At 39.5% G+C, this 453,421-nt stretch overlaps 9 protein-coding genes across 14 annotated transcripts; 2 read left to right on the forward strand and 7 right to left on the reverse strand.

Moving 5' to 3' along the window:
* Window positions 1-1,676: 1,676 nt before the first annotated feature.
* Window positions 1,677-43,420, reverse strand: vars1 (valyl-tRNA synthetase 1). Its single transcript, XM_057835111.1, has 29 exons — window positions 43,297-43,420; window positions 39,655-40,007; window positions 39,450-39,593; window positions 33,924-34,137; window positions 30,018-30,133; window positions 29,872-29,947; window positions 28,665-28,765; window positions 26,662-26,789; window positions 26,426-26,590; window positions 26,267-26,348; window positions 25,093-25,212; window positions 24,919-25,027; window positions 24,680-24,859; window positions 24,404-24,528; window positions 24,199-24,302; window positions 20,814-20,972; window positions 20,598-20,688; window positions 20,421-20,526; window positions 20,250-20,320; window positions 14,255-14,380; window positions 14,059-14,163; window positions 13,678-13,825; window positions 10,076-10,203; window positions 9,853-10,008; window positions 9,580-9,792; window positions 9,390-9,501; window positions 2,988-3,163; window positions 2,778-2,927; window positions 1,677-2,698 (listed from the first exon to the last, which is right to left on the reverse strand). The coding sequence occupies exons 2-29, from the start codon at window positions 40,003-40,005 to the stop codon at window positions 2,630-2,632; spliced, it is 3,825 nt and encodes a 1,274-aa protein (XP_057691094.1). The 5' UTR covers window positions 40,006-40,007; window positions 43,297-43,420; the 3' UTR covers window positions 1,677-2,629.
* A 5,681-nt stretch (window positions 43,421-49,101) lies between these two features.
* LOC130915158 (uncharacterized) lies at window positions 49,102-56,992 on the reverse strand. Its single transcript, XM_057834967.1, has 3 exons — window positions 56,513-56,992; window positions 53,981-54,892; window positions 49,102-50,138 (listed from the first exon to the last, which is right to left on the reverse strand). Exons 1-3 carry the CDS (start codon window positions 56,807-56,809, stop codon window positions 49,587-49,589), a joined length of 1,761 nt encoding a protein of 586 aa, XP_057690950.1. The 5' UTR covers window positions 56,810-56,992; the 3' UTR covers window positions 49,102-49,586.
* Window positions 56,993-64,692: 7,700 nt separating this feature from the next.
* Window positions 64,693-75,882, reverse strand: ino80e (INO80 complex subunit E). Of its 2 annotated transcripts, XM_057834968.1 has the most exons (8): window positions 74,640-74,720; window positions 74,267-74,349; window positions 71,622-71,692; window positions 71,446-71,498; window positions 71,269-71,350; window positions 68,455-68,572; window positions 68,155-68,253; window positions 64,693-67,993 (listed from the first exon to the last, which is right to left on the reverse strand). In XM_057834968.1, the coding sequence occupies exons 1-8, from the start codon at window positions 74,665-74,667 to the stop codon at window positions 67,787-67,789; spliced, it is 741 nt and encodes a 246-aa protein (XP_057690951.1). In that variant the 5' UTR covers window positions 74,668-74,720; the 3' UTR covers window positions 64,693-67,786. The 2 variants fall into 2 exon arrangements, with proteins under 2 accessions (XP_057690951.1, XP_057690952.1); XM_057834969.1 differs by lacking the exon at window positions 68,155-68,253 and having other exon boundaries at window positions 74,640-75,882.
* Window positions 75,883-80,823: 4,941 nt separating this feature from the next.
* On the forward strand, window positions 80,824-91,645 carry si:ch73-54f23.4 (zinc-binding protein A33). Its single transcript, XM_057835283.1, has 6 exons — window positions 80,824-80,880; window positions 85,742-85,837; window positions 85,912-86,145; window positions 86,348-86,370; window positions 86,466-86,581; window positions 90,898-91,645. Exons 1-6 carry the CDS (start codon window positions 80,824-80,826, stop codon window positions 91,452-91,454), a joined length of 1,083 nt encoding a protein of 360 aa, XP_057691266.1. The 3' UTR covers window positions 91,455-91,645.
* On the reverse strand, window positions 88,375-173,676 carry si:dkeyp-77h1.4 (uncharacterized). Of its 2 annotated transcripts, XM_057833772.1 has the most exons (13): window positions 173,561-173,676; window positions 170,965-171,191; window positions 125,203-125,267; window positions 124,093-124,113; window positions 123,745-124,017; window positions 114,718-114,838; window positions 112,919-113,094; window positions 108,601-108,743; window positions 108,302-108,449; window positions 108,062-108,243; window positions 104,839-104,931; window positions 104,237-104,768; window positions 88,376-100,873 (listed from the first exon to the last, which is right to left on the reverse strand). In XM_057833772.1, the coding sequence occupies exons 3-13, from the start codon at window positions 125,246-125,248 to the stop codon at window positions 100,818-100,820; spliced, it is 1,791 nt and encodes a 596-aa protein (XP_057689755.1). In that variant the 5' UTR covers window positions 125,249-125,267; window positions 170,965-171,191; window positions 173,561-173,676; the 3' UTR covers window positions 88,376-100,817. The 2 variants fall into 2 exon arrangements, with proteins under 2 accessions (XP_057689756.1, XP_057689755.1); XM_057833773.1 differs by lacking the exon at window positions 173,561-173,676 and having other exon boundaries at window positions 88,375-100,873; window positions 170,965-171,273.
* A 9,600-nt stretch (window positions 173,677-183,276) lies between these two features.
* On the reverse strand, window positions 183,277-202,052 carry mdc1 (mediator of DNA damage checkpoint 1). Of its 2 annotated transcripts, XM_057835441.1 has the most exons (12): window positions 201,962-202,052; window positions 201,434-201,590; window positions 200,588-201,160; window positions 200,123-200,201; window positions 195,360-196,318; window positions 193,724-193,783; window positions 190,146-193,408; window positions 186,945-187,001; window positions 186,630-186,812; window positions 186,430-186,555; window positions 184,756-184,866; window positions 183,277-184,682 (listed from the first exon to the last, which is right to left on the reverse strand). In XM_057835441.1, exons 2-12 carry the CDS (start codon window positions 201,564-201,566, stop codon window positions 184,521-184,523), a joined length of 5,706 nt encoding a protein of 1,901 aa, XP_057691424.1. In that variant the 5' UTR covers window positions 201,567-201,590; window positions 201,962-202,052; the 3' UTR covers window positions 183,277-184,520. The 2 variants fall into 2 exon arrangements, with proteins under 2 accessions (XP_057691424.1, XP_057691425.1); XM_057835442.1 differs by lacking the exon at window positions 201,962-202,052 and having other exon boundaries at window positions 201,434-201,857.
* Window positions 202,053-202,867: 815 nt separating this feature from the next.
* Window positions 202,868-213,347, reverse strand: tubb5 (tubulin, beta 5). The gene is made up of 5 exons (XM_057834544.1): window positions 213,116-213,347; window positions 210,188-210,296; window positions 206,851-206,961; window positions 203,912-204,156; window positions 202,868-203,832 (listed from the first exon to the last, which is right to left on the reverse strand). Exons 1-5 carry the CDS (start codon window positions 213,170-213,172, stop codon window positions 203,020-203,022), a joined length of 1,335 nt encoding a protein of 444 aa, XP_057690527.1. The 5' UTR covers window positions 213,173-213,347; the 3' UTR covers window positions 202,868-203,019.
* A 5,641-nt stretch (window positions 213,348-218,988) lies between these two features.
* flot1b (flotillin 1b) lies at window positions 218,989-238,720 on the forward strand. 2 transcript variants are annotated; one of them, XM_057833560.1, is made up of 13 exons: window positions 218,989-219,103; window positions 219,551-219,626; window positions 222,116-222,191; window positions 224,942-225,032; window positions 229,326-229,469; window positions 229,535-229,654; window positions 230,938-231,033; window positions 233,733-233,885; window positions 233,943-234,124; window positions 236,673-236,718; window positions 236,798-236,935; window positions 237,013-237,177; window positions 237,244-238,720. In XM_057833560.1, exons 2-13 carry the CDS (start codon window positions 219,584-219,586, stop codon window positions 237,271-237,273), a joined length of 1,284 nt encoding a protein of 427 aa, XP_057689543.1. In that variant the 5' UTR covers window positions 218,989-219,103; window positions 219,551-219,583; the 3' UTR covers window positions 237,274-238,720. The 2 variants fall into 2 exon arrangements, with proteins under 2 accessions (XP_057689543.1, XP_057689542.1); XM_057833559.1 differs by having other exon boundaries at window positions 218,996-219,103; window positions 219,569-219,626.
* ddr1 (discoidin domain receptor tyrosine kinase 1) lies at window positions 237,793-402,276 on the reverse strand. 2 transcript variants are annotated; one of them, XM_057833558.1, is made up of 20 exons: window positions 402,033-402,276; window positions 344,323-344,495; window positions 335,460-335,565; window positions 324,265-324,340; window positions 319,203-319,355; window positions 316,882-317,029; window positions 305,322-305,424; window positions 299,256-299,442; window positions 287,571-287,820; window positions 280,359-280,487; window positions 280,143-280,205; window positions 264,878-265,044; window positions 264,590-264,791; window positions 260,246-260,311; window positions 255,680-255,981; window positions 247,975-248,102; window positions 247,689-247,886; window positions 247,352-247,619; window positions 243,099-243,248; window positions 237,793-243,032 (listed from the first exon to the last, which is right to left on the reverse strand). In XM_057833558.1, exons 2-20 carry the CDS (start codon window positions 344,435-344,437, stop codon window positions 242,892-242,894), a joined length of 2,952 nt encoding a protein of 983 aa, XP_057689541.1. In that variant the 5' UTR covers window positions 344,438-344,495; window positions 402,033-402,276; the 3' UTR covers window positions 237,793-242,891. The 2 variants fall into 2 exon arrangements, with proteins under 2 accessions (XP_057689541.1, XP_057689540.1); XM_057833557.1 differs by having other exon boundaries at window positions 260,246-260,353.
* Between the last annotated feature and the right edge of the window lie 51,145 nt (window positions 402,277-453,421).

Below are 453,421 nucleotides of genomic sequence, written 5' to 3' on the forward strand. Positions count from 1 at the left end.
AAATCGATTATTGATCCCCCCCCCACTATTAGCTGCTTTTAATGTTTTGTACATTAGTTACAAAAACTGTAAAAAAAAAAATAAATAAATAAAAAAAAGCCTTACAGGCTTAAATAAACGACTATTTCAGTATCAAGTTAACAGTTAAAAACAATAAATAATATACTCAAATCCCCATTCTGTATCAGCAGTTTTAAACTGCATTCAATTAATTTAATGTTGTGAATCAACCGTTAAAGTTGTTAAAATTGCTCCCGTTATTCCATAATTTCCCTTTTATCTACTTTTGACGTGAAAGTTTTAAAACCATTTTAAAGATAGATTCAAGTCAATATTTTACCGATTTAGGAGTATTTTAGATAAAAAGTTAATCAGGTTCGCATGGAAGGTTCGCTACAACAGCGTTGCAGAGAAGTCTACTGCTTTAAGATGGCGGCCGTTTACTAACGCCCGCATCTAGCTTTCTGTAAATGTGCTGCTAACGCCACCGAGTCTGTCTTGCATCTAGTCCTATGTAAATATGATATCTACCATACCATTATGTGGACTAGTGACGGGATCTGTCGTTCACTTGAGTAAACGAATCCATTCCGGTGTTCTGCCAAAATATGCTAACCCCTAATGTGAAACAATTATCTGAAACCCTAGTTTGAAAGTAGGTGCTCCTTATTCTGGGTTTTGCACACAGGGACCCTAATTTTCATACAGAGCAGGTTTCGGACTAGGTTGCCCCCAATTTATTCCCTATTTTTTAACCGCAGATGGAGGACAAACTAGTTTGCTCAGTGGAAGGTTGACTCGCACTTGGTATGAGGAAGTACAATAGACTTACTGGCAGCGAGGACTGCGCTGGAATAAAAAACATTTGCGTCACACTTTACATAATAAAAATGGTGTGTGATGCAATGATGTAACAATGTAACAATTTTCAGACTCTTAAGCCGCCACCCACCGAATTTGACACAAAAATGGCATTTTTTCATAAACCCCACTGGATTATAAACCGCAGCTGTCCTCACTGTAATACCAAAAGATATTAACCGGTAAAGCTTTATTTGACAATGGCCTCATAAGACTAAGACCAAGTGAACCACCATGAAGCTTTGAACCAATTGGCTACAAAGTTTCATTGCTTCTAGAAGCTTCATTTGGCCATCACTGTTCCTTGGGGGAGACTGTAAACCACCTGCTGTCATCCAGCATGCCTCCTAGCATGCACTGCAGCACTACAGTTGTAAATAATAATCAAAATTCATGTTCTAATTATTTCTTCAGTTACTGTTCCAGTTGTTTCATTACTTGATAGCTACTGTATGGTAGTTGGTAACACTTTGACAGTGGCGCCATAAGACTGTCATAATACCTGCTTATGACAGATGTCATTTTGCGTTATCTGGCAAATTCTCTTTTGAATTGATATAAAAGATCCGAGCTAGAAATAAATGCTGTTGGTGACATAATTTGCCGGATGATATTTAATGACATCATATGCATGCATTAATGCCCATGATAGTGTCATAACTGTGACTGTCTTATGGAAGTGTTACCTATTAAACCAAAATAAATGACTCACTTGACTACAGGCCCCAGAATTCAAAATAAGGGGGAAAAATAGCGGCGAATAGTCCAGAAATTACGGTAGACATGAAAACAAATGTGTGAAATGGAATTACTGTAGTTTCAATTTATTTTGCGACATGAAAAACACAAAACACCAATCTTTTTGGTAAATATTAACCCTAACCCTTTTCTGCAAAGGGACCAGGACGACAGATCTGTGTAATGGAAAGAATGAATGAGGCCATGTATCGAGAGATTGAGTGAAAATCTATCAGCAAGGGCATTGAAGATGAGACGTGGCTGGGTCTTTCAGCATGACAATGATCCCAAACACACAGCCAGGGCAACAAAGGAGTGGCTTTGTAAGAAGCATTTCACGGTCCTGGAGTGGCCCAGCCAGTCTCCAGATCTCAACCCCATAGAAAATCTGTGGAGGGAGTTGAAAGTCCGTGTTGCCCAACGACAGCCCAAAAACATCACTGCTCTAGATGAGATCTGCATGGAGGAATGGGGCAAAATAGCAACAGTGTGTGAAAAGCTTGTGAAGAGTTACAGAAAACCTTGGGCTTCCGTTGGTTGAGGTTTACCCATGTTGACAATTACAGGCCTCTCTAATATTTTCAAGTGGGAGAACTTGCACAATTAGTGGTTGACTAAATACTTATTTGCCCCACTGTATGTGACATGGGCCAGTGTTGGGTACATGATAAAATGGTCGTAGGCATCTCTACCTGTGAAGAAAAACGTTTAAAATCATGTTGTCAAAATGAGAATTTAAACGGGAATTCACTTATGTAGATATTAGCTTGCTTGATACCTTAACTATATTGGTTTTGAATTTGATTACCCAATTCCAAAGGAGTTACGTGAATGCACATGAGCAACTCATGGGGCTCTTAACGAAGGTTAAGAAATTCTAAAGCATTCCCACAAAGTTGGAACTTCTTGTTGAACATATGAAAAAAAAATTTTTTTTTTTTTTAAATCACACCACTGGGCACATGATTTCATTTATTTCATCCAATGATTTGACTTGGAACGTGACTAAAAAAATCCAGACAACAATGCGTTAAATCATCTTGCTAAAGTTGTCCATGGCTTCTTTGACTTTCTCCAGCTCCGTCTGACTCTGTCGCAGCTGAAACAAAACCAAGGGGAAAAAAAAGTGAAAACCTTGTTAGCAGCTTCACACAGGCAGCTTGTTATTTGATCGTCACCTTGTCGGCATCCTGCTGCTGCACCTTAAGCGGCACCTTTTCCTTGTAGTCGATCTTGGCCATTTTTTCCTGTAACTTTTCCATCATCTTGTCGAGATCGCCTTTCTTGGCCTGCAGCTTGGACAACTCTTTGTCCACGTCGATCAGGCCCTGATGCACGCAAACCTTTCAGTTCGGGGCTCATATTTCACACGGCGCAGAGCGGATCACCTTAATCATGAGGTTGACGGTGCAGCGGTCCGACGCGATGGCCACGGCGCAGCCCGACGGCGCCGGCTGCTCGGCGCTCAGCGGGACGACCGCCTGGCAGTACGACAGCGTCTGGATTTGAACGCCGCACGTCTCCACCAGCGACACGGTGGCCGAGTCGGCGCACTGAAGGTAACCTTAAAGTTCAGAGAAACAGAATTGCAATTTAGGTCCATTTGTATGCCGTATATAGCGAGTCACGCTAAAAGCTCTCAAGTGCTTTTATAGAAGGGACCCCACTTGGTTTTTGAGTGCGAGCTTCAAACTCATTTTAGTCACAGGCCACATTATAGTTAACCCTTTACGAGGCACTCCTTCCTTTACATGAACAAATTCTGATGCAAGCGAATAGTATCTTTTTTTCGTATTTATTGTTTGTTTGTATTACTCTAACACACCTAATATAAAATAAAAATCATTTATATCAAGCAAACAAGCAGAATATTTGATATTATGAACTAAAGATGTCCTGATCGATCGGCATCCCGATCGATCGGGTCCGATCACGTCATTTTCAAAGTATCGGAATTGGCAAAAAAATATCGGACATGCCTTTTTTAATATAAATATATATATATATATATATATATATATATATATTTTTTTTTTTTTTTTTAATTAAATCGTTTTCTAATTGTATTTAACGTTACAGACAAAATGTCTTACACTCATCCAGAGTCGTTAGTTTTGGCTTAAAGTAGGGCTTTCAAATTTATCGCGTCAACGGCGGTAATAACTAGAGCTGGGAATCTTTGGGCACCTAACGATTCGATTACGATTATGATTCAGAGGCTCCGATTCGATTATAAAACGATTATTGATGCACCCCCTCCTTTTTTTTTTTTTTTTTTTTTTTTTTTTTTTTTAATGTTTTGTACATTAGTTCCAAAATTGTTCAAAAATACTCTCAGGCTAAACAACACTACTATTTTAGTATCAAGTTAACATATAGCAGTAAACAAATATACAAAAATAACATTAAATAAAAAACTCCAGTCCCCATTCTTTATCAGCAGCTTTAAACTACACCGTTAAATTTGTTAAAATTGCTCCCGTTATTCCATAATTTCCCTTTTGTCTACTTTCGACATGTGAAAGTTTTAAAACTATTTTAAAGATAGATTCAAGTCAATATTTTACCGATTTAGGAGTATTTTAGATAAAAAGTTAATTAGGTTTGCTTGGAAGGTTCGCTACAACAGCCTTGCAGGGAAGTGTACTGCTTTAAGATGGCGGCCGTTTATAATGCCCGCATCTAGCTTTATGTAGATGTGCTGCTAACACTACCAAATCTATATTGCATCTAGTCCTATATAAATTATATCCACCGTAACATTATATGGATGTACTTTGTAGCAGCTTTTCGGCAGCAGTCAGGTATGTTGTTGTGTTTTTTTATCTCGTTGCATGAATTGAGCTAGAGCCGTGAGTTGAGCATTGGCATTACCCGAGGGGCCGGGTAATGGGAAGCATGATGTTTAGCTACTCTCGCTCCGTTCCATCCCGAAGACCGCACGGCGCGCTGAGTGTTGTGTACTTCCGCTTTACTTCGCATATTTCGATAATCGGAATTTGGATGTTTGTGAATCGTTCTCGAATCTTCCACGGCCGAATCGTGAATAATCTAAGAATCGGAAATTTTGCACACCTCTAGTAATGACATTAAAATATTTAACGCAATTAACGCATGCGCTGCACTACCCACTCACGCATTGTCGCGTTCAATCTATAATGGCACCGTATTACATATACATAGAGCTAAAAGGCAACGTAAAATGAGTAGAGAGAATTTTGGCAGCCTTTGAAACCTTTTTTTAATTGGCTAAAGCCTTACAATCCCTCTCTCAACAATTAGAAATATCGTGGGAAGCAATGTGGGGAAGAAAGGTAGTAGTTGATCTTTTTCTTAACACCCTATTTTATTTCCCAACGCTGAGAAGCTATATCAATTGGTACCATTACGCACAGTCATGGTTGCACTTCCCATCATGCATTTGGGCAGAAAATGGCTGCAGTATCATTTACTGAGAGCTCATAAAAATCCACTGGATGGCAACATTTAGTCACAATATACAAAGTCACATTTAACCTTTAAGAATTACAAGTCTTGCTATCTGTGGATCCCTCTCACAGAAAGAATGTTAATAATGTAAATGCCATTTTGAGGATTTATTGTCATAATAAACAAATACAGTACTTATGTACTGTATGTTGAATGTATATATTCGTCCGAGTTTTATTCATTTTTTTCTTAATGCATTGCCAAAATGTATATGATCGGGAAAAATTATCGGGAATGATTGGAATTGAATCGGGAGCAAAAAAAAAAGCAATCGAATCGGGAAATGTCGGGATCGGCAGATACTCAAACTAAAACGATCGGGATCGGATCGGGAGCAAAAAAAAACATGATCGGAACAACCCTATTATGAACAGTTGGACTTGAAATGATTAGAATTTGCAGCGCCAAGACAACGGGCAGATAAGGGCAGAAGATTGACGATAACAAGCAGGTGATAGGCAAGACATCAATAATCGCGACTACATTATACCAATCAGACGCAAGCTTGCCGTTCTATCTTCACCCCACCCTGTTCAATCCTGTGGTGTCTTTAGAGCAGCATAAAAAATGAAGTATTAGATTTAGAGCGCTGGCCTCAACATGACGCGAAAGCGCAGATTTTATCCTCTCAGCTTTTATTTGGCACCGATTGACCACGGAAAACCAGAGATATGATACTTTCAATTTCAAAATAGAAATTATGAAGGAACGCTTCGCTATTCAAAATACGAACTATTTTCTCCACCAAAGGTGTTTCTTCAACATGCAAAATTGCATTTTTATTTTAAAAAATAAATTAAAATACCTGATCTTAGCCTACAACGGTATTTAAAAAAATAAATGAGGATCTGAGTACAAAAGAATTTGGCTAACTTGAAGCGCGAAGACCCGAGTGATTGCTATTGAAAGCCAATGCCGTGTCTCAACTTTAACATTCTATAATTTGGGTATTTTAGACAGCAAATGAAAAAAATATGCTATTTTGCATGAAACATGGCTTTAGCGCACCACACAAAATGATGAGGTGGGCCAAATTCGGCCCCCGGACCTTGAGTTTAACATAGAGATGTCCCGATCCGATATTTGGATCGGATCGGACACCGATATGGGCAAAAAAATGCGCATCGGATCGGAACACGGGAAAAATTCCAATCCAGACTTCCGATCCAGTTTTTTTTTTTTGGAAACTCCAGTCCGCATTTTACGGCACACCTTCAACACACTACGTTTACATTACCGTCTCACAATTTACCGAGAGACTTTATCGGTAAAAATGTCAGCTGTGTGGGATCATTTCACCTTAAAGGACGACAAAGACGAAGAGGCAGAGAGCAACATATGCCACAATAAAGTCAAGCGTAGTGGTAAAGCTGTAAGATGTTTTAATACAACCAACCTAATCAAGCATTTAGCGAAATACCATCACAAACAATATCAGGAGTATGTTAAGAAAACCGAAGACAAAAAGAAAGTTCCTACGCAACTAACACTGGCAGAAACTTTTGCTATGCGTGACAAACTGGCACTCGACAGTCCCAAAGCCCAGGGAATAACAAGAGTCATTGCCGAAGAATTCATTCTGGATGACGAGTCATTATCTCACGTGAGTAAAGACGCACCATCCAACACGCGATTCGGCCGTGGAAGATTCGAGAACGATTCACAAACATCCAAATTCCGATTACTGAAATATGTCAAGTAAAGCGGAACTAATACACAGCGCAGTCTTCGGGACGCAATGAGAAACGGACCGCATTGCGTCCCGAGAGTAAACATCATGCTTGTCACCCGGGTAATGCCAACGCTCGACTCACGGCTTTAGCTCAACTCATGCCGCTGGATAAAAAAACACAAGAATACCTGACTGCTGCTGACAGCTGTTACAAACTACGTCTACATCGTTTTACTGTAGATAATAGATATCATATGTATACAGAACTAGATACAAGATGACAGACTCGACGGCGTATGCAACATTGAAGGATTGAAAACTACTTGCGTTAGTAAACAGCCGCCATCTTAAAGCAGGAGATTTCCCTAAAAGGCTGTTGTGAACCTTCCAAGCGAACCTAATTCACTTTTTATGTAAAATACTCCTAAATCGGCAAAATCATGACTTGAATCCATCTTCAAAACAGTTTTAAACATGTCGAAAGTAGACAGAAGGGAAATTATGGAATAACGGGAGCAATTTTGACAACTTTAACAGTTGATTCGCAAAATTAAATGAATTGAATGTAGTTTAAAGTGCCTGTGACACGAAAAAGCATGTTTTTTTTCATAATACACGCGGTATTTTATGCCCCTGAATGATATAGGCCGCTTGGATGTGTGTGGAAGCGATCGCTATTTTTATTCAGTTTTTTGAATCCCGCGCCATAAAAATGAGTGACTTCCGGCTTCGGTCTTGCATTGAGGAAGAGGGCGCTGTGACGTGTACAGTAGAAGACGTCCTCTTCACGCTACAGTGTACTGTTGTGTATGAGGACGAAGGATTCAGCTGATTTTGCGGATTAATACGTTTATTTTTCACATCACGCCAGCCAAACGGCTGCAGAAAAATCATTCTGTATGAGGGAGAGGCGTATGCGCCTTTTTGGAGTTTCAAAAGGTTCCCATTCACCGTGGATATTTACTGTGGGACAATTGGACTTACGAGGAAGTGAGTAAACATCTTGTTTTGTATTATGTCAAATACGAATACAGCGATTACAAAGTAAACACTACAAACTTCCTTTAAATGAAGGACTACTTAAGTTTGATCATTGATAGGCATGTAAAAAGCTCTCCTAATGCTCATTAGCAGCAGCACGTTAGCTGCACAACAACTCCAGCCACCCTCCTCCGGGGAACGAAGTGTAAATTGCTCTCCGCCGGGCGGTTTGCCGATCCACGAAGACAATCGACAACCGGGTCGTCATGTCAAATAATCCAGGATAGTTTTGTGTGATTTTCCGCTTCGAAGACTTTGAAACATCACTCGGTTTGGGTTAGCATGTCAGCTAGCTGTCACGCCTTCTGGTTTGTTTACATTCTCCGAAGCCGGGGAAGAGAAATTACATATGTCCGATTTAGGTGTCATAAAATAACGTTCGGGAGGTGCGACAGTAAAGGTGAAGTCGACAGTTTTGACCATTATGGAGTAAATTTGCCATGTCGTCCTGAATAAATACATTTTTATTATTTCATATTCCATTCAGCACAAGACTGTTATTTGTCATGACCATGCCATTTATTTAGCAATTGGGGAAAATACTTGGATAAAAAGAATATCCTGTAAAAATATTGAAGTAAAGAGACAGAAACAATGACATTTTGCTGCTCTCTTCGTCGCGTTTTCCTCGTTGTGAATAGTTCCCCCTCGACGGGCTGACTGGTCCTTCTCAAGCCATTTATATAGCTATTGGGGAAAAATACTTGGATAAAAAGAATATCCTGTAAAAATATTGGAGTAGAGAGACTGAAACAATGACATTTTGCGGCTCTCTTCGTCGCGTTTTCCTCGTTCTGAATAATTCCCCCTCAATGGGCTGAATAGTAAAACCGATGAGCCCAGTCTACCGCTGACATCATCCACCTGTTGGGGACGCTAAAGACCTATAATGGTAGGTGTGGCTAACCGGCAGATTAAAAGACTAATTTCTCGTCATCTGTGCTTTGCTAAATTGTTGTATATAGTCGAATCGTCTCAAAATATGATTCTAATTCACATAATAATGCCATTTAAGACTTTTTTTCTCATGTCATATGCTCTTTAAAGCTGCTGATACAGAATGGGGACTTGAGTATTTTATTTACTGTTTTAAAATGTTAACTTGATACTGAAATAGTCGTTTATTTAAACCTGAGAGGCTTTTATACAATTTTTGTAACTAATGCACGAAACATTTAAAGCATCTAATAGTTTGGGGGATTTCCCACTGAGGTTGTTGGTGTGTTTTGCTTTTTTAAGACAGTTTACAATATTATTTGCACGTTCTACTGACTGACTATGCCATTTCTGTTTGTTATTTATAATGTTTTGTGTTTGTCACTGAATAAACAGGTCAGTTTCTTGTTACCAACCGTTGTGTGTTATTCAAACTCACCTAATTCAGCTGGCTAGTTGTTATCAAGAGTACTAAAACCTTTTTCAACATGAGTCTGACAACTAAGTAAGGAGGCTAAATAACTTTAAACTTTAACACATGCTCAGATAGGTCGGTATCGGTATCGGCCAGTATCGGTATCGGATCGGAAGTGCAAAAACCTGGATCGGGACATCCCTAGTTTAACATGCATAGTTTAGGGCGTCCACTTACAGTCAGCTCTGGTTTTGGTGAGGTTATAGTCGGCCCTGAGCGAGCGGATGGTCCTGACCACGCTCATGACAAAGTCCATGTTGCGGTCGACCTCGTCGCTATTCCAGCAGAACTGCAGACGCAAAGCATCCGTGTTAAATTTGTACTTCAATCTACAATCAGTTTCAAGCGAGGAAGCTGTCTGACCGACCTCTTCGGCATCGGGGTACGACGTGACGCAGACGCTGGGAGCGTCCAGCTGAGGCTGTCGCCGCGGTAACCTCTGGTAGAGCTCCTCGGTGACGAAGGGCATGATGGGTGCGAGAAGCCGCAAGCCGACGTCCAGGCACGTGTACAAGGTCTGCCTGCACACCTCGGCTTGTTTCTCGTCCCCGGCGTTACTGAAAACGGGTTTCACGCTTTCCTGCGACAAAAAAATAAGTCGGCCTCTTTGCGAAGGGAATGAAAGGGTCGTCATCAGTACCAGGTAGACGTCGCAGAGTTCGTAGAGCCAGAAGTTATAGATGGCGGTGGTGATGGCGGGGAAGTCGTACGCCTTGAAACCGGCGTCGCACGATGAGACGGCAGCACTCAAACGGGATAAAATCCATCGGTCGGTGACGCCCTCGTCGCCTCGCAGCTGTGATCAAAACATTATTTATGAGATGGACAAGTGCGTGAAGACTAAATGTGTTGTGGTCTCTCACCTGGGCGGTCTGAGAGGGCACAAAAGCGTCTCCCAGTGTCTTGATGGCAAACTTGACAGCGTTCCACAGCTTGTTGCAGAAGTGACGGTAGCCAAGGATGCGGTTGACGTCCAGATTGATGTCCCTACCTGGCAGTGAACAGTGTTGTTAATCTTACTTTAAAAAAAGTAATTACAGTTACAAATTACTTCACCCAAAAAGTAATTGCTTTAGTAACTAAGTTACCTGAATGTAAGAGTAATTAGTTACTTGGCAAAGTAACTAGTGATAATTTTCATGTTTTTTTTTTTTACTCACAAAAAAAAAAAAAAAAAACTGGTCAAAACAATGAAGTTTAAAGGGTTTTTGGGACAATTGGCCCAAGCCCAATTGTTTACTCTAAACTTAACTAGACACAGGGGTATTTGCGGATATTGTGATAACTAGATAGTAACCTTTGCTATATTTGGAAGTCATTTAATGATGTGAATCAACCGTTAAAATTGCTCCTGTTATTGCATTATTTCCCTTCTGTCTACTTTCGATATGTGCAAGTTTTAAAACTGTTTCATCAAAGATAGATTTAAGTCAAGATTTTGCTGATTTAGGAGCATTTTAGATAAAAAGTTACTTAGGTTCCCTAGGAAGGTTCTTTATAACAGCCATCCAGAGAAGTCTACTGCTTTAAGATGGCGGCTGTTTACTGTTTACATCTAGTTCTTTATACATGTTGCTAATGCTGCCATGTCTGTCATTTGCATCTAGTTCTATATACCATATTGGCCCGAATATAAGACGGCCTTGATTATAAGACGACCCCCTCTTTTTCAAGGCAAGTTTGAAAAATGACTTTTTGAACACCAAATTAATTTTTATACAGAAAATAATTACAGTACATCTGAAACAAATGATTATAACAATATATTTGAGAGAAAAAGCATGTTATTTTGCCTTATTCAAATCTTAATATCTGAACATTTAAATATGTAAACTAAAGTGCAATCATGTTTGTAAATGAATGGCTTCTGGTTTTTGAAATGTAAATAAACCAGTTTATTGTGATAAAACAACAAAATTGCAGTAACTGCATTAACCATCAAAGTGAAGTCTAACTGTAGTCTTGAAACAAATCTGAATAAGGAAAAACATTGCAATAAAATAATGCAAACTGGTTAAACTAGTAGCTGAGATCTGTCATGAAAGAACATCGCTTCAATGATATCTGGCGCCATCTAGCATCGTGAATGGGGACAGTAGCTGAGATCTGGCATAAAAGAACATCGCTTCAATGATATCTGGCGTCATCTAGCGTCATGAATGGGTATAATGTCTAGACCGCGAATATAAGACGACCCCCTCTTTTTCAATCTTATTTCAATGCAAAAAACACTGTCTTTTATTCAGGCCATTACGGTATATGTGATATCTACTGTGGCATCATGTGGGCGTAGTTTGTCGACTATCGGCTACAGTCAGGTATTATTGGAGCCACCTAGCATCGCGTTTGCAACGGCATCACAACTCCCTTGCCTCATCACCACTCCTGCTCTGCTGCTCTTTCGTCTTCATGAGTCCGTCTGAGACTTTTCTCACATCATTCAACCAACATAGTAACGGATAGTAAAGCACGCCTTTCCTGCCTCAGTAACAGCGTTGCCAAGATGAGAAAAGTAATTAGATTTCTCACTACTGAAAAAAATAACGGCGTTACTAACGCTGATTCATCAACTAATTGACAACTAATCAATGGTCAAATTCATCGGGAAACCATTAGTACATTTAAAGACATTGTTAATTAAAAATGGTCCAATTACCTTTTTTTATTTTTTTTTTAAAGCTTACAGGGCACTCATTCAACTTATTGACGGTGCAAGACGTCCAATATATTTGGACTGGGATGGGTGAATCAATGCTAGAACAAGTGTTTGCATTCATGTTGAATGGTGTTCATACTATATATATATATATATATATATATATATATATATATATATATATATTTGTTCATACTGTATATTCAAAGTCACGCCTTTTTTTTTCTTCTTTTTTATACATTGGCACTGTAAAACGGGAGATTTGTGATTTATGTGATTGAGTGCACTATTGCACTTGGTTCACTTTTGTATGCCTCTCAGTCAAACTATTTTGTACTTTTAATATTTTGCACAGTGATGAGCTCCTCAACTTCAATGACAATTAAGTCCTTCATTCATTTAAAATGGATTGGATGTCAAGCACGGATGCCAGGACGTCAATGGCAGCCAATGAGTTAACAAGGAAGTGACCCAAAAATGCCTCAATACTAATAGGAAGTGGCCCAGTCATCAGGTAACCACTGAATAGGAAGCAGCAAAGAAATGCCCTAAAATCAACAGGAAATGATCCAAAATGCAGAGGAACTGACCCAGGTTTCGCCCAAAATTGACAAAAAGTGACCCACAATTAAATTTTTGGCTGCCATTGACAGCGACAGACACCCAATTCACTTAAACTGCGAGGACTAGCTGTGAATGCTCATATTTAAGTGCCACTGATGGCACTAGACGCCAAACCATTTTGACTGGAAGGCGCGAATGAACAAATAGCGCCGTCGATGGCGTCAGTAAATGACTTACCGTAATTTTCGGACTATAAGATGCACCTGACTATAAGCCGCCACCCACCAAATTTGACAAGAAAACAGCATTTGTTCATAGATAAACCGCACTGCCCTATAAGAAGCAGCTGTCTTCACTGTATTATGCGATTTTTACACCAAAAGATATTAACCAGTAACACGTTATTTGACAGCGGCATCGTTAAGTCTGTCATTAGACCAAATGAACCAAAATAAAGCTTTGAAGCAATTGGCTGCAAGAAGCTTCATTTGGCCTCTGCTCAACCTCTGCTGTCAAAACTGTGGTCGTCCAACATGCCTCCGAGCATGCATTGCAGCGCTACGGATGTAAATAACAATGAAAATTAATGTTCTGTGCGAATTATTTCTTCCCTTTCTGTTTCAGATGTTTCATTAATTGCTATAGTATATGATACCACCTTTTTAAACAGTGGTGCCATAAGACTGGCATAAGACCACCATAATTATGACATGACAGACACTGACATGAGCTTTAATAAATGCTTATGACAGATGTCATTTTGTGTCATCCGGCAAATGATCTCCCTTTTAAATGGATGTATAAGAACAGAGCTGGACATAAATAGAGTTAGTGACATAATTTGCTGGCTGAAACTTGATGACAACTGTCATAAGCATTCATTAATGCCCATGATAGTGTCATGTCATAATTATGATGGTCTTATGAAGCCGCTGTCAAATGAAGTGTTAACTATTAATCAAAAAAAAAAAAAATCAACAAATAAGCCACACTGGACTATAAACTGCAGGATTAAAAATGAGGGGGAAAAAGTAGCGGTCTTTAGTCCGAAAATTACGATAAGTAACTTTTTGGGCCAAAAATAAATTGGCTCACATGAGCTCTGCCATGAATGTGACCCACGAACCAAAATGAGTTCGACATCCCTGGTCAGGATCCTTCTCTGCATCTATTTTCCCCTAAATGGTGCTTTTAACCTTTCTAGTTGAACACTTCATATGCCTGCAGTGCGAGTTACTCCTTCACCTTGACTCGTGTACGCGCACAGGGCAAATCGCAGGGCGTCAGTCCCGCACTCCGGAATGCCGTTGGGGTAGTCAGACTTCTGTCCCTGCTTGGCTCGCTCCACTTCCACCGGATCCAAGTTGCTGTAAGTGAGTTGTGCATGCAAACCCTGGGAGACGTAAATAGTAGTGTAAGAAGTGCTTCTGCGCCCTCTGGTGGCTTGTTCTATTAACAACAAGACTCCCGGCTAGTAAATTCATGACGGATGGCTTCAATAAAAGCTTTTTGGCTGCTTAATAAAGCTTACAGAAGAGGATGGATCTCAGGGGAGCAATGCAAAGAAAAAAAGATAGTGTGTGTCTGTGTGTGTGTAGCTAGAATCAAGAAGCAATTAGGGTTCACCTCCAGGGAGATTCCGGTAATGACATCAAGCGGGTCGATGACGTTGCCCAGAGATTTGCTCATCTTCCTTCCGTGGGCGTCCCTCACGACGGCGTGCAGATAAACCTTCCACACATGACTCCTTTGTTATGTTGTCCTAATTACGACAACAAGGATCGCCCTCGACATCGCCCCCCAGCGCGGTGACAGATCTCACCTCTTTAAAGGGCAGCTTGCCGGTTAGTTTGAGGCCCATCATCACCATGCGAGCCACCCAGAAGAAGAGGATGTCGTGACCCGTTTCAAGCAAGGTGCCGGGGTAGAACACGTTCAGGTCTTCCGTCTAAGGGTGAACTTCATTCAACCTTCTTTCAAATTTTTTTTTTTTTTTTTTAAACAATGCATTTCAAATCGGAAGGATGGCAGCGAATAGGCTCATTTACTGCCATCCCTCCTACTTCAAATTGATTGAGCGTGTGCTAGTGAAAAACAAATTTCATTTCACAGCAAAAAGATGACTGGAGGTCTCGCGTCATCCATGGCAGCAAATGAGTTAACCCTTTACTACTTTGCAACAAAAGATGGTAGACATAAGCCATCTTTTGGTGCAAAGCAGTAATCACAAGAGGCAGCTCTGGGTTGTTATAAGTCAGCAATGTTCTTATCACAATATTGAGACTTAGGCGCTTAAAGGGTTAAAGCAAAGGTGTCAAACTCACAGCCTGGGGGCCAGATCTGGCACTCAGTAAAAGACAGTGGACTACAGAAATCTGAATATTTACGGCTGGATTTCAAAATGAGTAAATATTTGTCAGTGAATTCAAAACTAGAGTTTTTCCCTTTTTTATTTATTGGAACAAAAAAAATATATAAAAGATTAGTGCTGCAACAATCGATTAACTTGATTAATTCGATTAGAAAAATGATTTGAATTCAATTTTGCTGCTTCAGTATTCATTTATTTAAAAAGTGTCGTTGTAATGGTGTGTTTTGAAAGTGTTTGCATTTAGTTTTATTGATTCGGGAGGATACACTGCCCTCCAGTGGCAGCAGTGAATATGGCATAACTCATTTCACATGCCTGAATCCAGTTGCACCCTGTTAAGACCAACATAAGCTAAGTTTTTGTTAGAGCTTATTTTTTAATGCATTTGTAATGGGTATATTTAGCCGATTTTTGTTGGAATATGTGTTTGAACCATTTGTTAAGAGCATTGTAAAAAAAAAAAAAAAAAAAAAAATTTAAATTAGCATTTTATAGCATTTAAGCTAGCGGACTTTTGCTATGCAAGTTAGCTAATTGTTCTTTTGTTGTACTTAGATCCTCATTTATTTTTTATTTTTCATATCGTTTGAGGCTCAGCTCATATATTTTTTTAATGTTCCTTATCCAAGTACTCGATTATTCAAACTAACTAGTTCATTGATTAATCGACTACTAAAATAATAACTAACTAACCCTAACCCTATAAAGGATTATTATTTTTCACTCTTCTTTAAAGCGATCCAGGAATGGAAAGACTTGTAGTTATTAAAAGATAAATGTTATTATGAGTTAAAATAATTTGATATTAAAATAGAGTGACCATATTTTGATTTATGCCTATATAACTTTAATATATTTAAAGTGTGCCTCCTCACTGTTTGAAAAAAATTATAATAGTATATATAGAATGCAGACCCATGGAAATGTAGTCCAGTCAATACACATACACACAGTAGTCTATGTGCCAACTAAACATTTTTATAAATTACTATCACGACAATTGTCCTCGTTGAATTGTTATTCCGATTCAATTGATATTCTCATTCAATGTTCTAGATTGCACACAAACAATAACCGAAATAAACTGACAAACTATTCAACCAGCATGTTTCCAAACGTAGCAGTTCAAAACTACGTTCCCCATAATGCCTGGCCTGGTTTAGCTTACTGATAGCTAGCCGAGGCAAAAAATCAAACTTTGCTATTAAAGTTTACAATCATCGGCGGCGCAACAATGCGACAACAAACGGGATTTTACAGTCAAAGCTCCGACAGAAGTCAACAGTTGCCATTATATACGCATTTATCGTAAAAAACTTAACATCGGGGCAGGCGTTGTGGCAAAATTGTCAACCTAGTAGATGGTGGCAATGCCTGATGATGGGGTAAACTGCCAACAAAAACAAGAAGAACTACTCCTTCCCCCCTACTGCTAGGAGCCATGTCATCGCAGGCAGCCGCTGCCACCCAGCGGCCGGAGAGATTCTCTTCAAATTGGTCCCGTGAAAAATCATAAAAACCGGACATTTTTATGAATTTAGAAAACCCGCCCGGACGACAAGGATACTACGTGAAAGTAGGACTTGTCCGGGCAAAAGAGGACGTTTGGTCAACCTATATTAAAACCCCTCGAGGTTTTCGTTTTTATACAATTTGTAAAATTAGTTTAACTAGATGGTCGCCATTGTTGTTGACATCGCAGGGTGGTGACGTCACTGGAGGAACATTAAGGAGTATGAAAGCAGTGTCGATATTTTACAAAACGAGCAGCAAAAGCAAAATGAACAGGAAAGACTGGATGACACGAGGTGAGAGTATGACAAAACCGGTGCTGCCAAAATGTGCTGAACTGGCAAAACGTCTACAGGAGGCGAATTTGACATCCAAAGTACTACCATGCGCTTTCAGCTTGTATTGTAGACTTCATAATGTATTGATGGGACATGGGGAGCGGGGCCAATAAATGGAGGGCCTGCATTGTTGGCGAGGCCGTCAAAGCTGACCGAGTGAAGTCACAGACAAAGAGCTGTTTCGCTGAAAATTCTGGTGAATAAATGCTTAAATCCCCAAATTCTTACAGATACGGACGTAAAAACAGTTTCAATTTTTGGTTAAAAGCAAAAAAAAAACGTACAGTTGGCGTTTATTTTTCGTTAATATGTCGAAGTACAATGCTAGTCTGTTAGAGAGTGTAGCTAGCAGTCGTCTGATGTAAACAGTTTTTCCGGTGAAAATTCTTGTGAATAAATGTTCAAATCCCCAAATTTTCTATAGATATGGACGTAAAACAGTTGATTCTTGATTAAAAGAAAAAAAAACGTGCAGTTAGAACTTATTTTACGTAAATATTGCGAACTATGATGCTACGATGCCAATGCCGTAGCGGCTAATTTCTCCCCTTGGTTTTTTTCACGTTTCAAAATGCCTGCATGGTACGAAAAATATAATTACCGTATTGGCCCGAATATAAGACGGCCCTGATTATAAGACGACCCCCTCTTTTTCAAGACTTAAGTTTGGAAAAAAAAACTCTTTGAACACCAAATTATTTTTTTTACAGAAAATAATTACAGTACATCCGAAACAAATGATTATAACAATGTATTTGAGAGAAAAAGCATGTTATTTTGCCTCATTCAAATCTTAATATCTGAACATTTAAATATGTAAACTAAAGTGCAATCACATTCCTAAATGAATGGCTTCTGGTTTTTGTAATGTAAATAAACCAATCTATTGTGATAAAACAACAAAAATGCAATAAATGCATTAACCATTAAAGTGAAGTCTAACTGTAACTGTAGTCTTGAAACAAATCTGAATAAGGAAAAACATTGCAATAAAAAATTGCAAACTGGTTAAACTTCAGAGTAGCTGAGATCTTGCCTGGTACACCAGACTCACCGCTGTTCCAGCTATTGAGTCTGGCCACCATTCACTCGGATACAATTTCCAGGGCGGAGCAAGCCACAGCAAACAGACAGCGGAGTGGACCAATCAGCGACGGGCAGACGTGACGTTAGTAAAATGGCGACGGCAGGACGAGGGACCTGCGCGCGGAAGTAAACATACGAAGAGAGCGGAGTTTATTCAACATGGCTAGCGCGAGACAGACTGTTGTCAATGACTCGTGTCGATGTGTTTTTGGTCATTTAAAACTGATTTTACCGTGGACTGGAACATATTCTCGGCTCTGCCGTTCACCATCTGTGTTGTTGAAGAGACGACTTTCGACGCGCAAGAGTGACGTTGCTCGTGAAGAACACGTCACGCAAATAAACGAATCTGATTTGTCGATTGATTTTGTATCTGCTCGAAAAGGCCGTAAATGGGATGGTTCCCAGACTATTTCTCTCAGTGGAGAATAGTCTGGCAGAGCCAGGCAAGCTGAGATCTGTCATCACAGAACATTGCTTCGATGATATCTGGCGCCATCTAGCGTCGTGAATGGGTATAATGTCTAGACCGCGAATATAAGACGACCCCCTCTTTTTCAGTCTTATTTCAATGGAAAAAATACAGTCTTATATTCGGGCCAATACGGTATTACCTTGAATCCTTGAACAAATCACTCCTGAGACAATCATTCCTGTTTGTATGCGGTACAGCTTTCGTACTTTTTTAATAGTAATCCGGTGTTAGATCCAGTGTTGTTAATCTTACTTTTAAAAAATTAATTAATTACAGTTACAAATTACTTTTCCCAAAAAATAATTGTGTTAGTAACTCAGTTACCTGAATATAAGAGTAATTAGTTACTTGGCAAAGTAACTGGTGATAGTTTTCATGTTTTTTTTTTGTTTTTTTCCCCCTTAAAAAAAAACAACAACAAAAAACCTTGGTCACACTATGTGAAGTTTAAAGGTTTTTGGGACAATTGGCCATAGCCCAATTTTTTACCCTAATTTACCCTTTACCCTGAATTCACCGTTAAAAGTTGTTAAAATTGCTCCCATTATTGCATTAGTTCCCTTCTGTCTACTTTTGACATGTGGAAGTTTTAAAACTGTTTCATCATTTAAAGATAGATTCACGTCAAGAATTTGCCGATTCGGCAGTATTTTAGATAAAAAGTTACTTAGGTTCGCTAAGAAGGTTCTCTACAAGGTTCTCTTCAGAGATTTCCTAAGAAGTCTACTGCTTTAAGATGGCGGCTTTTTACTAACACATCTAGTTCCTATACTGTCCATGTTGCTAACGCTGCCATGTCTGTCATTTCGCATCTAGTTATAGATATATATGTAATATTTACCATGTCTACCATATCTACCATATAATGTGGGCGTAGTTTGTAGGCTATCGGCTACAGTCAGGTATTATTAGAGCCACCTAGCATCGCGTTTGCTTGGCATCACAACTTTTTTGCCTCCTCCCCACTACTGCTCTGCCGTCTCGGTGAGTCCGTCTCCCTCAGACTTTTCTCGTGTCATTCAACCAATATAGTAACGCATAGTAACGCACGCCTTTCCATCCTCAGTAACGGTTACGGCGTTGCCAAGATGAGAAAAGTAATTAATTAGATTACTCACTACTGAAAAAAACACCGTTAGTAACGCCGTTATATTCTAACGCCGTTATTAACAACACTGGTTAGATTGCTGCGTGCGTGTTTGTAAAAAGCTCCTCTTGATTTGGGCAGCCCCCTACTTGAATGCAAGGCACAGTGCATTACTGATTTGAGCCTTCAATACACTATGAAGTCTATGAATGTAGTAATATCAAGTAAGGGTGGTTTAAATACGCTATGTGACTAATGTGGTCAACAGATCAACAATCTGCTTTAAAGCTTCCACAAGAAAATACAATGCTTAAAAGTATGAGAGGGAAACACATGCAAAAGGTATTTTGAGGCAATGAAAAGGTAATAAAAGACTCAATAAAAACACCAATAGTAAGTATTTGCCACTTTTAACTGATGTGTGCATCTGTTGGACGTCTCGCCGCATAGAAGGAATTGCAGAACACCGGTAGTGTCCATCTAGTGACAGTGATAAGCTACGTCATCACCCGAAGCGTCCATTGCGCGCATAAAACATAGCCCCCACCATAGGTCAAAACATCTACTAAATATTATAGATTTTTGAATCAATGACAATGTTTTTCTAATAAAATATTTTAGTAAAAGAGAACAATTGTGGCTTATTAGAGCCTAATCGTCTAAATCCGATGTTCCCTTTAAGAATGTCAATGAATTTTAAAAATAACTTTTTTTAATGTTTGAACATTTTCTCCATTGTAATCAGTCTAAGATTTTTGTGACTTAAAAACTTTCAAATGAAGGTCATTTATTCCAGGTGTTGTCTTTCCTTTTAATAAGGTAAGTACGTTATTTGGGTGTCAGGGGAAGAAGCATTTTAAATAGAAATTAAGATGACATTGCCACTTAGTTTTGCGGCCCAAATGGCTCTTTTGGTTGTTTCCTGTGGTGCCGTGTTTTTGTTTGTACCTCATTAGGCCAGCCGAAAATGGAGAAGGGGAAAATGCCGGATGAGAACCAAGTGTCCAAAACATCTTCATCTGAAACAACAATGACCGCAAAGTCAGAACGTCTTATTTAAAATAGGAAACTAATAACAATTCTTCTATTAAATTTGAATCCAGTCTTTGAAAAAGTGACCTTGTCTGAGTGTAACTTTATCAGGAGTCACATTGAAGCGCTTCGCCGCCTTCTCTCTGGCCTCCTCGACTGTTCTCCCGCTCACCCAGTAATGACCGTCAACATCCTGGAAGGACAGACACAAATGTAGAATGATAATAATTAAGTTTCAAGGTAAATGGTTAAAGTTCATCGTACTTCTCCTGGTTTCACGGAGGGATCATTGACAGTGATGAAGTAAGCGGGGATGCGGTGACCCCACCACAGCTGCCGGGATATGCACCAATCCCTGACGGGAGGGAGGGGTGATATTAGAGAAAGTTGACTTTTTCACTCAGTGGCAGCCATTGACAGTGATATACACCTAATCTGTTTAAACTGGGAGGGCTGACAGTAATCATTCATTTACACCACCTTATGTTGTCCATCCAGTTGAACCAAGTCTTGAGGTGATGGTCGGGGATAATTTTGAGGCGTCCATCTCTGACAGCGTCTGCAGCCTGTTTGCCCATGTCTGTGCAGTTGACATACCACTGCGGCTTCAATAAGGGTTCCACGATGTCCTTGGAACGACTACACGCAAACAAAAACTAATTCATACAAGAACAAATACTAAAAAACATTCAAAAACACGTGCAAATATAAAAAAAGAGCACAAACACAAAAAATAGATATACCCAAAAAATATATATATAAAAACACCACCCCCAGAAACACAAATACAGTTATCCCTCGCTACTTCGCGCTTCAAATTTCGCGCCCTCGGTCCATTGGGGATTTTTTTTTTTTTTTTCAATCAATCGGGGAAAAAAAAAAAAAACGATCTGTCCCGAGCCGATCACGTAGTCTCACTCTCCCTCCCTCTCCCTGCGCTTTGTTGGTCAGGCAGTGAGAGCACTGGAGTTGCTTATTTAGTTAAACGATGATTGAAAGACGTTTAATGTTTGAAGTTCGCTCCTCTGGCAACAGTTGATGTGGCAACTTATTGTGTTTAAGTGAGCGGATTTGAGTGGTCTCAGTCAATGAAGTATTTAATAAAGCCAAGCATTTTTCTGCTTTACTCTTGTTAAAAAATAATTCAGAGGGACAGTAAAATGTGTCAAACTATCATAATTATTAGATTTGAAGAGCTTAAAAACCATTTTCAAATTTTTTATTATATATATTTCCAATGCCAAATCTGAATACATTGAACACACAATAAAAAAAAATTAAAATTGGGGATATGGGGCTACTTTGCGGTTTTTCCACTGATCACGGCAGTTTCTGGTCCCCATTAAGCACGAAAAACGAGGGTTCACAGTAAACGCGAAAATACAAATAGGCTACATTGAACAACTAAAAAAAAAAAAAGAGAAAAAAAAACACCCTTAAAAAAAGACACAAAAACACAAAAAATTCCAAATATAAAAAACCCCAAATAAGACCAACAAAAGACCATGAACCCACAAAATTCACACAACAGACCCCCCTCCTAAAAAACAAAAAAAATACAAGAAAACATTCAGAAAATGAAAAAATAGAATAAAACCCAAATAAAAACCCACAAACAAGCAACCCCCCCCCCCCCAAAAAAAACCACCAAAAACATCAATAAATACATCCTTCGATCTTCAACACTATCCTTGCCAGGATTGCAGAGTGTTGGAGCCTATCGCAGCTGACTAAGTGTGAAAAGCAATAAATACAAATATACAAAACATTACACACATAAATGGCAACAAAAACATACAAACATGCTTCCTAGTTTGAGTACTGTAAATTGTCATATACACGAGGGGCGGGAACCTCACAATAATGATTATCTCATGATTTGCCGATACAACAATTATTATTATTACGTGGGTCAGGAAATCATTCTGTGATATTCCACAAAACTAACAAACAGTAAAACGAGCTATTTTCATCCTTCTGCAATGAGTTTTATCACAAGTAGACATTTCCATTTGAAGTGGGATGGTGCCATCCCACCTACGTCAAACGGACTGGAAGTCTATGGTGGTCAAAGGCAGCCAGTGAGTTGCTTTTTGGGGCATTTGCTGGAGATTTTCAGTCACCTCCTGTTGATTTGGGGGCATTTCTGGGTCACTTCCTATTGATTTTGCAGTGTAGATTTTTGCAGTGACTCAAACTCAACAGGAAGTGACATGTAAATGCCCTAAAATGAACAGAAAACCTGGACATGCCCTGAAAATCGGAATGACTGTCTGCGAATGCCAGTCTAAATGGATCGGCCGGCTAGTGCCGACAATGGCAGCGATTGAGTTAATAGAGACTTGGCTAACGTAGACACTATTCTAGCGGAAGATCTTGGTAGCAACTTGTTGGTCCCTTTTTCTTTTATTTTTAAACAGTGACACCTTTTTAAAACGATACATTGATTCTTGGTAGGAGCATACCAAATAACCTTTTAAGATACAAACATTTTGAAATTTTACCATACCCTTAATATACACACCATTATATGACTTGCTTCCCAGTCTGTGTACCTTGTGACCAGTGTTTTTACATAAGCCTTATTGTACTTTTGTTTTGTGAGGTGCATATTATGGCGAAGCTTTAAACCTTGTTGTACTCTGTATAACAAGGGTCCCCAAACTTTTTCCTGTGAGGGCCACATAACCTTTCCTTCTCTGATTAGGGGCCCGGGTCAGTTTGTAACAGAAAAGGTGTGACGATTGCAGAAGTGCCTAAATGTAAAAATGTATTGTTTTTCAGAAAGCCACAATCAAATAACCCTTTATGGATTCTTCACGGAACAAAAGTAAATAAAATAAAAATAATAATATAATATCATATAATTTAATGTAATATAAATATAATTAGGGCTGTCAAAATTATCACGTTAACGGGCGGTAATTAATTTTTTTAAATTAATCATGTTAAAATATTTGACGCAATTAACGCATATGCCCCGCTCAAACACATTAAAATGACAGCAGAGTGTAATGTCCGCTTGTTACTTGTTTTTTGGTGTTTGGCGCCCTCTGCTGGTGCTTGGGTCCAACTGACTTTATGGCTTTCAGCATAATGAGTGAGCATGGTGTAATTATTGACATCAACAATGGCGAGCTACAAGTTTATTTTTTGATTGAAAATTTTTACAAATTTTAATAAAATGAAAACATTAAGAGGGGTTTTAATATAAAAATTCTATAACTTGTACTAACATTTATCTTTTAAGAACTACAAGTATTTCTATCCATGGATCGCTTTAAGAGAATGTTAATAATGTTAATGCCATCTTGTTGATTTATTGTTATAATAAAATAATACAGTACTTATGTACCGTATGTTGAATGTATATATCCGTCTTGTGTCTTATTTTTCCATTCCAACAATAATTTACAGAAAAATAAGGCATATTTTATATATGGTTTGAATTGCGATTAATTTTTAAGCTGTAATTAACTCGATTAAAAATTTTAATCGTTTGACAGCCCTGAATATAATATAATATAATATAACATAATATAATATAACATAATATAACATAATATAATATAATATAATATAATATAATATAATATAATATAATATAATATAACCAAATAACCCTCTGGATTCTTCACAGAAAAAAAGCCAGGAAATAAATAACTTTAAAAAAAAAAAAAAAAAAAAAAAACCTTTGTTTTTGTTTTTTTTTGTTCAGGGCTGCTGTATAATGACCATAAAGGCTTAACATTCTATTCCCGTCTAAAAAATAAATAAATAAATATACACATGTTCAAAACAAAATCTACGCATACAAAAATACAGAGACACGCAGGTTTGATTCATGAATGGAATGAGAGTTCACCTGCATACTGGCACCACCATGGGGTTGTCTTTGACCTCTTTAAAGTGCCCCTTGTCCTTGAGTGCCTCCAACACTGCTTTCCTGGCCTCGAAACGCTTCATGCCCTAGAGAATAAAAATGAAAAAGTTAGCCATGAAAAGTGCCTTAGTAAGCACAGCTGCCAGCCTCGCAGCGGGGATGTTGTAATGAGGGCGCGCTACTGTACCAAGAAAGGAGGGGGCACGTTAATGAGCAGGCCGTTCTCATCCAGGATGTTGATGAAGGGCAGGTTGTGGCGCACGCCCACGTCGTAGTCGTTGTGATCGTGAGCGGGTGTGATTTTTACAGCACCTGAAAGGAAAATAGCACTTTAGCTCATTGACGCTGACAGATGTCCTAAACATTTGATCGGAGAGAAGATAGCCCGTCCCAGTTTCACGAGATTGGACGTCTATTACAAACAATGGCAGATAGAATGTGTGGCTAGAGAGTTCACTCTTACCTGTTCCAAAGCTCATGTCCACAAAGTCATCAAAAACGACAGGCATCTTGCGGTCACAAAAGGGGTGAGACACCATCTTGCCCTTCAGATGTTGGTATCTGGAGTCATCGGGGTGCACTGCCACAGCTGTGTCACCCAGCATTGTCTCGATACGAGTGGTCGCCACAATCACCTCCTCGTCTGATGACAGTGAGTAAAGGTTACCGTGTGAACTTCAGTTTTGAAGGAATTTTGAGTACCTGAGCCGTCCACTTTATAAGCAAATGACACCAAGACGCCAAACTCCACTTTGTCTTTGTAACCTGGTACAGGTAGGAGCGTTCTGCCCGTCAGCTCCTTCTTGTCCACCTTGAAAGCATGCAGCAACGTGAATGGAAACCGTTCCCGTTTCCCAGCATTCTTTTCTAACTTGCCTCAATGTCAGAGATGGCGGAGTTGAGCGAGCAGGACCAGTTGACCAGCCTTTTGCTCCTGTAGATCACCCCCTCTTCGTGCATGCGGATAAACGCTTCCTGCACTGCGTAAGAAAGTTTCTGGAAAAAAGGAAAGTGTAAAAGTAGGACGACAACTAATTATTATTTTGATAGTCAAATTATTTTTGCGATTGGTGGAGATTATGTATTTGGTTGTCTGTTCAAGATAATGCAAGAATAAAGGGACTATCATCAAACTTGCAGGATATGTTCATAATATGAAATGGAAGCATTGATTAATTTGAGGTCATAAGGTGAAAGGTCACAGAGGTCAGAAAATAAATGTTGCGATAACTTGATAACAGATTAGCCTATTTAACTCAAATTTTCAATGTAGGTCTATGATAAGAGAGAGGGTCAAAGGTCAGAAATTTGGCGATGTTTTGAATTTGGTTGAGAAATCTGCTCTGTTAGAGGGTTCTCTTAGTGCTGTCACCTTCTCAAATCACAAGCAGATGTCTGCAAATATCTTTTTCATTTGTTTTAATCACCTGCTTTTATCAGACTGAAGAAATCACATTATTTACAATATTTTTGTCTTACTTTGTATTTCTTTAATTTAAAAAATTCTGAAAAAATAAGGAAAAAAAGATATGTCTTCATTTTTCCTATTTATTTTTTTAGATTTTTTTTTTTTAGCTAAAATTAAAACAAATTAAAAATAATATTTGATAGTTTTTTTTACTAACTAATTATTTTATTAAGTTTTTACATAAAAAATATTTGGACTTTTTTTAACGTTTCTTCCCCCTTTTTTTTTTAATTTAATGTCTTTCCTTTATCGTTCGCATTCTTTTACAAAATTTTTTTTTTAATTGATTTATTTTTATTTGCTGCTTTCCCCTTGTTTTTTCAATAAATATGAAAAAATGAAGAGATTTATTATTTTTTATGGGGTTTTTGGTACTTTTCCTTAAGTTTTTTTGAGGGGGGCATGAAAATATAAACAAAATAATAATAACTAAAATATTTACCATTAAGAGCCTAAAAAAATAAATAAGCACAGTATTTGGACAATGTTCAGGTCAGGAATGCGTCTAAACAAGTAATCAAAATAGTCATTCAGCCCATTCAAGAGAACGTTTTGCAAGCTTTGGCGTTGTGCGACACTCACAGGGTCCATTGTGAAGCACGCTCGGTCCCAGTCCAAAGAGGAGCCCAGCTTCTTCAGCTGGTGGTAGATGCGGTCACCCTTTCTGTGGAGAGACACGTTATAACCTAGAAATGAAATTTCTCCAAGAAAAAACATTCCATTTAGCGCATGTCCGCTCACTCGTTCTTCCATTTCCACACTTCCTCGATGAACTTGTCCCTGCCCAGGTCGTGTCGGCTCATGCCCTTGTCCCTCATCAGTTTCTTCTCCACCACCACCTGAGTGGCAATGCCGGCGTGGTCGCAGCCCGGGTTCCACAGGGTTGTCTCGCCGCGCATTCGGTGCCTGGGCGCAGACAGAAAACGGGTCAGCATTCGACTTTTCAGAGCATCGTCGTGTTAGTTCAGCATTGTTACCATCTAGTCAGGCAATCCTGGATGGCGTTGGTGAGGGCGTGACCCAAGTGAAGGGATCCGGTCACATTGGGTGGAGGTATGCACATCATGAAGATGCCTTTGGGGTTTGGATGGCTGATACTTTGCCTCTGTTGAAAAGGTAAATATGTGATATTCGGTAAGGAGAATAGGCAGAAAGTACGAAAGTATGAGGGAGGTCTTTAACTTATTGACTGCCATTAACAGCATCAGGCGTCCAATCCAACTTAACTGGGAGGGCTAGCAGCGAATGATAGTCAAAACTGATTGGACATCTATCATCGTCAATGACAGCCAATGAGTTAATGTAAGAGTTCAGACTTATAGAGCACTTTTTTTTCCCCCCAAATCAACAGAATTTTTGGCCTGACTAAATAAAGCTCCTACTCTCAATAGATTATACTACAATGCCAATATTTTGGGCAAAACGCAAAAACAGCAAATAGGTGAGGTTTTTCAGAACATATTACAGAACTGTTCCTAACCCCCAGATTTATTGATTTTGAAAAAATCAGCCAATACGCTTATTCAAGAATACTGAACTGTGACAGTAGCCACGTTTACATGCTGACTTTTATTCATACCGATTCAAATCATTCCGAATGGAAATTTCACATCAGCTGTTTACATGTCACTTCATCTATTCCGATCCAGCGTTTACATGTGTCTGCCTTTATTCCGAAAGGACGTTTGACAACTGCCGTCTGACATGCGCAGATTAATCAAAACAAAGCGTCACGTTGCAAAACATGGAGATCGATCGTCAGATCAGCTGCTGTTTTAACTTTTCGAGTGGAAACAAAACTTCAGAATGATACGCCGTTCATTTAAAAAGTTGTGTGGGTGCGCTGTGCGTGTGCTTGGAAGCCATGTTGCAAGTGACGTTACTTACGTCACCAAGTGACGTCACCACGTCAGTACGGAGCATGTGCAGAAAGAACGCAACCAGACACCATTCCGCTTCCCTGTTTACATGATATAATTTTACTTCTAATCGGTTTGGGAAAAGGAATATTCCACCCCTGTGAATCGGAATGAAATTCCATTCGGTTTGGGCCTGTTCATTCCGAATGATGTGTTTATATGGAACACATTTATTCGGTTTGAACAAATATTCCGATTGTAATTGGAATATTTGGCTTCATGTAAACGTGGCAACTGTTAGGGTTTACAGTATTCTATTTGGAGAAATTTCTTTTCCTTCTTCATGTTAAAAATATTTGTACACAGGCATCTTAATTCATATTCCACATTTTAAGTTGAACTTATGTACGTATTGGCATCGATTTCATTTTACAAATCAGCTTATTTAAAGCTACTGCTACTAACGATTATTTCCATAATCGATTAATCAGACGACTAATTAATCGGATACATTTTTCAATTAGCTTCACAATTTACCTGGATGTTGTTTTTAGGCATTATGTAAGGAACAATGAAGACAAAATGGATGACTATTTCCTTCAAAAATATTATATTACAGCTTCCCAGCTTACAGGCTTAACTGAAGTTTAAGACTGTATTGATTATCAAATTTGTTGGCAATTAATTAATTGATTTAAACGATTAGTTGTTGCACCTTATTAAGAAGCTCATTTAGACAGTAAGATGTCCAAAAATGAGCAAAAATGTGAATTGTTTTCCAAAGTAAAAGATCTTTGTTCATGTCTTACTTTGACTTAACAAAAATATAATGAAGAAATCTGATATCTTCATTTTTGAACGATCTCATGTCAGAATCTACTGGAAAACCTCTCTGGACTTGACAGGCAAGGCATTTATAACATTAGCATGTAAGACAGTAAATCAACATGCATTGATCTTGCTGTTGTGATTCAATTGGGTTCCGCAGTTTCCAACTGAATGTCTAAGAAACAACAGAATTACAGTTACTCCAAATTAACTTCAGTAGTGGTGACAAAAGAGGCATCAATTCGTAAAGAGACACACCAAGATGCGACATCAACAGCACGCAATGTCCTTACCCCATATTCCGGCTTAAAAAATCCCTGCTTCTCCCACCAGGGGTACCAGGCAGCTTCCACATACTGAGGACTGTACGAGTCAGGGAGTGGACTGACGACATCTGACAGGACAGAAAACATTTTGAAATATTCACTCTAGGCCAGGGGTCCCCATCTGCCAGGCCGCGGACCGGTACGCATTTGCTACTGGGCTACTGGGCCGCACAGAAAAGATCATTTAAAAACGACCGCATTCTGGCCGAATGAACTCTGTGCCCCTGCTTAACACACCAATATCTCTGTCTACTCTAGATATAATACTACGGGATAGATTACAATGGTGTCACAGAAGTCCATTGATTGGACTGCTAGTACTACATCTTGTTTGTGTATATAATATATCTATGTGCGCTTGTCCTCGATAATAACGTATTACTAGGCCGCGGGCGCAGCACATTTGTTCCCGGAAATAATTAGCCCCCACACGAGCGAAGAACTGGAAAACAGACGTCTTTGGAGATATTTTTACGGCGAAAAGGGCACCTGACGAGCCTACAACCTCGAAGACCCACGAACTGCGAAGGAGTGGATTCGTGACCAGTTTGTGAATAAACAGAGAGATCGCAAATGACGGCGACCTTATTAAACGTACATTCGATACAACAAATCTACCGAGGTTCTGGATTAAAGTCATTCTGGAATATCCTGACATCGCGACAAGAGCATTGAAAACCCTGCTACAATTTCCAACATCGTATCTTTGTGAAGCGGGCTTCTTAATGTTTAACGACAAGGCGAAGTCGTTAATGGTGAGCGCGGTGTGCAGCTGTTGTGTGCAGTTTACATGGCAGGATGAATCTGAGGAGAACTTTTCTACAACTCCTTCCATGATCAAACGTAAGGTAATATTCCTTTCTCTCAAGAAAGTTTGTAGTGTTTACTTTGGAATCACTGCATTTGCGCATTTTGCGGCTATGTTTAACGTTGCGCGCATGCGCAGAACCGCATCGTTGCAATTTTTGATGGGTTGCAAAATTTGTCAGAACACCGGTCCGTAAAAAAAAGACCCAAATAACACCGGTCCGTGGTGCAAAAAAGGTTGGGGACCCCTGCTCTAGACCAACAACGTCACTTGTATTCACTATGTGAAATTGGCTCTACACCGGTGGGGTACGGTATATTACTGTCAGCTCAAATGAATGAAAAGCCGTATAACTTTTGAAATCACCTTTTTTCTCTCCAGAGGGAGTAGGAATGTTGTATGAAATGACTCCCAACTCCTTCTTCTCAGGTTTGGCTTTTTTCTAATACAAATAAAAATGAATTAATAAAATGCTAAATTGGGAATGAATAAATGTGTGACTTAAGTTGTACCTCAGTTGCTGGCTGTGTCTTCTTCTTTGCCTCCATCTCCTTCTTCTGTTGGAACTTCTCGAGCTTTTCCCTCTTCTTTGCCTCCTTCTTCAACTGGGCTTCTGTCTTTGGCGGCCCTGAAAGAGTCCAAATGTCTCCATTTTGTTCTAAATTAACAATAATTACTGTACATACTAGGGGTGTAACAGTTCACATGGCTGTATTTCTCATATAATTCATTATTAGTGGGGGCTAAGTGCTGCATGCGGAGCCGAAGTCCTGTAGGAGTTTCCGTGTGGACGTCTGAAGCGTCGGTCACTTTAACAGATAAAAGAGGCTGCTCTTAACACTATGATCACGCCGGTGTGATCAATCACGTGGAATTGTAAGATATAAACGATTTCACAAAGAGTGATGCCATTAAAACGAAGGAAAGTGTTTATTTCAAACTTTCTCCCAGTTTTTATTTGGCACCGATAGGCCATGGAAAACTGGAGAAAGGCTTGCTGAGATCGCACTTTCAAAAGAGCATTAAACGCAAATATAAAAAAATGTTTTTTCAAATAGAATTGCACTTTCATTTCACAAGAGCAATAAATGCATTTTAAAATACCTGATCTTAGCCTCAAACGGTATAAAAAAATTAAATGATCAAAGTACAACCAAAGAACAATTGGCTAATTTGTATAGCAAACTCCACTAGCTTAAATGCTATGAAATGCTAACTTTTTTTAAAACAATGTTCCAAACAAATCATTCACATATTCCCAAAAAAACTGCTAAATATACCTCTAAACTAAATTACGGATGCACAAACAATGATATTGGCTCAAACAAAAGCTTATGTTGGTCTTAACAGGGAGCAGTCAGATTAGTTATGTCATATTCACTGTTGCCACGAGAGGGCTGTGTATCCACCCAAATCAATAAAACTATTACCCCTAGCAAAAAGTATGGAATCACCAGTCTCGGACGAGCACTCACTCAGACATTTTATCATGTCGAACAAACTCAGATAAAAAGCTTGAAAAAATAATGAATTAGTTCAAAAGTGCAACTCTTTAGCATTCAGAAACACTAAAAGAAATGAATTAAAAAAACATTGCGTGGTCAGTAAATGTTACTTTTATCAGCAAGTGTAGGGAAATATAAATGGAATCAAGAGTCAAGAATCCGCATTGGACAGGGTGATGATGCTGGAACTTTGGTTTGGTGCTGTTCCAGTGATATTTACAAAGATGACTGCCCGAAGAAAACATCAAAATTCCCCCAGTCCTTGATGACATGGGGCTGCATGTCAGGCAAAGGCACTACGGAGATGGCTGTGGTTAAATCTTCAATAAATGCACAAGTTTACATTGAAATTTTAGGAAGCTTTCTTATCCCTTCAATTGAAAATATGTCATTTTCCAAGATGATAATGCATCATGCCACAGAGCTAAAACTGTTAAAGCATTCCTTGGAGAAAGACTCATCCAGTCAATGTCATGGCCTGCAAATATCCCAGATATCAACCCTATTGAAAACCTGTGTTGGAAATTTAAAAAATGGTCCATAGCAAGTCTCTGACCTGCAAGGATGATCTGGCAACTGCAATTAAAAAGAGTTGGCACCAAATTGATGAATACTCATCAAGTCCATGCCTCAGAGACTGCAAGCAGTAATAAAAGCCACAGGTGGTGCTACTAAATACTAGAGATGTGTTTTGATTGTTATTTCTTTGCTTCTCATGATTCGATTTTTTTTTTTCTTCAGAAGCGAGTGATTCCATTTATATTTTCCTGCACTTGCGCTGTAAAAGTAACATTTACTGACCAACACAATTTTTTTGACTAATTTCTTTTAGTGTTTCTGAATACTAAAGAGTTGCACTTTTGAACTAATTTATTATTTTTTCAGGCTTTTTAACTGAGTTTGTTCTACATGATAAAATGTCTGAGTGAGTGCTCGTCCGAGACTGGTGATTCCATACTTTTAGCTAGGGGTTGTAAATTCAAACACTTTCAAAACGAACCATTACAACACCACTAAACGAATCTCCGAAGCATAAAAATTTGATTCGAAACTTTTTTTAATCGAATCAAGTTAAACGATCAATCATTACAGCACTAATGTGCGTGCTATGGACACTATAAGGCACATATGTTCCTGGGAAGGGACCACTGATGCTTCACTTCTGTATATTTTTAGTCGTAATTTGATGTTTTTGATGGACTTTTTTTTTTTTGTGCCTAATATGGTTATGTAACAGGTTATAGTGTAGTAATAACAGTTTGTATAGACGTGTGTACTGTTACACCCCTGTGTGTGTCTGTATACGTATATACAGTGGGGAAAATAAGTATTTAGTCAACCACTAATTGTGCAAGTTCTCCCACTTGAAAATATTAGAGAGGCCTGTAATTGTCAACATGAGTAAACCTCAACCATGAGAGACAGAATGTGGAAAAAAACAGAAAATCACATTGTTTGATGTTTAAAGAATTTATTTGCAAATCATGGTGGAAATAAGTATTTGGTCAATACCAAAAGGTCATCTCAATACTTTGTTATGTACCCTTTGTTGGCAATAACGGAGGCCAAACGTTTTCTGTAATCCTTCACAAGCTTTTCACACACTGTTGCTGGTATTTTGGCCCATTGCTCCATGTAGATCTCCTCTAGAGCAGTGATGTTTTGGGGCTGTCGTTGGGCAACACTGACTCTCAACTCCCTCCACAGATTTTCTATGGGGTTGAGATCTGGAGACTGGCTAGGCCACTCCAGGACCTTGAAATGCTTCTTACGAAGCCACTCCTTTGTTGCCCTGGCTGTGTGTTTGGGATCATCGTCATGCTGAAAGACCCAGCCACGTCTCATCTTCAATGCCCTTGCTGATGGAAGGAGATTTTCACTCAAAATCTCTCGCTACACGGCCCCATTCATTCTTTCCTTTACACAGATCAGTCGTCCTGGTCCCTTTGCAGAAAAACAGCCCCAAAGCATGATGTTTCCACACCCCAAGCTTCACAGTGGGTATGGTGTTCTTCGGCTGCAATTCAGTATTCTTTCTCCTCCAAACACGAGAACCTGTGTTTCTATCAAAAAGTTCTATTTTTCTTTCATCTGACCATAACAAATTCTCCCAGTCCTCTTCTGGATCATCCAAATGCTCTCTAGCGAACCGCAGATGGGCCTGGATGTGTACTTTCTTCAGCAGGGGGACATGTCTGGCAGTGCAGGATTTGAGTCCCTGGCGGCGCATTGTTACTGTGGTCCCAGCTCTCTGTAGGTCATTCACTAGGTCGCCCCGTATGGTTCTGGGATTTTTGCTCACCGTTCTTGTTATCATACTGACGCCACGAGGTGAGATCTTGCATGGAGCCGCAGATTGAGGGGGATTATCGGTGGTCTTGTACGTCTTCCATTTCCTAATAATTGCTCCCAAAGTGGATTTCTTTACACCAAGCGTTTTACCTATTGCAGATTCAGTCTTCCCAGCCTGGTGCAGGTCTACAATTTTGTCTCTGGTGTCCTTTGACAGCTCTTTGGTCTTGGCCATAGTGGAGTTTGGAGTGTAACTGACTGAGGTTATGGACAGGTGTCTTTTATACCGATAATGAGTTAAAACAGGTGCCATCAATACAGATAACGATTGGAGCCTCGTTAGACCTCGTTAGAAGTAAGACCTCTTTGACAGCCAGAAATCTTGCTTGTTTGTAGGTGACCAAATACTTATTTTCCACTCTAATTTGGAAATAAATTCTTTAAAAATCAAATCATGTGATTTTCTGTTTTTTTTCCCCCCACATTCTGTATCTCATGGTTGAGGTTTACCCATGTTGACAATTACAGGTCTTTCTAATCTTTTCAAGTAGGAGAACTTGCACAATTGGATGTTGACTAAATACTTATTTGCCCTACTGTATGTTATATGACTTAACAGACCATTAAGCGTGGGTGCTGTCGTGTCTCTGGCACTGTCACTAGCAGCAGCAGGAGCACTGTGAATCGTTCTCGCCTCAATGTTTGTTTTCACCGGCGCCATCTTCTCACACAGTGTGATTTTCCCCAGCACTTTGATGAAGTGGGGTTGGTTGATGCAAGTGGTGAACCATCTGGTAACATTGGTCAACGCCATCCTGTCGTTAGGCTCCAAAGCCTGTTGAAGATGAACATTGATTATTTAGAAAAATAGGGAGAGGTGGTGTTGGTATTGACCATTCTTGGTCTTGAGGCCAAATTATGAGGGTCTTGGTCTTGTCTCAGTCCCAGACTGGGCGGCCGGGCAAACGTGGGATTTTCTGTCAAGACCAGCACTTCAACTTTATTAATGTGATTTCAAGGAAAAAAACAACAACAAATACATTAGTTTTTATGTTACTAACATACCCTTGTCAATAACTGCAAACTTTACCACACAACAACAAAACCAAAACCAATTTATGAAGCTGGTTGGGTAAAAACTTAATTAGCGAAGTTAATTATTTTAATAACGCATTAACATCAGCGCCACCATGGAAATGCTGAGCCTTTTGTCTGCTTCAACTGAGTCTGTATTCTGAACAGATTCAACATGAAAGCTCACTCATGGTGTGCTACTTGTGTATACTACCTAGTAGGGGTTTAACGGTACACACAAGTCACAGTTCTGTTCATACAGCGGTACAGGGGCCGCGGTTCGACAGCGGTTGTATACAAAAAATACACCAAAAAATACCGACTGGAAAAAAAAATACAGAAGTGAAACGTCAGTTGTCCCTTCTCAAGAGCATGAGTGCCCTCTAGTACCACACATGCACAGATAAACATACGTTTTACCATTAAATTTACCCCTTCAGACCTGCATTTTTTTCTGCTGGGCAAAAAAAAAACAAAAAATCTGCACTGATTTTTACTCAAACACCAGAACAAAGTGCAATTTTTTGGTTTGGATATTTCATGTTTTTATTGGTTGTTTTTAATGATAATGTGTTTTGGATGAGAAATAAGCACTTTACGTTATCCTTTTTGAAGTTGCATTTGGTCAGCCATTTTCAAAAAGATGAAAATGGCAATGAGGGCATACCAAACCTCATGATTTGATTTCGATGGGTAAAATTTTATCCAATCATCTCCCAGAAGTGGCAACAGCAACTAAATTCAGTGTGTTTATCGGTTTAGGGACGCGAACGCGTCATGTCTTTCAGCAGCATGCTTAGGTCTGAAGGGGTTAAAACGATCACATCTCAGGTCTTTAGTGTTCTATCAGTGCCCAAAAAACACTGGGAGGGATTGAAGTCCTTTTCAAGTATTGTTGACGGCACTGCTCTATGTAAAATAGTTTTTTTCACGGTCCTTTAAAGATGCCACTTGATTGATCACACTGGCGGGATCATAGCACTCAGGCTACGTCTACACGAGGACTGATAATGGCCTTAGACGTGCAATTATTTAGACTACGCAGCATGTCGGCTACACTAATGTACAGTGGGGCAAATAAGTATTTAGTCAACCACCAATTGTGCAAGTTCTCCTACTTGAAAAATTAGAGAGGCCTGTAATTGTCAACATGGGTAAACCTCAACCATGAGAGACATAATGTGGGGGGAAAAAACTGAAAATCACAGTGTTTGATTTTTAAAGAATTTATTTCCAAACTAGAGTGGAAAATAAGTATTTGGTCACCTGCAAACAAGGAAGATTTCTGGCTGTCAAAGAGGTCTAACTTCTTCTAATGAGGTCTAACGAGGCTCCACTCGTTACCTTTAATGGCACCTGTTTTAACTCATTATCGGTATAAAAGACACCTGTCCACAATATCAGTCAGTCGCACTCCAAACATTACAATGGCCAAGGCCAAAGAGCTGTCGAAGGACACCAGAGACAAAATTATAGACCTGTACCAGGCTGGGAAGACTGAATCTGAAATAGGTAAAACGCTTGGTGTAAAGAAATCAACTGTGGGACCAATTATTAGAAAATGGAAGACATACAAGACCACTGATAATCTCCCTCAATTAGGGCTCCATGCAAGATCTCACCTCGTGGCGTCAAAATGATAAGAATGGAGAGCAAAAATCCCAGAACCACACGGGGGGACCTAATGAATGACCTACAGAGAGCTGGGACCACAGTAACAAAGGCTACTATCAGTAACACAATGCCCCGCCAGGGACTCAAATCCTGCACTGCAAGATGTGACCCCCTGCTGAAGAAAGTACACATCCAGGCCCGTCTGCGGTTCGCTAGAGAGCATTTGGATGATCCAGAAGAAGACTGGGAGAATGTGTTATGGTCAGATGAAACCAAAACAGAACTTTTTGGTAGAAACACAGGTTCTCGTGTTTGGAGGAGAAAGAATACTGAATTGCATCCGAAGAACATCATACTCAGTGTGAAGCATGGGGTGGAAACATCATGCTTTGGGGCTATTTTTCTGCCAAAGGACCAGGACGACTGATCTGTGTAAAGGAAAGAATAAATGGGGCCATGTATCGAGAGATTTTGAGTGAAAATCTCCTTCCATCAGCAAGGGCTTTGAAGATGAGACGTGGCTGGGTCTTTCGCCATGACAATGGTCCCAAACACACAGCCAGGGCAACAAAGGAGTGGCTCCGTAAGAAGCCTTACAAGGTCCTGGAGTGGCCTAGCCAGTCTCCAGATCTCAACCCCATAGAAAATCTGTGGAGGGAGTTGAAAGTCCGTGTTGCCCAACGACAGCCCCAAAACATCACTGCTCTAGAGGAGATCTACATAAAGTAATGGGCCAAAATACCAGCAACAGTGTGTGAAAAGCTTGTGAAGAGTTACAGAAAATGTTTGGCCTCCGTTATTGCCAACAAAGGTTACATAACAAAGTATTGAGATGAACTTTTGGTATTGACCAAATACTTACTGTACCACTGTATTTTCCACCATGATTTGCAAATAAATTCAAACAATGTGATTTTCTGGGGGGTTTTTCCCCACATTCTGTCTCTCGTGGTCGAGGTTTACCCATGTTGACAATTACAGGCCTCTCTAATATTTTCAAGTGGGAGAACTTGCACAATTAGTGGTCGACTAAACACTTATTTGCCCACTGTACCTCTTGTCCAGAGATTTTATTACACAGGGAATGTGGCTGTGTAATTTCATAAACTTCGGACCCGCCGCCTAGTATAGCCGGGGTATCCGCATTGTAATCGGATTAAAATGAAGTGGCATCACGGAACGCGCCATCGCCATTTTTTTGTGTGGTATTACGACATTGTAAACAATGGAGGCGAATGGTACAGACACGGCTTTTCTGCTCTTTTTAAAACTGTAAGAGCTCTTAATTCCTACACCTCAATACGTCTGAAAAAGACATCGAACATGCCAAAAAATGATAAGATAGAAGATAAGATTCTGGTTCAGTGGTGACCGGCACAGACGATGACGTCGCACACGAGGCTGCTCCATTTTGCCCATGGATAGTCTGTGCAAAGGTAGGTGTCCCGTGCAGGAGCGGGGCATTTATATACGCATGTTTAACATGGTGCAGACAAGGGGTGCAACGGTTCAGTTAGCCCATGGTTCGGTTTTGGGATCATGGTTTCGGTTCGGTTTCGGTTTGCGTTTTGCTTTTTTTTTTTTTTTTTAAACTGCCTTTATTTTTCTTTCAAAAAAATGAAATAAACACTTAAAATGTAAACATTTTCGACTGTTAAAATGCGTCTTAGCTCTTTGGGTAGTGTAGTGACTGACTGCTGAAATACACACACAGTAGTAAAAAAGTTACTTGGCAAAGTAACTGGTGATAACTTTCATGTTTTTTTTTTCCATTAAAAAAAACAAACAAACAAACCCAAAAACATAGTAACCTTTGCTATGTTTGGAGGTCATTTAATGTTGTTAATCAACCGTTAAAGTTGATAAAATTGCTCCCGTTTTTGCATTAGTTCCCTTCTGTTTACTTTCGACATGTGAAAATTTTTAAACTGTTTCATCCTTTAAAGATATACTCAAGTCAAGATTTTGCCGATTTAGGAGTATTTTAGATAAAAAGTTGCTTAGGTTCGCTCGTAAGGTTTACTACAACAGAGCCTTTCTGAGAAGTTTACTGCTCTAAAATGGCGGCTGTTTACTAACGCTACCGAGTCTGTTTGTATGGTGTCAGCTAAGTCAGGAAATCTTGGAGCCACCTAGCCAAGCATCGCGTTTGCTACAGTGTCTCAACAAACACTCTTCCCTCTCTTGGTCTCTAACTTTCCTCGTGTCATTCAACCAAACGCAATGCACGAAAGACGTGCAGATTTTAAACGTAACGTACGGCGTACACATTTAAAAATGAGTGCTCACTTGTACAAATTACGACGAGACCGTACAACTTGACAGGTATGAATTATAGTGGACCGTCACAGTTAGGTAGTAGCACTCTGTAGCACGGGACGTCCAACTTCCAACTATCAGTGGTCAGGGCGAAACTATGTGCTTTAGCGAAATCATCTTCGATGACTTTGCATGCCATTTCATAAATGTCGGGGATTACGTTGTCCGCGAGGGAACAATGTAACGCGGGTCAAGCGTTGCAAATAAATAACAAGGCCCGCCGTGTGTTTTCACTGGTGTCATCTTCAGGGTTGTCCTACCCTGAGAAAGTGATATCTGTGGGTGATGCCGGGTGAGGTGCCGGAGTCATGTTATAAAAGTGTTGCCATTAGCATGGGGAACAAGCGCTGAGCAATGCTTGCAAATTTGTTTTTTTTTTTCAATATTTTCTCTCCCTCCGCATAGTAGTCTACGGGGAAACCAAAAAGTTTGCCACACAGCAGATTTGAAAGAAGCCGTTGCTTCCTCAAAATTCGGTCTCTCCACTCCTCCGCTCGCCATAGCTATTTGTTTTCGTTCTTGTTTCACTTTCACTTCGCTCGTAAGTGAGAGAGGGCGTTACTCGGCTTCTATTACACAGGTGCTTGACAGCGATCAGACATTTACTTGCGGGGCGGGAATTTCTCCACAGCGGTGCTTCACATCACACACAGGCACACAGCGCTCGATCAATTCATTCCACAAGCGTTTGGAATACATTAATTGCAAAACCGAAAAGGCGCGGTTCATATAGGCGTATTGAACCGTACAGTGCGAACCGTACGGTTCGGCTTTGAACCGCAAACTGTTGCACCACTAGTGCAGACAGGTCTAAAATACTGTCCGAATATGCAAGGCAAAAAAATTATCCGTTCTAGTGTAGACATAGCCTCAGAGGAAACAGAATAGACTTGGTTAATGTCTATTACTACTGTATTGACTACTTTTGATTTTATCATTAATCTGTGTATATGTTAATGTGATTAATCGTAGTTAAATGCAAAAATCTCATGCAGTTAAGTCTCTGACTCAGTCTCAACTCCCAAAAGTCTTGGTCTTGTTTTGGTCTCTGTGAATTTAGAACTCTGGCAAGTCTTGGTCTCAGATAGTTTGGTCTTAAGCACAACACTAAAGAGGAGCAAACGATCTGAAAATACATACATATTTGAAGGGTAGAAGTAGAGCGGAGGTTACAGCCATGTCAGCAAGGGTGATGCTCTCTCCTACGAGGTATGTTTTTGGCTCCAGCATCTTATCCAGAACCTTCAGGATGCGCAACAGCTCAACCCGCGAAGTCTGCTGGAGCTGATACAAAACAACACATGTTAAAAAGTAACAGTAGCAATTATCCGAGTGACTTTCCTACCTTTTTATCCAGCGTCGCACCCATGAGAGGGAAAACGACAGCACAAGACGATGGGATTAGCTCGTTGTCGGCGAAGCTGAGCCACTGCCACACCTCGCTCTGCTGTTTGACATCCACGCCGGCTTTCTTCCCAAGCGAGGCCAGGTACCAGCCCACGGCGTTGGCGCCGCTCAGCACGGTACCGCCATCTCCCGCAGCCAGCACCAAAGCCGGTGTCGAGCGGGAGCAGAGAGCGGTGGGGGGAGTATCAGTGACGATCTTGACATTAGAGGACGGCGATGCCTCTGCAGCAAGGAGAGCCAGGATGCTTCGGAAGTCATCCGGGTGGGGGGACACATAAAGAGTGGCCATCGCTGATGAAAATAAGGTGTTACATATTTATGACACTAATAATATATGACAGCCAACCAATACTTTTGAACTGGGAGAGACTGGCAGCGATCCAAGTTCAAATAATTTCTCTATTTAAATCATGCTTAAAAAGTTTGGGATGTATTGTTTTGAATGCAAATGTCACGTGCATGACTATACGATATATATATATATATATACGATATTGATGGACAACAATACATAGTTTCCGACATTAAAAAGTCTGCCACTGTTCAATTCATGGGCCTTCGATCGATTAGGTAAAACATTGTGTACACTTTTGAAGGGAACCTCGGACTTACTTGTAGGTCCTAATAAGCCACAATTGTTCTCTTTTACTAAAATATGTTATTAGAATCACGTGAATATTGCCATTGACATAAAAATCGATAATAATTAGTACATGTTTTGACCTGTGGAGGGTGCCATGTTTTATGTGCACAATGGACGCTCGGGGTGATGACGTAATTTGAACCTCACTAGACGAAGACTACCGGCGTTCTGCAATTCATTCTACACGGCGAAACGTCCAACATATGCACACATCGGTTAAAAGCGGCGAATACCTACTATTTGTGTTTTTATTGAGTTCCTTATTACTTTTTCATTGCCTCAAAATATGTTTTGCATGTGTTTCCCCCTCATTCTTTTAAGCATTGTGTTTTCTTGTGGTAGCTTTAAAGCAGATTGTTGATCTGTTGACCACATTAGTCACGTAGTGTACTTAAAGCCTCCTTATTTGATACTATGTTTAAGTATTTTCTTAAAGTGATCCTCTAACTTAAATACATGTAGGCTCTAATAAACCACAATTGTTCTCTTGTACTAAAATATGTTGTTAGAAACACATAAAATGTTAAATCAATGGCAATATTTTATAATATTTAGTCTATATTTTGACCGTTAGTTGGCGCCATGGTTTGCGGGCTCGCAGTGATGACGTCATTGGTATCTTTCGTGTTCAACAATTGCTTATTGCTGTCTAAACTCCCGAAGTAAAATGCCACGATGCGCTGCTTTTGGATGCAATTTCCAGTCAAATGGAAACAAGGGGAGTGAAGTGAGTGGTCAAGGTGGAATTATTATTTTTACTGAATAAATGTGCACAAGTGGAAGCTTCTCCCCCTTTTTGGTCCCTGTATGCACGCATCCTACCCACCACGCGTTACAACTAGCGCCCGAACATTTTTCCTGGATCCTCAGTCAAGTAAGGGATCCGTCTATTTTCTGGATCCGACGGTCCCACCGCGACTGCAATATTGGTTTCGGATCTGTCCATTTTTTTTGATTCGTCGGTCCCACAGCGGCTTTTCGGATCAGTTTATTTTGTGGAATCGACGGCCTAATCGCGGCTGCGACATAGCCATGGTATCGGTCTAATTCCTGGATCTTCGAGTGAGTAAAAAAACGCAGTTTTGGATTACTATTGCTATCTTTTTTGTTGACTATTCTTCGTGGGAGTTTTCCCCAAATCATACTAAATAATTAAAGCACTATGGCACGCTACAGTGACGACAGTGACTCTGACGTGGACCTTACAACAATGTTGGGAGTTCGTCAGGGAACGCGTGTTTGCGTACTGCTGAGCTCCCAAGTGAAGAGTGGTCAAGGTGGAAATATTTTTTGTGAATAAATGTGCATAAGTGGAAGCTTCTCCCCTTTTTGGTACTTTTATACACGTTTCCTAGCTACAACGCGTTACAATGTACAAGACATGGATTACACAAGGTGTGCTCTTTGGCCTGTAGTGCAAGCACACGACAGCTCTGGATGCTAACAATCTTCATAATTATATTAGGATAAGTTTGAAAACGCAATATGCTTACCTTGAATATCTGCTAATAAAACCGGACAGCATACACTCTCGCTCCCAACCGGACTTCCCAACAGGACTCTCTCGCATCACCAGTTTTGCCCAACTTTTGTCTTATCAGGTATTTGCTGCACGCATTTTTCCCTGAAGCTCGTCTTGTGAACGACCAACAGTGCTGTCCTGCTCTTCACTTTTCAGATCAGGTTCAAATAGGAAGGGGAGAACTGACGATATGTTGGGAAAGCTAACGAGTGACACGCTGGAATTTCCGCAACGGGACCAGTGACGTCACGTACTGCGACGTAACAAGAATGACGACCTATCACTTAAAATAATTTTACAAACTTTATTAAAACAAAAACATTAAGAGGGGTTTTAATATCAAATTATTATAACTCATACTAACATGTATCTTTTAAGAATTACTTGTCTTAAAAACAGAAGATCCCTTTAAGGCATCTTTAGTATGTTTTGTCTGTACGCATCTAAACAAACAAGCTGTAAGCACATGGTTTTACTTTGGGTGTCAAATTCGCCTCTTGTAGAACGTTTCGCCGGTGTAGCACATTTTGGCAGAACACGGGTTTTGTCATACTTTCGTCTATTCTCATCCCGTCTTTCCTGTTTATTTTGCTTTTGCTGCTCGTTTTGTGAAATATCGACAGTGCTGTCATGCTCATTAATGTTCCTCTCGGGTTTAAATTGAAAGGGCTAAAAAGATGACATGTTTATGTAGATAGAGTCATACTCTGGAAGCCAGGCAGCATGGCCAAGTGACGTCAACAATGGCGACCTGCGAGTTTAATTTTACAAATTGTGTAAAAACAAAAACATCAAGAGGGGTTTTAATATCAAATTATTTCAACACATAATAACGGTTATCTATGAAGAACTCAGTCTTTCTATCCTGGATTCCTTTAACACAATCCATTTAATTTCAAGGAAAGCAATAAAAAGTAAAATAGCAATTTTTGCTTTTGGCTATGTTGCTGAAATATTTTAGACATACTTAAAAGGGTGTATTAATTGATATTTTACTTTTTATTGATTTCGTTTTGATTGTACTTAAATCGATGTATCGATCCAAATCGATTAAATGTAACACCCTTATTTAAATCCTCTGCCTAACGTACAGTGGTCTTTGATGGTCATCAAATTTAGTTCTTCATTGTAAAAGTAGAACTTAAGAACCAATCTCGGGGCACATACATGCTTCCGAATGTTGGTATGTTCAGTTTATTAAGCAAAATACTAACGTCTTACGTGTGTCCATTATCTATGTGTTTTTTAAGTAGTTTATGTCAAATGCCTCCACCTGTCAAAACCTGATTAAAGTTAATGCTATGTTAGCTTCAGCGAAAAACAAAGTCAAACTTGAGTTTTGCGATTTATTAGCAAGGTAAGACGTTGGTTAAAGATGTTTGCATGCTTACTTTACACGTGCGTGTTGCTCTTACCTGTAAAGTAAAGAAACTATGAAAGACGACAGCCGGTCAAAACGCTGCACGCCGCTTGAAGTTACTCACGCCACTCTAGCAATCTGACGCAATGAGGCAGCAATTCCGGGTTTGAAACGCCACTTCCGGTCTAGAACGGATGTCTTAAAATAAAATGTATCCATTCTGTTAAAAGTCGTACAAGAATACTCGTTGATTAAAAAAAAAAAAAAAAAAAAAAAAAAAAAAACATCATTGTTAGTATGGTTTTACCATAAAATGGTAATAATGAAATTCGGTTCCTTTTCTCGTTTCACAAACGCTTTAATTGTTTTATTTATTAAAACATTGGTTTAGTACAAGAGACCAGGGTACTCTGTTTCATTGTGTATGGCAATGTGGAGAAGTTAAGAAATTTTGGGATGAGGTAAGATTGAAGGACGTTGGAGCGAGTGATTTTAAAAGACATTTCATTTGGACCAAAGTTTTTTCTGTTGGGATTGTTTCCAGAAGAACATTATTACAACAAACATGAACAGACACTTATGAATCTTGGTTTAACAATGGCAAAGAAATGCATTGCATTAGTATGGAAATCGAATCATGGACCTTCTATCGAACAGTGGATGAATCAGATGTTGTCAGTAGTACCTCTAGAACAGGGGTGTCCAAACTTTTTCAAAGGGGACCAGATTTGGTGTGGTAAAATTGTGGGGGGCCGACCTTGGCTGACGTCATTTACGTAGACCAATATATTTAAGCAAATTTTAGCAAGCCATTCCGTGGGTCACATTTGCTTTATTATTTTTTTAAATTAATAATTTCAACAATCTCGCAACTAGCCTTTGTAGCGTACTCTTTCGACTCTCGGACTCTTGTAAAATACTGCAGCTGTAAAATTAAACTAGCTTCAAGTTGCTTCAATTTCTCGCTACGTATCTTCCCTGTAATCTTCTCGTACATGTCAGCGTGTCTTGTTTGGTAGTATCGCCTCACATTGAACTGTTTAAAAACAGCGACTGTCTTTTTGCAAATGAGACAGACACAGTTGTTGCGTATTTTAGTGAAGAAATAGTCTCCTATTTCCACCTATCCTTGAAGCGTCGGCCGTCGCAGTCAACTTTCTTTTTTTTTTGTTGATTGTCACCATTTTAGAAAATTGGGAGCATAGGGTCACATAGGGTAATGTTGCTTAGAGTGCTGCTGCCTTTTAGTGGGTAAATGAGGAGCACCATTTAGTGTGTAAGCTACTTCATATGCTGGTAGTAGTACTGCTGACCAATTTATTAAGTCTGTGTGCGGACAAGACGTTATTGATTTTATGACAAGAGGCTGGGGGCCAGATGAAATTAGACCAAGGGCCGCATTTAGCCCCTGGGCAGGACTTTGGACATATCTGCTCTAGAACGCATGACATACATTTTGAAGGGCAAACACCAGACTTTTGAAGACTTGTGGACACCTTTTATGAATTATGTCAAGAAAATGAAACTAATATGAGGTTCACCGGATCCAGGGCCGGCCCAGCCTATACGCAGACTATGCAGCTGCTTAGGGTCCCTGACCACTAGGGGGCCCCCGATCTGGCAATTGTTTAATTTATATTCTATTTTGTTTACTACAGTTTGCTTTATTTGACTTTTGTGAGTTTTGAATTTCATTGAATTTCAAACTTTAAAAAAATAAACGTTCTTCCTTAACTTCTTTCTTTCCCCCTCTTTTAGAAAAAGGTTTGGCGCTATCTACTGTAAGTACTGACAATCATTTGGGGTGAGAAGTTTGAAGTGTGCAGTGCAACAAAATCTGATTAATATACAAAATATGGACGTATGGGTTGGATTGCATGTATGGGTTTCACAGTACACTGTGACGAAATGGTATGCTAAAAATATGGGCCCCTTGGCATTATTTTGCTTAGGGCCCCCAAATGCCCTGGGCCGGCCCTGACCGGATCATATTGGGGTCTGTGATTCTCTGTTTATGGAGGATAAGGGCGATGAAGGAGGGGGAGAGAGAGAGGGGTAAAAAAATTTTTTTTTTTTTTTTTTTTAAAAAAAGCAAGACACTTTCTGCACAGTTGAGGAAATGTATAATCAGTACAACTTAATATTCTCAAGCCTGTAAACAATAATTTAAAAAAACAATAAAGATTTACAGCGGAAACTATGTATTTTCTTCATTCCATCTGAATCTTTTCCAGTCCAAGATATCATTGGCTAGCTTATAATGTTAGAGGAACAACTGTTTTTTTGTTGTTGTTTTTTTCTCTTCTTTTTGTGTGTATTCCTGGTGTGGTCTTTTTATGTTATTGTTTCATGGTGTTAATTATTAGTTTGAAAATCAATAAAAATATTGTGGGGGAAAAAAACATTGGTTTAGTAAAGTTCAGTAGTAAAGTTCAAAGTTCAGATTCAATGATTTTTATTTCTATTTGGCTTAATGTGTTTATGTAAAAGGTTATAGTACAGTATAATAACAGTTCATATAGGCCTGGATCTAGGTTTACCCACCAGAGTGGGCACTAAGAAATCTTGAGGGGGCACCCCCCAATGCAGGCTTTTTTTACACTCGGCCGGACCGGTGCAAGTAGGACACTGGCTTGTGTCCCGTTGAGGCTGCATTAATTTTTGGGGGGCTTGTTTTTTTTTTTTGTTTTTGTTTTTTTTGTTTTTCATTCATCTATCTACTTATTCTCGCAGTCGGCGTGATGTCAAGATGACGTCATCTCGCATAGCAACGTGTCGCCATTTTGAGATGGGGGGCACGCACAGGTAAACATCCGTAAACAAACGTTGTCTGAAATTCATTTATTTCAGCTGTTTTGCGTTTTTTTTTTTTTTTCATAAAAACGTCTTAAACATGACTTATTATTATCAAGAGTTATATCACTGCCGACAGACGCGAGGAGGCGATACAACTTAAAATTAGCGTGTATTGGCCTGCAAATCTGCCCATACAAAGTCGCAGCTGATAGCTGGATAAACAATCCAAAGGAATTGCCTGCAGTGGAGTTCGGAAATATCTACAACTACCTCATAAAGTCACCCAGTAAGTTGACCTTTATCAATTACGTGGAATATGTACTGTTTGGAACTAAGAAAACTGGTAGTATATACAGAGTTATTATTTCTGCCGTAACCGGTAATTCGCCTCCAAGCGTTATTTAGCCATTAACACGTCATGGCAAAATAACTAATTCCCACTAGGCCAATAATATACCGATTGACCGATCAGAGCAGTTCACGGCAAAAGAAAAATAACGGTTTTCGAGTTGTCGGTTACGGTAATAATAACCACTGCCTAGTCCAGGGGTGGGCAAACCGGTCCTCGAGGGCCGCAGTGGGTCCTGGTCTTTGTTCCAACTGATTCAGCACAGACAGTTTAACCAATGAGGTTTCAGTATAAACAAGATGCACCTGACTGCAATCCACTGATTGCACTTGTAAGAAACCAGATTGGTGAAAGACTGTCCTCATGATGGGTATGAACAAAAACCCGCACCCACTGCGGCCCTTTGTGGAATAGTTTGCCCACCCCTGGCCTAGTCTATTGAATCCTAGCAGCTAATTTGGGCAAAAATAAATCGATTTAAGTTTACTCACCAGTAATAAAATTTTGGCCGCAAACGTAAATGTGCCTGGATTTAGGCTCCCACTGGCGAGAATGGTCCACGGAACAGTCTTCTTTTACTGTTCCTCGATTGATTACTTTCAGCCTTTTGCTTGTCCTTTTCTTCTCACGAGGAAGAATGAAGAACTTAAAATGCGGCTCCGAACTCTTCCTTGTGTTACAACCCGCAGCACAGCAACTTTTAGTCATTCCGACGGAAAAAAGACCGCAAATAAGACAAACGTTCAACGCGTTTGTACTACAATGCACGACAGAGCAACTGCTTGTGACTCGTGTTTTGCCCCCATTTCAATATGGCGACGCTTTGTTGTGGCTGGTGACGTCATTAATGCCCAGATGTCCGACTGCGAGAATGTGTCTGGAGGAGAGCGAGGAAGCGCGCGGATAACAAACGAGGTTGGAAAAACAGCTTGTTTTGGTTATTGCTTGTTTGGCGTGGTTGCGGCCAGCAGTAACCGTTAATCCTGCAATTAAAAAGTAGGTGAGACCAACTCTCCGTGGGTTCTCTATATCCAGCGCGACGCTACAGTAGATATTCCTGACATTTTGATTGGGTGGGCACTAGAGATGATCCCGATCAATCGGGTCCGATCACCTCATTTTCAAAGTATTGGAATCGGCAAAAAAATATCGGCCATGCCTTTTTTTAATATATATATATTTTTTAATTAAATCGTTTTCTAATTGTATTTAACGTTACAGACATAATATGTTACACTTATCCAGAGTCTTTAGGTTAGGCTTAAGGTAGGGTTATCAAATTTATCCCAATAACAGCGGTAATTAATTTTTGAAAAAATGTATCATGCTAAAATATTTAACGCAATTAATGCATGCACTGCACGACTCACTCACGCATTGTCGCGCTCCATCTGTAAAGGCGCCGTTTCACCTATATAGAGAGATAAAAGGCAGCGTTAAATGATTAGAGTGAATTTTGGCAGCCTTTGGAACCTTATTTTAATTGGCTAAAGCCTTACAATTCCCCTCCCTACGATTAGTAATATCATGGGAAGCAATGTGGGGAAGCAAGGTAGCAATTGATCTTTTTCTCAACTCTTATGTTATATCCCATCGCAGAGAAGATATATGAATTGGTAGGACTACACACAGTCATGGTTCCACTTGTCATGGTTCTACTTCCCATCATGCATTTGGCATGGCCTTCAGTATCATTTACTGAAAGCTCAACAAATACACTAGATGGCAATATTTAGTCACAATATACAAAGTCACAAGTCTTTCGATCCGTGGATCCCTCTCACAGAAAGAATGTTAATAATGTTAATGCCATCTTTTTATTGTCATAAAAAACAAATACAGTACTTATGTACTGTATGTTGAATGTATATATTCGTCCGAGTTTTATTCATTTTTTTCTTAATGCATTGCCAAAATGTATATGATCGGGAAAAATTATCGGGAATGATTGGAATTGAATCGGGAGCACAAAAAAGCAAATGGATCGGGAAATATCGGGATCGGCAGATACTCAAACTAAAATGATCGGGATCGGATCGGGAACAAAAAAACATGATCGGAACAACTCTAGTGGGCACGACTCACGTCTTGGTGGACCGTGCCCACCCCGGCCCCCCATACATCCGGCCCCTAGTTCATATAGATAACTTTGTGCTAAGGGGAAAAAAAATCCATTGTTTAAAAAAAAAAAATACAATAACAAATCCAACATCGTAAGCCGTTACGAACAGTGTTACTCATTACCTAAGTATTTTTTCACCAAATACTTTTTTACTTGTACTTGAGTGCATTTTTTTATGACTACTTTCACTTGAGTAATATCATTTTGACGTAACACAAGCAGAGGTGGGCGGAGGCCCACCTCTGCTTGTGATTTTATCAGAGTACCATCATTCTGGTCAAACGAGCTTTTACTAAGATATCTATATTTGATTGCATTACTATATGTTTTTTGAACAAAACTAATAGTTCCACGTCTCGGATGTCTTATATTAGTGTTTTGTGCATGCTTTTAAATTGTCTTGGTCGGCATAGTAAATGAGTCAGCCGTCAATGGCTTTACCAAGTAAAGTTTAAAGTTGATCCAAGGAATTTAGGATATCCCACGATTCAAAATCAGAGGAGACTGTAGTAGTACCAAATTAAAGAAAAGTGCATTAGAAAATGGATGGGTGGCCTAGTTGAATGAGTTGAAACAATAGGACAAAAGCTGTAAATATCTTTTATTCAAGCATAACAAAACACATCCAATTCTTATGACTACAAATATTAGAAAAAAAGGCACATTCAGTGTCATCAAGCCGTTCTTCCCTAATCACATTTCAAGAGGTAATCTGTTAAAAACCTGAATGGTTAATAGTGAAATAAAAGGGGACATAATTTGCTTAGCACCCATGAGGACAGAAAAAAAGAATTTCACATGTCACGTAAGTGGATTTTTATGTATGTATATTTCACTAAACAACATACATCGAATAGTTTTGGTTGGTTGGTTTTCATTTGTTTACTTTCATAAATAATGGGTGAGCAGGCACTCTGCAAACAGAATTATTAGTATACAAGCCATTAAAATGTTTATTTAGCCCAAATATGTCCCCTTAAAAATTGAAATAACAATTTTTGTTCACTGTTAATCCAATAAAAAGTTGTAAATTTAATTTCCAGTGCAAAAAAAAAGACACACCCACTCCAAAATGTTCCTACTCCGCCTCCAACAGATTAGTGTGGAGTGGTGTTGTATCCATCTCCTGTCCAAACCCTTCTGTGAAAGCCCCAAACACTACATCCAACACTCCGAAGACAATACTCCCCCCCGTGAAGAACACATTGAACACCCCGACTACGCTTCTCCACGCCAGCCGACCCGTCCCTCCGCCCAAGGCCAGCGCCTGATCCCCCATCTCCATGGCTACGGTCCCAGCATAGTCCCCACTCTGCCTAAGAAGACGCCCTCCGAAGAATTTGCTTACCCACCACGTGTTGCCCACGACATCCCCACATATCCCGACCGTGTCGCCGGTTAGTGTCCCTACGCCGGTCACCCCCGTGTAGCAGCTGTTCAGCAGCTCTGCCAGCATGGAGGAAGAGCAGTAGTAGAGTCCATAGATGCAGTCCATTAGCATGTCCAGCAGCGTCTCAAAAGCCCAGCGTATCCAAGACAGAAGATCTGATACCAAGAGGTAGAAGAAGGAGAAGGTGTCTCCTGGGAGAGCGGTAAGGACACCCAGGTCTTCCTGGAGAACGTACAAAACCTGCAAAAAGGGACAACATAAATTTCAGGTTTGTACATCCTAAATTACAAGTCTTAAACCATAGACTCCACCATCAGTTGACAAGACAACTCCCACAGACTTTGCGCCACGCCTTCCCGTAGGGGGCCGATCCATAGAGCATTGAGGTGGCTTTCACTATTCACTGTGATAAACTCAAACACACGCTGCGTTCTAACGCCGGATTTAGGTAGAGATAGGACGAAGGTTTTACTGCATACAAGCAGGCAGGAATGTCTCAAGAGTGATTTGGTCAAGGATTCAAGGTAATTATAATATTTTACGCACCATGCATGCACTTTGAAACTTTGTGAATAAAATGAAATGGAGAAAATTAGCCTAACTTTACCATAAAATATTTACTTAAAATGAATGATACCTGCCCGTTTTTTGCTTTTAACCAAGAGTCTAGACTGTTTTACATTCATAGCTAAAGAAATTGTGCGTTTTCAGAATTTATTTCCAAGAATTTTTAACTTATAAAGCTCTTTGTTCCGCGATGGCCGCCATGTTGGATTAAACAATACAGTAACTTTGGCATTAAATATTTTCGTAAAATGAAGATGACTGCCCGTTTTTTGCTTTTAACCAAGAATCTCGACTGTTTTGCGTTCATATCCATAGAAATTCCACGATTTAAGTATTTATTTGCAAGAATTTTCAACTTAAAAAGGTCTTTGTTTCATTACGGCCGCCATGTTGGATTAAACAATGCCGTAACTTTGGCTTGAAATATTTACGTAAAATGAACGATAACTGCCCGTTTTTTGCTTTTAACCAAGAATACAGACTGTTTCACGTTCATATCTGTAGAAATTCTGCGATTTGAGCATTTACTTGCAAGAAGTTTCTACATAAAAAGTTCATTGTTTTGTGACGGCCGCCATGTTGGATTTTGCATCTCTAAAGAATAGCGGAATTCAACTTAAATTAGCTGTTGAAAACTTGCACAAACTTTTAAAAAAAAAGTTGCTATTTTGAGCAAAAACTTATATATGTTAAATATTGCTATTGATCCTGAAAATATAGGTGATTATCTCTGCATTAGGTGATTTTTGTGCTTCTAGTGTAAAATTTGGGAATTTTATAGCAATTTTAAGTTTCGTCATACTTGTATAAAACAATAATTATTCACGATATTATTAGGGAACGACTTTGAATTTTATGATGTCACTGCTCATGGAGACTCATACATGCCTAAGGGAGGTGTTTGTTTTGTTGGTTTTAGGTCGCTAGTGGCTTTAATTCTGAAAATATTGAACATTTTTTGAAAATAGGCCCCCTACGGATCAGCCCCTAGCCCCGTCAACTGATAGTGAAGACTAAGTTTAAACTCAAGATCTGGCCCGCTACGTCATTTTGTGTGACCCGTGAAACTAAATTATGTGCTCTGACTTCCCTTTTTCGTTAAAATGAAATTTAAATAAAAATTTCTGCATTGAACAGAATATTTATTTTGCCTTTATTTGTTCATCATGCTTTTTTGTGTATTTTCCGTTTTTATTTAAAAAATTAAAATAAAAATGAATAAGAAAACACACAAATCAAAAATATGTAAGAGAAAATTTGCTATTAAAAAGCCCATTTTGACAATTTTTTGGTCAACAATGCCCATAAAAATGAATTGACTAACTATCAGCTAACGATTAGTCATGGAACCCAACAAAATGGTTGTCCGAAGGAAGCCATAAGAACAATATGGCTTGCGACAAAAATGACTTTGACACCTCTTTGATAAGTGGATGATGCGCATGTCAACTGATCAGGCTGAGATGTCTTTGAAAGTGACAGGCAATTATTTGAGAGCGTAAGACCTGAGGCTGGAATGTACTCAGACAAACCTCATTCCTGTTTATGGGAGGAGCTGCAGGAATGAAAGACTGCCACCGAAAAAGGAAAAGCCGAAAGAAATAGTACATTAACAGTAACTCTTGTAAAAAAAAATAATAATAATAATAATAATAATACATTTTAAAAACCTTAAAATGCGAACGCAAAATAAAATTCCCGAGTGTTTTTCAAACTGCAGAATTGTATTTTTATTTAAAAATACATTAAAATACCTGACCTTAACCTTCCAGCGGTATTTAAAAAAATAAATGAGGATCTAAGTACAACAAAAGAATTGGCTAACTTGCATAGCAAAAGTCCACAAGCTTAAAAACTATAAAATGCAATTTTTTTACACTCTCTCTATATTTACTCTCTTAATAGTTCAAGCACATGTTCCCACAAAAAAAAGGTAAATATACCTATAAATTAAATTATGAATAGATAAACAGGGAGCAGCTGGATTCAGCCATGTTAAATGAGTTTTGTCATATTCACTCTTGCCACTAGAGGACAGTGTATCCAGCCAAATCAATAAAACTAAATGCAAACAATTCCAAAAAAAACTATTATAATGCTACTCTAATTAAACAAATACTCAAAGCAGCAAAATTTGATTCGAAGCTTTTTTGTAATTGAATTACTCAAGTTAATCGAATAATCATTGCAATCAAAACACACTAATTCCATGATGATACAATATTGATTCTATGGACAATGACACAAAATCTGTCACAATTCAATTTGATACAAGTGCCTTTGATCCATTTATCAATCCGGAGCAATGCATCATTACACCCTTTGAGTTCGACGAGAGCATCAATTATTCACGGAAATCTCACTTTTTATGGATGGGTCGGTTTATCAAAAAGCAGGGGTCTATTGTAATAAATAGGCCAGAAATGTGCAAAAAAAAATAAAACTACAGGCAGTTCCCGGATTATGAACAACTTTCGTTCCTATGCTGGCGAACAAGTTTCGTTCCTATGCTGGCGACGTAATCCAAATTTCTACATAAATTGGAATAAACCCTTTAAAGCCACCCTAGGTAACTTTTCAACCTTTATAAAATATTTTCATAACATTTGTGATGTCAGCTAACAACTAGTTGAATGACACCTCTTTTATATCTTGAGGGGGTCCGTATCGCTTTCAGCTGCAATAATTAACTTTGAGGAGGGTGGCAGGAATCCTGCCACTCACAAAAAAAAACTACAAATGTGCTGACTGCTTTACGGCACTCGTCACCTTCCCCTTTTCCTGTTCATCATAAAGACAGAAGTTGATGCGAACGCTTTAGCGCGAATTCTGTAAAGATGGCAGAGCAACAAAATAGACAAAAAGTTTTGTCTGAGGAGGGAAACAAAAAAAAAGGCAGGCTACCAGGATATACAGGATAAACACCAGCTCGGCTTTCACTCGCCAACATGACACCCCCGAACTCATCAGGTTGGGGGGTGGCCAAACTAAGCCACACGGTTGTTAACTGTCATAGGCTATTGTTTAGCCACAACTGGATTCATTATCGTATTAGTATTCATCCTTCACACAGCCGCTGGAAACAGACATGTTGTTTAATCCATCTGCAGGCGACCAGAAGATTGATTTTTGATAGATTTTTACGACATTGTATGGATGTGAGCTGGTCCTCATGGGAAACACAATGCTGGTCTTCATGGGAAAACAGTCTTCACACTACCGCTTTTGTCCACCGGCGTCGCTAACATCGACCAAAACTGAAAAGTTAACAAGTGTTGCTTTAAGTACTCCTAAATGCCCCGTAAATCTTAAAATAACTATCAAAAAACATGTTTTACATCATATTTATAAAAAACAAAGACAAAAAAGATCGCAACTGGCGACAAAATGGCGGACAAGATACTGTTACGCGACTTAAAAAAACAACAACAAAAAACAACTGGAGACTAAATGGCAGATGAGACTCCGGCGTCGTAAAATTTAAGAAAAATAAAAGTATTGCCATAAACTTTCACCTGTCCAGGGAACTGCGTGATCCTGGAGAAGATAGGCCTGAGTGGAGCTTTGAGAATGGACAAAGTGGTGGATAAGATGAAGACTACGATGCTGCTGGAATTGCTTTCTGCTTCGTCCACCTGTTCAGTGACACTTTCAACATAGCGCTTCTCTTCAGCTGCCTCGATGCTACTGCTCTCGGTCTCAACAGTATAATCCTCTGTCACATCAGCTTCTTTTGTATCAGAGTTTCTTGTATCCGAGGGGCTTGTGTCTGAGTGGCTTGTGTCAGAGTCGCTTATATCGGAGTGGCTTATATCAGCATTTCTTGAATCCAAGTGGCTTGTATCAGACTGGCTTGTGTCAGAGTCTCTTACATCTGAGTGGCTTATATCAGCCTTACCTGAATCCAAGTGGCTTGTATCAGAGTTGCTTGCATCTGAGCCACTTTCATCGGCGTCCGATACTATGCGGAAACTCTCAGCGAGATTTGCGGCCAGCTTTTCTATGTCGGCCCCAGTGTAAAGATCTTGAGTGACCCCAACCATGTCTTCCCCTACGCAGCCTCCGGAGAAAAGCCCCTCCACTCCCAGCTTCTCCTGCAATTCCTTGACACTCACCGGCAGCACGGTGCCGCCATCATCATCTTTGCTTATAAAGCCCACGCTAAAGCCGCCTTCAGCGTCCGGAACAGAGCAGCACACCGCTGACCACTGTGGCTTCACCTGACACCCCTCGGCCCAGCGAGCTCCCACCCCGGTTAGGATGTAGAGTTCACCGTTTCGGTCGTTGCACTCGTGGGCGACATGACTACGGATTATAGTGGAGACGGACCAGTCCCAGTGTAGAAAGTGGGAGTCTGTCGGTGGGGAGTTGTAGTAGTTTCTTCGGAGAAAAGCTGGAACAAACACTTTGACACCATCTTCCTTTTCCTGTGTGAAACAAGCAGAAAACCTTCATGAACTTTTATTCTTTGAGGTCGATGCTATTCCATGAAATGTTACCTATTCGACTAGTATGTACTTTCCCCAATCTGGCTTTAATAACAGTTAGGTCTCCCTAGCCCGGAACCTCTCATCGGGCCAAGTTAGCCAGCTAGCCAGATGCTAAGAGTTGCCCTCCTCCTTTTACTGTATGCAGTGCGGTGGAAATGTTTAGTAACAGTTGAAACTGCTAAGTGTACGCTTTGGGTTTTTATTAAAACAACTAGCAAAAGTAAAATTAAAATGCAAAATTAAATAGGGAATTCTAGGATTTTTTAGGAGTACAGGATCATGTGAAGATGAATGGCAATTTAATTTATATTTTTCAGACTATAAGGTGCACCTGACACCCACCAAATTTGACACGGAAATGGCATTTGTTCATAGATAAGCCGCACCAGACTATAAACGACAGCTGTTCTCGATGTATTACGTGGCATTTACACCAAAAGATATTAACCTGTAACACTTTATTTGACAGCGGCATCATAAAACCAAATGAACCACCATGAAGCTTTGCAGCCAATTGGTTCAAAGCTTCATGGCCATCACTGCTCCCTTGGGGGAGACAGTCAACCTCTGCTGCCACCTGCTGCCAACACTGTTGTCATCCAACATGCCTCCTAGCATGCATTGCAGCACTACAGTTGTAAATAACAATGAAAATTCATGTTCTGCGCTAATTATTTGTTCAGTTACTGTTCGAATTGTTTCATTAATTGCTAGTTGTGGTATTTGGCAACACTTTATTTGACAGTAGCGCCATAAGACTGTCATAAGACAGTCATTTTTGACATGACACTGTCAAGTGCACCAGTGAATGTTTTATGAAAGATGTCATTTAGTGTCATCCGGCAAATGATCTCACATTTCAATGCTGGATATAAGTGGAGTTAAGAGACCAAATTTGCTGGATGACACCTAATGACATGTCATAAGCATTCATTATTGCCCATGTCAGTGTCATGTCATAATTATGACGGTCTTATGACAGTCTGATTACCCCGCTGTCAAATGTTTAACCCACATAAGTCAACAAATAAGCCGTACTGGACTATAAACTGCAAGAGTCAAAATGAGGGGGTAAAGTAGCGGCTTATAGTCAGAAAATTACGGTAATAAGTCATCAGGTAGCTCTCATACACATGATGTGCCTTTTTTTATGACTGCTTGATTGGCACGCATGTCTCTAAACCACTGACACAATTTTTGCCAGGAGGGTTGCTTATCTCTTGCAAAATCATTCATTTTTTGAGGCCAGTGATTTCTTTATAGATCAAAAACAAATTATAAAGTCGTTCTTTCAATGGTTTGCTTCAATGAATGTGACGATAGGTATGCCTGGCTGTCACGCACAATTATCTGTGTTTGATATATATAATAATTTCAGCAATTTTGAGGCCATGCCTTGAAGATTCACTTAAAAATATAAACTTGGTCTTCCTCTGCCGAAAGTTCGACAATCATGCGATTGTCTCCCAACATAGACAGATTCTGGTAAATTATAGTAAGATGAATCATATTAACAGACTTATCAAATTTAGAAGACTGTAACATTGATGTACTTACCAAAATCTCCTCTTCTTGGAACTCTTGTCCCAACAACCATCCGGGACCGAGACGGATGGCCAAGGCAACAGCGGTGTGACAGTCAGGCCTGTGCAGGGTGGCAAACTTGGGGCCACTGTGCTTACCATGACACCAAACTTTCAATGCTGAACCCTCGCCTTGAGGAAACGTCTGCGTGAAGAAGCTGCTGCCGCATCCGAGTTGTGACGCGTCGTCGTCAGCTGCCGGTGACAGGCCCCACCAGCCTTGCACCGGTGGGCCCAGCAGGGCCATCAGCCACACAGCAGCAGTCAGCATGTTGGTGGCAGCAGCAGTGGGTGGGTGGTGAGCTCAGCAAAACTCGTTTACAAAGCCATGCAGTGTGCGAGAGGGTTACAAATAATCTAAGTGTCTTCCTCACTGGCTGCTAGAAAACTTGTTGAAACACAGCAAATGAACAACTAGTGCAGGCTCCGTCTTGCTTCCAATCACCCCCCACACACACACTAACCAGCCTTCACTGCACTGTCATCTCCACCCTAAGCCCCTCCCCAATTTATAGTCTCCATGGAGACACCTTTTACTCTACCGCACAAGCCCAGCACACACCCTCCGCAACCTGCCTGTTACCTGTAAGTCAGCATTCCCTAACACAAACACACTGGCTGTCATCATGCAACACCATATGTGCATATTTCCATTATTTGTAGCAGTTAAACCAGTTTTTTGGGCATACATTCCCATGAAGAATAACTAGTCTTTAAATATTGTTTATGAAATGTTCATCAAATGTTACCCACAGTTACAAGAGATTAGACATGTGCCAATTACCGGTTTCGAGGTATACCGTGGTATGAAAACATCAAGGTTTCAAAACCGCAAAAAAATTCTGTCATACCGTCCCTAAAGTATTTGCTATTTTTTATGTCCCAAAAATGCATGGAGAAATCCCTCGCTTGTAGCTGCAAGGCTCAACCCACCGCCACCTGTTGTTGCTCAGAGTCAGTGAGTCAGATGTGTTACACGATGGCTGGAGGAGGTTAAACTCCTGAACTTTTTCCCCCCATCGAAGAAAACGAAATAACTGGTATGGGATTACTCTGGCTACAGAAAAGTTAGACATGTAAAACTTCCAATGTGATTTCGCATTCATACAAAATTAAAGGTTAGTATACACTGTCATGAACCTTTCTCACTAGCTACGAGAGTTAACTACAATGTTTTTATTGTGTCTAGCGGTAGTAAAACGTGGTGTTTTTTTCTCTCCGGCAATTGTCTGTGTTGAGAAAGAGTGTGTGTGTATAAAATGTAAACATGATACAAGATATACACACGTGCTTTTAATGGAAAATAATTCAATTATTTTTGTTCTGATGGTAATAATGTTGAGCTGTGGATGTAGGCTCACCTAAAGAACTATATTTATTCTAATTTTATAATATTTTGTTTGTTTTTTATCTAACTTAACATTACATTATGTTCCAATTCACTAATATGTTTTCAAAAATAAAAATCCTGTTCAATGGAAACTTTTTTAAAAACATTTAAGAGTAGTACTCGGTCACTCTGGTCTGCTGCTTCGCTACTGTGCAGACGTCTCTCTGCTTTGCTCCTGCTTCTCAAGCTTCAATCATCTTTTTAATCATTTTTAATCACCTCTAAATTACTCAGTAAGTCTTGGAATTTTCTTTTAATCTTGTTTATATTCAAAGAAAGGCTTTTTGAGCATTTTTGAGCCTTTTAAAGTGCTTTTTTGTCGTTACTGGAACACAAGTCTACCTTATCGGAGCTGAGGAATTCGGCTAACGAAAGCTAAGTAGCAGCAACATGCCTCCCCTGTCAATGGATGATTACCACAAACTGCTCCAGAAGATAGCAGTACTGGAAACAAAAATCTACCGGCTTGAAGTGAATATGGAGGTAAATGGACAGCTCGGGAATGAAACCACTCTGCCGATCTCCCAAAACAGCGAGTGAGAGCGGACCCACAGAATGCAAACAAACACCATCGAGACTCAACGGGACCCTGGCAGAACCCAGCACTGGCAGATTTACGATGAAAAGGAATGGCCACCTCTGCAGAAGACAGCGTCATCTACTCCGGCACCAGAAAGAAAATTATCACAGAAAAAGGCAACAACAAAGGCTCAATGCAAAGTGCCTCAAGCTGCTGGAATTCTACTGGAAAATAGATTTACGCCACTCTCCGAGACTCCTGACCCAGGGAAAGTTGGAACACCCAGCTCGAAAGAGAGGTACGATGCTAATGCATGTGCTAGCAGGCTACAGAGAAAGCGACCCAATAGGCCCCGCACTCTGATAGTGGGCGACTTTGCTGTGAATGGGATGAAACACTTTTGTAGCAACAATACCAGAGTATGTTGTTTTAACAAAGCTACGGTGTCTGTTATCTCTGAAAATATCCTGAGCATTGCTGCTCAGCATCCAACAGCCACTACTCTGATAATACACACAGGAGCCCTCGATATTGCGAAGCAAAAATAAGAGCTTTTAAAGCAAGACTTCACTGAACTGATAAACAAAGTCGGAACTTTAAATACTGAGGTGTTTTTCAGTGGACCCATACCCGCGCCCAGGCTGGGGGATGAAAGTTTCAGCAGAGTGATGATGCTCAACAAATGGCTCAAAGCAACATGCGCTGGACAATCGATGTACTTCACTGACAATTTCAACATATTTTCAGGGCACAGGCATCTCTTTAAGAACGATGGCCTTCACCTAAATAAGTCAGGAGTGCGGTTACTAAGCAGCAGCATGTTTTATCTCTTGAGGCACAGACAGTCTGCTTATCTCGAGGAAAGGAGGCAAGCTGTCCCAAAACATCGGATAAACATGGTGGCTGGGATGAGTGCTGAATCAGACAGTGTGCATGCAGGATCAATGTCTCCTCCAAAAATGGAGCCGATAGTCGCTGAAGGGGAAGTGACTAAGCCAGCCCTGCCAGGCTGTGACCAACCCTCCTCTGCTGAGGCTCCACTGCCTCAACGGGAGGAGACCCTGGTAGCAGGTGATCGACCCCCTTTAGACGAGACTCAAGAAGTGGCTCCATCAGCTCAACAGGAGGAGAACGACCCGACCGTGCAATCCTCTGCTGTCGAGGCCCCATCCAGCCCCAAATCCTCGCACTCCAAGACGCCACCACGCCGCCGACTCCAGGCTAAGGCCCCATCCAGCCCCAAATCCTCGCACTCCAAGACGCCACCACGCCGCCGACTCCAGGATAAGGCCCCATCCAGCCCCAAATCCTCGCACTCCAAGACGTCACCACGCCGCCGACTCCAGGATAAGGCCCCATCCAGCACCAAATCCTCACACTCCAAGACACCGCCACTCCGCCGACTCAGTCAGGCTAAGGCCTCATCAAGGCCTAAATCCCCACAGCCCCGGAAGCCACCCCGCCGACGACTTAGTTTGGATGGAATAATGAGTCAACCTGATTGGGACTCCATGGATCTAGATAGCAAGGTTAACCAGTCTCTTGATCTCCTCAAGTTCATGTCTTCGCTTCCACCCTGTACCTGTCACACCCGACAGGTGCCAGGGGAAGATGGCAACAAACCAACCAGCCTCCCCTGGAATTCTCTCGGGGCAAAGCCAAAGCACTACAACTCTGGAACTACACGGTATTATCCTTCTATGGAGGAGGCCATGTTTGCGACACCAATATGATGTGCACCGGGTCCAGGCTGTGACAACATTACAAAGACTGTTCTGTCCCAGCAAAAGCCGGGGCCTTATGGAGTACAGTATGTATTCTCAACAATCCCAGTGGTGATAAACAACAAAAAAAGGGCTAGGCTGGTGAGAAATAAAAAACGTTCAATCAACTCTGCCAACATGTTAAGCATAGTATGTCATTCCCAAAACTCACCAGTGAATCCAGTCTGGCATCTCCAATTGGCTCTGCTAACTGGCAAATCTTTCTTAATTAATGATTTTATCAGCAAACATAACCTTGACATGTTGTTCCTAACAGAAACTTGGTTAGATCAAGATAAGAGTTCGACAGTTCTGATTGAGGCAACCCCCACAAACTTCAATTTCTTTAGTGCGCCAAGAACCCATAAGAAAGGAGGTGGGGTTGCCAGTCTGATCAGGGACAGTTTTCAATGCAAGAATATTTCATGTGGTCAGTTTGATTCCTTTGAATATATTGTCATTCAGCTAAAAAGCCCTTGCAGAGCTGCCTTGGTAACAATTTACAGACCACCGAAGTATAACACAATGTTTTTTGATGAGCTTACCAAAATACTGTCTTCCGTCTGCATGGACTTTGATTGTGTTGTTTTAGTGGGTGACTTTAACATTCATGTTAATAATCCTGAAGAGGGATGTGCTAGAGAGCTTTTGAATATTTTGGATACATTTGGTTTATCTCAGCATGTCACAGTTCCAACACATAACAGAGGGCACATACTGGACTTAATAATATTCAAAGGTCTTAACATCTCTGAGGTCACAGTGAATGATGTTGCTCTGTCTGATCACTACTGCATTATGTTTAAAATGACCACCCCTGTCCATCCTCTGAAAAGGGAAACAGAGGTGATTAGGAAGCGTTACATAAGTGATAACACATGTGCGTTATTCACACAGGCCTATGCCTCATCATTAACCCCTACAATAGCTCCAGTGGAAGAACTTGTAAATAGTTTCAGTTCCAGTGTGATGACTGTAATGGACACTATTGCCCCGATTAAGACAAAAACTTTGTCAAGAAAGAAGAGGTCACCCTGGAGAAATGCCATACTAGCTATAGAACAAAAGCAAGTTTGTAGACGAGCAGAACGCAGATGGCGAAAAAACAAACTCCTAGTTTTTTATGATATCTACAAAGAGAGTCTTCGCAAATACAACCAGAAACTAAAAAATGCTAGACAATCATATTTTTCAGAGATCATTATTAGAAACACCAACAATAAATGGTAAATGGTGTTATACTTATATAGCGCTTTTCCACCTTTCTCACACACTTTTTTCTGTTGTTGACAAACTGACAAACCCACAAGCATCAATACCTCAGGAATTGGCATAATAATTTCGCAGCATTCTTTACACACAAAGTACTAAAGATTAGACAGACTGTGTGCAACTCCGGATTAACAAATGTTACACTAAACGCCTCCCAAAATGTCCTCCACGTCAATCTTAGACAGTTTAGCCTCCTGGACTATGCCACTTTAACAGAAATTGTGTCGAAATTAAAGCCCACAACATGCTGCCTTGACATCCTTCCTTCAAACTTTTTCAAAAACTGTTTTTCATTGCATAGCCCCAGACATACTTCAGATTATAAATACTTCCCTCCAAACAGGAGAGTTTCCTCAGACTTTAAAAACTGCAGTAATAAAACCTCTCCTAAAAAAACCTAATCTGGATGCCTCAACCATTAGTAATTACAGGCCAATATCAAATCTGACATTCCTGGGGAAAATTATCGAAAGGGTTGTGTTTGAACAGATCCAGACTTTTATGATGCAAAACAATCTTTTTAACTCATTCAGTCTGAATTTCGGCCACAACACAGCACCGAGACCATGCTTATCAAAGTCCTAAATGATATTCGTCGGAATACCGATGCAGGCAAATCATCTGTTCTGCTACTATTGGATCTCAGCGCCGCATTTGACACGGTTGATCACAACATACTACTCAGCAGATTGGAACAGTGGGTAGGGCTTACTGACACTATTCTTCAGCGGTTCACATCCTATTTACATGATAGAGATTTCTGTGTGTCAGTTGGAAACTATCAGTCAGAACGAACCAAATTCACGTGTGGAGTCCCTCAAGGGTCAATTCTTGGACCACTCTTATTTAACATCTATATGCTTCCGTTAGCTCAGATAATGGAACAGTATGACATCTCCTATCACGCCTATGCAGATGACACACAACTGTACATTTCTGTGTCCCCACATGATTAGTCTCCCTGAGTAAATGCATTCGTCAAATCAATGAATGGATGTGCCAGAATTTTCTCCAGTTAAATGTGGAGAAGACAGATGTGATCATTTTTGGGCCAAAAAAGGAAAGGTCAAAGATAAGCAGCCAACTTAGCACAATGTCACTTACAGCTACAAATCAAGTCAGAAACCTTGGCGTAATTATTGACTCAGACCTAAAATTTGATAGCCATCTAAAGTCCGTCACTAAATCCGCTTATTACCACCTAAAAAATATAACCAGAATTAAGGGGCTTCTGACTCAACAAGACATGGAAAAACTTATGCATGCATTCATTTTCAGCAGATTGGACTACTGCAACGGTATATTTACAGGTCTTGATAAAAAATCAGTCAGGAAGCTGCAGCTAGTACAGAATGCTGCAGCCAGAGTCCTCACAAATACAAGGAAGCTGGACCACATTACACCGGTTTTGAAATCGCTACACTGGCTTCCAGTGAGTCAAAGGATAGACTATAAAATACTACTGCTCATCTACAAAACACTTAATGGCCTTGGACCAAAATACATGCTTGACTTGTTAGATTCCTATGAGACATCTAGACCCCTAAGGTCGTCTGGAACGGGTCTTCTGCATGTTCCAAGAACAAGAACCAAGCAGGGTGAGGCAGCATTTAGTTATTATGCTCCTCACCTCTGGAACAAGTTACCCGAACGTCTGAAGTATGCTCGAACTGTTAGCTCCTTTAAATCAGGACTAAAAACGCTTTTGTTTGGCACTGCATATCCATAACTGTCTATATATTTCAACCTACCTGCCTTCTATTCCTCTTGTGCTTATCTCCATTGCTGATTTAAATGATTATTAGTAGTAGTAGTTTTTGCTTTATTTTTCTTTTTGTTTTATTTTTATTTATTTATTTTTATTCTGTGATTAAATGCGATCATTTGTCTTGGTTTTTACGTTGTGTTGATTTAAATGTGATTTTTATGGTCTTCATGTGATGTAAAGCACTTTGAATTGCCTTGTGTTGAATTGTGCTATATAAATAAATTTGCCTTGCCTAGTAATTGCAATACCGTAAAAACCGTGATATTTTGACTTAAGGTTATCATAACGTCAGAATATTATACCGGCACATGCCTACAAGAGACACCAATGAAACAAAATACGGAATTGATATGTGATTTTAACCGTTTTATTTGAGACTCAAATTGGTCATTAGGGGAGTAGGACAAGAAATAAACTGCATTTAACGGGGGTATGCCAAACTTTCTCTCAGTTATATTTATTTATTTTAGATTTGGTCTCAGGACAAGTAAATTTACCCTGAAACCTTTTGAAAATGTCCTCAAATTCTCGAATGACCCTTTTATTGAGCACAATGTAAATTCATGACGTGCTGGGCTATGGCCCATCTTTTGTAAACAAGTCTGAGAACGAAGTGCACTACACCTGAGATCAAATCACTCACACTGGGGAAAAAATACCAAACTTTAGGCATTAAGTTGGCATAACATAATCACTATTTTTGGGCCATTTAAGCCCTGCCCCACTCAAAATAGTTTTGGGTGTCCCGTAGAGACATGTCACTCAGTCACCTTCACAGAACTCAAAATGCTAAGCAGAAATCTCAATCTAAATGGCACTCTATCAATGTCAAAATGTCCAAAAGTCCAGCTACACAATAACGCATGGATGACCACAACTTCCCAAACTCTCACTTGTCACTCTTTGAGTCACACTCCTGAAAGTCAAGTAAAACAGGTGCATCCATGTCTATGAAAACTATAGTCCCTCCTTAAAGCATTTAGTCCCGTCTCAGCAAAACTGCAGCTTCTTTTGAAATCTAACTCCCAAAACCAATCTTTATGAATTTTACAAAAATGCACGATGAAACTGTGTTGTCACTGTTTTTTGCACATGCAGCATAACCTGGCGTTCGTGAGCTAAACAGCCTGCTCACTGTTTTCTTCCAGGTGGAATCTAGCCAGACTGCCTTCATGTTGCTTAAGAGTTTTACAGCAAACACGAGCCAACCACAGCCCTTGGGCTCCAGCATCGATTCTTTTTATATGCCACAGTAAAACACAAAATTGGCATTTAAATCACAGCTCGTGTATGCACTGTGTGTGTAAAGAATGAGTCTAGGTGTGGCTAAAAATCAATGATAAACTTTGAATCAAAAGTGACACTCCTGCTTGCAGAGCTGAAAAAAATAGAAGCTACCACACAATGATTTTAATAGAAGCCAAAAGGCCATTTATTAAACCATGATTGAACTGTTGTAACCAATACCATCAATGTCGCTTTGTTGCAGTCTTAACAGTGTTTGGTGCACATACCAAAAAAAAAAAAAAAAAAAAATCTAATAAAAGTTTACAAGCCTCGTTTCTTTCCATGCCAGGTTAGAAACTCCACAAGAGGGAGCCCTTGGATTTGAACTGTAGAAAAGACTTCAATTCAGTTGATTTGACTAAAAAAAATATGGGTACATTTGATATATTGACATGAAAATCTCAATTCACTCATGAAATGTTACAAGGTTTTGATGTTCCAATAAAACACAGAGAGTGCTAGGAGAAATGAGTATTCATTCATCTTCTGAACCGCTTATCCTCAAAAGGATTGTGGGGGTGCCGGAGCCTATCCCAGGTTAACAATGGAACAGGACTGGTTGCTAGCCAGTCGCACATCGTGAGAAACAACCATTCACAACAATTCGAACAATTTGGAGTGTTTACTGAGCCTACGATTCATGCTTTTGGGATGTGAGAGGAAGCCGAGATATGAGTATAAAAATAAAAAACAGTACTGTATTTTCTGGACTATAAGTCACACGTTTTCTCATAATTTGGCTAGCACTGCAACTCATACTCAATTGTGACTTTAATGATTTTTCATTTTTGTTACACTGACAGTCACGAGAAGGGCTCCGTAAGTGTGCCCTCTACTTCCAGAGTTGTTGTTGTTGTTTAAAACTGACACTAAGGACGAAGAATTGATTTGGTAGTAATTTGGACTGAGATCGAAAGTTTGCAACAAGTGTTGCTTACATAGCCCAAAAAAATGGCTTAAAAATGCTTGCAAAAATTGTATCGTTAAAATAAGGGGAAAAATGTATAACTTTCCGTTTGTAAAAATTATGTATGTCATACTGGTCTGATGGTGACAGTGATGCCACAACGGTCCTTTCTCACTCTCTCCAAATGGAGGAACCCAGTCGAGCGTTCTAAAGACAGAGCCAACTGCCCAGTCTAGTTTCAGCCGCCATCAGGCTCCTTTGAGTTCTTACGTAGGGAGTACGCATAGCACCTACGCCAGCTTTATATTTTATATCGGTGCGACTTATACTCAGGTCTGACTTATAGTCAGAAAAATACTGTACTCATAACTCATGTCATAGACTTCATATCAATTGACGGGAAAGCCCCTACAGAAATTGCCCAACGGTAGTCCGTGGGGGGCCGGGCAAAGTTGAGTGTCGTGGCAGCTTTCACTGTAATAAACTCAAACACTAGCTGCATTCTAACGCCGGATTTAGGTGGAAACAGGACAAAACTTTTAGTGCATATAAGCAGGCAGGAGTGTCTCAAGAGTGATTTGGTTGAGGATTCAAGGTAATTATTTTCTAAAATGGCACCATGCATGCATTTTGAAACGTTGTGAAAAAAATGAATGGAAAAAAATTTGCGTAACTTTGGCTTGAAATATTTACATAAAATGAATAATAACTGCCTATTTTTTTTTTTGCTTTTAACCAAGAATCTAGACTGTTTTACGTTCATATCTATAGAAATTCAGGGATACTTGCATTTATTTACAAGATTTTCAACTTAAAAAGCTCTTTGCTTTGTGATCGCCGGCATGTTGGATTTTGTATTCATACACAATAGCGAAACTTTACATTCAAATAACGAGGTAATTTTCTGCCTACTGCCCGTTTTTTGGCAAAAAAAAAAAAACAGTAATTTAGACATTTATGCATCGATACAAAAACAATTCAGCTTTTACGTGTTTTATTTTATGTAACATTTCAATCTAAAAACGACGAGGGCCAGATAGCCGGTAAGACGTGCTGAGGCAAAAGTGACATCGGAATTCAACCTAAATAAGTTCTAATTGTATGTAGGAAAATGAAAATTTTGCTTTTGCCGAGTAAAATTTAGCTGATTCCACATGCTTTTCTCAAGTATTAAGATTGTGATGTGAAAATTAGCTGTTGAATACCTATTTCAAAATTGCAATAAATGAAAAAAAATAGCTTGCTATTTCGGGCAAAAACCTATATGTTATGTTAAATATTGCTATTGATCCTGAAAATATAGGCGATTATTTTATGTTTTGTTATACTTATCAAAAATAATTATTATAATATAATAATAATTTTAGTAGGGAACAACTTTCAATTTTTTTTATGCCGCTGCTCATGGAGACTCATATATGCCTAAGGGAGGTGCCCGTTTTGATTTTAGGTCAATAGCGGCTTTAGTTTTTAAAAAAATTTATTTTCAAGTTTTTGAAAATAGGCCCCCTACGGAGCGGCCCGCGCCCCCTATCCTGTCAACTGATAGTGAAGTCTATGCTCATATTATCTCAATTTCATCCGTTTCAGATCCCTTAACTCACTGGCTGCCATTAACGGTGATAGACGAACCACAGTTGCTCTTAAAATTAACTTTTTTTTTTACATTTGACCTCACAGTAACTTTGTCGATTTATGACACTGAAACTCCAGAACACGACGGTACAGCACATCAATGGATGCTTTTGTGTGCTTTGCATGATTTGTGCTCACTGATGTCACTTCACAGCAAAATAAATGATGACACAAGATAGGAGTTGGTGGACCTAGAATGGCACAAGTCGTTCATCTGAGGCTTTGCCAGCAGACTAAATGCTGAAATGCAACACTTTGGAAATGCACAAAAAATGCATTTCTCTTAGTGTTCTGAAATCTGCATTAATGAGCGCATTTTTGTTGCTAAATTGATCCACACTCTTCACTGGTGTTGCATATTAAGATGCTAATTAAACAACATGATCATCACCCAGGGCTCCTTAACGCCACCCACAGGCTACTCTAAAAATATACTTGTTTTATACTGACCACGCTTAAATTTTGCATATTACCTCTTACAATACTGAAACTAAGGAAACTTTATAAATTAACTCATTAGATGCCATTGACGACAATAAACTTCCACTGTATTGGATGTCTATCGCCATCAACGGCACAGAAACATCATTCGATACCAGCCATTCCAGTTAAAAATGGATTTGGCTCTATCGCTGTCAATAGCAGTATTTGAGCTTAATGTCCATTTACTCACATACTGAATATTACGGCAAACACCCAGATAAGCTCACTCATTAGGGATGTCAATGACAAGCTCGGCTTCATCCCCCTCGCCCCGGTCTTCGTCTCCTCTGTCGCTGTCGACGTCGCTCTCGCCGTCCTCCTCGGCGGCGTCCCCGCTGAGCATTTGACGGGGGACCCAGCTGAAGGGGCCGCCAGTGGCCGAAGCAGCCGTCTGGCCTGATGGGTAATTGGCGGTCATGGGTGCAACCACCTAAAGTCAGATTGGAGGAAAAAATGTGAGGATTGGAAAGATGGTGCTTGCAGGAAATGGGAATAAATGCAATATGGAATGACTGTTTCTTTCCATCAGATAAAAAATGTTGTCTAGTTTAAGAACATGGGTTGATCGCCTTTTTTCCCCTCCTCTCTCACCTTGCCGGTTGCACTTTTCTTGTTTTTGGGCACCTTTGGTTTCCTCTCTTTCTTCACTCGCTCAGCAGTGGGAGCCAAATACTCAGGTGGGAAGGGCATCTGCCCGCGGTATGATCACACAGACACATACACAAATGGAAACGGCCAACATGACAGAAAACATAAAAAAACAAACGGACCAAAATATGAATAATGCAACAGAGGACTTTAAATAAAATGATGACTCAACTTGTGGTAATAACACTTAATGATGATGAGGTGGCAGTGAGGAGTTCGGAGAAATAGATGTTGTGTACTCACAGCATTGAGGTAAGTTCCAGTGGCGGAAGACTGAAGTGGGTGTGTGCCTGGACGGGATAATAGGGACAGGTGAGGTGAGGTTGATGGCGGCAGACACGTGCTGGGGCTATTTCTTCGCCTGGAAACACACAAAGCAAAACAAACTCAATCTAACAAGTATTTTGAGTCATACTGTAGACTTCGCTATCAGTTGATGGGAAACGGGATGCGGGGCCGCTCCAGAGAGGGCCCATTTTCAAATAAAATTCAAACATTTTCAAAACCAAAGCCTCTAGCGAGCTAAAACCGAAACAGGTCGCTCCGTTAGGCATATACTGGACTGTCTCAGGAAATTAGAATACACAATATTCTAATTTTTTGAGACAGTCCTGTGTATATATACAGGACTGTCTCAGGAAATTAGAATACACAATATTCTAATTTCCTGAGACAGTCAGGAAATTAGAATATTGTGTATTCTAATTTTTCTGAGACAGTCCAGTATAAGTCTTCATGATCAGCAGCAAAAAAAAATTGAAAGAATTCAAAGTCGTTCGCCAATAATGTCCCGATGAATTATTTTTTTATGTAAGTATAACAAAACTTAAAATGGCCATAAAATTCTCAGATTTTACACTAGATGCAAAAAAAAAAAAAAAAAAAAATCTCCAAATGCAGAAATCTCCGAATGCAGAGATAATTACCAAGATTTCCAGTATCAAAAACTATATTTAACATATAAGTTTTTGTCCGAAATAGCGACTTACCGTGATTTTGGGACTATAAGCCGCTACTTTTCTCCTTCATTTTGAATTCTGCGGCTTATAGTCCAGTGCGACTTATTTGAAGATTTATTCTGGTTAATAGGTAACAATTTATTACAAAGCGCCATCATAACATAGTCATAAGACTGTCATTCATACTTATGACATGACAGTATCATGGGCATTACTGAATGCTTATGTTGTGAAGTGACATCCGACAAATTATGTCAATAACTCCATTTATGTCCAGCTTGAATCTTTTACATCCATTCAAAAGTGAGATAATTTGCCGGATACCACTAAATGACATCTGTTATAAGCATTCATAAATGCTCATGACAGTGTCATGTCATAGTTATGACAGTCTTATGGCACCACTGTCTAATAAAGTGTTACCAAATACCATAACTAGCAATTAATGAAACAACTGGAACAGTAACTGAAGAAATTATTAGCACAGGACATGAATTTTTGATTGTTATTTACATCTGTAGCGCTGCAATGCATGCTCGGAGGCATGTTGGACAACAACAGTGTTGACAGCAGGTGGCAGCAGAGGATGACTGTTTGACAGTGATGGCCAAATTAAGCTTCTTGAAGCAATGAAGCTTTGCAGCCAATTGGTTCAAAGTAATTGGTATGACGCCGATGTCAAATAAAGTTTTACTGGTTAATATCCTTTTCGTGTAAATATCCCATAATACACACCTAATGACATACATACATACATACATACATACATACTACAGGACAGATGCGGCTTATAGTCCAGTGCGGCTTATCTATTAACAAATGCCGTTTTCGTGCCAAATTTGGTGGGGGGCGGCTTATAGTCAGGTGCGCCTTATAGTGCGAAAATTATGTTTTTTTTTTTTTTTTTTTAAATTTAGTGCAATTTTGACACAAGTTTTCAACAGCCAATAAATCACTCAATTTTCACATCAGAAACTTAATACTTGAGGAAAGCATGCCTAATAATCTTAATTTTACTCTACAATGCAAATTTTGCATTTCTGTATATATAATCACAAGTTATTTAGGTTGAATTCTGACGTCACAAAAACGGGTAGTTGGCGGAAAATTACTTGATTATTTGAATGTAAAGTTACGCAATAGTGTATGGATACAAGAGCCAACATGGCGGCCGTCACAAAACAAAAAGCTTTTTAAGTTGAAAATTCTAGTAAATAAATGCGCAAACCCAGGAATTTCTATAGAACGTAAAAGTCTAGATTCTTGGTCAAAAGCAAAAAACAGGCAGTTATTCATTTTACTTAAATTTTTCAAGCTAAAATTTCATTTCATTTCATTTCAGGGCATGCATTGTGCCATTTTAGAAAATAATTACCTTGAATCCTTAACCAAATCACTCTTGAGACACTCCCGCCTGCTTGTATGCACTTAAACTTTCGTACAGTTTCCACCTAAATCCGGCGTTAGAATGCAGCGTGTTTTGTGTTTGTCGCCGTGAAAGCTGCCCCGATGCTCTGCCTTGCCTGGCCTTCTGCCGCGACGCTCTGCCTGTCCCGGTCTTCTTTTAAATTTTGCACCCTTATATTTTGCTCCCAAAGCTTTTATGGCGGTATAAGCCCTCTTTTACATTCAGTTGGACTCTCAATGTTATCCAAAGGTGCTAAATAAACAAATTACATCATAAACCTACATGTGCTACTGCAACATGGAGTAAATTAATGCTTACATACCCGGCGAAAACGTTAACAGAGAGAGAGCGGCATGCAGTTGTTGTTTGCAGCTAACATGGCAGGATGTTTCTCAGTAGAACATTTTTACATGTCTGTCCATGATCAAACGTAACTGAATATTTCTTTCTTTAAAGAAAGTTTGTAGTGTTTACTTTAGTGTTAACTGCTGCATTCACGGCCATTTTTAACATTATGCGCATGTGCAGAATTGCAAAGTTGCAATTTCTGATGGGGTGCAAAATTTGACAGAACACCGGCCCCCTACGGGAAGCCGCGGCGCAACGTCTGTAGGAGCTGTCTCGTCAACTGATAGTGAAGTCTATGTTTGAGTTAAAAGAACAAATTAAACTCGTCAGTCAAGGCTTTACTTCTTCGCTCCTTCCCGTTCTCGTTCCCTCTCCCGCAGTACTTCGCTCTCACTGTTGTCTGAAGAAACTGTCGCATCGGAATCTAAAACCAAAAACGTAAAATTTGTAAGCATGAACTTTCATTTTAATGCTAAAAATTGTCTGTTAACTGTTAACATGTGGTTTTAGGTGAACTACCTGATGAGTCTTCATCTACTCTCTCATACGGAAGCAGTCGGTCCAGAAGGAAGCTGAAACATATCGAGTCATTTAACATAATTGACTAATCGTGTATCATGTAAAGAGTATGACATATCTGATACATTTTTAAAAAATACTTTAAGGAACTTTGTGGAAAACCTGTTAACACTCACCTTTTATCCCGCGACACTTTCAGGAGTTTTCTCTGTGCTCTTCTCAGTTCCTCTTGGAAGCATTCATGTTCCTAGAATTAGGAGGGAAGTGTATTGTGGTGTCAAAAACAACTTTAAAATCTGCTTTTTGTACTGTGTTGATAAGATTAAAGTGTCTGAATTACTTCTATTTATTTTCACTCCATACATTTGAAAGGAATATCTGTTTTTTGCTACTCGTTGTGTGGTTCTGATCGAGGGTATTATATAAATGAACGAAATAACAAAAACTAGAATTGAAAAATAATTTTCGTTCTCTGAAGTAAATAAAAATTGCAATTAAAAAGAAAAAAGTGGTAACAAACTGAATGTACACTACTGTTCAAAAGTTTGGGGCCACAACCCCAAACTTTTGAACGGTAGTGTAGGAAAGTCATTATAAGTCAATACAGATTTACACATTTGTAGTTTATGTCCACAAAATTAATTAATTAATTAATTTAATTGAAATTAAAGACATCCCTTTGTTCTTGTATTTTGTAAAATATTAACATGTCAGTGACAAAATTACTGTTTGAATTTCTTAAAAAATTATTTTTGATTTTTTTTCTTTTTTTTTAAATCCTGCACCTGAAACCAACTACAGTGATACCTCATTCCTCATTTTCTGTGTAAATCCGCGAAGTAGATTTTATATTATATTATTTACATTTTTTTTAATGGTTCAATGTATTTATTAATATTTAACTACATTGGAAAGAGATGTATACAAGACATTTTATTTGCCTTTTTCTCCCTGTAAAAGTATAATTAATTAAAAGAAAAAAAAAAACATGTATAATTTTATAAATGTTTTTTTAAGCACTGCAAATGTAATAATTACGATATATATATATACAGTGGTACCTCTACATACGATCACTTCGACACACGATCTTTTCGACATCCGACGTAAAATTTGAGCCGCCATTTGTTTCTACATCCGACGAGTTGCTCGAAATACGACGACATGACAGCACTGCAAACGAACCCACGGTGGATTTTCTTATGTGAGAAATCAACAGTTTTCAAAAAAAGTTGATACAGTTGGAGAAACAAGGAAAAAAGTGATGCTTACCTTTGAAATGAAGATGCAAGTTATAGAAAAATATGAGCTTGGGGTGCGCGTCCCTGAACTGGCTCAACAATACAGCTCCATGGTCCTCTTATGACCACCGTTTGCCACTATTTATAAGTTAAGGTGACAATTATTATTGTGGTAACATTGCCAAGGAAATCGCCAGCTTTGTCACGTTTTTATCATTTATTTAAGAACTTATCCAACACAAAACGCTCATTGTCTTAAGCAGTTGACTGCTCTCAGGAAAACGAAAGTATTATCTCTACCGCACCGACCTATCTCACTGGAGACGTCACCTTCGCGGTGCGTTCAGGGACAGTAAAAAGTGTCCGCCATATTAGAATCCGATTCGTTACATTATTTTCAGGAAGAATTATTAATTCTTCTTCTTCTTCTTATATTATTCTGAATTATTTATTTATAACTTATTTGTTTTTCTATGTTTAATTGTCATTTGTAACAGTGCCAGCAGTATTTATTAAGAATTTAGTGTATGTTTTTAGGCTTTGGAACGAATTAATGGAATTATAATGTATTCCTATGGGAAAATCCTGCTCGACATACGACCATTTCGACTTACAAACAAGGTCCTGGAACGAATTAAATTCGTATGTAGAGGTACCACTGTATATATATATATATATATATATATATATATATATATATATATATATATATATATAAAAGAAAACAATGATTTGTACATGTATATATGCATTATCCTAACATTAAATTACATTAAATCAAAAACTGTATTTATATTTAACAGAAAACAATCCGTGACAGACTCAAGGCGCCAGGTTTGAAGCGCGAAGTAGCGAGGGATCAGTGCAATATTAAAACTAATAACAACTTAACTAAAACTGATCATTTCAAGTACACTGAAAATGAATAATATAGCAAATTCACTCCAAATACGCATTCATTTATCTTGCATTGCGCTTATCCTCACTAGGGTCGCGGGGGTGCTGGAACTTATCCCAGCTTAAAGTGAGCAGTAAGCGGGGCACGCCGTAAATTGGTTGCCAGCCAATCGCAGACTTCGAAAACTCATTAAAATTGAATTGGAGGGTGAAAAAAAATTAAAACTAAAGTTTTTTTTAATTATTTAAAGTATAATTGAGGATTAAATAACTAGTTTTTCCTGTAGAAAGAATTCAACTTTAAGGGCTGCAGTATCACTCGAGTTTTATATTTAAATTTAGATTGCAATCAATGACGACTGCTTACAGTTATGGTTTTTCTTAAATCTTATTTCACTCCAAACATCCTTCAACTCTGCAAAACAACAACCTCTACAGTCATATTTTATATTACAGTTGCTAGGTGGGTTTATGACTCAGTTAGAATCTGTTATCTGTTAAATATCTCTTTGAAGCTTTTTTCCCCGTTTATTATTGTTTATTATAAGCGCCCCCCCCCAACACACACACATTTGCCTTTAGGAGGTAATTCAGTACTATCACTCTTACCAGCCTTTTCCCACACAATTTCTACTTTAGTACAGCATGCGAGTACTTTTACTACCTTTAATTTGAATACTTACATACACCAGAAATTTTAATTTTCGTTTGAGATTCTTGTATTTTCGCTTGTAGTCGACTTCGACGTCCGCTTGACCGTTCATTTCTGAAATGTATCACACACATTATGTCACTTAGCCACTGTGTGTTTTATTCGTAAACTATATTGACTAGAAAGTAAAACATATATATCGAATTGATACGTATTACATTAACAAACTAAGAAATACAGTACAATATAAGCTAGGCGCCAGCTAAACACGTTAGCAGAAGGAGATCAACTTTCTCAAAAACCTGCAGATATTTTTTTTTAAGTAGGAGACGTGTAAATATTTGGTTTTTCAGCGTTCATTCATCAAACACGGTGCTTTTGAGTAAAAATAAGGCCATACTTACCTCTTCCTTGTGTCTGTCTGAGCGACATGTTTTGTTTACGCTGGTAACGTCGTGACGTCACCGCACGTTATTTTTACGTACAAAAGGGCGGATCTTTTCCCGCCCACATGATCTGGACACAACATTAGGTACACATAAATGTTCTATAAAATGTGTTACAAATTGTAGAGAGAGCCATGAAATGTTCATTATGTCACTGAAATAATAACAACTCGTTGACGGCCATCGACAGCGATAGACGTCCAATCCATTTTGACTGTTAAAATGAATTCTGTCGCTGTCAATAGCAGTGAAATATGATCAATTACTACCCTCCCAGTTAAAATCTTTGTGATATATCTAATTGGGTTCATTATCATCACAAAATTAATGTATTGCGGATAAATTCAGTAAACTAAAGTGATTAGTACAGAAAGAGTACCACTTGTGAGTCAAGTCAAAGATATTCTTTGAATCAAATGCTTTGTTTAACACTTCACCTTCAAAAGTGTTAAACTCAGAGCCGTTAAACTAAATGCTTTGTTTCACACTTCACTTTCAAAAGTGTTAAACTTTTTTTCCCTGTCAGTCCACAGAAAAGTTTTTCAAAACCATAGGCGGAGTTTGACTTTGTTGATGACCCCGAAATGCAGTCTCAGAAATAAAACTAAGTTACAATAACAGTGGTATATACAAAGTTAATTCGTTCCAGGACCTTGTTTGTAAGTCGAAATGCTCGTACTGTATGTCGAGCAGGATTTCCCCATAAGAATACATTATAATTCCATTAATTCGTTCTACAGCCCGAAAATTTTCACTAAATCCTTAATAAATACCACTGGTACTATTGCAAATAGCAATTACACAGAGCAAAACAAATAAATTATGAATAGAAATAGGAATAATAATGATAATACCTGTAATAATGTAATGAATCGGGTTCTAATGTGGCAGATGTATTTTTCCGTGGTGTACCTGAATGCACCGCGTGCCTGACTTTACAGAGTGAGAGGACTTTTTACTTTCACTTTTCATGTTCAGCTGCAGCGGACAGTAGGCATGTTGTGTTGCACAAGTTCTGAAATAAATGATTAAAAACCTGACGAAGCTGGCGATTTTTGGGCGATTTTCCAATCATAATAATCGTCACTTTAACTTATAAAGACTGGCGAATGGAGGTGGGAGAAGGACCGTCGAGATCATAGACATTCTACTGCTGTTTTGCCTAGTCAGTTCACGGACACACACACAATGCTCATATTTTTCTATCATTTCCATTTTCATTTCGATGGTAAGCCTCACCGTTTTCCTTTTTTTTTTCCACCTGCACTAACATACTTGGAACCCAGGTTGATTTCTCTCACAAGGAAATCCGCCGTGCATTCATCTTGCGGGAAAACAAAGAAACTGCGAGGCTGTCATGAATCGTCGTATTTTGAGCATGTCGTCAATGTAGAAACAAATGGCGAGTCAAATTTTACGTCGGATGTTGAAAAGATCGCGTGTTGAAGCTATTGTATGTCGTGGTACCACTGTATATTTATATATATGGCGGAAAACACTCAGGTGACTTGAAATTCTGCTCTGAGACCCCCAATTTGGCCAAATTTCAAAATTGTCCGATATGCATGTGTGATACATCATTGGTAAGTTTAAAATCTCACTTTTCTGGGGGAAGAAAAATTTTTGAAAACGAGGGCATTTAAATTTTTTTTTTTTTTTTTAAACAGCATGCGAGAGCAGAATTACAGACGCCATGACTTTAACGAGATATTATCGCGTACTTACCTTGTTTTGATCCAAAAACTCCATGTAGCATGTATCACCGAGTGTCAAGACACAGCTGTGAATGGTCACAGCTGGATTTTGGGGGGATTTTATGGGTGAAACATGGTAATATAACATGGGTCGTGATGCAGAAATCGCAGACATCAAGTAGTGGTTGAGATTTTCTTTTTCATATAAACCCTTTTAAACATTTTTTTTTCCTTCAATTTTTCTTTGTTTGGATCGATTATTTGTCATCTAACATATCGGAGAAAATGTGACAGTAACAAAAAAATACAATTGAGCGATAGTTATGAGGTAGATATCCGGGACGTTTTTACAGACACCATTTATTTTCATTGTGACGTCATTTGTTTAAAAGTAAAAAATTATTCACTCGCATATTTTAAAAAGGTTTTTTTTTTTTTTTTCCAAACGAAATATTAGACATCAATTAATGATTCTAAGCTAAAAATGACAGACATTTTGAATATTAAATATAATTAATTACTTTCGTTTCATGGCTGGGTTGAAACAAAAGCGGTTGCGCAACGTCTGTAAACGGGGGTTTCCGGGGTAAAACGGACAAATTAGAAATAGTTCGGGGGCTTAATGCGCCATGAATCTGCTATGGCAGCATATAGACATATTGTTCTATCAAACACAACAGTTGTTTTGGCTTAAGATACAGCAGTTTCTTTTAAAGAGGAGTGCAAGAGCAGACACTGCTTTTCAGCCTTGTCTGTGTTTTCCGCCATACACATATATACAGGTATACATACTGTACATCGGACATCGTGATCATGGATAAGCAGCAGAGGACAGCCGTTGCGATCGATGTAGCCATCCCCAACGATGGTAATATCAGGAAAAAGAAACACGAGAAACTAGAGAAATACCAAGGGCTCCAGGAATAGCTGGAGAGAGCCTGGAAGGTGAAAGCAACAGTGGTGCCAGTGGCCATAGGAGCACTGGTGGCTCCAGCAGATACCTGGAGAAACATCAGACATCTCTGTCCAGAAGAGCGCAGTCCTAGGAACAGCAAAGACACTGAGCAGGACCCTCAAGCTCCAGGACAGCCACCCACCCTACCAGGGGAGATGGGGAATATACATACACATCTTGACACTGTACGTGTTCGATCCTCGGTTCAAGCTCCGTTGTTGTCGAAGCTTTCGGAAGCTTAGGTTTAAAGAAATTCAAAATATGTAGTTTTGGCTTAGCAAAGCAAAGGACAGTCTCTAGAGTGTTAGTCAGATGATCTGTTCGAAAAATAATTTTGACCCATTATGAAATACTTTGACGGATTCTTGTTCATTTCATTCATTTTTGTTGTTTGTTTTATTGCTTTACAACTTTAATACACAACATTTTAACGGCCAGGTCTTTATTTTACAAGGGAAGTTTAGAATTTTTGACATTAGGCTTAATCTTCGAGTTAGCGGGGGTTTAATTACCAGGAGTCAGTGGAGTTGATTTCAACTAATTTTGTGAATTTGACAGTTATTTGTTGGTTTCAGGGCTCCTGCGTGGCTAAACTAGGCGAGTCAATGGTGCTTGCTTAGCATGCCAATGAAAAACTTTACAGATCTACGAACAGATCCAATATAATCAGACAAATTCAAAATGCAGATCATTGCTCAAAATGCCCATGCGGCCATAACAATGTCACACCAAACTGCCGTAATTCATGTCATTCCGCAGGACCATTTTTTTTTAGATGCGTAAGGCTACAACATTAGAGAAGAGTGCTTTGGCCACTTGTGCTCAGCCCCTTTGGTTCCCCCCAAAAATGAAAAAAACGATGTGATATCACTCCGCCCTACTTGCCTCGACAGCCTGTTTCCTGCAGTGCTGCTGAATTACAAATGTTGCTGTTCATAATGCAGTTATTGAGATGCAATGGTAAGTTTTAATAGATTTATCCTGAAAACAAAGCCAACACTATTGATTGCATGGGTAATTGGTGATTCTCGTACTAGCATTTTTTTTCCATTGGTATGCTAAGCAGGCACCATTGATTCACGCTAGCTTAGCCACTCTGGAGCCCCGAAACCAAGGGCGTCGTTTTGGTCTCAACATTGGTAGGGACGATATAAGAGCATAACCTGCATGTACACTTTTTGCTGTGGACGGGACATTTATAAGACCAAACAGACTCGGTGAACGAGGATCAGGGCTACATTTATCACCAATATGACCTTATTAATTGATAGGCTAAATGATCAATGCAAAATTATCTGTATTGACTTATACTAAATTTCATGTGTATTGGTTCAGGTTATACACCGTTCGATTCAAACCGTTGTTTTCAAAAACTACTAAAGAAACATTTTGAAAACTTCCAGAATAAATGTCTGGATTTTATTAGCAAATTTAAATTGTAATATTTGAACACTAATTATATTAACATACACAAGAAATACAAACTTGTTAATCAGCAATTAACTATCTATAAGAGGGTAATCCTTCGTTCACTACATTTCTTACAGTTTAATTAATGTTAACAGTATAAAAATTACAGGATATTTCTCTCAACGCAGCTCCCTCCTCGAGTTTGAGGAATTCACACAGATTAATGTTATGCTAACTCTGATGCAGGTCGGACTTTCAGTAGCAAAATTAGTGGTGTGTTCCCCACCTCCACAACATTGACGTCTTTTTACATTATTTACAGTGGCTGTTGCTGCTGGTGGAAAAAAACTAAACTAATATCCCTCGTCTTCGAAGGGGGTGGAGGAAGCAGCATGTTGTCGACATGTATTTCTGTCGGGGCTGTGTGAGTGAGAGTGTCGGGGGTGGATGGAGTCATCAGCCAATCAAACGTGCGTTTGAGGGGAAAAAAATGGACTGGCACATTCAGCAATTACAAGGGGTCGATGTAAGTAATGAAAGTACTGTAATTCACTTAATAATGGTCGGGTCGATTCTATCCTTACAACATATGGGAACACAATCTAAATGATCTATATAACCTAAGCCATTATGTAATGCAAATAAGGTTGCTTAAAAGTTGGTGCGAACAATTTCAGCATCCTGAAAACTTGCTAGTGTTATGTCCCTACCATCCCTATGCAAACCTACGCCCTTGTCCGAAACTAATAGGTAACTAACAAACTGCACGGAATTTGTTGAAATCAACTGCACCGACTAATTAAACCGCCGCTAATTTGAAGATTAAGCCTTATGTCAAAAATTCTGAACTTCCCCTTTAAATTCATTTATAGGAAAGTCAATTACATGGAATAACATATTTCAGCCTGGGGGGCGGGATCTCATCCTATGTTCAAAAGTCATCAAGAAGTTTTTGGGCAAATGTCAGCCATGGCCTTTATGGATAGCTTTAATTAACAGACTCAAGGTCCAGATTTCAACAATACAATACAAGGAAAATATTTAAAAATAATAATAATAAGAAAAAGAAAAAGTAAGCTCCAGTACAGTGACACAGCGCTGGGTCTCGTAGTGACCCACTTTTGAAAGGCACCTATACCAGTGCTTCCAGAACCATGACATGCAGCATGTAGAATTGTACAAAATGTTAGTCAGGCCCAAGACAATCACATTTTTAGAACCATTCACACTACTAATAAAATAAATTATTTATTATGCTTTCAATGTTATTCCAATGTGTCTCTTGTATACAGCTGCCTGCCTCATGGTGGATTTGCTGCACTAAACCGTACAGGTCACATGGCAGCACCCAGCAGCATGAATTATAGATGGGGTAGAATTTTGCAGAGGGTGCGTAATGCTGCCTCGCAATACGTAGACCCCTTGTGTGTGTGTGTATTGGTGAGGGCACAACGTCGATGAAAGGTGAACACTCAATGTTTCAAAATGGAAGACACGCGGAATGAGGCAGGACACTGGCAAGTCTCCAGCTACAGTGCAAAGCTTGTCGGCATGGCAACCCATCTTACGGACAATGTCACGTCTCCTAAAACCACAAACGTGACCTTTTCTCTTCCCACATTGTCTGCCCTCACTGTCATATCTGGTGGGATTCCAGCAGATAGGATTCTCTCTAAAATGCCGCAGTGTCATTTCGGGGCAATAAAAAGCGTCGCAATGGCTCCGGGCTGCACTGCATTACCTCACCCGCCTCCCCCTTTGATGAGAAATCGATGAGATACCTTGACAAATTTAAACCTGTCCAGAAAATTTGTGGCACTCTGTCATATCTTGTTCCCGTTTGTTACCTAAAGCCAAAAATAGCCTGTTCTTTGTCTGCTGCCATAAATCACATGATGCCTGCTTCACTCAGAGCCCTACATCCACCATTTTTTATGCAGCTCTCCATGAGCTGTGTTATGTATTGTTTCCTGTTATTTTTAGCTTGTCATCTAATGTGCCCAACAACACACAGTTGCGCACTCCAGTCTCTGTTTTACATGAAGAGTCTTCTCACTTTTGCTTTCTGTCCACATTGACTGGAATGTATGGAAATTACACAAATAACATCTGCAACAGAGGCCTGCTCTCTGAATACAAGGTAAGCCATCTACTAGGCAACCTTGCTGTATAGTGCTATACTAGCTACCCATAGGCGGAGTGTCAGCAATAAACTTAACTTACAAGAATACTTATAATAGTAAGTTGACAATGAGCGTTTTTTGTTTGCCATCATTCTTGAGGGTAATTCTAAATATGGAAGTTAGGCAATACTTTTCGCAAAGATCGTCATCCATTGAATTTGGTACGCCCGCCTGTGTCGTGCCAATGTAGTTACCAGAGTCAAAAATTGTATCCCCTGGGTGGAGCCAGATAGAGGTAGATTTGTGTCTTTATTATTCATTCCAAAATATTTTTTATTCAATAAGTTACAGTATATGTTATTCAAAAAAAAAAGTTGCTTCAAATAAAATACATATTTTCAACCGAAAAAGTCACTTCAATACAAAAAATGTGTTTGAATGCAAAAATATATATATTTATTTTTTTTGATTGAAGTCAAGTTTTTTTTTTTTTTTTTTTGATTGAATCAACTTTTTGATTGAAATAATGTTGATTTGTGTTTGGGTCACATTTTGGCTCGGACATTTTTCTGTATTATTCAATCAAAAAATAAGTTGCTTAAAAAAAAAAAAGATTTTCCAAAAGACAAATCATTTCAATTAAAAAAAGAAAATTTTCAATGATAGAAAAAAAATTTTGAATGCGATTTGAGATTGAAAAATTTGCGTTTGAACCCTTAATTTCTCATTGAAAAAGTTTTCTTTGATTGAAGCAATCCTTTTTGTGTTTAGGCCATTTATGATTAGGACATTTGTGTCTAAATCATTCAATCCCCCCAAAAGTTGCTTCAATCACAAAAAATATTTTCAATAAAAGAAATATATATATATATACATACTTATATACAGTGGGGTGAACAAGTATTTGATACACCGCCGATTTTGCTGGTTTTCCCACTTGCAAGCCATGTAGAGGTCTGTAATTTGTATCATAAGTTCTCTTCAACTGTGAGGGACGGAATCTAATACAAAAATCCAGAAAATCACATTGTATAATTTTTAAATAATACATTTGTATTTAACTGCATGAAATAAGTATTTGATACATTACCATCTAGTAAATATTTCGGCTCTTAGTTCTTTTTTAAGAACCCCTCCTGTTCTCCACTCATTACCGGAAATAACTGCACCTGTTTGAACTTGTTACCTGTATAAAGACACCTGTTCACATGCTCAAACAAACAAACTCCAACCTCTCCACAATGGCCAAGACCAAAGATTTGTGTAAGGACATCAGGGATAAAATAATAGACCTGCACAAGGCTGGGATGTGGCGACAGGAAAATAAGCAAGCAGCTTGGTGAGAAGGTAACAACTGTTGGAGCGATTATTAGAAAATGGAAGAAGTTCAAGTTGACGGTCAATCTGCCTTGTTCTGGGGCTCCATGCAAGATCTCACCTCGTGGGGCATCACTGATCATGAGGAAGGTGAGGGATCAGCCCAGAACTACACGGCAGGACCTGGTCGATGACCTGAAGAGAGCCGGAACCACAGTCTCGAAGAAAACCATCGGAAACCCATTACGCCGTCATGGATTAAAATCCTACAGCGCACGCAAGGTCCCGCTGCTGAAGCCAGTGCATGTCCAGACACGTCTGAAGCTTGCCACTGACCATCTGGATGATCCAGAGGAGCAATGGGAGAAGGTCATGTGGTCGGATGAGACCAAAATTGAACTTTTTGGTCTAAACTCGGCTCGTCGTGTTTGGAGGAAAAAGAAGGATGAGTACAACCCCAAGAACACCATCCCAACCGTGAAACATGGAGGAGGAAACATCATTTTTTTGGGGCTGCTTCTCTGCCAAGGGTACATGACGACTGCACCGTATTGAGGGGAGGATGGATGGGGCTATGTATCGCCAGATCTTGGCTGACAATCTCCTTCCTTCAGTGAGAGCCCTGAAGATGGGTTGTGGCTGGGTCTTCCAGCATGACAACGACCCAAAGCACACAGCCAAAGCAACTAAAGAGTGGCTCCGTAAGAAGCATCTTAGGGTCCTGGAGTGGCCTAGCCAGTCACCAGATCTGAACCCGATGGAAAATCTATGGAGGGAGCTGAAAGTCCGTGTTGCCCTTCAGCAGCCCCGAAACCTGAAGGCTCTGGAGAAGATCTGCATGGAGGAGTGGGCCAAAATCCCTGCTGCAGTGTGTGCAAACCTTGTCAAGGACTACAGGAAACGTTTGGTATCTGTAATAGCAAACAAAGGTTTCTGTACCAAATATTTAGTTCGATTTTTGTGATGTATCAAATACTTATTTCATGCAATTAAATGCAAATTTATCATTTAAAAATCATACAACGTGATTTTCTGTTTTTTTGTATTAGATTCCGTCCCTCACAGTTGAAGAGAACTTATGATACAAATTACAGACCTCTACATGCTTTGCAAGTGGGAAAACCAGCAAAATCGGCAGTGTATCAAATACTTGTTCTCCCCACTGTATATACATATATAGATTAAATTATATGCAAAGCAAATGACTGTCTAAGGTGCTTGAAAAATAATTTCGACCCATCATAAAAATGTTTTTTTTTGTTCATTTCATTCATTTTTGGTGCAGTTTTATTGCTTTACACCTTTCATATACATATATACAGTGGGGAGAACAAGTATTTGATACACTGCCAATGGGTTTTCCCATTGACAGTGTATCAAATACTTGTTCTCCCCACTGTATATATATATATATATACTTTATATAGGAAAGACAATTACATGCAATGAAACTTTTCGGCCACCGAGGGGGGGCCTAGCCGCCCTGGCCCCCCCTTAAAATCCGCTTATGTATCAACCTACAGTTCATCAAATTTTAATCACAATATCCCCAGCCATGATTAAATTAAACCTGATTGTCGGTGATTTTTATATTTAAAATTCATGTGTAATCAATCAGGCACTTTTACCAATACAGTCACATTATTATCAGACTCCAGGCATTGTCTGAAAGGGGTTGATGGGTCACTGCAGAATTTTTTAAAATAGTCTTATTCTGATCAAATGGTAACATGGGATGTATGAGTTAGAGTAAGACATTTAATCAAGGCTAACTATTTTATGAAAATGAAAAGTAGAAACGAGGACATAAATTTGCCCGACTCATTCTTCTGGAAAACTGTCTGATGATATCAAATCTAACATAGCATGTGATTCACTGCTTTCTTTTTTCTTCTACCATAGTAAAAAGGTTATGTTAACAGCGTTGCGTGCATGTTGGTGAACTCATGTTACATGATTGGAAATATTATATTTATTAAAACCAATGTTCCCAAAGTAACAAGAGACAACAAGGAAGAAATGATATGCAAACAAATTGAAATTTCATTTTAACCATTTTATTTAAGATTAAATTTGGTCACGGGGGCGGGACATGTGAAAAATAGCATTGTTCGTTTGCTAAAAGTGATTTAAATAACTTCAAGCAATACAGTGATCCCTCGCTACTTCACGCTTCAAACGTCGCGCCCTCAGTACATCGCAGATTTTTTTTTTTTTTCCCCCAATTAAAAAAAAAAAAAATACAAATGAGATGTCCCGATCCGATCGCGTAGTCTCACTCTCCCTCCCTTTCTCCCTCTCCCTGCTCTTTGATCGTCAGGCAGTTCACTGGAGTTGTTTATTAAAGTTAACGATGATTGACAGATGTTTGGGTTTGAGCTCTCCAGAGACACAATGTCAAAGTGCCGCATGCGTCAATCATCGTTTAACTTGTTAAAAACTTGCTGTGGTAACGCATTGTGTGTTAGTGAGCAGCTTAAGCGGATTTGAGTGGACTCACTCAATGAAGCATCTAATAAAGCCAAGCATTTTTCTACTACTTTATTCTTGTTTAAAAGTAATTCTGTGGGACAGTAACATGTTTAAAACTTGTACTAATAATTATTACATTTGAAGTGCTTAAAAAAAATTATCAAAATATCTATATACATTTTTTTAATTATACTTTGAGGAAAAAGTGAAAAAACATGTCTTGTATGTATCTCTTTCCAATGCTAAATCTAAATAAATACATTGAAAAAAAAAAATCTTTTTGGGGGTGGGGGGGTGCACTACTTCGTAGTTTTTCAATTATCGCGGCAGGTTGTGTTCCCCATTAACTGCGGAAAACCCTCGATCACTGTATTTTCTTTGTCTTTTTAGATGCAGTCTGAGGATAAGTAAATTTACACAGAAACTGCATGTTAAAGTATGTTGTATGTGGATTTTTTTGTTTTTGGTTTTTTTTTGTAATTTGAAAGCCGGAATATGAAATGTCCTCCAAAGAATGACCCTTAATCTACGAAACCACTTTGAAATCCAGTTACATGAGAAATAAAAGTGTCCCTCAGGGATCCCTACTGGCACCACTGACGTTAGCACATTATTTGTTCGTCCTATCAACCTTTTTCCCTCTCACTTACTACTTGAGAAGACAATAAGAAGAAAACGTGACAGAAGAGAACACAAATTTTTAAAAATTGTGAAAAGTTGAACAAAATATCTGACTTAATCTTTTTCTCTCTCGTATTAGTGCTGTGATCCCCCAAAAACAAAGTAAAAACTACACAATGAAACAAACTCATTTTCATTGAATAATCCATTGAACAACTGGTTGCTGGATCTCCTTTTTGGCAAAACAAAACTTTTTTTTTTTTTTAATCATTCACAATCCCAAAAAAAAAAACTCAAAGAAAATCATAAAATCCATTTTTCATTCAGGCAAGGCCTATTGACAGGTTCAATATCGCTCTTCTATCTATCAACTAATCTATCGTTGCTACCCAACATAATGCATCACCTTACAGTATACCTGTCACTATTGATGTGTATGGTTGCCCAGTCAGTCTTTGTGTATGACAGGACAAGCTGATCCAGGCTATTAAAAGAATCCAGCATGAAGCGGACGACTGCAGGGAGGCAGAGAACGAGACATACGTTGAGTCGGTGAAACTTGAGGTACAGTCTTTTTCTTGCTAAATATTTAATACTAACATTTCTTTTCGACTTATATTGTCTGTTTGGTTTCAAAGAGCCAGTTTGACAGCCTGGAACGAGAGATCCGAGCTGAGTTCGGGAATCTTCATCGATACCTGGACGAGGAAGAACGCAAATACCTGGAGCGACTGAAGACTGAGCAAGGGAAAGCGCTGAAAAGACTGAAAGAGAGAGAGAATGCCATCTACCAGCAACGCAAGGACCTGGAGGGAGCAATAGCTGTGCTCAATGCCAAACTGAGCGAAGAGGAGAGCGCCAATATGCTCAAAGTGAGGAAAATATTGCAGAAAAACACATTGGCATTCAGACTGAAATGCTGAATGGACAAGTATTTGATGATAAATATTGATTGGCTTGACATTTGCCTGCGTTGGGAGTCCAAATCAATGTTGTCACTTAAAAGTGACATGCTGTGCATTTATTGGTGAGCAAAGGTTCAAGTAATATTCTTAAAACTTTCTTTCAATGCAGGACATACAAGATCTTATCAAAAGGTGAGCACCTTGTACCGTATACTCATCAATGATGTGTTACATATGCGTCACTTAACACTCATCAATCATTAACATGCTTCATGTGGTCCAAGCAGATCTCAGGTAAGATTCATTCCCCCTGCAGAGCTTGACCGCGAGTTGCACTCAAGCTACTTTGTGGGTCCCATCCAGTACAGAATATGGAAGCACATGAAAAGCAGCCTGTACCCAAGTATGTACTTGTTATATAAGAAAGTTACTGTGTGGTCAGTGTAAAAACAGTTCGTCTTTAGAGCAACTGTGGTTTGTCTTCACCCGTCAATAACAGACAAAAGTTAAAAAAAGGAAGAAAAAAAATCCACCTGTAATTTGGGCCCTTTTTTCCCTCCAAACCCCCCCAAATTATTGAATAAACCCTGATAAACAAGTTTCCATGTTGTTGGTTTCCCTCTAAACAAGCTGAAATCATAATAAATATATAAATATATAACATTTTTATATAAAATATAAAAAAATGTAAAGAAATATTGTGGGAAAATACCCAGGAATAGGTGAGGTGGTCCAAGTGTCCACTGTCGCGTGAAGTCAATTGACTGGTTCTGGTCCATTACAAACCATCGATCTATTATTACCTGTAAAAAGTACTATTGGTGTTTTAAAGGGATCCACAGATAGAAAGGCTTGTAGTTCTTAAAAGATAAACATTATTATGAGTTAAAATAATTTGGATATTAAAACCCCTCTTGCTGCCGGGTTTCCAGAGTATGACTCTAGTGACATCAACATGTCATCTGTTCAACCCTTTCAGTTTGAACCCGAGAGGAACATTAATGAGCATGACAGCGCTGTCGATATTTCACAAAATGAGCAGCAAACGCAAAATGAACAGGAAGGATAGGCTGAGATGAGACAAGAGTAGGACAAAACCGGTGTTCTGCCAAAATGTGCTACACCGGCAAAACGTCCTACAAAATAAGCTTTCAGCTTGTTTTGTTTAGATGCATACAGACAGAACATAATAAAGATGCCTTTAGAAAATACTTAAATGTAGTAATATCAAATAAAGGTGGTTTACATACCCTACGTGCCGAATGTGGCCAACACATCAACGATCTGCTTTAACGCTACCACAAGAAAACTCAATGTCTAAAGTATGAGTGGGAAACAAATGCAAAAAGCATTTCTGAGGCTATGAAAAGGTAACAAAGACTCAGTAAAAACACAAATAGTAAGTATTCGCCGCTTTTAATCGATGTGCGCATGTGTTGGACGTCTCGCCACATAGAAGGGATTGCAGAAGACCGGTAGTGTTCGTCTTGTGAGTGACAAACTACGTCATCACCCCGAGCATCCATTGCGTGCAGAAAACATGGCGTCCTCCGTAGGTCAAAGCATGTACTAAATATTATAGATTTTCAAATTAATGGCAATATTTTATGTGTTTTTTAATAACATATTTTAGTAAAAGAGAACAATTGTGGCTTATTTGAGCCTACGAGTGAAGTCCGAGGTTCCCTTTCAAGAAAAAATAAAGTCTGGATTGGTTTGAATGCTTACCGTGTCTCCCGGAATTGCGCCTATCAAAAACATGTATGCTAGATTAATGGAAGACTCTAAATTCTCAATCGTTATGAATGTTCATATCTATAGCTGCTTTCTCATTGCAGGAACTATCCGCAGTTCCTAGAACTAGGCACCAGGAACTTGAGTTCCGAGAACCATTTTAGTTCTTACTCTGAGGTAGGGACTTCCATGTGGGGCCGTAAGAACTCGATTACATACAGTGGGGCAAATAGGTATTTAGTCAACCACCAATTGTGCAAGTTCTCCTACTTGAAAAGATTAGAGAGGCCTGTAATTGCCAACATGGGTAAACCTCAACCATGAGAGACAGAATGCGGGGGAAAAAACAGAAAATCACATTGTTTGATTTTTAAAGAATTTATTTCCAAATTAGAGTGGAAAATAAGAATTTGGTCACCTACAAACAAGCAAGATTTCCGGCTGTCAAAGAGGTCTAACTTCTCCTAACGAGGTCTAACAAGGCTCCACTCGTTACCTGTATTAATGGCACCTGTTTTAACAAATTATCGGTACTCCACAACCTCAGTCAGTCACACTCCAAACTCCACTATGGCCAAGACCAAAGAGCTGTCGAAGGACACCAGAGACAAAATTGTAGACCTGCACCAGGCTGGGAAGACTGAATCTACAATAGGTAAAACACTTGGTGTAAAGAAATCAACTGTGGGTGCAATTATTAGAACATGGAAGACATACAAGACCACTGATAATCTCCCTCGATCTGGGGCTCCATGCAAGACCTCACCCCGTGGCGTCAAAATGATAACAAGAACGGTGAGCAAAAATCCCAGAACCACACGGGGGGACCTCGTGAATGACCTACAGAGAGCTGGGACCACAGTAACAAAGGCTACTATCAGTAACACAATGCACCGCAAGAGACTCAAATCCTGCATTGCCAGACGTGTCCCCCTGCTGAAGAGAGTACACGTCCAGGCCCGTCTGCGGTTCGCTAGAGAACATTTGGATGATCCAGAAGAGGATGGGGAGAATGTGTTATGGTCAGATGAAACAAAAATAGAACTTTTTGTTAGAATCACAGGTTGTCGTGTTTGGAGGAGAAAAAATACTGAATTGCATCCGAAGAACACCATACCCACTGTGAAGCATGGGGGTGGAAACATCATGCTTTGGGGCTGTTTTTCTGCAAAGGGACCAGGACGACTGATCTGTTTAAAGGAAAGAATAAATGGGGCCATTTATCGAGAGATTTTGAGTGAAAATCTCCTTCCATCAGCAAGGGCATTGAAGATGAGACATGGCTGGGTCTTTCAGCATGACAATGATCCCAAACACACAGCCAGGGCAACAAAGGAGTGGCTTCACAAGAAGCATTTCAAGGTCCTGGAGTGGCATAGCCAGTCTCCAGATCTCAACCCCATAGAAAATCTGTGGAGGGAGTTGAAAGTCCATGACAGCCTCAAAACATCACTGCTCTATAGGAGATCTGCATGGAGGAATGGGCCAAAATACCAGCAACAGTGTGTGAAAAGCTTGTGAAGAGTTAGACAAAATGTTTGGCCTCTCTTATTGCCAACAAAGGGTACATAACAAAGTATTGAGATTAACTTTATTGTATTGACCAAATACTTATTTTCCACCATGATTTGCAAATAAATTCTTTAAAAATCAAACAATGTGATTTTCTGTTTTTTTTTCTTCCACATTCTGTCTCTCCTGGTTGAGGTTTACCCATGTTGACAATTACATGCCTCTCTAATATTTTCAAGTCAGAGAACTTGCACAATTAGTGGTTGACTAAATACTTATGTGCCCCACTGTAGTTGTTTGGTGATTTGCTGAAATCAGCAGCTACGCCCCTTAGATATTCGCACGTCTCAAGGAGCCGCCATCTTTTTTAAAAATACTCTTTACTAAATATGTGTGCACTTCCAGCTGGATTTGCTTGCCGATGAATCTATTCCCTTCAAATATGCAAGAATTGCTACTGTGTCCTCAATAGTCTCCATTACGTTGTTTCCTGTTCAGCTTAGTTTTCGTGGTTTTATTTTGCCATAGGTGGGTATGGCGAGTAAATAACGCGTCACTGGCACAGAGCACAGCAGTTCGTATTAGGCGCAGTGTGAACACGAATGCCTGGCAAAGGATATTTCAGATTAACTACTGGAGTGTCCTATAGTTATAGGAACTGTCCAAAATGTCTCTATGGCTAGGTTCATACCGCAGGTCTTAATGCACGAATGACGAACCGATTTTTTCGTGTTTTTCCAACTCGAGTGAGGCATTAACTTAGAAGATAGAAATGGACCATTTCAAATACGATCTAGGTCACTTTCGTATGTGGTTTAAATCCGATCTGGGCCACATTTTGCCAGAATGTGGTGGTGGTCTGAACTGTCAAGTCACCCAAATCGGAATTAATGCAACTATTACGTCAGCAAAGAGTTAGCGAGACAGGGCGCTACGGTAGCGGTGCAGCTGTGCATTAGCATTGGCGCCTAACTTGAACGCGGCTTTTGGGGAAAGGCTTGACAACAGTCATAAAAAAAATATAAAATGGTTTGAGGATAAGCCTGAGGATGCTCGGTTTTCTCTCTGGTCCAAATGAGCAATATTTCTAGATTGCTTACACAGCCAGCAGTCGGGGCAAACTGTCCGTATGTGTGTGTGTGCGTCATGTGTAGTCATTTGGTTTAATGCTCCTGCGCATGCGGGTCAGTTTGCTCAGCGCATCACATGCTCAATGGACAAAGTCAGTCTGAACGGGCATGCCAAAAAACAGATATGACCAAAAAAAAATCAGAATTGTGCATTAAGACCTGTAGTATGAACCTGGCCTATGAGACGCAATATAGGATTTTAATGTTCTGAGTGAAGAACTCTCGTAACTGAATCTTGCTTGTACTGCAACTCAAATTTTGGCTGCCAACACAAAGCTAAATATTAAAAACGTGTCAATTGGTTATGCGAAAAGCATAAAACGTTGTCTGTGTTTCCTTCCAGATATAACACAGGTCGTGTTCGACAAAGACACAGCCCACCATCTCCTGTCCATGTCCTCGTCCTGCACCTCAGTGTGGTTTGACGACACTAAAGAGGCGCCAGAATGCTGCCGAGATAACCCCAAACGCTTCCACTACTACTACTGCGTGCTGGGCCGTGAGGGCTTCAGTGTGGGGCGACACTACTGGGAGGTGGAAGTGGGCAACAAGACCGCGTGGAGGCTGGGTGTGGCGCGGGCTGACATGCCCAGAGGGGAGATGGCAGCCACGGGCACATCAAGTGGTCTTTGGACTTTGGCCCTTAAGAACGGAGACATCTTGGCATGCACTGATCCCACACCTGCCAAGGTCAATGTGCCGCTAAGCCTGAGTCGTGTTGGCGTGTTTTTGGACTGTGAAAGAGAAGAGGTGTCTTTCTATAATGCTGAGAATATGTCACCTGTCTACACCTTTGCCACAGGAACACTTTTAGTCCCTGTACATCCCTTCTTTAACCCCTGTGATACAGATGATGGCAGAAACACAGCTCCCATTCGCATCTTTAGCCCCTCGCTATGACCGAGGGCTTTGTTCATTCCTGTAAAACGCATTAGAGCTAAAGTACTTTCAAAAAAACATTTGGGGTGACATTTTCCTGAAGAATTTACGAATAAACGGAAGTCACAATGTTTCATTTCAAGGATTGCGTCCTAAAAAATAGCATAATAACGACAACTACAATTCTCATTTTAATTTTTTTTTCTAACCAAATGTCAGGTTTCTAAATTTTGGGGATTAAAGGGGGGGGGGGGGGGGGGCAAAACAAAACACTTTGATCTTACCTTAGCAATGCAGCTTCATACATACTGTATAATGTATAACTTAAAAAAACAAACCAAAAAACAACAACAATGCCTTTTGTTGCCTGAGAAAACCTGTTTTTTTCCCCCCAAATGTTTTTATACTTTCATAGCACACCAAGAATAAATTGGCTACCGTCCTGCAGTCGTTATTTTTGATCCCTTCTCATGAAGGTCACCATACTGCCAACACCATGTCACTCAACATCACCCCGTCTGTTGTATAATAGACACGCCACTAATCCCAATGCCGAGCTCTGTGCTTCCATAACCTTGACGACATGCCATTTGTTTGTTGAGATGCCAAACACTTGACACTGAAGCTTTCAAAAGCTTCCAAAACTTCACCCTCAGCCTTTTGTTCCAACAACTAAGACCTTAAGTCAGCCTTGAAGAAGTTCACTTCTCTTCCTAGAGTGCTGTTCTAACTAGTTTAATTAACTAACACGAGAATAAAATAAGACAGAAGGAGCAGAATTGGCATTTAATTTGGAGCGCAGATACTCATTTAGAAAAAGACTTATCACACAATAAATTGACGATAATCTGTCTGTCAGGCTTCAATCGGCGACTGGCTAGTCGTCAATTTGGTGGGTTAGGGTTATCTTCTGTTTTATAACAACTGGTCTCAGGTAAATTTACTATTTTTCATGTGGATTATTTAACCTAGTGAACATCTATTAAAAAGTTATTATTAGTTTAAATCATTCACTGCCATGCCAGGTCACAAAGTATGTGTTGTGGTAGTTAGTAGAGGGGAATGGATGTTTTCAACATCCATTGATGGCAATAGACATCCAATTCATTTTAACTGGGAGGGGTTTCTTCCAGCCCCTCCCAGTTAAAATGGATTGGACGTCTATTGTTGTCAACAGCAGTCAAAGAGATAGATTATGTGAAATATTAAAAATAAATAAAGAAATAAAGAAATTAATTAAATGGATACAATTCCCAGAATAAAATACGAACAAACCATTTTTTTTAATTGATATCTTTTCCTATCCTCTTTTTATATTTATTACAAAAAATGTTAAAAATACTTTTTATTTATTACTATTTAAACCCCTTTTTAACCCGCATTTTTTCTGCGGCGCAAAAGAAAAAAAATCACTGATTTTTACTCAAACACAAGAACAAAGTGCAATTTTTTGTTTCGGGGATATTTCGTGCTTTTATTGGTTGTTTTTAATGTTAATGTTAATGTGTTTTTGATAGGAAATGAGAACTTAAGTTTTCCTTTTTGAAGTTGCGATTGTCTCAGCCATTTTCAAAGAGCCAAAAATAGCACAGAAGGAAACCTCAGGATTTGATTTCGATGGGTAAAGTTTCCTCCAATCATCTTCCAGAAGTGGCAATAGCAACTAAATTCAGTCTATATATTGGTTTAGAGACGCAAATGAGTCATGTCCTTCAGCAGCATGTTGAGGTCTGAAGTGGTTGAATAATTGGTGTTTTTTTCCCAAAATGGATCCTTCAATTAGTTCATTCATCTTCCGAACTGCTTATCCTCAACGAGGGTCTCGGGGGTGCTGGAGCCTATTCCAGGTAACTATGGGCAGTAGGCGGGGCACACTCTGAATAGGTTGCCAGCCAATCTCAGCGCACAAGAAGGCGAACAAACATTAACGAAAACACTCATACCTAGGGAAAATTTAGACTGCTCAATCAGCCTACCGCGCATGATTTTTAGGATGTGGGAGGAAATCGGAGTAATAAGATTACATGCAAATAGTTCATACATTTTATTTAAAATTATTTACATATGGCGGAAAACACAGACCAGGCTGAAAAAGCAGTATCTGCTCTCGCACTCCTCTTTAAAAGAAACTGCTGTATTTTAAGCCAAAACAACTGTTGTGTTTGATAGACCAATATGTCTATATGCTGCCATAGCAGATTCATGGCGCATTAAGCCCCAGACATATTTTTAATTTGTCCATTTTACCCTTGAAACCCCCGTTTACAGACGTTGCGCAGCCGCTTCTGTTTCAACCCAGCCATAAAACAAAGGTAATTCATTATATTTATTTTTCAAAATGTCATTTTTAGCTTAGAATCATTAAGTAATGTCTAATATTTTGTTTAAAAAAAACAACTTTAATAAATTATTCACTCGCATATTTTAAACTTTTAAACAAATTACGTCACAATGAAAAAAATGGCGTCTGTAAAAAAGTCACATATATCTACCTCATAACTACCGCTTCATTGTATTTTTTTTGTTACTGTCGCATTTTCCCCGATATGTAAGATGATAAATAATCGATCCAAACAAAGAAAAATTTAAACAAAAAGTTTAAAAAGGTAAATATATTAAAAAGAAAATCTTGACGCCTCTTTGATGTCTGTGATTTCTGCATCGCGGCCCTTGTTATATGACCATGTTTCACCCATAAAATCCCCCCAAAATCCTGCTGTGGCCATTCACAGCTGTGTCGTCACACTCAGTGATACATGCTACAAGGAGTTTTTTTTGATCGGGGTGGCGTAGTTCAGTGGTAGAGTAGTTGTCCCCCAACACAGAGGTTGTGGGTTCAATTCTCCCCCCGATGAACTCGCCTAGGTGTCCTTGAGCAAGATACTGAACCCCACGTTGCTCCTGGTGCGTCACCAGTAGGTGGATGGCGAGATAGTGTAAAGCACTTTGAGCGCCTTGAAAGGTGGAAAAGCGCTATATAAGTATAACACCATTTACCATCGAAACAAGGTAAGTGTGCGATAATATCTCATTTAAGTCATGGTGTCTTTAATTCTGCTCTCACCTCCAGTTAGGGTTTTCCTGTTTGAAAAATACAGTGCCCTCCATAATTATTGGCACCCTGAAAAAGATGTGTTTTTTAGCTTCTAATGATTTTTTAAAATTCAAATAATATGGGACCTTAATGGGAAAAAAAAGAGAAAAATCCAACTTTCAATACAAGTGCATTCATTTATTGGGGAAAAAATCCCACATAAAGAAAAATTTTTTTGACATCAAATAATGTGTGTCACTATTATTAGCACCCCTGGTGTTAATACTTTGTACAACCCCCTTTTGCCAACAAAACAAGGTCTGGGGACTGAGATGGCCATGGGAGGAGCTTGATTTTGTGTCTGGTGAACCATTTCTGTGTAGATTTGGCCATATGTTTAGGGTCATTGTCTTGCTGAAAGACCCAGTGACGACCCATCTTCAGCTTTCGGGCAGAGGGCAACAGATTTTGATTTAAAATGTCCTGGTATTTCAAAGCATTCATGATGCCATGCACCCTAACAAGGTTCCCAGGGCCTTTGGAAGCGAAACAGCCCACAGCATCACTGACCCACCCCCATACTTCACAGTGGGTATGAGGTGCTTTTCAGCATGCGCATCTTTCGTGGCACGCCAGACCCACTTAGAGTGTTTGTTGCCAAAAAGCTCAATCTTGGTCTCATCTGACCAAAGCACACGGTTCCAGTTGAAGCCTGGGACCGTGTATAAAAAATTATTAGAAGCTAAAAAACACATCTTTTTCAGAGGTGCCAATAATTATGGAGGGCACTGTATGTATGTTTTTAATGCCCTCCTGTTTAATTTTTTTCTTCCCCCAGAAAATTAAGATTTTAAGCTTTGCAATGATGTATCACACATGCATATCGCACAATTTTGAGCCAAATTGGGGATCTCAGAGCGGACTTCGAGTCACCCTAGTGTTTTTCGCCATATATAAATTTCCCATCAGAAATATGTGCGGGCAAATCTAATACGACAACTGGATGTCAAACGGGGACCGCGAAATATATCCTGTTGGCTGTAGTTGGCCCCTGGGCCGCAAGTTTAAGACCCCTGTCCTATTTACATGTAACAAAAACATTTTTGAAAGAAAAAACATATTTCCTGCATAAGAGGGTTAAATTTTGATGGATTGCATGTAAATATGGCATGTCCATAACAACGTAAAACTGGTAACTTCATTCTATTTTACATGTATGTAAATAAAAATTTTGAAATAATTGATCCTCGTCAAAATTTTTTAACAACTGTGTTTCAGTTCCATTTTCAGTTCAAATCCAGTAACGATTCAACATTTCAAGCACACAAAAAACACAATGAACCCAACGTCTGACAAAAAAGGACACACAAATATATCAAAGTTACCACAACTTTTACTGTTTACTACAGGAGATTTTGTGACACATTCACACATTTTCGAACACAACATCACACGGACACGCTTCCAGATGGAAAGTCGCACACACGTCAATGCACTTCACACAAAACACCCGGGCGCGTATTACTGCTCGGTGATGGAACACGCAAACTTTCCACACACTCGCACATAGAAAGTGTAGGGTGACAAAAGCCTGCGTTGTTTTCTGTGGCCGTGCTGCATTCAGTGACATCAGTTACATTTGAACACAACACTGTACCACAAGAGAGCAATGTAAGAAATCTGAGACGGTATATACTTTTCAGCAGTGTTTGGCTTTTAAATGAGCTCAATGCATTAGTGAATATCAGTTGATATAGTATATAGCGTGGATAGTATATTGATGTCTTTTTTTCAAGGTTGCTGAGGAATTGAAATTAGTCGTCTTCTTTATTATTTTAGTATGATACAATAACCATTCCGTACACAAAAAAGTCAATTAGAGGGTTAATAAAGTGGTGTACACATGCAATATTTACAAGGCTATGGGTGTGTGTGTGCATGTGAATGTGTGTTTATGTGGAACCCGTCAGGCCACGACCAAAATGCGCTGCTTTTTTGGCCGTATCACACACAGGCACATTTTTAATTTTTGGATTTTAAGTGTTTTACGTTTCTAATTCTAATCCTATTACGTATATGGCTTTTGCAAATTTCTGATATACATCAATAAGGACCTGCTAATTAGAATAATTTTATATTTTGTTGATCATTTGACTGTTTCACTGCCATTGATAGACATCCAATCCATTTGAACTGGGAGATCTGACAGTAGTCATTCCCTCAGTACCAGCCAAAGAGTTAATCTAAGATTCAATTCATCTATATATGACTCAATTAATTCAGTGAATTTCGGTTTTCCGTGAGGTAGGGACATGTGTGACTACACATGTCAACTTGACTCGAGTCAAATTGAAAAGTAAGGTCATTTTTGGGTAATGTTGAAAGCCATATAGGAGACATTAAATAGGTCATTTACAACAGGGGTCCCCAACCAGTGGGTTCCAGCACCGGTCACTCACAACTAAATTTGAGAGTTTTGTACAATGTTTTCAGTTCAGAATTGTTGTATTCACATTACAATTTTATAGGGACAGTGCAGATACTAGAATCTAAAAGAAAAAACTACTAATTATTTGGCATGTACATAGAACGGTTAAGCAAAGATCCAATTAAATTGATTGAAATTGAAATCATAAATCAACATCGTCATTTTTTTTAATATGCCACTTATTGACAAGAATGGGTCTATAATGTCTGAAATGTTTCCACGACAAAATTGTTAAATACATCAATATTGCCTTGTATTTTTGATAGCTTTAGGTGAAATATAACCGTTTATTACTAACACTCCGATCCCCAGCAAATCCCACAATGCAACTCTGTGAGGTCATTACGCAACCAGTCAATTATGTACATATTTATTCGCCTCAAATCGATTTAAAACGATACTTCATACAAATTCACTAAGACAAATATAAAATACAAAGCATTTTGACATTTTTTAAAATCCCTGAAACATTTCACACATTTGAATGAATGAATGAATTTGAATGAACACCTTTATTATATTATTTTCAACAAAATGGCATATCTAAGTAATGACGATATTGATTGATGTTCTGTGTTTCGATCTATTTGATTGGATTTAACCAGAGGTGGGTAGTAACACGTTACATGTACTCCGTTATATTTACTTGAGCAACTTTTTTGAGAAAAATGTACTTCTAAGAGTAGTTTTACTAAGCCATACTTTTTACTTTTACTTGAGTAGATCTGTGAAGAAAAAAACGTTACTCTTATTCCGCTACTTTGGGCTACACAAGAGTCGTTACATTTACCCTCTTTATTCTAAATATTAGATTTATTTATTTTTTTGCTAGCGATGCTATTGCCAAGAGTAGCGCTACTAATTTCACCAATGAGACATCGCAACAATAATCACGACTCAATTACACCAATCAGACGCAAGTTTGGCCTTCTATGATCACACCAGTCTGTTCAAAAACGTGGCGTCTTTAAAGTACGGTCAAAAATGAAGTATTTGACATAGAGCGCTGCCCTCAACATGAGTGGAAAGTGTAGATTTAAACCTCTCTCCCAGTTTTTATTTGGCACCAACTGACCACGGAAAACCGGCGATATGATCCTTTTAATTTCATCATAGTAACCTTGAAGGAACTACAGTATTCACTTTTCAAACTAGGAACTATTTTCTCTACTAGAGGGCAGGGCAGTCATGCTTTTTGGACAAATAATGCTTCATTTCTGTTTTTTTTTTTTTACTTTCTTGCCGGAATTCAATGATATATATATATTTTTAAATTTCTTTGGCTTAACGTGGATATGTGATGGGTTTTGTACAGTATCATTATAACAACAGTTCATATAGATAAGTTAAAATACAATTGTTTAAAAAATAAAAAATAAGTAGTTACTCACAATGTTACTCATTACTTGACTTTTTTTCACTGGATACTTTTTTACTTGTGTACATTTTTTGGATGACAACTTTTACTCTTACTTGATTAATGCTATTTTAAAGTAAAGCTACCGTAATTTTGGGACGAAAAGCCGCTACTTTTTTCCTTCATTTTGAATACTGAGGCTTATTTGTTGATTTATTTGGGTTTATAGGTAACACTTTATTTGACAGCGGCGTTATAAGACTGTCATAAGACCGTCATAATTATGACATGACACTGTTATGGGCATTACTGAATGCTCATGACAGATGTCATTAAGTGTCATCTGGCACATTATGTCACTAACTCCATTTATGTCACGCTTGGATCTTTTACATCCATTCAAAAGTGAGATAATCTTATGGCACCACTGTTATATAAAGTGTTACAATATACCATAACTAGCAATTAATGAAACAACTGCAACAGTAACTGAAGAAATAATTAGCACAGAACATGAATTTTGATTGCTATTTAATCTGTAGCACTGTAATGCATGCTAGGAGGCATGTTGGACAACAACAGTGTTGACATCAGGTGGCAGCAGAGGTTCACTGTATCCACCAAGGGAGCAGTGACGGCCAAATGAAGCTTCTTGAAGCAATGAAGCTTTGCAGCCAATTGGTTCAAAGCTTCATGGTGGTTCATTTGGTCTTATGACAGTCGTATGATGCCGCTGTCAAATAGTGTTAAAATCTTTTGGTGTAAATATCCCATAATACAGTGAGGACAGCTGCGCCTTATAGTCCAGTGCGGCTTATCTATGAACAAATGCCACTTTCGTGCCAAATTTGGCTTATAGTGCGAAAATTTCAGTACTCTTACTTGAGTAAGATTTTTGGCTACTCTACCCACCTCTGGATGTGGCTATACAGTATATCAATTGGTGACAATGATACGATATTTGCTGATATGAAGTCTGGCACGATTTTCTCCACTTCCCCGAAATTTGATAGCCTTTAGGAACTAAACCCCACATTTTAATTGCACTGGCAGTGAATTGGAATAGTTGGGAACCCCTGAATTACAATATAGAGGATGACTGAATAATACCTTCAAGGATAAATACTGTTTCCATGCTGACATCAGGAGGATAAAAAACTTTCAAAGATATAGGCAGGGAGGAGCGGAAAAAAATGTCGAAAGAGGAAGAATGAAACCAGCAAAGTGGAATTAACTTACCACAAAAAAATGAGGGAACCGATTGGCATCTTTTCAGGAGATGGAGCAGGGTTTAGCTGTCAGCAAAGTAAAACTGCAAGCGTGTAAACAAAGGTTAGCAATTCGAGCATTAGCAGCAGTTTTATCAGAACGGACAAGCATGGCTTCATGAATAAAAGTGCAAATGAGACTCTCCTGACTGACTTGCCTGCCAGACTAATACTTTGTATTTCTCTTTCAAACAGTTTCTATCAATTGAGGATAAATTGTATTAAAACTAAAAAAAAGTGCATCAGAACACCATGTCTTGAAATATATATGACTTATATATATTCTCTGTATGTTAAATATACTGTACAATGCTATGCTCTAATCTGTCGCACAATTAAGACTAATGGACACCTCCCTCGAATAGCTCAACTTTACAATCGAAAAAAGATGGCAAGTGTAATTCATTTCATATAGGCGACACACGTTAACCGTTGAGCGCATTTAACTCTGTTGCTAACCAAAACAGGAGCACCAATAGACGCACAGAAACAGTCAATTAGTTAGTTATTTAGTTAATTCAAGTGCCGTTAACGCAGTGGTAAATAGTGGTGGTCACTTGTCAGTGTGGTGCATATTTAAATTTATGTTATTGGGAATTTTTGTTTTAATTTTGAGCTCCAGTTGTGTCTTTTTCTATGTTTGGTTGTGTGCCAAGACATATGCAGTATATATTTTTGCTGTAAATAAAATAGTGAAACACTGCTTTGGAAAACTAGTATGACTTCTGCATTTTTGTAAATGTGTATTTTCAAGTTAAACATAGCCCACATAGTTTTTTTTTTTTTTAGTTGACATCACTTTTGCAAGCATTTTTTGTTTTTTTTTTTGTTTTGCATATTTTGCATGCTAGTAAGTACATAGGCATTCAGTGTGTGGGCCAAAGTGACGCTGAAGTCAAATTGGTAGTAATTGGTTGTAAATGAAATGCACAACCCGGTAGTTTCTACTTGTAAACTCTGCATCTGCAGTCTGGCAGTTGTTGTTTTTGGAAGGAATTTCCAAATAAGAGCCTGCAAAATATACACATCTAAAATGTGATGCAGTGGTATAAATATTAATGGTTACGCTATGTTCAGGTATTAGGTCAACCAAGTTCCCAATTTGAGGAGAGGGGGTTTGATTGTCTTAAGTGATGGTGCATGGTGGTAGTGGGGGGGTCCCATGTGGTGAGTCCTTAGGTGTTGGTGGATTCTTCATCTTTGCCAGCACCGTTTGATTTGGGATCCACTGTACTGTTTACAGATTGGAACCTCCGATGAGATCAACTTGATCTGAGCTTGGCTCGGGGGTGCCTGCAAATACAGAAAGATTAAAGAAACGGTTGGATGGGTTTAACATTGGAACTTATACTGTAGGTCTATATGTAAAAATAATGTCACCAGTAGGGATGGGAATCGAAATCCGATTCCAATTCGGAACCGGTTCCGAGTGTTTCGAGGCCTCGACATCACAATGAAAAAGCCTTAACGATCCCTTTAACGATTCCTAAAGACGCGTATTGCGTCGTGACGTGTCTTGTTGTCCAGACGCATCAAACTAGCATGGCGCCAAGAACCACTCGCTCCAAAGTTTGACTACACTTCACCAGGAAAGAGTGTGAAAATGAAAGGTTATGACGGGTAAGCACGAGCATTGCAGCCATAAACATAACAATGACAGCACGTAGGTTCAAACGCTCAAAAGTGTGTCTTCACTTCACGAGGAAAAATTACAACAAAGCGACTTGCAGTCATTGCAAGGTGGAGGTAACTGCATCGGGAGGGAATACGACTGCGCTGTCCTCACAGAGAGGCTAAAGCTCAGTTCTGGCTATACAGCTAGCTAAACTCCCAAATGACGATGTAGAAGACGTTGGTATAATTTGCTGACTTTATTCAACCATCACTTGAGTGAAACTAAGAATAGAAATGAAACAAATCAATTTCGTCCCCAATAACAAACAGGTTTGCATCAATGTAAATCAGCGATGATTAGCTGCTAATAACAGTATGGTTAGCATTCGTTCGCTAGCATTAGCACATCGTTCAAACCACTACACAACTGGATTTAAGTGTCCGATCGCGAGTGGAAACACAACAACAACAACACAAAAGATGATACATACAGGCGTTGCCTCTGTAGATATTAACATTAACAAAGAACATAGGCTCGTAGAAGTGTTTCCCTCTCTCACTTCGCTCGCTCACTCGCTTGGATGCGGCATTTCTTCGGGTGCCCAAACTGCGGCCCGCGGCCCAAATACGGCCCGCCTCCACATTTGGTCCGGCCATTTTGAATTTTTTTTTTTCTCAATCGTGTTATTTATTTCCTGGCCTTTTTCCTTGAAGAATTCAGAGAGGATTATTTGGTTATTATCTATTTAATTAATAGTGCTTTTATTATTAATTATTATTATAATATTATTATTTTTATTTTATTTACTTTCATTCCGTGAAGAATCCAGAAAGGGTTATTTGATTGTGGCTTTCTGAAAAACAATAAATTTTTACATTTATGCACTTCTGCAATCGTCACACTTTTTCTGTTACAAACTGACCCCGGCCCCTCATCAGAGAAGGGAAAAGTTATGTGGCCCTCACAGGAAAAAGTTTGGGGACCCCTGCTTTAACACATATTGCCAAAGGCAGAACAACAACCTATCTGCCAATATATACCAATATTTTTTATTTCTATTGGATAAATGTTTCAGTAAAATGTTACACATTCTTGTGTATTTGCCACTTATTGCCACAGTTAACATTGAGGCTTTGGGCCTCTTTTGATTTCGTTGTGAGTTTGTAAGGTTGTGAGTTCTGATTAAACAAACTCGATGCCAATCAAATCGTTTGTTCTTTCCCCCCAAATTAGAATCGATAAGAGAATCGATAAAGAATCGAATCGTTAAGCAATATCGATAATGGAATCGGAATCGTAAAAATCCTATCAATTCCCATCCGTAGTCACCAGTAAAATGATTCCCTCTAAAAAAAACTCAATATGGTGGAATCTCTACATACGAATTGAATTCGTTCCAGGACCTGGTTTGTGAGTCGAAATGGTCGTACACTGCTGGCCAAAAGTATTGGCAACCCTGCAATTCTGTCAGATAATGCTCAATTTCTCCCAGAAAATGATTGCAATTACACATGCTTTGGTTGTAATATCTACATTTATTTTGCTTGCAATGAATAATCACAAAAGAGAATGAAAAAAACAAAAAAATCATTATCATTTTACACAAAACTCCAAAAAATGGGCCGGACAAAAGTATTGGCACCCTCAGCCTAATACTCGGTAGCACAACCTTTCGACAAAATAACTGCGAACAAACGCTTCCTGTATCCCTCAATTAGTTTTTTTACAATGCTCTGCTGGAATTTTAGACCATTCTTCTTTGGCCAACTGCTCCAGGTCTGTGAGATTTGAAGGATGCCTTCTCCAAACTGCCATTTTCAGATCTCTCCACAGGTGTTCTATGGGATTTCGGTCTGGACTCATTGCTGGCCACTTTAGAGGTCTCTAGTGCTTTCTCTCAAACCATTTTCTAGTGCTTTTTGAAGTGTGTTTTGGGTCATTGTCCTGCCGGAAGACCTATGACCTCTGAGGGAGACCCAGCTTTCTCACACGACGTCCTACATTATGCTGCAAAATTTGTTGGTAGTCTTCAGATTTATAATGCCAAGCACACGGTCAAGCGGTCCAGTTCCAGAGGCAGCAAAGCAACCCAAAACATAAGGGAACCTCAGCCATGTTTGACTGTGAGCACCGGTGTTCTTTTCTTTGAAGGCCTCGTTTTTTCCCTTTAAACTCTAAGTTGATGCCTTTTCCTAAAAAGCTCTGCTTTTGTCTTATTTGACCAGAGAACATTCTTCCAAAACGCTTTTGGCTTTCTCAGGTAAGTTTTGGCAAACTCCAGCCTGGCTTTTTTATGTCTCTGGGTCAGAAGTGGGGTCTTCCTGGGTATCCTACCATAGAGTCCCTTTTCATTCAGAGGCCGACTGATAGTACGGGTTGACACTGTTGTACCCTCGGACTGCAGGACAGCTTGAACTTGTTTGGATGTTAGTCGACGTTCTTTATCCACCATCCGCACAATCTTTCGTTGAAATCTCTCGTCAAATTTTCTTTTCTGTCCACATCTAGGGAAATTAGCCACAGTGCGATGTGCTTTACACTTATTGATGACACTGCGCATGGTAGACACAGGAACATTCAGGTCTTTGGAGATGGATTTGTAACCTTGAGATTGCCCATGCTTCCTCACAGTTCTTTGATCTTCTTTCTTTTCTCCATGCTCAATGTGGAACACACAAGGACACAGGACTGAGGTTGAGTCAACTTTAATCCATTTTAACTGGCTGAAAGTGTGATTTAGCTGTTGCCACCACCTGTTATGTGCGACAGGTAAGTAACAGGTGCTCTTAATTACACAAATCAGAGAAGCATCACATGACTTTTGAAAGGGTGCCAATATTTTTGTCCGGCCCATTTTTGGAGTTTTCTGTAAAATGATAATGATCTTTTTTTCCCATTATTTTTTTGTGGTTTTTCATTGCAAGCAAAATAAATGAAGATATTACTACCAAAGCATTTGGAATAGCAATCATTTTCTGGGAGAAATTGAGCATTATCCGATAAAATTGCAGGGGTGCCAATTTAATTGCGCCACCACATACCATTAGGAATAGGGTCCGTCAAAAACGGAATGTTGTCATCGGTGGAAGGAGGCTCATAGGCCATACCAGTGGCGGACGAAAACATCTTTTGGGGTTCGGGAGCTGGGCTCGGAGCTTTCGGGGAAGCTGACTTGGCCTCCAGACTGGTGCCGACAGGTTTTGGATCAGCTGGACTCGCCGGACTTTTGGGTCCGGGGCTCGTGGCAGGGCTGGTCTTGGCGTCAGCCGGCTTGGGAACGCCGAGGTTTACGGGGGTGGTCTCGACGTCTTTGGTTTCGGGTTTTGTTTCCACGGCCGGTGGAGCGCTCGGCTTGATTTCGGCTACTGGACTGGACTTAACTTTCTCTGTTGGCGGCGGAGGGGCGCTGGACTTTGTTTCCGGGGCGATGGAAATGCTCACAGCCTCCGAATCGGGGACTGGTTCGGGGGCGTCAGTATCAGTGTCCAGTGGGAGAGCAGTGTTAAAGCCAACACCGGAGTCGCTCGTGTCCAAATTGCCAATGCCGACCTCCTTTGATGAAACCTCCAAACCCTGCATTTACACAAGGAATGGTTCACCACATTGGAAAGACACTTAAATAATTCCTAAACCATCTTCCTACCTTAATGTCCACTTCAGTGCTTTGAGATTTCTCAGTGTTGTCAGCCTGGGAATGCTTGGACTCCTCACTTAGCTTTGTGATGTTCTTTACAACCTGTCATGATAAAAAAAAAAAAACATTTTTTTCAGCCTTTTCATGCCATGCTTTTAACTTAATAGCAAATTTTCTGGGCTAAACTGCAATTTTTGACAGAATTGCTTGGAAATATTTTGACTCCTTGGAAAAATGTCAATTTTTGCAGTAATGTTTTGACATAGACTTCACTATCAGTTGACGAGACAGCTCCTACAGACATTGCACCACAGCTTCCCGTAGGGGGCCGGGCCAGCCATAGCGTCGTGAAAGCTTTCACTGCGATAAACTCAAACACACGCTGCATTCTAACGCTGGATTTAGGTGGAAAGAGGACAGAGGTTTTGATGCATACAAGCAGGCAGGAGTGTCTCAAGAGTGATTTGGTCGATGATTCAAGGTACCGTATTGGCCCGAATATAAGGTGTTTTTTGCATTGAAATAAGACTGAAAAAGTGGGGGTCGTCTTATATTCGTGGTCTAGACAATATACCCATTCACGATGCTAGATGGCGCCAGATATCACTGAAGCGATGTTCTGTCATGACAGATCTCATCTACTCTCAAGTTTAACCAGTTTGCATTATTTTATTGCAATGTTTTTCCTTATTCAGATTTGTTTCAAGACTACAGTCACTTTGATGGTTAATGCAGTTATTGCAATTTTGTTGTATTATCACAATAGATTGGTTTATTTACATTTCAAAAACCAGAAGCCATTCATTTACGAATGTGATTGCATTTTAGTTTACATATTTAAATGTTCAGATATTAAAGAGTATGTCATGCCCTGGGAAAATGTTAATATTCCATCATTTATCCATAAACGCATGCCTTTTGTATTGATATCATGCCACTTCGTGTAATTACACACAAGAAAATGAGAGAAATTTGGCTCGATTGTCAAGCTAAAACGACCGGCGCCTGAGATCTGGCAGATTGTGTGTGTGACGTCATTACAAGTGAAGAGAGTGCCACCGGCCACTAGGGGGGCAGCGCCTGTCTGCATCAATATAATTCCTTCTAGTGAGGGGTGAATTAGCGGTGTTTTGAGCTGTTTATGCTGTTGCATTGTGTTCGTCCTGCACATATTCCAGGTTCCCTCATGAAGAAACACCCCTCGTTGTCAATAAAAGAGAATTCAGAATTGACAGTGAGGGGTGTTTCTTCAACAAGAAAAAAGGCTCAGTGCTTTAATACTGAAAGGCGGCGATGATGGCAGACCATTTCGTTTCTAGTTTCAGCGACGAATCCGACGTAGAAGGACGTAACGAATGTTCATCTAATGGTGACGAGGAGAGTTACTAAGCTTTAATTGGTGTTTTAGGTTACCAATTTGAGCCCAAACGAACGGCAATGCAGCGTAATGAAACGGTCATTGAGGGGAGCAATGACACTGATGAAACATCGGCAGCAGATCGTGTGGGAAACAACGAATGATATTTTTTGCATTTCTTTTTGTGAAGCTGATACACCGTGACCGCAAAATAAAGTAATGTATAGAATAATTATCATTTATTGCGCTATCATAGTTTTTCGCTCTACCAACAGACACAAATATGAATGGGATCAGAGGATTTGTTCTATATATTTTACGAGCAATAATTTGTACATGTGTCCAGTCCTGCATCCAATGCGTGATATTTTTTTATTATAAAAGAGTACTCACTCTGGCCATTTCGAGCTTGGCTGCTCCCCTCCTTTGCTTAGCCTTAGCCTCCTTTGCCAGTCATCGTCCTCTTTCTTGATATCTCGGGACATTTAGGTGGCTGGTGTATGGTGGGCACCGCATCTGCTTTGAGCAGCAATCTTGCAGCAAAACCCGATTTCACTTGTCCATAGTTCGAGAAGCTTTCAGGTGGAAAATAACAGAAAACCGTGCCGGAGGCTGGGTCTAGAAAATTAGCCCTCTTTGCACGGACGAACTTTACCCATTGTCTGCGTAGTCTAGCTTTTTGTTTTCGCGTTCGGGAACTCATGGATACTTTATTCCGATAAATAGCTATTTGTACACCACATAGCACAGCAGTTTTGAAGCATTTTAGTGATGTTTTGGTCAAACAAACCCGAACGCTACTCTCTCGTCGATAAAAAACAATGGCACCTGGCTCCGCCTCGACTGTCAATCACTTGTTGTGACGTCGCCGCCCCATTTGGCTGTTTCCGGAACGCTTTCGGAAATGTTCGTCATTTTCGATATATTTTCGATAATTGCTCATTAATGTGATTGATTTTTTTGTTAACTTTATCAATATTTGTTATCTTGGCACATAACGGTTCTATTGATGTCTCACACCCACTTTGCCGTTACATACCCTTTAAGATTTGAATGAGGCAAAATAACACGCGTTTTCTCTCAAATATATTGTTATAATCATTTGTTTCGAATGTACTTTAATTATTTTCTGTATAAAAAATAATTTGGTGTTCAAAAAGTCTTTTTTCAAACTTGAGTCTTGAATTAGAGGGGGTCGTCTTATAATCAGGGCCGTCTTGTATTCGGGCCAATACGATATATTAATTTTGTGGGTCCTAGTTTACTGTCAATGGGACCCAATGGAAATTTGCATGTGGGTTGGAGTTCTATATGAATGGTAGCAAATTAAAAATAAAGTTGATTATGCAGTCAAATTACTTCAAAGGGTCCAGTGTGTGATTTTCACATTGAAATGTATCTTGAAGAAGATCCAGTAAAACAGTTTGAAGTCGAAACTGGTGAAATCAGCCAAGAAATATTTTTGGGTGTGTCCTAAATGTCAGTAGGATTAAATGGGAGTTTTTTAGTCCAAAATATTGACCGCCAATGCAGATGTTTTTGCGGGACTGCCAATGGAGATTTTTTTTGCAGGTCTGAGTTGAAAATCAATTGCTGTGAATTGGGCACTAGAAATGTATTGGACCATTGGAAATTAATGGGATGTTTTTGTAAAATTTAGGTGGGAAAGTACATTATTGGCAAAAAAAAGTTTTAAAAGGGTTGTGTGTGTCTTGAATTCTTTTTCTTTTTTATGATAAAAAAAATGCAGGACTAGATACATTTTGAAAATTTGACATTTTAAATGTTTCTGGCAATGCTAAAAATCTATTTCTTTATTTTAAAAGGGTTTTTGGAGCAACCGTGAACGGGTCATTGGAATATTGATGCCTCAACCTGTCTGAACGCTTCCCCCTCGTCCTCTTTGCCAGCGTTCTGGGCGAGTTTCTCTAAAGCGGCGGCCCTCTTGGCCCTCTTCTGGACTTTGATTAGACAGGACAGCAGACAGGCCAGAAGAAGGAAGACCAGCAGGCTCAGCATGGCGATGATAGCCACATAGATGGACTCAAGCTTGTAGGCTGCCAAAGGACGGGAAATAACTCAATTGACCTTGATCTGACATGTTTTCAGTCTTACGTTTGAGTTCCATGTGGATGCTGGACACTGGGTATCCCTTTATGTCGGTGACTTTGAACAGGCCTTCATCAGAGCGCTTGACCTTATCCAGAAAGACCACAGAACCCTCCATGGAGAGACGGTCCTCAAAGCCAAGCGTGGTTTGGGCCTAACAATCAAAGGAAATGTGTGAATGTTGAGAAATAAAATGATCATGTGTCAGTTGAGGACTATAGACGTCCACTCCATTTGAACTTGGAAGGGCTGGCAGCAAATGACCGACAATGGTAGACAATGAGTTAAAAAGAAAGCATGCTTACATCTGTGAATTCTCCTCGATCCATGAGTAGGCGCAGTTGGTGGTCCCTGTCTGAGCTATAGTAAAGTTGCACCAAAGAGCTGTTGAGCATCAGGTTGATCTTCAGACGCTCGCCGTGAAGCAGGTTGACAAAGTATTGGTGCTCTGGAAAAGAAGTTGCACGACGTCAGTCGGTGAGTCTTTAGCCGCTTTCAGACATGCATTGAAATCAGGCAATGTGATAGTGCTTAAGCGGTACGTGCTTATGTGTGACTAGAATTTGCCAGTTTACTTTAATCTGATGTTACACAGAAATTTAGCGCCAAGAAACTTAGTCCCAAATTCCAGAGTATTTGACATACTGTAATTTCCTTATTCTTCTTGACCACAACAAGGAATGACAACTTTGAAAAGGCATGACGCAAAGAACACAGAAAAGATCTAGACTGTGAACTGGAAAGACAGTGAAGTCTGATAGCGGTTTCATTTTAAGGATGAGGAAGAGAATGTCAAACTTTTGAACGAGATGGCTTGGGACTCTTGGTTTAAGACTACATCACTACCAAGTTGCGAGAAGAGTACTTTGGCTAAGTTCATACCGCAGGTTTTAATGCACAAATCCGATTTCCCGACTCGAGTCAGGCATTAACTTGACTGTCTGAACAGGACAGGTCGCATAAAAGTGGAGCATTTCAAATACGATCTATGTCACTTTCATATGAGGTTAAAATCCAATCTGGGCCACATTTTTCCAGAATGTGGCTGCGGTCTGAACAGTCAAGTCCCCCAAATCGGAATTCATGCAGCAATTCCGTCAGCAAAGAGCGAGAGACACATGGCGCTATGTTAGCGATGGAGCTGTGAAATAGCATTAGCGCCTAGCTTGAATGCGGCTTTTAGGTAGGGTGATCAAACGTCCTCTTTTGCCCGGACATGTCCTACTTTCACGTAGTATCCTCGTCGTCCGGGCGGGTTTTATAAATTTATAAAAATGTCAGTTTTTTTATGATTTTTCACGGGACCAATTTGAAGAGAATCCCTCCGGCTGCTGGTTGGCTCCTACTAGAAGGGAGGGAAGGAGTAGTTCTTCTTGTTTTTGTTGGCAGTTTACCCCTATCATGAGGCATTACCGCCATCTACTTGGGTGACGATTTGGCCACAACGCCTGCCCAGTTGTTAAGTTTTTTAAGATAAATACGTATATAATGGCAACTGTTGACTTCTGTCGGAGCTTTGACTGTAAAATCTTGTTTGGTGTCGCATTGTTACGCTGCCGATGATTGCAAACTCATATAGCAAAGTTTGATTTTTGCCTCAGCTAACTATCAGTAAGCTAAACCATGCTAGGCATTATTTTTATTTCTTGGGAAACGTAGTTTTGAACTGCTACGTTTGGAAACATGCTGGTTGAATAGTCTGTCAGTTTTTTTCAGTTATTGTTTGTGTGCAATCTAGAGCATTAAATGAGAATATCAATTGAATGGGAATAACAATTTGTCAAGGACAATTGTCACTATAGTAATTTATAAAAATGTTTAGTTGGCCATAGCCTACTGTGTGTATGTGTACTGACTGGACTACATGTCCATGAGTCTGCATTATTATTATTTTTTTCCCCTTCAAAATGAGTGAGGGGGCACACTTTAAATATATTAAAGTGATATAAGCATCTTTGAGTGAACTTCGATTAAAATTCAAGTATCTTAAGGCCGGGCTGAGTGTCCTCTTTTTTGGAAATCAAAATATGGTCACCCTATTTTAGGAAAGGAGGGAGCTTGACAACAGTCATAAAAAAAATAAAATGAGGGGGAGGGAGGATAAGCCTGATAATGCTCGGTTTTCTTTCTGTGCTCAAAATGAGCAATATTTCAAGATTGCTTAAATGGCCGAGAGTCGGGGCAAACTGTCTGCATGAGTGTGCGTCATGCAAGCACTATGCGTGCTTGCTATCAATCCATATAAACTTTGAATATAAGACTAAATGGGGATTATTTATGTCTTTTATTTGTGTTCTGTTTTTGGAAATCAAAATATGATAACCCTAGAACGACGCTGAGCATGCATTTGTTTTGATGCTACTGTGCATGCGTGACAGTTCTCGGACTGCGAATAAGTGCGCATGCGTGACGGGCTCAACAGACAAAGGCAGTCTGAACGGGCACGCCAAAAAACTGATTTAAAAAAAAATCGGCTCTGTGTCCTGTTCAAGAGGGAACTTGAGTGGCATGCCTGAAAAAATTGAACTTACCGTACTGGCCCGAATATAAGACGGTGTTTTTTGCATTGAAATAAGACTGAAAAAGTGGGGGTCGTCTTATATTCGCAGTCTAGATGTTATACCTATTCACGACGCTAGATGGCGCCAGATATCATTGAAGCGATGTTCTGTCATGACAAATCTCAGCTACTCTCAAGTTTAACCAGTTTGAATTATTTTATTGCAATGTTTTTCCTTATTCAGATTTGTTTCAAGACTACAGTTACAGTTAGACTTCACTTTGATGGTTAATGCAGTTATTGCAAATTTTGTTGTTTTATCACAATAGATTGGTTTATTTACATTTCAAAAACCAGAAGCCATTCATTTACGAATGTGATTGCACTTTAGTTTACATATTTAAATGTTCAGATATTAAGATTTAAATGAGGCAAAATAACATACTTTTTCTCTGAGGTATATTGTTATAATCATTTGTTTCAGATGTACTGTAATTATTTTCTGTATAAAAATTAATTTGGTGTTCAAGAAGTCTTTTTCAAACTTGAGTCTTGAAAAAGAGGGGGTCGTCTTATAATCAGGGCCGTCTTATATTCGGGCCAATACAGTAACTAGTTTATTGTCAACATTTTTTAAATACTTTATTTCAAGGTTATATTTGATTTTTTTTTTTTCACTATCAATCTTTACAATTTGTATATAGATGAGTGTGTTCGAGAAGCTTGATTGTATGTATATACTTTTGATAAGGTGATGGGTGCAATACCTAACCTCACATAAAGATATCCTCCAAAGTCCAAACCCTTTTTGTGTTAGACTATATATATTATATTCACTATTTTGCACTGTTGGTCTACCGCATATAACCTTATTTGACTATAGTATGTAGAAAGGACAAAAACGCCTAGGACCATACCTGCTGTTTTTGTTGAATTATCAAATATATCTCATTTTTGCTGTTGAATGTTTATCCTAACAACTTCAATAAATGTTATCAAGCTTCAAAACGTTTCGTCGAGCATGTTTGGTTGTCAGTGGGACCTCAATATTACAAATTTTGACCCCAAAAAATAGTTTTTGGGGCTTTTTGGTTCCAAAATTTGATTATAATTGGTCAGTGAAGAAAACAACAGCTTGGGCATGTTATAGTGTCCTTAAAAAAAGGGACCCAACCAGGCCATTGTGAGCATTTTTTTCCCTAAGTATAAAGGCAACATCAAGGGCATGCAAATTCGGACAAATTAGGCTCTGGTGTTAAAGGGTTAAAGTATTATTGAAAGTGTGTCATTGTTCGGTCTGGTTTTAGAGTCAATGGCGGCCTAATCAGCACGCCAGCTCACACTTCAATTCAGAAATGATACAGCACATTGCATTAGGTCTAAAGTAGGGCTGTCAAACGATTAAAATTTTTAATCGAGTAAATCACATCTTGAAAATTAATTAATCGTAATAAATCGCAATTCAAACCATCTATAAAATATGCCATATTTTTCTGTAAATTATTGTTGGAATGGAAAGATAAGACACAAGACGGATATATACATTCAACAGACTGTACATAAGTACTGTATTTGTTTATTATAACAATAAATCAACAAGATGGCATTAACATTAACATTCTGTTAAAGCGATTCAAGGATAGAAAGACTTGTAGTTCTTAAAAGATAAATGTTAGTACAAGTTATAGAAATTTTATATTAAAACCCCTCTTAATGTTTTCGTTTTGATAAAATTTGTAAAATTTTCAATCAAAAAATAAACTAGTAGCTCGCCCTTGTTGATGTCAATAATTGCACAATGGTCATAGTGCTTAAACACATAAAATCAGTCGCACCCAAGCGCCAGCAGAGGGCAACAAAAAACACAAGTAACAAGTGGACATACAACTGTGCTGTCATTTTAATCTGTTTGAACGGGGCATGTGCGTTAATTGCGTCAAATATTTTAACGTGATTAATTTAAAAAATTAATTACCGCCCGTTAACGCGATAATTTTGACAGCCCTCGTCTAAAGACATATTCAGTTCACAATTACACAGTAATGTTGCAGTATTTATATCTGAAAGTGGTTATACACTTTAGGCTGTTGAGCGAAATCGCAAATAATACTTAAATCTCTCACCTATGACTTGGAGACAGATTTTGATTCGGATGGCGCCACGAGCGTCCCTGACTGTGTAGCTGCCATCGTCGGCCCCCGTCACCGACTTTAGGACCACGTGTTCGTCGCTAACACTGATGCGACCCTGATAGCCACCCCGGTCCACTCCCGTGCTAGTCCGTAACACGATGGCCGGTCTGAGGAAAAAAGGTGAATTTGAGAATACACTGCACTATGCACCTACAGTTGTGGTCAAAAGTTTACATACACTTGTGAATAACATAATGTCATGGCTCTCTTGAGTTTCCAGTTATTTCTACAACTTTGATTTTTCTCTGATAGAGTGATTGGAACAGATACGTCTTTGTCATATAAAACATTTATGAAGTTTGGTTCTTTTATGACTTTATTATGGGTGAACAGAAAAAAGTGATCAAATCTGCTGGGTCAAAAATATACATACATGGATCTGAAAAAGCGAATCATTGACTTGAACAAGTCAGGAAAGTCACTTGGAGCCATTTCAAAGCAGCTGCAGGTCCCAAGAGCAACAGTGCAAACAATTGTTTGTAAGTATAAAGTGCATGGCACTGTTTTGTCACTGCCACGATCAGGAAGAAAACGCAAGCTATCACCTGCTGCTGAGAGAAAATTGGTCAGGAGGGTGAATATTCAACCGAGAATCACCAAAAAGCAGATCTGCCAAGAATTAGAAGCTGCTGGAACACAGGTGTCAGTGTCCACAGTCAAGCGTGTTTTACATCTCCATGGACTGAGAGGCTGCCGTGCAAGAAGGAAGCCCTTGCTCCAAAAGCGACACCTTAAGGCTCGACTGAAGTTTGCTGCTGATCACATGGACAAAGATAAGACCTTCTGGAGGAAAGTTCTGTGGTCAGACGAAACAAAAATCGTGCTGTTTGGCCACAATGCCCAGCAATATGTTTAGAGGAGAAAAGGTGAGGCCTTTAACCCCAAGTACACCATGCCTACCGTCAAGCACGGTGGTGGTAGTATTATGCTGTGGGGCTGTTTTGCTGCCAATGGAACTGGTGCTTTACAGAGAGTAAATGGGATAATGAAGAAGAAGGAGGATTACCTTCAAATTCTTCAAGATAACCTAACGTCATCAGCCCAAAGATTGGGTCTTGGGCGGAGTTGGGTGTTCCAACAGGATAATGACCCCAAACACACATCAAAAGTGGTAATGGAATGGCTAAATCAGGCTAGAATTAAGGTTTTCGAATGGCCTTCCCAAAGTCCTGACTTAAACCCCATTGAGAACTTGTGGACAATGCTGAAGAAACAAGTCCATGTCAGAAAGCCATCAAATTTAACTGAACTGCAATCCTGCAAACCTGTCAAGAGGAGTGGTCAAAGATTCAACCAGAAACTTGCCAGAAGCTTGTGGATGGCTACCAAAAGCGCCTAATTGAAGTGAAAATGGCCAAGGGACAAGTTACCAAATATTAGCGCTGCTGTATGTATATTTTTGACCCAGCAGATTTGATCACTTTTTCCTGTTAACTCATAATAAAGTCATAAAAGAACCAAACTTCATGAATGTTTTTTGTGACAAAGAAGTATTTGTTCCAATCACTCTACCAGAGAAAAATCAGAGTTGTAGAAATAACTGGAAACTCAAGAGAGCCATGACATTATGTTCTTCACAAGTGTATGTAAACTTTTGATCACAACTGTATGTGTATACAATGTACAGAGCACTTTTTAAACCGACTGACACTTATTTTTTCATGATATTCTAATTTATTTATTTGAACTTTGTTGGTTTGTAGGTGTAGCTATTGCATTTGTGGTGATACCTGGATGTCAGGTTGGCCTCCACTGCAATGGGCCTGTGCTCCAGCGTGATGGGAGGTGTCACCCCTTTAAGCGGAATCTGGTAATTTTCTCCATATTTCACCGTCTGCTCGTTAGAACAATCTGAGGGCAATAGAAGCAATGTCAGTTGAGAGGGAAGAACTGTGGTGGGAAGTAAAACTATTGATAACTAGGTTGGTTATAAACATAAGTGGATTTTAAGGGGGGGCCAGGTGGGCCAGGCCCCCCCTGGTGTCCAAAGAGTGTCATTGCATGTAATTGACTTTCCTATATAAATATATATATATATATATATATATATATATATATATATATATATATATATATATATATATATATATATATATATATATATATATATATATATATATATATATATAGTTTTAAAGCAATAAAACTGCAAAAAAAAAAAAAAAAATTATAATGGGTCATAGTTATTTTTCGAGCATCTTAGACGGTCATTTGCTTTGCATATAATCAAATATATATATATATTCAAAAAACGATTTTTTTCTTTGATCGAAAATATTTTTTTTTGATTGAAGCAAATTTTGGGGGATTGAATGATTTAGACACAAATTTCCTAATCATAATATGGCCCAAACAAAAAAAAAATGCTTCAATCAAAGAAAACGTTTTCAATGAAAAATTAAGTGTTCAAATGCAAATTTTTCAATCTCAAATATTTTTTCGCATTCAAAAACTTTTTCTCTGATTGAAATTTTTCTTTTTTGGATTGAAGTGATTTTCTTTTGAAAATCTATATTTTTTGAAGCAACTTATTTTTCAATTGAATAATAAAGACAAAAATGTCCTAGCCAAAATTTGGCCCAAAAACAAATAAACATTACTTCAATCAAAAAAGTTGCTTCAATAAAAAAAAAAAAAAAAAAACGACTTCAATCCAAAAAAAAAAAAAAAAAAAAATCAAAGAAAAATAGCTTTCACATGCTTTTTTTTTGTTTTGTTTTTTGAGTTTCAAATTTATTTTTGCATTCAAACACTTTTTTTTTTTTAATTCAAGCCACATTTTTTGGTTGAATAATAAAGACACAAATCTACCTCCATATGGCTCCACCAAGGGGATACAATTTTTGACTGGTGTAACTACATTGGCACGACACCGGCGGGCGTACCATATTCAATGGATGACGATCTTGGCGGAAAGTATTGCCTAAGCAGCCTCATTTAGAATTCCCCTCAGGAATGATGGGGGAAAAAAAACGCTCATCGTCAACTTATTATTATAAATATTCTTGTAAGTTAATAATGCTGACACTGCGTTTCGGGGTCATCAACATGTTGTTCCCCCCCAGCCCCAAAAGTCAAACTCTGCCTATGGTTATAGACGTGTAATCCATTTTAAGAGAGATGACTGGCAGCAGATGATTACGTTTCAGTACCCTTCATGACGATTGACATCCAATACATTTGAATTGGGAGAGAGTGTCAGTAATCAGTCTTCCCATTTCAAATGGATTGGTGGTCTATCACCGTCAATGTCAGGAAATGTCTTAAAAAATGTTTCGGAAATGTTTAGAAAAACAAGCCTTTAATTGGACATTTGTTTATTGGGATGCAGACATGGTTATTGATTTTTCAGGTGAGTTTTCTGTTTTGGATAAATACTTATAAATACCAAAATCAATACAGGAAGTTTCAGGTTACGAACGAGTTCCTTTCCTACACTGGCAACTTAACCCGAATTTCTGCGTAAATCGGAAATATTTAAGTACCCCTAAATACCCCCTGAATCTCAAAATAACTATCCAAAAACAACTATTATACGTCATTGCATTGTCCTATCCAAGACGTTGGAGCTAAGTCCTTGCTAGACAGCGACCTAAGCTGTAATCTTCCCCCTCAATGTCCATAGGTTCTTCTTCGTGTGTACATGCACTCTTACTCGCGTACAGAAGTACTACCTGTTCTACACTTCCGGCGCCAAAATAAAAGCATTATCACAGAACAAAGGTCAACATAATAATCAAATGCACATTTGAATAGTCATATAATAGAATAGTCATATTAATAAAGTTACAAAAATACGATACAGTGAGGTACAATGAGGCAGAGGTGGATAGAGTAGCCAAAAATTGTACTCAAGTAAGAGTAGCGTTACTTCAAAATAAAAATACTCCAGTAAAAGTTAAAGTATTCATCCAAAAAAGTACTCAAGTACAAGTAAAAAAGTATTTTGTGAAAAGAATACTCGAGTAATGAGTAACATTGTGAGTAACTGCTTACATTTTTTGTTTTATTTATTTATTCATTTTTTAACAATGGTATTTTTTTCTGTGCACAAAGTTATCTTTATGAACCGGTTATAAATTCCAATGAGAGAAAAAAATATATATAAATGAAGCATTATTCGTCCAAAGAGCATTAGTGCCCTCTGGTGGAGAAAATAGTTCATAGTTTGAATAGTGAGTAATTCCTTCAAAATTACTATGATGAAATTAAAAGGATCATCTTTCCCTTTTATCCGTGGTCGATCAGTGCCAAATAAAAAACTGGGAGAGAGGTTAAAATCTGCGCTTTCGAGTCATGTTGAGGGCAGCGCTCTATGTCAAATACTTGATTTCTTAGGGTGCTTTAAAGACACCACATGATTGAACAGGCTGGCGTAAACATAGAACAGCAAGCTTGCGTCTGATTGATATAATGGAGTCGTGTGATTATTGTTGCGGTGTCACATTGGTGAAATTGGTAGAGCTACTCTTGGCATCGCTGGCAAAAAAAAAAAAAAAAATCTAACATGTAGAGTAAAGAGGAAAAATGTAACGACTCTTGTGGAGCCCAAATAGCGGAGTAAGAGTAGTGTTTTTTCTTCAAAAATCTACTCAAGTAAAAGTAAAAAGTATGGCCTTGTATAACTACTCAACTATAAGAACATTTTTCCTCAAAAAGTTACTCAAATAAATTTAACGGAGTACATGGAACACGTAACTACCCACCTCTGCAATAAGGTACTATTTACGCAACTAAAAAAACAAACAAACAAAAAAAACGACTGGATATAGCAAAATGGCGGACGAGACTCGGCGTCGTAAAGTCAAAAATCACGTGAGTCGGGTACGTCATAACCCGGGGACTACCTGTAATGTGATGACGTCACGCAGCCCTACATTTATTGCAAAATGGACCCGAAATGGTGCCATTCCTTTTTGCTTTGTTTGTGCTCATTTGTGCTGTAAAACATTTCTTTTGTGCTGCTATCGTTTTATAGATATTGAGATATTAATTTCGAGTGATGAGGTCAATCGCAGGCCCTCCGTCGCGGCTGATGGAGCGTACCAACCAATCACTAAAGGGGGGGGCTGCGAACCACGTCATTACTCAAAATTAATATCTCAAAAACGATAGTAGCACAAGCAGAAAATTTTACAGCACAAACGGAGCAATAACAACTGACACCATTTTTAATAGAAATGGGGGACTGGTTGACCTCAGACTGACCTATAAAAGAATGATAAATATCTCAAAAATGATAGCAGCGCAAACAAAACCTTTTACAGAAAAAACAAGCACAAACGATTGACATCATTTTTATATAAATTTGCGTCTGATTAGGGGCCAACCCAATGGAGGTGACACTTACCTCTTGTGCAACACTAAACAAAGTAATTAGCTACATTTTGATGCTTATTTACCGTATATGGAAGAGTATTGCATGATTACCGACCATTGACCATGAAAGACCTGTTAGTCTGCCTATTAGGGAATTATTATTGCCTATATTTATCAATTAAACCTGATCAGATCAGGCAAGTGGATAAACTAAGTACCTGCGTCCGAGATGTAAATACCTGGATGAGCACTAATTATCTTTTACTTAACCCTGAAAAGACAGAAGTCCTTATTATAGGCCCTAAAAGTGTGAGAGACTCTCTAACTTCGCAGATAGTCACTCTAGACAATGTGAGTGTAGCCTCAAGCACCACTGTTAAAAACCTAGGAGTTCTATTTGACACAGACCTATTATTTCAAGCTCATATTAAACAAACCTGCTGAACAGCCTTTTTTCACTAGCGCATCATAGCCAAAATTAGAAATATTCTGTCTAAAAGTGATGCAGAAAAATTAATTCACGGGCTCGTTACATCTAGATTGGATTACTGTAACTCCTTACTCGCAGCTTGTCCTAAAAGTTCCCTAAAAGGTCTTCAGCTAGTCCAAAACGCAGCAGCAAGACTTTTAACAGGAACTATTAGAAGAGAGCGCATCACCCATGTGCCCCAAGCCCTTCACTGGCTTCCAGTCGAGTTTAGAATTACATTTAAAATCCTCATTGTTACATTTAAGACCATTAATGGTTTGGGGCCATCTTATCTCACAGATGCTCTGGTTCCATACCACCCCAACAGAACACTTGGTTCTCAGAATGCAGGTCTACTGGTAGTTCCCAGGGTCTCTAAAAGTAGAGTAAGCGCTAGAGCCTTTAGTTCCCAAGCTCCTGTCTTATGGAATCATCTTCCAGCTAATATTAAAGAGGCCGACACAGTCTTTACATTTAAGATTAGACTAAAAACGATCCTATTTGACAAAGCTTATGGCCAGGTTAGTTGAAAACTGACTTAGACTCACAGTTCAGTCCGTTCAGTTGCCCTAGGAGCTATAATGCTGGGGGTAGTACAGCCACTGAGTCCTATCCCCTGTTTTTCACTCTACTTACCACTTGTTCCCTTCCCCCCTTCCCTCTGGGGGAGGGGCTACTTTTTTAGCCGCAGCAACCTAACTATCCTGACCCCTGGCTGGATGGACGTACTCGCAAGGCTGGAAAGGGCTACGGAGCAATTACCAAGCATCTTGGTGAAAAAGATCCACTGTTGGAGCAATCACTAGAAAATGGAAGAAGTAAAGCATGACGGTCAATCTCAATTGGAGTGGCGCTCTATGTAAGATATCACCTCGTGGGGTCTCAACGATCCTAAGGTGAGGAATTGGCCCACAAGTACACAACAGAGGTTGGTCAATGACCTGAAAAGACCTGGGACCACCGTTCCTAGGTTACTGTTGGTAATACACTAAAGGCGCTTTCGCACTGTTGTAACTATACGTAGTTCCTCGACCCTTTTGGGGGTGGATGACGTCATTTTGTGTGTTCGGATATGTAGGAACATAGGACGCGGACCTCGTCTTCAGAGCTACATTTTAGCGCCGCATCTGAAGTGAGTACTTTCCGCAGGGCCGCAGGAACGATATTACGTAGCTCTTTGGTGATTTGCTGAAATCAGCGCAAACACCCCCCTTACATTTCGCGCATCACGTGAACACTTAAATCCTTAGTAAACACGTCAAATACATTGTTTTACACTTACCCGTAGCCCCCTTTGTCTTCTACGGTCGTCTGCTACCCTTTTGGTCTCCATGAAACAAAGAAACATTGCTTGCCTTTGGCTCTGTTGTCTTTTAATGTGCGCTACCAGTCTTGTCATTAGACGCTGGGATTGCTCGCTGATGGAAACGATTCCCTTCAAACATGCAAGAATTGCTGCGGTGTCTTCAACGGTCTCCATTTCGTTGTCTTCCGTTTAGCTTATGCGCCGCTGCTTGGTGTGGCGACTGGCGAGTAATTAATAGGTCACTGGCGCAGACTTAAACGTCACAGCAGGTCGAATTGGGCGTAGTACCCCATGTGCGAACACGACTGCTTCGCGAAGGATAGCTCCTCGAACTGCAGGAGGGCGGGATAGTTAAAGGAGCCAAGTACTCAAATTCCTACAGTGCAAAAGCGCCTTAAGACGTCATGGTTTGAAATCATGCATGCCATGGAAGGTTCCCCTGCTTAAACCAGCACATGTCAAGGCCCGTCGGAAGTTTGCCCATGACCAGTTGAGGAGTCATGGAAGCAGATTTTGTGGTCAGATAAGATAAAAATAGAACTTTTTGGTCTTAATTCCACTCACTGTGTTTGGAGAAAGAAGTATGATGAGTACTATCTCAAGAACACCATCCCTACTGTGAAGCATGGGAGTGGTAGCATCATGCTTTGGGGGTGGTTTTCTGCGCATAGAATAGGACGAGTGAGCTGTATTAAAGAGAGGATGACTGAGGCTCTGTATTGAGAGATTTTGGGGAAAAAACTCCTTCTTTCAGTCAGAGCACTGAAGGTGGGTCGTGCCTCGGTCTTCCAACATGACAATGACCTGAAGAACAGAGCCAGGAAAACCAAGGAGTGGCTCCGTAAGAAGCATAACAAGGTTCTAGCATGGCCTAGCCGCTCTCCAGACCTAAATCCAATAGAAAACATTTAACGGGAGCTCAAACTCTGTGTTTCTCATCAACAGCCCAGAAACCTGACTGATGGGTGGGCCAAGATCCCTCTGGCAGTGTGTGCAAACCTGGTGAAAAACTACAGGAAACGTTTGACCTCTGTAATTGCAAACTAAGGCTACTGTATCAAATATTAACTTTCGTTTTCTCAGGTCTTTAAATAGTTATTTTCTGCACTGTATGTGTTGTCTGTCCCTTCAGTACAGGACCGTAGTTGTAGAGGACATTAGTGAGGACTTTGTTAGCGCTGGAGAAAAATCTGCTCAGTGAATGGCAAATCGCTTTAAATAAGCAGCAGGAGAAGCAAGCATTGGTGCTCGTAAGAAGCGTCTGAGTGGTATAAAAAAAGAACAGATTGTCAAGAAAAGAGGGAGCAGTGAACCAGAAATATAGGGCTGGGACTCTGAGGGGATGAAATCGGCAACACAGCAGGGAAGAAAGGAGGAAAGGAAGGAAGGAGAGTGGGCCGTTGCTTAAAGAGCGGCATAATTACAGGCTGGCGGCGTCACTCGGAAGACACACGGTGATCACAGCAAACATACAAACCTCGTCATCATCTGGCAAAGCATGACACACTCCATATGGCGCGTATTACAGCTTTGCGCTCGCCTTTGAGCCACGCTTGCATTCACAAACATCTGCTTCAATTCGCTCAGAACTGATATCTTCTGGACGGAGCTTTGTGGATTATTGAATTGTTAGCATATTTGGACCTCTTTTTTCCTCAAAGTGGCAGTTTTAGTGTGATTGGACATAGATTTAACAGGTTATGAAACATCTTTATTCAAGTGCTCTCATTTTCTTTGTTCTGTGAGAAAGTTTTTTTTGTTTGTTTTTTTTTTTTAAATATGGTATTATTCCCTTTTTTAGCCAAAACCAAAGAAAACTGCTAACATTTAGATGACATTTTAAAATGAGCAGTTGTCCAATAAAAACCATGTTTTCACATTTTGTGCTTTGTTTTTCCAATTATCATTATTATTTTTTTGTTTAAGCCAAAAAAAAACAAGATATTTCGCATTCTGTTTCTGTCTTTCCATTTGTCATAAATGTAAATTTTAAAACTGAAAATTAATAATTCATTAATAATTAGTCAGTAAATCAGCATCATAATGAACAACTGTCGATTTAAAAAAAAAAAATTCCTTATGTTTTTATCTAAAAGAAAATCACTTATTCTTTCAATATTGGACTTTCTTACAGTGCCTGTGACAGCATAAAAAAATCTTAAGTAGCATTATTATGGGATTTAGAATCATATTTTGAGATGATTTGACTATATACTACAATTTGGCAAAGCACAGATAACGAGAAATTAGTCTTGTAATCTGCCGTTTAGCCCCGCCTGTCATTATAGCGCTCTAGCGTCCCCAGATGTTGGATGTGGTCGGCAGGGTCACGATTTGAGCTGATTTAGAATTCAGCCCATTGAGAAAGATGATTCAGATCGAGGAAAATTGCGACAGAGAGCATCAAAATGTCTTCGGAGATGGATGAAAGAGCGTAAACAAAGCAGGATGTGTGACAGTTAGCCGACATGCTAATCCGAACCTAGCGGCGTTTCTAAGTCTTTTCTGCGGCGGGCAGGGAGTGCTTGTCGCCAGGGAGAGAATGGGAAACGCCGAAAATGACAAATCACACAAAAGTACCCCAACTCATGTCACACATGACGGCGGGGTTGATTGTCTCCACCGATCGGCCAGCCCACGGTGGCGGGCAGGCAGTGCTTGTTACTGCGGGAGGGAAGGGGAAACGCCAAACATGACAAATAACAGAAAAGTACCCCAACTCATGTCACACACAGCAGTGGAGTTGATTGTCTCCACCGATCGGCCAGCCCACGGCGGCAGGAAGGCAGTGCTTGTCACCAGGGAGAGAATGGGAAACACCGAAAATAACAAATCACACAAAAGTACCCCAACTCATGTCAAACACGGCAGTGGGGTTGATTGCTCCACCGATCAGCCAGCCCACGGCAGCGGGCAGGCAGTGCTTGCCGCCGGGGAGAAGAGGGGAAACACAGAAAATGTAAACAAAACAGGAGTAGTGTTATCACCCACAAAATGAAAGCCACCTCCTTATTAAAATGTTTGCCATGATCCCAGTATTTGACATAATATAAAACACGAAGCTTACTCACTTAGTCATCCTTCTAATGGTCTCATGATTATCCGACTTGTTTTGCCGATCGCGGTGAACAAGAATCTTTTGCAAATCCAAAAAGCCTCACACCACTATCCCTGGTGCAAAAACAAAAGCCTGCAGCACATTGGGCTAACATGATGCGAAAAATAAACAAATTAATCTGCAAAATCAGCTAAATACGCAGTCGATCTGCATGCTATAAAGCAATGGGTGTGTTGTGAGATGCCAACCCGGGTGACGTCATATTCACATTCTTCCGCAACCCGAGACTGGAGCCGGAAGTCACTCATTTTCATGGCGCGGGATTGAAAAAAATTGAATAAATAAAACAATCGCTTCTAAACAAGCTGTCCATTTCATTCAGGAGCATAAAATATCGCGTGAAATATGAAATAAACATGCTTTTTGCTGTCATAGGCACTTTAAGAGTGTACTTTGTGTACTGTATTCTGAATTATTTTGTTGCTCGGACAGCATCCTGATTAAAATTTGTCCATTAAAAAGCATGTAAAGTATCTTTTAGTTTTTAGTTTTGAGCATGTATTTAAAAAAAAAAAAAAAAAATCATTGTTTTCTGTATTCTGTACCTCGAACATAGAGCCTGATGCGCCGGATGTCTTCCGGGTTGTCAGGGTTTTTCACCGTGTACACGCCCTCATCCCCCTCTGCCAGTGTGTCGACAACCAGGTGGCTGAGCTGGCGGTTCATCTTGGCCCTGTTGCCCACGACGAGGCCGCCTCGCATCAGGACCACTTCAGAAGAGCGTGGGGTCGCGCGAAACGTCACCTCCAGTCCGGGCGCGTGCAGTTGGATGTGGAAATCCTCGCCCAGGAACAGTGTCTTGGATTCCTCATTGATTGCTTAGGGCGAGCGGGACTGTATGTTACTGGACGGTATGGAAGTAGGGTGTTACCATCATTTAAAAGTATACTCACCCTTGCCGGACACTGTCAGAACTGCAAATAGAGAAAAAGAAAAGAAGACTCAATTACTGTATTTTTGGAATGTGGGAGTGAGACACGTTGAATATATGTGTCGAGGAAGACGCTAGTTGGTTTAACTTTGTGCTTTGCGCATGAATAGAGGTGGCGGACCCTCATCTTTGTGCATGAGTAGAATTGGCAGACCTGCAACATGGAAATTGCTAGAAGAAATTAAAGTGGCACTCTAAGTTGTATGGGAGGCTTGGATGACCAGCGGCGAAAGATCGTTTGCCAAGACTGGCCGCATGCAAAGAGCAGTTTTTGCACAGGTCTGTCGGTGGATCCTGGCCTGGCCTGATCCAGTGTGAAAGAAGTCCACCATCACCAACGGGTTTCGAGGGGCCAGTCTGCTGCGTGACGCGGAGGACGGCATGGGCTCGGGAGTGAATTTGCCTCATTATGGGAGACATTGAAGGTGACAGCAAAGAAGAGACTGAGGAGGTGCGTGCCAAAGTGTATCTGAGACTATTCATATCCGACACTGAGGGTGAAGACTTCCATGGTTTCAGTGCACAGGACGAAGATGAAGATTGCTAATAAAGACTTTTATTTTTCTAATATTCAGCCCAGTTAGTGCCGTATTGCTGTGTTGCTGCTATATAACTGCCGTGTTGCTGGCGCTCTTTGGAAAGAAAAGTTATGTTTTTAAAACTTTGAAAACTCTGTATTTCTTTGTAAATATCTCATGTTACTACAGTATGTGGACATACACAGCTTATAGAAAGGAGAGGCTTACTGTATGTATATACAAAATGTTTTTCCCTTTAAAAGTGTACTGGGTAAGGCTTGTAATCAAGGGCACCCAATAGTGCAGAAATTACGGTAATGTGTCAATAATTTCGCATATACATAACTCCAGATTCTAAATCGCACCCCTAAGCAGACTATAAAAAAAAAGATTGAATCCATTTCATTACACAATCTTTTAGGAAGAAAAATCACTACAAAAGGCCGATTAAGTCACAAGGATTATACTCAAAATAGACTTTTATTGCCGGTCTTAAAAGGGTTCAATATAGCCATTAACTTTTGCCTCTCATGTGATTTCTGTTGCTTTCCTACCTGTGGCAAGTAGAAAGGCGAGCGTGGCCACCATTGTTGTCCTCATTGTGGCAGTTTTTTGGTACCTGGAGAGACAAAATAAGAGAATATAACCTTAAAATATAACCTTTATAAAGACAGCTATGCTCTGGAAGCTATTCATTTGACAAGGTTTACTATGGTGCTTTTGTGAAAAGCTGAACATTTATTTCATATCCTGCACAAACCTATTCACTCACTGCAACTCAAGCCAAGAGTCATCCTAGCCATTTGAGCAATGGTGTCCAAACTACAGCATGCGGGCGAAATCCAACCCGCGGACCTATTTTTATTGGCCGGCAGCAAATTATGAAAATATCATAAGCACAAGCTTAAAGAGCGTATGACACCGAAAAGCATGTTTATTTCATATTTCACGTGTTGTTTTATGCTCCTGAATGAAACGGACCGCTCGGATGTGTGTGGAAGCGATCGTTTTATGTATTCAATTTTTGAATCCCGCGCCATGAAAATGAGTGACTTCTGGCTCCAGAGGGCGGCTTTTTGCCTTCTTCATGTGCCCGGTGTTCTGTCAAATTTTCCAACCGATCAGAAATTGCAACTTTGTGTTAAAAATAGCCGCAAATACAGTGATTACAAAGTAAACATGACAAAGTTTAAATAAAGGACTACTTATGTTTGATCATGGATGGGCATGTAAAAAACTCTCCTCATACACATATTGTCATGTTAGCTGCATAACATTACTCCTATGAGTCTCTCGCTGTTTACGACTTCGCCGTGTAGTAAAGCATTATTTTGCCATATTCGTGTTGACCATTTCACAGCTACACGCTCCTCCGACGTTGGTTGGTTTGTCCGGCGGTCATTGTCCAGCTGCTTTCCTGCAAACCAGCCCTCTGCAGGGGAACGACGAGCTCTAACTTGTTCGCCGCCGAGCAGGTTGCTGATCGGCAAAGACAATCGACAACCCAGCCGTCATGTGAAATGATCCGGGCTAGTTATGTGTGATTTTCCTCTCGAAGCCTTTGAAACATCACTCGGTTCGGGTTAGCATATCAGCTAGCTGTCACGCCTCTTGGTTGGTTTACATTCTCCGAAGCCGGGGAAGGGAAATACCGTAAGCCCGACTTAGGTGGCATAAAATATCGTTCGAGAGGTGCGACAGTAAAGGTAAAGTCGACAATTTTGAACGTTATGGAGTAATTTTGCCATGTCGTACAGAATAAATGCATTTTTATCATTTCATATTCCATTTAGCACAAGACTTATTTTGTCATGAACATGCCATTTATTTAGCTACTGGGGAAAAATACTTGGATAAAAAGAATATCCTGTAAAAATATTGGAATAGAGAGACTGAAACAATGACATTTTGTGGCTTTTTTCGTCGCATTTTCCTCGTTCTGAATAATTCCCCCTCAATGGGCTGAATAGTAAAAACCAATCAGCCCATTCTCCCGCTGACGTCATCCACCTGTTGGGGGAGCTAGAGCCCTATAATGGTAGGCGTGGCTAACCAGCAGATTAAAAGACTAATTTCTCGTCATCTGTGCTTTGCTAAATTGCTGTATATAGTCGAATTGTCTCAAAATATGATTCTAATTCACATAATAATGCTATTTAAGACTTTTTTTCTCCTGTTGTACGCACTTTAAATTCAGCTTACATTCTTACGAATTTCTCAGCTTTAACACTAGATGGAGCTACTCACTTAAACAGTGTCTCTCCATTACCTCGTGTAAAAACCTGATTTGTTGAAATCAATGGGTGCAGTTTCAATCAAATTTTCAGGCGTGATTTACGCAAATTTTAATAGCCTTAAAGTCAGATAAGGCGTAGTTATAGCGCGGTTGAATGGACAGTCCATCGAAGATTTACGTGGAAGCAGTGTTGTTTTCGGCACCGATGACGATAACGAAAATATTTCGTCAACGAACAATTTTTTCATGACGATGATCTCACGGTGACGTGCTGAAAACGTGTCTTGGGAGACTAAAACATAACAAGATGGATGCTAGTTGTCTGACGACACGAGAACAAGATGAAAATTCGCCATAGTTTCCGTCATAAATTCACAATGCGTCATATTTTCTTCTTGTATTTGTAGTTAGAACGCATTTAGCAGTGTTTGGTCGTGTCACTCATGTGACTAATGCCGAGTTATACTTCCGCGTCAGACCCGTGCTGTCAAGGAAGACCCGATTTACGACCCTGCGCCATAGCCTGATGTGGTCCTATTGATTTTTCAAACCATGGTGTCACGTCAACGCATATGACGTGGCAGAAATGGACTGTGATTGGTTCGCTCAGACTGTTGTTTCCAATTCAGCGCGAAATCACCGTCATTGTTAAACATTATTTTTCTCGACGCAAAACTGGACCAAGCCGATGGGAGTATCATCGAAGAGCAAGTCTTGTCAAGACATCATAAAGTTTGCCAAATGGCAAGGTCAGCAATTGAATGAAAATTGGAAGAACCACTGAGACATGTGTGTTCGGAATCGAGTGGCCACACGAAGCGGTGACCCAGTCGGCCAAAAACTGCCAGCTTTCTATCACTTTATGTCGTATTTTTGGTTGGTGCACTTCCATCATTTATTGTGTACATGTTTTCTGTGAGTCTGTGACATATTTATGTGTCACACTTCAAGTATATGAAGAATAAAGCACAGGTTTGGTGTCAAAAGAGTTGTTTTGATCTTTAATTTTCAATAACAGACAGTTCACACACGATACATCACTTATTGAGAGTGCCTCGGTGCTTTTTATGATAACGTTAACATCAAGGCTTCCAACGCAGTTTGGGAAGTTCCATAGACGCCAGAAATCTGCTATGGCTTCCCACTGGCTGGCTGTAGGACATGGCAAACAAATCGGGTTGGAGTGCTTTGCAGACCTCGGACAAAATGCTGGACGCAGTGCTCGACGCCAGTTTGAAGCTAGCCGCCACAGCTAACTAGTTTTCACCCGAGGCTAGAAAACTCTATGCAAAAGTTGGACAGAGCGCCTCGAAACCGTCTTCTGCGTCGCCTGTGCCTCAACATTTGTATGATCAACATTTATTCAATGTTAATGAGCTGAAGATCCACATTCAAGCGTTCCATCTTGCATTGTTTATTTTTTCTTCATTAAACTAGACAAGAGGGGGTGTAATGCGCCATGAATCTGCAATGGCAGTATATAAACATTGTTCTATCAAACACAACAGTTGTTTTGGCTTAGAATACAGCGGTTTCTTTTAAAGAGGAGTGCAAGAGCAGAAACTGCTTTTTCAGTCTGGTCTGTGTTTTCAGCCATATACATAGGTATATAGTCAGTCATATGTGTAATTATGGGCTAAGATCACTACTGCATATGTTAAAGGTTGTACACTTAGGGGCCGTTTACTGTTAGGGCCTCCGCCCCTTCCTCCTGAGGCCTGTCACGCCTTGGGCAGGTGTGCATGTTTTTAGCTGATTGCAGGTCAGACGAGTGGAGTGGCCACAGCTGAGAGCAATGAACATTAGCCAGCTTTAAAAGCCCAGCAGACGCTCCACCTCGTCGCCTGATCAACTTGTCTGCTTCACACGTCAGTTGTATCTCGCCTTGTATATGATATCTTTGTTGTTTGCATTTATATGGGCCCGTCTCAATTCAAACAATGTCGCAATTCTGCATGAAAATGATGTAGTATTCATGCCAGGCCCTAGGGGGCAGTGCAGATTTACATGGCGGCAGCGAATGATGCACTTTGACCCCACCAAAATTCCTCAGCCCGGGAAAAAATTTGCCCGCCCACTCGAAGCGATGGCATTTTTCTTTTGTTCAAAAAGGCACAAAATTGGAAACATTCAACATATTTAATTTAAATATATTATTAAAACAGTAAATTAAAGCCGACGTTCCGCCATATTTGCTGTTTTTAATGTTTAGTCGCATCGCTGCGCACGCCCAATGTGACGTGTACAAGTGCTGACGTTATTGGCGCGGGGTCGCGCCGCGGGAACCTTTGATGTGCATGCGGGGATGGCCCCCCTCAATCCCCTGCAATCGAATTCTTCCACTATGGAGGCAGGATTCAGAATTTTTCGTCTTCGCCGACACCATATGCACCCTAGGCCACTCCGCAACACAGTCATTGCGTCTTCGTGTCGCAGAGTCGCCATGTAAACTGCCCCTTAGTAGTGGGGATAATGAATATACCCATAAATGAACTTTTGACAGCTTGTATCTTCCAGAAAGTAGTCGTTGGCAATGTTCCCTCCTCTCCAGACGCGAGATAAAGGTCACCAAAGCATGAGATGCAGCTCTCAGTAGGACGCTAGACAGCGCAATAGGAGACGGACAAGCCTCCTCATGCTAGTGTTGTATCGGTCGCGAACGATTCGTTGTTTTTGAACGAATTGTTTGGGTGAACGAGACCAAACTAATCACCATCTGCACTGATTCGTTCTATGAAGTTGGTGGCGCTTGTTCGCTGCATGGGAGGGCGTTGAGCAAGCGGCAGCATCTTCTGACATCGCACACAACCAATCAGACGCCAGCCTCATCGCGGGCAGGGGAGGGAGCGGAAACAGAATCAAGGCGTCTGTCACTCATTTCCACTTGTGGCCAATAAGCAGCCAGCGTGCAGGCAGGGGGGGGAAGACTGAGTTTTGTCACTTCCCGTTCAGTGATTCGGTCCTCCGGTTCCTGACCTAGCTTGCTGCTAACTTGACTTTCCAGTAATGACTATGCGGTGAACGAGTCATAAAATGAAAGGAAATGACTTTGTCACATATTTGTTAACGTGGAGCCTATCAAATGCTGCTCAAACTGACAAAAACACCACACAAATCTAGCGAGCATGGTTTAGTGTTCTACTTTTCTCAACAGACTCGGGACTGTACCTATGACGATATACTATCAAATTTACAGTAATTTAAAACGCGTAGCTACGAGGCAAGCAAAAGCTGAGCTGCGGTCGCGTGACGGCAGTGAAGCGGGCAGAGAACTGTCACTATATGGAGGCTTCATGGCAGCGATATTTACCTCATATGTGCACAGAAAAAAAAAGAATATTTAGTATGATCACCATAATACTGATTTGCAATGAAACTGTATATACATGTCAATTTTTTCCGAGTGTTTTTTTTTTCGTGTCAGAGGGTGTCGGTTGGTTTGACAAATTATGTCAATCCGTCCATCATGTGCTACTCAAGCGCCCAAAAAAAAAGCGCGCGGACACGGGAGATGTCGCAATATGTCTACATTTTTCTTAACAGACTAATGAGAGTAGAAAGGCAACATCATAAAGAGCAAACAATTATTTCTCGTCAGCATTTGACGATCTGAGATGCGGGGACGACAGGGGAGCTGACCGGATTATTTTATTTATTAATACCAGTGCAAAAATTCAATACGATCATCTTAATAATAAAAAACAAAAATACAACAGAGCGAGAGGTAAATATGATGTGTTGGTCGTTCCATATTTAGAAATTAAACTTTCGATTTATTTTTATTTTCGTGACAGCAAGCATGCCGCGTTGGCTGGTAGCAGCAGCATTGTATATGTGAGCAAGATCATGCTAAAGAAAGTCCGTGCGCCCCCGACCCCAAACCCCCACTTCCCCCTCAAAAGGAAAATGTTTAACCGTGTCCTAAATCGAAATGCAAGCACGAGCCATGACTTTGAGCCCATAGAACTAGGACAGACGACGCGGAAGTTGTCCCTCGCTTTTGCAGCGGGGGGGGACGAGGCTGTCTGTGAAAGCAGAATGATATCGCCTGTCACTCATTTCTGAAACTACGACGAGTCGTCAATGTGCAAGAGAGGGAGGGACCAAGCAATGTCACTTCCCGTTCAGTTATACTGCGAAGCGGTCTTTGGTGATTCGTTCGGCAACGTCACTTCCCGTTCACTAACCGAACGATTCATTTGGGCGGGGAGGGAGATGAGGGGGGCGAACGATTCGTTGAACGATTCGTGTGAACGAATCTTTTTACTGAACGAACCGGAATGGATTCGTTTACTCAAGTGAACGACAAATCCCGTCACTGCCTCATGCTTATTCATGGCAAAAATGATGGATGGCATCAAGTCAAAGAGCCAGCAAGCTCCATTGTAAGTGCATTACACCGCTGGCCAATGAAGGGGAAAAACAGGTCCATTTATCAATCAACAGCATGCGGCAACTCGCCATTGATTTGTAGTTTTCTTTTTTTGTTCGAATTTGATTCAAAATGAAATAATTCATAATGAAAGCCTCGCAGACGACACCCGATTAAAGGCGCCTCGGTGGGGTATTACGGTTATGTGAGCCGCTTTCCTCTGCAGTGCTGACGCACGAGGCCAAAAAGATCCTGAGATGTGTGTCTATTTGTGCGATTTAGCTGCAGTTTTCCCTCGCAAAAGAAGCCCAGGAGGAAACTGCAAGTGTTCTCAGCTACCATCGGTGTGATGTCGTCAGGACAACAAGGCCGTTTTTGCACGACAAAGCATTGCTTATATTTGCTCGATGACAGCTGCTTGATGTTCTTTTTGGTACCTGAGGCATTAGCGGGAGTTTATAAACTTAATCCACCTCTTAATACCACCACTACAACATTGCAATTATTGTATAATACTGTTAATACTATGCAAAAATGATACCTACAGTAGTTCCCCTGATTTTGTCCAAGAACAAGTTAACTTTGATGATGACAGGCGTTGCTGGCTGCAACAGTTTTGCTGCGACTGACCAGTCTAGTTGGCGGTAATGTAACGAGCTGGTTTGCCAAGGAAAAATACAACAGAAGAAAAATAAGGCAGGAGTCAGGCGATGTGTGGAGCAAGTTATAATTGGGGTAGCAGGAAAACTGGAGAACAATGGTGAAAAGGACAATGAGGCTAGGTTCATGTTCATACCACAGGTGTTGATGCATAAATCCGATTTTTTTCGTGTTTTTCCGACTCAAGTCTGGCATTAACTTGACGGTCTGAATCCGATCTAGGTCATTTTTATAAGTGGGTTAAAATCCGATCAGGGCCACATTTTTCCAGAATGTGGCTGTCAAGTCCCCCAAATCGGAATTGATGCAGCATTTATGTCAGCAAAGAGCGAGAGAGACGGGGCACTCGTTAGCGATGGAGCTGTGCATTAGCGTTAGCGCCTAGCTTGAACGCGGCTTTTAGGGGAAGAGGGGAGTTTGACAACAGTCATAAAAAAATCAAAATTGGGGCAGGATAAGCCTTAGAATGCTTGGTTTTCTTTCTGTGCATCAAATGAGCAATACTTCAAGATTGCTTACACGGCCGAGAGTCAAGGCAAACTGCCCATATATGTGTGCGTCATGCATGCACAGTGCGTGAATGCTATCAATTTATATTGTTGAAATTCGCCTCCCCAGTCAAGCCGCACGGAAACAGCGACAGCCAAACAAAGTGCCGCTCTGCCGATGCTGCCTCGCGCGCGGCAACCGGGAAGGCGGAATTTCGCACGTTCATCTCTGATGTTAACCCTTTGTACTGACTCCGTGTTCCAAAAGTTTGAAAAAGACTCACCGAAAGCAGGTTGACAATTTATTCGTCGACAATGGTCAAAAACCAGGGAAAAACAGACGACGGAGGGACCATTCTGGCTCCAAAGCAAGGCTACATAGAAAATGTTTCCGAGCAGCAAATCTGTCTTATCTCAGTGTCCAGTGTTTTTTTAAGTCCGTGGTGTAGGAGGGCCGGGCCGAAGGTGTGACTGCGTGTTGTTTCGGGACCATCCCTCTGTGGCCGGTCTTGGGCGGTTTTGGTTCGTGCGCGGATAGGACGTGGTTACCACAGCGACCGACGCTGGTCTTGACGTCCCAAGCACCCGCTATCAACTTTGCTATCCGGGCTGGCGCTACTTGTTTTAGGACAAAGCGCGCTGGTCTTTGTCCTTGTTCATTGTCGGGAGAACTGATCGCCAGAGTTGGTGCGTCAGTCTTGCTCGTCACGCACACGTTGGGCTTCGGTGATAAGATGGCATTGTGTATCTATTCTGTTTCTTTAAACTATGGTATGCTATTTATTTTACATTAGGTGTGTTAAAGTAGTGCAGTCCTACAGTAAATATGAGAAATGATACTATTCCCTGGTTAATTATATTACGTGTGTTCGAGTAATGCAAACAGTTAGACCGTGCCTACGAGAAATGGTACCATTTTTCCTTTTCCCCCTCAGGAGCCCCGATAAGGTGATGAACTTTACTGTGTCAAGGGCACTGAGTGAAGTCTGCCTAAACTATAGTTAGATGAATGTGTTAGACTAATGCAAACAATAATATGGTGTGTGCAAGAATGGTACCTTTTCCCTTCAATATAAACTTTTAATATAAAACTTAACGGGGATTATTTATGTCGGTCATTTGTGTCCTCTTTTTGGAAATGGCTCGACACACAGGAGGCGATGACCTGAAAACCAACACATGGGGCGCGATGCGACTGCAGCGGCAAGCGACAGTGCCACACACCGCCCACTGCATCATCGCTAGTCTCAGATTCGATATTGATTGGGAGGGCATTTCAAAATTTTCTGTTTTTTTTTTTTTTTTTGTGGCAACAACTTCCCATACTACGGCTTTTTAAAATTTATGTCTTGGAAGTCATGCCGTGAGGTATCATAAAGTAGGGTGATGGTCGCACAATGCTAAAATGATACACTCTTCCATATTGACAAAGTGTGTTGTTTGGATATCAATTTCCGGGTTGGCCTGTGTCCTCGTTGGTGATTTGTCAATACATAAATCTGTTGCTAATTGGTTGTAGTGCCAGGTGACAGCGACGGAAATCGAACAAAATTCCCATTTTAACGATTCATAAGTTTGTAGTTTTATGCATTTATTATGAAAGTATCGGTTAAACCATAGATTTCATAATGTGTTGACATGACATATTCACTGCGTCACGCCTTCACGAAGGGGGCCGTCCCACACTCCACTTAATTTATTGGCAGTCGGTCACATGCAGCGATCTAACGCCGGATTTCGGTTGAAAAAGTAAGAAAACTGTACTGCATAAAAACAGGAATGATTGTCTCAGGAGTCATTTGTTTCATGATTCAAGGTAATTATTATATTTTTCGTACCATGCATGCATTTTGAAACGTGGAAAAAAATCAATGGGAAAAATTAGCCGCTACAGCATTGACTTTATACTTCGCAATATTTACGGAAAATAAATGCTAACTGCACGTTTTTTTGCGTTTAACCAAGAATCGAGACTTTTTTACATCCATATTTATAAAGAATTCTGAGAGTTAAGCATTTATTCACAAGAATTTTCAATGGAAAAAGCTCTTTGTCTGTGTTTCCACTCGGTCAGCTTTGACGGAGATAGGCCCCCTATGAATCTGCCCCACGCCCCGTGTCCTGTCAATACATTATGAAATCTATAGTTAAACAGTGAAAATTAGAGAAAACTTTGCATGTCGTTTTACAGTGTGTAGCCTACCCCTAAATCTTCTGGTTGCGCCCCTAAAGTTTTAAGTTAGAGGCCACTGTGCTTCTAGTAAAAAATGTTAGTCTGGGGCCCTGAGTCCTGCCTACTTCTTTCATATTTCATGATGCCGATAATTGAAACAAGCAAGTTTCTGTCAAGTACAGCATTTTTCATTTCTATAAGAAAATAAGGACCCCATAGTTAAAAAATGTAATAAAGCTAAGGCAACAAAAATTGTGTTCCCCAGTGTTATTGTGGGCAAACTAGATAATTTGAAAACTGTTTGGTTTAATATAACAATTCCTTTGCTTGTATTGTTTTTCATTAACAATCACAACAGTCTGAAAACCCTGCAGGACACATTGTAGCAGCACATAGAGTCTGTAACCTGATTGGATAGAAAATAAATTAAATCCACATGTACTGGAAGCACTGCAGCCAAGAGAAATGTTGCGAAATGGAGAGAACACACTGTTGGGAATAAATTAAAACAACTTTGTGGAACAAATATTTGAAGTCGTTTTGTAAATGTAGGTTAGCTTGTGAAATTCTTCACTGGCTGTAATATTAGATAGACCTTTTAATGATCGTTTTTCTGTGGAGAAGTAGACGCCGATTTTTGCGTTCTGTGAAGAAATCCAATTTAAAGCCAAGTTTTTCCAGTCATTGACACCCTTGCGAAACGAATCCGCACCGTGGTGAGTTTGAAAATGGCGACAGGCAAAATAGAAGACAGCTTCCTTTTTTGACTGGATATTCCAGCCAGGAACATTAATAATCATACAGTGCCTTGCAAAAGTATTCGGCCCCCTTGAACCTTGCAACCTTTCGCCACATTTCAGGCTTCAAACATAAAGATATAAAATTTTAATTTTTTGTCAAGAATCAACAACAAGTGGGACACAATCGTGAAGTGGAACAAAATTTATTGGATAATTTAAACTTTTTTAACAAATAAAAAACTGAAAAGTGGGGCGTGCAATATTATTCGGCCCCCTTGCGTTAATACTTTGTAGCGCCACCTTTTGCTCCAATTACAGCTGCAAGTCGCTTGGGGTATGTTTCTATCAGTTTTGCACATCGAGAGACTGACATTCTTGCCCATTCTTCCTTGCAAAACAGCTCGAGCTCAGTGAGGTTGGATGGAGAGTGTTTGTGAACAACAGTCTTCAGCTCTTTCCACAGATTCTCGATTGGATTCAGGTCTGGACTTTGACTTGGCTATTCTAACACCTGGTTACGTTTATTGTTAAACCATTCCATTGTAGATTTGGCTTTATGTTTTGGATCATTGTCCTGTTGGAAGATAAATCTCCGTCCCAGTCTCAGGTCTTGTGCAGATACCAACAGGTTTTCTTCCAGAATGTTCCTGTATTTGGCTGCATCCATCTTCCCGTCAATTTTAACCATCTTCCCTGTCCCTGCTGAAGAAAAGCAGGCCCAAACCATGATGCTGCCACCACCATGTTTGACAGTGGGGATGGTGTGTTCAGGGTGATGAGCTGTGTTGCTTTTACGCCAAACATATCATTTTGCATTGTGGCCAAAAAGTTCAATTTTGGTTTCATCTGACCAGAGCACCTTCTTCCACATGTTTGGTGTGTCTCCCAGGTGGCTTGTGGCAAACTTTAAACGAGACTTTTTATGGATATCTTTGAGAAATGGCTTTCTTCTTGCCACTCTTCCATAAAGGCCAGATTTGTGCAGTGTACGACTGATTGTTGTCCTATGGACAGACTCTCCCACCTCAGCTTTAGATCTCTGCAGTTCATCCAGAGTGATCATGGGCCTCTTGGCTGCATCTCTGATCAGTTTTCTCCTTGTTTGAGAGGAAAGTTTGGAAGGACGGCCGCGTCTTGGTAGATTTGCAGTGGTCTGATGCTCCTTCCATTTCAATATGATGGCTTGCACAGTGCTCCTTGAGATGTTTAAAGCTTGGGAAATCTTTTTGTATCCAAATCCCGCTTTAAACTTCTCCACAACAGTATCTCGGACCTGCCTGGTGTGTTCCTTGGTTTTCATAATGCTCTCTGCACTTTAAACAGAACCCTGAGACTATCACAGAGCAGGTGCATTTATACGGAGACTTGATTACACACAGGTGGATTCTATTTATCATCATCGGTCATTTAGGACAGCACTGGATCATTCAGAGATCCTCACTGAACTTCTGGAGTGAGTTTGCTGCACTGAAAGTAAAGGGGCCGAATAATATTGCATGCCCCACTTTTCAGTTTTTTATTTGTTACAAAAGTTTAAATTATCCAATAAATGTTGTTCCACTTCACGATTGTGTCCCACTTGTTGTTGATTCTTGACAAAAAAATTAAATTTCATATCTTTATGTTTGAAGCCTGAAATGTGGCGAAAGGTTGCAAGATTCAAGGGGGCCGAATACTTTTGCAAGGCACTGTACATTGAAAATGAGCATCTTTTTGTTTCCCATATTTTTTTTAGGGGATTTCTAAATTGGGCTGCTTAGGACAGCTATGCTTTTGGCCAAGGACGTCGTCTATTGAATATGGTACGCCTGGTTGTGGCTCTGTTGTACAATTAGCGTCTTTAGTGGGACAAACTGAAACTCCGCTCACCATCTTGGCGGTGCTCTCCAGCATTTCATGGTCCAAATCGTCAATCCTTGATTCTCGCTCAGTAGTTGTAACTTTTGTAAGCTTAGGTATGAAAATATAAATTACGTATATCCATTATGTTTCTTCTGTCCTCAGGTGGTTTTGGCTAGGCAAAGCAAATGACTATCTCTAAGGTGCTTGTCACATGATCTGTTCGAACATTAATTTTGACCCATTCTAAAAACCCTAACCCAAAACCCTTTTTGTTCATTTCATTAATTTTTGTTGTTTGTTTTATTGCTTTACAGCATTTATAGACTACATTTTACCTACAAAGTCTTCATTTTAAATCCGTATACTGGAAAGTCAATTACATGAAATGACATTTTCGGACACACTCCGTAATCTCTATGTATGGAGGAAGGGTTTTGATGCGTTCCCTTAATTTCAGTGTTGTAAATTGGGAAACATGCCAAAGTTACAGTGTGGCAAATGTAAAAACCGTTAATTAGTAAAATTCCTTTTTTTGCTGTTGTTGTTGAATAGCGTTTCTTCGGCGCACCTCACAGCCCAAACCGTTTGACCGAACGTCACTGTTCCAATATCAAAATGACCGGAATTTTCAGGCGATGCAGGGAATTTTTCGAATGACCCCCAAAATTTTCCATTCGCCCATAAACTAAATTTCCAGAAAAAACAAAAAAAATTTAAAACACTACTTGTCCTAAAATTTTTGGCCAAATCCCATAACTCACACATAAAAAAATCCAGGATGGAAATGGCCATAAAATTTGTATACAGAATTTGGCAAAAATGTACGATTCTCCCTAAATTCGCCAAAAACTGTTCCATTCATTTCTAATGAAATTGCACTGACAGCCATGAACATCCAAGTTTCCCATTCATTTTCAATGGTTCCCGTGATTTTTGACTATTTACACTTACAGCCTATTGTCATTTTGTGACCTAATATCAACAGGATGCTTCCCCGAAATATCCCAAATCAACAGGAAGTGACCTAATATCAACAGGAAGTGTCCCCGAAATGTATCCAAATTAACAGGAAGTGACCTGATATCACAGGACGTGTCCCCCAAATGGATATCAACAAGACATTTCCCCCAAATGTTCCTAAATTAGCAGGAAGTGATCTGAGATCAAAAGGACGTGTCCACAAAATGTCTCCAAATAACAGGAAGTGACCTGATAGATCTGCATCTACCACAGCAAAGCCCCATCGTAATTTCTCCAGAAATTGCAGTTTAAATAATTTATTTCCAAATTAGAGTTGAAAATAAGTATTTGGCCACCTACAAACAAGCAAGATTTCTGGCTTTCAAAGAGGTCTAACTTCTAACAAGGTCTAACGAGGCTCCACTCGTTACTCGATTAATGGCACCTGTTTTAACTCATTATCGGTATAAAAGACACCTGTCCACAATCTCAGTCAGTCACATTCCAAACTCCACTATGGCCAAGACCAAAGAGCTGTCGAAGGACACCAGAGACAAAATTGTAGACCTGCACCAGGCTGGGAAGACTGAATCTGCAACAGGTAAAATGCTTGGTGTAAAGAAATCAACTGTGGGAGCAATTATTAGAAAATGGAAGACATACAAGACCACTGATAATCTCCCTCGATCTGTGGCTCCATGCAAGATCTCACCCCGTGGCATCAAAATGATAACAAGAACGGTGAGCAAAAATCCCAGAACCACACGGGGGGACCTAGTGAATGACCTACAGAGAGCTGGGACCACAGTAACAAAGGCTGATATCAGTAACACAATGCGACGCCAGGGACTCAAATCCTGCACTGCCAGACGTGTCCCCCTGCTGAAGCCAGTACACGTCCAGTTCTGTCTGCGTTACGCTAGAGAGCATTTGCATCCGCCCTGCGCCCCGTCACGGGTCGCTGGCTGGGCGCCGGTGTATCGGCGGGGTGTCGCCTGCACCGGCGGGGGACCCTGCCTTGCCTGGGGCTTGGTGGGCCGCTGGGGGTCCCGTGGCGTGTCGTGCCGGTTGGGGGGCTGCGGCTCGTGGCCCGGGTGGTCGGGTGGGGGTGGGTGTAGGCGTGGGGTTGGTGATGCGTCCCCTCCTGCCATCCCTGAAGGCCGGTTGATGGGTGCGCGGGTGGCCCGGGGGACCACCCTGGGTCCCGGGGGGGGGGACGATGGCTCCTTTGCTGGGCTGCGGGAGGAGGGATGGGCTGCGCATGGCCCCCCGCCCCCCCGCCCGCCCTCCCTCCCTCCCCGGGCTGGCTGGGTGCGGGCCGTGGCCCTGGGTTGGCGCCCGCGCGGCTTCTCCGCCCGTCTGCGTGGCTGTCGCGCGCCCGGTGGGGCCTGCGTGCTGCTGGATGTGGTAGGGCATGCTCTGGTTGGGGGTCCCGGTGCCGGGATTGGCGATGCGGCGGCGTAGGGTTGGTCGCCAACGGGCTTACACTCATAAGAGATTCACACGATTACTGGGTTCTAGATCACAGAACTGATTTGTGTACACTCTACCCCTTTCAATCACTTAGCTTATAGACACCCCCACCCCCATTCTCCTCTTTCACTGGCCAATAGGCCCCCACATGGTGTAAACCGGAAATACATCTCGCTGACGATAGCACCAGCATATTAGTAACTAGTTTAGATGTTCAATGTATTTCTAGTTGTTGTTTGTGTATGTGTTTCTTTTCCTTCTTCTCTTGTATTTCTTTTCTTCTGTCCCCCCATAATCCCTTCCTGTTCGCTGCTTTGTCATAATAAAAAGGTATTTTGAATGATCACAATGGGAGTATGTCAGACTCTCAATGTGAAACATTAAAACTGTTCAGAATCCGGGCACTTAGACTTCCATTCTCTGTGTCAAACAGCTGAACAGGACAGGTTTAAAAAAAAAAAAAAAAAAAAAAAAAAAAAGTAACACAATGCGACGCCAGGGACTCAAATCCTGCACTGCCAGACGTGTCCCCCTGCTGAAGCCAGTACACGTCCAGGCCTGTCTGCGTTACGCTAGAGAGCATTTGGATGATCCAGAAGAGGACTGGGAGAATGTGTTATGGTCAGATGAAACAAAAATAAAACTTTTTGGTAGGAGGAGAAAGAATACTGAATTGCATCCCAAGAACACCATACCAACTGTGAAGCATGGGGGTTGAAATATCATGCTTTGGGGCTGCTTTTCTGCCAGGACAACTGATCTGTGTAACGGAAAGAATGAATGGGGCCATGTATCGAGAGATTTTGAGTGAAAATCTCCTTCCATCAGCAAGGGCATTGAAGATGAGACGTGCCTGCGCTTTTTCAGCATGACAATTATCCCAAACACACAGCCAGGGCAACAAAAGAGTGGCTTTGTAAGAAGCATTTCAAGGTCCTGGAGCTGCCTAGCCAGTCTCCAGATCTCAACCCCATAGAAAATCTGTGGAGGGAGTTGAAAGTCCGTGTTGCCCAACGACAGCCCCAAAACATCACTGCTCTAGAGGAGATCTGCTTGGAGGAATGGGCCAAAATACCAGCAACAATGTGTGAAAAGCTTGTGAAGAGTTACAGAAAACGTTTATTGTATTGACCAAATACTTATTTTCCACCATGATTTGCAAATAAATTCTTTAAAAATCAAAAAATTTGATTTTCTGTTTTTTTTTCTTCCACATTCTGTCTCTCATGGTTGAGGTTTACCCATGTTGACAATTACAGGCCTCTCTAATATTTTCAAGTGGGAGAACTTGCACAATTAGTGGCTGACTAAATACTTATTTGCCCCACTGTAATTTGGTTGCTGTAATAACATGTTTTTGTCAGATTACCAACCCTTAAAAAATTTTTTTCAATAAGCTTGTAATGTAGGTAGCATTTAATTAGAATCATAATATGCCACACTTGTTTGGATTAATTAGGTAAAGAAAAAAATGAACACACATTTAGCCACAATTCTGAACAAAATCTGAGAGAAAAAAATGCATTTTTTTGTCCATTTTTAAAAGTGTTGCACTACAACATTTAGCCTACTAACAAGGCCTCAGATGGACCTCTTGTGCCATCTTTGCTCTACCGCAACCGAGCCCCCCTTGTGTCATCATTTATTGTGCTGTGCGGTGACACCTCAGTGAGCACAAAACATGCAAAGCGCACAAAAGTGTCCACTGAAGCGCCGCGCCATCCTTTGGGCCGTAAAGCTGCAAAGCGTAGAACAAACCATCTGCCATCTTTGCCTTTCTCTCTGTGTATGCACTCCCTTGCCCTCAGTCCTTTCCACTGCACTTTTTCCCTCCCCTTCTGGTTCACCTGTCCTCCATTATTCTTGCTCGCCATCTCAGCGCGTTTATGTCTTACATAACAAGCACGTCGTCTCGCGGTAGAATCAAAGCAGTCGTCTGTGCTCCTTCACACTAGACAAGGTCAGACAGGTCCTTAAAGGAGGCGGAAATGCCTTTTAGTGACTGCAGATGAGTTTGATGACACAAAGCTAGTCTGTGTCCAGAGCCCTCATCTTTTGCTTTGGCTTCTGCAAAAGGTAAACAACTGCGCCTGTTGTTTTATGTGTTTGCATCACACGATATGACATATTTATAAGTCGTAAGGCATTAAAATAGAAAGTGGGGGAAGGATTGATGTTTGTACTCGGAGTAGTCCACACAAGGGATGGGCTTACTAATCAATAAGTCGATTAATTGATCATTAAGAATGTTTTCTTTTGTGTGGAATTGATTGATTACGCCTGCCTGAAGGGACTGAGGTAAGCAGCAGAGTGTGTTGGGAATGATTCCCTAGCCACTACTAGGGGTTTAATGATACATCAATCTGGATTGATATATCAATTGGTTAAGCAACGATCCAATCAAACCGGTGAAAACGCAAAACATAAATCAACATTGTCGTAAATTGGATATGCCGCTTTGTTAAAAAGAATGCTTTTTATTCAAATGTTGAAAGGTTTCAGCAAGAAAAACGGATTTACACTACTACCCTCTGCATAGTAGTGTTGTATCGGTCGCGAACGATTCGTTCTTTTTGAACGAATTGTTTGGGTGAACGAGACCGAACTAATCACCATCTGCACTGATTCGTTCTATGAAGTTGGTGGCGCTTGTTCGCTGCGTGGGAGGGCGTTGAGCAAGCGGCAGCGTCTTCTGACATCGCACACGACCAATCAGACGCCAGCCTCATCGCGGGCAGGGGAGGGAGCGGAAACAGAATCATGGCGTATGTCACTCATTTCCACGTGTGGCCAATAAGCAGCCAGCGTGCAGGCAGGGGGGAAAGACTGAGTTTTGTCACTTCCCGTTCAGTGATTCGGTCCTCCGGTTCCTGACCTAGCTTGCTGCTAACTTGACTTTCCAGTAATGACTATGCGGTGAACGAGTCATAAAATGAAAGGAAACGACTTTGTCACATAATTGTTAACGTGGAGCCTATCAAATGCTGCTCAAAAAGACAAAAACACCACACAAATCTAGCGAGCATGGTTTAGTGTTCTACTTTTCTCAACAGACTCGGGACTGTGCCTATGACGATATACTATCAAATTTACAGTAATTTAAAACACGCGTAGCTACGAGCAGGGGCGGACTGGGACTAAAAAGCAGCCCTGGACTTTGACTCAGCCCAGCCCACAAGAATCGCTTTACGAAGGGAAACAGACCCCCTAGGGGTGTCTGGGGGCATACCGCCCAACCCCCCAACCCCGGGGAGAATTTTTTTTTTTTTTTTTTTTACATTTGATTGTAAAATGCATCAATTTCTTGCACTTTAAGAGAAAATGAAGAAAATATGTTTAGACTGTCACGGTCTGGGTGGCACGGTGGCTTAGTGGTTAGCACATCTGCCTCACAGTTCTGAGATCAAGGGTTCAATCCCGGGCTTCGGCCTTCCTGTGTGGAGTTTGCATGTTCTCCCCGTGCCTGCGTGGGTTTCCTCCGGGAACTCCGGTTTCCTCCCACATCCCAAAAACATGCATGGTAGGCTGATTGAACACTCTAAATTGTCCGTAGGTATGAGTGTGTGCGTGAATGGTTGTATGTCTCCTTGTGCCCTGTGATTGGCTGGCAACCAGTTCAGGGTGTCCCCTGCCTACTGCCCGTAGTTGGCTGGGATAGGCTCCAGCACCTCCGTGACCCTCGTGAGGAAAAGCGGCATGGAAAATGAATGAATAAATGTCACTGTCTGACTTGGGGCGCTAAAAGTACTGCAAGGCTGAACTGGAGTTGGGTTCATTTTCTGTACTAGCTCTATGATAGACCTAAATAAACAAATGAAAGAATGTATTTTTCAAAGCAAGTTTTAAGTATTCGGGCAAATTCCACATTCTGAAACTGTCAATGATTATGATGATGATGACAATGACAATAAATTCATTCATTCATGTATCCGATTGATTATAATATATCTCTATATATCTCTGTCTATAAAACAATTTCATTGTTTATGCCATAATTCAGTGGTCTCCAAACTATTCCACATAGGGCCGCAGCGGGCACAGGATTTCATTCCAACAAAACAAGACAACACCTATGCACCAGTCTGGTGTCTTACAAGTGTAATCAGTTGATTGCAGTTAGGTGCTGCTTGTTTTAGCAGAAACTTCATTGGTTAAACTGTCGGTACTCGATCGGTTGAAAGAAAAACCAGGCCCCACAGTGGCCCTTGAGGACCGGTTTGGAGACCCCTGCCATAATTAATCTTGCCATACAAATAATAAATTTCAATGAAAATACAATAAACATTTCAAGACAAATCCTGTATACATAACCTTCATTGGAAAGTATTCACCAGAAAACAAAACGATATATAAATGATTAAAAATATATATCAATTTAACTACCTAAACTGTAAAGTAAAACCATTCATTTTATTAATATTTTGTTATATTTCTTCTGAATTAATATTGCTGCTGCGTGTGTATACGTTGTTTTACAGCTAAAATATTTTTTCTTAGGAGAGTGATAGTAGGACTAGCATATTGTAACTTGACACGATTGCCAACGGGTACATCGACTAGCTGGCACTAACCCTTTAATTGTCATTTATTTCATTTAAAATGTACCTACCTGGTGGATAACAATTGCCAGTATACCGAACAAGTGACCCTCTTCATCCATTTTTACTTGCTCTGCGCTTGTCTGGGGAACTTCCCTCTCGAACTTCCACCAGCTTATCATTACCCCCTCCCTCTTTTTTTCTCTCTCCCTGAACCGGCCTCTCGAACCGGCTGCGCGTCAGAGCGGCTGCCGCTCCCCCTCTCACGCCGGGAGTGGGCTGCTGTTACCCGACGTGGCCGTTGCAGCCAGACTGCTGCTTGCGAAAATATTTGTCAACTTATGACATTTTGATGCTTCGCTCTCCAGTTTCTTTAATTTTTTTCTTCCTAACCTTCTTCGCGCCACCCTTCTCTTTTCTTTTTTTGCCACCACCATCCATATTGTGCATTAACGCTGGTCGCCATTTTGCTTCCACAAGGAACCAATGAAGGCAAGAGAGTCTGGCTGCAGCCCGCCTCTCTCAGTACCCTGCGCCGCTCGTCTCAGTACCCATCCCGCAGACAGGAAGTGACGCAATATCGCAGCTCTCAGACCGGAAATGACAACATGAAGCTGCGCTCGAGCTCCGAGCTTCCGGTTTTATCGTAATAGTTAGCGTCCATTCGAACGTAAATACTAGTTTATTTTCTTTATTTTCGGTTTCAGCATCACTCATTATTATTTAAATAATAATTTATTTATATGCTCCTTAAATTGATTTGGTGAAATCGGGAGATTAACTCTTTAAGCGCGGTCAGTTTGTTAAAGCCTGCTGATTTTACCAAAATGAAAAACACGGTTACAGTACATCAAAATTAAAATACACACTACTGCAATAAAGGTTTAATTAGTGACTGAAAGATCGCCTGTGACCTATCACAGTGTGTACTTTAGTTTGTCAATTGTAAAATATACTCCAATTGAGAATTATTACAAAATTGCTGTCATCCTTACATTTTTATGAACGGACACATTAATATAGCTTCATTACAATTTAATGTATCAAAAACGTAATATTCTCTCAATGTTGCAACCAAACCAATTTTGTCTTTCATTTTGCTACTTAAATTCATTCATGTGGGTGAAGATCCTAATTAACTAATTCAGAAACTATAATAAACTTTCTGCTCCAGGAAAGGCACCTTTATTTCAAACAGAAATGACAAAAGTTGTCATGTGTTAGTTGTTTTTTTCTTTTATCCCAGACAATAGTTGTAGGTTGTTTTAATTACCTGACATTTTTCGGCAAGCACTCCCGCCTTCATCACAGGTAATTAAAACTACCTACAACTAACATCTGGGATAAAAGAAAAAAAAACAACTAATTCATAAGTGTAGAAAAATGAACTCAATACAACCAGTTCTGATGTGGTAAACTTTATTTTTTTAGTTTTATTTTTTTTTATTATTATTGAGAAAATAGATATTTTCTTTAGTCAAAAATCTCCTCAAAAAAGGTAAATCCATCTTCCAGATGGTTGAAACAGAACTTGAATGGCTCCAAGACATTGTAGTTCGTGATCATCCTCTTCCATCTGCAGGATGCTTGGGAACTCCTACTGCATTGATTTTTTTTTTTTCCCCTAGCCCTGTCCGAGGCTTTTGTGCTGTCTTGCACAATCCTTTTACCAAAACTGTTCATTGGAAAAGAGAAAGAAAAGAGCTATTTGAATATTACATAAGTAAAATAAAAATGATGCTTTGTAAATTTTATACTTGATTTTTCTTTTCAGGCATTGCATTAAACTAGGTATATAAACAATCTTACCATTTTTTCCCGCCATATCTTTTTGGAGTGGGCCACCACTAACTTGAAGGAGCTGTGGTTGCACCTCTTCCTAAAAATAAATCAGTGAATAAAGGGGGGCATGTTCAAAAGTGCGTCAGAGTAATGGACACTAAAAAGTCTTTAAAAGCTGACCTCAGCAATTATATTCAAATTTCACTTCTGTAACTGATAGACTGGTGGCACTTCACCCTGCAGTAATGCTTTTGCCTCATCTGTCCAATGGGCAAACTCTTTCCTGTGGCTCACATAAGTTGAAAAAATACAAAAATAAGTATTCCACATTTTCCAACAAAGAATTAAGGTGCTGTGCACCTACTTTCCTATGAATGCCATATCAACAGTTTCAAAGACTTACCATGCACCCAAGTTTGAAATTGTCCGCTATCAATATACACCACCACTTCCTCAGAGTTGGCATATCAGTCTAACAAAAATTAAAAACAAGTGTAAATAAAGAATAACGACAAGGATATTTTGTAGCCCAATTTGAATGATTCGGTGAACTTCATTTTACAATGGTTAAACTCAAAGAGAGCATCCAGAACAGTGCAAAGAGCATACTACAAATGGATAAATGAATACAAATATCACAGAGGACAAAATTGGACAGTTAAACTCACCTACCATCAACATGAAGATGCCACAGTCCTTCCCCTATGGCTGTCCCGGAAAACCCTAACGTAAGAATTTAACCGAGTCACTTCCTTCAAGTTTTGAATCAATGAATATACACACTTTTACAAATACCTCTATTTCACTTCCAATCCTCTCTTTCCATGTCCCCCTGTTGATTGACTGTCAACGTTTTCTGCAATTGAAAATATAGGTTCATATTAAATACAGTAGTTAAACAATTACAAACATGTTTCCATGCATAAGAACACCAACCAGTCAGGTTTAAATGATTCATGCAAACAAAACAAGGGCGTAGGTTTCCATAGGGACGGTAGGGACATAACACGACCAACTTTTCAGGATGCTAAAGTTGTCCCCACCAACTTTTGAGCAACCTTACTTGCATTATATTCGTCCCTACCAATGTTGAGACCGGGCCAACGCCCTTGAAACAAAACATTCGCAATTTTAGAGTGGCATTTTAGAAATTTGCTTCAAATGATTGGATGAATCATCTGGAGTGCAATTCTGCTTTAATTGAAGGGGCAACATAAAAGGATCGACTGGAACATACCTTCAAAACCAAACAAGGCTATTCTGGATCATCATGGAAACGCCATGCCAATATGAATGGATACTGAATTTCATTAGAGATAACAATAGTTCCCTGATCTCATGATTGGATCTGTTTTTCTTCCCACAAATAATTGGAATTTGGATCATTTAATTTGTTATGATTTGACTGTTCTTTGAAAATGAACCAATGCTCCAAGTTGTAGTTGTTACTAATCAGCCTTACAGGCAAATGCATGTGTGGGTCACATCCTGTAGGCTTTCACCATGTTGCAACAACATAGGGGTCAGCCACAAATATGGTCCTTCCCTGAAAAATACATAATCTATACACACGGACATATGTTATATAAATACAAACGTACGCAGACACTTACATGAGCCCATACAAGCATTCTGTAGGCTACATAGTTAAAATACCCTACACACGCCAAAAAATACTTTTTTATACCTTTGAATGAGCTACTTGTTAGACAAGTTATAAATATGCATTTCATATCTGCAAAAAACAAACACAAAAAGTTACATTTTACTTAATTGTACAAGTGACATTATGTTCTTTAGAGAAACTAAATCCTCAAAATTCACAGTTGATTCCATTTCATTGTTCAGGCCAACGTTCCAAAAGTCAGCACGTGTCAAACAAACTTTCTTTTTTTAGACAATCAACACCATTTCTGGCCTCTTTATATTCAAGATTTGCATAAGCTAATGAGAATGTTGATTGGTTAAATAAACAAAGAGTAAATAATCAATTATGTCCAATTGTTAACTAATATAAGGAATAATAAGCCTATCCAGATTTCCACTGAGCACAACATTTGTCTCAGACATAAAAACATACCAGCCGTTCCTGGGCAGGATGAGTTTGAACCGTCCACGAAGCTCAGCATGGTCTTATATTGTCACCACTGCACAGTGGGTTTTACAGTGTTCGATGTCTATCAAAAAAAAGTGTTCAGCACAGTCCAAAATCTAAAGTACATTACTACTTATGCTACGTACTTCCATTTGGATCTGTGTGACATCCCTGTATCTGCATGGGAAGACTACCATTTGGGGGTCGTGATTTAGTTTCTTCCCAATGGGGTGGTGATCAAGGAGCTAGTAAAAAAAAAATAATAATAATGAAAAAATATATAGCTAAGCAGAGTAACAATATCAAGAAAAAATTACAACCTTGTCCTTTTTTGATCATGTGACAACATTCAAACTACAAAGGACCAGACAAAACAAATGAAGGCAAAACAACAATACCATACAACAACAAAAACAGCGAGCTGCGAATTGCAGGCATGTACATAATGAAAAATAAGAGTGCAATATAATGAAAACTACACAAAGAAGACTGTTCATTGAGGGGGAAAAAATGTAAAAAGCATTAGCAGCATTAGCCAATTCGCTGCTGAATTCATCAGTACGTATTAAACAATATAAGTAGAGCAAAGTCACATGCAGTTAGTAAAGGAAGACATTATTTAAATTACATTAAGAATACTAGATATAAGTACGGTCTTTTCAACTCAGAATAAACACCATATTTTCACCGCAAGTGTTGTTTAACTATTTAACATTTTTAAACATGCATACGCTTTTAAAAACTTTTATTCAGTGCGGCCACTTACCGTGTTTTCTTCGCGAGAGGTGAAATAACGTAACTTGTTTTCGTCGCAAGGGTTGACGACATTTCCGGTCTGAGGGGATTGAGAGCTGCGGTATTGCGTCATTTCCTGTCTGCGGGATGGGTACTGAGAAGAGCGGCGCAGGGTACTGAGAGAGGCGGGCTGCAGCCAGACTCCTCTCAATGAAGGCAACTTTGTGCTTCTTTCGTTCTTCTATCAGACTGGCGATGAACAGCCAGGTGCATTGCTGCCACCTGTTGGATTGGATGCGAACTGTAGATAATCAGAGGCAAGGGGGGACAAAAACAGTGATGTATAATGAATGGCGGCCGCCGGCCGTCCAGGGCACCGGCCGTTCTGTGATCCTCCAGAACCCACAGATTACCAGTCCGCCCCTGGCTACGAGGCAAGCAAAACCTGAGCTGCGGTCGCGTGACGGCAGTGAAGCGGGCAGAGAACTGTCACTATATGGAGGCTTCATGGCAGCAATATGTACCTCATATGTGCACAGAAAAAAAATAATATTTAGTATGATCACCATAATACTGATTTGCAATGAAACTGTATATACATGTCAATTTTTTCCGAGTGTTTTTTTTTTTTTTTTTTCGTGTCAGAGGGTGTCGGTTGGTTTGACAAATTATGTCAATCCGTCCATCATGTGCTACTCAAGCGCCCCAAAAACAAAGCGCGCGGACACGGGAGATGTCGCAATATGTCTACATTTTTCTTAACAGACTAATGAGAGTAGAAAGGCGAAATCATAAAGCAAACAATTATTTCTCGTCAGCATTTGACGATCTGAGATGCGGGGACGACAGGGGAGCTGACCGGATTATTTTATTTATTAATACCAGTGCAAAAATTCAAAACGATCATCTTAATAATAAAAAACAAAAATACAACAGAGCGAGAGGTTAATATGATGTGTTGGCCGTTCCATAATTAGAAATTAAACTTTCGATTTATTTTTATTTTCGTGACAGCAGGCATGCCGCGTTGGCTGTTAGCAGCAGCATTGTATATGTGAGCAAGATCATGCTAAAGAAAGTCCGTGCGCCCCCGACCCCAAACCCCGACTTCCCCCTCAAAAGGAAAATGTTTAACCGTGTCCTAATTCGAAATGCAAGCACGAGCCATGACTTTGAGCCCATAGAACTAGGACAGACGACGCGGAAGTTCTCCCTCGCTTTTGCAGCAGCGGGAGGGAGACGAGGCTGTCTCTGAGAGCAGAATGATATCGCCTGTCACTCATTTCTGAAACTACGACGAGTGGTCAATGTGCAAGAGAGGGAGGGACCAAGCAATGTCACTTCCCGTTCAGTTATACTGCGAAGCGGTCTTTGGTGATTCGTTCGGCAACGTCACTTCCCGTTCACTAACCGAACGATTCATTTGGGTGGGGAGGGAGATGAGGGGGGCGAACGATTCGTTGAACGATTCGTTTGAACGAATCGTTTTACTGAACGAACCGGAATGGATTCGTTTACTCAAGTGAACGACAGATCCCGTCACTACTGCATAGTGGATTCTGTATTACATCAAGAGTATACCCCTCGACTTTACTACTCCTGACGTTTAATGCTTCAAAGCGGGGCCGGATGTATTGGGGGGGGGCACGGCCCACCCAGACATGAGTCGTGCCCACCGGATCAAAATGTCGGGAATATCTATTGTAGCGTCGCACTGAATGTAGAGAACGCAGGTAGGTGAGTTGGTCTCACCTACTTTTTTATTGCAGGATTAACGGTTACTGTTGGCCGCAACCACGCTGAACAAGCAATCACAAAAACAAGCTGTTTTTCCAACCTTGTTTGTTATCCGCGCGCTTCCTCTCTCACCTCCAGACACATTCTAACAGTCGGACATCCGGGCATTAATGACGTCACCAGCCACAACAAAGCGTCGCCATATTGAAATGGTGGCAAAACACGAGTCACAAGCACTTGCTCTGTCCTGCATTGTAGTACAAATGTGTTGAACTTTTGTCTTATTTGTGTATTTGCTTTTTTTCCGTCGGAATGACTAAAAGTTTCCGTGTTGCGAGTTGTAACATAAGGAAGAGTTCGGAGCCGCATTTGAAGTTCTTCATTCTTCCTCGTGAGAAGAAAAGGACAAGCAAATGGCTGAAAGCAATCAATCGAGGAACAGTAAAAGAAGACGGTTCCGTGGACCATTCTTGTCAGTGGGAACCTAAATCCAGGCACATTTACGTTTGCAGCCGACATTTTATTACTGGTGAGTAAACTTTACCCGATTTTTTGCCCCAATTAGCTGCTAGGATTCAATAGACTAGGCAGTGGTTATTATTACCGTAACCGACAACTCGCAAAGTCATCGATCAATCGGTATATTATTGGCCTGGTGGGAATTGGTTATTTTGCCGTGACGTGTTCACGGCTAAATAACGCTTGGAGGCGAATTACCGGTTAAGGCAGAAATAATCACTCCGTATATACTAGTTTTCTTAGTTCCACACAGTACATATTTTACGTAATTGATAAAGGTCAACTTACTGGGTGACTTTATGAGGTAGTTATAGATGCTTCCGAAATCCACTGCAGGCAATTCCTTTGGATTGTTTATCCAGCTATCAGCTGCGACTTTGCAGATTTGCAGGCCAATACACGCTAATTTTAAGTTGTATCGCCTCCTCGCATCTGTCGGTAGTGACTCGTGATAATAAGAAGTCATGTTTAAGACGTTTTTATGAAAAAAGATGCAAAACACAGCTGAAATATATGAATTTCAGACAACGTTTGTCAACGGATGTTCACCTGTGCGTGCCCTGTGTCTCAAATGGCGACACGTTGCTATGCAAGATGACGTCATCGTGACATCACGCCGACTGCGAGAATAAGTAGATAGATGAAAAAAATAAATAAATAAATAAAAATAAACCCCCCAAAAATTCATGCAGCCTCAACGGGACACACGCCAGTGTCCTACTTGCCCCGGTCCCAAGCCCGGAGAAATGCAGAGGGTAAAAAAAAAGCCTGCATTGGGGGTGGCCCGTCAAGATTTCTTAGTGCCCACTCTGGTGGGTAAACCTAGATCCGGGCCTGCTTCAAAGGTGTCACATACAGTGAGGGGCAGGGGTATTTGCACCCCTTGTAATTTTTCAAGTTCACCCACTTAGAAAATAGGTAGAGTTCTGAAATTTCAATAATAGATCTTATTTCCACTTACAGAGACATAATCTAAAAAAAAAAATCTGGAACTCACATTGTACGATTTTTCAATAATTTATTTGTAATTTACTGGTGTTCTTAAGTATTAGTACCCTGAGAAAATCAGTGCTAATATTTAGTGCAGAAGTCTTTGTTTGCAATTACAGAGGTCAGATGCTTTCTTCACCAGGTTTTCCCATATGGAAACAGGGATTTTTACTCATTCCTCCACACAAATCTTCTGTAAGGTTTCCGGGCTGTCATTGAGAAACACCAAGTTTCAGCTCCAGCTGAAGATTTTCTATTGGATTGATGTATGGTGACTGGCTAGGCCACTCCGGAACCTTGTTATGCTTTTTACGCAGCCACTCCTAGGGCGGCTTGGCTGTGTGCTTTGGATCATTGTCATGTTGGAAGATCCAGCCAAAAGTCTCTGACTGAGGTAAGGAGGTTGTGACTCAAAATCTGACGATACATTTCACCATTCATCCTCTGCTTTATACAGTATAGTTGTCCTGTCCCCTTTGCCGAAAAGCAGCCCCAAAGCATGAGGTTTCCACCCCCATACTTCACAGTGGGGATGGTGTTCTTGGGATTGTACTCATTTTTCCTTAACACACGACGAGTAAAGTTTGCACCAAAAAGTTCTACTTTTTGGTGTCATCTGACCACATGACTTTCTCCCATGACCCCTATGCATCATTCAGATGGTCCCTGACAAACTTCAGATGGGCTTTCACATGTACTGGCTTCAACAGGGGGAACCTTCTGAGCAGTGTTGTTTTCGTCAATGAAGACTATAACGAACATCGACGAACAATGTTTTAATGATGATGATGAGACAATAACAAGCTAAAAACATGTATTGGGAGACTAAAACATATAGAGACGAATGCCAGTTTTCGTCTGATGACACGAGACGAAAATGCACCATAGTTTTCGTCACATGTTCATAATGTGTGACATTTTTATATGTAGTTAGCCTGCATTGTAGCAGTTTCTGATTGGAGAGGGCACTGGTGAGTGGGTGATACAGTCTTCCCATTGCTTGTTTTGAAACACATGGTAAGATTTGTTGTCTTATCTTGGCGAGAGAGAATATGCAATGTTGCTTTAGTCTTTAAAGGTCTGTGCTGAGTGATCATCACAGACTAAATGTTACTCATAACCAATGTTGGGAATAACGCCTTTACATAACGACGTTATTTTTTCAGTAATGGGGTAATCTAACTAATTATTTTTTCCGCCGTTACAACGCTGTTACCGTTATTGACGGTCAAAAGCGGTGCGTTACTTACTTTGAATAAACTGAAGAAACTACCAGCCGTAGCGAGTCTACTCTGCTCTGTTTATTTGTCAACCAAGACTTGGGGTGCGTTCAGGTTCATGGCAATGAAAATAGTAAACACACATAGCCTACCTTTGCAAGAACGATGGAGTTGCCGTTTGATACGGTCATAATGTGGAGGTCCTGCACCCATCTGCAGCAAAACTGTTCGTAGCTTTGCAGCGATTTGTAATTTCGGAATCGCTGATGAGTTTAGTAGCATACACCAAACAATAAATACAACAGAATGTCCATTTCGCGTAATTGTGGAAGCCCGTCGACCTCTTTACACTATTTGTTTTCGGCTTGCTCGTAAGCGTCAGTCAACATTGTTCACATCCTTAAGTTTGATCACATATCAGTTCTTCGCCTTAGTAACGAGTTTGTCTCTTTATCGAACTGGCAAGTTATAGTATAATGTCCCGCGAGCCAGACCTGCTTCCAATATGGCTGCATTGTTGTCAAATCTCACGTGATCCCCCATTCTGTGATGTAAACGCTCAAGCCTAAGTGCACGTACTCCAGAGCCGGTGTTTTTACACACAAACCGGAACAGCGCTTGCGACAAACACACACACGCAAAACAGATGCATAGGGATATGATGGCAGAGCATTCAGAGATAAATTTGTCCTTTATGAGGTGGAGATATATACACTATTTCAAGTTGGTCGAAATTAAATGAAAGAACGTGCATTTAAAGTGTAAAGTTTTTTGGAAGAAGTAGTGAGTTACTATAACTAATTACTTTTTTAAAGTAACATGCCCCACACTGTCCATAACGCATAGCATTCACATTAGCATGAGGCCAATGCTAATGGCGACTCGGCGAGCGTCCTCTTAAACACTCGGACAATTTATTTATTTTTACATACAGTTTGTGGCATCCAGGTAGGTGTAATTATCTGAAAATAATGTACTCTTTTCCTGCTGAGTGTGTATTATCACCAAGTTGGTGATAGATTTGTAGATGCTTGTAGATGATGCGATATGTGCTCATCTTTCAATGTTTATTCGAAATTGTAGGAAACCTTTATTTATTTACGAAGTAAAACTTTGGAATTTTACAGACAAAAACATTGAGTAAATGTTGACTAAAACTAGACGAAATTAGTCTGAGTTGTCTTCAACAAAAACTAGAACAAAGACAAACATTTTGAAACGACCAAAATATGCCTAAGACTAATAAGTATTATCGTCCAAAAGACTAAGACGAAGACAAAAATTAAAAGGGCTGTGAAAAACAACACTGCTTCTAAGCAATGAATGATTTTAAACCATTGCACCATAGTGTTCTACTGACAGTAGCCTTTGAAACTGTGCATTTAGCTCTCTTCTGGTCAATGACCAGCTCCTGCCGTGTAGTTCTAGGCTGAGACCTCACTTTTCTCATTATGAGTGATGCCCCACAATGAGACATTTTACATAGAGCCCCAGTCCGAGGTAGATTATCAGTCATGTTAAGCCTTTTCCATTTTCTAACAATTGCTGCAACTGTTGATTTATTCTCACCAAGCTGCTTTCCAATTGTCCCATAGCCTTTTCCATCTTTGTGTAGCTCAACATTTTTTTTCTCTGGTGTCTTTCGAAAGCTCTCTGGTCTTGCCCATGGTAGCAGTTGGACTATGACTAACTGTGGGGTGCACAGGCGACAATATTGAGCTCAAACGGGTTGTGGGTGGGTGGTTACTCATGGGGTAAAGGTGGACTTTTTTAAAAGGTAGGCAAACTATTTGAGTGTCATAATTTTTGCTGATTCTCAGGAGTACAAATACTTATAAACCCCAGTAAATTAAAAATAACTAGGGCTGTCAAATGATTAAAAATTTTAATCGAGTTAATTACAGCTTAAACATTAATTAATCGTAATTAATCGCAATTAATCGCAATTCAAACCATCTATAAAATATGCCATATTTTTCCGTAAATTATATATATATATTCTGTAAAATAAATTGTTGGAATGGAAAGATAAGACACAAGATGGATATATATATTCAACATGCAGTACATAAGGACTGTAGTGGGCATTTCACTCTACTGTCATTTAAATCTGTCTATGCTGTCCTCACTCCGAAGCGTCTACTTTTTCCAAAGCTAGTGAACGACGCCTTAATAATCAGACTTCTTCCTTTTTCATCTGATTTATTAATAAAATGGCCTCAAACCATTGTTCTCTTTAGACCGTAGTAAAACTCCCAAAAAAAAGTACACAAGCATTGCATTAGCAACAACGTTAGCTTAGCACGCTATACAGGTTCACTAAACATAAACAAAAAGCGTCTCATACAAAAAATATAACATTTCGCTTACTAACATAATATGTACATTCTTTACAACAACCATACTTACGGACAAATCTTGTCCAAGGATCATATAAGCACCACATTACCACGTAGGCGTCAGCCCGAGACGTCGTGCAGCCATATTGAACTGGCAAGAAAGCAATAAACCATGTCGCAAAGCGACCACAAGAGTTCGCTGTTAGACAGCACAAAAAAACTTGCTTTAAAACTTACCAAAAGGCAGAATACTGTCTGAGTTGGACATGTGCGTTAATTGCGTCAAATATTTTAATGTGATTAATTTAAAAAATTAATTACCGCGCGTTAACGCGATAATTTTGACAGCCCTAAAAATAACATTTAAAAAAATCATACGATGTGATTTCGGGATTTTTTTTTTTTAACTTATGTCTCTATGAGTAGAAATGCATCTACTGTATGATTGAAATTTCAGACCTCTACCTATTTTGTAGGTGCAAATACTTCTGTTCCTAACTGTACATCGATGAGATTGCTAGCATGTGACCTCTTAGCCAAATGCTGCTTGTTAGGGCCCGAGCACTAGGCGTGCGAAGGCCCTATTGTTTTGCAAAGGATTTTTTTTTTTTTTTTTTTTTTTTTTTTTCCAGGGCAAATGAAAACGGCCAATTTGGAGGCCTGAACATGCGCGAAAAGTCACCAAAATTTGCACATACGTGCGGAAAATTGTAAATTTCGATAATTTAACAACGTTGCAAAAAAATGTAACAAAATGGCTCAGTGGCGCCCCCTTGAAATTTTAAAATTGGTCTATAACATTAGGGTTTGTCAGCGTAGAGCAATGAAATTTGGGGAGTTTATACCTTGTCTAAAACCGCTTCAAAAAAGCATTGGCACCCATATTCCAAACCCAACAGGAAATCGGTTATTTTGGATCAAATATGAAATTTTTATCGATTTACAGGGTGCACATTTGAGACCTTTTCGCCGAGGGAGTTAGTTGGATCATCTTCAAAATTGGTGAGACTGTTCAGGAGACATATGAGATCTTAAGTTTCTAAAATGGTGTGTTTTCATTCACGGGTCTGACCTGGGCGTGGTGCCAAAGTCGGCCATTTTTTCGGCAAAACACCGAATTCAGTAAATGGCTAATAATTCCTTGACACAACTTTCAATCTTTTTCATATCTGCCATGTATATGCGGTATCCCAGCCTGAACACGACTGCATTGAAATATTACCCATTAGGCCTAGCGCCCCTTAGTGAGAACAGGAAATGCCTTTTTTTACGAGACAGGTTCCTCCTCCAAGGGAAAAAAATCTGTTGACCTCAAACCTGCATCAGGGGAGCCTTAAGACCTGTGTTCAGGTGCCTGATGAAAAATATTGAGGTTTCGTTGAAGCGGAGGGGTCCAAACATGAAAGTGAAAATGATCGTCAACAATTTGTCTCGCAAAATACTTTGAACAGTCATAACTCAGCAGATATACAACATATCTGCGCCAAACTTCCCATGCTTGTTGAGAGTCATACCCTGAAGGGTCCTGTAGGGGTCATTTGCATCAACTCTACAGTGCCAACTAGTGGCGACAGAAAGGAGTTTTAAAAAAGGCCTTTCCTATTGGGTTTTTTCAACGTAGAGCAATGAAATTTGGGGAGTAGATACCTTATGCCTAACTGCTCAAAAAAGCCTCTTGCACCCATATTCCAAATCCAACAGAAAATCGGGTATTTTTGATCGAATGTGAAATTTCTGTCCATTTCTAGTACAGTTTACATTTGGAGGCCTGGACATGCACGAAAACTCACCAAATTTTGCACATACATGCGGCTTTGTGTGGATCTCGATAATCTTGAAACGTTACAAAAAAATGTAACAAAATGGCTCAGTGGCGCCCCCTTGAATTTTTCAAAAAGGCGTTTCCTATTAGGTTTTTTTAACGTAGAGCAATGAAATTTGGGGAGTCGATACCTTGTGCAAAACTGCTCCAAAAAGTCTCTTGCACCCATATTCCAAACCCAACAGGAAATCGGGTATTTTGGATCGAATGTGAAATTTTTATCAATTAACAGGGTGCACATTTGAGACCTTGTCACAGAGGGAATCAGTTGGATCATCTTCAAAATTGGTTAGACAATTCAGGAGACATATGAAATCTAAACTTTTCAAAATGGTGCGTTTTCATTCATGGGTCTGACCTGAGCGTGGTGCCAAAGTCGGCCATTTTTTCGGCAAAATGACAAATTCAGTAAAGGACTAATAGCTCCTTGAAACAACGTTCAATCTTTTTCATATCTGGCATGTATATGCGGCATCCCACCCTTAACACGAGTGCATTGAAATATTACTCATTAGGCCTAGCGCCCCCTAGTGGGAACAGGAAATGCCTTTTTTACGAAACAGGCTCCTCCTCCAAGGAAAAAAAATCTATTCACCTCAAACCTGCATCAGGGGAGCCTTAAGACATGTGTTCAGGTGCCTGATGAAAAATACTGAGGTTTGGTTGAAGCAGAAGGGTCCAGCAGGAGAAGTAAAAATGACTGAAGCCATTTCGTCTCACCACAAGTTTTGAACAGTCATAACTTCTACAACATATCTGCGCCAAACATATCGTGCTTGTTGAGTCATAGTCTGAAGGGGTCATTTGCATCAACCCTACAGCGCCAACTAGTGGCAATAGAAAGTCACTCATTTTTTAAAATATATGTCCAGTTCTTTTCAGGTTGGTCATTGTAGTTTCAAGACCTTTTAAAATACTTATTTTACGGCCCATGTCCACATGTCTCTGTCTGTTGCTGTGATGACCCTTTATTCGCTCCTTTTTTGTAGTCCTCTGTCCAATAGGGGTTTTTATCTCTTAGGTGTGTGAATGTAAAGAGGCAACTTTCGCGCATGTTAGGTTCTAATGAGATGATTAGAGAGGACGATCTGCCACCACCCTGACCTGCACACTGTCCGAGTTGCATGACGTCCGAGTTGCGCTAGATTGCGAGGGCCCGTTCAGTCCTGCTTGCAGGCCTAGTTCATTTTGTAAACACTATCTGACTACAGGAACACTGACTTTGATAATCCAAGGAAAAGCTCTAACATTGACTTTCCACAAGGTAGGTAAGTGGAGAACAGTAAAACATGATGAGAACAACAATGAAAACTGTCAGCAAACACAGGGAAATAACTAGGGAGGGTCCCAATCTAGCGGCATGCCTCTCAGCATCCCGTTCAGTCATTTTGAAGGTTCGGGAGGCAGGGAGGCAGATCGAAAGGGCTGTCGGGGGCAACGCTGATTATCTTCTGTCAGCATCAGCCTTGAGTGGGCACGACGTCAGCTTAGAACTATCTATTCCTCCATTATCATATGGCAAGGCTGTAACTTGGATCATCAACTAACCGCATATTGGCCTGTTCTTAATACTTAGTCATTCATTTCCTGCATAAAGGCCCACAGAAACATTTCTCATGCACTCACATTTTAGTATTTTATTGTTGGTTACACTAATACACTATGGTTTTAATAATAATGGCAAAAATACCATTTCCCTTCAAGATATACCACTCGATTGCGAAACATCGTGTCAGTCGATTGTCAGTCCTCCTTTGGAAAAAATCAATAGAAAAAAGACAGCTAGTGCATCGTTGCTTGCCAGTGAATTTGTCTTTTGACTGATATACTAGGTAAACCAGTCAACTTTTAGTGTAGAACTAATGTCAGAGCCCCTTTAGCTTAACACACACCCTCCCTAGCATCTAGCCTTTGGTTAACCCTGTAACACATATTTAGTTCAAGGGTTCTAAGTGGTATTTCCTAGTTTGTTTCAAAGTTTCCTACTTCGAAACTCTATTTCCCGCTTTTGTTTACTGTTGTACTTTCTAATGCTTTTAATGTACATTTTCCTCCTGATTTAATAGACTTAGTTTGACTTGAAACACGAAGAAATGACATTTCAGAAATATTTTCTGAATATAACCTCTAATTTCAGCAAAACCAAACTTTGATCTTTTTAGCAGCATTTTTTCATTTAGTTTAGACCAGCCATGTCCAAAGTCCGGCACGGGGGCCAAATGCGGCCCGTGGTCAAATTTCATCAATGCCCCCAGCCTCTGTCTTAAAATCAATAACGTCTGGCCCGCACACAGACTTAATAAATTGGTCAGCACTACTGCTACCAGCATATGAAGTAGCTTACACACTAAATGCTGCTCCTCATTTACCCACTAAAAGGCAGCAGCACTCTAAGTAACATTACCCCTATTTGACACTTTACTCCTAATTTTCTAAAATGGCAACAATTAACCCAAAAAAGTTGACTGCGATGGCTGACGCTTCAAAATTGGAGTATTTCTTTCCTAAAATACGCAACAACTGTGCCTGCCTCATTTGCAAAGAGACAGTCGCTGTTTTTAAAGAGTTCATTATGAGGCGATATTACCAAAAAGGACACGCTGACATGTACGACAAGATTACCGGGAAGATACATAGCGAGAAATTGAAACAACTTGAGGCTAGTTTAATTTCACAGCAGCAGTATTTCGCAAGAGCCCGAGAATCGAAAGAGAACGCTACAAAGGCTAGTTGCAAGATTGTTGAAATTATTAATTTAAAAAAATTATAATAAAGCAAATGTGACAAACAGACTGGCTTGCTAAAATGTGCTTATATATATTGTTCTACGTACAGGACATCAGCCAAGGTCGGCCCCCCACATTTTTACCACACCAAATCTGGCCCCCTTTACAAAAAGTTTGGACACCCCTAGTTTAGACCCAACCAACACAAAAAAATGAATACAAGCAAGGAACATTTTTTTCTGTAACCTGGTGTTATCATTAATGACAATAAATCAGATATCATTTTTGCACGACTCACAACCAAGCAGTGCATAAAAACTTGTCCACCAGTGCAGAACACCAACAGTATGCAAGAAATGTGAGAGTAATATGAGGTCGTCTGTTGTAGTCAAAGCAACTGAAAAATGATCATTCGCTGCAGTACAACATTATAATCTGGCAGTAGCAGCAGATGGGCGAATCAATAGTCCTTTTAAAACAAAATTAGACAGGTCAACTCGTTAAATGAGAACGACGTTCAATAATTACAACTACAATTTGAGTAATACCGAGTAGAAGTATCAGTAACGTCATCAATTAAATGACAGCAAAAATCATTCAACTGCTACAATACAGCATGTTGGCCATTTTGCTGTGCTATTCAAATTTGTAGTGACAGGAGGCACGGATGGATTTAGCAACACAGAAAGATATCATTTTTTTAGCCTCAGTCCACACATTACAAACGCAATAAAATGCTGAATGTAATTTCTCATGCAGTTATCAATATTATGGCTGTTTAAAAGATATAACTCACAATATCCATCCATTACCTATACCCATAGGGGGAGTTTTACCTTTGGGGCAGGGGGGGGGCACACCATGTTGAGGACCTCGAAACGCAGTGTCAGCCATAAGATTAACTTACAAGAATATTTATAATAATAAGTTAACAATGAGCGTTTTTTTGTTTCCCATCATTCTTGAGGGGAATTCTAAATCTGGCTGCTTAGGACAGTTATACTTTTCGCCAAGATCGTCATCCACTGAATATGGTACGCCCGACGGTGTCGTTTCAATGTAGTTACCCCAGTCAAAAATTGTATCCCCTGGGCGGAGCCATATAGAGGTAGATTTGTGTCTTTATTATTCAATCCAAAAAAAAGTTGCTTCAATAAAAAGAAAAGTTGCTTCAATCAAAATATATATTTTCACTCAAAAAAAAAAAAAAAGTGATTAAATGCAAAAATAAATTTGAAACAAAAAAAAATGCATGTGAAAGCCATTTTTCTTTGTTTTTTTGGGGGGGGATCGGGGTCAAGTTTGGTTTTTTTTTTCCTGATTGAAGCAACTTTTTTGATTGAAGTAATGTGGATTTGTGTTTGGGCCACATTTTGGCTAGGACATTTTTGTCTTTATTATTCAATCAAAAAATAAGTTGTGTCATACAAAAGATTTTTTTTTTTTAAAAAGAAAAATCACTTCAATCAAAAAAAGAAAAAAATCAATCATAGAAAACATTTTTGAATAAGAAAAATTTTTCGAGATTGAAAGATTTGCATTTGAACACTTAATTTTTCATGGAAAAAGTTTTCTTTGATTGAAGCAATCCTTTCTGTGTTTAGGCCATATTATGGGTAGGACATTTGTGTAAATCATTCAATCCCCAAAAAAGTTGCTTCAATCAAAAAAAAATTTTTTTCAAAGAAAAAAAATCATTTAAAAAATAAAATTGCCCTCCCCTATTTTTTTTTTTTTTTTTTTGAAAATTATATGCAAAGCAAATTACCGTCTAAAGTCACATGATTTGTTCGAAAATAATTTTGACCCATCATAAATTTTTTTTTTTTTGTTCATTTCATTCATTTTTGTTGAAGTTTTATTGCTTTACAACTTTTATATTTTTGGAAAGTCAATTTCATGCAATGACACTTGCCCCCCCCCTTAAAATCCGCTTATGCCTATACCTCTAAATCCGGGGTTGGGTCACAGAGGCAGCAACTTTTGCAGTGAAACCCAGCTCTCCCCAACCACTTCAGCCAACTCCTCCAGCAGGATCCCAAGGCCAGCCAAGAGACATAGTGTCTCCAGCGTATCCTGGGCCGTCCCCGGGGCCTCCCGCCTGTAGTACATGCCCGGAAAACCTTTCCAGCGAGGTGTCCAGGAGGCATCCAAACCAGATCCCCGAACCACCTCAACTGGCTCTGTGCAACCTTAAGTCCCACCCGGATGACCATGCTTCTCACCCTATCTCGAAGGGAGAGCCAATACACCCTGCAAAGGAAACTCATTTCAGCACTTGCATCCGGGATCTTGTTCTTTCAGTCATGACCCACAACTCGTGATCATAGGTAAGAGTAGGAACGTAGATCGATCGGTAAATCGAGAGCTTCGTCTGTGGCTCAGCTTCTTCTTCACCACAACAGATCGGGACAGAGTCAGCATCACTGCAGACGCTGCACTGATCTGCCTGTCGATCTCCCGCTCCCTCCTACCTTCACTCATGAACAAGACCCCAAGATACTTGAGCTCCTCCACTTGGGGCAGGATCTCATCCCCGACCCGGAGACAACACGCCACCCTTTTCCGACTGAGAACCATGGTCTTGGATTTGGAGGTGCTAATTCTCATTCCGACCGCTTCACACTCACTCACATTTACAATATTCTTAATATTTAATAATAATGAGAATATCCAAAAAAGATTATAGTGAAAGAAATTAAATTTTCTTCTAAATTCCTTATATTAGCATCAAGACCTTCGTCTTTTATCTTAAATTTTACTTGTGTAGTGCATTATATATATTTTTTTTAATAAATGAAACATTTTAAATGAAAAACAATTCGTCATTACAGCTTATTTTTCCATTTTTTCTTCATTCTTAAAATATAATTCCCCAAAAGTTTTTTTCCCGTAATGTCCTGATTTTATTTTTTTTCTCTTTTCTCCCTCAATATCCTAACTTTATTTTCATTTATTTAAAGCATAATTCAATATTACAAGTTTTTTCTTGTGACATTACAACAACAAATGTTTTTCCTGTCATATGATAATTTATTTTTTTAAATCACAACATGAACTAAAACCTCCTAATTAGAGATGTCCCGATTGCCGATCGATCGGGTCCGATGACGTCATTTTCAAAGTATCGGAATCGGCAAAAAAATATCGGACATGCCTTTTTTTAATATATATTTTTTAATTAAATCGTTTTCTAATTGTATTTAACGTTACAGACATAATATGTTACACTCATCCAGAATCTTTAGTTTAGGCTTAAGGTAGGGTTATCAAATTTATCCCGATAACGGCGGTAATTAATTTTTTAAAAAATGTATCACGTTAAAATATTTAACGCAATTAATGCATGCACTGCACAACCCACTCACGCATTGTCGCGCTCAATCTGTAATCACGCCGTTTTACCTATATAGAGATATAAAGGGCAGCGTAAAATGAGTAGAGTGAATTTTGGCAGCCTTTGGAGCCTTTTTTTAATTGGCTAAAGCCTTACAATCCCTCTCCCTACGATTAGAAATATCATGGGAAGCCTTTTGGGGAAGCAAGGTAGCAATTGATCTTTTTCTTAACACCTTATGTTATTTCCCAACGCAGAGAAGATATATCAATTGGCAGCACTACGCACAGTCATGGTTCCACTTCCCATCATGCATTTGGGCATGGCTACAGTATCATTTACTGAAAGCTCAACAAATACACTAGATGGCAATATTTAGTCACAATATACAAAGTCACAAGTCTTTCTATCCGTGGATCCCTCTCACAGAAAGAATTAATAATGTAAATGCCATCTTGAGGATTTATTGTCATAATAAACAAATACAGTACTTATGTACTGTATGTTGAATGTATACATTCGTCCAAGTTTTATTCATTTTTTTCTTAATGCATTGCCAAAATGTATATGATCGGGAAAAATTATCGGGAATGATTGGAATTGAATCGGGAGCAAAAAAAAAAGCAATCGGATCGGGAAATATCGGGATCGTCAGATACTCAAACTAAAATGATCGGGATCGGATCGGGAGCAAAAAGCATGATCTGAACAACCCTACTCATAATATTATGACTTTAAAATTGCCAGCAAATTCCAAGTTATTCTGATCATCTGAAAAAAAAAATCTGTAGTCAAATGCACTGTCATTATTTACCTCATTAGTTCCTTTAATTTTATTTTTGCACACCATTATAATTTGTTGCCTAATATTCCCTCAGTTGTTCTTTTTACTGAATGAATGTATTTCAACGGTCATCCTTAGGGTCTCCCCACTTGTGGACCAAAGTGAACGAAAGAAGCCGAGGACAAAAGCTTCATTTGTGGCGAGCAAACGAGGCCGGCGAGCAGGCGGACTGTGAAAGTGATGAACTAAAGGATGAGACAGGCTCCTTGCACCTGTCACATTCTCTCAAATCAGAGATGAGGATGAAGAGGAGGAGGATGAAGGCGGTTGGGGTTAACACATTGCGTTATTGACCAAGTGTGTGAAAGTGACAAACAAATTATCTGGGCCGATGCAAATAGTCTTTATACATAATTGTCAAAGTGTCGTACAAGTAACACTCGTGTAGCGTGGGCTCCCTCTAGAGGTACGCGAAAGGATAATTGGTGAAATGATGGTTTGAATCCCAAAACAATTTGTCAAACTATCAAGCTCTGTAAACAGATTATCTTTAAATTACAACACTTTAATTTAATCAGTTAGAAGTATTCGTTTCGAAACGAACTCTTTTACTGCCATTGACAGAGATAGACGTTAAATCTAGTGTTGCACTAATACTGATACTAAAATGCCACCAAAATGATGTCAGTATCGGGGAGTATTAAGAAATAACATGTCGATACTGCGCAATTTGTACTCTTCAAGATCTAGTTTCCAACCGCCAGTCGCCCTACCCAAGATGGCCACCTGCCTGGACGCCATGAAAAAGGAGCACATCTTGCGACACTCCCATAGGGACCCATTATACGATTTTACTTCCGGGTACTTCCGGGTAATGGGGCCTTGAATACTTCCAAACAGCGCTTCGATGAGGGCGGACCCCATTCATTTGAATAGCTGGCTGGCAAGTACATCGGTATGGAAAAGTATCTGAACCGCTTGGAATTTCTTACATTTCTGCAAAAAAACACCATCAAATGTGATTTGATCTTTGTCAAAATCACACAGATGTAAAAACAGTGCCTGCTTTAACTAAAACCACCCAAACATTTATAGATTTCATATTTGAATGAGGATAGCATGCAAACAATGACAGAAGGTGAAAAATAAGTAAGTGAACCCTCTGCCTAAGGCGATTAAAAGAGCAATTAAAACCAATTTTTACCCAAAAATTTAAGTCAGGTGTGTGCCCAATCACTGCTGAGTTGTTTAAAGCTGCCCTGCTCACTATAAAACACACACCCTGTCTTGATGAGAAGCATTGTCTGATGTGCATCATAGCTCGGTTAAAAGAGCTGTCTGAAGACCTGCGATCAAGGATTGTTGATTTGTATAAAGCTGGGAAAGGATACAAAACCATCTCTAAAAGTCTGGATGTTCATCAATCGCCAGTCAGAGAAGTTGTCTACAAATGGAGAGTTTGGCACTGTTGCTTCTCTCCCAAGGAGTGGCCGTCCACCAAAGATAATGCCAAGAGTTCAGCGCAGAATACTCAGAGGGGTAAAAAAGAACCCTAGAGTGTATGCTAAAGACTTACAGAAATCACTGGCACAGTCCAATATCTCTGTGCACAGATCAACTATATGTAAAACTATGGCCAAGAATTCATGTTCATGGGAGGACTCCACAGAGGAAGCCACTGCTGTCTAAAAAAAAAAAAAGTGCTCGTTTAATGTTCGCAGAAAGCCACTTGGACACACCACAGAAGTTTTGACAAAATATTTTGTGGACTGATGAAACCAAAGTTAAATTGTTTGGGGGTAACACACGACATAACGTGTGGAGGGAAAATAGAACAGCTCACCAACATCAACACCTCATTCCCACCGTGAAGCATGGTATATATATATATATATTTATATATATATATTTTTTTTATCTTGGTTAACGAGTGATTTTCTCCTACTTTTTAAGCTAACTATTGCCAGGGCTAAATTGATTAAGTCACTACCTCTTTTTAATTGTCAACTCTTTCAGAGGCTGTTTGTGACACATACACTTATCTGTATTTGTGAGCACCAGTAGGCGACCGGCTTTCATGTGCTTGTTAGCTCGATTTTGTCCGCTTTGAAGATATCGCCCTTATCGTATAGTACCAAGTTAATGCATGGCAACCTGTATTCTTTATAGTGCTGCAACGATTAATCGATTAACTCGAGTAATTCGATTAGAAAAAAGATTTGAATTAAATTTTGCTGTTTCGAATATTCGTTTAATTAAAGTGGCGTTGTAATGGTTTGTTTTGAAAGTGTTTGCATTCAGTTTTATTGATTTGGGTGGATAAACTGCCCTCTAGTGGCAACAGTGAAAACAACAACTCATTTCACATGGCTGTATACAGCTGCTCCCTATTTGGACCAACATAAGCTAAGATTTTGTTTGAGCGGATGTTTTTTTTTTTTTTTTTTTTTTTTTTTATGGATTCATAATTTTATACGGTTTTTTTGTGGGAATATGTGTTTGAACCATTTGTTAAGAGAATTTAAGCTAGCAGACGTTTGCTATGTAAGTTAGCCAATTGTTCTTTTGTTGTATTTAAAGCCTCCTTTGTGTATCTTTTAATATCGTTTGAGACTAAGCTCAGGTATTTTAATTTTCTTATGTTCCTTATTCGATTACTCGATTATTCTAACTAACGAGTTCATCGATTAATCGACTACTAAAATAATCGATAGCTGCAGCCCTAATTCTTTACATCAAAATGTTTAGAACTTTGAAATGACTATATTTTACAATCAAAGGGTAATTAGTTAATATTATTGTTGATATACATTGTCTTTAATATATTACTACAGGTAAGTACGTGAATCAAGGAAACCTGGACATTCAAAAACAGTATTCTAGTTGTGAAAAAAGAAAACCCTAAATCATCTTGAAATTCAATGTAAAAGTCGAATTCCCGTGCTAATGGCAACACAAACATGAAACTTTCCATCCACATCATGGGAAAATCAACATGGGACAGTTCCCTTCTGTGTAACAGTTTACATAGTTTTCAGTTGTCGCCTTACCACTCCAAATGTAAAACTAGCATTGACAAATACAAGTATTTGATACACAGTCAATGGGAAAACCCATTGGCAGTGCATCAAATACTTGTTCTTCTCACTGTATGTTATAATGCAATGGCATAATCAAACAAATACTTAGATACAAGATCTTATCCATTTTTTCCATAAATGTCGCAATCACCGCTGTCAGTTCCATAGACAACCATTACAGCGCTGCTTGCTTGCTCTTGGAACTATTCACGCCCTCATGAACCACGTGACCTCCCGCAGTGAGATCAGAGAGTGTCGAACTCCATCTACATGGCTGTGGTGTTGCCCTTTGTAAGATGATGATAGACATCAATCAGTGGCGAACAGTGTTGTTAATAACGGCGTTAGAATATAACGACGTTACTAACAGCGTTATTTTCTTCAGTAGTGAGTAATCTAATTAATTACTTTTCTCATCTTGGCAACGCCGTTACCGTTACTGAGGCGGGAAAGGCGTGTGTTACTATGCGTTACTATGTTGGTTGACTGACGTGAGAAAAGTCTGAGAGACGGACTCACGGAAACGAGAGAGCAGAGCAGGAGTGGGGAGGAGGCAAGGGAGTTGTGACACCGTTGCACACGCGATGCTACTATGCTATGTGGCTCCAATAATACCTGACTGTAGCCGATAGCTTACAAACTGCGCCCACATGATGCTACTGTAGATTTCACATATATACAGAACTAGATGCCAACGACAGACTCGGCGGTGTAACCGGTGTTAGCGCCGCCCCGCGTTCCGTTCCCACCTCTGACTAGGCTGGGACGCAAACCCGCGCGCCACGACGCTTCCACTCGGCAGGTAGGGACGCTAACCACTGCACCATAAAGCTTGAGCCAACGGCACAGCCGCCAGCATCCCTACATGAAGGAATCGGCAGGGAGGTTTCCAAGCTCCACAATGGACATGCGTGTACACGTTACAGTGGCATTAGCGACATGTATAAAGAACTAGATGCGTTAGTAAACAGCGGCCATTTTAAAGCAGTAGACTTCTCAAGAAGGCTCTGTTATAGAGAACCTTCCTAACGATCCTAAGTAACTTTTTTATCTAAAATGCTCCTAAATCGGCAAAACTTGGGTGCGATTAGCATAAACGGGACCCCCGAGTGGTGGAGGATGCTAGTGGACAATTATTTGCGGGCCTCTCCGAACAATCGGATATTTAACCACGCATATTTTAACACTTAAACCCTATATTACAAATCCGCGCATTATCTGTTTGACCCTCTCCTCGCCCAAACACGCCTACTTTACGCCCCCATACCGGGCCCCTTAAAGGCCCAGCACTCCATTTCAGCCCCTGACGTCTATCATCTTTCTTCTGTGAATTGATATTAGTTTATCACTAGTAGACCTCCAATCCATTTGAAGTGGATTGAGCGTGTTTTGATGTCAATTGCAGTCAATGAGTTAAAGCAGTATCTGACCGAGACATGATAACAAGTACTTTACATTCAAGTAAGTATGCAGTAAATTATTATTAGAGAAAAAACGTGGTATCAATACAGTATCGGCATCTGCTGATACTACACAGACGGGTTGGTATCAGGATCCCAAAAAAGATATCAGTTCAACATTGTTACCGATTTACCATTTCATTGTTTCGTTTTTAAATAATTCTGTTTAGCAAAATTTTTGCAAAGAAACATGGTATTGCTATGGTATCTGCATACGCAGATATTGTGAGTGTGTGTGTGTATGTGCCGGGTTGGAATCGGTAACAGGGGCCAAAAAAATGTTATCGGTGCAACACCAGTTAAATCTATTTGAACTGGGATAACTACCATTTAATGATCATGTTTAACTGCCTTTGACGTCGATGGATGTGCAATCCAATTTGATCAGAGGCTGGCAGCGATTTGATCGACCGATCGCTGTCAGCCCTCGCAGTCCAATTGAGTTGGACGTATATCATCATCAATGGCAGCTAATAAGATAAGTCATTCTTTGCCAGTGACATACTCCCCCAATCCATTTTGCGGCTAAATGAAAGCTAAGTACGATATTTTTTCAAATTAGTACTTGATGTAAAACGTTAGAAACCACTGCTCTGTATAGTGTAGCACTGTTAGGCTTGAAGTCTGTGTTTTCACAGCCATGCAGGGGAGAGGCCAAGATGGAGCTTCCTCTGGGCTAATGGACGCTGGTAAGCCTTTTAACTGTTCGCTATCGAAAACACACACATATAGGTTTCCTTCAAGGAGGACACGTATGATGAACATTACTCATAATGTATTCAGTCAATGAACACTAGGGTGAGAGCATGATTAGATACGCCTGCATCGTAAAGTCTTCCATAGCAGACATAATAATGAAATTGTGTTGTTCTGAAGGACGTACGGTGGCACAGATGAATCAAGTTGTCAGTAGGGACGTGAGATGATCTCGAAATGACAACGGTTGTTTTGCTTGGACACTGGCAATTTGGTTTGTGGATATAGGTTGTAGTAGTTTGAAAGTGCATTATAGCAGACTCAAAGTTGTTACTAATATTTCAAGGCTATATTAGTATGGCTCACAAAAGGTTTCAAAAATATAGTGCATTTTAAAAATATGAAAAATAATACATTTGGAAAATTATTAAACAGGTCGGCCAGTTTTATTTTAAAAACATCTTTTAATTTATGCATTCTTAATCCCAAAAATGTCAAATAAGTTTGAAAATGCAGCTTAATAGGCAAAAAAATGTGTATTCACTACATTATTACATTAATAATACAGCTAAAAAAGCTTTATTATATAATACCAAAGCATTGAATATATATATTTTTTTATTTTAAAAAAATCTAATTTTAGATTTGAATTGATCAGAAAATGAAAATAAAAACAATTTAAAAATATTTAGAAAACAAATTCAAACTACAGTATAAAATCAACAGGCTAACAGTCATAAATTAAATTTTTTTAGCACTTTTAAATGAAAAATAAATGTTTAAACATTGTCAAACCAGCCATATCTTGTAATGTTAAGACATTACAAATACATTTATTTTATTAAAAGTGAAAAATAATACTGAGCAACCAATTTTTGAAACTGTTTACATTTGAAAAATGAAAAAAAAAAACCATTTCAGAAAGCCTTTTCAATTCATATTAAACTATCTTTCAAATTATAAATAACTGCAGACACATGCAAATATATGAAAATTTATATTGTAGCTACACACCTCTCACCAAAGTGTTGGAAAACCAAACTCCCAGCACAAAACGTGACATAACATCAATCTGCCACTCAAAACTGAGAAGTCCAGCCTTAAGAACTCATTTCAAATCAAATGTATGTTCTCTCATTAGATTGCTTACGTGTACCTAATGAAGAGACCACCATTATAATGAAAATCATTCAAATCAATTTTGTGGAATTTTATTTCCCCAGAGGCTTTCAAACGACTCGACATCTGCATCGATGAGTAAGCACTTAGTCCAATTTAAAAAAAGGTAACTGCCTTGTTTATTCCTCCACTTTGTACATGATCGAGCAATTAATTCACTGTGACACTACTGTAAAGTCCAAATCCTTCCCCGCAGGGCCCGGGACAGCACACGCACGCATGAGGCGTGAAAAAGCTGCAGAATTTAACCCGTCGCGTACCGGCCACATTCGGAGAACTCGGCCGAACGAGAGTACCGATAAGCGGCCAAGCGAGAAGAGCGAGTGCACCTACCTGCGTGTGATGATCCGGCCGCCGAAACTGGAACAAGCGTCCGTCCGTCCGTCAGTGGTGCAGATGTGCGTGAATGTTGCCTGTGTGGGGTCCCTCCTCTCGCTCTCTTCCGTCCCTCCCTCCCTCCTCCGGAGATGTTGCTGCTGCAGCTGCACTCGACGACTCGGGCTCCACGTTTGGAAGATGTTCAAAAATGTGTCGGTCGGCCACTCGGAAGCACTCGGCTCCTGTCGGGAAACATCGGACACACGGCTAACATACACCCTTCCCCTCTTCTTCAAGCCATGAAACCACAGCCAAACCGGGAAAGAGTCTGACAAACGAGTTATAGGCAGGGGTGAAAGTGGGCCAGAACGGTCAGGAACGCAGTTCCGGTATAAGATTCAGGGCCGGAACGCAGTTCCAATATAAGATTCAGGGCCGGAATACTGCTCCGGTACACGGTGCTTTGATTCCGAAAATATGATGGCAACTGTCAAAACGCTTTGTAAAAAAAAAAACAACAAAAAGTACAAAGCTGCCACCAGTGTTGTTAATCTTACTTTAAAAAAGTAATTAATTACAGTTACAAATTACTTCTCCCAAAAAGTAATTGCGTTAGTAACTCAGTTACCTGAATGTAAGAGTACCGTATTTTTCGGACTATAAGCCGCATTCATTTAAAAACCTGAGGCTTATAGTCCAGTGTGGCTTATTTGTTGATTTATTTGTGTTAATAGGTAAAACCTTATTTGACAGCGGCGTCATAAAACAGTCATAATTATGACATGGCACTATCAGGGGCATTACTGAATGCTTATGACAGATGTCATTAAGTGACACCCAGCAAATTATGTCACTAACTTCATTTATGTCCAGCTCGGATCTTTTACATCCATTCAAAAGTGAGATCATTTGCTGGATAACACTTAGTGACATCTGTTATAAGCATTCATTAATGTTCATGACAGTGGCATGTCATAATTATGATTGTCTAATGACAGTCTTATGGCACCACTGTCAAATAAACTGTTACCATATACCATAACTAGAAATTAACGAAACAACTGGAACAGTAACTGAAGAAATAATTAGCACAGAACAAGAATTTTGATTGTTATTTACGTCTGTAGCGCTGCAATGCATGCTAGGAGGCATGTTGGACAATAACAGTGTTGACAGCAGGTGGCAGCAGAGGTTGACTGTCTCCCCCTTGGGGGCAGTGATGGCTAAAGTTTTGCAGCCAATTGGTTCAAAGCTTCATGGTTCATTTGGTCTTACGACAGTCGTATGATGCCGCTGTCAAATAAAGTGTTATCGGTTAATATCTTTTGGTGTAAATATCCCATAATACAGTGAGAACAGCTGTGGCTTATAGTCAAGTGCGGCTTATCTATGAACAAATGCTGTTATCGTGTCAAATTTATTGGGTGGAGGCTTACAGTGAGGTGCGCCCTATAGTGCGAAAATTACGGTAATTAGTTACTTGGCAAAGTAACTGGTGATAATGTTCAATGTTCAAAAAAAAAAAAAAAACAGGTCACACTATGTGAAGTTTAAAAGATTTTCGGGACAATTGGCTCTAGCCCATTTCTTTACCCTAATTTACCCTTTACCCTGAATCAACTGTTAAAAGTTGTTAAAATTGCTCCAATTATTGCTAAAGATGCACCAATGCCGATACTAGTATCGGCAGGGGGCGCCGATCCAGCCCGAATGGTGGTATCGGTATCGGCGAGTACCAACAAAGACGGCGCCGATACCATTTACCGGTCCATTATTATACCATTTGACCGCAGCCTTTTTTTCCTTCTGGCGCTCACTACACTCCGTCTCTGTGACATGTCTCTGTGTTGTGTGATGACACGTGAACACCAAGCAGCTATCGCTATTGGCCTGCTCCAGACCAATGAGAGCGGGCCAATTGTCACTCCTAACCAATGACAAGACCGCTTTTTCATAAGTAGAAACCAGGAGAAATGGCGGCGGTCGGGAAGTATTTCAAAATAGAAATCCCGTCAATTAAAATCAATGGTTGCATGCAAGATTTGTGGCCTGAAAGTTTCCAGATGTGGAGTTAAATCGGCCAACTTGAACCTGATAAAACATTTGACGATGAAATGTGAACGAACACAACGAGTTTGAGCCTGCAAGAGCAGGACTGCTATCCAGAGGAAGGGCGCTGGATCGGAGCAACAATCTCTGGTCAGTTCACTACGTCTACTTTAATTGTGTTTTACTGAAAGAAATGCTGCAGTAATTTGGGAACTGTTTCCAAAGTAGGGTTGCCACCTTTCAGAAATATAAATAAGGGACTCCCCCTTCATGAAAAAAGGAGGCTAATAGAGACACGGGATGCTGTGGTCAATTATTATTACTTATAATTGTTAGCGTCCGCAAATGCGGAAACAAAGTTGGAACTCGAAGCAGACAACAAGCGGGGGATATGTACAAGGGTTTAATGATTGCAAACAAAAAAATAACGCGATCGCGGGATAGAAGAAATAACAAAAGGACCCCGTGACAGCAGGTCGACGGAGCTCAATACTACAAACTCGAAGGTTAACTAAGACGATAGATAGCGAGCCAAAAAGCCAAAATAAAAACACTCAAATACCTGCACATGGTAGAGGTTACAAACGACAGCAGCACACTAACAGAAAAAACCCAATGCAGGGGCGTAACGAGCAAATGTAGCGAGACTCTAGTGCGAGATGTCAAATGGCGATCAACAAGGCAAATATCTTTGAGACCACCCGTGCTTAAATGCTGTGCTGATGAGCCTGCATTGGATTCAGGTGCGATGTCAAGAACGCCCCCACGACCAGCCCAGTAACAAAACACAGTCTAACTAGCAGCAGAATGTGACAATTATTTCATGAAAGTTGCACTGTTTGGCCTTTGAGAGGTTTAAAAAAGTTTATTCAGTTCATTCAGAGTTTATTATTATGAATTTATTTTTACTTTCTTACTGTTGGGCTAGCATTAAACATGTTTTATTAACTTCACAAATGTAGCACTATTTTGGCCTTAGAGAGCCAAAGGTTTATTCAACTATTGTCTACTAGGGTTTAGTAGACTACTCACTCTGTACTAGTTGTTTTCCTATTTTGCAAAGGTAAGCAACAGCCTGACAAAGCCTTGATAGAATGAGTTCACATCCAATTATGTAGCTCTTTGGGGGGGAAAAAAAATATATATATATATATATATATATATATATTAGGGCTGTCAAAATTATCGCGTTAACGCGCAGTAATTAATTTTTTTAATTAATCACGTTAAAATATTTGACGCAATTAACCACATGTCCCGCTCAGACAGTATTCTGCCTTTTGGTAAGTTTTACAGCAAGGCTTTTTGTGCTGTCTAACAGCGAACTCTTGTGGTCGCTTTGCGACATTGTTTATTGTTTTCTTGCCAGTTCAATATGGCTGCACGACATCTCGGGCTGACGCCTACGTTGTAATGTTGTGCTTATATGATCCTTGGACAAGATTTGTCCGTAAGTATGGTTGTTGTAAAGAATGTTCATATTATGTTAGTAAGCGAAATGTTATATTTTTTGTATGAGACGCTTTTTGTTTATGTTTAGTGAACCTGTATAGCGTGCTAAGCTAACGTTGCTGCTAATGCAATGCTTGTGTATTTTATTTTTTTTTGTAGTTTTACGATGGTCTAAAGAGGACAATGGTTTGAGGCTATTTTATTAATAAATCAGATGAAAAAGGAAGAAGTCTGATTATTAAGGCGTCGTTCACTAGCTGTCTAGCTTTGGAAAAAGTAGACGCTTTGGAGTGAGGACAGCATTGACAGATTTAAATGACAGTAGAGTGAAATGCCCACTACAGTCCTTATGTACTGTATGTTGACTGTATATATCCATCTTGGGTCTTATCTTTCCATTCCAACAATTTATTTTACAGAATATATATATATAATTTACAGAAAAATATGTCATATTTTATAGATGGTTTGAATTGCGATTAATTGCGATTAATTACGATTAATTAATTTTTAAGCTGTAATTAACTCGATTAAAAATTTTAATCGTTTGACAGCCCTAATATATATATATATATATATATATATATATAACGGGGTGGTATCGGTATGGTATCGGCATCGGCCGATACTGCACAGCCAGGTATCTGTATCGGGGCCAAAAAATGGTATCGGTGCAACACTAATTATTGCATTAGTTCCCTTCTTTCTACTTTTGACATGTGGAGGTTTTAAAACTGTTTCATCATTTAGATTCAAGTCAAGATTTTGACGATTTAGGAGTATTTTAGATAAAAAGTTACTTAGATTCGCAAGGAAGGTTCTCTGCAGCAGCCTTCCTAAGAAGTCTACTGCTTTAAGATGGCGGCTGTTTACTAACGCATCTAGTTCCTATACTGTACACGTTGTTAATGCCTCTGTGTCTGACATATCGCATCTAAATCTATATGTGATGACTAACATATCTACCATATCATGTGGGCGTAGTTTGTAGGCTATCGTCTACAGTCAGGTATTATTGGAGCCACCTAGCATCGCGTTTGCTTGGCGTCACAACTTTTTTGCCTCCTCCCTACTCCTGCTCTGCATGACGCTCTGTGAGTCCGTCTCCCTTAGACCTTTCTCGCGTCATTCACCCAATATAGTAATGCACGCCTATCTTAGGGTGACCATATTTTGATTTCCAAAAAAGAGGACACTCAGCCCGGCCTCAAGATACTTGAATTTTACTCGAAGTTCACTCAAAGATGCCTATATCACTTTAATATATTTAAAGTGTGCCCCCTCACTCTGGATGGAAAAATGCAGTTTGAAAAAAAATATATACATTATGGGTGACTTGAAGAATTATTGTCGTGAAAAATTTGGGGTGGATTTAACTGTTACATGCATCTACGATTTTTTTTTCACTTAAATGTTTGTATTATGTTGCTAAAGAACAGGGTTCTCAAACTTGCGGGACAGGGGCCAATAGCAGCACATGGGACAATATTGTGCGGCCACATTTGACATCCGATTGTAGTATTAGTCTTGTCTGCATTTATTTTGCCATAGGCAATAACAAAGATATAATTACCATATTGGCCCGAATAAAAGACGGCCCTGATTAAAAGACGACCCCCTTTGTCAAGACTCAAGTTTGATAAAAAGACTTTTTGAACACCAAATTAGTTTTTATACAGAAAATAATTACAGTACATCTGAAACAAATGATTATAACCAGGGGTGCACATAAGTGGTCCGCATGCGCGCATGCGTACTGGACGTAGACAAATGCGCGGGCACTCAACGGATTCCATACGCTTTTGCGTACCGATGGCTGACCACTGTATTTGCGGCGGACACGAGAAAATCACTTCTCAAAATGTCAAAGACGCAGGCCCCACTGAGTACCGGTAATTATTTCCGTGTTCCCCCACCCCCGTCAAAAGACAGACAGACGAGAGAGACGTCACCGGAGCTACCGGAAAAAAGGACATTTGCTGAAAAGTGGCTGCAGGAGGTACCATGGCTAGAAGCAAATGATGCTTGCACGGAAATGTGGTACAAAATTTGCCGTGAAAATTCCAATGTCGCTAATAATAGCAGCGCATTTCATGTAGTAGGGTCAAAGAATTTCAGCCATCCAAACTTTGAAAAGCACGAAAAAAAACAGAGCATGTGGCACTTAAGCAAACTATCGATGTCAGACAGCACCCCACTCGCCCTGCACAGCGCTATGCACTGACAAACGTGTTTTTGCTCGCATTTCACAAAGCTAAACATGTACGTTCAATGAGCTCTTATGAGGAGGAGGGCATCCCACTTTTACAAAGGCTTGGAGTTAATGTGGGAGCCGCATAATGCCCTTTATTTTGAATTGGTGCTTTTATGTTTATTTCTTTACATTTCACTTCGAAGTAATGGCAGTTTTGTTGTGCCAGTTGATGTTAATCGAGCATTAATTGTTAATATAATTAATTAAAGGTAATTGGCTCTAAGTAAAGCTTGTCATAATTTTATCGCATCAGGCGGGTCGGCTCTCAAGCTCAATGAGGACCAAGTCACATCTCCAGGTCCTCCTCTAAGAACCTGGGCAAAAAAATTATGTGCACCCCTGATTATAACAATATATTTGAGAGAAAAAGCATGCTATTTTGCCTCATTCAAATCTTAATATCTGAACATTTAAATATGTAAACTAAAGTGCAATCACATTCGTAAAGGAATGGCTTCTGGTTTTTGAAATGTAAATAAACCAATCTATTGTGATAGAACAACAAAATTGCAATAACTGCATTAACCATCAAAGTGAAGTCTAACTGTAACTGTAGTCTTGAAACAAATCTGAATGAGGAAAAACATTGCAATAAAATAATGCAAACTGGTTAAACTAAAAAGAGTAGCTGAGATCTGTCATGATGGAACATCGCTTCAATGATATCTGGCGCCATCTTGCGTCATGAATGGGGAGAGTAGCTGAGATCTGTCATGACAGAACATCGCTTCAATGATATCTGGTGCCATCTAGCGTCATGAATGAGTGTAATGTCCAGACCGCGAATATAAGACAACCCCTCTTTTTCAGTGTTATTTCAATGCAAAAAACACTGTCTTATATTCGGGCCAATACGGTCCTTGAAGGATCAATTTTGGTGTGTGTGTGTGTGGGGGGGGGGGGTGTCAAACGTTCAAAAAGTAATACAGTGATCCCTCGTTTTTCTCGATTAATGGAGACCAGAACCCGCCGCGATAAGTGAAAAACCGCGAAGTAGCCCCCCCCCCATGTCCTGTTCAGCTGTTTGACACGGAGAATGGAAGTCTAAGTGTCCGGCTGGTCTGAACAGTTTTAATGTTTCACATTGAGATTTGAGAGTATGACATACTCCCATTGTGATCATTCAACATACCTTGTTTATTATGACAAAGCAGGGAACAGGAAGGGGTTATGGGGGAACAGAAGAAAGGAAAATAAACACAAGAAAAGAAAGACAAGAAACACAAACAACAACAAGAAATACATTGAATGCCTATGAATATGTTGGTGCTATCATCAGCTAGATGTATTTCCGGTTGACACCAAGTGGGGGGCCTGTTGACCAGGGAAATAAGGGGAGGGGACTGGGGGAGTCTACAAGCTAAGTGACTGGGAGGGGTGGAGTGTACACAAATCAGCTCTGTGATCTCTAAACCAGTAATCGTGTGAATCCCTTGTGAGTGTGAGCCCGTCGGCAACCAACCCTACAGCACCCCAATCGATAATGCCACCCACCCGAGCGCGCCCAATCACATCCAGCTGCGCACAAGAGCCCCACCAAACACGCGACAGCCACGCAGATGAGCGGAGATGCCGCGCGGGCACCCACCCCGCAGCCCAGGAAAGGAGCCATTCACCCCGCCCCAATCCCCCACGGGATTCAGGGTGGTCCCCCGGGCTCCCATCAACTGGCCGTGAGGGATGGGAAGAGGGGATGCACTACCAACCCTCCCCCCCTTTTTTTTTTTTTTCAAATAAATCGTTTTCAAGCACTTCAAATGTAATAATCACAATATGTTTTAAACATGTTACTGTCCCACAGAATTATTTTTAAACAAGAATAAAGCAGAAAAAAACTCAGCTTTATTAAATGCTTCATTGAGTGAGTCCACTCAAATCCGCTCAAGCTGCTCACTTACACACAATGAGTTGCCACAGCAACTGTTTTCCAAACCTAAATAATTATTGACGCATGCGGCGCTTTGTAGTTCGTTTGTCGATCATCGTTAATTTTAATGATTAACAAAGAGCAGGGAGAGAGAGGGAGGGAAATAGAGACTACGCAATCGGCTCGGACACCTTTTTTATTTTTAATTTTAAAAGAATCTGTGATGGACTGAGGGTGCTAAGTTTGTAGCAAGGGGTCACTGTAAATTCGAAAAATAAACGCAACTGAAAAACGTGTAATATATAAATAATAATAAAAAAATAAAACTACAAAAAATAAATTAATATATCGAAGGGGGAAAATTTTCAAAAAGACGTTGCTACTGGTGCTGCGTCACCAGTAGGTGGATGGCGAGATAGTGTAAAGCACTTTGAGCGCCTTGAAAGGTGGAAAAGCGCTATACAGTATAAGTACAACACCATTTACCATGTGTATTTTGCTCTGGGAATTGTAGTTATTTAGTTAGTTTTATAAATGTCCTGTGACCTCACATAGCTTAACTCTTTGGCTAATTGAATGATCGCTTCCATTCATTGAAATGAATTGGCCTTTTTGCCGTCAGTAGGTGCTTTCAAAATCAATTTCCCTCTTTTACTAAGTAACACAACACATACTCTGACCTACGTTAGGCTCATGAATAGATGAAAGAGTTTATTAAAAGAAAAAAAAAATAATATAGGGTAGAACAGGGGTGGAAGTTTGAGAAGAATACCTTATTCATTCTTTAGTTATCTTAAACACAAACGGTATTCCAGACATAAGGAACCAAATACATATCATAATCAGTAGGTTTCACCTATTGCCAGAGATAAAAATGAAAAGAATGACAAAGCCAACTCATGATATGTGACTTGATTTGATATTAAGCTTCCCTGTTATAAATGAATGACTATTTTAGAACAGATGGAATTGATGAGAAGATATTCATGAAAGAGTAAAATTGTGACATTTAACCCCATTCTCCTCTATGTCAGAAATCGGAATAAAAACGTTTAAAAAAATGTATAATTGGTCCGCAAACATATTACCATAAAGTAAAATTTTAATAACAATGTATTTTTAAAAATATAATATTGACTAAAAATAAAAACTTATACACACTATTATACATATATTTTTCGTAATGAAACCAGAATACACATTACTGCGCATGTTTGTGGCAGAAGTATTGATCACTTGTATTTAAGTAGTAGCACATATACTTGTAAGGAAAAGCTTGGTAAATGGAGAGGTACTGATAAAATTACTGTATTCAGGTAGAAGAAAACAGATCAGACTTTGAAATGTACTTAAAATTAAAAATACATTTTGCCGTCAAAAATACACAACGCTCATTTTTATAATTAGTTAGAAATTTGAGCCAACTCATCAAAATAATTTCCTGACTCAGTCATGGAATGGCAATAAATATCCTTCCAAGATCTCAATCAATCCAAAACCCAACATTATTTACATTTTTTCATGCTATTATTGTGGAGGCAAATAAAAAAACATAAAAAGTAACAAGTCCTTTTTGACAATTAAGGATTAGAGAAAGATGGGCTACCGACTAGTCCAGTATGCTTTTGCCTCATACTATAACATTTTTTTAACAACTTCCTTAAAGAGGAAGTTCATAATTTTTGACATTAGACTTAATCTTCAAGTTAACGGGGGTTTATTTAGTGGGTGGAGTTAATTTCAAAACATTTCTTACAGTTAGTTAGTGTTTTTATTAGTTTCAGGGCTCCAGAGTGGCTAAACTAGCGGGTGACAATGAGCCGGTCCTAGCATGCCAATAAAAAACAACATAAGTAATCAATAGTGATGGCTATGTTTTCAGGATGAAGTTATTAAAACTTACCATCGCATGTCAATAACTGCAGTATGAATAGAAACATTTGTAATCCAGAGGCTCTATATGCAGTGGGGCAAATAAGTATTTAGTCAACCACTAAATGTGCAAGTTCTCCCACTTGAAAATATTAGAGAGGCCTGTAATTGTCAACATGGGTAAACCTCAACCATGAGAGACAGAATGTGAGGAAAAAAATAACGGAAAATCACATTGTTTGATTTTTAAAGAATTTATTTGCAAATCATGGTGGAAAATAAGTATTTGGTCAATACCAAAAGTTCATCTCAATACTTTTTTATGCACCCTTTGTTGGCAATGACGGAGGCCAAACGTTTTCTGTAACACTTCACAAACTTTTCACACACTGTTGCTGGTATTTTGGCCCATTCCTCCATGCTGATCTCCTCAAGAGCAGTGATGTTTTGGGGCTTTCGTTGGGCAACACAGACTTTCAACTCCCTCTTCACCCCGTGGCTTCAAAATTATAACAAGAACGGGGAGCAAAAGTCCCAGAACCACACGGAGGGACCTAGAGAATGACCTACAGAGAGCTGGGACCACAGTAACAAAGGCTACTATCAGTAACACAATGCGCCGCCAGGGACTCAAATTCTGCACTGCCAGACGCGTCCCCCTGCAGAAGAAAGTACACGTCCAGGTCCGTCTGCGGTTCGCTAGAGAGCATTTGGATGATCCAGATGAGGACTTGGAGAATGTGTTATGGTCAGATGAAAACAAAATAGAACTTTTGGTAGAAACACAGGTTCTCGTGTTTGGAGGAGAAAGAATACTGAATTGCACCATACCCACTGTGAAGCATGGGGGTGGAAACATCATGCTTTGGGGCTGTTTTTCTGCAAAGGGACCAAGACGACTGATCTGTGTAAAGGAAAGAATGAATGGGGCCACATATCGAGAGATTTTGAGTGAAAATCTCCTTCCATCAGCAAGGGCATTGAAGATGAGATGTGGCTGGGTCTTTCAGCATGACAATGATCCAAAACACACAGCCAGGGCAACAAAGGAGTGGCTTCGTAAGAAGCATTTCAAGGTCCTGGAGTGGCCTAGCCAGTCTCCAGATCTCAACCCCATAGAAAATCTGTGGAGGGAGTTAAAAGTCCGTGTTGCCCAACGACAGCCCCAAAACATCACTGCTCTAGAGGAGATGCGCATGGAGGAATGGGCCAAAATACCAGCAACAGTGTGTGAAAAGCTTGTGAAGAGTTACAGAAAACATTTGGCCTCCGTTACTGCCAACAAAGGGTACATAACAAAGTATTGAGATGAACTTTTGGTATTGACCAAATACTTATTTTCCACCATGATTTGCAAATAAATTCTTTAAAAGTCAAAGAATGTGATTTTCAGTTTTTTTTCCCCCACATTCTGTCTCTCATGGTTGAGGTTTACCCATGTTGACAATTACAGGCCTCTCTGATATTTTCAAGTGGGAGGACAATTAGTGGTTGACTAAATATTTATTTGCCCCACTGTAGGTAACAAGCTGCAGAGAAGAGTGATATTTTTTCCAACGGTGTGCTTATGTCATAGCCAGCAGCAAGTATCCAGTTTGTATTGTTCCTCGTTCTTCATAGGGAATTTGTGGAAACTCTTATTTGCCCAACTGTTTGGTCTGTTTCCACAGCCTCTAAATGCACGTTTCACTATGTTGCCATTCTTCAGGTAAGACTCTGTAGTCTGTTGCTGCATTCAAGGAAGGGGGGAAATCGGAGTTCTCGAACCTCCGACCAGGATAAATATTGGAACGCAACTCGAACTGGGGGACCCTAGTCGTGAAGTCAGAAAAAAAAAGTACCCCGACATCAAGAAAAAATGCGCTGCCTGTCGAAAAGCAGACCGTCAATAGTGAAACTAAAGAAGGCAGTTAACAATGTGGTATATTTACCATGTTTGCTGGGGTCAACATGTCTTTTTACATAAATAAAAATAAATAAATCCAAACATAAAAGACACTTGGAACGCTTTGAGGTCGCAACTGGTACCATCCGAAATGGATAAGTTCGACTTCCCACCTTCCTCGAATGCAGCATGAGCACGAGTGGCCGAAGCACTCCTCTCTATTGCGGTCGCATTACACATCTAAAAAACAGAATTACGGCAGTTTGGTGTGACATTGTTTTGGCCGCATGGCTATTTTCAACCGCGATCTGCATTTTAAATTTATTTGACTAAGTTAGATCTGTTAGTATCATTTTCTATTGGCATGCTAGGAAGGGACCATTGACTCACGCTAGCTTAGCCACTCCGGAGCCCTGAAATTAAGAAATAACTAACAAACTGCACGGAATTTGTTGAAATCAACTCCAACGACTAAAGTCCCTGACAAAAGTCTTGCCGCTTATCCATTTTGTAGAAACAATAGCTAATTACCTGACTTTTAATTGTTCAATTGGTTTCAGAAATGGCTCATATGAAAGCTAAGACGCTCCCAAATGATGTTGAATGTACAAAAATATATTTGTTTCACTGAAAAAGATCTATCATTTAATGAAGCTTTCATATGAGCCATTTCTGAAACCAATTGAATAATTAAAAGTCAGGTTATTAGGAATTGTTTCTCCAAAATGGATAAGCGACAAGACTTTTGTAAGGGACTGTAGTTTAACCCCCACAAACTCAAAAAGTAAGCCTAATGTAAAAAATTCTGGACTTCCGCTTTAAAAGGTCCTTTCTTGACTATTCTTAAAAACATTGTTAATCTTTGACTTATGACTGCACTTGTTTCTAATATTATAACCTTCTTACGGCAAAAACAAAGTCACACAATATTACAAATGAAATTCTCAATCAAACCATGAGCATCATCTTTTATTGGGTGTATCCTTAAAGTATTTTTCCCATCTATAGGATTTTCTCCACAGACAGAAAACAAAGCCATACATGCATATCTTTGTGTACGTACTAGTACTATCTTTAGCCTCACTAGTATGCCAACTGTGTAATAGTAGAACAACTGTTCAACTAGTAGTTTGTTCCACTACTGCTTTGTACTGATGTATATTTGTCTGCAGCTTTGCCTCATTTGTATTATTACTATCAAGCAAACGCTGTCACTCTATTATGGGAAAAATGTCACACAGGAATGGAAGGCACTACATTGAATCTTTGCATAGGTAAGAATTTGTTTGGGAAAAAAGTACCATTATTTTCCTGATTTGTTCCATGCCCAAAGTCATATCCAAAATAAAAATTCTGTTTTGCAGCCATCTCTGGTGTTTACAAACCTCATTGTGTGTGTCTGAACTACTCACAGATTTTCACCATTCACAGAATGATTCGTTCTAGTTAGACTTTCTACTACTTTTTCCACATGTTGGCATTCTAGTTGGACAACTAAGCAAAACAGTACAATGTGCGACAAAATCATGAGTTGTTGTCATGTCCGTGCAAAGCGCATAAGATATTGATGACGACTGAAAACGGACTCTTAAAGACTGATGCAGTCTCCTCCGGGGAGCTAATAGGAGAGGATGAGGGCTTAATGGAACGTTTGGCGGTGGTTAATGGAGACGAGAGGACACTCTGCTATGTTCATTATCATCTCAGTGCATAAAAAGGAAAGGCACATGTGCGCTTGTGATATTAGAAACCCTTCCAACCTTTTGATGTATTTCTAGAAGCATTTTTTAAAAAACATTTTGCCACGCAAATATTATTTGCCTTATTTCACCATGTCCGATTATAGCGAAGCATCACAAGCCATTTAAGCATCACTAATTCCTGCCGGGCTTGACGGGGGAGGAGGTGACGGGGATAATAAGCGGGTCATTATTCCCATCCGGCGCAGTTTAAATAAGGCTTGTTTAAAAAGTACTTACTCTAAGCACATGGCAACCAAAGGCGGGCGATTACGGGTTGCGCTCAATGTCCCATGTACCGATGACAGCAACAAGCAAGAGGCGGGAGATAACAATGCCCTGTCAATCTGAGTCATTAGCCCCTTTCGCACCATCTGGACAAACTGGAATATTTATGTAAAAAAGTGGACAAACGGTGTGAGAAGTCAAAGATTTGTGTCAGATTTGTAAAATTCAAGGGTCGAAAGGCCCAGACAACTTGTGTGTATCAAAGTCCACTTTATGCTGCAGGATACCAGAAAGGATGAATTCGGCCGTGACGATCGGGAGTGAAGCCGAAACGGCCCTGCGGCATAGCGACCAGTCTTCCGTGCAGGATACTACCAAGGTGTAAGGCTGAGGAGGAAAGTTAACTTCAACTTTATGGAGGATTCAGTGTACCGTAAAAGCTGACTTGATGAGTTAGCACCTTGTGTGTAGAAGGCATTTTGGGGATAAATGTCGCTCCGCAGCAGGAAATGATGTCTTTCATGTGGACGGGCTCGGGCTTCACCGATTTTGTGATGTGGATCTTGTAGCCCTGGAACAGAGAATTCAATGTAAGATCAGCTGTATGTTATTTTAAAATTCCTGCATGTAAAAGATCAATACATTGTCCTTCTGAGTGGTTCTTATGTTCTTGTGGCTTTTTTTTTTTCAAGCTCGAACAATCGTTTAGATGACTCAGCAGTGGCGTGGAAGCGCATGAGTTCTGTTTACATCCTGTCTTAGAGTGGCTAAATGGCCTGTGTCATCATAAATGCATGCTAATTAAAGATATTTCATCCTGGCTGAGTCACAAAATGTCCGAAACTGAAATCAATATATGAACATATACTGTAATTTAACAATAAGGCACACCTAATTATAAGCTGCACACACTAAATTTGACAAGGAAAATATTTATGTATATACTATATTTTTGCCTGGACTATAAGCCGCAAGTGTCATCATTAGGGATGTCACGATCACATATTTTTACACCTGAGTCTGAGTCACCTGATTTTGAGAATCTGCCGATACAAACTCCCGATCAGATACCGAAAAAAGTGTGGAATAAAAAAAACATTAAAAAAACATTTTTTTTAAAACGTTTTAACAAGTTTTAAACATGTTACTGTCCCACCGTGCCACCTTTATAATGTGGATTATTTTTAAACAAGAATAAAGTAGAAAAATGCTTGTCTTTATTAAATGCTTCATTGAGTGAGTCCACTCAAATGCGCTCATGCTGCTCACTTACACACACAATGAGTTGCCACGGCACACTACCGCTAGTGTTTAAGAAGCTATATGATGACTGACACATGCGGTGCCTTGAAGGTAACGCCCCCGAGCTTCTCTGGCAAGATCAAAGCTTCAACGCCAGTCAAGCATTGTTAACTTTAACAAGCAAACTCTAGCTGTCTGCTGCAGCAACAGGGGCGACACTGAGAGGCTGTACAAGCATGAAGCAGAAAAACATAAATACAGTGTTACCTTGACATAAAATTCTTTGACATACAACAACTTCTTTTTAAAGTAACGGAAATAGTTACTTTCCCTGGTAACTAGTTACTTTTACTATAGAGTAATTCAGTTACTAATTCAGTTACTTTTTGGAAGAAGTAGTGAGTACCTATAATTACTTTTTTAAAGTAACGTGCCCAACACTGTCCGTAAGTAGAGGTACCACTGTAGTTATCGGGATGACTAAATGGGTTACAATGACACCCGTTTAGACTTTTCTCCTTTTTATTGTTGTTACTATAATATATAATGTTTGTTCATGGCCTCTAAATTAATAAAATTTCTTTCAAATTGCAACTACTTATACTCAGGTGCAACTTATAGTCTGAAAAATACATTATATTTTATGACTAAAGTTATCTAAGAGAAGCCCTGTACAACCATGTAGTCATTAGGATTAATGAAAGTTGATCTGAGGGCTAATGTATTGTAGTAGAGTTAACGGGCACAGCAAGCACCTGATATCATTACAAAAACGCTACTGGCATCTACAATGTGGTTCAGTCATTATTGATGTATTAACATGGCTGCCACAGGGGATGGAAGAAGAACACAAACCCTTTCAGTAAGAAATGTAATGAACAAGTTTGAGCACCTGCAAGAGAGGCTCTCTGCTGGCAAGCCTCAGAGTCTCCTGCAGGCAGAAATTGAACTTCTGCTCCTGCTCTGGATCGTTCACAATAAAGGCGTCGGGAGGCAGGAAAGTCCCAGCTTTACCACTCTGAAGAAAGAAAAAAATAAACTTTCCAGACACATCCAAGATTTTGTGTAGTGACTGATCAATTGCTGATTAACCTTGTCCAGCCATTGTGTGTTGACAATTGGGATCCCTTTAGCCACTGCGCACAAGAACTTGACAGTCCTGCGCACCTTGTCAGTCACCAGGCAGTTCATGTCTGCAGTGCCATTAGCCAAAACGCCTCCCAGGCGTGTCACCACTTTTTCCCCGGCTTGGTCCACCACTCCTGTGAAAAGCACCTGACAAGGTGACACCGTGGGTTAGTTCGACCACCCCTACTTGGTGGCCTGTACTCTCTGAATCGGCACTGTACTTGATGTGGTTAGCGGTAGTGCAGAACAGCAATGCATTATAGTAGCATATTCTCAAACCTTATAAGAATGGTTGGTATCTCGCGTTCGCCTCTTGCTGCTGATTGGGGTCTGAGGCTATAAAATATGGAGCATCAACACATATGAAATCATCATTAGGAAGCCATTCATTTAGCACTTAATTCAATAGTACATCAACGTTGATGTTATTGTTGAGTTAGGGTACTGTGGTGGGTTAGCAACAGGAAAGAAAACATGAAGGATCAGTGATGATGACTAAAGTGCATTAGCTGAGAAGGCTGAATCAGAAAGGAGACAAAAGCAGCACTCAAGAAGACTAATGTTCCGCAATATCAACTATCAGCTACTTAACATTCCATTTAGTGGCCACAACTGGGTAAGCCTGCACTTGAATCGGAGCCAATACCCGAGCGCTATGAGAAATTAGGACTATTAAAGGATAACTACTTGTGCGCTGATCGGAAAGCAAACCTCTCTAAAGACCAGGCAATCCTTAACATTTGTCTTAATGGTGATTAAAAAACTAATCCTCTAGATGGCATTACGGCATTTTACAAATCGCCGTTTACGGTTTCCTATTGGTTCTGGTTGGCCCAAGTGCATGCAGACTTCTAAGGCGAGAAGTCAAAACTAAATCCTCAGTAGTCTATCACTAATTTTGATCATGTAACTGTAGTCATAACCAGGGTAAGTATTCAAAGGTAAACAGTGCTGTCACTAACGGGTTACTAAGTAATGCGTTTTGTAATCTGATTATTCTCTTTCGGTAACGAGCAATCTAATACCTTCATTCTTCCGAACCAGTAATCTGATTGAAGTTAATTTCTGTAGTGTCTGTACGTTACTTTTTGTTATTGCCTCATAATGTATGTAGAATGAAGAATATTGTTGTCATGTACAAAGAGCATTTTGAATACAAAATGTTAGAAAATTTCCCACTACCCGTTCGTTTCCATGGTAAACGCTCATACCGGTACCGTAATTTCCGGACTATAAGGCGCACCTGACTATAAGCCGCCACCCAACCAAATTTGACACGAAAACAGCATTTGTTCATAGATAAGCCGCATTGGACAATAAGCCGCAGCTGACCTCACTGTATTATGGGATATTTTAATATTTACACCTGAATATATTAACCGGTAACACTTTATTTGACAGCGGCATCATAAGACTGTCCTAAGACCAAATGAGCCCCCATAAAGCTTTGAACCAATTGGCTGCAAAGCTTCATTGCTTCAAGAAGCCTCATTTGGCCATCACTGCTCCCTTGGGGGAGCCAGTCATCCTCTGCTGCCACCTGCTGTCAACACTGTTGTCGTCCAACGTGCCTCCTAGCATGCATTGCAGCGCTACAAATATTAAATAATAATCAAAATCCATGTTCTGCGCTAATTATTTCTTCAGTTACTCTTCCTGTTGTTTCATAAATTGCGAGCTCTGGCATTTGGTAAAACTTTATTTGACAGTGACAGTATAATACCATCATAGTTATGAAATGACACTGCCATGAGCATTAATGACATCATGACAGATGTCATTTTGTGTCATCCGGCAAATTATCTCACTTTTGAATAGAATCAAAAGATCCGAGCTGGACATATATGGAGTGTTGGTGACATAATTTGCCAGATGATACTTAATGACATCAGTCATAAGCATTCATTAATGGCCATAATAGTGTCATAATCATGTCATAATTATGAAGGTTTTATGGCAGTCTTATGAAACCACTGTCAGTGTTACCTATTAACCCAAATAAATCAACAAATAAGCCGCACTGGACTATAAGCCGCAGGATTTAAAATGAGGGAAAAAAGTAGCGGCTTATAGTCCGAAAATTACATTAATTACTTCCTGTTTTGGTCTCGAGTCACACGCGCTGTTTTGGGACTGAGAAAGGCGTGTGGAGAGAGGGTGCTCATTCGAGCCGTATCCAGCCACCTGTTAAGATGTGCGACGGATTGTTGATCTGTGTGCGTCCATGAATGGACATGAGTACTTTTCCTTCATTTTGGAGGCTTCCAGCGATAAATTGGAGCCGCTGCTTGCGCAGCTGTTTAATAGCTTTGCCGCTTCAACGGCGGGTAGTCATCGGTGAGCATTGTTTACATCATATTTGTGTTGCACATTTATGCCGTGAGGTCACGTGTTCGTTTAGCATCTTTGAGATGCGTCGTAAGTCCGACTGAGTGTAAAGTGCTTAGTTGCCGCCACGTTTTGTGGTCAAATTGACCGCGTGCGTGTACGGCGTACTTCCGGGTTGTGCACGCGCATTCGTTGCGCTGTGTGTTGCACAATTCATTTGTGTGTTGTTGATTATTGTGCAGTCAATTTGCTTTACATTGGCACTGATATGCTGTTAATCCTAACAACTACTCGCAAGTTCAGAATTATTGACATTAGGCTTAATCTTCGAGTTATCGGGGGTTTAATTAGTCGGTCAAGTTGATTCTAACAAATTCCATGCAGTTTGTCAGTTATTTGTTAGTTTCAGGGCTCCGGAGTGGCGAAGTTAACGCGAGTCAGTGGTGGTTGAAATCGACTCCATCGACTAATTTAAACCCCGCCAACTCGAAGATTAAGCAGAATGTCAAAAAATCTGATCTTCCCCTTTAAATTCAATTGTCGGAAAGTCAATTACATGCGATGACATTTTTCTGTTGTCATTCTTATGTTGAGGCAGCAAAGGGTAAACAATTGGTAAAAAGTAACCGATAAATTACTTTTAGAGGAACTGAGTTTCTTTGATAATAAAGTAATCAGTAACCAGATTACTTTTTTGAGGCGAAATCAGAAATTAAATTACTTTTTTAAGTAATCTGTGACAACACTGAAGGTAAAATACAAACATCAGTTGAATGATAAACTTAAAGTATGCAGCAACTTAATGTAGCTGCTGACGACATATTCTAACGTTCTGCGGAAACTAGTTAATCGCGCACAATTTGTATCTCAAAAACTCACACTTGGACTGCCTTAAACTTAGGACCCCCTAAATTCTGCTTATATGGTTATATTTGAAAAGCTTAAGCAAATACACTTAGCAAAACTACCATTATTATGCACCTTGTCGCTCTACCACTGTTATGCACCAGGAAGACATGGTGAAGTCAAGGATCAAATCAAAATCGATCATGCTGTGGAGTGGACACCATTAAATCTCAGAATTAAAGGGTTTGTCTCTTTTATATGAATAATAAATAAAATACCGTATATAAAAGACATGCCAAGAGTTACCTGTGCACCTTCACCAGAATCATCAACCGATGTCACACTTCCACCCTCGCTGGCTGTGTTGTGAGGAGATTCCTTAGCATTCCTGCCCCCCTCAGCGTGGGATGCTCTAGTTTTCCTCTTATCTTGGACCGCAGATGGATTTTCATCTTTCACTTCTACCTCCAGCATTCTCTTTCTTCCCTCCCTTTTATCTTTGGCCTGTACTATATTGCTGCCCATGGGAGCTACAGGCACTTCCAAGACTTCACTTTTTTCTGTCCTCTGAAGTCTACCCCTGATATTTCTTTTAGGCGGTGGAGAGTCACCTGTTGTGTTGTTTGCCAGATTTGATGGTTGTTCAACATTTGCTCGCCTCCTCCCTCTAGTGGCAACAACTTGCTTTGATTCTGGTTTGGTAACGGCTTCATCAGAAAGCTCGGTAGTGGATATCTCGGCCTTCCTACCCCTTTTGCCACTTGGCGTCGCCTTAGGAGCAGTGTTTTGGATTAATGTAGACTGGATCAAACTGGGCCCAGGCTCTGTTTTGCGTCCTCTTCCTCTTTGTTTGCCTCCTCTTCCCCTCTGAGAGCTGCCGCAGGACATCTCTGAAGCAAGAGAGTTGGAGGAAGTGGATCTCGAAAGTGATCCCAGAGGAGAATCGAGAGAATTGTCCTGCTCTGCTTGTTCCGTGAAAGCAGAAGGATGGGCTGCCACCGTCCGCCTCCTGGTGATGGACGATGGGTCAGACCTGTTTGTAGTTTTCGCCCGTTGGCCGCGCCCCCGACCCCCTTGGGTGCTTGAAGTGGACACCTCGGAACTTACAGAGTTTGAAGAGTTGGAGCGGGATCTGGTTCTCTTAGCTGGGACATCGTCCGAATCTGCTGTGAGTGGAACAGCAATAGTTCTTCTTGTTCCTCTTCGGCCTCTCTGCGGTACCTGGTGTTGTGCCACGTTGTTTTGTTGAAGCTCTGCCTCTGATCCATCTGTTTTTTGTCGTTTAGCTTTCATTTCTGGTCTCTCGAGTCGTTCTCCTTCCTCCACCGTTTCCGATTGTTCTGTTTCTTCTTTTCTTGCACTATCTGCAATTTCACATTCCTGTCTCTGATCCCCATCTTGGACCTCAAGAAGAATGGTCTGCTGCGTGGTGGCCTCCTCCTCACTTTCACTCCCAGCAGACTTGGACATTCGTGTTTGTCCTCTGGCTTTATTGCCTCGTGTTTGTCTTTTTTCCAATGGTTCTCCCTTTTCTCTTAGTTGTGACGGTTTTCTTCTAGAGCGTTCATTTATACTGGTTCCGATTTCAGAGCCAAGTTTTATGGTCTTTGGACTTGGCTGGTCAGTGCTTGGTGACCGACGTTCAACTACAGACGTCTCGGAATTCGTGATCTCACATACTCTCTCTTCCATTTGAGAACCTATGAGCGACTGCGTCTCTTCAATTTGCAGCGGTCTGGCTTTTCTTTTCCTTGAGCTACGGATTATAATCTCGCTGTCATCCTCTGCATCTTCACATGAGTCCTTGACTTGAATTGCAGCAGAAGAGACTTCGGAATTCACAAGTGTCTGAGTCTGTTGTTCTTCTTGACCATGACCAGATTGATTTTCATCATTGTTAGCCATGTTGTCAAGTTTAGGCCACGTCTTCTCTTCGGTTGGTTGAATTAGAGTTTCTGCTGTTGGGGGCTCATTATTGTTCTCTTGGCTTTCAACACTGTCCTTTGCAGGACTTTCACAAGTCAAACTGCCAGATGGGATTTCAAGAGTACTGCTTAGGGACTGCGTCTCCTCAAGTTGTCTTGCTTTTCTTCTATTACGCAAGAGTGGAACTGAATCCTCTTCATCACTTTCATTTTGGATTGTAGCCATAGGCTGACTCTCAGCTATACTATGAGGATGGGCTGTAACAGCCAAAATGACAGAACTTGTACTGGGTTGCATCTCATTATCAAGTTGAACTTTCCCTTTACCCAACACTTGAATGGGATCTTCACTGTCAGTTTCCTCATTTTCACTGGTAGCCATGGCCTGGGTTGCGGCTATAGAATGATGATTAGAAGCTAAATCAAAAAGGCTTCTATTGGGTTGTGCCATGTCTTTAATCAAGTCCTCATCATCGCTTTCCTCATTTTCACTTGTTGGCAAAGGCTGTGTGGCAGCTATAGTCATTGGAAAGGTTGCTTGCTTTCCTTTATGACGCTGCATTTTACTTTCACATGAGACTTGAATCAAGTTTTTGCTGTCAGTTGCCTTAATCAAGTCCTCATCATTGCTTTCCTCATTTTCACTTGTTGGCAAAGGCTGTGTGGCAGCTATAGTCATTGGAAGGTTTGCTTGCTTTCCTTTATGACGCTGCATTTTACTTTCACATGAGACTTGAATCAAGTTTTTGCTGTCAGTTGCCTTATTTTCACTTGTAGTCATGGGCTGGGTTGCACCTACACTCAAAGGCTGTAGATTAGAAGCCAAACCACGAGAAATCAAATTGGGTTGAATCTCCTTGTTAAGTTGTGCTTTTCCTTCATGCAAGACTGAACTGAAGTCCTCATCACTGCTTTCATCAGTTCCACTTATAGCCATAGGCTGAGTTGCAGCTATACTAATCGGCTGAAGATTAGCCAAACCAAAAGAATTCGTAACTGGTTGCATTTTTTCATCAAGTTGTAGTTTTCCGTCCTCCGAGACAGAAACTTCTCCATATTCTTCACTCAAATCAGTTGCTTTAGCTATCTGGTTTGGTTGCAAAGGGGTAAGAGGACTGTTTCCTGTGGGGTAGTCAATTGCAGGATTTTGGGGCAAATCAAACGGTTCTTCAGATTCACTATCACAATCTGAAACATAGGCCTGGGTTTCTTGTAAAGCCAGATTCAGCTGCCTACCCCTCTCCGAAATCCCTGGACTCCTGGTAGGCGACACATAGGCCTGGACCGTCTCTATGTTTAAGCCATTTCCAAGGGATGCCGTTTCTGCACTTGAGAAATTTGAAAACATTTGGGTCTCAGCCTCAGCCACCATGGCAAAGGCCTGGGTATTCTCTCTTGCCAAAGCTTGAGCCTCACTCTGCAAGTGGCTGCTGTCAGACAATCCCAGCTGGAAAGACGCTCCTGTGACAGGCAATTCTTCCAAGTCCTTGCCAGATGATTCGTGACTGTTATTGAAGCCACTCCCAATCTGCATTTGGGTCTGATTGTCAAAGTATTGTGTCTCAGCGACAACAATGTCCTCCTCGTCTGAGCTGTCTAAGTGTGAAGACAATACTGCAGATCCCGCAGCACTGTTGACAGCACCTTTGGAACGGAAAGAACAAAAAAAGAGGTTTTAGCATTTTCTTGCTAATGACAGGAATTTAGCAAAGTATTTTATGTATCCATGTATGTTGGCAGTATTGTGATAGCTCTCTGAATTAAAAGTGTAATACGCTATAATAGCAATACTTCACAAATTTTCCAAATTAAATAAAACAAGTGCAAATATTCTTGTCCCCTATCCATGTTCAGAACAAGAATTAATTTACATAGTGTCCACTGACGTATGTTTGGTGACCCTGCAATGATTTTCTGTTGGTGGAACTTATGTTTAAAATAGGGAGTTAGAAAACTTACCTTTCCCTGGATCCAGAGAGGGACTAAGGAAGGCTTGGGTCTCCATCTCTTCCATTTGTCCTACCGAAACACCCCAAGGTAAGGGTTGAAATAACCATATTTATAAATCAGAATAAAAACAATCTTTCCATAACATTCATAGCTGAAGACGCGAATAACAAATTTAGCGCTATGGTTAGACTCAAATATATTAAAACTGATGACAACAAATATATACAGGGGTGCACATAAGTGGTCCCCATGCGTGCATGCATAATGGACGTAGACAAACGCGCTGGCCCTCAACGGCTTCCATACGCTTTTGCGTACCGATGGCTGACCACTGCATTTGCGGCGGACACGAGAAAATAACTTCTCAAAATGTCGAAGTGGCAGGCACCACTGAGTAATTATTTCCATGTTCCCCCACCCCCGTCAAAAGACAGACAGAGGACAGAGACGTCACCGGAGCTACCGAAAAAAAGGACTTTTGCTGAAAAGTGGCTGCAGGAGGTACCATGGCTAGAAGCAAATGATGCTCGCACGGAAATGCGGTACAAAATGTGCCGTGAGAATCCCAATGTCGCTGATAAGAGCAGCGCATTTTATGTAGGGTCAAAGAATTTCAGCCATCCAAACTTTGAAAAGCACGAAAAAAAACAGAGAGCATGTGGCAATTAAGCAAACTATTGATGTCAGACAGGACCCCACTTGCCCTATGGACAAGTGGCGGAATAAACGTAATGAAGAACAGAGCCATGCACTGACAAACGTGTTTTGCTCGCATTTTACAAAGCTAAACATGCACGTTCAATGAGGTCTTATGAGGAGGACATCCCACTTTTACAAAGGCTTGGAGTTAATGTGGGAGACGCATAATGCCCTTTATTTTGAATTGGTGCTTTTATGTTTATTTCTTTACATTTCACTTTAAAGTAATGGCAATTTTGTTGTCCAAGTTGATGTTAATCAAGAATTAATTGTTAATATAATTAATTAAAGTTAATTGGCTCTAAGTAAAGCTTGCCATAATTTTACCGCATCAGACGGGTCGGCTCTCAAGCTCAATGAGGACCAAGTCACATCTCCAGGTCCTCCTCTGAGAACCTGGGCAAAAAAGATATGTGCACCCCTAAATATATATTACTTTCTACCTTGGCACATAAGGGTAGCTGAACATGCACCTTGGAATGATAGCCAGACGATCAAAAGTTAACAAAGAACCATACACACTTGTATTCCAAGTCTACGGACAAAAATATTTACTGAACCTGATACAGGCTGTTTTAGGAATGCATAAAGGAAGCTGTGGAGTTCAACTGGAGAACATGCAAACTGAGGAAATCAGGCAACCATGCCGACCCACACATTGGAATTTGCCACAGACATTAATTTCAAAAGACAAAACATGATTCAAATAGCCCTTAGGCAGAAAAAGTATGATAAAGGAGATCAATTAGAGTATTTAACTATTCCAACCAAAAACTGATCAAGGATTCAATTACAACTTCAGTTTGTGAAAGGCTTTATCAGAAGTATAATTTTTTTTAGACTGAGATGAAAACATTTAATTAGGAACTCTACGGATGCAGATTGTCTGTCTTAGTGGTTGTGAAGACGCACCAATGATATGGTTATGGGTTTTAATAATATTTACCTGAAAGCTGCACCGGAGTTGAGCAATTCTGCAGATGTGATGCCTCCAAACCAGATTTTTTCACCCCTTCAATTGGATTTTTTTCCTCTTCCACATCAGTATCACTGTCCTGGTCAGTAGGGGGCACACAAGACTCATAGTCCAATTGAGCAGCTGTTGTGACAACACCACAAGGAACTGAAGAGGGTGCGGTGGCAACAGGTGAAAACTGAGGAAGCTCTCTTGCTGCATTTCTGTTATTTGATCCAGTAGTTGAATCCCTGACATTCGGATGTGTAGTAAAATTGGTAGTCTGGTCTTCATCAGACTCTGACACGTCCCTAATCAAATTCAGCTTGGAAGGCGTCTCATCCCTGCTGGTGCTGTCAGCCTCTTCGTCCACATCTGTGTCACTGTCTAGCTGGAAGTCATCTGGCAGCACTGGCGTAACCGTGTCAGCTATTTTAGCATCGGGTGACATGTCACGGTCACGGACTCCGTCGCCCGCCTTGGGCTGTAAAGAAGATGCGGCTGCATCGCCCGCTGCTGCGTCGTCTTCGTCATCCACATCCGTATCGCTGTCCATGTGAAAGCACGCAGCATTCGGCTTCTGGTCTAACACTGGTTCCGCCTCGTCACTGTCCACGTCCGTGTCGCTGTCCATGTTAAATTTGGGGACGGCATGTGTGGAGACGGTGCTTGTGGACATTTGCAACAGCTTCTCCTCTGTAAAGCAAACCTGGCTTTTCAGCTGTTCTTGCAAAATGCACTCACTTTCCTTGAGAGTGGCCTTTTCCATTGTCTGGCCAATTTCCGCTGCACCATCCTCATCACTGTCATCCGCAATAGAAAGCGTGTTTTTTTTCTTCTGTCCCCCAACATCCATGTCCGGCTTCTCTTTGCTGAAGCTGACATGTCCATGAGGCGTCTCTTTAGTAGACGTAGATGGTAAGACAGGACTTTCATCCTCACAGTAGGGACTATGGAAAGTAAACAGACAGGTTTAACTTTCTGCAGCACTAGGTCACTGATGATATATTTGTAGTTATCCATTCACCCCCTATTACACTTGTCCTGGATTGCTCACTAGCAAATCGCAGGACATTTGGACATATAGACAGATATGCATTCGCACCAACGAACAATTCATAGTTTTCAATGAACCTGTTTAAGTGATGTTGGCAATGATAAATAATTCACATTTTCATAGTATGAAAATAGTATGAACTTGTGCAAAACTATCACCAGACAATATCAAAATTCAAGCTCTAAAATGTTATTCTGAAAAAATACGATTAAACAAAATATTCACGATAACAAGTTCACCATAACAAGTTCAAATTAATCAATAAAATGAAAATTCTTAAATCACAATTCCGCATCAAAGTATTTTTGAGAAAATAACTGGATTACATTTAGTGATCCCTCGTTTTTCGCGGTTAATGGGCACCACAACCCACCGAGATAAGTGGAAAAACCGCAAAGTAGCGCACCCCCAAACCCCGTGTTCAATGTATTTGTTCAGATTTAGCATTGGAAAGAGATACATATAAGACTTGTTTTTTTTCACTTTTTTCCCCAAAGTATATAAAAAAAAAAAAAATGCATATATATATATACATACATACATACAGTGGGGCAAATAAGTATTTAGTCAACCACCAATTGTGCAAGTTCTCCCACTTGAAAATACTAGAGAGGCCTGTAATTGTCAATATGGGTAAACCTCAACCATGAGATAGAATGTAAAAAAAAAATTTTTTTTTTAAACAGAAAATCACATTGTTTGATTTTTAAAGAATTTATTTGCAAATCATGGTGGAAAGAAAGTATTCGGTCAATACCAAAAGTTCCTCTCAATACTTTGTTATGTACCCTTTGTTGACAATAACGGATGCCAAATGTTTTCTGTAACTCTTCACAAGCTTTTCACACACTGTTGCTGGTATTTTGGCCCATTCCTCCATGCAGATCTCCTCTAAAGCAGTGGTGTTTTGGGGCTGTCGTTGGCCAACACGGACTTTTAACTCCCTCCACAGATTTTCTATGGGGTTGAGATCTGGAGACTGGCTAGGCCACTCCAGGACCTTGAAATGCTTCTTACGAAGCCACTCCTTTTTTGCCCTGGCTGTGTGTTTGGGACCATTGTCATGCTGAAAGACCCAGCCACGTCTCATTTTCAATGCCCATGCTGATGGAAGGAGATTTTCACTTAAAATCTCTCTATACGTGGCCCCATTCATTCTTTCCTTTGCACAGATCAGTCGTCCTGGTCCCTTTGCAGAAAAACAGGCCCAAAGCATGATGTTTCGCCCCACATGCTTCACAGTGGGCATGGTGTTCTTCGGATGCAATTCAGTATTCTTTCTCCTCCAAAAACAAGAACCTGTGTTTCTACCAAAAAGCTCTATTTTGGTTTTATCTGACCATAACACATTCTCCCAGTCCTCTTCAGGATCATCCAAATGCTCTCTAGCGAACCGGAGACGGGCCTGGACATGTACTGGCTTAAGCAGGGGGACACGTCTGGCAGTGCAGGATTTGAGTCCCTGGCGGCGCATTGTGTTACTGATAGTAGCATTTGTTACTGTGGTCCCAGCTCTCTGTAGGTCATTCACTAGGTCCCCACGTGTGGTTCTGGGATTTTTGCTCACCGTTCTTATTATCATTTTGACGCCACAGGGTGAGATCTTGCATGGAGCCCCAAATCGAGGGCGATTATCAGTGTTCTTGTAGGTCTTCCATTTTCTAATAATTGCTCCCACAGTTGATTTCTTTACACCAAGCGTTTTACCTATTGCAGATTCAGTCTTCCCAGCCTGGTGCAGGTCTACAATTTTGTCTCTGGTGTCCTTCGACAGCTCTTTGGTCTTGGTCATAGTGGAGTTTGGAGTGTGACTGACTGAGGTTATGGAAATGTGTTTTTTATACCGATAATGAGTTAAAACAGGTGCCATTAATACAGGTAACGAGTGAAGCCTTGTTAGACCTCATTAGAAGAAGTTAGACCTCTTTGACAGCCAGAAATCTTGCTTGTTTGTAGGTGACCAAATACTTATTTTCCACTCTAATTTGTAAATAAACTCTTTAAAAATCAAACAATGTGATTTTCTGTTTTTTATTTTCCACATTCTGTCTCTCATGGTTGAGGTTTACCCATGTTGACAATTACAGGCCTCTCTAATCTTTTCAAGTAGGAGAACTTGCACAATTGGTGGTTGACTAAATACTTATTTGCCCCACTGTGGATATATATATATATATATATATATATATATATATATATATATATATATATATATATATATATATATATATTAGGGCAAAATTATCGCGTTAACGGGCGTTAATTAATTTTTTTAATTAATCACGTTAAAATATTTGACGCAATTAACGCAGATGCCCCGCTCAGACAGATTTAAATGACAGTACAGTGAAACGCTCACTTGTTGTGTTTTATGGAGTTTTGCCGCCCTCTGCTGGCGCTTGGGTGCGACTGATTTTATCGGCTTCAGCACCCATGAGCATTGTGTAAGTAATTATTGACATCAACAATGGCGGGCTACTAGTTTATTTTTTGAATGAAAATTTTACAAATTTTATTAAAATGAAAACATTAAGAGGGGTTTTAATATAAAATTTCTATAACTTGTACTAACATTTTTCTTTTAAGAACTACAAGTCGCTCTATCCATGGATCGCTTTAACAGAATGTTAATAATGTTAATGCCATCTTGTTGATTTATTGTTATAATAAACAAATACAGTCCTTATGTACCGTATGTTGAATGTATATATCCGTCTTGTGTCTTATCTTTTCATTCCAACAATAATTTACAGAAAAATATGGCATATTTTATAGATGGTTTGAATTGCGATTAATTGCGATTAATTACGATTAATTTTTAAGCTGTAATTAACTTGCCTAAAAATTTTAATCGTTTGACAGCCCTAATATATATATATATATATATATATATATATATATATATATATATACACATATATATATATTTATATATATATATATAATTTTTTAAATAAATGCACTTCAAATGTATCAACTGTGGTAAGTTTTGAACATGTTACCGTCCCACCGAATTATTTTATAACAAGAATAAAGTACTGTACTGTAGAAGAAAATGCGTGGCTTTGTCAAATGCTTCATTGAGTGAGTCTACTCAAATCCTCTCACTTACACACAATGAGTTGCCACAGCAACTGTTTAAGTTTAATGATGATAGAAGCATGGAGCGCTTTTCAAGTTCGTGACTCTGGCAAGATCAAACACAAACATCTGTCAACATCGCTAACTTTAATAAGCAACTCCAGTGCAGTGCCGCAGTGCCTGACGAACAAAGAGCAGGCAGAGGGAGGGAGCGAGAGTGAGACTACGCGATCCACTCGGGACAGCTCATCTGTATTAATTTTTTTTTTTTTTTTTTTTAAATTGAAAAAAAATCTGCGATGGACTAGGGGGCGCAAAGTTTCAAGTGCGAAGTAGCAAGGGATCACTGTACTGTATGTGCCCCTTAGAGGGCTACTTGATGTCTGTAAGCACAATGCTAGTTATCTCTGCTCTACAGAAAACAATGAATAAATACAAATTTTAAAAACAAATTTGTTGCCGATTGTATTTCAGGCTGCAGTGTGCAGACTCCAAAAATAGCTCTATAGTTTCTACAGTATCTGATACCTTTAGTTTTTAAAACCTCTGTGTATCTTGAAAACCAGATATCGGCACATGCCGATTGACATCGAGACAAAAAATAGGTAAAACATACCTTTCAGGGACTATTTTGCTTGCTGGACTCAAGAATGTTGAACAGATGGGACTGGATACATGGGAGTCAGAATGTGACCCTGTAAAAAAAATTGACAAAGTTTGACAATGCTGCTACATTGCACTTTATCTTTCAGGCCACTGTTATATTCGTTTTGAATTTTTTTCATATGTTCTACGGGTTTTGAAAGTGTACAGGAATATTTAAAATTTCGAATCCACAGCTGCGCACCTCTATTTTGGTATCACATTACTGTATATTATCAATTGCCGAGGAGTTCTAAGGTCTTCTGGATTTACTTTAAATATAGGAAAACTCCAAGAGAAAGGTGCGAGAAATGTGGGTAAAACTATTTAAAAAAACATTTTAAGAAGGTTTCTCTACAGCATTTTTTCTGACTTGATTTTTCTTCAAAGTATGAATCCCCAAAGATAAAGTGGTAACAGTTGCAAATCATGAACATACCTATAAGTTTGCACTTGACCTCTCTGAGCCCTGATCTCTCACATTCAGAGTCAGAATCAGATTCTGGGACCAAAGTCCCCAGCATCTGGACTGGAGTGCTCTCAAAGGATACACAGCTGTTTTGTACAAGTTGCTTCTCTGCTGCACCCACAGATGAAACTGTAGTTGAAGCCTGTGACTTCCTGCTGGTGCTTGCCTTAACACAATCCGTTTTTTCTACAGAATCACCTGGAATACTGACTCGAACCCCAGATGTTCTGTCCCCGACGTCTTCGCGCGCGTCGCTGATGTTGACGTACTGACACGGGATGTCCGCCATCACAAGATGGTCCCCCTCACTCAGTGCATAACGGACATTAGGGGTCAACTTGAGGCGGCCTTTGCGGGTGCCGTTCATGCTACCCAAGTCCCAAACCAAAGCCTCCATATCGACTCCTCTGCGGGAGCCTCGCCGGCGGTGCACAGAAATGCAGATAGTGGCATGCTGTTTGGAAATGGAGGGTGCCAGCAGGGGAAGCGTGCAGGTGGAAACGTCACGACCAAGTATGTTATCGCCCACAAAAAGAGGAAACTCTGTGTGGACAGAAAGAGCATTGTCAATTATAACCAGGTAGTTCTGACTTTTACATATTCATTTATGCTATTATTATTAACAACAAGTCATAATTCAGGAAATTTGTAAATTAGGGAACTAAAGTTCCACTGCATTTTGTTTTGTTTAGAGCACATTCAACACAATATTCTGTGGATACTAATTGATGTATTAGGACAGGAGCAGTTGAACTGTAATTTAGCATTTGTCACACCTCCAAATTCTGAAACGATAGCTCCACCTGGCTGCCCTACCTCTTTCAGGAACGTGGTCATTCTTCAAGATGCACAGTTTCGCTAAAGGTTGCCTTCCTTCTTTCGTCTTTTCGTCATTTGTTTCCTCATCAGACTCTACGATGGAGTCGTTGATGACTTGTGTGGCGTCCATTCCTCGCCCCAATAGTTAAAAAGTCTGCCACACATACAAAAAGTCTCACTTCACAACCCATTTAAATCTGGTTCTTAGCACATAGCTAGAAAGCATGTGTGATTGAATGACGTTAACGTATACAACTCAGCTTTTCGGTCTGTTTGATAACGCAATGAAAGTACAAAATTTGAGGGAATTTTTGAAACACGATCATGCAAGGTGAAATGTTTACATTGTAGTAATGTTATGCTAACGGTAACGTGTTGTCATTGCGTCATTTATGTAAAAGTATGCAAGGCGTTTTAGCACCAGTTACTACTACTAGTGCATATTTCAATATTTAAACATATAAATATGACTCTCCAAAGTATGTAAGATTAAATTTCGTCTAAGTATATTTGAAGTAAATTTACCTCGTAGAATACGCTCGTTAATGAAAAGATAAACAATTCGTGTAGCTCTTCCGGGTGACGTAATGTCACACCCACAACATCTAATCAAAACCTCCTACCATTGGTCAAATTGGCCATGATTGTTATTATACTACACAGCCATTGGCCAGTTTTACTTCGTGATCTCTGATTAGAGCATTGTCAGGAATCGGACAGCAAAAGTTTCGCGCCATGCTTCTCTTAAAGGGAACGTGCCATTTAAAGAATATGATTTCGTTTTAAATTTATTTTAAAAAAAAAAAAAATATATATATATATATATATATATAATATAAAACACTTTATATACAAAAGCATTGCTTGTTTATATTTGGAAAGCAAATGTTTCGCGCCATGCTTCTCTTAAAGGGAACGTGCCATTTAAAGAATAGAGGATTTCGTTTTTAAATTTACTAAAAAAACGAATAAAAAAAAAAAATCATATAAAAACACTATTTATATACAAAAACATTGCTTGCTTATAAAAATATTGTTAAATATCATATTTTTAAAGGTCTCCTCTTAGTATGCGTATTAGCAAAGGAATTCACTGTGTGTGTCCAATATGTATTTAGCAAAATAAACTTTTACCTCTTATTTGTTTAATCAATACAGTAAGGCCTAAGGAAGGTAATTTAAGATTTTTAACATGTGACCTAGTATTTCTAGTGCCTAGAATACCTGTGGTTGCTTTGCCTGAAGCCTAAACCATAATACTGCTGTTAAAGCAGAAAACAGCAGATATTACATGACTTAATAATACAGCTCCATTTTCCTGGTTAGTTGCCACTGGAAACTGCCTGTGTGCTGAAACCCCTTTTTTTCCCCCTCATGGTTGAAGGCTGCGTGAAACGTTTTATTCATTTTGAGCAATGATAAAAACACAAATTTCTCATTTGACAGATTTTTATTGAAGATGAATGACTCGGGACACTAACACGGTCTAAAAGAATCGGTTCCTAGCATAGCTGACTCTATGTGGTCTCCTCGGTTACATAAGTAGTGGGCCCCTTTGACTTCCTTGTTGCTCTTTTGCTCCTTTAGGCGTCTTCCTCGGCGTCCTCCTCGAACTCGCCCTCTTCCTCAGCCGTGGCGTCCTGGTATTGCTGGTACTCAGACACCAGGTCGTTCATGTTGCTCTCGGCCTCGGTGAACTCCATCTCATCCATGCCTTCACCCGTGTACCAGTGCAAGAAGGCCTTTCGGCGGAACATGGCGGTGAACTGCTCGGAGATGCGTTTGAACAGCTCCTGGATGGCCGTGCTGTTGCCGATGAAGGTGACTGCCATCTTGAGGCCGCGGGGGGGAATGTCACACACCGCTGTCTTCACATTGTTGGGGATCCACTCCACGAAATAGCTGCTGTTCTTGTTCTGCACGTTGAGCATCTGCTCGTCCACTTCCTTCATGGACATGCGGCCACGGAAGACGGCGGCCACGGTCAGGTAGCGGCCGTGGCGCGGGTCGCACGCTGCCATCATGTTTTTAGCGTCGAACACTTGCTGCGTTAGCTCGGGGACGGTGAGAGCGCGGTACTGCTGGCTGCCGCGGCTGGTGAGCGGGGCGAAACCAGGCATGAAGAAGTGCAGACGGGGGAAAGGCACCATGTTGACGGCTAGCTTGCGCAAGTCGGCGTTGAGCTGGCCGGGGAAACGCAGGCACGTGGTGACACCGCTCATGGTGGCCGACACCAGGTGGTTGAGGTCTCCGTATGTGGGTGTGGTCAGCTTCAGAGTACGGAAGCAGATGTCGTAGAGCGCCTCGTTGTCGATGCAGTAGGTTTCATCTGTGTTCTCCACAAGTTGGTGGACGGACAGAGTGGCGTTGTAGGGCTCCACCACTGTGTCAGACACCTAGATGCGCAGAAATTAGGGTTTTCATCATTTTTGGGGCCATTATTTTAATACCATTCAAATCAAACATTGGTCTCACCTTGGGGGAAGGCACCACACTGAAGGTGTTCATGATCCTATCGGGGTATTCCTCTCGGATCTTGCTGATGAGCAGCGTTCCCATCCCCGACCCGGTTCCTCCACCCAGGGAGTGCGTAAGCTGGAAGCCCTGCAGGCAGTCACAGCTCTCCGACTCCTTGCGCACCACATCCAGAACCGAGTCCACCAGCTCGGCGCCCTCAGTGTAGTGACCTTTGGCCCAGTTGTTGCCAGCGCCACTCTGACCTACATGACAGCAGAGTTTACAGAAGACTTGTCAGTCAACAATGGTGGCTAGAACTGAACAATATTGGAAAAAACTGACATTGCGATTTTTTTGGGGTGTTTGCGATATATATTGCGATATCAAAACTAGAAGAATTTTAAACAGACTTGAATAGAAGACTCTAGTTGACTCAATATGACCACACTGTATTCATTAGAGATGTCCCGTCCTGATCACATGATCGCAAACCGGGCCGATCGAGCCATTTTTCAGAGGATCTGAATCGGCTAAAAAGAAAAGTTTTTTTAACTTAAAAAATAGATCTACTAGTATGTTTTTCTGCCTCTTGCTAGTACAGCCTCTCACACTCCCTCCAGAAACGCAGCGCAACCAAACTGTTTTTCTTGGTTACCAGTGCAGCTGGTGTTTGGTACATAAAGTTAACGATGATTGACAGGTTTGTAGCTTTGATGTGGCCAGATGCCTCGGTAATTCTATGATCAAAGGGACAAATGCGTTAATCATCGTTTGAAGTGTACTGTGGCAACTCATTCATTGTGTAAGTGAGAGGCTGTTCTCGGCAGCGCGAGTGTTTTAAAAAATAAATTTAAAAATCTGTATCTGATCGGGACTCTGTATCGGCAGACTCAAAATCAGGTGACGAACTCGTACTCAAATACAAAAATATGAGATCAGGACAGTATTGATATACTACCGATTAATCCAGGCTAAGAGGGTTCATCTGTGAATGATGAAGATTGATCTATATAAAAAGGGATCTGGGAAGCTATGTCACTGCACAAATGCTGCTTTTATGTAGAAAAACAAAAATTTACATTAAATAAACAAAACAAAAAACAATTGCACATCCTGCGATGGGACTAATGCACACATTGCGATGGCGATGTTCAAACGATATATTTTGCAGGCCTAGTGATGGGAAGTAATGGCTCCAAATCGTTTCTCTACTTATTAGGAAAGAAAACACCTAGCATCAATGGCATTCATATTAACCCTCTGATAAAGACATTTTTTTAAACACAAAAAGATGAGTGCAGCCATTTCATGATGTCAGTTATAAACATGCACTTGATTATTAGGGATAGGATAAAATGGGTTAATTGTGTTACGAGGAAGGACGGTCAGTCTGGGTCTCTCACATTTGATCAGCCAAAACAGTACCAGCATTAATTAAATGTTTGCTTCATGTCCGGCAACCACTTCCTGGAAATGCTGCCCCCCCACTAATGCTCATCAGAAACAAGAATAATTTGTGTCGAGTACTTTACTGTAGCAGTATAATAGTTACGTTCCAGCAAAATAGGCTTGAGATCATTAAGCACAACAGAAACATATAGTCAATACAGTAAATCACTCAGTAAGATTTTGCATTTTTGGGGACAAGGGAAAGGTCAACTTTGATTGAGATTTAGTTCTCAATTATTTTCAGTTAAGCCTCAAGTTGCTTATAAGTGGGATTGATGTGTAATGTCTGCAAGCAGCCTTAATTTACAGTAATTTCTGGACTACACGCCGCTACTTATTCCCCTCATTTTGGATCGTGCGACTTCTAGTCCAGAGCGGCTTATTTTTTTTATTTTATTTGATTTAATAGGTAACACTTTATTTGACAGCGGTGTCATAAGACCGTAATAATTATGACATGGCACTATCATGGACATTAATGAATGCTTATGACAAATGTTATTAAGTGTCATCCCCCACATTTTGACACCAACTCCATTTTTGTCCAGCTTGGATCTTTTACCATCCATTCAAAAGTGAGATAGTTTGTCAGATGACACTAAATGACATCTGTTATAAGCATCCATTAAAGTCCTGACAGTGTCATGTCATAATTATGATTGTCTTGTGACAGTCTTATGGCGCCACTGTCAAACAAAGTGTTACCAATACCATAACTAACAATGAAACAACTGGAACAGTAACTGAAGAAATAATTTGCACATGCAATGAATTTTGATTGTTATTTACGTGTGTTGCGCTGTAATGCATGCTAGGAGGCATGTTGAACGACAACAGTGTCGACAGCAAGTGGCAGGAGAAGTTGGCTTGAAGCAATGAAGCTTCGCGGCCAATTGGTTCAAAGCTTCATGATGGTTCATTTGGTCTTATAACAGTATTATGACGCCGCTGTCAAATAAAGTGTTACTGGTTAATATCTTTTGGTGTAAATATTCCATAATATTGTGAGCGCAGCTGCGGCTTATAGTCCGAGGCGGCTTATCTATGACTAAACACAGTTTTCGTGTCAAATTTGGTGGGTGGCAGCTTCTTGTCAGATGCGCCATATAGTCCAAAATTTACGGTATTTGGCTTCAGGCTGTTTCCTGCCAACATTTTTAGAAATAGTAAATACACCTTTCCTCGTCTGCTGCATAGTCACAGCGAAGCCAAGTGCAACACATGCTTAGTCATACTTCCAGCTTTTATCTTTCGGGTGACTTTCCTTTGTATCATCATCTGTGTATTTCCGCTTGTTAAATATTTATTCATGTTTCTTGAAAAATTTTCACTGCCCTTAATAGATTCTGCTCTGGTATGTGTGTGTGTTCATGCACACTTCATAAACACCCTACACAGGCCTAATACATGCGTACACTCTGACAATGAAAACATCACTACAATCTACTGCTGTGTATGTACATTTTATTCGGATAAAAACAAATAATAGCTTTTATTAACATACCCACCAAAGACAAAATTGTCAGGTCTGAAGATCTGACCGAAAGGTCCAGACCTCACGGAGTCCATGGTGCCAGGCTCCAAGTCCACCAAGATGGCGCGAGGGACATATTTGCCTCCTGCAGCAGGACAAGAGAAAAAGGAGGCCCATACGCAGACAGAGAGGGGGGAAAAAAGCTCAGTGATGGAACACAAAACAGAGGAGAGTAGAAAAACACAGACACAAAAGAAAGCTAAACTCCCCCCACCCATCACTCCCCTTTGCCCCATGCTGCGTTTCCTCCCACTGGCCTCAATCAGGAACAGCAGATCCTCACACATTTTACCCTACATTCAACACTGGATTAGTTTTACATACTCAGGCCAAAGTAAACATTTTTTCCTGTTATTACCAGCTAAAAAATAGCCAACTAAAATTCATTTAGGGATGAATTTGGGAGACTTAAGCGTAGGGAGGTAGATTTGTGTCTTTATTCAATCCAAAAAAAAAAGTTTTAAAAAAGTTCATTTCCAATCAAAAAAGGTTACTTCAATTGAAAAAAAATCAAAGGACAAAAGTCAATGCAAAAATAAAATTGTGACAAAAAATGCATCCCAACACCATTTTTCTTTATTATTTTTTTGATTGAAGTGAAGTTTTTTTTTTTTTGATTGAAAAAACTTTTTTGATGAAGTAATGTTTAGTGTTTGGCCTACATTTTGGTAGGAAATGTGTGTCTTTATAATTCAATTAAAAACTAAGCTGCTTAAATATATATATATATATATTAAATTGAAATCTTTATCAATTTTTTTTCAATCATAGCAAAAAAGGTTTTGAATGTAAAAAAAATATATCTCCAAAATTTGCATTTGAGCACTACATTTTTAATTGAAAATGTTGTTTTTTTGGATTTTGGCATTTGTGTCAAAATAATTCAATCCCAAAAAAGCCGCTTCATATAAAAAACATATACATATATTTTCAATCAAAGAAAAAATTCATATGCAAAAATGAAATTGCCCCCCACCCCCACACAAAAAAACCCATAGACTTCACTATCAGTTGACGGGAAACTGGGACGCTCCGTAGGGCGCCTATTTTCAAAAACTTAAAATTTCAAACATTTTCAAAACCAAAGCCGCTAGCGGCCTAAAACCAAAACAGGTACCTCCCTTGAGCATATATGAGCCTCCATGAGCAGAGGAATAAAAAAATTCTAAGTCGTTCCCTAATGAAATCACGATTAATTGTTTTTATACAAGTAAAACAAAACTTAAAATGGCTATAAAATTCTCAGATTTTACGCTAGATGCACGAAAATCACCAATTACAGAGATAAACACCTATATTTTCAAGATCAATAGCAATATTTAACATATAGGGTTTTACCTCGAAATAGCGGCTTAATAATTTTTAAAATTTAGTGCAATTTTGCCATAAGTTTTCAACAGCTAACAAATCACTCACTTTTCACATCAGAAACTTAATACTTGAGGAAAGCATGCAGAATAATCTTAATTTTACCCAACAAAAGCAAATTTTGCATTTTTCTATATGCAATCACAACTTATTTAGGTTGAATTCCGATGTCACTATTGCCTCAGCACGTCTTGCCGGCTATCTGGCCCTTGTCATTTTTAAATTGAAATGTTACATAAAATAAAACACGTTAAAGCCGGATTTTGTTTTCTATGGACCAGAAATGTCTAAATTACTAGTTTTTTGCCAAAAAACGGGCAGTTGGTCGAAAATTACCTGGTTATGTAAAGTTACGCTATTGTGTGTGGAAACAAAATCCAACATAGTGCCCATCATAAGACAGAGCTTTTTAAGTTGAAAATTCTTGTAAATAAATGCGTAAATCCCGGAATTTCAATAGATATGAAAGTAAAACAGTGTAGAATCTTGGTTAAAAGCAAAAAACGGGCCGTTATCATTCATTTTACGTAAATATTTAAAGCTAAAGCTAGGCCAATTATTTCTCCATTTTTTTCACATTTCAAAGCGCATGCATGGTGCCATTTTATATCATAATTACCTTGAATCCCTGACCAAATCACTCTTGAGACACTCCTGCCTGCTTGTATGCACCAAAACATTTGTCCTGTTTCCACCTAAATTTGGCATTAGAACGCAGCGTGTTTGACTTTATTTCAGTGAACGCTTTCACGACGCTCTGCCTGGCTCAGCCACCTATGGGAAGCCGTGGCGAAATGTCTGTAAGCGCTGTCTTGTCAACTGATAGTGAAGTCTATGAAAAAACATTTGATTAAAAATGTTTTTTTTTTCCAATTTGAAATAGTTTCTTTTTTATTGAATTATAAAAGTTTTGAACTCCCTTATTTTTGATTGAATCAGTTTGAAACAAAATGTCGCGCTTCGCTATTGGTCTGACATGGTTGAGTGACGAGTGTTTACACTCTACACCAGTTTCTGAAAAGCATGAAGAAGCAAGAATCATGGTCGCCATCTGCCGCCACTCGCCAGCCCAGCAAGTCATCGAGCAGTGGTGGAATCCCAGAGTTTTATAGTCTAGTCTGCCTTATATAGGAGTAAAAACTCTTTTCATGTAAAATTTATGGGTGCGGCTTATAGTTAGGTGCCCCTTATAGTCTACAAATTATAGTAGTTACATATTGCCTAAGGCAATTAAAAAAAAAAAAAAAAAAAAACAACAAAAAAAAACAATATAGACATTTTTGTTGCTGGAACATATGAAGGAAAAACATTTTTTTAACAAAACAAAAACAGCATTAAAAAAAATAAAATTACAATGTTTATTGATGTTATGCGTTTCCATCGATTTGATTACATTGTCGCCCAATGCATTGTTCAGTTATCGTTAAATAATTGGCCACGAAGGGTCAATAAAATTTAATGTGTTTTGTTTTTTCTTGGGCTTCTTTGGACATTTGAGAAATGGAACCAGAAATTAAATTCATGCCCATTACAATACACACACACAAAAAAATTGGTTAAAGTTGAAATTTCATGTCAACAAATTTCACAAATTTTTATGGATAACTACGGTATTAAATGCTCTCAACTCAACATTCAAAGTAAACTGGACTTAAAAAACTTAAACTGATGTCCTATTTACATGAAATTCTGAGTTTAGCACGTTTACATTTTATTGAGTTTTTCACAAAAACTTTAAAAAAGTTTCAAGTTCAACAAATTTTTTAAATTTATTTTTGTAATGATATATCAACTACCGTTAAATACCGAATTGTTTCTCACTGCCGACAATAGATGTCCAATCCATTTGAACTGGGAGGGCTCATCCCATTTCAAACGAATTGGACGTCTATCACAGTCAATGAGGTAATTCAATCCCTTTATAGATTTTTCTGCTGTATAACCTGTGGCCTCGTTGTAGTAGACGCTGATCCTATCCAGCTGGAGGTCACTGTCTCCGTGGTAGGTCCCCGTTGGGTCGATGCCATGCTCATCGCTGATCACTTCCCAGAACTGCAAACACAATCACATGACTGTTGCTAAGTGCAAGTACAAAAAGCAATGTTGTTCAAGTCACTTAGGGGGAGGACAGGGGGCGTTTGGATGAGAAAAAACAGGAGTTTGCACATTTGCAAAGGGAGATTTGTGTAGTGAAACGCCGGATTATACGGCTGTGATGACCAACCAATGACCGAGCACTTCTTTCATATTAAAAGAAGACACAAAGAAGCTACTCATCTGCCTTTAAACTAAAAATAAACCTTCATCTGAATAGCTTGATTGTCTTTAGATCCTCCCCATCTTTCCCTTTAAAAAAAGACCATGCTTGTGTGATTTAAATCCCTCCGAGCGAGTGGAATTGTTGATGCAAGCAAGTTGCTACTTCCAAGACGACATCTTCCAACTTTTCTTCTTTCTGTCATCCAGCTTCATTTTTTTATGCTGCGCAAACAGGATTTAGAATAATCTGGATAAGCGGGTCACGGTATTTTAAGAGATTGGGGAGTCATCTGTGGACTAAAAACCCCCAAAAAGTGACCTTAATAAGAGAGGAACAGAGTGACTGAGTGACAATGGACGGTGAAAGAATGAGGACAATAAGCAGTAAAGCGATGATGCCACACCCTGACCCACTTGAGCCAAGCTCAGCGATTGTGTCAATCATAGGCCCGCACTGGACATCTCTGGTCAGTTGGCAAATTCTGACAAAGAGCCAATATATGACAGTGGAATGATGGCAAATGGAAGCAGAAAATTGATGCTGTTATATCAGTGGAGTGTGACCAGATTGGCAGGGGTGAAATTCAATTTGGGAGTGACTTCACCCTGCTTGGATGCAATGTGCATCAGCTGTTTTCTTCATTCCTTCCCCCACCCTTGTCCTAATGTGGTTAAGGGAGGAACAACTGAGATGGATGTCAAAGGCTGGAGTTTTTTTTTTTTTTTTTTAACAAAACGGATAATATTTACTGAAAAATGTATCACTGTACTTCCGAATCTTTTACTTGCTGTTCTAGTGAATTATTGAAATGGTTGCAATTTGGTACGATGCCGACCCTCCCAGTTTTAATAGATTGGATGTGTATCGTTGTTGATTGCAGCCAAGAAGTTGAGGAAGTTGAGTAAATAAGGTTTTACAAAAGAAACAAAAACAGAAGATTTTAAAAAATCTAAAAGGTTAGGGTTTAATTAATCATGTGATATTTTGTAATATTGTCATTACTCATTTTTAATGAGTGGGTGAATCTACTGATCAACATGGATATGAGTAAATTACTTTTTAATGTTAGCATTAAAACGCGAGTTGATTAAATTTGAATTTAAATTCGAATGTGATGAAATTTATATAAATGTGATGTGATGTGTAAATGTGACATCCTGTAGAGTTTATCTTTATTACATTATTTTTACGTATTGAAAATATGCAGCAGAATAATTAAGATTTGGTATTCATCCCATAGTTGTTTTATTTTATTTTCTAAGAACATCTGAATTCATTTAAAGCTGAATCTAGTTGTATACAAATAAAAATAAAATGAAAATAAATAAATAAATATCTTTAAATTCTATTCCATTTTATTTTATTAAAGCTTACGAAAATAAACTTCTAATATATGAGATTTTTTTAGATCCCTTATTTAGCAACCATTATTTCAATTTTAATTTCCAAAATAAATTTTAAAAAATATTAATATTAAAGCTTTTTTTTTTTTTTTTTTTTTTTTTTTTTTTTTTTTTTTTTAACTTTTTAATGATTTTTTTCTTATATTTTGTCGTTGTATTTAAAAAAAAATTTTTTTATTATTATTTTGTCTTTTGGTTGTTGTTGTGTTTTTTTTTTGGTTGGTTGTTTTTGTTTTTTCTTTTCTTTTTTATTTATATCTGTGTATTCCCCGAATACCTTTTGATGTATGCACTATATGGTAAATGTAAATTCAGGAATCAAGGGGTTAAAATGATATATTTGTGAATGTGTTAAAAAGCTTTTTATTTAAAGCCTAATTTAAATAAATAAATAAATAAAAACATAATTTCCAGCCATTTCATGAAAATGGCACCAAAAAAGGGCTGCAAAGGAAGAAAAGACTGCAATCCTATGAAGCAGATGTGTGGCCCTCAAGCCCAATGATGTCATATGCTCCACTATTGTGCCAAGAAAAGCAACATAAAATAAAAATCACCTTTTAAAACTTAAAAATCAACAAAATAACACCCCCAAATTAATCACTCAGTCAACTAATAAGCCATTTTCAAATGATTTCTTTTCTGCTTTGTCTGCCAATGACACCATGCCACACCCATTCTACACAGCAGCTGATGGTCGGAACCATCTGCTGCAGCCTTCGAGACCAAATTCGAATCGATTAGGGTTATTGATTGATCACAGAAGCAGGAAAATCAGAAGAAAATACACTGGCGCTCTCTGGTGTGGAATATTTAAATGAGTGGAGGACAAAGAAACCCCTCCTTTAGTATTTCGCTTCTTTTCAGGCTGAAGGCTGAAAGATAGACAAAGCGTGGATTTGGAGGCAGTTGACCCAGCAAACAAGTGTGCCGTTATTCCGAGGAATCCTAGGCTCCACACCCACCCGTCAGCCTCCACGACACCGCATTGCACAATGACATTATTCCAACAAAAGACTGTGCCAGCCTCTCTTCCCATCTCATGCGAGTTAGGACCAAATGTATTTTCTAAACCCAAAGTCGATCATTTCTTTTATCGAACGAGAGCCTTTGTGTGTTAAGCAAAGCTGCATAAATTACACTAATTTTTCAAACTCAAATCGAAAGTGGCCACTTGTTTGAAGATGGTTATTTTCTTTTTTTCTTACCTTAGCGCCAATTTGGTTGCCGCACTGGCCGGCTTGGATGTGCACGATCTCCCTCATGGTTGATTCAAAAAATAGAAGGGGAGAGTTTCTTGGATGAGCAGAGACGAGACGGGAAGAGACGGATGGACAATGGCTTTATAATGCTGGAGGGACTCCAGGGAAAGGCAGGCTGGGAGGGAGGAGGCGTGGCTTCTGGGGAGAGAGGGTTGGGGCTTGGCTGGGTGGGCTTGCTGCATAGGCAGGAGGGGCCCGCCGCTGCTGCAACTGCAGAGTTGGGAGTGGTGGGGAGATAAAGAAGCAGACAGATGATTTCCACGGCTAGACACCCATTTATTCATTTGCAAAAGAAGCTTAATCAGCAGGATTGAATTCATACTATGGTAGGGGTTGGATCTTCTGGGTACCCAGAAGTGGGTAGTAACGGGCAAGGGTGTAGGTTTGCATAGGGACGGTAGGGACATAACACTACCAACTTTTCATGATGGTCAAATTGTACCCACCAACTTTTAAGCCAACTTATTTGCATTATACAGTGGGGCAAATAAGTATTTAGTCAACCACTAATTGTGCAAGTTCTCCCACTTGAAAATATTTGAGGCCTGTAATTGTCAACAATTGGGTAAACCGCAACCATGAGAGACAGAATGTGGAGGAAAAAAAACAGAAAATCACATTGTTTGATTTTTAAATAATGGTGGAGGATAAGTATTTGGTCAATACCAAAAGTTCATCTCAATACTTTGTTATGTACCCTTTGTTGGCAATAACGGAGGCCAAACGTTTTCTGTAACTCTTCACAAGCTTTTCACACACTGTTGCTGGTATTTGAGCCCATTTCTCCATGCAGATCTCCTCTAGAGCAGTGATGTTTTGGGGCTGTCGTTGGGCAACACGGACTTTCAACTCCCTCCACAGATTTTCTATGGGGTTGAGATCTGGAAACTGGCTTGGCCATTCCAGGACCTTGAAATGCTTCTTACAAAGCCACCCCTTTGTTGCCCTGGCTGTGTGTTTGGGATCATTGTCATGCTGAAAGACCCAGCCACGTCTCATCTTCAATGCCCTTGCTGATGGAAGGAGATTTTCACTCAAAATCTCTCGATACATGGCCCCATTCATTCTTTCCTTTACACAGATCAGTCGTCCTGGTCCCTTTGCAGAAAAACAGCCCCAAAGCATGATGTTTCCACCCCCATGCTTCACGGTGGGTATGGTGTTCTTCGGATGCAATTCAGTATTCTTTCTCCTCCAAACATGAGAACAATGTGTTTCTACCAAAAAGTTCTATTTTGGTTTCATCTGACCATAACACATTCTCCCAGTCCTCTTCTGGATCATCCAAATGCTCTCAAGCGAACCGCAGACGGGCCTGGACGTGTACTGGCTTCAGCAGGGGGACACGTCTGGCAGTGCAAGATTTGAGTCCCTGGCGGCGCAATGTGTTACTGATAGTAGCCTTTGTTACTGTGGTCCCAGCTCTCTGTAGGTCATTCACTAGGTCCCCCCGTGTGGTTCTAGGATTTTTGCTCACGTTCTTGTTATCATTTTGGCGCCACGAGGTGAGATGTTGAATGGAGCCCCAGATCGAGGGAAATTATCAGTGGTCTTGTATGTCTTCCATTTTCTAATAATTGCTCCCACAGTTGATTTCTTTTCACCAAGCGTTTTACCTATTGCAGATTCAGTCTTCCCAGCCTGGTGCAGGTCTACAATTTGGTCTCTGGTGTCCTTCGACAGCTCTTTGGTCTTGGCCATAGTGGAGTTTGGAGTGTGACTGACTGAGGTTATGGACAGGTGTCTTTTATACGGATAATGAGTTAAAACAGGTGCCATTAATACAGGTAACGAGTGGAGGCTCGTTAGACCTCGTTAGAGGAAGTCAGACCTCTTTGACAGCCAGAAATTTTGCTTGTTTTTAGTGACCAAGTACTTATTTTCCACTAATTTGGAAATAAATTCTTTAAAAATCAAACAATGTGATTTTCAGTTTTTTTTTCCAGTCTGTATCTCATGGTTGAGGTTTACCCATGTTGACAATTACAGGCCTCTCTAATCTTTTCAAGTAGGAGAACTTGCACAATTGGTGGTTGACTAAATAGTTATTTGCTCCACTGTACTGTATATGTATAATTATGCCACGCACATACAAATAAAGCTCAACATATACTTTATAAAGCGCCTCTTATAGAATATAGACTGTTGAAAATTCAGAAGGGACTGTTTTTATCATCAACTTACCTCCAAATATACTAGTACTTGACAGCAAGCCATTCGTATCAATGCGGTCCACCCTTCGTCGAAGCCATGTTTGGAACCACTCGAGGCTCCGAAACCCAGAAAACCTGGAAGTAAAATCGTATAATGGATCCCTATGGGAGTGTCGCAACTCTCTTTATACGGCTTTGGGGTAATTTAGATTGTCTTCCAATATGTTGTAAGGATAGAATAGACCCTACCATTTTTAAGTGAATTATTTTCATTATGTTCAGACTCACATTTATCCCTTTTGACTTGCTGAATGTGCCGGTCCATTATTTTCCCCTCAAACGCATGTTTAATTGGCTGATGACTTGACCCCCCGCCCCCTCCTCCAGCAACGCAGGCGCACACGCACACTCAACCCGCCAAAAGAAATATACTCCCACTCCCTTCGAAAAGGAGGGACAATAAAAGTTCTTCAGGCCAGCACAAGCCACTGTAAGTAATGTAAAAAGACGTTAATGTTTGTGCTATTAAAAGTCTGACCTGCTTCAGAGTTAGTATAGCATTAATCTGTGTGAACTTGCTAACTTGCAAAACTAATGTGGTCAAGCCAGCTTTCACAAGGAACAACAGAGTCAAGCTAGCCATCCCTCATTTGAATCATTGTTTGCTTTATGTGTATTACCATAATGCAACGCGGTGGCTTCCCAAGAATGGGTCCACTTCAGAGGGACACTGACATGAAAATTAACTGACATGAAAAAAAGATCTGTGACATGAAATCACACATCAGAATATAATGAGAGTACTTTGGTTCGAGTCTTGGAGTAGTCTAGGATACCTCAGATGTAGATCGGTCCTTGGATATATCAGATTTTTTTTTCATGATTTTTTTCCACAAATCACTTTTACAGTCCCTGACAAAAGTCTTGTCGCTTATCCATTTTGTAGAAACAGTTGCTAATAACTTGACTTTAAATCATTCAATTGGTTTCAGAAATAGCTCATATGAAAGCTAAATTATTTTGCCAAATACCCTGTTACATGTAGACATGGCCTGTGCTGGTGTGAACGTAATACTTTTCCCCCAACGTTAGGGCAGGCTCCTCAGTTTAAAAATCCAATCCAAAAATACAATTTTCCCTCCCAATATTAATAAAATGGACGTGGTCGAGGGTGGTAGGTGGGTTCCACACTTTTTGTCTATGGGATGGTTCCCGTGGCGTGGCCTCCTCTCTGCCTGGGCTGCCAGCCGCGGGATTGGCGGGTGGTTGGGGCTCCAATCTTGTGTCACCCCACGGCGGCTCCTCGGCACTCTCCTGCTTACACCTTCCTCTCTTCTCTGCCTGGGTATCCACCCTGTGCTCCGGTGTGGATCACTGGCTGGATGCCGGTGGGTCAACTGGATGTCGCCTGCTCCAGCGGGGGGCCCTGCCCCGCCCCGGGGTTGGTGGGCTGTTGGGGTTCCCCCAGTGTTTCACCCTGGCTGAGGGGCTGCGGCTGTGGCTCGTGGGCCACGTGGGCGGGCAGGGGCGGGCGTGAGGGTTGGTGGTGCGTCCCCTTGTCCCATCCATGAAGGCTGCTTGATGGAGGCGCAGGCCCGGGGGACCACCCTGTATCCCTGGGGGGTGGCGATGGCCCCATTTCTGGGATGCGGGAGGAGTGATGGGCTGCGCTGGCTCGTCCCCCCCGCCTCCCGGATTGGCTGGGGAAGGGCCCTGGGTTGGCACCTGCGCGGGATCTCCAATCGCCTGCGGGACTATCACATGTTAGATGGGACTCACGCATGACTAGGTGAAATTAGACACGCTCAAGTAGGAAACCTCAGTGTCAGGATTAGCGAAGAGACAGCATAGAATAGGATGCCAACATATACTCACACTCGCACGGGATTTACACAAATACTGGGTTCTAGACCACTTGGATGATTTAGGTACACTTCACCCCATCCAATCACTTACCTCTCACCCCCCCCCCCCCCCCCACTCTTTCCGTCGTTTTCAGGCCCCCCCACATGGTGTCAACCGGAAATACAACTAGCTAACGATAGCTCCAACATATTCATAATTAGTTAGAGTAGGCGATTAATTAATTTCTTGTTGTTGTTGTTGTTCTTGTTGTTTTTCACGCCACTAAGCTCACTATTTCTACTGCTCACTTGCTACTTTGCACGTCGGCTATCGTTTATTTCGAACACATGAGCGAACATGCTCTCCATAAGAGCCAAAGTGCAGTGAGGGAGAAGTTGAGAACAGGCCGCTAATGCCTCTTTTAACTTTCTTCTTCTTCTTCTTCACACCGAACATAAAATACATGACAGCACACCCTGGTGCGAAACAATGCAGTACTGTTCCAATCAGTCATACAATAACACTCAACAGCTGGTTAACAGCATTTGCTAATGAAAAAAAATTAAATCTATTAGTGACACCACAAGCAATGATGAAGAATGTTTTGTTTTACGGAGGGTAAAGCTTTCGGTTAGCGATTTAGCGAATGTACCTCCGGTGAACATTTCAAAATCAAAGCACGTCATGTTCGTCATATTAATACCGATTTCTGGAGTTAATCCCACATACTTCAGAATTACAATTATAATATGTTGGGTAAATACTACAGAATACAGATTCTACACTAAGAATAGCTTTCAAGTGACACTCTTTATGACAAATATGATTAGCAATGAATAATTACTTTAATTATTATACTACTTTTATATATAGTAGTATACTATAGAATTTAAGAATTGTTTTGAATAATGTTGGAAAGGCAAAGTCAGTGCTCTGAATCTGTTTACTTTCCATTCTTATGCACTAGTAAATGCTATCAGCATATAACCTCATTGTTTATTTGTGATTAATTATTGTTATTTACATGATTATTTGTACTTTAATAAATAATTAAAGTTTTCCAAAATGTTTTTGTGAATTAATAAGCATCAACAAAAATTTCTTTTCTAAATTAGTAAAAAAAAAAGAAAATTATTAAATTAGTCGACTAATCGTAAAACTAGTCGGCTGACTAATCAGGAGAAAATTTGTCGTTTAGGACAGCCTCAGTCTACCGGAACATATTTCCTCCACACCCTTCTCACCTTTTTAACCCCTGACCCATGAAGAGGGCCCCTGGATATGTTCGCCTTAGGCCCCAAAATTGCCAAGTCCGCCACTGGTGATGGCGTGATTGTGGGTGCAAATGGTTGTCTGTCTCTGTGCCCTACTACTGACTGAGGACCAGTTTAGGGTGTATCTAGCCTTTCGCCCGAAGGCAGCTGGGATAGGCTCCAGCATCCTGTAACCCTGACAACGATATGTGGTGTTGGAAATGGACGGATAATATATTTTTTATTAACATTGCGTTAAATGTATTTCTAATTGCTGGCTATAAAAATTATATAATCAATACAGTAATTATTAATGATTAATTTAAAAAAGGTAATATTAATATAATTAGGTTTTGTTAAGTGGCCAAAAATAGTCACCTGACCTATAAGGAGTTAAAGGTCTTAAGTGTCAACTTTTGAATAGCTTGTCCCTTGTAATGACCACTGTCCCTGAAAGGGTTAACTAATTTGTTTCCCTTCTAGTACACGTCATGATTTCGCAAAGTGTAGTGTCAAATTTGTCCACCAGGGGATGACAAAGTGAAGTTGGCAAATAGGCGGGGTCATTGTGAACTTCCGGCCTGGAAGACATTTTTGTCGTTCCGAGGGTAAACAGCAAGCCCTTCACTCGAGCCGTCTCAACGCGAATTCAACACGGTTTTTAATCCCCCTGACAAATACCAGTAAGTAAAACCTACAAAAAACGACTTATTGTTGATATGACTTCATTGTTTCTTAACAAAAGTAATAGCGTCGTCGTATTTTAAAACCGTTAAGCTTCCCGGAATGTTCGTCGGGGCGGCGAAAAGGGGGCGAAGGGGTGGATGATATTAATCTGGATAAAACTGAATCAGTAGCGTTTTCAACTTTTTTAATTGGGTTAAACTGAGAATAAATGCTTTTAAATGTAGATATGTTTACATTATAATGTATCGCGCATCGTGTGGTTTTATGGTGTATTCTTTGGTCGCGTGGGCGTGGCGTGACAGAGCACTCAAGTTATTAAATCGATGAATGTCCACTTGAGCTATAAATGTTCCCAATAAAGAGTTTCAATCCCTGTGAAAATAGTTTTAAAAAACAAACTTTCTGAAAGACTCTCTGCTATGTTTTTGTTTAATTCTGGTTAGGTTTACGTGTGTTTTCAGGCAAAATCTGCAAAAATGTTTTACACATGTGGACCCAATGAAGCCATGGTCGTCTCAGGTAAGTTGTGTTTAACATTTTAAGTACCTGGACGTTTTTACCTTTAATTTGAAGTATATTTTTTATTCGTTATTTACCATTTCACCTGTAAGCACACACTTGATTGTCATATGTTGGGTTTATTTGAGTGGTGTGGAATCACTTATTGGATAAAAAGAGGAAATTTAAAAAAGATTTTTGTATTAGAATTTGTAGGTAATATTTTTTTAATCTTTTGATTGTTACATTTAACAAGTTTTACTTTGATTAACACAATATTGTCAGTTTTTCAGTTCGGTTGAGCAAAGGGCCTTGGTGTAGAAGGAACTACACTAATTCGTTAGGTTTTACTTGATTCTAGTGCTGCAACGATTAATCGATTAACTCGAGTATTCGATTAGAAAAAAATATTCGAATTAAATGTTGCTGCTTCGAGTATTCGTTTAATGAAAGTGGCGTTGTAATGATTTATTTTGAAAGTGTTTGCATTTAGTTTTACTGATTCGGGTGGATACACTGCCCTCTAGTCTGCCTCATTTCACATGGCTGAATCCAGCTGCTCCATGTTAAGACCAACATAAGCCAAGTTTTTGTTTGAGCAATTTTTTTTATTTATGCATTCGTAATTTAGTTTAGTGGTATAATTAGCAGGGTTTTTTTTTGTGGGAATATGTGTGTGAACCATTTGTTAAAAAAATCTGCGTTTTATAGCATTTAAACTAGCAGACTTTTGCTATGTAAGTTACCCATTGTTCTTTTGTTGTACATAGATTCTTATTTATTTTATACCGTTTGAGGCTCAGCTTAGGTATTTTAATTTTTCATGTTCCTTATCCGATTACTCGATTATTCGAACTAACCAGTTCATCGATTAATCGATTATTAAAATAATCGATAGCTGCAGCCCTACTTGATTCCAATGTTTATTTTCACATAATTTTAAACAATTGTCATTCAAGTGAACACGTGCTAATTTATTGGCCTCGTTTACACAAATTTACATCATTCACATTGAAGTGAACCTCCTCGAAGTGGTCCTTCATTTAATTCATGAAAGGGAACACCTAAATATTCTTTCTTTTACTGGATTAGATTTAGACATTTCAAATTTTAAATGGACCTGTAAACTTTCAATTCTTGGGTTGTTTGGGCATATTTTAATTGTGTGAAAGAAGAAAATCAAGTTTTGTTAGATTTTTACTGGATTCTTTTGGTATAATTTTTTACATTTCACATTCAACTAAAGTCATAGTATTACCAATTTCTTGGGTTCTTCTTTTGGAGTTGGCTGTCATTTGATCATGCCTGCTTTATTTACACCCAACAGCCCTCAGTTGTGTGATACAATTTTAATGAGGGTGTAACGGTACATGTATTTGGATCGAACCATTTCGGTACTTGGTGCTCGGTTCGGAACGGAGGCGTACCGAACGAGTTTCTGATGTAATGTAACCCTTACTTTTCGAGGCTGTGAGTTGATCGGGTTACAGTTTCTTTGTGTAGATTATATCTACTCCGTATTCTCTACTATAATGAGGACCAACACGGTAGGACAGTATAACCCAGAAACGTCAATGGCGCGACAATGTGGCCGCCGCGAGAATGCAGTGAAACGCGGGCGTTAAAGTCAATCAGCCAATGCACACCAGTCGCAGTGCGGCCGCGTGTTAGACGAGTCCCAGAAGCGGCTCAACACGACGCACGCGAAAAGAACGGAGTTTATTATTTGACGCGAGACGCGACCCTCCTGCGTCAATACTACTACCGTTAGCTAGGATCGGGCACACCGGAAGTCTCTCGTGTAAAAATACGGTGGATCTGGTCGATTTTCAAACTAATATGCAATCGTAACTCACTTTTTGAGTCCATCAGATCTCTTCAGTGGTAGATCGGGGCACAGTTGACTTGTCTTTGTTGATTTACTGTGGTCTTCTCTGCTATAATAATAACAACCAACACGGCCCCGTGTTCAATATAAAACCCTCCTACCACAACAAAACAAGTAGAAACTAGTATTCACATAGGAACTAAAGTTATACAACATAAAATATACAATATAAATGAATACTACATCACTTTTGTAAAATATAAACATATAATAAAATAAATAATAGCCCATTTAAATAAAATAAATTGAAATGAGCTAATTAATACCCACTACTTTTTGAGCAGAATTGTAGCTTTGTATAGGCTAATGTTCCTATTGTTGAAAGCACAAAAGTGTTTAATCAACAACTAGCACATAAATATTTTGCATTTTGTTTTCTTACTGTACCGAAAATGAACCGAACCGTGACCTCAAAACCGAAGTACGTACCGAACCGAGATTTTTGTGTACCGTTACACACCTAGAGTTTAATGATCATGTGACCAGAAAGTGTTGCACAACACTTGTAACATATTTAAATATAGCAGGGAAATTCTGCATCAATTAACAGTGTTTTTTTTCCAGATAGTTACATATTAGTAAACGTCATGTTTACATTGTGCACTCTTGTGGTTCCCTGCAGGCTTTGGCCGCTCTCCTCCTTTAATGATTGCAGGAGGACGAGTTTTCGTCGTTCCATGTATTCAGCAGATCCAGAGGTGAGTAGGGGTGGGAACCTCTGGGTACCTCATGATACGATACCCGAAACAAGGTTCAGGAAATTATTCTAGGATATTATACAAAACAACTAAAAAAACAGAAACACAAGCTATTTTCATTCTTCTGATTTTGCCGACAACAACTTTTTTCATGACAATGACGAGACGATAACGAGCTATAAATGTGTCTTCGGACAATGTGTGACATTTTTTGTGTGTAGTTAGCCGGCATCGTAGCAGTGTCTGGTTATGTTTTCAGACTCAACCCCCCAAAACTCACCGGTGTCCTCTCCAGGCTTGCTTGTTTTGAAACACTAAGATTTATTTTCTTGTCTTGGCAAGAGAGCATATGCAATGTTGCTTTAGCCTTTAAAGTTCTGTGCTGAGTGATCATCACACACTAAATGTAACTCGTAGCATTAGCATAGCATTCGAGTTAGCATTAAGCATCTGTTAAACTTTTGAAGGTTTTTTTTTTTTTTTTTTTAAATATACACAGAGTACATGGCGTCCAGGTAGTTATAATTAATAGGAAATAATGTACTGTTTTCTGCTGAGTGTATTATTAGCAGGAATTTGGCATTCTCCTTGTAGACATTGTTCATTCGAAATTGTTGGAAACCTTTATTTAATTATTTATTTTTGGACTTGAATGAATTTTACAAACAAAAACATTGAGTAAATGTTAACGAAAACCAGATGAAGACAAACACATTTTGATATGACTAGAATATGACTAAGACGAAAATGAAAAGGGCTGCCAAAAACAACACTGCAAGTTGGGGCATTTATGGGTCACTTCATGTTGATTTTGGGTTACTGAAGAAGTGACTCAAGAATGTCCCCAAACGAATAGGAAGTGACTGAAAATCAACAGGAAGTATAACCTGTAAATATCCTTAAATGAACAGGAAGTGACCTGTACCCTAAATTCCCCTTAAAAGACTGGCTGTGAATGCTCTGGTTTTGGTGCCATTGACGGCGCTAGATGTCCAATCCAGTCAAAATGAATTGACTGTCTTCAATGGCAGCTAGTGAGCGAACGTAGACACGATTCTAATGGAAGATTTTGGTAGCGACGTGTTGGTTCTATTTTTTTTGTTTGTTTGTTTTGTTTTTGAAACCGTGACATCTTTTTTAAACAATACCGTATTTTTCGGACTATAAGTCGCACCGGAGTATAAGTAGCACCAGCCAATATATTCCCAACGAAAAGAAAAAAAACATAAGTCGCACCGGAGTACAAGTCGCATTTTTTGGGGGATAAATTCAATACATAGAACAGATATGTCATCTTGAAAGGCAATTTAATATAAAGATACAATAGAGAACAACATGTTGAATAAATGTACAGTGCATGAACAACGAAATGCGAATATACTGTCCTCACCAGGACGCTACGGCTCGGTCCTGGCTATACAGCGAACTCCCAAATGACGATGCTGGACGTCCGTATAATTTTCTGAATCAATTTGGTCCTCGATACCAAACAGGTTCGCATCAACGTAAATAAATGATAATTAGGTTGTTTTACAGCAATGACATAAACGGTTAGCATGCGTTCGCTAGCATTAGCACATTGTTAAAACACCCACACAACTGGCTCTAAGTGTCTGATCGCGGGTGGAAAACACACAACAAAAACAGAAAAGATGATACACACAGGCGTTGCCTCTGTAGATTAGATATTTTAAAAGCATAAACAATGAACGTAGGTTCGCAGCTGTGTTTCTTTCTCACTTACTCACACACTCACTCAGAGCTAGGTAGCTGTCCGTCTTCTTCTGGCGTGTGAGCGCTCTTCTTCACGTAAACAAGTGCGAGTGCGCCCCCACGTGGGCGTGAAAGCGCCACAAACTAAAAGCATACATTTCAATATAAAAAAGTCAATAATACAATTGAACACACATTGCCAAAGGCAGAACGCGAACGTGGCAATAGCTATTAAGAGTTATTCAAATAATTATAGCATAAAGAACATGCTAACAAGTTTACCAAACCATCAGTGTCACTCCAAAACACCAAAATAACATGTGAAATGATATCATAATGTGTTAATAATTTCACACATAAGTCGCTCCGGAGTATAAGTCGCACTCCCAGCCCAAAAATGAAAAAAAACAACAACAAAAAAAAAACGCGACTTGTAGTCCGAAAAATACGGTATATGTCGATTCTTTGTGGTAGCATTTCGATAACCTTTTGAGGCACAAAGTATCGCGATACATCACCTTTTTGATAAATTGTCACACCCCTAGAAGTGAGTGTGTACTTTTTTTGTCTGTTTTTGTGAGTCCGCAATCTAAATGTCGGTTGTTAAGCATCGAGATCATTATTAGTATAAGGAGAAGAGTCTAAAAAGCTGTTTCTGTTCTTGTTGGTCATCACAGGCCCAAGGGAGTGGTTGATAATTGATTTAGTCCTTCCCTGGCTGTGCCTCTAATATCCTCTTGTATACTAACACAGCCCTGTTATTACATTAGTTTTTTGTTGTTGTCTTGCGACTATAGTTGAACCTTTCATGGTCGATTTAGTCCAGCATTTTTTCCCGTGTGAAATCAGTTACCATGACGAGGTGAGTGGCTACAACAAGCCCAGAAGCGACGCCCCTGTTTGAAGTAGTGCCTTGAATAAAAAGTTTAATTCGTTCCTTACCTACATTTGCAGTTTGAATAGCATTTTAAAAAAAATAATCTATCTAAAAAAATATAATGTAACCGGTTCCTGATTTGTGTTTTGTGTCGTTTTAGGATCACTCTGAATACGCTGACTCTAAATGTGAAGAGTGACAAAGTGTACACCAGACATGGTGTCCCCATTTCTGTTACGGGCATTGCTCAGGTAACATTTCAAACACTGTTTTAACACATGAATATACTACTCTGTATAAAAACCTCTGACCAATCACTGCCAAAGAAGGCTAATCTGTTAATGTCAACACTGCCAACAAAGACATCAAAAATCCGGTCACAGCTGCTTATTTCATTCACTGACTATTCAAACAGACTGACCACAACATTAGAGCGAGATAAACCTGTTCTAACAGTCCAGTGGCGTCTATTACGAGAAAAAATAATGACACAAGGTATTAATTTAACAATATCTTCATTATCATTTCGGCGTAGAAGCATCTCACAGTATTTTGAAATGTAATTGTACACACAAAAAAACATAAGTTTGAGTTGCTCATTTCAGTCCACCTTTTTTAGATTGAGTAATTGGTAGGATAGGGCGATTATTTGAAATTTTCTCAATCAAATATTGCAGAAATGTCAGAATTGACCTTTAATTAAAATTCAGGCTTGGTATCGCTGTGTATACATCCGAAGATCCAGCAACAAATTACTAAGCAGTAGCAATATTAGTAAGAAGAAAAACAACAAAAACAAAACATTGAACTAATGTTTTTCTACACTATTACAAATCAGAAAAATTGAATAATCTGTTTTTCCAGTATAATAAGAAATGACTTTTGTTCCACTGGAATGCACATTATGAAGGTGTTGTCAGTTAAAGTACAATATATATATCAGAAAATCAGGATCTTTTAAAACCTAGATCACATGATAATAGGGGTGTGCCCTCTTCGGCACCCCACGATTTGATTCAATTACTATTCAGGGGGCTACGATTCGATTCTTGAACGATGATCACGATTATCGATGCATCGCACATTACTAATATAATAGACAAACAAATTTTTGTCTATTTATTTAAAATATCCTGATGATTCAACAGGAACGACGAAAACATGCCCATTAGGGGTGTAACGGTACACAAAAATCTCGGTTTGGTACGTACCTTGGTTTTGAGGTCACTGTTCGGTTAATTTTCAGTACAGTAAGAAAACAAAATGCAAAATATAAATGTGCTAGTTGTTTATTACACACTTTTGTGCTTTCAACAATAGGAACATTAGCCTATACAAAGCTAGAATTCTGATCAAAAAGTAGCGGGTATTTAAAGATAATAATCCAACAACAATTTGCCTTTCAGACCCCGTGTATTGGTCAGCTTTCTTTCTGAAAGAAAGAAGAAAAAAGAAGTCCTGTGCTAAAGAGAAAAGCAATCCCAATGACAAAGATTTTAACATGTATTTTACAAATGAAATGCCTCAATGATTTTTTTTTCTTTATGAACGGTTTTCAAAAGCTTTATTGGTGGATTTTCTCAAGTTAAAGCGCCACACATACATTAATAAATTTAATTGTGTAAGTAGGATCTGTCTATTCTTGTTATTTAATTACAGGTGTTTTAGCTCATTTATATTTATTTTATTTTGTGTTTGTATTTTACAAATGTGATGTTGTATATTTTATGTTGTATAACTATTTCCTATGTGAATATTAGTTCCTACTTGTTTTGTTGTGGTAGGAGGGTTTTTGTATTGAACACGGGGCCGTGTTGGTTATTATTATAGCAGAGAAGACAGCAGTAAATTAACAAAGACAAGCCAACTGTGCCCCGATATACCACTCGAGATCTGATGGACTCAAAAAGTGGCATATTAGTTTGAAAATCAACCGGATCTACCGTATTTTTACATGAGTGACTTACGAACTGCCCGGTCTGCTAGCTAGTAGTATTGACGCAGGAGGGCCACGTCTCGCGTCAAATAATGAACTCTGCCGTTCTTTTCGCGTGCATCGCCTTGAGCCGCTTCTGGGAGGCGTCTAATACGCGGCAGCACTGCGACTGGTGTGTATTGGCTGATTGACTTAAACGGCCACGTTTCACTGCGTTCTCGCAGCGGCCACGTTGTCGCGCCGTTGACTTTTCTTACTGTCCTACCGTGTTGGTCCTCATTATAGTAGAGAAGACGGAGTAAATATAATCTACACAAAGAAACTAACCCGATCGACTCACAGCCTCGAAAAGTAAGGGTTACATTACGTCAGAAACTCGTTCGGTACGCTTCCGTTCCGAACCGAGCACCAAGTACCGAAATTGTGCAATACGATGTATGTACCGTTACACCTTTAATGCCCATACAACAAAAACCTGCCCTTAAGCTGTTTTTTATTTTTACAAGAAAGTACAAAAACAGTAACCATCTTAAAGGAAGTACTTATTTCACTCAACAATACAATAAAATTTACACAGGTAGAATGAATTCCACATTTTCTGGAAACAGTGTCTTTAGAAATAAGCCTTCTTTTGATCAATATACTTTGTTTTCACAGATTTCTGTACTATTTCGCATGTTTGTAGTGTTACCGCTGTACTTAATCATGGTTTTACACGTTCTGCATATGAAATACACGTTAGCGAATTAGCGTAGTGCGGCCTTAACTATTAACACCTCAAAAACAACAACAATAAAGGCTAAACCGTACAAGAGGGTTCATGTACTCACCTATTGTAGACACACAGGACATTTTCAATTGACATGACTTGAACTACAGCTAGACATCTGAAAGACATCTCTCATCCACTCTCGCTCTAAAAAAAATAACGAGCGCACAGAAGCGCGGCCCGGCACGCTTCTGTGCCTGCCTGTCTCATACACAAATTTATTTTCCAGTCTTTTGAAAAAGAGTAAATCTCTCACTCAGTTACAGGCAGCATCCATTATAACGTGCGTGTGTCGGGGCGGCAGACCTGTCTTCAATTTCGTTCCGCTACGAGTGGCTGTCATAAAGTTATGAGGGAAAATCATCGTTTTTGAGCCTTTATGAATCGTAATCGAATCGTCACGTGTCGAATCGCGATGCATGTAATAATCAATTTTTTGGAACTCCTCTACATGACAAGGGGAAAAAGTCGTCATTGCCAAAACGCAGTCAATTAAAGTACAGTTCCTTCATGCTAATGGGAAGTTTTTGCTGGTTTCTCACTTCCCTAGTGATTTTTCTAACAGAGTAACATTTGTATTCATTGTGTTTGTAATCTGGCTATACAGCCTGCACGAAAAAAAATTAGCACTTGAAATAAGATTCTTGCGTAAATACCATGTTTAATCTTTTTGAGTGTGGTCAGGTGCATTACCAAAAATAAATAAATATATTAAAATAGAGGATATAATTGGAAGTTCATCTGGAAAAAACATAAAATGAGCCCTAGTTTATCAGAATTTTTTGCCACTTTTTACATTGCAAAGTTAGTCAAAACATATAGACTTCATAATGTATTGACGGGACTCTGGGCCGATTCATAGGGGGCCTATCTCAGTCAAAGCTGACAGAGTGGAAACACAGACAAAGAGCTTTTTCCGTTGAAAATTCTTGAGAATAAATGCTTAAATCCCTGAATTCTTAATAGATATGGACGTAAAACAGTCTCGAATCTTAGTTAAAAGCAAAAAAACGTGCAGGTAGCATTTATTTTACATAAATATTGCGAACTATGATGCGAGTCGGTAAGCAAATTGGTGGCCGCCATATGTAAACAGAGCTTTTTCCGTTGAATTCTTCTGAATAAATGCTTAAATGCCTGAATTCTTTTTAGATATGGACGTAAAACCGTCTCGATTCTTGGTTAAAAGCAAAAAAAAAAAAAAAAACAAAAACGTGGAGTTAGCATTTATTTTAAGTAAATATTGCAAATTATGATGCTAGTTGGTAAGCAAATTAGTGGCCGCCATATGTAAACAGAGCTTTTTCCGTTAAATTCTTGTAAATAAATGCCTAAATCCCTGAATTCTTTATAGATATGGACATAAAATCATCTCTATTCTTTGTTAAAAGCGAAAAGCCGGGCAGTTAGCAGTTATTTTACGTAAATATTGCAAAGTATAATGCCAACGCTGTAGCTGCTAATTTCTCCCGTTGATTTTTTTTACGTTTCAAAATGCATGCATTGTACGAAAACTATGATTATTACCTTGAATCCTCGGAACAAATCACTCCTGAGACAATCCTTCCTGTTTGTATGCTGTACAGCTTTCGTACTTTTTCAACCTAAATCCAGCGTTAGATCGCTGCATGTGACCGACTGCTAATAAATGAAGCGGAGTGTGGGATGGCCCCCTTCGGGAAGGCGTGACACAGTGAATGAGGAATATGTCATGTCAATACATAATGAAATCTATGCAAAATCCTAGCAAAATGGGATTTTGGACACCGAATGAAGGAATATTTAGATTTTAGTCAGGACCGAAGAAAATCTCAAACACCAACATGTTCTGCCTCGCAGGTGAAAATCCAAGGCCAGAACAAAGAGATGCTAGCCACGGCCTGCCAAATGTTCATGGGCAAATCGGAGCCTGAAATTGCCCAGATTGCCTTGGAGACGCTGGAGGGCCACCAGAGGGCTATCATTGCTCACCTAACTGTGGAGGTGAGGTCATAGTCTTACGAAGTGGCATGTAGGTGGGACTAAAATGCTCGTCCGACCCGCCGCAGGAGATCTACCAGGACCGCAAGAAGTTCTCTGAGCAGGTTTTCAAGGTGGCCTCTTCCGACCTGGTCAACATGGGGATCGGGGTGGTCAGTTACACTCTCAAGGATGTCCATGATGATCAGGTAGAGTAGAAGGAGCAACTTATTTAGCTATCATTAATGTCGGTTAGGGCTGCAGCTATCGAATATTTTAGTAATCGAGTAATCGACTGAAAATTCTATCGATTAATCGAGTAATCTGATAAAACAAATATATTTTTAGGTGAAGAGCAATTATAAATACACATGAGAAAACAAGACATTTCATCTAATATGGAACCATTTTCAGTCAATCAATGTCTTTATTTTCGATGTATATTGTTGAAAACAGCCAACAATTGCATCTCAGATGTAACTTGAAAAAAAAAAAAAAAGACTAATTCACTGCTTTCACTCAAAAAACATACATATATATATATATATATATATATATATATCTTAACTAAAAAAGCCGTTACGCTTGATAACACACATCACTTAAAAGTTAGGATTTTTCCCACGTGTTTCAATTGAATTTCTCTTTGTGTCAAGCCATTTTTAAGTTCCAGTTAAGTTTTAAGTTAGTCTAAACTGTAAGTCCTGATAGGATTTTGAGTTTTTGCAGTGTTCAAAATAAATGTATGATAAAGGCTGTATTGGAGCACATTAGGTACCAGTGCTACTTGGTGTTTAATCCAGCAATGACTACTGAGCTAAAATTGATAGTTAGCATGATTAAGTTTTTATTTTACACCCTCATCACTCCACAATGCTATGTTATGTTAAAGCCTGTATGTAAGACACGTTAGCCACGTATCAAGAGTGGTCATAATTAATTGAAACCTAGCACTCCGCAGGGCTAACGTCACGTGAGCTAGTAGCGACAGTAACGTTAATCTTATTTATTAGCGCTTAGCGCTCTACTGCTTTAAGATGGCGGCTGTTTACTAACGCTGCCCAGACGCAGCCGAATCTGTCATTTAGCATCTAGTTCAACATACATGTGATCTCTATGAGACGCATCAGACGCTACCTGTTACCAACGTAGCATCATGCGGGCTAGTATTTAGCAACGTCGGCGTCGTTTGTGGCGGCTGCCGGCTGCAGTAAGTTTTTTTTTTTTTCCCCTTCTTCCTCTCCGCATGTGACAGCGCGTTGTCCCGCATTAAAAGTAGTCCGAGCAAAACGTGATGCTTAGAGCTGTCAAAATAAAAGATTACTCGAGGTGAATAAAATTACTCGGATCAGTTTTTAAACTCGAGTTACTCGAGTTGCTCGAGTACTCGTTTCAGCTCTAATGTCGATAGATATCCAATCCATTTTGACTGGGAGGCATCCTAAATATCAGCAACATTCGTGCAGTTGTACAACCAAAGTGTCAATTTCAGGATTACCTCCACTCTCTGGGCAAGGCCAGGACAGCCCAAGTGCAGAAGGACGCCAGGATCGGAGAGGCGCAGTACAAGCGGGACGCTGTCATCAGGGTAAGAATGGGTTACTCTGAAAGGAATGTATTTTATAACCACGTTTGAGTAGCACGCATATGCAGGTAGTCCCCGGGTTACGACGTCCGTTCCTATGCTGGTGACGTAATCTGAATTTCTGGGTAAATTGGAATTAACACTTTAAGTACCCTTAAATCTCCAAAATAACTATCCAAAACATCCAGAAGTATTGTATTTTGTTTAATGATGGAGGATAGACTAACCTCTGGTAGCAGCATTGGGTATGGCTTGACTATTGCCTTTTATGACTGAGGAGCAGAATTAGATGTCTGATATGGATAAAGAATAGCTGCGCTCTGGTTTGGCGCACCTCAGGCTGTAAGTTGTTTCAGCTAATATGTTTGTGTATGCATTTGTTATTAAGCTTGGAGCTACAGTTTGTGGTGTTATGTGTGAATGATTTGCTATAAGAATTGGAAATATGTTAGCATTTAAACTAGCGGATTTTTGTTTGGCAAATTAGGCTAATTTCATCAACTAAATTTACATATTGATCAGACTAGATGGACATTTGAACACCAAGCGTTTTATTGCCAAAATGCGTGTCGTTTTGAACATAAGTGTGCATATGTGTGCTTCATGTTTATTGAGGACATGTCATATTAATAAAGTAAAAAATAAGATACTGTGAGGTACAATAAGGTAAATTTATGAGACGAGAAAAAATGGCTGACGAGATTCCAGCGTCGTAAAGTCAAAGGCAATTGCTTTTGGTGGCAAAATAATCAATATATTTAGCATTAAAGAGGTACCGTAGCAGAAAGTCATGTAACTTGCAAGATTATTATTAACAAAAACAAAATGACAAACTAGAATTGAAAAAACAAGACTATAGCAAACAGTATTGTGCATTCAAAATATTTTTTACAGTAAATAGAATACAAAAATGAAGGATTTAACGTTCAGTGACTGAACGCGTTTTTGTTGTTATTTTTTATTCGTTTTCAATTCAATTCAATTTTATTTGTATAGCCCTCAATCACAACAGAAGTCTCAAAGGGCTTTACAGAGGCAATATGATACACAATTAGAAATGAAGCAACAAAGATGAATAGATGCAGTTCAAGTCCTGGGTATCCCCTATCCTTAAGACCCTCCATGCCGGCAAGGAAAAACTCCAGAGTCAATTGGGAGAAAAATGAGAAACCTTGGGGAGTACCACAGTCAGGAGAGATCCACTCCCAGGACGGATAGACAGGAACCCCAGAACAGCTAATGGGAATTAGCAAGCGAAATTATAGTCCGTAAAAATACAGTGGAGTAAAGGAGCAAGAAGAAGTCCCTCTAGTCAGATGAGACGGGGGTAGCAGCGAGGACGTCTATCCAGCCAGGGGTCCGGACAGTCAGGAGGCTGCAGCTGAAAAATAGCCCCTCCCCAGAGGGGAGGGGGGGAAAGGGGACACCGGGTGACTAGTGATGAAGAGACTAGACAACTAGATATTAACATTGGAAAATAGAAATAAAGTAAGACAAGTGGTAGGTAGAGTAAGAAAAGGAGATAGAACTCAGCGGCTGTACTGCCCCCAGCATTATAGCTTCTAGTGCAGCTTAGACTAAACTGTGAGTCCGACTTCAACTAGCCTAACCATAAGCTTTGTCGAATAGGAACGTTTTTAATCTAATCTTAAATGTGCAGACTGTCTCGGCTTCTTTAATACTAGCTGGAAGCTGATTCCATAAAACGGGCTTGGTGGCTCAAGGCTCTAGCTCCGACAGTACTTTTATAAACCCTGGGAACTACCAGTAGACCTGCATTCTGAGATCGGAGTGTTCTGTTGGGGCGGTATGGAACCAGAGCATCGGTGAGATAAGATGGCCCCAACCCATTAATGGTCTTAAATGTAAGAAGGAGTATTTTAAATTTAATTCTAAACTCGACTGGAAGCCAGTGAAGTGCCTGGAGCACAGGGGTGATGTGCTCTCTTCTATTGGTTCCTGTTAAAAGTCTTGCTGCTGCGTTTTGGACTAGCTGAAGAACTTTTAGAGAGCTTTTAGGACAAGCTGCAAGTAGGGAGTTACAGTAATCCAATCTCGATGTAACGAACGCGTGAATTAATTTTTCTGCATCGCTTTTAGATAAAATATTTCTAATTTTGGCGATGTTGCGCAGGTGAAAGAAAGCCGTTCTACAGGTTTGTTTAATGTGTGCTTTAAACAATAAGTCAGGGTCAAATAAAACTCCTAGGTTTTTAACTGTGGTGCTGGAGGCTACACTTACATTGTCCAGAGTGACTATCTGGGCAGCTAAAGAGTCTCTAACACTTTTCGGGCCTATTATAAGGACTTCTGTCTTTTCAGTGCTTTTTGAATCCTGTACTAAACAAGAAATAGTAATATGTATGAAAAAGCTAAAAGCAATACTCCCCTGCCAAAAAATGAAAATGAAATCACTTTAAACTAACTGAATTATAGAGAAATATATAAAAGTCAAAGACTATTATAACCTTGGTCATGAATTATGGTTACTCAGTATTCATGTGGTAAAAGTGAGGTCTGTCATCATCACAAATATCCACATTTTTTTGTGTTGTGCTTCTGCTAACAAGCGGAACACATTCTCTGCCAAATCTACACTTCAACAGTTTAGGATTCACAGTGCAGCTGCATCAGTCGTGCATTAATCCCCTTGAAAAGATGTAAGCCATAAACATATGTTTTTGGTACATTTTGTATTTTAGGAGGCCCAGGCTATGCAGGAGAAGGTGTCTGCTCAGTACAAGAACGAGATCGAGATGGCCAAATCCCAGCGGGACTACGAGCTGAAGAAGTCAGCCTACGACGTGGAGGTCAATACCAAGAAGGCGGAGTCAGAAATGGCCTATCAACTTCAGGTATGTCGACTCCTCCCGATTTCCCTGACGGAAACCTGACCGAGCGTCGTTTCGCAGGTGGCCAAAACCAAGCAGCGCATTGAGGAGGAAAAGATGCAAGTGCAAGTGGTGGAGCGCAGTCAGCAGATCATGCTGCAGGAGCAGGAGATTGTCCGCAAGGAGAAGGAGCTGGAGGCCAAGGTCAAGAAGCCCGCTGAGGCTGAGAAATATCGTCTGGAGAGACTGGCAGAGGCGCAGCGGTAATGCCCCAACGTCATTGGTGTTTGTAGACACATTTTACTCATTAAATGCCATTGACGGCGCTATATATTTACTTCATTTTGACTGGGGGAGGCAGACAGCTGATGATCACATTAGGATTCACAGTACAGCTGAGTCAAATTATACCTCATTCACTGTGCTGAAGCTGTGTGCCTTGGTTATTTTGAGCCAAAAGCACTGTGTGAGCCATATGTAATATGGCATTGCCATATTGGCACTTTGCACTATTTTGATTTTAGAAACAAATATAGTGGTGCAATATAGACACATTTTCCAATAACTTGAGTTAAAGTTGTTCTTATATATCACATAATGCATACAGTGCCTTGCAAAAGTATTAGGCCCCCTTGAATCTTGCAACCTTTCGCCACATTTCAGGCTTCAAACATAAAGATATGAAATTTAATTTTTTTGTCAATCAACAACAAGTGGGACACAATCGTGAAGTGGAACAACATTTATTGGATAATTTAAACTTTTTTAACAAATAAAAAACTGAAAAGTGGGGCGTGCAATATTATTCGGCCCCTTTACTTTCAGTGCAGCAAACTCCAGAAGTTCAGTGAGGATCTCAATGATCCAATGTTGTCCTAAATGACCGATGATGATAAATAGAATCCACCTGTGTGTAATCAAGTCTCCGTATAAATGCACCTGCTCTGTGATAGTCTCAGGGTTCTGTTTAAAGTGCAGAGAGCATTATGAAAACCAAGGAACACACCAGGCAGGTCCCAGATACTGTTGTGGAGAAGTTTAAAGCCGGATTTGGATACAAAAAGATTTCCCAAGCTTTAAACATCTCAAGGAGCACTGTGCAAGCCATCATATTGAAATGGAAGGAGCATCAGACAACTGCAAATCTACCAAGACCCGGCCGTCCTTCCAAACTTTCTTCTCAAACAAGGAGAAAACTGATCAGAGATGCAGCCAAGAGGCCCATGATCACTCTGGATGAACTGCAGAGATCTACAGCTGAGGTGGGAGAGTCTGTCCATAGGACAACAATCAGTCGTACACTGCACAAATCTGGCCTTTATGGAAGAGTGGCAAGAAGAAAGCTATTTCTCAAAGATATCCATAAAAAGTCTCGTTTAAAGTTTGCCACAAGCCACCTGGGAGACACACCAAACATGTGGAACAAGGTGCTCTGGTCAGATGAAACCAAAATTGAACTTTTTGGCCATAATGCAAAACGATATGTTTGGCGTAAAAGCAACACAGCTCATCACCCTGAACACACCATCCCCACTGTCAAACATGGTGGTGGCAGCATCATGGTTTGGGCCTGCTTTTCTTCAGCAGGGACAGGGAAGATGGTTAAAATTGACGGGAAGATGGATGCAGCCAAATACAGGAACATTCTGGAAGAAAACCTGTTGGTATCTGCACAAGACCTGAGACTGGGATGGAGATTTATCTTCCAACAGGACAATGATCCAAAACAAAGCCAAATCTACAATGGAATGGTTCAAAAATAAACGTATCCAAGTGTTAGAATGGCCAAGTCAAAGTCCAGACCTGAATCCAATCGAGAATCTGTGGAAAGAGCTGAAGACTGCTGTTCACAAACACTCTCCATCCAACGTCACTGAGCTCGAGCTGTTTTGCAAGGAAGAATGGGCAAGAATGTCAGTCTCTCGATGTGCAAAACTGATAGAAACATACCCCAAGCAACTTGCAGCTGTAATTGGAGCAAAAGGTGGCGCTACAAAGTATTAACACAAGGGGGCCGAATAATATTGCACGCCCCACTTTTCAGTTTTTTATTTGTTAAAGTTTAAATTATCCAATAAATTTTGTTCCACTTCACGATTGTGTCCCACTTGTTGGTTCTTGACAAAAAATTAAAATTTTATATCTTTGTTTGAAGCCTGAAATGTGGCGCAAGGTTCAAGGGGGCCGAATACTTTTGTACTTATGTGGAAAACCTTGAAGTTGTTACATTTATCATTATTAAGTTATCGAGTGGGGCATAACAATATAGTAAAGTCCACAACTGCATATCTTATCGGATATCGGTAAAAAAGTCGTTTTCTAACAACTCTACTTACAATGTGAGTGTGAAACGATCAGCAGTTAGGCACGGGCATTACCGTATTGTCTGCACTATAAGGCGCACCTAAAAACCATCAATCTTCTCAAACGCTGACAGTGCGCCTTATATATGGATCAATATTGGTTAATCATGGCATGACATTCCCTTTCTCCCAGCACCATCTAGTGGATGTATAATGCAACACCAACCACTACTACTACTACTGCACCTTATTATGCAGTACGCCACATTTATAAAATAGGCCATTCATTGAAGGTGTGCCTTATAGTGCGGAAAATACAGCAAATTAGTTTAAAGTGGCATTAAATGAGATTTGCTGATACTTGCAGAAACCCTGATCAATTTCCAACTCTAGGCGTGGAAAAATAAAATTTGACTTGACTTGAAAAATGAATTGAAATACTTGAAATTAGAAGATCTGATTATAAATTCAAGTTTGAAACTTTCCAATGTTTCTTTCCTTCTGACAGCCTTCAGCTCATCATGGAGGCCGAGGCTGAAGCAGAGTCCATCAAAGTGAGTCTTGCTCCCTCTTACCTTCAGCAATGAACACTTCTCTTCACTTACCCCACATGGTTCTTCAATGTCCGTGCAGATGAAGGGCGAGGCTGAGGCGTTTGCGCTGGAAGCCAAAGGTCGCGCCGAGGCCGAGCAGATGTCCAAGAAAGCTGAAGCCTTCAAGCAGTACGGAGAAGGCGCCATGGTGGACATGCTGCTGGAGAAGCTGCCTATGGTCAGGTCTTATTTTGAGCGGCTACGTAGACCGTAGACGTCAACTTGACTTGACGTGCACTTCGTTTTTCCCCGCAGATGGCCGAGGAGATCAGCAAGCCGCTGTCGTCGGCCCAGAAGATCACCATGGTTTCCAGCGGCGGCGCGGACGTCGGCGCCGCCAAGCTGGCCGGTGAGGTTCTGGAGATCATGACCCGCGTGCCATCAGCGGTGGAGAAGCTCACCGGGGTGGACATCTCCCAGGTACCCACACACAGCATATGCCATGATACGCACAGTTTCTAACCTGGCGTTACCATCTGTTTCCAGGTTACGAGCACGCCCCTTCGCGTGCATTAAGACAACATCACGCCTCCGCCTCCCGGTGCCTCAATGACCACATCTGTGACGCCAACCCTCCCTCGCGTGCATGTGAACCTTTCATAAATATCTCAGTCAAGCTTTGTATGTGGCAGGGTCCGTCGGTAAAGTACGCGTATCGGACGATACGATTTTGCTTCATGTTTATCGCCCGCTCCATGTATGCTGTATTAAGTCTGTGAAATAGATTACGTAGTGAACATTATTACACCCGACTGAGCTCTGAATATGTGGGAAAGAGTCGGAGAGGGCCTCACTGAAAAGACAAAGAAAGGCATAGTATTATGCTATTGACCTGGAATTTTCAGTAATAGTCAAAACATTTCGTAGATTAAGAAAATGTCGTTTAAAGTGTTTAAAAGTCAGAATCTTTAGAAATTTTAATTGTGAGGAACGATAAAGTTGAATAGGTTCACAATTTATTACTGTATAATAGATTTGAAGGTGTTTTGATGACTATGCAAGTATTCAAAATAAAATTAACATTTGAATTGTTGAATTTTCCCACTATTTTAAGTTTCCTTATAACATTATGTGCTTTAACGAATGATTTTTTTTTTTTTTTTTTTTTACCCCTTTGAAATTTAACATGTACCTTTTGATGGTGAATTTTTTTTTTTTTAAATTATAAATGTAGTCCCAAAAGATTACATAATTGGAACCCACACAATCAATACTTTTTTCCTGTCGTAAGAAACGCTAAAAATGGTAGAAACGAATGTATTTAAACTATTCACCCCCTTTTCAGTGTGGCCTAAATCCTCTTTAATAAATCCCCGCTACAATTGAAGGATTTAACTATGAACACTAGACGTCCCATTCATTTACACTGGCTCGCTGTGAATGCTAGTTTTCATGCCATTGATGGCGCTTTAGTCCAATCCATTGTGACCGCCATCAATAGCAGCCTATGAGTTAATTTAGAGGTCACGTAAAAGGAAGTGGTTACTGGGCACGAGAAGGTGCATATGTTTTACCTACGAAAAGCAAAAGGAAGTGTTCTGAATAGTTAATGGATATCAATGTTACTAACCGAGGCGCGCTGGTTTCAAGACTAATCGTCCACATTTATGATGATGTAGTTTGTTTTTTCTGTACATTTTTATCACTTTACTAACAACCCAAAGCTGGATGCATGCGTCACGCCGCCAAGTGCCTGCTAGCTTCAACTCCTTATCAAACCTCAGAGCTCGTGCGTTCAGGGAAGAAATTTCATGTTTGACTTGGGTTGCAAAGCAGCGGTAAATTTCCACCAATCAAAACTCCGCAACCCAACCAAGCCATAATGCTGCCACTACGGATGCCTCTTTTCATTGTAACCCTTTTTAAATGTCTTTACGTGTGCTTGTTTTCAGCATGTGTAGTGTTAAATGTTGAGCATTTATCTGTATTCAGAGGAAATTCTACAAATAAAGTTACGATTCCATTTTTTTGTGTTTTTTTTTAAATTTTTTTAAGCAGTTAAATTTTATTAAAACATCTACAAAAATAACCAGCACAATGGATGACAACAGCATCAAGGTAGCAAGCGTTTCTACAGAAATACAGAAGCCTCCAAAAGGAGAGGTTTCCATATTAGTACAGAAAATACAAGATTTGTATTTATAATATGTACAAACTAAACAAAGCACGTACTATAAAAATACAAGTTTAGTTGAACTACAGTGTATCAAAAAAGGACTAACGGCACCACCGCCATTTTTGCGATCGGTAAACAAGAAGTACATTCGGTGATGCTTTGGGGCAGTGCCATTGACGGTGATTGATGTCTAATCCATTTGAACTGCATCCTATCAGCTCCCACATCGAACGTGGAGCGAGTTAAAGTGCAGGAGGCTGAGGAATTTTAGCCATTTATTTGACATGGGAAACTTGTCAAGCTAGCAGTGCTAGCCTAAATGAATTCTGGGCATGAAAAACTGACCATTGAGTAATTTAAGTCATTTCTTTTACATGACAAACTGGCTACGTTTTCATGGACAAAATTTCTTAAATCTGATCAGTTTTAATCGGATGCACTGTTATCATGGACACTTAAAATGTTCATTTGATTAGGACTTCAGTGTTCATGCAGCACACTTTTGGTTGGAATAAATTACTCTGACATGCGCAGATTGACCAAATGTATTGGAAACAGAAGAAGCAGCTGTTGCGACTTGTGTCAACAAAACATTGTTTCATCAATTTCTACTTAAACGTTAGGGTGACCATACGTCCTCTTTTGCACGGATATGTCCACTTTTCCCGCCCTGTCCGGACGGGTTTTATAAATTCATGAAAATGTCCGGTTTTCATTATTTTTCACGGGACCAATTAACGTGTGTCGAAATTGACCGACATTTTGCACAGAATATACGGTACTGTGCTGTCTGTGGCGTGTTCCCAGTTTTTTTACGATCAGTACATATATAATCTAATGCTCACGTACAGTGGTATGAAAAAGTATCAACCTTTACGAATTTCTCACATTCCTGCATAAATTTACCAAATGTGATCTGATCTTTGTCAAAATCACACAGGTGTAAAAACTGTCTGCTTTAACTAAAACCACCAAACGTAGTATAGGTTTTCATATTTTAATGAGGATAGCATGCAAACAATGACAGAAGGTGGTGGTGTGGGGGGGGTAAGTAAGTGAACCCTCTGCCTAAGGTGACTAAAAGAGCAATTGAAACCCATTTTTACCAATTAATTTAAGTCGGGTGTGAGCCTTATCACTGATGAGTGGTTTAAAGCTGCCCTGCCCACTATCAAACACACACCTGGTAAGAAGTGTCTTGATGAGAAGCATTGTATGATGTGCATCACGGCCAGTGTTGTTAATCTTACTTTAAAAAGTAATTAACTACAGCTAAAAATTGCTTCTCCCATTTAGCAATTGCGTTAGTAATTCAGTTACCTGAATGTAAGAATAATTAGTTACTTGGCAAAGTAACTGGTGATAATTGTCATGTTTTTTTTTTCTCAGAAAAAAAAAAAAACAGGTCACACAATATTAAGTTTAAAGGTTTTTTGGGACAATTGGCCCTAGCCCAATTCTTTACCCTAAACTTAACTAGACACAGGGATATTACGATAACTAGATAGTAACCTTTGCTATGTGTGGAAGTCATTTAATGTTGTGAATCAACCGTTAAAGTTGATAAAATTGCTCCTGTTATTGCATTAGTTCCCTTCTGTCTATTTTCGACATGTTTAAGTTTTAAAACTGTTTCATCATTTAAAGATAGATTTAAGTTAAGTTTTGCCGATTTAGAAGCATTTTAGATAAAAGTTACTTAAGTTCGCAAGGAAGGTTCTCCACAACAGAGCCTTGCTGAAAAGTCTACTGCTTTAAGATGGCGGCTGTTTACTAACGCATTTAGTTCTTTATTATATATGTTGCTAATGCCGCCGTGTCTGTCATTTGCATCTAGTTCTGTATATATGTGATATCTACCGAAGCATCATGTGGGCGTAGTTTGTTGGCTATCAGCTACAGTCAGGTATTATTGGAGCCACCTAGCATAGTAGCATCGCGTTTGCAACGGCGTCACACTCCCTTGCCTCCTCCCCACTCCTGCTCTGCTCTCTTGTCTCCGTGAGTCAGTCTTTTTCAGACTTTTCTCGGGTCAGTCAACCAACATCGTAACGCACGCCTTTCCCTCCTCGGTAATGGTAACGACGTTGCCAAGATGAGAAAATTAATTAGATTACTCACTACTAAAGAAAACGCAGTTATATTCTAATGCCGTTATTAACAACACTGATCACGGCTCTGACAAAAGAGCTGTCTGAAGACCTGCGTTCAAGGATTGCTGATTTGTATAAAGCTGGGAAAGGATACAAAACTATAAAAGTCAGTTAAATGTGATGGTTCACTTACATCCTCATTAGAATATGAAAACGTATAAATGCATGGGTAGTTTTAGTTAAAGCAGACAGTTGTTTCATCAGTGTGATTTTGACAAAGACCGGGCAACATTTGATGGTGATTTTATGCAGAAATGTGAGAAATTCCAAAAGGTTCAGATACTTTTTCATACCACTGTACCCAAAAGAGTAATTCAGTCGAAAATACCTTTATTCTACTTTGGATACAAATTTGCGCAGTCACAGACTGGCTTTATCATGGCGTTAACTGTCAATTCTCATTCAAAAACAAACCATCGTCACAACAGGAGCTCACAGGCTACAGGTACACTTGCTAAACTTACTTTTTTGGCAACTGCTGACTTCTGTCGGAACTTTGTACAGGCGTGATTTGTAAAATCCCGTTTGCCGATGATTGTTAACATTTATAGCAATGTTTGATTTTGCCTCGGCTACCGGTGCTCGCTAATAGGGTAGCTATCAGTGAGCTAAGCCTAGCTAGGCATTATGGGGAATGTAGTTTGGAACTGCTCTGTTTGGGAACGTGCTGGTTGAATAGTTTGCACGCAAACAATAACCGAAATGTATTGACAATCTAGAACATTGAATGAGAATAACAATTTGTCAATGACAATTGTCGTGACAGTAATTTATAAAAATGTTTAGTTGGCATGTAGCCTATTGTGTGTGTATTGACTGGAGTATATTTCCATGGGTCTGCATTATATTATTTTTTATCATTAATTTTTTACATTTTTATTGTTTATTTTTTCAGGAAGAATAAAGCCTGTTGAGTAACCTCTGAGAATTTGAATTGTTCTTTGGTTAAATACTATATGTCAATATTTTTGTTTATAAAACTGAACTTTTATATCCAGACGGAGGAGGCACATTTTAAATATATCAAAGTGATATAGGCACCTTTGAGTGAACTTTGAGTAAAATTCAAGTATCTCGAGGCCGGGCCAAGTGTCCTCTTTTTTGGAAATCAAAATATGGTCACCCTAACATTAGTGTTATTTCGTATACTTTTCTCATTTCTCTACCATCACGTCTTTCAACAATTTAAAAATCTTTTAAATACCTCCAGCAACGTGTTGGTCTGGGATACAGACCAGTATGAGTCTTCGTTCTGCTTTACTAGCTTCCGAGAATAGCAGAAACACGCATATGACGTCGCAGACACATGCGGTAAAGACATTTGGTTCCGAAATTTTGGAGTACGTGTTTTCATACGTGCTGATCTGATTATAAATAGACATAAACCCTCCTTGTTCGGAATAAAATCTTGGGCACGATCAAGTCAGAATATTTTGAACAGCGTGTATATATATATGAAGCATTTTTATTCTGATCAGTCTTTTAATCCAAATAAATGTGTCCATCTAAACGTAGCCACTGACTTACCGGTCAAGCTAACAGTGTTAGCCAAGCTAGCCATTGCTGGGCTTAAGCCTAAGCAGCTAAACGTGAAGAAGCACCGCCGAAGCTTCGTAAAGTTGAAACGCCGACTTCCCGTCACCTCACTTCCTGTCCTTGTGAAAAAAGAAGAAAAGGCTCCTAATGCAGAATGCACCCACCACCACCACCACGATGCTACACAATGTAGCTCAGCCTCAAATCTACACTATGACAAGCTCGGTTACTGTGGTTTTTGGGGGTGTGGGAATAAACTGAACCAGCAGCGTCTCCAGCGGCCCCCGTCCACCCAAAAAGTACAAAAGGTCATCGAAAGCGACACGTCGTCACACCATGTTCATGGCGTCCTCGGTGAGGAAGGCGTGAATGTGGCCGAAAGACGGTCGCAGTTTGCAGTCGCGGTTCCAGCAGCTTAACATGAGCTCGTAGAGACCCTGAGGGCACACGGCGGGCTTGCCCAAATACACCTAGAGGGTCAGAGGGGTAAAAGTGAACGAAGGAGTGATATAAAAGGGTGAATGCGTGAGCGCTACCTGTCGTCCGTGGTCTCTGAAGAACTCTCCGGCGTTGTCGATGACTTGCTCGTCCGTCAGGTTGGAGTACGGCTGCTCCTGGCACACGCTCAGCATCTCCCACAGCGTCACGCCGAACGCCCACACGTCGCTCGCCGTAGTGAACTTGCCCTGAGCAAACACAGCCAAGTGATCAATACGACAGTTATTCAAAGGTCTATTTACTCGATTGCTAACACTGACGAGAATATACATTTGCGAAGGTGGTGGGAGAGAGTCCGATGCTGCTTAGATGTGAATTCCAAGCTCAGAAACGATTGTACAGAATTTAATCCATATAACCTTTGACTCTTCCTCCCTTGTACACCATTTACAACTCCGGAGCACACCCCAGCTTCCACTTCTTTGACCTGTTGCCCTCTGGCAGGCGCTACAGGGCCATACCAGCCAAAACAAACAAACCGACTGAGAGACGGTTTCTTTCAAAAAGCTGTCACCATACTCAACTCATGTTTACACTTTAAATGTCACTGTCATTGCACTGCTAATGCCACAACATTGTCACATGCATCTCACTAAGTCATATTTTCTACTCATGGCGTTACTATATTTTGTATTTGGTAACTCACAAAGAGTGTTGTTTTCGTCAACGATGACGATAACAAAAAAATTTCGTCAACGAACAATTTTTTCATGATGATGACATCACGATGACGTGTCTTGGGAGACTAAGGCTAGGTTAATACTACAGGTCTTAATGCACGTATCCGATTTTTTCGTGTTTTTCCGACTCGAGTCAGGCATTAACTTGACGGTCTGAACGGGACAAGTCGCATAGAAGTGGACCATTTCAAATCCGATCTGAGTCACTTTCATATGTGGTTCAAATCCGATCTGGGCCACCAATTACGTCAGCAAAAGCAGGAGGCACGGAGGACGGCAGGCATATCGGCATTAGCGCCTTGCTTGAACTCTGATTTTAAGCACGAAGCGGGCTTGACCACAGTGATAAAAAAAATAAAATGAAGAAAAGAATAAGCCTTAAAATTTTCGGTTTTCATTCTGTGCGCCGAATGAGCAATATTTCATTATTGCACACATGGCCGAGTCGGGGCAAACTGACGCACCCATGTCATTTTACGCAAACACGTCAAGGCTCATGTGTGTACGTGTATGCGTTCTATCAGTCCATAAAAACTTTGAATTAGGGCTATCTAACGATTAGAATTTTTAATCAAGTTAATCACAGCTTTAAAATTAATTCATCGTAATTAATCGCAATTCAAACCATCTCTAAAATATGCCATAATCTTCTGTAAATTATTGTTGGAATGGAAAGATAAGACAAGACGGATATATACATTCAGCATACTGTACATAAGTACTGTATTTGTTTATTACAACAATAAATCCACAAGATGGCATTAACATTATTTTTGTGAAAGGGATCCACAGATAGAAAGACTTGTAATTCTTACACAAATTCTTACTCAATAAATGTGAGTTTGTATATTGTGACTAAATATTGCCATCTAGTGTATTTGTTGAGCTTTCAGTAAATGATACTGCAGCGACTTAACTGTTCTGCCCAAATGCATGATGGGAAGTGGTGCAACCATGACTGTGTGTGGTGGCTGCAAATAGTATATCTTCTCTGCGTTACCAATTAAAAGCACGGTCCAAATGAATGCTTATATCTACTCTACTCACTTGACGCTGCCTTTTAGATCTGTATATACGCAAAACAGCGCCTTTGTAGTCTATTTGCGGCAATGTGTGAGTGGGTCGCTCCACGCATGCGTTAAATATTTTAACGTGATGAATTAAAACAATTAATTACCGCCCGTTAACGCGATAAATTTGATAGCCCTACTTTGAATATAAGACTAAACAGGGATTATTAATGTGTTATTTGTGTCCTCTTTTTGGAAATCAAACTATGACCACTCTGGAATGACATGCGTGATACTTGAATGGTCTCCATGGACAAAGGCAGTCTGAACGGGAACGCTAAAAAAACAGATATGGCAAAAAGTCGGATTTGTGCATTAAGACCTGGAGTACGAACCTAGCCTAAAGCATAACGAGATGGATGCCACTTGTCGTCCGACGACATGGGAACGAGATGAAAATTCGCCATAGTTTCCGTCATAAATTCACAATGTGTGATATTTTCTTATTGTATGTGTAGTTAGCACCCATTTAGCAGTTTTTGGTCATGTCGCTCATGTGACCCCCCCCCCCCCCTTCCCATTCCAGGCTCCTTTTGTGAAACATATGTGTCAGGTGATGCTTGGTAAGTTTTGCTTTCTCATCCTGGCTAGATATGAAGTCATAGACATGTTGCTTTAGCCTCTAAATGTCTGTGCTGAGTGATCATCAGACACTAAACTAACTTGTAGCTTTAGCATAGCGCTGTGTGGCTTCTTAAACGCTTGGAAAACATTTTACATACAGTTTGTGGCATCCAGGTGGGTTTAATTAATTGCACATAATGTAATTGTGAATGTAATGTTATCATCATGAAAATGGTTGTAGACTCTACAGTTGTGGTTGTAGACTCTACAGTTTTGCGCTCGTCTCTCATGTTCATTCGAAATTGTGGGAAACCTTTATTTATTCATGGACTAAAACTTTTGAAGTTTATAGACAAAAACATTTTGAGAATTGTCAGCTAAAACTAGACGAAGAGTAACACATTTTGAAATGACTACAATATGACTAAGACTAATAAGTATTTTCATCCAAAAGACAGACTAAGACGACAATTCAAATGGCTGCCAAAACAACAATGCTCACAAACTTCAACAAAACTATAAAAAGATTGAAGTTGTGCGTAGAATAATACTTCAATTGTATTGATGTATATCTAATGTACAAAAAAAAAAAAAAAAAAAAAAAAAAAGCCAAATACAGGTAGTGGCTCATAGAAAATTAAGAAGCCCCAATTTAACTTCATGTGCATTTATAAACATGTTCCATTTTCATATTCTATTTTTTTCCCTCACATTAAAGCAACACTTGGTAATTTTTCAGTTTTTATTTTAGTGACGCCTGTGGACAAAAGCGGTAGTGTTTTGCCCTAAGGAAGACCGCGTTTCCCATGAGGACCAGCACACACACAGTGTCGTAAAAACATGACGGTCACCTGCAGATGCATTAAATGACATTTCTGTTTCCTGCGGCCGTGTAAGGGATGAAAAGTAATAAGGTAATAAATCCAGTTGTGGCTAAACAATAGCATATGAAGGTTAGCAACCGTGTGGCTAACCATTTCTTTTGTTGCATTGCCATCTTTACAGAATTCACGCTAAAGTGTTAGCATCGACTTCCGTCTTTAAATTGAATGGGGGAAGGGGGGAGTGACGTATGCCGTAAAGCAGCCAGCACATTCGCAGTTTTTTTGGGTTTTTTTTTTTGCTCAAAGTTAATTGGTGCCGGTGAAAGCGATACAGACCTCAAGATATAAAAGAGGTGTCATTCAACTAGTTGTCAGTTGACATATCATCAAAAAATGTTATGAAAATACCGTATTGGCCCGAATATAAGACGGTGTTTTTTGCATTGAAATTAGACTGAAAAAGAGGGGGTAGTTTTATATTCGCGGTCTAGACGTTATACCCATTCACGACACTAGATGACGCCAGATATCATTGAAGTGATGTTCTGTCATGACAGATCTCAGCTACTCTCAAGTTTAACCAGTTTACATTATTTTATTGCAATGTTTTTCCTTATTCAGATTTGTTTCAAGACTACAGTTACAGTTAGACTTCACTTTGATGGTTAATGCAGTTATTGCAGTTTTATTGTTTTATCACAATAGATTGGTTTATTTACATTTCAAAAACCAGAAGCCATTCATTTACGAATGTGATTGCACTTTAGTTTACATATTTAAATGTTCAGATATTAAGATTTGAATGAGGCAAAATAACATGCTTTTTCTCTCAAATATATTATTATAATCATTTGTTTCGGATCTACTGTAATTATTTTCTGTATAAAAAATAACTTGGTGTTCAAAAAGTCTTTTTTCAAACTTGAGTCTTGAAAAAGAGGGGGTCGTCTTATAATCAGGGCCAATACGGTACTTTGTAAAGGTTGAAAAGTTACTTAGTGTTGCTTTAACTCATTGGCTACGATTGACCATTGAGTTCAAATGGATTGAATGTCCACTGCCGTCATTGGACGGCAATTGCCGTCAATTAATAGTTCAGCCATCTTATTTAAACGAGCCATATCTGGGATCACTGTATTAATATTGATTTTACCATGAGGATGCACTCCCAGGCCATCCATCGTATGGGCAGCACAGCCCGGCCTTGGATCCTGTAGTAGTCTCCAGCATACAGATTGCGGCTCATGCCAAAGTCTGCGATCTTGATGTGTCGCTCCCCACCGGGGTCATCGGCACCGTCGCCTCTTTCGCCACCCACCAGGCAGTTGCGCGTGGCCAAGTCGCGGTGCACAAAGTTGAGCAAGGACAGGAACTTCATTCCTGACGCGATCTGGCCAGCCATGGAGATGAGAGCCGGGTAGCTGTCGGTGGGTGAAAAAAAGATGCTCAGGTAACCTATCATTTTTTGTTGGCGTGGATATTGACGCTACCTGATGGTAGGCGTGGTGTGCGAAGGCCCGCTTTTGTCCAGTAGTACCCGGTGGGACAAATACTGGTTGAGGTCCCCGCACTCCATGTACTCTGTGACCATGCAGAGGGGGTCGCTGCTCACGCACACACCCAGTAGACGGATGATGTTGGGGTCTTTCAGGCGGGACAGGATCTTTACTTCCTTAAGGAAGTCGTTCCTAACAGTCAAGGCAAAATAAAACGCTAAAATAATTACCATACAAGAATGGAATAAGTCACAAGAGGAAAAAAATATTGTATCCAAACCTGGCATTTTTGGAGGCGTCAGGTCGCAGGATCTTGACAGCCACCAGTAGAGGGCGACCTTTCCTTACGTTGAAGGGGAACTCCAAGTTTGGAAGGTCCTGCGGGTTCTCGATTTCACACAGGTGCACCTTTCAACAAAACAATGGAGAAGTTAGCTATTTTTGGAACAATGACGTTATTACGGTCTGTATTTAACTCATTAGCTGCCAATGAGGGCGGTAGGCATCCAATCCTTTCAAATTGAGAGAACCTGGTAGCAAATAATTGCTGACAGCAGTCCCAGTTTTTATTATTGCAGACTTTCACTTTACGCCAGGGGTCCCCAACGACCGGGCCGAGGACCGGTACCGGTCCGTGGCGCATTTGGTACCGGGCCACGCAGAAATAATAAATAATTTATTAACGACTGCATTCTGGCCGATTGACTTTGGCCTGGGCCGCTTAACACACCAATATCCCTGTCTACTCTAGATATACAACTACAGGATATGAGGTCGTCATAGAAATGCATTGATTGGACTGTTGGCAGTACATCTTGTTTTGTATATGGCGGAAAACACTCAGGTGACTTAAAGTTCCGCTTTAAGACCCTCAATTTGGCCAAATTTCAAAATTGTCCGATATGCATGTGTGATACATCATTGAAAAGCTTAAAATCTCAATTTTCTGGGGGAAGAAAAATTTTGAACAGGAGCGCATTTTTATTAAAAAAAAAAAAAAAAAAAAAAATTTAAATAGCAAAACCCTATCTGAAGGTGAGAGCACGCGAGAGCAGAATAACAGACGCCATGACTTTAACGAGATATTATCGCGTAGTTACCTTGTTTCGATCCAAAATCTCCATGTGGCATGCAACACTGAATGTCAAGACACAGTTGGGAATGGCGACAGCTGGATGTTTTTCATGGGTGAAAGATGGTAATACAACAAGGGTTGCGATGCAGAAATCGCAGACATCAAGGAGTGGTTGAGATTTTCTTTTTCATATATTTACCCTTTTAAATGTTTCCCCCCCCCCCCCAATTTTTCTTTGTTTGGATCGATTATTATCTAACATATCGGAGAAAATGCGACAGTAACAAAAAAAATACAAATAAGCGATTGTTATGAGGTGGATATCCGTGACTTTTTTACAAACGCCATTTTTTCATTGCGACGTAATTTGTTTAAAAGTTTAAAATATGCGAGTGAACAATTGTTTTAAGTCGTTTTGTTTTTTAAGAATGAAATATTACCGTGGAATCAATTAAATTAGAATTAATTAGAATCAATTAACGATTCTAAGCAAAAAATGACATTTTCAATAATAAATATAATGAATTACCTTCGTTTTATGGCTGGGTTGAAACAAAAGCAGTTGCGTGACGTCTGTAAACGGGGGTTTCCATGGTAAAACGGACAAATTAAAAATAGTTTGGGGGCTTAATACGCCATGAATCTGCTATGGCAGCATATAGACATATTGTTCAATCAAACACACCAGTTGTTTTGGCTTAAAATACAGCTGTTTCTTTTAAAGAGGGGTGCGAAAGCAGAAACTGCTTTTTCAGTCTTGTCTGTGTTTTCCGCCATATCTATGTGCGCTTGGCCTCGATAATAACGTATGACGTAGGTCGTCGCCAATCACATTTCTTCCCGAAAATCATTAGCCCCACACTAGAATGACTAAAAAAACGGACGTCTTTGGACAGATTTTTTTACAGGGAAAAGGTAACCTGACGAGCCAGAAGACGACCCTACAACCTCGAAGAAAACAAAATGCTACTCTGCCAATCACTAAAGACCAACAAACTGCGAAGGAGTGGATTCGTGACCCGTATGCACGGGTGAAAGTGGCTAGAATTTCTTGCAGGAACTCCCTGACGTGAAGGTCGCCACAGAGCCTCCACAAACCTCCTAAAACTACTGAAATGTAAAGAAAACTGTTTTGGCACAGTTATTTCTATAGCACATACAAAAACTGATTTTCATTGAAAATTGTATTTTTTTTTTTAAATGATTTTGCAAAATAAAACAAAATTGATGCATATTGAAATTGAAGTCACTGTAAACTTTTGCTTTTTTTTTTTTTTTTTTTTTTAAATAATAAAGATATAAGTAACATACATTCAGAAAAATACAAATAACTTATGCAGAGTGAAATGGAATACATTTTGAAGATCGCGCAAACATTGACTTTTTTAAAATCATAACGAAATGAATAAGTAGCCTAACATAAATGAACAAATATAAGTCCAAAGTGCACATTGACAGCTAAGATGTTCTGAACCTCACCATCAGAGCAAATAAAACTAAATATGACAAATAAGCCTCCTCAACTCTTTCCTTGCTCTTAAAGATTTGATCCATTTTCTGTTGCATTGCCCTTTTTTGTCGCATCAATTCAACAAACTTTTTTTTTTTTTTTTTTGCTGTTCCAGAAAACATGCACATTTGAACCAATCAGAGCTAACTATCTCTGCTGATCACATGTCAGTATGTCAGCCAATTGCCGCGTGCATTCGCACATTGACGTGACTCATCATCGTCAGACTCGGATAACTGCAGCAGCTAGGGAAACCTCCATGACGTCTGTGGAATAAAATCAATAATAAATATCGGTGGAAATGGATTACGCTACACAAGCACTTTATTATGCTTGTTGTTAACACTTGTGTATGTAAATCTGATGTTGGTAGATTGTTTTCTTCTTGGAGGTGAAATGCATGTGTGGCAGCTTAGCATTATTTGTTGTTTTTTTTCCACATAGCGTTTTGACAGTTGCCGTCATATTTTTGGAATCAAAGCCCTGTGTACTGGAACAGCATTCCGGCCCTGAATCTTATACAGGAACTGTGTTCCTGACCGTTCTGGCCCACTTTCACCACTGCCCGTATGTGAATAAACCGAGTGATTCGAGCATGTCTGTGCAACAGGAATATCAGCTTGTAGAGATCGCAAATGACGGCGACCTTAAACGTACATTTGAGATAACAACTCTACCGAAGTTCTGGATTAAAGTCATTTTAGAATATCCTGACATCGCTAGGAGAACACTAAAAACTGTGCTACAATTTCTAACATCGTATCTTTGTGAAGCGGACTTCTCTCACGCTCCCATCTCGGGAGATTCAGCCACTGATTCAGCGGGTGAGTTGTATTTTCCCTGCACTTAACACGACGGGGCTAAAACCAAATGTGAGTTGTATTTTCCCTGCACTTAACACGACGGGTCTAAAAACAAATGTTACTACATATTTGCTGTATTTTTCTGCCGCACATTGCCGGTGTTCTGACAAATTTGGCATGTGCATAACGTTAAAAATGACTGTGAATGCAGCGATTCCAAAGTACACACTACAAACTTTCTTTAAAGAAAGGAATATTAACTTACGTTTGCCGTGTAGCTGCACACAACAACAGCTCTCTCACTTAACGACTTTGCCGTGTCGTTAAGCATTAATTTACGCCATTTTCGTGTTGCACATGTATGTTTAAGATGTAAATAGTTTTTTAGCACTGTTGGATAACATTGAGAGTCCAACTGAATATAAAACGGCTTTTTTCACCGCAACAAAAGCTTTGGGAGCAAAATTTTATAAGGGTGCAAAATTTGACAACACCGGTCCGTGAAAAAAAGACGCAAATCACACCGGTCCGTGGTGCAAAAAAGGTTGGGCACCCCTGCTTTATGCCAATTTTTTTTTCTAAGTAAATGATAGTTTTACTCTGAAATATTCAACGTTCTAAGAACTCACTTTTAAGGAGTGTTTTTTTCTTTTAATACTTATTTTTACTAAATGTCAGAAAATTACTAATTCTTACATGCAGGAATTATTATTTTTCAACCCCTAGAATGCTTGCATTTAACTCATTGGCTGCCATTAACGGCGCTAGACGCTCAATCCATTTTGACTGGGAAGGGCGAATGAATGGTCTAGAAAAACATTTTTTAAACATCAGTGCTATTTTAGCCAATAGCGTACCACATGAATCCTATTTTTAGACTGTGACGTTGCCATCGTAACGCGGAAGTGGGACATTATAGACACGCCCTCGCATACATTCCATGTTTTTTCTGTTTGTTTTCTCCAGCAATCTTTCAAAAACGAACATGCTGATCAAACACTGCTGCTGTGGAACTTCTAGAAACGACTCTAGACAATACGACATAGGAGGAATGTTTTCTTCATACGTTTTCAGAAACCAAAAACTCTGAGGGGGGGAAAAAATGAAGAATGGAACTACTTGCACGGACGTCCAAAAGACCAGTTTAACGCCAGCAAGGTGAAGCCATTCACATTTCATATGCAGTTAAACATTTTGTTGGGGGGGGGGGGCATGGTTCTACAGAGGACAAAGAGGTAAGCCATTTTGATATTTTTACGTATTTTTTTTGCGAAGCGTTTTGCCGTGCTGCTTCTGTCTGACAATGAATCACCTGAAAAAAATTAAAATGGTATCTGACTGCCACTGTTACCTTTTCTATTGTAAAAAACAACTTTGGTAAGGGGGAAGTGTAAATGAATTATAGACTTAAGATTTGTAACTAATGAAAAAATTAAAAGTGTTCGTTGGCTGTCACCGAGTAGCATTTGCAATTGCTACACAAAAATAGCAATGTAAATTGCCTCTGAGAACGGTCAGAGACGTAAGACAACCAGAGGGTATAATATATAAGAAAAACAGGGCATATGGTGGTAAAGGATAGATTGTTGAAACAGGAGAATGTCATTGTCAGTGGCGTAAGGCCATGCACACAAGAAAAAGGTGTCGATAAAAAAGCTAACTCTGGATCAGGTCGGCTCTTTTTCCCCATCTTTTACAGCCCTCGACACTCAAGCCATCCGTTTAACTGAACATTTGTATGTTCTTCCACATATTGACCAGTAAATTTGGCACCAGGGACATCATTTTCGGACAGAATTGGTAGGTTTAGCTCAGGAAACATCTTGTTCGTACACTATTTCCATTCATTTACTATTAGGGACAAATGGGAGGTTGACCCGCCTAGCAGCAATTGCTAACGTCATGAATATTAATGAGCAAAAGTGACGTGTTACTTGCGGTACGCCATTAAATGAGAGAATTTCAGGTTGTCCCGCCTACTCATCTCGCATTGGCTTCCCACTGTAAAATGTGTGTGTACTGAAGGAAAAAGCTTTAATGAATAGATTCCAAGAAGTGAAGTAGGCTTTGTTAGTCTCAGACAATGATAGGAGAGAGAGCGCTTTTACATGTTTGGAAACTATAAAGAGGTTTCTCCATTATCAGGTCTAAGAAATGCGCAAAATGGCACTTCAATGCTTTGTAAAACCAGCTAGCAAATGGAGGACATTTATGCCAACTGCTTTAAAAGAAAAACAATCTTTTTCCACGAATCGATATTTTGCATTGAAGGGAATAGCATCTTTTGTCGTATTTACTGTTTGTATTACTTTAACACACTCTAATCAATCAGGGAATAGTATCTTTTCTCATATTTACTGTTTGTATTAATCAAGCAACCCCAATATAAAATAAATAGCATTTATATCATAGTTTAAGAAAAAAAAACAAGCATAATATATTTGATATTATGAACAGTTGGACTTGAAATGATTAGAATTTGCAGCACCAAGACAAGGGCGGAACAAACACAGGACGCCCTCTGACCACGGAAGCCCAACATGCGCATCATGCAGCTGACTGAGCAAGATTTACACTGACAAGCAGGTGATATTCAAGACAGCTACAAGCCCACGTCTGTACCACCAAATCCCGCAACCACCTCTTCTGAACAGTCCAGAACAAATGGCGGGACATCTTGTCTTGCCACAAGGAACACTTGATACAGAGAAACCCACGACTGAGAAGTGAACACCCCGCACTCACGTGGTGCTGAAGATGGCAAAATCCTTAACTCTCGTTGCCCGGACAACAGTAACGCCCGAATTCTCCTGTCCAACAAACAATAATCCTAAACAACGCCCAAACGCACCCTTGTTCCGGACAACAGCCCGCCTCACCAGAGCCTTTAAAAGACTGAATGTTTAACTAATCATTGTCATTTTTCTCGGGAATCTTTTGTTGACTTGTGAGATGGGGACCCTGGATCCAGTTTGCCTCCTCCCCTGGGTCTCTCTGTGCTGATTGCTTCAGACTTGGAATAAATTGTCAACCTGTGTTGTGAAGCCTTTTTCCAGCTTTTAACTCATTTGCTCCCAAAAACGTATAAATACGTTCTATTTTTAATTGTTTTAGAGTCCCAAAAACGTATTTATATGTCTTTTATGTTTTTTTTTTTCCACAAGAGACATCTCTTGGTTCTGATGCAAGTTCGCTCCAAAGCACAACGGTCAAAATCCATTTTAAAGCAATAAAACTGGCCACTGGAGAGCAGTAGCGCATTTGGTAAGAACTCATATCGGACCGTGAAAAGAAATGAATGAAGAGTAATAGTCAGGAAACGGAAGTTGGAAGAAGTAAGAAGAGTGAGAAAATTGTGGAGAACGATGTAAACACAAGGCACATGCTCCACACAAGTTCCCTAGGTGAATTCTGTTATGAGGTAGTGGTCACTACAAAAAAAAAAAATTTTTTTTAATTCTATCTTGGTGAGACAGACAAGTGATGAGGGAAAAATTTACCCCGTCTGCCGATACAGCCGCAGCCACAACAACGTCATCTCTCAGTTCAATAGTTTAGTTATGTGTAAATAAATTGTTACTTTGCTATCAAAAGCTCTATTTGTCTTGTTCATTTTATTTTGTAGAAGGAAACATTCAGATGTTTGGGATGTCACAAAAGCAAAAAAATAGCTGCGTTACAGTCAAAGTTATCTTTGAAATGTATGCTTTTACAAAAAGCTCAATTTCTCTTTTTTCATAAGAAATTGGAAAATTGCTCAAACTAAGCTATTTTCTAATGCTGATATCTAAAGAATTGAAAAAGATATTAACTTACTTTTTTTCCTGCTGAAAGAAGAGTGTCTAATCTTTCTTTTGGTGGGTTCCATGTTTATACAGCAATAGAACATAATTTTCTGTGGGCCTTGCAAAATCAGTCAAAATCAAGTAAAACGGCCGGGAGCGAAAGGGGGTTGCTCCAGTGAAAATGGCCAGGAGTGAATGAGTTAAAATGGAGTCACTACAAGGGGTTAGGACTAAGTTGAACACTTGAAATTTGGCCTTTTGGCCAGGTTGTCGGGGTTCCAACCGCCCGGGTCGTTGGAATTGCGCTAGCGCGGTTCCGGCAGTTCGGCTGGCGTATTTCCGGTAATCTGGCTAAAAGGTCAGATTTTTGATCGATTTTGACTTATCAGCCCAGATCATTTGTTACACCCTTAGTATTTACACAGTTTTAATAAACAAGTAGGATAAAGGTGCATATCACTGGTCTCAGGCGATCCCTCACTTTACAAAAGAGCACTAAAAAATATTTCCACATATTTTGCTTCATTAAAATTGCCAAAAGCCATTTTCAACACTAAGATTGAAAAGATAAATCTGGATTTTAGAGGTTTCCGCTTGGCAGTGTTGCTTTCAAACATAATGACAATGATGACAATTAGTTTAAAAATAACCCAGGTGCACTTGCCATTGCACAAAATGATTTTTTTTTTTGTTTAATACAAAGATGAGAGGCAACCTTGTACCTTTCTCTATGAAATATCACTTTGAGACAAAGAAAGATATCTCAATATAGGATTAAACTGTCATTTTCTTCCTTCTTTTATCATTTTTACCTCTCCAAACTGTCCCTCCCCGAGCTTCTCCTTGAAGATGAGACACTGTCGCGGAAGTTCGGGCATGGGTCCGGCATCGGCGCCCGGGCTGGAAGAGGCCAGGGCGGGCACGGCGTACGTGTTGTTTCCGCTGACGCCCTGCAGACTGACGATGTCGGCTTCAGCGTAGTGCGGCACGCTGGGGGGCAGCGGCGGAGACACGGGCGGTGACAGGGCCGGGTACGGTGGCGAGCCCGGATAGGGCGGAGGCTCGTCTTGCATCGGGGGGAAGCCCTTCTCCGGGGACGGCTCAGCGCTGCACGCTGGGGAAGAAACGGACGTTGAAACGCAAGGGAAGTGAGTTGGCAGTTGTTTTATATAGAGAGATGAAAGTATGACAGGAAATGTATGAGAAAAGAAAACTTGCGTGGATGATATAACAGTGAAGGAAAAGCCAAAATAAAAAGACTTTAGGATTCAGAACAGGACCCCTTAGATAGCGCCATATTTAATGCCCCGATAGATGGCAGTGTTTACCCTGCCTACCGACGTGGTCGACAAATAAACAAACTGCTGATAAAACAGACAAGGCATGTGTAAAGCATAAAACCATTTGGCTACTTCAAATTAGCACCAGTGCCATTGATGGTGACAGATGTCCAATCAATTTTGACATTGGACGTCTATCGCCATCAATGCCAGCCAATGAGTTAATATCGCAATATTGTGAAATTCCTTGGAAGTGAATGATAACTGCCAGCCTCTCCCAGTCAAAATTGATTGGACATCTATCGCCGACAATGGCTGCCAATGAGTTAATATCACAGTATTGTGAAATTCCTAATATTTATACGTATATAGAGAGTGCGCATTATTCCACTACTGCGAAACGAGACGAGTCATTGGCTAAAGGCTGGGTTTGTCCCGTCCATCGTTAAGCTGTGCATCTGTTGAGGTCTAAGGGCTGTGGGCGGGGCTTGGCTGGCCCAGGTGCTCTATTTCTCTGCATGATGATTGGATGATTTGTCTGAGGCTGAATCCCTTTTTGATTGACAGCGAAATAAGTGAATCAGCAATCTTGTTGTTTAACATCCGCGGAAAGAATTTTTTCAATTTTAATTCCTTTGTTCTGAGTTGAACTGGCAACATTCCTAATCATCCTAGCTACATTTTCTTTGTTAATAACGACTAGAGAAAAATCAAGCTCCTATTTCTAGTGTTCCTTTTTTTCTTTTGTAGCTGCTTGTGTTTGGACTTCTGTCACTGTAGTTTCTTTCCCTACCGAGCAGCGGGTGCTGCTGTGCCCCTCCACTGTCACAAAGCACTCACAGGCAGACACACTTTAAGCGTCCCCTCCTTGACATACCAGCATCCGCTACTGACACATATGGCGGAAAACACAAACAAGACTGAAAAAGCAGTTTCTGCTCTTGCACTCCTCTTTAAAAGAAACTGCTGTATTTTAAGCCAAAACAACTGTTGTGTTTGATAGAACAATTGATCTATATGCTGCCATAGCAGATTCATGGCGCATTAACCCCCCGAACTATTTTTAATTTGCCCGTTATTCCCTGGAAACCCCCGTTTACGGCCATCGCGCAACCGTTTTTGTTTTAACCCAGCCATGAAAACAAGTCATTATATTTATTATTCAAAATGTCTGTCATTTTTAGCTTAGAATCCTTAATTTATGTCTCATATTTTGTTTAAAAAAACAAAAAAAACCCGACTTTAAAAAAAAGTATTCACTAGCATATTTTAAACTTTTAAACTAATTACGTCACAATGAAAAAAAATGGCGTCGGAAAAAAGTCAAGGATATCTACCTCATAACTATCGCTAAATTGTATTTTTTGTTACTGTCGCATTTTCCCCGATATGATAGATGATAAATAATTGATCCATACACAGAAAAATTGGGGGGAAAAAAATGTTTAAAAGGGTAAATATATGAAAAAGAAAACCTCAACCACTCCTTGATGTCTGCGATTTCTGCTTCGCGGCCATTGTTATATTACCATGTTTCACCCATAAAATCCCCCATAAATCTGGCTGTGGCCATTCACAGCTGTGTCTTGACCCTCAGTTTTACATGCGACATGGAGTTTTGGGATCGGAACAAAGTAAGTACGTGATGATATCCGTTTAAAGTCGTGGCGTCTGTAATTCTGCTCTCGCATGCTCTCACCTCTAGATAGGATTTTGCTGTTTAAAAAACATTAAAAAAAAAAAAAAAAAAAAAGAAAGCCCTCCTGTCCAAAATTTCTCTTCCCCCAGAAAATTGAAATTTTAAGCTTTCCAACGATGTATCACACATGCATATCGGACAATTTTGAAATTTGGCCAAATTGGGGGTCTCAGAGCGGAACTTCAAGTCACCTGAATGTTTTCCGCTATATATATATATATATATATATATATATATATATATATATATTCTCTATTGAGTAATTTTGTAGCAGTTAGCTGACAATTGTGACAGTTTGTTATGTCACGGGGGCCGAATTAGCCACCTTGGGCCAGATCTGGCCCATCCCATCATTTTGTGTGGCCCGCAAAGTAAATTGTGCACTGACTTCATGTCTCTTACTAAAATAAAATTTAAATACAATTTCTTCACTCCTCAATGGAAGTTCGAGGACAACTACAAACAGAATATATTAACTCCACCCTCCCTTGTTTCTTAAAAAAAATACACAAGCATTTAAACAATAAAGGTATTTCCCGTTTTTAAAATGGAAAACCAAAATAAAAAAAAATAGAATAATTAGCCTACTCCTATTTATCATTGATTAAAATGTAAGTATAAATTTAATACAGTATATTGAAGGAATAAAAAATAGTAAAAATGATAACATTTGCACTTAATAGGGACAAAAAAAAGAGGATTTGGACAGTATTTCGGTCAACAATGTCTCTAAACGATTAATCAAATATCAAAGTAGTTGTCAATTGATTTGATCCATTGTTAGTCAATTGTCAATTGCGTCAGCCCAAGTATGCAGACATAATGGCCAAAAACTGTGGCCACAAAGATGAGTTTGACACCCCTGCTTTTATGTTCATCCCTATGTCTGTATTATACTGCCCCCAGGTGGCTGAAGTACACACATCAGAAGGAGCAGCACAATGTCCATTAAACTGAAGAAAAAAAGGCCAATGTTTTATTCTCTTGATTTTATTTAATTATGTCATTTCTAGTTGTTTAATCAAATATAAACTTTTAAATTGTTTTTAGGGGGGTCTAGAATGATTTGTTTGTGTGTATTATTCTCTGGGAATGTTTAATTAATCTATTGTGACCTCACTTAGCTGATTTCTTTGGCTGCCATTGACGGCAATAGATGTCTATACCATTTCACTGGGATGGCTAGAAGTGAATGAATGATCCACCCCCTCCTGGTTGGTATGAATTGGACGTCTATTCCTTTCAATAGGAATAGAGCTGTGTTTTCAATATCGATTTCCCTCTTTTACGAACTACCTCGACAGAGTTACTCTGACCTGGGCTGGCAGTGAAGGAGTTAAGCTCGTGATAACCTCTGAATAGATGTCTACAATAGGGACCACTGCCCAGCCCAAATTATTAAACACTTATTATTAGGGCTCTCAAACGATTAAAATTTTTAATCGAGTTAATCACAGCTTAAAAATTAATTAATCGTAATTAATCGCAAATCAAATCATCTATGAAATATGCCATATTTTTGTGTAAATTATTGTTGGAATGGAAAGATAAGACAAGACGGATATATACATTTAACATACTGTACATAAGTACTGTATTTGTTTATTATAACAATAAATCAACAAGATGGCATTGACATTATTAACATTCTGTTAAAGCGATCCATGGATAGAAAGACGTAGTTCTTAAAAGATAAATGTTACTACAAGTTATAGGAATTTTATATTAAAACCCCTCTTAATGTATTCGTTTGAATAAAATTTGTAAAATTTTCTATCAAAAAAATCAAGTAGTAGCTCGCCATTGTTGATGTCAATAATTACACAATGGTCATGGTGCTGAAACCCATAAAATCATTCACACCCAAGCCCCAGCAGAGGGCGACAAAACACCAAAAAAAACACAAGTAACAAGTGGACATGACACTGTGCTGTCATTTTAATCTGGATCGGGGGGCATGTGCGTTAAATGCATCAAATATTTTAACGTGACTAATTTAAAAAATTCATTACCGCCCATTAACGCGATAATTTTGACAGCCCTACTTATTATACATTATTCACTTTATTTAGTGGATAAAGGTGACACGGAGAAGTAGCTTCACTAAATCTGATAAAAAATGCAAAAAGCCAGCTCTTAATTAAAGTCTTGCGAGACAAGTGACGGCGCCGACTCTTGAAATAACGAGAGGTTCCACAGAAGACCGCATCTGACTGTGCTGAATGTGAGAATGCATCTTATTAGAACTATCTAAGCCACCACACAAGGCAAGAGTTAAAAAGGATTCAAGTCAGACGCATGCACGACTACACTACACCGCATCCAATCATGACAGATAGAAGTAAGGAGAGAGCTGACAGGGGGCCCCCCGTTTCTTTGGCCAGTCCGGGGTGTCTTACCATAGGGCACATTGAGACTCTTTTCCTGAGCCTGACAGGTGCTGGGCCTGGAGCCTTTCCTGTGATCTGACAGGAGCAGGTGATAGGCCGGGTTGTTTAACAGCAAGGCTGGGAGATCACAAACACACGATACACACACAAGACGAGGCGGGGCACCGCATAAAGTAGACACAGAACAAAACAAAATAAGGTACTGTTAGCATGTGGTGACTGATAAATCAAGAGGAAGATGGGATGCAAGTGGAGCACAGAAAGAAACAGGCAACACAACAAGGCGGGTTAACAAATCAAAACAATAACACAATTGGGTGATATCATGTTTTTTTGAGTTACTTGGGTTATTTCAAAGCAGGGGCGCCTCACGGAGATTGCATGCCAACCTCCTGCGGTGCCGTACAACTACAAGCATGCCCCTCTTTCGTTTCTCATTTCGTCGTCTCCTTTTCATGTGTTTTTTTTTTCTTTTTCAACCCTGGAACAAAAGCTGCTTTGTGCCCCTCAGAGCATTGCATCCTCACACAGGCAGTCTTCCATGTGGGTTTGGCTTACTTGCGCACACTGTGCTGGTGAAATACTTCACAGTAAAAAGAAATAATGTTTTCCTAACATAGTCAAGGGAAAAAGTACTGGGACACTTTTTAACTCCTGGATGCATATTGCCGAGAATGATGCTAACTTCATCCTTACCACTTGCTAATTGGTAGTTACAAATGCATCCAGTTCATGTGCTTTTGTTGTCCTAGCAAAGAAAACAAGGCAGGCGCGGACTTCATTTTGGTGTGTTGTGTGGGCAAAAACTGTTTTAGAACCATTAGTTCATCAATCATCATCATCACTCCTCCAACCACCTCCACCCTACCATTACAGTGTCTTTGCCTGTTACAGTAAATCAGCTGATCGCTGTCAGCCCTCCCAGTCAAAATGGATTGGATTTCTATCACTGCCAATGAGTTAATTTTTTGAAATTTTGGCATCAGGAGGTGGTGTGTATTTTTTATCAAAACCATTTTGGGGGGTATTTTCTAAAGGATTTATGAGTAAACCCCCACCTCTGAAATGTTTACTTCAAAGTTAATGTTAAAATTGTGTTCGAGCATGCTTTTAGAAGCAGAATTAGTATAAGAATTAAGAAGAAAGAACTAGAAAACTACCCCTAAGTTATCCATTTCTGGGAAAATTTACTTCGTCTCCTAAATGTAATACCATGATTGGCGGGAAGGTAAGCCAATAGTCCATAAATAATCAAAACAAGAATCTTAAGTGCATTTATTTTCATCAAGGATGCTCACTAAGGTTTTCTGAAAGGCAAACATTCTTAGGGAAGAACTTGAATTTCCTCAAATTTAAAGTAGAAAAAAAATTGATTCCTTCACCAATTCTTGTTATTTTCTAGATTTTGTGACAAACAAACCACTATTGTCTCAGTCAAATGTGTTTATTGACCAAGACAGTCAAACACACACAAAAAAGTTATGCCTCTTTTAAAGGGAACCTTGGACTTTAAGACTTGTAGGCTCTAATAAGCCATAATTGTTCTCTTTTACTAAAATATTTTAGTAGAAACACATAAAATATTGCCATTGGTTTAAATATCTATAATATTTAGTACATGTTTTGACCTACAGAGGGCGCTATGTTTTATGCGTGCAATGGACGCTCGGGTGATGACGTGGATTGTCACCGTCACTAGACGAACACTACCAGGTTACTGCAATTCCTTCTACGCGGCGAGACGTCCAACACATGCGCACATCGGTTAAAAACGGCGAGTACTTAGTATTTGTGTTTTTCTTGAGTCTTTTATTACCTTTCCATTGCCTCAAAATACTCTTTGCATGTGTTTCCCTCTCATACTTTTAAGCATAGTATTTTCTTGTAGTAGCTTTAAAGCAGACTGCATTAGTAACATAGCATATTTAAACCACCCTTTTTTGATATACGTTTAAGAATTTTCTTAAGGAATCTTTAGTATGTTCTGTGCGTATGCATCTAAACAAACTGAAAGCGCACTGTAGTACTTTGGGTGTCAAAATCGCCTCTTGTTTGACATTTCGCCGGTGTAGCACATTTTGGTAGAACAGTTTTTTGTTCCTCCTCTCACCTCGTCTCATCCCGTCTTTCCTGTTTATTTTGCTGAAATATCGACAGTGCTGTCATACTCATAAATGTTCCTCTCGGGTTCAAATTGAAAGGGTTGAACAGATGACATGTTTATGTGGCGACCTACTAGTTAAACAAATTTTTCCAAATTGTACAAAATAGAAAACATTAAGAGGAGTTTCAATTAGGGCTGTCAAACGATTAAAATTTCTAACTGAGTTAATCACAGCTTAAAAATAAATTAATCGTAATTAATCACAAATCAAACCATCGATAAAATATGCCATATTTTTCTGTAAATTATTGTTGGAATGGAAAGATACGACACAAGACGGATATATACATTCAACATACTGTACATAAGTACTGTATTTGTTTATCATAACAATAAATCAACAAGATGGCATTGACATTATTAACATTCTGTTAAAGCGATCCATGGATAGAAAGACTTGTAGTTCTTAAAAGATACATTTTAGTACAAGTTATAGAAATTTTATATTAAAACCCCTCTTAATGTTTTCGTTTTAATAAAGTTTGTAAAATTTTCAATCAAAAAATAAACTAGTAGCTCGCCATTGTTGATGTCAATAATAATTATGGTGCTAAAACCCATAAAATCAATCGCACCCAAGTGCCAGCAGAGGGCGACAAAACAAAAAAAAGTAATAAGTGGAAATGACACTTCGCTGTCATTTTAATCTGTTTGAGCGGGGCATGAGCGTTAAATGCGTCAAATATTTTAACGTGATTAATTAAGAAAAGTAATTACCGTCTGTTAACGCGATAATTTTGACAGCCCTAGTTTCAATATCAAATTATTTGAACTCATAATAACTTATCTTTTAAGAACTACAAGTATTTCTATTCGTGAATGCTGGGACAAACCCGGGACTTCCTGTGTTATTATTATTGTTTTTTTTAAATGAAACAACAAAATGTGGTGGTTTTTGGAAGTTTTAGATATTATTGACAGCGTTGGGAGTAACGCCGTTATAAATAACGCCGTTACGTAACGGCGTTATTTTTTTCAGTAACGGGGTAATCTAAATAATTACTTTTTCCGCCGTTACAACGCCGTTACCGTTACTGACAGTCAAAAGCGGTGCGTTACTTACTCTGAATAAATTGAAGAAACTACCAGCCGTGTCGAGTCGACTCTCTGCTCTGTTGATTTGTCATCCAAGACTTGGGGTGCGTTCAGGTTCGAGAATAGCGCACGTACTTCTGACTCCAAGCTGTTTGTCCCTGCTCATTCAATTAGACAATGCTTTCCAAAGTTTGGTGACGTTTCTCTGTTTGCTACACCTGATGCTAGCCTCGTTCCCATCTCCCACTGTCAGCCAGCAATAATTCTGCTTCCATCTTGAGGACGGCAGACGCTTTGAAGGTGACGTGAATTGTCGGGAAACGAGCCTACCTGAATGCAGCCCCTCGAGAGATGCTATGGAAGTGATTGTGATTGGCTGGGGGTTAGAGTCATGTGTCGTGGTAAGCCAATCAGAGCCGGTGATTTCACAAGCAAACCGGAACAGCGCGTGCGGCAAACACACACACGCAAAACAGATGCACAGGGTCGGGATGGCAGAGCATTCAGAAGAAAAATTGTCCTTTAAGAGGTGTAGATATAGACACTATTTCAAGTTTGTCGAAATTAAAGGAAAGAGCCTGCATGTAATGTGTATTTTATGTCCCGGGGCAAAGCTTTTGTCGACATCTGTGGTAAGCAATTCAAATCTGCTGACGCACCTAACAAGTTATCTACCTGTCTGTTTTTCTCTATTCCACTGACTCGAATACTGCTCAGAAAGTTTCAAATTCTTTGACATACAAGTTCTTTTTAAAGTAACGGAAATAGTTACTTTCCCTGGTAACTAGTTACTTTTACTATAGAGTAATTCAGTTACTAACTCAGTTACTTTTTGGAAGAAGTAGTGAGTAATGTAACTAATTACTTTTTTTAAAGTAACGTGCCCAACACTGATTATTGATTTTGAGTTAGGTCAAATAATTAATTCAGCTTTATTTTCTGTTCTTTTAACGCTAGGTGTCCCAATACTTTTATCCACAGTTTTTTTTCTTTCTTTTCTACTGGCATTCCAGGCCAAGAGCATAAAAGCTTGCGCACATTTGCCGTCATCTGAAAAGGACAGAGTGCATGTCTCCATGCCGTGTGTGTGTTTCATTACCAAACACTCCTGCTGTTTTTCAGTGCACGTGACTTCAAAGGTGCGTCGAACCTACCCGTGCTGTCTCGATGGTCCCTCGGGTGCAGCAGGGCGCTGGGTTCCTGGTATTCGCTTTCGCCCTCCCGCTCGGGGTCATCGGGGAAGGTGTGTATGCGCTGGTAGCGGCTGGAGTAGCTGTGCGTGTTGTTGATGACAACGTTGTCCGACGGAACAGACAGGTGAACACGCAGTTCGTCGCCTGACAGGCCACCTTGAGCCTACGAAAAAAGGAATTGACGGATTTCACTCCTTCACTGCCACAGACATCTATCACTGTCTATTGCAGCCAAAGAGTTCACATTACCTTTCCCAGTAGTTTCTTCCAATACTGTCTCCACAGAATGACGGCAATAACCGCCAGCAGCAATAAAATGATGCCCACCAGGCAGCCAATCAGAATGGCTGTATTGCTGCTGTCGTCCTTAGCAACCGGAAGCCCCGCCCTCGGTGAGACAGCGGTGAAGCCGGAACCTGCGAAATAGGGAGAAAAAGGGTGACTGATTCATACATTGCATGTATATTAGAGCTGGGCGGTAAACCGAAAATTTACCGTCACCGAAATTCTTCACGATGACCGACGTAATTTTGACCATGTCGGTAAATTCGGTAAATTAATGAAAGAAGAAAATAGTCTTTTCATCCCGCTTTGACTCTGTTGTTCGTCTATGCTCATTAGTGTTGTATCGGTCGCGAACGATTCGTTCTTTTTGAACGAATTGTTTGGGTGAACGAGACCGAACTAATCACCATCTGCACTGATTCGTTCTATGAAGTTGGTGGCGCTTGTTCGCTGCGTGGGAGGGCGTTGAGCAAGCGGCAGCGTCTTCTGACATCGCACACGACCAATCAGACGCCAGCCTCATCGCGGGCAGGGGACGGAGCGGAAACAGAATCATGGCGTATGTCACTCATTTCCACGTGTGGCCAATAAGCAGCCAGCGTGCAGGCAGGGGGGAAAGACTAAGTTTTGTCACTTCCCGTTCAGTGATTCGGTCCTCCGGTTCCTGACCTAGCTTGCTGCTAACTTGACTTTCCAGTAATGACTATGCGGTGAACGAGTCATAAAATGAAAGGAAACGACTTTGTCACATATTTGTTAACGTGGAGCCTATCAAATGCTGCTCAAAAAGACAAAAACACCACACAAATCTAGCGAGCATGGTTTAGTGTTCTACTTTTCTCAACAGACTCGGGACTGTGCCTATGACGATATACTATCAAATTTACAGTAATTTAAAACACGCGTAGCTACGAGGCAAGCAAAACCTGAGCTGCGGTCGCGTGACGGCAGTGAAGCGGGCAGAGAACTGTCACTATATGGGCGCTTCATGGCAGCGATATGTACCTCATATGTGCACAGAAAAAAAAAATATTTAGTATGATCACCATAATACTGATTTGCAATGAAACTGTATATACATGTCAATTTTTTCCGAGTGTTTTTTTTTTTTTTTTTTTCCTCGTGTCAGAGGGTGTCGGTTGGTTTGACAAATTATGTCAATCCGTCCATCATGTGCTACTCAAGCGCCCCAAAAACAAAGCGCGCGGACACGGGAGATGTCGCAATATGTCTACATTTTTCTTAACAGACTAATGAGAGTAGAAAGGCGAAATCATAAAGCAAACAATTATTTCTCGTCAGCATTTGACGATCTGAGATGCGGGGACGACAGGGGAGCTGACCGGATTATTTTATTTATTAATACCAGTGCAAAAATTCAAAACGATCATCTTAATAATAAAAAACAAAAATACAACAGAGCGAGAGGTTAATATGATGTGTTGGCCGTTCCATAATTAGAAATTACACTTTCGATTTATTTTTATTTTCGTGACAGCAGGCATGCCGCGTTGGCTGTTAGTAGCAGCATTGTATATGTGAGCAAGATCATGCTAAAGAAAGTCCGTGCGCCCCCGACCCCAAACCCCGACTTCCCCCTCAAAAGGAAAATGTTTAACCGTGTCCTAATTCGAAATGCAAGCACGAGCCATGACTTTGAGCCCATAGAACTAGGACAGACGACGCGGAAGTTCTCCCTCGCTTTTGCAGCAGCGGGAGGGAGACGAGGCTGTCTCTGAGAGCAGAATGATATCGCCTGTCACTCATTTCTGAAACTACGACGAGTGGTCAATGTGCAAGAGAGGGAGGGACCAAGCAATGTCACTTCCCGTTCAGTTATACTGCGAAGCGGTCTTTGGTGATTCGTTCGGCAACGTCACTTCCCGTTCACTAACCGAACGATTCATTTGGGTGGGGAGGGAGATGAGGGGGGCGAACGATTCGTTGAACGATTCGTTTGAATGAATCGTTTTACTGAACGAACCGGAATGGATTCGTTTACTCAAGTGAACGACAGATCCCGTCACTAATGCTCATTCCCCTTTAAGAAAGCAGTGAATGCACTTACGTAGGGAGTCACGTGATCATCAGGAAGCCAATCAAACAGAAGCCCAGTAAGCTAACGCTAGCAGCTAATGCTACAAGCAAAACGTGATGGAGTGTGGCTTAAGGGAGGTTCGCCAAACTTTCACCCGACATTTAATAGACTCTTGGTGGCATCCAGACGGGCTTTCACCAGCTGTCCTCCCTTGTTCTCACAATTTCCGGAGATGGTGCTTTCAGTGCTTTCTACCGGTAGCCAGGCCACAGGCTAACGCTAGCCGCTAATGCAAGCGGCTAACGCTACTAATAAACGTGATGGAGTCGGACAGCGGCTCTAACCTTGTCGAAACGGCTGAATTTAATGAGTGGATTGGGCATGGACTGCATCTAGCAATTACTATGTCGCGTTATTTTGTATCTGACTGTGTGTGATTTCTCTGATAGCTTTTGTGATGGTAGAGCATTCAGCATAAAGCACAAATGGCCCCAGCTATTTTTCTGTATGTGCTTAATTCTGTGTCATTATTGCTATCATAAAATCTTAAGTGTTTCATTTGCAGAAGATCAATATAGCTTTAATGTCTGTCTGTCTGTCTGTCTGTTTGGGGGTTCATGTATGTGTGCATTTATTAAAAAATGCACTGGGGGGGGGGGACCCTGAAACCATAAAGTAAACACTTGTATTGAATAATTATGTCACAGCAGCCATTAACAATAAATTGTCTTTTTGAAGTGTACTGTTCGAGCTGCAAGTCATTTGTGTTACAATGACATGTTTGCACAGGCATATCGATTTTGACAATGTACATTGTTCAAGCCATACACTCTGTTATAATTGCTCATACTTGAATTCTTATTGTTTACAATTCATTTGTATAAACCTAATGTCTAGACTGCATGTACATTTGTTAAATATATCAAATTGAATGCTGGTAACTAAATCAACAAGAAACTGTTAATCTGTATTTCATGCATTGATTCAGATTTTCAAATTATATAACAGTCCGCTTGGACGACTTTATCGTCATTTATCGTTATCGAGATAAATCTGCTCCATTTATCGTGATACATGTTTAAGGCCATATCGCCCACCCCTAATGTATATGTATCAAAGTTAATTTTGCTAAGGAAAGCAGATGAAAACTAGATTTGAAAAAAATATTTTAGTGAACTGAAATGAATAAAAACTATAACTACTAAATAAAACTACTGTGTGTTCACAAATCTAATATCGAAATGAAATAACACTAATCCCTTTGTTTTTTTTTTCATTTTATCATCATACATTGTAAAATGTATTTTCATTATTGTATCATTTTTACGTTTTGAAATATACTGTATATTCAAATGATCGGAATTGCGCCAATACAAACATCTACATTGCCTTATTGTAGAGCGCCTCATCACTTTGATGTGATTCTTTTTATAAAGTTCAAATTCAAAATTTATCCTTTTTATGGACTTTAACTAAAACGTTTTCTAGTAATGAAAGCTTTATTATTAAATACTATGAGGACATAGCAACAGTTTTGATTCACTTTCTCTAGCTAGCCAGTTGCTAGCTAGCTTTTACTTTGGCATTTAGCCAAAAACATGAGTTTGGATTGGTTGTCACAATGGCATAATGCATGCATACTTTTTATAGACCGAGACGACGCATCTTAAAGCGGAAGTAAAGTATAAATGGGACATTATAGACCTGCCTTTGCATAGAAACTATGTTAATTCTGCTACTTTTCTCCGGTAATCTTTCAAAAACGAACATGCCGATCACACATTGCTTTTTTGGAAGTTGGTGAAATGACTAGACATTACGACATATGACGGATGTTTTCTTCATACGTTTCACTAAACAAAAAATGTGAAGAATGAATCAACTTGCACGACTTTTAACGGCAGCTCGGTGAATCCATTCACATTTCATATGCAGTAAATATTAGGCATGGTCTTTCAGAGGACAAAGAGGTAAGCCATTTTGATATTTTTAACTTATTTTTTGGCGGGATGTTGTGCCGTGCTGCTTCTGTCTGACAATGAATGACCTGAAAATAATTAAAATGGTATCTGACAGCCAGTTACCTTTTCTGTTGTTGAAAAAACAACTTTTGTGAGGGGGTAGTGTAAATGAATTATGGAATTAAGATTTGTTATCAATGAAAAAATTTAAAGTGTTCATTGGCTGTCACGGAGTAGCATTTGCGATCGCTGCACAAAACTAACTAAACCCCAAAGAACGTTCAGAGACGTCGGACAACCAGAGGATTTAATATATAAGAAAGACAGGGCTGGTGGTAAAGGATAGCTTGTTGAAACAGGAGAATGTCATTGTCAGTCGAGTTGATAAAAAAAGCTAAGGCTATGCTTCGGTCGGCTCGTTTTTTTCGTCTTTTTCAGCCTTTGACACTCAAGCCATCTCTTTAACTGAACATTTTTATGTTCTTCCAAATCTTTGCCAGTGAATTCAGCACCAGGGACATCATTTTCAGAGAGAATTGGTAGGCATAGCTCTGTAAGCATCTCCTTCGTACACAATTTCCATTCATTTCCTAATAGGGACAAACGGTGGCGTTTCCCCCCTTAGCAACAGTAGCTAATGTCATGAATATTAATGAGCGGAAGTGACGTGTTGCTTGCGGTACGCCATTTGGAAGGCGATTGTTGTCTCATCACCAACAGTTCAAAGGATCCAAAGTAGGGCTGTCAAAATGATCGCGTTAACGGGCGTTAATTAATTTTTTAAATTAATCACATTAAAATATTTGACGCAATTAACCCACTCCCCCCGCTCAGACAGATTTAAATGACAGTACAGTGAACTGCTTGTTAATTGTGTTTTATGGAGTTTTGCCGCCCTCTGCTGGTGCTTGGGTGTGACTGATTTTATAGGCTTCAGCACCCATGAGCATTGTGTAAGTAATTATTGACATCAACAATGGCGGGCTACTACAGTGGGGAGAACAAGTATTTGATACACTGCCAATGGGTTTCCCATTGACTGTGTATCAAATACTTGTTCTCCCCACTGTAGTTTATTTTTTGATTGAAAATTTTACAAATTCTATCAAAACGAAAACATTAAGAGGGGTTTTAATATAAAATTTCTATAACTTGTACTAACATTTTTCTTTTAAGAACTACAAGTCTTTCTATCCATGGATCGCTTTAACAGAATGTTAATAATGTTAATGCCATCTTGTTGATTTATTGCTATAACAAATAGTCCTTATGTACTGTATTTTGAATGTATATATCCATCTTGTGTCTTATCTTTCCATTCCAACAATAATTAACAGAAAAATATGGCATATTTTATAGATGGTTTGAATTGCGATTAATTGCGATTAATTACGATTAATTAATTTTTAAGCTGTAATTAACTCGATTAAAAATTTTAATCGTTTGACAGCCCTAATCCAAAGATATTTATTGTCACTGTACAGGGTACGGTGAAATTGTTTTTAGCAGCTCTCAGTTGTGTACTTTGTATAAGTAGGTGCCATGGCTCAGTTATAAAGTAGTTGTTGCCCAACCCAGCGGTTGTGGGTTTGATTCTCCACCCTGGTGACCTTTTAAAGTAACAATTCCCATATAGCAGACCGACATTGAGCAAACGTTGATTTTCCATCAAAATCATCAGTATGGTTGACATCGAAATTTTCGACAATAAACAATGTTGAATCAATGCTGCAAATACTGATGACATATGACAGTAGTGCTGCAACGAATAATCGATTAACTCGAGTATTCGATTAGAATAAATTATTTGAATTAAATTTCGAGTACTCGTTTAATTAAAGTGGCGTTGTAATGGTTTATTTTGAAAGTGTTTGCATTTAGTTTTATTGATTTGAGTGGATACACTGCCCTCTGGTCTGCCTCATTTCACATGGGTGAATCCAGCTGCTCCCTGTCAAGACCAACATAAGTAAAGTTTTTGTTTGAGTTAATGTTCTTTTAATGCATTCGTAATTTAGTTTATAAGTATATTTAGCCGTTGTTTGCAGGAATATGTGTCTGAACCATTAAGATCATTGTAAAAATAAATAAATCAATTTTTAAAAAGGGTTAGCTTTTAATAGCATTTAAGCTAGCGGACTTTTGCTATGAAAGTTGGCCAATTGTCCTTTTTTTGTACATAGATTTTTTTTTATACCGTTTGAAGCTCAACACAGGTATTTTAATTTTTCATGTTCTTTATCCGATTACTCGATTATTCAAACTAACTATTTCATCGATTAATCGACTACTAAAATAATTGATAGCTGCAGCCCTACATGACAGTGACGTTGAAACAAAGTTCTTTGGTATGTCAGGCGATGATTAACATTGTTTTATAGTTGATGAATTAATGTTGACAAATAGTTGATTTATGATTGACCGGGAAATATGATTGAAAAGTCATCAAATTATGGATGAGCGGGAGTTTTGGTCGAAAAATGGTTGTGTTCTTGGTTGACCGGGAAGACAGCGACTCACCTCGAACGACCTCCGCTGGAAACGACTCATTTAAGGATAGCCATATTTAAAGGTAAGCCTGCTTCGCTTCTTCAGAGCCTTTAACAGCAATGATATCTTACGGTAGAAAGAACCACGTTTGTCATTATTACTTGTATATAAAACCCTTTGCCTGAGACAACGTGACAATCTTGCCAAAATTGCAAGAAACGGCTGTGATTGGCATTCAAGCGAAGACCTACTTAGTTTGGATGTTAGCTAAGTAGAAGTACAGGCAGACTAAGTTCCTTTTCCAATTCAACTGCTAAAATCGCTAGATATAACACAACTGAGCCTAGTCTAAATTAATCTATTGAACACCAGGACAGCGCGGGCATTTTTCCATCTTAGTTAGTTCCGTTCCCACATGTAGCCTTAATTTGGTTTTAGGTTGGGTGAGAAACTCACTTCACCACAAAATACTGAAGTACGTTAAACTAACCAATGAGATCTGCTTGAATTCCCTGATAGGAATTAACTGTGAATGCAGTTTTGTTTGTATTCTTTAGATTCACTGCAGAGGCAGATGGAGATGGACGTGTCAGAATATGGATTTGCTGCTGTTGTGTAGAAGTGGCTACACTATGCCCCAGACTGCGTTGGTATAACAAGGTAGCTTGAAGCTCGTCAGACTGAAGAGGAGGCATAAGTTTGAAATATGTTTACTGATTATTAAAAATAATTAGAAATCTAGACCCGTTTTTATTTTTATTATTTATCATATTAAATAATAATATTTTATCCATCAGCCTAGCCGTTTCTTCTGTCTGTAAAAAAAGCAGGACCTCCAAATATAGGCATATTTGAAAGCAATACTAGCGTCATGGTTGAAAATGAAAGAAAACATTGATTCAGCGTTGTTCCAGTATTATTAATCATCGAAATGTCGTTTGGATTTTGTAAGGATTTCAACAATGAAACAACACTAATCGAAGGTGTAAAAGTGATGACAAATCAACGTCGGGTGTCAACGTTGATTCAAGGATAGAAGCTTGGCAGCGGAATGTCTATTCAACATCTTTTCAACATCTCATGTTATCCTTGAGCAAGATACTCAACATCACATTGCTCCCGCGTCATCTGTAGATAAATGAGGATATAGTGTCAAGCACTTTGAGTGCCTTTAAAAGGCGGAAAGTTACTATACAAGTGTAACTCCATTTATCAAGTAGAATTAGAAAAATAAAGAATTTTAACGCTTGTCTTTTGTTAAATACCAGCCCAAATTTTTGCTAGAGAATTAAATTTGATCTGTAAATTAACTTGGCCTGAAAATACTTAACCTTTGCAGTATATTGTTTTCGGGTCAAGATTGACCCGTTTTCAAGTTTGGGTATGTCCAAAGTACCATTGATTTTTGCATACGAAAATTTGAAAATGGGTCAATTCTGACCCCAACACAATACAGGGATTAAGCAGTAAAGCACAATAGTGTGCAGGATAGGGGTGTGACAACATATCAAAATGGTGTTATATCGTGATACTTTGTATCCCAAAAGGTTATCGATATCCTCCTGTCAAGAATCGAGAAATCGTTTTAAAAAGGTGTCAAATTAAAAAATAAATAAATAAATAAATAAAGGCTGCTCGACGCCCAATCCATTTAGACTGGGAACGTATCGTCATTCAAAACCAGACCATTCACAGTCATTCGGTCTGATTTTCAGGCATTTACAGGTCACTTGCTTTTCATTTTAGGGCATTTACAGGTCATTTCCTGTTGAGTTTGAGTCACTGCCTATTCATTTAGGGGATTCCCAGGTCACTTCCTGTTCTGTAACGCAGAATAAACAGCAAGTGACCCATAAAATACCCCAAAATCAACAGGTAAATGACCTTAAATGGCCCAAAATTGCTCATTGCCTGGCATTGGCTGCCACTGACGGCCATAGACGTTCAATTGAATGTTCATTTGCTGCCACCCTCTCAGTTCAAATGGATTGGACGTCTACTCGTGATAAACTCATTCCAATTCACAGCTGAAGCTTTTTTTTTTTCTGTTTATTAGTTTTTTTGTTGAATATACTAGAATGATTTCCTGACCAATGTATCAAAAATCATTGTATTGCTACATCATCAGATAATCGTTATCGTGAGCTTTGTATCACAAGAGGTTCCCACTACAAGTGCAGGAAATGGGCACGCCAACTCACCACTAGACAGTGAATAGCTATCAGACAAAATGTTGATGTTCAGTTATTGACTCAATATAAATTTATGTTAAATACTGTGCAGTGGTACCTCTACATACGAAATTAATTCGTCCCAGGATCTTGTTTTCTAAATTGAAATGGTCGTGTGTCGAGCAGGATTTTCCCATAAGAAATAATGTAACGAGTGGGGTTCTAATGTGGCAGATGTGTTTTGCGTGGTGTACCTGAACGCACCGCGCAGCTGACTTGATAGAGTAAGGGAGGGAGGACTTTTTACTTTCACTTTGTTCAGCTGGGGCGGACAATAGGCATGTTGTTTTGTGTCTGAAATAAATGATTAAAAACCTCATGAAAGCTGGCGTTTTTTGGGGCGATGTTACCACAATATTAATTGTCACCTTAACTTGTAAAGACTGGCGAACGGAGGTCGTCAGAGGACCGTCGAGATTTTACGGCAGTATTGTCAAGTCAGTTCATGGACACGCCCAACTTGCTCATATTTTGGCATTATTCCTATCTTCATTTCAATGGTAAGCCTCACCTTTTTCCTTTTTTCACCACCTGCACTAACATTCTTGGAACCCATGTTGATTTCACTCACAAGAAAATCCGCTTTGCATCAGTCTTGCGGGAAAACAAAGTAACTGTGGCACTGTTATAAATCGTCGTATTTCGAGCATGTCGTTGGATGTAGAAACAAATGGCGAGTCAAATTTTATGCCGAAAAGATCGTGTGTCGAAGCTATCGTATGTCGAGGTACCACTGTACTTCTAAATGAAATGAATGAAAAACGGATGTGTTCTGTCTGGTCTGTTGAAGCAACATTATAAACCTCTTCTAATTTAATCGTAATGTTATAATGTGTTATTGTAAATCTTCTTTATTTAAGGTAATAAATTAAAACAAACAAACAAACAAAAAAAATATATATATATATATACATATATATACGGCGGAAAACACAGACAAGGCTGAAAAAGCAGTTTCTGCTCTTGCACCCCTCTTTAAAATAAACTGCTGTATTTCAAGCCAAAAGAACTGTTGTGTTTGACAGAACCAGACCCGTGCCGCCCATAAGGCAATTTAAGCAACCGCCTAAGGGCGCACCAGCGTCCAAAAAGCCATCAAGAAAAATATTCAAATAATATTTGATGAAAGCAGTATTCAAAAAAATTATACAAAACAATAAAACAAAGGAACAACAAAACCGTTCATAATAAGTCTTTAAATAATAATGAAATCATTTTTCTATTGTGCCTTCTGTCCATTTCACTTTTTCCTGCGATAATTTCCCCACGGACCCTAGTCTCCCCACTCAGCAGACCAGCGAGCTACCTGAAGGTGCTATTTTTATCCTTCGCAATTGAGCGACGTTATGGTACAAGTCAACTTCAGGAAAAGACGAAAGAAGACAGCGAAGACGTGAAGAAAAACAGAGGTTTGTTGTGATGATTTTTTTCAACAGCATAAGCACATAGACTTAGCGCAACTGCAAGCTAGCAGTTATTTCCATAGACCTTATTATATGACTTAGTGCTAAAGCAACATTATACTGTATCATTAGCCAGGCTGTTGTTCTACAAATATTTTCAGTTTTCAGCCAGCTGTGGATTAGTTTCAGTTAAATTTACTACCCTCCAATTTTAGAGAAATTTGGATAAAGTGTATGGGAGACTAAAATTGTCTTGCTTATTTTCATGTGATGTGAACCACTTTTACCTTGTGTTTTTCAAATAAATTTGCCTTGCCTAAAAGTACCAAGGTTAATTAAATACACCATTAAATATGGAATTAATCATTTCAAAGTTCTGTGGTATTGGGGACTAAAAGTGCCACAGATTTGAATGCTAACATTTGTTATTAAATGTGTCATTAATTCATTAAAATGGCGATCACATCAATGTAAAAACATTCAATTTATTATTATTTTTTGCTATCGTATATTATTTAATTCATTATTATTGGATAGTCCTATGTAGTTGCCGTGCTTCAAGAATTTATTTTCTTTTAACTACGCCCATAGTGGCCGGATCCAAAAGACAGGTACAGTAGGCTGCAAGAATTTAGGCGCTATTATGGTTATGTCATGCTGGTTTCACAATCAGCGGCTATTTGACTAATTAAATGTAACATTCCACTTTCTTTTCTTTGTAGATGCTCTTCTGAAATATTTTATTTCTACCTCTGTACATTCTGGGCCATCTTTTACAGCGAACTTATCCACATCAGCACCAAGTCCAAGCCCACCAAGTCCAGGAAAGAAGTGCACCTTCCAAAACAACTGTCATATGAAAGTGCAATAGATGCTTTTGCATTAGTGAAGAGGTAAGGTAAGTAAGGTAAGGTGAGTAAGGTTGTAAGTCAAGGTGAAAAAAAAAAAAAAAAAAGTTGCATTTTAAAGTGTTCTGTGTGTCTTTATATAGGTTTGTGTGGGTGGGTGTTAATCATATTGTAATAATTGTAATTTATTAAATGCATTTGTTTTTGAAGTGTTTTCATTTGTGCTTTTGAATAGTTATTGCAGCATTTTTTTTTAAAAAAATTCCTGCACTTGTTCTTTGTCTTTTATATATAATAAATTACAAAGGGATAACGTGCTTTTTCAGTGTGAGTGTTTGAATATATGTGGTGAAAATGTGTGTGTCTGTGGGGGGGGGGTGTCAATAAATATGTTGCCTAGGGCACCAAATTGGTCAGGAACGGCTCTGGATAGAACAATATGTCTATATGCTGCCTTAGCAGATTCATGGTGCATTAAGCCCCTGAAGAAGGTAAGCAATTATATTTATTATTCAAATTGTTAGTCATTTTTAGCTTAGAATCACTAATTGATGTCTAATGTTTAGTTTAAAAAAAAAAAAAAAAAACGACTTAAAAAATTATTCACACGCATATTTTAAACTTTTAAACAAATGATGTCACAATGAAAAAAATAGTTTCTTTAAATAAGTCACGGATATCTAAAATCTAAAAATTGCTTAATTGTGTGTTTTTTTGTGACTGTCGCATTTTCCCCAATATTTTAGATGATAAATAATCGATCCAAACAAAGAAAAATTGAAAATTAAAAAAAAAAAACGTTTAAAAGGGTAAATATATGAAAAAGAAAATCTTGACCACTCCTTCATGTCTGCAATTTCTGCATCGCGACCCTTGTAATATGACCATGTTTCACCCATAAAATCCCCCCCAAAATCCGACTGTGGCCATTCACAGCTGTGTCTTGACACTTGGTGATACATGCCTCAAGGGAGTTTTTTTTGGATCGTGAAGAGGTAAGTACGCGATAATATCTCGTTAAAATCTTTAATTATGCTCTCTCATGCTCTCACCTCCAGTTAGGGTTTTACTGTTAAATTTTTTTTTTGTTTTCTTTTTTTAATCCTGTTCAAAATTTTTCTTCACCCAGAAAATTGAGATTTTAAGCTTTCCAATGGTGTATCACACATGCATATAGGACAATTTTGAAATTTGATCAAATTGGGGGTCTCAGAGCGGAACTTCAAGTCACCTGAGTGTTTTCTGCCATACTGTATATATATTTCATTCAGAAGACTGGCACTGTTTTTAAAGAAAATTCCATTTAAATACTAAGTACCAACCAACGCCAAATGCCTCGACTTGTCTTACTCGATAACAACATTACTGTCAAAAAATAAAAAAAGAAATACTTGAAAAGTGAAATGCATGTCAAATCCAACCCGATATCTTAAGCTACTCTGTAATTAAAATGACTATTCTAAGGCATGCTAATGGAAAAAAAATCAGAAAAGAGTAAAGATGCTGACAACCAATCCCCTTCTCTATACTAAAACCTATAAAAACTCAAGTAAAACTAATGGTATCAAGAAAAATGAATACTAATAACTGGCAAATCCACTCAAAAAACGATGTAATTCAAAGTAACTGAGCAAGAGAAAAAAAAACCTACACTATATTGAAAAACACAAAACTAATATAACCTTGACGTGTAGTACAGCAATCAACAAACATGCACAAACCACAAAGTTAAACAGGTTATATGTGATAAGAAATGAGTGATGCATTCCACACAGGCCTGGTTTTGAAAAAAAGAATGCCTCCTTTTGTACACAGTGACATATAAAAATCAGAGGTCATTTAATCCCCTCACAAGGTCATATGAGGCATGCAGGTATGCAAGAACAAACACCAGTGCAAAGAGAGACAAGACAGTCAGCCTCCCCCACACGCTTATCAGGCTGTCAACACAATGTTGGTAATAAATCCCTGACTTGTAAATCAGGCATTCCACAGAAATAACTTCCAGCTCAGCTTTTGGACATTTCAGTGTCCAAAACGCCCAATACATGCACTTTGCAAGACCACAGGAAGACAATTCAATATTGTCCCAAAACACGTTGCCTGTTAGCATCTTGTCTGTCTACAGTGGAACCTCTAAAGTTAAGATATTTTTCATTTTATTGACAAAAGCTTGGGCTGTATGCACTTTTAAGGGATACACTTTCAAATTTCGTTACACTTGCTACAATGACAAAAAAAGACTATTCTATTCAATGAAAATTGCCACCGATTGTCACCAAAAGAGTACAGTATGTTGACATTTTTCGGCACTTCAACCTCTGGAAATATCACATCCATTAAAAAAAAAAAAAAATCCATTCCAGTTTCATGCTCTGCTCTGGTGAGCGAACAGATTGTTGAGTTCAGGTTCAATGTCAGCAATAGTTATCCGATTAAAAAAAAGTGGTATTTCTTTTAACGAAAAAATAATAATAAAGAATAAAATTCAAATTATTATACGCCTAATACTGTGCTTAATCTTTTTGAGCATGGATGCCAACAAATTATATTTTTAAGGCCACATATTATACTTTTTGAACCCAAGTTGAAATAGTCTTCATCATCTAACGTCGCTTTGCGCAACTGAGTATGTGGCCAAAAATTTTGAATAGATGTATGTTGCTGTGTTGACAGCACTTTTTGTAAAACTGTTTGTTTTGTGACGCTACTTCTTAGGCGAATGATCGTCATAAATATTGGACTAATCACGTCGTCCAATTCACGAGGCAAAAGATAGGCATACCAGGCCTGTTTCCCATCATTATTGAGGGGAATTCTAAATGAGGCTGCTTAGTCAATACTGTTAGCCAAGATCGTCATCCATTGAAGGTGGTACGCCCGTGCCAATGTAGTTACCCCAGTCAAAAATTGTATCCTCTAGGCGTAGCCATATGGAGGTAGATTTGTGTCTTTGTTAATCAATCAAAAAAAAGTTGCTTATGAAAAAAAAAAAAAAAAAAAAAAAAAGCAATCAAAATATATATTTTCAATTAAAAAAAAAGTTGTTTCAATCAAAAAAATGGCAAAATAAAGTTGAAACTCAAGAAAATGCATGTGACAACTATTTTTCTTTGGTTGAATTTTTTTTCTTTCTTTTTTTTTTCTTGGAGTCAAGTTTTTTTTTTTTTTTTGATTGAAGCATTAAGCTAATGTTGATTTGTGTTTGGGCCACATTTTGGCTAGGATGTTTTTGTCTTTATTATTCAATCAAAAAAAAAGTTGCTTAAATGAAAAAAAAAAAAAAAAAAAGTAATCAACATATATATTTTCAATTAAAAAAAAGTTGTTTCAATCAAAAGAATGCCAAAATAAATTTGAAACTCAAGAAAATGCATGTGACAACTATTTTTCTTTGGTTGAATTTTTTTTTTTTTTTTTTCTTGGAGTCAATTTTTTTTTTTTTTGGATTGAAGCATTAAGCTAATGTTGATTTGTGTTTGGGCCACATTTTGGCTAGGATGTTTTTGTCTTTATTATTCAATCAAAAAAGTTGCTTCAAAAAAATATATATTTTCAAAAAGAAAAATAACTTCAATCAAAAAAGAAAAATTTCAATAATAGAAAACGTTTTTGAATGCATAAAAATGTTTGAGTAGAAAAATTTGCATTTGACCACTTAATTTTTCATTGAAAAAGTTTTCTTTGATTAAAGCAATCCTTTCTGTGTTCGGGAGATATTATGGGTAGGACATTTGTGTCCAAATCATTCAATCCCCCAAAAAGTTGCTTCGATCAAAAAAAAATATTTTCAATCAAAGAAAAAAATAATTTAAAAAATAAAAGTGCCCTCCCATATATTTTTTAAATTACAGTATATGCAAAGCAAATGACCGTCTAAGGTGCGAGTCACATGATCTGTTTGAAAAATAATTTTGACCCATTATAAAAATATATTTTTTTGTTCATTTCATTAATTTTTGTTGCAGTTTTATTGCTTTACAACTTTTTTATATATAGGAAAGTCAATTTCATGCAATGAAACTTTTTGTCCACCAGGGAGGGAAGGCCCCCCTGGCCCCCCCTTAAAATCCGCTTATGGCCATAAGTAGATTTGACTTGACAACCCTCATGAGGACAAACACTACAGGAAATGGCAGAATTGTGTTCCAATGATAGAGGTTCCACTGTATTAGTCCTCCTCCACTTAGCGGGGGAGGAGCAGAAAGAACATTGGATATGGCAGCGAGTTCCCTGGGTTCATCCTCCCTTGTCTCACCTGACAACGTCCAATTAGCAGTGCTGTCCATCATGAAGGCGGAGCTGGCGGTGGGAGGAGGTGCTGGATGATTAGGAGGTGGAGATGGACAAAGAGGAGGGTGTAAATGAGCACAGGTGGTGAAGGAGAAGAGAATGAGGCGGACAGAAAGACACGGTGGGGGATGAAGAGAGGTCGAGCATGTTGGGTAATGATCAAGGTGGGAGACTGACTTACCAGAAGCGATGGCGGTGGTGTTGCCAGTGCCACGGCTCAGGGACGGAGAGGTGTGATTGAGGGAAGGAGGGAAGCTAGTGGTGGGGGTCTTGGGACCAATTTCCTGTGTAACGTCCTTTTTTAAAGCATCTGTGTTGAAGTAAAAAGAGGAAAAAAACCTTTTTAAAGGCGAAAAAGTATTATCATCTTAGTAAAGACAAAATTGATGGTAAGGTTTTGCCATTGGATCTCTAAGGCCCCTTTTCCACAAAGTGGAAGTCGAAGTGCAAGGCACTGAACCCTAATTTGCCCTCAATAACGTCTTGCATGGCAGCAGCACCATTGTTGTGTGAATGTGTGCGTGAATTGGTAAATGTGTGCTAATGTAAAGCGCTTTGGGCATGGTAACTGTAGATAAATGTGCTACATAAATACTCTCCATTTACCATTTGAAATAAAATTATTTACATTATTTTTTAAATTCCAACTACAAAAAAAAAAAAAATCTAGAATACAGTAGTCTAAAAAAAGAATATTTTTGGGTCCCCCTAAATTAGGGCTGTCCCAAATCACTAATTTCCTCCCGATTAGTCAGCTGACTATTTTTACGATTAGACATCTATTTTATTTATTTATTTTTTAATTATTTAGCAATTACATTTTTGTTGACGGTTATTAATTCACAAAAACATTTTGGAACACTTACTTTCATTATTAAAGTACAAATAAACACGCAAATAACAATAATAAATCACAAATAAACAAAGGTCAAATGCTGATAGCATTAACTAGTGCAAAAGAATGGAATGTAAACAGATTCAGAACAGTGACTTCACCTTTCCAACACAATTTAAAACAATTCTTAAAAAAAATACCTAGCATTAATATTATAGTAAACTACTATACAGTATATAATAGGATTATAATAGGTATAATAATTATTCATTGCCAATCAGAATTTTAATAAAGGGTATCATTTTAAAGCTATTCTTAGTGTAGAATCTGAATTCTGAAGTACGTGGGATTAACTCCAGAGATTGTTATTCATATGACGAACATGACATGCTTTTATTTTTAAATGTTCACCGGAAGTACGTTGGCTTAACCACTAACCGTAATTTTACACTTCGCAAAAAAAAAATAAATAAATAAATTTAACAAAAAAAAAAAAAAAACACTTGTTGTCATTGCATGTGGTGTCAGTTATAGTCCCCCCCAATTATTTCATTTGCAAATGCTGTTAACCATCAATTTTTCATGTTTGAAGTGTCACCTTATAACAGCAAGTTTGCGTTTTGGAGAAAACTGCCAATATTTTATAGCAGGTTAAAGTAGGTTGCCCCCCCCCCCCCCCCCCCCCCATTAGCCTCAATGTAGTCAATGCTAACGTTTAAAGTGTTTAATATAGATGTGTTTCCTTATTTTGTATGTATGAACTTTAATTCTACAGCATGTTGATGACCAATAAACATCTGTGAAAGGAACTAGAGTCTCATATGCCATCAACACGCACTCACAAATGTATGCACGCACGCACGTGGCGATAAATGCAGCCGTGAAAATTACCACCCTCATTTTTATTTACTGTGCGATACATGGACTTATTGCATATTGTGACAGCTTTAGCAAAATCGATAAAACATATCGTTAGTTAGATGGACTTACGATCTGCCAGCTTGTTGTCTCCTGGCGCTTTAGGCGTTCATTCACGGCTGACGTGCAGCTAAGCTTGGCATTGAATACACAGGACACAACAATGTACCCTCCTTTGTTTCGTTGGAATAAGTCAACGTTTTGGACTTTCTGGTGCACTTTTTTGGCTTTGTGCCGCTTTCCCCGCTTGCTTACAGAGCGCCTGCGATTCTCAACTTTCCACTCATATGTTTTTTTTTAACCCTTCATTAACTGTCGACGAGACGTTGAGCTTTCGATGCATTTACGCCATTGATGACGTTGACTAGTCGGGACAGCTCTACCCTAAATAAAGAACACTTGTAATTAAGTGGCTCAAAAAGAGAGGATTTCTACAATTTTTAGGTCGACGATATCTACACGATTCATCGGCTACCAAAATAGTTGTTGATTCATTTGACGAGCTAATAGTTGTCAATTAGTCTATAAATGGCGTCGGCCCGAATTGCCCTCTGAAGGAAACCAAAACTACGATGTGGACCTCATTAAAGATGATTTTGACACTCTTGCTTTAGAAGACGGCCCTTTAATTAGATTGTGTATATGTGTTGAACAGCAGGTACCCTCAAACTTTGTGGGGGGGGCATTGTTAGCTTTTATTTGTGTGCAGTCATACTCTGTTCCAGTCAATAAACAGAAACACTGTATAATATTAAAGACCAAGGTTCGGATGAAGCCAATCGGCCAAAACAGCAGGTTGCCAGTTTACCGGGCGGGACGTGACATGGCCTGCCTATAAATAAGATTCTCTTGACTGCCGACCTCACACAATTTATGCCTCGCTGCAACACGGCGGAATAAAAACCAGCGGCCAAGTGTGATCATGCATAAAAATGAATAAGAGAATACGAATCACACAGCAAAGGACAAAACAACAAAACAGTTCCATGAATTTTGGAAAACTAAAATTTGGAAAAGATGAAGAGTTTTAATTTAGGCTACGCAGGAGTAACATTGTGAGTTTTTTCACTCTAATCTCGTAATTTTACAATGTATGTCTTCTCGTAGTATTACAACTTTTCATCTTGTAATATCAGGGTTTCCCCAGGATTTTTTAAAGCTGTGGTGGTGGTGGTGGTGGGCTGCATCGAAGTCGGACGGCCCCCCCATGTTGTGCCGCAGCGAAATTGCTTCATATCATGACTAATGAGAATTTTTTTTAACAACATTTTTTTTTTCCCAAGAAGAACCATCACAAAGATCTATTTGAAATATTTCATTAGCCAGGCTAATGAGATATTTCGAAATGTGACGGTCTACATTTACAATGGAGTATTGGGGCCAAAAAAAAAAAAAAAAAACGAGATTAAATTTGCTAAGAGGGGGAAAAAAATATTATTATACCCCTTTCCCACTGGCTAAAAAACCCATGTCAACGGTCAACCCACTAACAATCGGCTTTTGGTGGCAGTGGGAAAGGTGCAGCGACCCGCCCGACCCGTGTCAATCAACCCGCCAAGTGACCCGCGTTAAAATCACCTCGGCTATGATCGTCATGCAGTGTGAAAGCAAAACCCCGGGTCAACAGTCAACACCCTAATCTACGTGGTGCAAAGGCTCTTACGTGATGCGTCATAACAACGTGCCAGTCGCATCCCATTTAACACACCCCACAACCGTAGTTACGTCCATGCTCATAACAAAGCTAGTAAAAGAAGAAGCATTCACGTCGCCTATGTTGCCTCAGCACAAGCAGAGTGCTGATCCTTTGCTGCATTTCGATCATTTTGAGGGCAGTAAAAAGCATGAAAACAGAGAACACAAACGGAAAGGAGGCTTCCATGTTGCTCTGCATTGTTTACTTCCTTGAACTGAATGAATTCGGTTGCACTTGTCGACGCCCATTTTAGCGTGGTGACTTCACGTAACCTTACGCACGGCTGAGGAGGCGTGCGGGGTTAGACGGGTGAAGAAAAAAAAAAAAAAAAAAAGACAAGGCTTTTTTTTTGTCAATGGGAAAGGTGCCAAATGCCAATTGCTAGCGGGTTGCATCGGCTTGGAAAAAACGCACGTTGACCCACTAGTTTCAGTGGGAAAGGGGCATTATGTAGGTGTAATGTAGCTGTAAATCGCTATGCACTTTATGTACATGTCCTACCTTACACTAGGAGCTACGACGAAGCATTAGCATAAATCATTCTATGGATAATAATTTGATGTAGATGAGACGAGAAAAAAAGTCGAAATATTACTACAAGAATGGATGTCGAATTTTATTAGGTAGGGCTGATGTAGCTGAACAAGCAGCTGTGTACTTCACGTAGCACGTTGCCGCCTCTGTTAAAATTGACAATTTTGAAAGCATCTTGTGTTTTAGACTGTTTAACAAATAAGAAATCCTTAATATTTTGCCTCATCTACATTATAACCAATAGAAGGATTTATACGAATGCTTCGTCGTAGCTCTCAGCCACAGTACATGCATGTAAAACGCACAAATACATCACCCCTACTTAATTATACGAATTTTTGCTCGTAGCAATAGTACGACTTGCATCTCTTTTCTTTTTCTTTATTTGGCCCTAATATGCACTACATTACCACAATAATAATAGTCCTTCTGTTAACGGACCCTCGTCCATTGACAACAAATCTTTTCTAATTACCATATTTGCCCGAATATAAGACGGTGTTTTTTTGCATTGAAATAAGACTGAAAAAGAGGGGGTCGTCTTATATTCGGGGTCTAGATATTATACCCATTCACGACGCTAGATGGCGCCAGATATCATTGAAGTGATGTTCTGTCATGACAGATCTCAGCTACTCTCAAGTCTAACCAGTTTGCATTATTTTAATGCAATGTTTTTCCTTATTCAAATTTTTTTCATGACTACAGTTACAGTTAGACTTCACTTTGATGGTTAATGCAATTATTGCAATTATGTTGTTTTATCACAATAGTTTGGTTTATTTACATTTCAAAAACCAGAAGCGATTCATTTACGAATGTGACTGCACTTTAGTTTACATATTTAAATGTTCAGATATTAAGATTTGAATGGGCGAAATAACATGCTCTTTCTCTCAAATATATTGTTGTAATCATTTGTTTCGGATGTACTGTAATTAATTTCTGTATAAAACTTAATTTGGTGTTCAAAAAGTCTTTTTTTCAAACTTGAGTCTTGAAAAAGAGGTGAACGTCTTATAATCAGTGCCATCTTATATTCAGGCCAACACAGTACTTCAAAATACTCATTTGAAATTACTACAAGTGACATAAGCAACAAATAAATGCTATGCTAGGACGCAACGATTCGGGTAAAACACACTCCAAAAAGAGCCTAAACGTCATGTCAACGTCAATACTAAGGTCATTTTCACAGGTTTAAAGTAGAGGTGCATGATAATTATCTGTCCGATAATTGGAATGATGACGTCATCCCAATAAATCCGATAACAATATGTTATCGGGCCTATTACCGTATTGGCCCGAATATTAGACGGCCCTGATTATAAGACGACCCCCTCTTTTTCAAGACTCAAGTTGGAAAAAAGACTTTTTGAACACCAAATTAATTTTTATACAGAAAATAATTACAGTACATCTGAAACAAATGATTATGACAATATATTTGAGAGAAAAAGCATGTTATTTGACCTTATTCAAATCATATTTGAACATTTAAATATGTAAACTAAAGTGCAATCACATTCATAAATGAATGGCTTCTGGTTTTTGGTATGTAAATAAACCAATCTATTGTGATAAAACAACAAAATTGCAAAAACTGCATTAATCATCAAAGTGAAGTCTAACTGTAACTGTAGTCTTGAAACAAACCTGAATAACGAAAAACATTGCAATAAAATAATGCAAACTGGTTAAACCTGAGAGTAGCTGAGATCAGTCATGACAGAACATTACTCCTCAAGTTCAGCATTCGCTTCAATATCTGGCGCCATCTAGTGTCGTGAATGGGTATAATGTCCGGACCTCGAATATAAGACAACCACCATTTTTTCCGTCTTATTTCAATGCAAAAAACACCGTCTTATATTCGGGCCAATAGGGTAACAATATTTTTGTCACAGTGTCGGATTGGGATGTGTGCGTTTGTTTCCACTCCTGTTTTGCCATTATGCAAAGTTTTGTTACTGTTGTAGAGGCCGTATTTTTCCTTCACTGAGTTATAAACCTTACTATGGCAATTACCAAATGTTTGCATTTTACAGTGTTATGTTTACAAGTTCTTGAGAGGCCTTTTGGTTATGAGAGGCTTGCTGTTCTATAATTGCCAGGTTAAGAAAGTTGTTTCATGGACCAAGACGAAAAGTCTCCTCTCCTTTTGCACTAAATGTTTTATCTGCTGACAAAGCACAATACCTGTTGGGTTTATGTTTGTTTTAGATCAATGCTCATTGTTCAGGGCAACACATTGTCAATGATATTGACTGATTGATTGTGATTGACTCAGATTAATTTGAAAAAAATAATATTAGAACTTTATTCAAAGTCAAAACTGTTCTTGTTTTTGTTTTGTTCATTATAATAATGTTCATGTCATCATGAAAATTTTGGTTCGGTCAAAGGCAAATATATGCTGAATCAACCACTACTATTTTTGAATACAGGTGTTCAAAAACTCAGTTGAATATACATTGAAAAATTATATACATATTATCGGTTATCGTATCGGTATCGATCTTGAGGAGCAGGAAATTATCGATATCGGTATCAGTTTCAAAAATTGGATATTGTGCACACCTAGTTTAAACCAGAATTACATTCATTAACTTCAAATACCTTTCTGTCGATTCTTCCTCCCCACTCACATAGTCAGACTCAGGCTTGCAACAGAACCCATATGATTTTCAAAATAAACCGTGTAAAGGAACAATTTGTAATTGACATGCTATTTCAGACGCCTTCTGGCAAATAGTGCGTAAATAATGAGCTATAGATATTCATTTAGATGTATTGTTAAATTATACAAATTATTAATTAGAATGTATCCGGAAAAACCCCCCATCTCATTTGCAAGGCGTGGCGGCTTTCATTTCGGTGTGGAGGTGCACCACAATCTTTTATGTGTAGGGGAAACCCTGAATATTGCGATTTTTTTCACGTCGTATTATAACGACTTCATTCTTGTAATATTGCAACTTTAATCTTGTAATACGACTTCCTTTATCTTTCTCTTTGTTTAAAAACTATTATAATACTCTGTTGTACTGTTGAACTTTTGTTCACCGGATGTTGAGGCAGGGTTCTGACTCCATTAGCTAGTTACATGGCAACTGAAGTCACGTGAATGCGAAAAATATATTGGATTGTGGCTGAATCCTCATCCTCATTGAAATCTGTCAGAGAAAAATAAAACCAAGCCATCTTGCGGCTTGTACATTCACTGAGGCATTCATTTGGTCAATAAGAAGGCATCGTGTCACGCTGAACACGCATCGCCGTTAGCCAGGAAGCCTGTCGCCCTTCAACGCGCTTTGACTTTGTATGGGAACCCATCACATGACGAGAATAATACTGCGCTGAAAAGTGAGTTTATCAGTTATAACTCTTCTGAGCAGTTATGTTCTTACCAGAGATGAAGGATATCTCGCTGAGGAGCAGCCATCTGTCGGTGAAGTAAAAGTTGCAGCGCAGCAAGTGAGCCTCGTGGCCATTCAAGGACAGCGAGAGGGTCCGTGCGGAAGGGTCCTTCAGGTCGTCCAAAGGCACGGGTAGGGCGAGTGGCGGGGACGACCATGGCCGCATGAGGCCCGGCTTGAACACGCACTCCACCTTGTTGAACACCCTCACACCCTGAGTGTGACGGTTGTTGCTGTGCACCTACAGGGAGGAGACAAACGTGATTGAGTTTTTTCCCGCTGCCGACATCTCGGAAAGCTTGTTCGTTTATCTGGGCCCACTGGACGGTTGCGGATTCAATTAACAGACGAAATATCCCACACGGTCTCATTCTCGCCAGCCTTAATTGCTTCTGGTAGAAGGTGCGAAGAATGTGGACTCACTGCAGATGAACTCCACAAAAACGCAGCAGAGTGGAAACAAGCAAGTCGGAATGACATGTGCTTTAGCAAAACGTCCGTGTCAAAAACTTTGTGGGGATTTTGGTTTTGCCCTTACGAAATATTACTGTGTCGCTTACCATATTTTTGGGATTATAAATAAGTCTGGACAATATTTTTTGCATATTTAGGGGGAAATTTATTTTTCAAAAAGAGATCAAGAAAAACCTAGACGATGCAGTTTCAAGAAAAATTGCACGGGGATGCTTTGCTCTCCCATGAGTCACTTCCTGTAGATTTTCAGTTACTTCATATTAATTCCGATGCGGTTTTGGGTCACTTTCATGTTAATTACCTGGCTGCCATTGACAGCGCTAGCTCCAGTTCAAATTAATTAGATTTCTAGCGCCATCAATGGTAATGAAACATGAGCATTCACAGCCAGTCATCCTTGTTTAAATGAATTTGATGTCAACCATTGTCAATGGCAGACAATGATTCACTTTTAGGTTACGTCCTTGTTAATTTTAGGGTACATAATACTGAGTTCCCGTAGATTTTGGGGCAAACTGGAGTAACTTCCTGTAAATCTTGTATCATATCCTGTTCACTTCAGGGCATTCTTGTCATTTCACCAAATGGTATCGAAATGTATCGCTTTGTTTACCTATATTGTATCTAGACATGTGCCGATTACCTGTTTCAAGGTATACCGTGGTATGAAAACGTCAAGGTTTCAAAACCACAAAATTTTCTCGTCATACCGTCCCTAAGGTATTAGCTATTTTTAATCAGTGTTGTATGAATGTAAGAGTAATTAGTTACTTGGCAAAGTAACTGGTGATAATTTTTCATGTTATAAAAAAAAACAAAAAAAACAACATCAACAAAAAACAAACAAAAAAACAGGTTATACAAAGTAGGTTTAAAGGGTTTTTGGGACAATTGGCCCTAGCCCAATTCTTTTCCCTAAACTTAACTAGACACAGGGGTATTGCGGATATTGCGATAACTAGATTTGCTATGTGTGGAAGTCATTTAATGTTGTGAATCAACCGTTAAAGTTGTTAAAATTGCTCCGGTTATTGCATTAGTTCCCTTCAGTCTACTTTTGACATGTGCAAGTTGTAAAAAATTTTCATCATTTAAAGATGGATTTAAGTCAAGATTTTGCCGATTTAGGAACATTTTAGATAAAAAGTTACTTAGGTTTGCTAGGAAGGTTCTCTACAACAGAGCCTTCTTGAGAGGTCTACTGCTTTAAGATGGCGGCTGTTTAGGCTGTTTACTAATGCATCTAGTTCTTTATACATGTTGCTATTGTCTGTGACTTGCATCAAGTTCTATAATATGTGATATCTACCGTAGCATCATGTGGGCGTAGTTTGAAGGCTATCGGCTACAGTCAGGTATTATTGGAGCCACCTAGCATCGCGTTTGCAATGGCCTCTCCACTCCTGCTCTGCTCTGCTCTCTCGTCTCCGTGAGTCAATCTCTCTCAGACTTTCCTCGCGTCATTCAACCAACATAGTGCGCATAGTAACACACGCCTTTTCCTCCTCAGTAATGGTAACGGCGTTGCCAAGATGAGAAAAGTAATTAATTAGATTACTCACCACTGAAAAAAATAACGCCATTACATTCTAACGCCATGATTAACAACCATGTTTTTAATGTCCCAAAAATGCATGGAGAAATCCCTCACTTGCAGCTGCAAGGCTCAATCCTCCCCTACCGGTTGTTGCTCAGTGTCAGTGAGTCAGCTGTTCTACACAATGGCTGGAGAAAGTGAAACTCCTGAACTTTTTCTCCCCATCAAAGAAAACGAAATCGCCGGAATGGGAATACTTTGGCTACAGAAAAGTTACAAACGTTCGCAGCTTAGAGAATGAGGGCCAACAGACATGTAAAACATGTTTGCGGAAGGTGGCTGCCGAGGAGGCAATACCTCCAATATGATTTCGCACTTATACAAAATTAAAGGTTGGTAAACACCCTCATGAACGTTTCCCACCAGCTACGAGAGTTAACTCCAGCATGATTGGTGTGTCGAGCGGTGGTAAAACGTGTGTTTTTTTTCTCTCTGGCAACTGTGTGTTGAGAAATAGAGTCTTTGTATAATGTAAACATGATACTAGTCATACACATGTGCTTTTTGTGTTTCTAATATGTTTTTAAAAATATAAATCCTATTTAATGGATTTTTTTTAAACACAGTAACACATTTTAGAGCTGGAATTGCAATACCGTGATACCATGATATTTTGGCTTAAGGTTATCATACCGTCAGAATGCCATACCGCCACATGCCTAATTGTATCAAATCATATTGCCTCCAAACTGAAACGAGTTGTAATCAAATTGTTATGGCAAATCGCACCCCTTGTACCTAGATACATATTGAATCTGCCTCAGGATGAATATTTCAAACCCCACCATTATGTCAAGAAAGGAGTTCTGCATCGTCATCATACAGTGGGGTAAATAAGTATTTAGTCAACCACTAATTGTGCAAGTTCTCCCACTTGAAAATTTTAGAGAGGCCTGTAATTGTCAACATGTGTAATCCTCAACCATGAGAGACAGAATGTGGAAAGAAAAAAAAATCACATTGTTTGATTTTTAAAAAATATATTTGCGAATCATGGTGGAAAATAAGTATTTGGTCAATACCAAAAGTTCATCTCAATACTTTGTTATTTACCCTTTGTTGGCAAAAACGGAGGCAAAACGTTTTCTGTAATTCTTCACAAGCTTTTCACACACAGTTGCTGGTATTTTGGCCCATTCCTCCATGCAGATTCACAGTCACAGACATCATGAATGTCAGGTATGTTACAATATTAATATCTTCAAAAATATATTCAGAATCAACAGGGAGTGACCCGAAATGAACAGGGAGTAACCCGGAAAGCCCCAAATCAACAGCAAAGTTTCCAACAGGAGTTTACTGACCAGCAGAGAAAAAAATCTCCACACCACTTCTCCAAATAATTCCTTCACTAATTTTATCAGTATTTTATCAAGGGTATTACACCTATGGGAATGTGAGTGTTCCAAACAAGGGTCCACTTTTTTGACACTCACCGTTTTAAAATTGCCTACACCCTAAACTCATTTACTGCCATTTACAGCGATTGACATCCAATCCATTCTAACTTAGACGTCTGGCAGCGATTATTCACTCCTCTAACAGTACAAATAGATTGGTCGTCTATAGACCCTACTCACCTACGTCACAAAATGACGTGTCGCTGTATCCGGCCGCCATATTGTACCTATTTTTTAGACCTATTCTCATTGTTTTCAATTAGTCGTGCAAGTTATAGAGCAATTCATGGAAGCCCCGGTGTTATCTGACGCTGTAAACTCTATTTACAACTATCTTGTCCACACAAAATCAGCCTATTCTCACGAAAGTTTGAAAAACTTTAAGAGCTTGGAGGCTTATAAATGCTACGTTGCTGGTTGGGTGAAACAGGTCCTCGTACACGAAAATTCGGCAGGAATCTTGTGCTCGGAAGGTGAGTTACGAAATTTTCAATTCAAAATCTTTTGTTCTTGCTAACATCCACTGTCAAGTCTAATGTATTTCATGTCATTTGTCAATGGAGCTAGGGCTTTTAATGTTTATATGGTTTAGCGATAGCACTCTCACAACATACATATATGATATGTAATAAATATGAAGTGCGATAGCACTACTCCAGATTGTCCCTAGTTGAATTTAGTTTTTGGCTTTTGACCTCAATAGTGAAATTGTAAATTAATTGTATGACAACTGTCTGATTATCCCCTTATAATTATATATTTTCAGGTAGTTCATTCACAACGTCTGAGTGTATGTTGTCGGCGATTAGCCTAGCAATGATCTTAATTGTGGTTGTCAGCCCAAAACCCTCTAAATATATATTAAATGCATCTTACCAGATATAAAATGACTACTACATAATCTGTGGTAGTCGTTTGGAGCCCAGTTTTCTCGTCGAATTGCAGCAGTCAATCTCGGTCTCCTCTCCGGGTCTCTCGGAATACGGTAAAATTTCAAGTCTCTCCATCTATCTTCTCTGTTTTTGCAACCGACCGCCACACACGACTTCACCATTTTGATTATTAATGTTAACGAGCAGAAAAACACGCCATAATAGGAGGAATTTATGAAGCGCTAATGCATTAACATGACGAGAATACGGACAACATGGCGCGGGGGCGTGGCTGTGACGTCACGTGAGTAGGGTCTATTGCCGTCAACGGCAACCAATGTGCTGACAACGGAGGTGTGCTTTGAAGCTGCAACCAAAATTTTAAAAAATGAGCCTTAGGGGTCAAAAGTGTCCATCTTAGCGCCACAAATGTAACGGATGACGATCCACAGGCGGTGGAGGTGGCGCGTTGTTAACCTCACACTTAATTCTGAGCCTGTCACCTCTAACTGTATCCACATGTGATGCAAACAGCTGCGCCACATGTTGAGTTGCCTGCGAGTCATTCTATGCGCACACGTGCGCGCTTGAGCCCAGGTCGCGTTGGTTGCTTTCAAAAAGAATCCCACAGGACAAAAACTAGAGTTTCGTGGCACCCCCGGGGAAAAAAAGCAATCAATTTTGTTTCAGGATGTGCAGGTTAACACGCATGAGGTCAGACTCCGCTGTGTGAGAGTAATCGGGTGCATGTAAAGTAACTTTGTTAGAATCAATGCGTTCCCACTCTTGACCACAGCATCTTGTCAGCTAAGGTTAGTGTTGGAAACCCTCTAGGGGAAATCCAGGAAATAGCTTAAGCGTAAAAAAAAACATATCGGGAGTTAAACACTGGGGGAGCATTAGAAGGAAAAGAATGGTGCCCCACTAAAAACAATGCGTGTGCAACTTCAGGATTTATTACAATAACAAAGAGGGCATGCGGTGAATGTGAACCATAATGGGACAATAACAAAAACACCTAGCTTGTCAGCAGAAACCATCTTGGTATAACACAACAGGACATGCTGTTCTAACAGTTTAGTGTGATTTGGTTCAAAATGTAATGCATTGTTAAATATTAATGGGGGTGGGTGATGTGAAAATCATTTTCATTGTAAAGGAAGGTTATGAAAATACTGCTTTGTTCAAAATTAATAGTGGCTAAGGGCTTTTATACTCAACGTCCATTAAGGGAGAAGATTTCATTTTCTTCAATTGCTGTAGCTGGTTTTAACTCACTGTCGATCAAACTATGAAAAAAATAAATACCAATGTGCTTGGTAAAAAAAGTGTGTAATTAACGCCACTGACTGGACTATACTTTTATATATATGGCGGAAAACACAGACAAGGCTGAAAAAAGCAGTTTCTGCTCTTGCACCCCTCTTTCAAATATGATAAAAAATAAATATAAAATAAATATGATAAAAATGCTGTATTTTAAGCCAAAAGAACCATTGTGTTTGATAGAACAATATGTCTATAAGCTGCCATAGCAGTTTCTTGGCGCATTAAGCCCCCAAACTATTTTTATTTTTTTTCCCCGTTTTACCCTGGAGACCACCGTTTACCGACAGCCACCGGACAGACACCGTGCAACCGCTTTTGTTTCAACCCAGCCATAAAAAGAAGGTAAGTAATTATATTTATTATTCGAAATGTATAATTTTATCTTAGAATCATTAATTGATGTCTAAAATTTTGTTTAAAAAAAAAAAAAAAAAGACTGAAATTATTCACCCGCACATTTTAAACTTAAACAAATTACATCATGTCACGTAAATACATTGAACACACAAGCAAAAACAACTTTTTTTTTGCCACTTTGCGGTTTTTCACTTATCAAGGCAGGTTCTGGTCCCCATTAACCGTGAAAAACGAGGGATCACTAAATTGTATGAACATTTTCTCAATTATCAGAAGACTGAAAAAATTCCTGATTTACATACATTGGTACATCTACAGTACATATGAAGTTAATTCATTCCAGAACCTTGTTTGTAAGTCGAAATGGTTGTATGTCAAGCAGGATTTTCCCATAAGAATACATGATAATTCCATCAATTCGTTCCACAGCCCGAAAACCTACACTAAATCCTTAAAGCTGTAGTGTGAACTAATTTCGTCACATGCCAAATAGGGTCACAAGTAAAGTAATTAAACATTGTCCACCAAATAAAGCATGAAAAAATAATTTATATGTTGTATATTTGACAAAATAATCGCGTTTCCGAAGTTCGAGCCTGAAAGGGGACGAACCCGGAAGTGATACGTCACACCGGAACAGCGTTGGCAGCTCCATACATACGGCCACCAAACAAAGCCCTTCAAACAATGATTCAAACAGCGATATAAGCGATAGACCGAGCACAAGGGAGGAGATCCAAGTTTTTGAAGAGTTGGAGGAAGAAGAGGAGCTTGGAATATTATGTTGGATCTAACATGTATTAGCCAGACGCTAATCAGAATGCAAACAATGTACCTAGACTACCTGACATGGAATGGATACAAGACCCATCGAGATTACAACAATGGTAAGATATAGGCTGTTATTATTTTTATGATTTGAAGATGCAGGCATTTGCACATAATGTTATGTTTTTGTCTATCTGATGACATTGTTAAAAAAAATAATAATCAGACTTCATGTTCATTTTGGCAGATCCGGCAGCTCCCGTGCATATAAAATAATAATATAAAAACGTTGGGGGGAAAGAAGGAGATGAGTCTTCGATGGCTTTCTCCACTTTATTGTGGCCACAATAAGAAAACAAAATAATAGCGGACTGCCGCCACATTCCACCGCGAAGTTTTGCTTCTCGCCGATCTCCTCCTCGCCTCCCACTCCAGCGTCTCTTAAACGGATTGTGCATAGTGTCTTGTTATGAGCTTTTTGTTTACAAATGTATCGAACACACGACGCGCTGACAACCTTGTCTCTTTATTAACACATGAAGCAGTTCTTATGGAAAAGTTAGAACACAGCTCGGCACAGCTCTCGGCAGGAATTGGCGTCTAATGGCGTGAGGAAATGTAGTCTTTTCACACAAGCGAACAGATTACAAAGCACCACTTCAGTGTTGTCCCGAGACTACATTTTCCATGATTCACTGCGTGACCTGCGCGCTCGCTGATTCGCTGCGAGATTGACTCAATGGCTACGCTAAACCAACACGCTATTTTTCAGCTGTCACCTGTCAGCGGCTCTCATAGCTTATACTGTTCAATTCCACAACAGTAGGCAGCTATGCTTTGACAAAGTCATCAGTCATCTATCCAAAAATCACACTTACTTTTTGGCAAATCCTTGATCATAAGCAGACCGGTTAAGGAAGCAGGCATCTTCGAAGTGTTTGCAGCAGAGAACACTACTCGATGATGGCGTGAAATTCATTCGCTTCGTGCGAACGAAAGATGTCCATTTACGTGCCCTGCTATCCTTTGGCCACTCATACAACTTTTCGTTTGAGCGAGAACAAAACATCGCCACACACTGCTGTGGCATCTTACCGAGAAGCAATGCAACAAACAATACTGTTCTATGGTGGACTTCCCTCGCACGTCTAGGTGTGATGTAATTTCCGAAGATTTCCGAAGATTGGCGAAGAAAAGCATTTTCGTTGTCAAGGGCGTTGCTATGGGTTAAACAAAGAATCTGGAAGGGTTGCGTAAAAAAAAAATAATGAAAATATGCTTATAATTGTTTAGCCATAGATATTCTTCAAAAACATGGTTGGCCAACCTTACTTCAAAGTTCCCCTTTAATAAATACTGCTGGTACTATTGCAAATAGCAATTACAGGGAGCAAAACAAAAACATTATGAATGAAAATAGGAATAATAATAATCGTAATTTAATTTAATAACACCTATAAAAATGTAATGAATCGGGTTCAAATGTGGCAGATGTGTTTTGCGTGGTGTACTTGAACGCACCGGGTGGCTGACTTGACAGAGTGAGAGAGGGACTTTTTATTTTCACTTTGTTCAGCTGCAGCAGACAGTAGGCATGTTGTGTTGCACTAGTTCTGAAATAAATGATGAAAAACCTGACGAAGCTGGCGATGTTACAATAATAATAATTGTCACCTTAACATATAAAGACTGGCAAACGGAGGTCGGAGGACAACCGTCGAGATTCCAGACATTCTACGGCCGTATTGTCTAGCCAGTTCACGGACGCGCCCACCAAGCTCATATTGTCCTATCATTTCCAGGCATCTTCATTTCAATGGTAAGCGTCACCTTTTCCGTTTTTTTCCACCACCTGGACTGACATTCTCGGAACCTATGTAGATTTGTCTTACAAAAAAATCAGCCGTGCGTCAGTCTCGCGGTTAAACAAACAAGCTGCAGCGCTGTCATAAATCGTCCAACCACTGTACTTACATAATTTGAGCAACAGTCTTTCACGTAAATGTCACTTATACTCGCTGTTGTCAGTATAGCTGGGAATCTTTGGGCACCTAACGATTCGATTACGATTCAGAGGCTCCGATTCGATTATAAAACGCTTATTGATGCACCCCTCTCCTTTTTTTTTTTTTTTTTTTAAATGTTTTGTACATTAGTTCCAAAATGGTTCAAAAATCTCTCAGCCTAAACCAAACTACTATTTCAGTATCGTTAACATATAACAGTAAACAAATATACAAAAATAACAGTAAATAAAATACTCCAGTCCTCATTCTGTATCAGCAGCTTTAAACTACATTCAATTAATTTAATGTTGTGAATCAACCGTTACAGTTGTTAAAATTCCTCCCGTTATTCCATAATTTCCCTTCTGTCTACTTTTGACATGTCAAAGTTTTAAAACTGCTTCATCATTTAAAGATAGATTCAAGACAAGATTTTGCCGATTTAGGAATATTTTAGATAAAAAGTTAATTAGGTTTGCTACAAAAGAGCCCTCTAGAAAAGTCTACTGCTTTAAGATGGCGGCTGTTTACTAATGCCGGCAAGTCTGTCATTTAGCATCTCTGTTCAATAATACATGTTCTAACACCGCCATCGTCTGTCATTTTACATCTAGTTCTACATATATATGATATCTACTGTAGCCGTATGTTTGTAGCAACTAGCAACTGGGCGTTGTTTGTAGCTGCTGTCGGCCGCATTCAAGTATGATTGTTTTTTTATCTAGCGGCATGAGTTGAACATGATATTTACTCTCGGCCAGTTCCTCATTGCGTCCCAAAGACCGCACCCACTGTGTTTTACTCCCGCTTTACCAAGTATAATTCAATAATCGGAATTTGGATGTTTGTGAATCGTTCTCGAATCTTCCACGGCCGAATCGCGAATAATCTAAGAATCGGAAGTTGTCAGTGTTGCCTACCTATTTGAACTAAACAAAGCTTTGCATTTTCAATTACTTTCTAAAATCACATCACACACTTTTACAGCACTTTTCAGATACAGTGGTACCTCAGCTCACGAACATAATTGGTTCCCAGAAAGTGTGTGTAAGGCGAAAAGTTCGTCTTCCGAACATTTATTTCCCATACGAAACCATTAAAATGAGAATAATCCGTTCCCAGGTCCCCATAAAACATAATTTTCTACTAAATAAGCCTTTAAACTACACAAAAATATACCTTATTTTATGTATAATAAATGTGCTATTGTATTGTAGTTAAAGAAATAAACTGTACTGTATAATAAAGTCGTTTTATTTACCTTTGTGATGGTAGTTGATGGCTTGATGGAATGGAGTGGGAGGAGGAGGGAGGGAGGGAGTTACTGTTTGGAAGGAGAGTCACCTTCCATAAGGACTGTAGGTAACTCTTTTTCGGTCCCATAATAGCAAAAGTACACTCAATATGGTCCAAAATGTCTATCAAACACAAACCACGTCCGCACTCAACGAAAGGGAGGGGACGAACTGGGACGCGGTGAGCATGCGTCGGCTTCTCGTGGCGCTGTTCGACCGCGTGGTTTGGTTCGTCCGCCGAAAACTAGTTCGTCAGCAGAGACTATATGCTCGCGAATTTAATGTTCTTGAGGCGAAAAGTTCGTGAGCTTAAGTGTTCGTCAGCGGAGGTTTTACTGTAGTTCATAAAATGTGTTCTTAAACGTATTTTTAACAAAACGCAAAAATGACTGACTGTGTGGAAATACCAATCAGTAAATTCACTCAATTCATTCAATTTTTGGATGTACAAGGATGTTGCCTGAAAGTGATGATACACTGTATGTATGGTTTCCTATTAAATTTGACACAGCCATAGAGGCAAAACATTGGTCAATTGTGTTATTAAAGTGTACACTGCTCACATGACCTGTAAGAGTGAATGTTGAACTTCATTAGAGTTAGAAATAAAGCATTAGCCCCCGTATTGTCCCATTAGGCTGTCGTGATGCTTGACTTAGCGTAATGAGGTTATTCATTTACCAGATCAAAGCCTTCATTTAAATGAAGAAAAAGGGCTTCTTATCTGTGCTAAGCACATGGCAACAGTTTTAAGAGAGCTTCATAACAATAATGCATATTTTATACAAGTTCATTAAAGCATTTTATGAAGGATTACATTTGATTTATGCATTGAGTTGCTCAAGAACTCAATTCAGGTCATGTGAATGTGGCGCTACAAAGGACATCTGGATAAAAATCATTTTTTTGAGGGGGTAGCCAATTGCACTCCAAGTTGGGATGCAAGTAGATGCAGACAGGAAATTGAACAGGGAGTGGTGCTATTGCCGAGGTACCCAATGCGGTTTGCATGAAAATATGGGTCGCGGTACAGTCAAAGATGTTCCAGTGGGAATGCAAAAATCAGATTCAACGGAAGGAAAAAAAAAAAAAAAAAAAAAAAAAAAAAAAAAAAAAAAGACTTCAGATGTAATCTGACATTTTGGTAGGCTAATGCCTCAGAATCCAAATAATATATTTAAAAACCAGTGTAAATAAGCAATTCCCAAAGCATGTGTGTATAGAATATAGAAATGGAGGCAAAGTGAATTCCCCCCCTTGAGGGACAATTAAAGGATTCTACATCTTTTTCTCTCTCAAAACAAAGCTAGCTCAATACTTGCTGGCTACGAAGCTGGGTTTTATAAAATGGAGAAAATTTACTACCTACAACCAGCTCAGAAAGGGGTGAAAACAAAAATCCCAATTGCGCAGCTGTGTTCTTTCCATTGACTGCCATGGACGGCGATAGTTCAATCCATTTTGAATAGGAGGGTTGGTAGTGAGCATTCGCCGTTATTGGCAGTCAGTGAGTAAAGAAAGAGACATGTGTAACCCAACGGCAAGACCTTTATACTCTGTTCCTTTAAATATACCTACCTGCATGACATGAAGGATGCGAGGCTTCTCAAAGTGGAACTCTATTTCCACACTGGGTTTGCCGAGAACGTCTCTATTCCAGCCCAAGTAGTCGTAGCCGGGCCACACCCGAAGTTCCTGGCTCTCCATGAAGTCGTCTCCTCCAAGGACGCCATCACACAGCTGACCCAAGCCACTGAACTGCATGCTGCAGGAGGAAATGTGTTCGTTGTAAATGGTAATATGCCAAAGTTAATGTGTGGTCAAAATAAAAACTGTTTAATTTCAAAGCCGATCTGGTTCATTTATCACAATTAATGGTAGTCATTGAGTTAAATGGCAACTCACAGTATTAGAGCTGAAATGATTACTCAAATAATTCGAGTAACTCGATTTTAAAAATCGATCGAGGAATTTTCTCCGCCTCGATGAATTGTTTAATTATGCCAGCTCTAAGTATGACGTTTTGCCAAGACTACTTTTAACGCGACACAACATGCTGACGTCACGTGAGTACAGGAAAAAGAGGCGGCGGATACATTTGATTTCAACCATGCATGAATATAGAGGTAACGACAAAGCAGCTGACGAAAGCGAAGAGAAAGGCACCAAAATGTCAAAAGTGTGGGAGCATTTCAAGCTGGAGACCAAGGCGAACACTGTTTCATTTATTCACTGTAAGATAGCACCCGTGCAACCTGTGGCCCCGCCGACGCATCTGCACCCCCGGCTGGACCCCGTGACTCATGACTGCCCCTGAAACCCAGGCCGGGCGCCACCGCGTGACCGCCCGCCTAGCCCCTGCTCCACCAAAGGCACCCCATTTACTCCAAGAGCGGAGGGGCGAAACTCGGGACAAGGTAAAATTAAGTTAACGTAGCGCTAATAAATAAGATTAACATTACTGTACCTAGCCAACGTATCGTTAGCCCTGCGGAGGGTTAGGTTTCTATTAATAATGACTTCTGTTGGTGCATGGAAAATGTATACCGTATTGGCCCGAATATAAGACTGCCTTGATTACAAGACGACCCCGTTTTTCAAGACTCAAGTTTGAAAAAAAGACTTTTTACACACCAAATTAATTTTTATACAGAAAATAATTACAGTACATTTGAAACAAATGATTATAACAATATATTTGACAGAAAAAAGCATGTTATTTTGCCTCATTCAAATCTTAATATCTGAACATTTAAATATGTAAACTAAAGTGCAATCTATTGTGATAAAACAACAAAATTGCAAAAACTGCATTAACCATCAAAGTGAAGTCTAACTGTAACTGTAGTCTTGAAACAAATCTGAATAAGGAAAAACATTGCAATAAAATAATGCAAACTGGTTAAACTTGAGAGTAGCTGAGATTTGTCATGACAGAACATTACTCTTCAAATTCAGCATTCGCTTCAATGGTATCTGGCGCCATCTAGCGTCGTGAATGGGTATAATGTCTAGACCCCGAATATAAGACGACTCCCACTTTTCCCAGTCTTATTTCAATGCAAAAAACACCATCCTATATTCGGGCCAATACGGTATTTCATACAGACTTTATTTAAACTTTAAAAACACAGCGCCGTAGAGTGATAAGGGTGCAAAATAAAAACATAATAAAGCTAACTGTCAGTTTTCGCTCAGTAGTCATTGATGGATAAAACAACAAGTAGTGCTGGTGCCTAATGTGCCTCAATACAGCAGGTATCATACATTTATTTTGAACACTGAAAAACTCAAAATCCTAAAAGGACTTATAATTTAATAACTTAAAACCTAACTAAAACTAAAAATAGCTTGACACAAATGGAAATTCAATTGGAACACGTGGGAAAAGATAGCTGAAGCCCTACACAGCATGTTATGAAAAATGTGATATTTTCCATGACAAAGCACTTATTTTCAAATTATCCGTAGAGATAATATGTACCATAAAGTGATACCTTGATTTACAAGTAGGGCGCTCATGATAGTTACTCTAACTTATCATCCAATATAAAAAATGACTAACGATAGTTTTTTACGGTGCAATAAATTACACGCGTTATCAATATTCATTTACTCCGACTTGTTCTGGCTCCCACTGTAAGCCAACTAGCTCCCTGCATATTTTCGTATCCATGGGGTCCAAGTAACTACAGGGCTAGTATTGCAGATTCAGATAAGATACAGATATTAATATTTAAGGAGGCTAGTTCATTGAATCACAAAATCTCATTTTTCATGACTTTAAAGTGTTCTGTAATGATTAATTTGTGTGTTGTAATGTCGGCAGAAAATACTGTTATCTATTGCAATAGTTTCTGGGAAAATACATCAATGTAACAAATTGTTAGCCTGACCGACCTACTTTTAAGTTTAATTTGTTGCATTCAAGATCGTGATTCAATTTACTCAAATTTTAAAGCAATATTCACCGCTGAAATAAGATGGCATATCAATTTCAGATCCCCTGAAACACATATTTTTTGTTCTGTGTATTTACAACAGAACAATTCCTTTGTATAATGTTATAAAAATGCAGTACAAGAGAACCGTAAAGAATAAACCAGGGGTCCAAACTACTCCGAAAAGTGCCGAAGTGCATGAAGGTTTTAATTCTAACCGATTAAGGGGATGTTTTTTCACAAATCTTTAAGGCTATTTCACACTAGAGGCAGTCTAGTGTGAAAAGCGGCCAGTGGCAAGCGCAGAACGGGAGGAGCAACGTAGGCTGACGTAGATGCTGTCAGGAAGTGAAAAGCGGGTGGACTCCAGAGTATAGCAAGGATATTTACGATAGTCCCAAGTGCCAATGCACTCATTTTTCATTTTTGCAGAAGTAAACAGCGACTTTTCCTATTTCAAGGAGTACAGGTGACTACAATAGCCGTGTAAAGAGTTTTACTAGCTTCGGTGAGAAGGTGAATAGATTTTATTGTTTTCATCAACTACATTTCCACACAAACGCACATCGGGATATCATTGAGCTTGACAAGGAGAGGTGTGAGAGCCTTTTTACGAGTGTCCCAGAGCTCGCGAAACTTAATAAAAGCTCATTTATCAAGGTTTCGCTGGCTGTGATTTGTGTGTAAACATCCGCCGATACAGCCTGATAGCACAGATATCAGTAAGCATGCCCCTCTGCTATTGGATATGTTGTTGAAATCAGCGTGGCTAGGATGTGAAAATAGAACAAGTTTCTAGTTTAGGCCCCACCCCTCAGCGTAAATTCACTCAAGAATTGCCGCTCGGTCCAAAACGGCTGCCACCACTCACTTTCACCAAGAAGTCCCCCCCCCCACTTACACATTGAATGGGTTGCCGACTTAGGAGTGGGAACCTCTTGGTACCTCACGATAAGATACGATAAGATACTATCAAAGCTCATGATAACAATGATCTGACGATATAGCGATACAACGATTTTCGATACATTGGTCAGGAAATCATTCTAGGATATTCTACAAAAAATAAACAGAAAAACAAGCTTCTGCTGTGAATTGGAGCTTATCACTAGTAGACGTCCATTCCATTTGAAGTGGGAGAGTGGCAGCGAATGAACGAAAGTTCGCTAATTTGTTTCTACAGCCGACGAAATATTCGAAATACGATTTATGACAGCGTCGCAATTTCATTGTTTTCCTGCAAGACGCACACACGTTGAATTTTCTTGTGAGAGAAATCAACACGGATTCCAAGAATGTTAAAGCAGGTTGTGAAAAAGAAAAAAAGGTGAGGCTTACCAATGGAAAAATATGAGCGTGTGGTGCGCATCCGTGAACTGCTTGACAATACTCCACCGACCTCTGTTTGCTAGTCTTTATAACTAAAGGTGACAACCATCGGCAAAGAGATCGCTAGCTTCGTCAAGTTTTAAATCATTTATTTCAGAAAAAAAAACGCGCCAACAGCCCGCAACAACAGGACGTTAAAAGTGAAAGGAATACTATCTCAACTGCACTCTTTCACTGTGCCGTCAGCTCCGCGCTGCGTTCAGGTACACATTATTGCCACATTAGTTTTGTATGTATGTATGTTTACATATATGTTTGTATTTGTTTTGCTCTTTGTAATTGCTATTTGCAATGGTAAAAACATTATTTTATTAAGGATTTAGTGTTGGTTTTCAAGCTGTGGAACGAATTAATGGAATTATAATGTATTCTTATGGGAAAATCCTTCTCGACATACGACCATTTCGACTTACAAACAAGGTCCTGGAACGAATGAACTTCGTATGTAGAGGTACCACTGTACTTAGATATATATATATATATATATATATATCATTCTCTCCCATTTGGTCCTCCATACGTTTAAGCAGAAACATCAATGGTTAAACTGTCTATGCTGCATCAGCTAGAATAAAAATCTACACCAACAGTGGCCCTTGAGGACTGATTTGAACAACCCTGAAATAAACTGGTATCTCAAACTTGATCGCAACTCAAAGTAAAAAAAATAATAATGACAGGTTAAAAAAAAACAACAACCAAGTGACAACTCATAACTTAGAAAACTCATCAATTCCGGCACTCATAAACCAAAGTTTAAGAGCTTGTTTGATTTTTGTTAGGGTTGTTCCGATCATGTTTTTTTGCTCCCGATCCGATCCCGATCGTTTTAGTTTGAGTATCTGCCGATCCCGATATTTCCCGATCCGATTGCTTTTTTTTTTTTTGCTCCCGATTCAATTCCAATCATTCCCGATAATTTTTCCCGATCATATACATTTTGGCAATGCATTAAGAAAAAAAATGAATAAAACTCGGACAAATATATACATTCAACATACAGTACATAAGTACTGTATTTGTTTATTATGACAATAAATCCTCAAGATGGCATTTACATTATTAACATTCTTTCTGTGAGGGATCCACGGATAGAAAGACTTGTGACTTTGTATATTGTGACTAAATATTGCCATCTGGTGTATTTGTTGAGCTTTCAGTAAATGATACTGTAAACATGCCCAAATGCATGATGGGAAGTGGAACCATTACTGTGCGTAGTGCTACCAATTGATATATCGTCTCTGCGTTGGCAAATAACATAAGGTGTTAAGATAAAGATCAATTTCTTGCTTCCCCACATTGCTTCCCAGGATATTTCTAATCATAGGGAGAGGGATTGTAAGGTTTTAGCCAATTAAAAAAAGGCTCCAAAGGCTGCCAAAGTTCACTCTACTCATTTCATGCTGCCTTTTATCTCTCCAAATAGGTAAAACGGCGCCGTTACAGATTGAGCGCGACAATGCGTGAGTGGGTCGTGCAGCGCATGCATTAATTGCGTTAAATATTTTAACGTGATACATTTCTTAAAAAATTAATTACTGCCATTATTAGGATAAATTTGATAACCCTACCTTAAGCCTAAACTAAAGACTCTGGAAGAGTAAAACATATTATGTCTGTAACGTTAAATACAATTAGAAAACGATTTAATTAAAAAATCTATATATATATATATATTTAAAAAAGGCATGGCCGATATGTTTTTGCCGATTCCAATACTTTGAAAATGACGTGATCGGACCCGATTGATCAGTCGATCAGGACATCTCTAATTTTTGTAGAAACAAATCAAATTCCAGAAGGGGGAAAAAAAAAGATTGGATTAAAACATTTTCATTTGCTTTAATATATGATCAAAAAAGTCAAATTAGAATAAGAGTTTCTTTAAAAATAAATAAAATATAAAATGGGGGGGGGGGATGAAGTTTGCTAATTTTTTTCAGGGAAAAAAAACATTCGAAGGCCATATCATTCAGCCATTCTGTATCCATTTCCACACAAAACACAGCAAGGTCACACTGACTCCATCTCCCATCTGCGCAAGAATACGTCTGGATCGCATCAAAAGGTGTTAGCTTACTCATAAGCAAAACATTTTGGGCCCATTAACCGCACAGCCTGAGCGAGCGTGACCCTGCCACGCATCCTGGTTCGGCCCGTCTCGCGGCTTGCCAAAACATTATGGCCAGGAAACGCGCCTCCAAGTCCCTGAGCAACTACAATAACACCGCGGGTCCCCTTTTCCACGCTGGCCGAGATCCCAGTTGTCCGTCTTTACAGCAACGAGTGGAGTTGAAGACGCGGTACTTACCCTTGCTCTGTGGTGCCGTCATAGGTGGAGTCGTTGAGGTAGACGGGCAGGCCTGACAGATTCATGACGTGACCCACTGGAGCCACATAAGCCGATAAGCCATCTGAAAGAAAGTGGGAGAGAAGTGGTCGCGATTGAAGAAAAATGCGGGTTCATTTGTCATGTTTGACAACACACCCGACGTTCGGTTGTAATCAGTGAGGCGGGGAAATGGCTAGATCTGGTTTGAAACTAGTCAAACAAACCGAAGGCTATGTTACTCGGGTCCACGCAACCTTAACAGATGAGCTAATCAGGCGAAACGGCGTTCTGGTACACATAATAAATGATTCCTGACATAATATTTGCCTTTTATTGCCACATTTTACACATTCAAGAGCATTATGTATAGTGCTAAACAATCAACTGTATTTGTCCCCATACAGGTACAGTATGTTCATTTTTTTGTCAGCCAAACAACAGTTGTAGATGAAAAGAAAAAGTTCGAAAAGGTGGAAGACTAAAAGACCTAGTTGGTTTTGTGCCATTTTCAAATTTTGAAAATCAGTGGCAATTTTGCATGAAGGGCATGGAGGTCAGTGACCGACCATATGGCATTGAGAACAGAAGAAAACAACTTTCGTATGGAATATTAATTCACTTGCGCAACATACCATACACATGCATTTCAGTCAGTGTTGTTTTTGGCAGCACTTTTAATTTTCTTCTTAGTCTTAGTCTTTTGGACGAAAACACTTATTAGTCTTAGTCATATTTTAGTCATTTCAAAACGTGTTTGTCTTCGTCTAGTTTAAGTTAACGAAAACTCAGACAAATTTCGTCTCGTTTAGTCTACAATTCTCAAAATATTTTCATCTATAAACTTCAAAAGTTTTAGTTTCATGAATAAATCAATAAATAAAAGCTTTGACATTGACAGACAAGCACATAATTGTTGTCTACAAGGATAGGGTGACCATATTTTGATTTCCAAAAAAAGAGGACACTCGGCCCGGCCTCGAGATACTTGAATTTTTCTCGAAGATCACTCAAAGATGCCTATATCACCCACTTTTTTTTTTTTTTTTTAAACTCAACTGGTTACTCAATAGGCTTTATTCTTCCCAAAAAATAATAATAATAAAAAAAGAAAATATATACTGTATGTATATGTATAATAACGATGAAAAAATAATAATATAATTCAGACCCATGGAAATGAGTCCAGTCAATACACACACACAGTAGGCTATGTGCGAACTCAACATTTTTTTTTTATTACTATCACGACAATTGTTGTTGACAAATTATTATTCCCACTCAATTTTTATTCTCATTCAGTGTTCTAGATTGTATGCAAACAATAACCAAAATAAACTGACAAGCAATTCCAAAAGCAATTCCAAACGCAGCAGCTCAAAACTACATTGCCCATAATGCCTAGCGCGGCTGAGCTCACAGATTGCTACCCTATTAGCGAGTATTGGAGCCGAGGCAAAATCAGACTTTGCAATAAAAGTTTACAATCATCGGCAGCGCAAAGAAGCGGCACTAAACGGGATTTTACAGATTACACTAGTACAAATCTCCGACAGAAATCAACAGTTGCCATTATATATGTATTTACAGTAAAAAAAAAACTCATAAGAAACACAGCTATTTAGAGTACAATAATAGCATTCAACCAAATAAACTAACGCAGAACAATTACAAGACTCATATAATCAGGGGTGCACATAAGTGGTCCGCATGCGCGCATGCGTACTGGACGTAGACAAACGCGCGGGCCCTCAACGGATTCCATACGCTTTTGCGTACCGATGGCTGACCACTGTATTTGCGGCGGACACGAGAAAATCACTTCTCAAAATGTCAAAGAGGCAGGCCCCACTGAGTACCGGTAATTATTTCCGTGTTCCCCCACCCCCGTCAAAAGACAGACAGACGAAAGAGACGTCACCGGAGCTACCGAAAAAAAGGACATTTGCTGAAAAGTGGCTGCAGGAGGTAGGTACCATTGCTAGAAGCAAATGATGCTTGCACGGAAATGTGGTACAAAATTTGTCGTGAGAATTCCAATGTTGCTAATAAAAGCAGCGCATTTTATGTAGTAGGGTCAAAGAATTTCAGCCATCCAAACTTTGAAAAGCACGAAAAAAACAGAGCATGTGGCACTTAAGCAAACTATTGATGTCAGACAGCACCCCACTCGCCCTGCACAGCGCTATGCACTGACAAACGTGTTTTTGCTCGCATTTCACAAAGCTAAACATGTACGTTCAATGAGTTCTTATGAGGACTCCCACTTTTACAAAGGCTTGGAGTTAATGTGGGAGCCGCATAATGCCCTTTATTTTGAATTGGTGCTTTTATGTTTATTTCTTTACATTTCACTTCGAAGTAATGGCAATTTTGTTGTGCCAGTTGATGTTAATCGAGCATTAATTGTTAATATAATTAATTAAAGGTAATTGGCTCTAAGTAAAGCTTGTCATAATTTTATCGCATCAGGCGGGTCGGCTCTCAAGCTCAATGAGGACCAAGTCACATCTCCAGGTCCTCCTCTGAGAACCTGGGCAAAAAAATTATGTGCACCCCTGTATATAATATACTGCATCTCTGTGTACACATATAACCCAATATACAACAGAAGACACGTGATCGACATTAACAAGAGAAACTTACAGAAAGGTGTGTGGAGCCACGTCTATTAGAACTCCTTATTAAACTCCTTACTGCAGTCTGATCTCTCGCCAAAACGTCAGTAGATGGTGGTAATTCCCCGTGAAACAAAGGGTAAACTGCCAACAAAAAAGAAGATCTACTCCTTCTCCCGCCCCTACTAGAAGGAGTCACATCAACTCAGGCAGGCGCTGCCCCCTAGCGGCCGGAGGGATTCTCTTTAAATTGGTCCCGTGAAAAATCATAAAAAACGGACATTTTCATGAATTTATGAAACCCGCACGGACCCTCCGGAGGGCACGTAATAAGAGGACTTGTCCGGGCAAAAGAGGACGTTGTTCACCCTATACAAGGACATCACCTTCATTGTCACGATGATAATGCAAACTCAGCAGGAAAACAGCACATTAATTGAAATTATTTAAACTCACCTGGACACCACGAACTGTATGTAAAACGTTTTCCAAGAGTTTAAGAAGACACCGCGCTAAATGCTAATGCTAACGCAACCGCTGTGCTAATGCGAACGCAATGCTATCGCTACAAGTTAGTTTAGTGTATGATGATCATTTATCACAGACCTTTAAAAGCTAAAGCAACATGGCAGATCTAGCCGAGATAAGAAAGCAAAACTAAGCAGCACCTGACACCTTTCAATAAAGCCGCCCTTAATGGACACAAGCTTGCTCACCAGTGTGTGGAGCAGGGCCGGGGGGGAGCAGCACGTCGCATGAGTGAAATGACCAAACACTGTTAAAATGCGTGCTAACCACACATACGGTAAGAAAATGTCCCACATTGTGTACCTATGACGGAAACTAAGGCGAATTTTCATCTCGTTCTCATGAATTAGTCTCCCAAGACATGTTTTTAGCGAGTCATCGTGACGTCATTGTCATGGAAAAAAAAATTGTTCATTGACGAAATATTTTCGTTATCGTCATCGTTGACGAAAACAACATTGATTTCAGTTAAACAAGTACTTCTTAAATAGTGTGGCGCGCCCGAGCGATGTGGTGATGTGACCTTGGGGAACATACTTTTTGCCATACTAAAGTGTACTTGCACATCCACTCAGTGGATGGCAATGGCGCTCTCATTTTCAGAGTGTGCGCAGTATTTTTTAACCAAACAAGAGCAAACAGCAAAGAGATATGAAGATCTGTGCGCAGTTTTCAGGCCAGGTTCTCGCAGCAACCCACTGTCTTCTCCGGTTTTCAAGTGTCTGTCCGAGAATCGCCATGTTCGGCTTGGGAGTGTCACGACGACCGCCCTCGTAGGGGTGGGCGATATGGCCTTAAACACGTATCACGATAAATGGAGCAGATTTACCTCGATAACGATAAATGACGATAAAGTCGCCCAAGCGGACTGTTATATAATTTGAAAATCTTAATCAATGCATGAAATACAGATTAAGTTTCTTGTTGATTTAGTTACCAGCATTCAATTTGATATATTTAACAATTATACATGCAGTCTAGACATTAGGTTTATAAAAATGTATTGTAAACAATAAGAATTCAAGTATGAGCATTTATAACAGCGTGTATGGCTTGAACAATGTACATTGTCAAAATCAATATGCCTGTGCAAACATGTCATTGTAACACAAATGACTTGCAGCTTGAACAGTACACTTCGAAAAGACAATTTATTGTTAATAGCTGCTGTGACATAATTATTCAATACAAGTGTGTACTTTATGGTTTCAGGGTTTTTTTTTCCCCCAGTGCATTTTTTAATAAATACATGCATACATGAACCCCCAAACAGACAGACAGACACACATTAAAGCTATATTGATCTTCTGCAAATGAAACACTTAAGATTTTATGATAGCAATAATGACACAGAATTAAGCACATACAGAAAAATAGCTGGGGCCATTTCTCGGTCATATTAGAAGTTTCACCGTTGGATTGTGCTTTATGCTGAATGCTTTACCATCACAAAAGCTATCAGAGAAATCACACAGTCAGATACAAAATAACGCGACATAGTAATTGCTAGATGCAGTCCGTGCCCAATCCACTCATTAAATTCAGCCGTTTCTACAAGGTTAGAGCCGCTATCCGACTCCATCACGTTCATTTGTAGCGTTAGCCGCTAGCGGCCGCTAGCGTAAGCTGCTAGCGTTAGCCTGTGGCCTGGCTACCAGTAGAAAGCACTGAAAGCACCCTCTCCGGAAATCGTGAGAACAAGGGAGGACAGCGGGTGAAAGCCCGTCTGGATGTCACCAAGAGTCTATTAAAGGTCGGGTGAAAGTTTGGCGAACCTCCCTTAAGCCACACTCCATCACGTTTTGCTTGTAGCATTAGCTGCTAGCGTTAGCTTACCGGGCTTCTGTTTGATTGGCTTCCTGATGATCACGTGACTTCCTACGTAAGTGCATTCACTGCTTTCTTAAAGGGGAATGAACATAGGCGAACAACACAAGAGTCAAAGCGGGATGAAAAGACTATTTTCTTGTTTTATTAATTTACCGAATTTACAGACATGGTCAAAATTATGTCGGTCATCGTGAAGAATTTCGGTGACGGTAAATTTTCGGTTTACCGCCCAGCTCTACGCCCTCGCCTCCGGTTCTCCCCCAGCTGCTGAGAATGCGCCGTTTTCGGGCTGTTTGGCTTTGACTTTGAATACAGTGGGAGATGAGGAAAGACTCTGTTTACGGCAGGGGTGTCCAAACGTTTTGCAAAGGGGACCAGATTTGGTGTGGTAAAAATGTGGGGAGCCGACCTTGGCTGACATCCCTTACGCAGTACAATATATTTAAGCAAATTTTAGCAAGCCATTCTGTGTGTCACATTTGCTTTATTAATATTTTTTAATTATTAATTTCAACAATCTCGCAACTGGCGTTCTCTTTCGACTCTCGGACTCTTGCGAAATACTGCTGCTGTGAAATTAAACTAGCTTCAAAAGTTGCTTCAATTTCTCACTGCGTATCTTCCCCGTAATCTTGTCGTACGTGTCAGTGTGTCTTGTTTGGTAATATCGCCTCACATTGAATTCTTTAAAAACAGCGACTGTCTCTTTGCAAGTGAGGCAGACACAGTTGTTGCGTATTTTATTGAAGAAATAGTCCAATTTCCACCTATCCTTGAAGCGTCAGCCGTCGCAGTCAACTTTTTTTGTTGTTGATTGTCGCCATTTTAGAAAATTGGAAGTCAAGGATCACACGGGGTAATGTTGCTTAGAGTGCTGCTGCCTTTTAGTGGGTAAATGAGGAGCAGCATTTAGTATGTAAGCTACTTCATATGCTGGTAGCAGTACTGCTGACCAATTTATTAAGTCTGTGTGCGGGCCAGACGTTATTGATCTTATGACAGAGGCTGGGGGCCGGATGAAATTTGACCACGGGCCGCATTCGGCCCCCGGGCCGCACTTTGGACATGTCTGGTTTACGGTGTCTAAAAATGCTTACAGCCGACAGTGGAAAGCCAAATTGATGAAGACGTCACTTAAAAACATTAGACCCCAATCTCATTGGCTTGATTGTTTTTCAGCTAAAACGTGCCGAATATCGCCAAAAATCGTCCCGCTTTGTTAGTTTTATATCAGTAGACCAGCGAGCACTGTTTAGCATGCTCAGTCCAAAATAACCCCACACCATTGCAAAGGAGTTGATACTGCCTGCAGCAAAAATAAAAACCCTCTGTCCAGTGACACTGTCGTTTTTGTTCTAGTCATTTTTTGTTTTTTCGGTCAGATTGTTTGGCATATTGTCCTCATGAGTTAATGTTGCTATTCAATTTGTATTTACCATAATTTTTGCACCATAAGACGCACCTGACTATAAGCCGCCACCCACCAAATTTGGCACGAAAACTGCATTTTTTCATAGATAAGCCGCACTGGACTATAAGCCGCAGCTGTCCTCAGTGTATTATGGGATATTTACACCAAAAGATATTAACCGGTAATACTATTTGACAGCGGCATCATATGACTGTCGTAAGACCAAATGAACCACCATGAAACTTTGAACCAATTGGCTGCAATGCTTTATTGCTTCAAGACGCTTCATATGGGCATCACTGCTCCCTTGGGGTAGACAGTCAACCTCTGCTGCCATCTGCTGTCAACACTGTTGTTGTCCAACATGCCTCCTAGCATGCATTGCAGCGCTATAGATATAAATAACAATCAAAATTCATGTTCTGTGGTAATTATTTTTTCAGTTACTGTTCCACTTGTTTCATTAACTGCTAGTTATAGTATTTGGTAACACTTTATTTGACTGTGGTGCCATAAGACTGTCATTAGACAATCATAATTATGACATGAAACTGTCATGAGCATTAATGAATGCTTATAACAGACGTCATTTAGTGTTATCCGGCAAATTATTTCACTTTTGAATGGCTGTAAAAGATCCAAGCTGGACATAAATGGGGTTAGTGACATAATTTGCTGGATGACACTTAATGACACAAGCATCCAGTAATGCCCATGATAGTGTCATGTCATAATTATGACAGTCTTATGATGCCACTGTCAAATGAAGTGTTACCTATTAACCCAAGTAAATCAACAAATAAGTCGCACTGGACTATAAGTCGCATGATTTAAAATGAAGGAAAAAAGTAGTGGCTTATAGTCTGAAAATTACGGTATTATTATGTATAGATTTTATTAAATTTTATTTTTCAGTATCAAATGGTCCAAAAATGTACCTAGAGTGCATTTTTACAGTTTGGATGAGACTTTTTTTTATTTTTAATTCAGGCAAATTCTTTTCTGTTACAAACAAAACGATGTTAATAGTTACACTTTATTGTAAGTTGATCAATGTTACTTTTTTCTTTAATAGAAAAAAGGACAATGTTAGGCAGAGGTGTACTAATAATAATTTTATAGACAAATGATTCTATTTACAGTGGCGGCAGAGAGTTGGGGGGGGGGGGCGGCATTTACGTCGTAGCAGATAATAATTGATAAGCACTGCTATACAGATACTGTATGTTCAGTTTTTGTCAGCCAATCCACAGTTGTAGATGAAAAGAAAAAGTTCGAAAAAACCAGAAGAGTGAAAGACCTAGTTGGTTTTGTGCCTTCTGTAAATTTTGAAAATCAGTGGCAATTTCGCATGAAGGTTTATGGAGATAGTGAACAACCAGATGGCATTGAGGACAGAATAAAACTACTTTTGTATGGAATATTAATTCACTGCGCAACACACCGTACACATGCATTTTAGTTAAATTGAAGTTTGTGAAGTGAGTGATCCATTCGATTTGAAAAGTAAGGCTCTTTCAATAAACATGAAGAGTGAAATATTTCATGTATTTTTTTTTTTTGCAATTCTGATGACTGGCTCTTACCGCTAACCAAACTAGCTTTATCTTGAGGAAAGAAATCCATAAACCCAAAGGTGATATTTCATATTGAAAGAGAAATTGGCCTTCTGAAATGTGTTTCACTAGAATTACAAAAATAAATCACCTTTTCAATGATATACTGTATCTGTAGAATATATAAACCCATCTCATATTGGCCATTGTAATGAGAACCCTTTTGACGGCTATATTTAAATTTAGCGAATATACCATATCACGCTTTGGCGGGAACACAAGCGGCGTTCTGAAATGGAAACAGTCTGTGGCAAATTGAATCGTGCTACCTAACATCTCATTGCATATTCATCAAATTGAATATATTGAACAACCTAAAGCTTTACTAAAGAATATATAAGAGCATAAGCTGTACTTTTACAATTGTAGCCCTCTGCCACTGCGTCATACCAAACACACTCAAACTGATTGATGCAAATTAAAAGCAGCTATATTTAACCTAATCTCCATTTTCAGACATGCAGAAGTGACTAACAAAAAAACGCACTCAAACTTCACCATTTGGTGGAAAAGCAGACTTACTAAGACTATAATATCCTTAATCTGCTTTTCTAGACAATCAGAACTGACCGCGCTCTGCCTTGACTTGGGAGCAAACTCTAATGAGACGCGCTCCCAAAAGAGGAAAACGGGACAGCTCTGATCTAGAGGCGGCTGGGTGATGAACGAGGGGAGGTGGGACGTGACTGCGGAGGAGGTGAGCGCTCATAAATACATTGAGTGCTTGGGGGATCGCGGAGAGCAACGCTATTCATCAGAGGGCGCACACTCAAGCTGGCAAGCACCATCCTGCTTGTAAATTTGATGCAATCTCTCAAAGCGATGCATGGGACGGATGAAGAAAACACACACTGAGAATCATTATTATTGATATTGAATTTTTCACCCTGTGAAAAAGGATGCACCTTCTTGTGAGCCTGCTTGAACAAAGTTTGAGTCTACTTTAAAACATTAAGCCAGGTATATTAGTGAGAGTGCTCAGTACACACTATACGATCAATATATTTCTTTTGTGTATGTTTGTGTAGATCCTGAGTCAAACTGATCATGCAAATCTGCAGACATGAGTGTATCACAATAAATCCAAAACGCTTTTTATCTCGAAATTTTAGGTGTTGATTTCTCCTGTTAATTCATTTACTGCTATTGAAGGTGATGAACGTGCAATCCATTTCGTGTGTAAAGGGCAAATGAATGTTTTCAATGGCAGTAAATTACTTAATGAATGGTTACTTTTGAGTATTTGTCTGTCCCTGCTCTAAATGCCTTCACAGGATAATCAACTGTGTCCATTTTGTTGGTGATCAAAATGAAGCTAAAGTGATCCCTCGTTTTGGCGGTTAATGGGAACCAAAACCCACCGCGATAAGTGAAAAACCGCAAAGAAGCGCCCCCCCAAACCCCCCCAATTTTTTGTGTGTGTGTATTCAATGTATTTTTTTCAGATTCATTATTGTAAAGAGATACATATAAGACAAAAGAGTTTTTTCATTTTTTCCCCATAGTTATAAAAAAAAAAACACATCAAAAAAAATTTCAAGCACTTAAAATGAAAAAATTAAAAGTTTTAAACGTTACTGTCCCAACGACTTTTTTAAAAAGAGAAAAAAAGTAGACGCTCAATCCCTTTTTAAAAAGTAGAAAAATGCTTGTCTTAAATACTTCATTGAGTGAGTCCACTCCAATCCGCTCAAGCTGCTTACTTACACACAATGAGTTGCCACAGCAACTGTTAAACAAGTTAAACGATGTTGACGCATGAGGCACTTTGAAGTCTCGACTTACAAGAGTCTCTGGCAAGATCAAACCTTAACTGTCTGTCAATCACTTGCCACGTTTACATGGAGCCAAATATTCCAATTACAATCGGAATATTTGTTCAAACCGAATAAATGTGTTCCATATAAACACCTCATTCGGAATGAACAGGCCCAAACCGAATGGAATTTCATTCCGATTCACAGGGGTGGAATATTCCTTTTCCCAAACCGATTAGAAGTCAAATTATATCGTGTAAACAGGGAAGCGGAATGGTGTCTGGTTGCGTTCTTTCTGAGCATGCTCCGTGCTGACGTGGTGACGTCACTTGGTGACGTAAATAACGTCACTTGCAACATGGCTTCCAAGCACACGCACAGCGCACCCACACAACTTTTTAAATGAACGGCATATCATTCTGAAGTTTTGTTTCCACTCGAAAAGTTAAAACAGCAGCTGATCTGACGATCGATCTCCATGTTTTGCAACGTGACGCTTTGTTTTGATTAATCTGCGCATGTCAGACGGCAGTTGTCAAACGTCCTTTCGGAATAAAGGCAGTCACATGTAAACGCTGGATCGGAATAGATGAAGTGACATGTAAACAGCTGATGTGAAAATTCCATTCGGAATGATTTGAATCGGTATGAATAAAAGTCAGCATGTAAACGTGGCTATAGTTACATTTAATAAGTAACTCCAGTGCACTGCCTGACCAAAAAAAGCGGCAAGAGCGAGAGTGAGGGACTACGAGATCGGATCGGGACAGCTCTATCAAATACTGCATTTATTTATTTATTTTCTAATTGGGGAAAAAAATCCGTGATGGACTAAGGCTGCGAAGTTTGAAGTGCGAAGTAGCGAGGGATCACTATATTTTGGTCTTCCTCCTATCACCTACATTGTAAAATACCAAGTTAAGTTTACAGTAAAATAGTGGCTGCTATTGCTATTAAACCATTTAAGGCAGTGGTCCCCAACCAACCTTTTTTTTCACCACGGACCGGTGTAATATGGGTTATTTTTCACTGACCGGCAATTTGTGGCAGAAAATTACAGTAAATATAAAATAACATTACAGTGCTAAAAGTTAACATTAAGTGCAGGGAAAATGCAACTCACCATATGCTGAATCAACCTTTTGCAACAGCGCCCTCTCCTAAAAATTGATGTCAAATATCCTTGATCGCAGGCACAACAAGTTCTTCTCCAATCGTTTAAGGTTTCTTGGCTTTAGCAATACGGTTCGCCACGAGGTATGCTCTCAGTGCATTGGCTTTTGTCAACTCGTTTACTAGCTTTTAACCACATATATGCAGAATTGAGTTAACTGTTCGCTCCTCTTCGGGCTCAGCAGGTTGCCTTTTCCCCATAAAAAAGACGTTGCCAACCACAGCACACAACCAACAGCAGCTAACGTTATCGTTTACATTGACTGACGCTGGGCTGCTATAGGTGTGTAAACACCCCAGTAATGGCGGCCAGCCACTAGAGGGCGACGTACACAAATCTCTACTTGGATTAGTCAATAGAGTAGACAGGCATATTGATGTGTCAAGCGGCAAAGCCCAGATTGCGGTCGTTAACAAATTATTTATTATTTCTCTGCGGCCCGGATCCGTACCAGTCCCTGGCCCGGTGGTTGGGGATCACTGCTTGAAGGGACTGTGGTCACTACAGTTGACAGCTATCGACCTCTAACCCATTTATTGAAAGCCTAGAACAGTCAGTGGCATTGAAACATAATTGAAAATAAAAAATAACATTTGTGAAGTTCTTACCTTTCCATATACAGCCGTAGAGTTCAACTCGAAGGCAGACGCTCATAACCCTGTCGGCCAAAGGGTAGAAGCGAACCATGCGGGCTACGATTGGGGGTCCCAGGTCCTTTAGAACAATATCGTAGGTGTTGTCGTTCCCAGACACAACCTTGGAAGAGAAAACACTACTGTAAGGACTCACAAACAGGCCATTGTTAAGTATTTTGACTTTGCTAGTTATAGGGAGTATTTGGAATCATGCCAACTAGAAAGGTTTGACTCTTTGCTGGTGCGTGTCAGTGCATCCACCATATTTGATGCAGCAGATCTGCTTGTAACTGGCCTAAATCTCAAAGTGACAAACAACTGAGAGCAACTAATTTAATTTTCAAATTGAATGGTTATAATTAGAGGTGTGCGAAATTTCCGATTCTTAGATTATTCGCGATCCGGCCGTGGAATATTCGAGAACGATTCACAAACATCCAAATTCCGATTATTGAAATATGTCAAGTAAAGCGGAAGTAAAACACACTCAGCGCGCCGCGCGGTCTTCGGGACGCAATGAGGAACGGAGCGAAAGTAGCTAGACATCATGCTTGTCATTACCCGGCCCCTTGGGTAATGCCAATGCTCAACTCACGGCTCTAGCTCAACTCATGCCGTGAGAAAAAAAAAACAACATACCTGACTGCTGCCGACAGCTGCAACAAAGTACGTCCACGTAATGTTACGGTAGATATCATATTTATATAGGACTAGATGCACAATAGACTCGGTGGCGATAGCAGCACGTGGACAGAAAGCTAGATGCGGGCGTTAGTAAACAGCCGCCATCTTAAAGCAGTAGACTTCCCTGCAAGGCTGTTGTAGCGAACCTTCCAAGCGAACCTAATTAACTTTTTAGCTAAAATACTCCTAAATCGGTAAAATATTGACTTGAATCTATATTTACAATAGTTCTAAAACTTTCACATGTCGAAAGTAGACAAAAGGGAAATTATGGAATAACGGGAGCAATTTTAACAACTTTAATTGTTGATTCACAACATTAAATTAATTGAATGTAGTTTAAAGCTGCTGATACAGAATGGGGATTTGAGTATATTATTTATTGTTTTTAACTGTTAACTTGATATTGAAATAGTCATTTATTTAAGCCTGCAAGGCTTTTTTTTTTTTTTACAAAACACTAAAAGCAGCTATTAGCGGGGGGGGGGCATCAATAATCGATTTATAATCGAATCGTAGCCTCTGAATCGTAATCAAATCGTTAGGTGCCCAAAGATTCCCACCTCTAGTTATAATACATTGGTAGATGTAAACACTAATGCAGTGATGTTCAAACTATTCTACATAGGGCCGCAGTGGGTGCTGGATTTCTTTCCAACAAGACAAGATGACACCTTTTCACCAATCTGGTCTCTTACAAGTGTAATAGTTGATTGCAGCCAGGTGCTGCTTGCTTTAGCAGAAACTTCATCGGTTAAACTGCCTGTGCTCAATTGGTAGGAACAAAATCCAGGACCCACAGCGGCCCTTAAGGACCCGTTTGGATACCCATGCACTAATGCAATTGTTGGAATTTATATGGATTAAATATATATGTGTAAAAATGTCATATTTTTAGTTGTAGTTCATTCCACTTTTGTATAAATAAATATATTTTTAGGATTGTGCTTAAAAAAAATTAAATATGACAAATATATGTTGTGAATGAGGAAAACTGTATGACAAAGTAATAATTTCACTCATTTAAAAATTAGTGGTGACTCAACTTGAGAGATTTTTGTCACAATAACTCAAAACCTTCGGTTTAACAGTATCTTGTGACCTGCACATGACTCATCTCACCTCTGTTATGAACAAATGGGTAGGGAGTGATTCCAAACACAGCCTTAGCCTCTCAGCCCCCCCAAATCAGGGAGTTACTATTCCGGCTGTGTAATGTTCTTAATCGCAGAAAAGCTCAAATGATATGCCTTGAATGTGCCAACAGACTCGAGTCAAGGCCTGAGGCAAAATTTTGCAGTTACAGCATTTGTGCAAAGATTGACACTGGCGCGCAATCTCTAGAGTTTGCTGAGGCAGCTTCAGAATAATAGCCGCCTTTTTAAAACATTGCCGCTGGAGGTGTAATTCCCACCGTAGAGCACACAAGCTCTGCCGAGAGTTGATCGCTCGCGAAAATATTGGAAGGGGAGCCAACAACGGCTGCTTTCTGCTCAGGTGCGTCGCTTTTGTTGCAGCGTGTCATAGCGCTGCTCGTAATAAAAGACGACGCATAAAAGAGATGAATATCAAGTCCTGCCAACACAAACACGCTTCGATTCCGTCCTTACTTCCTGACCCCAGCGGTCCTTCCAAGTGATCCATTTCACGCCGTCTCGGGAGTAGCGGAGGCGATAACTACGGACGAATTCCTGGCCGTGCCCGTCGGCGTGGCGACCTTGGGTGCCCACCAGGGCTAGGAAGTGAAGTTTGCGCAGGTCCACCTGTAGGAAAAGGTACAAAGGTTGTCTTATCTTAGAAAATTCCTGCACATTTTGCCATTTTTGTGCTAAGTAGTCTTTTGCGCATTTTAGTTTGCCCGTCCGTTTTAGTGCAGTGGTAATCAGTGGTACTTTGAGAGTGGTACTCAAAGTGTGGTGAGCGGGCTCCCTCTCACGGTACGCAAAAGATTGGGCTGAATTAAATGTTTAAATAACCTTTTCTAATCCACTCCAGTGCATTAATCAAGTGCAGTTCACATGTAATCAAATTTAAACGACAAAACATCCACATTTTATGAAGGAGAAAGGTTTATTTATAAATATTTAAAGGGAACCTTGGAGTTAAAGACTTGTAGGCTCTAATAAGCCACAATTGTTCTCCTTTATTATTAGAAACACATAAAATATTGCCATTGATTTAAAAATCTATAATATTTGGTACATGTTTTGACCTACGGAGGGCGCCATGCTTTATGCGTGCAATGGACATTTGGAGTGATGACGTAGTTTGTCACTCACTAGACGAACACTAACTGCCTTCTGCTATTCCTTCTACGCGGCGATACGTCCATCACATGCGCAAATCGGTTAAAAGTGGTGAGTACTTGCCATTTGTGTTCATATTGAGTCTTTAATTACCTTTTCATTGCCTCAAAATACCTTTTGCATGCGTTTCCCTCTCATACTTTTAAGCATTGTGTTTTCTTGTGGTAGCTTTAATGCAGATTGTTGATCTGTTGACCACATTAGTCACGTAGCGTATTTAAACCACCCTTATTTGATATTACTACGTTTAAAGTATTTTCTTAAGGCATCTTTCGTATGTTCTGTCTGCATGCATCTAAACAAAACAAGCTGAAAGCGAACGTTAGTACTTTGGGTGTCAAATTCACCTCTTGTAGGACGCTCTGACGGTCTAGCACATATTGGCAAAACACGTTTCGTCATACTCTCGTCTCGTCTCATCCAGTCTTTCCTGTTCATTTCGCTTTTGCTGCTTGATTTGTGAAATATCGACAATGCTGTCATGCTCAATAATGTTCCTCTCAGGTTCAAATTGAAAGGGTTGAAAAGATGACATGTTTATGTCGCTAGAGTCATTCTCTGGAAGCCCGGCAGCGTAACCATATGACGGCACCGCCCTGCGACGTCGACAACAATGGCGGTGTACTAGTTAAACTAATTTTACAAACTGTATAAAAACGAAAACATCAAGAGGGTTTCCCTAATAATTTATTTAACTCATAATAACGTTTATCTTTTAGGAACTACGAGTCTTTCTATTCGTGGATCCCTTTAAGAACAACTTCCAGGTGTAATAGCGTTTCATTCAATCCTTAAGTCATGTATTTGTTTTGTAAAATCTAAGTGCAGTAGAAACAGTCAAACTGTGGCATAAAATAACAGACTTCTGCCTTTTTTCTTTGAACATTTTTGCCTACTACACCAACATATTTTAACTCATTGCCTGCAATTGGCGCCAATAGACATGCAATTCATTTGAACAAGGAGAATTAACACTCAAAGTTTGTTTCAGTGATTTAGATAAGAAAAAAATTCTGTAGTTGAGAAATCAGACTATTTACCATTTTTATTTATTTTTTAATCTAAAGAATTAAGATACTCACCGGCCACTTTATTAGGTACACCTGTCCAACTGCTCGTTAACACTTCATTTCTAATCAGCCAATCACATGGTGGCAACTCAATGCATTTAGGCATGTAGATATGGTTTAAGACAATCTCCTGCAGTTCAAACCGAGCATCAGTATGTGGAAGAAAGGTGATTTGAGTGACTTTGAACGTGGCATGGTTGTTGGTGCCAAAAGGGCTGGTCTGAGTATTTCAGAAACTGTTAATCTACTGGGATTTTCACGCACAACCATCTCTAGGGTTTACAGAGAATGGTCCGAGAAAGAAAAAATATCCAGTGAGCGGCAGTTCTGTGGGCGGAAATGCCATGTTGATGCCAGAGGTCAGAGGAGAATGGCCAGACTGGTTCGAGCTGATAGAAAGGCAACAGTGACTCAAATAACCACCCGTTACAACCAAGGTAGGCAGAAGAGCATCTCTGAATGCACAGTACGTCGAACTTTGAGGCAGATGGGCTACAGCGGCAGAAGACCACGCCGGGTGCCACTCCTTTCAGCTAAGAACAGGAAACTGAGGCTACAATTTGCACAAGCTCATCGAAATTGGACAATAGAAGATTGGAAAAACGTTGCCTGGTCTGATGAGTCTCGATTTCTGCTGCGACATTCGGATGGTAGGGTCAGAATTTGGCGTCAACTACATGCAAGCATGGATCCATCCTGCCTTGTATCAACGGTTCAGGCTGGTGGTGGTGGTGTAATGGTGTGGGGAATATTTTCTTGGCACTCTTTGGGCCCCTTAGTACCAATTGAGCATCGTTGGAACGCCACAGCCTACCTGAGTTTTGTTGCTGACCATGTACATCCCTTTATGACCACAATGTACCCAACTTCTGATGGCTACTTTCAGCAAGATAATGCGCCATGTCATAAAGCTGGAATCATCTCAGACTGGTTTCTTGAACATGACAATGAGTTCACTGTACTCAAATGGCCTCCACAGTCACCAGATCTCAATCCAATAGAGCAGAGGTGGGCAAACTATTCCACAAAGGGCCGCAGTGGGTGCGGGTTTTTGTTCATACCCATCATGAGGACAGCGTTTCACCAATCTGGTTTCTTACAAGTGCAATCAGTTGATTGCAGTCAGGTGCTTCTTGTTTCCACTGAAACCTCATTGGTTAAACTGTCTGTGCTAAATCAGTTGGAACAAAGACCAGGACCCACTGCGCCCCTCGAGGACCAGTTTGCCCACCCCTGCAATAGAGCATCTTTGGGATGTGGTGGAACGGGAGATTCACATCATGGATGCACAGACGACAAATCTGCACCAACTGTGTGATGCCATCATGTCAATATGGACCAAACTCTCTGAGGAATGCTTCCAGCACCTTGTTGAATCCATGCCATGAAGAATTGAGGCAGTTCTGAAGGCAAAAGGGGGTCCAACCCGTTACTAACATGGTGTACCTAATAAAGTGGCCGGTGAGAGAATATTTACTGGTTTTTTTCCCTTTTTTATTTTTAATTAAATCCCAAAATGAAAAAGTATGTAAGCAACAAATAATAATAAAAATGACAAACAGTGAATGAACAATAGACAAAAAATACAGAACATTCACTGCCGCCCCATTTTTTGTTTAAAATAAGTGAATTAAAAATGAAAAGAAATAAGAAAATATTAGCCCTGCAAGAAGGACTGAACGGGCCCTCAGACGTCACGCACACTCGGTTGTAATTGGGCCAATTCGACAAATTCTGTGGCTCTGTAAGCTGCCCAAGTCTCTGAAAAAATATACTTCCTCTTAATGGCGAATAAAGGGTGGTCACGGCAACAGACAGAGAAATGTGGACATAGGCCTTAAAATGTAGTATTACAAAAGGTCTTCAAACTACAATGATTAAACTGAAAAGAACTGGACATGTATAAGTAAAATGAGTGACGACTTTTGCCACTAGTTGGCGCTACAGAGTTAATGCAATGACCCATACAGGACCCTTCAGGGCATGACTCTCAACAAGCACAGGAAGTTTGGCGCAGATATGTTGTATATCTGCTAAGTTATGACTGCTTAAAATTTGTAGTGAGACAAAATGCTGAGGGTCTTTCCACCTTCCTGTTCGGACCCCGCCGCTTCAACGAAAACTCAATATTTTTCATCAGATGCCTGAACACATCCCCTGAGGCAGGTTTAAAGTCAATTGATTTTTTTTTCCCGAGGAAGAGGAATCTTTCTCGTAAAAAAGGGCGTTTCATGTTCCCACTAGGGGGTGCCAGGCCTAATGGGTAATATTTCAATGCAGTCGTATTTAGGCCAGGATACCTCTCATGCATGCCAAATATGAAAAAAATGCACCTTGTATCAGGAAGTTATTAGTCATTTACTGAATTTGGCGTGTTGCCAAAAACAAAACAAAACAAAAAAACACCCAGCTGTGGTACCCAGCCTAGGTCAGGCCCGTGAATGAAAAATCAGCATTTTGACAACTTAACATCTCATATGTTTCATGAACAGTCTCACCAATATTGAGGGGGATTCAACTAACTGCCTAGGCGCAATGGTCTGAAATGTGCTCGCTGTTTATCGACTAAAATTGCATGTTTTTTTAACATTCAATTCAAAATACCAGATTTCCTGTTGGGTTTGGAACATGGGGGTGCAAGAGACTTTTTGGAGCACTTTTGCACAAGGTATCGTCTCCCCAAATTTCATCGCTCTATGTTGAAAAACTTAAATGGAGGGGCCTTTTTGAAAATTTCAAGGGGGCGCCAATGAGCCATTTTGTTACTGTTTTTTCACAACTTAGCAAAATTATCGAAATTTACACAAAGCTGCATGTATGTGCAAATTTTGGTGACCGGGCCCTAACTAGTATTGAGAGACGTGAAAAAGACTTGAACATTTTTAACATCAACAATGTCTCCAAACAATTCATTCAATTTTAAAATATTTGTCAAATTTTTTGCTAATCGATTGGTTATCGATTTGTCAATTAATCATGGCAGACCTAGTTTCACTGCCATTGACGTAGTCAGACATATTGACCCTTTGAAGGAAAACATAACTACTGTACAAAGATGAGTGAAAGATGCACACTAGATTCCCAGCTATCTCAAGTCTCATGTAAAATAATACTTTACCTGCTTCAAAGTGTTTTATTATGTTATTTTTCCAGAAAGTTGTGGTCCCACTGTACGACTCGAGGGGCAATAGACGATAGAAGTTTGACTGAACATCTTCCAAGGTAATGTGACTTGAGCAGACAAGGCGGAAGCAAGTGAGATTATAAATCATATGAGCTGGTGGCGTGGCGCTAACCTGAAGGTATTCTGATCCGCCAGGGAAGACGGGGCCTTTGGGGCACCAAGCTCCGTCTCCTTCTCCGGTGCTCAACCTAAAGATGAACACAAGTCTCATTTACCATCAACTGACAAATGACGGTCATTTAGCAAAAGGACGAATGGAATAAAAACCCTGAACTCAATTGCTCCCACGACAATGGCTGCAGCACGCACAGGCTAAACCGCCAGCTTGGTTCTAAACATCCATGTGCATAATGGATTTAGCAGCGAGAAGACGCCCACATATAAACACGCAACTGTCTGCAAACACGCTCAAGTTGGAAAAATGTAAAAATGTACAGAGCACATGCGCGATGTGAGAAAAGGAGCTGAGAGCAGCATTCGCACACGCTCTCAACTCAGACCACCTAAAAACAAATCATTAAATCAATAGCGTCACACAGACAGTGATGCTGCTCCCTTCAGAGGGTGAGATCATGCAGCAGGAAACAGCCGGATGATTTCACACACATTAGAGGACCGTGATGGAAAGACGAGCAAGACTTGGCGTCAACTGCCTGACAGCTAAAGGCTTTATTGCATTATATTGCTCCCAGGGCGTCAAGATATTGAGAAGCACTGCTGTATGGTGACACTTATTTTCTGTTACGCCCCCCAAGAAAAATATTTTGCACCCCTAACACCTTGACTATGAATGGTATACTTTTTCTGCGGGCTCTGCGAGCGGCACGGACTAAAAAGGCATCGTCCGCTGCACGAGTGGTCCCGGTCGTTCTGCTCCGTTGTCCAGTACAGTACAGTAAAGGACAAAAAAAAAAAAAAAAAAAAAAAAAAAAAAAAGCAGCTTATGAGCATTATTAATGTTAGTGTTTTTAAGTGACATTTAAGTCAGGGATGTCAAACTCATCTTGGTCATGGATCACATCGTAGTTAATGGTTTCCATTTAGTTGGTCAACCCATATGAATATTTAACTCATTTGGCTGACATTATAACGTTACATTGGCACTAGATGTTCAATCCATTTTGGCTGGGAGGGCTCACAAAAAATAAATGCTAGTCAATTTAAAAAAAAATTTTTTCTTAAGGCAAATATTCAGTTTTACAACTTTATTTTTAGTTTATTTTTCATTGAAAAAGGAAAACAAATACAATGATCCCTCGCTACTTCGCAGCTTAACTCATTCACTCCCAGCCATTTTCACCAGAGCAAGGCCGTTCGGTCCCGGCCGTTTCACTGGATTTTGACTGATTTTGCAAGGCCCACAGAAAATTCTGTTCTATTGCTATATAAACATGGAACCCACAAAAGAAAGATTAGACTCTCTTCTTTTAGCAGAAAAAAGTTGGCTAATATCTTTTTCCATTCTTTAGAAATCAGCATTAGAAAATAGCTTAGTTTGAGCAATTTTCCAATTTCTGATGAAAAAACGGACAAATTGAGCCTTTTGTGAAAGCATACATTTCTAACATAACTGACTTTAACACAGCTATTTTTTGCTTTAGTTACATCCCAAACATCTGAATAATGTTTACATTAATGTTACAAAATAAGATAAACAACAAGACAAATAGAGCTTTTGATAGCAAAGTAACAGTTTATTTAAACATAACTAACTGAAAGATAACGCTGTTCCGGCCGCGACAGCCGGTGAAACCTTTCCCTCATCGCCGCCTGTCTCATAAAGATCAATTTTTTTGAGTCCCTTGAGACTAAAAAGGCATCGTCCGCTGCACGAGTGGTCCCGGTCGTTCTGCTCTGTTGTCCAGCGCCTGGCATCCCGGGCGTCCTACCGGTTGTTTTGCTCGGTCGTCCGCCGCCTGGCATCCATTCAGTCGTCTTCTCCCGGCGCCTCAGCCGTGTGGCTTGGCCGTTCCTTGCCGTTGAATCAGGTTGCGGGTTTTACCAAATGCGCTACTGCCCTCCAGTGGCCAGTTTTATTGCTTTAAAATGGATTTTCAGCTTTGTGCTTTGGAGCTAAATTGAATCAGAACCAAGAGATGCCTTTTTTTTTGGGGGGGGGGGGGGGGGGGGGGGACGTAAAAGACGTATAAATTTGTCTTTGGGACACTGAAACAATTAAAAATAGAACTTTTTGGGAGCAAATGAGTTAACTTTCGCACCCTCAGTGCATTGCAGATTTAAAAAAAAAATTTTTAACAAAAGAGTTCTAAAACATTATTTACATGTAAGTATGTTTGTACACACAAATAAATCATATGAGTGAGAATGAATGTACAGTACGTATGATACATTATTTCATGCTACTTATATTATTAATATTCTATTTGCATGTTTTAAAATTTTTAATGTTCTAATCATAAAATATGCATTTATTGAAGTACTTCTGAAATTATGGGGCTGGCCCCTCCAGGGGGCGCAGAACCATGGTGGGGGTGGCGCATGTGACCTCGGGGAACATACTTTTTTGCCAATATAGAATAAAGTGTAATTGCACATCCACTCAGTGGGTGGCAGTGGCGCTCTCATTCTCAGAGTGTGCACAGTATTTTTGAATCAAACAAGAGCACACAGCAAAGAGCATTGGAGATATTGTTATGACCCTGTGGGTCAATTGTTCTTTTACTGCTTTTTCCACTGTGTGTGTGCGTGAGTTTGGTGGCTAATTGAATGAATTAGGTGCAGGTGCTGCTGATTCAACCACTCCTGATTGGTGACCCCTCATTGGCCAAGGTGTGGACTTCCTGGCCTATTTAAGAAGCCTGCCACCAGCACTCGTCCTCCTCGCCAGCCAGACCAGCATTCAGAAACGCCAGTTCGCGTGTGTTCGGTTTTCGGTGATTCCTGCTTCGTTTACTCTGTGCTGTTCTGTGTTTGCTGGCCTTTCTGGGTGAGGGTTGGTCGGGAGGAGCTCGCCCCAGTCTTAAAGTGATTTGGGGGCTCGTCCGTTGCTTTTTTATCGTCGTTCGTCGCCTTTCCTGGTGAGTGTCTTTGGTTGTTTTCTGCCTCGTTGGCTGCTTTTGGTTGGCAGTTTTTTCTTTTTGGTGGTGGCGACTATGGAATTTAATGTAGAGGATTTTGTTATCAATCCGACCGTACAGGTACTTGAGAAATGTAGAAAGGACGATCTTGTTTTAATTGCACACGCTTTTGAGGTGATTGTGCCTCCTAACATCAGGAAACCTGAACTACGTGAGCTCCTGTTCAATGTGTTAAATGACAGGGGTTTGTTTGGTGAGCCAGCCCCGACAGAGGGGCCAGGTGCTGTGCCTGGTGTTCCCCCACTCCGTACCTCCCCAAGTCAGGCTGCTATGTCGGCCGAGGAGCTGAGGATAACGCTTCGCATAAAAGAGGTTGAGGTGAGACGCAAGGAGTTGGAGGTGGAAGCCATGCATCTTCGGGTGAAAGCTCTGGAGCTAGAGCGGGGTGCGGCTCCTACAGCCAGCCCCTCAACCCCACAGTCACCGCTCACAGGTATGCCTCATGAAGGGTTTGATGTTAGCCGGCACATTGCATTAGTTCCACCTTTCAGAGAGTCTGAAGTGGACTCTTACTTTAATGTGTTCGAACGTGTTGCAGCTACATTGAATTGGCCAAAAAAAGTGTGGCCCTTATTGCTTCAATGTAGATTAGTTGGAAAAGCCCAGGAAGTGTGCACCTCGCTGTCTTTAGAAGACGGCCTAAATTACGATGTTGTGAAAGCCACTGTCCTTCGCGCGTATGAGTTAGTGCCAGAGGCATATAGGCAAAAATTTAGAAAATGTGGAAAAACTGCCACCCAAACTTATGTAGAGTTTGCGAGGGAGAAAACTGCTTTATTTGACAGATGGTGCCAAGCTAGCAAGATTAAGAATTTCGACAATTTACGTGAGTTAATATTGATGGAAGAATTTAAAAATTGTCTTCCTGAGAGAATAGTCGTTTATTTAAATGAGCAGAAAACCACCTGCCTGACTGAAGCCGCAGTATTGGCGGATGAATTCGCATTGACACACAAACATTTGTCCTCGCCAATAACTCGTCGTGATTCGGCTCCCGTTGACAAACCTCGATCCCCTACAACCTATCGCCGTACCCCTGTCACTGTTTCTTCAGCTAAAGAAACTCGCGAATGCTTTTACTGCCATGAGCAGGGACACCTGATTGGCTCCTGTCCCATCTTGAAAAGGAAAGAAGCGAAAAGCACCAAACCATCCTCAATTGCATCAGTTCAGACTACACAATCCGTTCCGCCTCGCATGAAGTTGGCCACACCAAAACTGCAGGTTGATTCAGGTTTTCGGCCCTTTGTCTCCAAAGGTTCAGTAAAATTAGAAAACACAAAGCCAGTCGCTATCACTATTTTGCGGGATACTGGGGCAAAACAATCACTTATTCGCGGGGATGTTCTCCCATTTTCAACTGAGTCCTATTCTGGCTCAAATGTTTCAGTTTTGGGTGTAAAATTGAGTGAGGTGCGTGCACCTTTACATTTTGTGAATTTGAAATCTTGTTTTGTGAAAGGCAGAGTAGAAATTGCCATTAGACCACAGCTCCCAATTAATGGAGTTGATTTGATCCTGGGAAATGATTTGGCCGGTGGGAAAGTTTTTCCTTCACCCAAGATAAAGAAAAATCTGTGTGCTAGGGCAAACCGAAAAGAATTAGTTTCTATTGAGTCCCATTCTGTTAATGAAAATCTGACACCACCCGTAGACATAGATCAGCTAAGCGCCGCCCATAATTTGTGTCATTGTTTTTGTTTGTATAAAACTTGCTCGCCCCTTCAAAGTAAAGCTCTACGCCAGCGCCCTTGGCGCAGGTGCCGTATTCCTGCAGTAAGATGACTATAATGTTCATCATCCATTTTGTTACTTTTTGGAAAGGTTAAAAACACTAGTTACATTAGAGCAACTCTGAATCGCACATTTACACTGGGGGGTAAATGTCCGATTTTTAGGTGGTGGGGTGTTATGACCCTGTGGGTCAATTGTTCTTTTACTGCTTTTTCCACTGTGTGTGTGCGTGAGTTTGGTGGCTAATTGAATGAATTAGGTGCAGGTGCTGCTGATTCAACCACTCCTGATTGGTGACCCCTCATTGGCCAAGGTGTGGACTTCCTGGCCTATTTAAGAAGCCTGCCACCAGCACTCGTCCTCCTCGTCAGCCAGACCAGCATTCAGAAACGCCAGTTTGTGTGTTCGGTTCAGCAGTGATTCCTGTTCGAATAATCTTTGTACATATTGTAAATAGTTGAGCAGTAATGTAGGAGGGAGATGCCTTTTTGTTTTGCACAGTTTTCTCCTGTTTTTGTTGCAAGGAGGTAGGTAAAGGAAATGTCTTTAATTTGACCTTTTTAGTTTTGTTAGGGAAGACAGGGTTTTCATAGATTGTTTTGTTTGTTATTTTGGCGACTGTCTCCCTCTGAGCCAAATAAAGAAACTGCTCTTGACTTTTTTTCGTTTTCACTGGCTTTTCTGGGTGAGGGTTTGACGGGAGGAGCACACCCAATGTTGCGTCCTGAAACCCCTAGACCGGGGCGTAACAATATGAAGAGCTAAGATGAGGAAATATGACTGACTATTTTTAAATATGGCTTTTGGCTTTTAATACAGTGGGAGACGAGGAAAGACCAGTCTGTGTCTAAAAATGTTTGCAATGGACAGAAGGAAGCCAAATTATTTAAGATGTCACTTAAAAACATTAGACCCCAATGACATTGATAAGCCGCTTGATTTTTTTTTCAGCCAAGACCATAACAATACATACTGTAATACTACATACAAAAAATAAAGGAACAATAGTCCCGCTTTGTCAGTGTTAGTGTACATGATTATACCAGAGCAAACTGTTAGCATCATATAAGGTGGCATACAAAGTTGCCCAGTGGAAAACAGCAAAAATAAAAACTGTCCCTCTGTCCAATGACACTTTTGTTTTTGTGCTATTAATTTTTGTTTTTTTGGGGTCAAATGGTTTGGCATATTGTCCACATGATTTAATGTTGCTAATCAATTTGAATTTATTATTATTTATTGGTTTTATAAATTTTATTTTTTAAGTATTAAATGGTCAAAAATGTAACGAGGGGATTTTTTTTTCCAGTTTGGATGTGTTTTTTTTTATTTTAAGTTGAGCTATATATTTTTTCTTTAATATTAAAAAGGACACAATGCTATACAGAGGTCTACTTATAATAACTATAGGCAAATGATACAATTTACTGTGGGGGCAGAGAGTTGGGGGGCGTGAAACATTTAGGTCTTCCTGGGGGGGTGCTAAAAAGAAAATAACAGCACTGATTTATAGGGTTTTTTGTAAAATTATTGTTATTATACATACAAGAAAATGTTGAAAATGGGGGGAGTTCACCATACTTCGTGGTTTTTCACTGAGTAATAATTTTATTGTATTTTTACTGTATTTTTTTTTTATTATCTTTTATCTATTTACAATTATTAATTTAAAAAAAATTGCAGGAGCGGTAATTTTAAAAAAAATGTTGTTTTTTTTGTGTTTTTTTGGGGGGGGTAAATATTCTCCGATTTTTGGGCTATAAAAATTTTATATTTATTATGTTTGAGTGAAAAAGTAACTCAATGCACACGATTTATTTTAGCAAGCCACACAAAATCGGGACCACCAGTTTGACACCTGTGCCTTTAAGGGAAAGAAAACCCAGTGATGCGCATCCCAGCGGAAAAAAACTAACAAATTGAGTAGTAATAGTGAGGAGAAAAAAAGTTTTAAAAAGCCAGTTTCCAGGAATTGGCCTTTGTAAATGGTGGCAGCAATTTTATCACTGTTAAAACTAGGGGTGTGACAAAATATCAAAATGGTGATGTATCGTGTTACCTTGTATCCTCAAAGGTTATCGATACTCTTCTGCCAAGAATCGAGATTTCGTTTTAAAAAGGTGTCAATGTCAAAAATAAATAAATAAATAGAAAGGAACCAACAAGTTGCTAACAAAATATTCCACCATAATAGTATCTCTATGGCTGCATTGTCGGTGCTCGATGCCCAATCCATTTAGACTAGAAACCTTCGTTCATTCGAAACCAGAGCATTCACAGTCATGCTGTCCGATTTTCAGGGCATTTACAGGTCACTTGCTGTTGAGTTTGAGTCACTATTTCTTTGGGTGATTCCCAGGTCACTTCCTGTTATGTAACTCAAAATAAACAGGAAGTTACTCATAAAATACCCCAAATTCAACAGGAAGTAACTGAAAATCAACTGGTAAATGACCTTAAATGGCCCAAAATTACCTCATTGCCTGGCATTGGCTGCCACTGACGGCCATAGACGTTCAATCCGTGTGAAGTGGGAGGGATGGCAGCGAATGATTAAATGTTCATTTGCGGCCACCCTCCCAGTTCAAATGGATTGGACGTCTACTAGTGATAAACTCATTCCAATTCACAGCAGAAACGTATTTTTCTTTTTATTAGTCATTTGTAGAATATCATAGAATGATTTCCTGACCAATGTATCGATAACCGTTGTATCGCCATATCGTCAGATCATCGTTATATCGTATAGTATCGTGAGGTACCAAGAGGTTCTCACTCCTAGTTAAAACTATTCAAGCCATTCAAATATAAGTATCCCAGATGGCCCACCCGTCCTCGTGATGTCAGTAATACCTATTGTCCCAAGCACTCGTCTTCGACTATCATTTAATATGTGCATGGGTATAACTAACGTCACAAAGTGGCTGCGCTCTTTTGTGTTTAAAAGTTTAGTCCCTCCATTATCTGAGATCTAAGAAATTCAGCAATTGCATACGTAAATAATTTGAGCTACCGACTTTTACATGTAGGTCATCAATATTAGGTGTTGTATGTCCCTTTAATTTATGTGGCATCATGCTATCTGCTGCAAACATTTTTTACCCTCGGTAAAAAAATTGATCTCTCCTTGTCTACCACCATAGTCACAGTGAAGCCAAGAACTAAATGCGCAACTGTAGCGGTCCTTGCGGATTTGCAATCTGCCTTTGAGGTTGAGGTCAAAACCTCCATTGGAACAGCTATGTTTCTGCATGGTCCCTGTGCTAATGTGGATTTACTCCAGGTGTTCATATTCCTGCCAACACCAAAGACCCACCCTCTCAAAAATGTTTCAGTCACTAAAGACTCACAATCCTGTCTAAATGCCACTATGCTATTCTTGTAGCACTGATGCTGCGCTACAACAATCATCTCAGCATCCATCAAGCCCTCCCTTCCCAACATACTCAAACCTCATTTTCAAATTACTTCTCTCAAGCTTTTACAGCCTATCCCTCCGCGCTTGTTTCTTTTGCCGTTTGTCCAGCGCTCGGTCCGACTTGGCGTTTCCCTCGTGCCTCCTAGAGAGCGCGGCAGCAAATAATCATTTCCACATGGTCGGACTCTCAGCCAAACGCGTTAACGCCCACGAACGCTAAACATATCGCTCCTATGTATGGTTATTAGAGAGCTGTGCGGGGTCTAATCTGCTATCATAGCCTTGGCTGCCAGGCAGATAAATTGATAATATGTGATTACAGATGCACACCTTGTCATCTTTTGGCACAATGAGCTTTAGACAAATTGCTATAGGATGGAAGGAAAAACCATTGCGTGATGGCCTCTCATTGTTTGAAATAAAAATATTTTGAGATGCTGAGCAGACTCGCCTGTTGATGAACTGAAACACTGCACGCTGCTTTATTTTGGATGTTAAGCTTCAGAAAAAACAAACACACAAGGCTGTGTGCATCATACTGAACGCACTGTAATTAAACTTTGTGCGTAGACTCTTGCGCTTGAGTGGAAAAGTAATATTTTGGAGGACAATAAGTGGGACCTGAGTCCCATTAGGCAAAATATGAGCAGTGCAAAGCTAAAAAAGTGCCACAAAAATATAAAAAGTAATGTTGCGCCGATACCGGTATCGGCGGGGGGGCCGTGACGGCACTAAAAGGGTGGTATCGGCGAGTACCAACAAATAGGGCGGCGATACCATTTACTGGTATCACTTGAACGCAGCCTTCTATCTCCTGACACTCACTACACTCTGTTGTGAGATGACACGTGATCACTTTTCATGCGAAGCAGCTATCGCTATTGACCTGCTCCAGACCAATGAGAGTGGGCCAATAGCCACTCTTAACCAATGTCGGGGCAGCTTTTTCATATGGAGGAAAAACAAAGCAGGAAAAGAAATGTTGGTGGTCTGGAAATATTTCAGCATCGAAACTCATTTCAGTACAATGGCTACATGCAAGATTTGCGGCCTAAAAGTTTCGAGAAGTGGAGTTAAATCGGCCAGTTTCAATACCTCGAACCTGATAAAACATTTAAAGACGAAACATGAATGAACACATAGTTTGAGGCTGCAACAACAGCAACTGCTACCAAGAGAAAGGGGGCTGCACCGGAGCAACAAATCCTGGTCAGTTAACTTCGTCTACTTTACTTTTATTGTCCTTTACTGAAAGAAATGCCGCAGTAATTTGAGACGAATCAAAAGTGCTGTAGAGGTAAGCAAAGTACGCTAAGTGGCTAAGTTGTGTGTGTGTCAGAGAGAGAGACTCACTCGTACGCTGCTTGCATTTGTGAGTTGCTATAAAGATGGAGTTGTTATGTTGCTGCTGGTGCACAGAGAGGGAGGCTAATAGAGAGATAGGATGCTGTGATCAATTATCATTATTTGTCACTCATATTCAATAAAAAGTTGTACTGGATTCACTTTGTATTAGTCTTTTTCCTGTTTCACAAATGTAAGCATCAGCCTGACAAAGCCATGATAGCAATGATTTCACATCTAAGCATGTAGCTCTTATATATTTATATTATATATATGGCTGAAAACACCTGCCTTCCTGATCAAAAATTTTCTTCACCCAGAAAATTAAAATTTTAAGCTTTCCAATGATGTATCACACATGCATGTAGGACAATTTTGCAATTTGGCCAAATTGGGGGTCTCAAAGCAGAACTTCAAGTCATCCGAGTGTTTTCCGCCATATATATGAACGTATATTACCATACATTTTTGCATCGGGAGAAAATACTTGAACTTTAAGCAAGTACTTTTGTACTTTTACTCGAGTATTTTTTTTTTACATACTTTTACTTAAGTAATTTCTTGCACCTGTATCTGTATTTTTACTTAAGTACAAAAAGTGAGTACTTCATCAACCACTGTTTAAATGGATTTAAAGTTCCATTATAATGAAATGTAAACCCCTGCAAAGCCCTTTGAGACAACTTTGTTGTGATATAGGGCTATACAAATAAAACTGAATTGAATTGAATTGAAATTAAATGTTTTCAAAAATCTAATTTTTTAAACTCTAATCCACCAAGACAACAGAAACAATCTTAAAATGTCCTTACTCTTTTCCTAAATATCTAACAGGAGAATACTCAATTTACGGGTATTAGTATAAAGCCATGTTTACACCTAGCAGGGTTTTTTTTTTTTTTTAATTTGGCCAAATTGGGAGTCTCGGATCGGAACTCCAAGTCACCTGGGTGTTTTCCGCCACGCATATATATATACTGTATATTTCAAACGGAGTGGTGTCGGTATCGGGCGATACTGCACAGCCAAGTATCGATATCGGGGATAAAAAAATGGTATCTGCGCAAAACGAATAAAAAATATACATATTTTAGCCGCATCTGGCGATCCAGTTGAAAGCACAAAAACAACATCTTACTGTCGATATGTGGAGAAACATGTCCCATCTTTGCCACTGCACTAAATTGCATTGTAGTTTTGTATTTATTCAAATTGTATTCAAGACTGTGCCTTTTGTAACACTGTACTTTTTAGTATTGTTAATAGATGCATTAAAATAACACATAATAATCAACACTTCATAACAATCTTGTCAGTTTGAAAGAAAAACAAGCATATTCTGTAAATAAGTTGCACCTGAGTTTAAGTCTTAAAGCTAGCCTAGAGAAAAAAGTGTGACTTAATAGTTCAAAAATACAGTGCTTCTCTCTGTTCAAACTTTTTCTTGACTATTGTCCTTCCCCCATTTCATCCAATGTGCTTGGTCTTTTTTTCCTATTCAAACTACTCATTTCTTTGCTTGAAACGACACTCCTGCCTTGCCTTAATGCCTGTCCAATACTTCTTCAAAATTCACTTTTTCTGTCCCTGACTTAAGTTTGTTCCTATTATTCAGGACACCTGTTCATTTCAAATGTGTATGCCTACAGTATGGTCAATGCTTAAACATACAAAGCAGTGAAAAAGAAAGATTGAGCGGTTCAACTCACTCACCTCGCGTGTTTGGCCTCAGTGGAGTCTGACCAGGCGCTGGAGGCGGTGATGTCAGAGTCTAGGATGCTGCCATCCTCCATCCCCAGGGCATAGCGGCATTGAGCGGCTGAAGATAGAGACGGAAAAGCGATGGAGAGATTAAAAAAAAAAGCCATGAGCCACATTCCCATCGACATTCATCTTAAGTATGAGAAAAGCTCCATCTCCATTTCTAGCTTCGGCCAACATCATTTGGTCACGGGAAAACGTCCGGACTTAGCTATTGCATGACAGGAGAATTCCAAACTCTGCAGTAAATTTGCTTGTAATTCCTACATCCTGCTTTTATTTATCGTGAAGGGAAAACATATTTCACTCTAACAGACTTTTACTGCATCGGCATCCCTTATTCCTGTCATCGATTGTTTAAAAACTGCAAATTAAAACCATACCTAAAGATTTTGTTGGCGCCTGGCTTGTCGTTTATGTTAATGTAATAAACTTGAAGTGCCATTAACTTTAAAAAGTTGAATTTGATTATGTACAGTCAGCAACCGCAGAACTGGGTAAAACGGCATTCTGTGACCTATTGAAATTCGGCTATTTCTAAGATGTAGATGAATACTTCAGTTTATCTGGTTTTTAACTCACTGGCTGCCATTGACGACTATAGACGTCAAATCCGTTTGAACTGGGAGGGATGGAAGCAAATGATCAATTATGAGGAATGTTTCAAAATGATCAAGAAGTGAACCAAAATAAACAGGAAGTGACCTGAAAATGCCCCAACATGACCAGAAAGTGACTCAAAATCAGTGTTGTTTTTGGCAGCAATTTTAATTTTCGTCTTAGTCTCAGTGTTTTGGACGAAAATACTTATTAGTCTTAATCATATTTTAGTCATTTCAAAATGTGTTCGTCTTCGTCTAGTTTTAGTCGACATTTCTCAAAATGTTGTCGTCTATAAACTCCAATCTGTTTCCAACAATTTCGAATGAACAGGACAGACGAGCACATAACTGTAGAGTAGGATATCAAGGATATCATCATTTTCATGATGATAATACACACTCAGCAGTAGGGGTGCACGATATCCATTTTTTGAAACCAATATCAATAACTTCCTGCTCCTCAAAGCCGATACCGATATTGATAACCGATGATAAATATATAATTTTAAAAATATATAACCTGAGTTTTTGAACACCTGGGAGGTTTAAAAAATAAAATAAAAAAACTACCGGTAGTTGTGGATTGGCCTTTGATCTCACCAGATTTTTCATAATGACATGAACAAGACAGTGCGTTTCAACTCTGCACTGCCCGACAGCCAGCTAAGAATAAATGCACTTCCATAAACCACAAGGCTTGGTCTTTTCTTGCTTTTATGGGAAGACACTCGTCTTAATATTGTGAAAGTACAACACAAAAATACACATATTCAATACTCAATATACAACAAACTGCACAATACACACAACTATTATATGTATAGCATAGCACACTAGCTTGAGGTACTAAAGCATTGGCTGGCTTCTATAACACAACAATTTATGAAGTTCTGTACATATGACCCTTCACCAGAGAAGTAAACATATATTGCACATCAATATGTTATAGTAAATATAAAATACTTACATATATTTCCGAGGCATAAACATAACAGAAAGTATTCACGATTGTCAATGCTACCACTGGACACCACAATGTGCAAGTGAATGAACCAAACTACTGTAACAAAAAATAGATGCAGCGAATTAATCTGACCAGCAGGTGGCAGCAATGCCTCGCAAATGGTCAACTAATTTTCCATACTAATGTGTAAACTGTAAAGCCATCACAGTACATATCGGTCCTATTAATAATGTTATTGGATTTATCAGGTTGACGTCATAATTCCTATTATCGGACCGATAATTATCAGACCAATAATTATCGTCCAAGGGTGCTCAGCAGGAAAAAAGCACATTATTTGCATTTAATTAAACTGACCAGGACACCACAAAATGTATGCAAAATCACATGAGTGACACGACCAAACACTGCTAAATGCGTGCTAACTACACATACAATAAGAAAATATCACACTTTGTGAATTTATGACGGAAACTATGGCGAATTTTCATCTCGTTCTCATGTTGTTAGACGACAACTGGCATCCATCCAGTTATGTTTTAGTCTCCCAAGACTCAGTGCGTCATCATGACGTCATGAAAAAATTGTTCGTTGACAAAATATTTTCCTTGTCGTCATCGTTGACGTAAACAACACTGCTCAAAAGTAACAATAAACGACCTTGAAATACTCCAACAGGAAGGGACCCCTAAAAGTCCCAAAATAAACAACAACTGCCAAAAATCAAGAGAGAGAAATTCAACAGGGAGCAACATGGAATTGTCCCAAAATTAGAAGGTGGTGACCCAAAATTAAAATGAAGTTACTGGTAAATGCCTGAAATTCAATAGCAGGTAACCTGAAAACAGCAGAAGTGAAATGTAAATACCCCCAAATCAAGAAGACGTGACCTAGGGGAGTTTACAAACCAGCATGAACATTTATTCAACAATAATGAACTGAACATTTATAATGAAGAAGAAATCTTTTTTTCCGGAATTTTCTGAAGCATAGCTTAAAAGATCTCAATTGTTGGGAATCACTGGATTGCAAAGGTGCCTCTTCCTTGCCAAGAAGACACCCTTGACATTCCACTTTTTGTGCGACCCGTCACGGCTCCTGTTACAGTGAGCCCTGCTGGGGGGGATTTGCAGCACCGGGAACAAAAGGAGCGACAGAAAGCGGGGCGCCGGCGATTGGAAGACAAGCAAGCGCTCTTGGGTGTCTGCGTCACCTCCGTTCCAGCGGCAGACATTATCAAACGATCCAGATAAAGTGGGATTACACAAACCAGCGGGCCGCCTGCTCTGAGGGGAGGGTCGGTGGTGATAAAGGAGAGAAGGTTACTGACAGAACAGGAAGGAGGGGCTGTCATTGAGTCACCCCATTGGAATTTGGGGCCCCCGAGTGACAAACGTTAAAAGGCCTATGAGGGTGTAGTATGCACAAATTCAGGCTCCACACCCATTAAACAGGTGCCCACGTCATTAAATCATCATGCTGCCATTCAACAGTTTCAGCTCCACTATGCATATTTCACATATTCAGCTCAGAACAAGACCATCAACATCAGCCTATATTTTACTCAATTACTAATGTATCTGAACTGGCATTGAAGAATGAGTCACACAGATACTGAGACAAAAGGCAAAAATGTTTCTCCAAGTTAAAAAGATTTGAATGGATATTTTCTCATTAAACATAAATACCTATTTTATCGACAGTGGTGGAATGTAACAAAGTAAAAGTACTTCGTTACTGTACTTAAGTACATTTAGTGTATATTTTACTTGAGTACAAATGTGTAGTGGTACTTTTTACTTTTACTTCACTATATTTTATACCACGTAACTAAGTTTACGCCACTACTTTTCGAATTGTCGCCTGTTTTGTACATTATTTTTGTTTGTTTGGTGTTTTTTTTTTTTTGTGAGTTGATAGTTCCGTTTTCATGCCTCCTGCGCAATCGATAATCTCCGTGGAAGTATACTGTACTAGTACTAGAGGCAGCAACACGAGTACAAGCAAGATTAGGCAGGTAAACAACATATTGACCAATTAAAAACCAACAGTGAGAGCAGTGCACCTTCAGATAGGTGCTGCACACTCCTGTACAGTAAGTGGCGGTATGCACCTGATCGTTGTTTGCAATCTGTGCTTGTTTTCTTTCCCTTCTGCAGAGTTTTAAATAAAACTGAGCAGTCAATTAATTTTCTGGTTCTTTCTTTGAATATTGACTTAGATCTCTATGTATGTGTATTACAAAAAAAAAAAAAAAGTATATATATGGCAGAAAACACAGACAAGACTGAAAAAGCAGTTTCTGCTCTTGAATTTCTCTTTAAAATAAACTGCTGTATTTTAAGCCAAAAGAACTGTTGTGTTTGATAGAACAATATGTCTATATGCTGCCATAGCATTTTCATGGTGCATTAAGCCCCCAAACTATTTTAAATTTGTCCCTTTTACCCTGGAAACCCCCGTTTACAGACTTTGCGCAACTACTTTTGTTTCAACCCAGCCATAAAAGTTGTAAGTAATTATATTTATTAAACAAAATGTGTCATTTTTAGCTTATAATCATTAATTAATGTCTAATATTTCATTTAAAAAAATGACTTTAAAAAATGATTCACTCGCATATTTTAATCTTTTGAACAAATTACGTCACAATGAAAAAAATGGCGTCTGTAAAAAAGTCACGGATATCTACCTCATAACTATCGATTAACTGTATTTTTTTGTTACTGTCTCATTTTCCCCAATATCTTAGATGATAAATAATTGATCCAAACAAAGAAAAATTGGGGGGGAAAAACGTTTAAAAGGGTAAATATATAAAAAAGAACATCTTGACCACTCCTTGATGTCTGCGATTTCTGCATCGCGACCCTTGTTATTTTACCATGTTTCACCCATAAAACCCCCCAAAAATCCGGCTGTGGCCATTCACATCCGTGTCTTGACACTCGATGATCCATGCTACCTGGAGTTTTTGGATCGAAAAGAGGTAAGTACGCCATTATATTTCGTTAAAATCATGGCGTCTTTAATTCCGCTCTCGTGTGCTCTCGACTCCAGTTAGGGTTTTGCCGTTTAAATTTTTTTTTTTTTTAAATGCCCTCCTGTTCAAAATTTTTTTCCCCCAGAAAATTGAGATTTTAACCTTTCCAATGATGTATCACACATGCATATTGGTAATTTTGAAATTTGGCCAAATTGGGGGTCTCAGAGCGGAACTTCAACTTCAATGGAACTCGTTTTCTGCCATATATATGTACGGTATGTACAGTGATACCTCAGCTCACGAACGCTTAAGCTCACGAACTTTTCGCCTCAAGAACATTAAATTCGCGAGCATATAGTCTCTGCTGACGAACTAGTTTTCGGCGGACGAACCAAACCACGCGGTCGAACAGCGCCACGAGAAGCTGACGCATGCTCACGGCGTCCCAGTTCGTCCCCTCCCTTTCGTTGAGTGCGGACGTGGTTTGTGTTTGATAGACATTTTGGACCATATTAAGTGTACTTTTGCTATTATGGGACCGAAAAAGATCCCACCACAGGCCAGTGTTAAGCCTGAGAAGACATTAAAGAAAATAAGGTATATTTTTGTGTAGTTTTAAGGCTGATTTAGTAGAAAATTATGTTTTATGGGGACCTGGGAACGGATTATTCTCATTTTAATGGTTTCTTATGGGAAATAAATGTTCGGAAGACGAACTTTTCGCCTTACACACACTTTCTGGGAACCAATTATGTTCGTGAGCTGAGGTATCACTGTATATTACCTTTTTGCATCGGGAGAAAATACTTGAATTTTAAGCAAGTACTTTTGTACTTTTACTCGAGTATTTTTTTTCTTACTTTTGCTTAAGTAATTTTTTGCACCTGTATCTGTACTTTTACTTAAGCACAAAAAGTACTTCATCAACCACTGTTTAAATGGATTTAAAGTTCCATGATAATAAAATGTAAATGTTTTCAAAAATCAAATTTTTTAAACTCTAATCCACCAAGACAAAAGAAACAATCTTAAAACGTCCTTACCCTTTTCCTAAATATCTATAAGGAGAATACCTATTTCACGGGTATTAGTATAAAGCCATGTCTACACTTACTGTAGCAGGGTTTTTTTCTTCCAAATCAAGGATCCCGCACTAATACGTAGGAAAAAAATAATTATGTCCACACCAGCACGTTTGTAGAACAAAACAAAAAGCTTCCACAGCCAACCCCATTTATTTTTAAATACATTCATAACAATGCGCAAAAAATAATTGGTCACAAAACCCCCATCCTTCGTATGTGTTTTTCAATATGTCAATATCTAATTTACTCCAAATGTAAACATTGGTCTCATGTGTGACGTAGGGTCAAAGTTTGTCGCAGTCAGTGACGTTTCCACAGTCAAAACTTTGGTTATCAGTGTCCACATGATGGCGCCACAAACGCAGAATTCGCACATCTTCACTTTAGGAGCACTTTTTAAGAACTCTTATCGTTTAAATGTGCGAGTGCGAGTGGATGATCGGCCAAACCGTAGAAAAATTTATTCTTTTTGCCAAATACCCTGCTACGTGTAGACATGGCCTAAGATTCCCTTTAGCTAATTTCGTACCCAAATCCGCATTGATAACCCAACTTCAAATAGAAATTTCCCACTGATGGAAAAATTGTAACAACATGTGAATGGATGAAGTGTTTTGGGAGGCTGGAATGGTATTCATTTTGACTAATCAAAACACCTTATTTTGAAATATGGGTCAATGTGACTCACTTTGCTGTGCTCGCTAACATACTGTATGTCTTAATATCATATATATAGCAGGAGTCTCAAACTAATGAGCCACATCTTAGTAATGGTTTCTTTCAGAGGGCCATTACATCTGTCAACGAGGGCTGCCGTGATTAATTGGCTAAGTAACTAATCAATGATCAAATGAATTGACAACTATTCTTTGTTTACAGATATTTCTGATCTAGAAATGGTCAGAATCCTCTTTTTGAGCCTTTTAAAAGCAAATAATCGTTCAAATTTTTATTTAAATTTTATTTACAGTTATTTAATGAAAGATGGAAGGGCAAATAAATTTAATTTTTCATGCCTTCCATTTAAAAATCTGTCCCCTTCGTCCATGAGTTTGACCCCTGTGTCTTCCAGTATACTTTCCAAATAAGGAACAAACAAGCCGTGAAACTATTGTTGTCATTTCCAATATGAACACAAAAGCCCTGTTAATGCTGCAGGTCGTGTCTGCTGCTGCAGTCAGATATTAAACCTAGCGCTCAGGTTACACCTGGTTGCCCATCCTCCCCACACCACCTCCTTCCCAAGATATTTTGACTGACACTTGATAATGTGGCTGTGCATTAGCAATCCTGAGAAGCAGAGAGGTAACCGTTTCACTCTCCTGTTACACTTGACTGACTGGCAGACAGGGAGGGAACACGCTGCATCGCCTGTTGATAACACAACAGGAATGGAAATCACTGATTTTACAATGTGAGGAGAATTTTGGAAGGAAAGTATATCTTTGTTGTTTATAATAAGAAGCCAGTGAGTCAACCTTGTCTACAAACTTTCAACTTCACGGTACAGCAAGGTCATTTTCATAAACAAAACGGAATAAAACGACAATTAAAAATACTAATAAAGGAAAACTATCATTAAAAGGAAAAAAATATATACTTGAAACTATTGTGTGCTAAAAAAAAATTGAGAAATAAACATTTTATTCAATTATTTTATCCTTGGGAGGCAGGATTTTGAACACGTTTTGCACATTAAAAAAAAACTTTTTGTTGAGTATTATTATTATGTATTTTTAACACAAAGTACAAAAGCAAATACAGGTAAGTAAATATATTAATTTCAAGAAAAAAAACCCAGATGAAAACAAACTGAATTAGAGAAAAAAAAAAAATATATAAACTAAATGAATTTACAAAGAAAAATCCAAAACTATTATAACCATGCAGTGCAACAGCATTAGTCATTCCTACATTGCTCCCTGTGCAAAAAGATAAAAGATGTAAAAGTACATCCTTGAGCCCGATTGACTTAATTGTTGATGTATATTATATTTTTCAGCACAGTAAGTCTTTCATTTTAACGCGAAGAGATGTTTTGACCTACAAGTATAGAGAAAAAAAAAATAGATGAAAAACATACAACAAAAACTAGATGAGCACTCAGAGCAAACTTCCACCTAAGCAGCCAAATTCAAAGCATCATCACATTTCTCACCTCTGTGACCTATGACACTTTCTCTTATATCACCTGCCCTGGAGGTTTCAGTTAAATAGGCTAATACGTTATCATGTTATCGCGAAATTCCCTTTCTGACCTCTGTGAACTTTGACCTCATACCCCCAAAATCTAGCCCATGTCTACACGTAGCAGGGTATTTTGCAAAAAGAAGAACTTTTTCTATGGTTTGGCCTATCATCCACAGGCAGACGTACATTTTGGGCATTGAAAACGAAGGTTCTTATAAACTCCATCCAAAGTGAAGATGTGCGAATTCTGCATTTGTGGCGCCATCATGTGGACACTGATAATTGAAGATTTAATTGTGGAAACGTCACTGACTGTGACAAACTTTGTTCCTACATCATACACGAGACTAATGTTTACATCGTTTACATTTAGATCTAATAATCAGACAAGTGCTTTTTGCTTTCATTAATGTAGAAACTCTTGCAGTGCTTCATATTGAACAACACACGAGAAGGATGGAGGTATTATGGACAATTATTTTTCGTGCATTGTTATGAATGTACTCAAAAACGAATGTTTTTTTTTCTACAAACGCGCTGGTGTAGATGTAATTATTTTTTCCAGACGTATTAGGGCAGGATCATTCGTTTTTTTTTTGTTTTTTTTTTAAACCCTGCTAGGCGTAGACATAGCCTCAATCAGCACTTCTGTTTCGTATTGCCAACATATCTTGCTAGTAGGATAATAAATCCCTTTATTCATTCGAGTTATTTTGAACACAACTAACGAAGTCGAACTGAATACATAACCTCACTCTTCGATTGGATTCGCCAAATGTTGATGTAGTATAATAAAGTCGACTTTTGTGTCCATATATCTTATTTCTACAAGTGTTTACTAAAATATCTGCAGCATAATTTATAAAAATACCCCAAAGGTCACGAATTATCACATTAACTATTGCATACTATACAGCAGCTATTTCCTGTAAATTTTAAGGAATGAATGCCGATAGCAAAAGAAAAATCTGTAATGATGTTGTCCTACCTGCATCAAAGTGCCACTCATGCTCTTCCACAGAAGACGCCTGCACGATGAACATCAAAACTAGGGCAATGACCACAGAGAAAGGAGGACTAAGCCATCGAGCCAGCCTCGCCATGGCTGCAGCTACGCTCCTGGTTACCTGTCCGCAGACACAGTGCTGATCACAGGCATTCCTGTTAAGAAAAAGAGGGGAAACGATCAGGATCAGGATGTGTTGAACTGATATCATCGCTCCACGATCGCTTCCTATTCATTTTAGATTTGATTTCAAACTTTTACTGTTTGTTTTTAATTCTATTAATGGGCAGATTCCTTTTTATTTATCAGAGATTTTAACCCTACGTAAATCTGGCAGGGCTCTCCTTTTTACCGGCCGACTTCTTTTGCAAATTCCGAGGTCGAGACTTAAACAGTGACCGATCTTTCGCAGTTGCTGATCCCAGGTTGTGGAATAGCCTGCCCCATTACGAACCTATGCCTTTTTAAATCAGGGTTAAAGACCCACTTTTTTAAACTCGCTTTTTCTCAAAAGTAGGGCAGCCTGGTTTTATTTCTTAAGGGTTTTAATGTTTTTGGAATTCTCCTGTTTTATTGTTTTATTTGCATTTTGGGGGGGGGGGGGGGGGGGGGGGGGCTTGTTGTTTTTTTCTTAATGTCATTGTTTAGTACTTTCCTGCCTTTTATTTAAAATGAACTATGTCGTTGTTGTATAGCACTTTGAGGACCTTTCAGGTGCTCGTAAGGGGCTATAGAAATAAATTTGATTTTAAATTGAACCTACAGTTTGGTTAAATTTCAAAACATCATTGTTGTTTTGAAGAGACAATTCTTCAGCCGGTTTAAGATGTTTTACATTTGCTTGCAAAAACGTTTTGGCTTGAAAAACTTTATCGTTGCTTTTTTTATATGATGGAATCTACCATTGTATATTAGCATAAAAAATGAAATATTTTTATTTTACTGCACAATATATGTAATTGTCTTTGTTAAGTGTGTTAAGCTTTACGGCTTACTTCACCTAAACATTAATAAACCTACTGAAAGTAATCAACATTGAACTCTTTTTTTTTTTTTTTTTTTTTAAAGGACTGTTCAAAATCCACCGAACTAATCAGTTTGCATCTGCAAATGGTCGATTAAAAATGACACTGCTGACCACCCAGATCGATCCACATTTTTTTCCATCTTAGAACTCTTCTTGAAATTAAAATTGCCCAGTGCTACTAAAAAACATACTTTCCATGAAACATTTCTCATTGAAATTTCTCGCATGAAACAAACACCCTAACTGTATTTAATACACAGAATAGCAATTATAAAGTCAAATACATTAAAATAAAATTTAAACAATATGGTAAGCAGTGTTTTCGTCAACGATGAATATAACGAAAATATTTCGAGGATTAACAATTTTTTCATGACAATGACAAGATGATAACAAGCTAAAAACATGTCTTGGAGTGTTAAAACATCACGACAGAAATGCCAGTTTTCGTCTGACGAGAAGAGAACAAGACGAAAATGCGCCAAAGTTTCCGTCACATTTTCACAATGTGTGACATTTATATGTAGTTAGCCTGCATTGTACCAGTGTCTGGTTGCGTCACTCATGTGATGTGCTGCACCCCCCCCAACTCACCAGTGTCCTTTCCTCTCCAGGCTTGCTTGTTTCACAACACACAATAAGATTTGTTTTCTTTGCCAGAGAGAATATGCAATGTTGTTTTAGCCTTTAAAAGTCTCTTCTGTGCCGAGTGATCTTCATACATTTAATGTAACTCGTAGCCTTAGCAATGCATTCGCGTTAGCATTAGGCTAGTGAAAGTAATGTACTGTTTTGCTGCTTAAAGTGTATCATCACCAGGAAGTTGGCCTTGTGGACACCACTATATGTGCTTGCGTGTTAATGTTCAACTCGAAATTGTTGGAAACCTGTATTTATTTTAGGACTAAAACTGATGAATTTTAGAGACGAAAACATTTTGAGTATAAGGCGACTAAAACTAGACAAAATTAGTTTTCGTCAACAATAGCAAGACGAGGACACATTTTAAACTTACTAAAATATGACTAAGACTAATAAGCATTTACATCCAAAAGACAATAGCCATGTTTACATGCTGACTTTTATTCATACCGATTCAAATCATTCCGAATGGAAATTTCAGATCAGCTGTTTACATGTCACTTCATCTATTCCGATCCAGCGTTTACATGTGACTGCCTTTATTCCGAAAGGACGTTTGACAACTGCCGTCTGACATGCGCAGATTAATCAAAACAAAGCGTCACGCTGCAAAACATGGAGATCGATCGTCGGAGTGCTGCTGTTTTAACTTTAACCCACTTGTTGTGTTTGTGGGGTCGTATCCGCTTCTGCTCTTTTGCCTTGTAGTAGCCGGTTTTCCACCGGTTTCTAATCTGGTCAACGCTCCGGTCTGTTCTATTCCGGCTTCGTGTAACCTCTCGTGAACTTTTTTAAATAGTTCACTGTTCCTCGTTTTACGCCCGTCTAAGCGAGCAATTATATTCAATTCTTTTAAAGTTTGAATTAAATATAATCTTTCCGCCGGACTCCAATTAGGTGCGCTGTGCTTGGAAGCCATGTTGCAAGTGACGTTACTTACGTCACAAAGTGACGTCACCACGTCAGTACGGAACATGTGCAGAAAGAACGCAACCAGACACCATTCCGCTTCCCTGTTTACATGATATAATTTTACTTCTAATCGGTTTGGGAAAAGGAATATTCCACCCCTGGCAAATGTCTAAAAGGGCTGCCAAAAACAACACTTGCCACGTTTACATGGAGCCAAATATTCCAATTACATTCGGAATATTTGTTCAAACCGAATAAATGTGTTCCATATAAACACCTCATTCGGAATGAACAGGCCCAAACCGAATGGAATTTCATTCCGATTCACAGGGGTGGAATATTCCTTTTCCCAAACCGATTAGAAGTAAAATTATATCATGTAAACAGGGAAGCGGAATGGTGTCTGGTTGCGTTCTTTCTGCGCATGCTCCGTACTGACGTGGTGACGTCACTTGGTGACGTAAGTAACGTCACTTGCAACATGGCTTCCAAGCACACGCACAGCGCACCCACACAACTCTTTAAATGAACGGCGTATCATTCTGAAGTTTTGTTTCCACTCGAAAAGTTAAAACAGCAGCTGATCTGACGATCGATCTCCATGTTTTGCAACGTGACGCTTTGTTTTGATTAATTTGCGCATGTCAGACGGCAGTTGTCAAACGTCCTTTCGGAATAAAGGCAGTCACATGTAAACGCTGGATCGGAATAGATGAAGTGACATGTAAACAGCTGATGTGAAATTTCCATTCGGAATGATTTGAATCGGTATGAATAAAAGTCAGCATGTAAACGTGGCTACTGATGGCAAGTTTCGTCCCAACCTCTATAGTGGTTAACTTTCTACTTAAATGGCTTTGTTAAAATACTGTTTTTAGAGTTTGCTTTTCACCTAGGAAAAAAACGTTTGACTACTTGGCTGCAATCACAGTCTTTTGATCATTCTCTCCTTAGAAAGTCAGTTTCCCTGCAGTTACTTGGGTCCAAAATATCTTGTTTGCAGAGATTAGCAAACACAAAGCTAAAGTGCCAAAAGCCACTCTGAGGCACTAATTTGTTCCTCTCGATTGGCAGCCGCCTGCTAGGTAACAATGATGCTCTGCTGCCGTTGGGTAAGAACACCAACGGTTACCAAGGGCGGTACTATTAGCACAAAAGTCACTCTCAGTCGGCTCTTTACCCCTCGGGACTTGAAAAGTCAATCGTTTTTTCCAAATTGCTAATATCAAACTTGTTTTCATTTAATTGGACAAGCGAGGGGTTTTTATATGACTACGCAAATTACATTTCGAGGGATTAAAAAACAAGTTATTCATCTTTACTGAATGGACCATCTAACGTTTGAAATTCTGTGACTTTAACAAGCCTAAAGAAGCATAAAACGTTCCAACAACACCGTTTAGCCTCACTGCTTTTCGTCAGACAATATCAATACAACTTTGCCAAACTGACATGACAGCTGACAGCTCGCATATTTTCTCTGTGAAACATGTGCGAGGAAGAAGTCCAGTTGTGTCGCGAGGGGAGGGGAAAGACGATAAGTGGAAGTCTGAAGTGGAAACGACAGCTGGGAGTGCAAGAGAGGCCAGTCTTTCTTCCCTGGCGGAGCCTCCGAGGGTTCAACTTCGTCTCCTGGAGTAGACCGAGCCGGCTGACAGCTGACGCACAGCTGTAGTGGCCGGAGAAGGTGGCGTCGATGGAGAACGCGCAAAAACAGACTTTAGCCACACCTCCGTGATTTACTGTTAAACATTCACCACAAGATTCTGATTTTTAATTTTTAAAAACCTTCTTAAATCAAAGGGATTAGCATTTGTGTCTAAGATGATTTGTGCTGGGGAAGACACGACCAAAAATATCTGGAGAAACTTGGGAGGTGATTTAGCAGCATGGTGGAAAGTGGTTAGCATGTTTGTCTCAAGAGTTCTGAAGGTCGAATCTCATACTCTGGCCTCCTCCACATTCCTAAACTCAGTGAAGAATCCAAATGATCCTTAAGCGTGAATGTGTTTTTTGTGTGTGTATTGGCTTGTGTGTTGTTGTCTGTGATTGGCTGCTGATGAGCTACATCTCAATAAGAAATGTCTGTTTCTTATAATGACTACATTATCACTAAGGGTGTGAATCAGCAATTTCACAAGATTCCCAGTAGGAGAATGTTCTAGTAGTTGTGGCGGGACATTAACGGTATGACAGTGTTATGCAAAAGTGATAATGTCTGCAGTAAGAAAATATTATACATTTTGAAGTATTTGGACTTTGTATCATTGACCCTCAAATCAGGTGCCTCTGACTCAGGTGCAAAAATATATGATTAAGACATCCTTAATCGCTACACTCTTAATTATTAGTAGGTTAGTCATAACAACAGCACTCTATAGAGTAGACCTATAACAGCTAAAGGTGTGTGAAATTTTCGATTCTTAGGTTATTCGCGATTCGGCAGCTGAAGATTCGAGAACGATTCACAAACATCCATATGCTGATTATTTAAATATGCTCAGTAAAGCGGAACTAAAATAGAGCCACTACAAACAACCCCCAGTTGCTACAAACTTCACCCACTTTGCAACAAACTACGCCTACATAATGCTACTGTAGATATCACATGTACGTATATAGAAATTGATGCGAAATGGCAGACTCAGCTGCGTTAGCACATGTATGGAGAACTAGATGCGAAATGACAGACCTGCCGGCGTTAGTAAACAGCCGCCATCTTAAAGCAGTAGACTTATCAGGAAGGCTCTGTTGGAGCGAACCTACAGTAATCAAGTTTTAATCTAAAATACCCCTAAATCGGCAAAATCTTGACTTGAATCCATCTTTAAATGATGAAACCGTTTTAAAACTTTCACATGTCGAAAGAAGACAGAAGGGACATTATGGAATAACGGGAGCAATTTTAACAAATTTACCGGTTGATTCACAACATTAAATTAATTGAATGTAGTTCAAAGCTACTGATACAGTATTTTATTTACTGTTTTAACTGTTAATTTGATACTAAAATAGTAGTTTAATTAAGCCTGAGAGGATTTTTATACTATTTTTGTAACTAATGTACGAAACATTAAAAGCAGCCAGTACCTGTGGGCGGGCAGGTTTTGAATCAATAGTGGTGATTATAATCGAATCGTACCCTCTGAATTGTCATCGAATCGTGAGGTGCCCCAAGATTCCCACCTCTAATAACGGAATGTATTTACACACTATCCTCAAACAGCCCAGTGACTCAATCTGCTCAACCAATAACGAGCAGCAATCATATGTCACTTGGGCTGCCACAATTAATCGACAACCACCATATTGGCCCGAATGTAAGACTGTGTTTTTCGCATTGAAATAAGACTGAAAAGTGGGGGTCGTCTTATATTCGCGGTCTAGACATTATACCCATTCACGACGCTAGATGGCGCCAGATATCATCGAAGCAATGTTCTGTCATGACAGATCTCAGCTGCTCTCAAGTTTAACCAGTTTGCATTACTTTATTGCAATGTTTTTCCTTATTCAGATTTGTTTCAAGACTACAGTTACAGTTAGACTTCACTTTGATGGTTAATGCAGTTATTGCAATTTTGTTGTTTTATCACAATAGATTTTTGAAATGTAAATAAACCAACCAGAAGCCATTCATTTACGAATGTGATTGCACTTTAGTTTACATATTTAAATGTTCAGATATTAAGAGTTGAATGTGGCACAGAGTACAGAACACAAGTATTTGTTGCACAAATACAATCAAATGAAAAACAATTAACTTGACTACATATTATACCGGGTACATACTAAATGCTAAAAGCATTGTATGCTTTGCTAGTGGCAATAAACTTGATTAATTAGCGCGCGATGGACATTATGTACAATTCAACCTATTTGCCAGTTTTCATCAAATGGATTCAACAGACTAAATACATCGTCATCAAGCAACAACAAAATGGAAGCATGGCTATGACAGGACCAATCGAAACATTACCAAATTTGCCTGGTGGCTGCCAACTTAGGGCAGTGGAAAGAATGAATGCATGGGTGCAAAGGGCCTGTAAGAGGGCATAAAGGCAGTCGGAGTCAGTGCAGCTGTCCTGGGTCAGTCCTACAAAAGGTACACTCTGCGTGTGTTCCCAGTGAGAACGTGAAGATACCGTTTTTGGAATATGTCTGGTTTCAAGTGGGCTTTAACGTGCGGCAGTAAAAGCTGAGAATCTCCGCCGATCAGGTGTCATTTGCCACCAATAAACACTGCTGAGGGCTATGTTTTTCCCAAAGTATCGCAGCACAATATCATACACATGGAGTAAAATGAGGGGGGAAAAAACTGCCAGACAAATGTTTTGGCGAGCAGGAACAAAAGTGTCTGAGGCCATCCGAGACTGTTTTGTTGGAAAAGTCAAGTGGGGCTGAACAGCTGTGCTTCGTGTTCAGGCTGTCAGGAGAAAGGACCGCTGTGCTCTGACGTTTTGTCCTGGCTAATCCAAGAGCTGCTCTAATGAATGCACATGTGAGCAGCTGCTCTTACTGCCGGCAAATGCAAAAAAATGAGCGTAAGAGCCTTTTATTGCTAGTTGTTTGCATCATTCCTTCATTAAGAATAGATGATTAAAAGAGGGGCGCCAGCCTTGGCAGGTGCATCTTGGCGTGGCTCCAATTTGGAACTAAAGATTAGTTCGTCATGAACTCCAAACAGAAGTGGAGAGTGCGGGTGGTGGTATGTTTTATTATCACCAAGGAAAGACATAGTGGGGTCTTTCCACTGTAAAAACAAACAGGTTCATCTGGTTTTACCTGATGTTATTTCACTATGGGTCAATTGTGCTTCACTCACCTGATGGCTAGGATCAAGGTTGAATCATGGTTGGTCCACACGAATTTCCAACTACTGTATTGGCCCGAATATAAGACAGCCCTGATTATAAGACGACCCCCTCTTTTTCAAGACTCAAGTTTGAAAAGACTTTTTGAACACCAAATTATTTTTTTTCCCAGAAAATAATTACAGTACATCTGAAACAAATAATTATAACAATATATTTGACAGAAAAAGCATGTTATTTTGCCTCATTCAAATCTTAATATCTATTGTGATAAAACAACAAAATTGCAATAACTGCATTAACCATAAAAGTGAGGTCTAACTGTAACTCGAGTCTTGAAACAAATCTGAATAAGGAAAAACGTTGCAATAAAATAATGCAAACTGGTTAAACTTGAGAGTAGCTGAGATCTATCATGACTAAGGGTGTAACGGTACATGTATTTGTATTGAACCGTTTCGGACGCGTACCGAACGAGTTTCTGACGTAATATAACCCTTACTTTTCGAGGCTGTGAGTCGATCGGGTTACAGTTTGTGTAGATTTTATTTACTACGTCTTCTCTACTATGATGAGGACCAACACGGTAGGACAGTATAACCCAGAAACGTCAACGGCACGACAACGAGGCCGCTGCGAGAACGCAGTGAAACGCGGGCGTTAAAGTCAATCAGCCAATGCACACCAGTCACAGTGCGGCCGCGTGATAGACGCGTCTCAAAAGAGGCTCAACGCAACACACGCAAAAAGAACGGCAGAGTTTATTATTTGACGCGAGACGCGACCCTCCTGCGTCAATACTACTACCGGTAGCTAGGATCGGGCCGGAAGTCACTCGTGTAAAAATACGGTGGATCCGGTCGATTTTCAAACTAATATGCAATCGTAACCTACTTTTTGACTCCATCAGATCTCTTGAGTGGTAGATCGGGGCACAGTTGACTTGTCTTTGTTGATTTACTGCTGTCTTCTCTGCTATTATAATAACCAACACGGCCCCATGTTCAATACAAAACCCTCCTACCACAACAAAACAAGTAGGAACTAATATTCTCATCGGAACTAAAGTTATACAACATAAAATATACAATATAAATGAATACTACATCACATTTGTAAAATATAAACACATAATAAAATAGCCCATTTAAATAAAATAAATTGTAATGAGCTAAAACACCTGTAATTAAATAATAAGAATAATACACAGATCCTGCTTACACAATTAAATTTATTAATTTCTGTGTGGCGCTTTAACTTGAGAAAATCCACCAATAAAGCTTTTGAAAACCGTTCATAAGAAAAAAAGATTCATTGTGGCATTTCATTTGTAAAATACATGTTAAAATCTTTGTCATTGGGATTGCTTTTCTCTTTAGCACAGGACTTTTTTCTTCTTTCTTTCAGAAAGAAAGCTGACCAATACGCGGGGTCTGAAAGGCAAATTGTTGTCGGATTATCTTTAAATACCCGCTACTTTTTGAGCAGGATTATAGCTTTGTATAGGCTAATGTTTCTTTTGTTGAAAGCACAAAGGTGTGTAATAAACAACTAGCACATTTATATTTTGCGTTTTCTTACTGTACCGAAAATGAACCGAACCGTGACCTCAAAACCGAGATACGGACTGAACCGAGATTTTTGTGTACCGTTGAACCCCTAGTCATGACAGAACATTACTCCTCAAGTTTAGCATTCGCTTCAATGATATCTGGTGCCATCTAGCGTCGTGAATGGGTATAATGTCTAGACCCCGAATATAAGACGATTCCCACTTTTTCAGTCTTATTTCAATGCAAAAAAACACCATCTTATATTCGGGCCAATACGGCTCTATGTTCAACTTCAGACCTAACCAAACCAAATGAAACAAAGGGGAAAGTGAACTTCTGTCCCACTAACCTGGATTTAGGGACGCTAGTGGGAAATATTCAAAGGACAAATATTCATTTCAGTGAATTACATTTAATTCTCAACTTAATACTCCAATAATCTTCACTACTGAGGTATCAGTATTTTCTAGATCAGAACACAATTTTTACAAAACCTGTATAAAGCAGGCTTTTAAAGTTTGTTGGATCATTTTTGTACCAGACTATTAAACAGAAAGCTTCTGAAGACTGTGCTGACAATCTCCATGTGTGCTCACTGTAGGAGCTTCTGCTGGTTTGCAACCACAAACGCCTTGAAACATGTTTCTCAGCATCCAGCCATTAAAAGTAAGATGAAAGAAAATGTTTTATTGAAACAATTCACCTGACAAGCTAGCATGCGTCCTCAACACAAACTCCTGTTTACCATGTCTGCCATATTTGTTTACCTTTTACTGACAGGTATGTATGGTATGCGGTCATAAAACAAGCAAGGTATAGGCATATGTTTGAAACAGTGCTTTCATTATATAGGCACATCTGCACCACATTTGCACGAGAAATCTATCCAATAACACGAACTTCATGTCAGCCATTCCAAGACAAAAAACTGCATCATCTGCTATTAATACAGATTTGAGCTGAATGTCGGGCGCCCAATACTTGGAAATTCAAGTGCTTTGCTTAGGGCACCTTGGCAATGTTGGAGAAGTCAACTGGCTTCTCTCCAGCAACAAGCCCCAGTATCCATTTTCTTTATCAAAACCGACAACATGAATAAAAGTGAAAGAGTTAGTCTCCTCTTGTTCTGTTTTTGTTTCATTGAATTCGCATGTCTACATCGTTTGGTGGGCTACCAGGTCAAGTAGCATGTGTTTGGCTATGCATTTTGCCATGTTTCACTCCACTGAAGCAGCGTACAAGCATACTGACTTTTAAACATGAGGGATTCCAGACATGACTGGGGGGAAAAAAATCTTCTCTCATGAAATGTGGTATACATGAGGTTACCAGCACAGAACACCATATGCATAATTGGAATACAGACTTCTGGAAAGCACAAAAAGAAAAAAGTGCTCCAAGAAGAAATAGAATAACACCACAAGACAATTTGTCAAAAACCATCTAATACTGGGACCTTTGCTGACTTTCATCTGGAGGGAAAATCCTCAAATTTAGCCCAGGATAGCCAATTCCACAACACCAAAAGGGAAGACACTTTTTGGCACAAAGAGAGGAAAGAAAAAACGCAACATCCAACTCAAGTGTACTCCCCATAGCAATACAATTTTTACATGATAATGTGATTCTAAGATACGATGTTCATCACATTTATCTCTTATACTGTACCATGGTGTAGGCCAGCGGTCGGCAACCCAAAATGTTGAAAAAGCCTTCCTTAATGGACCAAAAACAAACAAACAAACAAAAAAAACTTTGTCTGGAGCCACAAAAATTAAAAGCCTAACATAAGCCTTAAAATGAAGGCAACTCATGCTGTATGTATCAGTATTAGCTATATTAGTCTATTATCAAAATGAGTACGTTGGCTAAAAGTAAAAATACATAATGAGCCTTCATGATTCAATATTTTCCCTACATATCCCTCAATATTTTATCTCCATTGCTGATTTAAATTATTAGCAGTAGTAGTAATATGTTTTTTTGTTAGTTTTTTTTTTTTTCTATTCGTGATTAAATGCAATTTTTATGTAGAATTTTATTTCCTATTTCGATTGTCTTTGTTTTTATGATTTTTATGATCTTCATGCGATGTGAAGCACTTTCAATTGTCTTGAATTGTGCTATATAAATAAATTTGCCTTGCCTTGCCTGCAGTGCATCCAACGCACCACGTGACTACTCTATTGTTGACGAGACCTCAACTTTATTATAGAGCTGTCAAAATTATCGCGTTAACGGGCGGTAATTAATTTTTTAAATTAATCACGTTAAAATATTTGACGCATTTAACACACATGCCCCGCTCAAACAGATTAAAATGACAGCACAGTGTAATGTCCCCTTGTTACTTGTGTTTTTCAGTGTTTTGTCGCCCTCTGCTGGCGCTTGGGTGCGACTGATTTTATGGGTTTCAGCCCCACATGAGCATTGTGTAATTATTGACATGAACAATGGCAAGCTACTAGTTTATTTTTTGATTGAAAATTTTACAAATTTTATTAAAACGAAAACATTAAGAGGGGTTTTAATATAAAATTTCTATAAATTGTACTAACATTAATCTTTTAAGAACTACAAGTCTTTCTATCCATGGATCGCTTTAACAGAATGTTAATAATGTTAATGCCATCTTGATTTATTGTGAAAACAAATACAGTACTTATGTACCGTATGTTGAATGTATATATCAGTCTTGTGTCTTATCTTTATAGTCCAACAATAATTTACAGAAAAATATGGCATATTTTATAGATGGTTTGAATTGCGATTAATTACGATTAATTAATTTTTAAGCTGTAATTAACTCGTTTAAAAATTTTAATCGTTTGACAGCCCTACTTTATTACAATATTAATGATTTTTTTTTCATTTCTTTTATGAAATTAAATAAATGCAATAAAGAATCCGATTTTTGATGTCATTTTTATTTTGAGGTTTCAAAAACCAAAATGGAACGTGCATAACATGCCCCTTATCTGGGCATGTCTTTGAATTTCTGTATTATCTTGGTTTTGTTTTTGAAGTCAGCAAATAGGTGTTCTCCTCTAAGTTCTGCAGAAGTAATGCAATGTAACTTTTTCTCTCACTTCCAACTGGGTACTCGGCTGCAAATGTAGCATGCCTTCCCTGGAAATGTCTTTCCACATTACTATTTTTGTTATTTGACAACTTCTCGCCACAGAGTAAACATTCAGGCAATCCTTCCTCATTGGCAATGAATGCAAATGATTCGGTCCAAGACACGTTCAATCCTCTATTCTCCATTATTTTTCTCTTTTTCCCTTTCGGATCCATGGCCAATCACACAGCCGTCGCTTTGTTTACAATAGCCACCTGCCTGGCATCCTGCCCTGCTGTTAGAAACGTGTGTCGCAGGTGATGACGCAAATCTTCATTGACTGAAATGTCGAAATTTAATATCTCTTCTACACATTTTTACAGCAATGGTAAACGTTAAGACTGTTTGTGCCATTTTTGTCCTCCTTCAGAAATTATATGAAAACAAAAATTATATTTCCCTTCCCATCTTTTTCCATTTTCATTTTTGAAAATGCTCCGGGGAGCCACTAGGGCAGCACTAAAGAGGCACATGTGGCTCTTAAAACACGGGTTGCCGACCCCTGGTGTAGGCCAATAAAACAAGTAAATTAAACTCACCAATTCTCACTTGTTGACAGTTGCATTAAAGGGATCCACGGATAGAAAGACTTGAAGCTCTTAAAAGATAAGCGTTATTATGAATTAAACTAATTTGTATACAATTTGTAAAATTAGTTGAACTAGTAGGTTGCCATTGTTGTTGACGTCACATGATTACACTGCAAGGATTCCAGAGTGTGACTCTAGCCACATAAACATGTCATCTGTTCAACACTTTCAACTTGAACCCGAGAGGAACATTAATGAGCACGATAGCACAGTCAATATTTCACAAAACAAGCAGCAAAAGCAAAACGAACAGAAAAGGCGGGATGAGACGTAAGGAGAGTAGGAAAAAATAGTGTTCTGCCTAAATGTGCTACACCAGCGAAACGTCCAACATGAGACGAATTTGACACCCAAAGTACTACAGAGCGCTTTCAGCTTGTTTTGTTTAGATGCATTAAGACAGAACATACTAAAGATGCCTTAAGAAAATACTTAAACGTAGTACCGTATTGGCCCGATTATATTAGTTTTTTTGCACTGAAATAAGACTGAAAAAGTGGGGGTTGTCGTAAGGAGAGTAGGAAAAAATAGTGTTCTGCCTAAATGTGCTACACCAGCGAAACGTCCAACATGAGGCGAATTTGACACCCAAAGTACTACCGAGCGCTTTCAGCTTGTTTTGTTTAGATGCATAAAGACATTCATTCATTTTCGATGTCGATTATAAGACGGTGTTTTTTGCATTGAAATAAGACTGAAAAGTGGGGCTCGTTATATTCGCGGTCTAGACATTATACCCATTCACTACGCTAGATGGCGCCAGATATCATTGAAGCAATGTTCTGTCATGACAGATCTCAGCTACTCTCAAGTTTAACCAGTTTGCATTATTTTATTGCAATGTTTTTCCTTATTCAGATTTGTTTCAACACTACAGTTGCAGCTAGACTTCACTTTGATGGTTAATGCAGTTATTGCAATTTTGTTGTTCTATCACAATAGATTGGTTTATTTACATTTCAAAAACCAGAAGCCATTCATTTACGAATGTGATTGCACTTTAGTTTACATATTTAAATGTTCAGAATCAAATATTTCATGTTTGAATGACGCAAAATAACATGCTTTTTTTCTCAAATATATTGTTATAATCATTTGTTTCAGATGTACTGTAATTATTTTCTATATAAAAATTAATTTGGTATTCAAAAAGTCTTTGTTTCCAAACTTGAGTCTTAAAAAGGGGGGGGTTGTCTTATAATACGGGCCGTCTTATATTCGGGCCAATACGGTAACATCAAATAAGGGTGGTTTAAATATGCTACGTGACTAATGTGGGTCAACAGATCAAAAATCTGCTTTAAAGCTACCATTAGAAAACAGAATGCTTAAACGTATGAGAGGTAAACACATGCAAAGAGCATTTTGAGGCAATGAAAAGGTAATAAAAGACAATAAAAACACAAATAGCAAGTACTCGCTGCTTTTAACCGATAAGCCTATGTGTTTGACGTCTCGCCACGTAGAAGGAATTGCAGTAACCCGGTAGTATTCGTTGAGTGACAGTGACAATCTACGTCATCACCCCGAGCGTCCATAAAACATGGCGCCCTCTGTATGTCAAAACGAACTAAATATTACAAATTATCAAATCAATGGCAATATTTTACTTGTTTCTAATAACATTTTTTAGTAAAAGTGAACAATTGTGGCTTATTAGAGCCTACAAGTCTTCAAGTCCAAGGTTCCCTTTAATAATACAAAATGACTCATCTGTGGCAGTCACTAATTTAGCTCAACTGTTATTATGTGATGATGTGTAAAATCCTCAATGAAGGCCTGATTCAGCATCCTTTGTATAGACGTGACTATAGGCCACGGGGACATTAGGAGAAGTAAGCTCTTTGTTTTGGACTTCCTTTCAGTATACTGTTGCCAGCTGGTGCGTACTCGAAGAGCACTAGAGGGAAGGAAGTGTGAATTACTCCTCCATTCCTTGCAGCGCTTAAAAGGATGAGAAGGGGGAGGCAACCAAGAGCTCGAGGTCATTTTGTGTGTTTTCATGAAAACAGTTTTGTCACCGTGTGACTCAGGAAAGTGAGGAAAGTGTAATTCTACCAATAGAAACACTTTTTAGCAGTTCTACAAGTCTGCCCACTCTGTTGAATTATTAATACATAATGTGTACTTTAAATCAGCAGGAACATACTGGGTTAACTTTTTTTTTTTTTTTTAATCTGAGTTGGAACATCAGATTTAACCGATGCTGACAAACATTGACGCACTCTTTGTCTTCAAAGAAAGTTATGCTATGATAGTTATAATAACTGAAGTAAACAGCGCCTGAGTAAAAAGTAAACAACTCCTTCAAAAATGTTAGCACTGACAATAGTGCTATCAACTTGAGAACATGAGGAATGCAAGAGGCTGAAGTACAAAGTAGTAGATAATTAAATCTGGCTTTGGAAAATGCAACTTGCCTGACACTCAAACGCTGAAAGTACCAACATAATGTTTACAGAGGTAAACATTGTCTGAGAAAAGCACACAATTGAACACCCAGATTAGCATTTGCGAGAGTTTCGAACACCCTAGACAAAAAATGTCTAATACAGTGAAAAATTCAGGGTTGCAATAATTGATCTCCAGGTAAACATTAAACTACAGTCATGTGAAAAAATTAGGACACCCCATGAAATATTCAGTTATTAAGAAATGTTCACATATCAATGTCTGATCATGTTTTTCTTCATCTCTGGAAAAGAGTGATTTAATTACAGGTAGACAATAAAAATTAATTGTTTTACTCATTAAATGAAATATATCAACAAAAATGCATATTCTAAATGAGGAAAAAGTTAGGATACCCTACCACCTAATAGCTAGTGTTACCCCATTTGGCTGAAATGACTTGAGTGAGGAGTTTTTTGTAGCCATCTACCCGTTTTTGACATCGGTCTAAAGAAAATTTGCCCCATTCCTCAACGCAGAATACTTTCAGCTGTGAGATGTTTGAGGGGTTTCTTGCATGCACAGCCCATTTCAAGTCGTTCCACGGCATTTCAATGGGATTAAGATCTGGGCTTTGACTCTCCATTTCTTCCTTTGCAACCAATCCTTGGTGGATTTACTAGTATGTTTTGGGTCATTGTCATGTTGCAGGGTCCATTTTCGCTTCAGCTTCAGTTTTTCCCCCAGACGATCTCACATGTTCCTCAAGCACCCTCTGATACCCGATAGAATTCATGGTGGATTCTATGATGGTGAGCTGGCCAGGTCCTGCTGTAGCAAAGCATCTACAAACCATGACACTTCCACCTCGATGCTTCACAGTTGGTATGAGGTTCCTTTCCTGGAATGCTGTATTAGGTTTACGCCAAACATGTCCTCTATTCTGGCGTCCAAATAATTTAATTTTAGATTCATCTGTCCAAAGAACATTATTCCAGAAGTCCTGGTCTTGGTCTACATTCACTCTGGCAAATTTCATTCTGGCCTTCATGTTCTTCTTAGAGAGCAAAGGTTTCCTCCTTGTACAGCTCCCATGAAGGTTAAACTTGTGAAGTCTCTTTCTGATTGTAGAGGCATGCACTTTTTGGGCACTAGGCTTTTTGGATACTTCTTTTATCATCTTGCGGTCTGCTCTCGGGGTGAACTTGGATGTCCAGACCTGGGCATGTTGGCAGTTGTTTTGAATGTCTCCACTTGTAGACTATTTTCCGTCAGTGCAATAGCAGATTTTATATTCTTTTGAATTCCCTTACTAGACTCATAAGCGTCTACAATCTTCTTTCTGAAGGCTTCAGGCAGCTCCTTTGCTCTCACTATGGTGTTTTCTCTCACTTCAACAGTCAGGGGCACACCAAACTAAATGTGAGGTTTAAATAAGGCAAGCCTTCAAAACATTGGGTAGTGATGTTCTAATCGTGTGCACCTGATATGATACCCATGTGTGCGATTTTAGCCATTTTAAGTGGGATTGAATGTGGGGGTGTCCTGATTTATTCCTCATCAGAAATTGCATTTACTTAAAATTACAGAAAGATTTTACAGAAAGTTATTTTTTAAAAAATATATATATATATAGTGGGGAGAACAAGTACTTTATACACTCACAATGGGAAAACCCATTGGCAGTGTATCATATACTTGTTCTCCCCACTGTATATATATATATATATATATATATATATATATATATATATATATATACAGTGCCTTGCAAAAGTATTCGGCCCCCTTGAATCTTGCAACCTTTCGCCACATTTCAGGCTTCAAACATAAAGATATGAAATTTAATTTTTTTGTCAAGAATCAACAACAAGTGGGACACAATCGTGAAGTGGAACAACATTTATTGGATAATTCAAACTTTTTTAACAAATAAAAAACTGAAAAGTGGGGCGTGCAATATTATTCGGCCCCTTTACTTTCAGTGCAGCAAACTCACTCCAGAAGTTCAGTGAGGATCTCTGAATGATCCAATGTTGTCCTAAATGACCGAGGATGATAAATAGAATCCACCTGTGTGTAATCAAGTCTCCGTATAAATGCACCTGCTCTGTGATAGTCTCAGGGTTCTGTTTAAAGTGCAGAGAGCATTATGAAAACCAAGGAACACACCAGGCAGGTCCGAGATACTGTTGTGGAGAAGTTTAAAGCCGGATTTGGATACAAAAAGATTTCCCAAGCTTTAAACATCTCAAGGAGCACTGTGCAAGCCATCATATTGAAATGGAAGGAGCATCAGACCACTGCAAATCTACCAAGACCCGGCCGTCCTTCCAAACTTTCTTCTCAAACAAGGAGAAAACTGATCAGAGATGCAGCCAAGAGGCCCATGATCACTCTGGATGAACTGCAGAGATCTACAGCTGAGGTGGGAGAGTCTGTCCATAGGACAACAATCAGTCGTACACTGCACAAATCTGGCCTTTATGGAAGAGTGGCAAGAAGAAAGCCATTTCTCAAAGATATCCATAAAAAGTTTCGTTTAAAGTTTGCCACAAGCCACCTGGGAGACACACCAAACATGTGGAAGAAGGTGCTCTGGTCAGATGAAACCAAAATTGAACTTTTTGGCCACAATGCAAAACGATATGTTTGGCATAAAAGCAACACAGCTCATCACCCTGAACACACCATCCCCACTGTCAAACATGGTGGTGGCAGCATCATGGTTTGGGCCTGCTTTTCTTCAGCAGGGACAGGGAAGATGGTTAAAATTGACGGGAAGATGGATGCAGCCAAATACAAGAACATTCTGGAAGAAAACCTGTTGGTATCTGCACAAGACCTGAGACTGGGACGGAGATTTATCTTCCAACAGGACAATGGTCCAAAGCATAAAGCCAAATCTACAATGGAATGGTTCAAAAATAAACGTATCCAGGTGTTAGAATGGCCAAGTCAAAGTCCAGACCTGAATCCAATCGAGAATCTGTGGAAAGAGCTGAAGACTGCTGTTCACAAACACTCTCCATCCAACCTCACTGAGCTCGAGCTGTTTTGCAGGGAAGAATGGGCAAGAATGTCAGTCTCTCGATGTGCAAAACTGATAGAAACATACCCCAAGCGACTTGCAGCTGTAATTGGAGCAAAAGGTGGCACTACAAAGTATTAACGCAAGGGGGCCGAATAATATTGCACGACCCACTTTTCAGTTTTTTATTTGTTAAAAAAGTTTAAATTATCCAATAAATTTTGTTCCACTTCATGATTGTGTCCCACTTGTTGTTGATTCTTGACAAAAAATTAAAATTTTATATCTTTATGTTTGAAGCCTGAAATGTGGCGAAAGGTTGCAAGGTTCAAGGGGGCCGAATACTTTTGCAAGGCACTGTATATATATAATATACACACAGTGCCCTCCATAATTATTGGCACCCTTGGTTAAGATGTGTTTTTTAGCTTCTAATAATTTTTTTTTTTTAATTCAAATAATATGGGACCTTAATGGAAAAAAAAAGAGAAAAATCCAACCTTCAATACAAGTGCATTTATTCAGTGGGGAAAAATCCCACATAAAGAAATAATTATTTGACATCAAATCATGTGTGTCACGGTAATGCACCCCTGGTGTTTATACTTTGTACAACCCCCTTTTGCCAACAAAACAGCACCTAATCTTCTCCTATAATGTTTCACAAGCTTGATTTTGTGTCTGGTGAACCATTTCTGTGCAGATTTGGCCATATGTTTAGGGTCATTGTCTTCTTGAAAGACCCAGTGACGACCCATCTTCAGCTTTCGGGCAAAGGGGAACAGATTTTGATTTAAAATGTCCTGGTATTTCAAAGCATTCATGATGCCATGCACCCTAACAAGGTCCCCAGGACCTTTGGAAGTGAAACAGCCCCACAGCATACTTCACAGTGGGTATGAGGTGCTTTTCAGCATGCACATCTTTCGTGGCATGCAAAACCCACTAAAAGTGTTCTTTGTCAAAAAGCTCAATCTTGGTCTCATCTGACCAAAGCACATGGTCCCAATTCATCATGAATGCTTAGAAATACCAGGACATTTTAAATCAAAATCTGTTGCCCTCTGCCCGAAAGCTGAAGATGGCTCGTCACTGGGTCTTTCAGTAAGACAATGACCCTAAACATATGACCAAATCTACACAGAAATGGTTCACCAGACACAAAATCAAGCTTGTGAAACATTATAGGAGAAGATTAGGTGCTGTTTCGTTGGCAAAAGGGGGTTGTACAAAGTATTAACACCAGGGGTGCTAATAATTGTGACACACATTATTTGATGTCAAATAATTATTTCTTTATGTGGGATTTTTTCCCCACTGAATAAATGCACTTGTATTGAAGGTTGGATTTTTCTCTCTTTTTTTTCCATTAAGGTCCCATATTATTTGAATTAAAAAAAATATATTAGAAGCTAAAAAACACATCTTAACCAGGGGTGCCAATAATCATGGAGGGCACTGTAAATCATACATATATATTTATAAATAAATCAAAAAATCCGTTTTCTATGTTTAGTTGAATAACTTGAATCTCTCAAGATTGTCAAAATTCATATCAAATAACCATATGACCAAATATGTTGGAAAACACACACACAGGCTTCCATAGGGTATCCTAATTTTTTCATATGACTGTATGGATCGTAAACAATAGCACGCTAATGCCAACTTTTTTGAAGTAGCTTATTCAGGCTTGCCATTGGGACGCTATTCTCACGCATACTACAGGATGCAAGGTAAAGTCGACTAAGCCAACTCTGTCAATGGTCATCAAATTCTACACTCACGTGTCATACTATTCTTCTATACAAGGAAGTGCAAGTCACAGCGGTGGTATGTAGCGCTTCTATGAGTTGTTGAGGGCAGAGGGCTCATGAGTCACAAATAGCATAATAAATGGGAAGTAAGACAATAAAACTGAGGAAACCATGCACCTCGGAGAAGGGAACTGAATGTAAGCTGACAAGGAGGTGAATCAAGCATGATGCAAGGTGGAAGAAAGCATGCTAAAGGGAATTTTTCCTGGAATAATTTGTGCTGAGCACTAGGTGACTCATTAAGACGACTCTGCTTACACACAAAAAACATACCCCCTGTGGGCACCCAAGAGGCTTCCAAGAGGCTTAATAATTGCACAAATTCACAAAATCTTTGTCGTGGAGATCTACGAGTCTAGCTGTGGAATAATGAAGGCAATAAAAAAGGGTTTGCCGGTGCGAAACGCCACAGAACTGCAATCAATAGGGACTTGTACTTCCACTCAGTTCCTCAATGTCAGCATGGCAGGTGGAGGGGGCGAACAAATAGTGACTGATGACCACCACTCGGGCTGCCAAGCCAAAAATGGCTTCATCACCGACAGTCATATTCGGTACAAGGTGAAAGAAAACATTGCAGTGAGCTCCAGGCCAAAAGCACATTTTCTTTTATCACTCCGAGCTATAAATTCATATAACTTAGTGTTCATGACAAAGCTTGACTTAAGATACAATCCATAACTCACACCAATAGTTTAAGTTAAAGTGGAATCTTCGCCAAGGTTGAATGAGTGCTTTGTCTGTCTGTATATGTTAAACGGCCTCTCATCCTGCTTGCTGATGTGAGATGACAGGAACGAACAACTAATTAGTCTGGGGTGTGGGGGGTGGGGGCATCATGGCTCACTGTGTCAATCATTCACACCGAGCCAAGTAATAAACAAACAATACCCCTTCATTTTCACGCAGGTTGGGTTTAAATGATTAGCTACTGAAGTAAAAGACAATATTTTGAAAATGTACTGTATATCATTCATGCAATCAAGCATTAAATTGCATCCCCCAAATGACATTTTAGGTAATCAACACTCATAGAAATCAAATCTAATCCTCATGAAGTGCTGTTCTCGTATATTGCATTAGGACAATGTAGAGCTTTTTTTCTTATTATTGGGATTTATGAGATCATGTCTACATGTAGACTAGATGTTACGCATCATCCATTTTATTGAAGGACATGTTTAATGGATTTTTTAAAGCATAATTTAAACCTAGGTTACCTGGCTTCTGAATAAAATGTCTGACAATAGCCACGTTTACATGGAGCCAAATATTCCAATTGCAATCGGGTTAGATGTTCAAACCAAATAAATGTGTTCCATATAAACACCTCATTCGGAATGAACAGGCCCAAACCGAATCGAATTTCATTCCGTTTCACAGGGGTGGAATATTCCTTTTCCCAAACCGATTAGAAGTAAAATTATATCATGTAAACAGGGAAGCGGAATGGTGTCTGATTGCGTTCTTTCTGCACATGCTCCGTACTGACGTGGTGACGTCACTTGGTGACGTAAGTAACGTCACTTGCAACATGGCTTCCAAGCACACGCACAGCGCACCTAATTGGAGTCCGGCGGAAAGTTTATATCCATGAATCCCTCCACCAGCCCACACAACTTTTTAAATGAACGGCGTGTCATTCTGAAGTTTTGTTTCCACTCGAAAAGTTAAAACAGCAGCTGATCTGACGATCGATCTCCATGTTTTGCAACGTGATGCTTTGTTTTGATTAATCTGCGCATGTCAGACGGCAGTTGTCAAACGTCCTTTCGGAATAAAGGCAGTCACATGTAAACGCTGGATCGGAATAGATGAAGTAACATGTAAACAGCTAATCTGAAATTTCCATTCGGAATTATTTGAGTCGGTATGAATAAAAGTCAGCATGTAAACGTGGCTAATGCCAAGTAGGGCTTATTACCATGATTGACATTTAAGCACAAGTCTTGTTTCCATTAAAGGTTTTGCAAAATAATAAAATAATAATATTTCAAAAACCTCTGCAAAGTGTTTCAACTGAAGACTGTCTTCAAACAAGTGGGTCTGGCGTGCCACAAAAGCACCTCATACCCACTGTGAAGTATAGGGGTGGGTCAGTGATGCTGTGGGGCCGTTTCGCTTCCAAAGGCCCTGGGAACCTTGTTAGGGTGCATGGCATCATGAATGCTTTGAAATACCAGGACATTTTTAATCAAAATCTGTTGCCCTCTGCCCGAAAGCTGAAGATGGGTCGTCACTGGGTCTTTCAGCAAGACAATGACCTTAAACATATGGCCAAATCTACACAGAAATGGTTCACCAGACACAAAATCAAGCTCCTCCCATGGCCATCTCAGTCCCCAGACCTTGTTTTATTGGCAAAAGGGGGTTGTACAAAGTATTAACACCAGGGGTGCTAATAATTGTGACACACATTATTTGATGTCAAATATTTTTTTCTTTATGCGGGATTTTTTCCCGCACTGAATAAATGCACTTGTATTGAAGGTTGGGTTTTTCTCTTTTTTTCCATTAAGGTCCCATATTATTTGAATTTAAAAAAAAATATTTGAAGCTAAAAAACACATCTTTTTCAGGGGTGCCAATAGTTATGGAGGGCACTGTAGATGAGTGTGTTCAAGAAGCTAGATTGCATGTACGTATATACTTTTGATAAGGTGATGGGTACAATACCTAACCTCATAAAGAGATATCCTCCAAACCCTTTTGTGTTAGATGACATACCTGTATATATATATACTACAGTGGGGAGAACAAGTATTTGATACACTGCCAATGGGTTTTCCCATTGGCAGTGTATCAAATACTTGTATATATATACTGTATATATAGATTTTTTTCTTCTCCTCACTATTTTGCACTGTATATAACCTGTTTTGACCATAGTATGTGTAGAAGCCAAAAACGCCTTTGACCATACCTGCTGTTTGTGTTGAATTGTCAAACATAAAACTATTCAGTCTTATTTTTTTTATTGAATGTTCATCTTAACAAGTTGAAGAAATATTATCAAGCTTCAAAATGGTTGGTCGAGCATGTTTGGTTGTCAATAGGACATCAACATTACAAATTTAGAAAAAAGATTTTGGGATTTTTTTGGTCTTTTTGGGTCCAAAATGTGGATTATAATTGGTCAGTGAAGAAAACAACAGCTTGGACATGGAGGTTATGGTGTCCTGAAAAAAGGGACCCAACCTGGCCATTGTGAACATTTTTTTTCTTTGAAATATAAAGGCAACATCAAAGGCATGCAAATTCGGCCTAAATAGGCTTAGGTGTTATAGGGTTAAACCCCCACTAACTCGAAGAATAAGCTTTATGTGAAAAATTCAATGACAGGTGGTGATATTTTTCTGTTGTCATTTGTATGTTTAGGCCGCAAAGTGAGGAAAAATTGGTAAAAAGTAATTGATAAAATACTTTTAAAGTAAATCAGTTACTTTGATAATAAAGTAATCAGCAAAGTGACTAGATTAACTTTTAGAGGCGTAATCAGTAATTAAATTACTTTTTCAAGTAATCTTTGACAACACTGGCTATAAGTACATCTGCGAATTTCGTCATTTCGTTCCTGGCTGAAGTATGACAGCCAACTTGTTGTTTTCTCTAAGCAAACCTATATCGGTTTTCTCTCGGTCAATCTTTTGTTATTGTTGCTCGTCATTTCTGAATAAGCATCTGTTTTTTTTTTTTGTTTTTTGTTTTTTTTCACGTATATGAGCTCACGTTATTCAATTTTGTGTAATTTTTTTTTTGGGGGGGGGCAACTAATTTTACTGGCTTTTCAGATAATATGTCACCTTTAAAATGCCTCAAAAACTAAGAATAACAAATCATCTTCTCAAAAAATGTATATTGCCATGCAGCCCTGGTATTTTGATACATACCGTATTGGCCCGAATATAAGACTGTGTTTTTTGCATTGAAATAAGACTCAACAAGTGGGAGTCGTCTTATATTCGGGGTCTAGACATTATACCAAGTCACGACGCTAAAAGGTGCCAGATATTATTGAAGCGAATGCTGAACTTGAGGAGTAATGTTCTGTCATGACAGATCTCAGCTACTCTCAAGTTTAACCAGTTTGCATTATTTTATTGCAATGTTTTTCCTCATTCAGATTTGTTTCAAGACTACAGTTACAGTTAGACCTCACTGATGGTTAATGCAATTATTGCAATTTTGTTGTTTAAGGGTAATACATTGGTTCGATTCGAATCGGAACTGGAAAATGAATTCAGTAGATGCTTTCATCAAATAACGTTTCCAACCTTTATTGAACCAAAGCACAGACACAATATTTTGAATTACAAAAAACTAAACATCAGCATGCGACCAATCAGATATTATGATTATGTGGTTTACAATCTATAGCACAGGTGTCAAACCGATTCCAGAAAGGGCCAAGTGGGTGCTGGATTTTGTTCCAACCGATTCCGTGAAGAGAGTTTAACCAATGAACTTCCTGCTGAAATAAGCAGCACCTGACATAGTTTAACTGATTACACATGTAAAAGATCTGATTAGTGAAAAGGTGTCCTCTTCATTGATTGGAAAGCAAACCTGCACCCACTCGGCCCTTTCTGGAATCGGTTTGACACCTGTGATCTACAGTAACTATGTCGTAAATAAATGGCATTCAAGCCAATTTTAATAAATTGGAAAACTTCCCATGCCACCCTTTCTGGGCATCCCTGCCAAATGCTAAATTTGCTTTTAGCAGAGTCTAAAATCCAACGCAAGAGCGCGTCTGTGGGCAAACAGGTTTGGACTGATTGTGTAGTGCCAGAAAGTGTTTTGGTTCTCGCACACAACTCAAGTCGCAGCATGCCAAGCAATCGCCTCCACACTTCACTTTCCCTCTCACTTCTTTTGTATAATCCAGCAGGAATGAGAGGAGTGGCGCCTAGCTTTCTGCCGACACAGGCAGTCGATAAAAGCACGGCCCGGCGCTCAATATGAGCCTTTGCGCTTTTACGCTTTCATTTCGACACGCCTCACATGGTGAAGGCTTCATTAATTTAATCACACTGTTTGGAAACCACTACATACTGTATCAGGTGTACAACTCGCTGTAGACGTTGCCTCTCTAGTTACCATGACAACCGTTTTACCTGGGCTAAAAAAAGGAGGTTATGTTGTCGGTGGTGTTTGGTTGTTGGTGAACAGGACAAAGGCCAAGGAAGAAAGACCTTTATTAGTGTGGATTCAGTTAAATGACGTAGGATTTATTGTAACCCTAACCGAAAAATGGGAGATGCCCTTAATCAAATAATACAGGAGTCAATATAAAGTGTGCAGAACTCATCGGTGCAGTGCTATTAGACTTCGCGTCTCGTCGATAATGAGAAAACACTGTTAAAACTCCTAAAGAGGCATGCGCAAATATGTGCTCACATTAACACGTTAGCGTCAGCATTAGTGGGAGTCTTGGTTGGAGTTTGGCGCAGAATTCCATGAATTCAATTTGAACCATCTTGTCATATTTCAGGGCCATTGATGCCATTTGACATCCAATTCGATCCAGTTATTACAATGGGGCAAATAAGTATTTAGTCAACCACTAATTGTGCAAGTTCTCCCACTTGAAAATATTAGAGAGGCCTGTAATTGTCAACATGTGTAAACCTCAACCATGAGAGACAGAATGTGGGGGAAAAAAAACAGAAAATCACAGTTTGATTTTTTTTTTTGTAAATCATGGTGGAAAATAAGTATTTGGTCGATAACAAAAGTTACTCATTACTTTGTTATGTACCCTTTGTTGGCAATAACGGAAGCCAAACGTTTTCAGTAACTCTTCACAAGCTTTTCCCACACTGTTGGTGGTATTTTGGCCCATTCCTCCTTGCAAATCTCCTCTAGAGCAGTGATGTTTTGGGGCTGTCATTGAGCAACACGGACTTTCAATTCCCTCCACAGATTTTCCATGGGGTTGAGATTTGGAGACTGGCTAGGCCACTCCAAGGCCTTGAAATGCTTCTTACGAAGCCACTCCTTTGTTGCCCTGGCTGTGTGTTTGGGATCATTGTCATGCTGAAAGACCCAGCCACGTCTCATCTTCAATGCCCTTGCTGATGGAGAGATTTTCACTCAAAATCTCTCGATACATGGCCCCATTCATTCTTTCCTTTACACAGATCAGTCGTCCTGGTCCCTTTGCAGAAAAACAGCCCCAAAGCATGATGTTTCCACCCCCATGCTTCACAGTGGGTATGGTGCAATTCAGTATTCTTTTTCTTCCAAACACGAGAACCTGTGTTTCTACCAAAAAGTTCTATTTTGATTTCATCCGACTATAACACAGTCTCCCAGTCCTCTTCTGTATCATCCAAATGCTCTCTAGCGAACCGCAGACGGGCCTGGACGTGTACTTTCTTCAGCAGGGGGACACGTCTGGCAGTGCAGGGTTTGAGTCCCTGGCGGCGCATTGTGTTACTGATAGTAGCCTTTGTTACTGTGATCCTAGCTCTCTGTAGGTCATTCACTAGGTCCCCCCGTGTGGTTCTGGGAATTGTGCTCACCGTTCTTGTTATCATTTTGACGCCACGGGGTGAGGAGGGAGTTGAAAGTCCGTGTTGCCCAACGACAGCTCCAAGCATGGAGGAATGGGCCAAAATACCACCAACAGTGTGTGAAAAGCTTGTGAAGAGTTACAGAAAATGTTTGGCCTCCGTTATTGCCAACAAAGGGTACATTACAAAGTATTGAGATGAACTTTTGGTATTGACCAAATACATATTTTCCACCATGATTTGCAAATAAATTCTTAAAAAATCAAACCATGTGATTTTTTTCCCCCCACATTCTGTCTCTCATAGTTGAGGTTTACCCATGTTGACAATTACAGGCCTCTCTAATATTTTCAAGTGGGAGAACTTGCACAATTAGTGGTTGACTAAATACTTATTTGCCCCACTATATCTCACATGATAGTATAGTGAACGCCAGTTACCATCAATGCAGTCCATCTTTGTTTTTCCCCCTACCTTTTCTTATGTCACCTTTGATTATCTTGTGGGGGGAAAAAGTCCAGTATTGAGGAGTAACACATGTTTGGGTTGAGAACACTAATAGCTCACCCGTCCCCAATGAGCTGCACATTTAGTTGCTGATTGAGTTTGGGCTTTGAGAAGCAGTCAGGTTAGCAGACTACAATAAATCATCATTGCGCCCTTTCCCAGACAATTACATGACGTCAGTGAAAGTCCCTACTGTAATGTGTAACTGGCGAAACACACAAACTGATACACGTGTTTTTTACATGGACTCCCTTTATGGGTTCATCACCATCAACGGGGATTCATTAACCTTTCTTTGCATTTTGAAGCAATCTGAATGCCTTTTGGCACCATGTTGACTCTCACCCGTCAGTTTTGGTACCATAACCTTAGTTTAAAAAGGACCGATAACACCAAGCTTAAAGGACCTTCGGGTGCTCAAATTATTTAAATGTGCAAATCGCAAATTCATTAACCTTTTATAACGGAGGAAATAATGTTTGAACTGGGTCTGCGCGATGTAAATGTATTTAAAGAATAGATGTAGATTCTGATACATAGTATGAGATTACTGCGATCAATTGTTATCAATTGCATTGTAACACACACAAAAATATATATTAAAAATGGAATATACAGTCCTAATACTCATACCATAATCTGTCCTGACTTCCTTCAACATTATTAGTGTCAGAACAAAAATAATTGAATTATTTTCCATAAAAAGCAGGTGTGTATGACTTGTATCATGTTTACATTATACACACACTCTCTTTCTCAACACTGACAGCTGCCAGAGAGAAAAAAAACACGTTTTACCACCGCTAGACACACTAAACATGCTGGAGCTAACTCTCGTAGCTGGTGGGAAACGTTCATGACACTGTTTACTAGGGGTGTAACGGTACACAAAAATCTCGGTTTGGTACGTACCTCGGTTTTGAGGTCACGGTTTGGTTCATTTTCGGTACAGTAAGAAAACAAAATGCAAAATATAAATGTGCTAGTTGTTTATCACACACTTTTGTGCTTTCAACAATAGGAACATTAGCCTATACAAAGCTAGAATTCTGCTCAAAAAGTAGCGGGTATTTAAAGATAATAATCCAACAACAATTTGCCTTTCAGACCCCGCGTATTGGTCAGCTTTCTTTCTGAAAGAAAGAAGAAAAAAAACGTCCTGTGCTAAAGAGAAAAGCAATCCCAATGACAAAGATTTTACACATGTATTTTTCATTTTTTTTCTTATGAACGGTTTTCAAAAGCTTTATTGGTGGATTTTCTCAAAGCGCCACACAGAAATTAATAAATTTAATTGTGTAAGCAGGATCTGTCTATTCTTATTATTTAATTACAGGTGTTTTAGCTCATTTCAATTTATTTTATTTAAATGGGCTTTTATTAATTATATTATGTGTTTATATTTTACAAATGTGATGTAGTATTTATTTATATTGTATATTTTATGTTGTATAACTTTAGTTCCTATGTGAATATTAGTTCCTACTTGTTTTGTTGCGGTAGGAGGGTTTTGTATTGAACACCGGGTCGTGTTGGTTATCATTATAGCAGAGAAGACAGCAGTAAATCAACAAAGACAAGTCAAACAACAAACCAACTCAAAAAGTAGGTTACGATTGCATATTAGTTTGAAAATCGACCGGATCCATCGTATTTTTACACGAGTGACTTAGCTCAGACCTAGCTAGTAGTATTGACGCAGGAGGGCCGCGTCTCGCGTCAAATAATAAACTCTGCCGTTCCTTTCGCGCGCATCGCATTGAGCCACTTATGGGACGCGTCTAACAAGTGGCCGCACTCCGACTGGTGTGCATTGGCTGATTGACTTTAACGCCCACGTTTCACTGCATTCGCGCCGTTGTTGTTTCTGGGTTATATAATGTCTGTGTTGTATAGTATAGGAGACGGAGTAAATATAATTTACACAAAGAAACTGTAACCCGATCGACTCGCAGCTTCGAAAAGTAAGGGTTACATTACGTCAGAAAGTCGTTCGGTACGCCTCCGTTCCGAACCAAGCACCCTTACCGAAACGTTTCAATACAAATACATGTACCGTTACACCCTTACTGTTTACTAACCTTTAGTTTTGTATAATTGCGAAATCATATTGGAGGTATTGCCTCCTCGGCAGCCCTCCTCCGCAAACATGTTTTACATGTCGGTTGGCTCTCCTCTTCCAAGACACGAGCGTCTGTAACTTTTCTGTAGCTGAAGTATTCCTATACAAGCGATTTCGTTTTCTTCGATAGGGGAAATAAGTTCAGGAGTTTCACCTCCTCCAGCCATCGTATAGCACAGCTGACCCACTGACACTGAGCAACAACCGATGTGGGAGGGTTGAGTCTTGCAGCTGCAAGCGAGGAATTTCTCTATGGATTTCTGGGACATCAAAATTGTAAGACCTTAGGGACGGTATGACGGAAAATTTTCGCTGTTTTAAAACCTTGACGATTACATACCACGGTACACCTTGAAACCGGTAATCTGTATTGCCGGTTTCAATTATTATTTTTATTATTCAATTCTATGATTTAATGTGATATGTTTTATGTATAACTTTATTTCCTGTTTCAATTGTCTTTGTCATTAACTTTTTGATTTAATGTGATTTTTATGAATCATTTTATCTCTGCGCATGGAACTTCATGTGATGTAAAGCACTTTGAATTGCCTTGTGTTGAATTCTGCTATACAAATAAATTTGCCTTGCCTTGTAAACCTACTTATAGCTAGGTGGCATATGTAGTAGTAGAGGGTGTTCATAAAGTCTCTTTACAATTTCAATTTTTTTTATTTTTATTTTTTTTTTAATGCAATTGATTAGACATTTTATTCAGATTTGTACTATTGTATTCAGTGTTTATTTAAGGTTTTTTTTACCTCTTTTAATACACTTCTAAATGGGCACCATTAATTGCACGAAGCACATCAAGACGGTACTTGATTTCTTGCCATGTTCGCTGTAGCATAGCCTCATCAATTGTGGCAATGGCATCAGTAATCCTTCGCTTAAGGTCAGTAATGTCCCTTATCTTTGTTCGATACACGATAGCTTAGAAAGAACCAAAGACCATATACTAAGGGTGTAACGTTACATGTAATAGTATTGAACCGTTTTGGTACGTGGTGGTCGGTTCGGAACGGACGCGTACCGAACGAGTTTCTGACGTAATATAACCCTTACTTTTAGAGGCTGTGAGTCGATCGGGTTACAGTTTCTTTGTGTAGATTTTTTATTTACTACGTCTTCTCTACTATAATGAGGGCCAACACGGTAGGACAGTACAACCCAGAAACGTCAATGGCGCGACAATGTGGCCGCCGCAAGAACGCAGTGAAACACAGGCGTTAGAGTCAATCAGCCAATGCACACCAGTCGCAGTGCGGCCGCGTGTTAGACACGTCTCAGAAGCGGCTCAACACGACGCACGCGAAAAGAACGGCAGTTTATTATTTGACGCGAGACGCGGCCCTCCTGCATCAATACTACTACCGGTAGCTAGGATCGGGCCGGAAGTCACTCGTGTAAAAATACCGTAGATCCGGTCGATTTTCAAACTAATATGCAATCGTAACCTACTTTTTGAGTCCATCAGATCTCTTGAGTGGTAGATCGGGGCACAGTTGACTTGTCTTTGTGGATTTACTGCTGTCTTCTCTGCTATAACAATAACCAACACGGCCCCGTGTTCAATACAAAACCCTCCTACCACAACAAAACAAGTAGGAACTAATATTCACATAAGAACTAAAGTCAACATAAATGAATACTACATCACATTTGTAAAATATACACACATTAAAATAAAATAAACAACATTTAAATAAAATAAGTTGAAATGAGCTAAAACATCTGTAATTATTAAATAATAATAATACACACATCCTGCTTACACAATTAAATTGATTAATTTCTGTGTGGTGCTTTACTTGAGAAAATCCACCAAAAAAGCTTTTGAAAACCGTTCATAAGAAAAAAGTTTCATTGAGGCGTTTCATTTGTAAAATACATGTTAAAATCTTTGTCATTGGGATTGCCTTTCTCTTTAGCACAGGACTTCTTTTTTCTTCTTTCTTTCAGAAAGAAAGCTGACCGATACGCGGGGTCTGAAAGGCAAATTGTTGTTGGATTATCTTTAAATACCCGCTACTTTTTGAGCAGAATTCTAGCTTTGTATAGGCTAATGTTCCTATTGTTGAAAGCACAAAGGTGTGTAATAAACAACTAGCACATTTATATTTTGCATTTTGTTTTCTTACTGTACCGAAAATGAACCGAACCGTGACCTCATAACCGAGGTACGTACCGAACCGAGATTTTTGTGTACCGTTACACCCCTACCATATACCATAGAAAGAAGTCCAGTGGAGTGATATCTGGTGAACGTGAATGACAACTGAATTACCTTCAACCAAGCATCATTTTTCAGCAAGATGGTGCACCACCACATTGGGGCTGCATGTTCGTGGGTTCCTCAATCAAACGTTTCCAGGCCGATGGATTGGAAGGGCCGGGCCAATTCCTTGGCCGCCACGTTCACCAGATATCACTCCCCTGGACTTCTTTCAATGGGGCTACGTTAAAGATACCGTGTATCGAACAAAGATAAGGGACATTACTGACCTTAAGTGAAGGATTACTGATGCCATTGCCACAATTGATGAGGCTATGCTACAGCGAACATGGCAAGAAATCGAGTACAGTCTTGATGTGCTTCGTGCAACTAATGGTGCCCATGTAGAAGTGTATTAAAAGAGGTAAAAAAAAAAACTTCAATAAACGTTGAATACAATAGAACAAATCTGGACAAAATATGTAATATCTGAATAAAATTATCATTTTCAATAAATTTTTGAAATGGTAAAGACTTTATGGACACCCTGTACGTATATATGTACAAGTAATATACTCCATGTTAACCTACATGTTTGGCCCAACAATAATTGACAGCACACTGAACTGATACTGGGTTCTACTCTGGATTGAGGCATGCTCAGTTGAATCTGTTCATGCTCAGTTGAATCTGTTCGTTTAGAATAGATTCAAATGAAGCAGACAAAAGGGTTACCTTTTTTATAGGCTCTTACGTTAATGTGCAGTTAAAATAATCAACTGCCTTGAATAATTTGTAAGTTAACTTGCACAGACTTAGCTTAACTAAAATTGTGACATCACTTATACCCGCGCACATGCACACAGACTCCAGCACAGGTGCATGTGATCACAAGTATTAGTATTGTCATGAGGAAGGACAGACAATCTGGGATACTTGCAACTGATTGGCTAAAATCGTACTGGCATTGATAAAATGTCTGCCTACACTCAAGGTGGCCACTCCATAGAAATAATGGGTTTATTTGTGTTGTTCTCTAACCTTACACATCAGAAAAATGAAATGTTTTTTCTTTTTTTTCCATTTTATTAAACAAGATTCTATCCTACAATGTCTACAATGACTCTAAGAACCAGGGGACCTGTGTCTAGGTCAGAGGTGATTGTCGGGCAGGTTTCTCTTCATATCTAAGCCTTTCATAGTGTAGATGAGAAAAATAATCCTGTCGTGTGTCACCAGATTTCAATGCCCATATTATTTTGTAGTGTAAAGGCAGCCTAGGTGTAAAGTGTGACCTGTTGGTTATATCGAGTTCATCTTAAACTATAAGTGAAGAGAAGCATAATTCCCCCCGCCGCCCCCCGGTCCTTTTTTTGAGGTGGGGGGTCTGACAGGATATTAAATATTGGTGTGCCCGTCTTCCATTTCATTAATGGCACAAAAGGCTTGTAAAAAAGCACAAAAAAGTGAGCTTTTCCAGAAGTGCTGCAGGCTGACACCTCCATCACAGTTCCCCATAAAGAGACTTAAATTACACAGCACACGAAAGCTCCTCATGCTAATGTGACAACCCCCCCTACAGTCCCACCCACGGGCATGATGACATATTAGTCCATTCCCAAGTTGGAGGAAAATGTAGCGTGGCTTATTCAACTTTGATGCTGAGCACAACTTAGCTCCAAGTTCCAACTATTCTACAACTCCGACATTGCCAGGAGCATTCCATGATTAATACCCTGGTTACTGAGCCATGAGAGGTCTACGTCTATGTGTGAGTTCTTGAATACATGAACAAGTATCAAAAAAGTGTGTACAGAGAGCTAAAGAGAAGCTCAAGTTGCGTTTCCTAGAAGCACTTTTCAGAAAACCAACACTGGCAGCCCATGAAGGGATTGATGACAAGTATGGATAAGGTTATATTCAAAACTAATTAATATTCTGATGAAGAAGAGAAACAAAAGTAGAAAAACACTGTCAAACTAAGAGTGACCATGATAATTAATTATTTCATCTTTTTAAGTTTCAGATTGATATCAGCACTCTTCAGAATCGTCCCATATTTTGTTCAACGACATTTTAGGTTTTGCATGACTAAGCTTTTTAACATCAAGCAGCATGTTTGGCTCCAGAATGTTTTGAGATTTCATTAATAATCGCTCAATATATTCAGGTCTATGCCTTGAAGGAGATAAACGGTGCCTAAGAGAAAAGGTACTAAATGTTTACATTATTCTAACAGACTTAATATAATCAATCATGGAATAGTATCTTTTCTCGTATTTACCGTTCGACTGTTTGTATTACCGTATTGGCCCCGAATGTAAGACTGTTTTTTGCATTGAAATAAGGCTGAAAAAGTGGGGGTCGTCTTATATTCGCGGTCTAGACATTATAACCATTCACGACGCTAGATGGCACCAGATATCATTGAAGCGATGTTCAGTCATGACAGATCTCAGCTACTCACAAGTTTAACCAGTTTGTATTATTTTATTGCAATGTTTTTTCTTATTCAGATTTGTTTCAAGACTACAGTTAGATCTCACTTTGATTTTATCACAATAGATTGGTTTATTTACATTTCAAAAGCCAGAAGCCATTCATTTACGAATGTGATTGAACTTTAGTTTACATATTTAAATGTTCAGATATTAAGATTTGAATGAGGCAAAATAACACGCCTTTTCTCTCAAATATATTGTTATAATCATTTCTTTCAGATGTACTGTAATTATTTTCTGTATAAAAAATAATTTGGTGTTCAAAAAGTCTTTTTTCCCCCCAAACTTGAGTCTTGAAAAAGGGGGTCGTCTTATAATCAGGGCCGTCATATTCATATCAATACGGTACTCTAACACACCCAATATAAAAGAAATAGCACTTATTCCATAGTTTAAGGAAAACAAGCAGAATATAGGGCATAAGAGATAGATGACGCCTTCTTATCACAGAAGCCCAACGTATGCGTCATGCAACTGACTGAGCAAGATTGATGCTGACAAGCCCACGTCTGCACCACCAACTCTCACAATCAGGTCTCCCGGACAGTCCAGATAACAAATGGCTGGACGCCCTGTCCCAACACAAGGAAGACCGGAGAACGCCCGATATCCAACTGATAACACGACTGCTAAGACTCCAAGAGCCCCTTTGACACTGAGGTGGCAAAAATCCACAACCCTCGTTGCCCTGATAACAATAACTCCTGAAACCTGTCCAATCTACAGACAGACAATAATCCTAAACAACGCCCAAACACACCCCTCCTCCTGGCCATGGCCCGCCCCACAAGAGTCTTCAAAAGACTGAATGTTTAACCCTTTAACACCTAAGCCTATTTTGGCCGAATTTGCATGCCTTTGATGTTGCCTTTATATTTCAAAGAAAAAAACTGTTCACAAAGGCCAAGTTGGGTCCCTTTTTTCAGGATACCTTGAACTTAATGGCCAAACTGTTGTTTTCTTCACTGACCAACTTTAATCCACATTTTGGACCCAAAAAGACAAAAAAAAATCCCAAAATCTTTTTTCAAAATTTGTAATGTTGAAGTCCCATTGACAACCAAACATGCTCGACCAACCATTTTGAAGCTTGATAATATTTATTTAACTTGCTAGGATAAACATTCAATAGAAAAAAATAAGATTGAATAGTTTTATGTTTGACAATTCAACACAAACAGCAGCTATGGTCATAGGCGTTTTTGGCCTTCACACATACTACGGTCAAAACATGTTATATACAGTGCAAAATAGTGAGAAAAAAAATTATATATATTATCCAACACAAAAAGGGTTTGGAGGATATCTCTTTGTGAAGTTAGGTATTGTACCCATCACCTTATCAAAGGTATATATGTACATGCAATCAAGCTTCTCGAACAGACATCTATATAAAAATTGAAAAGATTCATCGCGAAGAAAAAAATAACAAACATTGAGAAAAAAGTATTTTCAAAAATATTGACAAGTAGTTCAGTTCAATTCAATTTTTTTTTAGGCATGCGACCCAATAGTTTTTTTTGTTGTTTTTTTTGCATACTCAATAAAGTTTGTTTTTGAACATGTCACTAAGCTGCGTCACATACAACGTCACACAGCCTACTCATCCGCCGTTTGCGCGCTGCTGTCACTTCTACTCGCCGAGACGCCGACTGATCCGAGGAAAACAATGACAAATACGGCTCATCCTATTCCTTGAGTTAATGAAATAATGCATTAGCTTGCGCTAAATTTAGTTTTCGATTCATTCTGCACGTTTCAAAGTCGCTCGCTGAATCCAACCGGCCGTTGCTTGCTACGCGTGTCTCCTTTCCTTTAGTTGGCGCCTTGCTCGTCATTTTATTAAAAATGTTCACATTAGGTTCGTCCTTCTTGACATCACAACGACTCTGGGGATATGTTGTCTTTTGTGCTGCTTTCGGTTTTGAAAAAAGGACAAGAAATGATGGAAATATGGAGATAGACACATGGTCCATGCAGAGTTTTAATGCATATTTATGAGTGCAATAAAACTATAAAACTCAAATGACACTATCTCCCGTTTTACTTGGTCGATTGACTTCAAATAAAAACTGGTGTGGACATCATCTTCCGTACTTTCAAACGAGAGCAACCAGGGGCACGTGGGTGGCGTAATTACAGCGTTACGAGGCTTCAAAGATGATATGCGTAAACGTGTCACATCTGACACGTTCGGTGTTAAAGGGTTAACTAAGCATTACCATTTTTTCCCGGGAACCTTCTGTTGACTTGTGATATGGTGACCTTGGATCCTCGCCTGGGTCCCTCTGTGCTGTATGATTGCTGTCGACGAATAAATTGTCAACTTGTGTTTCGAAGCCTTTTTCCAGCTTTCAAGTTGAAGTCCGTACAAGGGGTTAAGACTTAGGTGAACGCGTGGTGTTTGGTCTTTTGGGTTGTCGGTATATCACTGGCCCGGGTCGCTGGAGCTACACCAGCACGGGTCCGGCGGTTCGGCTGGCGTGATTCCGGCAATCTGGCTGAAAGGTCAGATTCCTTCAGCCTGATACAACAAAACAAAAAAATGGCCGAACTCCCTTAATGTTGTAAAATAGAAATGGTGTCGTTTTCTTCGGATGTTTTTACCTGGGGGGTTTCTCATTTTTGTCACGGTCCACATCGTAATTATGGTCTTATTCATTATGTCTTCGAACTGTGGCTACCAAAAATAGATTGACAACAAGCCGGTCCGTGGTGCAAAAAAGGTTGGGGATTCCTGATCTAAACCACTGGCCCATGTCAACGTGTCAGTTATTGATGACAATTGATGACAAGAAAAAAAAAAAAAAAACATTTTGAAATAATATGAATAACATTTCTTTTATTGGGGTAGATTTAAAGAGAGGTGCCGCAAAACGGTGGAAAAACATGAATCTAGTGCAAATAACCCTATTCCAATTCCATAATCATTTCGTAATCACTGCAGTTATCCCTCCATTTCCTCCTAAGTTGGCTGATTTTTACGCCCTCAGAAACATGTTTTCGTGTAGGTGGTAGGTTAGGTGGGTACTGAGATAATGACAATCAATCAGCAGCACTAATCAGATCGCGCGCGTTCAAGCGGGAGCATGCGAGCGAACAAGCTGTGTTTACGCCCCACGGAGCGTAACGGCTGGCTACATAGAATGTATGTAAGGTTGTCTTTGATCGGGATAGGGTAACGTCATTGAAAAACTGAACCACTGGGAATAATTGTAAGAACCACCCAACCCCAAATCAACAAATTATTTTTACTGGCCCTACCGGTCCAGTGGTTGGAGCATTCTGGTGGCCCTGACGTTTTAAAAGTACGTAAGGTCCAACGGGCGATTTATATTGTCGTCCCCTGCTTGTCAATATGTACTCTGTCAAATTTCAAAGTTATTTCACCAACTATTGTGGCTTTGTCTTTCTCTACTGAAAGGCTGCCAATACTTTTTGCTCAAGTTTCTAAGAATATTCAACACTCAGACTCGATTCCTCAAATAATCCTCAAAATGTCAAGGTTTTCATCCGAGGCTTTGTGACTGGCATAGCGCGACATCATCTTGTTCATATCACATTTCTTATGCGGGAGTGGGGGCCGCTCTTGAGCGGGGCCCTGAGTCAAAAACGAGGCATGGTGCCAAAATATGATAGGAGACAAATGACAAATTCTTTGAAGTCAAGCTCAGAAGCCAAAATAACTTTTCCCCGACACGCACACACGAGAACAGTGCCGACGCTATCTCATCACAGCATCCCTTGACGGGACGGTGGAGAAGCTGATAAAACGAGGAGCTCGGGAGGAAGATCGGAGAAGAGGAGGAGGTGGTGGGTGTGATTATGAATCAATCATACAGTGTAACACTGCTTCAGAAGAGAAATAGATAAGATAAAGGGGGACCTCTGTCCTTAACTCACTGGCTGCCACTGACAGCGATAGACGTCCAATCCATTTTGACTGGGAGGGTTGGCAGTAAACAATCATGATTCAGTTCAATTGACGACAAACTAAATTCAATCTGCTTCCAACTAGAGTCCTCCGATAATGACCTTCCAACCAATAACAGATATCTTGATATTGTCGAACTCCAAAAAACTCGATCCCGATATCAAATCGATACCGATATATGCGGTCGTGGACTTAACATATTCATTATTTTTCAATCATTTATTGTTCATTTAATTTTTGCACCGTAAATGCAAATGGTCTGCTCACAGAACAAATCCCAAGCATCTTAGTTTGGAGACATCTAACGGTCAATAAGCTGTGACCAGCCCTTGTACAAAGACAGAGGGCTTCTACATTCACTTTGAAGGCAACGTACTTATTGGCCCAAAACCACTAATGAAAAACCAATTTCTGTATGAGCTGATATCCTTTTAAAATGCTTTTATCAGCCAATATTATCGGCTACCCAATAATATCGGACAACTTTTAATTTCAACTGTGATGGGCTGGCAGCAATGTTAAAATTAAAGGGACAGACAACACCAAGTATAAATGTAAAAATTACTCTATGACAGTTGCTGAAAGTATTTAGGTATGTAATTTGCAAATTTCCTAGATCTCTGACAATGGAAAAAATAATGACAAACTAAAGACAAAAAATTATATCGCTGTAAGTCAGTGCCCCCAAGCTGGGGATCGGTAACTGTCTGTGGCTCATTTGCTACCGGGCAGCAGAGAAATAATAAATAATTTGTTAATAACCGCAATCTGGCCTGTGCCTCTTGACCAAGCCGAGTAGAGATTTGCGTACGTCGCCCTCTAGTGGTTGGCCACCATTACTGGGGTGTTCGCACACGTATAGCAGCCCAGTGTCAGCCAATGTAAACAGTAACATTAGCTGCTGTTGGATGTTTGCAGCGACATCTTTAGACAGGTTTTTTACAGGGAAAAGGCCACCTGCTAAGCCTTGTAGAGGAGCTTACAACCAAGTCCATTATACAAAATATGTAGCTAAAAGCTAACAAATGAGGCAACAAAAGCGAATGCACTGAGAGCATCATACCTCGTGGTGAACCGTATTGCCAAAGCCAAGAAACCTTTCACGACTGGAGAAGAACCCATTATGCCTGCGACCAAGGATATTTGCCGTTAAGTTTTAGGAGAGGCCCCAGTTAAAAAAGATTGATTCAGCCTATGGAGGAAGTCTGCGTGATGTCACGATGACGTCACCTCGCTTAGCAACGTGTCGCCATTTTGCGAAGGGGGCACGCACAGCTAAACATTCCATAGACCAGGGGTTTTCAACCCAGTCCTCAAGGCACACTGTGGGTCCTGGTTTTTGTTCCAGCCGATCCAGCAGAGACAGTTGAACCAATGAGGCTTCTGCTAAAACAAGCCACACCTGACTGCAATCAACTGATTGCACTTGTAAAACACCAGATTGGGGAAAAAGTGTTGTCATCTTGTTTAGTAAGAATGAAATCCTGCACCCACAGTGTGCCTTAGTGGAATAGGTTGGGAACCCCTGCCATAGACAAACGTCTGAAATTCATATATTTCAGGTGTGTTTCGCGTCTTTTTTCATAAAAACGTCTTAAACAAGGCTTACTATTATCACGAGTCACTGCCGACAGACGCGAGGAGGCGATACAATTTAAAATTACCGTGTATTGGCTTGCAATTTCGCCCATACAAAGTCGCAGCTGATAGCTGGATGAACAATCTAAAGGAATGGCCTGCAGTGGAGTTCGGAAACATCTACAACTACCTCATAAAGTCACCCAGTAAGTTGACCTTTATCAATTACGTGGAATATTTACTGCGTGGAACTAAGAAAACTGGTAGTATATACGGAGTGATTATTTCTGCCGTAACCGGTCATTCACATCCAAGCGTTATTTAGCTGTGAACACGTCACGGCAAAATAACCAATATCCACCAGGCCAATAATATACCGACTGACTTATCAGAGCAGTTCACAGCAAAAGAAAAATAACGCTTTGAGAGTTGCCAGTTACGGTAATAATAACCACTGCCTAGTCTATTAAATCCTAGCAGCTAATTGGGGCAAAAAAATTGATGAAAGTTTACTCACCAGTAATAAAATGTCTGCTGCAAACGTAAATGTGCTTGGATTTAGGTTCCCACAGGCGAGAATAGTCCACGGAACCGACTTCTTTTACTGTTCCTCAATTAATTGCTATCAGCCATTTCTTTCTCCTTTTCTTCTCATGAGGAAGAATGAAGATCTTCAAATGCGGCTCCGAACTCTTCCTTGTGTGACAACCCGCAACACAGCAACTTTTAGTCATTCCGACGGAAAAAAGACTGCAAATAAGGCGAAAGCTCATCGCGTTTGTATTACAATGCACGACAGAGCAACTGCTTGTGACTCGTCTTTTGCCCCGTTTTCAATATGGCGACGCTTTGTTGTGGCTGGTGACGTCATTAATGCCCGGATGTCCGACTGCCTCTACGGTGAGTTTCCCTGCAGTTATTGTTTGTTTTCAGCCCCGTCGTGTTATTTTATATCTACTGCCACTGCCGGTCCGTGAAAAAAAAGCCCACATAACATTGGTCCGGGGTGCAAAAAAAGTTGGGGACCACTGCTGTAGGCTACAGTTTACCCACAAACATGAACACTGAAGACACATGCGCAAAGGACATTGGGTATTACTAACATCGCAGTGATGGATGGGCAATCTGGGATACAATCCAATCAAATCATTCAAATCGCTCAACAACGTCATCTTTTGATATGATATGTTTTTTATTGAAATGTCGTATAGGTTTCAGCAATTGTCAAAAAATTTCAAGAATTGCTTTGTACCGAATTATTGCTTTAGGTTAAATGTGTACATGTTAAATCGATTCAAATCATGGCAGACATTGTAATATCAGCAAATATTGTATTGATGTCTAAAAGATCCATATTTTATGTGCCAAAATTGTTGATTTACTGTACACCCTTTATAGTTTGATAGCTTATTTTGCGATAGATTGTTCAAATTAGAAAGGACTGCCTTCCCAAATGGATCTTAAAATACAAGATTTTTGTTTTGATCAGTAGAAAATAAGCAAGTGCCACAGTGAAAAATTCTATTAAGTTATCATTTGACTCTAATAAGTCTTAACCTTCACTGACTACGAGTTTAAAAGAAGGAGTTAGAATGGAATACAATGGCTCTTTGTCGTCAACAATGTGACCTTAATCATTGAAAAAGCCAGTGAGAAACTTGTTTTTGAGGACTGCTTGGTCTCCCCTGGTTGATCGTTAACCACAAACTTTCATGGGTGGCGACTTATTTCCATTGTACTCATTGACCTTTTTGAAAGGACTCCAGCAGGTATATTGGAGTGTTCAAATTTCCCAGTTTAAATCATGCACAATGACTTTTGTCACAGTTGGCTGGTGGCGCTGTCGCCGGTTCCCCCTTCCAGACCCACAATGGTGTTTTCACTACAAAAGTTGAACGCTTCATGTGACCTCCCCCAAGCAATCAACCATTAAACAGCATCACTGCTTCAATTCCTGGATTAGACGGTCAGGAATGTCAAGGCTAGCGAGTGAACTCATCACAAACTCATCTTCCTGTCTGTCTTCCTAATGGGAATAGAAGACTACTAAGGGAATCTACTGTCCTTGTTTCTCAAGCGCATTCCCATCAAGTCTAGACGTATTCGCCTTTGAATTGAATTGTCTAGTGTGGTCAGAAGTGCACATTTATTGTGTTAACGTGACGAGACACTTCAAAGTGGGATTCTGTGTGTTCTTGGGGTTGGAGTTGTCAGTGACTTCTCCCATCTTTATTGGATTTTCCTATCTGAAAATCTCCCAGCATTATTTCCCATCCTCTAATTACCCCTGCCAAGCAGATTATGTTCCCATCAATTTGCTTTTTAGGATTAAGCAAAAGCTACGGATTGGATTTCCACAGCTTTTTGTGGTAAGGTAAAATATATATTTTGGCTGATCAGTGAATTAGTGTTGCACTTAATTGAATCAAGAACAAGCCATACATTTCTGTCACCCTGCGACACTCATGTTTTACAGCAAATCACAGTATTTCATGAAAACACAAATGATTGTTATGAGACAGCTATGGAATGCCATAAACATAAATCTATCATTTCGCGTTTCAATTTTGGGTGTACGTTTAATGCTTTGAAACAGAAGTTGACCAAAATCTCCATGTCTGATTGAGAGCACATGCGTAAAAATGCTGTAAATCTCAAGCTAGGTTCATCTGAGCTATGAACTACAAATTAAGGAATTCATATTTTCCACTGAAATAAAGAGTTACCATAAGGGCTAATTTAAAGGGAAGGACCCTAGCCCATCATAATTGTGTAAATCCCAACATAAATAATCTTGTTTGAGAAAAAAAATGTTTTAAATTTTCTGACGTTTAATAGTGGAGAAAATGTAAAACAAGCCAGCATTTCCAAGAAGCATCCGCCCAACATGGGCGCAGACATCATATCAACGCTGGTGCTACTTTGCCCGCCCTCCTATACACCTGTGCTCAAGTCTATCAGTTTGTACTGCATGTGCAGATTAACTCATTTCATAAAATGGCTGCAATCATAAACAGTGTAATTATTTTGTGTTGAAACATTATTTACATCATTTTCCGAGGTTTAAGAAATTTGCCATTTGTATACGAAAATAATTTAGGCAATAGTCTTTCACATATTTCATTATTATTATTGGAGTTGTCCGATAATGACCGTTTAACCAATAGCAGATATCCCGATGTTGTCCAACTCCAAAAATCCAACGCCAAGTACCATACATGCTATCTCTACATACGAAGATAATTGGTTCCTGGACGTTGTTTGTAAGTCAAAATGGTTCTATGTCGAGCAGGATTCTCCCATAAGAATACATTATAATTCTATTAATTCGTTCCACAGCCCGAAAACCTACACTAAATCCTTAATTAATACTGCTGGTACAATTACAAATGGCAATGACACTTAGAAAAACAAATAAATTATGAATAAAAATAGGAATAATAATATAATAATAAAAGTAATAATAATACTGTACCTGTAATAATGTAACGAATCGGGTTCTAATGTGGCGCATGTGTTTTGCGTGATGTACCTGAACGCACCGCGTGGCTAGCGTTACAAAAGAAAGCTAGGTGTGGTAGAGATTTTACTTTCTCTTTTAATATTCTGTTGTGTTGTGTTGCACAAGTTCTGAAATAAATGATTAAAAATCTGACAAAGTTGGCGATTTCTTTGGCGAAGCATAGACTTCATAATATATCATTATGAACATAATATAATAATGTATCATTATGAAGTCTATGAGCAATGTTAAAATAATAATAATTGTCACCTTAACTTATAAAGACTGGCAAAAAAAGGTCGGAGGAGGATCGTCAAGATCGTAGACATTCTACTGCCGTATTGTCGAGCCAGTTCAAGGATGCGCACACCACGCTCATTTTTTTCTTTCAATTCAACCGCCAGCGTCGCCGTTTTTCACCACCTGCACCAACATTCTTGGAACCCATGTTGATTTCTCTCACAAGAAAATCTGCCGTCCATTTGTCTTGCAGGAAAACAAAGAAACTGCGGCACTGTCGTAAATTGTCGTATTTCGAATATGTCGTGGGATGTAGAAACAAATGGCGAGTCAATCTTTACGTCGCGAGATCGTGTGTCAAAGCGATCGTATGTCCAGGTAGCACTGTATGCGGTTGTGGACTTATAAAAAAATTAACATATTATTGCTAATTGTATTTGTGATGCCCCACTGGAGGCTTTAATAATGATAAATGCAACAACTTCAAGGTTTTACAAATAAAATAAACATTTTGTGAGAGTAGGTAAGTAAGGAAGAGAACTTCAACTGAAGTTATAGGAAAAAAAGTGGCAAAATAGTGCTCCATATAAATTAAATTAAATAAAAGGAATAAGACAAATACATCACATTTACACTAGTTACCCCATAGGGGCGACTAAAGTATTACAAATCTGTATTTGTATTTCAGGTGCCAGAGGCAATCATGGGACATGCCAATGTAATGACAATTCCCAAGCTGCATTTTGCTGGGCTTTTGGACAGATTTTTAATTATGTGTTTTATTACTTTTCTTAGTGACCATTTCTTTCTGGTGACCAGTAGTTATATGTGATGAATTTGTAATTCATTATTTTTCATGTATTGTTCATTTTATTTGTACACAATGAGTGATTTGGGTCTTACCCTCTGTTAACAAATCCCAAACATCTTAGTTTGGAGATATACAGAGGCCACTCTAAGCACAGCTGCTGTGACCGGCCCTTGCACAAAGGCTGCAGGCTTGTACATTAATTTATAACCCAGTATACATACTGGTGCAAAACCGGTACAGATATTTCCCAATATTATTTTAAATGCTTTTATTGGCCAATAATATCGATTGGCCGAGATTATAGGACAACTCTAATTATCATCATTTATACTAGGTTGTCTGCTCTTTGAGTATTAGATGTATTGATTCAGATCAATACATTCTTACATCTAGGGGATGGCCCGCAATTGCAGGCAATGAGTTAATACTTAAAAATAAACACATTTTTGACTATTGGCGATGATGAACACCACATTCCATCCCATTCTCTGGTGACCTCGATAAAATATTTGCAGCTTATAAGCACTCACTGCACCTTGAGTCAACAGTTTCCAAGCATGTCAATAAAGTGCTGCTTTTACTACGTTAAATGGCCCCCTTGTCTTAGCCATGTGCAGCCCAACTGACTCTATGATTGTCAGTTTCTTAGAAGGACTTGTCAAAAAAGGAAAAAAATGAGATTTTAACAATTGAAAAAAAATGAGCAATTAAGTCTGCTAACTGTCCTTAAACTCTTTTATTTGGGCCACGTATTGTAACAAAAAAAACAACAACAAAAAATGGGTTTACCTTGCTTGAGTAACAATGTTGCAAAAAAAACCTCCAATTTAGTCATCTTCTCTAACACTTTCACATATTCTGCGTTCCCTCCACTGGACCGCACAAGCACATAAACAGCAATTACACGGGGCCAATAGCTCCCGTGGGACTCAGTGGGAGAAAATTAGCAGCCAAACGGCCATTAAAAAGGCAACCGGGTGACCTGCGCACGCCACAAGAGGGATGTGGAACAAGTCCTTCCGTTTTTGTTCCTTATTGCCAAAAAATGCAAACGGCTCCAAAAAAAGCCTATAAAGTTAAAACGCTCTTCTTGGGCGGCCTTGGCATTTCCAGCCAGGAGCCAGTAACACGTCTACTGAGCTTAAGTGCCAAGGAAGGTGAGCGCAGCATGAAATTGCAGCTATGTGAGATTTTGAGGAGATACTTGATTTCAGAGATGCAGATTCTAATATTTTTCTGCGAAAATTTTCCTTTTACTATGAAAAATGTCCTAACCATTTTGATTGGGAGAGGCTGGCAATGAATTATTGCTCCTGGCCAGTGGCGGAACAAATGTGAACAGGGCCCAGGTGCGATAAGTAAAAACAGACCCCCCCCCCAAGGTGAACGTCCAGTGGCTGGCGGTCCGCAAACCGGGCCTCCAGGGGTGCAGGGTTTATATTTTAACACTTAACCCTTGAGAGTCGAAGGACGCGCCGGCGCGTCCTCAGCGCACGTCGTCTTTGAAGCGCGCTCACGTTTTAATTACGTCACCCACATGCCGTTGGTTGGTCTCGTTTTAAAGTGCGGAAGTTGCGGTTTACTCTCGTTATTATTTGAAGTCAATCGACCAACTAGAACGTGAGATATTGTCATTTAAGTTTTATAGTTTTTCCTCTCAAAAAAACATTAAAACGCTGCATGGATCATTTGTTTATGTCTATATTTCCATCATTTCTAGTCCTTTTTCAAAACGGAAGCTCCATGAAAAAAACACAAATCAAACGAACCCTTTCGAAGTCACAGTGGAAGCACAAAATGCGTTTTTTTTTTTATAAATATAACTGCCATGCGAGGTTCTACCGAACAAGAGGGAGGAGTGTTCTGAAGCAGCGAGGTGGCGAGCGACGGCCGTTTGGATCGAGCAGCGACTTTGTGTGACTTTGACAATGAACGGAAAACTAAATTTAGCACAAGCAATTGTGCTTTTTGATCAACTTGAGGAAGAGGATGGTCCAAATTCGTCATCATCGTCTTCTTCGGAAGAGTCCTCGAGTGAAGATAGGGACGGATTTGAACACGAAGGGTGACGCCATCGACTAGCAGAGGTAAGCCAACTCACTCTTTTTTTTCATGCTGAAAACGTTTCTTTTGAAAGTTTCTTTTGATATTGCAAGACAAAGTTAATTTTAATGCAATATAAGTGTGTGTTTCTGCATATAATAATAAAATGTGCATATCAGATCAAAGTCGTACGTGCACTGTGGGTATCCCAGGCAGGAATTTATAATTTGTGGTGTTCTTCTTTCTATATGAAGATTAGGGATGTAGCACATATTCAGCTATGGTATTCTTTCTATTGTCATACATATAGATTTCCATTATTATTTATTGCTGTATATATTTTTATTTTATACTTTATTATTTTCATAAATACTGACTTATTTTCATGTACATTTATAGTGACAATGAAAGTAAAGTGAAATGAAAATGGAAGGGTGGAAAGAGGACCGACACCCCATGGAAGTGTGAGCTGTGTGATGTAGCCGTGTCTAATTCCAGGACGAAACTGCTTTTCGGAGTGGCATGACTGAAAAAAAATTAACTTGTTTATTGTAAATATTTTTGAAAATGCTTTTTTTCCCCCAATGTTATATATATATTTTTTTCCCACATCAGTCTTCTCAATTTGTGTATATAAATGTGTGTTCAAGAAGCTTGATTGTGTGTACATAGTTTTCATCAGGCGATGGGCCGCAATACCTAAACTCATAAAGAGATGGCCTCTAAACACTTTTTGTGTTAGATGGTATATATTTTTTCACTGTTCTTCACTGTTTGGTCTGCTGTATACAACCTGTTTTGACTAGAGCATGTATAAAGGCAAAAAACGCCTATGGCTATACCTGTTGTTTATGTTGAATTGTCAAATATAAGACTATTTATTCTAAATTTTTTTGGTTGAATGTTCATCCTAACATGTTGAATAAATATTACAAAGTTTCAAAACGGTTCGTTACGCATGTTTGGTTGTCAATTGAACATCAATTTTAAAAATTTTGACGAAACGATTTTGGAATTTTTGGTCTTTTTGTGCCCAAAATGAATATTTATAATTGGCCAGTGAAGGAAACAACAATTTGGACATGAAGTACAAGGTGTCACAAAAAAAGGGACCAAACCAGGCCATCGTAAACAATTCTTTCTTTGAAATATAAAGGCAACTTCAAAGGCATGCAAAATCAGACAAAATAGGCCCAGACCTTAAAGGGTTAAACACCATATTACAGCCCCGCGCATCATCGTACTGTTCTGTTTGACACTTCCCTTGCCCAATCGTGCCCGTTACGATTGCAAACCGGGCCCCCTAGAGGCCTGGGCCCGGGTTCCGCTCCCCCTCCAGCACCCACCAAGTTCCGCCCCTGCTCCTCGCGCAAAAACAAAATGAACAAGTAATAAAATGAGTAGATTAAAAGGTGGGTGAACTCACGGCGACTATTACAATATTTTGAAGAGAATTAACCACTACCAAAAGCAACAAAATGTCAAATTAATTATTGAATAATAATGTTTGTTTTTTTAATATACAGTATACAGGGTGTTCCAAAATGTTTGACCCCATTTCGTAGGCCAATAATTTTGACAATTTTCGTTGGAATGATCTCAAAATTTTCAGAGCTTGTGTAGAAACGTTTCAAGTTTTTGTGTGCAACATTTGGCATTTCTATCTTTTTAGGTTAAGAAATGCCGTTCACTTCAAAAGAAAAGGCATTTTGCGTGTTAGAGTATACTCGGACTCAGTCACCAAGGACAGTGCAGCGTGCCTTCTTCACAAATTTTGCAAAGAAGGCACCAACAATAAAACAAATTACGACTTTTTTCAAGAAATTTCAAGAAATTTCGGCACGAGCTCGAATACCGACTCGACGTGTGCAGTCATAGGCAGCGCTCATATTGAACATTTATGAAAATCAGTCATAGAACCAACAAATATTTGTACTTTTCTTTGTAAATTTAACCATAGGCGGAGTTTGACTTTTGGGGCAGGGGTGGCACAACATGTTGATGACCCCGAAACACAGTGTCAGCAATAAAATTAACTTACAAGAATATTTATAATAAAAATTGACACTGAGAGTTTTTTGTTTCCCATCATTCTTGAGGGGAATTCTAAATCAGGCTGCTTAGGCAATACTTTTCGCCAAGATAGTCATCCATTGAATATGGTACGCCCGCCGGTGTCCTGCCAATGTAGTTACCCCAGTCAAAAATTGTATCCCCTTGGTGGAGCCATATGGAGGTAGATTTGTGTCTTTATTATTCAATCCAAAAAAATTGCTTCAATAAAAAAATATATTTTCAACCAAAAAAAAGTCGCTTCAATAAAACAAAATAAAAATGTGTTTAAATGCAAAAATAAATTTAAAACTAAAAAAATGCATGTGAAAGCTATCTTTCTTTGATTCTTTTTTTTTTTTTTTTTAATTGAAGTAATGTTGATTTGTGTTTGGGCCACATTTTGGCAAGGACATTTTAGTCTTTATTATTCAAATCTAAAAATAAGTTGCTTCAAAAAAATATATATTTTCCAAAAAAAAATCACTTCAATCAAAAAAAAGAAAAATTTTAATCATGGAAACAGTTTTTGAATGCAAAAAAATATATGAGATTGAAAAATTTGTTTTCTTTGATTGAAGCAATCCATTTTATGTTTGGGCCATATTATGAGTAGGAAATGTGTGTCATTTAATCCTAAAAAAAGTTGCTTCAATCAAAAAATATATATATATTTTTAATCAAAGAAAAAATCATTTGAAAAATAAAATTGCCCTCCCCTAATTTTTTTTTTGTGAAAATTATATGCAAAGCAAATGACCGTCTAAGTTGCTAGTCACATCTGTTCGAAATAATTTTGACCAATTATGATAACATATTTTGTTTGTTGATTTCATTCATTTTTGTTGCAGTTTTATTGCTTAACAACTTATATATATATATATATATATATATATACAGTTGTGGTCAAAAGTTTACATACATTTGTGAAGAACATAATGTCATGGCTCTCTTGAGTTTCCAGTTATTTCTACAACTCTGATTTTTCTCCGATAGAGTAATTGGAACAGATACTTCTTTGTCACAAAAACATTCATGAAGTTTGGTTCTTTTATGACTTTATTATGGGTTACCAGAAAAAATGATCAAATCTGCTGAGTCAAAAAATATACATACATGGATCTGAAAAAGCGAATCATTGACTTGAACAAGTCAGGAAAGTCACTTGGAGCCATTTCAAAGCAGCTGCAGGTCCCAAGAGCAACAGTGCAAACAATTGTTTGTAAGTATAAAGTGCATGGCACTGTTTTGTCACTGCCACGATCAGGAAGAAAACGCAAGCTATCACCTGCTGCTGAGAGAAAATTGGTCAGGAGAGTGAAGATTCAACCGAGAATCACCAAAAAGCAGATCTGCCAAGAATTAGAAGCTGCTGGAACACAGGTGTCAGTGTCCACAGTCAAGCGTGTTTTGCATCTCCATGGACTGAGAGGTTGCCGTGCAAGAAGGAAGCCCTTGCTCCAAAAGTGGCACCTTAAGGCTCGACTGACGTTTGCTGCTGATCACATGGACAAAGATAAGACCTTCTGGAGGAAAGTTCTGTGGTCAGACGAAACAAAAATCGAGCTGTTTGGCCACAATGCCCAGCAATATGTTAAGAGGAGAAAAGGTGAGGCCTTTAACCCCAAGTACACCATGCCTACAGTCAAGCACTGTGGTGGTAGTATTATGCTGTGGGGCTGTTTTGCTGCCAATGGAACTGGTGCTTTACAGAGAGTAAATGGGATAATGAAGAAGGAGGATTACCTTCAAATTCTTCAAGATAACCTAACGTCATCAGCCCGAAGATTGGGTCTTGGGCGCAGTTGGGTGTTTCAACAGGACAATGACCCCAAACACACATCAAAAGTGGTAATGGAATGGCTAAATCAGGCTAGAATTAAGGTTTTCGAATGGCCTTCCCAAAACCCCATTGAGAACTTGTGGACAATGCTGAAGAAACAAGTCCATGTCAGAAAGCCATCAAATTTAACTGACCTGCACCAATTCTGTCAAGAGGAGTGGTCAAAGATTCAACCAGAAGCTTGTGGATGGCTACCAAAAGCGCCTAATTGAAGTGAAAATGGCCAAGGGACATGTTACCAAATATTAGAGCTGCTGTATGTATATTTTTGACCCAGCAGATTTGATCACTTTTTTCTGTTCACCCATAATAAAGTCATAAAAGAACCAAACTTCATGAATGTTTTTTGTGACAAAGAAGTATCCGTTCCAATCACTCTATCAGAGAAAAATCAGAGTTGTAGAAAAAACTGGAAACTCAAGCGAGCCATAACATTATGTTCTTCACAAGTGTATGTAAACTTTTGGGCCTGCCCCCCCCCTTAAAATCCGCTTATGAATTTAACCAATAAAACTTATGACCTTCAACATAAAGTGTATTTAGTTTCATTAAGATCCATCAAGTAGCTAAGTTCCGAGATGTGGGTATTTAGAATGGGGTCAACCATTTTTGACCCTGTATATAAAAGAGCACGGCAAGGTATCCTGGGAATTGCAACGTAGATTTCAGCATCAACATTTCTCCTCTTTGTCACTCCCGTCCCAACCTATGCAGTAAGTGATGCATTTAAAACGAATAGAATTGGCAATGTTCCAATTAACGAAGCAACATGTCACAGACAACACAGTCAACACGATTTGTTGACCTAATCATATAAATTCAGTGGAATGAAATTATAATAGGCTAATCTAGTCTTAAAATAAAAGAACTCACAAGTAGTAATAGATGATGACATTTATTGAATTTATTTATCTAATTTGTGCAACATTACATTAAAAATACTTGATGTTTTTCACATTTGCAATGGAAAAGGCTGTAGTTAATAAATCTGCCTTTGAAAAATGTAACTTGCCCGACATACACAAAAACTGAAGGCGCCCACATACCTAGAAGTAATGATTTTCTGAGTAAAGCACACAACTGAACACCCACGTTAAATTGCTTTTCCGCTGGCTTTACTGTATCATCTAATGCTGCTTTGTACAGAACTTCTATTTTATACGGTAGTGGTGATTATGAATAAACTGTAAAGAGAGATCAGGGGCCTGACTTTGTGGATTATTAGGATTCTACGTATCCATTTACAGTGTGTAAGGTGTCAGTTATCAAGGCTGAGATTGCATTACAGTAATATAGAAGGTGTTGCCATACAAAATTATGACAGATTGGGTCCAAATTGGACAATTTCACTTGAGGTTTTATTGACTTTTGTTGCCAAACATTTAACTTTGGCTATATGCTATGTAAATTTGAGGGCCATTGTAAACAAACCGTTTTTGGGGGGGGTTTTGGCTCAATTTCTGAGCATTCCCATAATATCTACTTTGCATAAAAGTGTCTTTTCTTCTTAAAAAAAAAAAAAAAAGCAATCGCTGTTCATTTGAAACTCGTCAGCATGTTGTCACAACATGCCACAGGGGCTCGGATCATGTTTTCATCTACTTTCCCCAGAGCAAAACCACGTGCAGGAGATGATGTCATCTGAGATACTGCGTGGGTAACAGAGGTTACACCTGGATGTGTTGAGGTGGTGACCCTTAACACTGAAAGCGGGGCCATTAAAAATGGGCCTCATGGCTTTTACATCCCGAAAGAATGGCTTTTGTTTGGCTTTGTTTTTTTGAGAAGGAGGTGCTGTGTAAAGAAACCCGTGTGGAATGCGGCTCTTTGGAGGAGAAATGTTAAGACTCAAATTAGAGATTAACTCATTTTTTCAAATTGAACCCTTTATAGACCCTACTCACGTGACGTCACAGCCACGCCCCCGCGCCATGATGTCCGCATACTCACCATAGAAATGCATTAGCGCTTCGTAAATTCTTCCTATTATTGCACGTTTTACTGCTCGTCAACATTAATACTCAAAATGGTGAAGTCGTGTGTGGCGGTCGGTTGCAAAAACAAAGAATATAGACGGAGAGACTTGAATTTTTACCGTATTCCGAGAGATCCGAAGAGGAGGCCGCGATTGACTGCTGCAATTCGACGAGAAAATTGGGCTCCAAACGACTACCACAGATTATGTAGTAGTCATTTTATATCTGGTAAGATGCATTTAATATATATTTAGAGGGTTTTGGGCTGACAACCACAATTAAGATCATTGCTAGGCTAATCGCCGACAACATACACGTATGTATGTAGTTAGTGCCATCGCTAAACCATATAAACATTAAAAGCCCTAGCTCCATTGACAAATGACATGAAATATATTAGACTTGACAGTGGATGTTAGCAAGAACAAAAGATTTTGAATTGAAAATTTCGTAACTCACCTTCCGAGCACAAGATTCCTGCCGAATTTTCGTGTACGAGGACGTGTTTCACCTAACCAGCAACGTAGCATTTATAAGCCTCCAAGCTCTTGAAGTTTTTCAAACTTTCGTGAGAATAGGCTGATTTTGTGTGGGTATCAGATGTCAGGCGAAGCCAGCGGGTCGAAAAACATCGATTTAGGCATCAAATACGGATCTGGCGAATGGATAAACTGAAGCTTTTCCACGTAACGCCTTTTATGCAACGGATCCAATGAGTTTACAGCGTCAGATAACACCGGGGCTTCCATGAATTGCTCTATAACTTGCTCGACTAATTAAAAACAATGAGAATGGGTCTGAAAAAGAGGTACAATATGGCGGCCGGAAACAGCGACACGCCCATTTTGTGACGTAGGTGAGTAGGGTCTATAGGGCAGTCGGATAATTCAATCATTGCCATCGACAGCTCTAGACGTCCAGTCCATTTTGACTTGGAGAGGCCTGACGCCGTCAATGAACTACATAATTGATGAACAACGAAATGTGAATGTACTGTGCTCACCAGGACGCTACGGCTCGGTCCTGGCTATACAGCGAGCTAAACTCCCAAATGACGATGCTGGACGTTCGTATAGTTTGCTGACTTTATTTTGGCCCTCGTTATGACACCATCATTTCAAGAGTGAAACTAAAAATAGAAATAATACAAATTAATTTTGTCCTTGATACCAAACAGGTTCGCATCAATGTAACTAAATAATAATTAGCTGCTATTATAGCAATGACACAAACGGTTAGCATGCGTTCGCTAGCAACCACACAACTGGCTCTAAGTGTCCGATCGCGGGTGGAAAACACACAACAACAACAGAAAAGATGATACACACAGGCGTTACCTCTGTAGAGATATTTCACAAGCATAAACAATGAACGTAGGTTCACAGCCGTGTTTCTCTCTCTCTCTCTCACTAACTCGCCCACTCGCTCAGAGCTGCGTAGCTGTCAGTCTTTTTCTGGCGTCTGAGCGCTCTTCTTCGCGTAAACAAGTGCAAGTGCGCCCCCACTTGGGCTTGAAAGCGCCACAAACTAAAAGCAAGCATTTCAATATAAAACAGTCAATAATACAATTGAACACACAACGGCAGAACGCGAACATGGCCATGGCTATTAAGTTATTCAGATAACTATAGCATAAAGAACATGCTAACAAGTTTACCAAACCATCAGTGTCACTCCAAAACACCAAAATAACATGTGAAATGATATAATAATATGTTAATAATTTCACACATAAGTCACTCCTGAGTATGAGTAGCACCCCCAGCCAACCTATGAAAAAAACTGTGACATAGTCCAAAAAATACGGTACATATGTACATAAATAAATGAGAAGTTTAAAAAAATTAACTTGTATTATTTTAATAATTCAACGGCCACACTTGTATACCGAATGTTGAAATTGTAATCCACATCAGCCAAAATGTGATGTAGATACAGTATTAGGGTATGCCAGTTCTTTGGGGTTATGCCAAGTTTTTTTTAATTAAGAATAATAGTCTATATCTAATACTGTCCTGTATATTAACCATGTTTAGACCTATTACCAACATTAAAACAAGTACATGGTAAAGTATTTAGACTTCCAACTAAATTGTGGCCATTGAAAATACATGCCATTTCCATTTCAGCATGCCAATGGGGTAACAACTTTTCAATATTCTGCTTTGTGCTTCAACTGTCAGAATCAGAAGTGAATAACGAGCCAAATATGGTGGCCTGAAGGGACAAAATGCAAATAAAACTCCACTGTAAAATGTATGACTTCTAAGTAATTTGTTTCAACTGTCACATTGGCTTATTTCCTGCCGTTGACGGTGACAGACGTCCCATCATGAGGCTTTTTTCATACTTCTGCTGAGTGTATAACTAGTAGATGTTCAATCAATTTGAACTGGGAGGTTCATTCGCTGCCGACCCTCCCACTTCAAATGGCTTGGACATCTATCATTTTCAATGGAAGCCAATGACTTAATATATCAACAATGACGATCATGCAGCATATGGTGGCCTTGAAGGGACAAAAAAATAAAATAAAAGGAAAAATAGCACGCAAGTTATTCAGAAATCTTGATATATCATGCACAAAATATTTCCTTTCAACCATTACAGGGCGCTCATTTAAAGCAATACTAGGTAACTTCTCAACCTTTATAAAATATTGTCATAACATTTGTGATACTATATCGACTGACAACTAGTTGATTGACACCTCTTTTATATCTCGAGGGGGTCTGTATCGTTTCACGGGCACTAATTAACTTTGAGGAGGGTGGCAGGAACCTTGCCACACAAAAAAAATACAAATGTGCTGAATTCTTTACGGCATACGTCACTTCCCCCTTTCATTATAAAGACGGAAGTGGGTGTGAACTCTTTCCCGCGAATTCTGCAAAGGTGGCAGAGCAACAAAAGAAACAAAAAGTTTTCTCCAGAGCGTAGGGGGGGGAAAAAAGTCTACCAGAGTCTAAGAGAGAGAGAGTCTACCAGGATACTCAAGAATAAATATTGGCCCAGTTTTCACTCGCTGGCGTAACCCCCCCCAACCAAACTCGTCAGCGGGGGGGTGGCCACACCAAGCCACATGGTTGCTAATAGAGCTGGGAATCTTTGGGCACCTAACGATTCGATTACGATTACGATTCAGAGGCTCAGATTCGATTATAAAACGATTATTGATGCACCCCCCCTTTTTTTTTTTAAAGTTTTGTACATTAGTTCCAAAATTGTTCAGAAATACTCTCAGGCTAAACCAAACTACTATTTCAGTATCAAGTTCGCATATAGCAGTAAACAAATATACAAAAATAACATTAAATAAAAAAACTCCAGTCCCCATTCTGTATCAGCAGCTTTAAACTACACTCAATTAATTTATGTTGTGAATCAACCGTTAAAGTTGTTAAAATTGCTCCCGTTATTCCATAATTTCCCCTTTGTCCACTTTCGACATGTGAAAGTTTTAAAACTATTTTAAAGATAGATTCAAGTCAATATTTTACCGATTTAGGAGTATTTTAGATAAAAAGTCAATTAGGTTTGCTTGGAAGGTTCGCTACAACAGCCTTGCAAGGAAGTGTACTGCTTTAAGATGGCGGCCGTTTACTAACGCCCACATCTAGCTTTTTGTAGATATGCTGCTTACGCTACCAAATCTATAATGCATCTAGTCCTATATAAATGATATCTACCGTAACATTATGTGGCTGTACTTTGTAGCAGCTTTTCGGCAGCAGTCAGGTATGTTGTTGTGTTTTTTTTTATCTCGTGGCATGAGTTGAGCTAGAGCCGTGAGTTGAGCATTGGCATTACCTGAGGGGCCGGGTAATGAGAAGCATGATGTTTAGCTACTCTCGCTCCGTTCCGTCCCGAAGACCGCTCGGCGCGCTGAGTGTGTTGTACTTCCGCTTTACTTGGCATATTTCAATAATCGGAATTTGGATGTTTGTGAATCGTTCTCGAATCTTCCACGGCCGAATCGCGAATAATCTAAGAATCGAAAATTTTGCACACCTCTAGTTGCTAACGATCATATTCTATTGTTAAGCCACAACTGGATTCATTACCTTATTACTATTCAATCTTCACAGAGCCTCTAGAAACAGAAATGTCATTCAATCCATCTGCAAGCGACCGGGAGATCATGATTTTACGACACTGTGCGGGTGTGTACTGGTCCTCATGGGAAACGCGGTCTACCACTTTTGTCCACCAGCGTCGCTAAAATCGTACAAAAACTGAAACTTTACCTAGTGTTGCTTTATAACTCATTGGCTGGCATTGACTGTGCTAGACATCAAATCTATTTTGACTGGGAGGAGTGAATGAACAAATGAAAAAAATACAATAATTAGTCATTAAAAAAATAATGACTAATTTAAGTTTTTTAATGATCAAGAATCGTCACTTGCCCTAGAAAGGGTCAAAGGTCTTAAGTGTAAAAAAAAAAAAAAAAAAATTACCAAAAATAGTCCGTTGTTCTATAAAGGTTTAAAGGTCTTAAGTGTCAACTTTTGAAAAATAGCGGTCTAGTCCCTGACAAAAGACTTGTCGCGTATCCATTTTGTAGAAACAATTGCTAATAACCTAACTTTTAATTAAAATCTCACACAACCACATACTGGATGTAACCCCAGACCATGATTTTGCCACCACCATACTTCACTGTTTTCTGAGTGAATCTCGTATCCATGCGGGCTCCAGTAGGTCTCCTGCAATATTTGCTGCAACTGCGGTGTAATTCAATGGAAGATTATACTGAAAAATTCACGTTTTGCCACTTTTCCAGAGTCCATCCTTTTGACAGGCTGTGGGCCTTGGCAAATGCCACACGGTTTTTTAATTGTCTGCACCATGAGAGATAAGTAGTCTGAAATATCAACAAATCTTAGCTGCCTCTTACATTCCGAACCATAAAAAGGGACAATTTCTGCAGCAGGATGGTGCTCCATCGCATACTTCAATCTCTACCTCAAAGTTCCTCAAGGCAAAGAAGCTCAAGATCCTCCAGGACTGGCCAGCCAAGTCACCAGACATCAACATCATTGAGCATGTCTAGGGTAGGATGAAAGAGGAAGCATGGAAGACGAAACCCAAGAATTTTCATGAACTCTGGGAGGCATGAAAGACTGCTTTCTTTAATGTTCCTGATGACTTAATCAATAAATTGGATGAATCCTTGGCGAACCACATGGATGCAGTCCTTCAAGCCCATGGAAGTCACGCAAAATATAATATTTGGATCAAACAGCACTACTTAATTCGCTTATGTTATGTAACATTTTTGTATTTAAAGTACATTTTTTGTTCAATTTTCACACTACTTTCCGTAGGCGACAAAATGTTTGTCTTGTCAAATTTTGACTTTTATGTCTTCATTAAATGATAAATCTTTTTTCAGTGAAACAAATATATTTTTGTACTTTCAACATCATTTAGGAGGGTGTTAGCTTTCATATGAGCCATTTCTGAAACCAATGGAATAATTAAAAGTCAGGTTATTAGCAATTGTTTCTACAAAATGGATAAGCGACAACACTTTTGTCAGGATGACAAGTACTGTACTGGACCTTCAGATGGTAAAACTCTCCATTTTAAAACTTGAAAGGACATGGAAGTATTCAAATTAGGGTTCAAATGGCACAAACATATGCTTACACAACAAACAGTATTCACCATTAGGTCAACTTTAGCTGTTTGTTTGAAATAATGACATGTCGCATGGACAGTGGACACCAACGCCTTCTGCTGCTGCTGCTTGCATTGGTTAGCAGTAAATTCAGGACGTGATGCACACCGTCAGAGCATTTCAGATACGCGGCTGGTAATATTTGTGCGCAACGTTACACCTAGTCGGCTATATGTGCCTAGTAGGGGGCTCCGCAGCCACTTTGGAACGAGACTGACGGACGCCAAACCAGCAGCTGTAAATAGAAAGTATAAAGAAAAGCGTACCTTAAAAACAGACAGTTACTTGTGACAGCACCCCCAAACTTTTTGGTCACTCCCGATTCGAACCAGCTTTGTGGAAGTGTCCGTAAAATGTCCAACAGACGTTCACTCCGGAGTTAGCAAGTCAGCGTGCTTGGAGGCTCTAAGTTGTAGATAAATACACCAAAAAAAATGCTAGGTAAACGTGGTATAATGACTAGAGTGGAGACAGCTCGTGCCCGCCGCTCAAAGTGAGCTCCCGGGTTGTGTCTCGGCAGCCGGCCCACAGCGGGCGCCACCAGGTGCTCATTTACATAACTGCACCGGCTGTGGCCAATCAGAGAGGAGAGCAAGGTGCCTCATTGGATATTCAGGTGGAAAACTCGACCAATTGGAGGCCGGGGGAGGCGGGGCTATATGACTGACAACAACTTTGGAGTGAAACTGAAGTGTGTGTGAAAAGCCTTTTAACATAGTGCACGGATCTGATTGCAAGCCTTGTTAACCCTTTGCTCCCTTCAACGGACGGAATAAAAATGGGTTTATCGAGCTGACAAGAGAGAAAAATGGATTATTACAAGGGTGCAGGTTTGCATAGGGACGGTAGGGACATAACACTACTAACTGTTCAGGATGCTCAAATTGTCCCCACCAACTTTTAAGCAACCTTATTTACATTATGTAATGAGTTTAGTTATACATATAGGTAGTCTTCCATAGTCTTCCCATGTTTTAAGCAAGGGCGTAGGTTTGCATAGGGACAAAACACTACCAACTTTTCAGGATACTAGAATTGTCCATATCAACTTTTAAGCAACCTTATTTGCGTTATACAATATAATGACTTCAATTATATAGGTCATTCTGACTGTCTTCCCATATGTTGTAAGGATAGAATTGCGCCAACTGTTATTAAGTCAATTATTATTTTCATTATGTTCAGACTTACATGTACCCGTTTCAACTTGCTGAATGGCTGATGACTTGACCCCTCGCCCATCCGATATTCGCACACACACACACCCACGCACACACACACACACACATTAAGATATTAGAAGTTTTTTATCAGCCAGCAGCAGCCACTGTAAGAAATGTAAAAAAAACGTCAATGTTGTGGAAGTTGGGAAGACACTACTAATTTTGCTACTGAAAGTGAGACCTGCATCAGAGTTAGCATAACATTAAACTGTGTGAACTTGACCTGAAAAACTCCAGTAGGAAGCTGCTTAGAGAGAAGTGTCCTGCTGTATGTTTTTTACTGTTAACGTTAAATTAACTGTGAGAAATGCAGTAAACCCAGGTTTACCCCCTTCCCACAATTTTACTTTTTGATCTATGTCGTCTTAAAGCAGCTTACAAAGGAGCTTTCATTTTTTGTTGTAGTGTTTTACCAAAAGGACAGCTCCACTTTTATTTATTTTTGTTTTTCCCTGACAAATACGTTTTTTTTTTTTTTTTTCAGTTTAATTTAATTTCTTTATTTAGACAATGTTGAGTGGTCTTAAGACACGTTTATTTTCTTGAATTCCTGAAGAGTTAAGAGACGATTAACAAGCTTGTATTTATTGTGCTTGTTAATATAATTTATAAAGATGTCCGATCACGTCATTTTCAAAGTATCGGAATTGGCAAAAAAATATCGGACATGCGTTTTTTTAATATATATACAGTGCCTTGCAAAAGTATTCGGCCCCCTTGAATCTTGCAACCTTTCGCCACATTTCAGGCTTCAAACATAAAGATATGAAATTTAATTTTTTTGTCAAGAATCAACAACAAGTGGGACACAATCGTGAAGTGGAACAACATTTATTGGATAATTTAAACTTTTTTAACAAATAAAAAACTGAAAAGTGGGGCGTGCAATATTATTCGGCCCCTTTACTTTCAGTGCAGCAAACTCACTCCAGAAGTTCAGTGAGGATCTCTGAATGATCCAATGTTGTCCTAAATGACCGATGATGATAAATAGAATCCACCTCTGTGTAATCAAGTCTCCGTATAAATGCACCTGCTCTGTGATAGTCTCAGGGTTCTGTTTAAAGTGCAGAGAGCATTATGAAAACCAAGGAACACACCAGGCAGATCCGAGATACTGTTGTGGAGAAGTTTAAAGCCGGATTTGGATACAAAAAGATTTCCCAAGCTTTAAACATCTCAAGGAGCACTGTGCAAGCCATCATATTGAAATGGAAGGAGCATCAGACCACTGCAAATCTACCAAGACCCGGCCGTCCTTCCAAACTTTCTTCTCAAACAAGGAGAAAACTGATCAGAGATGCAGCCAAGAGGCCCATGATCACTCTGGATGAACTGCAGAGATCTACAGCTGAGGTGGGAGAGTCTGTCCATCGGACAACAATCAGTCGTACACTGCACAAATCTGGCCTTTAAGGAAGAGTGGCAAGAAGAAAGCCATTTCTCAAAGATATCCATAAAAAGTCTCGTTTAAAGTTTGCCACAAGCCACCTGGGAGAAACACCAAACATGTGGAAGAAGGTGCTCTGGTCAGATGAAACCAAAATTGAACTTTTTGGCCACAATGCAAAACGATATGTTTGGCGTAAAAGCAACACAGCTCATCACCCTGAACACACCATCCCCACTGTCAAACATGGTGGTGGCAGCATCATGGTTTGGGCCTGCTTTTCTTCAGCAGGGACAGGGAAGATGGTTAAAATTGACGGGAAGATGGATGCAGCCAAATACAGGAACATTCTGGAAGAAAACCTGTTGGTATCTGCACAAGACCTGAGACTGGGACGGAGATTTATCTTCCAACAGGACAATGATCCAAAACATAAAGCCAAATCTACAATGGAATGGTTCAAAAATAAACGTATCCAGGTGTTAGAATGGCCAAGTCAAAGTCCAGACCTGAATCCAATCGAGAATCTGTGGAAAGAGCTGAAAACTGCTGTTCACAAACACTCTCCATCCAACCTCACTGAGCTCGAGCTGTTTTGCAAGGAAGAATGGGCAAGAATGTCAGTCTCTCGATGTGCAAACCTGATAGAAACATACCCCAAGCGACTTGCAGCTGTAATTGGAGCAAAAGGTGGCGCTACAAAGTATTAACGCAAGGGGGCCGAATAATATTGCACGCCCAACTTTTCAGTTTTTTATTTGTTAAAAAAGTTTAAATTATCCAATAAATGTTGTTCCACTTCACGATTGTGTCCCACTTGTTGTTGATTCTTGACAAAAAATTAAAATTTTATGTCTTTATGTTTGAAGCCTGAAATGTGGCGAAAGGTTGCAAGGTTCAAGGGAGCCGAATACTTTTGCAAGGCACTGTATATATATATATATATATATATATATATATATATATATATATATATATATATATATATATATATATATATATATGTTTTTTTTTTTTTTTTTTTTAAATTTAAATTGTTTTCTAATTGTATTTAACGTTACAGACAAAATGTCTTACACTCATCCAGAGTCTTTAGTTTTGGCTTAAAGTAGGGCTATCAAATTTATCGCGTTAACGGCGGTAATTACTTTTTTTTTCAGATTAATAATGTTAAACTATTTAACGCAATTAACGCATGCACTGCACGACCCACTCACGTATTGTCGCGTTCAATATATAATGGCGCCGTTTTACCTATATATAGAGCTAAAAGGCAGCGTAAAATGAGTAGAGAGAATTTTGGCAGTCTTTGAAGCCTTTTTTTAATTGCCTAAAGCCTTACAATCCCTCTCCCTACGATTAGAAATATCATGGGAAGCAATGTGGGGAAGCAAGGTAGCAAAAACGATCGGGATCAGATTGGGAGCAAAAAAACATTATCGTAACAACCCTAATAATTTATGTACAAATGATGCAATTTAAATTTGTTAATAAAATCCAGACATTTTTCTGGAATTTTTTTTTTGTAGTTTTTGAAAACAAAGGTTTGAATTGAACGATGTAGGCTGAACCAGTACACATAAAAGTTAGTATACATATTTGCATTGGTCATTATGAATGTCCCGTCCCCAGCAAAAAGTGTACATGTAGGTTATGCAATTCCATCCCTACCAATGTTCAGACCAAACCTAAGCTCTTGGTTTTAAGGATAGAATTGACCCTACCTTTTATATTTTCATTATGTTCAGACTTACAATTACCCCTTTTTACTTGCTGAATGTGCCTGTCCACCAACCCCCAAACGCACGTTTGATTGGATGATGACATACATTCATTTAAAATGTATTTATTTATTTTCTACATTATGTATCTTTTTTTTTTTTTTTTTAATCGTTTATTTATACATTAATCATAGTCGAGGTAAAAAGTTTTTTTTTTTTTTTTTTTTTTTTTTTTGAGTTTCTTGTGGACAAAAGCAGTAGTGTTTCACCTGAAGGAAGATTCCATTTTTATTTATTTTTGTTATACCCTGACTAAGAGGTTTCTTAAAGTTATATTCAATTTTGTCTAGAGACAATGTTGAGTGGTCCTAAGACAAATGTTTATTTTTTGCATTCCTGGATAGTTCAAAGATTATTCAGAAGTGCGTATTTATTGTGTATGTTAATATAATTTCAGTTATGTTCAAATACTGCAATTTAAATTTGCTGATAAAGTCCAGGCATTTATTTTTGAAGTTTTCAAAAATTTTCATTAGTAGTTTTTGAAAACAAATGTTTGAATCGAACAGTGTTTCACCTGAACCAACACACATGAAAGTTAGTACTGTATAAATCAGTACAGATTTATTTTGCATTGATCATTTAGCCCAAGTGTCGGCAACCAATGACACGCGTGTCAGCACTGGCACGCCAAAGGTTAACCAGTGACACGCGAGCGCATGGCAAAATAAAAAAAAAGGCCCTTGATATATATTTTTAACTGTTTTTTAAGCACTTCAAATGTAATAATTATGAGAAGTTTCAAATATGTTACTGTCTGTCCTACCAAATTATTTTTAAACAAAAATAAAGGAAAAAAATGCTTGGCTTTATTAAATGCTTCATTGAGTGAGTCCACTCAAATCCGCTCACGCTGCTCACTTACACACAATGAGTTGTCATAGCAACTGCTTAACAAGTTAAATGATGATTGACGCATGCGGCGCTTTGAAGTTCGCTTCTCTGGGAAGTTCAAACATTAAACATCTGTCAATCATCGTTAACTTTAATAAGCAACTCTAGTGCAGTCACTGCCTGACCAAGGAGCGAGCAGGGAGAGGGATGGAGGGAGCGAAAGTGAAACTACGTTATCGGCTCGGGACAGCTCATCTGTAATACTATATGGCGGAAAACACAGGCAAAACTGAAAAAGCAGTTTCTGCTCTTGCACTCCTCTTTAAAAGAAACTGCTGTATTTTAAGCCAAAACAACGGTTGTGTTGGATAGAACAATATGTCTATACGCTGCCATAGCATATTCATGGCGCATTAAGCCCCCAAGCTATCTTTGATTTGTCCGTTTTACCCCTGAAACCCCCGTTTACAGACGTCGCGCAACTGCTTTTGTTTTAACCCAGCCATAAAGCCATAAAACGAAGGCAATTGATTATATTTCTTATTCAAAATGTCTGTCATTTTTAGCTTGGAATCATTCATAGTTTTCTTTTAAACTTTTAAACAAATGACGTCACAATGAAAACAATGGTGTCTGTAAAAAAGTCACGGATATCTACCTCATAACTATCGCTTAATTGTTTTTTGTTTTTTTTTGTTACTGTCGCATTTTCTCCGATATGTTATATGATAAATAATCGAGCCGAACAAAGAAAAATTGAAAAAAAAGTTTAAAAGGGTAAATATATGAGAAAGAAAATCTCAAACACTCCTTGATGTCTGCAATTTCTGCATCGCAATCCTTGTTATATTACCATGTTTCACCCATAAAATCCCCCAAAAATCCAGCCGTGGCCATTCAGAGCTGTGTCTTGACACTCAGCGATACATGCTACATGGAGTTTTTGGATCGAAACAAGGTAAGTACGCGATAATATTTCATTAAAGTCATGGCATCTGTAATTCTGCTGTCGCGTGCTCTCACTGTACCTCCAGATAGGGTTTTACTGTTTATTTATTTATTTAGATTCCCTCCTGGTCAAAATTTTTCTTCCCCCAGAAAATTTAGATTTTAAGCTATCCAATGATGCATCAAACGTGCATATCGGACAACTTTGAAATTTGGCCACATCGGGGGTCTCAGAGCCGAACTTCAAGTCACCTGAGTGTTTTCCGCCATATATATATATATATATATATATATATATATATATATATATATATATATATATATATATATATATATATTAGGGCTGTCAAACAATTAAAATTTTTAATCTAACTAATTACAGCTTAAAAAATAATTAATCGTAATTAATCGCAATTAATCGCAACTCAAACCATCTATAAAATATGCCATATTTTCCTGTAAATTATTGTTGGAATGGAAAGATAAGACACAAGATGGATATATACATTCAACATACTGTACATAAGTACTGTATTTGTTTATTATAACAATAAATCAACAAGACGGCATTAACATTATTAATATTCTGTTAAAGCGATCCACGGATAGAAAGACTTGTAGTTCTTAAAAGATAAATGTTAGTACAAGTTATAGAAATTTATATTAAAACCCCTCTTAATGTTTTCGTTTTAAAAAAATTTGTAAAAATTTCAATCAAAAAGTAAACTAATAGCACACCATTGTTGATGTCAATAATTACTTACACGATGCTCATGGGTGTTGAAGCCTATAAAATCAGTCGCGCACAAGCGCCAGCAGAGGGCGGCAAAACTCCATAAAACACAATTAACATGTGGGCATTTCACTCTACTGTCATTTAAATCTGTCTGAGCGGAGCATGTGCGTTAATTGCGTCAAATATTTTAACGTGATTCATTTAAAAAAATACTTGCCGCCTGTTAACGCGATAATTTTGACAGCCCTAGATAGATAGATAGATAGATAGATAGATAGATAGATAGATAGATAGATAGATAGATAGATAGATAGATAGATAGATAGATAGATAGATAGATAGATAGATAGATAGATAGATAGATAGATAGATAGATAGATAGATAGATTTTTTTAATTGAAAAAATAATGAAAAATCAAGGTTGAGTAGGAAGTATCGGTACATGTGAAAAAAACATTCCCACGATGAACAAAATGTGTGCATTGACGTTTTCTCGTGCTTCAAGGTTGTGAAAAAGGTATACTTCCACTATGACTTCCATGCTAATAACATGTTGTGTTTGGAAATGCCCTCTGAGGTGCCTGCGACATGTTTGTTGTTGGAATGTAATGGGACACGTGCGCTCTAATTGTAGAGTTAGGGTGTCAGATTCAATTTCTGTGCATAGCCATAATGTCTAATGTTACAAATTCATACACCTTACAGGGATGTACACTTTTTGTGGTAGCCTATTAATCACTGTGGTTTACTCCCCATTTAATTTGTTTATTTATCACTACTCTCATTTTCTACCATTATTCCCAACAAACTTTGAATTGTCTTTTTGTGTTACAAGCCACCTGGTTCAGGCCGTTTAATATGAACCTACTGCTTGTGAAGGCAACTTTATTACAGAGCGTTGGTGGCGTAACAGCATAGCATTACCACCCTGGGCTATAATGAGAGCGATTGAAGGCTTTTGCAGTAAAGCACAGCAATGAGGCAGCGAAGGCTGAGAGTTGTTGATACTGAAGCCCAAGGCAGAAGCACAAACTAGAAAGAAGGAAATTTGCCTTTCAAAAAGAACCGCCTGCCTGTGTGCGTGAGTTTACGACGTTTAGTGCCAAAAGCTTTACCCTTCTGCAATTTCCTTATGTGTTGGTACTTGCCCATTTGATGAAAACCTGAGCTACCACGGACAATGAAGGTCATTAAAATGTTAAACTCCACCTTGGATTAACACTGGGACACCGATACACTGTTAACTGTGCACTGGTGGGCAATAAATGCCTTCAAAAGTCACACCTTTACCCAATAAATGGACTATATTAATTTGGACCTCCCCGGGATATGTTCCATATCTAATAGGTGGAAATTATAAATTGTAGTTTAAACCCTCTCACGTATTTGAACAAATTTTAACCTTTGAAGTTCAAGTTATGAAAGAACATGTTTGAACTATTCCTAAGAGATCATTTTCACTTTCTTGGGTGCACTTTCAAGATTAGGGCAAACCTTGCCTGCTTCAATTGCTGTTTCTCACTTACAGTAGAAGTTTCATGTAAAAATGCATTCACATTTAATTTTTATTCATGAACTATTTATGTGAACATGTGTCAGTTTGAATATGAATTTCTAACACTGAATTTTTTTCAGCATCAGAATTCAGTCACAACTTATGGGTAACGACTGAATTTTTGAGACTGAATTTTTCGCTGCTGAGTTATTACAACAGTTTTTTTTTTTTTTTTTTGCGAGAAAGTTTTGCATGTTTTTTTTTTTTTTTTTTTTGCGAGGTCCCGTTATTTTACGCGACTGATTTTTGTTGTTATTTTTGTCACAGATTTTCTTGCGACTGATTTTTTTTTTTTTTGCAACCGAATTTTATGCGACTATTTTGCGACATAATTTTTTTGCGATTCAGTTTTTTCAAGTGAATTTGAATTCCGGAAAACAAAACGTTATAAAATACTAAAATTTAAAAAAAAATACTCATATTTCTATAGCACAAATTTACTTCCATAATAAATCACTTCAAACCAGTGTTGTTTTTGGCAAGCCATTAAGCCATTAAGTCTTTTGGACGAAAGTACTTATTAGTCTTAGTCGTATTCGACATTTCAAAATGTTTTGGTCTTCGTCTGGTTTTAGTCGACAATTCTCAGAATGTTTTCGTCTATGAACTTCAAAAGTTAGTCCATGAATGAATAAATAAATAAATAATAGGTTTCCAACAATTTCGAATGAACATGACAGACATAACAGTAGAGTCTACAAGGACATCACCATTTTTGGGATGATAATACACACTCAACAGGAAAACAGCACATTATTTGCAATTAATTAAACTCACCTGAACTCCATGAATGGTGTGTAAAATGTTTTCCAAGAGTTTAAGAAGACAAGTTACCGTGCTAAATGCTCATGCTAACGCTATAAGTTAGTGTGTAGTGTGTGATGATCACTCAGCACAGACCTTTAAAGTGCATGTGACACGAAAAAGCATGTTTATTTCATATAACACGTGGTATTTTATGCTCCTGAATGATATGGACCGCTTGGATGTGTGGGGAAGCGATCGCTATATTTATTTAGTTTCTTGAATCCCGCGCCATGAAAATGAGTGACTTCCGGCTTCGGTCTTGCATTGAGGAGGAGGGCGCTGTGACGTGTACGGGTGAAGGCGTCCTCTTCACTAAACAGCCGTACTGTTGTGTATGAGGACTAAGGATTTTGCTGATTTTGCGGATTAATACGTTTATTTTTCGCATCACGCCAGCCAAACGGCTGCAAAAAAATCTTGCTTTATGAGGGAGAGGCGTGTGCACCTTTTTGGTGTTTCAAAAGGTTCCCATTCACCATGGATATTGGCCAAAACAAGCCCGGCGACTACTGTGGGACCATTGGACTTACGAGGAAGTGAGTAAACATCTTGTTTTGTATTATGTCAAATACGAATACAGCAATTACAAAGTAAACACTACAAACTTTCTTTAAATAAAGGACTACTTACATTTGGCATAGGCATATAAAAAGCTCTCCTCGTGCTCATTAGCTGCACGTTAGCTGCACAACAACTGCAGCCGCCCTCCTCCGGGGAACGAACTGTAAATTGCTCTCCGCCGGGCGGTTTGACGATCCGCGATCGACAACCCAGTCGTCATGTCAAATAATCCGGGCTAGTTATTTGTGATTTTCCGCTTCGAAGACTTTGACACATCACTTGGTTCGGGTTAGCATGTCAGCTAGCTGTCACACCTCTTGGTTTGTTTACATTCTCCGAAGCAGGGGAAGGGAAATGACATATGTCCGATTTAGGTGTCACAAGATATCGTTCGGGAGGTGCGACAGTAAAGGTGAAGTCGACAGCTTTGACCATTATGGAGTAATTTTGCCATGTCATCCTCAATAAGTGCATTTTTATTATTTCATATTCCATTTAGCACAAGACTGTTATTTGTCATGACCATGCCATTTATTTAGCAATTGGGGAAAATACTTGGATAAAAAGAATATCCTGTAAAAATAGACATTTAGCAGCTCTCTTCGTCGCGTTTTCCTCGTTGTGAATAGTTCCTCCTCGACGGGCTGACTGGTCCTTCTCAAGCCATTTATTTAGCTATTAGGGAAAAATACTTGGATAAAAAGAATATCCTGTAAAAATATTGGAGTAGAGTGACTGAAACAATGACATTTTGCGGCTGTCTTCATCGCGTTTTCCTCGTTCTGAATAATTCCCACTCAATGGGCTGAATAGTAAAACTGATGAGCCCCGTCTCCCGCTGACGTCACCCACCTGCTGGGGACGCTAGAGCCCTATAATGGTAGGCGTGGCTAACCGGCAGATTAAAAGACTAATTTCTCGTCATCTGCGCTTTGCCAAATTGTTGTATATAGTCGAATCGTCTCAAAATATGATTCTAATTTAAGTTAAATTAGCAAAACTTACCAAGCAGCACCTGACACATACAGTATGTTTCACAAAATGAGCCTGGAATGGGCACAGGCACGTGTTGTTTTGGAGGCGCAGCACATCACATGAGTGACTCGACCAAACACTGCTCGATGCATTCTAACTACACATACAATAAGAAAATACCACACGTAGTGAATTTCTTACTGAAACTATGGCAAATTTTCATCTCGTTCTCATGTTGTCAGACAACAACCGGCATCCATCTCGTTATGTTTTAGTTTCCCAAGACACGTTTGCAGCGCGTCATCGTGACGTCATCGTCGTGAAAAAAATTGTTCGTTGACTAAATATTTTCGTTATCGTCATTATTGACGAAAACTACGCTCCTTCAAACCAGTGATGTTAAATCAACACTGCAACTTTTCAATTAGGTCGATTTTAGCGGCGACGGTGGATGAAAGTGGAAGTGTTCTGCCTTGACGACTGCGTTTCCCTTGAGCACCAGCGATGCGTTTCCCATGAGAACCAGCGCCCACCCGAACAGTGTCTTAAAATCATCAATGAATCAAAAATCAATCTCCCGGTCGCCTGCCTAAACAACATTTCTGCTTCCAGTGGCTGTGTGAAGGACGAATAGTAATAAGGTAATGAATCCAGTTGTGGCTAAAATATAGCATATGATGGTTAGCAACCGTGTGGCTTAGTGTGGCTAACCCTCACAACACCCAAACTCACTCAGTTAAGGGGGGGAGGGGTTCACGCTATGGAGTGAAAGCCAGGCCAATGTTTATTTTGTATATCCTGGTAGCCTCATTTTTTTCTTCACAGACAAATCATTTTGCCTCATCTTTGCAGTATTCACGCGACAACGTTCGCCTCGACTTCCGTCTTTACAATGAATAGGGAAAGGGCGAAGTGACGTTTGCCGGAAAGCAGTCAGCACATTTGTATATATATATATATATATATATATATATTTTTTTTTTTGCTCAAAGTTAACTCATTTGCTCCCAAAAACGTATAAATACGATTTGTTTTTAAGTGTTTCAGTGTCCCAAAGATGTATTTATATGTCTTTTACTGTTTTTTTTTTTTTTTTACATGAGACATTTCTGGGTTCTGACTTAATTTAGCTCCAAAGCACAGCGCTGAAAATCCATTTTGAAGCAATACAACTGGCTACTGGAGGGCAGTGGCGCATTTGGTAAGACCTGCAACCCGATTCAACGGCAATGAACGGCCGGGCCGCACAGCCGGGGCACCAGCGGAAAACGACCGAATGGAGAATAACCTAGAAGATGCCCGGGATGCCAGGCGCTGGACGACCCAGCAGAACGACTGGGACCACCAGTGCAGCGGACGATGCCATTGAGTCCGTGCTGCTCGCCGAGCAGACCCCGCAAAGACAAAAAAAAATCCATCTTTATGAGACAAGTGGCGATGAGGGAAAATTTGTCGCGGCCACAACAGCGTCATCTCTCAGTTAGTTATGTGTAAATAAATTGTTACTTCGCTATTGAAAGTACAGTTGTTCCGATCATGTTTTTTTGCTCCCGATCCAATCCCGATCGTTTTAGTTTGAGCATCTGCTGATCCTGATATTTCCCGATCCGATTTCTTTTTTTTGCTCCTGATTCAATTCCAATCATTCCCGATAATTTTTCCTAATCATATACATTTTGGCAATGCATTAAGAAAAAAATGAATAAAACTAGGACGAATATATACATTCAACATACAGTACATAAGTACTGTATTTGTTTATTATGACAATAAATCCTCAAGACGGCATTTACATCATTAACATTCTTTCTGTGAGAGGGATCCATGGATAGAAAGACCTGTGACTTTGTAAATTGTGACTAAATATTGCCATCTAGTGTATTTGTTGAGCTTTCGGTAAATGATACAGTAGCCATGCCCAAATGCACAATGGGAAGTGGAACCATGACTGTGCGTAGTGCTACCAATTGATATATCTTATCTGCGTTGGGGAATAACATAAGGTGTTAAGAAAAAGATCAATTGCTACCTTGCTTCCCCACATTGCTTCCCATGATATTTCTAATCGTAGGGCGAGGGATTGTAAGGCTTTAGCCAATTTTAAAAAAGGCTCCAAAGGCTGCCAAAATTCACTCTACTCATTTTACACTACCTTTTATCCCTCTATATAGGTAAAACGGCGCCATTACAAATTGAGCGCGACAACGCGTGAGTGGGTCATGCAACGGATGCATTAATTGCGTTAAATACTGTATTTTAACGTGATACATTTCTTTAAAAATTAATTACCGCCGTTATCAGCATAAATTTGATAACCCTACCTTAAGCCTAAACTAAAGACTCTGGATGAGTGTAACATATTATGTTTGTAACGTTAAATACAATTACAAAACTATTTAATTAAAAAGTATATATATATATATTGAAAAAAGGCATGGCCGATATTTTTTTGCCAATTCCGATACTTTGAAAATGACGTAATCGGACCCGATCGATCAGGATGCCGATCGATTGGGACATCTCTAATTAAAAGCTCTATTTGTCTTGTTGTTTATGTTAATTTGTAAAAGGAAATCATTATTCAGAAGTTTGGGATGTAACTAAAGCAAAAAATAGCTGTGTTAAAGTCAAAGTTATGTGTGAAATGTATGCTTTTACAAAAAGCTCAATTTCTGTTTTTTCAACAGAAATTGGACAATTGCTCAAACTAAGCTATTTTCTAATGCTGATTTCTAAAGAATGGAAAAAAGATATGAACTTACTTTTTTTTCCCTGCTGAAAGAAGAGAGCCTAATCTTTCTTTTGATGGATTCCATGTTTATATAGCAATAAACAGAATTTTCTGCGGGCCTCGCAAAATCAGTCAAAATCCAGTAAAACGGAAGGGAGCAAAGGGGGTTGCACCGATGAAAATGGCTGGGAGTGAATGGTTTATTAGTGCCGGTGAAAGCGATACAGACCACCTCAAGATATAAAAGAGGTGTCATTCAACTAGTTGTCAGTCGACATAATATCACAAATGTTATGAAAATATTTTCTAAAGGTTGAACAGTTACCTAGTGTCGCTTTACAAGATTTAAAATAAGAGACCTAATTATTTATTATTCAAACCTAAAAATTGTTGAGATAGCTCCTTTAACTTGTGTATTTTCATTTTAAGTCAATACATTATCGTGATAACTCAGAAGATTTATACCTAACCCGAAAATTGCTTGAGAATGTTTTGAACAGACTTTTACAGGTACAGTCTGAACCATGAACATTCTGGTGTATTTGAGTGTAGGTAATGATAGCCAAATAGCCAATCAATATCCACTTCAGGGTGGCCATTATTTTCCACTGCATCAACTCAAGCACTGAAGTCCAAACAGGCATCATAACATCAAAAAGTAAAAAAATAAAAATAAAAAATCGAAAAACAGCACTTTATTACTATATGCTGTGTATAAATCTATCACAGTGATGAGGTAGAGCAGGGGTCCACAAACTACGGCCCGCGGGCCGGCAACGGCCCACCTCCACATTTGGGCCGGCCCCCTGAACAAAAAAATTGTTTTTTTTTCTTCTTTTCAATAGTGTTATTTATTTGCTGGCTTTTTCTGTGAAGAATCCAGAGAGGGTTATGTGGTTATTATCTATTTAATTAATAGTGTTATTATTATTTATTATTATATTATATTATTATTATTATATTTTATTTACTTTTGTTCCGTGAAGAATCCATAAAGAGTTATTTGATTGTGGCTTTCTGAAAAATAATAAATGTTTACATTTTGGCACTCCTGCAATCGTCACACCTTTTCTGTTACAAACTGACCCCCGCCCATCATCAGAGAAGGGAAAAGTTATGTGGCCCTCACAGGAAAAAGTTTGGGGAGGTTGTTTTAATAAAAATAAAATACTGTTTTAACATATTGTAGTATCATAGCAACCGTTGAATACCATACAAATATGCCCCCCCCAGTGGTCGTGACTGTCTGGGATGACATCAGAGCAATGTGATTGACTGTTCAGTCGGTGCATTCCATTATTGTTTTTCTACCTCGTATGATTTCACTCGAATGGGAAAAAGTCCAGATTAATCCAGTATTTATGAATAACACATGTTTGGCTAGCTGAAAAAATATGTAAAAGTATGTCTCAAATGAGTTGGACAATTAGATCTTGATTGGGTTTGGACTGAGAAATGATGTTCCAAAATGAATTCATTTTCATTTTTGTTCGCATACTTCCAGTATTAATTTATGAACTCATATATTTTCTTCAGATCCTTCAGGTTTCAGAGCTATCAGTGGGCAACAGCCCCATGAGTAAACCGGATAATCACTCAGGAAAATCTCCCAAAATTGACCCCAACTTCCTTAACACCAATTATAGACTCCACCATCAGTTGACAAGACAGCTCCCACAGACATTGCATCATGCCTTCCCGTAGGAGGCCGACCCAGGCAGAACGTAGAGTTGGCTTTCACTGTGATAAACTCAAAAACGCTGCGTTGTAATGCCGGATTTAGGTGGAAATAGGACGAAGGTTTTAATGCATACAAGCAGGCAGGAGTGTCTCAGGAGTGATTTCGTTGAGGATTCAAGGTAATTATTATATTAAATAGCACCATGCATGCACTTTTCACAAAAAAAATCAATGGATAAAATTAGTGTAACTTTGGCTTGAAATATTTATGTAAAATGAATGATAACTGCCTTTTTTTGCTTTTAAACAAGAATCTACAATGTTTTACATTCATATACATATATAGAAATACCGCAATTTAAGCATTTATTTACAAGAATTTTCAACTTAAAAAGCGCTTTGTTTTGTGACGGCCACCATGTTGGATTACACAATACCGTAACTTTTGCTTGAAATATTTACGTAAAATGAAAGATAACTGCCTGTTTTTTTTTTTTTTGTTTTTTTGTTTTTTTTTTTGCTTTTAACCAAGAATCTAGACTGTTTTACGTTCATCTCTTTATTAATTCCGCGATTTAAGCATTTATTTACACGAATTTTCAACTTAAAAAGCTCTTTGTTTTGTGACGGCCGCCGTCTTGGATTACACAATACCATAACTTTTGCTTGAAATATTTAGGTAAAATGAACGATAACTCCCCGTTTTTTTTTCTTAAACCAATAATCTGGACTGTTTTACGTTCATATCTATAAAAATTCCGCAATTTAAACAATTATTTACAAGAATTTTCAACTTTAAAAACTCTTTGTTTTGTGACAGCCATCATGTTGGATCTCTACACAATAGCGGAAATGAACCTAAATAAGTTGTGGTTGTATATCGAAAAATGCAAATTTAGCTTTTGCTGAGTAAAATTAAGATGATTTTGCTTGCTTTCCTCAAATATTAGGTTTCTGATGTGAAAATTGAGACATTTATTAGCCGTTGAAAAAAATTTTTTTAATAATTATTCGGGATTTTATTCGGGAACGACTTTGAATTTTTTTATGTCGCTGCTAATGGAGACTCATATATGCCTATGGGAGGCGCCTGTTTTGGTTTTAAGTTGATAGCGGCTTTGTTTTTGAAAATAGTTGAATTTTAAGTTTTTGAAAATAAGCCCCCTACGGATCGGCCCCGAGCCCCGTGTCCCGTCAACTGGTAGTGAAGTCTATGCACAAGGCTGTTTAAAATACTGGTTTGGTTTTATTGAAGTACATTCAGTATTAGCGGGCTGTCGGGCAGTGCACAAGGAAACACACTGTTTCGGGCTGTACAACGTCTAAATGAAAAAATATATACAGTGGGGCAAATAGGTATTTAGTCAACCACCAATTGTGCAAGTTCTGCTACTTGAAAATATTAAAGAGACCTGTAATTGTCTACATGGGAAAAAAAACAGAATCAAATTGTTTGATTTTTAAAGAATTTATTTCCAAATTAGAGTGGAAAATAAGTAATTTGTCACCTACAAACAAGCAAGATTTCTGGCTGTCAAAGAGGTCTAACTTCTTCTAACGAGGTCTAACGAGGCTCCACTCGTTACCTGTATTTATGGCACCTGTTTTAACTCATTAATGGTATAAAAGACACCTGTCCACAACCCTCAGTCAGTCACACTCCAAACTCCATTATGGCCAAGACCAAAGAGCTGTGAGCAAAAATCCCAGAACCACACGGGGGGACCTACTGAATGACCTACAGAGAGATGGGGCCACAGTAACAAAGGCTACTATCAGTAACACAATGCGCCGCCAGGGACTCAAATCCTGCACTGCAGGACGTGTCCCCTTGCTGAAGAAAGTACACGTCCAGGACCGTCTGCAGTTCGCTAGAGAGCATTTGGATGATCCAGAAGAGTACTTGGAGAATGTGTTATGGTCAGATGAAACCAAAATAGAACTTTTTGGTAGAAACACAGGTTATCTTGTTTGGAGGAGAAAGAATACTGAAGTGCATTCGAAGAACACCATACCCACTGGGAAGCATGGGGGTGGAAACATCATGCTTTGGGGCTGTTTTTCTGCAAAGGGACCAGGACAACTGATCTGTGTAAAGGAAAGAATAATTGGGGCCATGTATCGAGAGATTTTGAGTGAAAATCTCCTTCTATCAGCAAGGGCATTGAAGATGAGACGTGGTTGGGTCTTTCAGCATGACAATGATCCCAAACACACAGCCAGGGCAACAAAGGAGTGGCTTCGTAAGAAGCATTTCAAGGTCCTGGAGTGGCCTAGCCAGTCTCCAGATCTCAACCCCATAGAAAATCTGTGGAGGGAGTTGAAAGTCCGTGTTGCCCAACGACAGCCCCAAAACATCACTGCTCTAGAGGAGATCTGCATGGAGGAATGGGCCAAAAGTGGTTGGCTAAATACTTACAGTATTTGCCCCACTGTAGCTCATTATTGATGCACTATTTGAAAAGGGAAAAAAAGGACTATGAGATGTAAGTAGCTGTAATCAGCTACGCATTTTATGTACATGTTTCATAGCTGACAGCTATGACATTAGCCTGGCAAATGAAATATTTCAAGATATTTGTCATAGTTCTTGGAAAAATAATTAATGTGAAAAAAATTCTCATTTGTTATGATATGAAGCAATTGCGCCGCGGCACCACATGTTGGGACTGTCCATCTCCGATGTAGCCCACCAACACCACAGCTTCAAAAAATCCTACCCTGCATAGACATATAACTAAGACAACAATGGAAGGAGAGAGATGTGTGTTTCCAAGCTCGTAATACAGCCAATATTTTCACTTCCTGTCAGTCAACAATAAAAATATTCTGAAATAACTTTGCTAAACATCTGCTGTGGTTTTCTTGAGCAGTAATAGTAACACAGCCTAGCCCTACTCGGCTACTCGACGGCAAGAAAAACTAAAAAGCTAACGCGGTGTGTTTAGGTATGACACGGAAAAGTGTTCAACAAATTTGTCCAAAAACCAACAGAACGCATGAAACCCGATTGAATTACAATATAAAGGTTCGCTGTACACTTAATTTGTTGTCCTTCATTTTGGAATTATGTTTAAATCAAGTGACTGTGACTAATTGTCTTTTGCTAAGAGTCATAAACTTGAGCTATGCTAGCTTGTAGCATTGTGCAAAGACCGCGCCATGAGAGACCAAAGTTTAACGAGACTAAGACAAAACCGTTCTTAAGAGTTACAAAACAACTAGCTTGGACTGTCAGTTCAACTAATGTCAAGTAGAGGGCTGCAAAATACGGTCCCATGGACCTCAAATGGCCTTTGTGGCACATTCTCGAGACCTCTGCTGAAGATGAAATCCAAATTACTGATTACTGTATTCATAAAAACCTGAAATTCAATCAACTGGCCTAATTTTCTCTGCATGTCATTAACTTATTCCTGCCTAATTTTTAATCATGAGAAATCAAATGTTAAATTCTGAACCGTCTACCATGTTTGGCCTTGAAAATATTGTAAAAACATCCGCCAGAGATAAAGGCTGAAATTGCAATAATCACCGAACAAATGTTCGCATATTCTCAGAAAAGACTCCGCGAAGCTCGTGTTTTCTCACTCCCTCCTGTGTCTTTTCTGCACTTTGTCCGGCCGGCATTGCTTTGTTGGTTGCCACGGCAACCACCAATCCCATGGTAGAAATTATGACCGTCTTTTGCACTGTTATACCCCACTTCTTTTATTACATTGCAGCTCTTGCTTTCTCCCTCGATTCCCTGTGACCTGTTTCCATATTTTTCAAGAAAGTGAGTTTCTAAGGGGAGGGATGTTTGTCACAATTTCTCACAAAAACCCTCCCCTACTTTTCCCAAAGAGTTTTTAGTGAAAAGCAGCAGAGCATAGAGAGAACAGGTCTGATCCTGTGTGGAATTCACTGGGTGATCGTTGAAACACGAGCTGTCACAGTATAAAGATGCTCCTCCTGTTATTGTATGTGTACTAGGAAGTATTATACAGTCCCTGACAAAAGTCTTGTCACTTATCCATTTGATAGAACCACCGGCGTCACTAAAATCGACCAGAACTGAAATGTTATGTAGTGTTGTTTTAAATTGTAGGAAGTAGGAGTGTACGAGAAATTGATCTGGATCAATATGTTAATCGAAAACCTTTGATCGAATTGAAATAGAGCTTACTTTGTAATATCAGCAGATATCGTACTGTCCAAAGAATCGTCATGAAATTGGTCAATTAAAACCTCTAGTTAAAACTAGTTGTGTAATGATACATTGATCTGGATAGATACATTGATTGTGTCAGGAAACGGGCAGGCAGGTGGTGTGCGGACCCAAACGCAGGAAAAGGGAAGCGAGGCAGAAAAGGCGGTGCAATAATGTTTGAATTAATGCCAACATAAAACAAAGTACCAACAAAATGACTGGGAAATCCAACACAAAACCTAACAGTACCCCCCCCCCCCCCCCCCCCCCAAGGGACGGATCCCAGACGTCCTCAAAGAAAAAAAAAAATCCCCAACACGGTGGGCAGAAGGTTGCCCGGAGGAGGGAGCAACATCAGCCCGTCGGGGCTAGTCAGGCAGGCGTCCAGGACGCCAGATTTGGGCCGACCGCAAGGGCCAATCGGGAGGGCGTCCAGGGCGCCAGACGTGGGGCGCACGCACGGGTCGATCAGGCGGGCGTTTTGGGCGCCAGACGTGGGGCGCCCGCACAGGTCGATGGGGCGGACTTCTAGGACAAGGGTAACTGGCCCCATCACTTATGCCACCCAGCCATGGCAGAAAACAAGCAGCAGCAGGAGTGTCGTCGTCGTCGTGCGGTAGGTCAGGCACGGCATCGGTGTCGTCGGGCGGACCAGGCACGGAGTCGTCGGGCGGACCAGGCACGGAGTCGTCGGGCGGACCAGGAACAGAGTCGTCGGGAGGACCAGGAACAGAGTCGTCGTCGTCGTCTGCTGGCGGAACAGCGTCTGAGTCGTCGTCGTCGTCTGCTGGCGGAACAGCATCTGAGTCGTCGTCGTCGTCTGCTGGCGGAACAGCATCTGAGTCGTCGTCGTCTGCTGGCGGAACAGCATCTGAATCGTCGTCGTCTGCTGGCGGAACAGCATCTGAGTCGTCGTCGTCTGCTGGCGGAACAGCGTCTGAGTCGTCGTCGTCTGCTGGCGGAACAGCGTCTGAGTCGTCGTCGTCTGCTGACGGAACAGCGTCTGAGTCGTCGTCGTCTTCTGTTGACGGAACAGCGTCTGAGTCGTCGTTGTCTGCTGGCGGAACAGCGTCTGAGTCGTTGTCGTCTGCTGGCGGGACAGCATCTGAGTCGTCTGCTGGCAGAACAGCGTCAGGAGCCGAGTCGTCGTCGTCCAAGTCGTCGGAGTCTGCTGGCGGGACAGCAGCGGGTTGGGGGGAGTCTGCTGGCGGGACAGCAGCGGGGGGAGTTGGCGCGGGCACTTGACTGCGGGGTGTCGGCGCGGGCACTTGACTGCGGGGAGTCGGCGCGGGCACTTGACTGCGGGGAGTCGGTGCGGGCACATGACTGCGGGGAGTCGGCGAGGGCACAGGACTGCGGGGAGTCGGGGAGTCGGCGAGGGCACAGGACTGCGGGGAGTCGGCGCGGGCACAGGACTGCGGGGAGTCGCGGGAAGCCGCGGAGTCGGGACAGGCGCACGCTGTCATCGTTGACGACCACACCGAGACTTCTGGCGAGCGCATTCAGTTGGCAGGGGCGGCAGACCGCCAGCCCCAGCAGGCCGCAGTGAACCAGGGCGAACCCGCAGACCACCACGGGGGGGGGTCCCCAATAGATGGCCCAACGGGATCCCAGGTATGAGTCTTTGGCTTGGATCTCTGAACAGGACACAGAGAGCGGAGCGTGGAAAGAAAAATAATCAGGGGAAACAGCGGGCAACCGCCGGCGGGCACGCCGGTGCTGGATATTTCCCGCTGGGTCCACAAGTGGTTGCGTCATTCTGTCAGGAAACGGGCAGGCAGGTGGTGTGCGAACCCAAACGCAGGAAAAGGGAAGCGAGGCAAAAAAGGCGGTGCAATAATGTTTTAATTAATGCCAACAAAAAACAAAGTACCGACAAAATGACTGGGAAATCCAAAAAGTCTTAACAAACAAAAGTCAGGCTAACAAATCAACTTACTTTAGAAGCAGGACGAGAAACACGAGGAACTGGGGAAAACGCTGTCATGAACGTGGACATGCAAATTGAAAATGACGCAGCAAGGAGTGAAAAGAAACTGGGAGCTTTTATACACACACACACACAGAAAAGGGTTAACGACACAATGAGGAACACGTGAGGATGCAGCTAAGGGATACGCTAGGAGCAGGTACAACAGGTGAAATCAATGGGCAATCACAGGGACAAGTCACACTAGGAGAAAACCAACACAAAACCTAACAGATTGGTTCAACCAGTGGTTCCTTTTTTTTTGCCCCCCCCCCCCCCCCCCCACACACACACACACACGCAGTTTCTCCAATAAATACAATTGCAAACATAATTTCTTGGGAATCAGCACAAAACAGGAATAATAGAATTATTCCTGTACTGTTTACATTTTCACACAGCCCTTATTTGGTGGTGTTTTTAGGATGCTTGGTAATGCCAAAACCAACATAACGCTGGTCCCTCCAGGGGACCGCACTCCCCAGTTTGAAACCCATTGGGTTAAGCAACTGAAACGCAAAACATCAATCAAAATCATTTTGATTGCTTAAGTGAAAATGTAACTTATTGTGCTAAATGTGGGCAGAATATCATGTTGAATTGAAACGGCAAATAGTTATCCAAGGACTCAATATCGTGTTGTATTGTCAAGAAACTGATGATTTAAAATGGTATCAGGTAGGCATCAACAGTTCACTTTGAACATTAAGCTGAAAGTCCCTTTCAAAGCTTGCCGACAGGTGATTTACCACCTAGTATTTTGAAAATACTCCATCAATTTATCGCCTCTTGACAGCGTGTCGAAACATCTGAACAAAGTGGAAACAGCTAGATTAAAAATGGAAGTTTTCAACTCAGAGGCCTGTCACTGGACAACACAAAGCTAGCCTGTATTTACACCCGCCCAACCCGTCTCGCTCTGACAGCTGTGCAGGGCCGCAGGATTCAGACAACACAGATCACTCCCAGAATGCCAAGCTTGCAGTATGTTGGGAACCAGCGGAAAATCGCATGCCAAGCATACTGCCCACTCCCAAAACATTTAGTGTCGTCTTTTTACTGAGAATAATCCGCAAGCAGGAAATGAATTAGCAAGGTTGATCCCAGCGAAGTACCGTATTGGCCCGAATATAAGACGGCCCTGATTATAAGACGACCCCCTCTTTTTCAAGACTCAAGTTTGAAAAAAGACTTTTTGAACACCAAATTAATTTTTATACAGAAAATTACAGTACGTCCGAAACAAATGATTATAACAATATATTTGAGAGAAAAAGCATGTTATTTTGTCTCATTCAAATCTTAATATCTGAAGATTTAAATATTAGGGCTGTCAAAATTATCGCATTAACGGGCGGTAATTAATTTTTAAAATTAATCACGTTAAAATATTTGGCGCAATTAACGCACATGCCCCGCTCAAACAGATTAAAATGACAGCACAGTGTCATGTCCACTTGTCACTTGTTTTTTGTCTCCCTCTGCTGGCGCTGTGGTGCGACTGATTTTCTGGGTTTAAGCACCATGAGCATTGTGTAATTATTGACATCAACAATGGCGAGCTGCTAGTTTATTTTTTGATTGAAAATTTCACAAATTTTATTAAAACGAAAACATTAAGAGGGGTTTTAATATAAAATTTCTATAACTTGTACTAACATTTATCTTTTAAGAACTAAGTCTTTCTCTTCATGGATCGCTATTGTTATAATAAACAAATACAGTACTTATGTACAGTATATTGAATGTATATATCCGTCGTGTGTCTTATCTTTCCATTCCAACAATAATTTACAGGAAAAATATGGCATATTTTTTAGATAGTTTGAATTGCGATTAATTACGATTAATAAATTTTTAAGCTGTTATTAACCTGATTAAAAATTTTAATCGTTCGACAGCCCTATTATATATGTAAACTAAAGTGCAATCACATTCGTAAATGAATGGCTTGTGGTTTTTGAAATGTAAATAAACCAATCTATTGTGATAGAACAACAAAATTGCAATAACTGTATTAACCATCAAAGTGAAGTCTAACTGTAACTGTAGTCTTGAAACAAATCTGAATAAGGAAAAACACTGCAATAAAATAATGCAAATTGGTTAAACTTCAGAGTAGCTGAGATCTGTCATGACAGAACATCGCTTGAATGATATCTGGCGCCATCTAGCGTTTAAAATGGGCAGAGTAGCTGAGATCTGTCATCGCAGAACATCGCTTCAATGATATCTGGCGCCATCTAGCGTCGTGAATGGGTATAATGTCTAGACTGCGAATATATGAGGACCCCCTCTTTTTCAGGCTTATTTCAATGCAAAAAACACCGTCTTATATTCGGGCCAATACGGTATTTCACGTATCGCGTAAGTGTGCACGTCTGCTGCGAATTTGAATGACTTTGTCACTAGTAGACGTCTAATCAATTTGAACTAAGAGAGCTGGCACCGAATGAACATTCGTTCAGTAGGTGGTTGTAACGTTCCAATATAGGTTTGCCAGTGAAGTGGAACGAAGATACTGATGAAGTCACAATCACGAGCCAGATCATTAAATGGCTGCATGTACCAAGCCACTTTCACTAGCAGCGGTTAACGCCTTCCAGAAGACATTTCAACAATTGACTTAGTTCACCACTGGGTCATTTAGAGTAGAAGGGGAACATTTCAACATATACAGTCATGAGAAAAAATTAGGCTACCCCATGAAATATTCAGTTCTTTATGAAGAAATGTTCACATATCAATGTCTGATCTTGTTTTTCTTTATCTCTGGAAAGGAAAGCGATTTAGTTGCAGGTAAACAAAAAAATGAATATTGTTTTACTTATTAAACCAAATATATCAACAAAAATGCATATTCTAACTGAGGAAAAAGTTAGGACACCCTACCACCTAATAGCTTGTGTTACCCCATTTGGCTGAAATAATTACAGTGAGATGCTTTTTGTAGCCATCTACCAGTCTTTGGCATCGGTGTTAAGAAAGTTTGCCCCACTCCTCAACGCAGAATACTTTCCGCTGTGAGATGTTTGAGGGGTTTCTTGCGTTTCAAGTCACCCCACAGCATCTCATTGGGATTAAGATCTGGGCTTTGACCCGGCCATTCAAGGACTCTCCATTTCTTCCTTTTCAGCCAGTCCTTGGTGGATTTACTGGTATGTTTCGGGTCATTGTCATGTTGCAGGGTCCAGGTTCGCTTCATCTTTAATTTTTTCACAGATGATCTCACATGTTCCTCAAGCACCCTCTGATACATTATTGAATTCATGGTGGATTCTATGATGGTGAGCTGGCCAGGCCCTGCTGTAGCAAAGCATCCCCAAACCATGACACTTTCACCACCATGCTTCACAGTTGGTATGAGGTTCTTTTCCTGGAATGCTCTCTTAGGTTTACGCCAAACGTGTCTCTGTTCTGGTGTCCAAATAAGTCAATTTTAGATTCATCTGTCCAAAGAACATAATTCCAGAAGTCCTGGTCTTTGTCTACATTCACTCTGGCAAATTTCAGTCTGGCCTTCATGTTCTTCTTGGAGAGCAAAGGTTTCCTCTTTGTAGAGCTCCCATGAAGGTTAAACTTGTGAAGTCTTTCTGATTGTAGAGGCATGCACTTTCACATCAAGAGTAGCAAGAGCCTGCTGTAGGTACCGTGATGACATTTTAGGAGTTTTGGAGACGTGTTTTAGCATCTCGCGGTCTGCTCTCGGGGTGAACTTGCTTGGACGGCCAGACCTGGGCATGTTGGCAGTTGTTTTGAATGTCCTCCACTTGTAGACTATTTTCCAGACAGTGGAATGGCTGATTTTATATTCTTTTGAGATCTTTTGAAATCCCTTACCAGACTCATAAGCGTCTACAATCTTCTTTCTGACGGCCTCAGACAGCTCCTTTGATCTCACCATGGTGTTTTCTCTCACTTTAACAGTCAGGGGCCCACAAAACTAAATGTAAGGTTTAAATAAGGCAAGCCTCCTTCAAAACACCGGGTAATGGTGTTCTAATCATGTGCACCTGATGTGATACACTCGTTCGTGATTTTAGCCAATTTAAGTGGAATTGAATGTGGGGGTGTCCTCATTTATTCCTCAACAGAAATTGCATTTATTTAAAATTACATTTGGCAGAAAGTTATAAAATATCTTTTTTTTAGGGGTGCACGATATCCATTTTTTGAAACCGATATCGATAACTCCTCAAGTCCGATACGGATACGATAACCGATAATATATATATCATTTTTCAATGTATATTCACCTGAGTTTTTGAACACCTGAACACCACGGTTTTAATTGTTTAGTTCTATTACTAGAATCTCTCCAGATTGTTAAATTGATATTAAATATCCATATGACCAAATATTTTAGAAAACACACAGGCTTCCATAGGGTCACATGACTGTATCCATGACATGGACCAGAAAAAAACAATAGCAGTGCAGAAAGGTTAGATGCAGGAATAAAGTTTTAGTGGTGCTGCCATCTATACACTGAACATGCATACTACATAGGAAAAGTGGAAGTCGCATGCACTTCCAGATTTCCCCACACTCTGTCATGTAAAGTAGAATTATTATGACAACAAAACGGCACGTTTGCGTTTTTGCTTCAGATCGTTTTCGTGTAAACGTGGCCTTATTGGGATTCTAGACATAACATGGTTGTATGAGGTAGTGTGAGACATTCAACCTAGGGATATCCCCGATCCGATCATGTGATAGGATATCGGGCCTGCTCACAAAAGTTTCAAAAAATCAGATTTCGGTGGGAAAAAAATGAGATTTTAAAATGTATTCATTTTTATTTTTAAATTTCAATAGCACAAAGCTGTTATGCGCTGTCATGTTTTTATTCTAAGTTGTTCTTTGTGACATGTTTGTGTTCTCAGTTATTCTTTGTGACGCATTAAGGAGCACACTGTCTTTGTGACGCACTACGAGCGCACTGTATTCAGAGTCTATCCTGTGTCTATCAACGTGCCAGACGATTGCCTTGCTTACCGCTGTGTGTGCCTTCATCCGCGTGCTCACCAAGTTTCCTCTGGTTGTATCCTACTTTGATCATTTTGGTTTTTGTGCTCTATTTTCTATTGGATTTGGTTAAATTTGCGTACTGTTTGGCATGCTTCCTTTATTGTACTTTTTATTAAATACAAACCTATTCGCTATTTCTGGTCTGAGTCCGTGATTTAGATCCACATAAACTGCTTGCCGTTCATCACAAAAGCAGCTAACAATGATATTGCCAAAAGAAACAAAAATTTTTTATATTACACTACACCGCAACACAAGTGAAACAGCGAACGTAAAGACCATTGGATGGCGAACGTTCTGGTAACTGTCACGGGACTCTACTGCTAAAATAGCATCCTGCAAGTATTCTAATCTCTACAGTATGGAAAATATTAGGATTATTATTATTTGGATGCTGGCTTTTTTTCTCCATAATATATTGCCGTGATATTGGATCGGGTCTAGTTATCGACAGATGCAGAAAAATCAGGTGACTCTGGAGCAAAATATGTACGGTAATTGGGTTATTCCATATTCTACAAAGTTAACTTTGAGATTCAGTTTGGTTAACTTTTTTTGTTCTCATGACGAATAAATTTACCCAGAAACCATTTGCTTGAGTATTCCTTATCTGGATTACTGGTACTTAAAAATTTGAAGGACCCATACTGTCATACTAACCCTAACCCACCCCCGAGGGAGGTTGTTGCAGCCAGGTTTAACTTTCTCTTAAAGGTGAGAAAACCAATGACATCATGTTTTTTTTTAGTATTCTATGTATAGCGTAAAGACAGTTTTAAGCGGTGTGTCTGTGTTGTAATTATAAGTCAGTCACATCCAGACATTTGAGATACTATCCTGTCAAAGTCAAACAATTTACAGCTTACATAACCCTCTTATTAAGATCCACAGCGGATGTTTGTTAGTTATTTGCGGAATTATCGAACAAACACTCAGCTAAAATAAGAATGCATTATATTTTGCTGCGTGATGAAATAAAAGTGCGGAGCCAGTTTTTTGTTCATGTATACAGTGGACACTTATATGTTGCCATTGAGGGAGCTATAGATCCAATCCATTTTGGCGGGGAGAGGCTGGCAGTGAATGACCGCTGCCAACACACCAAGTCAAAATGGATTGGACGTCAAGTAGTAGCAACATCCAGGGCCGTTCCTGACCAATTTGGTACTCTAAGCAACACATTTGTTGGCCTTCCACCCATTTTCACCACATATATTTAAACACTCACACTGAAAAGCACATTATAGCTTTGTAATTTATTATATAAAAAAAAGACAACAACGAACAAGTGCAGAAATTTAAAGAAAAATGATCTGATAACTATTCAAAAGAACCAATAAAAAACACTTCAAAAACAAATGAATAAAATAAATTACTAATTGTTATTACAATATGATTAACACCCACCCACACAAACCTACAGTTGTGGTCAAAAGTTTACATACACTTGTGAAGAACATAATGTCATCGCTCTCTTGAGTTTCCGGTTATTTCTACAACTCTGATTTTTCTCCGATAGAGTGATTGGAACAGATACTTCTTTGTCACAAAAAACATTCATGAAGTTTGGTTCTTTTGTGACTTTATTATGGGTTAACAGAAAAAGTGATCAAATCTGCTGGGTCAAAAATATACATACATGGATCTGAAAAAAGCGAATCATTGACTTGAACAAGTCAGGAAAGTCACTTGGAGCCATTTCAAAGCAGCTGCAGGTCCCAAGAGCAACAGTGCAAACAATTGAAAGTATAAAGTGCATGGCACTGTTTTGTCACTGCCACGATCAGGAAGAAAACGCAGGCTATCACCTGCTGCTGAGAGAAAATTGGTCAGGAGGGTGAAGATTCAACCGAGAATCACCAAAAAGCAGATCTGCCAAGAATTAGAAGCTGGTGGAACACAGGTGTCAGTGTCCACAGTCAAGCGTGTTTTGCATCTCCATGGACTGAGAGGCTGCCGTGCAAGAAGGAAGCCCTTGCTCCAAAAGCGGCACCTTAAGGCTCAACTGAAGTTTGCTGCTGAGCACATGGACAAAGATAAGACCTTCTGGAGGAAAGTTCTGTGGTCAGACAAAACAAAAATCGAGCTGTTTGGCCACTATGCCCAGCAATATGTTTGGAGGAGAAAAGGTGAGGCCTTTAACCCCAAGTACACCATGCCTACCGTCAAGCACGGTGGTGGTAGTATTATGCTGTGGGGCTGTTTTGCTGCCAATGGAACTGGTGCCTTACAGAGGGTAAATGGGATAATGAAGAAGGAGGATTACCTTCAAATTCTTCAAGATAACCTAACGTCATCAGCCCGAAGATTGGTTCTTGGGCGCAGTTGGGTGTTCCAACAGGACAATTACCCCAAACACACATCAAAAGTGGTAATGGAATGGCTAAACCTGTCAGGAACGCGGGCAGGCAGGTTGTGTGTGGACCCAAATGCAGGGAAGGGAGACGAGGCAGATTGACGGTGCAAAATGATTTAATTATGGCAAGCGAAAAACAAAGTACCAACAAATAATGACGAGGTTCCAAAAAACACAGCGGAAAACAAAACTCAGGTTACTAACAAAGGGTGGTTATCAAAAACTTACTGAGGGGAACACGAGGGCTTGGAGAGACGCAAGAATGTTGACCAGAGCATGGACATGGACGTAGACAGACTTTGACAATGACGCAACAAGGAGTGACAATAAACTGGGTCATTATATACGCAGACAAGGGGTAACGAGACGAGGAACAGCTGGGTAACACAGGTGGATGCAGATTGCAGGATACACTGGGAAAACACACACAGGTGAGAGCAATGGGTAATCACAGGGACAAGTCACACTAGGAGAAACCAACACAAAACCTAACAAAATCAGGCTAGAATTAAGGTTTTCGAATGGCCTTCCCAAAGTCCTGACTTAAACCCCATTGAGAACTTGTGGACAATGCTGAAGAAACAAGTCCATGTCAGAAAGCCATCAAATTTAACTGAACTGCACCAATTCTGTCAAGAGGAGTGGTCAAAGATTCAACCAGAAGCTTGTGGATGGCTACCAAAAGCGCCTAATTGAAGTGAAAATGGCCAAGGGACATGTTACCAAATATTAGCGCTGCTGTATGTATATTTTTGACCCAGCAGATTTGATCACTTTTTTCTGTTCACCCATAATAAAGTCATAAAAGAACCAAACTTCATGAATGTTTTTTTTTGTGACAAAGAAGTATCTGTCCCAATCACTCTATCAGAGAAAAATCTGAGTTGTAGAAATAACTGGAAACTCAAGAGAGCCATGTCATTATGTTCTTCACAAGTGTATGTAAACTTTTGTGTATGTAAACTTTTGACCACAACCGTATATAAAGACACACATAACACTTTAAAATGCAACTTTTTTTTTCACCTTGACCTATAACCAGGGGTGAAAGTGGGCCAGAACGGTCAGGAACGCAGTTTCAGTATAAGACTCAGGGCCGGAACCCAGTTCCGGTATAAGATTGAGGGCTAGAATCCTGTTCTGGTACACTATGCTTTGATTCCAAAAATATGATGGCAAATGTCAAAAAAAAAAAAAAAAAAAAAAAGCTAAGCTGCCACACATGCATTTCGTCTCCAAGAAGTAAGCGATCTACCACCATCAGATTTACATACACAAGTGTTGACAACAAGCATCATAAAGTGCTTGTGTAACGTAATCCGTTTCCATCGATATTTATAATTTATTTTATTCCACCGACAGTATGGAGGTTTCCCCATCTGCTGCAGTTTTCTGAGTCTGACGATGATGAGTCAAGTCAATGTGTGAATGCAAACCAAAACGCCTGGAGTCATTTATCCGTTCAATTGGCTGACATACTGAGATGTGGTCAGCAGAGATAGTTATCTCTGGTTGGTTCAAATATGCATGTTTTCTGGAACAGCAATAAAAAATTTTTTAAAAAAACAAACAAAAACAAAACAAAAAAAAAGTTTGTTGAATTGATGCGACAAAAAATGGGCTAAATGGATCAAATCTTTAAGAGCAAGGAAAGAGTTGAGGTGGTTTATTTATCATATTTAGTTTTATTTGCTCTGATGGGGAGGTTCATGAACATCTTAGCTGTCAATGTGCACTTTGGACTTGAATATTTGTTCATTTATGTTAGGCTACTTATTCATTTCCTTATGATTTTAAAAAGTCAGTGTTTGCGCGATCTTCAAAATATATTCCATTTCACTCTGCATAATATAAGTAATTTGTACTTATTTTTCTGAATTTATGTTACTTATATCTTTATTAAAAAAAGAAACCAAAAGTAAATGTTTACATTAACTTCCATTTTAATTTACATCCTATGTTCTTAAGTAGTTAAAATTGAGATTTGGCACATAGTATGTGAGGAAATGAGGGAAAATAAGAATTAGGAGATGGAGGTTGGGTTATTGCTGTTTTTGTTAACCATTATTTTGCAAATCATTGAAAAAAATATAATTTTGAATGAAAATCAGTTTTTGTATGTGTTAAAGAAATAACTGTGCCAAAACAGTTTTCATTGCATTTTAGTAGTTTTAGGAGGTTTGCCCCCCCCCCGCCAAAAAAAATGAAAATACATAAATAAAAAAATTAAAATTTCTGGCTCCGTGGCGATCTTCACGTCGAGGAGTTCCGGCAAGAAATTCTAGCCACTTTCACCCCTGCCTATAACCTTACTCACCTTGTCTTCACTGATGGAAAAGCATCTATTGCACTTTCATATGACAGTTGTTTTGGAAGGTGCACTTCTTTCCTGGATTTGGTGGGCTTGGACTTGGATAAGTTCGCTGTAAAAGATGGCCCAGGATGTACAGAGGTAGAAGGAAAATATTTCAGAAGAGCATCTACAAAGAGAAGAAATTGGAATGTTACATTATATTAGTCAAATAGCTGTTGATTGTGAAACCAGCATGACATAACCATAATAGCGCCTAAATTCTTGCAGCCTACTGTACCTGTCTATTGGATCCGGCCACTATCTTGATGGGCGTAGTTAAAAGAAAATAAATTGTTGAAGTGCTGCAACTACACAGGACTATCCAATAATAATGAATTAAATAATATATAACAGCAAAAAATATATAATATTTTTTACATGAACGTGATTGCCATTTTAATGAATTATTGACACATTTAATAGCAAATATTGGCAGCAAAGGCACTATTAGGCAAGGCAAATTTATTTGAAAAGCACAATTTAACATAAGGTAAACGTGGTTCACATCACATGAAAATAAGCAAGACAATTTTAGTCCCCCATACACTTTGTCCAAATTTCTCTAAAATGGGAGGGGGAGTAAATTTACCTGAAACGAATCCACAGCTGGCTGAATAGTGAAAGTATTTCTAAAACAACAGACTGGCTAATGATACAGTATAATTTTGCTTTAGCAGTAAGTCATATAAACTCTATGTAAATAACCGCTAGCTTGCAGTTGCGCTAACTATACGTGCTTATGCTGTTGAAAAAAATCATCACAACAAACCTGTTTTTCTTCACGTTTATGCTCTCTTCCTTCTTTTTCTTCTGACCCGGAGGTCTTTAGTTTTTTCATTAAGTTCACTTGTCAGCGTAACCTCGCACAATTGCGGAGGCTAAAAATAGCACCTTCAGGTAGCTCGCTGGTCTGCTGGGTGGTGAGATTATGAGTCGGTGGTGAAATTATCGCATCACAGGAAAAAGTGAAACAGGCAGAAGGCGCACAAGATAAATGATTTCATTATTATTTAAGGACGCATTACGAACGGTTTTGTTGTTCTTTTGTTTTGTATAATTTTTTGAATACTTCTATCATCAAATATTATTTGAATATTTTTCTTGACGCCCTTTTGGACGCCGCTGCGCCCTTAGGCATTTGCCTAGCTCGCCTTATGGGCGGCACAGGTCTGGCAAGGTCAATGACATTGTTACAAAATTACTCAATGCATTCACTGTCATGTGTCTGCCTAAATTTTTTCTCATTTAAGCCTAAAAAACTAAACATTTTTGCAGTTTCAACAAATGTAAACAAAAGTTAAAGATCATTTCATATGGTGGAAATTACCTTATAATGTATTCGGTATTTTTTCGAACGAAGTCATACAATTCTAAAGCACAGCCGTCAAAATCAAGGCACGTGGGCTCAGCTTGTCTGGCCTGCAAAAGCATATCATGAGTGTCAACTTCATGTTTCTCGCTGAATTGTTAATTTTCTCTTGTATTTTTTAAAAATCTAAATATTTCAATTTAACAAGCCATTTACTTGTACATTTACATGTCATTTACTGTATTGCCCATTTTGTTTTTTTAATAAAATAAACAAGAAAGAATTTTTCATAAAAATTGTAAACGCTTGGGATGCAAAGAAATGAAACTGAGGGGCCGTTTACATGTTGACTCTCCGAGAATGCCGAAAAATGTCAAATTTGCATTTATATGGACTCGTCTCCATTTGAACAATGTCGCAATTCCGCATGAAAACGATGTAGTAATTATGCCAAGCCCTAGGGGGCGGCGCACTCGAAACAATAGCATTTTTATTTTGTTCAAAAAGGCATAAAAATGGAAACATTCAACATATTTGATTTCAAAATATTATTAAAACAGTAAAGTAATGCCGACATTCCGCCATATTTGCTGTTTTGAATGTTTAGTAGCACCGCTGTGCACGCCCAATGTGACGTGTACGAGTGCTGACGTTATCGGCGCGGTCTCGCGCCGCGGGAGCCTTTGATATGCATGCGGAGCAAGCCCCCCTCAATCGAATTCTTCCAATTTGGAGGCAGGATTCAGAATTTTTCGTCTTCGCCGACACTCTATGCACGCGAGGCCATTCCTCTACTCAGTCATTGCGTCTTTGTGTCGCAGAGTCGCCATGTAAACTGCCCCTGAATAACACCCACCCTTCCATGCTGGAGCCCAACTGTCCTTAGGGGCCATCTCAACTGTAGCAGCGCACTTTCGCCTCTGCTCAGAGGAGACAGTGGAGGTGGTTCGTCTCACTATGGGGGTGTCGGGTTTCTTTCCCTCTCAGAAAGACACTGCTATTCATCCATACACACACATGCTTGTGACAGCATGGTGGGCTGCTGCTATGGCATTCAGGAAGCTTCTCTACAACTGTTGCCCCCTGTTCCGTATGGCACTCCAACCGTTACATGATGTAACTCCTTCCTTTCACCTGTCCAATACGGACATTCAACCATATTGCAAATGCTAGAAACTGCCACTGACTGCAAAGATCAAACTGCCCCCCCCAAAAAATAAAGTCTACAAGTAGGCTTTAGTGTTAGTTGGATAGCAAGGTAGTTCTGTTTCCTGGGATCGCACTATTTTTTATTCTGGAGTGAAAGGAATAGTTCCAGCGAGATAAAAATGAAATGAATGGAAAATGTTGGAGCGCCATAAGTTTTGTTGTCTACTACCTGGTTCACTGCGAATGGCTTTGTCTGCCATTGATGGTTTTATGCTGCATTCGAGGAAGGTGGGAAGTCAGGCTTATCCCACTCGGATGGTACCAGTTCTGACCTCAAAGCTTTCCAAGAGAATGTTGTAAACAGTAAAGATGGATGATCGCAACGAGTTGTTTTGTGTTTTGGACATCAAAAAACATTTTGACCTCTAGCAAACCTGCCTTCTCGAAAAGTACAGGTAGTCCCTGGGTTACGACTAGTGCTGCTTCGAGTATTAGTTTAATTAAAGTGGCATTGTAATGGTTTGTTTTGAAAGTGTTTGCATTTAGTTTTATTGATTTGGGTGGATAGACTGCCCTCTAGTGGCACCGGCGAATATGACGTAACTCATTCCACATAGCTTAATCTAGCTGCTCCCTGTTAAGACCAACATAAGCCAAGTTTTTGTTTGACCTAATGTTTTTTAAATGCATTCATAATTTAGTTTATAGGGTTTTTTGGCCTTTTTGTGTGAATATGGGGTTAAGAGCATTGTAAAAAAAAAAAAAAAAAAACTGAAAAAAAAAGTTTGCATTTTTATAGCATTTAAGCTAGCAGACTTTTGCTATGTAAGTATGCAAACTGTTCTTTTGTTGTACTTAGATCCTCATTTATTTTTATACCGTTTGAGGCTCAGCTCAGATATTTAAATTTTTTTATGTTCCTTATCCGATTACTCGATTGTTCAAACTAACTAGTTCATCTATTACTCGGTTAATCGACTACTAAAATAATCGATGGCTGCAGCCCTAGTTACAACGCACCCGACTTCCGTCCACCATTATGTCTCCCATCCTTTTTTTTCCCCTTAGTTACGTAAACACCTACTTCTTGCGTTGTCCGGATCCCTTCCTCCCCCTGCAGCGCCACCACCGTCCTGCAGTTCCTGATGGCGTCAGGTCCCACTTCCTTGTTCTCATGCTGCTGCTGTGCAACCCCCGGCGCGGACTTCTCTTGCCGATCTGTCCGATCTTTTTTATTTTCCAGTTCGGACAGCGGGCTCACATTAAGAGAGGGGACACTGGTGACCTGAACGGCCATAATATTCCCTCTTCTCTCGCCTCCCTATTCTTTCCACAGCGACAAAAGTTCATCTCAATACTTTGTTATGTACCCTTTGTTGGCAATAACGGAGGCCAAACGTTTTCTGTAACTCTTCACAAGCTTTTCACACACTGTTGCTGGTATTTTGGCCCATTCCTCCATGCAGATCTCCTCTAGAGCAGTGATGTTTTGGGGCTGTCGTTGGGCAACACGGACTTTCAACTCCCGCCACAGATTTTCTATGGGGTTAGGGTTGCTGATGGAAAGAGATTTTCACTCAAAATCTCTCAATACATGGCCCCATTCATTCTTTCCTTCACACAGATCAGTCGTCCTGGTCCCTTTGCAGAAAAACAGCCCCAAAGCATGATGTTTCCACCCCCCCGCTTCACAGTGGGTATGGTGTTCTTCGGCTGCAATTCAGTATTTTTTCTCCTCCAAACACGACAACCTGTGTTTCTACCAAAAAGTTCTATTTTGGTTTCATCTTACCATAACATATTCTCCCAGTCATCTTCTGGATTATCCAAATGCTCTCTAGCGAACCGCAGACGGGCCTGGACGTGTACTTTCTTCAGCAGGGGGACACGTCTGGCAGTGCAGGATTTGAGTCCTTGGTGGCGCATTGTGTTACTGATAGTAGCCTTCGTTACTGTGGTCCCATCTCTCTGTAGGTCATTCACGAGGTCCCCCGTGTGGTTCTGGGATTTTTGCTCACCGTTCTTGTTATCATTTTGACGCCACGGGGTGAGATCTTGCATGGAGCCCAAGATCGAGGGAGGTTTTCAGTGGTCTTGTATGTCTTCCATTTTCTAATAATTGCTCCCACAGTTGATTTCTTCACACAAAGTGTTTTACCAATTGCAAATTCAGTCTTCCCAGCCTGGTGGAGGTCTACAATTTTGTCCCTGGTGTCCTTCGACAGCTCTTTGGCCTTGGCCATAGTGGAGTTTGGAGTGTGCCTGACTGAAGTTGTGGACAGGTGTCTTTTATACCGATAATGAGTTAAAACAGGTGCCATCAATACAGGTAAGGAGTGGAGTCTTGTTAGACCTTGTTAGAAGAAGTTAGACCTCTTAGACAGCCCCAAATCTTGCTTGTTTGTAGGTGACTAAATACTCATTTTCCACTCTAATTTGGAAATAAATTATTTAAAAACCAAACAATGTTATTTTCTGTTTTTTTTCTCTCCACATTCTGTCTCTCGTGGTTGAGGTTTACCCATGTTGACAATTACAGGCCTCTCTAGTCTTTTCAAGTAGGAGGACTTGCACAATTGGTGGTTGACTAAATACTTATTTGCCCCACTGTATATACATAAATGTACATTTGTAAACTAAATTAGTAACATTTAAATAAATCAAAACTAATAAACTCTGGCTTTGGCCCCTGATAAAACTTTTACTTTTTAAATTTTCGTAGTACTTATCTATCCACCGTAAATTGTTAACTGTGGCCACACGATAGCTATAACGTGCGCACAAATGCTAATTAGCAGCCGTAAAACACTGCAGCCATTCTGAGGTTTTAGGCTTCTAATCTCGGCTCCAGTTTGACCACATCCCGGAAACATACATGTTAGGTTAATTGAAGACTAAACTGACTGTGAATGTCAACAGAAAATGGATGATTTAACAATCCTTAGCATTTGAATGCTGCTTATGAATTTCAAAAAGTTACTTGAAGAGTTTTGTTGCACTTTTTACTGTATAATAATTGAATCGTAAGCCAAACGCAGAGAAAAGGGTGTTCTTTATACTGTGCACTTTAACCCGTTGCCGTTCATCACCATAGCAACCGCAGTCTAACCGGCTTCCCGCCTCCACTCCTAGATCTTCATCCTTCTATTTCCTGAGCTCTTCAGGGACAGTTGTCAGGCATCAGGGATGGATGGACGGAGAAGGGAGGGGAGGTCGTGAGGAAAGGGGGCGCTGAACTCGGAGAGGTGCGAATGAGTGCCATCGCAATGCAGTGAGAGGTGGTGCTAAAAATACTCTACCGACACATGGGCTCTAGTTCTCAAACACCGCATTCGCAAAATGACTTACACAGTGCGCTTGTGACCGTCAGAAAGTGGTAAATATTGTTTGTAAGTAAGGCAGGCAGTGCATGATCATGTTTCGGTCCATTCACGGTGATAGACATCTAATGAGGTAAGATTTTAACATTCCTAAATTGGCCATAATCATTTAATACATTATTATGAGCTAAAATTAGGCAGGGAACGCTTAAACATATCTCCTAAGGATTGCAAGGAGCTAAATAATTTACCAGCTTGTGACTGGTGTACTGTCAATCCTCGCGCGTGGTGCACTGTGGGATACGGACACTATGGATCAAAAAGTACAAGGTAAGGTTTTAATAAAGATGGAATTCTGTGCGATTCCCAAGGTAAATAAAATGTATCGATTGAAAAGATTTAATGTCTTTTTCACAAAAAAAAAAAACTTTTTGACAGCTGAATCAGGTGTAGGCTTACAATTAGGACATGCTACAAATGCATGACAGTGGACTGAACTGGTGTCCACATACACTGCTGGCCAAAAGTATTGGCACCCCTGCAATTCTGTCAGATGAAGCTCAATTTCTCCCAGAAAATGATTGCAACTACAAATGCTATGGTAGTAATATCTCCATTTATTTTGCTTGCAGTGAAAAAACACAAAAGAGAACGGGAAAAAAATTAAATCATTATCATTTTAAACAAAACTCAAAAAAAGGCCTGACAAAAGTATTGGCACCCTTTGAAAAATCATGTGATGCTTCTCTAATTTGTGTAATTACCAGCACATGTTACTTACCTGCGGCACATAACAGGTAGTGTCAATAACTAAATGACACTTGAAGCCAGTTAAAGTGGATTAAAGTTGACTCAACCTCTGTCCTGTGTCCTAGTGTGTACCACATTGAGAATGAAGAAAACAAAGAAGACCAAAGAACTGTCTGAGGACTTGAGAAGCAAAATTGTGAGGAAGCATGGGCAATCTCAAGGCTACAAGTCCATCTCCAAAGACCTGAATGTTCCTGTGTTTACCGTGAGCAGTGTCATCAATAAGTGTAGAGCCCATGGCACTGTAGCCTATTTCCTTAGATGTAGATGGAAACGAAAAAATGACAAGATTTCAACGAAAGATTGTGTGGATGGTGGATAAAGAACCTTGACCAACATCCAAACAAGTTCAAGCTGTCCTGCAGTCTGAGGGTACAACAGTGTCAACCTGTACTATCTGTCGGCGTCTGAATGAAAAGGGATTCTATGGTAGAATACCCAGGCAGATCCCACTTCTGACCCAGAGACATAAAAAAGCCAGGCTGGAGTTTGCCAAAACTTACTTGAGAAAGCCAAAAAACGTTTTAGAAGAATGTTCTCCGGACAGATGAGACAAAAGTAGCGCTTTTTGGGAAAAGGCATCAACATAGAGTTTACAGGGAGGCCTTCAAATAAAAGAACACGGTCCCCACAGTCAAACATGGCGGACGTTCCCTGATGTTTCAGGATTGCTTTGCTGCCTCTGGCACTGGACTGCTTGACCGTGTCCATGGCATTATGAAGTCTGAAGACTATCGACAAATTTTGCAGCATAATGTAGGGCCAAGTGTAAGAAAGCTGGGTCTCCCTCAGAGGTCATGGGTCTTCCAGCAGGACAATGACTCAAAACACACTTCAAAAATTCAACTGCTTTCTCTCTATCTGATGGGAGCTGAAACTGTTTTACTAAGTGGAAGGTTGGGTCGCACTTGGTGTGAAGAAGTATAACAGACTGATGGGCAGCATGGACTCAAATCTTGACCTGTCAAACATGCTGTCAAAATAGGAAGATGAAGTTGAACAGGAATCCGATTAGATATTAGCTGAGATATATAGGTTTTGAATTAGATTTTTTTTTTTTTTGGTTAATTATTATTATCTAATTCCGAAGGGTTCCGTGAATGCAGACGTGAAACTCGTAGGGTTCGGTCCCTTTAGCAAGGTTAAGAACAACTGGTCTAAAGGTTGTGCTACCAAGTATTAGGCTGAGGGTGCCAATACTTTTGTCCGTTCCTTGTTTGTTGTTTTGTGGAAAATGATCATGATTTCTCTTTTGTTTTTTCGTTGCAAGCAAAATAAATGAAGATGTTACTACCAAAGCATTTGTAATTGCAATCATTTTCTGGGAGAAATTGCGCATTATCTGACAGAATTGCAGGGGCGCCAATACTTTTGGCCACCAGTGTACTTCTATAACGACAAAGGGCGTGAAGGCGGTGACTGGGAACAAAATGGTGATGGCTCTGGTTGACTTTGAAAATAAGGTCATGAAGAAATCTTGGCAGTCTAGTTTTAATTCAATACAATCACGTTTTATATAAATTCAAAACCCAAAAACTGTTTAAAGTTCAAAATAATTGGTTTCATTTATGTAGGGACATTTTTTTCCTTAAATTAACCTATTCTGTTCAGCCTTTGACACAGAGAAAAGGAATATGAGTGTCCTTATGGCCAGAACAGTTTTAATGCACCACATGGGAGTTTGATATACAATGATCCCTCGCTACTTTGTGCTTCAAACTTCGCACCCTTAGTCCATCGTGGATTTTTTTTCCTATTAAAAAATACAGATGAGCTGTCGCAAGCCGATCGCGTAGTCTCACTCTCCCTCTTTCCCTCTCTCTGTTCTTTGTTGTTCAGGCAATGCACTGGAGTTTCTTATTGAAGTTAACGATGATTGATAGACGTCTTCTGTTTGATCTTGCCACAGATCCCTGGAAGCCTCAGCATCAAAGTGCCACATGCATCAATCATCGTTTAACTTGTTAAACAGTTGCTGTGGTAAGTCATTGTGTGTAAGTGAGGAGATGGAGTTTAGTAGAGTGGACTCACTCTATGAAGCATTCAATAATAAAAAGCATTTTTATTAGGGCTGTCAAACGATTAAAATTTTTAATCGAGTTAATTACAGCTTATAAATTAATTAATCGTAATTAATCGCAATTCAAACCATCTCTAAAATATGCCATATTTTTATGTAAATTATTGTTGGAATGGAAAGACAAGACACACGACGGATATATACATACAACATACTGTACATCAGTACTGTATTTGTTTATTGTAACAATAAATCCACAAATGGCATTATTAACATTCTTTCTATAAATGTTATAGTTACAAGTTATAGTAATTTTATATTAAAACCCCTCTTCATGTTTTCGTTTTAATAAAATTTGTAAAATTCTCAATCAAAAGTAGAGTTAATATAATAATAAGAAGAATAAAAATAATAATACAAATAGAGAGAAAAGTTTTACGTGTATTTTGCATAGCTATTTTGATATGGAATGCCAGTTTATTTTGCATTGTTGTTTAACTGTGTGTCAGAATAGGGCCTCATTACTATAGACTGAAGTGCTTTTCTTTTTGTGAACATTATTTTTTTTTGAGAGATAGGAATATTATTTTTGTTGTGCTTTCACTAAACGATACTTATGTTTGTTGTGAAGGAGTTGCCGAAGCTTATGCCAATAAACGGCGCGGTCCAAAGAACGCCTGTGTCCACTCGCCTTTACTGTATTAAATATATCTGTACATATCTTACTCAAAATACAACAAGAGACACATAATTGCCACTAAAAGAAAGAAAACTTACCAAAATATGTGTGGAGCACAAATAGCAATTTGCATTGCATTGTGAATACAGCATAAACGTCTCACAACTACTAATTCTCCCACGTTTAGAAGAAATAACATGAGTATGGAACGGCGCTGCCCCCAAGCGGCCGGTGGCATTCTCTTCACTCTTAATGTCCATAAACGGCCTCATTGTAATCTGTTCGAGGCAATATGCCAGCGGGTCATTCATTGCATGCGTTAACTGCGTCAAATATTTTAACGTGATTAATTTAAAAAAATAACACCCGTTAACGCGATCATTTTGACAGCCCTAATTTTTATAATTTATTCTTGTTTACAAATAATTTGGTGTTACAGTAACATATTTAAAACTTTCAATTATTACATTTGAAGTGCTTAAAAAACATTTGTTAAAAATATATCATAATTTTCGCACAATAAATTTTGCACGAAAACGGTATTTGTTCATAGAGACTGGACTATAAGCTACTACTGTCCTCACATATATGTCCTCAAATATTAACAATGATAAATCTGAATAAATACATTGAACACATCCAAAAACAAAACATAACTTTTTTTGGGGGGGGGTGGGGGGCTACTTAGCGGTTTTTCACTTATCGTGGTGGGTTCTGGTCCCCATTAACCGCGAAAAACGAGGGATCACTGTACTCCCAAAGTGGTTGTTCATTATGTTTTGTTTATTAGGAGAAAGCAGCGAGCAGGAAAGGGTTATGCGGAGATAGAAAGGAAGCAAGCAAACAGAAGAGGAGAAGAACAAACAAGAAATACATTTTTACACGCCTATGCTACCTATGAACATAGTGGTGCCATCGTTAGGTAATTATTTTGACCCGTGAACACCATGTAGGGGCATTTTTTTATTTTAAGTTGTAAATTGTATTGACAAAAGTATTAAATATTTGGTACAGGAGTGCTTCCACTTCATTTCATTTTTTCATTTTTAGCAACAGGGTTTGGCAATTTCACTTTTTGTAGTTGTCCACTTGTATAGGTACAACGTGGGGTGGCGTGGCTCAGTGGTGGAGTAGTTTTCCCCCAACCCAGAGGTTGTGGGTTCGATTCTTTGCCCTGACAAACTTGTCTAAGTATCCTTGAGCTAGATACTGAGATAGTGTAAAGCGCCTTGAAAGGTGGAAAAGTGCTATTTAAGTATAAGGGTCATTATCAATATAAAGTGCCTTTTGGTGTCCTCATCAGAAACACCCAGTTATCATGAAAATGTATACAAATAATTAAAATCTTATGTCTTATTATGGGAGAACAAAGATTTTCACACATATCTGGACAACAATATGTCTCTTAAAATCTGTTTCCTTTATTTTATGTGTACGTTTTCCATTTGATATACTCCATTTTGGCATGTCCCACACACTGCACTGCTAACTTCAGTGTGTGTAATAAATGGTTAAATGATAAAAAATGAAACGTTTTTACATATTAACTTATTGCCACAGCAAGTTATTTGATAGAATTGTTCATTTTGACCATGCATATCCTTACTTTCATGAAAATATTTAACATTTTCCCCCAAAAATACAATGTCCCTGAAAAAATTGTCCTCCCTGTCATTTAGGGAAAACTGCCTCTTTAGAAAACCTGCTGATTTTTTCAGTGATGTCACAAGACCAATTTTGTCTTCCTTTATCGGTGACTAAAACAGAGGCTAGTTGCTGAGTATGTATCTACACTTATGTTTCGCAATTTTTGTCATATTAGGTGTGTAGTCAGATGTTGTCAAGCTTAACCTGTCCACTCTGTCATTATAAAATATCAATTATTTTAAAAACATTTGATATATTTGAAAGCTGTATGTAAATACGTCCTCAGTCTGCTTGCTAATTTAACCATTTTGCGCACTGAAGGTCCACCATGTGGTTGATAAATACCAATATTAGACAAAAATCTCCACCCTGTCATTGTCCTCCCTGTCAGCAAAGCTTCCATGACAGGGTGGACAGGGTTCTTAAAAGTTTAAGCCACACACTGATAATGTCAACGTGCTAATATGATAAGAGTTATTACGTACATTTTATAATGGGTCATGCTAGACATGGTAAAAATGGATCAGAGCAGCACTACAGAAAGCCTAGTTTGATTGGGCAAGGCAGATTTACTCCCCATTAAATTGGTTAAGTTACACTTTTTGTGTTGAAATTTTCAAGGTACGAGATCAAAAGGAGCTAAGACAGTAAGGAGATAATCAGGAAAGTCGTGGTGCTGACACTGAAAGAAGAAGAGAATATCTGGAAAAAGAAAGGGCTTCCAAATGACCCTCCGAAAGACATGATCCCTTGTCAGTCTGGGCCCACCTCGATCCAGTTTTGAAGGTAGTGAGAGAACGACACCTACACGTCACAATAATTTTATCAGTTATGGGCCTGCTATGCGGTATCGACAAAGGACATATAACTTCCCTCTCAGCAAAGCCCTACTAGTATGGATTCAACGAAATGACATGGAATTACTTTGCGGCAAGTCATGGCAAAGGGGCACCAGATGCTGTGGGTGGGGTCCTCAAGAGCTCAGCAGATACAGATATCCCTGATGCTCAGACCTAGTATGACAAGCTGAAAAGCCTTGACACATCTGTCGAGTTGCTCTTCATCTCAGAAAAGGATATTGTATCCAAAAGTGAAGTACCTGCAATAGCTGCCATAAAGGACACCATGAGAATCCACCAAGCATTTAAGAGGTCACTCCTGCTGATTCATCTAACGAGTCCCCATCATGTGGAAAGACATCAGAAAATACTTGGAGACCAAATATGATTGCGGTAAAACACATTGGAAACTGGTGTGTCGTTAATAATGACAATGAAGCATATTCAGATGTCATCAGAGAGGTCTAAGGGCACAGTGTGAAAGTTCAGTGCATGCACCGCCATGGCATAAACAAGTTCTATTGGCCAAGTACCTGGGATGACATTTGTTGGTACCATGACTGGCAGGTACTTTGCCGAATACCAGAACCACAGGGTGTGAACAAGCGCTCTGTACAGATTGAACCATCTTGAGCCATGCCTCTGCAGAAATAAAATTTGTTTATAGATGTGCCTCATTGGTGTTCAGTTATGTTCATTTGTTTCTCTTCAGGTCAATCATTATTCAGCAATTTACCATCTCATTGTACAGTTCAGTGTTTGGCTGATTCAGCAGAATCATCCATGGAGTTAAGTTGTAGAATGCCACAATTATGGCTCATTTTGGTGTTTTGGTAGGTTCTGGTAGTTCCATCTGAAGGGGATAGGACCTCTGGTATATATATTTACATTTAAATTATTTGATTCATTCAACGATCTTTCACAATTTGTCCACTCTGTCATGCTAGGTCAACCCTGTCAGTTTACTGTCCACTCTGTTTTTATATTCTAGGAAAATAATGCATTTTTTTTTCACAAGTTAGCAAACTTTTTGTGCGATTTCTGCATGAACATGTAAGGGCCTTATAGTATCAGCTGAAAATTTGACCACATCTCTTTGTTGACAGATTTTATTAAGAAAAGAATGTAGAATTTTTGCTGATTTTCAGGAAAATCAAATAATTTCCCCTAATTTAATTATTATCCAAATACTTTTCCAATTAAACAAAACGTAGGCTGTAGATAAGGACAAAAAACCTTCCTGAAAATATACATTTTATAATCACTATGCAATTAGAATATATTTATTCTGCTTTGAATTTGTCCATGACAGAGTTGACATAATTTGCTGTTTACGTGTACTTTGTCTGCTTGTAGTTATTATTAAAAAAGTGTGGGAGCTTGACCGACGTGCATTCCTAACAGTACAACAGGTAATTGATACTATAAATGTGAAGTTGAATGGAAAATCTCAGCTTTTTTTTGGGCAAGTTGGAAGTTCTCAAAGGCACCGTATATTGATAATGACCCCCAACACCAGTTACCATATTAGCAAGAGGCAATCATTACCTTTATATTGATACCTATAAATTGGGTATTCCCCTTGTGGATATTTACAAAAAGGGAATATGCGGTATTTTGAGATCATTTCTGTCATCATAATGTAAAAGTCAACTCCAAAAATTCTCACCAAAAATAAATAATTTTCCTTTTAGCTTTGAATCTGCAAAGCCAATTCACATAAACTAAAGCAAGTTAATTAGTTGTACCGTGATTTAGTTCTACGTGCGCAACAAATTATGAAAAGTAGATAAAAGGGATAACTGCTGCTCTGTCGCACTTGTGTGTTGGCACTTAAAAAAAATCTCACCTGCATTAGTGTGGGTGCAGTACTCTGCCAGACTAATTAGATTTTCTGCTTCAATCTCGCGGTAGTGGTTCTTTTCAGCTCTCAGCCACGCATTAGGCCAATGAGATAAGCACTGAAAAGTTCCCTGTCCAAAGCACACAAATTTGACAGCATGTTAAACCCTCGAACGCTCTTAAGTAACATTCTCGACATGCGTGTTGTCGCGCACCGCTCTGGATGTAATTAACTGCTATCTATGTCTGGAGCGCGGCGGTCCCAAGTTCAATACCAAATAATTCCAGATGTCGGAAGATGATCTCGTCAGCCTCGGATGAAAACCATACGAGCTGGCGAGCCGATGCGATGATGTGCAAAAAAAAAAAAGAAGACAAGGGAGTTTCCAGCTTCTTCAGGACTGTAAATAGTGTTTATGGCGGCGCTCATCGGTGATTATCGTAGTACTGTCTCCTGCATAAATGCGCTAAGGGTAAGGAGCAATTAACATAATGATATAATAAGTGACGCGACGCTGACAAGATGAGTGGATTGGTGTCAAGACTAGGGAACTCATTGGCAGCCCATGACGGTGATAGATGTTCAAGCTAGGTAATGTTAATTCGCTGCCACCCTCCCAGTTTAAATGGATTGAACATCAATTAGTGTTAAACTAATACAAATTCACAGTAGAAGGATGAAAAGAGCCGCATGATTGGACATCCATAACCGTCAATGGCAGCCAATGAGTTATCATTCGACAACCCCATCCTAAACCGTAGTGGGTCAGATTTTTGATCATTTATTTTAGTGCTCGTTTCCAGAAAAAAATGCAATATTGCAAGCCTCTGTCACAGTTGCGCAAAATAATTGTCGTATTCTGTATTTTTTTTTCAGGGTTTTTTTCCCAACATGCACAAATAAATCTGTTAATTACAGCAGTCATACAATCATCAACTTATGAGGCTTGAATATTACTAACTTAGTTATTGTTGGGCACCCATTGAATTTTCTAGGAACCCACTGAAATTACTACATGCAGGTCCCCAATATTCATGACATTAAAAACCTATTACTGTACTGAATTTCACTCAAAAGTTATAGAAGGTAACACTATAAACTCAACATTCTAAGTAAATTGGACTTAACTAAAGTGTACTTTTGGGGTTTTGGGTCATTTTTTTGCAACTTTTTTCTGCGTTTCTTATGTTATCAAAATCTCAAAGTAGCTCAAAAACACTTTCCGGCCAAGGAGCACTGGAAAACGTTCCAAACACTCATCAGGACTTCCACCACAACCCAAATATGTCAAAAAGTGCCCTTTTTGTACAGTCAGTTTTTGCCAACTTTTTTTTCTGGTCCAGGGGCTTACGTTTTCAAAATTTCAGAATTGCTCAAAAACAGTTTTGGGCCAGGGAGCTCTGGAAAGCGTTCTAAACACTTATCAGGACTCTCACCGAAGCCCAAATATGCCAAAAAAGGTGCACTTTTTGGACAGACAGTTTTTGCAACTATTTTCTGGTCCAGAGATTGATTGCATTTTCAAAATTTCAAAGTTGCTCCAAAAACACTTTTCGGCCAAGGATTGCTGGAAAACGTTACAAACAATCGTCAGGATTTCCACTACGGACCAAATATGCTAAAAAGTGCACTCTTTGCCACTTTATGGTCCAGGGGCTTATGTTTTCAAAATTTCAGAATTGCTCAAAAACAATTTTGAGGCCAGGGAGCTCTGGGAAGTGTTCCAAACACTTATCGGGACCCTCACTAGATCCCAAATATGCCCCCCCCCCCCAAAAAAAAAATTTCGACTCAGTTTTTGCCACTTTTTCTGGTCCAGGGGCTTACGTTTCCAAAATTTAAAAGTTGCTCTATAAAAAAGACTTCTGGGCCAAGGAGTGCTGGAAAACGTTCCAAACACTCATCAAGACTTCACCACCGCACAAATATGCCAAAAAGGGGGAGTTTTTGCCACTTTTTTTTTTGGTCCAGGGGCGTAAGTTTTCAAAATTTCAGAATAGCTCAAAAACAGTTGTGGGCCAGGGAGCTCTGGGAAGCGTTCCAAACACTTATTAGGACCCCCACCGAAGCCCAAGTACAGTCAGTTTTTGTCACTTTTTTCTGGTCCAGGGGCTTACGTTTTCAAAATTTCAAGGTTGCTCAAAAAAACCCTTTTGGTCGACGGAGTGCCTTGTAAACTTTCCAAACACTCATCAGGACTTCCACCACGGCCCAAATATGCCAAAAACTGCACGTTTAGCCACTTTTTTGGTCCAGGAGTTTATGTTTTCAAAATTGCGCAAAAAACAGTTTTGAGCCAGGGAGCTGGGAAGCGTTCCAAACACTTATTAGGACCCCCACCGAAGCCCAAATATGCCAAAAAAGTGCACTTTTTGTACTAGCAATTTTTGCCACATTGTTCTGGTCCAAGGGCTTACGTTTTACAAAGCTGCTCAAATACAATTTGGGCCAAGGAGTGCTAGGAAACGTTCCAAACACTCATCAGAACTTTCCTCACTGCCTAAATATGCCAAAAAGTGCACTTTTGCACCGAATTGCTCAGAAAATTCTTGGGCCAGGCAGCACTGGGAAATGTTCCAAACACACAGGAGTCTTCGCACAGCCCAAGTTTGCCATCCCTAAATGAGCTTTTTGGTCCGGGCTAAGTTTCATTGAAAATTTAATAATTGTTAAAAAAAAACAAAAACAAAAACAATCCACACACTTTTGGGGCAGAGAGTGCCGGGAAACTTAAAACTGGTAAGTACAAACAACTTATTTAAAAAAAATGTCCCACACACTTGCCAGTCATGCTATTTACTTATTTTTAATCAAGATCATAATATGAACTTGATTTAGAAAAAACTAAAGTGACTTAAAAAAACTGAAGAATTTCAATTATGTTTACTTAAAATCTGTAGTTAGGACTAATAAAGGTTTTCTTTTTTACAGTGTACCGACATCAAGACAAATTAGCACTATTTTGCCCTACAGTAACTTAATAAGTACTATTTGTATTATAAGCAGTATAATAGTGTTCATTTGTCTCCATTGCATGCAATCTGCTTCGTACAAAGACCATTTGGAAAAAGACCAAATACGTCTTTTAGGATGGAAGTCGAGAGCAGCTGGTCCAAAATTATGTCTCACTCGCACATATGTTGATATGAGTTATGTGCGGGGATTATCAACAGTAATTAGGGTGACATCCAAAGATGTTATCCCAGATTTGCTCACTGATTAAAAGCCTTCTCGGAAGTTTCAGCGTGGAGGCACGCGAGGGGGAAAAAAGTTTACAGTGACGTCTGCTCTGTTTAATGATGTGGGAGTTTCATATGACTTTGAAATGACAGTGTTTTGCTCATTTGCTTGTTCGCAGAATTATGCAAAAACAAACACTTGAAGTGAAACCATAAACTTGTTTCTAAATGCATTATACAACAGTGTATTATCGGGTAAAAAATATGTCAGACTTTTAAAAGTCGAGGGTCAAATTGGATTGGACGCCTATCGCCATAAGTGGCAGTGAAAGATGACCCAATGCCAGCCTTCCCAATTGAAATGAATTTGATGTCTGTAACTGTCAACGGCAGTGAATGACTTAAGGCAGTGGTGTCCAAACTATTCCACTCCTACATAACAAGACAACATCTTTTCACCAATCTGATGTTTCACAAGTGTAATCAGTTGATTGCAGTCAGGTGCTGCTTGTTTTTGCACAAACTTCATTGGTTAAACTGTCTGTGCTCGATTGGTAGAAACAAAAACCAGGACCCACAGCGGCCCTTGAGGACAGGTTTGGACAGCCATGACTTAAGGGCTACAAGCACCTAAAACAGGGTTCACTAAATCCACACCTCGGTGCCACTTTGCCTGTCGTGTTTTCCATGTCTCTCTCCCAAAACACACCTGAATCAAATGATTGTCATCAGCAACCTCTCCAGAAGTCTCATAATGATCCTGATTATTTTCATTCAGGTGTGTTGAAGGAGGGAGACATGGAAAACACGACAGGAAAAGTAGCACCGAGGTCTGGATTTAGAGAACCCTGACCTAAAATAACCCCGAGGTAGAGGGATATTGACCCAAAAACTCTTTATATGGCGGAAAACACTCAGGTGACTTGAAGTGCCGCTCAGAGACCCCCAATTTGGCCAAATTTCAAAATTGTCCGATGTGCATGTGTGATACATCATTGGAAAGCTTAAAATCTCAATGTTCTGGGGGAAGAAAAATTTTGATCAGGAGGGCAAAAACATTTTTTAAAACAGCAAAACCCTATCATGAGGTGAGAGCACATGAGAGCAGAATTGCAGACGCCATGACTTTAACGAGATATTATCGCGTACTTACCTTCTTTCGATCCAAAAACTCAATGTAGCATGTATCACTGAGGGTTAAGACACAGCTGTGAATGGCCACAGTTGGATTTTTGGGGGATTTTATGGGTGAAAAATGGTAATATAACAAGGGTTGCGATGCAGAAATCGCAGAGATCAAGGAGTGGTCGAGATTTTCTTTTTCATACATTTACCATTTTAAACGTTTTTTTTTCCTCGCAATTTTTCTTTGTTTGGACAGATTATTTATCATCTAACACATCGGAGAAAATGCGACAGTAACCAAAAAAAAAATACGATAAAGCGATAATTATGAGGTAGATATCAGTGATGCTTTTACAGACACCTTTGTCATTGTGACATCATTTGTTTAAAAGTTTAAAATATGCGAGTGAATAATTTCTTTAAGTCGTTTTTTTGTTCTTAACAAAATATTAGACATCAATTAATGATTCTAAGCTAAAAATGACAGACATTTTGAATAATAAATATATTTATATCCGTTTTATGGCTGGGTTGAAACAGGTAGAATTAAATGTAAACACATATGAATGCTGTATGTTTGGATTTGTCATGCCTGAGGGGAAAATAAATAAAAGAAAGAAACAAAAGCGGTTGCGCAACGTCTGTAAACAGGGGTTTCCAGGGTAAAAATCATTGCGAGGCTAATCGCCGACAACATATAGTTTCAAATTCAAGATTTTTATTTCTTCACCATCATTATTTTTTGAATAATATTTAGCTGGTACCACGTGAAAGAAGCTGGCCTCGTCTGAGGATCATCAGTTAAACAGGGGTGTCCAAACTTTTTGCAAAGGGGGGCAGATTTGGTGTGGTAAAAAATGTGGGGGGCTACCTTGGCTGATTTACATAGAACAATATATTTAAACAAATTTTAGCAAGCCCTTCTGAGTGTCACATTTGCTTTATTATTATTTTTTTGATTCATAATTTCAACAATCTCGCCTTCTCTCGCGTTCTCTTTCGACACTCGGGCTCTTGCGAAATACTGCTGCTGTGAAATTAAACTAGCTTCAAGTTGCTTTAATTTCTCGCTGCGTATCTACCCTGTAATGTTGTCATGTCATGTCAGCATGTCTTGGTTGGTAATATCACGTCACATCGAACTCTTTGAAAACAGCGACTGTCTCTTTGCAAATTAGGCAGACACAGTTGTTGCGTATTTTATTGAAGAAATAATCCAATATCCACCTATCCTTGAAGCGTCGGCCATCGCAGTCAACTTTTTTTTTTTATTGATTGTCGCCATTTTAGAAAATTGGAAGGGTCACAAGGGGTAATGTTGCTTATAGTACTGCTCTTAAAGTTTTTCAAAGTTTCGTGAGAATAGGCTGAGTTTCTGTGGACAAGATAGTTGTAGATATCAGGGTAGCAGATGTCAGGCAGAGACGGCGAAGACAGCGGGTCGAAAAATATCGATTTAGGCATCAAATATGGATCTTGCAAATGGATCGACCGAAGCTTTTCCACATAACTCCTTTTATGCAACACATCCAATGAGTTTACAGCGTCTGAAAGCACCGGGGCTTCCATGAATTGCACTATAAATTGCACGATAAATTGAGACCATTGAGAATACGGACACACAATGACGGACAATATGGCGGCAAAATACAGCAACACGTCATTGTGTGACGTTGGTGATTGGGGTCTATAGTACCAGCAGCATTTGTTCAGGATTTATTGTAGGTTTTCGGGCTGTGGAACAAATTAATGGAATTGTAATGTATTCTTATGGGAAAATCCTGCTTGACATTTGACCATTTCGAGTTACAAGGTCCTGGAACGAATTAACTTTGTATGTAGAGGTACCACTGTAGTGGATTTCCAGTTTCCTACATTGATGCCAACATGTCATATTTAGACTCCTGAGCTAATAGAGAGGGCAGTGTTTCAGGGACTAGCGCCATCTAATATTAAAGTCACGAAGTGCAACAATGCAGGGTGAATTCAAGCTTCTTGTAAAGGCCATATTTAATATTTTCATTATTTGCTGCTGGTCATTGGAAACTGGGCAGCAGCCCAATTGACCAACAGGCAGTAACTTGGACACCTCTGTGCTAGGCAATATGAGGATATAAAATCACGAAAATGATAAATTATCACATTATTTCCTTCCGACGACACCACTGCCTTTAATTTTGGGCCTAGACTGTGTTACGCTGACTGTTGACTACACAAAGGAACTGGTATTTCTATCAGGAAGAGGAAGGAAAAGCCACGCGATGAACAGAGGTGTCATATATTACCACATGACCCAAACTCATGGTGCAAAAATAAAACAATTAATATTAGTTATTAAATATAAGTTTGGCAAAGAACACTCTACGTTTTGCTGGAATTTTAGACCATTCGTCTTTGGCCAACTGCTCCAGGTCTCTGAGATTTGAAGGGTGCCTTCTCCAAACTGCTATTTTCAGATCTCTCCGCAGGTGTTCTATGGGATTCAGGTCTGGACTCATTGCTGGCCACTTTAGAAGTCTCCAGTGCTTTCTCTCAAACCATTTCCTAGTGCTTTTTGAAGTGTGTTTTGGGTCATTGTCCTGCTGGAAGACCCATGACCTCTTAGGGAGACCC

Source organism: Corythoichthys intestinalis, chromosome 4 (genome assembly GCF_030265065.1).
Source record: "Corythoichthys intestinalis isolate RoL2023-P3 chromosome 4, ASM3026506v1, whole genome shotgun sequence".
Taxonomy (NCBI): domain Eukaryota; kingdom Metazoa; phylum Chordata; class Actinopteri; order Syngnathiformes; family Syngnathidae; genus Corythoichthys; species Corythoichthys intestinalis.

Excerpts from the sequence above, each read along its gene's own strand:
- tubb5 (XM_057834544.1), bottom strand. The coding sequence starts at position 213,172 with ATGAGGGAGATCGTGCACATCCAAGCCGGCCAGTGCGGCAACCAAATT. Across the intron at positions 210,297-213,115 it reads GCAACCAAATTGGCGCTAAG|TTCTGGGAAGTGATCAGCGA; the intron begins GTAAGAAAAAAA and ends TTGTGTTTGCAG. Across the intron at positions 204,157-206,850 it reads ACCTGACAATTTTGTCTTTG|GTCAGAGTGGCGCTGGCAAC; the intron begins GTGGGTATGTTA and ends GCTGTCATGTAG.
- ddr1 (XM_057833557.1), bottom strand. The coding sequence starts at position 344,437 with ATGGCGAGGCTGGCTCGATGGCTTAGTCCTCCTTTCTCTGTGGTCATT. Across the intron at positions 280,206-280,358 it reads CACCACCGCCATCGCTTCTG|CACCTCCTCCCACCGCCAGC; the intron begins GTAAGTCAGTCT and ends CTAATCATCCAG. Across the intron at positions 264,792-264,877 it reads GGAAGAAACTACTGGGAAAG|GCTCAAGGTGGCCTGTCAGG; the intron begins GTAATGTGAACT and ends CTTTTTTCGTAG.
- mdc1 (XM_057835441.1), bottom strand. The coding sequence starts at position 201,566 with ATGGACGCCACACAAGTCATCAACGACTCCATCGTAGAGTCTGATGAG. Across the intron at positions 187,002-190,145 it reads ATTCTGGTGAAGGTGCACAG|CCTCAGACCCCAATCAGCAG; the intron begins GTAACTCTTGGC and ends CATATTTTATAG. Across the intron at positions 184,867-186,429 it reads GCAGAGAGCCTCTCTTGCAG|GGCTACAAGATCCACATCAC; the intron begins GTGCTCAAACTT and ends TCTCTGTTCCAG.
- si:dkeyp-77h1.4 (XM_057833773.1), bottom strand. The coding sequence starts at position 125,248 with ATGAGGACAACAATGGTGGCCACGCTCGCCTTTCTACTTGCCACAG. Across the intron at positions 124,114-125,202 it reads CGCCTTTCTACTTGCCACAG|TTCTGACAGTGTCCGGCAAG; the intron begins GTAGGAAAGCAA and ends CTCTATTTGCAG. Across the intron at positions 114,839-123,744 it reads CATCAGGCTCTATGTTCGAG|ATTGTTCTAACGAGCAGACG; the intron begins GTACAGAATACA and ends TATTGCCCTCAG.
- vars1 (XM_057835111.1), bottom strand. The coding sequence starts at position 40,005 with ATGGCCACTCTTTATGTGTCCCCCCACCCGGATGACTTCCGAAGCATC. Across the intron at positions 24,529-24,679 it reads GGACATGAGCTTTGGAACAG|GTGCTGTAAAAATCACACCC; the intron begins GTAAGAGTGAAC and ends TTTTCCTTTCAG. Across the intron at positions 9,793-9,852 it reads AACTCTGCGACGTCTACCTG|GAAAGCGTGAAACCCGTTTT; the intron begins GTACTGATGACG and ends TTTTTGTCGCAG.
- ino80e (XM_057834968.1), bottom strand. The coding sequence starts at position 74,667 with ATGTCGCTCAGACAGACACAAGGAAGAG. Across the intron at positions 71,693-74,266 it reads AATTAAAATTTCTGGTGTAT|GAACATGAATGCTTCCAAGA; the intron begins GTAAGTATTCAA and ends TCCTAATTCTAG. Across the intron at positions 67,994-68,154 it reads AGAAAAGTGCAACCGGCAAG|GTGGTTGCACCCATGACCGC; the intron begins GTGAGAGAGGAG and ends ATCTGACTTTAG.
- flot1b (XM_057833560.1), top strand. The coding sequence starts at position 219,584 with ATGTTTTACACATGTGGACCCAATGAAGCCATGGTCGTCTCAG. Across the intron at positions 229,655-230,937 it reads AGGATGTCCATGATGATCAG|GATTACCTCCACTCTCTGGG; the intron begins GTAGAGTAGAAG and ends TGTCAATTTCAG. Across the intron at positions 236,936-237,012 it reads TGCTGGAGAAGCTGCCTATG|ATGGCCGAGGAGATCAGCAA; the intron begins GTCAGGTCTTAT and ends TTTTCCCCGCAG.
- LOC130915158 (XM_057834967.1), bottom strand. The coding sequence starts at position 56,809 with ATGCTGACTGCTGCTGTGTGGCTGATGGCCCTGCTGGGCCCACCGGTG. Across the intron at positions 54,893-56,512 it reads TCCAAGAAGAGGAGATTTTG|GAAAAGGAAGATGGTGTCAA; the intron begins GTAAGTACATCA and ends TGTTTCACACAG. Across the intron at positions 50,139-53,980 it reads TCACGCAGTTCCCTGGACAG|GTTTTGTACGTTCTCCAGGA; the intron begins GTGAAAGTTTAT and ends CCCTTTTTGCAG.
- si:ch73-54f23.4 (XM_057835283.1), top strand. The coding sequence starts at position 80,824 with ATGTATGGAAATTACACAAATAACATCTGCAACAGAGGCCTGCTCTCT. Across the intron at positions 80,881-85,741 it reads GCCTGCTCTCTGAATACAAG|GACAAGCTGATCCAGGCTAT; the intron begins GTAAGCCATCTA and ends TGTGTATGACAG. Across the intron at positions 86,371-86,465 it reads ATACAAGATCTTATCAAAAG|ATCTCAGGTAAGATTCATTC; the intron begins GTGAGCACCTTG and ends TGGTCCAAGCAG.